The sequence below is a fragment of the Melopsittacus undulatus genome, chromosome 3 (assembly GCF_012275295.1).
Source record: "Melopsittacus undulatus isolate bMelUnd1 chromosome 3, bMelUnd1.mat.Z, whole genome shotgun sequence".
Taxonomy (NCBI): Eukaryota; Metazoa; Chordata; class Aves; order Psittaciformes; family Psittaculidae; genus Melopsittacus; species Melopsittacus undulatus.
This window is the reverse complement of record NC_047529.1, coordinates 94,916,562-95,409,893: the sequence shown is the minus strand read 5'-3', so window position 1 is coordinate 95,409,893 and position 493,332 is coordinate 94,916,562. Positions and strand designations below refer to the sequence as shown.

Here is a 493,332-nt window from a genome sequence, read left to right as displayed (position 1 = left end):
AGATCATTTTGTTGATCTGATTTACAGGGTGAACCTGCAAAACCAGTTTCTTGTGTTTGAGGTTGCTGAACATCTCATTAGTCAAGCTTGTCTCTTACCATCTTCCTTGGATAATTTCCAGCTGTTTTCAAAGTAAAGGCTGTTTGCTCTGAGGCTACTGTCTTTGGTGTTCCACTCTTCTTCTTCCTTTGAAAAAAAAAAATCACAACTATAAGCAATAGATATTTCCCTTCCCCCTCCCCACCCCCAATTTGAAGTTAACAACATTTTTTTTCTTCAGGCTTTGCATTAACATTTAAAATTGTTCAGTGACATGAGGCTGTAAGGAGCCTTCAAACTGCAGAGGGACTCTGACATAGCTCACAGGGCTGCCTGATTTCTTTATCCCTTTGCTCCAGAAGCTTGCTCCTCTTGCCTTCTCTCCCTCTTCCATATTATCCTTTTATCACATCTAATCCCTTGTCCCTCTCAAAATACAAGGCAATCTATAAACCTATGACTCTGACTCAACTATTCGTAAAGAACCAGGACTGCACAATCTTTCTTGGGCCATATGTGTTTGATAAGAGCTGCATCTTTGTGTTAGGCAGTGGCTTGGCAAGCACAAGCTTGTATGCAATGCTGAGTAACCTGCCTCCTCAGTGACTGAAATTTTACACCAAAAGGGGCAGGCTTACCCTGCTTATCAATCCACAACTCTCAATATTCCATCTACTCATACAGTGTCAGCTGCATTTCTTTAAAACACACCTTTTGGAGCAAGATAATTCATGTAAATTGCAGCTTACACAGGCAAGAAATCAGGCTTTCAGAACTGCAGAAGGACACCTGAAAACCAACTAGGGGGGCATCAAAACAGGAGGCATACCTGAGGTTTTTTGCCTACATAAAACATCATTATGGTAGCTCCAACTCAGTTTTTCTCGAGATAGACCTGTGGTTGGCAACTGGGAGAGTTCTGTTTGCAGGCATCTCCAGTTTCATGCCAGCTCACTGGGTAAGAAAAGAACAAAAATCGGTCTCTAAACCAGATTACTTTCCTGCCCTTGAAACTAACAAGTTGATTGGGTAGGTTTCAGAATAGCAAACATCAAGGCAATGATTTTAAATGGAGAGCTAACAGCAGTCTTGACTAAAGGCAAAGGTTAACCTGTCTCCCTAGTTGGTGCCCTCAGTGCAGGATTACAAAAATTATTCTGTGGGAAAGGAGTAGGACGATTTACAGTTTTGCCTTGTCCAATAGGAAGACAAGAAAAGCCAGATCTGCTGCCAAGTGCCATTCCACAAAGGAGGTTCCCACCTCAGTCAGTTTTAGAAGCTCACAAAAGCGATACTGCTGTTTCTTTTAAAATCTTGTGTTCCAGATTTGAAGGTGCTTAGTTTTTCACATATGTATCAGCATGCAAAGCCTCATTTCACCAGACTGCCTCAGCCTAAGGCTCCTTGCCCATTTCTGTGGGACAGAGAAGTACAAAAGTGTGTGTGCACACAAACGCACAGCAGCCATAACTTTTCAGAGTCATCCAATAAAAAGGGGCACACCTCTCTGTGCTAGTTTCTCATGTTCTGCTTGGAGCCTCTGGTGGGATCTGAGCAATCTGTGTAATCATTTATAAGAGCATTTGTATGTCCCTGCCTTTCATACAGTAGGTGTCCTGGTAAAATCCTTCCTATCAATATTACAGATTTCCTGGACACCAGGCTTTGTGGTAAAGTTTTTTGTACTCATTTATAATGTTAGGGTGCTTTTTATTACGAGTGGAAACGAAGATGTTGTTCCATGACCACTTTTTAATTAAAATAATAATAAGGTAGCAGAAAGAGTGCAATATGATGTCAATTGCATAATGCTGTATGAAGGCAACTTTTTTAAACACAGCATGCTGATTGCCTTGAACCCCAAAGGATGAAATGAGATCAGTGGCTTGCATCATTTTAAAAGTTACAACAGAACACAAGAAAAGTAGAGCATAAGAGTAGGCAGAGAACCTGGGAAACAAGGTTGATTAACAATGCATGGATAATTTACTGCAGGGTACGAAGAATTATGTGGGTGAGCATATAAGTGATTTAAAAAGAAAAGGCATCTGTGTACCTGTTACAGTGACTCACTACTGTAAGACTGTGAGAACAAATATTTCTGGAACAAGGCCTACAGTTCTTAGTGTCATGGTGTATCTTATCCTGAATTTATGCAGAATATTACTTTATAATCAAGAGGCAATTGGCTTTAAAAAGCTGCTCAATACATAAGTTTTGAATTTGTAATAAGCAAAACTAGACTGGGATAAAAAAAGAGGATCTTGAAATTAAAAACTGCAGAGAATCCAACAAATTGCTTCTTTTCTCCAGGCTAAACAACCTCAGTTGCCTCAGCTGCTCCTCACAAGACTTGTGCTCTAGGCCCCTCACCAGCTTTGTCTCCCTTTGGACCACTCCAGCTCCTCAATGTCTCTGTTGCAGTGAGGGGCCCAGAACTAACACAGTAACACAGGATTCGAGGTGTGGCCTCAACAGTACAGGGGATGATCACTGCCCTGGCCCTGCTGGCCACACTATTTCTGACACAGGCCAGGATGCCATTGGCCTACTTGGCTGCCTGGGCACACACTGGCTCATGTTCAGCTGTCAGTACGCACCCCCAGGTCCTTTTTCTCCAGGCGGCTTTCCAGTCACTCTTCCCCAAGCCTGTAGCATTGCATGGGGTTGTTGTGGCCCAAATGCAGGACCATTTTAATATATATGTATACATACACATATGTAATATGTATATTGTAAACATATGTGTATATATTCAACCAAATGTATATTCAACCAAGTAATAAATGAACAAGGTTGTTTTTACCTGTTTTGCTTATTTCTAACTTGGGAGAATACAAAACATCAGACAGCAGTCTATGACACTTGCAGATCCTGCTCTTCTGTTTTTAAATGTTGCATACACATTCCCATTCATGTACAAATGTAAACAAGCTCTGAAAAGAAGAAATAAAGGCACTGTTGACTCATAGAATGACAGCAGAAGTCAAAGCTTTAGACTGCCACTGGAGTCCAGGCTTCTCATTCAATATTAACTGCAGCCATGACTTTTCACACTGACATCGAAACACTTAGAGGTATGAAAAGGCTGATAAATGTACAGATTTTTCACTAGATACAGAGCAAGAAAGTGTAGGGGAAGAGCACTTCTTTCTGAAGACACTAAATAATAAGTAATGTTGCAGTAGGATACTCTATAACAAAAGTGGCTGCACAGTAAATTAAGACATGAAGAGTTACATGCCGGAGTGCTCTTGCTGGGTGCTGCAGGGTTCTGCCCTACCTCACAGCTTAGTAGTCATTTTGATTACAACAGTTAAAGATTTGAAACTTTCTCCCATAGTTGCAGAGAAATTATTAAATGGCTAAAAAATTAAAAGTGAAAGGATCCAGAAAACACACTAATCTATCCTGGAGATGTTAAAACCTGGAATACAACTACCTAAAAGAAATGGGGATATGTGTTTTGTCAGTGGATGGCAAATGGGAGATATTTGCAATGTAGAAGCATCAGATTGCATGGAAGGAAATAAAAATCTATCTCCATTTTAAAGTCTTATCTAAAGCATTGCATTCCATTTCAACCACTTCACTACTGTGGGCCCCTGCTACAAGGAGTAGATTGACAAATTGCAGACAATTTCAAGAAAATCTTCCAGGAAGTAATGAATTATCCAGGAGTAGGAATGGAGACACCTTACAGGGCAAATCCAAAGCTCAAGGTATGTATTCACTACAGAGGCACAATAGTGCTTTGCAAATATCTGAAGGTGGAGGGTGAAGGACTTGGAATACAAAAAGAGGTGTACACCAGAGCAGATGTGGCTGGGAGAGTGACCAGCACAGCCCATGCCTCGCAGCAAGGGAGATGTCAGTAAGAGAATGAGACCAATGATTTGATGAGTGCCAGTGGGCAGGACATCTGAAACCAAGCACCAGACTGTTACCTGTGAGGAAGCTATGCAATGCCGCAAACATAAGTGGATGCCTAGATAGGTCATCTGCTCTTTACTGGCCTCAGTCATCAGTATTAGACTGAACTGTAAAATTCTCTAGCTATCTTTTCTTTAACTGTGTTGTGAGTATAACCACAGAGTCTGATAGTTCTTAAAATATTCCTTATACCTTATTTAAGCAAGCTCATTAGAAGGGGAAAAAAATGGGGGAAACATCTGTATGCTCTAATTAGCTAAAAGTGCTTTCAGGCAAAAACATACAGTTCCTCAGTGTTACTCTCTACCCACTTTAGTTGCCTGCAGAACTTCTTGGGGGCCAGTTAAGGCCTGGCCCTATGCCCAGGTGCCTGTGTTCAGTGCATTTGAATGCTCTGTCAGTGTTCATGCAGAATACCCACAAGAACTTTTCTTCTTTTAGGTTGTATACTGTCTGTTCACATGCAGAGAAACTCAGATTGTCCAGTTTTACACAGTGGCAAAACCACAACTGCTCATTTTTATCACATTTATAAAGAACAGCTAAGCTACACAGGTATTACTGTCCTCAAAAGCCTTGTAGCTGTCTTCAAATTTGCAACATATTTCATCTTTTGACCTCCAAAGAGTTATTTTCCCCAGTACTATCTTGTACAGCTCCTGTGTGAAGCCCTCTCTGCGCTGCACTTATTTTTTTACATAAGGGGATAGGAAGGATGGTTGTCATAGCAAGAAAATTAACTCTATCCTAGACAAAACCAGGGCAATGGTTCCTTCAAAAACTTAAGATTTTCAGCCTAGAAACCGTAGCAGCTCAGTGCAAATCTGTGTGTGTGTACAAGCAGAGCACATTGCTACACATAGCTATTCCTTCTAGCCCTGTATCATTTTAAACACATTTGCACTGTCAAACTTCCCTTGAAGCTACCCTTTCTCACTAATGTGACATCCTCATAAACTGTTGGAGACTGAAGGGAAGGGAATTCCTGATAAGGGGAGAAGAAATGGTGCAGTGGTAGAGCTTTTCCCCTCTTGTTCCTGCGAAAGAAAGTGGGAGAAGAAAGCACACCATTTAGTTTTGTTCAGCTGCTTTTGCTCTATGTGGATGTTTTGTGCAGGAGAATTGCTGCAGAGCTTTGGGAGTGAGAGCAGAATGCCAAATATCCTGTGCTCTCAGCCACCATACCCTGCAGAGGTATTTCTGTGCTGAAATGTGGGTGACAAGCAACACTTGAAAGCTGCTTCTTCTGTGTCTCCCATGTAGCTATGTGCTGGTTTTGGCTGGGATAGAGTTAATTTTCTTCATAGTAGCTAGTATGAGTAGATGTTTTGTTACAACGCTGAAAGCAGTGTTGATAATAAAACAATGTTTTAGTTATTGCTGAGCAGTGTTCACAGAGTCAAGGCCTTCTCTGCTCCTCACACCACCTCACCAGTGAGTAGGCTGGGGGTGCAAAAGGAGTTGGGAGGGGAAATAGCTGGGACAGATGACCCCAACTGACTAAAGGGATACTTCTGTGCCATATGATGTCATGTTCAGCAATAAAAGCTGGGCAAAAGAAGAAGGGAGGGATGTTCAAAGTTATGTTTTCTCTTCCCCAATACCTGTTATGTGTGATGGAGCCCTGCTCTACTGAATATGGCCCAACACTTGCCTGCTGATGGGAAGTAATGAATGAATTTCTTGGTTTGCTCTGCCTGTGTGCAAGGCTTCTGCTTTAACTGTGTGCTGTGTTAACCAAAAAAAAAAAAAAAAGATAAAACTGAACAAAACCCCAACACCAGTGATGTGTTACCAGTGTGTCAGCAGTGAATACAATTGTTCACTACCTGCTGACTGATACCCAGCCCAACCCCAGCAGTCATCAGCCCCTCGCGGACAACTCACCCTTATATATACTGAGAATGACATTCTATGGTATGGAATACCCCTTTGGCTAGTTTGGATCAGGTGTCCTGTCTCTGCTTTCTCCAAGCTTCCTCTGCCTGTGCACACTGGCAGAGCACAAGAGACTGAAAGCCCTTGATCAGGGTAAGCGCTACCAAGCAACGACTAAAACATCAGTGTGTTGTCAGCACTGTTCCCAGACTAAAGCCAAAACACAGCTCTGCACCAGCTACTAGAAGAAAACTGATTCTATCCCAGCCAAAACCAGGACAAACTACTATTCAATAGCCCCTAACAGACCTTATCACAGTATAGTTGCATTTGAACTTAGATTTGTCTATAACAGGGAAAAGGCAAGATGCCTTCCATCTTCCTTCACAGGAAAGATCCTAGCAGATCTGTAGCATCTGTAATGTTGGAATGGGACACATTTTCCAAAATCTGCGGTTCATAACTACATCTCATCAAGAAGGTTTGTGGAGAATTGCCAAAAGGCTGATCAACTATATCCTTTTGTTCATTCTATAGAAAGCAGAAGTTTAGCTTTCAAACCAGTGTCTTGCTTCAGGACTGAGTTTAGAGCTGAGCAGTCGGTGCAGGCAGCACTTACTGTGAGGATGGAAAGAGCAAAACCACAGAATGTAATGCAGAGATAGCAAATTCCTCTTATTTCATAGAGCTGGGTTGTTCACCAGTGTGTGGGGCTAGTAACTGAACCTTGAGAAGTACTAAAGAATCAAATGGTACTACAATAAGGGAAGTATCTGCAGTACATTTTGCCATGTTCTTGACATAACTCCAACACCCCACGTGACTCTTTGCAAGGCCTGTGTAGAGCCCTGCATTGGTTTGTGTCAGGACAGAGCCTCATCAACTTGGAGACAATTCTCTCCCACTGTTCTGAATTTCTGGGATAGCATCAAGATGTCTAACCTGAACTGAGAATCAGTTATTTGTTTGAGTACTTTAGTAAAGCAATATTACCTATCACATAACAAAGCTTAACCAATTGATACAAAATAATGAATTGACTTTATTAATCTTTTTCACTATGTCAGTAAACATGTGGAGAGTGATAAGGGTAGAGGGCCTCAATCGGATCTCCTCTTCCTGTAGCAGCTTCTCTTTATCAGAGTGCCTGAGACTGTCCTAAATGGTTTGAATGATTTTTGTAACTCATACTACTATTTTAGCATTCTCTAGCAAAAAGACTCCAAGGTGTGGCATGCAGATTTTTTTACAAGTATTTTTTAAAGAAAAAATGAGCTTACATGGCAACAACAGCAGATTCCAAATGTGCTTTGTGCCAACTTTTGTCTGAACAACAAAAACCTCCATGTGAACAGTGACTGCCTGATGTCAGATGATTACCTAACCAGGAGGCAAAGGTCTTTACTCCTTAAACTCTTCCTAAACATTAGATAAACACTTTGACAACAGTGATTACAGCTAGCCAATAGAACCTCACTGTTGTACTTAGCGCGTTCAGCTGGTCCTCTCAGAATGCCCTCAGCAGCAGCCCAGGTGGTGGTTGAACCTGCACTTGCAGCTCTGGATGTTAAGGCAAAGAAAGATCAGGAGAAAGAATGAGATACAGCACAGGGTATTGGTGAAACCTAATGTGTTTTAGGTAGGTGAGTGGATTAGGTTGGGGTTGTGCAGTAGGTGAGCAGAGGTGAAAGGTTGAGATGTGAGTAAGGTACAATACTCAAACAGGAAGGTTGAGCGTGGTTTTTAGGAGTAGGACATGCAGTAGAAGGATGTCAGTGCATGGACCTGAGAATCTAAAGAAGGGGAAGGAATGCACTAGGAGGGAAGAAGCAGGCAGGCGGAGAAACAAACCTCTTCTGACCCATTCTTACAGTCTGAAAAAAAGTATTCAGGTACTATCTACAGTGCTGACACAGAAGTACCTGCCCCAGTTCAGTACTGATTTTCAAGTTATCTGCAACTGAAAGTTTACTTTTCATTATGCAGGTTAGGTACCTGCCCACACAGAAACAGTAAGTTAATCAGGGGTAGAGAGTCACCGACAAAACAGGGCAAGTAACAGAGTGAGGTATAGTAGCTCCTTGCTAGGCTCAGAAACTGTGTCTGAGCTCCCTCTAGTGAGTTGTGTGCGTTTTCTACGCTCAAAGATCACTGCTCAAAGCTCACATACCTCTTGATTGAATCGCTGAATTCAAACCCAAATACGTCTAAAACAAACAGGCAAACGATCTTTGCACCTGTCCTATAAGTTCCCATCAATTCTGCTTCACAAAGCTACGTTCTTATTTTCAGAAGTTTTCAGAAAAGTAAAGAGAACAAATGTAGTTTTAATGGTGTTAGAGGCAAATGGAAAACAAGACTGTTTGCAAAGCACTTGCAAAACAGAAGCAACAGGCTTGTATAACTTTCCACTGCAGGTAACATAAGTATTTTCTAGAACACAGAAGGGAGTGTGGTAGAGGGTTTTTACCATCACGAATGCAAAACAACTGTCAGAAGTAAGGCTGGCACACAGATTAGTTCACTTGATACCTTATAAAATAAGCAAAGGGGTGAATCACTGTTTTAAAAAAATCCAACCGCTCAATTTTCTACATGGCAAATGAACTCTCTGACAGCTTATTTATTTCCTCCTGGAATGATGAATGGATGGGACCTTTTTTTGTGCAGTGAGCTTAAGCTAAAGAGGGCAGGAAGTGCTACCCCACTTCCTGCAGGCACACACATCTACCTATGTTTTTCCCCACAGTGGGAGGAGAAAAGGAATACTTGTGTTAAAACAACCCTCAGCTATCTTGTGGTAACTGTGTGTCCTTCAGCTCTGCTGGTGATTTGCTGTGAGTTTACTTCATGTGTCTGTAGCATACAGGTCCCCCTTGTCTTGGTTGTTGCCTCTTGTCTGAGCAGCACTGGTACTCCAAGCTGTGCACATCAGCGTTACTGTTTCCTGCTACTGCTGTTTTCTGGCTTGCTGTCATTTTTTGCCACGCTCTCAGGACTGCATTTTATTGTGTTATTCAGCCACAACCACAAATTAATTCCTGTTCATATATTCATCCTTCTCCAAGATGCCTGTGCCATCAAAAAAACAGCTCTCTCTTCTAGATGTGTACCACTAATAACCTTTTACAGTCCTTCCTCTCCTGGGTGCAGCAGAGAACTAGTTCCATTAAAGTCCCTGTCCTCACACTGCGCTATCTCACTGAGAACTCATTTCTGGAGTTCTCAGATCCAAGTACATGTTAAGGTGTGGGCATGACAGCAGCCATAAAGTTAATCAAAGCAGGGTGAAAAGTTGTTATGCCATCAGCCAAAGAGGAGAGAAAGCTGTAGGGGAAGTTAATTTACCCAAATAAGGAAGGGAATGAAGAACTGAAGCTTTGCATTTGACATTACCAAGCAGCAATATTTCCCGGCCCACCACATCAGACTTGTCATAGGCTTACCCAGAGGAGGTTTGTAGGTTTGTGCACCTGATTTTGCAAAACATCTCAAAAGGAGAGGAAGCAACAAAAAGCTGTGGTAGTAGAAACCACTGCATTGTCTCTCCACCTCCCAGGCTAGCTCATGATTTGATCATGCACTAGGCGTTTCAATGGCATTTTCCAAAGCAGTTGCTCTATCCTGTCCTACAAATCCAGTGGTAATTGGAGACTTCCAAGGAAAGTAACAGCCCCACTGACAACTATGCTCAGTCACCAGCTCTCCATGCTGCCTACAATATGAAAAAGTTTCTAGGTTTGATTTTAGCTAAAATGACTAATGCTGAATGAGCTGTGATGTATAACAAGGAAAAAAGCATTTGGAATTAAAAGTACCTTAAAAATGATTTGGCATAATGTGGTCAGATCTTGTATCAGAGAAGGCAATATAATGCTGAAACCACCTAGCCTGCAGCTGTGAAAACACAAAAGAGGCATAAACTCAAGTTAACGGCAGCATGCCAGAGCCTTGCTGAAAAAAATGACACATCACTGAAATCAAGTGCTGCTGTAGCACCACCAAAGGTTCCTTTATGGGCTTGGAGACAAGAGCGCCCTTAAATTTCATTATATACCTAACAGCAGTGCCTGCCTCCACAGAAGGAAGGGTATTTCTAATGGTCACTCTGTTATATCTGATAATGGTTCCGTACCGCAGTGAATATTAACGGCTTTGGTTGTCCTCACCCTTTTATTTAATTATATAACACACTGGAATTTTACTTTTTATGAAAAATGACCTAACTTCCTTATAGGAATAAATAACAAGATTTAGTAGGTGAAGCTGAAAGAAACTAGGACTTTTTAGTGTAAAAGAAGGCCTTATTAGGATTTGAGCATATAAGTCTCCTGAAAATAGGCCATAGATGCTCATCAGTTTAAACAATTAAGAACAAATGCTAAATGTGCATGTCTGGTTCAGAGAACATTACAAATAACCTGAAATGTACTCCCAAGCATTGAGGTAAATTGAGGATCACATGGCTGAGCACTGATATCAGCTGCAGCAGAGATCACCAAGCATTGCTTAGACCTGGGGAACAGACTCGTGCTCTTTAGCAGCTATTACAGTCATGCAATGTGGCCTATATTTTCCTCTCATTAACACTTCAGTCCTTTCCTGTATTTTTATGTGACCGATTTGTATTATGCACAGGCAGAAACAAAGACTATTGTTACTTCAGGCGGTTCTGTTTCAGCCGCAGACCTCAGTCTGCACCACGGAATACAAGGCGTCTCATGGCCCCTGTGTTGCAATCCTGGGGACAGACAGGGTCTCCAGCTCCAGGACTGAGCCCAGCTGCCACAAAGCCGGCAGGCGGCACCGCTTGCTTGCGCTGCCTCTGGTTTTCAATGGTTTAACCTTTATATATCCCACTGATGTTGGTGCATGGACAGCGCAGATGTGCTCTGCCCTATTTAGCACTGCTTTTAATCATTAAGGCCAGGACTGCAGAGCTGTTGGTATGTCTCTTGGTGTAAGCAGGGAGGGAATAGGAAAAATCCAAAGAAGGGCAAAGTGTGTAAAAGGTTCTATTTTTTAAGCTGGAAAGTACTTGCTGCACAGAGGTCAACATTTGTTTTGAAATAAAAATCTGGATGCCTTTTTGGGTTTGAGGTGTCTGCTTATCAGCATTCTCAGGGACTGTAGTTAACCATTTTGTAGGAGTTCTCAGTAATCTCTGCTCTCAAATACCAGCCCATGCACATGTCCCTCGAAGGGACAGTGGAGAAGAGGGAAGGAAATAAAGTAAAAATGATAATTTCTGCTAAATACAAGACTGAGGTTGTGCACAGAGCTGAACTAAACACAAAAAGAAGAAACTGTTATGTCTGGCCTCCTGCTCGAACAAAATTGTCACTAGCTTTTTCCTCTGTCTTCCTCCAGCTCCTGGAAGCCAAAAAGCTGTGCCCACAGCTCTCTCCATCTCCAAACTGCACTTGTGTCCTCTTCTAATTTGCTTCTGGTTTGCATTTTCTCTGGTGCACGTGGAATTGCCACATTTGCAGAAAGAACATGGACCACATGACCGCACACAGTTACCCACATTTTACTGATGGGCAAGGGGGGAGAGGAAATCTCCTTGTTTTGATGTGGCAACATATTGCCAAGAGTTCATTTTGATTCTTCACAAGTGTCTTTGAAACTGGAAGCACAAGTTTTTACTTGCAAAAAGTCCTCCTGTGTGTGTGACATTTATCTTCCTCTGATAACACTTGGAGGATCTCCAAAGGACTTTGGTTAGGGTTTGATGGAAGGCATGTTAATAACCTCTTAATCTTTACAATACCTGTTTTGCTGGCTAAGGAACTGATTTAATGCTATTTTATGATTATAAACAATGTCTGTGCACACTGTAGTGGACAATAAATACTGATACTAAAATATTCAAATACAGTAAGTAGGTAGTCAAAAACAACTAAACAAATCTAGTGAAGATGTGGCTTTTTATATTTAACCTGTAGTTTCTCAAGCTCCTTAAAATAGTTGTTTCTTCATAGCCACAGGGGACAGAAGTTTTTATATTAAAAACATCAGAATCTAGTAAAAATATACACCCATTAGCTGGGACTACAAAAAATGGGGTAAAGTTGGAAATAAATCACACAGAAGAGACCTTCAGCTCTGATTATCAGTCTTCTGGAAGCAACTGATTGCATAAAACATCTGAAATCTCAACTAACATATTGTGTAATCACTCAGTGGCAGATAAGGATTCTGGACTGCAAGAAGGATATCCCGAAACAACCCTTACAAATAAGGCCCACAAGGAGTTTCTCTCTCATTCAATTCCAAAAGCCATAGCTGCAATGTTTTAGTTTTATACCCTCCCATTCCCCTGGGCCCTTTTGCTTTCTCCCAGGCTGACCTAGCTTCACTATTAAATACAGCTGCCTCTCTCTCACATTCACATGGTGCCCTATGGCAGCCAAACAGAATGGCAAAGGACTGTGGTGACTATGGATGGCACAAAGGTCTCATTGGACTGTTTATAAATACATGTGTGGAAGGGAAAAGAGCAGAAAAATTTATAGGGAACATGTTATTACAGACTTCAGCATTAATCACAGAGCAGTTCAGGAATGTTGCTCTGTGGATTTTGCCACCCTAGAAATGTCCCGAGGCATTTTGGAAATTTTCCAGGATTCCCCCAGACTTCTGGCCAAGCAGCAATGCCTTGGGCCTACATCCAAATCTCAAGTGTAGTCAAGAAAAGCTGAACTTACCTTAAGTCCACTGGAATTTACAACTAGTGGTAATTTTGTTTTCCTCACCTACATCAGACATGTACGCTGGCTCAGATGTCCAGGAAATGAGTCACACATTGATGGAAGCAGGGCAAATTCCCATTATGGGTGGAACCAGAAAAGTCATAGCCATCACCTTCCCAGCTACAACCTTTTGTCCAAGGTCAGTTGGATCCAGCTCCTCCCCAGAACCTCTTAGAAGTCAGCTTTGAGAGACCTGATTGCTCCTCCCATGGCTGGCAAAGTGAGAGTGAGCAAGCAAGAATCAGTCACCTAGAGGGGCCGGCAGAACAGGCAGGGAGCCAGCAAGAGTCACTCAGATTACCTGCTTTTCACTCTTCTTCCACTTTTTAAAGGGGACACTCATTCTGCGCAGTGTAGCAGAACCAATTACACAACATAGGTTTCAAACTGCTAATTACAGTGGATGCTTCTGCCTCAATATTGCTGGAGGGAAACATTCATACAATGCAGCCATGGTATCTGTGACAACAGCATCATGTGCCATGCTGATCAAAACTACCTCATGGCTTAATTTTAGTGTCACCCTTCCTGGTGGTAATTACACCTTGGCACTAAAAAGGAATCATCATCAAGGCTGTGTGCAAACACCGTGCTCATATAAAACAAGGAACTCAATAAGCAAAACAGTGTAGCATTTATTAATAATCTACAGCATATGTTTTAAAAAAGTCTAATTAGTTTAAGGGCCAAAGGCTGGAACTTCTGTGATAATGAATAGTCTCATCTTCCGTAACTGGAACGAGGTCAGCAACAAATTAAGTTACCCAGCCAGCATGAAAAAGATGAATTGCAGGAAAATTAAAAACTGCTATTAAAATAGATTTCCAGCCTCTCTTGCTAACCCACCTGGAAGGGAAAATGCAGGAATATCAGGATGTCAGTGTCATGAAAAGGAATTAGACAGGGTCATGCTGATTTCCGGTTTCTGAATTGCAGTGTTGTAAGAATCAGAGAGATAAAATCTACACCAGGACAGTAAGATACAGATACAACAGGGAAGTTAGAGAAGCCAGTTGTGGTGTTCTTTCAGTATGGCTTTCATTGAGAAAATACGAGATAGCCTGAACTTCATTCATGTTGGTGTCAAATCACAACAGTAAGATGTTTTCCTCTTTTTAGCATCTTTTTTTAAAGTCAAGAGTGTCTCAAAGCATTTCACTAGTTTTAGGTAGGTGTCAAAAGCAGTGGAAATTAAATTCCTGTGCAGGGCTGCACTACAACTGTGGGAGGAAATTAAGCACCCTTAGACCCCAGCCATGTCCTGTCAAAGTATGGGTCAAGAGCATAGCACCTGGGGAGCAGGGCTGTTCTGACACTGGTGTTCCCTGTACAATGTACGTGGGAAGTGGAAGAAGGGGGAGCAAGGTCTGCCTGTGTACTCAGTGGCTCTGGTTTACAGAGATGCAGACAGATCTTAGGAGTGAAGCATATACAGAAGCCTCATGACCTCGCACCACAAGCAGTATGTGCTTTAAACACTAATTATAAACATCTGTTTTAAACATTAATTATAATGGTAATAAAATGCATACCTCCAAGATTAGAAGATCAAACATACCCATACAAGAATTCTTGTGCAAGAGTAGTTGTGAGAATATAAAAATCTGGCTTTGCAGTAGCTAGAGATGATGTCACAAGACGATCAAAAGGCTTTTTCCCATTTTGCTGTGATTTTATTTTGGAAGAAAACAGGCTAACACTTGCTGTATTCTGATTTTGATGCAGCTGTGTATTTTAAAGTAAGGTAGCTCTGTTGCTGCTTCTCTGAAGAGCACGATGCCTCAAATCCCAGAAATAAAGCTGCTCATACTTTGTGATTTGGGCTTTTGATACCTATGTATTATGATGTTGTCTTTAATTACATTAACATATCCTGTTGTCTCCAAGGATTCTTGATCATGAAGTCACTGGGAAGCTACTCAGTATTCTTTTGCCTTCCTTACTCAATGAGTGGCTTCAGGTCTTAGTTAAAGTGCCTCCTCCACAGCAGATTCTGTTTATGAAACTATTCACTTGAAGTTATGGATTAGCACTAATTTAACTACAGTGTTTGAAGGCTTTCCTGTAAATGTTGAGGTATTGCCTTAAAAAGATAGAAGACTTGATCTCTGCCAACAGGTTTGCACAGTTTGAGAGAAGGATGCTCTACAATGTACATGAAGCTAGTGCAGGTTGGGCCAAGTATATGTATTATGCATGGGCCATTTCTTGCTTTGAAATGATTTTAAAATTCAGATGTAGTTAAACTGGAAATCTGCAGGAAATCTAAATAAAACTCCCTTCCTAAGGAGAAAAACTCAGAAGGAAACAAATAATGTCTCTTAATGATAAAAATATGCATTCCTGGTGACATTTCAAGTCTACTCTGTCAGTAATGTGCTTTAAGAAAGCAACGCTTCTCACAGTAACAGAAGCAGCAGCAGCAGGAGTCTGACTTTTTTTTAGAATGAGGTATTTGAGGTCAAGATGCAATAAGGAACAAGAAATAGCCTGAAGAAGGGACCACAGTCACATCCCTTCCTCCTCTCTCCCTCCTCAGTTGGAATAATTTGCAGCAAAGAGTATTTCATCACAAGGAAAATCCCGATCATATGACCTATTTTCATCTAATTACATGACCTACCTTTCCCCTTCCCCTACTTAAGGGTTTTTTTACCATTTACTCAACATGTGCCTTGGAAATCGTGATATGCTGAAAAGCAGGTACCTCAGTGAAATGTGCTGAGTACCTCAGCTCTTGAAGATCTCACAGTGAATTTTAATAGGGCCTTATAGGATTATGCATTTAATTCCCATTTCTGGGTTTCCTATGTGACATAGGGATAGGGACCATTAAATGGTGCCCCCTATGTACTTAGTACTCCCAGCATCAACTGAAAAGGAAATGCATGGGTATGAAAAATGGGTGCACAGAAGTGTAATGACAGCACCAAAAATGAGTGCTACCTGCTGTGACTGTATTCTTTTTTTCTATGCCAGTAAGAGATTATGATGACGTCACTGCTCTCTGCCACCACCTGGCTAGGTATTAGGAAGGAAAAGGACAAAAGCTATAACCTTTACCTTTTATTAAGCATTCACTTATAGAAAGGAAAAAACCAGAACCAGCTGGCAAGATGCCTGAATCTTTCTGCAGGTAAAGACAGTTTCCACAGCTAGTATCTATGACAGAAAGGTGCATCTGGAGGTGGATGCACTAGGGAATTTCTAGGTTTTGTTTGGTCCAAAAGCTGTACCTTAATTTGGCTGATTTTTTCCTTTATGTCATCCTCCAGACATTGTTTTCAAGATTTCCAGTGAATAGCTTGTGACAGGCAATTTCTCAGTGAGTCTAAGAATCTAAATCACTATATCTAAATCAGTAAATACATCTAAATCAGTAAATCCCCGCTAATCCTGTCACTACACTGAGTAACACAGTAGCAAAAAGCTTAATTGCTACAAATACTAATAGTATGGGGAGAGACTTTCATATTCTCTCTGAAAGCTTTTAGTAGATACACTTTAGAAACCAACCAGGTGATATTTTCCACAGTCTATTCCTGTCCATCCATCCTTCCCTCTGCCTTAGGTAGCTATTGGTAATATTAGGACCACTAAAAGCTCTACTCCACTGCAGCTAGTATAAATTGGGAAGGACTAACAACAAGCCTATGTACTGCAGATACCAGATACTGAAATCCATCAATTGGTTTTACCCTTCATTCTCGTAAGAAAAAGCTAAGATGCAAAAGCAGTCTACAGCTCTACAGGTAGCTTAAAAGAGCTGTAAAACCTCTCAGTACAGTCATTCTGATGCTAAAAAAAACCTCACAAAAAATAAAACCAGATGCATTTTCTTTACCTGATAGCACAGCACAAAACCTGCCAGGAATACTAAAGTGTATCTTCCTATTTTTCAGTGCTTCTTCTACAACCCCCCTGAAACAGCTATCATATTAATAGAAAACTCAAAAAAAAAAGTGAAGAACAAGGAGGGTTTTCTTCCCTTCCTTTTTCAGATGCAAGGTCCATTGCAGTTAGTTGTGGCAATGCAGGTTCACCATTTCAAAGTGTGACTAGCAAGTTGCTGTTATTGCTTAAAATGTTCTACTTCTGTTATTCCCATGACCACACTCACTCTAAGGAACATTAGAATGTGTACTGCTGCATCACCACAGGGATCATCAAGGGAGGATTGTTCCTATTACATAGGTGAGGTACTGAAACACAGGAGAATTAAGTGATGTGCTTAAGACCACACAGGAAATTTGTGGGGGAGCAGGCAATTAAATCAAACCCTCCCAAGTTCCAGTTTTGTGTTCTATCACTTCATCAACTCTCCCTCCTACTTCAAACCAGAGCACAGCACAGCTGTTTTCAGCCACAGACAGTTTTCTTTTCTCTTGCCCCAACAAAAAAATCCTGAGCCAGTTGGTTAAAAGGGTTGTCATTGAGAGGCAAGAATGGAGGGTTAGGAAAACAAAATAGAAAAGATCATAAGGACAGAACTGAAAAGCAAGTGGTCTGCTATTTAACAGTGAAGTTGAGAATAAGAGCCGGGGAAAAAGTGACATTAAACTTGCCTTGCCTCTGTCCTAGCATAACCTGTTAAACCATATTTCAATTCATAATTGTGATACTAAGCGTTCTATGATGGCAAGTGCCAGAGAGCATAGCCTTTTTTTCCTCAAGAAACTATTTGAAGTCTGCCCTTCTCCATATTTGAATACTCTTGAAATCCTGTCTCAGCAGCACTGCTTCCACTCCAAACTTTCTACATTTTTATGGTTTCCACAGTGCTTTTGTTGTGGGATCCTAAAGATTTCTGTCCCTTCTGCATATTTCTACTTAAGAGGAATTAATAGGTTCAGATTCTTAAATTCATTTTTGGGTGTGCTCGGGATAGGAATTACTTTGAAATACTTCTGGAAGGATCACAGGACATACTGTGCAGTCTCTTCTGTGCTGGACTTCAGGCAACACAATCTCATGCTCAGTCCTGAAGGACACTGCTTGATCTCCTGCCAGCAATACATTTGACTTGCTGTTTTGGAGTTTTATGACTGAAATTCTAGACGTCTTTAGACAGCTTATGGTGATTGTTTGGTTTTGAGAGACATGAAGCTCCTCGTCATCTCTGTGGTCAAAGGAACAATGGGAAGAGTACTTGCATCCCTGTCTGCTCTGTACTGGGAAACTGTAGCTGTGAAAGGTCAAAGCACAAAGATGAGCAGATTGAGCTGGTGGTGAGGGTGGGCTCTGCAAGGCTTATGCTGCATTGCAAAATTCAGCCAGTTCACTGAAAATACTGTTTTATCATCCTACTGCATGAGTCGATAGCGATGGCTCTTTTTAATGGGCTGTTTTATAATACATGAGTCACTTACTGCTAATTGCCGTCTATTTTGCTTTTGTAGGTAAACCATGGGCTGTTACCCAGCAGTGAATTGGCTCAGAAAAGCAATGCCTTATTTATAGAAAAATATGACAGTATATGCCAAAACAAAAGCAAACAAAGCACACAAAAAATTACTATTGCTTAATCTTCCTCTTTGTCTTCAAGTAAGGGAAAGCTTTCAGTAATACAAAAATTGAAAGGAAAAAAAGTTTATTAAAAACATTTTGAGGGATGCCAAGGGCATTTGAAATTATTTTCATCTTTCACATTTTCAGACAGTGATGACAACATCCACTTTATGGTCAAAACACTTATGTGCCTCTCAAGAGCTTGATTTTTGCTGGGAGACAGAATCTGGTGACTGCTACTTCTTTCCACATCGCTTTGTTTCCCCACTCTTGGCACAATGATGGGTATTGTGTGCAGCCCAGCAGAGCTGCAGGATTGTGGCTTGGATTTTTAATAGGATTCTCAATAGGGCCCACTCTGGTAAGCGTTACTACTTTCCTGGTAGTTAACAGAGCATGAGTAGTAAGGGTTAGATGGTGAAACACAGTGGCTACAGCCAGCTTGAGCCTCATTTTCTGATGGTAGAAGTTGCCATTATACTGTGTGTTCCCATGCAGTCTGTTGATACAACTTGCCTTAATATGCATAAATAGCAACCAGCTACCATGGGTATGATGATATCAAGTACTAAAAATATGCTAAAATGGCATTTGGACTTAGTGTTGCATACTAGGAAGAAAATTAATCTCTTAAATCACTTTTATTCTGTAACGATCACCATAAAATTTATGAGAATACAAAAAAATAAATTATCTTTAAATAAAGTCTTTAAAGCTGTGTGAAGTCAAAGATACTGTGAACAACAGGGTACTCATTTTTCTTCTCTCATCTGTGTTGTCTTAGTGGGAACCAGGACCAGACAAAAGATCAGAAGACAGGATTTACAAGCTCTGGTCCTGCTTTGCTTCTTCCTCCTCTGTGACCTTGTGCAAACCACTTATATTATTCCAAAGGAGTCCTAACAAGGAATATTTTAACTGTCAGTTCCTCTCCTCCCTGAGGTCATTAAACTACCATGCAGCATTTTTTTTTCTGTTTCTAGAAAATCTGATTGGGAAAAAAACCCCAACATAGCCGATAGATATTATGATCAGAAATATTTTTCAACCTTTACTGATAATATTTAATATCTTTAATCAAAGGTCTTTATTACATTCTTTCTGCAGCCCTTTTGCCTATAATAAAGTCAGTCTTTACCTTTGTACAACCTTGAGAAGTTGTTTCCCCTTATTCCATTTACTGACTTGCACATGAAACCTCAGATCTTTGAACAGGCACTAAGAAATCTCAGTATGCATTTTTTATCTTGTAGCTCTTTTCAAATACATTCTTGTCCACTAATTATGGTGGGCCTTTGTGGAGCAACATTGCTAGTTTCTGTGGATACTGACATTTTGACATGCTGAAACTGTTACAGGTCCTCAGTGATTCAAACCTTTCACTGTCTTACTTTCTGCCTGTTTTCTATAGTACACTGAATTCGTGTAGCTCATTCAAAGTAGTGTGCAAATATTCTTACTACTTTCATAGCCTTAGAGACTATCTGCCAATTTCATTAGAAATTCTGGCACAAAAGCTAGAAGTATTAAGCTGTACAAGCATGAAGATTCTCAGCATCACATACAAGTGGCAAGATTCGTGTTACCTCTGACAAAATCCATCAATTCCAGAACCTAGAGAAGCAGTGTAAGAATTGGCTTAGTGCTGTCTCACTCTTAATAAAAAGATGTCAAGGGGAACTGGTGAATGCCTCCTATATGAAAAGTGAAAAAAGTGTAAATTTTTAGCTGTAAGCATTATGTGGAAGTAACAATATCCTCGTGTTTCTCAGCTTCTAGTTCATGTATGTTTCACCATCATGGAACCATCACCCTCTTGTGCCAGACTGCCAATTCAGTTCAGGAGAACAGAATGAATACCAATCACCTGAAGGGGTGCGCTATAGGAAACACTGGATTGGCACCACTCCCATGCACTGCAAACAACAACTGTGGAAAAATCTGGTACAGTTTTGGCAAAACTCTGAAAACCAGTGAAGTTTTCTCATTGCAGTACTCAGCACATGGCACTTTCTGGGGAAAAAAGGCAAAAACCACCCCCCAAACATCTAACCCCAATGAACCAGCCAACAAAAAAGCAGACTGTAGCTCGCACTCTGGAAGTTGTTTTTTTGCAACAACTTTAAAGTTGATCAGTCCATGAAAGCACAAAAGTGGGGCTTAAACTCATTTTCAATGCCAAACAATGAAATGAGATGCAATCATTAACTGTCATTTGACAGAAGTGTTACTGGAAACTTCCTCAAAAGCCTAACAAATGAGTCCTACATCAGGGGCCCATCTTGGCTAAAAGATGACATTTTGCCAGACAGTTTCTTGGCAAAAGGCAAAAGGAGAGAGCTGACAGATCTGTTGTTGTGTGAAGCTGGATTCAAACTTGTTTTCAATAAAGGGCAGCTCAACAGTTTTAGGTTAACGGAGGACTTGTGTCTAACAGTAGACATGCCTTGGAAATTCTGGATGTGCTTCAGTGATGTCTCTATTTTATTTATTTAATTTTAGTCTGTTTGCCATTAAAAACAAGCTCAAGTGCAGAATCGACCTTTGGTTGAAATTTAGATATCAATTCTCTAGCATCTTACGTGTCACACAGCAAATCTGTAAAACACCAAGTATCTACTCCCCGTCATTGTTTTCTTCAAGAGATGACCACAAGTTGTGGACATTACTGAATGCAGTAAACCCTAGGCTCACTTTATGTGAAAGAAGAATTACCACAACGTTTAATTCAAAGTAATACAAATCACAAAGGACATAAAGGAGCCTTAAAGAAGCAATGTCTAAAAAAATCATTTTTCTACAAAAGGACTCTATATAGTTAAATACTTTGGGCTTCTTTGGGTAACTATTTCAGAGAATTAGATTTAATGATAGCACATGGAAGTCAGCATGTGATCTTTCAGACACCAGCTGCTAAAGAGTAGTACAAGAATCAGCATCACTTTTGAAGTTACTAAGGAATCAGTGAGTCATGGGTAGTTTTTAAAGGAATAGTAGTTGTCAATGCAATTTCAGTTTTGTTGTGGCCTCATTACCGATTTTAAAATCTTGATTTTGAGAGTGTAAAGTGGAAGAGGAAAGGGAAAGGAAACGATCCCTATTCTAACAGGAGAATGTTGGGTCCCTATCAGGAGGGAAGATGCTGTGGACAAAGAAGTAAGACGGATGAGAAGGACACTGCTAGAAAACACAGTATTTAGTCTGGAGGAGATGGCTTTGGGGGACCTAGTGGCAGCCTTCCAGTAACTACGAGAAGGATACTAAGAAGCTCTTCAGAGCAGTGCACGTCAGGAGGATGAGACAACAAACCAAACCAGAGGTTCAGACTGGATATGAAGAATAACTTTTTCACCCTGAGGACACCCAAGCAGTGAAATATGCCCAGAGAGGTTGTGCAGTCTCTGTCCTTGAAGGGTTTCAAGAGCTGACTGGACAAAGTCCTGCACAATTAGGTCTGATCTCAGTTGACTCTGCCTTGAAAGTTCAGGACTTTCTGAGGTCCACTCCTAACTGAATGGCCTTATTAAAAACAAAAGACACACCACACGCCCAAAACCAAACCAAACCTTATGCATTTTATCTTCATTTTCCATTCTGGCTTGGGTTTGACCATGAAATTCTTCCTGGCGACACTACTCATTTACTTGAATTTCACAGAAAATTTCTCAGTCTTTTTATGCGATTAGGAATCACAGTACCCCAAAAGGTTCATGTATTTTCTTTGGGACAGTTTTTATTATTTTTGCTACAGTATTTAAATTACAAGCTTGGGTGATAGTTTCAAACACAATTATTTACTCCTTTTGTTAAAGGAAGCTGAATTTGTTACAGTTAGTCCTTTCAGATGGTCTTGGTCTTACATTACAGCAGGCAAACGTGTTTTCTTAGGAGAGTAACATCCCTTTAGGTTACTGTTTGGAACAGTCCCCCATCACACAAGAATTTAGACTTCCAATCTACTCTGCTTGTTTGATAGTTCAAGCTTGCCCTCTACTCTTGGAAACCCTAAAAAGTTTCCCTTTTTGTCAGACTGCTTCCTACTGCTTGTCACCAGGGCTATGCATTTCTCAGGTATGAAAGCACAGACATTGGGAAAATTTTAAAACATGGGCTGTGTCTAGATCATAAACTTCTGCTGGTATATTTGGGTTGTAGGATACCTGCTTCCTTACCAACACTGCTCAGAAAACAAGCCTGTAGTATAGTATGACTATGCTACAGTACAGTGCTTTTCTTGGTGTAGTCCAGGCTATTTGGGGTGTTAATCATGTCATCAGAAAGCTCTTTTTGCAGCATAGGCTGAATCTTGGTTTTCATGAGAATCTCTTCAAAGTAATTATGCTCAAAGAATAAACTGGAGGTTTCTGGTAGAGTGTGGCATGTGATTAAGTGGCCACAATTTCTTTGAAGGTACAATATGAGCCTGAAATCTAGTCATATTTTAAGAAATTACTTTTAACTATTGTCAAGTACTGAAGCATTCCCTGAATTTTCCTACCAACTATAAATTGTTGTACGCCAGCATAGTGTGTCTCCCTGCTGCTAAGCAGAACAGTTCTAAAGACAGTGGCAGGGAAGGAAGAAGAATAAATACCTATATGCAAAAGGCTTTAAAATGGAGGGGGTGTGTAGGAAAGGAAGCCTTTTCCCTATGTTCTCTTCCTCCTTATAAAGATCTTGGTTGTTGCTCAGGATTATTTTACCTCAAAATACTCAGACAAGAGAAGTAACTTCAGCTATTTCTTTTAGCTTGAATTTACCTAACTGTAAGATCCTAACCCCTCAGGTAACCTGGGCAGAAGCAATGTCACCAGCAATCCAAGAGCACTGTCACACGAAGCAAGAGTTAGTACCATCAGTTTTTTATAAAGTAATGCCAACAGAAATTAGGTCCAGATTCAACCACTTGGTTGCAACTGAGGAGTAGGCAGCTCAGATCAGGAGCCAGGCAGCCTGTGCATCTGTGCCCCTTCTGCTCCCTCAGATCCTGAGAGACTTTGCATGTGTGGTACCTTGGCAGAGTTGGGAAGGCTGGGGAGGTGCTCTAAGTTACACACACACAGACACCTGGCTGTTCATTCTTCATCAGGTACGTGTAAGTAATGTTGGTGTTCAGCCTCATCGTGATCTTCTTGTAGGCAGTTCTGATGATACTAGTGAGTCTTTGCACTGGGAATATAGCACAAAGCGGACATACCAGGATTTGGGCCACTGATTTTAAACTGAACTGCTTATTAAAAATCACTTTGACTTTAAATAGCTTTATAATTTTAAATAAAATAATTATTTTTTAAATAGTCTTAATGAAATGAACCTAGAAGTAGAGGATCTTTGATCTCCGTATCTGATATACTTTTGAATAAATATTCTATATATACCTCTTGATCTTTTTGGTGATGAAGTGCACAAAAGCTGAAATTTTTTATGTAAGCTGATATCAACAGTTGTCTTTTTAGGAATAAACTTAATATCCTGAAACACTCAATGCAAAGTTACAGAAACCCAAAATATATTCTAACTACACAGTCTCTATAAATACATATTTTAAGTGAAAGCATGCTATAATTACTCTGTGAGTAAATAACCAAAAAAGAAAAATAAGATTCTCTTTAAAACAAAAACTAAATAAATAAACAAACGCAGACTTCAAATAATAAACTGAACCAGCCAGTAACACTTTAAAATACGAAAGTGTCTTTCTCCTTTAGATCAGCCCAGCATTATAATACTCTGAGAACAACAAACAAAAAATATGCCAAACTATTGTTCTCAAGTTTCATTCTGAAATCAAAAGTTTCACTAATTTGGGCATTTAAAATTTGCTAGTTTAATATAAAGCTGAACAGGAGGCTCCCTAAGGTACAGATAAACTAAGCCTCCGCAGCGAAACCAAGAAGACAAATCATACATGCAATTTATTCTAGAAAACAAAAGTTATTTTAACTTTCACTTTAAAAACCCGTGAAGTATAACAGTGCGTTAGGAACAATGAAGCTCACTAAGAGGGACAATCTGCTCGCATATGCCAGAAAGCATGATCATTTAATGTTATAATTCTGAGCTATATCTTGAAGATTTCATTTCATAGTATTTTACAAAATAATATTCTAAACCTGAACACACTGCATCATACCACGTTAGTAAGCAGGGAATCACAGACTGGAGTGAAGTGGACCAATCAAAAATGCTGTTTCCTGAGGTGTAAAGGAATTGTTTCACACTAACATCCTCAGCGGGGCTGGGACACTGTGCTTTGTACAAGAACAGTTGCCATATTTTGACCAGAGTGTGGGCCAAAGCCCTGTGTATCTAATTCTCACCTTCACAGTCATGTCAGTGTTTCCCCTCACATATCACACAGGAAGGACTAAGCACCAAGTGATAGTAATACCCATTTAAAATGACTCTGTGTACTCATTCAAATCTGTATAGGTGATAGAAAAAGAACAGATTTTACAACACAAGTCTCAGAACTGCAGGGCAAATAGATGTAAACGTGTTTTATCTGCTGGACTGAATGCCCTGGACTACTACCATGCTGCAGATCTGCAGTGAACCTCTGAATCTCTTCTGTTGGTTAAGTTCCACTTTACATCAGCATTCACCCACCAGTTCAGTGATCCTGTGCACTCATCTGGGATCAATCAGACGTGAGCCCTAACTGCAATAAAAATTCACAGACAAAGGCAAGGATCATTACTCCCCATTTACAGAGGAGAAACTGAGGCACAAAGTGATTACTCCAAGTCAGTGACATACCTGGACAGAAAACCCAGTTAGCCCCACACCTGCTACCAGGTGCTTTAAAATTGGCCAAAGCCACTTTAACGTGAATAATTTAGTAAACATTTCACATTTGTTTCTGTGTTTAGTGAGATTTAGTGATTTATTTTTAACCTTCCATTTCTCAAACAGCCCCCACAATAATGGGAGCAAAGTTCCAGGAAATTTAGTGAAGTCTGCTAGCAGATTCATCCCATTCATGATATTCACTATAACCTTTAAGATACAGGGTCAGTCTGTTAATCACCAAATGAGGGCTCTGTGAATGCTGCTGCACTTTTGTCACTCCACCCAAAAAATTACATGGCTCACCAGGAGAATTAAAATGGAGAAAAACAATGTAGAAGAATAATAAGACTTAGAATAAAAACAATGTTTCCATAAAACACAGACTTATTGCATGATAGCTGGAGGCAACACCTTTGCACAAACAGCTGTAAATTAAAGCTGTCTTTTACTAAGCTTCCAGAGATTGCTTACACAACGTGTGGCAATGGGAGAGCAGAAGACAGTTGATTTTCTTCTTTCGTCTTCACTTGCTCAAGCTGTCGAAAAGCTACTTGCCTACTCGCAAAAGGGTAATGACAATAACTTCTTATTCTCCCATACCACACTGCTACAGTTAAGAACAGATGTGAACATTTTGCCACCTGATTTCTAAACTAGAATTTGCTTGATTTTTAAGTAGAAGTGTAAGTACATCATCAAATACACACCACCTGCAGGCGGCAAGTGTTAGAGAACTTGAAATCACATTTTTTTCTAACATCTCCAGTAACCACTGGTGATCTCTTACTGTGCTGTCTCTGCTCATTTCAGCTATGAGAAGGCTATCCAGTGTTTAAGTTCTTCCATACGTTGCAATATTTGGGTATAATAGAAATCCATGTTGGCTGCAAAATCAGTACACACAGGGGATTCCATGTCACCAAAGGTGCAGTACAACGCAGTTCCTCCAATGCTAAGGAAAACAGTTGCTATGCAGAGCAGGATCAGCAAAATACAGGAGCCACCGGTGACTTCATCTGTAAGTGTAAAAGATGAAAAAGTGAAAAAGGATGATATACAAAGAATTCGTGTGAGAAAATCTGAGATTGGGTCAGGATGTAAATTCATTTAATAATGCCCACTGTGTCAAAGTGACCATAATACATACTAGGAACTGTATCTTTCTCTACCTAGTCTTTTCAGAAAACTAAATAATCATATAGCTTCATTTCTGCAACCTGTGTACCTGTCCCTGCTGATATTGCTAGTGGGGTCATACTACACTGATGCAAACGCACTTAACTTTGAGAATGCTGTTCAACCAAAGCCTTCCTTCATGGAAATGCTTGGAATGAAATTAAAGCTTTGAAATTAAAACAGATGGAAACAATCTTCATTCGTACTGACACTGACTGCACTACCATGAGCAATTTGTATTTGCTTTCAAATTTCGACTGTAATGATACAGACAAAACCTTCAGGGTAGGCTAACATGAAGGGTTAGCTTACATCTCTGTAGTAACTCTTTGCACAATCGCTTATTCCAGAGTAAGAGCAATAGAGAGGTTGCAGGGATTCTGCTGCATCCTCACAACCTCACTTGTCCTTGGTAACTTGTATGCATGAATAATATTTGCATTTCCTGTCAGACTGGAGGCTCTAAGAAAATTTCTGAACTCCCTTCACTCTACATCAAAAAAAAAAAGAAACAAGGGAAATGAACAAAAAAAGGAGGAAACATTCAAGTATTTTTCTGTGGTTTTGAAATCAGATTTTAAATAATAACAACTTTCCTTTGAATCATTAAACTCCTGAGGCAAGAAAAGAAAAAAAAATCAGAGAATAAACTGTAATTGAAATTTCATTTAAAATCTAAATTGCTTAAAATAATTTCAGGAAAAATATGGGGTAAGCTCACTTTTGGGATGTGAATGGATTTTCCTCCATTCAGTGGCTGGCTCATACAGTAGGTTATAGAAAGTACTATCATTAGTAACCAAAAGTATTTTTCTTAACATCTCTTTGGTTTGAATAATAGAGATGTTAAACTCCAAGAAAAGCATAACAAACTAATATACTATGTTTCTTATAGGGCAGTTTAGCCCATTATAAAGGCAATAAGGTGTTTAGCCAAAATTAGTGCCAGCTAGCAGATATATATGGATGTTTAATTACAAAGCAAGGTTAAAATCTGATACCCTCCAATCCCATGGTCTACTAGAAAGCTTGGGAAGCTACCTGTGGACAAAGCACAACAGACTTCTTTCTTCTACATTCCTCTTTACCTACATGGATTAGATATGGGGAGAAAGCCTACACCTCCCACCTCTAGACTCTGAACATTAATGAAAGAACATCCATTAGATGTTGCTTTCAAATCATTTGGCTGAAGGAAAAAACCTGTGGCACCAGTCTCAACCAAGCTTTAAAACAGAAGTGTACTTATTTTCTCCTTCTGTAGTCTTGCACCCAGTACAGAATAATCTTTGATCGATTACCTGCATTTATTACTTGGTTGTTTAAAAAAAACAGGACAGTATGTACAAAGAACGACCATATTGCTCTTATGAACAAAACGATCAACATCATTTGCACCCTGAGAGTGCAACCATGGATTAACAGCTTTAAATTACCTTGATCCAATGTGTCTTCCATTTCTTGGAATCGCACTCTTCTCTTTGTTTGCCTTTGGTGGACTTGAGCAATTGTTTTTCCATCCCTGTCATCTCTTTTCTTTAGTATAGACACCAATCCTTCTGCAGGGGCAATCTATCAGGAAAGACAGTGAATGGCACAAGAGATGTGAGAAAACCAAGTGTGGGATCTATTAAAAATTAACTTTAAGGAGGAGATGAGTTAAAAAATTAAAAGATCCTAAAAACTTCTTAAAATTGCAGCACTTGTGACACCTTCTTGAATACATCAATTCCTTAACATGCAGCACAGCTGCATTATCATTCTGCTTACTGCTGACACTGCTTGCCCTTAATTGGTATCAAAATTAAATACATATATATTTGCTTTTGGATCATACTTTGTATTCACTGCAACAGTACCTTTGTAAGCTCACATTAAATCAAATGGGTTTGGGCAGTAGTGAGGAGGGTTCACATCAAAAATGCTACCATTAGAGGGGAATAAGAAGCCCAATGACACACTGCTGTTGCCTCTCCAAAGATAAAATCCTGCAAAGGCTATCAAATACTTACTGTGAGATTAATTTTCTAGCACTGCAACTGGGTCCCCAGGGTGAACAAGCAGCTACAGCAGGGCCACAAAACCAAAAAGAGATAACACCAGGGAAAAAAGAAAGCTTCACCACTTTGGATAGATTCCAGCTCCACGTTGTCATAAGCTCTCTGGATACAGCAGCAGTTCAAAAATCCTTCCCACAGGCTGGTCACCCAAACAGCTTGCACAGACAGCGATACAGCCAACAAGTCAATAACTCATAACCTCTTTTTCATTTGCTACAGCATTTGGCTTAGCTGCAAGGGTATATACTAAGCCATTCTAGGATGTTACACCAGACTGAGCAGTCTATAATTTCCCAGTTATCAGATAAATGAAAGTAGGGGAAGTATCAGGAGAAAAACACCTTCCTAGCAAGCAATTGCCAGTGTGCTAGAAACAAACAAATTAAAATAGGAGGCATATTTAGACATGCCCTGGTTTATCGTGAGATCATCTTTACATGAAAAAGGTATTCATCTCTTTGTAAATCTGGGTAGCACTTACTCTCTAGATCTCCAATGACATTGGTTAAATTGAAAAGTAATCTGTATACATTTGCGCTACAGCTAAGAAAACATCACATTTGCAACTGAGTTTGCAACTCATCTGTGTAGGAGATGACCCCAAACGTCTCTAATTTTCACATAAACTAAAAGTGGAAAATAAGCAGCTTTCCAGATAACACCATAGCTACAGAGCACTGCTTAACATTCCCCATAACCAAATCAAGTTAGAAGACCATGCATAAAAACTTGTTTGCTTGGCAATTGTAAGAGCTATAGAAAAACAGAAAACAAGTCACTTTGTGACTTATTCCCCTAAACTTACTTCATGCTACAAACTGATGCAATGCAGCAATGCATGCTGTAACCAGAGATGGTGCACTGAACACAATGAAACACAGAGCACAATCCAATAGGCATGGTAGCAACTACAGCATTTGGTGTTAGCAATAGTTAACTGGTAAATGTGGCAATGACACTTGCAGGTCTCTAGTCTAGCAGCATTTTATAGCCCTGAACTGGACAAATAATGTTGCCCTGAAAAACTCGAGTTGGACATTGTGGGTATGTGCCTACAGTCCAACAATTTTTCCCACAAGCACAACTGAGAGGATAAAATCAATCTCTGCCACACTTCCATTTTCATATGTACTTTCACTTCTGATTACATGCTCAAGAGCTTGAATGGATCATTTAATGAAGCAATTCAACTAAATACTTAAAGTAGTAAAACTGTGGAAAGAAACTGTTTACGTCAACATATGGAGGACCACTATTTGGCACAACTGAACCAGAGATAATAGCCCGCGAGTGTCTCATCACAACAGCCAAGTGCACTGGGGTGAGCTTTGACTGGTAACGTTAAGTTAGCCCTGCAGAACTGCCATGAAAATTTATCAGACCAGCCAGAAAACTGACAGTTGTGCCTTCCTTGTTGTGACAAGCAAGGGGGATCATGTAGGAGTGTATTAATTTGATTCATTTATTTGCGAGGGCAGAGATGAAATAATGTCCTCTAAAACAGTAGATTATTTTAATCCTTTGCATATGGCATTGCTTTCATAAAGAGGATCAATGCCCCTCCCATACCACCCCAGCAGCGGGCTTGCTGCTGCCTGGCACACGTGTTTGCAGGTGGCTTGGACTGCAATGGCAGCAATGTCACCCGGGGCAGCAGGGCGGTTGTACCACTCTGCCCTAGCATTAGTATATGGTGGTCTGTTCTGTCAGCAGTCATTTCAAACTGAGACACTTTGTTTTGTCTCTTGGCTCATGGTAGTTTTTGAATGACTGTCACAAGCTCTGTCTTCTCCAAGCTTAAAACCAGAGGGCTGTCTTTGACAGAATTATGTGGAAACGCGTGTTTCCCTGATTACAGTTATGTAAAAGGCTTGCGAAGGAAAGTATTGCTATAAGGAGGTTCACTGACTTTCCCTGTCAGCCTATACGGCTCTGTTTCAGGATTTACTTCTACATGTATAAAGAAATAATTGACACAGCACCGGTTTCTCTATTCTGAACATCTTTTGCTTGAAAAGAGGGGAGGTTTTGATTTCGCAGTACAATGAGTATGCTGCTGTTATTCTCCTGTCCCAACAAAAGCCATAGACCGCACTTTTAAGAATATCCCTTTTATATGATATATAATTCACACTAGAATATTTCATCTGCCTTTGAATTTCACACATCACATAATTAAGATTTTTGTTTTGTTCTGCAAAGGACCCACAAAGCTATTGCCTCCTAATCACAATACACTTTATTGCTAAAAGTGCAAATACAAACATCTGGAATTCTGTATAAAGCAATACTTACATCTTCTTTTCTACCATATTCTCAACTGCAGCTCAAAAATATTTAAAGCAAGCATCACCACATTTTATTGTTCTTATTTTCTGTCACAAAAATGTTATTGCTGCGAGAAAGACTGTCAGGTAAAGTAAAATCTCATACAATTAGAACAACCTGAAAATGTATTTTTCTACTCTACCTTCTATTTAGAAAGATTTCAAAGCAGTATATGAATTGATTGTATTAGGTCCATCTCCAATTAATTAAACATCCAAGGAGAGGGACTTAGCTGCCATGCAAGACTTGAAGTTTTCCATTCCAGTCTTTAGGAGGCAAGAGGAATTTAAAAAGGTGGATTACATTATTTAAATTGGAAGTTAATGAGGGAGCTGTGGTTAATACAACTGACCACAAGCCTCTGTTTGACTTGAGCCACAGGAGGAAAAATGTAGGCTTGCACCAGGCCACACCTCACACAGCTCTGTTACAAAAGAGAGCTGCATAAAGGACCCTGTTGAAACATAGAACATTTTCTTAAGTCCAAGTTACAAAATTAACAAAAGATGCTCTTGGAACATGAGTGTAACTGAGCTTACTCACCTGGCTCTGGTGGCCTTCACAGAAGTCTTTTGGCCAGAGCTTTTATAAGCACTGTACAGGAACTGAAAATGACATACAGGTATGTGGTGGCATTTTGAGCAACAGTTAAAAAGGAAAGCAGTAATGACTGTTGGTTAATTGAAACTCTGTTAATATCTTAACTTGTCTCTTTTTACCACTATTGATACAAAGTAATTCTGCTTCCCAGAAAAGTTCTAAACTTCTTTAGATAAAGTTTAATATCCTGCCTGTAAATAAAGAAAAACAAGCTCTAAATAAGCCTCCTGTCTTTTCTCTGTTTCAAACAGAATCTGCCTACTGAAAAAAATCCCAAACCTTCTTACGTTATGCATGTTTTTGCCAAATAAAGTGTGTGAATGTATATATTTATAAACATATTAGACAAAACTATGAAAATAAGGTCCTGTACTTCAAACTCCTAGAAAGAACAGATCAGACTTGACTATTGGAATCATTTGTAGCATACAGAAATAAGTAAAAATCCCAAAAACTGGAGGCACTGCAAACTAGGATTCAGGAAGAGAAGTTCACTGTATGATGTATTTTGGTCTGAATGCAGAGAACCACTCAAGGAGTTTTGTTTGTGTATTCTTCTGTAGACAGTATTCCTTATTCAGATACTTGGCAAAGGCCTACAGTTTTATTCCTAGCAATACCATTTTTTTTTAAGTAGGAATCCATAACTGTACAACAAACTGACAAAAAGCAAGGCTGCCCTGGCTTAAACTATAAGCAACAGACAAACCACTAATAAAATATATTAGGCACATAAGTAATTTGACTTTGAAAATGAATTGACTTAACAAATTCAGTATTCGTATCACAATGTCTGACTCTAACCATTTTTCTGCTCATAGGCTTGCCATGAAAGTACCAGGACTCCTTTCTACAGCAATAAATAAATCAGATACCATGTAAGCATTTCATACAGAAGCATAATTCTTGTGAAATCAAAAGTACAGGACCCCAGCCATACAAGAAAACAGGGAATCTCACCAAGCCATTGTCTCCAGACCTAGTACAGATAGGTGAAGACTTAATTTCTGCAATCAAATCTGCTGCTAGTCAGTACATACTCAGTACTTTTAAATAGTCTTGGTGTAAAAACAGTGCCAACCAAAAGCTACTACCTTATGTTGTGGTAGAGAGTCTCATTATCTTTGCTTTCTGAAAGAAATAGCAAATGATAATTTTTCAAGTAGGAAAAAACATTAAGATCTTACTTGTTGCCCTGATGTTCACTCAGACAAAAAGCTTATGTTATGAACTTCTAATTTGTAGACATGATTTAGGTTACCATGTTTGACTTTTGGTGTGTCACTTCATTCTCACAGAAACAACACCAAAGATATCTAAAAAGAGGTTATACACTTCTGATATCTGTTGCTGCCAACTGCTGACTGCTTCAAAGTTGTTAGCTGTATGAATCTAGTTTCTATGAAATGACAGTGATATTCCATCATATGCACATTGTGCTACACTGCTTCTACTAGAGAAGAAACACCCACTATAAAGGAGTGCACCATATATAAAGTACATTTTAGCTTTGCAATTATTTAAAACCAGAGTCAGAATTTGTAGATTTTCAGTCTCATAGTTACTGTAAATGGTAGAGTAAAAGCAAATGACATAAAGGATCTAAATTAGAGAACTACATAAGATAATTATTTGATCTCAATATGGGGTCAAACAAAGCTTGTCCTAACTGTAAATACATACACAAGTATTTACCTTTCCCCATTTTCAAGAAGTCAACATCACACCTCCATTGAAGAATATTAATGAAATTTTGTCCTACCATATGATATTTGTACCTAGGTTATTTCATAATAATCTTTACTTCTGCCTTCCTTCTAATTTATTTGTGGCAATATGCCCTCCCTGACAAGTTCTATCATAGCCAAATTGATTTATGTTTCAGGTTGTTTTGGTATGGTTATTTTTGGTGTGGTTTCTTTCACAACTACTGTATGAAATGAAAACACTGTTTTTTTATTAGATGGCCACAGCCTGAACAATGAAAATTCAAAGCCTTCAGGTGTACAAGAAAGGAGTAAGTGTTACTGCTGGGTGCAAAGATCAGTCTGCTTATCAAAACATCAGTGGAATCTTATTTTAGCACTAAGCCCTCCCATCGTCCCAGACAACACAGCAGTGAAAGCAAGTTAACAGAGCTGCTTTCTCAGGGGTGTCAAACTCTCCCAGTTCCTGGTGTCTTTCGGAAAAGCTTTAGGTGCTCATGCTCACCACTTCTGAAAAGCAATGCCCAGGGTAATGATAGGTGATAAGATAAACTGCGAAACCAAAATGTGTTTAATGAAACACCACAAACTGCTGTGCTGCCCTTAACTCACACTGCTGCACCCAGAAATCTCAAATATTGCAAAACAACACCAGATGCTGCATATCACAAATGTTAATCGGTATTGAGATTTATTCTGCTCCCTCATGCACAACTCCCAGAGCACCAGCCAAGATTGTGCCTTGTATGGCCAGAAAAAGTACTATGGAAGAACTCGAGGTACTTTTTCCTCTCCAGAGACTCAACTCTGCCATCAGAGTACTGGCAGTCCTAGTATCAGGACAGCAAATAAGAAATAAAACTAGATTCCCCATAAAGTATCATCACTGGTTACCAGGCCAATCAATACAAGCATATTTTTTCTAACAATATTGACATGATGCTTCCTATCACATCCTCTAAAATGCAAATAGTACAAACATAGCACTTTAAAAATAGTGGTTATAGGATTAATTTAGGATTTTTCCTACATGAAGCAGGACAGTTCTCTCCTGCTAAAGTACTGAACTTCCAGTGGGCACAAAAGAAATCTAATCCTGAGGGATGATATTTAAATTATTCTTCTGTTATACATGTAAATAAGCTTAGCACAGACTGTCAAGAAAATGCTCTTTTTCAAGACCATCCTCTAAGCAAACAGAAGCCAATGGATTTAGGGCAAAAGTTTGATAACATGTCTGAACATGTATGTGGTTTTCCACATTCGCGTGTTGTCAAGAGCTTGTGTACAGTTTTGTGCACATGGCCCTGGTATGTGGCATGGCATGCTTCCTGACATTCCACAGAAAGATAAGGTGTTGTAGGAACAGGACAAGATGAATGATCTTGGAAAGGAGTTAAGAAGCTGTTTAGGTGAGAAAAAAAAATGCTCTGTTTACAGCTCTGGAGATTTTGCCAAATGCATAATAACATCAGCACAGATGTAGCTTGGCTACTGTCCCCAAGTGATCATAGTGGTTGCCGGTATCTGTGCATTAGCTTCTGATCTATACAGAAGCAGTCACTTTATTGCCAAGGGATATCGTATTGTTAAATGCATTAAAAAAAAAGAGATGAACCAGGAAGATGCATTTTTACAAGTCTTCCCCCTGCAGCATCTGTAATCACATCACTGCACAGTAATCTCATTTTTTCATTTAAAGAAAAAGCTTTTAAGGTCCCATGGTTGCAAACGCACCAAAACCAGAAGACAAATAAATTACAGATGTCATCATACACTCCCCCCAAAAAATCCCAAAGCAATAAATCTGTATTTTCAGAGAACAATTCAGCTTATGAAGCACTTATCTTTGTTGTGGCCATCAGCAGTGCTTCAGAAAGGTGGGTTCAGGCTGAGAAGTTTTTTCTTAGTTTGGCTGAGCAACAAACCTGTCTAAACTTGGCAAAATTAGAAGCCCACACACTATATAGAGTTTATTACATATGTAGCTGTCACCTATGTAGAACAGGCACAGAAAAGCAAATTTTATTCTATGAATAGAAATTAAGCACATGCTACATCACACGTATTATGTAGATCTCAGACATGAAACTGTGATTTAACAGGAATTGCCAGCTCACACAATCTCTGTCACAATATAAATAATAATAATTAAAAAAAGGTTCACATTCATCTGTAGAAATCAATCCTATTTTTAGGAAGAGAGCACTGCTGCTTAAGGAGGCAAACCAACTTTTTTTCTGAATTGGAACAGTTTAATAAGTATAGATTTCTTTTCAGATTAAAGAAAAATTGCATCTAAAAGAATATTTAACACATTTTGAAGTTGGCAATACCTAAAATACTGTAACTAAGATGAACATGGAAGATTTTATAGGATCCACAGTATTTACCTCAGAAATCTCTATCCTTCTTGCAAGTTCATCAAGAGAAGAAAAGCTGTCATCTAGTGATAAAGCTTCCAATGAGTTGTAAGATGCTCGTTCAGGTGAAATGTCTGGAACAGTATCAAAGTCCTCTTGATTTTCTAAGTTTGCAAATGATTCTTCAGTGTCTATTATGTTACCATTTAAAAATCTGAGAAATAAGTCTTCTTGTTCTTCATTATTTACTTTCTCCTCCTCTCCTGCTGTTCTCTGTATTTCCTTGCATACTCGTGAATTGGCAGTACTCTCAGTCTCAGACACTTTACTGCACCCAGAGCATACATTTGATGCAATTCTGTCCTGCAAAGATTTTTCATCATCAGGCTGTTCCTGTTGCTGCTTTAAATCACTATTTCCAAGCTGTCCACTAGTAACTTCTGAAGAGCCAGCAGCATGTTTTGATCTGGGCAGATTTCTATCAGCTTGCACATCTTTATCGGTAGCAACTAAATCAGTAGGCATATAATCAGCATCTACCATTGGCTCAAGAGGAAGTTTTACTCCAGGCTCCTCAGCTGTGCCTTCTATTTCTTCCACATCCTTAAAGAGCGGTCTTTCTCTCAGCTGCAAACTGTTATCTTTACTGGAATCCCCAGATGATAAACAGCCCGAAGGAAGCCTGCCCACTGTCCCTGCGGACTGGGTGTGTGGCTCTGATGTTGATTCAGCACTGCAGCGCTGCTCCTCCATGTGGTCCTTCCCTGCAGCTACCCGAAGACTTGCTGCCTCCATCTGCCTCTCAGTTTCATTTTCACCTGGAGAACTAGTGCTCAGCTGTTGATCTTCTTTCTTTGGTCCAATGCCAGGACAAGTTTCAGTACCTAAGTTCAACAGGAAAAACAATTCCAGTGTTTTAAAATGATTCAAAACATCATCCCATGGGAAAGAGCATACTGCAATTTGATAACGCTGCAACCTACTGCTTTAAAATGCATTCCCATAAAGGGAAGGTATTTTAAGCTCTAGACAGTATAGAAGTTTTGTTAGTAGTCTGAAAAGCTGACTCCCGATTCAGCAAAGTATTCACACACATTTCTGCAGGCAAAGCATGTGCTTTAGTGCCTTCCTGGAAAGAGTTACTCCCATATATCAAACACAGTATGTATGTATATTTCTGAATAGCCAGTTTTCTTCTATGGTGTATTTCATGTGAGTGCATCTCAGGGAGACCTGGAGACAAACTTACTTAACAGAATATTGAATTTTGATGCATCTCACACAGGGAGATACCTGTATTTGCTTAAAGACGCTGAACTCATACTAATGTAATGGATTTTAAATTCAGTTTCTTTTAAGTGGGTAACTAGCTCCTCTGGTTAATGCTATATTAAATATCCACTATTTTACACAACAAATTGCTTAAAAAGTTGTTACTTTTGGATACATATGTTGGTTTACATATTCAAAAATGCAACTGGATGCAGCTTATTTCTGCATTTGCATTTACAATACAAATGAAAACTGACTTATCTGAATTGTCAGTAAGAAACCAGAGGAATTTTACATAGCTCATGAAATCACCTACTATGGATAGATCGTTAGCCCAAGTTGTTTAGGCTTATGAAGAGTAAAAGGGGACATTTAAAATTAGAACACTGAAGCACGCTATGACAGAAACTGTCTTTTATTCCATACTTTAATAAAAATTAAGCTATGTTATAGTAGGACTATTGTTACAGTAACTGTAACAACCTCAAACAAATGAACATTTCTAGAAAACACTCATTTTCATTTTTTGGTTATAGCAAAAAGCAGAAAAGTCTTATGAATGACAAGATGAAGCAATGCCTTTATTAACTGTATACATTCTCACAAGAACAACTAAAGATCTCTATGCCAATCTTATCCTTCATCATTGGTTAAATCTCACTTAAAATCTGAACAACTTCCTGAACTTGTTATTTGAAACAGAGTCACATTTGTCAGTCTTTAAAGAATTGTTTGCATTCATTCATTGTATTGAACAATGTTACTAATTATAAACTATCCCCATTTTAAAGGATAATGAAATACAAGGTAGCATAGAAAAGACTGGCTTGAAAATTGAAAAAAGGAAATCCAGCCATCTCAAAATGCAGAAAAAAGCCCCCCAGAACCACATCAACAAATATAAAGAATACAGGGAATCTAACTTCTGTAAAACACTGAGAGAGGAAATGGGTAGGAGACAGGGACATTTTGAAAATTAGACACAGATGAGTAGACAGCTCAAGGGATTTGTAATGGGATATCGAGTCCTTCACACACAGGTCATGAGTTCAAACACAGCCTAGATTATTGATGCAAGATTTTGTTACCATCTGTCAACTTTTCCTTAGTGGATACATCCACATTACAGCAGACATTGTTGTTGGCAGCTCCAGCTGCAACAAAGATTAAATGGAATTTACCATGAAGGGTGACCCTTGAGCTTAGGACTCTGCTCCTAAGAGAGTAATAAATGCTCCTAGCATCCTTATCTAACTACACACATACAGCAGCTTTCAGTATTTTCTTTACACCGACTTCAAAACACCTGCATTAGACAAGCCATGCCCACTATAGACTCTAGGCAAGTTATGACAAATGCTTTTTTCCTACTAAGTTAATGAAGACCCACCAACATGGCAGCAATTTTTACCGACTGTCAGAGATACAGTTAAGTGTCTACTGGAAATCTTCTAGCACAAAAGCACTTATGGTAATTTAATAAATGTCCCCCTCATCCCCCCAGGTTATTTCCAACTTGACACTTTGTTCATCACAGTAACCTGTAGCCACCACTTTTTTATCCTGTTAATCCAAGATAGCCTAGCAGAGAGAGTACTGACCTATAACATTCTATCACTGGAGAACTCACTCTTCTCCATCTTTGTCCTTCTTTCCATTTAAAAACAAATATCATATGATCTAAAAGTAAACAGGGTATAAGCAGTTTCTCCCCATCTTGGAAACAGGTCTATATGTACACACTGCAAAATTACACTAAGGGTTTTATTAAATTAATAATTTCATTAGAAAGAGTTTCATGAAACACATGGATTTGATTATCTTTAGTTAACACTATTAAAGGCTCTCAGCGAGAACCCAAAGAAATTAATGGACATAAAATGTATCAAATCTCAACTTTTAATATGCACACGTAACTTTAAGGGCCCAGGTCTCTCTGTTGGTAGACTCAAAAACTGCCAGAAAGAAATATGTAACAGAACAACTCTTGCTCAGAAGGGCAGAAAACTACTTCAGCTACTGTCCCAGGAATCTTGACTAGCCAGCTTCTTATCTTGATCACTGTATCCCAAGGAGAGATCGTAAAATCTTAGGATCAACTGCCTACAGAGACTCCAACTATGTTCCCAAATGCCTGCAATAAGTCAATAGAGTAATTTTTGCTTTAGATCAGTAAGGCAACTGTGATTTTACTTTGAAGGTGCTACCTTAGTACAGTGCAACAACCTCTACAATGTAATATATCTCTCTGTATAAGCTAATACTTCTTATTCATAATTGCTACATAAATTCTTATTTTGGGCATATGAATTCATATGAAGGACAGTCCTCAAGCCACTTGAGAATTTCCCTTTTCTGACTTAGTGTCAGACTTCTTCTACCAGCAAAGTGAATTAAGATCTCCTGCAGACTGGCAGATACATTTCTGAGAGAAATTTACACATTTACTTCTCATTTTTCATGATGCAGAGGAAAAAACCCACCCAAAAGAGCAGAAGACAAGCATTCTAAGTTTTCAGTTAGAAGGTACATGCATTTAGGGTAACGCTGAACAGGTTCAAATATTAGGAACTGGACAGTTTAGTATAGGATTCTGCTGGGGTTCAGGCAAAATCAAGAACAAGCCCCAGGTGCCCCTGTTCTTTCTAGTGCTGACCTGGATCACTCGGCCACAGCTCAAAGACGGACAAGTTGATCTGTAACTCATCCTTCTAACTGCAACAAAAAACATTCAGCCCCCTGCTGCCAATGTGCTGACTCAGTGAGGGGCAGCAGTAGCTAATTTACCACGCACTGACTTAACAGATGAAGAGACCTGTCAGGGTGACAACTCATTGTTTCCTCAAGAACACGCTGATCTTGTGAAAGGCATCTTTGCAAATTTTAACCATTTAAATTTGAGTTAGGCTTGAATTATTCCTATCTTTGTACTGAAAAAGTATTTAGCACTGCTGCAAAATTCTCTGTGTCATTCTATTGGATGGCACAGTTTTATTAATTTACAGGTATCTCACAGGAAAGCAAAGATTTTGATGACATTTTGAGAAGAGTTACATTAAGAGAAACTCACAAAACCAATCAATTTATACCATTAATATCTTCCACATTAAGCTTGCGCTACTGTATTTAAATATTGCCACAAAATGCTCTTTAATTCAGCAGTTTCGAATTTTCAGAGTTTCTGCTCTCCAGAAAGCTCTTATTCCCACTTAGAATAAAATAAAAGTGCCTATTTTTTTTTCCATGGGAATTTCCAACCATCCAAAAAAAAAAAAATTGGGTTCTTTCTATCTGCTTTCTGAGCTGTAGAACATGTTTGTTTCATATTTTCAATGTTTAGTGTTTAGTTAGAACAAAGACAGGGAAAAGGCAGCATAGGGCTCAAGAGGATGAAGATGAGGAGGATCCACAGATGTAGAGAATTGTAGCACCGTATCTGTGTTAGTTCCTGATTCTCCTGAACATGCAGGCTGATACACGCTTGTAGGATTCTCTAAGTTGAAAGGGACCTCCTCAGGTCACTTAGGCCAACCTTGTTTTGTTTTTTTTTCTGGTAGGAAATTCTGCTGCTTTTGAGGAAAGGTACAGAGTTTAGGCCAATTTTGCAACTGGAATGTGACAAAAAAAAACCCAGAAACTTCTTGTTTAAAAGAGAGAACAGGTAAAGCACAGCCTGGTAGCCTACCAGTGCTCCCTGTCCCCATTTTAACAAAGACCCTTGTCTCCATTTTAACAACTGATTAATTCTTAAACATTTACAAGAAAAATGTGTCTTAAAATCAGTCTATTGCATGTAATTTACAGTAGTTCCTAAAACAGTTACTACTGAATAGTTAACTACACTGAATTGCCACAACTCAGAATATTTGTCATCAGATTGTTTTCCCTATGTTTTATACATCCAATTTATGTATCTTACCTCTAGTTCTACACAGTTCTATAGTTTATGAAGGCTGCTATAAATGTATGCACATTTAATAGACCTTTCTTTGATGTAGGCTAAAATGACTTAAATTACAATTCTGAATATCAACATCTGATTCCAGCTGCAGCGTATCTCCATTGTGCAGTTGTGGAAAAAAATTTATTAGCATAAATGGATGAATCTGTGGGAATCCTACAAATGCTTTAGCCTCAAATGAAATAGTTTCATAGTATATATAGAAAGATGTCAGTACAGTGTAGTATTTAAAGCAAATGTATGCACATGCACATACACACACAAATACCTGATTTAAAAGCAGTTTCTCTTTCCTTTAAATGTTCTGCTTCTGTTAACTGAAGCAAACAACCGCTCTCCCATGTATTTCCTGAAGCTAGGAGCTGTAAAATATGATAGTATTTCCCGTAAGTTTTGAAATTAAGCAGGTACACTGTGACTTTTTGAAACATCCAAACTTCAAATAGTTTCTGTACTAAAATGGAATTATTATATCTAATAATATTTAATATATAGTTATAGTAGTCTTTGACTAAGCACATTCAATTAAACAGCTGCTTACCTTAGTTTTGGATGCCTGTGGCCTGCAGCAACAAAGAAAAACAGAATAAATTAAACAACTTAGCAGCAACATTCTTCATAGCAAATATAACTGAAATCTTATAAACCTTTTCTCCTATTATTAGCACAGAACTTTTCTTACACTGAAACAGCATCAGCATGCTAGCATACTTTCAAGCACAGATCCATACTACATGTGAATACCATCAGAAGACTAATTAGCCCAAACACTGTTCTACCTAATTAAGAAAGCAGTCAAAAGAAAACTTACTGCAAAATATCACAGGGTTTAACTTCCTGTAAAACATTATGGTCAAACAGAATTCCACCAACTTAGAAAAATTAAGTAAGGACTCAGTATCTACTAGTATTACAACTAATGATCATTCTAACAGAGACTGAAGAATGGAAAAATCCCCACAAAACATTTCCTTCTCCACAGACTGTTTACATGGGACCCGTTTCTGGGTACTTAAGACAGAGCAGCTTCCACTGGGATTCACTGGTGAGTCAGCACTGCTAACAATGTGTGGACTTTGCAAATTGTGTAGAGATTCATGCACAATGTGTTTTACCATGCAGTGTCTGCCTTGCAGCCTTTCATAGAGCAATGAAGACAAATTGTTCAGCAATTTGTAAACTACTGTAAAAAGTAGGAGAGGCAAGAGGCAAAAGTACTGATGCTCACACTCTATAACAAGAATGTTTAAAAGTCCCATTGACTTTTAAATTTTTACCATTTAAACTTCAAATAAGGGACACTCAAAACTATCTTTAAAAAGCAAACATGTTCAGTATGTAGCTGCAGAACTTGAGTATCAGAGTTACATTACTTTCAACTACAAAAGCAAAATGCTCAGATTTCCTGAGATCTGCATGCCACTCATTAAAAATTAAAGTATAATTTTAATTACAAAATAAGTGGAGATTAAAGTTTGGGGGAAAAAAATCTTTCGCCTAGAGAGTTTGGAAGTGTAATACTTCTAAATGCACAGAACGAATCATGGCAAACAAACACAAGCCTCAGTTTTTATCAAATTGCAGTTGTTTCTCAGAACCAGGAGTGATGTTACATAACTGAAATTTTGTATTTTGAAGTAAGGCTGCACAGAAGAATCAGGAGAAAGCAGAGTTATTCTCAAAATAGTGGCAATCGAGGTGACAATAGGGAGGTGCTGCTAGATTCAGTATATAAATTACAATAGATTTGGATCTCAAGCTTTTTGTGGGCTTGCAAGGTCACGTGCAAGGAAATTTAGGCTGAGGAACCCTGCAGGCACTCAGAGGCAATCTCAATAGCAGCAGGCTGTGGGTGTAAATACCCAGCCACAGGCCTAGGGCTGCTCCTTCCTCCTAAGGAAATGCAGAAGCACACTTTCCAGGTATTCCCACCCAAACAAACAATCCCTGCTGGGCTCTGGCTATCAGCCTGGTTGTTCTCAAACTTCTCTGTGGTCATCCTGAAGAAAAAAAAAAATCATATTCTCTATGAACAACAGGAGCATCTTGGCTTTTATTACAACCAGACTAAGCCAATGCAAATGTATTTGAAAAAGTTATCTCTCCCCATCTGACTGGGAGCATCTCCCTCATCACAGGTCCATCTTTTCACAGCATTTGAATGTGGTTAGTTTCCTTATTACTGTTGCCTGATCATCTTCTATTGACTGGCATCTGGTATATATATATTTATTTATTTATTAATTTTTCCCATCTGTCCCTTAAACTCAATGCCTAGCAGATAGGTAGGTAGGACATTCACCCATGAAATAACAGATCTTCTCCTTCCTGATGGGTAAAATCCTGTACGTGTTACTACCCAGAAGAGTGCCCTAGACACTGTCCAAAAGTTTGTGATAATGCGATATACTGATTCAGGAAGCTGACGGATCAGGCAAAGAATGCATGAACTAAGATTTCACATCTCTTCAGAGTACTGCCACTCAACGGAACTACAGAATCACTACTTTGTAATATTTATGTAATCTATAGGAAATCAAGAGAAGATAACTAGAATGACTTAAAGCATTGGGAAATGTCCTAAAATGTGGGAAATTTGTGAATAAATTCCTTTAGGGTAGATGCTGGAGTCTGAGATGCATCAGTTCCATAGCCTCTCTCTTCCTAAATTAACACTACTCAGTTTTTACTTTGACTGAAAATACTAAAACTCAAAACTCTATTCCTGCCAAACTAATGACTTGCTAAACCAGATCTAGTCCCTGTGCATTTCTTAAACTGTATTAAAACATTGTGAAAATTCATGGTAATGGACAAATTTTAGTTGCATATCCAAAAGAACCACCACTTTATAACCAAATTCACTGCAGTCAATGGATGCAACTTTCATTTTGACACTGACTATTTTAGAAGACCTGCACTGGCAAAAGACCTGCTACGCTAAGGTAAGTACTGGAAAAGTAAAAATATTGTCTTATACGTACTGTTGATGTGAAGAGCAAACTCTAGTAAGCTTTTCCAGCTCTTCACCGCTCAGGTCTTTAGCTGAATTCCTCAGTGTTGTAATTGGACTAGGAACTGCTGTTTTCCATTTCCTTTCTAAATGAAACCAAAATCAATTTTAACCAAAGTACTTTTATAAAAGTATTATTTCCTTAACATATATATGAAACTAATGGAGAAATACTGGCAATTTTTCTGCATGCTCTACAGTCTCATCTCAGACTGTGTAATAAAGCACTATATTTTTTCACAACACACTTTATTTTCGTTGGATCAGATTCACCAATACTAAACCAAAAAGAAGCTCAAAACAACTGGATCAAAAGCTTAATTAATAAAGAATGATAAAACTATTTGCACCTTTTTCATGAAATGTGTGAGAAGAAATCTAAAGCAGGAATACTTTTCTCATAACAAGCTCTGAGAAATTCTGATATAAATGCTGCTTTTGCTATGTAACATTTCTAAGCTGGCAAAAAGTGTACTCTAAATAGAGATATGAACCAAATTAACTTTTTCTTCTGCCATATTAGTTTAGCCTGTACTCACCCCACTGCTCCTGTATAGAAGAAAGATTAGCAAGCAGCTGTTCATGATACAGTCGTTCAAGCTGAATAAACTTCATTGCTTTCTCATCTGAATGGTAGGTTAAAGAAAATGCACATATATATGGACATGTTATGAGTTACTTATATTCAGCAGCATATTTGAAAGGGCAATCATTATGTACCTGAAAGTTTAGATAACTGGATCAGAATGAAAAATGGCTAGCATCCAGATTTCTGTTCAAGAAGGAACATAATAGAGGCATGAAAACAAGAAGTAAAAAGTAAAGTTGAGAAAAGCTCCAGTTACATTTTCCCACCCACCTTAAGCCCAACAAAAGTTTTTCTATAAAAGAAACAAGCAACATGTTCTTATGCCAACAACTCTGATCAGAAAATGAAAAGCAAAACAAACACCAGCACGTATCTCTCAAGAAGTACAATTATAAGCCAATAACCATAACGACCTGAAAATATGGTTCCTTTCTACAGACCAGCTGGAGGCAATGTTTAAAAAAATTTCCCCAACTCAAACTTTCAAGAAATACCCACACTCCCCCTTTTCAACCATTGTACAGAACACAGTTGGACACCTGAGGTCATCTGGTCTTCTTTCTGAAGATTCTGCTTACTGCGACATGAAGATCTCTATCCCCTCCTTTAGGATTATCAATACATTCACAAAGGTAGTTACATATTTTCAAAATATTCAGGATAATTCCAGTTCCATCAAGCTGGAGTTGCTGGTTTTTCTGTTTAATGTCACGTTTTGCCAGCTATTTGAAATTTAATTCTACAGAAGTACAGAGAATGATGTTCTCAGTAATATAGAAAAAATAATTTCCATTATTCATGCTCATTAAAACACTGGAGTGGTTATTACAAAAATACAAACAGTACTTGTTATTCTTGTTAGCCTCATATATAACCATGGCTTATGAACAACAATATTAATGCAAAGAGTATTCTTTGCCTTCAAGAAATCGGGTATTAGAAACAGAATTACAGATCAGAGAGATAGCCTTAAAGGATCAGAGCAACAAACCCTGAATTATTGTTAAGTTCTACACTAGATGAATGAAAATATCTGTCATGGATAATTAATACAGTGCAACATGACCAAGTAAGTTCTTTGTGAACCTCAGGAAACTGATGGTTGCAAGTACAGAGGAGAGATCCTTCATAAATATGTATTATATAGTGGTGTTGAATTCCACACAGCAGGTGTACATTGCATTAAAAATATTCCCTTTGATCAGCTTTAAATAGTTTCTCTTTCATAGAAGTTGCTTTAATCAAAGGGCACTGTCTTTCTATCATACTGCTGAATGCATTTTAAATTTACTGTATTTCTGCATGCAGAGCCATAATTTACTACAGATTTTTCCATGCCTTTAATTAGTGCTGTGTATTTTACATTCTCTGTTGGATGCTTTTGAATTAGGATGACCATGACAGAAGTACAGTCTTCCAAGACAGTGAAGGGTATTTTATTTTACATATGCTTTTATACTACCACCAGAGTTATTTCTCTGGTTTTGCACTACAGGCTAACAGGATTTTTCTAGGTTTTGAGGATACCTTTCCAGGTTTCGTATACTTTGTTATTTAACCTTTACAATTGCCTATTTGCTGTATTTTCCTTGTAACAAATTACATAATAATCTGTATGCACAAATTCTGTAATTTATGACGGATGTCAGTGAATCACATATACCTTAAGGGCTTACCACTCTTACCTCTTCTTTTCATAGTCCAGTCACCTTCCCTTCAAAGCAAACAGAGGTAAACTCACTCCACCTTTTCTAAAACTGTAATTTCACTTTATGGTTTAGTATGATTAATCTCTCCCACAGCTACTGAAAAAAATCCAGTGTTAGGCAGCAGTTCAGCTGTTATAACTTCTTGACCAAACTTAATTTCATTATCTAGGAACAAATCAAAACAAACTGGACCATTGAACTGGCTGTTCCCAGAAGCTATTACCCATATTTTCCTACAACAGTTTCTCAAAATACCTTGATATGATTTTGGCTCATTATCTGCCAAATAACATGCTGCTATTTTTTCAGGTTGCTGATCTCCCTTAGCTCAGTGTGTTTGGTACTTTTATTCTAATCTAAACACTTGTAGTACATGCTCTAGTAAACTGTTGTGATAATTTTATTGTTACTATAACTATGCCCTATTTGATAGAATACATATCCTCTCTAGATTGGACATATTCCCAGTTACTAATGCTTAGAACAGAACTTCTATAAAAACAGTTATTTGAAAATATTCTCTTACTTCCTTGTTTGTGCACAACTACTACTGATTGTATCAGTACAGCTTTTGGAAGTGGATTTATTACTTAATTCATATTCCAGCTGTCTGATTAAGAGGGACTTGCTAACATATTGTATATTCACTCATGGGTAAATTATGACTGTTCACTTCTTATTAACCCTGACACACAACCTGTGAGTCAATATAAAGCATTTGTCTTTTATGTTTTATCGTGACAGATTATTTTAATATTGGGTAACAACAACAAATAAAAGGATACATTCCTCCTCTTGAAAATAGGTCTCAGCTATCTGCAAAAGTAAAAAACATAATCAGAACTATCATTTTTGTGAGGGTGATGATGGTGTAATATGAAGTTTTTATCATAGTTTTAAATATCTGTTTTGCAGGTTCATATTTAGTTTGGATAAAATACTAACGTTCAGAGTAAATACACGTATTCTTATTCTAGGAAAGATGTTTAGAAAGAAGTATCAAACAACAATGAAATACTAAATGTTATCACACAAGTGGATTTGCTCAAATGTTAGTTGGGTCTTATGCTGTTACAACAAAAAACTATTTCAGAAACTTTTTAAATTATCGTATTAGAAAGTTTTAAAACTACCTATAAGTATTATGTTTACTGATACGAGTTGAAGAATTTGAATTGTTACTGACCACTGTTTCCTTATGTTTGGATAAACTGAGATTAATGCCAAGTTCTCCTGAGCATTGTGATAGAGAAATTGAGGTTTCCTGACTGATGAGAAAAGAACAATCTAAAAATACCACCTATCACTGCATCGGAGACATGCCAGTGACCTTCCTGCTTATATCTTATTTACGATAAATGACTACAATAGATATTTCAAGTACATTAAATTTGAAAAATTTACAGTATGAATATTTGATATTCATGAGATAAACACAAACAAGACTCAAGTTCTTTATTTCTGTATTACTCCTAGACCACTCACAGAAGCCAGACAACAGCACTGCAGCAGCCTTCTGCCACTTCCTTTCCTGAAGCTACTCTGCTGTGTTAAAAAGATATAAAGATCCTCTACCTCATGTGTCAGTTCACTAAGCCTAACATCTTGATATCTGAAGCAATTCAACAATACAGTAAGTCATTCAGTTAAGCCAGACGGCAGTTCTTTGATTTGCACTATAGTTGTTATGACATGGAACAAAACTGTGGCTCTTCCTCCTTTAGACTCACATTTCCATAACAGAACAATTAAAATTGGATTTGTAATGAGACAGCTCCCCCAAGGAGGACCACTGGATAAAAACCAAACAAACCTAAAAATTACAACAGCTCTTCAAGACTTGTTCTCTTAGATGGATGTTAATAAAGATATGTCAAAATAAAGAAATACCAGAGAACTGATAGAAGAAATAAGCAAACTTTTGTCACTGCATTTAAAGCTCAAAGTGCTAAGGAGGTTTCATATAGAGGAAAAAAAAACATTCCAAAGTAGTTACTAAGGAGAGGGAAAATCAAACCTAAGACAGGCTACATAAAAACACTTTAACACCTAAGTGGTGGTACCCTCTAGTTTTACAAAATGTGTAAGCTCACATTAAATGCTGCTCTAGCAGCTGCTATGTTAGCCAATGGCTAGGAATTGAACAAGGGATCTCTGCCTAAGCATTCAAGATGCCTAGCTTCAACATCTTAAAAACAACTTCACTCTGGTTGTGTAATTTTATTATACTCAACTTTAACAGATCACTGCAAAAAGGAACAGTAAATATATGATGACCAAGGTTTTATACAATGAAAGGCTGTGTATAAACCAAGAACAGAGTCATGGAAACATAAGAGAAAATTATGTTCCAGCATACCAAGTTATTGCTATATCAGAGCTACATATTTTAACTGCAGACTACAGAAATAACTTTCCTATCCTCTTCCTAGTGATGCCTTGGCTTTCAACCAGCTATGTCAAAGCCAAAATTAAAAGCATGGAAGTAGTAGAACTTCCAGAAGAAGTATCAAGATTCCAGTTAGAAGAAGTACTTTTTCTCTTCATCGAGAAAAGATCTCAGGATTAGGGGTGGGGCAGGTGTTTGTTCTGTTCGTCTCATCGCCCCACTTCACATAAAGAATTATTTCTTGGACTAAAAGGCTAAAGACACCATTGTACTACGGTACATAAAACCAACTCAGAGCAAGTAAGTATCCAAAGACAGTCAGAAAATGAGTGTCTTTCTAATCAGAAAGAGAATTTCACTTTGACTTTGAGTTGGTGGTGGTGAGTATAACAGAAAAGATAGAGCCGATGCCTGCAAAGGAGAAGGTGTAACACTGTATAGAAAAGCTAATGTGGTAACCTAAACATTTTCTTCCAATCCCTTCCTGTATACAAATAATCTTTGAGATTTGCAACAACGGCTTATTTGTGCTTGCTAAAAAACTGGGCAAGCTTTCCTAGAAAAGTGAAGAATACAGATGGATTTGTTTGTAAATACAATAAAATATATAAACTTCAGAAGTAAAATTATTTTGCTTCACAGAACTCTATAGCATTGGTAACCTTTACAAGCATTAACTAATCAATCTTGAGGGCCAGTGAATGCTGGCAGTCTTCCTATTTACCATGCATGATGTGGCAAGGGCCATGCAAAATGTGTCCAATAATTGTAGGTACCCTGATAAATGAACATTCAGGTTGAGATATCTCATAGCTGATATGCCAATGACTTCCATGACAGCACATAAACATTCAGTCTCAAAATCTTTGGGGCATATCAATTTAGGGCCTCATAGTTTGAAAGGCTTGACAAGTGGGCACTTTTGTCAAAGTCTAAGCATGATTGCTCAAAAAAGGCAGCAACTTGATATAGGAGTCTAGATTGCCAGTTGTGAATTCCTGGCTCTCAGCCTTATCACTAACCACTGGTGCATTCTGAGTTCAGTACCTCCAAAACAGAACTGGTAAATGACTTCTAAGGTTCTTTAGTAAGAAATTTTGTATTTCACTGTCTTTTATTGTCTTAAAAAATTTCTATGCCTTTTCTCTGCTACCCACAGTAGCCTCCTAAGTATTTCAGGATCTGCTAAAGCTCTGCATCTGTGTTTTAAATGTAAGTACTTCTAAGATTCTGTAACAAATGCTAAATAAATCACATGAATCCCATCCAAGACAGGAAATGGTATCTTATTTCAATTAAAAGTTAACCCTTAAAACAGCCTCCAATATCCCACAGCCTTTAAATACCCCATATAGGCTTCCCACTAACAACATGGATTGTTAACACTCCAGAACATTTGACAAAGCTCTTTAAAAAGAAGTATAAGAGTAGAAGAGTATTTGCTAGACTTGGCATAAAAGAAAGTTAATGCCAGGCTGTATTAACAATCTGAAAAAAAGACTGAATATGTCAGATTAATTTGCTGGAAAAGGAAAAAAAAAACATTTTAAATAGACTCACTTTACATGAAAACATGAATCCCATTTTTAAATCCTTTATTTTTTTCCCAGATTAAAAAGTGTGTTATGATCCTTCTAAGTTCTGTTTCTTTCAAACACTCCATTCAAATGCTTGATATCTCTTAAATAAAAAGTGATGGTGATTCATTACATGTTTGAATCTGGAACTGTAGATTCTATTCTCAGTTCTGTCACAGTTCCTGTATGACTTTCAAGAGGTTATTACCCTTAGGGTTTGGCTTCCTCACCCAAAAAGCTGGACAGATTTCACCTCCATCATGTTTGCTGGCACTCCTTAATGTCTGTAAAGTGTTTTGAAGTTTCTGCCTTAACTGTGTTTTTTTCAAAACTGACCTTTGTACTAACTAATGAACAACCACCAAATTAGGTGTGGCTAAAGGTATAAACAGTTAACCTCAATGCTAAGTTTCAAATAAATGAAGGAATGGTATCAAACATCTTCACTCAAACACAGATTAAAAAACTGATTTAAAATTCTAGGTCAGATGTAAATTACCTGTAATTTGCAATACTAAACAGAAACCTCTTTTGCAAATATAACCACTTATTTATATCAAAGATAATAAGAATGTAGGAGTGTCACCACAGTTTAGGATTTTAAAATATCACAATCATCTAACTTTCTCCAATAAAGATAATGCAACTAAGTCAACTCAAGACATTGTACAGTATCTATTTATATAGCCCACATTAGACACTACAGCCAAACAAAATGTATTTTGGTCCACTGTTAGTGTGACACAACTAAACACAAATTAATATTGCATCAAGTCCTATCAACATACTCATCTTGCATCATAATCTTCAGAAAGAAAACCATACTGACCAGTTAGTAAAAGAGATTGCTTTTGAAATCACAGTATTTCCTTTGGTCTTGCTAAAGGAAAGTGAGTGGCAGCTACACTATAAATAAAAGGTATACACTAAGAAGCCTTGAATCTTAGCATTCATGCATGAAATTCATGCTAGAAAAGTCTGTAACAGCAACAACAATTTGAGATTTAAAATGTTAGATATTATCTGTCCAGCGTCTTACAAACCGTATTTAAGTTATAATGAAGAGTGATTTTCCTAATCTTTCAGCCAAAATAGAATTTCATCCTTATGGAACTGGAAAACCCATCCTTTAAGAGTTTCCTTTAACTGAAGAATATACTTTCAAGGCAATTTATAATTTGCCATATATTAGAAGACCTTAGAGGAGATACTTGTTGTGATCACCTGTTATACAATCAAAATACCCTGTCCAGATAGGAATATTGGCATATACTGAATTAAAGCATTTCTTCCTAGTGAATAAAGGTCTTAAAAACAGTGTGCAACACCTCAGAATCATAGGAAGTACCTGATGGAGACACAGGGGCAGTATCTTTGAATCCATCTGCTCAACCTCTTCACGGAGCAAAGAGAAAAGAGACTGCAACGTGTGTTTTTGTTCTTTCTGATGAAAGTTTTCATTTGCTTCAACAGCAACTTCAGCATGCACAGAATCTGTATCTGTAATAAGAGTATTTTCCTCCTTGATTGCTGTGGTTCCCACTGTAGGAACTCCTTGAAAAAGAACAAGTACTTAAGTTAGGATTCAGGATAGCAGAAAGCAGATGATGACAGAGAAGGATTCTACTGGGGAGCACAAATGTCCAAGAGGACTGTCCCAGACAAGGTGAAAAGGGAGATCCCATAGCTAGTTGGACAGTTTATTTGAGAGCCCAGGGAATCCAGCCAGTAGTGGTGATCTACATTGCTAACAGAGACACAAGGATGTGTAAACTGAGTATAGCATCCAGAACTTCTTGCTAGGCAGAAAACTAGGTTCTCCATGGTAGTCTAACATTGCCTGTCTCCAATTTTAAGGAGGTCAAAATAAAAGTCAGACATACAAGGGGAGGGTTGGCAAGGTATTTGAAGGATAAAATAAGGCATAACAGCATAAAAATGTTACAGGAAAAAATTCCTGGGGGCAAATCCCACATTTTTTTGTTATAAATGCAGTATTTATAGTATACTGCTGATCATCAATATGATAGTTATCAGGAAATATTAAACGAGATAAAGAAAAAAGTGTAGAGCAGGCAGTAGTAGCAGGAAACATCAACTACACATGTACAGACTGGACCAGCTTTTCACAGAGAATAAAAGCAATATATGATGCCCTCTTACAACAGTCTTAGGAGTCACCAGAAAACTACAGCTTATTCCTCTAATTAATGAACTGTTTTTTTCATGAAGCAATATTGAATTTGATACAACATTTACATAGGACTGAAATTTTAAAAAAGTTCTCATATTTTTTAAAAAATAATTTAGAGACATTTGGCTACCAAAATGTGCACCATAAACTTGTTTATAAATTTAAGTTATGATGAGTATGTCATTCTCCCCCAGCTGCACCCATTTGCTGAAAATCATGTTATCCTTTAAAAGCAGGACAGGTGGGGGTACTTTCAAGTAACAATCATGCTTCAACTGTTTCTGCAGCTTGGGCATTCAGTATATTTCAGACCCCCTTGTGTTCATTGGAACTGAAACCCTATACGAAGATTTAGGGCTTAAGAAAGGTATTAGCTGGTCCACTGAAGGCTCCACCATTCTATTTTTGGTCATTTTAAACTCTTTATTAGGTAAACTATCCAGGTCAGGAGTACTAATAATCTCCATGGGTGGCTATTTCCACAGGGCTTACTGCCAAACAAAATATGGCTGTAACTTAACACTGGTTTTTCAATATTAATGAATGTTTCTGCTTTTCCACTATTTAGTTGGGCTTCCTGTGGGCCAAAAGCAACAACAGACATAACTGGATGCAAAATACAAACGAGGAAGTACTTTAAGAGATGAAATTAAGGTTGTTTTTAAAAATACAGCTTTCTGTTCAGCAAACTAGAAACGAGGGACTATATGTTCTGGCAAACCTTTTCTCTTGGTGGGGGGGGAGGACGGGACATGGACACAAATAAAAGCCCTTCAAACTGCACTTTATTAGGATGGGTAATTATTGACTGCTTAATAAAACACAAACCTAGACTGAAACATGCTCAATAGCAGCTACCATGCAAAATCTTGATTGTGATGTTGTTGTGGCTCTGCTTCTAACATACAGTTTATAAACTGCACATTATTCTTACATATAGTTGAGCTACCCCTCACTTGGAATCAAATTCTGCCTTCAAACTATTCCTGTGACTTTGAAACAAGGCTTTTATAACCATTCTGGTTAAAAAAGCACTAACCAAAAACTTTCCTTGAGGCAATAACACTTAGTAATGCTATTTCATCATGAAGGTGTTATGGGTTAAGATCCTTATTTATTTTCCTCCATGCTCTTGAAAGCAGCACACAACATGACTTTTTCCTGGAATCATTCAATCTTACTGTGCGAAGCAGATTACTTTTTTTGGGTAAAGATGATATATTTTTCAGTAGAGACATATATTTCTGATATTTTTAAGAGGCCAGGATTGACCTTTTTCCCTTCGTGAACCATTGATATTTACTCTATACATTGATACTTGGTTCCATACTAGAATGGAACCAAAACCGTTATGAAAATAAATGTGAAAAAAACACAGAAGATATCAACTCTCCAAAGAGTGATGTGGCAGGGAGCTAGGTTTAAGTTTCTTCCAGACTCACAGAGGTTTCAGCTGACATCTTCTATGCCCAGCTGGGTGCGCCAATGTTTTCCACAAGACATGAAGAGAAGCAAACTTCCTCAAAATTTACCTAAGAGTTCACAGAAGGGGTCCATGTTTGTAAAAAAACTCAATTTTGACAGACCTTGTGAATAAAAATGACAAACACATTTTTTCAATACATATTTTTTGTTCCATCAGTACTGCAAGCACATGAAATTAAGATGCTTTTGCCACCTGCCTAAGAAGTCAGAGGTGCACATATGAGGCATTTGCTATCAAAATAAAATTATGGATATTGTCCTCTGTTTTTTAATTGAATTTTAATTTTCACATTCAGTAGCATCTGCTCAAGTCACCAGTAATGTTAGTTTCTAGTACAGAAAACATATGGCAATCTCTTTTTAAACATTCATTGGTACTCAGTACCAGAAAGCTGGCTCAGAGTGATTCATTCAAGAACTGTTTAAAAAAAAAGGAGAAAAAAAAAAGACCAGGAAGTATTTATATATATATATATATATATATATACATATATATATTGCTTTTAAGAGAAGATATTTCAGACAGGAGTGTTGGTGGAAAAGATGCTCCAACTGAGCAAGCTCCAAATCTTGTTTAGTGCAACGCAAGATACTAAATTAAATAATACTGCTTGATTTTTAATAGAATTTGACTAAGTTATATTCATATATTTAATTTGCTGCAACACTGAATTCATCCCAACCATTCCACTTTCTTCCCGCCCTTCAAGCTGCTTCAAGAAATAAGTTGAATAATTTAGAGGAAAAGCCTATGTTGGCAAATTTAACTTGGGAAAAATCTATGAAATGTAAGTTACAGTGCTATGCTACCTTAAGCAATTAGACACTGTGATTTTACAATACTAAGTTACTAGTTATGCCAGGACTGATTGTTTGGTAAAAGCTGAAATTATTTTCAGTGAACAGGGATAATTTGAAGTTCACATTTACAAAAATGCATTGAAGCAGCTGCCACTTTATGAATCACCACATGAATCTATAGAACTAAAGTTAATACGACTCATTACAAGGAATCCAAGGGTATAACCCTAATAACCACCAAAGCTTAAATCTGTCAATTCAAATTTACACCACTTCTTTGATCACCAGTGTCCTCCTTAAACAGATATAATCAAGAGTCTTTTCAAAACTATTATTAGCATACAAAAAGAATGTGAGAGAAATTTGGGATGTGTCATCTGTCATTTCACTCTGTTTCAGCATCACCAGAGCTAAAAGGAGGTGCTTCATCAAACAATGCTTAAGGAAAACCTTGGTGCTACTTACTCCAGGATAAGGAAATGGGCTCAAAAACCCAACTGCCAGTCAGGTGACAAATTTACTGTAAGCTATTACAGTCTATCTATTTCCATATGGGGAAATCCTGAATGGACTGTTGTTGATGGCAAGGAGAAGACATGAAAAAATCACTACCTCCGTGTCTTGCCCTTATAATCTTACCTACCCATCCTTTATTGGCCAGTGTCTGGGGAAGGATATTAAACTAGGCAAATCTTCAACCAAACATAGTGATTCTTAATCTTATGTTCCAGTTTACTGATTGTAGGAGCTAGAATAATTATAGCTCCAACATCTTCTAAGCATCTACAAAAACATAATAATCAGACTTACAACTGTTTATGCGTTATAAGCAAATACTTAAAGAATGTCAAACCCATTGGAAGCGTGAGTACTTGCTTTTTCTTAAGTAAAAAGCATGTCCACAGCAGAAGACTGACTCCTCCAATGATCACCAATCTTCTGCTGAGTAAAGTCCCAAATAAAAAACATGTAGAACATAGGCTTACATGTTCCAGTTTCATCGCTTTAGTCACTAGCAGAAGGAATATGAACAACATGCCTCCTAAGTAAAATGTCATCTTTTCCAGAATGGCAACACTTAACAGCAACCTCAACAGGTTTGCTTACAGGAAAATAGAAGATTCATAAAACTCTTCTTTAGCTATAGGTCAAAGTAACTCAGCCACAGTTTCTCAATACTTAAAAAAAATCACCATTACATGCCACACAAGTATTTAGGCTGTGATTCCAGATTGCTTGTGTGGCACTCACCCACTCAGGGGTCTTCCACTCTGGTTTGATTATTCTCTCTTTTATCTCTGAGTTGGTAAAAAGACTAGAAAGAGGGCTACTCAGGAATTGCTTAAAATAACTGGTGTTAAAAATTAAATGGAAGATTCTTACTGAAATAAGTTTGTAACATCAAAAAATTGTGACACAGTCAGTGCATTGCAGGAAAACAGGAGAACCATGATGTGAGAACATCTAAAAAGCTAAATTAGCCTGTAATCAATGGGAAATAAAATGTAATTTTGTATTTTGATCGTCATTCTATAATAGTCAAGGGTCTTCATTAGCAAAGTAGTAAGAGTTTGTTCAAAGGAGTTAAAACTCTTAAGACTTTTGCAGGCAGGATGCTCTCTGTGCTGGCATCTCACATTTCCAGATTTTCCCATAAAATTTTCAATTATTTCATGTTTCTGCTTTTTGCCTTAAAGCTGACATCTACTGTGCACAGCTTGTTCTGTGGTATTTCTGCATCAGTTGATTGCATTTCTCAACACCACCAACAGAAAGAGAATGCAAACAAAAGTTTGTATTAACTTTCAGTGTTTGGGCAAATTTCTCCTTTTCCTCTGTTTCCTTCTGTTTCTCTTATGCTTCAGGTATCTCTGTCCACACATCTGTATCATATTTCCTCAACTTGTTTTATGTTATTCCTGTCATACAGATGACTGGTTCTCAATTACTTCTACCAATCTTTTATTTTAAATAAGTATTTTCTTCTCTTTCTAAACATTAAATCTACAGTTTAAACACATACTGAATGACTTTCTGCATCATTTAATAAGAACTCATTCTCCCTATAATGACAGATATCAGGATCCTCTTTACTAGAAGATACAGTTCTTCTAGATTTTGCCTGTATGTGCAAGATATGAAACACGAGGGTTCCTTCTTTTCCCTTCTTTATTTATTTTCTAATCCTGTAAGATCATAATCAGTTTTCAAATTAGGCCATGAAAGACTTGCCATTTATCAAGAAAATTGTATTTTAAAATTATCTATTTTAAGTAGCCAAATTCCCCATCTTCTCAATCTTTAGATGGAGGAGAAAAAAAGAAAAAGATGAGAAACCACCCCCCCCGGCATAATTCAGTTGTTCCAAGTAACTTTCAAAAGATATCTATGCAACGAAACACACGCTGATTTTAATTAACATATTTGCAGCACTACAGACATAAGCTTTATGATGAAAAGCCAATATAATAATAGAGTTGATGCAGACAAATCCTACTTATTCAAAAAGGGAAGGAGCATCTCAAGTAAGAGCACGTAATAAACATTTACATTTTCCTTATCCAGTTCATATCTAAGAGATCTAAAGGAGAAATAACAAAAAAAAAATTGGTAGAAACACATTTCTGAACAGTTCATTTACCCAAAATGCACTTCCTGGGAGTATCTGTTAAGTTTTGAAAAATCAATGTAAATTTTGACAACAGGCCAAGATCAAACTATTTGGTAGTTTGAAATCTTGGTGACCAAGGTTTCAAATCTTGACATTGGATCTTGATGTTCAAATTAACAGAATCATATTGCCTGAAATTCTGGCTATCCTGATTTGGAAGTCAGCCCGATTTCCATACTGAAGCTCCACAGTTCCCTGCACTCATGCGTCCTTGATATATTCCATTTGCTACATAACCAGTGTTTTAATACAGAAGGATCTAGAGTTGTATCTGATTTAGGACATTTAGCAATTCTGAGAAAAAAGCCAAATAACCAACCAAACCAAACAACAACCACACACCCCAAAACCCCCAAACATTTAATAACATTTTAAAAATAATTAGTATGACAACTAAAACACATCTTGTTTATTAGTTCACAGAATTAGAACTGCAGTATTATTATTTTAAGCAAACAGAACAATAACACTTTTTTATCAAGTACCTTTAGATTTTTTACTGGAGCTTCTTTTGCTTCTTGGACTTCTTTTCCCACCTGGCTGTTTTTCTGCAATTGGCTTTTCCTCCAGCTGGGGGTCCATATGGACATTCACAGACCTCCTCTCAGTCTCCTCCTTACAGCTTGGGGTACAGTCTCGAGTGTCTATATTCTCATTATTATTGATGCTGTCCTGCTCACCTTTCTCCTGTTGTCCCATAGCAATGCTACTACTGGTCAGAAGCTCATTGCCATCATTGTCAAGTTGATTTTCATTTTCATCAGCTGAAGAAACCAAATGTGATGCCAAACTTCCCACCCTATAGTCAGCAGGAAGACTGTCCTTTGAGTCTATTTGTAGATTATTTGCTGGAAATTCTCTTTCATCCATTAGAGCGTTACTTGTTGAACCACTTAATCTCTCTTCAGATATTTTTAGACCTAAAATATAAAACCAGAAGAAGCATTTATAATATATATTATAATGGATACATAACCTTGTACTTAATGCCAGCCAATAAAGAATCAAATCAGCCAAGTGACACAGTTTAAAAGTATGGGGAAATTCTTTCAGTCAGTAATCCCTTATTCCATTGTAAGTCTTAAAGCAAAACATAAATACATATAAAACATAAATACATTATCCATAAACTGGCATTTTTATCCAATTATAATAGGTTCCAGCTACATGACCAATAGCACAGCTGATCTTGACAGCAGTGCTGACAGCGCTACAGCTGAAGTAATGAGAAAAACAAAAAGATAAACAGAAACCACCCCCACCACCCCCCTTAACCCATGGCTAAAACAAAAGCATTCTTGACACATAAGATCATAGCTAGACAAAAAATAAAAATAAACCACAGAGGAATAAAAGCAGAGCAACTTTTACTTCTGCCAGTGATGGTATCACATCAAATATGCAGATAAATTAACTCTGTTCCAAGAATCAGATGAAAGTAGAACCTGTTTATTGACTCAGATTGGCACTTTATCTGCAAGAAAACATTCAACATGTCTTCAGGATACACAGAAGCAGATGGTTTGTTAGTAAAAAAAAAACCCTAATCTCCCACTTACTCTCAGCAGGGGTCAATTTTCCCTTTTTGTGAACATGCTACTCTAATCAATGCTGCAGTTAGATGCATATTCAGAGGAAAAAAGGGGTAACTTAGCTGCAGTGTTACATGGTACTTAGACGGGACCCTTATTGTATCAGTTCTATCTTTAGTTTAAGAAGCATGGCAATACTGCTGGTTTAACTTAGCAACTATATAGATGAAATATGGCTCCATTACGCGCATCACATTAGATTTAACCTGCATACTTTAAATAGTGAAGACAAAAATCAGCAAGCACTCCTGTATTACAGGAGAGATTAGACAAGCCTTCTACAGCAGCTTCCAATCCTTTCCTTTTAATGAAAAGGCTTTTTAGGAATCCTGTCTTCACCAGGCTTTCTTCAGCCTTACCAACTGAAGTAACTGACATGCATACTTGCTAAACATGCAAGATAATGTCTCATTTTTTCATTCAGAGGAATTCAAATTGCAGAAAAATGGAAAAAAACCCACTTTTTTAAAGTAGATTTTCCTTTGTATAAAGTGGATTTTCCTTTATATAAAGAAACATATTTTTGTTAAAGATAACTAGAAAGATTTTTCCCAAAATTATTCCTCCACAGCCTTTATGAAAGGCTGAAAAAAAGAAAACATCACTCCTATCTTAGAGAAGGACAAGGAGGGGGATTCAGGGAGCTACAGGCTGCTCAGCCTTGCCTCAATCCCTAGAAGGTGATATTGTAAGCAATCCTGGAAACCATTTTCACACATGGAATTGACAAGAAGGTTACCAAGAGTAGACAAGTTGGATTTATGACAGATAAATAGTGCTTAACCAACTTGATATGCTTCTACAAAGAGGTGACTAGCTCATCAGAGGAGGGAACACCACATGCTGTTCACCTTAACTTTGGTAAGGTTTTTGACACTGTCTCAAGTAACACCCTTAGGACAAGCATACAAAGTGCAGGCTAGATAAACAAGCAGCGAGGAGTTCCAGGGAAGCATGCAGAGAGCAACAAGCCACCATTGGCTGGGCAACACCCAAGAAAAATTCAGCACCAACCAGAGCAACTCCATCTTCATGCCTGAAGAACTTGTTAACCACTTCCAGCCATACCAGTCTAACAAAAAATACTGCCTATCCTACAACATATGACATGCACCAGGAGAGGTTTAGACTGGACATTTAGAAGCATGTCTTATCAGGAGGATGGTCAAGCACTGGAACAGGCTTCCTAGAGAGGCGATTGATGCCCCAAACCTTACAGTGTTTAAGAGGCATTTGGACAATGCCCTTAACAACATGCTTTACCTTTTGGTCACCCCTGAATTGCTCAGGCAGTTGGACTAGATGATCACCGTAGATCCCTTCCAACTGAAATATTCTATTCTATTCTAGAAAAATAATTAATTATACACTAGAGACATAAGCCAGTTTCCTTTGGCAATCAAGTAAGAAAATTGGCTTTCCTTGAGCACCAGAAAGACAAAGGGAACTCGGGAGAAGACACGTATCTGGAGAATGCATCTGTTCATTAGAAGGATGCTCCTTAAGCCCTTTTCTCTCAGAGTTAAATATGAAATAAAACATTAAAAGGAGGACAAAACTTTAATTAGAACAGAAAGAATGAGAATTGGAAGATATTCTGTTCAGACACTCACACATTATATGTATGTTGATTTATTGATGGCAACTATTCTGAAGCAGTAAAAAATAATCCCAAACACCATGTGAAACTTGAAAGGTTCACTTCTTATGCCTCTTAGCATATGAAATAGTAACTACTGCTGCCCTCCCCAGCTCATAGATTAAATTATACATTGAACAAAAATGTTGAAGTAAATTGCTCAAAGCCAATGAGGAATTAGGTTTAACAGCAAGAATTAAAAATCATTATGTCCTACCACTACTCTCTTACTTCTATCTGTAGACAACAGTCGATCCTTTCAACAGTTTCACAAGGAAACACGAGCATGAATGCATTTGAACAAGGTGTTTCCTATTAGATTGTGCAAAATGAGGAAAAGATGCTTTTGACAGGTGACATTTTCTACAGAGGAAGCTAACATTTTGATACAAAATATTAACTCATTTCCTATTAACATGTGGCAAAAATGATAGTCCCTCTGGAGAGTAGAGATCAACCTTTTGTGGTTCGTGTTTGAAACTCGGAATTTCTCCAAATAAAAGCAGCCCTGAAAATCTATTCCTTTCTGCAACCCTTATGACTCTTTACAGAAAGAAAATCCAGAAAGATGTAAGTTCAAAGAATTTAGAATGGTTGTAGCCTTGATCTTTTAAAAGGATTCCCCCAATCCCAACCCCCCTCAGATGAGACTTTTTTTCCTTCCTGTTTTTCAGTGCTGTGACCTGCAATTTCTTTTAAGTTCACAGACACACCGGGCAGGTACCAAAGTGAAGCTAAGTCCTGTGAGAATGAATTTCAGCTCTGTTTAAAAACACAAGTAACCCATATTTATGAACAAAAATGGAATTGGAATCACTAGTTATTTGAACTACATTTAACAGACCATTAACATGAAGTTACTATATTTACTGTTTTGCCATTGAAATGAATTGTACACACAAACAACATGCTAAGAAAAAAAACATTTGTTTTTTCCTAGGCACATCCTTTTTCCCTTCACTGGCTGCTCAAATTTGAAATAAAAGCTAACACTGAGTAGAATCGTGCTGACCTCTGTTAAAAGATGGTGATGAACAAAAGTGCTTCAGTTCAGTTGCCACACAGATTCATAAATCATGGTGATTATAGCACAAATCAAACATGACGTGGAAAGTACGTGCCAAGTGGCTAAAAGACAAAGTCTGTATTAAAAAAAATATTGTATGTTTGTTTGTTTTTGAACAAAGAGTATGTATATTATAGAAACGTCTTTCAGGTCAATTTCAATTAAAAAAAGCCCATGCTCCTCAGGGGTCTCTTTTATGCACTTCATAGAACTTTGACAACTTTTGCAGTTGCTCATTTCTCTGTGTGTACAGAGCCTTTCTTCCATCTGTCCTTACTAAGGAAACCTCAAATAACCTCAAATACAGTTGGTTGGATTGTATTCTTAAGAAAAGGTTAAACTGGGATCCTACCTAATCTGACACAGCCAAAATTTGAAGAGGGCATTAAAAAAAACCAAACCAAAGCCACAAAGAAAGAACACCCCACCCCAAACCCTCATATTAACACAGCTCCTCTATCCTGGAAAACTGGTGGGGCTTGTAAATGTTTACTGAGTATACAGCTTAGTATTTAACTTACTGATCTCAGAAGTATCTTACGGAATAGATCAAGATCATAATAACGTATCTGCTGGCAAAAGGGTAAAAAGGTTCTAACATTTAAAAAGTTTATGGCAAATAATTTTTTATTTGACTGTCTTCATATAGCTCCTCTTCCAAAGAAAATGGTTTCCCTCTCTTATTCTCATGCCACTCAATTATTCTATGCTAATTACGCAGATTTAAGTCTTATTTCGTCAGAAGTCAGCTTCTCCATTACATCACCTATATTGCTGTATTCGAATTGAACAGACATTTCAGACAGGTTCCTGGTGCTGCCTCTATTCAATCTTTTCATTAACTTCAGTGATAAAACACAATAGCTATATAAAATCTGCAGACACACTATTTTTGAAGATTTAATTCAAAAGTAATTGTAGCAATAAGTGCTCCAAAAGGCATAACATAAAATTCACTAAGACAAACAGAACACACTGTATCTTTTAGAATAAATGAGGCACATCTATATGAAATACGAATTAACCAGTCATTCTGTTCTGATGAAAAACATCTCAAAGAGATACCAAACACAAAACTGACGGCGAGCCCAAGGGTTTTTTTCTCCCGAGATACAATACAGCAAGTGTTACAGGCACAAGAGAATTCATTATGTCCTAGCAGATACTAATCAATTACAGCCATCTATTTCTGTTTGTGCACAACATACACAAACCAAGACGTACACAAATAAGAAAACCTAGATCACAGTGAGGCAAGAGTTTTGTAGAGAAAAGGGACAGCACTACTTGTGGTAGAAGTCATTCAGCTTAGAAAAGGTTGACATACGAACAACCAAATAGATGTGTAGAGATTTGTGGAGTCCTCATCCCTTCAAAGGACAAATTAAACAAGTTTCAGGTTTAAGAACAGGTAAAATAGATAGTATCTAGGATTAAGGAAAAATCATTTTCTTCATTGTTGCAGGGTTTTGTTTGTTTGCTTAAATTACAAGCAGCTTCAGAAGTCCTAGAGGAAAGAGAAATTCAACCTGATCTGCAAAAACGAAACAGGACTTTTTTAAACCCTTATCTTTACAGAGCTGGTGCTTCTACCACTAGAACAAAAAAGGGAAACTGTAGAAACACTGAAATTTAAAGAATGGCTGAACCTAACCCATCTATTTCTTAAATAGAATAAAACTGTTGATCTTTCTGACAATTGGTGTAAAGATACATTACAAGACTACATTTAAATGCTAGTATCTCACTTAATATTGATAAATAATTTTTTACAAATTAATACAATGTGACAACCATCATGGCCATACAAAATTGAAACATGTACTGCAAATTCTTATTATTGCACGCTAATTTCTGTATACAAGGAAGAACGTTGATCTCATTTTATGATTACATTTACTACCAAAATGAATTAATAAAGAGGAAACTAGATGACTGAGTAGCTATATAGCACTATTTAAAAACTACATACAACATACCATTACATTTCATCAGCTTGCAAGATAAAGGGCAATGCCTACTATGCTGTTACAAGAGCTAATAAACAAAAAGCCCGTATGTTCTTTTGAGAAAGTGCAAGCGCAATTTCTCTGCAAATGTTTGCTGTTTCTGTTGAGGTGGAAGCCAAGATGCACCTAAACCAACCTGGAATATTACCACCAGATTGCTTCAGAGTGCCCTTGCTCCACCACAGCCAAGAAAAAAAAACAAACAACAACATACTTCTTGTTGAAGACATACTTAACCATCACACAATTTGCTGCAGAAGGAACAAGACAGTAGGTAAAGAATGTAGGCAATTCATTTAGCTATAATAATCTTACAAAGCCAGACTACTTCCAGCTAGCAGAATTCTGCTCTGCATTGTGTTTTATGTGCAACACTTACTGGCTGGAATGCTGCTGTTTCAAAGTAGAAGGAAATACAAGTATTTATGTGTATACTTCCAACCTGACATATCTGCAGAAAAAAGTTACCATGCTGTTGTGCTATCTTAGAGCATGGACTCATTAGTATTTATCATTTCACAAGATAGTCTTACACACAATCCCCTTATTAGATAGCCTCGTGACGAGAGAATCTCATTAACATCCTCCTGACTGTTCCATTTGCCCTATGTTTGGCTTTGAAATAAGGTACCAGGGGTAAAAATAACTTTGTATATCTTCTCAGCTTCTGTGTCACATACAGTGTTTAGGAGGTCTGTCTCTTCAAACATGTTCAGTCTGCTGTCCTCCAAGAAGTATTCAGATGCAGGAGCAGTTTAGCTAATTTCACTGAATGTACAAAAATGTCTGAGCATGCATACTTTGGTGGTTTGGTACTTTCTGACATTGAAGTGACATTTCTCAAGTGGCAGTGGCATAAAGATATTTACATCTGTAAACAGCAGGAATAGTGAGGTTTTGAGAGGAAGTGCCACATGCTATTTTCAACTTCCAAGCTTCCTAGTCATACTGTTTATTCCTACAGCCTTAATAAACAATGATAAACATATTGCCAGGCATAATCTACTTTTCCACATTTAACATGACCATAAAAATATGTTTCAGCCAGCAGACAAATACAGGATCTTTCATTGGAATACATGACAGAATTCTGATGAAAATTTCACACAAGCTCTTTTGCAGCAGTTAAAATACACAATGATCAGTCGCCCAAGTGTCTGGAAAGTTTTGAGTTTCAAGCTTCACTAGTATACATTTCACTGAATAGTGTAAGAATTAAAGGGGACCTCACCATTTGGAGTCTTCATTTTTTTGTTCTTGTCTGCAGCATGATAGAGGTAGAAAGTCAGCAGAACAGACTGGTTTAGGAGGATGGATAACTCCCATCACTGCAGTACTTTTATAAACAGTCCTGAGAAACACTGGTCAGGAATAACTTATGAATAACTGAGATGGCTGAATCACCTTTTAAGTCTTACAAGAAGTAATTTGCCTTTTTTGATTTTAACATTTTCCTTCTAATTGAACAACATCCAGATTTTTGTTACAGTTCAGAACATGTGTAGCACAAGTTTGATTACAAAAACATATATTAAAAACTTCCTAATGGATAAATTTGTGTTTCTTTTCTAAGATAGGTACTTTTTTCTTATGACCCTCCCCCCCCAAACCAACCAACCAACCAAAAAAACCCCAAAAACAAAAAACCCAAACAAACCTAAAACTAACAAAAAACCCTCAATAACCCCCAAACCAATCAAACTAAAAAGTCTGGGAAATCAGTATAGACTATTTTTATGAGAACTGATCAGTTCAGCTCACTTTTATCCAAAACTTTACTTTACTGGGCCCTGAGAAAGCCGATACATCCTACTGTCTCATGAGAAGTAATTAAAAAAATCGGATAACAATCTGAAATCCCTTGTGATCTTAGGCAGCAACTTGAAACACATATGAAAAGGCAGAAATTACAGAATACAATCCCTTGAAAGAAGATGCAAGGGACATCTTCAATTATCTAATGTCTAAAAAGGCAAAAGTCTAAAAATTGCCCATCTGAAGAAACAAGAGTGTTCAAGACTTGCTGACAGTTGAAGTTCATAGTGAGATTGAATTCCATAATTTACACCTTAGGGATGAGCAAGCTTTACAGCCCTCATCAGTACAAATAAAATTAGCACAGTCGAACTATTCACTTAGGTCCTAAATCATATCAAGGCCAGAAGCAACCTCAAACAGAATGGAAATCTATCCATAAAATTTATGAAACAATTATTGTATGCAAGTATTACATATTTGTGGTCCCTTTGTTATCAAACCTGCAAGTTCAACCAGAAGGTTAATTAAGAACACAGCTAATACTTAGAGCTTCATAATTGCCATCATTATAAAACCCAGCAGCTCTACGAAAATGTTGCATCAGTTGGTTTTCCATTTCACAAGGAAAGGATGGTCTAGTTTTGACATTATCCAGTGTCAGATACAAATATGACTGTGATTAAATCCTTTCTTTGCTCTGAACCTCCTGTGTTGAAGTCCGTCAAACTGATACATCATCTTTAACACATTTCTCAACTACAAAATACTGCTTTGTTTCATAGGGATGTAACAAAGAAGAATACATTTAAAAGACTGTGAAATTGATATTTTGGCAAGATGGACCACACAAGAACTTTAAAGAGGTACAAAACAGACACTCAAATTTGTTCAAGTTTTTTTGCTCTTAAATGCATGACTGAGACATCAGGCATGTATAAACTGGAAGGGACCTATGTTAAATGAATCACAGTCCCCACAAAATTTACCACTGCTATAACCTGACTTACGTTAATGAAGATGTGACTACTTAAACCCAGTAGTGAGTTTAGCCTTGAGTGCTGTTTCAACTCTTCTCTTTCCAACAGGAAGTGAAGATAATTAATTTCTGCTCTAACTGTGTTAAGTAGATGCTGGCTATGTATTAGCCATCTCTAATAATTTACACATTTGATGAATAGATTTTGTAGAAGTTTTCTGAAGCACACAGTTACCAGGTTTTGTATTAGAATTTGAATGTATGTTTGTAATATTTGAGCCCATAAACTAAAAATTTATTATCAAGGCTACCTTACATTGCAGTTTCCATTAAAAAAGCACCTTCCCATTAGAAAATCTCAAATATTACAAACACTAACAAAAGCTAACATTAGTACTGTAAGAAGATCAAAACTCATTTCACTTAACACCCAAACTGAGATAATTTAAATGATATGAAGACACAGGGAGATTTACAGCCTATAGAGACACTGAATTATTATTTTTTCTCCTTTACTAATGATGTCATATTTCGGTGTTAAAATAGTAGACTTTAAGAGTCTTCCATAAGAAAAAAGAAATACAGATAAGAAACTAAGCAGCTGTCAAATCAACATTGAATAAAGGGTAATTTTATATGCCAGCTGTCATAAAATCTTGCTGGGATCAAATGTGTAAGCTCTCCACTGTAAATATCACTTTATTTTATAAAGACATGAATGAAGATGACAAAGTATTACTGAACAATTTACAAACTTGTACATTTCAGCACAGATGCTCCCCCATTTGTTTATTTTTCCATTAGTCATCTATAACACTGTAACAACAGAACCAACACCACCTGAACTGTGACCTGGGTCCAGCTGAAATGCTGTCTCTAAAGTGGCAAGGTCATCATGCCCTCACTTTGAGGCTAAAACCACACAAAATTCCAAGTTCTAACCACTAGGAACATCCAAAATGTACACTACAAATTTCTATATTATTTCAATGACATATTCATCAAGTGAACCTAAAAATCTTCCTAACATACTCGTATTACAAGATAACACAAATACCAGAATTAAGGGTTTGCTTGGGTTTTTTTGGTTGGCTGGTTTTGTTTTTAATCCTGAAGTAATTTTGAAGTAATCTCAATTTGCCATGCAGTGTAGTATTATTTTTAACAAATAAAATACACCAGGAAAAATAAGTGAATCCCATAGACAGAGCAGTGTCAAAGCTCACATTTATAAGGCCACCATAGCAATTCAGTTTGGACAGATGGAGTGGTCTATTGGAACAACAGCAGAAAAAAGTTTATGCTCTTAAGCAGCAAGCATGAAACACACCAAAATTTGCCTACAGAAATATTTGACACAATACAGATTTTGCCCTGTACTTTCCTTATGAGTTAGCAATACACTTTCAAACACACCACAGTTTTACAGTAAGCAAATAAATAAGTAAAAAAGTAAAAAAAAAAATCGTTACCATGACAAGCTCTTGAGCAAGGTAACATTGTCAAAATAAAGACTTATGACTTAATACAAACAGGGGCTGAGTGAATTTGAGTCAGCTGAATGTACTCGTCCGAATTAAATGACAAGAAGTTCTGAGAGAAGTAAACAGAAGATGCACCTATTTTAACGTTTTTTACTCCTGTCCACAAAAATCTAATAGCACTTTTTTTTTTACATGCACACAAATAACACCTGCAGTAAAGGTTAATGGCGATGTAAGACACCAGATTGATAGCCCTAGGGACTGAGTTTCTCTTTATACAGAGAACAGATATAGCACAGAGTGAGAAAGTTTGTACCCCTGCCAAAAATGCCTCACAATACACAGCTTATGAAACAGTCTTCACACCACAGAACCCTTTGCCTCTCCACTGAAAATGTCAAAAATATTTTCCCTTATAATGAACACTAAGCAGCAATAAAACATGGACACTGTTATTAGCATCAGTAGGGACAGGATTCAAGCCACCAGCTCATTTAAAAATGTGTATCTTTGTGCTGAAAGGCTCTTTTGTCAGTTGTGAACTTTGCTGCAATGTTTGTAAGGCTGCAGAGTCAATCCTTTCATATTAAACAGCATGTTATTATATCAGAAAAACAACAAAGGAGGAGTGGTTTAACTATTTTTTTTTTAATAAGCTTATATTAACAAACATGACCATACACCTGGTGCTCAGAAACTAGCTCAAAGGAGAACTTAATAGTTCCACTTAATTGGTACCTGAGCACTGACTCTCCAGTCATCTGCTCACTTTTAATGAACAGTAATTCTCTATTAATCAGGTTTTCAGCGCTAGGCTGGAAGCTACACTGTCACATGGCGCAGGCTGGATTCCAAGGAACCTTTCCTTACTACTAATAGCTTGGCCAAACAGCATGAAAAACTCTCCCACCAGCACTCCCAAATCAAAGTGACCAGTCATTTTTCAATAGATCACACACAGAAAAGCAGTAAGTTAAGGTTTGTAGAGCATAGTGGCTCTAAATGCAAAATTGCTGACTTCATTATGAAGACCAGTTTTCACTTTGAAGGAAGATGTCCAACAAAACCCACAGGTTACAAACTCACTGGATCTCAAACCAGATTGTGGCATAGCGTTAAATGTTACTTCAGTCCTTGGGACATTTCCTTTGTGCATGTATGGGTTTGGAGTGAGGGGCAGCGATGACAAAGGATTAGGACAAAAGAATGAAGTAATTCTCAGACTGATTTCTAAAATCCAATTCTGCCTAGAGACGGTTTTCCTGACTGCACGGCACTTAGAGCACTTTTTAAGAAAACTTTTACAACTCCTACTATTTTCCTTGTTCATTCTCCAAAGTATTACAAGATTACTGAAGTATGCTGAATTAGTAAAAACAATAATTCTGTGGCATCCTGCATCTCCACAAAGAGATGCTTCTGCCAATTCAAGCACACAGCAGGTTGTTTTATTTTCACAGTGCTGAAGCTAATACACAGGAGTGATACTTTCAGCTCTTTTTCTGAACATCAGTTCTGTTGTAAGCTTCTTAAAAAATTCACATTAGAGGTAGTATTTAATAACAGGTAAGGCTTTCAATACATGCATAACAAAAAAATATATCAATGTTAAGAGCAAATCATAGATTTTATAATAGGTCAATGATAAAATGGGATATGGCGAATAAATAAAGATAACGAGTTTCTGAAGCAATTATACACTAATGAACTTATTCTATATTCTGAGCCAAATAGGACACTCTGATGACAAATATCACTACTAGGACAAGAAAAATTATGATCCTGCAAATTTCCATTTACATACCTCTTGGGAGTTCGTTTATGCAAGATGGGAATTCTACTGAATGTGTACATAAAACAAAGTATGGGCATAAGAGTTTCAAAAACTGAGACCAAGATTAATGTACTATTGCAATTTTCCCCCTTAGAAATGCTTCTCAGTATTAACTAGGGGTAAGTGCTTAATACACAGCAAAATAATACTAATGCTTTCATATTAACAAAAAAAAATAAACTTTCAATAGAGCCAAACAAAAGCACAAGACATTCAGAATCACCGAGAAGAAAAATTTCTCTTTGCTGATCTTTTTGACCCATACAACTAATAAGCTGTTCTGGTTCAAGCATAAGCTGGAATCCAATCAAACAGGTAATCCTTTTGATTCTTTCTCTGATTTAGTTCAAAAATAATAATTAGGAGGAAACAATAATTTCATAGCAATCAACAACACAAATTATAAGGACATAGGCTCTATGAGGTAAGACTGTAAATTCAAATATTTGCATGTGGCAATAGCTAGATTAAAGTAGAAAATATATTTTACAATCAGCCATTAACCTAAAAATAACTGTTCAGATGTCCTTGGGATACACTTTAATGTATTAAGTTGTCTGCACTGTAATTTCTGAACAAAAAAAAGTACAAAACTTACCATTTTGCTAAGGTTTCAACAGTTTCTCAAAGAAAATGACCAGGTCAGAAGGAGGTAGCCCTTTATGCATGCAGGATTCAGTATATATCTGGCAGTTCTAGAGGGAAGGAGGAAGGGAATAAAGGATCATAAATCTATCCTATAGAGATCTATGGTTCAATGCAGTCAAGTGCTAAGCTGAAGTAAATAAAAATATGAAGAAAACTGTATCACTTCTAAGTGTACAAAGAATTGGCAGGGCACTTTGTCTCTACTTAGCAAACACTCAATCTCAGTTAGGCTCAATAGCCCATTCACACAATACTCCTGAGCTCTCTGATTGGCAAGAAAAAGTTCCAAAATTCTTTAATTAACCTAAAAATACATTGAATGCTACATGGTAATAGAGCAGCTGTACCTATCCTTTCTGTGGCCGTAGCTATCAACAAAATTTGGTAAGGACTGCTGAACTGGGACATTACTAAATACTTGGTCTATGAAAATCAAGTTCTGCTCAATGTTCTAAAATTCCTATGAATTACTGAATTATCAGACTACTTAGTAAGAGAGGAGAAAAGCTATTAAAAACAACATCCAGTTTAAAAATGGACTGAGGTGTATCACATCACAACAGTCTGTCCATTTCCCTTAAGACACCGGGTAGACTATTACAGCACTCAGTGTAAACGATCCGAGTATTTAAAAATAAACTGTAGATATGAAGAACTGCTGCACTTGATATTCGCAATCTTTCTTAAATTCAGCCCAGCACCTCTTCTTGCCACACTCAGATCTGCCAAACAGAGAATAGTAAAGACCCAGTTTTCGGTCCCAGGTTCTGATTAATAAAGATACGTCAAACAAAATGACTTTGTTTAGTAAGTAGGCACATACCAATTTCTCACTTTACAAAGAGAGAAAAGAGATGTAAGAAATTAAGCTATTTGCACATATCATATAGAAAGCCTATTTCTGAGCCGTTAATTTGAAGACCAGTATACTCTGTGATTGTCAGGTCACTCCTGCCTCCTGCACAAGCTAGGCAGTGAGCAGAGAAACACCTTTGGGAAGAGTCTCTCTGCCTGTCCCCAGAACTCCATCACACCGCAACTACTCACCTGCCACCGACGGGGTTCAGCACAGCATCCCTGAAGGACGAGCTCTAGTTTTGCAGAACATGAAAACACTTTCAAGACAGTCCTAAACTTATTTCTCGTTAAGGCATTAGGGAGACTGTTGAAAGCACAACGTCGCTGCTATCAAATTACCGTGTTTACCTAAACCGCAATTGCAAGGCGGTATGGGGCAGAAATAAGCCGATAAAGATGATGTCGGAGATGCGCCGCAGCAGGATCCTGCACCTGCTGAGGCGGCCGGGCCATACAAAGAACCGAGTCCCGAAGTGACTATTTAGCGCTGACGGATCAAAGACGCGCGTGAACACCCAGGTAAACCTCAAACTAAATATGTAGCTCCCGGGACTTCCACCAACCGGCAGAGCAGACGTCGCTCCATCGCCGCCCAGCTGAAGCCTCCGTCTCGGAAGCGGCCAATCTCGGCCACACGTCTGAGCTCCCCGGCCTGCCCCAGGGCACCACTCCGGCTGGAGGAGCCGCAGCGCCAGCACCTGACATCTCGGCTGAGTCGGGCAGCGAGCTCGGCTCACCTCACCTCAGCCAGCCGCCCGCGCTGGCCTCCGCTTGCCTCCCGCGCTCGCTCCCTTGCTCGCCCCACGTCGGAGCTTCCCCGCCTCCCCCGGTGGGAAGGTGCTGACATCGCCGGTGTCTCCCGGCGACACGACGGGCTCGGCACCTTCCCGCCGCCCGCCTGGCGGCCCTCACCAGCCGGTAGTCTCCGGAAGGAGGCAGCGGGGTAAACATCCCTCCATCCCCTCCTCCAGCTGCGGCTCAGCCCCTGCCAGCTCACCTTAGCCCTGTTGCGGCTCGGACGTCCGGGACCCGCCGCTCGGCATGGCGTGGAGACGAGGGGACGGTCCCGCCACGCGGCGCCGCCGCAGCTGCCGCAAGCTCCCGGCGGTGCAGGGCTGGCACCATAGAGAGGGCGGCTGGACAAGAGATCTCCGACGATAGAGCGGAAGCGCGCTAGAGAGGCCGGGGAGAGGCGGAAGTGACGCTCCCGTTGCCGCGGCAATCGCGCTCCCGGTGCTCGCTAGCGTGGAGTCGGCAGCGTGGCGATGCTGGCAGGCCCGGTGCCGCCGGGCGCCGCGGGCTGCTGCCGCCGCCTCCTGGCAGCGGCTCTGGCGGCAGGGCTGCGGCCGCTGCTGCGCGGGCTGCCGCCGTGCTGGGTGACTGCGAGGCGGGCGGCAGGGCAGTGGCCGAGCCCCGGCCTGCGGGTGCCGGAGGCGGCGGAGGCGGAACAGCTGGTGCAGCAAGTGAAGCATACCAGTGTCGTAGTCCGCCGCTTCATCACCTGCCCACGGCTGGCGCGCAAAGTGCAACGCAGCCTGCAGCGCGGAGCCAGCCCAGGCTCCCAGCCTGTCCTGGTCGAGTGCGGTCCCGGTAAGCTGCCCCGAGGCTGTGGCCGCGCTCTTCCCGCCGCCCTCCAGCGGTAAGCCGCTCCGGGGCCGCCGGGACGAGGCGCTGCTTGGCGTGTCCCGGTGACCTTGTGGGGTCAGTGTGAGCCGCCGCGATTGCCACCGGTATAACGGGCCCCTGGGCTGTTGTCCCGGGGTCCTGAGGAGTGGTGGTCCTGAGGGAACGGGGCCCTGCTGCTCCCGGGACTTCCGGCGGCTCCGTTGCGTAATGGCGCTACCCGGGCCCTCCAAGACTGGATCCGTGCTAGGTCTGTGCCTGCCGCCGCCTTGGTGCCCTCCCGGGGCGGGTGTTGGCGACCGGCAGGACCGGCTGAGTGTCGCAGCACTGCGCTGTGCCTGGGGTGGGTGGGGTGGGTGTGCGTGCCCTTATATCCATTTATGCAGAGCTTTGGGGGAATGAGAGAGTGTTCGTTCTGGAGACCTGAATTAATGGTGTTAAAGCTTTGCTGTGGAGTAAGCAGAGATGTAAATTTCTGTCCGGATAGTCTTTTAGGGTTTGTAGGTGAACTTTGTTAGTAAAAACACACCCTAAGACTGGCGCCATCACGCACCTAGCCCTCTGCAGATACTTAATGTTGGGTTTTTTTACAGTTCTGCAGAGGGGATTTTACTTGTAGAATAAGTATGGGTATGGTTTGTATGGGTAAGGTTTCAAAGTATATTTCAGTTATCAGAAGAAATAATAGAAATCTTTGAAACATTGAATCTGATGTACATAAGCATCTAATTCTAATGCTGTGCTTAGAATAATTCACTGGGTGATCTCTGGCATGCTCTTTATAAATCTTTCTCTAACTCTCGTTTTGAAGTCTGTTTAAACAGACACAAGTTGCCACCTACTGAAGGTGGTGTGGCCCAAGTGCTAGGGTGGGAAAATCACTAAAGGAAAGCACTTAGAAGAAAATGCACTTCAGATGGGTTTATTTATTTATTTTATTCCCCCACTTAGGTCCTGGAGTCTTGACCCGAACTCTGCTCAATGCAGGTGTTAGAGTGGTAGCTCTAGAAAATAACCCAGCTTTTCTTCCAAACTTACAGGTATGCTTTTGATTTGGTAGCACATTATTATTCTTTCAAGGGAAATTAGAAATTAACTTACAGTTGTGTAGTACCTGTTGGATCAGAAAGGACTTAGCTGTTGACTGTTACTTGTAACATCTGAAATAACTATTTGTAATTAGCTGGTTTGACATTGGGTATATGGGAATTCAAGTTCACAGTCGCTAGTCAAGTTCCTATTGCTAGTTTCGTGCATATATTTGAGGCTAATACTAGTCAGAGTCATCATAAGTATGTTTAAGAAAGATGTTTGTAGCTTTAAGAAACCTGTAAAAATACTCTTGGTTATTCTGATTATCACACAGTATTATTTAATCTATTGTCCCACTGTTGACTGATAACATTAAGACGCATGTGTTGTCTTGTCCTGTTACTTTAGCTTTGTGTGGATTCACAGGTGGTCAGACATAGCTGCAGAAGTTGCACTTAGAAGGATTGTGTTACAGTGCTGTAATGTAAAAGTTTAGAACCAAAGACTCTCACCCGATTTGAAACGTCTCTAAAAGGCAGAATTCAATTTGTAAATCATGAAATACAGTGGTTTGCGTAGCTGAGTGTAGCCTTTTTTTGTAACACATTGCAGAACATCTTACTAATTTAAGAATGTGCTTTAAAGCTGCAGTTGAAGAACATGAAAATGTCAAAATGCCCCATGTAATGAAGGAAGCTAATTTTTAGTCAGCTGTAAGAAGCAGCTTTGAGATTTAACTCTTGTTGATTGAGTAACAATTTTAGGTAGTGCTTGAACATTTTTTTGGTGGTTGGCTTGGGTGTTTCGGAAGGCAGGTTACTGCATCCAGATTTCTTCAGCTGAAGCTAATTTTATTCAGTCCCTAGAGAACAGCTTGGATGGACAATTAAAGGTAATTTACGGTGACTTCTGCAGACTGGATCCTTTGGTGACTGGAACAGCGAAACCACCTGCAGTATATTCTGAGAAACTTTTTGAAACTGTGGGTGTAGCAGCAGTACCTTGGAGGGCAGGTACATGTATATGATCACACAAGTTACAAATACATTTGAAGGGTGCATAGGCAATTTGGCAAAATCTTTGGAATTTGCTCAGGATGTATATAATATATATGCTGGATTATTAGATACTATTTCTTACATTTCAGCGTTATTTACGTTCTTGATAGCTTCAGAACACCCTTATGGGAATATGAAATTGCTGGTATATGTTTATTATTTACTTTAGTCTAATGCAAACTGGCCTTAACTTTGACTACAGCTTGAGTTGTATTTGTTCTTGGACAACATGAGCTGACAGACTTTTTTTATAATTGTTTGTGGCTTACGCATTAGAATTAATGACATTGTCTAGTTAATACTGCAAAATTTTGAAGATACTTTTACACACTGTTATGCAGACACACCTGTGAAATTTTTTGGAATCTTACCACAAAGCAAGGAAAGGCTCATACTTTGGAGGCATCTTTTTGCCCTCTATGAATGCAGTTCCATATACAGATACGGAAGAGCAGAACTCAACATCTTTATCAGTGAAAAAGAGTACAAGGTATGTGTAAGATTTCACAGGTAGTAAAGAGTAAGTAGTGCTTCATGGAAGTTACTGGTTTTGCTAGAAAACTTCTTTTCCTACAGAGCAGCTTTCTGGGTTATATTCTTAATTTATGCTGTCCCAAACCATTAGAACTGTACTTACAGTTCTGTGAAACTGGGAAGTTCATACAGCGCCACAGACCTTTAATTACTTAAGTAAGCAAAGACTTCCCAGTGTGCTTACACAACTTGTGTTATATCTAAGACCCTACTGAAAAAGTTTGAAAGTCCTAAGTATATTCTTCTGCAAAATGACAGGTTGGACACCACTGAAATATCCACTTACATGGTATGTTTTTAATGGCTAGATTCTTGAGCAAACAGGGGGCAGCCTATTCATTTAATGCATTCGCTGTGGTTTTTATTAAGTTTTCTGGTTTTATTGTGTGCCTAAGTAAAAGCAATCGGAATCTTCTTTTAGTGGGGATTGTTGGCTCCTTTTTGTTTGGGGTTTTTTTTTTTGGTTGGTTGGTTGGTTTGAGGGTTTTTTAGTTGATCATATGATGAGACTCTCTAAATCTATTATGAGAAATAAAATCTTCCTGCTAATTACTGTTCTCTTTGCCCTGTTTGAGAATAACCACGAGTTTTTTCTTCTTGCACTAAGAGTTGTTTAATCTGTAATATTGATCAGGGTGATGATGACTGTGCAAGCTGCTTAATGTTCAGTGAGGTCACCTAATGTTTGGCTTACTTCGCTTGTGTGTCTTACTGGGAATATTGCTTTATCGGTGCAAGCTGATAACTCTGCCCATGTTATGGTTTTTATAGAAAACATAATTCCCATTTCTCTTCCCTGTGATACTTCTCTGCCTTAAAAGGGACCGGAAAGTATAAGCTGGAAATTCCTACACAGTTCAGTTATCTAAATAATTGCTGTGGAAAAATATTTAGACTGCCATAATGTCTTCTAACCGTGTGTTCTGAAAGATGTACTAAAATAGCACAAAGTATGTATTTGAGGCCTAATGAAACTTTACCTTGGAATTTTAGACTTAACTCTGAATTTTTAGCACTTGTTTTATATATATGTTTATATATAAGGATTTTGCTTAGATAAAAGAAGCAGTCTCAGTTTATGCAACAAAAATGCTCTTTTTTGCCATTTTGTTAGATATTAACAGGAAAGCCTGGGAATGCTGGGAGTTACCAAGCAATTACTGTACTTTGTCAATTAGGATATGAAATTCAGCTACTGCACATGGTAAGTTTTTTGTACCAGCTGACATAGTCTAATGCTATGGACTTATTTTTAGCAAAGGATTTATAGTGTTTTACTATAGTGAACTAATTGGAAGCTAGTTTTACATTTAAATTAGTTGGAAAGCTGTCCAAAACATTTGGATGTAAAAACCTGAAACAGTCTGTCATGGGTTCTCCTTCCTAACTCTCCAGGAGTCGGGGGAGCGAGGGGGGGAGTGAGTGAGCGAACTGTGCGGATTTGGTTTAAACCACGACACAGTCATGTTTTGTGTAAGCAGCATCATTAACTATGAGGTCAGTATTTCCATTAGAAGCCACTGTACTACAAAACATTTATTCTCAGGAGCTGGTATGTAAGAAAGAGATGTTTGCAGAACAGATGAGTCTTTTCTGTCTTACTAAGGGTTGTGTGATACTGGAAGATTGCTATTGCAGCATGTCACAGCCTGCTCTTTATGTCCTCTGCATTTTGCTGTCATGTATGCTTTCAAATTCCTGAGCTGCATTCAGTATAAACACTTTTATGAGTCTTGGTGCTTTTATGTTCCAAGCAGGCCTGCTTCTCCTGCTAGCGAATAACTGTCTTACCTTGTCAAACATGCGATGATTTAGTTTTAAAAAGTTTTTTATGTTGTCCCTCTACCTCAACATGAGCATGTGTCCATCTACTTTCACTTACTTCATGGTTTTTATCTATCTTTGTAATCTGCTTTTCTAGAAATCTGCCTTCATAGCTTAAATGTTTTGCTAATATAAAATTAAAAGCTTCGCTGTTTCTTCCAAATACCTTATACCACAAGGTATGTATTAAGATTAATGCTAAGGTGTTGAAGAATAAGATAGCAATCTTCAACAAGTACTGTCTGACTAATAGGGATGAAGAAAAAGCAGAGCCATTTAATGTGTTTTTTTCTTCAGAAGTCTTTAACAATACCAATAGACCTTGGGCTGTCCAGTGTGGGAGCAGCAATTTTCCATTTGTGGACACTGAAATTGTAAGGGACCAGCTATATCAGCTGAATGTCCCCAAGTCTGTGGGGCCTCAAGGCCCCATGTACATCCCAGAGTACTGAAGGTGCAGGTAGATATTACGGCAGGACCCTTCTCAAATGTCTTGGGAATCTGAGGAGGTCCCTGCTTAGTGGAAACTCATTAGTGTTATTCCAGTCTACAAAAAAGGTGTGAGAGAAGGCTCAGGACACTGTTAGACTAACCCCAGACTTGTTAGCCAGACCTCAGAAACTGGAAAAATTATGGAGAAGACTATAGAGGGTACTGTTGAAAGGCATTTAGAGAATAATGCAATCACGAGGCACGGTCACCATGGGCTCACAAAAGAAAGTTCTGTTTGATACCCTTTTGTGATAAGATCACCCACCTAGTGGAAGAACGGTAGTTTTTCTGGATTTTGCTAATATTTTTGATACTGTCCCTCACAGCATCCTTCTGGACAAGTTTCCAGCTGTGGGATGAGCAGGTTCATGGTGTGCTGGGTGAAGAACTGCCTGAAGGGCAGATCTCAGAGGGTTGTAGTGAATGGGGCTACATCTTTTGGCAGCCAGTCACCAGTGCTCTTCCTCAGGGTTCAATTCTAGGGCCAGTCCAATTCAATATCCTGTTCAGTACAAATGATCTGGATGCAGGATTTGAATGCACCATTAGCAAGTTTGCTGATAATAGCAAACTGGGAGGTGCTGTTGACTCTCTTGAAGGACAAGGCCTTACAGAGGGATCTATATAGATTGAAGCATCAAGCTGTGATTAAGGTGATGAAATTAAACAAGCTGGTGACCGGGTTGTTCTCCACAACTTCCTGAGGAGGGGAAGTGGAGAGGAAGATGCTGATCTCCCTGCTATCCAGTGATAGTATGCATGGAAATTGAAGCTGCACAAGGCAAGTTTAGGCTGGACATTAGGAAGCATTTCATTACCAAGAGGGTAGTCAAACACTGGAACAGGCTTCCTAGAGAAGTGATCAATCTCCAAGCCTGACAGTGTTTAAGAGGCATTTGGACAATGCCCTTAACAAAATGCTTTAACTTCTGAATTGCTCAGGCAGTTCAACTAGATGATCATTATAGGCCCCTTTGAATTGAAATAGTCTATTGCAGCGAAGCACTTCAATTCTGTAATATATCTGCTCCTTCCCATAGGAACCTTGGTCATCGTTCTTCACTAATTTGAAAAATGGGGGACTGGCAATACCGAAAAGCGTGGTAAGATCATTGTGTGTACGTCTCTCCTTTTGGAGATGCAGCTAAACCACTTTAATTGAAAGGTTAAAATAACTTTATAACAGCATTTACACATACGTTTTAAAGATGTGTTCTTCTAATTAAAACTTAAGGATAGCATGTAGATGCATCAGAAGTGAGGTAAAGAACTGCTATTAACTTAGAAACTAAGTCATGAAGGAAAAAATACAGTGAATAAGCAGCATAAAGGATGTGAACAGGTAAAATCTTTTTCAAAAGAAATGACTGACAGGGTAACATCTACCTGCTTGAACAAAACAAGTGTTACCACAAGTAATAGCACAATTAGTAAGCTGTTGATTTTGATAAAAATGGTTATTTGCATGTCCAGTGTAGATCCCACGCACTAGTTAATTGCTGAAAAGTATGAGTCTGAAAGCTAAATTGAGGAGTGGAAAGTAAGCCACATAATATCTTGAAAATTCACATCAAGCCTGTGTTACCTATTTCAACAAAGAAATTTAAATCTTTAAACCCCAAGTGATAGTATATCTGTTTTTTTTTCCTGTTTCCTTTATTGTTTATGGGTTAGGAGAGTTAAAACATCTTCATTCTAGAACAAAATTTGAAAGCCTGTTTCCAATGAGATCATCTTGTTAAGACTTCTAAAACTGTCTAAGAAGTGTTACTGCTAGCACAGATGAAAATCTGAGCTAAAGACAAACGTGTCTAAAAGATGACTTTTCAGTGATTTATTTTGTTTTTTGTCTTTTTGTTTGTTTTGTTTTTTCAGCGGCTGCCAAATGACCATTTATGTTTGGTACGACTGACTCCTCAGCAAAATCTATTTACAGGAAGTTTGAATCCCCAAAATTCACCCATCTTTATTTTCATGGTGAAACAGTGTCTTGCTAAACCTAAGTCTAGACTTATTGACAGATTAAAGTAAGTAAGAAAGAATTACAGTTTTTATTTTTTTTTCTTCAGAGAAATATAGGAAAATACTAAAATAATGTTCTCAAAGCAGTAGTTATTTGCAGTTGAAATACAGCTTTTTTTCTTTTTTTTTAAGTAACTGTCTACATGTAGAATAGAAGATTGTGGTTATATTGCAGTACCATATTCTGGGAACTTTTCCTGGCCTCTATTCACAGATGATAAAAAACTTGAGGTTTGACAGGAAGGTTGACAGGTATTTAGAATGTAGATGTGCAGTAAGTGTACCTCCAATGGAAGTGAGGTTATGTATCTGCAAAAAGAAAGTCATGAAGAGTTTTGCATGTGCAGAAGTTAAAAGCTGAGAGTTCCAGTTTATAACAAACATCAAAGTAATACTAATGAAACCAGCTGAAGGTTATTGAAGGTGGAGTGGGGAGGCTCTCGAATAGCTTTTTGTTATCTAATTAAAAAATTAGGTTTTAGACTTATTTACCAATTATGCAACTCTTTAATTATTCTTTTTGCTATTATATTGGAGCTATTAATTTTGCTTCATGATGAGTAGATTTTTTTTTCCCGTAAACAGGAAGTGTTTACAGTCTGGAAAGCAATGATTTGAACTTGTTAATGAAAATAATGAATATATTTCTAATTTCTGGTAATAGTTTATGAAAGCTAATTTCCAGAAAGGGAAAAAAAAAAAGGCAGATAATAAATTCCAGTAACTCATTTAGCAAAGACAAGTGCAATGAGCCATAATAGATTTCTTTCTTAAAGCTCAGTGCTGTACCTGATCTCCATGCAGATCCTTAAGCCAGGAAGTGGACCTAACCTTGAAGGCTTCTAATGTGCATCTTCTGTGTATTTATACACCCTTTTATTGTCTGGGAAATAGCTAATGTATATGCACATTTATAAATAGTTTTCATAGCAATGATGTAGGTGGAGAGACAGTGCATACATGTGTTTATAGAAGAAAATACCTTGGAAGTGTAAGTCACACTAGCTCATGCTATACTGAATCATCTTCTTGCAGATGACCTTGGCTTTAACTGCTTAGGTATTGTACAATATCCCTTTTTATTCTCTAATGCCTTTTACTGACCTACGCTGTTGGGGCAGAGGAGGGAGGGCACCCACCCTCTAACAAGGAGCTTATGTAGTTTGGTATTTTCTGCTGGGGACTTTGGTGTTGATATGTCTTACTAGCAGAGGTTTCTTCCGATTTGCAGTAGACATTGAAAATAACTTGTGTTGTTGGAAGATTTTAACTTTTAGAAGCTGCAGAAGAGTGAAATGGCCCTTCAGATTCTGTTTCTTGTTCCTTATTTTTTTACAGTGAGAATGCTCCATTATGATTTTGTTTGTTTGTTTCAGTTCATGGAGCTTGGAGAATGGTAGCCAGTTACTGAGAGAACTAGAAATTCCAGAAAACGTTCAAACACGTAACGTATACCCAGAAGACTATAAGCGTCTTTTTGAGGCTTTGCAAAGCTCTAATATATTTACTGAAAACTGGTGGCATGATGAAGTGTTTGAAAATACAAGGAACATAAACTTCTAAATCTAAAGCTGCTGTCTTTTGGAAGATCATGTTTGCTTCTGGAAGATTACTTTGGTAAGAAATGATTTAAATAAAATCAGAAATACTGTTACCTACACGATTTTCTGTCCAAACAGGAAAATAAAATTAGAAAGTAACTAGAGCCCTTCTACAAAGAATGAAAGTAATGGATTCACAGTTGCTTGATCACAATCCTACCTAGAATGGACAAAACTCTGCATCTTCTTCAGGAGCATATTAATGACCTGCTGCTTTTGGATGTACCACTCAAACAGAACTTTTTGTTTCACTGCTGTATATTTACATTTGAAAAAAAACCAAAACAGACCAAATACTGTTATTTGTGCAGTTGTACTTTAGTGCTTCATGATTGTTAATGCCCTTTCAGAGATTCCCCAAATACATAGGTCTTTACAATGACTGAATCTGTTATGTTGTCTCCTGATCTAAAAACTTTGCATTCTAAAGTCAATAGTAATAAATCAATAGCGGTGGGTTAATAGAAGACAAGGTAATGACAGCATGGTAAAACACCAACTGAGAGTTTGGGGTTTGGTTGTTTTGTTTGCTAGTTTTTTTTAACTAAAATATGTAATCTCTCTTGGAGAGAAAGTCCTAACAGTTCATTCTTTTGAAAATTTGAGAACGCTGGGGAGCCTGTTCTACTTCACAGTACAATAATGCGAACACCTGTATGCGTGTAGGCTTTATCTTTGTTTTTAAACTTAAAATAAGTCACCAGAACATTCTGTTCTGTATAAACAGTTTGGAAAAATAAAATCACCTTACCTGCAACCTTTGTCAATATGTCTTGTTTAATGTGTAATATATATATATATATATATATACACAAAATCACTTCAAAACCATATGCTGCTAAAATTCTCTCTTTAGCCACACTATTCCACAATGCAACCTGTTCCTAGTTTCTGTTTGTGTAACTGTTAAATTGTTGCCTGATAGTGCTAACAGGCTGTTCTTATTCTGTGTTCTATACTATCTCCTCTGGGAAGAGCTGTGGCACCCACAATTCACTTTTTTAGCAGAATACTAGTTAACAAAATACCTCTTTGGTAAAGGCTGAGGTATTTTCAGGCTTGGAAAACAGCAGTGGCCAAAACAATGCACACACAGAATTGTATTTTTTAAGTGTAGTGTGAGCTAGAGATGTGACATACATTCATCTCTGTCTTTCTCTGGTGGTTCCTGCTGCAGAATCAAAATTGACTTCAGGCAGCCTCAGTTCACCCTGCTAGGTAGGCTGCAGCTATCTAAGCTGCTGAAAAGCCCTTGTAATGTTGCTATGATGAAACTACTGGAAAGGCTGAGGTTTAACTTTCAGTCTGTCCCTGAGGGTTGCTGGTGTTCTGGTATAGAACATCATGAAGATTTGTGGCTTTCTTTCTATTTATGTCTCTTCCTATTTCAGATAACTTGGGTTATAAATTGACTGTAACTTGCATTAACAGAAGCTATTCCACATTTTTGCAATCTCAGTAGATGGTTAACTCTGTTATCTACTGGTCTACAAGAATGCAGTGTCCCTTGGGCTGATTCCTCCCCCCACTGTGAATCAAATACCTTGCTTTTGTTGCAGCAAGATGTGTTACATTGCTGTATCAGAAGTATTCATTGCATAAAATACAGAATCACCACTGTCTATAAACTTTAACTGTGGTTCTGATAACATTTCAAACATTAAGTGAAAAAAAAATAATTAGCTGTGATTTTTTTTTTTTTTTACTTTTGGAAAACAGGGTTTACTGAGATAATGCAGGGACTCCAAAGTTAATAGCAGGAGTCTGTAAGTGGAAGGAAGACTGTGTAACTGGGGACTTGAAATGAGAAGGTTTAATGCTAATGAGAACTGCCATTAAGTCTTAAGTATAAGCAATATATGTGGCCCTGATCACAAATGTGAAATGTGAACAATAACTGACATTATAAAAATGGTTTTGGTATAGATGGAAAAAATGAAAATTAGTGGTGTTTGCAAATAAAAACGGGAATGAAAATGAGGTAGGTCTACGGATTTGATTAATTGTGGTTATCTGCTCAGTACTTTCCACTGATGCGGATTTACAGCTTCTGTAGGATATGCTGAATGCAAATTTTCACTGAAATTTTAAATTATATATAAAAGCTCGTATATTTTTGTTACAATTTTTAAGCAACCTTGTACTACTTGCGTCCCTTTCCTCTTTATAACTGCCTTTGCTGTATTGTTCAATATGTTGTTGGAAAATTGAACCAACATATTTTCACTTTGACTTAAGTGCAAAGACACAACTTGCAACTAGGAATACAGTATATAAATTCAGGTTAATATTTACAGTTTAGTAAACCTCAAAAACGCTAGTCAAAGAGAAGAAAACCCTCCAAATTCACTCAAAATATAAAATGCTAGTCCTCACAGAAGAGAAAATGTTAATGCTAACTTTTGAGACCTAAGGGTATACAGAAACTACTTTTCTATCATAGGGGTATAGCAGTTTCCCATTTCTGAAAGTGCTTTAATTTGTGAGTGACTGTGTGAGATACAGTAATAAAAAGTATTTTGAAATTAGCACCAACATTTGAAATTGTTGCACAATTCAGTTGTTTTCACATAGTTTTCTGTTATGGCACTATTAAAATACAAGATATAAGTTACATATAATTTATAATAAGATATAAAATAGCTGCAAGCTTCTGGACAGGTCTGTTTCTTCCTGTGTTTTCCTGTCTAATCTGTGCCCTTGGATGAGATGAAGATTACAATGTTCATACAGAAGGTCCACAGTGTAGCATATTCCTTTTGATTATTTCCAGTCTGGGTTTCTTTTTCCTCAATTTCTACCTTTTTTTCCCTTTCACGAGCGATTTTATTCATAAACGTCTAAAACATGAACACGTGTGATACATCTATCAAGCACAACTAAAGTATGTATTGTTCCCACTCTCCAAATACTCTTTCTTAGAGGAGCTGTAAGAAAATGGCTTTTGGTATGCCATATTAAAGCACCCATATGTCACAGTTTGTGTATTGATTGTAACTTCAGAGGTGCTAAGTCTTTTTGAATGACCCTCATACTGTGCCATCCATCTGCCTGTAAAAGAAAATTATATGGCTGTGATAGAAATTGCCTAAGGTTTTGCTACTTGACTGTGTGAAATTATAGCAAACACAAATGCAAACAGAAAAAAACCTTGGTCCTTATAATGCCCAATTAATGAGAAATTCTGCCACTTGGAATTAGATCAGTCAAACTGGATTCTATACTTTGTAGTTCTCTTTTGATACAGAAGAAGGGTTTGTCATCTTGTACTGGTGATGTGACAAGGGGTTGTTAAGGTGGAATGTGCATATACTGGCTACTAGGCTTGTTCAGCATTGGTCATTTCAATAATCACAGCTTAGCCTTGCAGGTAATGATAATGTTGATAGAAATATCCACAGAAAACTTTAGAAACTGTGTGGTGTAGCTTAAGATACGTAAGTGTTATAGGGAGAACCTGAGGCTTCCTTGGAAATGTGTTGAATGAATTGTTTTGGCAGGCTAAATGCAAGCTATGGGGATGTGGACTGAAAACTTCAATCTAAGCTTGCAAGCCTTTAATTAGCCAAGCTTTACCTTTCTTCTGCAAACCCTGAGAAAATGGGAATAACATGTAACTTTTCCAATAGGGACAACAAGTCAGCGGGAGATGTTTATTCACTCACCTTATAGTGAGTGAATAGTATGTTGAATAGCTCAACAGCTATTGTGTCTTTCTTTGGGTGTGTTGTTTAACATGTCACTGCTAAAAATAGACACACTGGCTGTCCCCAGCTGATAGAACACAACAGGAAGCAAGCATACAAAGCCCAAGAGAAATTAGGGGTACTTAAGATACACCAAATGTAACAGTCAATTACTCATAATGTAAGCAAGACTTTATCACTTGATGTACTTGATACTAGCGATAAGACATCAAATAGATAAACAGCTAAGAAATTACACTGATGAACTTCAGAAGCTTATTTCTGCCATTTGAAAGGAAGTAGTGTGTTTGAGACAGGGAAGACTCCAGATAGAAAGTTTTTGTAAAGTTAAAAAATCCATGGGTCAAATCTATGTAACTGAGTGAAATTCATTATGAATTTGTGCTTAAAATGCTTCTGCAGTGAGGTGGTGAATTTTTTATTTGCAAGTGGTGTTTTTATTTTTTTTTGGTTTTTTTTTTTTACATTCCAGATACAATTTTTAACTTTTTTCATTTTAATTTTAATGCACATAATTAAAAATTAAGAAACAGTGTCAAGAGCTTCCTGTGTGTTCATAGAAGATCTGTATGTGCTTACAAGCTTTCAACTAATTATTTGATCGCTCTTCTGTGCCATTAGCAACACAGATTTTCTACTAATCCAAAATTTGACATTTTGTGTTTTGAGCAACAATTTTCTTCCAGAAAAAAAATGTGTTTATGCTATGTTGGCTGGAATGGGTATTGCATGTTTATGGCTAAAAAGCAGAATTTTTATTATTTCTTTACTGTGATTCTTTCTATAAACTCATGTTGTAAAACACGCTGTCTTGAAATAGAAGAGCTAAACTTCCACTAAGGTGTCTCATCTACCGGCAGTAAGGAAGTATGACTAATTCAGCAGCATCAGCCACAATTAAGTGGTATTTCCCACAAAAGTGCCTCCATTACATGCCTTGACAGCTGCTTCTGTCCAGAACATGTCATGCATTTCAAATAGCTGTTGGGGAGTCTAACCTATCTAGATCAATGGATGACTTGGTCATATAAAAACCCCATACTGATAACAAGAATTATTAATTCAACTAAATAAAGGGCTAAATGATTACTTATTTGGATATATAGCCATAATGTCATTATTCTTTTCAGAAAAAAGAGGCTGACATTTCCAAACATTTGAGTTCGTGTTCTGTTGATTGCCACTGCTCAAGGACTGTGTTGAATGGCCCTCTTAGGCAGACCAGTCTATAAACTGTAGATATACAGAATTTGCTTTCTAGGCTCTTCTTACAGCTGTTGAAATATCCAACACAGCACCAATGAAAATGTCTATGCTGCGTTTAAAAGCTTATCTGTACTTGAAAAGCCTCTATTATTACAATTATGTTGTCATATCAATTGCGATGCAATGTCAGCCAAAACTTGTTCTTAGGCTTCCATGGCTTATTTATCTGTACAACTTATGCCAAGCTGATGAAAGCCGCTTTATTCAGGTACTCATACTTGGAGTCTTCCTAGAGTGGCTGGACTCTCTAAGGTTGTGGTTTTGTGTGTGTGAGAATTTGACTGTCGTTCCCTCAAAAAGTCTTTGTGAGATTTTGTTGTGTTGTGGGACATGTGAGTGAGAAAAACTGACCTGAATAACTGAGAAAAGAATGAAAGTGTCAACTGGTATTGTATATTGATATTAGCTCTTCCCTGAGTGCACTTTTTGTAGTTCACGCATAAGACTTAACTTCATGCCTTTTGTGTGTGGTTTGACCATTCATCTCTTAAGTTTATTCACTCAAGAGACAGACATTAACTTCTGTTATTACTGGGTTTCTTTCTGCTACAGGTTTTGGGCAATGCCTTTTTAGAAACTCAATAAAACAGCATAGACAGGGAAACAGAGAAAATTAACATAGGTGAAGGAGTAAAGCATACAAGCCAAATACAGAGGTTGTTTATTGTTTTAATAACTGTTAAGGATGATTCTTGAGTATCTCACGATATATCTGTAATTGAATGTCTTTTAAAAAATTGTTAGGAGAGCTAAAGGTAAGCATATGTGTGTGCATGATGATTTAACTGCCAGTCAGATTGTTCCTAGTTCTTTTGATAGTGAATTATATCACTGCAGCTTTTAAGTGAATGTCAAAATACATGTTTCGGTGGAAATCCTGTGGCTTGATGTACCTTGGTTCTTCCCAACAGCAGTATTTTGGTTATGCATATTGCCATTTCTGGTTACCCTATTGTAACTTGGATGAAAACAGTTGCAGACTGAAATAATCATTACTGAGGCAACAAAAATAAGTATGTTTCAGAAATGAAAAGCTGTTTTGCAGAACTGTTAACACCTGTCTCTCAAGTCTTTGACAGGACTACTCAATGCTCCTTTCCAAAACCCAAGCCCTAACTTCCTCTGTAGGCATAATAAGGAAAACCAGGCTAAGTCTACCTACATTTTAGCATATTTAGCCTGCACCATGTGTGTCATCTCATAAATGAATGAAAACTACACAGACCCATACTGCAAGCACTTTTCTCTTGGGCTTTGAGCACCACCATTTCAGAGGGCTGCTCTTAGTTAATTAGGGGCTCTCTGGTATCCTGAAGCCTCTTGGAGGACATGGCGCTGGTCTAGGGATGAAGAGGTCCACCGACCTCTGCACAGTGCAGGCCCTAGGAAGTTCACTTCATTGCATAGAGCTGTGGGTATGCAACCTTCAGTTGTCCTCGTGCCACTTTATTTTTGTATGTGTTTATTTCCCACGTTGGTGTCAGTGTTGAGGCTGGGTTGATAAGGAACTGAAGCAGTAATGGTGCTGAATAGGGCTGATACGGCACCCGCTTCAGGTGTCTCCTGAGCCTCCAGTGGGATGGCTGCGCAGCACAGGAGGTTGCCACAGTGAGGTCTCAGGAGGGTTCCAATCAGCCTCATTCCTTCTAAAAACGAACAAAGCAACACAAAAAGTTAGAAAGTAACTGAAAATCTCCAACATACTCCCTATTTGTAACTTCCTTTAGAAACATAAATAAATTCTTTGCTTAGCATCACAGGCGGATGTGCTAACGAAGGGCGTTATTAACCCGGTTTCAAGTAAGGCGTTGCTCTCTGCCCCACGGCCTCCCAGTGCATGCGGGAGACCAGGTCCCAGAGCACGGAAACCTCTGCCCGACCCCCAACAAGAAGGGCAGCCGCCTCTTGCCCGCTCCCGCAGTTAAGATGGCGGCGGTAGCGTCACGTCACGGGAGAGGCGGCGGGCGGGGCGGCCGCACGCTTCTTTCTGCCTGTGGCCGCGGGGGAGAGCGGATGGAGCCGGTGGTGCTGGAGCGGTTTCTCAGCCCTGGCAAGGGCAGCGGCCTCCGCGCCCGGCGGCGGGTGCGCCCCGGAGAGCTGCTCTACCGCGCCGAGCCCTTCGCCTACGTCGTCACTAAAGAGCAGCTGGGCAGCGTGTGCGAGCATTGCCTCCGCAGGTACCGGCGTGCGCGCGGACGCGGAAGCTGCCTCTCCCGCCAGCTCCGCCTCTTCCGCCGAGGCGAGGCAGCTCCGAGGCGCCCGCATGGGGCCGTACAGGGGTGGGGGGAGGCTTTGAAAGTGGCGCGGTAAGGAGCGGATGGGTGCTGCGCAGGCTGAGGGCCATGGTGTGCCGCTGTCCGCCGCGCTTCCTAGCCAGGGCGCTTTTAGCACGGTTTTCCAACGGGGAGTTCTCCCCGGGCGCGGGAAGTTAGCAGAAGTTGCCTAGGCTAGCGGAGTCGGTAGGGCTGGAGGTGGCTCGGCGGCGCTTTCTCTCGTCGCTGGCCGGAGGTGCCAGCCTACCCCTCGGAGCACTTCCCCAGTCCGGCGGGGCTGGGAGCGGCAGAACGCTGGTATTGGCTTATCGCTTCGGGGGGCCAAAGGCTGGAGCTGGCCAGCTGCGGGCTGCGCTGAGGAGCCGTGGGGAGCGCTGTGCCACAGTCGCCGCCCGGCTCAGAACCACCGGTGGTGGTGAGGGTGAGGTTATTGTGCGCTGTAGCCCCGCAAGGAAGCCATCCATCTGACTAGAGTGTGAGGCTGTACCATGGCCAGCCACCAAGGGGACGACAGAGCAGCCGTTAGGCACCAGTCGTCATGAACCAGCAGGAGGTGTTTCAGTTTCCTGTCACCTGCGCCAGTTTATCCAGAGCACGGAGCACGTGGTTTGGAGACATGCGTGGAAGGAATGCGGCCAGCCTTGCCGCAGGTCCTGACAAGTAGAAAGTGGCTAACCAATGGTACCTGTCTGTGTTTGTTTAAAAAGTAAACCAAAGCTGGTTTATACCAATTTTCCATCAAGACAGATTGTGATAGACCTGTTTGTAAGAGATCTGAATATTAATACCTGAAACATATTGGTAGGTAATCCAAAACCATATATAATTACTAAGACCCAGACCTAGAAAACAGAGACAATTCAATACGGCTAGCCTTTATTTACTCTTTTTGAAAGTATTTGATATTTTGTTTTATTAAAACTTTATTGTTTTCCCTTGATTTCCTCACCGGGCATCTCAGCTTCTGTTTAAATAAATGACAATGTGAGCCTCATTTTCCCAGAGAAAAGTCTGTGTTGCAATATTATTTCAGCATACAAAAATCCTCAAATAAAAACCAACAAAACCCACACACCACCACTCACTCACCCTACCCTCTTCTACTCCCCCCCCCCCCCAAAAAAAAAAAAAGCTAGACCAACCAAAAACAAAACCAAAAAAGATTTTTAGGTAATACATCTGAAGTATTGCTTGTGACGTCAGAGACATTCAGGGTGGTAGCTGCCTGCAACTTTTTGACTTCAAGGTATGAGATGCTGCAGACTTCAGAAGGCAGCCTGTGTGCAACAGGTGGAATGAAAATGAATCTGAAGTGTCTGGATGTAGGAGTGTAACCAGGGCAATGTTTGCTAGAAGAAATAGTGGTGTTACCAGCTGGTGTATCATGAAGGGCTGTGCCTATGTGAAAGTGTCTTTTTTGCTAAATAGTGATATATGTTAGATAAAAAATGTTACATAAGTAAGTTAAAAATAATTTTCTAACAGTCCAGCTTCCACTGCAAGAGGTACTCTGGCTAGACAGAGTTTATAGATGAAGACTGTGCAAGCTGACTTTTCTCTTACTCGGTTAATTAAAGGTGGTGGTCTCTTACTCAATGGACTTTGTTAAATTAGCAAATGGTAAGTATAGCTGTACATAGGTCACTCTTTTTTTAATGTATGGAAATTAGAAAAATGGTGAAGTATTGCTGAAGTGGGATGTGGAATCAAACTGTTTCAGGAATCTGGTTTTCATTTAATACGCAGTGTGATCTTTGTTCAAAACCAGGCATCAGCAAAACCATTAATTCTCATTTCCAGGACTACAGATAAAAGTCATGTTGTCTACTACTGTTCCTGTTTTTGACTCTGATCTTTAGGTGGCAGTACAGTAACACACAAAAAAAGGTCTTGTGCTTGACATTGATTTAGCGTTTTAACAATCTTATATATAACCATCAATGCTTGAGGCTTTGTACTGTGAAGTGTAATTTCATACTTACTTTTGTCTCTCAGTGTTGTTGAATGCAGCTTTTGGATGGGTGAGAAGTGCTGGGTGAGCCAGAAGATGTGTAATGATGTGCAGAATATCTCATTTCTGGATTGCCTGCTGAGAGGCAGCATGATGTCACCAGGATTTGGGTTCACAGACTTGCTAAAGTGCTGCCTTACTCTGTGATCTTGGATGAGTCCTTACAGTGAGGGTCTGAGGTACCCAAGCAGGGCAGGGATGGCTGCTGGGGGCAGATTTTGCTGCTCTGATTCAGAGAGGAAAGCTCAGCTAGTGCAGTAGTTCTGCTTAGTCTTATCTTAATTGAAGTGAATATTATTGCAGTTTTCAAATACTGAAAAGCTTAGATATACAAAATATATATATGTAATCCTGTATTTTCTAAAGAATATGTTCATATGATTTTTTTTATAGAAGATGAGGTAATATTTAACCTCATCTTCTATAAAAAAAATCATATGAACATATTCTTCTGTAACTGGTTTAATACATTAACATAGCTGTTTTGAATTATATTCCATTAGCAATTAAAAAAACCCCAAACAACTCCCCAGGGATAGGATACCTAGTAAAGATTTGCTTTGAAATAGAAATTTCGATAAAGAAGAAAAGTGTTTGTGGACTGTGTTTGTTTCTGTGGAATCAGTGTCTTAATAGAGCATGTGACATTATGTTGTATGATGGTATGTTCTCTGCAACAGGGTACCCAGTCTGCTGTAGAATAGGAGTCAAAATGAGGGTGAAAATCGATCACATCTTTGGTGTTTGTTTGATTTTCACAAAACATTTGTGTGATGGGTTGTATTTACAAGAATTCACTGCAAGAAGACTTAAGTCCTGGTTGACGCTTGGAACAAGCAAAACAAACTTTATAGAGTCTGTGTCACAGAGAGAGAAGGAAAAAGAGGCAACACTAGCCTATTTCCAAATGCCTTTAAAGAAGAAACACTTAAGAAAAGTAAATATTTGAAGGTATGTAATGTACAACATTTCTATACAGACTATGAAATAGAAGATGTGTTATTTGTTTGGGTTAGGTCAGAGGTTCAGACTTGGGTAGTGGGATAACAGGAAGTATGAATGTGTTTTTCTGTGACTGCAAGTTTTGTAAACATACCCTAGAGAGAGGAAAAGCATCTAAGTTAGCACTGTTGGAAAGGTAGCCATGGCAGCAGACACTACTGCAGCATGGGAAATATAACCAAGAATTTGGTAGATAGTTGAGCAACTACAAAGTGCTAAACACAGGCCAGCAAGCATATGATCTTTGCTCTACCTCACTTGGCTTAATAATAGCCAAATGGACACACCTTTATGTTCAGTACTGTATCTTCAGCATAGACTCTAAAATTAGCTGCTGGTTTATATTGCTGTTATTAATAGTAACTAATTTATTATCATAATCATGAAGGGTGACATATGATTGTTAAAGTATGGAGTGTCTAGATTAAGTATTCTGAAGGTACAAAAATACCACTAAGTTAAAACCAGGGTGTGGAATATTTTGAGTAGAGATAAGCACAGGGTATGATTCAGAAAGCAAGTAATGAAGGGGGTAGTTGTGATTGTGTGATCCTTCATCGCACTGTGACCCTGGCTTGCACTAGTGCAACTCTGTGTGACCACAGCTAGCTCTCAACCCTCCGAAAGTACCTCTTCCACACTCCAGTTGGGAGGCCAAGGAACAAAAGGAGCTCATTATTTTGGCTCTGTAGCAGTGGAGATTTCTCCACGAAGGTCCAATTATCCACCAACAAACCTATGAAGCTTCCTTAAGGGCTAAAGTGTCTCTGCTAACACAGTGCCTGAATTTGGCTACTTCCAGCTGTGCTGGGTGTTTAGGTAGTGCTCACTAATGGATGCTCTTTCTTTATGTGGATAGAGGTTTAGCATATATGAGACTTCCAGTAATGCATGGGGCTATAAAATCCACACTGTCTCCTCATTTATCTCTGAAAAATACTTCTGTTGCTGGTTAATATAGCTTTAAAAGTAATCTAGCTTCTTGAAAACATACTGTTTTGTTGCTCTAGGTGTTCCTGGTATACTTGTATTTTAATAGAATGGTTTGGGTTGGAAGGGGCCTTAAAGATCATCTGATTCCAACCCCCCCTGCCATGGGTAGGGATACCTTCCACTAGACCAGGTTGCTTAAAGACCCATCCAGTCTGACTTTAAACAGTTCTAAGGATGTCACAGCACAGCTTCTCTGGGCAACCTGTGCCAGTGCCTCACCCACCTCACAGGGAAGAATTTGTTCCTAATGCCTAATCTAAATCTACCCTCTGTGGGCTGAAAGCCATTTTGTTCTACACTTCTACTGAAATGTGGAAAACTAGTATTTGATGATACATTCTTTGATGGTTAACTTTTCATCGATTCTTTTAAGTTAAGATTGAGATGAATTATAGTTATAATTTTTAGATATAAAATGATATGAACATTTTATTGTTTGTTTATATAAAAAGTGCTTGCTTTTTGTTTTTTTTGTTTGGTAGACTATTGTATTTTCATGGTTGTTAATAGACTGGAATAACAAGGTTTTTAAAACTCCTTAGACTTCTATAAAAAATAATTCTCAGACTTTCCACATAAATAAAGTTGGTCCATATGACATTGGAGACTGTGTGTATAAGGAGCAGGTAAGTTTCTGTGCTTCCCAGGTAGGATAATCCTGGAAATTATATGCTATAACTTGATGTAGCATTTCTGACTAATCAGCAGTGCAATTCCAGGTCCTGTGGTCTCTTGATGTATCTGATTTTGTGTGAGGTAAGGGCAAAGCATATAAAAAAATCTGTACATTAGAATGAACTATACAAAGTGTAAGAATTTCAGGTTCCAAGTAGACGTGTGAGAATGCTTCCGAATTGCACACCACCACCACCACCAGAAATGTTTCCATACCTGAATGACTAATAGCCTAAAAAAAGTAGCTTTTTCCCAAGAAAATACCCTCCCTCCCCCACATCATTTTGCTGTGATAGTGAAGATTGAAGCAACCTTACAAAGAGCAAGATATACTTTTTTCTGTCATTGTGCCAGCTGGAGTCATATTTGAAGTGGCTTCCAGGCTGCTGTCCTATGCTGCCAGGGAAATCTTCAAGAAAGAGTGAATAGTCCATTGGCTGTGCTTTCCTGGAGTATCTCCTCATGTGAAGGCCTTGAACATTCTTATCTGGAGGAGTAAAGCTTGTAATAGAAGTTGGAGTCCATCTCCTATTCCTTTTGCTCAGGGTCAAATTGAAGGTGGGAAAGGAGGAAGCTCTGTCATTCAGAATAGCATTCGTAAGTTGTTCTGGCACCCGTTGTGATCTGGTTTGCTTTCCTCACAGCCCTCATTAGGTTGGTCAGGAATTTCCTGTGTTGCTGTTAGGAATATCTCTTGATAGGTGTTTTCCTTCACTGTTTCTTTCTCTTTGTTTTGTATTGTAGTTCAGGTTCTCTTTGCTGTAAACCTTCTCTCTCCTTTCCATTGCACAGTATTTCTGTCCTTGTGCCATGCCTTCTTACTGCCTTGGATGCTCTGGGCTTGCTTTAGACAAGGTGTGGGTCCTTTCCCATCTTCTCTTCCTCCCCTGCCTTGCAGTCTTGAGGCTGCTGCTAATGCCTTCTGCTGCCAACTTGGATTTGCCCCTGTTAAAAACAGAAGAAATAGAAAAGGGAGAGGCATTGTTAAAAATAGTTTCTCCCAGGTCAAGTGTTTATTGCTGTGCTGTCATTTATGGAAAATGAAAATTTAAGTTTAGTCTCTATGGTCTCACTGTGTTGTGATTTTTGTGTTTACAATTTTCATGCTTATACTGCTCTGTAGCTTGAAAGATATTAGAACAAAATTGTTGTCAAGCTGTGACTGACAATGTCAGTTGCAGGCATCTTGTAAATTCTTCTGAATTTAGGCTTTACTATATCTGCAGTCCACACCTGATATTATATTTGTCTTCTGCATTGTGCAGTCCATAATATTAATGCTTTAAAATATTAATATGTTCTGCATGAATATTCTTTGCTTGTGGTAAATGATACAGCCATGAAAATAAGTTTGTGAATTGGATTATCTTTAGTATGCATTTTCTCAGGGTGAATTGTAATTGTGTAAGCACAAAATGAAAATTGGCGCTACAAGGGAAAACATAAGTTATTAAAATATGGGTAACTTCTAGCTAATGTAATATGTAATGGCATAATTAGTTTCAGATATCTCCTCAAAAAGTTTTTTAATCTTGTGCAAGTTGCTGAAAGTTTTACACAGTGTTAGGGAATTTACTGTTTAAATTCTTTAAGAACTATTAATGATACCTTGTCAATACACACTGGAATTCATTAATTGTTAGTGGTTGCTTCCATCCTGGAAAGACTTCAAAGACAATATATGCTTTTGCTGTATCTCATATACGATGATATTGTTTTCCTTTGGAGAATCTAGTTTTCTTCAGAACTAGTTACAACAGCTGTTTTGAATGATTCAAAATTATATAGGTAAGGCTTATACAATTTTTAGCATGCCTCTTCACCTCACTTTCATTTGTGTTTTGAAGTGAGGTATGGATATGCGTGACAACCTGCCTGATGTGCTGGCTAGGAGCTAGTGAAAGGGCAGGTATTCTTACTGCCCCTCTGAGTCGTTGCTCTCCTTCCTGCATGCTCCTTCTGCTTCTCATTTGCAGCTTTGCTGCTTATCTTATAAACTGATGTGTGACATACTTATCATGTATGATAAGTACATCAGAGAGATAAACTGGCAAAACACGTCCTTTACCAGTATATAAAAATCTTTAAGTGCCCTTGAATCAAATTACTGCTGGGGTGAGAAAGGAGCTGAAGTTACCATTGAGGGGCTGTCAAGGTCAGATAATTAGGGTTATACCTTCTGCTAGTAGCTAGCTTTTAGTCTGCTGTAGCTAAAGACGCAACCTTAAAAAGAGCACGTGGGGGGAATTGAAAAAAGGTAGATTTAGAGTAGACGTTAGGAAGTAATGCATTACCTTATGGGTGGTGAGACACTGAACAAGTTACCCAAAGAATTTGTGGATGCCCCATCCCTGGAACTGTTTAAGGCCAGGTTGGATAAGGGCTTTCAGCAACCTGATGTAATGGAATACTGCTCCTTCACTGGGGAGGGCTTTCCTAGGCATTCAGATAGGGTGTATGTGCTGCCTGCACAATCAGGTTTCTTCATACAAAAGAAAAAAGCCATCATATTGAGGACTTGTTAGACAGCTGTGATTAGGAGTAGTTGTGATGTAGAAGTGCAGAACAAAAGATCATCATTGAGAAAGAAGGGGGGGTAAAACCATTCATCAACTATAAGACCTTCCTTACAATTTAAATGAATATGGCTCATTATTACACTTTAATTCAAATGGCTCATTCAACCACTAAGAGAGTGTGCTTGTGACCTAAAAAGGAGATTTTTTTGTGGTGGTGGCATTCTTGGTAGGGGGAAGGATCATGGTAGAATAGGGGGAGAGAAATTGCCTTCAAAGAGGAGAGAGATTCATCTCAGGAAATATTGAGCATGAAATAAACTATGTATGTTTCCTGTGTAAAATCTTGGTTCAGTGTATTTCATACTTTTCAAAGACCAGAAACTTGGTTTTGTTTATTTGTCAAGAAAAGCTTGAAGGGAGCTTCCCTTGAATAAGGGTTCAAGCTGGAGTGCTGTCCTGTTTGGTTTGTTTTCGTTTGTAGTACTACTTTTTCCCTGATTAGAAAAACTATAGCTCTTAGTCTTGCTGTGGCCTGGCTGCTATTTTTCATCATAGAAATAGAGCTTGTATCTCCTCCTGAGGTAAATGCTGTACTGAAGAACACTTGCCATATATAAAAGTATATATCATAAATTTTACCTCTTCGATTTCAATGCAACTTGTCCATATGTAAAGAGTAAATTCAAGTACTACTTTGCAGATGATTGTGCTAGGAATCTTAACTTAATATTGTATGGGTTGAGAAAGGGTTGTGCAAGTGCTCTACAGTTTGATGTACTCTGGAAAAAAAAATGAGATTTTTTTGGATCAGTCTTTGGATCCAGATATTCAGAGCATTATATGAATATTGATATGGGTCTTTACTGTGTGTAGCTCACTTTGATTTCTATGATGCATTGACTGCAAGCCGTCTAGCTGTTGAAAGTATCTTAGTCCAGATTTCTGAAGAAGCAAAACTAGGCTAAAGATTAAAAAGAAAAGTTGAAGTGGCACAGAAAGCCACTTTAGAGATTTAGGTTCATAAGTGCCTATGTTTTAGCAAATGAGACTGGCTCCTCAGCTATTTACATATTTTATCCACTTGTCATATTAAAACTGTCTTACTAGTTGTACTGCAGTGCAACAGATGGAAGAGCTGTGAAAACAATTTCTTAAAATACTCTATGAAACTCAACATGTGATGATAGATTTATCTGAAGTTTTTGCCCCAGGACAAAGAGAAGCTATGCAGAAATCCACACAAGATGTATCAAGTGTAGAACAGACATAGCAATTAAATGTATTTTGTCTTTACTAAAATCTATTAGAGAATTATGTTATTTTTTTGTAAAGACTGTTTATTTGTTTTCGTGTGGGTTCTTTTGGGGTGTGTGTGTGTTGTTTGTTTTGTTTTTTTTCAAAATAAGCGCAGAATAGTATCTCTTACCTTAAGAATGTCTCTTTCTGTGTCTGAGACAGGAGGTGAATTATGTTGAGGAGCACTAAGAGTGGCAGGTCAGGCATAATAATAGCAGGAGAGTTATAAAGGCTTTTGATTAGCAATCCAGTTATTGAAACAAGTTCATCTTCTAGTAGATACCTTGTATTTTATTAGACGTGCATTTGGTCTGTATGTTGCTCATATGTGGGTTTTTGCTGCAACCTAAAATAGACTTTCTTGCTTTGGCAGTCATTTTGATTGAATTATACTGTTTTATGTGATTAGTTCTTTATTGTGTGTTCTGGTAAGGCAGAGCTACTAAAAATGGATTTTTAATGAAACTCTGTAAAGAGCGTGGACATGCTGAGCACTGTAAAACATTGCAAAACAATCATACCCCTCTAAAGACTTGTGGAAATTTGGGGTGGGCTTGTTTTACTGGACTCACCTTTCTGCTGAAAAGTGTGCTGACTGGAGAATCCTGTTTTTATGGGCCATGCAATTTGCCAGATCAGAATGTTATGGTGCTAGACTATAGAGTGGTTCCTTCTATCTTCAAAAGTGGTGGAACTTGCATGTCCTTAGGCCAAGAAAAATGTGTTTGTGTGTTAAAAAAAGCAGCTTAACTATTACCATAGAAGAACAGAAAATGGGCCAGTGGAATCTGGATTGCAACAGACTAAAGAAAACACTGGTGTGAAAAATCGTTTACCTGAGGTGTGCTCAGGAGACATAGCCTGGAGAGCTGCTCTAAGCAGAAGGGATCTTAAATATTTCTGGCAAAAGGTGATTGTAAACAAAATAATATCTCAGGTTTTTAATGTGCTGGTCTTCTATGGGTGATACTGTGATATAATTCATTTACCAAATCAGAGAGGTTTTAGCAGATGGAAGCTAATATAGTGACATATATATGGTATGAAGGGTCATGAGACACATTTTTAGATTTTTGCATGTATTTATAAAAAAATCTCAGATTTTGAAAGGTGAGACCTACAGTCCTTATTTTCCCTTAAAGTTACAAGGCTGTGGTCCCTCCGTGTGACTCATGTAAAGAGCAGAAAAGAATGAAGTGGAAGTGGAAAATACAGGTCTGGGAAGAGATTTATAATTTCTGCACAAGATTTTAATTTCCTGAAGTTAAAAAGCCTCTCAAGGAGAGGATAAAAGTGTTAAATGAACAGTATTTCTTATGGAAAAGCTCTCTAAGAACTTGTATACAAATGAGCATGGAGGGAACTGCATTTTTGGCTGGGGATTAGAGAGTTGTGTCTTTGTATTTGGCCATGAGAGCTGTGGGACCGAAACACCAATACTAGACATGGAGCTGGGGAGCCTGTGGCTGTTTGCAAGGTGGCATCGGGGTGGTTACACAGCCTTAGAGCATATAGGTATCATTGTCTATTCCATTGTCTATTCAATATTACCTACAACTCTGAATATCCTGTTTCAAAGCTGTTTCTAGCCTTTTACCATGTTCTTGAGTCTCAGAATTGAATCATTACAGGACACATTCTGCCTTTGAACAGATAGCTGTTATCAATGTTGGTATGTTGGTGCACAGCCTACAGTGGTGTTTGGCTTTCAAGGGTGGGGGAGCTGGTGTAGGACTCTGGTCTCTTTGGCTGCATTGCGTCTCTTATTAATCTGCTTTGAGGCAGATGAAATAATTTATGGAACTCCCAAGTGCTTCAGAAAGAACTATGGGCCCAAAATCCTTGTCCACAGAGATTGCCTTGGGAGCTGTGACTTTTGGAATACGTCTGCTCAGAACATCTGTAGTTTTGTAGTGTAGACTTACTAATTTTAAATTTTCATATCTTCTTTTTAACCTCACCCTATGGTGTCTTATAAGCTGTAACTATCTGTGCATGTACTATTTTATGACCCTTCTAGTTAGGACTGCTTGTAAAGCACGTATTTGGTAGTTATTCTCATATGTTCATAGAGGCTTTAATTATAGAATTGATTTATACTAAAAAGGACTTTATTAATAGCTGTTTGTTATAATGGGAAGATTATGCTTACTTTTCTGCTTGACTGCACATAAGCATTCAGTATCAGTTTTAAAAATGGCCTTTGTTGGGACATCTCAATGTCGATCTATTTTATAGCTGGAAGGTAACAATACTTTTAAATATTCATTTTATTTTCCAGATGCAGAGTCACCTGCACTGCATGTTTAACTCGCTCCCTTTTGCTGTAAATTCTTCGAGGCATGAAATAGCTTGCCAGTTGTCTCATGCTCAGAAGTTAATAAATGGTTATCAGTTTATTGCAGATAATAATTTAGCTGCATCCGTAAGGCATGCGTAAGCTCATTGTGTAGAATTTTTGCCTTAAGACAATGTTTAATCAGTGGTTGTAGTTTTAGTAATGTCATACCAGGCTGTGCTTTACCCCAGCTCTCTGTAACAGAAACCTCCTCCTCCCCTGCCATCCTGCCCCATTCTGCAAGCAGACAAGGTTAGAAATTTTTCTCAGGTTTGAAATGCTTCCAATTTTGCCACAAACTTTTAGTGGCATTTAGTAGAGCAGGTGTTTTAGCTGTATCTTCTTATGAGTCCTTTGTATTTGTTACGACTGGAGGAAATAAATGACCTCTAGTTTTTCCCAAGCTTATACCTATGAAGTAAAGTATGCTCTTGATGTGTGTATGTCTTCTGTACTGCTGCTGGGGTTATAAGATCACAACTGGGAACAGCAAAATCTCTGAGGACTCACTGCTGCAATTATCTCTTATCAGAATTTCTAATAAAGAGAGAATAAGATTTTATTTTTTTTAAACTTGTATGTCTCTTAGAATTAGTAATTTTCAAAAATGCAAAAGAAATCTCATCACATGAAATATGGGTGTGCTGATTAGTTAGTACATATGTTAGTATGTGCTGGTATGAGGAGTCATGCCTTTATTTCAAGATTTGCTTTTCTGTATGATTGTTTTACAACACTTAAGTGTTTTATATGTGAGGAGAGGTTGGTTTGTGGGTTTTGTTGTTGTTTGGTTGTTGTTTTTTTAAACCTGGTCATATAGTTTAAAAAAACCTAATGGGACTAAAATAAGAAAAATGCAAAGAATGGGGAAAAATGTTTTTATAACTGGAAATGAAATTTAAAAACAAAAAAGAAGAAAAAAGAGAAGCCTTAATAAAGGGCATCATTACATACTTACTGTGTTTGTTGCTTTTTTCTTTTTAAGTCTGGATTTTTTTTTTAAGTTTGGAAATTTACAAAAATTGTCTGGAGAAAGCCTGACTTGGAACAACTTTGTCTTATTTCTGGAATAAGCACTTTGGTTTGTTTCTAGAATAATCTTCATGCAAGAGCTATCCAGGAAAAAAAATTACTTTTCTATGTCAGACATAAGCACCATTCTGTTTGCCTTCCCCCCCCCCCCCCCCCAAGCAACATTTTTAATTGCATTTGTCTTTTCCCCTAAACTAGTATGAAATACTCAGCACTGAAAAAGTTAATAGGACTAAAAAGATTTAGCAGTGTGCTCAGGTTTTTTAATTGCATGCTCAGTTTCACCATAAAGATGCTCACTGAAAAGATTAATGGAACACATTATGGAACACAGGAACAGTATTTAGGTAGGGGGTAACATGTTGTAAACATGCGTAATGAATTAGAAACCAACTTTAAAGGTTATGAATGGCAGATTCATCCAAAACACTCTTAAGCAGTTCTCGTTTTTTGGCTGTCTTATATGGAAGCCACCAGTTCAGTTTTGCTTAACTTATAGTTTAAAAGTGTACGTGAGTCTAATCTGTAGGAATTTGTGACTGGGAAATCACCCTTTTCCTTTTGTGTAGGGAAGACTGAATATTTACATATGGTACTCACATTTGTAGTTTTGAGCTATTGGAGTGGTTTTAATCACATCAGAAATGTAGACTGCAAATGGACTGTGTTTGGGAACAGAAAAGCATTCCAGAAACATCAGTATGTTGTTACCATGTATTGGATGTGATTAATATATTGTGCATATAGTAAAGGGACCTGTCCCATTAGCAAATAGATAATTTGTTTGGTGGTTGGTTTATTTTTTTAAATTATTTTAAAAAAGGCAAAATAGCAAATGAAGTCTATCTACCTACTTGTAAAATGGCCAGCAACAAGAAAAGCAAGTGAAAACCACTGAAGTAAAATTAACTACAGCCTGATCATGCTTTAGTCTTATTTTCTAGGCAGCCTAAGTGCAGTTGTGTATCTCTTTCCAAGACAATAGGAGCTGGTGCTCCACAACAGTAGTTTTGATTGATGCCTTCCACATACCTCAGCTAACCTGAAATTTGAAGTTATCCTCTATTTTGGAGATGTTTTTGCAGTTGTAAATAGATTTTTCAGTGAGTGCTAGGTTTACAGCTCTCTCTTCTTTCCCTCCCTGTGAATGCAAGGTCTGACCTTAGGAGGTGTGGAGGTGTATCCATTTCAGTTGAAGTGAATAGACATTGAATGTAAGGCGCAGGAGATGTATCATCATGTAGAAATAAGCTGATTTACTTCATTTGTGACCTAATCAGGATTTGAACTCAGGTTTCAGGAAATGAATGCTTACTCTTGCTATTTTGTTCCATAAAATGCTGCGGTGAATTAGAAAATTATACTTCAAGAGTACATGGGAACTCAGAACATCTGTTGTAGCACTGGTGAAATGTGCATTTTACATGCCTGGCACAAGCAGAATAAACCTTTAGATCTTCATATATTTTGGTACTGCATTTTTATTTAAGTCCTTTAACTTTTTGCTTTTCCCTCCCATATTTTTCCTCAATTATTTGCAGAAGACCTGAAACAGTAAACCTGCAGCACTTTTTAGGACCATAGGATTATTAAAAAACTAATTTTCTGAAGTTACTTCTGGTTAAAACTTAGGCTATGGATTTGGATTTTGATGCTTAGAAAATGGAGGTTTAATTTTAAAACCCGACTTACATATGGTGCATATTCAAGGAAGGTGTGCTTGGTTTTTTTCCTGATCTTGTGAACTATTCTGTATAACATTGTGATGCAAGATGTTTATCACTCTTGATATCAAAAGACATTAGTTTGTTTCTCTGAATGTTTGTATATTAAATAACCAAATACTAAGATGTTTTTGTAATGGAAGAGGTTATCTGTTTATAGCTTCAGATCCCTCTCCATTTTTTTTTTTTTTTTGTTTTCTAACAGCAAGTGAAGGTTTTGAGAAGTTATATTTTTTAATGTTGATGCAGTTGTATTTAAATCTCTTTGTTTCTTCCTCATGAGCGATCACATCTTATGGCACTGGGTGGCTGACTTTTTCTGGAGATTAGCTCTGCAAGATTACACAAAACCACCCAACCCAGCTTGGGAAAGAACAGACATTTCAAACCAGAAAGATGAGGAGGGAGTCCAATCATGTTCATTTTGTACGCCAGGGTTGATTCCTTGTAGAATTATGGAATCAGCTAGGTTCAAAGGACCTTTGACATCATCAAGTCCAACTGTTACCCCAGGACTGACAAGTCCACCACTAAATCATGTCGCTAAGGGCCTCATCTACACAGTTTTTGAACATTTCCAGGGATGGTGATTCCACCACTTCTCTTGGCAGCCTGTTCCAGTGCCTGACAGTCCTTTTGGTGGAGAGAATTTTCCTAATATCCAGTCTAAACCTTCCCTGGTGCAGCTTGAGGCTGTTTCCTGTTGTTCTATCACTTGTTACCTGAGAGATCAGCCACCAGATGAGCCACAAGAGATCAGTGTCTGATCTTGTGTTCAGACACTCATTGGCTTTAATCTTCAGGTTCTCCCCTAGATGTATGCACAACCTCAGTGCTTATGGTTATCTTTCTGCAGATGAGGAAGCATATTCAACACTGAAATGCAAAGTTATCTTCAAATGGTATATTTGTTTTATTGGAAATTATGTTTTTTATTGTGAGCAATGAATATGGACCACTATGAGGCTAGAAGAGGCTTAGTTTTAGAGGTCTAAAATTGGGAACCAGTCTTTTATTTCTAGTGCTGGAGTGTTTAAAGCTACTTTTTTGTCACTAGCTGTAATCTAGAGCTCTGTATGTGTCTAAAATAATTACTTGCTTGGTCTGGCTATTGATGCTTGATGCATTTGATGTTACTCTGTCAGCCAAGAAATGAAATTTCTAATGAGAAACAAAATGACTGTGAAGAACTGAGAGCATGAAGGTTGAATCAGGCTCTGAAAAAGCTGTGCGCATTCTGCTTAAAAAACCCACAACAATACAGAACTCCATCTGAATATATGGTGTAGAATAGAAAATGTACCTATGCTGTTACTATATGGAAGGAATAACAAGTGTATCTGTGACCTGGAAAAAAAATAATCCAGATTGTGTATTTTATTAAGAAAATATTCTGTGGTATAGCTGCCTTCTATATTCAGCTGTAACAAGCTGTGCACAAAACCTATCTATATCAGCTGCAGTTGCTATGAATAACTGAGTATGTTTTACATCATCCATCTCTATGTGATCATTTTTGCGATCATAGAATTTTCTGTGAAATGGTTTTGTTGGCTCAGAATTAATTTAAAGCATACAGAGTGTAGTGGAACAGTTATCTGGTCATGTGGCACACACTTGCAGAAGGGAAGATTTGATGAAAAAAAAGACTTGGCCAGCTGTTTTTCTTTCTGCTGTCAGCTTTCTTTCATATGTGTATGAATTTTAAGGGAGTTGAACTTTACAAAAGTTCTGTCTCAACTTCTGCCAGAGCCAATTCAGTGTCATATCTGGTTAAAGATGCTCTTTCTTCATGGTTGTCTTACATACCAGATGGAAAAAAATATAATAAATTGCTAGTGTGCCATAGAGAAGGACAGAGCTCTTACTTGGGTTTAGTTTTGCAATTCAGGGCCATTTTCAGTCTGGCAACAACATTTTCTTCAGACTAGTTTGCATCATGAAACAAAAGATGACTTGGCATCACGTATTCTTCAGCTGTTCTGTGGTAACAAGAAACATCCTATCCTGCTGCAAAAACACATGACAAAAACCCAGTAACAATTTGGGTGAGGGACATGGGTAGTAAGTTACAAGGGGGAAGAGTACTGCTCAGCTGTTAATACATTCTGCAAGTGTAGGAGAAACTAGATGAAAATAATGCAAAAGCAATCTCGTTTGTAAACGAAATGAGATTTTTTTAAAAGGGAATGTACCTGGCTTCTTAAGGAAATTATTTTTTGTGAGCCAGGGGTCTGCAGAAGGGACTGCTCAGGAACTGAAAGTTAAGGACACCATGTGATGGGTACCAATGTCTCCATTTGCCTCCATAGAGGGCAGGTGAGCTTGTTTTCTGATTAGCAGGAGAATGGACTGATTTTAGTAAGCAGTGGGACACTACCCCATGTAGAGCTGTGAGAATGTCTGTTCTAACATGTTGCCTAGTGGCACCCCTGATCATATTCTGTTTTAAAAACCTCAACCAAACAATAAACCAAACCCCAAAAGGCAGTATATATTACTGACCTCCTGCTACACTATGCATCCTTCTGCTTCCTGTGTTCTTTAAAAGTGTGCCTTAAAGATACACAAACCTCCCTTCCCTACCCCACTCATGTCTTCATTGGAAGTTACAGGACTGCAGTGTACACTTAACCTGTGTGCCATTCCGCTGTGCTGTGTTATTTCAAGATTGGGGAACTGACAGAGGAAGGTGAATTCTGCTGCTTGTCTTTCAGAGCAGTGTGAACATTGGATCTGTCTTGGCTCACTGCACTGATTTCCAGTTGCCTGTAATTGCATCTGGAAATGTTTGGGAACCAGGGCAGTCAATGAAGTGAAGGTAGGTTGTGCATACCAACCAATTCCATCAGCAGCCTGACTGCAGTGTCCTGAAATAACAGGAAGTTTTGGCTGGCCTTCAGTAATAACGCTGTGAAAAAATGCACTGCAATAGATTAATGGAGGAATGACACAAAGGGAATGGTTGCGGGAAAGTCTGAGAAACCTTCCTTGTTTGGGCTGTAACCAACTAGAACTAAAGAACCAGGGTATGAATCATGGCTGTGGCTTTGCAACCCTGCAGCAGCAGCTAGTGGCCCAAAGGCAAGACTGATGGCTTTGTTCTGCTCATTCAGCTCCTGCTCCCATCAGTTGCAGTGTGGTTAAAAGACCAAAGGTTTCCCATTTTCTCTCCAAACTGCATGCGCAGGTAATACTAAAGAAGAAACAAGGCAAACCCTGCTTTGTTTATTTAATTAGGGTATAAACTTTGGCGTTTACTTCAGTCAGATGTTGGATATGGGCTTTATGCTATGCAAACTGTCCTGGGTTTTTTTGTTAATTTGTGTTTATTTTACAAAACCTTAGCTGTAGCTGATGTTGCATGGGTCCCTTTTCCCCCAAAAGTCAGTTATGGATTTTTATGGCATTTTTTTATATGATTTTTTGGTAGCAGTTAATATGTCTCATATTTTAAACCTAGTAGAATTATTATTCAGGATGCTGCTATGGTTATCATGGCCTATAGAACAATCCAAATAATTGAGATTATATATAAATTTTGTCAAAGATTACAGTGAGCCCTCCCGGACATATATAGTTGCAGTTCATCTGCATTCATAGTCCATCATATGTGGTGATTTTACTGGTCTGAATAATGGGCACTGTCCCACTAGAGGAGACAATTTTGATTTCTAGAAAACCACATGAGGAGTGACCTCCTTTTTTTGTTCTTGTGTCCCTATTACAAATAAATGTGCTTCATCACAGGAAACCAGCAGGGTAATGTTTTGGTAAGGGTTCAGTGATGGAGCTGCACTGTTCAAGAGAACACACTGGTACAAATAGCTGGCCTATGGTTTCCAATTACTCTTTTGTATTGTATTTATGTAACAAACACAATAAAAGATAAAGATTAGGTTTACGTTTGTTAGCTTATGAATTTGAGTTATATATTTATGTTAGAAGTCTATGCCTGAGCATAAACAATGACTTTTAAATATATACAAATATGTGTGCATTTTAAAGTTTGCTCAAAATTCAGCATTTTTGGAAACTGAAGAAGAAGAATAACTGGTAGGAATAAACTTAAAGCCTATTGGTATTACTTTAGGTATGCATCTTGGATTCAGCAACTGGATTGGTTTCATAGAATCATAGAATAGAATCATAGAATAGTTAGGGCTGGAAAGGACCTTAAGATCATCTAGTTCCAACCCCCCTGCCATGGGCAGGGACACCTCACACTAAACCATATCACCCAAGGCTCTGTCCAACCCGGCCTTGAACACTGCCAGGGATGGAGCATTCACAACCTCCCTGGGCAACCCATTCCAGTACCTCACCACCCTAACAGGAAAGAACTTCCTCCTTATATCCAATCTAAACTCCCCCTGTTTCAGTTTGAACCCTTTACCCCTTGTCCTATCACTACAGTCCCTAATGAATAGTCCCTCCCCAGCATCCCTGTAGGCCCCTTCAGATATGGGAAGGCTGCTATGAGGTCTCCATGCAGCCTTCTCTTCTCCAGGCTGAACAGCCCCAACTTTCTCAGCCTGTCTTCATATGGGAGGTGCTCCAGTCCCCTGATCATCCTCGTGGCCCTCCTCTGGACTTGTTCCAACAGTTCCATGTCCTTTTTATGTTGAGGACACCAGAACTGCACACACTAGTTCAAGCGAGGTCTCATGAGAGCAGAGTAGAGGGGCAGGATCACCTCCTTCGACCTGCTGGTCACACTCCTTTTGGTGCAGCCCAGGATATGGTTGGCTTTCTGGGCTGTAAGCGCACACTGAAGCTGGTTCATGTGCATTTTCTCATTGACCAACACCCCCAAGTCCTTCTCCTTGGGCTGCTCTGAATCTCTTCTCTGCCCAACCTGTAGCTATGCTACAGATTGCTCAGACCCAGGAGCTGGTTCCAGGAGGAGCAGAAGACTACTTTGTACTACTACTACAAAGACTACTACAAAGTAGCTTTGGTAGAATAAAGTTTAAATTTCAAATAGTGTAGACTGACCAAAATTGTGTACTATGATAAGAATAGAATTTCTTTTAAAGTTGCAGTTAATCTTTTGGTGCTGTTAGAAGGTTCACTTCTAACTGTTAAATTTCGGGGTTTTCATCACTCAGCTCCCAAGCTATTTGTCAGGCATTCACACAATGATGCAGCCTTTATGGTATTAGCACTGGGTTTGGTATCAGTAGCCCTCATACCACTGAGTGATGGCTGATAAGGTTTGAAGTCCCATGAGTATTGTTTGCTAGAGAAAGGATGGCTTTAATTTGCAAGAGCAAACTTTGCTATCCAAAGATTAGAATTTGTTTTGCTGTGCAACTGTTATTTCAAATATAGCTCTGCATGAAAACCCAGACTTGAGACTGTGGTTTGTGATGAAAAGCCGTCTGTTACTACAAATGGAGACATTTTCAAGGCTGTACTTATAATATCAGGAAAAAAGACGATTCTGCTTCAAGTTAAGTGCATTAATCCTGAGTAGTGCTGGGCAATAAATTTATTCAGATTGATTATTCCTTTAATTTCTTTACTTAAAAACCTGTGTCTGAGAACATAATGATTGACTTTCTAATTGAGGTGAAATATCTAGAATTCTTACACTGAAGCAGGATATTTTTCCTTGAAAGGGCAGTTTAAACTTGTTACCCCATACTTTAGAGTCTTTAAAATAGAGTAGTGACTATAAGAGAGAAATTTTGACAAACTCATTCTCGGCATCCCACAGCTGCTTCCATCATAGTGTTAAGGTCTTCCAAATAAATGGATACAATTCCAAGATTCATAGGCAGTCTAAAATATCTATATTATTTTAAAGTTTGTAATGACATGTGTAATGTAATGGTGTAATGACAGTCATATGTAGACACTCGGTAGTTTTTCCTGCCATATGGTCTTAGCTTATTTTCAGGAGACTTGTTTTTTATTTTGAACAAAGTAAGTTTTGCATATGTATTAAATATTTTGTGTGCCACAGGCTTGGTAACAGTTTATTTTATAAGTGCGATTAATAAGCCCACGTAAGTATTCTCTGCGAGGCAGATTTAAAATAAGAATCCAAGTTGGTGTTTTGTTTGTTTGTCTTCCGTGTATGGCAGATGTCTGTGGCAGATATTCTTTTGAGAATGCTCTATCCGTGATACTTAAAGCAATTTGAAAATGCCCAAATATGCAAGTTTTGTCTCGTTTTCCTGTTCTAATCTTACTCTCAGTTGGTCTCAATAACTTTATCTTACACGGATTGAAATTCATGCCAGCATGGTGGTTTTCTTAGATCCTTCCTTACTTTAGGGCCCTTATGCTTTTATTTAGATTTTGTAATGAGTTTTTTTCTAGGTATTTTTCTTAGAATATGGCTTGCATTTTGGAACACACACATCTGCTTTGTTAGTTAATTTTGCAGAAGGAAATACAGTGCTACCATGTGAAGGCATATCCTGCCAGGCGCAGGGCGTGCTAAGCTCCTCTGTGTCCTGCAGAGCTGTTAGGATGCACAATTTGAAATTGCTGAGATGAAGCATTAGGTGGAGAAATTTGCCTGGAGGCATGCGTGTTGTTTACCTTGAGTGGGGTGGCACAGTATGCTGGCCAACTGTCTAAGTGACCATGTGTGCTGCAGCTTTGGTGTGATGGATGGTGCATGTAGCTTGGACTGGTGAGCTGTGAATGCCTGTACAGGTTGCTTATTGTGAGAGAGTGCAGGGGAAGAAAAGATTGTTGTCCAATAAAGTATTTCAAGAGCAGCACTTTTTCAGTGCAGGTAGCCAAATAACAGTAACTAGCTGACATGGCTTAATTTCCAAGGTCTTTTTTTGCAGTTAAGCATCTGTGCACTGAGGGAAGGCTAAATGTTTAATTCTTTGGGTGGGTGGGCCTATGTTCATATAGATACTGCAAATTTTGGCTATAAACCCCATAAGGTTTCTTAAAGAAGAACTGACAGTGAATATGTGGCTTTCTGGCAACCAGTGTGTGTTTTTAACTTTTGCTATCTTCAATCCAAGTTTTAGATTGATTTGATTTAGAGAGATGACTTTTGAATTCATAAAGCTACAGTGAGGCAACCCAGGTTGAGGGATGCATCCTGACTTCTAGTGGTTATGATGATGGCAGTAAAGATTGTTAATGAACTGTGTGGACTTTTGTTGTGGTTTAAACCAAGCTGCACAGCTCGTTCACTCACTCCCCCCCTTTTCTCCCCCAACTCCTGGAGAGCTGGGGAGGAGAATCCAAAGAATGTAGTCCACACGGGTTGAGATAAGAACAGTTTAATAACTAAGGTATAACATAAATCTGCTACCACTAATAATAATAATAATAATGATAAAGGAAATAACAAGTGAAGAGAATGCAACATTTCACCAGCCACTGATCCATAACTCACCCCACCCTGCCTGACCGAGCACTGACTGATACCTTCTCCGTCCTCCCAGAGCCCCTAGCCCTTCCGGGTAACTCTTGGTTACATCCTGCGCATTACATGCTATGGTATGGAATACCTCTTTGGCTAGCCTGGGTCAAGTGTCCTGTCTCTCGTTCCTCCCGGCCTTCCCTCCTCCCTGGCAGAGCATGAGGCTCAGAAAGTCCTTGGACAAACCAAGCATTTGAGCAGTAACTAAAAACATAGGTGCTATCAGCACCGTTCCCAGCCCAAAAGTCAAAACACAGCACTGCACCAGCTACCAAGAAGGAGAAAAAAATGAGTGCTAGTGCTGCACCCAGGGCAACTTTTCTATAACCTTCCTCTCTGATTGCTCTCTGGTTACAATTGTGTTTGAATTTAACATCATAAATTAGTAAATGCTAATACATTTACTGGAGGTATTTATCCATTCAAAACAAACCAGCAGAGGGGTTTTGCTATCAGGATTGTAAAGTTGGGAAGCCTCTGCTCTTAATATTAGTTGTGTCAGTTGTGTTGCAGTTTTTCTAATTTGTGCATTGCAGGTACTTTGTTCCTGTGACTGATACAATATTGGCTGCTTAGCACCTCCAGAGCTTCTGGGTTTCCATCTAGTTCAAGTCTTTCAAGTATTTTACTGTTTGAAATCTGATTATCTTTGCATGGCTTCAAATAGTTCCCAAAGTACACTTCAGCTAGCAAAGATTAAAAGTCTTTATGTTTTGATGTTGTCTGCTTATCTCTTGCGCTTTGAGTTATCTTGCCCTTCTGTTTTCCATAAGTGTAAACATTCCTGAGAATGAGATGTAAGACTTTTCATTTTTTATTTGTGGTATAGAATGGGATGCAGTTGACCTTTTTTTTTTTTTTTTTAAACAGCCATCCTAACCTCATCTATTTTACATTCTGTCAAGTTAGACTAAAACAAAATGCTTATACTTAGATCAAACACTCTGCTCTTGATTATTGTGGGCAGTGATGCAGGGACCAATTCTAATAGAATTTGCAGGGAAGAAGTCAATTGAGTTTTGACAGGGGTCATGTAGGATCCATAAACTCCCACGGGGCAGTTATCAAAGATGTAACTGTGTGCAATGGAGAATAACAGAGCTAATGCCTTTTACTTACTGACTCTTGATTTAACAGTTAATTCAACAGTGGTCACCATGCACTTTGCCCTTATTAGATAGGTTTTATAGTACAAACAATCCTACATGACATTTATAAGCTTCAAGGTGATTTTAAGTTCATAGGTAATTCTTCCAAAAAGTGAATTAGGTGTTGATTACCAGAGACTTTATTTTTGATTTCAAAGGTGTAGTTCATAGGCAGTGTGTTTGTTCTTAATATTGTCACTATTTTATAAACCCCAAAAGTCATGTGTTTGCCAAATGCCATTTTAAACCTTTAGTTGGTTGTATGGGCTGTTGCCACATGGCACCTGGAAAGAGGACAAAAAATCCCTGAGAAGAAATAGAACATACATATTCATGTCTGGGTGGGTGTGTTATTTTTGAACAAAATTACCCTATGACTGATGCATTTTTGATAAACAGAGAAAAAAAAATCAGGTTTCCAGCAACAGGTATATCCCTTGAAGAGATATACGTTAAATCTGTTGTTTTTTTTTTTTTTTTAAGGGTTAAAAAATGATTGCCAGTTTATTTTGGGACTGTTTGCCTTAGCTGCCTGCAATTAATATTTAAAATGATAATATTTTCATGGCTAGAAAATTACTGTAGTAAAAATCTTTATGGCAAAAATAGAAAACAACATATAGCTTTTACTCTCTACAGCCTAACTCATGTTGAACCCATTCACTCTAAATTTACAAGTGTTATGATAATGTGTTTTATTTAGTATTTGTGTTTTGAGCCAATGTTATCTCGTCTGTCTTGTGTTCAGATGGGTAGATAGGAAGGAAAACTAGGGATTGTGCACCATTTTTAATGGAAACTTTAACAGATTGCCTATTAAATTGTTTTTATAGCTTTTATATATAAAATATTTCTAGCCAAGAATGGTTGGATGGTAAATATTTGAGAGATTCTGGTACGTGTATACATTAAAATACTGAATATTAAAAAATACTCAAAGACATTAAGTAACTTCTGTCACTTTTTGCATCTGGATGTATGTTCAAGTAATCATTTTCTGTGCTTTTTGGAGTAGGAATATAATTATTCTGAGACAGGTTTTATATAGCAGCTGGGTACTTAATTTAGTTGCATTCAGAGCTCAGTTTAGTTGCAAATCATTCCTGTCCTCTACAAGATAGTCATCAACATTTATTTTCCTGACAGAAGTTTGGGCTTTATCACCTGCAGTTGTTGTCTCTTCATCAGCTTCTGTGAAATCCAAATCTACACATACATTTGAAGGAAACTGTACAGGATAAAACAACAAAACTAAAATAATCAAAGATGATCAAAGCAAAACCAAACCTCTGCAGTTTAAAAAATAGTCTGCCAGGACAACCTTTTTCATAGTTAAGGAAGCTGAACCATCCTTCTTCCACCTGGGAGTAGTACTTCTTAATCCTGGCCTTGAGGAGGACCTTGCCAGCAAACGCTGAGGTGTGCATGGGTGCATAGACAGACAGATGGGAAAGTTGTCTGAATTGTGCGCACAATAAAAACCTGGGCACCCTTTCAAAAACACACTGGTGGAGTTCAGTGCTTCTGCCTGAGACCAGTTTCTGCTTATTCATTGAGTGAACACAGAACTGCTGGTGGTATTTTTGCTGCACCAGAATGGTGGTTTCTCTTTTGTTTCTGCATGACTGGCCCCTTCATTAGGGAGATGCCCGTAGCTCTGAGCAGCGATGCCTATGCAGGCTGGTGCCCCTTCATATCGGTCTCTTTTGTGGCAACTTGCTGTGGTTTGAAGGCCTTTCCTTAAAGCTTTTTTGATACCCAGTGCTACTTAAATAGTATTGCCAGACATGGTAACACAGAGCATTGAAATGAGCAGTGCAGGAAGCAGTAAAAGTCATATTTGTATTTACCAGGGTTGTTTGAAGACACTTTTTCTTCCCCTCCAATTTTAAGATAAAAGAGTGGCAGAACATCTGAGATATTGAGGAGGTGTAGTGTAACATTGTGTGACATTCATGGTATGAACTTTCTTTGTTGCTCTTTGAAACAAATTTGTATGGTTTAGAGGCTTAAAAATCTGTTCTTGACCTTGCATTAAGGTTTGCAGTTCTTAAAGTGCAATGACATGTGAGGTCCAGGCTTCCAGATCTGAGGGCACAGGACAAGAGAGTTACTGCTAGCAGTAACTCCCAACAGTTGTCACCTATGAAGTGCAGTGACAGGGAACATGAGGAAGGGACTGAATCCATGGAGCCCTGCCTGTCCAAGCCATTGTCCCCACCAAGCAAAGCCAATGAATGCCCCTGGTATTGCTAGTGCTCAGGCTCTCCTGGCAAGTCAGTGTCCCTGGGGCAGCCACACTGTAGATAAAGCACATCACCCTGGGCTGGGGTACTTGTTGCAACAATACTTCTCCTGTTACTTGGCAAATGCTGTTAAAGCTGCTATTCAGCATATGGGATTAGATCTTTTTATTGCCTTTCAGTAGCCTTTCTCATGTTGTAAGCTGTCCAGTCGCTGTAATATACATTTGTCACTCACAGCTCACAGTCAACGTTACAATTTGGTGGACGTATAGCATGGGCAGCTTCAAAATGACCAGAAGCAACTGAAATGCTGTTTTATACTTTGTACTGTTTCCTCCTTTTGCAGTGATTGTACTCATGAAATTTTGCTTGTTCCAGGCTGAGTGACCCAATAATTATTAAAGCATCAACAACATTTTTTTTGTTCTTCTATTCGTCATTAACTAAGTGATGAAATATTCTGAAAAAGTTTCATTTTGGATAGCGTTTTGTTTTCAGAAGATCCTGAGTGTATGAAGCTCTGAGAGTTATAATGAAGACTTCAAAAAAGCCAAGAAGCAAACCAGGAAGGACTATTCAATAATATGAGTGTACTCATAGGACTGAATTCTGCCACAATAAATACTGTTTCCCATAGTCACAATACACCATAGAGCATCTCTAGCATTTTCCAGCAGTACTGTATTTTAAAAGAGCTTTCTAATTTAAAATTTTCCTTTTTCTTCAATCAAAACTGTACCAAATTTTTCTCTCATGCTTCTGGCATATTTTTAACAGCTTTTGTGATTTTCAGACTAAGCAAAAAGATTCTTTAAAAACCAAAGTAGTAAATACTTGTCTAGACATGGTCAGTGCTATAGTTCGCTGTAACATTCTTCTGTATTGTTGCAGCTTTGTGTGTGTCAGGTGACATTTTTGGCTTCTGGACTATGGGAAAGCATTGTATACAAAAGAAACAATGTTGCAATATGGGCAACAATTCCCTTCCCCAGTGACCTTACATTTTAAATTGTCTTTTTATTGTTTATGAGCATTAGTCATCTGGTCACTAGATCAAGGTTGTCTTTGACAACTCTTGCATTCAACCTTGCATGCATAAGCAGTAAAAGTCCAGTTCTCTCTTCTGTCTGACTAGAGAGAGCAAAGAAATTTTACTGTGGATTAATTCTTGCTGTCTTTGATAGCAAATACATGAATACAGACCCAGAGTCTATGAAAATAAGGTAATATGTTTCCATTTGCAGTAGGCTTTATTATTCATTCTTTGTAACCCGTTTAGCAAGGAGTACAGGCTAACATTGATTACTCTGTAATTAGTGCTCATAGGCAGTATGGTTGGAGCCATGGTGGAAGGGAAAATTTATCAGTTGTTAAAAGCCACATGACTTGTGTAGAAGAACCAGAGTGCAAGCTCTAAAGTGCATTAAATTGCCGTGTTTATCATCTACCTAAATGCTACTGTCAGTTCTCCAACTGCTTTATGTGCAACTGTTCCTCAACTTGAGACAGGAGTATCATGCATTTTATTCATAACAGATTGAACATGAGGCAATTATCAGTAAGCCATTTGATGATGAAGCTTATTCCCCAAGTCAGGGAACTAGAAACAGGTATTCTGTAACAGATTGGGAAAGGGCTTTTCAAAATGACCACATCATCACTGCAGATGCATAGCGGAGCATCTGTGCAACCTTCAGGCAGTCATTTATATACATTAGTGAGAGCATTGGTCTTTGTGTGACTCCTGCGGGGCATGCAAACACAGCTCAACTGTTATTTTGCTGGAAGATTTTCTTGCCAAATTTGATTAAAGTACATCGTGGGATAACATACAAATGAGATGAGATAAAATGGCTAAAAAGACAATGTCTGCTTTATTACTGTCACTTGGGAGTGTCTATTTTAGAGTTTATCTTCCATTAAGTTTCAAACCTTCACTGGTTAGCTACACTTGTCTTCCTTTAAAGGAATTCCCTGTGCAGCCCTAGGCACTTTCTGGCCGTCTCCTGTGTAATGCCAGTGCCACTGGCAGGGCTTGGTGGTACAGTTGGTGTTTGAGCTCAGTGAAGCTTTGAGCACATAAAAGGATTATGTGGCAGCAGTGATTGCAAGAGGAATATAGCAGGGCACTGAATTGCTCCTGTGGAAATGGGAGAGGCATCATGGCCTCAGTGAGCAGGGTGCATTCTTTCTCATGTGCTGCCATGTGCATTTCTTCAGGTATTTGCCCACTAAACAGTGGTGAAAGGCAGAGGGCTGCAGGTGCCCTTGCTTCAGGGCTGTTCAGGTCTCCTTTCTCTGCAAATGCTGCTCTGCTGCCAGGGTAGGCAATGGATGGCTGCGGCTTTTCCCCCAGATCACTCCCCCCGGGCTTTTTTGACCCTGATTCTCAAAGGTTGCATGATTTTGCTGTCCCCTTTGCCTCATTTCTTGCTGTCTGCTTAGCATTTTTACCTGGTTTCTTGTCTCAGTCTCTGTTTTGTTGCTGTCCAAACAAGTAAAAGATGAACCCTTACTGTTAATGTGAGTTCAGAATTGGCACCAGTGCCACAGTACTTAAAAATTTTAAAGAATCCAAGATGCTGATCCATTGCCTCTTCCAGTTTGTAGAAGATAACCAGTTGCAAAGAAGTCATAACAATGAAGTGAGTGAAATTCATTTATACCTGTTTGGTTAGACGTTTGTTTTGCTCTGTGCATGGTAACCCTGACCTATAGAAGTATCAAACCTGTAAGAGATCAGCTGCAGGAGAGAGAATAAAGAATTCCTCATACCTCTGTCCTCCAGCCTCTATCCTCCTCGCCAAAGTGAGGTGAGGAAGAGAGTTTGGGCAGAAAGCTGTCTTGCATAATTGCAAATATTATATCAGAAAGTATTCCTTTTAATGTGAGAACGTAAGTTTTGAGGTTACATCTTGTATTTGAGCTGTCACTGACATTTGAGCCTCTATAGTTAATGCTATGCTTGCTCTCTGCTTGTTATGGTAAACAGATGCTGTCACAGCATTATGTGCTGTAGCAAGGATTTATATAATTATAATTTGTCTTCATAGTTTTCGATCTTGAACATGAAGAAAGCATTGATTCATACAAACTTTCCAACAGCTTGGTGATTATCAGAAGATACTCTGTGTGTAGTGAAATACAGAAGTCAATCATGGATATTTTGCATCTATTAACCCGTATAACCTTTCCTTTCCTCTTGATATGATGGCTGGAGGAGTCTCTGCCACAAGCTCACAGGGTTATCATATATGGATGTCCCATCCTCTTTCAGATGGACCTGCTAAATCATTTCAGCAGATGAAGAACTGCTTTATTTTTCAGCAGGGTTTTTGTAGTTATTGAATGCTGGGTAATGGATCTGTTGTTAACATTTATTAAGTTTTGTACCCAGTGGGTTATTGCATGCATTTTGTGTTTGTGTTCTAAATGTAGTAAGCTTCCTGTCTATATAATAAAAAAAATACATAATCACTGCTATATATATGCATACCAGAGTATTTTTTGAGTAGATGTGTTCATTGATTTTTTATAACAAGGGCTATATGTGCTGCCAGTTACCACTTTTTCTATCTGCTCCTCCCCGACAATAAAGTTCTTGAATATGTGGGTACATAAAGGGCTTTTTTCTTCTGCTGCTTTTTTCTTTTTTTTTTTTCCCCCCAAAAAGATTTTTTCTTTTGTTGTGTGGAAGGAGACAGTGAAAATACCTGGTATATACTTGATACAGTACTCTTTTATTGAATCTTCAGACAGATTGAAAGAACTGCATTTTCAGATTATATGACCTATGCTTATTGATGCTAAATAATGACCTCTTCCAGTAGCTCTAATGAGAGATCTGTTCTGTTCCTCTATACTTGCCCTTGATTCCCTATACTGGTTGTTGGATGATGTGATGGCAATTTGAATGTCAGCTTCTGGATGTCACCAAAATGAATCAGTGGCCGTGCTCATGGTAGCTGCTCAGCGGTACAAATATATAGTTTGGACTCATTGGAGAGGGATGGATGTATACATGTACAAGACCAGAAAGTTGATGATTGTGGGATTTGCAGTGGCGCTTACATTTCAGGTGTCCCTGCCCATGGCAGGGGGGTTGGAACTAGATGATCTTAAGGTCCTTTCCAATCCTAATAATTCTGTGATTCTATGATTCAGCAAAACATCTGACATGTTGCACCTGATTAGCCTCTGAAGTTAGCACTGCATTGGGCAGGAGGTGGGATGCAGTGGTTTCCAGGAGTTTACACACAAATGCTAGTGTGTAAATGTTTTTAATTTATATATCCTAAGTGTGCTCTCATCAATAGAATATTTGTCATCTTAGAAAAGGTGCTTGAATGGTTTTAATCTTAAATAAATATTTAGAAACTTAATTGGTTTCTTCAAGTCATAGCTATGAGAGTTCTATTTCTTAGTAATTACACAGAATGAGCAAATTGTGAGCAGAAGAGATCCAGGAATGAGCAACTCCTTTTGAAAAACTCACAAATCCAGTGCAAAAATGGACTTAAGCTGCTTTTTGGCTTATGTCTTCATGAGAATTCCAGTTAAACATTATGAGATGCTTATGTTTATGATAAGATGTTTTAAACATTATTGGATGGTAGGACACTTTATCCTGCCAATTTGTCTGTTTGCAATTAGTTTAGGGTACGCTGAATATGTTATTTTAATACTTCACAAATTAAATATAATGACATACTGCATTTAGGATTTGCTTTCTCTTGCCAGCATTCTAAAATATTTGCACTTCCTCCTATTTTTTAAAAACCTCATTGTCTTTTCAAAGTCAGTGTCCCTGTGAATATAAAAGCACTTTCTAAAGCCCCATAAAAGTGTTAATAAATTGATAATCTTTATCTGTTTTTATTCTTAGCTAAGGCTCTGATTTTGAGAGTCATTAATTCTTAAGTATTTCACAGAGTCCATGTCTCAGTGGTTCTTTTTTTTCCCCAAGTGTATTTTTTTTAATATGTAATGGTACTATTAAGTATATTGTATTTTCACTCTGAAAGAGAATTGTCACATATTCTTTTAGTTTCTTAAAGCAATTGTCTTGGCACTGCCTAGCTTATGAATCTGTTTGGTATTTTCATAGGGTATATACTTTGTTTTGGGGCTATGTGTTTATATATATTTAGTTTTAGCAGATGACTGCATATTTATTTATTTTGGCAATATCATTAATCGTTCAGGAGACTTTTATCCTCAAATCCCTTCATTTTTCAAACAGACCTAGAACATCTGTTTGTAATTCTGTCTTGATCATTGCCAACACAAATTAGTCTTGGAAGCTCAGTCCATATTTTATCTTAAAATGTTCACAGACATTTTCAAGGTTCATGAGTTTTACAAGAACGATTAATACCAAACATGCACTAATCTGGTTTTCCACCCAAGGCTTTTAAAAGTCTTTACAAATACAAACTTTGCAGTTTCCCAGTCAGGTAGGTCAAGAAATTTCTGCTTTCTCTTAGAGGTGAGACGCTGCTGCTGTCCACATAACCTATAGTTTAGGATGACAAATGCAGAAAAAAATAATTTCAAAAGGCTGTGTTTGTGTGTGTGTGGATCCATCAGTTCTTGGCCTATCATGTCAAGGGTTTTTTGTTTTGTTTTCTTGGTTGGTTGGTTTTGGCCTGAACTTGTAGAAATTTTTTTTTCTTTTTCTTTTTTTTTTTTTTTAATAAAGGCAGTGGTCAGAGCCTTGGGTTTTTTGCTCCCTCAGAAGGCTTCATCTTCAGCAGTGCAATGACCTAGTATCATGCTGGGAACTTTTTATCAAATTGGATGAAAACACAGCTTTATATGAAGTGCAGACAAATGGTCCTGAATCAGCAAATTATTCTCTGTCAGTGTTTTACGTATATTCTCCTAATTTAAAGTGTCTTAGTTTGGAAACATCTGGTGCATATGCACACACACATATACACACACATAACATAAATGGGTGCTTTTCAGGTTTTGTGAAGTTTCTCTCTGTTGGGAAGAATTTCTACAAAATCCTGGTGTTACTGATGTGAAGATAACCAAATTTTGGTTAATTTCCATGTAACCAGCATGTATGTAGCCTGAGTTCAGCAGCATTCATGCACAGCAGAGGGGATGCTACTACTCAGCCCCCCGAGTGAGGTTTTTTTTTAGAACAGCTGGAATACCTAGGTAACAGATTGTAAATTCAATGTGCTTTTATTTCTAAGTAACATCACAGCTTAACTGAAGTACATAATTTTTCTAATTGACAACTGTGAACAAACAAATGTTATATATGACCTGTTCAGTGTGGAAGCCATCACACCAGTAGCAAATGCACTACACATGCATTTATGTTAATACATGACTTCTTATAACCCCAAACAGTACGGATCATCTAGCAGTTAGATTTTGAGGTCAAAATCTGAGTGGTTCCTTGGCTGATAGGAATTTTGTTCCATGGTCTGGTGCCACTGGCTGTCAAGAAATCTCTTCTACTCCAAAACTGAATTTTGCCATGGTAATAGATTGATGCGTTGTGGTGGGTTAAAGGTATTCTTCAGCTTTTTGTCATTATTTTTTTCCTTCCTATATTGTAATATTTTTATCACTTTCATTTTGTGTTAGCAGAGGTGGTTTCCACAAACAGCAGTATAAATGCAAAAGAGTTTGTTTTCTTCAGACAGGTATTTTAGTAGTATAACTAGGTTTTGTAGATGACAGAGCATTGTTGCCTTAACTGTGTTCACTGAGAAGTAGTGGATCTCTTCTTCAGATGGTGTATTCAGGTTTTGAGGAGTCCCACCAAAAGGAGATGGAGCCTTTTTATGCGTAGTTGTTACACTCAGCTTAAATTGTAGGTGTGATTTGGATTCTTTTAGCAGTTTGATTAATTTTACATAAAACATTAAGAGGCTGGAATCCACATACTAGGTGAGAATAACCCCAATTTAAGCAGAGGTGCCAGCCTCTTAGTTAAATGAAACCAAACAAAAATCCCCAAACCCAAAGCTAAAACTGCATCTCCTACTGTTTATACTGACAGTTCAACTTTGCTTTTTCTTTTCAGACCTTAAAAAAAGACCTGCTTCAGCAAGTATTTCCTGCCGAGCCTAAGCAACCAGAATGACAGAGGTCAGGTGTTTGCCTTGTGGTCTTCAAGGTGCTTGTTCTTTCAGCTGGCAGAGAAATACTTTCTTTGCATCTCTCATTTATGGGCAATGAGTGTGTTGTTTTCATAAGAAATGCTCAGATCAGCTTTAACTTAAGTACCTACTACAGTTGTGCAACAACAGTGGGGACTCAATGTGAGCTACTAAAAGTTTGTGTGCTATAATGTTTTTTGAGTGAAGCCTGCACAGTAGAATACTCTTCTCTCCCTCCATTTGTAATCCCAGTCTCTGATTTGGATGTGAAGTTTGAATGCAAACCATCATTCAGGCAGTAAAATGAGATACATGTAGGATTTATGTAGATCGTTCTGATACTGTACCAGCATTTCAACATGAACAAGCCACTGGTGTGTGTGCCAGCAGAGCTGTCAAAGGGCGCAGGTGCCTGAGCTGTGAGGAACCTCTTCTGAGTTTCGTTGTGTTACTGCAGGGGTGGTGGTAGATACTCAGAAAGGGTGATGAATTAATAATGTTTTCATGAGACGTAGGAGGAAGTAGGAAATATGAGATGAAGAGTTCAGAATAGGAATAAGAAAACCAAAGCAGCGGTATGTGTGGATAAAAATATATACATGTATATGCACACACTTGAAAAAATATTTCTATTTTGCAATATTAATGAGCGTGAAGTTTCTACAAAATGGTAAATTGCTCACAGGCATTTTCAATTCATTGTTTTGAGGCATGGTTGACTTTAGAAATTACCAGAGGCTCATGTTTTTCAAACATGTACTGCTGGCATTTCTTTTATGCTGCAAAGCAGAGCATTGCTGTTGATTATTTAACTTCTACTGATACCTATAAGCCATATGAGGACTGGCATACATTAACAAAAGCTCATGCTTTCTCCCAGTGTTTGTCCATCACAATAAACCTCCACTTTCTTCCTTTGCAAATAAAGAATAACATATTTCTCATTTTCTTGTTTTGCGCTCTTCAAAGTCTCATTCCATGGTTGTTGAACTGAAACAAATAATCTGATTTCAGTTATGACCCATCACTGAAGCTACAGTATGATGATTAAAGGCCCATGTTTCCTGGCCATGGAGAAAATGAGATTTAACTGAAGACTTATAGTGATGTAGAAGTAGTATTTTCTGGAACATAAAAACCAATTTTAAGTGGATAATTGTACAAAATCCATGGCCAATCCATATCAATTTGTGATTCTCCATATTATTTCAAACCTTCTTACAGTGTCTATTCCTCTTTGAAGTTTCTTCAATACGGGGGGCAATTTTTGAAATGAACTTGTATGCACCAATGTGATGTGACTGGGACAAGTCAGCAGAAAGGTAGAGGACAATGTCTCATCTTACAACAGATATTATGGCTTGACAGCTCCTCTTTCTTTCAACATTTGCTGTGGAATGTTGTTGGAAGCAGAAAATGAGAACCAGTAGCTAAGTGTGAGGAAGCACATTGTATGCTGGAATTCCCATTACTGAAGAAATTGATTCCATTAATGAAAATAATAACTTCAGATTTTTAAAAAGCACTTGGTTGTTTCTCATATTAATGCAACACTGTTACATGTCAGAAACTGACGTAGGAATGGAGAAGGCTTCATTTAAAAATACATGAGATTTTTTATTAAAAACTTAAGATTTACCAGAATTAGTTCAAGAATTGAGTTCTGAAAGTTGCCCATGTTTCATCTCAATTTTTAAATTTCCAAAAGAATTTATTAATATTATTTTTTTTTTTTTGCAAGTATTATCTGATTATCTGTGTTCCCTCCCTAAAATAAGAAGTAGTTTCTGGGAAACACTAAATTATTCAGAACCTTCCTTAATTAGAATAAGTATCTTTTGTGAAGGTATGGACTACAGTTAGAAATGTAGCAGTGCCAACAGCAGAACTAGTTTGTGAGAGAAGGCTGCCATTTGCAGGTATGTCTAAGCATGTGCTTATCTTCAAGCATGTCAGTGATACTAAAATTGTCAGGGTTATTCCCTGATGCCTTCCTGGTCAAAATTCTTCATCAGGAAAGCTTGTTCTGAAGGTAGTGATGACAAAGTTCTAAAATGCATTTCTGAACTAGGCCATTTTCTTTTTAAAGCCCTTTATGTTGGAAATGGACAAATTTGGAAACTGTGAAGGGCGTACAGGTTTTGCTTACCAATTGATCCATAGAATTGGTGGGGAGTGAACTGAGGCAAATTAACACTTGTGTTCCTGGCTCTCAGTTTTTTTTCTGAAAATATATAGGTGTCATTGACAGTTATAGACACATTTCTTTTGAGTTGTTTTGCTTCTTTACTAAATTGTAAACTGTTTATGAAATTGAAGAAATATGTATTATGCTTTTAGCCATCGGATGTCACCAGAGTACAGAGAGTAAATATTAGGTGATGTGGAGCTGATTTATGGCTTTCCTTGGCTCTTTATTTTGGGAGTAGGAAGGCTCCAGTCCTTCAGAAGCTTTCAAAGATCAATAGTGGCAGCATCTTGGCCAGATTCACAATGGCTGTAACTCTCTTAAATTTAGAATACTGAGCAAGAAATGGGTTCAGGACCTTGTCCTGTTTTAGTAGGGGCATTGACACCAAATGAAAGGGGTGAGGAAGCAAGCAAGAGGTGAGCACATACCATCAGACAGCTCAGCCTTGGTGGTTTAGTGCTCATTACAGTGGAATACTTAGCAGAGGCCTTGAAAACCATCTGTTTTCACTGCATGTGTACTATGGGAGTACTTTTTATTTTGCATATCCTCATTACTTTCTGCAGTTTGGGTGGCATTCTGCAAGCCATGCAGCAGCGTGGACCTTTGCTCTGTAAGATGCCCAGCTGCCTACAGCTTTCTCGGGCAGCAGTGTGCACTGTCCCTTCTCTCCCAATGGCACTCTGACTGTAGTGATTGAGGCGGAGTTTGGGGACATTTGAAGGAGTTTTTTACAAAGTTCTTTGAGAAGAAAATGGAGGCTTCAATAAATCTTTAAGCTCAAGGACTTCACGGTTTGAGATGTGAAAATTTTGGTGACTACATTTTTATTGTCAGATTTCTTTCAATTAATCTGGCATTATAAATGGACTTTAGGGCAGCTTTAAGGCTTAACTTCAATTTTGAGCTATTATATGTTAAGTCCTGCTTGAAGATCTTGCTTTCCGTCACTAATGGTGCAAAGCAGCTGTAATGAAAATAACAATTTGGCTTTAGCTGCTATATAGAAAGTCAATAATAAATACTTATATTCTGCATTTTTTTTGAGTAATTTCTATGTAACATTGCTGTCCCAGTGCTAATATGAGATGCCTTTGTTCTTATTGGTGGACATCTCCAAAATTAAGCTTTAGAGTGGGACCCGCAAAATCCACCTTTCGGTGATGCATGAAGAATGGAGACTGAAGGGAATAAGTCATCCCTTCTGTATTGACTTCCAGAATTTGTTGGAGAGAGAAGTGAGAGATGTGACACAACAGATTTTACTTAAGCACTTGATAGAAAGAATATTTGTAAAATGTTCTCAGATCGAGTTCCTTGAATGTGATCACCCTGATAATGAAATGAAAATTGCTGCAAAGAGTGTAAGATTAAAAATCATCATTCAGTAAGGGTATTTGGCACTGTGCTTTATGTATAAATGTCTGCTATTTTTAGCTGTTTCCAAACCATATTTTGTTTTGTTCCTAGCCAGAAATTATTGGGAGCTAAAAACCTTTTGGAGCTGATGGGGAACAAAGTGAGACTTTCTCTGAGAAAAAAAACAAGGCCTTTATAGTTTATAAAAAAGGGGAAAGAGAGTCTCAAACAGGAAAGGTGTTAAAACACAGAAAATTAGGGAAAAAAAAATGAACAGTGGCAAGAAACTAGAACACCTGCAAGGCTGGAGATAAGAAAGTGACAGGAAAAGAACTGATGAAGTATAGAAGATTTGAAGAAAAATATGCTTATAATAAGGTTTGAAGGTACCTGTTAATGGTAATTTAAAAGGCTCTCCATCCAGCTAGACTGAGAGAGAACTGGTTAGGTATTTGTAAATTTATTACAGGTGTTTGTAGGTCTGCTAAATCACATCTTCCGGTTTCCTTAGCATTTCACAGTTGTGTAGAATAATTTAGGAGAGTAAATACTGGTATGGTCAGAAATAGCCTGCATTTCTAAGGGGTGAAGATTAGACTTGGTATCAAAAATGCTGAGGGAAACTTCTATGAGTTTAAAGTGTACCCCAAGAGGAGCAAGTACAGCAGAAGGCTGTCTACCTCTGGATGGGTGCCTGGAGGTGGGAAGTAGAGTTACTGTTGTCAAGAATATTTTCACATTCTTCTAATGCAGAAGTCATCAGCTGGATTTTATGAGCATCTAGTTAATGACAAGAATGCTTTGGATATCTGGGAAGAACTCTCAATATCAGATTACACCTGAGCAAAGCGGAAACAAGCTGTTTCTCTGGGCTGTGTACCAGTGTATGTACAAATCTGTTTCTCTGTGTCTTCAGCCCTTTCTGCTATTTGATATAAATACACTTTTTCCTGTTTTCACTCCTGTTTTCTAGCTTTGTGGGTTCTTCAGCTTATATGCAGGCAGAATTGACTATGCTGTTCCAGTCATCTTTACTCAGGTGTGATCTGAGCACAAGGCCTAAGCAGGTGAAACTGAAGGGTTAACTTGATTTACACCCTTACCCAATTCTAAATCTATGAGACAAAATGCACCACAACATATTCTAAGCCCAGCTCTATTCCTGTCTCTCCAGCTTTGTTGCCTGAAATATTTTAATCTTTGTTCAGCACTTTCCAAATGTATTCCATAGGGAATGAAAGGACTTTTGAGTCTAACTTTTCATGTTTGGAAGTATAAAAGCAAGTAAACAAACATTGTAGGACCTCTAAAAAATGAGTATCCTAAAAAATGGTCAAGAAGGGAAAGGAGCTAAAAAGAAAAAAGCTGATGAAGATATTCCTCTCTGAGAGGGTCACAGGGATTTATATTTCACTGAAAGTCATAGATCCATATGATCCAGGAGGTAATACTAGCAGGATGTAAATATTTACAACAGCAGCATGATATTTTAGAGTAATAACTTTCTTTTTGTGGAATGTTGACTTATGGGTCAAGGAAAAAAAAAAGGCTTGGACATACAGCAGATTAATGAGCAATGCATTTATCATTTTTATAGGGAAAAGCAAAAGATGGGGTGCTTTATTATACTTGACTTCGTTGGATTGTAACCACATGTCCTAGAAACGAATGTTTAGAAATATTGCATGTAGCGTTTTTACATGTTTCTAATTTACAGATATGACCTTTTCCTGTTGTGAAATACAATCTTAGTCTTCCTCAGTATTTGGCTTTCTTCTTTGATTAAAATCCCAAGGTGGAATGAATATACTGTGTGACCAAAATTAATCTGTTTAAGCCTGAAATTGCTAGAGGCATGTGGCATACCCAGTGTGGGCAAACACTGGAGATGGCCTTGATTTAAAGGAAAGTGTGTCAAAGCAAGTGGGTGTAGGAGAAAATTTGTAGTAGTTACCTTGTGCTCTGGGAGCCAACTTTTGCTGTGTTTCTGCTTCAGTGCTGTCAGTGGCAGATAACTAGGAGTTTTGCTGAGAGGATAATTACTTTCACACAACTGTTGGTTTCGATTGTGGTGGCATTTGTTTTATTCATTGTGCATGTTGATTGTGTGTGTGCATATGTATACATTTTGTATGTGTACATATATATGCATACATAAATGTAGAAGATATTTTATTCTAAAGCTTGTCTGTATTTTAGAGCAAAAAGGTACTGTTTTGGGAGATGCTCAGTGCTTCTTCTGGACAACATTTTCAGTTAAAGGGCCTTGTACTACTTAAATTACTTCTGAAGTTTTTTTTTTTGTTTTCATTAGGGAGATTTTCTTGTATTTCCCTGCATAGGTTAGGGTCAGAGGTAACTATTGTACAGAGAAGTACGATTCAAGCATAAGATTAAATTTCTTGCCTGTTTGAGAGCCATATTTTAGGTGTTTTTTCTTATTCATTCACTGATTTTATTGGAAACCACTGCATCTGAAGCTTTTGATGAGTTGTCAGCTTAATAGAAAGATGTATGATTCTGTTCTTGGTTGTATCAGAATAAATACTGCATATCTAGTAGGCTTAGTTTCAGAAAATTGATGTTGGGTTGTTTTTTTTTGCAGTTTAACCGAAGGAGAACTATCTCTTTGTGGCTCTAGGTAACTCTTCAGTTTCAGTGAAGAATCTTGCACCACATGTGAGTGATGCAAATTTTTTGAAACCCAGTCTTTTTCTAAATACTGCAAAGAATTTAGCGATGCTACCATCACTGCATGAACACAAAGACAAGCGTCTACATAGGAGTAAATGAAAATCTACCCCTTATATGTCTTTTATTGTTTTTCCAGCCTTGATTTTGGCTCCTGTGACCTCCAATAGAAGAAAAAAGCTAAAGATCCAACATAAATTGTCAGAAAATGTTTTTCACAATTTTCAGACCAGATATTCTTCAGATTCTCTCTTAAGTTTTTTTTCTGCATCTTGATTTTTCTTCTGTTTTTGGGGTGTTAAATACATCATTCAATGTTACAAGAACTACAGATAACAGCAGCAAATGTGGTCTTTCATTAGTGGCTAGCTGCAGTTCGTGTTTCTTAACTCTCAAAATTTGTCATTCTTGCTACCTCTCAGAAAGCTACTTCTCCCCAGTGCTGCTCTTAGATTAAAAAAGATTAATTCATATACTTCATACAATGAAGTGTGCAAGTGGAGGATATGGGAGATTTTGGCCTTACTTTTAGGGGCATAGATGTCAAAGGCTTCTTACCTGTTGTAGTCTTGTTTATCTGGACCTAGGGGGTCCAGTGAGAGCAGTGTACAGAATAACCTTAGGGCAGAAAAACCTGACAGCTTTTTTCAGATGACATAGGTTATGGGATGTATGGAGGATGGTTTCTTATCTGCCAGCTGATTCACAGTTGCAGAATAGGTCCAGGACCCTGGCAGGGGAAAAGAGAGGAAGCCCTAAGCCTACCATTCAGCCCCAAGTCAGCATTGAGGGCACCAGAAGCATGGCTCACTGAGTGCGGAGGCTTGTTGCTTTAGAAGGGATTTGGGATGTTGCATAGGCATACACTCTGGGGTTGTTGCTGCCTGACCCCAGCACCCTTCATCCTTGTCTCCCAAACTGTGCTGTGGCTTTTGGTATGCTGGAGATGCCTCTGCACCCACAGTGCCTGGTCAGCATCAGGGTAACAGCTGAGACCAACTGTGTCACTAGACTCTGTTATTCTGCTGGGAGAGACGTGAGAAAAGGAATTGTAATTGCATTTAATGGATGCTCTCAAATCTACCAAATGCGAAATGGCTGTTATTCACATCTTTATTAATAGAAGACAGAAGCATATTATTAAAACAATGAATGACATGTTTGCTTATTGTAGGTATTGATTGCTTTCAGTTTGTGACAGGTCTGTAATGCACACACTTGAGAAAATCCAAGCAGACTTTATGCACTCGACATGTTCACCTGAATTTCAAAGGTCTAAGAATTTCTTCACGAAATTAGTTCAACATGACATGCATATGAAAGAGACACTCTTCTGTTACATGAACTATAGGGCTGGGTTATTAACTGAAAATACCAACAACAAAAATGCAATAGGGGATTCATGTGAGATTGCCCTTTCCCCCTGCAAGCTGTGGTAGAAGCAGAGGTGTGAATAAACTGCGTAGAAAGGAGTATTGAGCACAGTCTGGTAATCAAATGTTCTAATCTCGTGAGTAAGGCGGAAGGTCAAGTGCCTGCAATCAGCAGAGAAGTGTAGATGCATTTTCATTATAAATTAAGTAATCTAATTGTATTGGTTGGATTTTGTTGTGGGTTTTCAAATTACATTAGGCCCTTTCAGGGCAAACAGAAGTATTTTGTGTTGTTAAAAGGGCGTGTGTTTTCTATGTTGTCAGGGTGCAGGTGTGGCTCTGATAGGACCTGGCAGTCCAGGCAAACCCTTATCAACCTCTTTGCTCTGTGATTCAGACTTTGCATGTTCTTAGGATTTTAGCCAAGTGTTTTCAGGCTGTCTCCTGTGCTGCCAGTCATACTTGGGAGCAGCTTCCTGTAGACTTTTTTGCCTCACTGCTCATCATCAGTGCCTCCATACGGTATTCTGGTCTCCTCATACCTTCAAGGAAAAGGAATTTAAACAAAACTAACAGAAAAAAAGCTGTCTTGCTGAGAGGGTGTGTGTGCTACTTCCAGTTGAACTGTCTTACTAGTTTTGGAAAATCTTGCTGAAGCTGTATTGGAAAATTAAGAATTTATTTTCAATTGCTGCATTTTTCTTTCCTTTTCTATTGCAGCATTTTTTTTCCAGAGGTTTAAGTATTTCTGAATGCATTAGGTGAAATTCTGTGCATTTTCTCACTCATTAAATTAGTCATGTTAGGTGAGATGCAGTAGATAACTTGTGAATAACCTAATATCATATACAGATGATGTTTGCAGGTAACTAACGAGAAATGCATAGGAATATCTGACAGTGACCTTAAAATTGTTTCAATTAAATCTATAACATTAATAAAATATTGAGAAGCAAAGGAATAAACTAAGCAAACTGTCTCATTTTTTAAAATGTTCTAAAATACATGAATTCTGTATATATGAATAGATGAATCTTATTCTTAAATTCTTTATATACAGGTGAAGTGTTTTAGATCATACTGTTTTACATTTAAAATGTCATGTAGCAAGATTCATAGATGCTGTAAATCTAAAGGAAATTTTTAGCCTGAGAGGCAGGAGAGGATTAGAAGAAAAAGTAACAATTTATTCAGTAGCTTTACTTTGCTGTTCAGCTCTGTAACAAGCATTCTACATCTGCTTGTCATTCAAAGAAACCTCGAAAGATGAATGGGTGGTTAATTCATTATATGTTGCCAGCCAGGAGTCACCTTATTCAAGCAGTCTGACTGGTAGTGTCAGTTTGGCAAAAATCCAGGTTTTGTGTGATGGTTCTTAGATGTTTGTGTGTGTGTATGTGTTTGTTGCTGCAGCATCATTAACCCTTAGGACAAAGAAGGCAAAAGAAATAATCCTGCAATTTATTGAGACTTTGGTATGTGCTGGATGAGTGGTGCTTTGTGGCAACAGGTCCGCTAATTGTTTTACAAAGGGAGGAATGAATACATCTGAGTGACACCACTGACTGCAGTAAATTCTGGCATCTCTTTGAAAAATACTAAGAGGTAGACAAGGCAAGATATGCTTGCAGTATATTAAGATTATCAGATCTAGCCTTCTGATGGAAGAGTGTGAAATCTGTAGGAGAGACTTCTCTAATAGCTATGGGCATTAATTCATTTAAATTCTGGCCCCAGAAAGTTATAATTACTCTATTCTTTGGGAATTTGTGTTTTACTTGTTGTTGTTGAAACTTTTTGGTACTTTAATGTGAATGTGAATAAAGTTGGAAGGGCTCTGTTATCAAAGGCATAGCTCACTACTGTGTTTCGGTGAATAGCATTTGGATCAAAAAAAGGTCTGCCTTCAAAATGGTTTTGCTCAGTTATTCTGCAGTAGGGTGAACAATTCAAGTGAGTGTTGTTGCTCAACCTTGGAAATGAAGCAGCTCTCCTCAGCTGAAGATTTCACACTTGTTTCCAACTCTGAATCATCCTCAGGCATTGCACCTTAGAATAAAAACCCTGTGTGCATGTACAAGATTTTAGATTCTGCTTATAGGAATCCAACAGTTGCTAGTTTCTTCAGTCTCCAGGGCTGGGTTTGCAAGTAAGAAGAGAAAGAAGGCACAAGCAAAACATGTGCTTATATCTGAAATATTTCTAATTTATTTTTCTCCTGGTAGTCAGTAGGAATGTAAAAAAATTATTGTGCAACAAACCAGAGATTTTTATGGTGTAGAAATGAAAAGATTGTTACTTGCTTGTAATGATCTGTAAATAGTGCTTCTCTTTAAGCTTTGACCAATGCAGCTATTGAAACTCCCTGAATGCTTATAAGAATCCAAAGATAGTGCATAAGAAGTTATTTTTTAAAAATCTATTTTTAATAATTACTAACAATTATTTTACTAATTAAAACCTATCTTTTAATTTTGATAATTTATATATTGAAGCAGTACTTTGATATATCAGCAAAATACCTTTTCCACTTGTGAGACTTTTGGGAAAGGAGAGTTTGGTTTGTAGTAGAGGATGCTTCATAGTATTTCCGGTGTCCTGCCCCTGATTCTGGTAGTTTTGGTGTCACTGCTGAAATCAGGGTGATAAATTCATCATCCAGAACTCATAGATTGAAGTTTGTGGGCACATTGGTGCTGTCTTTTTTAGATCTGGCCTGTGAAGAATGTTCTATCATTTTGAATTCACCCATAGAAATTAATATTTGGGGGCAACTGAGTGGCGTAAGTGAAAGAAAAAAGAGAGGTCATATCATAAAACAGTTTTGCTGGGACTCGGGGTTTGCAGACTCTACATTACTGATGACAGAGGAGGAGTTTTCTTTTTGGTGCCAGCAGAGACGGAGAACTACACTGTGTTTTAGTTGTGTCAGTTGGGAGTGTGAGTGAAAAGAGCACGCCTACTACTGATGTGCAAACACCAGGAATCTTGCAGAGAAAGGTCCTGCATCTGATCACTTAAACTTGCAGTCTCAGTTCCAAATGGGCTGTGTTAGACACTTATTTATCTCCCAATTAAACTTGTGTATTTGAGATGTAAGATTTGCTCTGTGTGTGCGTTCCATTTAATATTTTCTTGGTGTCTAAAAATTTACTGAACTTCAGTGCTATTTTCTTAGCTAATCTAGTGTAACTGTAAGCTATGACAATGTCAGAAAATGGTACTAGAGTCAGAAAGCACTTTTAACCTTTAGATTGTGATGTATAGCTCTGGTAGTTATCCTTCTGGCTTTCACTGGGTTTTTATTCCTTCTCCCTCCGCCCCTTCCCCCAGTGAATTTTTATTTTGGTCCCACTTCCCACCAATCAGAAGTATTTTCTTAGAAGAGGAATTTCTGCTGATGTGTTCCGTGTCAAACTCTGTTATGAAGTTAGATCTTCTTGTCACAACTGGAGTTACACAGCAAGGTCTTGCTTAAAGTGCTGCTTGCTTAAGAGAAGACTGAAGGTAGGTAACAGATTGACTAGTTGTATTGCACAGCTCTAATTATGATGCTGTCTACAAAATCAAATTCCTCAGGGTTATAGCTATTTGAAACAAAAAAAAGCACATTTGACACCTTAACTATTGATCAAACTGGCTGCAAAAGTGCTGAGGCACATGAGTAAAGGATTGTGAATCTATCTTTGAACATAACCATGCACACTTTCTCTTGTGTAACAGCATTGTAGACTACTTTTGTTTTTCAGGTATTTTTTTTTCCTTGGAATATTTGAAAATTGCCAGCTATGAAAAAGGGAAAATTAGGTTGGTCTATTTGTGTTTGTAACCAATTTTCTTTTTTTTTTTCTAAACAGGAATGAACATCTGCACAGATGCTCTCAGTGCAAAGTTGCTAAATACTGCGGTAAATCTTGTCAGGTAAGATGAAAAATAACAGCTTTAAAGGGTTGCGGAAAATAGGCTTTTGAATATTTTATTTAGAGGGTCTCCATGGATTGTCATAACTCCACACTGCAATTTCTCATTTTGTTGTTATGGACAGAGTGTGTAAATATGCTGCCTTGGTTTATTTGAGTATTTTATTACTTTTGGCTGTGCATGGTTAGAGGGGGAGGAATAATTCTTCAGTTTGTCGGCTGTAGACTGAAAGCTCTAAGTCAGCTTTGCAGTAAAAATATATATATTTGTATTTCAAGAGTTATTTTTGTCATGGTAAAGTATATATTCCATTCTTTTAAGGGGAAGAAGGGTCAAGAATGTTCAGAGAAGAGAAGCCATGGGCAAAACTGCAAGGCTAAGGAGGTTTTCGAGAAGATGGAGTCAGGCCTTACACAGTGGTGTATGACAGAAGGACAAGGGACAACAGGCTTGAGAAGAAAGAAAAGAGTTTTGCATGGGATATAAAGAAAAGTTATTTCACCCTGAGGACAGCTAAGAGGTGGAACAGGCTGGACAAAGTGTTGTGTGACCTGCATGCTTTAAGGGTTTCAAGACCCTATTGGGTAAAGCTCTTAAGTTGAGCTGACCCTGCTTTGCAACTAGAGATCGCCATAGATCACTTCCAACTTGAGTTATCTGATTCTATTCTACGAAACAGTTTTTAAAGCTAAAGGTGTTCAGACCTAAAATTTTAGCTTTTATATTAGGCTTGTATTGTCACTTAAATGTGTGCAGTTGTTGGCAGGACTTGGTACTGTGTGGACATGTAAGGCTAAATGACTGTTTAAGGTCTAACACAGCAGAAAATTAGGCACCTGAGATTTGAAACACGAGGGTCATGTTACAGACCCTTGAATTTTTCAGTTATTCCACTTATCTTTGCATTGTGATTTCTGTGTGGGTTTCTCTGTTTGTTTGGTTTTCTTCGTCTAAATAGAGAAAAAGGAAGAAAACCAACTAATGGTCAGAACAGACTAGCAGTGATACTGTATTAAATGTATATGAATGTAGCTTTTTAAGTTAAGTCCTTGACATTCAAATGATCTTTTCACATATCATGTGCTTCGGTATACAATTATGCTTTATTATAATCTGCAGTGTTCTCAACATACCAGAAAGCTGTCCTTTTGGGGATTAAAACATATAGACAGCAAAGAAAGGAAGATACATCATTTTGATTCCTTGTATGGCAAATACGTGTAATGTACATTAGGTGCTTATTGTAGCATCAATAATAATGCCATAGATTTATTAGGGGGGGTCAGAAGGAAAATACAACTGTGAAGAATATAAAGGTATTATATAGAGTATTTGCAAGGTAAGTTTAGAACAAATATCTGCAAGGAAAGTCATTGCTAAAGCTTCTATTGGCAAGCTTCTAACATGAGATGAGACTGTGTTGGCACTGAGCTACACAAGCAAATCAGCAAAGGGTAATAAAATACCATGTTCCAACTTAGGTGTAGTTGCAATGAAGGTAGATGTTGTGGTTTAAGCCCAGCCAGCAACAGAGAACCACGCAGCCGCTCGCTCACTCAACCCCCACTTTCTTACCCCCACTCCTGGAGGGATGGGGAGAAGAATTGAAAGAATGTAACTCTGACATGGACAATGGAATTGAGTGTGCCCTCAGCAAGTTTGCTGATGACACCAAGCTGTGTGGTTCTGTTGATACCCTAGAGGGAAGGAATGCCATTCAGAGGGACCTTGACACACTTGTGAGGTGGGCTGATGCCAACCTCATGAAGTTTAACCATGACAAGTGCAAGGTCCTACACCTGGGTCAGAGCAATCCCAGGCCCAGCTACAGGTTGGGCAAAAAGGAAATTCATGGTAGTCCTGCGGAGAAGGAGTTGGGGGTGTTAGTCAATGAGAAAATGAACATGAGCCAGCTTCAGTGTGTGCTCACAGCCCAGAAAGCCAACCGTATCCTGGGCTGCATCAAAAGGAGCATGACCAGCAGGTCGAAGGAGGTGATCCTGTCCCTCTACTCTGCTCTTGTGAGACCTCACTTGGAGTATTGTGTGCAGTTCTGGTGCCCTCAACATAAAAAGGACATGGAACTGTTAGAACAAGTCCAGAGGAGGGCCATGAGGATGATCAGGGGACTGGAGCACCTCCCATATGAAGACAGGCTGAGAAAGTTGAGACTGTTCAGCCTGGAGAAGGCTGCATGGAGACCTCATAGCAGCCTTCCAGTATCTGAAGGGGGCCTACAGGGATGCTGGTGAGGGACTATTCATTAGGGACTGTAGTGATAGGACCAGGAGTAACAGGTTGAAACTTAAACAGCACAGGTTTAGACTGGATATAAGGAAGAAATTCTTACTGTTAGGGTGGTGAGGTACTGGAATGGGTTGCCCAGGGAGGTTGTGAATGCTCCATCCCTGGCAGTGTTCAAGACCAGGTTGGATGAAGCCTTGGGTGATATGGTTTAGTGTGAGGTGCCCCTGCCCATGGCAGGGGGGTTGGAACTAGATGATCTTGAGGTCCTTTCCAATCCTAACTATTCTATGATTCTATGATTCTAAGTAGTTTATAATCGCCACCTTTCTTAATGTGCTCTAATAAAACTCCCACGGGTTGAGATAAGAACAGTCCAGTAACTAAGGTATAACACAAACTACTGCTGCTACCACCAATAATAATAATGATAAGGGAAATAACAAGGGAAGAGAATGCAACTGCTCACCACCTGCCGACTGATACCCAGCCCAACCCAAGCAGCGATCTAGCCCTTCCGGGTAACTGCCCCCAGTTTATATAGTGGGCATGATGTGCTGTAGTATGGAATACCTCTTTGGCTAGTTTGGGCCCTGTCTCTGCTTCCTCCCAGCGGAGGCAGACCACGAGACTCTGAAAGTCCTTGGTCAGAGCAAACATTACTGAGCAGCTACTACAAACGTCAGTGTTATCAGCGCTGTTCCCAGGGTGAAAGTCAAAACCACAGTGCTGCACCAGCTACTAATAAGGAGAAAAATGACTGCTACTGCTGAACCCAGGACAGTAGGAAATGGGGCTTCATCTTTGGGGAAGACAAATATGTGAAAGTGCTTCAAGGATTCACACTGGATACCCAAGATGGGTTCAGGCTACCTACTTTGTGCTTCCGGCCCTACGGTTCATATGTTTGAAGTCATCCGCAGTGGTAGGCATTGATTTCAGTGAGACAGACTACTGCTTTTACATGTTACCTGAACTTGAAATGCTGTGTATTTACTGTTAAATAACATCTTGAACTGTTTATAACAATAAATTAATATTGAATTAATATTATGTAATACCCTGTGATATTAGGTAGCATTTGAGGATAATAAAAAAATTTAATATTCTGGTTGAAACAGTGAATTTATTGGGATTGGTGACTCAGGGCAGATGGTTCAGATAAAACTGAGACCAGTCAGATTTGTTTGCTTTTGAGGACTGTCCTCTAATCCTTTTTCTTTTGGCTAGATAAACTACCGTGCAGCTCTGGTTTTATAGCAGCTGTGAGCAAAGCTCTCCTTGGCCAGCCGAACGTTCTGTGCTCTCTTCTGTCTCTGTAGCTTTAGTGTAATTCATTATCATGTGCGCTTCTAATTGAAGTAGTTGCTGAGCAAGATAAACAGCATGGTACTGAATGAAATTGTGAACATTTAAAAAAGTGGATATTGGCAGAACAGGACAGTTTTGGTTTATAGATACAGGTAACTTTCTGAAATGCTAATTGTGCAGTTGCATTTACAATTTACACATAGTTGCAGAGCAATTCGGTGTTTTTGTTGTGTGTTAAATGAATCATACAACTCAAACCACTTATTTTAGGCTTAAAAACTATGAGTTTTCTGGAGTTTTATGGGCAGTACATTTTTTTCAGTTGAACCTCATTGACTTCTGCCCCTCTGACACTCCTCTGTTATAGCCCCTTTTGCACTTGTTGATGCCTAATTTCTTGGAGCTGCCTTCTAGCAGTGTTATGTTGGCTTGGTATCCCTCCAAACATAGTTACCACATCTGCTGCTCCTCATAATCTCTGCTGTGATCTGCTTTGGCAATGTTTATTAATTTGGTGCATCCCATAGATTGGGGACCAGTGATATAGATGATAATCCCTGACAAATGAGAGAGTAATTTCAGACAGAATTCAGAGAATGTGCCATTATCAAACTTTGAAATTCATTAAAAAACAAAACCAAAACCACAACCAAACAAAAAGACATTCAACAAAAATGTGAACCTACCTTTGGAAATGCAAATTGTGTTGTTAACAAATCAAAACCTTCAAATGAAAGTGAAGCCCAGAGGATGAAGGCTGGGTACTGCCCTGTGCTTGTTTACTTGTCTTTCTTTGTCACCTGCTTATGGTGTTCATTTCTGATGGAGGAAAAAAACCCTGTCTGTAGGCAAACTGGAAGACCTTCTCTGGTGGGGAGGGAGAAGGGTTATACCAGGTGGTTGCACCTCTGTGCTGTAGTATTTGTACTCATGCTGGATATAAAGTATAAAAACCTTGACTGGAAGCCAGGGTACGCAGTTAAGAAAGCCTCTCACCGAGAACTGTGGGACTAATATAAGCCCACCACTAAGTATTGTTAGATTCTGACCTTAAAGGTAGATTTCTCCAGGGTCACAGTTCTTCGTGGTTTCATATTGTCTTGTAATTTGTGTCCTTGTTGTATTGGGAGTGAGATGAAGTATTGATGAATTTCATTATCTTTAATGCATTTGGAGGTTTCTCCCTTTCCTCAGCCAGTTGGGACGAAGTGAATGGCATTCCAGAGCTCCTTCTGCAGACTAATTCTTTTTTGGCATTGGTTTCAGCAAAGCGTTCTTTTGCAGAAGGTGTGTGTTTGAATTGTACTTCTCATGTGGGAATGCATCTCAAAGAAATGTGGCATATGATGCTATGTAGTTCTGCATATTCCATCTCTTTAGGGCCTTATTGGTTGGGAAAGCTATTAATCATTTTGATGTCATCTCTAGCATTTTTAAAATACTGTGCAACATTTAAGTAGGGAAAAAATCTGACAGATTAAGATTTACTCCAAAGAGCAATTTAAGTGGGTAAAAATGCCATTATAATTATATTACACAGAATGATGCCTGGACATTTAAAAGCATGACCTTGTTTCTTCTAGACAAGAATAGTTCTATTCAGCACTAAATACTTAACTTTTATTTGTCAGGCTGCATGTGACACTAACTGTATTTGGATTAATGCCTTCTTGGTGTCATTTTTTCCCCTTGTAGAGTTACAGGTAAAGAAAATGAAATCACAAATCTCCTGTGTATCTGAAAGAAATAAAAGGTCCAATTTATTTATTATGTCTGAGTCAAGGGCAGGGGGGTGGTGGTGGTGGCAGTGAGGGGGAAACCTGAATGAAATAGAATAAATGCTGCTGGTGCTGAAACCTAGTTACCTGAAAAAATTCTCCCACTTAAATGCAGCTTAAGAAAATATTGTATGATAGCCTCTGTAATCTTTATAGCTAGCATGTCATAACCTACAGGTGTGATGTGCACTTGCCCGTATCCCTGTCATTCCCTTTTTCTTTTTTATTGCCGAACATGTAATTTCTTTATATTAGACAATTTATCATTTTGTGTTTGGCAGTTACCTAACAGAAGCTGTTTTTCTGATTTTGTTTATTTTTTTCTTACTGCATATCTCTGAGAAAATGTCACCTTCAGAAGCCCTCAGTTATTCTGAGTTCTTGTCATAGTAGCAATTTGCTGTTGTGCCATGTTTTTTCAGTTTGCCTTTTAAGTGTTTGAAACATCTGTGTGGCTTCAAACATGCACTGTGAATATGGAAATAAAATGTGTAAGTATCTACTATGTTGATAAGATGGGCTTGGAGTTTTTGTAAATTGTGACCAGAATTTTCAGCTTGTAAACAGTAAGTGAAAAATCAAGTGATCAGAAATTGGCTATCTCTTCCAACGTGTTGGAAGCTGAAGACTCATTCTTGTTTCTCTTCCACACTGATTTGGGGGAGACAAGGAAGAAGAAAAAAATAAAACCAGCGTATTTCAATACAGAGCAGCTTTCTCTTACTTTGTTATCCTGTCTGATATGGAAGTGTTAGTCTTTGACTACTACTCTAATAGAAGTGGCCCACGAAACAAAAATTTCAGATTCAGGTGGTACACACACCTAAGGTATTTTTGGTTCCATCTTCTGTTTTGGCGAATTTTGGTTACATTCCCAGTCTGAACTGTGAAGGTATCATGACCAGTCCTCCCAGCTATGGGCATTAATGCCTCATCAGGGAGCTCTGGGGACAGTTTTTGCACTGTGGAAAAGTTGACCATTGCTTTGGAGCAGCTGCATTTTGGTGAAGTGGGTAGATTCTGAAGGCCTTTGCGGCATTGATTGATGAGTGAACACTTCCTTAGAGCATTGTGTATGTTGGTGGAATTAAGATAGTAGAGGAAATTTTAGTATCCTTTCTAGTTCTCTCCAATGTTGTGAAGTATGCAGCTCCATCTCTTCATGGGGAAATGAGAATCAGAGAGCATTTATTTATCTGATAAAAAATTCAGCTAGTTGGAATGTTAATATCAGTTTGAAATAAGCTGATGATGCTATTTATAACATGTTGCAGAAAAGTAAAGAAAATTATTTGTATATCAGACACATGGGACACTATTTCTTGTAGGCTGCTGTGGAGTTTTCATTTTGTCTTTACCTGCTCCTTTTGTGCCTGAAAGGCATCAGATACAATGTTTTGAAAAAACATGGTATGAACTGGCAAAGGAGAAATATGGCAAGGAACTGGATTGGGAATCTGAGCATACAGTTTTTTGTTTGTTTATATTTTAGGCTTTCTTAAAGGTAAAATTAAATTCTGGGGTACCATGCTGATGATACTGTTGTGTCCTGAACCTGCACTGCTGTAGCTCCATAGTAGTGTACTGTCCATAGTATCAGTTACACAATTAATTCTGTTAGAGGAGGGAATGGTGCAATGGGTTGGTTTGAGTGGATAACCCAGCCTGTGTCTTTCCACATAGCTCATGTTATAGCTGCAACCTTAGACTATGCTGATAAAGCTGCTATTTCTCTGGCAGATGACATCCACGGTTGCCTGTGTTGGGGGCTGCCAGAGTCCCCCTTTCTGATCCTTTGGACCTGACTTGTGGCTGTGGAGCTGTTCCTCCCAGCCTGGCTCAGTGTCTGTGAATGTGTTGTGGTTCTGCATCCCCAGGTCCAGCCCCTTGCAAGGCTTAGCATATTTGTTTGTGTGCAGGTGTATATATATATATATATATATGTATATAAAATCTATGTATATACATAAAAATAGGATACATGCTATGTAAAATAACATACATTTTTTTTTCTTTCTCTTCCTTTTTAAAAAAATCTTAATAGAAAGAAGCTTGGCTGGACCACAAGCAGGAATGCAGGTGTCTTAAGAGCAGTGAGCCTAATTTTCCTCCAGACTCTGTCAGACTTGCTGGAAGGATTGTTTTTAAACTAGTAAGTGACATTCTTTTAGATTTATTCAGTGTAGCAGATTCAGATAAATACTTTTTTCACTCTACATTTTTAATGTAATTAGGAGCTAGAAAGCTGACGTTACTGGGATTGCTGAACAAAATTGGACTGCATATTGTATTATAAGATTACTGATTAATTTGCAGAAATGCTGAAAAGATCAAGAAATATTAAAATGGTCATAATTAAGCTCAAGGGACCTGTATATTGACTTTATCTTCCTATGACTGTGTCGTAGCATTCTAATATTATTTCTGCCTAGAAGGAAAGCACAGAGGGACATTGTTCTTTGATACTACTGAAGTTTTTGGTACTTTTCCATTAACTTCACTGGGAACTTCATTCAGCTTTATTTGACTGAGTGGTAAGGACAGAAGCACTGTTAGCTAGTCCTGCCGTGCTTTCTGTATTAGGTTCTGTTAATCTCAATTACTTTTTTTGCCTTTTAATAAACTCTCTTGGAAGTCCTGGGTCTTTGACATTCCCACGGTTTGGTTAGTTTATGTGGACTAAATGTTCTGTTAGGTTAAGCAGCTTATGACTGTGTGAGACTGTAAATCTAAAAGGATTTGCCTGCTTTTTTAGCTGTCCCTGCCATGATGCTGTCTGTCTTGGATAAAAATGTCTGCCTGCATTTGTTGTAGTCTGGGGTGATAAAAATATGATTTCACATCTTAATTTATACATTGCTGGGAAAAGCGTATGTATGATTGTTTTTAAAGTGCAAATACATGCCTAGTATCCTGTGCATTAATTATAGTCACATGAAATCTGAGACTGCTCACTTCATAAATGGCTTTCAATTATAGTATGAAGGGCCCAAGTAAATTTGCCTAGGGTAAGCTGTCTAAGTAAAAAAAAAAAGTATAAAATATTAGTAGAACATGTTTTAACACCAAGAAAAAAATATATTTTTTCTCTTTTTTTTGGGGGGTGGGGAGGGATAGTTTACACAAAGCATGGAATTACCAGATTTGTGTTGATGCTGTTAGCCTTACCTAATTATCTTACAGGCATAGCACATAGAATAATCAATCTTCTAGAGTTTTCAAGATAAAGCATGCTATGTGTTAATTATCTGTTTTTCTTTATAGCTTAGGCAATCAGTATGCCATTCTGAAAGACTCTACTCTTTTTCCGATCTTCAGTCAAGTAAGTAATTGCCAGCCATATTGCAGGAAATGCTTCTAAGTTCTGCTTTACAGAACAGCCATCCGATTTTCTTGCAGCTTGTGTTCTGAAGGTCTCCTCTGTAGAACAACAGAATCGACAACAAAACCTGCTAAAACCTCCATGGGGAAAAAACGTGTGTCTTGTCCAAGCAAAATTCCCAACTGACTTTTTGGCTTTAATATTTTTCCTCATTTTGCAGTGTATGTCTTACCTGTTTGGAGTTTAGTTTACACAGTCTGTCTTACCAAACCAGTGCCAATATTTTTACTTGCATATACAAAAATACATATATTTGTACACTGACTTCTTACTTTTTCAATAGCTATGTCCTATTGCAGAAAGCTTCAAAATAACTTCCAGAAAAAGGAAAGAAATGTAACTTTTATGGGAGATATGTGTATTTCTTTTACATTCAGTGAAGAAAAAAAGATAGAATTGCACAGATGTTATTTTTATGGTTTCACAAGTTTGAATTGCTTGGGTAGGAAAGGATGCTCATTATAATCTCTCAGTAGAGCTAATGTTGAAATAGAAAACATTTTTTTTTCCAGATTTTTCAGAAGCTTAAAAGTTAAAGGCTTGTAAGGGAAGAAATACATACTCAGTTCATACTTGCATCTTGCTTAAAGGGATTTTCTGGAGAGTAATGTGAATATTCTGATTACCTCAACATTTTTTAGTGTTATTCAGAGCTTTGGCTATAAACCAGCTTGATCTATTGATACAGTTGGATAGAAATAAAAACCACATAAATCTTAAACACAATGCAATAACTAGTATTCTGTTTTACTTCTCTACATTCTGGCATTCTGCCACTTTGTCCCAAACTGAAAGGGCAAAAGACATTAAAAAAGGCAACAATTAGAAGTGATAGAAGGAATGCACTTCAATAATTTAAAACATCAGGATTTTCTGCCATGGATATTCTCAAATCGTGTAACAAAGGTTTATGGAGAATTACGTACGTACCTGAATTAACAGCAGCATTTCCAGATGCTTCAAATGAAGTTAGAATTATGAAAAACTTTCATGCCTCATGGCACTGCTGGGATCCAGGGAAGAAAATTCTTTATAGTGCTCTATTGTATCAGTGGCTGGCTGAACAGTGGCACAGGAGGAACTGTAGGGAGGTTTCCCTTTAAATACTGATTGCTTATACAGCAGTTTTCTTTAATGTAGGTAAGGATGTTTGGTGTAGCTGGTAAATCCATATATACTGAGGTTTCTCAGCAAACTCCCCATTGGTGAGCACGAGGTCAAGCATGGCACCTCTCCTTGTCAGCTCTTCTATTACCTGCAGAAGGAAGTTGTCTTCTACACAGTCGAGGAACCTCCTGGATTGCTTGTGCTGGGCCGTACCGTCGCCCCAACAGATATATCAGGGTGGTTGAAGTCCCCCATGAGGACAAGGGCCTGTGAGCGTGAGGCTGTTCCTATCTGTCTATAGGTGGCTTCATCCACAGAGTCCTCCTGATCAGGTGGCCTGTAGCAGACCCACACAGTAACATCCCTCATCGCAGTTCTCCCTTTGACCCTAAACCACAAGCCCATCACTCCTCCCCAGGCAAAGTTACAGACCCTCCAGCCTGTCATTGACATAGATAACTACACCCCCTCCCTGTTTGCCTGGCCTGTCTTTTCTGAAGAGCCTTTTACAGCAGCAGTTTCTCTTCCAAACCAGGGTTCTTACACAAACCAAAAAGGTTTCTTAAAAACACAAAATGAAAACATTCACAAATTACGTTCCACTTTGCTTTTGGCCTTGGTGGCTTGATGTGCTGTGAAAACCAGGTCTTGATCACTTGCCATTAAAGATCTCATGGGACTTTTTTGCAGGGATCATTAGTTCTCATGTCCTGGACAAATTCCAGTATGGATAATTACATTCTGCTCCCAATTGTGTCAATTCTGTCTGAAGTTCCAGTTGGATTTGGTATTCTTGTTCACATCTGTTCTAAGCTGCAGTTGCCCTTTATACCATGCTGCCTACACGATTCCTTTTCTCCATTCTAGAGGTGTTTTGTTTGCTAATAGTGAAGCAACTCATGTCCTCCTTTCTTTGCCATAATACATTTTGCAGTGTGTGTCAGGTGGTTTAAGATGAATGACATAATGTGGAGGAAAAATACTTTTGAAGGAAAAAACATCTTTATTTTCAAAAGAATATTATATAAGAAGTGCAAGTGTACATTTATGGTGACTTTTTAAAATCTTTTAAACTTGAGATTTTCAGTCATCTAAAAGTTTGCTGCTTTGCTTGAAGGCAGTCCTTATAGATACTTTTCTATACAAAAGACAAAAAAACTCCGCGACATTTGCTTTAATTGCATCCTCTTTTTAAGTGAGTGACTAGGAATTAGCTTTGAAGAGGAACACAGATCTTGAATTGTCCTTCCTGAAGGATAACAAGCTTGGATACAAAAATACAGGAAAAAGGCTTTCTTTGTAAAAGGTTATTTCCCTTCCCATTAAGGGTAGATGTTTAAAATAACAATTGACCATTATGCAGAGATGAAATTGATTCACAGTGTATGATAATATTCTTTCCCTTTTGTTATAGACTGATGCTTGAATCTTTTCACCTTCTCCATTTAGGCCTTATTCATTTTGTGCTAAGTGTCAGGAAAAAGAAATGTGAAGCAGGTAATCAGACACTGAACTTACTAGGACAGTCATGTTTCGCTTTCCATTTTATCAGGTCTGATACATGAATGATCACTTCATTAGAAACTAAGGCACTATGCTTCTTTCTGCTTCAGAATTTCTACCCATAAAGCATGAATAATGGTGCTTTAGTATTTAATAAAGTGATATTGGCTTAATAGTCTTCTATATCCATTCAGTTTATCAGCTGCTGTGTATGAAACTACCTTTGTCTCCAAATTACTTTCCCTGTTCATCTGCTATCATAAAGTGTTTCTGACACATCTATGGAGAATACAGTATAAAGATCTGCACTGCTGAAAGGACAAAGGTACTGCTGCAAAAAATTCAAGCACATTTTAAATGTTACAAACTCAGATGACTAATTTTTGTGTGTAATGCCTTACATCGGCTTACACATCTGTTTTATCTGTTGGCTTTTGATCTTTAACACACCATTTTATTCATATGATTTGGCAGTAGTAACCTGATAAACTATTCTGTGTGTTGATAGGTAGATGTCACAAAAAATGACAAATGTCCACCCTCTGTCAAAATTGCCCTCTGTAAGGATTAATTCTGGGCCTGGAAATGTCTAGACTGTGTGGCTGCCATTGGGCCTTCTCAAAATGTTGGTGAAAGACTCTTTTTATGATCCGGTACTTTTTTTTCCCCCTTCTGCTTAAGATATTGAACAGCTAAGTGAAGAAATGAAGGATGGCCTCAGGCACCTTGCACATACCTTGCAACTGTATTTGAAAGCAGAGATCCAGGATGCATCTCACTTGCCACCTGCAATTGACTTTTTTCAGATCTTCACAAAAGTAAGTGTTAAAATGTGATTGCTTGACAACTCATAAATTATCCTTTCCTTGTGTTCTTGATTTATTTTTGAGTGGGAGTTCAGTAGATAGATCCAGAATGTGTTATATTACAAGGTGAAATCAAACTTTGTTTTCTGTTCAGTCAGTATTTAAATGAGGTATAGCTTTTATATAATTGTAACATTTAAAGCAGCAGCCAGAGGATATTTTTTCTTTTTCCTTTTAAAATTATCATATTTAAGCTCGTGAGGTGGGGGATGGGGGAGTTGCAATAAAACCCAAACAAATTCAAAACCAATAGAGTCAATCAACCCAAGTTTTCCACAGTGATAGAGCAAATAACATCACTTTGCAGCCTAGACTTTTTCTGCAGGGTACAATCTTATATTTGCAGATATACTCCCATCCTGTTTTATATGCTGGTATTTGGAACAGTACTACATGTAAAGCACTTGAAATTAATTTCCACAATATAGAAAATGTTTAAGTTACTAACAAAATATTGTTGGCTTTTGTTCTATTTTATTGCTTTCAATTTAGAATTGGAACAATGCTAGCAGAAATACTTTATATAGAAAATACTCATAGTTTTAACTTGATTTATTTTTTTGATATCTGATGAATCAATCCTACTGTAAGTTTTATCTTAACTCATGCATGTTTTAGTTGTTTTAATAAGCATTTTCTTATGAGTAAGTAGAACTTTTAGATGTTTTTCTGCTGATATAAATAGAAGGAGATTCTCTTTTAAAGAAATGAAATAAAAATGCAATATATATATTTTTTCCCCCTTTAATGTGTTTGCACAATTGTGGCATCTGTTGCTATGGATGGAAATTAATAGGAATTAATATAATCAACTGTGGTACCTTTCTGGATTTTTTTTATTGGTGATGAGTCTGCTGTGATGTTAACTTTTTCTCTGAAAAACTACACTGGCTGAAATATACTCAGTCAAAAGGACTCATAGATAAAAACCTTATGCACTACCTAGTCTCCACTCAGACTGTTTTACTCTCTTGTGCTGGCCTGCTGGTTTGGCATGAACTTTGTCAGATGCATTTCACATGAAATATGGATGCTGTCTTACTCAGTTTAGAGAATTTGTACAGCTGAAAATAAAGCTGTAGTATGAGAAGCGGAGCTGCCTAACCAATTTGAACTGAGTCACAGACTGTAAGAAGTTCTTTACAAATGTTGTTGCCTTCTGTGTAGTAAGAAGCTTAAGATGCCCATGGTGGCTTTACAGGAGCAGTGTGATGGTTCCTCAGTATATTGGAGCACTGGTGAAGAAAACAGGGAAGCTTTTCACATTTTTTTATGTACACACATGCACAAACTTCTACACATTTGTGCACCTCCTCTTTCCAATATATTTTGCCTAGGTGATGCAAGTGTGCATCAGGACAGAGGGAAAGGCAAGACTTCCCAGCTCCATACCCTGTTAAATGGAGAACTAGGAATGCTCCTGTTAATGACATTTGTCACACTATGGCTTTGCTAACACAAAGATATTTTTAACTCAGTACATTCCTTGTGATTCCTTGTGTTGACTATGAATTTGTTCCTGTGGAATGTACCACAAAATACTGAGTTTTTAAGTTGTTGCCTTTTTTTTTTTCCTTTTTTTTTCCTTCTGGAAATTCAGAGGCTCTCAGACCATTGAAGTAGGTCTCCTTTCTTTTGCTCATTTTGCTGAGCCTGTGTGATAGTCTGCCCTAGGCAAATGGAGAGTAAATGACATAGAACTATCATGGGTACGGGTACTTCACATAACTAGTAACAAAATGAATGGACAGAAGGCAGAAAAATCTGATTGAACAGGTGAGTTGGTTGGTAGAAAGGAGCTGTTGACTAAATATACCCATATGCTTTATTTGTGAGTAAAATTGATATCTCATTTGGAGTTCTGTCAAGCACAGTGCATTTTGGAAAGCTTTATTTTTACTCATTATTTTTCCATGTGGTAGCTAACAGCCTTCCCAGTTTGGTTGTTTGTGTGTTATGAAATATGGCATTATATTAAAATATGCTTTTAATATGCCCCCATCCCTAGTGGGGTAATAGCAGACATTTTCTGCCACTGCCATAAAATGTTTTTTTGGGAGATAAGAGGAATGTCAATGTGAAGAATACTGGGGTTTTTGCTTGTTTTACTGTTGTTTTTGGTTTTTTGTTTTTGTTTTCTTTCACCTTCAGCTGTAGGGATGCTTATTCCCAGCAGGTAAATTTAAGGCTCTGGAACTGTGAAGTCCCTGATAAAAGACTTATGCAGTCTCTTCTGTAAAAAAGAACTCTAAAAAACACCAGCTGTGCTGACTTCTCTGTGTGGTCATAGAATAAAGAAATACTACAGATACATGACTTCAAGATGTAATCTTGTTTTCCCAACCTCTTCCAACATTCCTTTCAAGTTCAGTAGGTGCTTATTTTAACATTGAACTTTTTTGGATCTGTTCTTTCATTGCACGCCATGAAAAGATCCAGTCAAAGGTCATTTTTTATTCTGTTTTATGCTGCATCCTCAAGAAGGAAAATAAGCAAACAGGACAGACAAAAGAGAACAACAATCCTGAAGTGAGGTAACCAGAGCCAGATAGTTTTTGGAAAATCTCCAACCTGATTTAGGTCAAAAGAGCTTCACAGAAGCTCTTTTATACAGTTGTCCTTTTGCGCTGGCTACTGCTCTTGTCTTTGTGAAAATTAATTATAGTTTTATTCACTGACTTGTGACACTTAATGAGCAGAGTCCTCTTAAGTACAAACTTGTACAAACTTCCCACTGGAATTCAAAGAAAGTTTTGACATTTCTTTCCATAGTTCATTCCAATGTATCTTTGCATAAGACCTGTGGAAAATATCAGCTGTACTGAAAGGGATGTACCCTTTCAGAAGGGTAAAGTACCTACCTTCCCTTTTGACAATGTTGCCCTGTCCTTATTAAGCAGTTTGCTTTTGCATCACCTATTCTTTGAGCTGGAGTTAGATTTTTTTAATTCTTGCTATCTTATCACTCTTCAGAAGCTGCAGTTTATTTAATGTCATTTACCGAGGTTGTGACTGTTTTTAAATTCTGATCCTCCGTATTAAGCAGAATTATTTGCCGTTAATTATGTGTTAAGGATTTAACTCCACTGAGACATTTTCTAATGTCAAGATACATTTTTGACAGCATGGTTTTATGGTTTAATGATGTTTCCATAACCTTGAGATAAAATCAGTCCTTGCTTTTTATTCTTCAGCTTTTACTTACATGTGTGAGGAGGTGGCCTGGAATCCTGTGAGACAATGAACGTGGGATACAAATTAATTTTTTTTGTATACATTTATGGCTCTTCTCATAAAGCAGACAGAGCAACAGAAACTACTTGAGACATTGAGTGAAATCTGTATCTACCATGTTGGCTCTAAAACTGAGTGACTCCACTGACTGTGTCCAGGATAGGATGAAAAAGAAAGCCAGCATCCATATACATTAGAAACATGTTCATCTTTTATATGTCAGTCTGACTTTTGTTTTTCTGCCTCAATTGTTTTTGAGGTTTGTGAAGTTGAAATTGAAGAAGAATACAAGTTTGATGCTGTGTGCTAGTCTTTGTATATCCACAGACAGATTTAACCAAAGGACGAGTTGTCCGTTTAGGCTCTTGGTATAATTAATTTTATTCTTAAGAAGTAAGAAAGCTACTGTAAAGTCCAGAGGTAAATCTCTCGAGACACCAAATGCCATGGTCTCTTTAAAATCCTTTGTTTATTCCTCCTATCAAAGTTTAAATATATTTTACTTGTTCTTCTGAGTTTTCAGTACTTGCTTTTTATTCTGCTCAATGCTTTGAAAGAGTTTCTTTTCAGCAAAAATGGCATTAGTAGCAATTAAAAGAAAATATCTTCTTTTTAAAGGGGTTTTGGTATGTATCTGCATGGGCAGAAGAGAACTGGGAATTGAGCAGTGTCACCAGGCCTTTGTAAAATCTGAATGCTATATTGTGGTAATCTATTTAGGTATCTTTTTAAGTACAAGTTGAAGGAAATAGGCTCACTTACTGATGTGACTGGAAAAAGTGTGTTTGATCTTTATGTTGCTCTCTCTGATCTTATAGGCATCAAGTAGCTTATGTTTTCTGAGAAGACCTTTGAAAATAAGATACATCTGCCTGGTCAACATATTCTCTAGCAGCACTTAGATTACTCTTACTTAGGATTCACTAGTTAACTTAGTAATCTACATTAGCAGGGAAATTACAGTGATTTGTATCAAGAAAGTAAAAGGAAATATTAGGATAAAGTTAAGAGTATGTTAAAGTAAGAGCAAGTTAAAGGCCTACAGGTGAAGGTTGCTTTCTGATGACAAGGTTGCTTTCTGATGCCAGGTTTACTGTTCTATTTAATGCTGGATGCCTTTAGTTTCCCTATGATTAGGAGGCTGTGGAGTTCTTTTTCTGGAGATGACAAAAGCAAGTGCATGTTTATCCATCATTGCTCTTTGTGTAATTTAAACCTATGTACGTTACTATCCTGTCTCATGCAAACTTCTGTGTTTATGGTAAATTGAACACCAGACCAGTACCAACAAATTTGGTTTTATTCATGGCCCAGGAAACTGTTTTGCAAAAACCTTTTTGTTTCTATAGTTTTTTTACTTATAATACCCAAAGTCTTATCATTTCCAGAAATCATTATACCTGAAGCCAACAGTGGTTAAGCCTAGGTGCTCAACATACAGCTGTGTTTATATCAATCTTCTTGTCTCTTTTATTTTTATTTTAGATTTGGAGGAGTTGTTCCTGCTCATCAAACTGTATCAGTACCTTTTTTGCTGACCATTGCTGGTGTTAAGTCTATTACACGAGACTTGTTGATTACATTTTAAAATAAAGTGCTATTGGTTCAGTAGTTCTGTTGAAAAAGGATTTGTTTGGTGGGCATGTGGACACGGTGTGTCTTCTCTCCTGTTCCCTCTGGGTGTAGTTTTAAAAAGCTTCACACTTACAGCTTTAAAGAACTGACTTGTGATCATCAGAAATACTGTGTTCAGTTACCACCTAAACAATTTAGGGGGATTTTTCTGTACTCTCTTTTGAGTGTAGTCCACAAAAGCATAACAAAACTAATTCTGGTAGACCTTCATATTTGTCAGAGGACATGAATGATTGCTTTGCTAGCATTTGTTGTCGATTCTGAGGAGCTGTCTTACGTAGCAAGATGGGACTAAAATAAGCTCAGCCTCTGCTTTTGCAGTATACAAAACGAAAGGAAATAGGGAAAAAATAAATATATTAGGAGAAAACTAAGCACTGATTCTTGAAGCATAGCAAACAACCAAGTTTTATCTGATTCTTGCAGCATAGCAAGCAACCAAGTTTTATGTGAATATTGGATTTTGTTGTTTACATGCTTTCACTTTAGAATTTTACTTTTTCCTGATGCAGTAGCTGAGACATTAGAAAGATTCAGCTTGGTACAGTGGAAGTAAAACTATAGGACTACAATACTTTAAACTTAGCTTATGGTATAGTTCAGGTCTCTTCATTTAGTTGCTGTGTGCACCGTCTGTTTACAAATTGCCTATACTGTAACAAGCACCAGGTATAGAAAACAAGGTAGAAGAATTTTAAAATAAGGAATGGTTGGGTAGAATTTGTAATAATTTGGTTGTGTGTAATAGGAAAGAAAGCTTTGTTCTTGGAGGGCAGGGGTGAGAGAAAAGACAGTTTTTAAAGGAGATTAATTAAACCCTGACTGAAAAGCATAAGCTTTCTAGAAGAGTTATTTAAACCTTGAGTGTGCGCAGGTGGGGAAGGTGTGGTGGTGATTGAGGAAAGTGTATGTGCTTGTTCAGTTGACCCTTTTTCTGTCATGCTAAGTTGGAAGTAATAAGAAGGCAGAAGAGGGTCTGGGGAAGTAAATGACGGAGCAGTGTAGGTTGTTTTGCAGCTCTCACTTTTTTTTTTTTCTTAGTGCAGAATTGAAGAGGATCCAGGTGGCCAGAGACTTAATTACCATTACTTTGCTTAATGCTGCTCACAGCATATCCACAAACCACAGTGCTTAAAAAGCTAATGGTCTCTGACATGTGATATACATCAGTTGCTTTTCTGGCACCCTTATGGAAGTGAACTGGAAACACTAATGATAAAAAGCCTTAGCATTTTGTGGCGATTGGAGTACATGCACAAAAATATGTGGGGTGAGGCACCTTCTGTGTTTAGGAAAAGCCAGCATGAAACAAGGTCATGAAGAAGTTTAGTAAAGGTCTGGGTAGTAAATGAGAAACGCATCTTCTATCAGCAATTTTAAAAGCCTCTAATTGAGGAGGATAAGCCTGGTAACTGCTTGTAATGCTGTTGGCAGCAAACTGTTCTATCCTTGTCTTTAGCATGACCTGCAGTGAGGTTGCTTAAAGCGGTTTTGCTTGTTTGTTTTGGCTCTGAGCAGAGCTAGAATTCTGTGTGGCAGGATTATTAATCAGCTCTGAGACTTGTTTAACATGTTTAATAGATGAAAAGGCTAAAAATTGTTTTCCTTCCAGAATGGTGTTGGAGTAGATTGATTGTTGAAAAATACCATACTCTTTGAATATAGGATGGGGAGCTGTGTATTTGTGGTGTTACTGGTGGTTTGTTTTTATCTCAGCTTCTTTGGAGCGTCTCTGAAAATGAGGGTAACTTTTTCTGTCTCAGGTATCCTATAGGATACCTGTGAGGATATCCTATATATAACTAGCTGTTACAATCAAGTTATCAACAGAAGGTGAGACAGTTTGTCACATGTAGTCATTTCAGTGGGTATCAGATAAATGATATGTACCTACATGAAGTTTAGTCCTTAAAAATGTGTTCTCTCCCTATTCCCTGGTATATGGGCGTATGTGTGTGTGTGTATATATATATATATATATATATATATATGTTAACGCTGTAGTTGTGATGTTAAAATTTTTTTGATTTATCCTATTTCTTTCAAACTATGCCTAAGTTTGTTGTGGAAATAAGATGGAGAAAGAAACAATAGTCATACTGGGTCAGGATTGCAGCTGGGTTGATCCACTATTACCATTTAAAATGGGTGAGCAGCAGTCACGAAGTGTTTGTAGCACTGGTCCGCTATGAGCTGGCTTGAGATCACTCAGCTTATGCCATAGCAACCTGAAGGTGACAAAGTTTAAACTGGATAGTTTCTTGGCACAGTAATGGATATACGTATTTTGTAGTAGTGGCTGGCAGCAGATACTGTGGAGCAGGGTGAAACAGCTCTGCGACTGAGTCATGACAATTTGCAATAGCTTCTTTGCTTGAGCCTCCCTGACACCCCTGCGCTGGAAGTTCCCTTGCTGTCCTCAGGTAGTGTTGATTGTTGACTGATTGGCAGAGTCAGATCTAGGAATGTTTCTTTTAGGAGCTCATCTAAATTTCTCTTTTTTTCCTCTGTATCCACTCCTTTCCTTGGTTGTGTAAATATTGACTAGATTTTTCATACCTATAGCCATTAATAATTGCATTTCTTCTTATAGATCTTTTGAAACTTCCTATGCTGGCTGTGGGCTTTTTTTAACTTTTGAACGTGTGCTCTCAGATGTGTCCCTAATGTCACAGATGCTGCAGATGATGGATTTGAACATATCTCCCTTCAGAATTTAAAGTAATTGTGGATTGTTAAATCTTTTAGAATCACTTTTGGAAATTTGGGTCCATTTTTCTAGTTTAAGATAGAAAACCTTAGGAATTAAAGCTTACTTCCATCTCCCATTCCACAAGAACATTTTTCAATCTGTCAATGAACCTTGTGCTTTGCCTGTACTCACAAGTACAAAATTAATCTTCTTTCTTCTTCTATTACCATCAAGGCCAAGGTTTCATTCAGCTTTCAGAGGAAACTGGATTGGATGCCCACTTATTGATGGATATTTCTATGCATCACAAGACCACTGAAATCAGAGTTGTCTACACGCGTCATGTAAATAGACTGGATGTGATTATGTGTTGCTACTTGTTTAGGTAGAAACAGTGAAGTATCAGCCTACTGGTTTGTCAGCATTCATTCAGTATTCTGGGTGAAAAATACTTCACCTTTTTGGGCCTCTAGCCTGGGAAGATAGTAAGAAGAGAGGGAGGTGCACAAATTGCTTGCTGTCTGTAACATCAATTTCCTCTGCTATGCAGAAATTATATAGACTAAGCAGTGCTGATATGTTTCTCATTCTATGGTCATTTCAGCCTTACTGAATAAGCTTGTACTCAAATTAATAAATAGGCATTTAAACCAGCAATTTTCACTGTGGGTATTTGTGCTGTCTTATCTTTTGGAGAGTCACGTTTGTTTTTATACTTTATAGGATAAGAGGTAAAGTTCTCTATACTGGCTGCTAGTGAGAAATTATCAGTGTAGAATCACTTATTTTGTTTTTAAACTTCCAACTTTTCAAAATGTTTTTATGCATTTGTTTTTTTTTTTTGACTTGACAACTATCCATCATCCTGGTGATACTTGACATGGCATGAATCTGAAATAAACATCTCTTCAAATGAGAGATTTCACTTCCCTAGATTTCTTTTTTTTGTTCATTAAACTAAGATTTTAGACATTTCAGACAGTCAGGTAGTAATTTGTGATGCAAATTCCAGTTCATTTGACTGAAAAGACACAATTCTGAAAACAAGCTCCAGTGATAAAGCTTAGTGTGGTGCTTCACCAGTTTGCCCCCATTCTGTCAGTTTTCCAGCAATGAGACTCAGGACCAAAATTTGTACCATTACCTGGGTAATGTAACTCGGCTGACTCCACAGATGACTGATGGCAGGAATGACCAAGACTAGAATTCAGCTTGTTAAAATCCTTGTACATGTAGTTAAAAGAGGAATAAGTGTATTTAACCATCTCCTGTAAAAAGAATGTACTTCAGATGATTTAACAGTGGCTGCTGAGAATTACAGCAAGATTTGTACCATCATCTTCAGTACGTATAAACTATGAGATATAAAGGATAGAAGCAATTTGGGGCAATTGTGTTAACTGTAATTTTGAAAAATGTGTTTTCCTTGTTAACTCCAACTTTATACAGCTCTCTAAAAAGGATTCTTGACATAATGAAAATGTTAATGGATATGTTTCCTATCTTATTTATTTAACTCTTCTTGTAATATTTTGTCATGGCACAAAATTAAAGAATATAAGAACCTGGAAACAAACAGTACTCTGTAACAGCAGGATCTTGTACAGCTTTCATAGTTCTTATTTGCAGTAAGTTGTGTCTCCTTGAAAGCAGATGAATTTTGGTAGATTTCCTGATGTCTCACAATGGCTCCTACTGCTGCAGGTGGTAACAGTAGATAATGAATCATAATGCATGTTGTGTCAGAAAGACAAAAGCAAATATGTATGTGGCTATGAGATCAGAGAGATAATATATCTCTATAATCACACAAATTGTATAAATATAGAGAAAACTTGTCAAGTAAAGAGAGATGTGTCTGGTAGCCTGCGTATTCCAGAAGAAACTGTAGTCTCTTGTTAGGTCTCCTGTGGGAGAGTGAATCAAAAGAGCTGAGTGTCCAGAGCTGTGAACAGTGTATTTTCAGTGAGAGATTTTTGGCTGTGAAGTACACTACTGTTTGGGAGAAGAGTAAGCATATACATAAGCATATACACATCTGCTGTCCAAGCATATTGCTGACAGATACCTTTCTTTGAAAGTTTTTTTCTGCTAATCAGGAATTGCACCACAAACAACAAAATTAATATAAATTTTACTGGCAAACCTGCCCATGATATAAACAAACCAACCAACCCACCCAATTCAGTAGGTCCATAGTTGTATGATTTCTGTCAACTATTTTTTACTTTCTACTGTAGATTCACAAGAAGTTAAATTTGCAAATTCAGTTTTCTGCTCTAGATGAGGGAAATGTGGATTCTTATGCGAAAGACACAGAAAGAGAAATACAAGCCAGGTTATGGTGGAACTTCGTGTTTTCCAGTTAACTTTGAGACATTTGAGCACCATTGTTTGCTGCTAGAGCATCTCTTGATTTTTTGGGGATGGGAATACAGATATTTCTAGAAGTTTAAGTGAATGTCTCTAAGTGTAGGAAGTGGAGCTGACAAGGGGAGAGTGGGCTGGTGGGTTTCCTACTCATTTGTGTAGTTCATCATATTTTATAATAGTTATTATGTTAGTGTTAACCCATATACATAAGGAGAAGTGGGAAGTTGTGAATATATGTCACAGTATGCTTTTTGTCTTGGTCATACACACTTGACTGGAGTTTTATTGTCAGTGTGTGGAGGAGGACTTCCCTGAACTACATTTTTGCATTGCTGGGGTGGAGGGGAGAGCTGGTGCATAAGCAGAAATATGATGGAGCTTGTTGCACCAAGCTTGTTGGATCAAGCAAGCGTATAATAGTAATTTGTATTTATGTACTGTCTTCTCCTGAAAACTGTATAACTCCACAGTTGTCTGTCAGCTTTCCAAAGTGTGAAGGAGGAGTGTGTCACATTCTGTCTTCTGTGGCAATTGATATTTAGTTCAGCTGAGATTAAGTGGGTAATGCTCAATTGTCTGATGATAATTCTATAATTATTATTGTTAGTGATTAGGAATCTCCTTGGGTCATATTTAAGGACTTATTTTTATGCAGTAATGTGAAGAAAGGTGTGTAACTGCATTTTGGCAGGTTTTCTCCTGGTATCTAGATTTTTCAGTGGGTATTTGTTGCACATCTGCCATTTCAGTGGAAAGATGTTAATTGTCTTAGTTCTTTACAGCAGGAAAAGGAAAAACTACTTTAGACCACTAAAAATTTCTCCATCCACCTTAACCTGTCATTACAGTGCTACTAGCAAAAGTTCTCATCACTTAGCAGATGAGAAGCCCTGATTATATGAATGATCTTGCCACTCTTCGGAATCAAAATTGCACAGAGAATTTGGAGGGTGTTTGAGAGGGTGGGCAGGTGGCTGTTCTAGCTTATGCAAGCAAATGACATTGATTAACTTCATGTAATGGTGAATGGTAGAATTTAGAATAATGAGTCACAGTGGCTTTATTTATTGTTCCAAGTAAAGCTGAGTACTCAAAACAAAAAATAAAAAACCCAAGCCAAAACAAAACCCAAACAATAAACCCCACAGTAAAAGATCTGACCATGGGATTCTATAAAGTTCATCTGGTGTTTTTAAAAGCTGTAACTAGCTTTGTTTACACAGTCAGATTTTCTCTTCTCCCAATAACACTGATTTTATAACTAATGGAAAGAAAACCAGTGTGTTTTTATATCCAGAATGCCTGAAAGTTTTTTAAATCTGAAAGGTAATTTTGCATAGTGATGTTCATCTGCCTTTCTGGCCCAGATTGCAGATTAGCTTGCTATTCCAATTGACTTGTTCTCTCTGAATTTTGAGATTTAGGGGTAATTTCGGCAACTTCTGGTTTTGCCTGTGCACTCAACACTTTTACTCTAGGAAGACTGGCCTTGCCAGACTGGATTATATCTTAACAAGCTTTCTCCTCCTCAGGACCTTGTAGCCTTTTCTTGACAAAAGTCAAGCAACAGGGGCTACCACCAACGTTAATGCACTATGTGAATCTTCAGGAGGTCTCCAAACCCCCTAAACTAGGGTTCAGGATATAACCTCCCTGGGGTGGACCCACAGACTCATGTTTCAGGGCATGCTGTTCTGCTCCATGCTTCACCACTGACGCTCATTAATTTATTGCATTTATGGTGTAATATTCATCTTCTCATACCCTTTGTCCTAGATACAGACATGGTTAAGGAGTCTAGTGATGCCTCCTGCATGGGGTCCTGAAGGAGGTGGTGCTGTTGTGCAGCTGGAGGGCTATCCCATTGGAAGGCACAACTTCCAGCTGCATGTGGGCTCCAGGGACCTTGCCCTGCTGTATATTCCCATATGCCAAGGCACAGTCTTGTCCTTGTATGTTCTTGTGCTCAGTCATGTACATTCTGTTTGACTTGAGTATCCATTCTCTCCATGTGGCCTTATGTTGAACCCTGTGTGTTGAGATTCAACCAGTAGGAGTGCCATCATTGATTCCATGGGATCGGAGACAAGATCTGAATATACTCATTGCTGCTTAGGGACAAATGGGGAGTGAAATTTGAATTTTTCCACACTGTTTTCTTGCCAGGAGCTGCCTGCATCCTCTCACATCATTCTGTCTTGGTAAGTCAAGCTACCTCCACATATCTGCCTTAGCTCTTCTGTGTTCTAGGAGATGTTTTATTTGGATTATGTTGAGCATAATGCGAGTATATTTGATGGGAGATGTATACAGTGGAATAATTGTTAATGCTAGCAGTGTTGTGCATGCTGTTAGGCTACAGGTTGGGATGAATTAATTAACACTACTATTATTGTAGTGTTAATCTTACACTCTAGCCTTATGCTATAAAAACCTTTCAGTGATGACTGTTTTACATATGTAACTGGAATGTGTTGTTATTCAAAAAAAAAGTTAATTTAAATTGAGTTTGCTTAGGGTTCTTACTTTATGTAGGATGAATTTTCTAGGTAGAACGAAACTGGTATCTTGAAGATCACAGAAGACTTCTGTCTGTGTGTGTTATACAGAAGAGTATATGCAAACCTGTGAACTTTGAATCCCTGAGAGAAGACGTTTTTAATTGTCATGAAGCTTGCTCTCATGCTAGAGCACTCAGAAATCACTTTGAAAATATTATTGATGTGTTTGTTATAATGCAGTCAGCATCTTCCAGAAGTGCTAGTGTACTTTGGAAGTTAGGATGAAAACTACTTTAAAAGTATCTCCCACAAAAACACTCTTGCTCTCTGATGCTTCCATATGGCTGTGAGAATTGCTTGTGCTCCTTTTTTTTCCAAACTGTGAGGGAACTTGTAATTAAAATATAGAAGGATGCACAAATTGCACAAAACCAAATTGCATCTTTACTTTCAGAATGCAATGGATTTCCTAGTTATGGGGATATTTTTATCCATAGAAAAGTAAGACATACTTGGAAATGCAGAAGGCTGCTCTGGTATTCTCTTGAGACATCTGCCCTCAATTAGCTGTTTGAATCAGTGATGTTATGTGTTTGTGTCTTGTTGCCTCAGAACCTCTCATTGATAGCTTCTTTTGAGAAAGAAGCAGCAGCAGAAGAAAATGTGCTCATTTACTGCTTCATTCTGATGTTGAATCATTGCCCAAATTAAATTACATATTTCATTTTTGTGTGGTTTGTGGTTCTCTGAGTAGTTGGGAAATAAGTTTAAAGACTTTTAAAGAAAAGCATAAAGGATAAAAAATACACTGTTTAAAAAAGTTGAACTAGGGTACCCCCATTTATAACTATCATGTGGACTAAAAGACATGCTGTAAACAGAATTTGGTTATGCAGTTATTTGTATTAATGGAATTTATCCATGAAAAATTAGTTCAAATGTATTTCTAGTGGTTGGTAAAGTAAAAGAAGCAATTATTAATTATTTCATATCTTCTAATGTGAGGCAAACACCTTGCCTGATATCTTGTGTTTTACGCTTCAACAGTTGTTGCCAGCAGCTTACTTGTCCAAGCTAAATAGCTTTTGGATACCACCAGTATACTTCAAATACAGGTTTTTTTTTAATAAATGAGTACTTTTTTGGGACAGAGCCTTGGGTGCCATGGTTTAGTGTGAGGTGTCCCTGCCCATGGCAGGGGGGTTGGAACTAGATGATCTTAAGGTCCTTTCCAACCCTAACTATTCTATGATCCTATGATTTCTGGAACTCACATGAATGTAAAGCAGCACCTAAGCACTGGCAGTGTCTAAGCTGAAAAGGTTGTTGGAATAAGATAGAAAAAGTGTTTTTGTACTTACTTCTAGGCAAATGTAGAGTTGAAATTTTAATAGGTCCAGTAGAGTGAATTTTTTTTTTAAGCAATTTTTATAGTTTTCCAGTGGTTCTGGAAAATTATGCACTTGTGGAGTTAAAGGATAAAATGATACTGATATTCTTTGAGTGGTGAGTTTATTACAGAAGAATTTCCAAGGACTTTAAATGGGTTGGGTTGGTTTGTTTTTTTTTTTTTTTTTTACAGCTGAAATGCACCATCTTCTTCAGAGAAGAGAAAGAGGGCCATTGTGATATTTAAAACTTGATAAACAACTTGAGTATTGCTGCTTTTATAGGAAAGATAAGTCTCTTTAGATTTAAATGACTTTCTTATGGGTCTGTCTGAATAATCCTGGTAGCGCTAGATGTGCATCCTGTGAAAACAGTCTTAGCAGTTAACTCCAGACAGGAATGATTCAGCAAAATCCCTCATGAATTTTATGGGCACAGTGGAGTTATTTCTGCCCTTTAAAAAGTACATTGTCACCCGAGTAACATAAAACTTAATGGGTCTCTTTTTTTGTATAATTTAAAATGTATCATTGACTTTGAGTGGAACCTGAGCTAGAAAATGGGAAATGTTGATCATGTGCGACATGATAGAGGGTTGAATTGTTCGTATTTTTATACCTTTTGGCATTCCATATTTCTCTGAAATTTGCTTGTTTTAGGGTTAGAAAACAATAATTTTTATACAAAATTATTATACTTGGTATTTCCATGTAGGCTTGGCTTTGTCAGGGAAATGGGTTGTAACTACTGCGTAATTACAGGGTTGGGGTTGTTTCTGGAAATCTGAATGCAGATTGCTGTTCATGACTTAAAAGCTGGTGGACTTTTTGGCATTCTTTAAAGGGATGTTTTTGACAGCACTTTTTTGTTACTTGATTAAGCACAATCCATTTTAATAATTAGTTTTGAAGCTCATTTGTCTTTATTAAAAAGGGACTGTGTCAACTTCTTGCAGGCCAATTTTGGATTTGTTTGAATAATATGACTGGTGTATAAATGCTGCCTCCAGGAGCTGATTTGTTAAGGGATGCTCTTTTTCTTATTGTACTGTTACTAGACGATTTGAAAGGGGTAAGACTAGTTCACATCAAAGCTCTGAAGTGTCTAATGGCTGTATGTTCCAGAATATAATACAGTTCTTTTAGTAAATGAGTGCTTTGGGGTTTTCTAACATTTCTGTTTTATTTCAATTAGAAAAATGCTCACTGTTCTTAAGGTGAGAGTAGAAAACCAAGGAACCATTAGACATGCTTGGGGAAAAGGAGCAAGAAAGGCAGACCTAAGGGGTAGGTGGCCTTTGCCTATTCTCCAATTAGCTTCAGGTGGAGAGGTACCAGATAAATGAGAAAAAAGCTGGAGTTCCCGTCACAGTTGTATTTTATCTAGCATTTCACAGTAAACAAGCTTTGTGTCTTATGACAATGGTTTTAACAAAGTCCTTTAAAAAAGGAGTAAAATTTTGCACTTTAGTGTTTTGAATGGGGTGATCTTTCCTGGCTGGGTTACTATACTGAACAGACCAAGACATTTAAGATTCTGAAATACTATAGAAGATTTTAAATTATTTTACTTATAATTTTTTTTTGATGGCATGAAACAGAATAAATCTAGCAAAATCTGATTCTCTCTGTGTTCCTGTAACAGTGGAACTCTTAGATCTGCGATAATTTGCATTGGTTAAACTATGGAAGAAAATATATATATATAAAGGTACCACCTTTGGCTTGCAGCATCCTTAAGAAGCAAATCAGCAATGCCTTGGAGATCATATAAATGAAGTTTTGCCCGGAATAACACTTGTCTTATTCATCTTCCTTTGACTCTTGCTGCTGGCTACTTTTGGAGCTGAAAGGCTTGATGGACTTTGTGTCAGCAGTGGTAGAGACATGGATCATTCTGAAGGTGTCTCAGGCTACTGAACAGCTCCAGGTGGGTGAAGGATATCCCTGCTGTCTGGCTCTGAGTGCAGGGTAAGAGTGCAGGCACCTGAGTAAGCTTTCAGGTGTAGGGCAGGTGGTGACGATGCACTGCAGCTTCTGTGAGTACCCCATAAAGAGCATTAAGCAGCTCTGTTTCACCTGGCCTTTTGGGGGTGGGGTTGAGCAGAGCTGTTGTGTTTGGGCTGTGCTGAAGCGTAGCAGTTCCTTCTTGTGTCCAAATCCTGATCCTTGCTTTCTTTGCTGTGGGGTAAAAGAGATGGAAAAAGGAAGGAGAGGGGATATATGAGGGTGAGTAAAGGTTTTCATTTTGTAATTTTACATTTGTTTATTTTTGGTCTATATGAATGACATCCAAGATACAAGCTAGATACAGACAAGGGCTGGCAGGTCTGCCCTTGGACTGCAGAATATTTTCCCTCATTTGGAGGTACCATATGGCTGGTCTGATCGGATATCTACTTCATCAGTCTTCGGTAAGTTGTATGGAGCTATGGGAGCCATTTAATCCTGTGTTTCTAATGCTGTGCTGTGTTGTACTATCAATAGTGTTTAAGAAGTTGGGATATTGAAAGGTAGGGTGTGAGAGAAGAAGATAACATCAGATTTGTCATGTCTTAGACTGGTGTGACTGTTGATCTGCTGGTTTGAAATAAAAACTGCTGCCACTTTTAAGATGAATTCAGCCTTTAGCTCAGGAGATTCCTATGGCAGATACTGGTGGGTACTGAGATGTATATAGTACTGCAAAGATCTCTTTATATCTATGTTGTTGCTATGTCTTTTCACAAGAACTCTGGTGTGGGCCAGTCAGAAACATGATACTGTGCTGTACATTGACCTTTGGATGTAGCCACCGTTAAATGATGATTTGCTAATCCTGCTCTATAAAAATAATACCCTGATGATCTGTCTGCCTACTTCTGGAATTCATCATGTCTTTTCAAACACCCTTTAAAAGAAGGGTAGATGATTTTTCTCCATATTGGTGAGCAAAGCAATGTGATTTGACGTGAAATAGTTATTTTGTTCCACCAACTCCTGATGTAAATCCTGCTTTACTTACTAGACATAACCTTAATGCTATCTCTTGACTATGTTGGCATACCTATTTTGGGCTGCTCTATTCTTTCTCCCTTTTATACCTCTTCCATTAATGTCTTGTGGTGCAGAAAGTTAAATATAATATTTATTTTTTAATCTTGATTTGAAATCAAAATTGATTGAAACCTACTGAGTCTCATTACAAAAATGCCTCCAAGTAAAGTAGCTAGTAGTTCTCCTTGCTCTCAGGGCTTTTCACAAATCTTTTTTGTTTTAAAAGATCATTTCTGTATAAGATTCCTAAAGCTGTATTTTATTATTGTGCTGGAAAAAGGTGAACAATGCTCCAATGGTTAACTTTTGGCACTGTATTTTTTAGGAAAATTAACTGAAGGTGAGAATTCTGATGTTCCTACTTGTATTGGAACTTGTGTTCATAGGAATAAGAATTAAAACTCCCTGACAGAGTGAAATTAAATTTTACGCATTTCAAATGCTTTAATTTTTTTTTTAAATAAGTCACATTATTAAACAGTTTGGATATTTAATGGAGGGATGAAGTTACAGTGATTGCTGTAAACCTTTATCCTTATAATATCCACTGGTCATTTTTGTATTCTAATGTGCTCTCTGCGTACCATGTGAAAAATATTTAACTTTGCTGATTTCAGTGGATAGCTGAAATAATTTGCGTTAGGAGCTGCAGTCATGCACTTTTTTGCAGAAACAAAGTATAACGGTTTCTAACAAGGGTGCAGCTGAAAAATAACATGGGTTTTATCGTCAGTGAGTGGAAATGGTCTGCGTTTGATTTTTATGGAGGAAAGGGAACACATAAATTGCTTTTCTTCTTTAGCAGGAATCACGTACATGCCTGCTACAGTAAGCTGGTCTCTGGATGAGGATATAGAGCTGTTGGCTAAAATATTAGCAGTTATTGTTATATTTATAAACAAGGGAATATTACATAAAAACAGCCCTATTTTTTATTTTTTCATGTATGTGTGACCTTAATCCCCCCCCCCCCCAACAAGCCACAATTTCTGTATTTGCTTTATTTCAATGGCACACGATCTTTTTATCACCTTAACCTGACAACCTGGATTTAACAGGAAAAAACAATGTCAGGAATATTAATGCTGGTTGCCAGGTCTTTGAGTGCTGATTTTTTTTTATTTTTTTTTTAAACTGGGCAAAAAATGACATTCAGTCAATATTTAAAATGTTCAACACTCATCATTTTTATTTTCCAATTTGTCTTGTTAATAATGTCACTGTGAAATACAAAATACTCTCAATAAAGACGACATACAGATAAAGATGAAATCTTATCAAATCAGTCTTGACTGATCTAGTCTGGAGAAAAGGATGCTCATGGGAGACCTTAATGCTTTCTGTAACTACCTGAAAGGGGTTATAGTGAGGTAGGTGTTGGTCTTTTTTTCCCAAGTAACAAGTGATAGAATTGAGCGAAAAAGCCCTCAAGTTGCACCAGGAAATATTTAGATTGTATAACAGGAAAAAATTTCTTCCCTGAAAGGGTTGTCAAGCATTGGACCAGGCTTCCTAGGGCTGTGGTGGAGTCACCATTCCTAAAGGAATCTAAAACGTATGTAGATGTGGCACTTCAGGGACGTGATTTAGTGGTGGACTTGGCAGTGCTGGGTTAACAGTTGGACTCAATGATCTTAAGGGTCTTTTCCAATCTAAATCATTTTATGACCTTATGAAAAACAGATTCTTGTTTTTCATATCACACCATATCCATATCACACCATAGTGATATGGGTTTTCTGATGACTTCACATGTTTGCTGGAGAAATATAATATTGAACAATTTCTTTTTTTTTTTGGTCATCCAAATTAGAAGAAAAATTAATTGCATTCCAGCTCAAAAATAGCTGGTATGGGAGATAGAGTTTCCTCCCTTCAGCTAACAGATGACTGCAGTACTGCATCTTACTACAGCTGAGTGTTTTCATAATGCTTGGAAGACCTTTCATGCTACTGTCTTTATTTGAGTTTGACAATGTTTACTTTTCCTTAACAAGGACATGGAGGTCACAAGCTCTGTGGTGCTCACTCTGAAGCTAAAATTTTAACTTTACAGTTTCTTGAGAATGAATCCTCTTTTGATGATTCTTTACCAAAATGTTATGTGTTATTATTACTAGTGAGAGGGCCAATGGTGTTTATTGATGAAAAGCAGAAGCAATGTGTGTGTACTTGTGTCCAGCTTTTTTCACGCCATGGTATGTGCACTTGGGGGCAGAGCAGGATGATGGGAGTGTCTTACAGTACAAACCAATGTTGCCCTGGGGATTGCAGTCACAGAAATACTACAGATGGTCTTGATCTAGACATTGTTCTTTAAAATTACATCAACATTTTAATAGTAAGATTTTTCCAGGTAAATAATTTCTTGGTATCTCTTCAGATAAAGACTAGCTTGCTATTTACTTGCAGAACTGGATAAAGATCTTGTCTACAGTGTTTTATCTGGAACGAAGTCAACTGTTCGCTTCTGGTAAATGAAACCAGCTAAGACTCTCCAAAATATTTAAATAACTTCCTTTGCAGTTATTGTGGTAGCAAATCATGGAGTTGTGCAAACATAAGCCTTTTCTATTGGAAAGTCATGAAACTGTTTAATAAGAGGGTGTTTAATAATAATATGTTTAATAATTATATAAAGGCTTATTCTAAACTTGCAAATTTTGGCTTCACAGAAAGGATTAAATATGAAGAAGTTGCACAACTTCTTGGTGGACTCGAGACTCGGAGGGATATAGAACAAGTTCAAAATATACAGTATCCTCATTTCCTGTGGCTGACAAAATTTATGCTGAGGTCATATTGTAGATAAGTAATATTTTGGTATTCTGATAATCAAATTGTCTTGAAAAATTCTGTGTTATAAATCTGTGTCTGTACAGTTATTTTATGCAGGAGATTTTTAAAAAATAGCTTTTTGACCTGATAGAAATGGCAATATTTTTTAGGAGCAAGAAAAGACCATCAGTGAGGAATACATGTTTGAGATTATTCCTCTTTAAAATCTAACAGGTAAAAATTGTAGATACTTTTTGAGAAATACACTACATCCTCATATTGCATCCCAAGGAGAACCCTGACAGTCTCATGCTTAACCCATTTCCATAATAAGCCCCATGTCCACCATTTCCTCCCATGTAAGGAGAAAAACTGTATATTTGGTGCTAGTAAATTTAGCAGGTTCTGCCTTCTGCTGAAATAGGAGCTGTAGAGGCAAAGGAATTTCATGAAAACACCTGATCATTCATGCTTTTCCTTTAAAGAGGGGTGATTTTAGCTAGGCTGTTAGCTGGATGTTTGCTGGTAAACAGATGGTAACTTCTATATAGCTTTAAACAGTAAATGACATCTGAAAAGCAATATATAGCTAGAGGCCAGTCTGTAAAGAATTTCTGTTGTGTTGCCAGCATATAGCAAAATTAAGCAGCTGTTTTCTGAACTGGCTTCAGCTTTTAGCTGGCCTCATATGGTCTGGCTGGGTTATGTTACCGTAATCTGTTCCTCATGTGACGGTCTTGGGTAAATGTAGCAATGAACATAACTGGAACTGTGTTGTCTTACAGATTTCTTTTAGGAATTGAAGAGACAAAAAATAGTTCTTGCAACTTATGGCTATCCACTTGAATATAGGTGTCTCAAGAATTAATGAAACCCTTAGGTGTGATTCTGTATGAAAAGAAATGGAGTTTAGCTCTTCCCCAGAAGAGCCACAAGCCCATGTTAGGGATTTTTTCCTTAACATTTAATTATGAGTTGTTTTAAAAAACTAGTTGTTTGCATTCCAGCTAGAGGAAGGTTTCCTTCTGTCCTGTTAGAAATCTGCTATACCAGCTCAGTAACAGGGACAATATTCTCTGCATTGTTTTCACCTGACCACTGCTTCTGTTAAGGTTGCCTTGGTGAAGCCATAGCACTGTGTCTTAATTGCTCTACCTCAAAGCAAGGCTCTGTACTCTTAGTGCGTTTTGTTAGTACTGGCAAACAAAAGCACTGAAATGATCTTCCACTGTTCTGATTGATTTTCACAATTTTCTGGTGGTATTTCAGTTGTGCCTCAGCAGCCTTAGCCAGCTGCGTCTAGTCCAGCTTCTGGCTGTATTTATGCATGGGGTCAGTAGCTCCAGTAAAAGATGTAGGTCTGATTCCCATTCTTCAAGCCTGAAAAAGTGATTGCAACCCTCTGTTTTTTCATAGGACAGTCTGACAGAACAAAGGATTGTATGGTATCAGCATAGTAAAGCTGTGCCTGACTATGATCCCTTTAAAACATATTGGTTATGTCTTTTTACTGAAGAGTGGCATGAAATCTTTGCACTGTCCTGTTAGGAGGAAGGGCTGCAGTTTTTCTGTAGCTAGCTCAAGGGAATTGCCAAAAGCAAATACATTCATCATATGCTGGGTACTGTTTGTATGTGAACAATTATTTTATGGTTGTCACTAATTAATGCTTCTTTTAAAGTGTTGGTGCATTATATAGATGCAGGTCAATTCAGTTTGTCCTTCTAAGCAAGTGATTGCAAATGCCCCAGTACTGATATTCTGTCTTAAGTCCATCAGATGCCTATGAGATGTGACTGTTTTAATGTGTGTTATGAATGTGTGTTTGATGCATTTAATGGTGACGTATTACAGTTTTGGTTTTTTGTTTCTTAAACTACAGAGGTGAACTCCCCCCTGCCTCAGATTTTCTGGTGGAAAAAACGCTCTAATAAATTATGTTTTAGAAAGTAGGGTGTGAAGAATGGTGCATGCTTAAAATAAGGTCAGAAGTCACAGAAAATCAGACAGAGCAGGGAGGACAAAAAGGCTTAATGTGCCAGTTCATACTTTCTGTGGGATTTGCCTAAGTATTTCAGGTTTTGAATTCTGAGAGGGTTCTACTGTGCTGATCACATGCTTACTAACGGATTCTCATGCACTGCTTGATTATAGATTACCGAGATGAGACTTGATGCCTGAAAGTGGAAAATATTAGATTAGCCTTACTCGTCAGTGGTACTATTCCTTTAGGCCAATGTAGAGTGCTGGCAGACACTGGGTGTAGTTCCAGGTATCATGAACATTTTGTGAAATAGTATTTCCAGTTGTTTCCTATCCTATATTACCAGTTTCAACACTTGAATCTGTAGCAAGTGAGGAAGTAAACAGTTTTCTGCTTATAGTCACAGAAAGGGAACTTGTGAACTTCTTTAATGAAATATGGATATATTTAATTAAAAAAAAACACAACTAACCGAATTATAATATTGTAGCTGTTGGAAGTATATTCCTTACAGTTATGGATTTACAACTTGTCTAAACCATGACATTTCTGCTTACTTGATCTTGCCATGCAGGTTTGCTAACTTTTAAAAATTATTTTTAATTTAAATTTTGAGGGAAATCCTATATAAATGTTTTATTATAAAGCATATGAGGTAAGAGCCTTATAACCTTTTTGTGACCCCTTCACATCTGTAAAGGCAGTGCTTGTTAAGAAGACAGATTTTTATTTTTTTTCTGCAAATGCAGCATGTATATATAGTATATGTACCTCTCTTCACCAAACACTTGCAGACAGGGGAAACAAAAGGCAAAATGAAATATTTGGTGTGAATACATTGATAAAATGCTATTTCTTAACTTTTATAGAAAAGATTATTTACCTTTGGGAACTTTTACCTTATTATAAACAATTTTTCCCTTCCTTAGAAAACCTGAAAGTGCTACAAATGTGACTATGAAAAAAATTAAAAAAAACAAACCCAAAGACACCTCTCCCCTCAAAATGTTTGTATTTCTCATTAAACATTGCCTGGTTAAATACTTTCAGCTTCATTCCTTTAATCCTTTGTGTATATTTGTTTATGAAGGAAGGCATATGTATTTAACCACAGATAACATCATATCAAATGTTTTATCTGATGTTTTTAGTCACATATAAAATTGCAGGACCGTCTGTAAGGACTCCTGTGAGTTATTAGTCAACTTCACTTAGTAACATCTAAATGTTCTTCCCTTCTTAATGTATGGTTCAATGTTAGATGCATTTTATAAGATGGCACATAGGGAAAATGTGATATAGTTGAGAAGAATATACAATTTCTGTAAAGCAAACAGAATCACAGTGATATAACCACTTGAATTTTACATTACCTAAGTGCTTTGAGCTTTGAGTTTTCAATAACATAAGTTAGTTCTGTAACTGAACTGATTGGATGGCATATCTGAATTAAATAACTGAAGGAGGAAAAGGAAATTTGAAAGTCAAGTACATGCCACTGTGACACTGTTTCTTATGGGAAATTGTATTTCGATCAGGATGGGTGCATTTTTTTGGCTAAAAATGCTAAAACTGTAAGTCTTGTGTATTTTCCAAAGTATTCGAAACTCACTTAAAGAGCTGAAATAACTTCCTTATCTTTAGCACCTAATCCCTCTGGATATAGACCTCTTTCATCTGCATTTGACTCCATAAAGAGAGGACTAGGCAAAGTAAAACTCTTCCCCCCTCCTTGTTGCTACAGTCTTCCTTTGTTATCACTTTATCTTCTAGCATTTTCATTCCATTCTCCTTAGGAAGCTCTGGAATTTACCCATGCCAGCTTATTCACAGATCTTACTATTTTATTTCAAGTTATTTATCTTCCCATACTCTCATTCTGTTTCTTGTTGATGCTTCAGAAAATGTGGTGTTGTTAAACTTGTATATTCTGAAGCAAGCAATGCAGCCTGTCATACCAAATCACAAGATTTGTAAGAGAAAAATAGGCTATTGAAATCAGTCCTTGGTAGACGATTGAAAGAGTGTCTTCTCCCTGCCATTAACATTATTTCAAATAAACAAAAAAAAAATTCTTGATCTACCTGAATTAGCTTCATTTCCTGTTATGGATAAAAGTATACTTCAATATTTCTAGGCCATTACAATGTCTACATGTTGCATTGATTTGTGTTTCTAGCAGATGCAATCAATGGTTTTGATATAACAGAGAGAAAATTGTAGTCTGTATTCACACTCTTATTTCTAAATCTCAAAAACCAAAGTGAAACTCTGTTGAAAAGTACATCTTTCAATTAGATTTCTTATGCATTCACTATAATGAAAGAATCACAAGAGATTTCAGGTGAAGGCTGATGTTATAAAAAGTGCCAATCAGCTACCAAATTAATATTATTTTTGGGTACTGATTTAATGTTTAATTATGTCAGAGTGGAATTGACAATTTTCAATTATCTTGTTATAGACTAAAACAACTTTTGCTCACAAGGGATTAATTATCAGCATATGTTTCCCAGATGAGCCTATACTCAAATTACTGTCATTGTGGTATCATTTCAAGGCTTTGGTTTTAAGTCTGTTTTTTTTTTTTTTTTTCATAGGTGACTGTAAAATCAGGGAGTGCTGAAAGATTGATAATGACTGTCATGGAAAAACTACTTAATCTTTTTTCTGCTGGTAAACTTGAAACTGAAGAGGCACCTTCTGCCCTCTCCCCGCCATACAGTAGTGTTGCCTTGTGCTGGGTTTGTGTTGTGTTAAACAAAATGTCTGGTCTGGTTGTTGAGGTTGAGTGGCTGACCTGAATTTAGCTGTGCGGTATCTTTGCATCTGAATTCTTATCACGCTGAAGTTTTTGAGTCATAGTTTTAGTAGGGCCAGGCTTATGAGAGAGAATGAGTTTTTTTGGTGAGTTTTTTTATGGCTGGACCCCAGGTACCTAAGGCAGAAATGAAAATGAGCAGAAGTGTGGTGATGCTGTCATCCTTAATGATAAAACTGAACTAACTGTGAAGCTGTTTTGATAGGGAAAGCTAATTCTCCAAAGGGGGGGGTGCGTGGAGAGGGGTGTTTCTATTGTCAGTCAGTGTAAATGTCTCATCCCCCACTTACGGGACTGAGATCCTAGAGAGAGAGAGTAAAGGGGAGCCAAGAACACAGCCAAGACTGGGCTGGAGGATTGAGCAGGAGGCATTCACCTCTTTGGTGATAAAGCTTGTATGTAGGGGCAAACTGTACCTGAGAGCATGACTCCATGAATAAGTCAAACCAAAGTGGGGAAACTTGTGGTTTCTCTTTCTTGCCATATTTAACCACATAGTTACATGTTCTTTACTGCAGTAGTGAAGCTCAGCTGACAGACAGGAGAAGGATGGTTCAGGTTCTGGAACAGCTGAAACCAGTTGAGAGAAAGCGGAACTCCTCTGTGTGAGGTGGAAAAGAATCCTAGAATTTAGCAGTCTCAAAGTCTGTAAATATAATAAATGAAAACATGGGCATGAAGGTGGCATCATAATTGGAAGTTCAGATGTGCCTGTATCTTGATGGTTCAGAATTACAGTTGCATTTGGTTGTAGCACATTTGGTTTTCAGTGCTTTCTGCTATAATCAGTTTGTGGGTGACCTTTCAGCAAGTTAACTGTTCTCATACATTTGCCTTTGGTTCATATAATAAAGCATTCTTCCTGTTTTTTAAATTATTCATTCGGAATCCTTCGTTGTGAAAAAGAAACTGATTATGAAATGTTTCTTGGAAAAAGTCTGTTTGACCATTCTGATATTTCTGAATGAAGTATAGTGATCCAGGTGCTGAGAATTCATTCTTGTTAAATCTAATTCCTTTATATGAAAGATACTAATCAGCAATTGTGAAGGGGTAGGAAAAACTTGATGCTTGCTATAGAGGGACAAGAATTGGAGATGGTGCTTGGCTAGAGAAAGCCAAGGGAGCTACTGAAAATAAAGGGAAAAATGTTAAGCTTTATAATGGTTTATTGAGAGGAATATTCATGGAGCTATTTAAGGTGGGACTGATGAAGTAGAAGGTTTTTTTAGGCAAGAATTTGATCCTATCCTGAATTAGCTTTAGGGAGAATTTGAACTGCAGATACTTTGCTTTAAAAGGAGAAATCAAATTTAGATTAGTCATGCTAAAATTAGTAGTATATATTCTTTAGGTAAGATACTTTTGTGTTACCATTGGGCCAGTTCTTCTTTTGGAGTGGCAACAACTGTAGGTAAATTTATTTTTCTGTTCCTCATCCTCCTCTTTGGCAGTAACCAAATGGCAAGGAAAAAAAAAAGGCTCGTAAGTAACGTCCTGTGTAGAAAAGATTATAAACAATAATACATGTGGAGGCCTTATACTTTATGTGTTTGTCTAAGGCCTTTATTGCTAGAGCACCTTCCCATGCCAGCTATAGTAATCAGTGCTGGCAAAAATTTGTATTGCTAGTTTATTCTGATGTTTTATTTCAGTATTATATAGGCAAAAGAAATTGAGCACATTAGCTTTGCCTTCCTTTTTGAGTAGAGCAGTTTGTCAGCTGAACACATCTGGCCTTTGACAAGACTTACTTGTTGATTACCTACTGAAGATGTAGTGCAGGCGCACACAGGTTTGGTAAACATGCTGAGTGGGCAGTTCCCTTACCTCCCATGAAGAGTATGCTTCCTAACAACTTGTTTTATGTAGAATTAAACTGATGCAGTTTCTGTCAGTGAGGAACTTTTACCAAGTCATTAATTACTTCTGTGAACTCATATGCTGTGCTTTTGCCAAAATTGATTTTAGGTTTAATATGCTGTGGTTACGAATATATGCAATAAAGCAGTGGGTTTTAAGATGCTGGATCTTAAAGGAAATAGGAGGATTTGTTGTGTGTTTTACCTGCAGATGATGCAATTACTTTGTGTAAGTCTACTCAGAGAAGAGAGCTAGAGAGCATGAAGAGTTTAGTGAAAGATTCATCAGCCTTGATCCCTACACTGCTTACATGGGTAGTTTCCACAATGGCACACAAGAAAGCCTTTGCTTAACCAATATAGTTCAGCAAAATATATCAGTAATATTTTTCTTTAACATTCTTCATTATGACAGTCATGAGAGCTTTATATTGCTGCATCAGCTGTTTTTTCTACTCACCTTTTAGTTGCTATGATCTGATTATTTTATTTTTTTAAAGGGAAAGAAGATGCATAGCTAAAGCATAATGACAACCTGATGAATATTTTTAATGTAACAAAGACATTTAAATAAGACTTGACAATTTGAGTTATGATGTATGGCAGAGAGATGGAAAAATACTTTAAAGGGGACTGTACTGCTCAGAGACATTCAGCGAGCTCTGCAAATCAATGCTGAGAATGATGGACTCATATATCAACCATGACTCTGCACCAGCTTGAATGTAATAAGAACTTCAGTAATTTGGTTCTGCTATGGTTGAATGCTGCTTCTGGGTGAAATTTCATGAGCATGTTAAAAGTGAGATCAAGCCTCTTCTGTCTTAGCAGACAGAGGTAATTTTAAAAATAGTAATACTTACCCTAGAAATAAAACTTGGGTGAACTGCAAACTGTAGCTATACAAGTATGTGAGAAAAAGTGTATGTATTATATTTCAGTCATTTCTTTAATCTCTTTTCTGTAGTGTTTTTGAATTGCCATTTCCTTATCAGCTAAACTGAGGGAAAAACTCTAAATGAAGAGGCTAAGAAAAAGTATTCACAGGCAAATTATGAGAAACCATTGAGGTTTATATTGCAGGTTATTGGAGTAATTCAGTCTTTGGCAGATGTTAAAAAGAAAGAAAGAAAAACAACCCTTTTATGTTTACTTTTTCTGGTGCTGCTCCCTTTAAGCCTCCTTTGCCTTAAAAAGTGATGTGTTTATTTGCTCCTCTTGCAGCTATAATATGAAGTTTTACTATAGCCTGAGATATTGGAAAATAAAAAGGACTGTTCTTTTGGTACCAATGGAAAAAAAACCTCACTTTTGGGTTAAGTCTCCTTTTTGATGGTAGTTTTAGACCTTTGCTTTAAGAAATTCTCCTAGAGTCATAGTAGCTGACCACTGCATTTTGATAAGATTAGAATGACTTCTAAGAAAATATTTTTATTGTTTTACCAGAATTGATCAGAATCAAATGACATTTACATGGTGATCACAGTCTAGCAGAGAGCCTTTGGAAGCTTCGTGGAATGGTTTGGGTTGGAAGGGACCTTGAAAGGTCATCTAGTCCAACCCCACCCGCAATGAGGAGGAACATGCCCAACTAGATCAGGTTGCCCAAAACACTGGATTGGTGCATCTGTTGCTTCTCTGGGCAACCTGTTCCAGTATTTTACCACCCTCAGTGTAAAAAATTTCTTCTTCACTCATGAAGGAAGAGGATTGACTACTGTTAATACACAAACAACAAAACTTCCACTTTCCGAGCTTTTAGATTGCTTTCTAGATTATGACATTGTTTTCAGAAATCAGAGGTTTGTCCAAAGGCAAGTTATATTTTTGATAATAGGCAGAAAGTGCCATTGGGATGGAAAATCACTTCTATGAATAACAGAAGGGTCTGTTCCCCTTGCCCTCCCATCCATACTGCAAGCGTCTTTGGTTGCCATGCTCTGTAGGTTCAGTAACTGCTATAAGATATCCAGATGGCTGTAAAAAGTCAGATTTGTGGTTTGTTGTTGATTTTTTTTTCCCTTCTTGGGCCCAAACGTAGTGTGCTTCCTGCCATCCCTCCATATACATATTTTTTTAAAGGTCATCTGCAGTAATCCATGCCTGTCCCTTTCGCAGTGCGCTGCTGCGATCTCAGATTAATTGAGGTGTAACAGGAAGCTGAACTTTGCCTCTCAAGTTTAGAAACGGTAAAATTTTTGATTTTTCATTAACTGAAACAAAAAGTTTTCAGTCCAATTTAAAAATAATTTACATTTTTCAATAAAGCAGCTATTTTTTTATATATCTTAGCATTTAAAAACTGTATTTTCAACAGGTTTTCATGTATTTGTTATTTTCCTCATAATGACATTAATTTTAAAATGTGCAATTATAAAAAAAAAAGTTTAATTACAGCATGAACAGATGGCGCTTCAGTACTGAAATGACCTTTGAATTAAAACAGGATTTTTTTATTCAAGGACTTTCTGACTTCCTCTTAGCTTTTAAAATGGAACTAATAAGAAAGTCTGTTACACCAGAGTTTGCACTGAGTACTGGTTCATAAAAAGATTCATTTGAGGCAGTAACCTTGTAGTAATGCGTAGCCAGGTGAAATCCAGTTTCCTTAAGTCTTACCTTCCTTTCTGCCTATCTGTGTGATATGCGTGGTACTCAGGCAGTATCTAGCCTGAACACCTCCCAGTGCCAGGAGGGTAAGTAGGAGCATCCCTGGACATTGAGCTCAAGAATGAGTTGTCCAGTTGCAGTGTTTTTCCTATGCATCACAGTCTCATTTCTAACTGGTACGCTTTTCCAGTTAAAGTGTTGTAGAATAGTTAGTGTCATCCTCCTGGAAGACACCTGATTAGATGCTCTTTCTCACAGAATAGACCAAATCAGTTCGGAGGAGGAGGGAGATGTTTGGCCTTTTGGTGCTCAGTCAATTTGATATTCAATAATGAAGGTGACACCTGAATGCTGGAGTGATAGACTTAGTAGAAAAAATGCAAATGGGATTTTGCCCTATTTCATTCAAAATGTAGAGGTAATTAATGGCATAAGGAGCAAATGCCACTCCATTAGACAACTGTTCAGCATGTTACATTAAAACATGAATTGCTTGGTAGGACAGGAATAGCCATTGTAGAGGATGCAGTTAGGCTTTGACAGCTTTCTTGAGGAAGGTTGTTAGAAGTCCTGAGTAAGAATTTGAAATGAGAAATATTCAATATATTGCCAAAAATCTTCTTTTCAGCAAGAGATACTTTGCATCCGATCTTAAAATTAATTTTAAGAAGAAATCTTAGATACAAAAACCTAAGTTTATGTTTTACATTTTAGAATCAATTCTTATAAACTCATTTATTATTGAGTTATTCTATGTGTGTAAAGCATAATTTTGTTGTAGCTGTTTGTTCCATTTATATAATTTGTTAGCTGTTCTTGAGGTGCACACAAGCTTGTTGGAACCCGAGACAGTACTTGCAGCTACCTGAATGGTGGGACTTGTCTGAGTTTCATATATTGGGGTTTTCTGCCTTCCCCCCTGCCTTTTCCCCTCTCCCCCTTAATATATGTTGCTCTGCAGAATTTTCTGCTGAGAAGTATGTGAAGAGCAGTCATTCTACAATGAGTCATTCTACAATGAGTTATTATTAATTCTACCATTAATAACTTGCTTTACTGCTACTCTGACACTCCTGGTGCAAAAAAGAATTGCCTGGATAGGTTAAAAAATGGTGAGGGATTTAATCTCTGTGTCTTTTACCAAACTTCTTTTTTAACCAGTATGCACCCAATCTTGAAAATTACATACCACATGTCCCTCTACTGCTATCTATGGAAGAAGCTGCCCTGTCCAGCTCTCATTTACCCCATGTGGAAGCTTGCACTGGTGCTGCTGGACCTGCGTATTTCCTGTGGGTTGGAGGCCCTTCCATGCAAAGGGATGCAATGGCTGGCACAGAGGAGCACTCCTTGTCCTTGATACCATTAGTACACATTCCAGCGGACATTTCTCACACTCCAGTGCCTCGCTGACCTCTACAGAGAATTAATACAGTGTGCTACGTAGTTTCTAGTGAGAGATAGATGCCAGTTCCTGCCTTTCTGTTCAGTTGGCTATGATAAAATTAAGGGTGCCAAGCCAAAACTAAACATGGATCAAGCTGTGTTAAGAAAAGCTGGTGTGTGTGTGTGTAAGAGAGAGAGAGTTGATCTGTTCCCATTTGTTCTTTTCTAAGAAACACTGCTATGGTCTGAAAGATTGCTGCTTGTCAGGAATCTGTCTTCTGTTTCATCAGCGTGCAGTTGTTTGATTTCCAGTCCCTCATGTTTTGTGGCAGGTTCATAAGAAACTAATGCTGCTTCCGTGACTGCTCAGAAAGAAAAAGTGAGAGGGCTGTTATCTAGAATGGCATTGCAAACATGCTTTCACATAGGGACCCCATTATATTGTTTACAGCTTTTATCTTCCACTGTGTGCTTTGCGTTTTAATCAGACCATGTCTGATTCAGTTCTGGGGATTTGTTTATTTTATCCTGCCTCTACTGTAGATGATGATTAATGAGCAATATATGTGGCTTGATTTGTTTGGTGGCTTGTTTTGGCTTTTGGCTTTTGTTTTTTGTGGGTTTTTTTTTCTTTTTAATTTTTTTTAACTTGCTGTGTGTGCAATGCTGCATGCCACTGCAGTTTCTCTCTTCTTTTTGTATCCATTGGGTAACTGCTTTCCTTCCCTCTTCCCTTCTTTCTAATCTCCTAGTTTAAATCTAGGCTTGCTGATACCTCCCAGGAATATTTAGCTTCTCTAAAAAAGTTTGTCTGTGTGCATGTATGGGTTGCCCAGGGAGGTAGTGAATGCTCCATCCCTGGCAGTGTTCAAGACCAGGTTGGATGAAGCCTTGGGTGATACCGTTTAGTGTGAGGTGTCCCTGCCCATGGCAGGGGGGTTGGAACTAGATGATCTTAAGGTCCTTTCCAACCCTAACTATTCTATGATTCTATGATTCTATGTGTCTATACATACATAATACTCATAAGCAGATGTTTGTGTATATTTTAAATCAGGTGTGTACAGTGTTTAGTATTCAGGTGCAATAGTTGGTTTTGGACATGTAAAAATTAATTGTGGGGCAGATTGTACTTGTCTTTAAAGATGAGTACAAAACAAAATCCAACTGTGTTTCTTTTCTTTTCCTACAATAACCATTGCAATAAAAATTCAAATTCATAGAATATTTGTCACAAACAACTGTTCCTGCAGTTATAATTCATAAATAAGGGCAGCAATTAAATTCCAAATAGCTTCTTGGCAGATGCCACAAAAGGGAAAACAGTCTAGTTCTATAATGGGGAGTCTGTTGTTCTCTGAGACAAGGCTGAGAAGAGATAACATGCATATGGGACTGATATGGAGGTCATGTAAGGAGGAACCTTTTTAATTTAATTAAAAGCATAATTAATCCTAGAGAGATTTTGTAACCCTCTACAGTTGCATTTTATGGGCCTGCACAGTTTGCAAGCCAAAAAGTAAATGAAATTTTGACATTTAAAGATCGCTTTTTTGCCAAGAAACTTATCTAATGGAGAAAGAATTAGCAAAATATTAAATGTCAATTTGCTGGCAAATAAGAAGTAGGCAATGCAAACCTTTGCCTCTTACAGTGGAAAGATCATGATACAAACAACTTTTCTTCCACACTGACTTGTTCTGATAAGTTCTGCTTCAAGGATTTTCCATAGTGGAAAACACAGTATTTGTAAATGGTGGTATTTTCCAGTGTTCATAAAAGCTACTGCATTAAGCATGCATTTTAAAACAAAATGATACATTAAGAAAATGTCTGCATTATGATACTGCCTTGCATTTGCGGAGAATCAGCTGAACAATATAATAAACTCTATTTTAAAAGGAAGCTGTTCAGGATAGTGAGAATTGTTTTGATTGATAAATCTTCATTTTATCAACTGTTAATGAGCTTCATATGCACTTCTCCAGCTGAGAAGAAAAAAAGGGTTTATTATTTCACATGACTGAAATGCCTTATCTACTGTCATGCTACTGGCTCGGCATTGTCTGATAGCCAGGGGTCATCCTTCTATAAAGCTGCTGTTCATCACCTCTGCCTTGCTAGAATGACATCAGTTTATATATCGTAAAGTTACCGGACCAGTAACTGATCTGATCAGTCTTAGATTCTGATGGCTTATTTTAATATATATGCATCCTGATATGTAATGAATTTTGCTTCTAGAATAGATAGATGCAGGAATACTGAAATAATGATTAACAAAACTAGGCTGGTGCTCATTGCGTTTGTAGTCTAACTTTTTAGGGGTGGCATTTACATAATTTGTTGTATTTTTTTTTTCCTTTTTTTTCCCCTTGTGGTCCTGGGTTTTTTTTTTTTTTTTTTCCCCAAACTCAAATGTTGCACCCCAATCACTTAGAAAAGCATCAATTGTCTTGAAACTAGCTGATAGTTATCAAGACTGTTTGGAGTAAGTTACCGGGACTATAAGAAAGGCTGGATTCCTGAGTCTTTCTAGTACTGTATCTTTAACTTGGTAGTGTGACTCCACAGTAACATCAGCTCTTGTCAAGTAACAAAGATTAAGCCTGAGTTACTGGCATTGAAGGCGTCTGTACTGACTAAGAGAAAGGCGAAATTCCTCATAGGCCATCAGCTGGTAGAACTGGGTAGCTTCTTCCCCTGCATTGTACTGTGTGCTCTTTCAACTCAAAGGAATGATTCTAAACTTCTCAGGTCAACAAAAAAACATATTTCTCTCCTGCATCACTCCATTTCAGGATTCTCTGTCCGGTTGTTCTGAGTTTCCTCATTTGTATCTTTTATTCTCTGTCCAAGAATGATTTTGTATTGAAAATCATGGATTCTTTCCATGTTATGTATATTAATTTAAAACTATTGCAGACTCATCAATTGGTATTTACAGCATATAATCATTTACAAGAAATGAAGCAATAGTGAGCACAGTGAATAAAGTAGACCATCATAAGATCTTACAAAAACTGGTATGTTGGTACATCTGCATCCATTTGCATAATCTTGTATATAAAACATATTGTGAAGACAAATACGGATACAATGCAGTGGAACAAGAAGCCTAATATTTTCCTTCCAATAATGAGGAGGTGTGTACCTAAAGAGGGACTGTGTATGTGTGTTCATGCACCTGTGTGCGGGCTGCGTGTGAATCTACAGAAGGGAATGTTGTTAGGCTTCCAACTTTTGAGGAATGGAATGTAATTCAGTGCATGTCTTTATTCATGACCCACTTCCTGAGCAAATGTTTCCTCTTAGGGGAAGTAGTAGCATGGACTGTCTTGCTAGCTGTTGATTTCAGGGCTATCATCATGCAAAATGAACGCAAATTAGTTACATTGGCATAACTTCTCATTCAGAGGAGTTCACAGTGGCACAGAACTAGATGCTTCCCTGTATATTTTGCCAAACTCTTAAGTATAAAATATTATACCATAGGCTTAGAGGTGAACTAATTTAAATTTGGGGAATAACTGCAACAATAGGTTTGTAACTTCCCTTTTGCTCTTCAGGTATTTTATTTTATTTTATTTTATTTATTTATTTATTTATTTGGTTTTTTTTAGGAATCAGCCCACAGTGGGCTTTAGCTGACCTTCCTCAGTCTCTCTTGCCACATCTCTTTCTTTCCTTCCCGCCCTGTATCTTGGGGGTTGAAAATGAGTGTGTTTACTCAGCATGCCATAAGACTTGTGTCCGTGCTTCTGTGTCAGGAGTGGGTTTGGAAGCAAAAAAGGAAAGACTACTTTATGTTATAAGTGAAAAGTGGCATTTTGCGCAGCAAAGCAATTTCAGTACCAAGGAAGATCACAAGTGTCACATTTGCCAGGGTGCTGCAGCCTGGGTTTGTCTCTGAGCAGACTGTATGAGCTACAGTATGTGTAGTACATCTTGTGTTAAGCTGCAAGAAGCTTTTTTTGGAGGTCAGGCAGCAAGGAAAGAGGAGATCACTGAAGTGGAGGCCAGTAGCAGAGCACCAGCCAAAGAATGCAGGATTTTAATAAGTATTTGAAAGGGTTGCTCCCAGGAAAAAAAGAAACCAGTTGAAATACAGGTGTATGTTGTAGAGGAAATGGGAAGTATCAAATTGGCTAAGGAGAGAAAAGAAAAAGTAGATCACAGTGCAGGAAATGGGTTGCAAGAAGAGCTACTCAGACTACAGGTTATGATTGAGGGTCAGACAAAAAAAAGCATAAAAGAAGAAAAGATGCAAGATGCAGTAATGAAACTGGGAAGGTGGTAAGAGCTGAGAAGAAATATGATGTCGCTTTAACAATAGAGGTGGTAAAATAGGAGAGATTCTCCTTGCTGGTTTCACATGGAAGTGGTGGGGTTGCTCAATAGATTTCTGTGTTAGACTATTCTTTTCCAAATCACTTACTCAGTTTACATGCTGTATGGTGTGCATTCTGCCAGTGTGGTTTGAGTTATAAAAACTCAAATGCCTTGATGTTTTTAGATATGCCATTACAAATCTTTTAAAAAATCCATTTGGAAGCTGGGAAAAGCTTAAAACTAAAAAACACATCTTTGAGTGCACAAATGAACTTTGCTTGTAAAATTTGTGAGGAGGGCTGTTTTTTAAATCTCTGTGCTTCCTTTGAGCCTCATCTTTGTTCTGCCTTTATGAATTCCGATCCCTCGTGTCCTTTCCTCTTTCGCCTCTCTGGCGTGCCTCTCGATTGCTTCACAATTTATCTTTGCTGCCCAGGGAATCCAACCATCTGCGGCTGGTGGCTTCATCCTGCCTTGGTGTCAAGGTCGAAATCTTTTAATTTTGCAGGTAGAGTGGGTACTGTGACCCCAGGGTCTAGTGCTGTACATTTGCATGCTGTCAGTGTTCTCAGAATGACAATGTCTCAGGTCTATGTCTGTCAGCTGCTTTATTATTTGGTGATATTTTGTCTAATTTCTTTTAGCAAAAATATAACATCATGTTCTTGTTAACACTGAAAGTCTGTGGCATTAAAAACTTCCAAATAAGTATAAAGAACAATTTAATAATTACAGTTGTTAAATTGAAGAATATAATTACAGAAGGTAAAAACAATGGTTTTGACAATGTAATAGAGATCAGTTTGCTTTTCTACAGTTTCTGCATCACATCCTTAATCAACTTTGAAAACATTAATTATGCTAAAGATGTCTTGTATATATCCCCATTCTTGAAAAAGGGGAGAATTTTGTGTCTACAGGGTTTTGCAATAACAGGAGAGTGCATTTTCCATTAGTCAGTTCCTTAGTCAAGAGCCTAAGTACCTAGACTTTGTGGTTCTGGTCCTCGAGTAATGAGGTGTAGTATGAATGTAAACTGAAACACATGACCTCTTGTGGATTTTCAGTGTTGGTTGGATGTTAACAGTCATCATGATCAGTATGAATTTACTGAAATGCAATGTATCTTTTGCACAAATTTGATAAATATAGTGGTATGTTCTCAAAAACTACAAAGTAAGCAAATTGAGGAAGGTCACATTAAAAGCTAGTTAACTCTGAAAGTGGCAAATACATCTTCAGTTGCACATAGAAGTTGAGAGGCTAATGCATATTTGGAGCAAACTAGAAGATGGTTCAGTTCTAACAAGTTGGTACTGAAATGTTTTATTTTGGTATTTTTCCAAGTTTTACAGATTTAGTTTCTGGTGAATTAGAAACCCTCGCTAAGAAGTTTGGTCATTACTTTAAGGTATAGAAGTGGTTTGAGATACTGCCAAGAAAAAAAAAATAAAGAAGGCCTGAATTGGCCTTTTCGGCCAAAACATGATTAATATGAAATAATTATGAGCCTCTGAGAACAGCTCATATCTTCAGTGTCCTCAGATCTGTAGTGCTAAGACATTTGTCCTTTATGCATTACCAAATGCATTCTTTTGGTGTTAAGGAAAAGAAAAGCAGACTCAACAGATTTCTTAAAATTGTTCCGATATCCTGTTGAAATGATGTTTTAACTTCAAAGAAAGCAGTTATTTATCTATTACATTCAGTTTAAAAATCTACATTAGCTATTTATGTGCCAGCTGACTATTTTGAATAGTTGTTCTCAAATTTGCATGTACTAATGTCTTTTCTGCATTCTTTCTGCTGACAGTCTTGTGAATAACAAACTGATGTACTTGTAGAAGCTAAACAAACCTCCACAGGTAGCGATTGTGAAGTCCCATATCAGCCTTTTCTATTAGGAAAGAAAATGAACCCCAATAAAACCTGATCTCCTGACTGGATGTGGTTTGTGGGGGCTTAGTCTTCGGTATTGAAATGAGATGTGGCAATTATGCCGGATCAGTGCTGGGAACTATGATTCTGAGAAAGCTAAAGAAGACTTTTACTGTAAAACAGAATCTGTAGATTTCCATAAGAAACCCAAATCTTGCTGCCTTATTTGGTTGAGTAACTGTGCTTGACTTCTAACAAGTATGGTGTATTTATGTGGGTAAGACAAATTATTTCTGGTCAAAAATGTTTTTGTATCTGCTCAGTTTGGAATAAGATAGATTACTCATGCTATATGTGCAGATTGTCTTTGTACTCAGTGGTCTAGACATATGGGCATTTGTGTTGACTAAGCTATCTTATCAACTCTGTCAGCAAAAAGTTTACATATTTTTAATGTGGTAGTCCAAGTTTCTCAGCATTCATCTACCTTTCTTATCTGTAAAGAAGATTGCTGCATTTTTTTTTTGAGGAACTATTATTTATTTGTCTTAGTTTACTAAATTACCTTATCTGAAATTGAGCTGAAGTCCACATATAAATAAGGATAAAGACCTAGATCATAAAGAGAACCAGATGCTGTGGGCCTCTTGCACTCCTGATGGCCTCCAAGCATGTCATCCAGTACTTCCAACTGAATGCAAGTCACAAGTCAGGCTTTCACTACAAGTTCTGCAGTTACACACCATTGCTCTGAACATGGAAATAAAATTTACAGAACAAAAGGTTTAATTTCAGTTACCAGTTCTTTATGATAACTATTTTTTATAGGTATTCAGAAGTAGAGACAAAGAAACATAGGTTATTAAGAAACTGTGGTTAAGGTATGCAGTTTGCAAATAGTGCTCTTCCAAATGTATAATGAAGACTGCTTTACTTGCTTAGGGCACAAGGATGTTAAGAAGCATTGGATGCATAACGAACAAAATGAGCCTTTCTGAAGAGATGACTTTGGGCATTTTGTTACAGTGTTTTGCAGGCAGCTTTGAATGTACTCCCATGAAGCTCTCAGGTAGCTAAATAGGAGGCTCAGTGATCAGCACCGTTATCATGGAAGTGAACCTGAGCTGTTCCCCAAGTATGGTTATTACCTGGGACCCAGTGCCAAAACAGTCCTGGATTCTGAATTTTGAAGTATGGGCAATCTAAGCTTCCATTTGCTTTCAGAACAAGGTTTATTTAGCTTTTTGAGGAATAAGGCTTATCTGTCTTCCAGTACAGTGCTTCAGCTCTAATGCAACTGAGTAGGCAAGGGGACTTGCTTGTTCAACTAACTAGCTGAAATAACATCGAAAGTCATAAGCAGAACTCTTCTGTTTTGGTAATTCAGGTCAGCACCCAGCCTATATTCTTATGTATGTATTTAGTCTTTAACTTTTTTTAATTACTGTGTTATCACTAGAAGACGCAATATGACAAAACAGGGACAAATGATAATAATCTTCTGTTCTTAGCATGGAATTATTTGAAGTGTTATTTTTATCTTTAGATGTTTGTGTTTAATTTGTTGCTGTTATTGACTCCTTCAGTATTTTACTCATATTGTTCAGATGAAGAAACTGTGGCAGAAATGTATTTGCTGAGTATATTGAAAAATCAATAATGCAAGCTAGAATTCTTGCTGACCCCTCTCACATGTTGGGTCACTCTGTCTTTAATGCGTGGCTTGTTCAAGATTTTAATATAGAATTAATTCCTCCCTGCTTCTGCCTCCCCCCCTTCTTTTTAATGCTTTATTTTGCACTATGTGTTCCCTTTGCTTTGGCTTTTTCCTTGAACTATAGTAGTTTACTTTAGAGTGTTCTAAACTAATTTTCTCGTAGCACACTACATACAGTTCCACTTGAATGCTTAGAAATATGAAATATTTACCTTGTAGAAATGAGGTTTACACAGGGCTGGAATAAATTTACAACTGGCAACTGACAGGAGCAAGCTTGTATTATACAATTTAAGGAGGTTCATAGATTTTTTTTGTTTTGTCTTTTTTTTTCATACTATTCTCCATCAGTTTGGATTAGGGTATTGCAAAAACACCTGGAGTATGCATGAAAGGCATTTTCTGCTTTATGTAATCCCTGGAAGAACTCTTAGAAAGCCCAGGCTAGTAAACGGGCAGTTCGCAGGGAGTGTCAAACTTCATCAAAATGGAATCTAAAGCTTAACCTCTCTGATCTTTTCAGTACTTCTGCACACTTAGAAAGCAAATAACAAATTTTGCATGTTGAATTACTTTAGCATTTGCCCAGGAAAAACAGAATCCTGCAGGACATTCTGATGTGCTGTAGTGTATGTTTGTTCTAATTGTAGATGAGATTGGATATGCATATGTCTAGTTGTACCAATTTCAAAATGTGGAGTAGGAAATATGTCTCTATATAAAGAAGGATGTATATTTAATCACTGATTAGCTGATAATCTTAGTGAATAAAACTGAGTTAATATCTTAATTATTGAACTGTGAATGTAAAACTGAATACTGTCTCATTTGAGCAAATAAGAGTTTGAAATCATGCTTTCATAAAGAAGTAGGATGCAGTAAATTAATAAACTGTTCTTTTATTTACTTTAAAGCTTTTTTGATCTGCAGCAGTGACTTTCAGTCTTCAAGAACCAGCAAAAATTTGGTATCAATTGGAAAAGCCAGTAAATAATTAAATAACTGTGTTTAAGCTTATATGCTGAGGCAGCTTGCAAAATGGTAGATGGGAATAGATGTTTAACTAGAAAATAGTTGTGTTTTTTTCTTTAAATAGCTATATTTGAAGCTTTGTTTTGATTTCAGTACTGTAGGAAGGGAGGGAATAGGTGTACATAACCTGTGCCAACTGTGGTGGTGCGCAAATGTGCCGTGGGCATAGGGAGCACCTTGATTCCATATCTGAAGTAATATTTTTCTCCCTTTTTAAGGTGTTTCTCCTCCAACTAAAAACACAGATGATTTTTCCTGTGTTATGCACTAATACACAGCCCTGATAGTGTTTGTATCCATCTTAAAAAAAAATAAAAAATAAAATCTCATTTAAGGTAAGATTTTTAGATCATCCCAATGATTTCATCATAACAATTCATTGTGTGTCTATTAATTCTCTGTTGTCAACCTTAATATTCTTAAATGCTAAATTAAAGTGGGCAATGTTTTAGACACACATACCTAAAATAATTTAAAGATAATAACAGCAGCAAATACAAGGTCTGGCTGAACAGTCTTTTTAAACCTCATTACAGGGTAATGTCTGGTATCCAGTATCTGGAAGTATTATAAATGTCTGGGCAGTTGCTGGCTATCAGTACTTGGTTTGCATTATCTAAAATATGTTCATGTCCACAAATGACACTTCATCGATCCCAGCTATCCAAATGTGTCAGATATGTTCTTGATGCTTTCTATAATTACGCTTTGCACACATGTACATGTTACACTTAAGAATGTATACACCAGCTTGCCTGTAGGTTACTGGGGAAACATGTGCACATATGTCTAATAATGTACCTGCAGCCTGGTGGGACAAATCAGAACAAAGTAAATGCCTACTTCACAAAGTGTCTGCTTGTCTATTAAATTAAACTTCATCACCCATCTTGCTGATCTCAGTATTTTCTTTTGAAGCATATATAGCTTTGCATGCTGCAATCCTAATTGACAGGACTAAAGTATAGTATGAATAAAATGACTAAATGAGTTCTTTTTGACAGGATGCAGAAAAAGCAGGTACTCTGAAAAAGTGGGGTATGGGATGGCTTTTGGCCCTATTTCCCCAGTGCTGTTATTTCACTATTTTCAGTTGCTTTGTGCTGCCATGTCACTATCTCTAATTATTCTGTCCTAAGGAAAAAAAAAACAACCCACAACCCTACTTTCTAGCTCTTCCATAACTTACTTCATTTTCCCTTCTTTCACTGTCTTTATTTTCAATTCACACCCATTTTTTGCTTGGTTTCCTAAGGAAATATATGACTTAGTTGATCCTGCTCTGACAATCATTTCTTCATTCCCCACTAACTTTTAGAACTGCCCAAATCATCACCATCACATTTAACACATTTAGTAGAGGGACAGATGTTTCAAAGCTATTCCTACAAGTTTTGTGAAGGTGCACATTTAATTGAGAAGGAAAGAGACCCCTTCATGTTTTCACTAAGGAAATGGCCACCACGATATACTAATAGAGGGAAGATAATTGAAGCAGAGAGATGTTGTGAATGAAAGCCAAGGAGACAAGGCTTTGTTAGTCCTGCTCTTTGTGGATTCAGTTTCTTTGTCCAAGTTTTCAGTGTCAAAATGTGTGTGGAGTGCACTATAAGTTGGATCACATTGAGCATGTTCATGATGGACTTAAATAAATGGCACCTCTTTCTTTCTATAAAAGAAAGATGCATGAACCAACCTGTTTACATGTGTACACATGTGCATGAGAAGAGACCTTGTTATAGCTTGGATTGCCTTCTCTGTGTTTCCCAGAGGCTGCCATTTTACAGGTGGGGAATAGAACAAAGGAAACTTGGCAGAAAAAGAAATGTGGGAGAAATGCAATCAGACCTATTAAGAAGCACCTTCAAGACCCATAGGAAAATATGTCAGTGTTTTCTCAACTTTTGCATGACCTCTTTCCCGATGGTTGGTTTTATTTGCATGAGATGCTGAAGCTTGGACCAGGAGCACAAAATCAGTTTTCCCTTTGAGTTAATATTTCTGACGAAATTTTGTGATGTGATCCATGTGGGAGAGTTTTATTACTCCACAGTATCCTTATGAGAACATTCTCTGAGAAAACTAGGCTAATGGAGGAACCAATCTGCAAGAGAAAATGCCGGTTTCCACCCTTGCTTTTAACATTATACTAAACCCCTCAAAAGTCAACCCTCTCAAAAGAGCCTCCCATAATGCAGTTTCAAAAATATGTGACTATATTTTAATTTTTTATTTTTTAATGACCTTTTCTTTTTTTTTATGAAGGGTTTATGTGTTTTTAAGGTTGAGGAGAAAGTGTTATCTGTTATACACAGACTTGCTGAAAAGCCAGATAATCTATGTCTGCCTTCATTTTTCCACCCTGTACTCTGATTGTTCCTTTCTGGGTCATTTCAGAAACTAATTTTGTGAGTTCCTTGGGTTTCAAAGATTTGTACAAGGAGGTGGATTAGCACACTTTTGGGTGCCATTAAAAAAATTGTTTCCATCCTTATAAACCCTTTTTAAAAATCCAGATGTTTTTAACAACTACAAGTCATGCCAGCAGGGGTCAGTTTAGTACCAATGGAAATTGAAACTGCAGGACTGTACACTTGAAGAGCTAGAATGAATGTGAAACTTCATAATCAGGCTACAGATAAACTGTGTATGTAACTTGGTAGACATCCTCTAAAACTATCTCTGTTATTCCTACAGGATTTTGGGTTTGAGTCCTTTTCTTAAAATCAATGAACAAATAACCATTTCTGGAGATTTTCTGATTTCCCACAATATTTCCACTATTTTGTCCTTAAGGAATATGTGAATGGTGTATATGGCACGTAGCAAAAAACCCCATGCATATTCATTACAAAAAGCATAGGAACAATAGAATCCTAGAATAGTTAGGGTTGGAAAAGACCTTAAGATATAGGATAGCAAAAGACTAATTTCTGTGATGAATCACATTTAAACTGAAAATTTAAAAAGACACAAAAGTCTTTTACATCAAGTTCTTCAGAGGTGGAAGTACTGGTGTATGAATAGAGGCTACCCGCAGACTGAAGTCTCATACCCCTGCCACTTTCCTTCTCCCGTAAAGAAATCTGCTGGTATGCTTTCGAATTTCTAGTGTTTGACTGAGGTCATGAGAGTCCGTAATAATTCATTAAGGTCAGCATTCATTAAGGTAAGGTCTAACATACAAAATCAGAAAGCCAGGAGGAGGATAAAATGGGTAAAAAAACCCAAACAGGTATGTGAAAAGGCCAGTCCCTGTTAGCTTATGTTTTTCATGCAGTTTAGTTTTCTGCAGCTCTCTAGCTTAGTTTCTGTTTGCAGTCCTTGCTACTTCAATGCATGCTGCATGTATGGAATAGCTACTGAAGTGCATCCATCTTTAGATTCTTGCATTCCAGGGAAAAGTAAATGACAGCATATATCTTTTAGAATGGTTTAACATTCTTGTTTAGTTCAGTAGTGACACCTTTAGAAATTCTTGATTTACATTTGGTCAGTGCCCCTCTACTCTGCTCTTGTGAGGACTCACTTGGAGTATTGTGTGCAAATCTGGTGTCCTCAACATAAAAAGAACATGGAACTGATTCTATGATTTCCCAAGCTTTGGGACTTCAGATATGAATATTACATGCCTCTGTCTGTGCATACGTTTCTGAAAGATATGGCAGGGTTTTTAGGTACTTGGCCATGTTTCTCTGGAAAGAATGAGTTGGAATACAGCTTTATTCACTGCTACCTTTTACGTACTTTGAAGGGAAACATTTTCCCATAGAAAATAATATTCCTTAAAATGACTTAGTGTGAAGTTTTGTTTGATACAAAGTGGAGCTAGCTAATTTTGACCATTTTGAGACAGACTGCATTGCTTTTAAAAGCTATTGTCGATTCTTCACCTCTTGACTGACTTTCCATTATAAAGTTAGCTTTGGCAAGCTTATGGAAACATGCTGGTTGAATGATTGCTAATGTTTGCAGTACATTACAGGTGTTGAGTCCCATTTTCCTTCCTGAATTTAGAGAGTAGGTGTTTTGACAAACTGAATTTCAAAAAGCCTCTAGGAGCTGCTGCCTCTCTCACTTGTCCCTTTTGAACTGCCACAATTCAAAGCTCTTTGCCTCCTTCATGTCGTTTCTATGTGTTTGTGTGTCTGCATTGGCACCTGGACAGGCAGCAAAAGAATATTTTCCTTGCCAACCTAATTCTCCTGGGATGGATCTAAAAGTCTTGGACACAGGTCTTAAATCACTGTTTCTTGCTATTGGAACCCTTGAACAAAAAATTACATTGACTTTCCCTTTTCCCCAGTATTTCATCGGTTCCTTCCTATGTTATGCTTTTGCACTGTACTAAGTGTATCAGGAGCCAGCCTTTCAAGGTCTGTCTTTAGATGCTGTCTCTTCATCTTTGCTTAACAACAGGCTTGCTTGCTCATAAGTATTCGTGGCTCTCCATTTTATCTTCTGCAAAGGGCAAACCCTTTCTTTTCTCGACTGCGTCTCCCTTTGAATATGGGTAAGGTTTATCCCATAAAAATTATTTACATTCCAGCTCTTTACTTAGAGAACATTGTGAATATCTTGAACTACCATGGTTTTGATTTCAAAAATTCCAGCAACATGACTTTTGGATAAATGTCTCTTGTGCTTCTATTCATAGACCCCAAATGGGCCACAGTTAGAGCGTTAGAGGAGGACTGCTATATTTTCTGCAGATGGGAAGTGGGAAGGAGCACCAGAGCTGCTTGAATTCCTGTTCCAACCCCTTCTATTACCTTCAGTTTCTAATCAATCGATAAATAACCCAAGATGCCACAAGCAGTGTACTGTTGCAGAGCTTTTTGCTTTACAAAATGTACCAGGCATATACTGTTGTGCCCGAAAGTTGTGGGTAACGGTTCAAGGGGATAATACATTACAAAATCAGCAAAACTCTCAGTGATGTGGAAGTAATTTGCTATAATCAACAGGTTTTCTGATGCAGTCACTTGATAACTGCATACTTTGAGGCTAACAACATATAGTAACAAAGAGCAGGAAGCCACTACGTCTGTAAGTGGAAATGTTGCTTTAAAGTGTGGATAAGCCCCCAGTTCATAAAATGCCCCACAGTATGGGAGATGGTATGTGGGAACTTGTTTTTTCTCTGTTTGTTTTGAAATCAGCTATATTAAGGTAGGTGGTCTGAGAAACAATTTGCAAAGGACTCTGGAGGGCAAAATTCTCTCAGGATTTTGTTTCAGTGTTTCAGTGCAAGCCTTGAAAAGGAATCATGTCTGCATGAAAGTACCGAGGATAATGACAGCATGCCCAAATTTATGTTGCTGGGTAAAAAAAGTGCTGCAGAATAAAACAGAGGATGCTACTAAGCATGTTAAAAGCACAAAAGGCCAGTGTCTCCAACAACCACTATATAACCTTACACTTTTGCAACTGAAAGATGCCTTGTTTCAAGTGACTGACTTCCATATCTTCCAATGACTGAGGAGGAGCTGGTCTGTGCTTGGGTAAATCAAAGGACCTGTAAGGCAGCAGGGACAATATGTGGATTTTGTGGCTATAAAAACTTCTTTTATCAATGCTCATTAGTTGTATTTGGGCAAATAGCCAGGGAATTTATCTTAATAGGAAGCCAGGAAGTAAGCAATGATCTGAGGTGATTAAGAAGATTCTTGTCTTGGTTTTATACTGAAGTTGCACAGGGTGAGCTTCCCTCAGATGTGCAAGGAAGCTATATGCTCATGAAAATATGAAATTATGTTTAATGGGATAAAGGAAAATTGATAGACCAGAATGCTAAAAGTATTTACCATCACATTGTTTGGTATTGTCAAATGGTTCTTAAGACTGGAATTATATCTGAGAAATGACCCCCTGTGTGGGAAGGAGAACAATGGTGCTGGATACTGGCATTCAACTGCATCTGTAGACCCTCCCATCAAATAAACTTTGAAGATACTTGAGGAGGGGAAAACAGAAAGACGATTAAGAGACACATTGGATAGGGGGGCGTCCAGAAGCAATGAAGATGAGTGCTGACAAACGGCCAACTTCAGGTAGAATTTTGAGTAGTTGTTTTGCTCTGTGACTGACAGGTTTTGTTAAGAAAGCATCCTGACTTCTAAATTCATCTTCTCTAAAACAAAGCAACATTTGCTGACCTTCAGCATTTAGAAGTAATCTTGACTAGTTGTGTTGGTGCTTGTCATAACTTCTAGTGAACAGTTCACTCTTCATTTCAGAACAGGTGTCATCTCCAGAGGAGCCAGGAATTAAGCAAGGGAAGAACAAAATGTTCTCAGTTATGCATGTAAAAGATGTGTGTTGGTGAAAAAGGTACAGGCTTTATAGAGAAAGATGACATTTCTGTGTGCTGAAGGAATATCCTAAATTGCATCAGAGGAGGTCTTCAGAAGAAAATCAATAGGGCACTGCTTTGTTACTAACAGTAATTTGTATGACCTTGTGTTTTTTAGCGTTTGCCAGTATTTCCTACCAAATTAAAAGCAAAGCCAAATCTGGTTTAGGCCAGTGTCAATATGTTGTTTGTATAAATTAGTTTTTTCCAGTACTGGACTAAATTCATATAAGAAATCCACTGTGTTGGTCCATAGTTTACCCAGCTATACGAACAAAGATGTAAGAAGAGATACAAGCTAATAATGAATATAAGCATAATCTAGCATTTTCTGTGTAGCAGCTTTTTCAGACCAGAGACAGATCAAAAGTATTGCTAAAAAGAATGACCTGTATTCTGGTTAATAAGAGAACACATTAAAACATTACTGATAGAATAAACTTAATGCTTTTTAGTTCATTCTTATCTGTCTGCTTCATGCCTGTTTACAGGCTTTCCAAGTGTAAGCACTAGAAAATATTGAGGTTTTTTTCCTTTTTGAATTCTTTCAAAGCAGGAATGAGCTATCACATTAAGATGGTCATTGTCATTCTGACAAATCTGAAGGTGCTAACTTCTCCCCATCTAGTCATTTTATAAGAACAGCACAGAACTTGCTCAATTTATCTAAACATTGGCTCAGTTCAAGTAGTGAAAAAATCTTCCTTGAACACTTCTAGATTTGCTTATGGGTGGCATGAGCTAAATCAGTATGAAATACATTGTACTGCTTTTATTCAGACCAAATTATTTTTTCAGCTTGGCAAGTAGTTTTAAAACTAATCTCAAACTGGTGCATTTGGATGCTGATGAGGTACAATAGCCTGGATTCAGCTCTTCTATTGCAGTTAATTCAGTAGAGAGGTATGTCAAGTAAAGAAAAACCACCAATAACAAACCTCAAACCTCACTGAGCCATTTCAAGCTGTGAGTGTAAGGATTTAGACACACGAACAAAGTATGTGTTGTTAGCTGCTCCGTGGTAGCTGTCCATAACCATACTCTTTGACGCTTCAAGGTAAAACACTGTTAATGAGCTCCTGTTCCTAAACTGTGTAGTGAGGGTGGGCAGTCTGATTTCTCCAATATGAACTGATGACCTTTCAGCTCTATCTGTGATTACTTATCTTTGTAATGACATCTCTAATAAACATTTTTTCAAAGTATTTGTGCTTTGAAAGCATGAAACAGGTAGAATACCTTGCTGTTTAGAAATTTATGAAGACAGTTCTAAGAACCATTTTCTGTTACTTCTGCTGAAAGTAAGAAGTGAGATTTTTGGCATCTCTTCCTTTTGTTTGTACCTCTGAGCTGTAGGAGATCATGCAGGGAGCATGGAAATGGATGGCTATTTGAATCATAGTAAGAGCCAATTAACTTAGATCTGGTGGCCATCTACAGCAATCACCAAATTCTGAAAATAATCAACTCTAGCTATATTCTTAGAAGAATGGGTGAGGTTTTAGTAGATAGATACTGGGACTTGTTTTCACAAGCAATTAATTTAACACAGATTAACCTCTCCTGTAATTTAATTTGATATCCTATGGCTATTACTGACAAATGCCTGTATATCCATTGTGGCCTTGCAATCTATGAAGTCCTTTTTGCTTACTTTTGGTGGAAGTGAGTTTTAATCACATAATTTGGGAAGAGTATTTGTTTTATCTATTTTGAATTCACTCTTTTTGCGTGTTCTCTTCAACTGAGGATTCCTTTGTTCTTACAGTATGAGAAGCTCATGACTGGTTTCTAGACCATTCACAATGTCATGTGCTTTTAGGTTTTCCTTCCAAAAGTGAGAATCGCAATTTGTTTTTCATACATATGACTTTCTTCACTCTCTACTTTCATCCAGTATTCAGTGGTATCCTTCAAATCTGAATTCACGTGCTTTGCTGTAGTATTCCTTACACATCACTGTTGGTTTTTAACCACAGCTGCTGATGAGCAGAGATTTTGTTTATTTTTTTTCCTCTGCCATTGCTCTCTGTGTTGTCAGCTTTCTTGAGTTGATTATTTGGATGTTCATTTCCCCCCCTTATTTTACATTCATCAACATAGAGTATATTTTTCTGTTGCTTACTAGTTCATTTAGTGTGCTATGAAGTGCCTCATTGTATTCTCTGGTCCTGCATGCTGTAATAACTTTCTCATCCGCAACTATTACTGCCATTTTTACTTTACCCATTTCCACTTCCTTTCTTCTTCTAGGTAAGTATGCTTACAATGGGTGATCTAAAGTGTGTGTCATCTGAGCTGAAAAGGTATTGCTGTGCCTCTTCCTCCAGCCAGCATTTCCTTCATGTTGACATAGTATTACCTAAGCCAAGTCAAAATTTAAAACCTGACAGAATTCACTGTACACCAAATCTGTTGGCTTGTTTCAGTGGTGAAATGTGTGGAAGGGCTAAAAATACAAAAGCGAATCAAGCTGCCAGCTTCCTGCTTCCTGAGCATGAAGTAGGTAACTAAACCTGAAAATTTTAGCCTAAAGATTGCAGTTCCTCATATGTGATTACTGTGTTGCATAGTAAATTTATAATGCTTTGAAAACAGGAGAGAGAGAATTGCTTTAAACAATGCCAGTTAATGAATTCGGACTTGAGGAATTGCTCTGTTTCCCATGCTTAATTTCGTGCATCAATTCAAAACCACCTCCTTCTTGACGTTTCATGGTCTCTGAAGCAATTAACAGTGATATCCCAAACTATAGTTGTGAATTTAGATGAAGAATAAGCTGCAGGGACAGAAGAACTGTGAAGCAGCAGTTAAGATCCTGCTTTGTGTTGATATTTCTGATAGATTAAAAAAAAAGAAAAGAGAATAAGAAAAAGATTCTCAACATAACTTCCTGAAGTGGGATGTTTTTCTGAATTTTATGGGTGGCACCAGTTCTATAGTTTTGTTTGCATGTTTTACCTCCTTTTTCTGTTATTTGGTGCACCCAGAAAATACTGTTTGCAAATCGTAGATGAGCCTGCATCCAAGGATACTGCATAACCCCTGCCCATGGCAGCAGGCTTGGAACTAGATGATTTTAAAGTCCTTTCCAACCCTAACTATTCTATGATTGTGATGATTTAAAGCACAACTCTATGCTCTATGTGTGCATTGCCTCTCTATGTGAGCATTGCCCCGTTAACTTTCTAGATTGGAGGCAGGTATCTGCATCCAGTAAGTTTCCTTTTAAGTGACAGCTGTGGAAAAAATATTGCTGCTGTTTGTGTTAATTAGGTTCTTTTATAGATTTAATCTCTGCTGTGGTTTCTAGAGATGAAAACATGTATATAGCCTGTGAAGAGGAAAAGGGTTCACTTATTTATATTTCCTAAGGTCAACTCATACATTAGTAACTCATTTCCTTTTAACTATTGCTTCTCTTCAGCTTTATTAAATTTTCCTGATTTTTTTCTAATTTTCATTGCTTTCTAGATTGTTTGATACACATTTATTGAAACTTGCAGATTGATGATCTGCCTCAATTTAGTGAATGTCTTTCTTTGAAAATTATATAGCTTTGAAGGGAGAAAATAGAAACTCTTTCTGTAAGTAGATTTATTCGCCATATCAAGATAAAATGATGGATTACTAACAGTGTGTGGTTTAAAACATCTATTATATTAGAGTTACTGCTTTAATCCATACATTTTAGAATCAGTTATAAATTAAAGCATTAATGCTGCAATACACAGAAGATGAAAATATTATCAATTTGCTCCAAAGGTCTCAATGATATTCAGTGTTAAAAATTAATTGATTTAATACTGCCTCTGTCAACTTGATCTAGTATTTTGAAATTACATTGGTTATAAATTTCACTTATTTCTAACGTGATATTGTTGACTGTGTATTAGCTATTTCAGGGTAGTTATCAAAGAATTGCTTTTTCATGTGGCTGATTTAAGCTTCATTGGTATATCACTTAAGACCCTTTTTCTGAAGATCTTATAGAAGTTCTCCAGTTCCAGTTAGGTTCATTGAGAGAGTTTCTACTGGAGTCATAAGGGAACTTTATTTTCATTTTAAGGTTTCTGTTTGCCTTGCTGCTCTCTCTGGTGCTCTATGAAACTACAAAATTGTTTAAAAATTGTTCATTTTTTTTCTTTGTGAGGCTTCGGGTTTTGAAATATTATGTCACTATAGATGACAGTTTGGTTATGTAATCCAGAGGATGTCTTAACAGGAGTTTATACTTGGGTTACAAATTTGAATAATAAGGAAAATGACAGCAGTGTCCGGTATAGCAGAGGGAAACTGTTAGAAGGCAAAGAGCTTGGTTGTGCATGCGAGACAGAGCATGCCATAAGATATCAAAAAGAGCTTTTTCCACTGCCTCATCTGTTTATATCGCTTTGCCTGCGGCTTGTACTTCGGTAGATGTTACTCTGAAGTACCTACTGTCCTCACACAAACGAGCTCTAGAAAATGCAGGCAAATATGAGTGAAATTTCTTCTTCTTTGTATTTTGTAGCCTCTCTTTTACATTTTTACTTTGTGTTTGTGTACCACTTTTGCAATGGAAGTGCTATCTATGTGTGCCATAGATAACAGTAAGGCTGGTGTCTCAAATGTCCTCATTTTATGGCTACTTTACCTTTTTTCAAAGAGGAGTTGGTAAGCACTTATTTGACTGTTTGAAGTCATTTACACTGCACTGAATCATGAAAGTGAGATGAGATGGATACTGTTTTTATTGGGCGACTCAATCCTCTGTTTTTCTAAGTTGCTGACATGCATGTCTCCTTGTTCTGGCTCTTGATGTATGGGGAGAGATGAGCACAATTTTCTGAACTTGTTCATGGAGATTACCATTTGTAGTCATGAATTGTGGGGCTGTCTACAAGTGTCAGCAAAGGTGGTAGTTAATGCCAGTAGTCATAGCAGTTGTATTGCAAAGGAAACTGAGAGCAATGGCTTAACTGATGCATGAAACATGTTAGAGGATGGTGCGGGGATTTATTGTTCTTCCATAGGGTTCACCTGTGTGATTTACACAGGGATTTCCCTGGGCCCTTTTAGAAACTGCTGGTGAGATGAAGGAGTATAGGTCAGGACAAGTAAGCTGATGAGCTTTGTCTTTCTGTGCCCTGAAGAAGGATGTCAGCAGGATGGGATTCACTGGGGTGAGAATCGGGCAATTGGAACAAGGAGCAATCTAGGTCAAGCCGAAATCCACCTAGCCCACTCACTTGCCTGACAGTGACCAGAAATAAATACTTCAAGACAAACACAAAATCATTTTGCTGCCAGTGTGGCTTTGCAGGATGCAGTATTGCTGTAGTTTGAGTCTTTACAAGCAGAGTTGAATCTGGGCTTGCTTTTTGTTTCTATCTTTGTTTTCTACAGCATCCTTCAGCAATACAGTCTGTAATGTGATTATATGAAGTTTATTTGTTGTCAGTATTTTGCAAGATATTTGTATTCTGCTCCATATTTCTTGTATGTGAGAAAAATAAGAATTTGTTCATCATCTCCCTTCCATGCGTAATTTTGCCTCATATCTAAAATGTCTTTTTCCAGGGTGAATCTGTTGATCTTTTTTCAATATAGCTTTGTCTTCATAACTTCTTTCCATGACAATACTCTTCTCTGTAATGTGTCCAGTTCTGTTACATTCCCTGTGAAACAGGGTGACCAGTGGGACAACAGCTGAGTGCTGTGCTGGAGAACTGTGTGCTTTATGTATTTATTCATTGTCATATTGACCTTTTTCTGTTTTGCTCTCTGTTCTGTTCTTAATAACACCTACCATTTAATTTGCTGTTTTCACTCATGCTTGGCTTTCAATTGATATTTTCAGAGAACTTTAAACAAAACCATGAAAATCTCTGTTCCAATTGGTGCCTGGATTTGGACTCTAAAGCCCACTGCAGTGTATGCCTTGTCATGATTATTTTTTTATAAATGTTTTACTCTGTGTTTATCAAAGTAAAATTTCATTTGCTAGGTTATTTTCTAGTGGCTCATTATAGAAATTTCATAGGTCTTCATGGTCAGTTTATCCCTTAGTTATCCTGAATAATTTCATGTCATCAGACCTTGCCAGCTCACCTCCTTTTCCACAGTCTTGGCACAGATGCCTTTGAGACTCTACTGACCCTAGCCCCATTATGAAAACTGGCCATTTCTGTTGCAATTTTATGTCCTTTAACCACTTAATAATTTGTGAGAAAGTTTTTCCATCTGCTTGATGAAATCTCAGCTTCTGGGAAGGAAAGATTTCAGTGAAGAATTTTGTAAAAACCTTTCATGGAAATGCAGGTAGGCTGTAGCTAAATCAGTCATCCAGTCAGAAGTTAGATGATTTCTTTGAAGAAGTCTGGTAGACTTGTGAGGTGTGATTTTGCATAGCATAGAAGTGTCAAATTCGGAGGTATTAATTTTATAGACGCTCTCTGAAACTGGCTTGAAAAATTGGTTTCAAAATTTTTGCCTTTCATTTTATTTGCCAATATTTTGACGTTAAAAATTGGATTTGTTGCTTTGACGTCATTTCCTGTTTCACGTGTGTATGTCATTTCAGTAAACAGAAGTGACTTGCAATGTGTTTCCTGGGCAGCATTTATTACCATGAGACACACAGGCCCTAGATCAGTTTTTTCCCAGGGTGCTGTGGTGGTTGTAGCTAATTGGTACAATGGTTTTGCCAGCACAAAGCTTTCTGCTGCTTTGTCTCTATCTGTTTGTCCCTACTGTACTGGGACAGTCTTTGCCAAGATGCTTACAGCAACTGTACTATAAATTGTTCAAGAAAGTGTTCTGATTCAAAATTTCTCTGTCCCTAAATTATTTTTAGCCTGCGTCTCTCTCTTTTCTGGTTCATAATGATTAACATTCTGTGCCATATGACCAAAGATTACTTCTGGGAACAGGGAGAAGAGTAAAAAGTCCCTAAAATGCTATTGCCAACAAAGATCTTATATCCTCAAATGGCAGCCTGTATGAGCTGCCAGTCACAAAGGGATGCTTAGTTGGAAAAGTAAAAGTAAAGTTTATGATAGAGCATAGCGATAAACAATGTTTTTCACACCTAACCTAAATACACTATTAAAATCTACAGTGACTACTAAATGGTAGTTGATAATAAATTATATAGTTTAACATTTATTATCTGTTTTGTAGTAACAATAGCCTGAATATTCAGTGTCAGGGTTATAAAATGTTATGACCCTCTAAGAATGCTATGAAATACTCTGCTGAGCTCTAGTATCTGGCAAACCACAGAAAATCATGTTGCTATGACATCTTTAGGTTAAATTCTAAGGTGATGGTGGGTGTGGTGACTGTCTGCCTTGTTGTCAATAAAACTGTCCTGATGGATGTTGCTCGTTCAAGAGTTGACCACTAAGTTGGTTAAGGCTCAGTATTGCTTACTTTCAGATTCCCTGGGTGGTGATGGATTTCCCATAGCTACAGTGTAGTATCTGTGCAAAGCTAGTTGCTGTAAAGCTGGTTGTTACTGTGCTGTGTGGGGCCTGAGGTTCAGGCTGCATACCAGACATCTGTAAAACACAGGGCAGTTTTTAGGAGTGTTGCCAAATGTGGCTGACAGTTAAAAGGTAAACACTCCCCAGATACATCATCTCCACCTATGATGATAGTTGATTAGACTTAAGAGAACAGTTGTTACAAGAAACTACATCAGCTGACTAAAAAGCTTGGTTGTAGCACTTCCTAATAAAGCTCCTTAAAAGAGTTTCTAAGAGTAACAGTGGGTTGTAAACTCTGTGTGTCTCCCTTTTCTCATGTGTGGTACTTTTTCTGACTTCTGCTACTTATTCAGAGTAGAAAATGAGTTGAAGGAACATGGGTTTTGGGTTTAAGCTGAGGGCAGATTACAGTTTGGCTTTGAAATGAAGGGAAGGCTTTGCTTTCAGGTATGGTAGGAGCACTTGGAGGCATCATGTGTTGCATCACCCTCTCTTTTAATTTATTTATTTATAATAAAATGTCACTATACTGTGCGGCTCCTGGGGGCAAAAGGGTCCCTCTGAGAATGGCATTAGGAACTATGGCTGCTACAGAGCTCTCCTGAGCACTGTGGGGCTGGCTGACTGAGAGGACTGTGGCTGGGGGCTCACAGCCACCTTGGAGGTGGGTAATAGCACCTGCTATTAGAGGCAGGAGTTGGGAAGGGCTGTGATTTTTGAAGCAAAGGCTCCATCCAAGTTTTGAAAACCACTGCTTGCCCTGTGGGGCTGGTTTCTGACTGCTTGTGGTCATCGCATTCAAGAGCTCTTGTGCATGATATTTCCTCTGCTTTTGGAAAATAGGTGGAGGAGACATGGGGGTCATGTTTAGCTTTAGAAGATGCTAAGGAGACAACAGAAGCTGTTTTATCTTGATAGGAGATTTTCCTTGAAGGAGAGGCTCCCAGCACTGCAGCTCTGTGAGATTATTGCTCTGAACAGCAGCAAAAATCTATTGATCAGCTGACCAGCAGTTTCATGTCTCTGCATGAAATGAACAGTTAAGTTAGCAGCAGTATTTCGTTTCCTTCCTTCCCTTTGATGTCCAGTTTCATGTCCACTTGTACCAGGGCGTCGAGATCTTGCATCACACACGTGAAAATTTGGGTTAGGGTCTAGGGTTTGGAGGAGGCAAGTCATTCTAATGAGACTCCTGGTTTCTTTAGACCAAGTGTCTGAACAACGTGGGAGAGAAAGACAATAGAAAACAGACTTTTTGCTTTCTGGCAGGGTATACTCACTAATCCCCTGTGCTGATACGTTGTTAAGTGTCGTATTTCTTCTTCCCTGTGTTATAACAAGATCTCCATTACTGACTCTTTGTTCAAGGCTGGTGACAAAGTGGCATAGCTAATGTGTAAGGATGACACTTGAGGTGTTCTGTCATCTACTCCTAGTTGACAGCATTTGTGATTACAGAGATTTGATTGCTACTTCAGTATGCTATATATCCTACTAAAAGTGGCAAGGTCCAAGTACAGTATATCTATAACACCTGAAAAGATTTATCTTTCTCAGTGTAGTGACATGGGCATAAGCATCATGATAGAGGAGTGTCATCTTAAAGATTGGTGAGAGTTCTCTTTTCTTGAAAAAGAACCATACCAGCACATTCCAATCATTCTTTGTAGATTATTTTATTTTTATTTGTTACTCACTTCTATTATTTTTGGGAAGATTTTTTTTTCCTTCCAAGCTGCTGTGCAATTACTGAGGTTCAGGGTCTGTTGTTCAGAAACATACAAGTCATCTTAGTGAAGTCTCTTTATTTTGTGGTACAAAGTGTTGGCTTAAAGAAGTATGCTCCTTGTGTAATAGAAAATCTCATTTATTCATTGACAGCTAACATCATACAGAAAAGCTGAAAAGTCTTCTAAAGCTTCGGAAGTTTTTGTGGTGTTTGGTTGTTGGTAGGGTTTGGAGTTTTTCTCTGTGAGGGGGTTGTTGGTGAAGTTTTATTTGAGGCCATTACCTGTGGAAGACAAATATCAAAATCAGTGGAACCTTTATCTTAGATAAATTACAAAAGATAAAATGGCATCACAAGGTAACTTATGCCCAACTTGATGCTAAAAACAGGCTCTGCTTTGAGGTCTGATCAGGATGCTTAGGCCCTCTAACGATGGTGAGATTGTGCGGCTTCGTTGAGCAGCCTGCTCTATAATCTGCAATCTTAAGTGAGGCTGCCATTGCAAATGGTTCAGCAACTCTTTTATTTTCTCTTTTGTTACAGGACTGCTGCTTATATTTAGTTAAGGTTATGCTGCACCAGCTGCTGTGCATTTGGGAGCTCCTATATGTTTTAATAAAGCTCTATTAACATCATTCTTAATTAATGCTGGCCAATACAAGTCAGAATTGGAGAAAGCGCAATGTTTTCAGTGATGCCAAAAGACATTTATCAGCCTTTGTAAGTTGTGAGTTGTATTTCTAGCATTACTGTATTTATGGAAAAGTGATTCTATCTTGTATAGTTCTGTTGTGAGCCTGAGCTCTACCCTTTTACAAAGCTAAATTGAAACGAAGTTTAAGGATTGATCTTCTGTAGAGTAGCTGAACAAGATTAATGTTAATTGATGGCTTCAGACAAACATCTGTGCTAAATAATATAGGCACATTTAATTTTAATATGATTTAGACTTACAGATGTGGATGGATCAAAAAAAGGATCGTGAATGCTTCCTTGCCTGTAAAAAAAAAAAAAAAAAAAAAAGAAAAAATAAACCAAAAGACAACAAAACAACCAAAACCTCCTAACATTTCTTCATTTGTAAATTTGAAAGAAGATGCTTCATTTAAGTGGATGTTTATTCAAAGAAAAAGTCTTTCAGGTCCCCTAGAAAAAAAAAATCATTTTAGTATGTCATTGAAGCTGAGGGTAAAAACCAAGGACAAAATATGATCCTAGTGCAGCTGTTCTGTAAGTGAGATTATAATTGGAAAATAAGAATTTTGGAGGCAGTTACAGAAATTAATAAATTATAAAAGCTAGGTAGATATAGAGCCTCAGAATACTTTCAATTAAATTTCCAGTGGATTTTGTGCAATTAAAAAAATGATTGTAATAAAAGAAATTTTAGTGTTTGAATGTAGGTTAGATTGCAATGACTTTTTTTTAAACAATGCTATAAAGTTATTTTTAATTCTGTTTGTCTTCTTATAGCTTTAGTTCCGGTCAGTCAGGTCTGTTTCTTAAATAGTGCATATGTATATATGTATTTAAAGTATAACAAGTGTAAATCATAAGTTTGAATTTCCATCAGTTGCAAATTCCCAGGCTTTTAATAATTAAAAGTTCTTATATTTGTTATTACCACTAAGTTTTAATTTATAAGTTTTGCTTTTACATGTAGCATAATTTGTTATTGAAATGCACATGGTAACACTAAGCCAGAAACTTTAAAGCGTGCTGCTTTATTGTCTACTTAATGATGAGGAGCAGAGCCTGCAGCCCACCCTGTGTTTCCATTCCCTGATTTATACATGGCCATTCCTACAGGTTCCTTTTTCCAATTTCACACACTGAATGCCTTCATTCCTACCCAGCTGCCAGAATCATGGAATGAAAAGATAAATTTGTATTTTTCTGTATTATTTCTGTGAGAAAAAGTAGAGTAGAGGAGAGGAAACATTTTAAAAAATGATTTAAATTTATTATAATAAAGATTAATTTCAAGGTAGTTACAGAAAACTACTTTTCTACAACACTGAACATGATTCTCCTCATTATCAAGGTTTTAGAGTGAAATACATGTTTTTTCTTTAATAGTGACAATTTTTTGCTCATCACAGGTATATGGTGCCCAAGGTGTTGGAGCACAAACATTCACTGATGCCACAGCATGGTTCCGACATTATGAGCCCAGGAACTGGCAGGAATGGCAGAAATCAGCTACTGGGTGGTTTCTCTAGTTTGTCTAATTGACTTACTGGTTGTAGGGGTGCTAGGTCCATGCTCACAGAAACTTGTATTTCCTGGCTTCCAGGTGCTGGCTGGAGCTTTGTGAGATCAGGCAGCTGCTGCAGGGTTTTAGAAACCTGTAACAACAAGTTTTTTTCCACTGGCTTCAGAAAGAAAGCTGCTGAATCCTCCTGTTGGTGCTTTTCTTCATGCTACCGGGCATGCCACAAACATTTGTGAGCCTTATGCAAGCCCGCTCCAAATAGCATGTTTGTCTTTAAGAATCAAACTCAAGTGCAGAAAACTTTGTGTGATACCGCAGCATATTTTGTGAGTTGGTAGTTTAAAACTGTATTGGTGCCAAACTACTGTCAGCTTACAAAGCGAAGAGGTTTTGGTGCCTGAGTATTTTCTTTAAATGAAGAAATTTCTAAACCTTGCTACCTGTGACCATTAGAAGCTGCTTTTGTTTTTGTTTTTGTTTGGTTTTTCTTTACTGCTATACTGCTTTTCCCTCTCCTCCTTTGCTTCTGTCTCTCCACATCTGCATCTCTCTTACATTTTATGCTCCCGTTTGCCTTTTCACACATAAATGCAACATTAAAATATAAAAGCTGTGTGTTCTTTCCCTTCCCATTCTCTGTTTTCAGGCTTCTGCAAAGTCTTTGATCCCTTAATTCTATTTTTAGGATACTACTAATGTTTTTCTGTTTTTGCAATTCTGTTTCACCTTTTCTGTCATTCATGTCCTGTCAAAGCTCCTTCCACACCCTGACTGTCCTTGTTATCCCAGCTGTTCTTTTCCCTTCCCCCTGCTCCCATCCCACAGAACTGTATGGTGCATTCTGGCTTGTGGTCTCACTGTGCCACTCCTTTGCTGAGCTGTGTTGGTGCAGTGTGCCTTTAGCTGTGTGGCTTTGCCTTCAAGAGGTGGGAGACAGAGAATAAAGCCCTCAGCAGTAGCCACATCTAGTGAATTTGGACAAATTTAGCATGTAGTAATTCAATCATGGTACGTGACAAGTGTGCAAGGGAAAGGGATAGCCATCTGCCCCTTAGTTTTAATGAAAGGATGTTACAGGAGTGTATATACAATTAAATACCAAAATCACATTGGGGGGGGGGGAGGGGGGAAGTTTTGTGGGTTTTGTTTGGGTTTTTTTTGTGGTTTAGCCTCAATGGTTTTGGGTTTCATTTGAAGAAATTTATGACTGGGAATTTGTTAGACAAAATGAGAAATGAATTTAGGTTTAAACTCCCTTACTATGCAAATGCTTGTCTCTTGATGATGTGAAAGCTAAACCCTTAACTTACGCTTGCATGCAAGCATTGTATTTTTATTTCATATCTCAAGTTTCTCTAGAGCTATCACAATCAAATTGTAAATGAGAATGAAGAATAAGTAATTGTCATATGTTCAAGTGGCCAAATGCTTTCTCTGTGCCAGAATCAAAATGAAATAGAACTGGCTGGAAACATTCTTTTGCTAATAGGGAAAAATTTTGCAAATATGTTTATGGTGCTTGATTTTCATAGTGTCTTGGACACAAAATACTTCTGGACTGCTGTGTATTGTGAGAGAGGTGAGGACTGTATGTTGAACTCCATGAAGTCATATTAATAAACAAAAGCATAAATAATGCTGTGATGATTAATGTTAATTTTGCACTTCTCTATGTAAACAGGAATAAGTACTTAGTAGCGTAGGTACAAATCGTATCTAAGAATATTTATGAAGAAAAGGGGTGGAGGTAACAAAGGGACATGGCTGGAATGTGAATGTTCAGCACAATGAGCATAGGATAAAAGCACACCAGTTTGGTTTTGGGAGGATTTTAAGTTTATTTGCCTTGCAAGATGGAGGAGTGTGGTGAGTGTGTGGGTAGGGATGTGTCTGGAGTTGTGCCTCTGTATTTGGCCTCTTCCCTTGAAGGGGTTTTCAAACTCAAATGGTCTGAAGTAGACAGAAAATTGCTGTTAATAGGAGTCATAATAAACAGCAAGTAACAGCTGGTTACAAGGGAAGAGTTGAGGGGATTAAGCTTACTTACCTTTCAGTGGCAGGTACAGGTAGCTTTGAGGCTGCTGGTCTATGGGATGGAGGCAGACTACAGAAGGAAGCACCGCACCTGCACTCTTGGGCTGGGTCTGTCTTGGAAAGCCACAGACTCTCATGTGCCTGTGGGTAGCTCTTTGGTGGGCTTTTCTTCAAAACCTCTTACTACAGCCAGCTCCTATGTCCCCTTTCCCTCTCATGCATCCCCCAAGGGAAGCCTGTCCTTGCTGCTGTGCCTCTCTGGTGTATATGGAAAAATATGTAGGAAACAGAATTTTTAAAATAACCTGCTCATTAGATGTTAATTTGTTTTATTATTTTGCAAAATAAGAGAGCAAATCTGAATCACAAATGCTGTCATGGAATGTAGAGACAGAGTGAGTTTGTGAGGCATGCAGGCTAAGCACCTCTTTTCTCCATCTCCTCCTATGCTCTCAGTGCACCTTGAAATGCCATTACCTGCTGTAGCTGAGAACAAGGTAATTTGTAATATGAAACAGCTAATTTTTCATTGTGGTTCCACTGGGGCATAGTGCAAAACAATCCAGTATAGCTACAGTGGTAGTGTGATAACCCGTATTCAGAGCAGTTTCCAAGTCAGTTGCAGTATCGCATCACCTCTGTACAATAATGAAGCCTATTTGCAAAATTACTATAGGCCTTTAAATATACTTGCCATATGCTACTTTTCCCAACATATAAAAGGCTATGAAGAAGGAAAAAGTGGAGCTTGGGACATTATAGAAAAATAAATAAATGGCAAATTATAGTTAGCTGATTTCTTTCCCAAATCTAGAAGCCGTAATTACATGAACGAGCATATCTGGTCAACCCGGTAGTAAGAGAAATGTTTTCAGAGACTGCTCAGACAATTTTGTGAGGGTTTTTTTTTGGTTTATTGGGGTTTTTTTTGTTTGTTTGGTTTTTTTTTTTTTTTTTTTTTTTTTTAATCTACATGATAGTGCATGTGAAGAAGCTGTGAAATGCCAGCTCTTACAGCCTGGCAGCACCCTGTGATGTATTGGCTTTGAGAAGAATCCAGCCTAGACCATCTTTCAGTAGGCACTGAGCTGCTATATTTCAGAAACATCTGTGCAGAGCTGCAGAATTAAGCTGCCCCATGAATTTTGTTCTGTTGTCCAGAAACTCAGCTTTCAGCTGCAAAAACAGTTTAAAAGTTAAACCCTGTAATTTTTTATTTTTTTTAATTAGGTCCTAAACTGCTCTGTTTCATCTGTTGCATTTTGGGTCTCTTCCAGGTCACCTCAGTAAGAGGCAGCATGCCCTGTGTCCAGCCAGAGCACTGATATGGTCATTCTGCTGATGTTCCCTCACAGGGACAATTTTTTATGTTTATCTTGTTTTACCTAGCCTTTGATTTTTCTGTAACATGCTGAAATGTGATGTCTTCCAGACTGCTCTTCTGGTCTCAAATTAAGCTAAAATTGATGAGAAAATCTGGGCGTTATCTGGAGGATATCTACTAGGCTCTGTAGTTGTACAAGTCTCCTTTTGTGTACCCTATGACTAAAACAACTACCCCAACCCCTGAAAAAAAAAGAACCTCTTAATTTTGCTATGGAGGCAGTATTAGATGTCTCTGTGAGTTTGATATGCATGTTTGGATTCAGCAATCAAAGTATAACTGTACATAGCAGTGTATCATTAATGCATTAGTACTTTGCAGTGGATTTTCCTTTTCAGCAGAGCAAATTGAGTTACTGGAGAATCCCTGAAAGGTGACTGAAATTTTTAATCTTGAATTGCATCATAATTCCTTCCTTGTGAGACAGTCAAAAAACCCATTCTGCAAAGCTAGATTCTATCTGCTTTCTGTAGATAACAGGAAAAAATAACTTTTTCTGTGTAATCACAATCCACTTACAAGGCTGTCTGAATTAGCAATTCTGATAATCTTAAGTAGTATGCTTCCCCAGCCCCTGTATTTACAAATGATCTACTTATTCAAGGCTTGCTTACCTGAGTTAAAACCAACTCATCCCTCCTCAAAGGGAAAAGGATTACAGAATCTCAAATCTTTTATTATCGATTTTGCTGTTGTATGGAACCGATTACTTTTTTCCTGGCTTTATCAAGGTTGAATTATTTCTGATATAATGTGGTATGAGAAAGTAGCTGAACACTCTAAAAATTAATACTAATAGAAGTAAATTCTCATTATAAGTTGCACTCAAAAATTTAATTGAAGTCATGTAAGTTAGCATGCCTTGAGTGAGAATCTGTTTCATTAATATTAATGTCCAGACTCTAATGAGAACACTAAGCTACTGTGTAATACTAAAAGGGTGCAGGTGTGAGAGTCTCCAAGAAGGTGGAAGCCCTAAATCCCATAGGCTGTTTATCTGTGAAAAATAGATGCCCAGAGAAGACAATTTATCATACCTGGAATGACATATCACTGAATTTCCTTGTAACAGTAAAATATGATGGAGAGGAGTCTGTGACTTCATTGCTTTATCAATATCTGAATTCATACCCTAGGCAGAAGAATTGCATGTAAAATTGTCTTTTCTTTTCTTTCATGGATTCATGCTCTCCTGGGCTGCTGTTTGTGTCACAGTGATGCTGGGTTGGCAGTGTTGAAACTACTCCAAGTTGCAAGCCATTAAAATGAAATGCATCCATTACAAGCACATTGGTAGAGGACATCCATGGCCAGGAAATTAAAGGAGAAAGCAGATGCTTATATTTGAAAAAATAGGATATATTTGCAGTTTACAAAGAATAGATTGATTTTAGCTAAGATTTTATTTCCCAAGTAGCTTTTTTGTTTGTTTGTTTTCTCTTTTTCTGTCACTGTGTATCAAGGTGTTAAGAAAACAAGAGGTTTGAGACTTAGGTGTGTTCTCCACAACTCAAGCATCCATCAGGCGTTCTGTGATTGATATTCAGTAAATAGTGTACTTTAGTCTCAGGAAGGAAAACTCATTTAACAATTTCCCTGCTGTGCTCAAGTTTGAAACCATGAAAGAGAAAATGAAATCTACAGTTGCTTTCCTGGGCAATGTCAACAAAAGCGGCCTGGGTGCATGCAGGGAACATGTTTAATCTGTTTGTGCTCCTAGACTTTGCAGTGATGGATTCTGTATAAATAAATAAAGACTCAGGAGATTTAGCAAGGTGCCGTAGGAAGGTGGTCACAATTTTTCTTTACTAGAAGCCTTGTGGTAGAAACATCCATAAGCTGTATACTAATATATACTCCACTCCTCCCTGAAATTAGATAAAAATTGCTGGAAGGAAAAAACCTTTTTAGGTCTGCATGTCCTTTCACTATTCTGCCTGCTAGTGTAGCTGTTGTGTTAATTGATAGCTCTTAATGAGTCCTCTGGTGGTGGAACAGAGTGGAGGTGGGAATGTGCTGTGTATGTTAAACCCACAAGTAAAATACGATTCTGTTGTCTTGAACAGAGAATTATTTACATGTTGAACTGTACAGATGGCTTGTAAAGGAAAATTACTCTTCCTTCCTGAAAAACCACTTGATAAATCACAGTCTTCTCTTTATGTTTGCTTCTCTCTTAATATCTAGAAAATCCAAAAGTTATGCAAATGTGTAGTACTCCAATCACAGTAAACACCTGGAAAAACATAATCAGCCCTCTTAACAGATTAATTTGCACTTTTTTTTTTCAAATTTCTAACATTTGTCAAGAAACTCATGAAGTCCCATGCAATGCTTTTTAATTGGAAATGAGAAGTTTTCTGTGTATTATGCAGTTAATGAAAGTTGGATCTTTTGTAATTGACAGAACCGACCTTTATGAGTGGTTCCCTAAATGCAACATGTTAATCTATTTTTTTCTGTAATAGGTGATGTTAAGACAAAAAGTCAATCAATAGGTTTTATTCTACTTAAGACTCTCTTGAGATTAATTTATATGTAGTGCACTGATTGCATTGTCAGGTGGAACAAAGATGTTGATCCTAGCTCCTGATGGTTAGGGATCACCAGTAATGCTGTGGACTGCTTTGCAGTCTGGAGGTGTTGCTGTGTTGCTGTTGGGGACATACCACACAGCTGGTACTCGTGGTTACTGTAGCAGGTTGACTGAGGCTGCATGCCAGGTGCCCACCAAATCCACTCCATCGCTCCCCTCCTTAGCTGGACAGGGGAGACAAATTATTGTAAAAGGTTTATGTGTTGAGATAAGTGCAGGGAGAGATAAATGACAGCTGCTGTCATGGGGATATCAGGCTTGACTTCGGGAGAAAAAATAATTTATTACATGTCAAATCACTGCTGGATAATGAGAAATAAAACCAAATCTTAAAACCTCTTTCCCCAACCCCTCTCTTCTTCTCAGGCTCAACATCACTCCCCCAACAGTGCAGGGGGATGGGAAATGGGGTTTGTGGCCAGTTCGTCACTGGTTGTCTCCTGCTTCTGTCATTCCCCTACTCCAGCATGGGGCCTTCACAGACTGCAGATGGATATGTGCTCCACTGTGAACATCCATGGTCTGCAGGGTTGCAGGCTGCCTCACAGTGGGCTGCAGCATGGGCTGCACCACAGGCTCCAATTCTTGGTGCACCTACTCCCATCCTTCATCACTGGCCTTGGTATCAGCAGGGCTGTTCCTCTTGCACATTCTCTCCTGTTGCAATTGCTGCTGTGCAGTTTTCCTTTTTTGCTTTTGAACTATGTAATCCCAGAGATGCTACCACCATCGCTGGTGGACTTGGCCTTGGCCAGTGGTGGGTCCATCTCAGAGCCAGCTGCCACTGGCTCTAACACAGGGGGAGTTTGTCCGCTTCTCACAGGAGTCACTTCTGTAGCACACACCCCCTTCCCTGATACCAACACCCTGACACACAAACCTGGTACAGTTATGAATCCATGCTGTGAGTCTCTGTGGGAATGCAGCAGGTTTGGCTGCCTGTCCTGAAAAATTCAGTACAGCTCTGTCCTTGTGCTATGCCTCGGTTCAGGGTAGCTGAGCTTAAAGATGCATTTGAAATGTGGAAATTGTGACACTGCTGTGTTTCTGCCCTGCGGTTCTTGGGTATTTCAAGGGAAAAAATGATCCTTGCTTGGCCTGCTGTGCTGGATTTCAGTGGTACTGTGACACTGCCTTACTTCCATGAAGAGGCTTGCAGGATAACATCTTAAAACAGTCTTTCTGAGGTGTGGGGGGCAACTGAAGTAAAACATAATGGTCAGTTCACTGGCATTGCTTCTTAATGTGTTTTGGATTTGGGTAGTCTCAAAGAGAATCTGTTATTAGCATGTCATCTGTGGCTGCCTCCTCTCTCCTCATTTTGCCGTAGTTGTTTGGCTGATTTTAGCCACATTTGTTAGGAAGACAAAGGTTGTTTGGTTTTAGTTTTTGTTTTGTTTTGTTTTGTTTTTTTTTTACTTTAATCTCCCCATGCTGCTGCCATCTTCCCCAGGAGTGTTATAAACCCATCAGTCAGTTCTGAATGGTTTGGAAAGAGGATGGAGATCTCGGAGTTATCAGAGTTGCATGAGCTTCCTCAATAGTGATAACATGATTGAGAAGTGCCCAACAGAGGAAATGGCTGTGGTGTGGACTGGCTGTAACACCAGAGATGTCACCAAAGAAACTGAGTGGTTTAACTGTATCAGATGTTTATTTCATAATGTGATGATCTTTATTCCGTGATGTGAAACCACCAGTAGTTTAACTGGTGGTCTTGTCCTTTGCTATTCTGAAACGGGAACGAACTGTAGCAGGTGTAGCCATGAGAGATCATACGGTGTCCATTCCCTGTCTCACCCATCCCTGCTTGTCCCTTGCTCAGAGGGGCTGCGTGACTTCAGTTATCTCTGTGGAAACAGAAAATGTGGGCATGTTTTACACGTTGCATTCCTGTTCATCACTTAATTTCAACAGAGTTTTAGCATGTAAAAGTACATGGTCTAAACCAGAAAAAAACACCAAATTTGGTTAATACCTGTTGAAATGTATCTATTTTTCTTCTGTAAATATTTAATCTCAATGACTTTGTAAACAGCTTGCTGTTCGAATTGGGGGAAAAAAAGAAAGGATCCTCAAGAGAACAATACCAGATTGTTAGGGAAAAAAGCTTTAATGCTTCTTAATTGCATCTTTAGAGTCTTCTGTTATTAGCATAACTGGTTAAAGACAAGTCTTTCCCTTTAAGCACTGCAGGAAAACTATCATGGTTTACTTCTTTTCTGAAAAATAAAGACCAAACCAAGCAAACAAAAAGACCCTTCACTTGTACTGATCATAAGGCAGTACATCAAAAGAAGATGGATAATGAGACAATGTTGCAAGTAATGCTAAAATTTGAAAATAACAATCCAAAATATGTTGTGCCTCTATTTCTCCTAAAGTACAGCTGACTTGAGAGAGTATGAAAAGTAAGGCAAAGTTTTAATAAAATCTCAGTAACTTATATCTCATGTGACAGATCTTGCATGTTGCAGATCAAGGCACTGCACACGCAAGCCTGAGGGACAGTGAGCTGTATGGTTTTGTGCAGAGGCTTGGGGCTCAGGAGCTGGACAGCCAGTTGATGCAGTGCTGTTTCTGAACAGGAAAGCCTTGTCCTAGAGCTGAGCAGGCACTGCTCACATGGAAATCTGTAGTACTTGTTTTACTGTACATGATGGAAGGAAAAGGTGGAGAGAGTAAGTTTGCAGGCAATACAGATAATGGCTGGTGTATCAGATGGTTGTGTTGTCATTCAGAGGGACCTTGACAGGCTGGAGAAATGGGCCAACAGGAGTTGCATAAAGGTCCGCAGAAGCAAATGTACAGTCCAGTCCTTGGGGATGAACAACCTCAAGCAGCGATATATGCTAGGGCCTGGCTCTACACAGTTTTGTCTAGGGTGGTTGGGTTACTTAAGAATGAGAGGCTTAGGTGTTGCAGTAGTTGTACAGGTTGGTCTGACTTGGTCTTCTAGATAAGATCAGACACATGAAAATGAATGTCTGTGCACAGAAAATGCTCAGAGAGAATATCTCTATTGTCTTTGTATTTTTTTTGACTCATGACTATAGATTCCCCAAATGAATCTTTAGGAATTTCAGGCTGAGACCTGGATCAACACAAATCTTCCTTTAAATGTGGATGGTATACTTACTTCTTAAAGAGCTGTATAAATAGTGGTTTTGGAGAAATTAGTAGTTCTGTACACGTAAGCTTGTTTGTCTGTTTTCCCGGTGTGATTGGTGGTGGTATACTCTGCTGATTTGGCTGAGCAGGGATTAAACCACATCAGATACATGCTTTACGTGCCCAAATCAATTTATTTATTTTTTTCTTTTTTTATCATGAATAGCTAACTACCAGCAGAACACCAGCAGTCCCTATTAGAAGCTTATATCAACCTGAATTTTTGTCCTGTTTTGGCTTTTAGTCATCTTCTTAATGTTATCTCCTGTAGTTGTAATGAAAACACAGTGCCTCCTGTCCAGACTTGGAGAACATCCTCCCAGTGAAAGATTTGGTGCAGAATGCTCTTTCTACAGATTTATATCTCTGAGCATACTTCTGAACAAATATTTACCTTACAGCAGGGTTCATTTTGAGATCTGCTAAACACATACTGTTTTGCAGGCTGTATGCAGCATTCAGTAATGGAGAGAAATATAATTTCTAAGTGCTAAAATGCATACCAACATATACAAACCAATAACCAGCACAGTATGATTTGAAGAAATTACACAGAGTATGTTCTTTAAAGAGAGCAACCACTGCTTTCTAGCTCATTGTAATTCACACTGCGTCCAGCACTACTGGAAAACTAATGAAAATGCTGGGAGTATAAGGCTTTATTTTACTGTTGAGAATTCTCGGTGGTTAGAATATTACGTTGTGCCTGATTCTCCTGGTATCACATTTTTTCAACAGTGATTTTTATTTTCAGCCCAGTGATCCATTTCATGCATTAACCCCCTGACTGCTGGATGTACCACGTAGCATAAAGGAACTTTCAAAGCAAATGCTTTTGCTAGATTAACTGTAAATAACAAAAATCTCAGCCAGGTAGAAATCTTATATGCGTAGTCTCACTGGCATGGAAATCTGGGAAGTAGAGGCTTTTAAGTCCACCTTTAAGAAGATCAAAGTGCAGGGATAAGAGGAGGAGGTGCTGGTTTTATTTCTATATCGAACACTGCATGATATGAAGCGATGCAACTGTTGCCATAGTAAACTTACACTGAATTGACTAAAAGCCAATCAACAGCACTGTGCAGCCCCCACCCAACAAACAAACAAACAGAAGGATAAATGCTGCTCAATTGATTTTTGTTTTCTCTCCGGTAATAAGAAATTATAGGAACTGATTTTAGAGCTCTTTTTAAAGAAATATAATTGCCAGCAGTGAAAAGTCAGTGAATACTTTATGGATTTGTGATATATTGGGTTTCAGATATAATTCATGTTTTTTCTAAAAATTGTCATTCATGAACACCCTCAGTTGTTGCCCGTGTGATAAAAGTACTCTCAGTTAACCGGAGGAGTATGAAAATGTGGAAGATGATATCACTACAATATTATAAATGGTGGCTTTACACATCTGTTTAGGTTTTGGAGGAATATGCTTTCATCCTTGCTTTGTTACTCCAGAGTAATTTATAATACATCTGAAGAATTGCCTATATCCTTCTCTACTGCACCCAACATATGCATACTTGCAGGGACAGAGGGACCAGGAAACACCATGTGTCCTGATCTCTGCTCCTCAGTGTCTAATTTTAGGGAGACATTTAGGAGGGTATGGCAATGAAATAAAAGGAAAAATAACTTTTGGTTGTGTTAGCGTTCATATTTGCATGGTTCAGGAATTCTGTTACAAGTGTGCAGTGGAGTCAATATTTGAAATGTTGCTTACACTGCTGGAGAAATCCAGCAAACCTGAGTTCTTGTGACCAGAGCAGCCAGGCAGAGAGTTCAGAGACCCCTGAGTGTTAAGATCTCTTTCAGACATTGCCCTCCTGCTGCATAGCAGGCGAGGGATGACAGCCTTGTCAGAGAGCCCTTCTTTTCCTTCAGAAATTCTAAATTTCCTCTTGTTGCAACACTTGAAAGCTCTGAGTAACATTTAGGGGCCAGATACTGCAGTGTGAGCCTGAGTGCCCATTGCCACATGAGGTAGTCTTGAGTGTCCCACCTGGCCCTCAGTTGCTGGCATCTGTCCAGTCCTCTGTGTCATGTCTGTTTAGATGCACAGAGTGTCTCCTGTGACTCTCAGTTTAGTTGACTAATCTTGCTTCAGGCAACTAATACCCTCACTAATGCGATTTGCTCTTTCAACTTTTCCAGAGAGGCAGGTGTACTTTGAGGGGCTTTATTTTATTTGAAGGGGCCTCATGTGTTCATTTTGTGCTGTGGCTTTAGGGAGGATGGCACATTGGGTGTTTCTTGCCCACTGAAGGCAGGGATGCTAATGATCCTTTGTCAAAGAGCCACTTCCCTCATAGCTGTATTACACAGACAGGCTGCTCTGTTAGTGCCGAGGGCTTGGCCGTACCAGGAGGACCATTGTTTCTTTTTTGGAGGGTAGATGATATCTTTCACACCTAGAACCTGCACCCTTGATTGTCCCAAATGTCCATGTTAAAAATAAGTGACTAATTAATTTTTTTTAAACTGAGCACTCCAGCAACCCTCTTCCTAACTTACTAGGTGTCTGAGAAGGTACAAGTATGCTCTGCTTTGGCAGTGAAGTTTTACAGGTGTTAAAACCTGCTGGTTTTGTGACAGAAAGAAATACCTTGAATCATCATCAGCAAGCCAAAATCCCTGCCTGCAATTGGCCTGAAGACCTTTCATTGGATTTGATACCTTAAAGGAAGCAGGCTTAGGAAGCAGGCTTTGAAAGCATACAAGCTTAGAACACACCTAAAAGATGAGAAATGAGAAATATAGAAATAAAAATATGAATTGAGGCAGGCCTGAGAGAAAGGGAACAGCTGAAGATGATTGTGGCCCATCCTGTCCTTTGGAGAGTACAGTGAGACACCGCACTGATCAGTGTGTTACATGATGATAGCAAAGCCTTGGGAAGCAAAATGCTGCTTCTTGAAATGCAGAGGGAAGTGCAGATTTGCAAATTTAACAAATAGGCAAAGGACCTCACTGTAATTGGCAAACCAGGAAGCAAAACATCAGAGATTTAGAGAGAAATGAGAATAGGCCAGAGACTGCCTTGGCAGTCAAGGAGCCTGTGTCTGAATGTGTTGAGGAAAGGGGAAACCAAGGTGAGTCCAAAGAGATGGGGGGCATGAGCACAATGAAGGGGCGAGGATCCTCTACAGCACTATGTGGGAATGGATAGGAGAAAGGAACAACTGCATTTGTCAAAGGCAAATGCTCATTCCTACAGCCTGAGTTTATACCTAACAAAGAAGTTTGTTACTGAAGTCTGCACTCACAGATAGGTTTCTGCTGTGAAAATATTTGAATATACTTAAAAAAAAGATCAGCCTTAGTGTGTTTCCATTTCAGTTCAGTTTATTCAAAGCAAATGTCTAGTAAATAACTTTTTCCTTTCCATTTTTTCTCTTCATCTTTGTTAGAGAAGTAAAAGCTGTGGTTACTCACATGTCCTTTCTCCAGGAGCTGATGTTTTTCTGCACTTTGTAAAAGCAAGTCAGCCATCAGCTGATTTTGATGAGTGTTGGTTCTCCCCATGTCCTCACCCATCATATACAAGTAAGGCTCTGGTAGTCACAACAGTCCCTAGGGAGTTCTTGTCCAAGTAACATGCTCATTATTTCCACTAATTATTGGATAAAGCTTGGAGAATTCATATCATGGTTAAATATGATATGTGTGTGTATATACATATATTATATAAAAGATAGACTTAGTTTTCCAGGTACTCCAGCTGATTGCCTGTAATCAACCTATTTTTGGACAGCATAATGATGTCTTAAGTTTATACATTTAATGTTTTGTTTTTACTAACATAATTTTCATTTTTATTACCTTTTTTGTTTGTTTTTTTCTTCCCTACAACTTGTTTCACAATTAGGGAAGGTCTGTTTCAATGAGCAGGTGCAATTCTTCTATAATAAGGGGATTTTTCTCAATTATATTTTATACCATTTAGAAACAATTGTATGCTCCAGCATTATAGCAGATCATTCTTCTGCAAAACATAGATTTGGACATGAGTAGTTAGGAGTAGTACAGTGCTGTCCCATTTATTCATCCTGCTGCTGTGTGATCAGCAAAGCAGCTTTCTTATTTACAGCATTGGCCTGATATGTTTATACTAGTGAGTTAGGTATTACAAAAACAGTTGTTGAAGAAACATCTGTTAGCTAAATTGTACTGACTTACCACTATTGATTAGCAAGTGCTTATCATGATGTTTATTGACTACTTTTGTGGAGAAGCATTTTTAAGAGATTATTTTCTTTTGTAGCATCCTCTGGCTATAACTGGTAAGACAAAGCCTCCTGTACTTAAAATAAGGTCATCCATTATTCTTCATTGTCTTTTCTATTATAGCCATTAGCTTAGATCATGTAAATGTAGTAGAAACAATATTTATAGGAGACAGTTCTACCTCTTTTATTAAAGGGAAGCTTTACTAGATTCTAACCCATGAGAAGGAAGGATTGTTATTCTTTTAAGGGGATAAAAAGGGAAAAAAAATGCCCAAACAAATTTGTTACAGAAACAACATCATCTTATCTAGTTCTTCTTTAATGTAAAATTTGCACCCTTAATTTCCATATTACAATTGTAATCGGAGGAGCACCATTAAAATCAATGTTATGTAGGGCTGATCAGAACTGTACACAAAAGCTTAGCCTTCATGTGACTAAGTGGTGATAACAATGATGTGGAATATGTGTATTATTAAAGGACTCTGTTCAGGTTATATTTTAAATATCATGGAGTGCCTTTGTTTAAAAAGCCCATTCCTCTCCTCTGCCTTCAAAAGTTTTCTTAGCTCTTTTTTCCTAGTACTTCACTAACTTTTACCAAGAGGCATTAAATGGTGTTGTCTTCTTCACCATTAAACACCTTTACTGGATTCAATCCTCATATTCTGGCCTTGAGTATATAGAAAACCCCCCAGCATTAAAAAGTTAGATGTCTTTCCTGTGGTTATTGGAGTGCTGTATTTTGGGTGATGAAAGTCAGAGGAGATGCAAAGGGTTCCTTCATCAGGAGAACTGCAGGAGCAAGCCTCTTGAGGATTGCTCCCATCTGTAGCTGTTGTAGAGAAAGCAGACCTTGCTAAACCCTGTGTTTAGGTCAGAGCTTTCCGCCAGCCTAAGAATTGTTAATGGGAATCCATTTTCCCCTCTAGAGATAGCCAAAGCATAAGTGAGCTGACTGGCTGTTAAATGAATGCAGCTTTAAATGTAGACAGGCATTTAAAGCTTTCTGCTGTATAAATTAGAATTGCTGCTTACAGGATCCCATTTTCATAGAATATTTTTCTTGCAAAAAAATAAAGGAGCCTAAAAGCCCCACTTTAAGACAGTATTTAGAAAGAAGCGTTATCCTTTTAGAAAGGAAATGTTGTTTCTTTCACATATGCACTTTAGTTTTGCAGTGTCTTTGCATTTGCTGTTTCATTCATTGCAGGAGCCTATGATTTGAGCAACTTTCTCTTCTGATGAGATAAAAAAGGGAAGAAAAATAAAAAATCAAGGCTTTTTGCATTTTTTTTTACCTGCTATGGAGAAGAGTATGCATTGGTGAGAGCATCAGACAATGATGGTAAAAGAAGAGATATGTGCATTGCTGATCTGTCTGCATCAGTGTGAAATTTAGCTAATGGCAGTGTAGTCCCTGATCACTGAATGAAGGACTTAAATTAAAGAAGACAACTTTTGCCAGGAAAGATGGAAGATGAAATGGGTTCTGTCTCCTTTATAAACTGATGTTATATCATTAATTCAAAACTTTTATGTGATAGATGAGCTTGCACATGTTATGCAGGAAAAAGTTGCCAAAGCTTACTGGAAAGTCTCTTTTTTTCCATTCAAATTTTGGCACTGTAGGCTAAAGGCTTCTCCCCATCCAGGGAGGTGAGATATAGGACAGCAAAATACTGGTAGGCCAGCATTTTTCCCTTGTCTTTCAGGTTTCATTGTCCTGTGAGTCTTTCAGAAATGTCAGGCTATTTGGCAATATAATAATGATATTTATCTGAAATGAGATTTTTTTTCTTCTTATTTTGCTTTTTCTAATTTTCTATGAATGTTTCTTTTCATCTACTTTTTTTTTTTTGTTTTTTTTTGCTGCCTTCAGTGCTAGTAAGCATGATGATTCCTTGACTATACTTTAAGCCTTATGAAAGGAAATCTTGGTAGATTTCTGAGATTTGAAAAATACTGAAATGTCTGTAGGGCCAGAAAGGTTTATAAAAAATTGGCAACGAAATATGATAATAGCTGTTTATACCAAACCTTATTCTTACCTCTCCAGAATTCTCAGAGAGGACTTTCGTGGTTGTGGCATTAGTCATTTAGGGTACATGGTAGAATACTTTTGCTGTTGTGTTGGAGAAGCCCAAGTGATGAGGACTGAAGTTACTTTCACACTTGCCTTGTGTGTCTGTACAAAGATGCAGAGAATACTCTTATATAGGCCCTTGTCTTGAGAGAAAAAACAGTTGCTGTGGTTCTGGTGCTTCGGTTTTCTGTAAGACAGGTGGATGGAATGAGCTGCTGAGAACATGTGGGTTCTGCTCTGGTAAATGAGAGAAGCTGAAGTGGCATAACAAGAGAGGAAGAAGCCACTTTGCATTGGTTTTGTGTTTGCAAAAATGAAATATTTCCAAAAACTACTGCAAATTTGAAATAAAATAAGATTTAACTTGAGAAAACTTAACTTTTGCTTCAATACCAAATTAATTTTGACATTTATTTAATTTTTAGATTATTAGTGTCATGAAAGTAGTAGCAGTTAATGACATGCTTGATGCTGTCGTGCTGTCTAAATATTCAGTTGAAATAACCAAGTAATGGTGGTATCTTGTCATTCTGGGCTATCAGTGGAAGTCTACTATCAGTCATGATATGAATGAATATTGAGAACACTTGTGAGCAAAGTAAAATGTTTAAAACCTGATTGCTGTGGAATAAAATATTTTTATTTAAGAATATTTTAATTATGGATATTATTTTAAATAAGCCAGTATAATATTTAGCAAAGCCACAGTGCATTCAAAAATGTACTGTAGTATAAAATTGTTTTAATAAAAATTTTTCCGTCAGCTGTAATAGCAGTTTTCTTTTGCAGGAAAACTGTCATGGCAATTTAGATACATATATATTTATGTATACTGAGTTTCTCTGATAGAATTGTGGCAGTCAACAAGATAGGATAGGTTAACATAAGGAAAGCAATTGCTAATGAATAATAACATGCATTGTGACATTAACAATAATTTCTTGCTTACAGCATAGAAAAATAAGGGGGAGGTCACCAGAGGGAAAAGGGAACAAATGAACAACAAAAAATTAGTGAGCCCTCCTCTCTCCCTCCTCCTCAAGCATGCTACATCTGAAATTCTTTCTCTTGTTAGGAAACTAATTATATGGAGGTTACTAACCCAGTCCTCTTTCAAGTGCTAAAATAATGGAGAATCTTTCTCAGTCCAGGTAGCAATTAGCAGTCACCTAGTTGTAAGGCCAGTGCTTTCCTGTTGGCAATCTGCTTAGGGAGCAGGGTTTGAATGAGAGCAGTACAAGAAGAGTTCCCATTGATTTAATTCTTTTTAGCAGTTCATCACATTTCTGATTTCCCCAGTAGTACATTGCTTTGTCTCATGTCACCTACCTCTATGCTGGCTACTGTTCCTTTTGCTATCTGTTGTATAAATTGTTTCACAGCTCATGGCTCTGCAGGGCTGAACTGACACCACTGTTAATGCCTCCACTGAAGTCTGGGGACTCTGTTTGGGTGAAACAGCCATGTGAGCAATGGGAACAGTTAGTCTGTCCTCTGTATAGTGTCGAAAGTGCTTTTGATACTTCATGTTATAAATTCCTTTAATAAACCAGTTTTAGCATGTAGCCAAATCACCATAGTCTAGCAGGCCATTCCACTTTCTTAATGTTTTTGGAAAGCCAGAGGTTAATTAACTCCAGTCCTATTAGAAATAGGAAATCTCTGCAGCAGCTACTAAACGTAGCTTTGAAATCAGAACCGTGTGTGGATTATGAACTCAGATATTCTGCAGCAGCATCTATTTTAATTAGTTTATATAAATGAAATTTTAAAACTTAGCAGTGGAGCATATTGTTACGGTTGGCCATGTTATTCATGAATGGCTAACTGACATGCTCCAGTGTGTCTCTTCAGTTTCTCATTCCTTTCTTCTTTACCATAACTGGTTATAGCATACTTGTGCTGAGAAGGATCTTTGCAGATCTCCAGGGCCGGTCATGTGTGAACGTATGAACACACAGTTTCGTGTGCCTGAAATCAGTGTCAGGATTTCCTCAAACTTTTGCAGCAGACATTTTACAAAGGTGAGCTGCTTGATAATGAAGTAAAACATTAGATGAATGTTTAGTCTTTCAAACCTTTTATTTTTTTTTTTTTTACCTGAATGACAGGAGCTTTTAAATGAATGAAAATTAAGTATTTAATAGACTATTTCTCTTTGTTCTGAGCAGCCCACCTTGAACACTTTTTTATTACTGAGAAATATGTGACTGAATTTGGGTTTTGTAGGGAAACGTGTAGCAGAGTGACTGTAGGTGAGGCCATGCATTCTCTAAATTCGTAAGTGGAGAAAAGGAAAGAAAATCACATGTGGAAAAAAATAAACGTAAAATCGGGAAAATTATTTATTTTGTGCGATTCAAATAATAACAGGGTTTGTTCTGTTCAGAAATACTTAAAGTTTGCTTCAGCTCTCTTTACCTTTTATTCACTGGTATGTGTTTTATGGAGATGACACTTGGTGGAACTGACTACCAGAGTATGCGTAAAAGCCCTGGTAATGTGAACAGTCCTCCAGAAATTTGTGGCTCAGCACCCAGCCTTTTCTGGGTCTGCTGTGGAACATCACGTGCTCCTTTTTGCACCATTTAGCATCACTCAATTTGGAGAAGGAATACAAAAAGAGAAGAGAAGTCTATACTGTGCTTAAGAAAGCCAAGGTAATTGAGGAAGTGCTTGCAATGGTGCTGTGGCTTAAAGGCTGCCAGCAAGTCCCTGGCAAAACATGACTCTTAGTCTCAGGGTCATGGGTTCGTGCCCCACACTGGGTGCCAAAAAGAACTGTCATGGCTTAAACTCTGTCAGCAAGTCAGCCATACAGTCTATTTCTCCCCCCACCCCCTCTTTCTTCCCTTCCCCCCCCTCCTCCCCGCTCCCAGAGGGATGGGGAGGAGAATTGAAAGAGTGTAACTCCCACGGGTTGAGATAAGAGCAGTCCAGTAACTGAGGTATAACACAAATCACTGCTGCTACCATCAATAATAACAAGGGAAGAGAATACAATAGCACCTGCTGAAATGAGCACGACCGAGCAGAGAGAGTGTCCTTCCGGGTAACTCCCAGTTACATCCTGGCATGACGTGCTATGGTATGGAATGCCTCTTTGGCTAGCTTGGGTCAGGTGTCCTGTCTCTGCTTCCTCCTGGCTTCCCCTCCTCTCTGGCAGAGCATGAGACTCACAAAGTCATTGGCCAGACTAAACATCAGTGTTACCAGCTCTGTTTCCAGGCTGAAAGTCAAAACACAGCGCTACAGCAGCTACTAAGAAGGAGAAAAAAATGACTGCTACTGCTGAACCCAGGACAAATGGTTTCTGATTTTTCTTTTCAGACAAGACTAGCTCACATATTCAATAAGTAACTTCTTTAATTATTTATGGATTTGGAATCAAATGTTTGTGTCTCTCTGTAAATGATTCTTCAGGAAATCAAAGACTTCTCCCTGAGGACCTTGAAGCATGCGACCGTTTTATGGCAATGCTTTCTGTTGAAAGCCTGATTTAGATTGTAGTCTTGTTTTATCCTTATTATCATTGTTTTTTTTGCATACTGTGCAAACCAGTAAGTCATAGTTCTTAATGTGCATTTTTCAGGGCCACTGGTGGTTTGCTTAAGTATTTTTGAAAATTGATAAAAACTTTTTGAGGCTTCTAGAGGGACAGAGGTGAAGGCAGCAGGTGATTTTACTAGTGCCAAGCTTGGTTGGGTGCTGTATTACTTTATATACTTAGGTAAGCTCTTGTATGTGTACTACTATATTTGCCCAGGGTATGCATAGGTGTAAACTTGATGATGTCTATTCTTTTGATCTCTGTTCCACAGTGGGCTGTTTGGTAGGTGGGGCCATGTTGCATCCTTACAGTGACAGTAATATTGATGGGATACATAGTCAATGTCTGCTAGGAAGAGGAGATGGCCACAGCACATGGAGTTTTCTGGTATCTTTTGTGAAATGCTCCATATTTCTTGTCACAGTTCTGTATGTGGATAAGAGTTAACAAAGGAATTATTAGTCATTGGCCTTTCTGCTGTCGACCTAGAGGACATGGCAAGTGATCCACTTCTCCATGTGGTATTTCTTTTTCAGGAGTAGTGCTGATATTTTGCTCATTTTTATAGATAAATACATACAGGACTTTAAAGGATGGTTACCCTACTCCTCCCATGAGTAGTATCTTTATGTTCAAATACATAAATTAATAAAACTCCTTTATTCTTTAAGTTGGATTAGTTCTCTCTAGTTATTCTTTAGGGATTTAAAATGTGCAGTTTTACTTGTTCATATATATGGAAGTTCATACTTGATTGAAGGCTTTTTTTTAATAGTGTGAAAAATTCTAACTCTGCCATCCGTAAAAATTGGTATAATTTACATTCAGTGTTGTCTTCTGTTTTTGGTGTTCTCTGTGGTTGTGTGGGCGCTGGGGATCAGCTTTATGCCACTACAGTCGTTGGCAGGTATTCAAGTCTTAAAATAATTGCCCATCTGTGTAACATTCAGTGAAAAATTAACCATTCAGAAGGAGTTGCTGTGACAAAATGTGAAGTCTGATTTGACAACATGTAAAATAACAGAGGGAAGCGAGAGGTAACATAATACACAGTCTATCAAGTAAGGTTGTTCATGCATCTCTGAATTCATGATTCACGGAAATGGCAAATTCAAGAATCATGAGCCAGAAAGTCCACGCAGAATTTGAAGAAAACTGAACATCTAAGAAAGATGTAATCAAATATTTCCTAGCAGAAAGAACCATATATGGAGGAATAGGGAGGGTGGAGTGGAGGAAGAGGAGCAGGGCTAGAAGGGAAAGAAAAAGTAGTGTTTGAGAAGAACAGTGAGAGAAAAAGTGTGCTTGCTATCTGTGGGGCTGCCAAAGTTGTGCGAGAGTCAGCTTTTTGATAAACAGCTGTTGTTTCTGATCAGTGATTAAGGGAAGGCAATAACAAAAAACTGCTCTTTTTCTGGTGTCTTTACTCTCTTAACTCATTGATGGTTGTAAATATGCTGATAAGGTTTCCTCTGCAACTGCATGTCTGAATGTTACCCTTTTGCTCTGCTCCATTCATGATAAACTGAAAAAAACACCCACTAACTTGCCCCTCATGGGGCATGAAATACATGAGGAAAACCAAAATCCCCAAAGAATTCCCCTTATTAACTAAAAAGTAGCTTTACCTGTTTAATGATTTGTAAATTTACATATTTTTACTAAAGAACAAATCTCAGAGTTTCAAACCTGTTACATTAGGTAAAGAGTGTGAAATGTTAAAGAGAGCAAATGGTGGAGAAATGCATGACTATGTCTTAAAGATGAGTCACTGGAGCTCTGATCAGGCAGAAAGTAAAAGAAAACACAGCTCCTCTTCAAAACATCATTGCATTCCAGATGCTTTCATTAGTGTGTCAGTTCCAGTGACAGCTTAAATAACTTGGCTCTGTGCATGATTTTGCAGCAGCAGAACATAATGAATAAGTAGTGTATTAATTTGAATGTTGCTACCTTATTTTCTTATTTCCATGGCCAGGAAGGTATGTTGTGGACAATAGAGATTACAATGGAGCAGTAGTTATTGGTATCTGGTCACTTTTGTCAAGATTGTAGATTCTTAAAATATTTTTTCTTATTCTTTAATGTGTCATGCGTACTAAACCATCTGAGGTGTTGCACAAGTTTGACAGTAAAAGCTAATCAAACTTGTGAGTCGTTCTGTCGTTAACCAGGAATGATGTTTGCCTGAGCAACTTAGGCATTCCTTTTCTGGCTAAACATTCTTACAGCAATTATAACCCCAAGAAGCTGAGCTTAATATCAAATTCACTTGCATTCATTTTGCAGAATTATTTTGAGAGTATATGCTGTATTTGTGTCGTTACTTATCTCTCTGGAACAAGAGTGATGTTTCTCAGATATTGTGGTTCATTTCGGCATCTATGCAAATTACAAAAATGGATTATTTTAAGAGGTCTACAGTAGCAAAGGTGTCACTGCAATACTGTAATTGCTGTGTTAATCACGTTAACTGGATCGGCTGTTATTTGAGATATGTTGAACATATGCTCGCAGTAAACAATGCCATTTTTTTAACTTGTTAAAGGTGCGAAAAGTCTCAGGTTTTTGAAGAACAAGCCACATTCCAATTTGCCAGAAGATGATGACCTAATTAGAGCTGTGCTGTCCCACCACTGAAGAGTGTCCATGATCTTCCTTGAACTTGTACAAACAAAAATCAATAAATCAGCAAGAAGTTTTTGTTTTAGAGCAAAGGGGGAATAATGTAAGTCCTTGGATGTTGGATTATATAATGCCACTGACAAGCCGTAACACCAAATAAAGCCTTCTTGTAACATTGCATTATGCTCTGAGCAACGAACCTGATAATTTAGCTATAAAACTGCTTTTTTATTTTCTGATATATTTATCTTTGGTACAGGTAAGGTGAGGAAACAAATGTTCCATTTCATCTCTAAAAGAGTACAAGTCAGCATATTTCTCTGCCTCATGAACTTCAGATGGGGACTTCTGTGGGTGATCCCTCCAAGGAGAAATTTCAGTTCAGAAAGGTTAATGGGGTGTCCCCCTCACTCGTAATTCATGAATCCAGTTGGTGCCACGTTTCTCATGTAATTGGGGTAAGCATGAACCATCTCTGGCCTTGCACTGTTACTGTCTTGCAGAACTGTTGCAGGTGCTGTGGTAGGCCTGGCACTCAGGCATCATGTGGTTCAGTGGTGGGTGCTGCCCTGGCATGGCCACATGCCAGCCCTCCACTGGTGGGGCTCCTTTGTGCCCCATTAAACTGCAAAACCACTTCTCCCTTGGCTTCCTCTGGAACATTGTCTAATCCAGGCCTCTCCCCCATCTTCAGAAATGGTGTTTCACTGTCCAGTGTCTGAGTCCTCAGCATGGGGTGCTGCAGTCAGCTGTGCTCATTTCTGCACCTCTGTTGAGGAGCACCTTCCTGGTGCAGTTCACAGGAGACGATGGAATGGTTAGGGGGAAAAGCCCCAGTGTCTTTCTAAGCACACTGCTGTTCCTCTAATTCACCAGTGTCCTGGGACTCCACCTGTGCAGGAAGGCAGATTATCTTCCTCCTTCTAAGGTGCTGAGGAACACCTTGGGTAGGAGGGCACCTGCCCTGCTGCCACATTGTAGGCATCACTAGGCCTAACCTAGAGGTGGTGGTTGCAGGTTCCAGGCCATGGAGTGACAAACTTCTTTCATGCCCATTGCTCTCTACATAAGTCAGGCTAAGGTGAGAGTGTCTGCTCCAGGAACAGCCTCCATCCCCTGACATAATGTGGGCAGCATGTACCATGGTGAAAGCAAAGTGGTGCTGTTACTGTCTCCAATTTCTGCAGCAGGAGAGGCTGTAGCTTGGGGCTGGTACTTAGCACCAACAGGTCCAAGGTTGACATCTGACCCTGTGCTTGTCTTTCTAAGCTTTGTGCAGCTCTCCTGTCACTTTCATAGCTGATATATTTATAGGTGTTGAATAACTTGAGATATAGTATTTTACTAGTATTGATTAAATCTTGGATCACCTAGGTGTCAGCACAGAAAATATTTTACTTTTCACTGTCCCTCAGAAAGGACCATGAGAAAACATTACAGGTCATAGTTGGGTTACTAAAGAAAAATGAGCAATATGAAAGGTATAGGATTAAGGAAAAGAAAAGAAAAAGACTTGTAAAGAGCTGAATATAAATATTGTAATGAAATAATAAAAACCTGATGGAAGTAGCTCAGCAGCATAATTCCTACATAAAATTGTTTCATGATAGTGAAATAAAATAATGGCGATAGAAAAGATATGGGAGACTCCATAGGGAGTAGGAACAGAGATTGTGGAATTATTGAGATGACTTTTTAGGGAAATTGCAAGAACTGTTGAGAGAGTAAACTGTTTTTGTGAAATTATAATCCATCTGGGTATGTGCATGGTTCCAGCTGAGCAAGAAGTCATTGTGGTTTCATGTGATAAATACCAACTCACTATAAAATCCCATTTTCTTGATGGTGTTGATTTATTTCTTCTGTTGAGGGAAAAGATAGACATAAATGTGTGTAGCTTTATTTCTGAAAAAGAGAGGTAAGGGTAGAGAATAAATAGAAATATTTTCAGTGCCAAATTGCTGAAAACTCATCATTTGTCAGGAACAATAATTAGTGTCTTAACTACATCGCAGTAAATGAACTACATTAGTTTAAATGTTAGACACAAAATGCATATTTTTCATTTATATATTTAGCTGAGGTTGATGAAATTTTCTCTGTTGTAGCATGCTTTTAAAATGCCTTTGGCAAAAAGTGTTATTTTCAACATATTTATAGTCCAGCATGTATCAGAGGGACTAGATCAAGTTCTTAAACCTAAAAGAATTAGGTTTAAATTAATGTTAAAGTGATAAATAAGGTGTTTTGTAGATCCTACCTTTGAATGTGTATCAATCCCAAGTTACTCACCTTTACCAAGGCAATTTCTTTTTCTCATAGGTTAACAAAATGGGAAAACATCTGACTTATTGGATAAAAACCCCCACCCTTTAGCAACCAAACGTTGAGTATGTTAGTATGAACTAATAGTTATGTAGTATACAGTTTAGTTTTCATTAGTACATTGGGCACATAAGGTCTATGATAAAGTAAAACACTGCTAGTTACCATTACAAATGCTTTGCTCATGGAGCCTCTGAAGAGTTTGTTGTTAATCTATATATTAATGTCTTTTTAAACTTGGTTTGTTATGTCAGGAAATGAATGTTGGGAAGAACACAGCTTCTGACTTGTCCCCCATCCATACCTGAAGCCATCACAAAACTCTGTGTATGGCTTGATCTGCTCCTGTTGACGTGTATGTTTAACTTGGCACTCCTGCTGCCCTCCTGTGCTGCCCACACTGTCCCAGAGCTATGCGCACCTGGGCAGCACAGGGTGATCATGGGGGACCATTGCAGTTGTCATCTCTATAAAAAGAAATCCCAGTCACACCCAAATCCCATTCAGCAGGTGCTTTTACTTATCAACATTATTTAAGTAAAACACTAAACAAAATGGATCTCCTCTCAGTTCTGCCTTCTTTTCCTGTTCCCTGTTGGGATCTGCTCCTCACACTCTGCGTCTGTCACACCCTGCTGAGCTCTTTGTCACACTTGGGCACTGAGCTCTGGTGCCCTTCCTGACTGAGAAGTGTGGCCTCATTCTTGACTTCTGAGATGACAAAGGGACAGGCAGCCCCTGTCACCCACATTGCCGTTTGGGGGAGCAGAGAAGGGAGATGGAGGTACTAACTTGGTCCATCCCTTGTGGGAGATAATGTGAAATATAGAGCAAGGTGCAAAATGGCATCTGTCATGAAGTTGTCAAGCATGTGAGTGTGGCAAGTTTGGACTGCCATCAAGGTGCTTTTACTGAGCAACTCTGAAGCTCACCAAGGTGAACTGTGAATACATTTTTTTAGTTGGCCAGATTCTCAGCTTGTACAAAGTCACAGTGAATTTTACATGACATGTAGAGGAGTGAGAAAAAAAGCCTTAAGGTTTTGAAGGAAACATGCAAACAATTAGATTTGAATGTCTGGAGCTCCTCTGTTGTTTGATCTTGGCTTTTCTTCTAATGCAGCAGGTCCTACTTATCTTTGAAGTTTGTTTTTTTTTTTTGTGAAAAAATGTAGCTTGCTTTTTTTCTTTAAAAAAAAGCAAACCATTAATAAAAATGTAAAATAACAAAATTATACCTGTTTGCTTTTTAATACTTTCGATCCCTTTTTGATAGTTTTATAGTGCTCAAATGAGATTAGTGATACATCTGGCTCATCATTCATTTTTTCATCTCTCCTCCTGGACTGCTTAAGAGTCCCGATTGTGGATGAACACTGCAAGATGCTAGATAATGCACAAATTTAAAAGAAAATAAATCAGTTCCTTGCAGGCAAGCGGTTCAGACCTGTGTCTCACTTGCATCAAATAAACTCTTAGGATATTAATAATGTTAATGGTGATTTTTAATTGCCTGCTAATATTTGGAGATGTGTAAATGCCAGGAGAGCTGCAGGTGGGGAAGAATAAATAATATGCCTTTGGAAAATGTTTAATTACAGTACAAAATTGAGACAGCAACCCTTTTTTTTTAGTGTGTGCAGGGAGGAGTGCAATTGATAGCAGCCGATATAATTCATAATGGGTCAAGTCATATGTGAAGAAACAGCTTTCATTTGTAAACATTGTCAAGCCCAGGGGGAAGCAATTACTGATGAGAAACAACTCTTACATGTCAGTCTCATCATGGTTTTTTTGTTTTAAATAAGGACTGCTATTTTTCCCCTGTTTTTTCCCCAGAAACCAACAAAAGTGACATGCAACATAATGTAGATTGAAGAGGAAATTCAGCTGTCATCTTTATGAACAAATTAGTGCTCATTATATGGACTTAGGTCTCCAAACATATTTCTTGCAAAGGCAAGGCCTAGATTTTCTTTCTGATAGCAACTCTGAGTCACTACAGCTACCAAGTGTTAGTGGTAAAAGCCTTTGAAAGCCTTGGCACTTCCAGGGTATGACTGTCTCATTTTCTTGTTCTGTGCCCATGTGTAGTAGTTTGCCTTTTGCCTACACCAGTCTCATGTTATGATCTCTCTCCAACCATCCCAGCTGTGGTGGATGACTATTTTTGAGGAGTAAAACCCAGCATCTATCTGTCCTTACCCATCTGCTTATGGGGTGAAGCCTTATCATCTGCTCACTCCTTCCTTGCTCCTCTGAGGGACTTGCTCCAAGTCACAGTCCTGCCTCAGGGGAAGAGACAGTCTGGTAGTGCTGGCTACAGGGACAAGAAGATATTTGCTAACTTGTTTTGGGGATGAATAACTTGTAGAATTATGTGTTCAGCTGGATTGTGTGCAATAGATGTGTTTCTGCTTGCCTTTTATGTTAGATCAAAGAACAAAAAGCATCTTTCCAAGATATTAGTGATACCTTGCGTCCTTTTCATAATTAATTTGTTACTAGTTTTTATCTCAGTAGAAGACTCTCCCACCAGTTCTGAGTTTCTGTGACTCAAGTTTATGCATGTCTTTTACAAAGGACTATATAAATAAGATACATGTGGGGCTGTTCTGTGCAAGATTTTCCCTACCATTTTGAAAAACATGCTAGAAAGCATTAGTTCCAACTCATTCTCATTTACAGGAAAGTTCTGCTGCAATTTGAACAGCTGGTAGACAAAGGAGTACTTCCAATAGGCAAAATTAACATGACCTCGTTACTAGGAACAAGAAGAAATAGCCAAACAATTTAGTGTGCAACCGTTTGTTTAAAACCACTTTGTTGCCTTGCAGCTTCAAGAGGCAGATGGAATGCTAGTTAAAAAAAAATAATATATATATATAAAAAAAATTAGTTCCAAGGTGAATCACATACCCATATTTCAGAGGAAGCAGATAGAAACTGTATTAAGGAGTGAAATTTATGGACAAGTGGCCTGTAATTTATGGGAATTTATAGGCTGTACAGAAGAAGAGCCAGCGCAGCATTTGTAAAGAGAAGTAGTGCTTTAGAAATCAGTGGAATTCACTTATGGTCTCAGCAAGTATATTGGAGAAAGGGAAGTGTCTGAAAGAAATTAAATTCCCATGAAGTAAGAGAATAATCTATTGGCTGAAAGATAAAACATAAATGGTGGATTAGTCAGTTTTGTTAAAGGAGAGGACATCAGTAAAGTCCAGTATGGGTGCATGCTGCACAGCATATAAATGTTACAGGAAAGATCTGGCATACTGTGGTGATTACTGGTAGATCAAATTCAGTGTAGAGAAATCTTGAACGATGAACAAGGGTGGAATGGGGTGAAAATAGAAATCTCAAAAATGAGACATAGAAGCTATTAGAAAATAAATGGAAAACAGCAGGGAACATAAGTGCCAGTTTGTAGGTCAGTGGTACTCTCATTTGGACCCATCTTCCCTCTTTATTCATAATGGTGTGGTAGATCTGAATTAGGTACCTAGAAGAATGGTTGAAATTACAGAGCCATTTCCATTCTGGAGAATCGGCAGTTTAGAACTCTCTAGGCTGAAAGAGTCAACCGTAAAGAAATGTATTTTCAAGCAAGTGCGACAGATACTTTTTCTGGATTGCAAATATAGTTATTTAATGCGTCCCTTTAAACACACACACACACAAGCCCCCAGCCCTAAATAATTTAGATATCATTTCGAAGTATATTTTCTGGAGAGTGCAATTACTAAACAATTTATGTTAGACTTCTATGATCTGTACTTCTTAATTATGGCTACATCTAATAGCTGTTACTCTTCTAGAATATGGCCCAGTTGTTCTGCTGAGGGAGCTGCACAAATAGTGCGTATTTTAAGAGGATGAAAACCAGTATAAGCACAGACAGTGCTAAACAGAAGTCATTGCATAGCTCAAGCCTTCAGGAGTTCTTGAAAGAATCAAACATCCATCATGCTTCCTACGTTGTTGCTGATTTTGCATGAATTCCTGACCAGGGTAAAAAGCTTTTTTTACATTAAAGTAGACCCTAGCAGAAAAATCTAGGAGCTGCTTTTGCTAGACTTGTGTGTGATCTTAGACTGCATGGAGCACAGGGCACTGGTATGTGGGCAGAAGGGGGAGGTATGGAGGGTTCTCCTAAGCAAAGCACTTCAAATTCCTCATCTTCTTATAGTTACGAACAAAGCAAACTGCAATCTCCCATAATGGTCTAGGCCGAGGTAGGAAATAACAAAATGTGTAAGCTTTTAAATAAAATTATATTCTGCTACTTGTTCCTCCTTCGTTTTGTTGTTTAAGTGATGAGGAGAGAATGGGATCTTTAACGTTTACCAGTGAGTTCCAACCTTTTTGGTTTGGGATCTTCAGTAAAAGTTTTTGAAAAAGGAGCAGAATTTTGGTTTCAATATAGTTGGAAATGGAACTTGCTAAACCCTACTGAATAGGCTCTATCAGCTTTCTTTACTCCACATTTGATTGATTCCCCCCCCCCCCCCCCCCCCCGCCCCCCCGCTTACATAGCCTGTTCAATATCTCAGATACTAATTGCTGTTTTGTGTGTTGATATTCACTCTGCATCACATCTTCTGGTATTCAGCTACTACACATATGATAAACGAACATTGTAATGTCAGGCGTACTGAAAAATCATTGCTGTTAATATGCAAACAAGTAATAGACCTGTAACCTCTCTAAAGGGAAAGCATCTCAGTAACTACAGGAATAAAAACCTTCACTGTTTGGTGTTACCTTGTGAAATTTGCATTCAGATTGATAATTCAGGCTAATGGCTTCAGGTTCCCATGGGGCAGCTGAAACAGATTTTGAAATAGCAGAAGAAAAGGATATAGTAAATAAATGCAATGAGCTGTCAAAAAATATTTCTACATCAAACAAGTCTCTGAACCATTTTGTGCTTCATAATCTGACCTTTTTGGCTGCTCTGTATTTTGACTGAGGCAGATCATGAAATGAAACATGTTACCTATGAAATAATAATATTATTATTCTAATTAAGAAAACATTTATATAGCAACTAAAACATAAGGTGTTCAAATATTATAGAGATTTCTATTAATTTACAGTAGATTGGTGAAGGTAAAACCCCCTTTGATTGCAGTTGCTAGGCAACCTTTCTCAGAGCAGATGTAGGTACCATTCCTGTTTGTTTAACACCAGCCATACCAGAGTCTGTCAACAAAACATAGTACAGCAGCAGCAGGGAATAGCAAAGAAGAACAGTTTTAGTATCATGGGGCTAAAGTATCTTTCTCTTGCATCTTTTCGGCATGAATAATACAGATAAGTTTGCATAGAGAAAGCTTGACAAGTTGAAGAAAATAAGCTTGTATTAGTATGTTTTCACCTGTTGATCACAGAGTGCACAGTAAAGAAAAATATTATCATTCCCACTCTGCAGATGTGGAAATGGGGCACAGAAAGCTTAGACTTTCCTACGAAAAGCTGCTATAGCTGCTTGTTAATTGGTGACAGGTCTGAAAGCAGAGCCCAGGACTTAGTCGCGTGTTCAGTGGGCTGTGTAAGCATTTGTAAGACATATTGGTCCTCAGAGTACTACAGTATGATGGACAGTACAGTACAGAGTACAGCTACGTACGATGATTTTGTGGTATTCTTTTACAGGAAACATCATTCCTACTCAAAGGATGTTTAGAAAGAAAACAGCCAGAGTCTATACTTCTGTCTAAACACTGGTGTAACATATGTTTTTGTCATTTAAACTTAACTGCCAGAATGAAAGAATGCTTATGTTATTTACTTTTACAATAAAAAATTAAGTATATTTTATTCCAGACAAAGAGCAAGAGAGCAGTCTGTTTCGATAAGTCACTTGAAAATTCATGTTCAGGGTATTAAAATGTGTCTTTTCTCAGTCTTACAAGGCCAAATGAATGTAAAAGCACATGTTTAGGATGGCCTTTGTCCTTGGGAATGGTGAAAATAAAATGGGCTTGCTACTCTTTGCTGTACCATGTGTTGTGATGGCTTCTGGCATGGGGGTGTGAGTGAGGCAAAAAGGGAAAAGATGATGGGGGCTCATTAGCCCACACCCACCCCATTCACAATTGTGTGAATTATTAAATCTGTAATTTAGAGAATATGAGGTTAAGTCACTGGAGTTAATACCAAGCACAAGGTAATAAGATCTGTGATAGTCTTCAGTTTGCTTTCTTTTTTTTCCCATGGGTTTTAAGCAGTTTGTTGGGTTTTTTTAACCTCTGGTAAAAAAAAAAAAAAAAAAAAAAAGAGGAAGGAGAATCTGCCTTTTCCTTTGGGGTGAGAATTTGGAAATAGGAGGTTCCCCTCTGCTGTTCTTCCCGCAGCTTAAAAGAAATAATGTTCTCTTCAAAGGAAATTAATGTGGATCTGCTGTTTTGAGGTTAGGGTCTGTACCACAGTTTGCATGCAGCTGTGGCTGCTGGTAAGAAAGCTGGGTGTCCCAGGAGTGAGATAGCTGGGGCATCCTTAGTTACTTTGAGAGGTGTCTATTTCTACAGCTGGGGAGGTAATGGGAGGACTGAGTGTTTGGAGAGAACTAGCAGTAGAAGAAGTCCCCAAATAGTTCTAGCCACAGAAATGCTGTTTTTGTTTTCCTGGTTAATCGCTGTATGGCAAACTTTATCTTCAACTTTGCTCTTATTTGAATAATTCCATGTAATATAGATGAGGGTACATGAAGTGACTGATATTCCCACTACCACATAGACAAGCAATATGATGAGAGCTCTAGGGCTGTGGACAGCCCCATAAACAGGTCTGATCTGCAGCATTGGTGGAGGTAATGGGCAGTTTTCAGGACTGAAATCCAGTAAACAGAGAAAACACACATGCCTGGGTTTTGCAGCTTTTTGAAAAAGTGCATTTTCAAGTTTTTTAATAAAGATGTAAGCTCTAAACAAAATGGCTTTGCCAGGGAATTCAGCTATTTTGAAGTAGAAATTCTGTCTTGCTATAGGTATTTTTAAAGCTTACGCGGCTTCAGAGGAATGGATTTGACCTTTCAAATAAGTTTACACAATAATACCATTTATAAACTCAGAAGAGAAATGTATGTGCTAAGAAGGAATGAGGTTTCAGTACAGCTGCAGCTTTGCAAACAGCAAATGTAATTTTTTAAGAACCCACCCAAGGGCCAGTGCACAGTGATTAGTAACTTGCCCATCAAGTTGTTCTTATGCTTTCATCAGAACTAACACTGCAGGTGTTCTATAAACACAAATACACAAATCTCTAGGAAGCAGGCCTTGCAATATATTTCAGTTAATAACAATCTTGAACTTCTTTGTTCCACACAGTTTTGTTTTTTTTTTTTTTTTTTAATTTCTACTGTGAAACATAGTATCTTTCTTTTCTTTGTTTCCAATTAATCTGTTCATCAGCTGGGGGCTAAGAGTTGTTCTCTATAATGAAGATAACTTACATTAATTTTATGTTGTACGTTTCTTTTTACTCCCCAGAAGAAAGGTAGGGAAGGTACCTCTGAAGTAGGACACAGAAATTATTATATATTTTTGTTTTAATTAATAAAAATATATGTGTGTGTGTATATACACACTTGAAATTAGTATTGTGAATATATTTCAGTCCTGAAGTTTAAGGGAATAAGTTCATTATGTCTAAGAGAACTTCTCAGAGCTCAGTTTCTGTCATCCCAACTGTTAAAACCTCATGAAATGATTAGTGTAGCCCCCTCAAGAAAACCAACAGATCCGAAGAATGCTTTAGTTGTAGAGTTAGTATAATGTAAACTAAATATTCATACTTCAGTTGCTTAGTATGAGTGGCTATAGCTTCCTTTTCAGTTTCATGGGGCAGTGCAACACTCAAGGTATATAGCCTCCCTTCCTTTATACATGTACTTTTAATGAGTATTGCACATGTGGATTATGGTCAGGATATTTTGAAAAGAGAGTCAATAATTTCTAAGGTGAATTCTTCTTTGGTGTTTCAAGTGTGTTGAAATGTGTAGGTGACTTCAGCCATGAGAAAAGGAAAGCAGTTCTGCAGACACTGGCTGTTTCCAGTTCCTTGTTTCAATTGAGAATCAGATAATAAATTAGAAAGACAAAAGCTAATCTTTCCCAGTCCATAAAATTCATTACCATTTGACAGCTATTGGAGGACTTGCATGAAATACATTAGAGGTCTCATTTCAGTTTCTAGAGCATAGATGTCTTTAAAGCTCCACAAACACTACAGAAATAATGCTGTTGTAGCTCTTGTGTTTAAAAGAGAAGATCTACTTGTTGTGGATATAGGGAGGGAAGCTGAATAATTTTACTAAACCAGGAATGTCTTTTGTCTATTAAGCAGCATACATGTTATTCTGGGATTTGAAGGAGAAGTGAGAAAGTGCCAAGGCAGCAGTTGTAATCATCCAGTTCAAGGTAGAGCACAGGGAGAGGGGACTGTGGTTTAGGAGTAATAATAGAAGATACTGAACTTAAGTTTTGGACATTTGTTGTGCTAATACATTATTTCATGTGGCAGGAGTGGATGCATATATTTCTGTTCCTGAAATTGCTCATTTTTTGCTTGGCTGAACTAACATTTTTTAAAGTTTTGTCACTGTTAACTTTGTTTCATTAGTCTTATTCTTAATGCAAAATATTTTTATCAGTCTGCGATATTTCATGTTGGAAAAAATCTGTAGTCTTCTCCAGATTGCTTTTATTCAGCTCCTCAGACATTAAAAAAAGAGCTGTTTTGGTAACATCCTGTTTTTTCTCTAGTTGATGTAATTTTCATAAGCTTTGTTTAAAGTTCAGAAATACCAGCCAGATCCTTGCACATAAATTCATTACCATTGCACTACTGTAAAAGAAGACATAGCTAAAATTGCTTCCAAGTGCAAGTGAAATTTTCTTGGATTTTGCCGTGTTTGTGCCAAAACTGATAATGGATGGGAATAATTCATCCAGCTAGAACTGGGTGTCATTCCTCAGCAGTGTGAGCCATCCTTGTGTTGTTCAAGGTCCACAACAATAAATACTGTATTCTGCAATCAGAGTGCCTTATGACAAAGGTCATGGCAAATTGGTTTTAGAGATATCTGTGTGTCTTATAAATGCTGTACTAAACACCTTGTCATGTTTGTTTTCCTGGCTCCTGAATTTGTAACTGTAAAGCATCTCCTGTATCACTTCCTTCTGGTTTTAACTTTTCACTATTCTGATGCCAGGTCCTCCCTTTTGTTGTTTTTTCTCATTTGAAACTGTGTGTAAAAACACACTAGGCAGATACGACAGCACACCTTCTTGGTTTTGCTTTCTATTCAAGACAGAAATGATCCCACTGACTTTCTAGTCATGTATTTCAACTTGCTATCTATTTTCAGAACCAGCCAATTTGTGTGCTTGCCCTTGCTGTTCATTGGGATTCCTTCTCCTGGAGCTGTGACTTGTTTTCTTTTCATTGTGCTCCAATTTTATCTGCTTCTGAAACACTGACAGTAATACGTGAATTTCGTACGTCTCCTACTGAATAATGAAAACAGAAGACAGGAATACATTCATGCAAGACAAGGATGATAAATCAGAGTCCACAGTACAGGCAAAAGGCGAATGTCTGGTTATTTGTTTATAACATGCACAGTTGGTCTAGTTGACACTGTTGAACACAATTAAAAACATTTAGAAAAACAGTAGTACCCTTAGGTGACCTGAGGCCTGGCCAGATTATCTTCTTTGCAGTGACACACCTGCCTGAGAGGCTGCTAGTCCCGTGCTAAGCAGGTAAAGTTACTAGAGGAGAGAAATGAAAATTACAGGAAATAGTTACTAGTGAGTTGCTCCCTAACTAGGATCTGCTGCTGGCAGTGTATTTCCTGGCAACAGTGAGAGGGCCGAACATTTGACATCTAAACTTGGTATTACAATAGTCTTGCAGCAGATTGCTCTGTGTTTAGGCCTTGCTGCTAAATGCTTTCAGACTCTACCTGGAAGTGCAGACAGCTGGAAACTAAGGCTTGCTTTTATAACTTTTAGAAGTTAAAATGTGTTGTTATATCATGCAAATTGATTTCTGTTTAAGCATTTAAGTAGAAATAAGTGCGAATTGTCACAGTAGATGCAAATATCTTCAGCGGTAGTGGTGTAAGTTTGCTTGTTAGCTCTTGAAAGTCACATCGTGAAATTTTTCAGTTCGATGGTATACATGGTGGCAGCCAAATCTAAGCACTCAAGCTGTCTTGCCTTGTGAGGTGACCAGAATCTTTTGATGAACTTTGTGGTTAAAATTAATTTTCATTTCTCTTCTCTAGACCAGCATAAAACTCAGTATTTTTCTTGTTCTGGCAGCATTACTCTGCAAACTAGTCAACATCACTGCCAGAAGAGCAATGATGTTCTCCATGCAGAATGTATCTGGACTGTCCAAAGGTGTGGAACAGGCAGCTTATTGTGCCACCAGCCTCTTTCTCATTGTGTAGCAACTATTTTTTAGAAAGCCCATGAACTCCTGGAATACAGGTGGGTTTTGTCATGGTTGATAATTGCTGGTGGTCTTTTTGGGCTCTTGCCCTTCTTAGCATCAGAGACTAAATATATTTTTTTCAAGAAAAGTTATCTGCTAACTTTGTGATTTGCTTACATTTTTAGAATGCACTAAGTACATAATAAATTTGCCACCTGTGTTAACTCATATTTGTTAGAGGGAATGACAAATATACTCATCTAAGAAATGCTGAAGTAAGGAGTCATTGCAGCCAGGACCTAAATTGCTTTTGTGTACTACAGTGGATAAAAATCTAGGAAAAGAATTGAGTATTGATTTTCCTAATCTGTTTTGTGTTTGTATCAACAGACAGTGCATAAGCATGTGATATGCATACAAAAAAAGCTTCTTTTTCATATGAAATTTCTTACGTATTTATGCGCACAAAATACACAAAGATCTCACTTCTCTTGCTTTTGAATATTTTGATTAAATCTTCATTTAATTTGATGTAGAAAACCATGAAGCATTCCCTTGAAGTAATTTTAATTTTTGTTGCCTTCAACAATCTCTAAAATTACATCTTAGATTTTGCTGAGTCCATTACTTAAATAATATGCTTTTGGCTTAAAGCCTGAATCTCAACTTCTGCTTTTCTTTATGTTTGATTTGCTTTTTTCATGCAGAGTCTGGAGGGTTCTTTGCCTCTGCAGATGATCTGGGTTTGCTAATGGAGAGATTTATAGGTATTTTATTTTCCCTAAACAAAATACCAGAAATTATTGTAAAATATCTGGCTTACCTGCACTTACAAGTATTTCCTAAATACCTGTGAAGCAAGTAACCAGAAAACATCTGTTCTGGTCAGCAGTTAATATATTTCTATGTTTCCCTAATATATAGACTTCCTATAACCCATACTGTAGTCATGAGTAACCCTTCCTTTTGGGGAAATTATTTTAAGAATCGCTTAATTTGGGTTTGGGGTTTTTTTGGTTATGATGGGGCCTATCAGCTGTGGTCAGGCTAGGTGCACTGTTGTGCTTAACTGCAGTCAGTGGCTGATGGGGGCAACTTAGGTTTTAAACAGTTTTAAAGCCATTTGTGTTTGATCTGAAGCTTAATGAAAGCTGGTGGAAGGTCTGTAAGATGAAACTAGCAGTGTACTACAAACACTAAGTGAGCAGGTCTTCACAGGTATAGGCTGGTGTTGGGGCAGTGTGGGAAAGCTAGAGAGAAAAGACTGCAGGGATTGCTCTGCCTGAAACCCTCTGAATAAAGATCCCAATCTGAGAACAGGGTTCAAATTTGAGGAAGTGTGGATTTGCCTTTGAATTTTACAACAGAAGTTTATGGTCACAATGCCACATAATTGTACTAAGGATGAGAAGAAGTGAGCTACTTGCAGCTGGGTATAATTAACATACATTTATGCTGCTAATTGAACACTATGCAAATTGTATTCTTTCTCAGCTCATTGAGCACTGGATGTGAGGTGTTTCTCAGAAAACTGTGAGTCCTCTTTCTGTAATAGTTTCATGCTTTTCACTTGCAGAAATTAAATTTCCTCTGTCTTGTCACACTTTTTATCATGTTTCTTTTCATGTAGTTACTTAGAAGGAGAACTTCTGAATGAGAAATGCAAACCAAACTGGCATTTATTTGAAGAAAAATATTCTGTGAAGGGTTCAGATTTATTGCCTCCCCCCAAAGGCTCATGGGCTTTGATTTTGGGCCAGGCTTTCAAGAGTGTTTTTGTTTACAAGATGGCGGGGGTTATTTTGATCTCTCATGGGTGTAAATGAAGAACAACTTTGAAGTTTGGTTGGGGTTAAAACCAGTCCAACTCTGATGACACTCAAACTCCTGTTGTTTCTACAAGCAGTGTGTGAGGAGCATATGCTCATGTTGGTGGCTGTGTGGCCTGAGCTGCCATGGCCCTTGCTACCGAAGTGCTATTTCCTTTTTGGAAATGTACACATTCACTTACCAGATGTTTAATAGGAGCTGAAGCAGCTGCTGAGGCATTGCTGACATTTTTCCTTCCATTCTATTTGAAATGGACAAAAAATGGCTTGTTACAAATTACTACTATCAGGACTCCCATTATAGCCCTGCTCACAATGTGACCAGCACAATGGACAAAATCACAGGTTTCCCTGAGGGATCGTACCACTCCAAGCTTACAGAGAAGCTCAGAGGCTAAGGGATGGCAGTGCTTTGTGGGGGTAAAAAAAAAAAAGCATTTTGCAGTTGTTAGCACAAAACAAAATAACAATCCCTTTGATTTAATAGCAAAAAGCCCTGGAGAAAATGGCCCCATGCTGAGCCCAGCTGTGATTTGTGTGCTGTTGGGATGCTGGGGGAGTGCAGGAACAGGCACTGTTTTTCTGATGAGATCTTGACTGTGGGAGTTGCTTTGTCTTACTGGTGTTTGTTGGTCAGAAATGAAGACCCGCAGGGGATTGCTTGAGTTCTGTGTAGTCATGCCACGGGGGCTTTCTCAGCTAGAGATGTTTTATTTGGAATTCTTTTTACTTCTGTTCATGTAGTTGAACTTGCTTGTTACTGCTGCTGTCAACAGGTGGTACCCAGACATGGGATATCCATAGTTTTCCTGGTTGGAACAGAAGGATTTTACCCTTGAAAGTGATAGTGGTACACTTAGTATGAACAGCTTGAGGAGAGAGGAGACCCTATAACCATCAGGAGAATGGACATGTGGTCTTTGGTTTTGAGTAACACCTTAATGGTCAAACACAGCTGTAATAAAGTATGCAGTGAGAGTATGTACACCTGTGGCAGGGTTTTTAGTGCCATAACTGTGAACACTTGGAACATCACTGCTAACAAGCAGGTTTGATTTTGATTCTTTATTAGTGATACACCAGCTTAAGTAACTTGGATGCTTTTGAAAATGCTGTTTAGGAGCTACCCCAGCAATTTAAACATTAGCATGATACTGCATTTATTCTCACCCTTTCTTGCTTTCAAGAGGATATTAGGAGATTTATACAGGGAAGAAATTCATTACTGTGAGGGTGGTGAGGCACTGGCACAGGCTGCCCAGAGAAGTTGTGAATGTCCCATCCTTGCAAGTGTTCAAAGCCAGGTTGGATGGGGCTTTGAGCAACTTGGTCTAGTTGAAGGTGTCCCCGCTCATGGCAGGGGATTTGGAACTGGATGATCTTAAAGTCCTTTCCAGCCAAAATCATTCTATGTCAGCTGCTTGTATTGTATACCTTTTAAGGGTCCATATGTTTGCCTGGTGGAAACATTTTCCTATTTTCAATCAGTTTTCATTGAATAAGGCAGTTTCCCTGATTTGAATTTATTACTCTTATGCTTTTTATGTTGAAGAAATGAACTCAGTGTACCATCAACTGTGGCATTTTTGCTTGTCTGTGTAAGGCAAACACCTGTGAAGTCAGTCTTGCACGTCCTGTGAGCAAGCGTGACATGGCTGAGAGGCAGCAGTTGTGGACAGAGACCTCTGTTTACTGAAGCACTCTGGGACCCAGGGAGATGAAAGGCAGTGTAAAAATGCAAAATATTGTAATTATTCAATCAGGATCATTGCCAAAAGCCTCTTATTGTTCTTGTATGCAGGAACGTGTGCCGCTCTCTTAATTTAAAAAGTAATTCAGATAGCTTAATGAAGGCTTGTTGGCTAATGAGGGAGAGCCTGAGCTAAGGGGAATGTGAGAAGCAACTTCTGTTGGCTCTTGTAAAAAAGCCTCTGAACCAAGGATCTTAAGGTCCTTTCCAACCCTAACTATTCTATGATTTGGAGATTTCTTGAGGGGGAAACACTGTCTAGTAACAGCCATGTGGCCTTGCAATATTTTTTCCTGTATTTACTGAGAACTTTGCTAAATGCGGCTTTATAGTGCAGTGTAGACTCATTACAAAGAGCTCCCAACTAACTTGAAATGATAACATTTTTTTTATGATCATTGTTTCTGTGAGAGCTTCCAAACAATACAACTAGAGCCTGTGTAGCTACTGTTAATCTAAAATGGAAGTAGTTCAACCCATGCAGAGAAGCAGGAGTGAGCTGTGCATGCTGAAGTCAACCTGAAGAATGAAGAAGTCATGAGCTCTTTTAAGAAACATAGATTGAAGTAACTTTTCCCCAAATTTCGGGTTAATTTAACTTCTAGCTTTGGCTTATTGTTATTTTGTACTTATCATATGCTAATGGTGTGGTTTCTGACTTCTGTTTTACCTTTTAAGAGTTAAGATATTAGGAAAAAAGTATGTTTTGGGGAAAAAGACAAAATCAGGACCCTAATATTGCTGCAGGAGACAGAGTATTTCCAACTCCCCTTTATTTGTGTATCATCATCTTCTGCGTGTTTTTGGCTGGAGAGCCTGACCCAAGGGCTGTCTGCGCTTGGCCTCTCTTCTTTGCCAAGTGAGGGATGCTTACAGGTGGCTAAGTATGTATATTGCCCATCCTTATTCAGAGGCTACAGTTCTTTGATTTGCTTTAAAGGAGGTGAATATCCCTGAAGTCCTACCAGTCCATAACGCATAGTTCAATTGAGGAAAAGCACTTACAATAATTCATAGGTAGCTTCAGCTTATATCTGTATAGCCAAATTCTGGTCAGAATTAATGTGCTAAACAGAAATCTGGCCAGAGACCCAGCAAGGATAATAAGGCTGTGGATGCAGCACCTCTGCAGGTTGCGTTATTTTACTATCTTTAAGTACTAAACCTTTAAGTACTAAATTAATATATGTGGGTGAGGTGAAATGTGTGGAATGCTTCTTGCATTTATAGCATATTAGTCTGACTTCGTAGTTTTAGCTTCTCATTTGTAGAGGTGAGACCAAAGGAGGAAGAAAAAGAGAGTAAAATAACAAGCATTTTTCAGTATTGTCTAAACACCACCAAAGTCAGCAGGCCAGAACTTTTGGTATTACTGTACCTTGCCTGACCTGATCAAATGTTTTGCATACTGTTCATGTACCTTCTGTTTAGTTATTTAGTGATGCAATGAGCAAAATGAAAAGCAAAGTATTGTGTAAAATAGACTGCTGGAAATCCAGAGCACATCCTAGCTGCCTACCTTGAGTTAGATCCCATGTTTATTTTGATAAATGACTGCTCTGGGTGGTTACTATCAGCCGTTGAGAAGATTGCTTGCCCAGTATTTAGATGCTAAATGTTCACTGTACAACTCATGGTGTATATCAGGCCCTGGCATGCACTAGGGCCAGATTTGCAGAAGTCATTGACTTTCCCACAAGTGTTATACTAAGGTCACATTTTCCAAAAACTGAATGTCAGCAAGAACTCATATTTTTTAAAACCTGGCTGCTTGGAATGAGTTATTTTGCTGTCTAAAATGAAATGAAGCATGGATTTACTCCCAGACAGTGTCTGCAGAGCATGGGAAAACTCTGGCCAGGATGGGTAGTGACAGATAGCCATGTTTCTCTTGGTTGCTCATTTAAAGTGTGAGCACTCAGAAAAAGCTGAAGTCTTTTCAGGTGCAATCATCTCCTTAAGTGAAGTCTTACTCAGAGAGTGAAGGGAATCTGGTGTGTACAAGAAAAAAACCAGCAAACTTCATGTTTTTTAAGGGTGTAGTGACCAGCACATATTCTTTGTATTGTTTAGACAAATGCAGAGATTGTCTTCAAGTATATTCAGTAAAAAATGCTACCCCCTCTAAAACCAAGGAGGTTGTACACAAAACACTTTTAGGAGAATGCTGTCTTTCAGATGTCCACTGAAGTGTCAGCAAATGCCAAAATTAATTTTACATGTTGGATCTTCATTCTGCTCCTTGTATAGTGCTTCTAAGAAGACCTGCCCCCAGGAATGAATGTTTTATCAGTCACAACCAGGATGTTATCTCAATTTTGTTTGAGTCAAAATCAGGTGGCCTTTGGCACTGGATATTTTGTTTTACTATTCGAGTTCAGATACATGTAACAGAGAGTCATCAGAGGTCATCAAGCAGTAATAAAAGCACTCCCTATCTTTTTGCTAGTCTTCCCAGAAGTTTTCTGTGTATGGAGCTAAGGGATGGCAACAGAAGGTCCTGGGAGCATGTGCAAGACATTGTTTTGTTAGAAGGAAGAACTGCTCAGGAGTTTGAAAGTGCAGAGGGTGTTTGCTTCTAATTCTTACCCTTGCCCAGGTGCCTACATATGACTCCTTCTGGAGACTGGGTGTGTAGGTTTTCAGTTTGACCTAGGAGATCTGTCCTATGCTTTTCACTACAGTTGTGCTAATGAAGCACTGTTGTGTGTCTAACAGGTCAGGGGAGGTGATTATCTTCCTCTGCTCCCCTCTGGTGAGACACCTTCTGGAGTACATCTCTGGGGCCCCTCAGCATAAGAAGAATGTGAACCTGCTGGAGCAAGTCCAGAGGAAGGCCTCATTGATGATTAGAGGGCTGGAGCATCTCTCCTATGAAGGCAGGCTGAGAGAGTTGGGCTTGTTCAAAATGGAGAAGCAAAGGCTCTGGGGAGACCTTATTGCAGCCTTTCAATACTCAATGGGGGCTTATAAGAAAGATGGGGAGAGACTTTTCTAGCAGGGCCTGTAGTGATAGAGCATGGAATAATGTTTTTAGCTAAAAAAGCATAGATTCAGACTAGACATAAGGAAGAATTATTTTACGAGGGTGGTGAATCACTGGAACAGGTTGTCCAGAGAGGTGGTATATGCCGCATCCTTAGAAATATTCACAGTCAGGCTGGATGGGGCTCTGGGCAACCTTATCTAGTTGAAGATGTCCCTGCTGATGGCGGGGGTTGGACTAGGTGACATTTAAAGGTCTTTTCCAACCCAAACTGTCCTATGATTCTGTGAAAGGTGATCTGCGTCACAGGGTCTGCAGGCAGCCAGTCATCCCAGGTGACAGTCCAAGAGCTTGCAGAAAGCTTGAGCAAAATTCAGCCTGTTTTGGAAACTGAAAAGTACAAGGTCTTGGAGAGAATGCCTTTCCCCTTTTGCCAGGCTATTTTTCACCTTTTCAGATGATGTGTTGCTGTTGTAGTTCCTTGGTTTTGCACCTGTCAGTGATATCTGAGAATGCCTCCAGTTTCTAGGTACCTAGCTGTACTTTAAGTAGGACAGATGCACTTTTCAAGGATGTTTTCAAGGCTCATAGTTCCCAGGCAGGCAGGCATTTTCTTTGTCAGTATTTTTCAGCAGACATTTTATTCTGTTCAGCGATTTTCCCCTTCTTTATGGGTGCTCACATCAGGCAGACAAAACAGTATTCCTCCTTCCCTGTGCATGTCACCCACCCATGCTGATACTCCAAATGTAGTAGGTGGGGAGTGGCAACAGCTTTTCAATCTTAAGGCATGCTACCCTGTATGCTAATTGTGTAAGGACTCCCCATGGGAGACTGCTGTGTATCAAGAGATCCTTAGCCATTGATTCTCACTTTTCCCTTATACAAACTGGTGTTTGCTTGGCCTTTGCACGGGGGGATTTCCACAAAGGGGAAGGTGACTGAGCCTTCATACAAGTTCTGCAGCTCCCCACGTGATTGAAGAGTAAATGGTAATAATTCCTGAATTAGTAAGAATACCTGCTTGCTGATAAGGACAATTTAATGAAATCTAGAAACAGAAATTATAATGTATTTGAAGTGCCTGTTTGTTTGGACTGGTCAAGAGTAACTTATTAGTGACTTCTAATAAAGCTAAGTGCATGCTGGAAGTACTATAAAATCTTGATTTACTCATGAAAATGATAATTTGAAAATTATCAAATGATAATTGATGCCAGTAATTTATTTTTCTATTCTACACTGAGATTAGCCAGAGAATTAAAGTTCATAATTTACAAGTGCCAAAGGCATGGGTGGGCTATGTTGACAAGCCTTTTAATGACTCCACTGGGCTTGCTATTAAGTGAAGCCACTGGAAGTGCTGTATGAATATTCATTTTACTGACATATATTGGTAGGCAAAGAATTGCAACTTGCCCAATATAACTCTTAAAAATTAAATTAACATATGGTAAATGGTAGGCATTTTAAAGAAGCTCCAAATAGTTTCATTACAGTTATCTGGTCATGATGGAATTTAATAATAATAATGAGAAAAAGAAAAGCTTTCCTTCTGTGTGCAGACTGAAACCGTGATTACATTGGTATCACGTGTGTCTCGTAAGTGGGAAGGGACTGCCCATACCGTCTGAAATTGCTAACAGCTGTTAAGATCAATCTTGTACCATGTGCAAAGGCATTAATCATGTTGCTGACTACATCTGTTCTTGGGAAAGGGGACATGCCTTGCCTTTGAGGACATTTACCTGGCTAGAAAAGGCTTGTTCCCAATTGTTATGCAGAATTGCATGTCATACCACTGCCACAGACTGCGAGCTCATGATAAGAGCTAATTGACTAGCAATTACTGGTTTGCGTTGCAGTTTTGATTCCCAGAAATCAATGAGTAACCTGAAAGTCGTGACATTGCAGAGGTCAGTGTGTGCACACACATCCCACCAAGCCACAAAATTTGATTAGCTGAAATGGTAAACAAGGATTTCATACATGTTTTTTTGCCTTTGATGTGCAATGCAGTCACCCAAGGCTGAGAGGTGTTTGCCTGCAATCTTATTTTCTTTCTCATAAAACCATTGGCAGTGTACTCAGGTATCATTAAAGCTTGTACTACTGACACCAGTTGGTGTTCGTGGAGTTTCTAATGAAGTGTCATGATGCTGAGGAAGCAAATGTAATTATTTCTGACATTGTTCCTACTCTGGCTAAAGGATACAGGATTTTCATGACAAGCCTAGGAAAACAAGATAGTTAATTTAGGAAGATGCTCTAGTAGCAGAAACGTGTGTGTTGACAGCCTGAGGAATACCTTTTTGTTCCTTCAGAGTAGCAACCCATACTTCCTATTAAGCAGGATGTCTTAATATGGCAATTAATCAAGATTTTCAGGTTCTCCGATGCTGTGCGGGGTATTCTTTATGAATAACAAGCACTTTGAAAAAATAGCTGTTCTGCAGCAAACTTAAAATCTAGAAGTGTCAATTAAATATAATGCACTGTATATGCATTATCATAAATGATCTTGATACCCCAGAAAAGGTTTCTCCACACAATTTGTTTTCGTTAGCAAGTTGCATGAGAAAAAGGTCAGTAATCATTGTTCATGCCATGTCTCTAAATTGTCCATTAAAGTGCATGTTAACAGTGCTATGTTTTTTAAGAGGGAAAGGCTATTTGTTTGTCTCAATTGTTGCTAATGTGTTGAATGAGTATTGAATGAAATGAGGTGGTGGCAGGAGACTATGAGAAAGAAGGAAAGAGAACCAACGGAAAAGAAACAGTAGGAACATAAGCAATATTGTCACAGCTCACTTGCTTTGTGTCATCGGTAATTTTTTTAATCTAGGACAGTTTGTAATTTGAATCAAAATCAGTGTTTATTTTGTGTAATCTCACTCAACACGTCTACTATGCTATAAACTGGTGAGGAGTTAAAGCAATGTATATTAAACACGCACATGGGCACTGCATGTTTATCAAATATTTTAGTCAGTGAACCAGCTATATGGAATTCACAGTTAGCTCACAGCAGTAGGTAGTAATAGGGATTTCTTTACAGGGTCTGATTTGGTGCATTTCTTCTAGTTTTGCAGATGTTTAGATAGTATCATGCTGCTTGTTTACCAAAATTGAACAGGATTTAAAAAAAATAAATTAAAAGAAGCTTCCAGAAGAGTTTGGATTAAACAAAAATCCAACAACCCAAACTGCTAGCCATTTCATAAGGAACAATATTTACATTGTGCAGTATGCATTAAAAGGGAAGAATGAAATGCTTTACAGCTTTCAAACAAATAGCTAATATGCATGCTAGGATACATCTCCTTGCATCTTGGGCATTTTCACTTACTACATTAATGACTAGGTGTTATACATTTATTTGCTGCCTAAAATTTTCCACGTTAGGTAATGAAAGATTCCCATATTACCATGGCAGAAATTCCCTCAAAAGTGTTATGATTTTACTTACTAATTAGGAATATATTTTGAATCCTATGGACTGAGAAGAGACCAGAAGGTTTTTCATCTGAATAGCTAGCTGTTATGTAACATGTGTGTTTACAAAATATAGATAGCCTTTATTTCTCTCTAGTCATTTGTAGATTTCATACACAAATATAAGTGTTCTCACCTCTCATCTATCAGTATGTTACCCTATATGCATGTGACAATGTCATAATGCTATGCCAACTCTGTGGGGGTTTTTTTATTCTCTTGCCTGGTGGTTGGCTTATTTATTTTGGTGGGGATTTTTTTTCTTGTTTGTTTGTTTTTATTTTTTTATTACTAGTATATGGAATACCCGTTTTATTTATTTATTTACTTAAATTCCTTTTGAACAAGCAGGATTTTCCCCAAATTGAACAGTAAAAAAACCAAAATCTGAAAATTCATTTAATAAGAGTTATTCTCACACTTGTATGAGTACATTATGAAACACTGTTTTAAAATAATTGGTAAGAACATGTAAAATGACATTTCTAAATACAGTACCATGGCAGACAATAGTAACAATTTATTTTATAGCTTCTGCTGTGTTGAGACAGCGGTGTAAGTAATGTGTATTCATTGAAGAATGAAAAGCCTGCCCCCTAAGACAGAAATTCATTTGAAGTCACTATGTGTGTTAGAGAAAATGTCTGGTACATGAGGAACCTATGTAGAACTGAGGCTGTTAATGCTGCATGGCTCAGCTGAGCTCTCCGGGGGGGCTGTCCAGCTCTGGTATGGAATCAGGGCTCCTGCTCCAGAACTTTGTCATTAAAGCAGGTTCTTCAGAGTCAGTGCTGGTTGCTTTCAAGGCACTTGGAAAATCCTTCAATCCTTGCTCTTACCTGTGGCCCTGGGGAGGAAGAGAGGGAGGCCACTGTCTTGGTGCTGCTCTCTTGCACTGCACTCTCCCCAGGACTCTGCCAAGAACTGTGACATGGTTCCTGAGAGGTTCTACTTACTGGTGAAGATGGTCAGTAGTGTTTTATTTGGTGTAATTGTGGTATTCGGGGTTTTTCAATGAGTAAATAACATACAGTATCACCACCTGCACTCTTCTAGCTTTTGCTGATCTCTGAAATCTGATCTTCATGAGGTTGGGGCATTGCATGGAGAGGCAGAAAAAGAGTGATTCTGTCACAGTGGATGTAAAAGTGTGAGCAAGCTCTGCAGCTTGAAGCCATCTGTAGATTCTGTCTTACGGAGGCATGTCATGGTTATGTTAAGTGGGATTTTGGAGTACTAGGGAGCTGGAATGGATTTTATCTTGCTTATTTTCTTTCAACAGAGGTAGAATTGTAAAATAGTTTGGGTTGGAAGTGACCTTCAGAGGCTGTCTTAAACTATAACAGATTGCTCAGAACCACATCCAGCCTGGCCTCAAATGTCTCCAGCTGCTTGGTATCTGATGGTTTATGAAATAATGAACCAAATTTTAGTAGTATAATGAAGGTTCTTGTCTGACACTTTTGCAGGATAGATTTTATGTTGGGTCTTTTATAGCATTTAGGAATAGCGATTTTTGAAAATAGAGACTTGTCTATTCTACTACCTTTAAAAAAGTATTCCTTTCTTGAAACAAGCATATCAAAGGGTGGCAATTAGCGCAACAGAAAAGAGAGTAAATGTTTCAATGTTAGCTATTCAAATACTATTGATCTGTTTTGGTCTCCTTTGAAAATGCTCAATTTGGTGAAATTTGAAGGAGTAAGTGCAGTGGGCAGTAGGCTGAGTGCTTTGAAGGGCACATCCATCAGCAGAGGGAAGGAAGGACCTGTGCTGCCTCACAAAGCTGGAGGGGACAGGTGTTAACCTTTGGTATTTCCTTCTTGGTATTCTTGGGTTGTTTGCTTTTCCTGGCGTGTTGCTAGGAGTAGAGAAAGTACTTTGCATTGTCCTCATAATAGAAACCAACCACCCCCTACCCCTTCAGTAATATTACATTATCTCATTTTTAGCAGCTTAATAAGGGATAGGTTGTGCCTTATCCTCTGATGATCCCTTCCGCTCTGTGACTTCTTTAAGAGACAGAGTTGGTCAGACATTTTGAGGGGCTGAAGCAATGCTTTTGTGCTGCAACAACAAGGTGAATCAGACTGTGTGTGTAGCAACTGTAGCTTCTTTCTGCCCACTGGAGATTTTATGTGGGTTTGGGAGTGCCTGCTGAGAAGCCAACATGATGGGCCCAAATGCTTTAAACCAGTAACAGTCTTTTCACAAAATATTTTCATTTTGTGGTATTTTTTTGTTACATATTTTGATAATAAGGTTCTGGAAACAAAAGAATTTGATTCTGCAAACCTTTACTCTTTTATTCAGACCTGTTAATTTAAGTGGATTTTTCCCCTATTCCAGCTATATTAGAGGTAAAATTTAGAAGCTGTTTTTGACTACTGCTCATTAATGTACCACAATCTATGGTGTTTCTTACTGAACAGAAATTGAATTCGTAATGTCCTATAGGATTAGTATTAGAGTCATGCAGTATCTTATCTCACATACCCCTTTTTTTAATAAGGGAACTGATTTCAACTTTTGTAATATTTAAACCTTCTGCCTTGTAAATAATACATATGTGCTATACCCCTATTCAGTATTCAGTCTGTTGTTTTCCATTATCTTCTTTATTTATACGGCCTTCCAGCTGTAAAATGAAGAAGATTTTGGACATATTCCCTGTGGACAAGAAAACGGTTAGTAGAATTCAATCATTTTTCCTACAGAAATTTGAATATAATTTGCATTAAAATTAATCTTAAAAGGTAGCATTCTTTGCGGAAAGATATCAGGAGGCATTTTGTGACAAGTTTAGAAAGTGTTTTGTATGTCCTACTAGTTTGCTGTTATCTTTCCGCAGTCATAAAAAAACCTCAGAAGAATGACTTTCAGAAGTCATTTTACAATGTTTTAGAATGTTCCTATAACTGAAGTTTTACTTGTTGCAAATGTGATTCTTTATATCATTCTGCAAGTAAATGTGCTGTCTCCAGTGCTACAGCATACACTGAAAAATTACTTCATGGGGAGTGCAAGGAGGCAACTTTAGTTTTTACTGGTTTCAATGTACTGCTGAGTCTGAAAACTCACCACATTACCTCGGCCAGCTTCTCTGTTTTCTGAAAGGATGAACTGAGGAGCATTGTGCATCCCATGACTGTGTATGGTCTTCTATAGGCAGTTTTCCTGAAAGTGTAAAATTTTTGAAGTAAGGAAATCCTCCCCCGAGGCTCAGGCTGGCAAATCATACTTGTCCAAGTAAATCTTGCGCAGTCTTTTCAAATACAGGCAACACAATATTGTGAGTAAAAATTACCTGCCTGTGTGAGGATTGATAGGGTAGGCATCTAACTTTGCGCTACAAAAACGGCAAGACTGGAAGCTGAGTCCAGCTGGTTTATACACCAAAGAAAAAAAAAGTGAAATAGAACAGAAAGAATCCTTTTTCACTGGCCTCTAAACTGCCCCAGATGTAGTAATACAAAATGGTAAAGCCATAGAAGTGGAGCAACATATTTGAGACAAGTGGTTTCCTGAATAAAATAGCAATAATGACAGATTCTTATATTCCACTATTCACTATTCAGATGACAGCTTTCTAAATATTTTTCATTTATAGCATACAAATAAATCATAGAGTAGAATAATTATATGTCAGACCATATGCTATCAAAGTATTATACTGTATAAGGGGCCTTAAAAGATCCCGTATCAGTTAATCATTTTGTAAATATGGGGTTTCATTACGAACAAAATATATGTACAATAAAGACAAGTAATGTTGACAGTACCAAAGTGATATGTATTACAGCAGCAAATAATCCAGATAGTTGAATTTGTCTACTCAGGAATACTTAACCCTCAGACTTCAAGTTGTATCAGTTATAGTTATGGCAGTATATTATGCCTCTTAGTAGAGGTGGACTTTGACTCAGTTTCCACCAGTTATAATTTATTATGTTGGTGTGACTAATTTTAAACTCAGATAATTAATTATTGTCTTAATACTTGGCATTCTTGTTACTTTGCAGCAGGGTCTAAATTCAAGTTATTTATGATGGTAGTTCAGGCATTGGAAATCATCAGTTTACATGAGCTCTAAGTTATTCAGGTTTGTGGATCAGCACACACTCAGTCATATACATAAGAAGAAAGCAAAGCAGATCAGTTACAAAGAATTATCTCTACAAAGAAGTGCAGCTCCCACCAGCTGCAATTGTGTCAGAGACAAAAAAAATATCAACATCTTGATTTTGCAGTGGCAAAATCCTATTTGGGAGCTGCAGTTATTTTCAGTTGGAGTGTGCATGTGTGTGCATCTGTGTGTTGGTCCAGGAGTCCCACACAGCATGTAATCTCAGGTTACAGTGTTAGCCTAGGTTCTTTAATTGAGACTTCCACAGAGAAATCAGAGAATCTGTTAGATACCTGCCTCTTTTTATTGACTTTATAGTATCACATAACCCAAGCATCTAATGTAGTGCCTTAATATTAGATACTAAACCCCTTCTTGTTTATATATATGTATGTCTAAAATACAAACAGCTAGATCACCTACACTTTTGGTGCCATGACTTGACTCTTCCTTAATTTAATGGACATAATCAGAATTAAGTTATGGCAGAGTTTGGCTCATCATTTATACAGTTTTTGTTATGAGTAATTTAAGGTGGGAATTAACAAAAGCCTGTCCTGAGCAAGCACACAGGCTGCTTCCAATTCATGTGAGAGGATGATCCGTTGTGCATTGCCCCTTGGTTTTGTCATAAACTTGTGTCTTGTTCAGTTAGGTTTTCAAAGAAGACCAGTAAATGGACCTATGTTAAGCTCTAGTGTTTCTAATCTCTGAAATTCCCCTTTCTTTGTCATCATCTTCCTTCATAGGTGAGGCATAATTAAGCTAAAAAATTAAAGCTACTTCTGGTTTTATGTTCTGCAGTGTCTAAAATGCTAAAATATCTCTTTTATAAAGAAACCTAAATACAGGAAATTTGAGTTTTATTTTTTACATTGTTGGTTTTCAAGACCTTGAATGAACGTATTTTGTGAGTATTGTAAGTTGCAGTCTACCTCCAACCATAGGTAATTGGTAGATTTCCCTGAGCTGCATCAATATATAATGAATTTTTATTAGACATAATGGAAAAAATGAGGGAAATTTTATGTATAGATTGTGATCAGAATTTTAGAAAAAATGTAAATGCATTATGAAGTAGTAAAAGCCAATAATGCCGACCAAAAATATTATGTTAGAGTTAGTGTCAAATTCAAACAAGTGGTAATTCTGTCTTTGATTTTTCTTATTGAAGCTGATTTTGGGTAGGCTGAATTACTTCTGAAACATGTGTACCTTTCCAGAGAGAGCTCTGGGTTGCATTTCTATATTAAGTGCCTCAGTGGCATTCCTAAATCAAGGTGGAGATGAAGCTGTCCTCTGTCTCATCTTTTCTTTTTATGCTTGTGCAAGCTTTGTTGCGAGTAAATATGTTAAAATGCAGTGAGAGAGGAAGAATGAAGCAGATATTTATCCATAGGCTGTAGGCATATGTCATAGATCAATGTTATAAACAAGCGTAGCCTGCAGTATTGTAGTGAGTGTATGCTGCTGACCACTGTGGCTTTTGTTGGTGCTGTTCCTATGAGGGAAATTATAGACTTAGCCCTTCAGTCTATCTGAAAGATGTCTTTCTGAGGCCCAGTTAGAATTAAACTTGGCTAGGGATGTTAAGGATAACAGGAAGCGATTCTATAGGTACATTGCAAATAAAAGACAGACTAGGGACAACATGGGACCTCTCTGGAAGCTATCAGGAGAACTGGCTACCCTGAATTTGGAGAAGGCTAAAGTTCTTAATGACTTCTTTGCTTCGGTCTTCACTGGCAAAGGCTCTGACCACACCACCCAATTCTTGGAAGGCAGATGCAGGAACTGTGAGAATGAAGACCTTATGCCCACTGTAGGAGAGGATCTGGTTCGAGACCATCTTAAGAACCTGAACGTGCACAAGTCTATGGGACCTGATGAAATCCATCTGCGGGTCCTGAAGGAGCTGGTGAATGAAGTTGCTAAGCCACTGTCCATTATATTTGAAAAATCATGGCAGTCAGGTGAAGTTCCCGACAACTGGAAAAAGGGAAATATAACCCCAATTTTCAAGAAAGGGAAAATGGATGACACAGGGAACTACAGAGCAGTCAGTCTCACCTCTGTGCGTGGCAGAATCTTGGAGCAGGGTCTCCTGGAAGGTATGCTAAGGCACATGAAAAACAACAAGGTGCTTGGTGACAGCCAACATGGCTCCACTAAGGGGAAATCCTGCCTGACCACTTTGGTGGCCTTCTGTGATGGCGTCCTGGGTTCAGCAGCAGCAGTCATTTTTCTCCTTCTTAGTAGCTGGTGCAGTGCTGTGTTTTTGACTTTTGGCCTGGGAACAACGCTGATAACACTGATGTTTGTAGTTGTTGCTCAGTAATGTTTAGTCTGACCAAGGACTTTCAGACTCTCATGCTCTGCCAGGGAGGAGGGGAAGCCGGGAGGAAGCAGAGACAGGACACTTGACCCAAAGTAGCCAAAGAGGTATTCCATAGCACGGCGCATCATGCCCACTATATAAACTGGAGGCAGTTAACTGGAAGGGCAATTTCACTGCTCGGGTTGGGCTGGGTATCGGTTGACGGGTGGTGAGTGGTTGTATTCTCTTCCCTTGTTATTTCCCTTATCATTATTATTATTGGTGGTAGCAGCAGTGGTTTGTGTTATACCTTAGTTACTGCACTGCTCTTATATCAACCCGTGGGAGTTAAATTCTTTTGATTCTCCTCCCCATCCCGCCGGGAGAGGGGGGAGGAAATGGGGAGAGTTAGCAAGTGGCTGCTTGGTTCTGGGTTGCTGGCTGGGCTTAAACCACGAGAGGTAGGGCTATGGAACTGATGGACAGGGGTAGATCAGTTGATGTCATCACCTGGACTTGTGCAAAGTGTTTAGCACTGTCCGACACGACATCCTTGTTTCTAAATTGGAGAGACATCAATTTGATAGGTGGACCACTCGGTGGATAAAGAACTGGCTGGATGGCTACACACAAAGAGTTGTGGTCAATGGCTCAATGTCCAGCTGGAGACCAGTAACGAGTGGGTCCCTCAGGGATTGGTGTTGGGACCGGTCTTGTTTAATATCTTTGTCGGTGACATGGACAGTGGAATTGAATGTGCCCTCAGCAAGTTTGCCGATGACACCAAGCTGTGTTGTTCTGTTGATATGCTAGAGGGAAGGAATGCCTTCCAGAGGGATCTTGACACACTTGTGAGGTGGGCTGATGCCAACCTCATGAAGTTTAACCATGACAAGTGCAAGGTCCTACACGTGGGTCAGAGCAACCCCAGGCACAGCTACAGGTGGGGGAGAGAAGAAATTCAGAGCAGCCCTGCGAAGAAGGACTTGGGGATGTTGGTCAATGGGAAAATGAACATGAGCCAGCTTCAGTGTGTGCTCACAGCCCAGGAAGCCAACTGTATCCTGGGCTGCATCAAAAGGAGTGTGACCAGCAGGTCAAAGGAGATGATCCTGCCCCCCTACTCTGCTCTTGTGAGACCTCACTTGGAGCATTGTGTGCAGTTCTGGTGTCCTCAACATAAAAAGAACATGGAACTGTTGGAGCAAGTCCAGAGGAGGGCCATGATCAGGGGACTGGAGCACCTCCCGTATGAAGACAGGCTGAGAAAGTTGGGGCTGTTCAGCCTGGAGAAGAGAAGGCTGCATGGAGACCTCATAGCAGCCTTCCAGTGTCTAAAGGGGGACTATAAGGATAAGGACATGTTATTAGGGACTGTAGTGATAGGACAAGGTTAAAACTGAAACAGGGGAAGTTTAGACTGGATATAAGGAGGAAGTTCTTTACAGTAAGGGTGGTGAGGCACTGGAATGGTTTGCCCAGGGAAGTTATGAATGCTCCATCACTGTTGGTTTTCAAGGCCAGGTTGGACAGAGCCCTGGGTGACATGATTTAGTGTGAGGTGTCCCTGCCTATGGCAGTGGGGTTTGAACTAGATGATTTTAAGGTCCTTTCCAACCCTAACTATTCTGTGATTCTATGATTCTGTATGTCACTGCGCTCACACATTATGCAGTGTCCTCTCCTTAGATCTAGCACATGATCCTTCTTAGATCCTTATATTTCTTAAACACAAAATTGAGTAGTGTGATCTATATTTACGTAACTTAGGTTTTATTTTTCAAGTAGTAAAATATCAGATGAATGTGGCTGAAGAAATTGTATTGATTTTTTTTTTGTTGTTGTTGTTTGGTTTTTTTTTTTTTTTTTTTTTCCCTGTAAAAGAAGAAAGGCCCAGCACACCAGTGCTGGGTGCTTAACAGGACACAACTGTCTGGAGATCATAGAATCATAGAATAGTTAGGGTTGGAAAGGACCTTAAGATCATCTAGTTCCAATGGCCCTGCCGTGGGCAGGGACACCTCACACTGCATGCATCTTTAGTGTCAGCACATTTTATTGTTGCAAACATAACCGGTCTAAAAATAAAATCCCACATTATTTTGAGGCATTAATAAAGCTTTTTGCTCTGCCCTATTTAAATAAAACATAAAATAAAAAGAAAATTCAAACCAAAATGCCCTCTTGCTTTTAGAGAATTCATAGCAAGATCCTGTGACTGTACTGAGTTAGTACAGAATGGGGTTTTCGTTATAGAAATTGTTAATTTTGAAAGTTTCAACTTAAGGTGTAGATACAGATGCATTAAATCACAGAATCTAAAGACAGAGCAGACTTTACAATATTTAAACTTCTGCACTGTAAAATTATGCTATTGTTGCTTGTAAATATGCTAAAAGCCTCCTGTAGCGTCTTGTAAATATGCTCAGCATCCCCTGTAGTTAAATCCCCCACCACCATTATAAATGAAACAAAAGAAAATGTATTTCTTACATTATAGCTTCTTTTCCCAGGTGTAAATCTGTGGTTTTGTTTGATGTTAGCAGCTCCATTGCTTGATTGACAGATTTCAGAGTTTGCCATAATTGTGAGCTCTGCTCACAGTCACTCTGCTTTAAGCCATCAGGGAATGGTACTGTGTGCTATTTTTTTCAAAGAAAGGGCATTACAGTGCCAACATCCAATAAATGAAATCATAGAATTGTTTAGGTTGGAAAAGACCTTTAAGATCATTGAGTCCAAATGGAAAATGCTGAAATCCTGAAAGCTATCCCCCTCATTCCTGTCCTCTTACCTCTCTTGGTATCTTTCAAATTACTGTAATGACAGTTACCTTTATGTTACAACATCACAGTCAGAGCAGCTGTAGTTACAATTATTTTAGCACCCCCATTATATGAGTTTATATGTGTTACTGAAAGAAGTGGTGGAGGTTGGCCTGACAGACTATCAAATACTGTTCTGTGCTTGCTCTCTAATATTCATTCCAGGAGCAAAACATTATATATATAAACCCAGAAAAATGTTTCCAGGAAATCATAGTTAATAGCAGCAGAAGAGGAGCTGACATACAGATGCTGCACCAGTGAAGAGGTGCCAGAGCTATCCGTGGCCAGCCATAGCATCAATTATAGGCAAAACTCAGGTAAAGTGTTTGCAAGGCATGAAGTCCAAGGAGTTCTGTGAGGGGTGCTTTTCTGCAGGGTACACTGAACCTGCTGCCTGCAGCCTTGCTGTGCCCAGGTCTGCTCTGTTCTGTGGTCCAGCTAAGAGAATAGTTTCCTCTGTGCAGCCTTGGGGACCTGAGCAGGCGCTACTCAGGATATGCTGATTTTACACAGATGCTTCTGTGAGAGGACAAGCATTGCCTCAGTTTGCAAAGCAAGGTTGTGATTCAGCAGAGCAGACCACAGACCTTTTTGGTCTCTTTCCCAGCAGAGACCATTTCACAGAGGTGCAGGCTGCAGTGATGAAATTGGTTTTGCTCTTCATATACTACCAACATCTGGGAGGAGGGCAGTCCAATAAATATTTAGGGGAGTTTGAGGATCAGGAAGAAGAAAACAGTATATATCATTGTGCAAGTCTGATTTTCCCATTGATTGCAGAGGCCAGCTGTAAGTTATGTGGTTAAAATACCAATTCAGAAATCATTTATGATGTACTAAAACTGGAATAGTAAAGCACTGTAGTCAGTAGAGTTTAAATGGAATGATGCCAGCTTAATGAAGACAGACATTGTTTGGTCATAGCTTTGTGTTTAGTCTTTACCATCTTCCTTTTCTTTAAGGAAATGCTGTGGCTGTTGAGATGCAGTTTCTAAGATCTTGACTGCCATCTCTTTGTTGCACTGTATTGTTGAAACTTTATTATTTTGGGCAAAATTATTCTGTTGTTTTGCAAATGTAAGTTTCTAAGTCTCTGGGCAGACCACACTACTGCACTCCTAGCATCCTGTAGGTTCTGCTAAAATGGGATCATGTTTCTCTTACTTAATGTGGATAGCATACATTTCATGCCTATTTAAATACCCTCTTTCTGCTATTTATCATTTTATGTGCTGTTTTTCTGCCTTTAGCACAAGCCAGTGTAATTGTCTTTATGTACTTTCAGGTGAGGAACAATTTACTTACAAGACCAAGAAAAGGTATTGGGCATAAATAACTTCTAGGTCTATCCTAACATTGTCATATTTATTGCATAGTCAGGAGAAGAGTGATGCCTAGTTTAAGAGAAACTTTTTGCATAAAAGAGATTGCAAAATGTATAGCATGTGTCTAGACAGTTTTCGAAAACACAGCCCTGCTTGTGGTGAGAGGAACAAAGAACTGTGAAATACGTGGTAAAACATAAAGCAGAGTGATCTTTGCATAGCAAAGGTGCTGACACATACTAAAAAAACATATGTGCCAACAAAGACCTGAATGTTAGAGGTCTATTTAAAAGCTGAATAAAATTCTGAATAGACAGGAAATATGCAGAAATATAGTTTAAAGGCTTAAGAAATTTGAGGTATTATGCATCCTGTTTTGTGTGTCGGTTTTTCCAGTTTTTTTACACTGTGTACCACCAGTTTTTTGATGTACTTCTGAAACTAATTCTATAATGAGGGGTCAGTAGAAATGAGCTAGATTTGTTACACTTCTGTAACTAATTGCCAGTAACTTCTTGCAGTACATTATTTCAGCATAGTTAATCTGGTTATTGTCTAACTACTCATACTTCTTCCTGCTTCTATTCAGCATTTCTATTAAATGCTCTGTTTAATGTTTAGTGCAGTTTGTTGGGTAACATTTGTAAGGTCAGAGACTGTTTTGTCTCTAGAGCCTTAAACTTAGCACTAAAGAGCTGTCCGTGTTGGAGAACTGAAATTTTGAATAGTTCATCTCATTTGGTCTGGATTTTTATTATATCTTTAATTCATTTCGTTTTCTGAACTCGGCCTGGTGTGCATTGTGTGTTGCGCCCAACTAATTTTCCTGGTATTGTTGCATTTATTAATAGAGAAAGCAACAAGAAAAAAAAATGCAGAAATTACAGATTTTCTTAAATTTTTTATTTTTTTTTTAATTGAAGAATTAGAGCGGATCTTTGAACTCTACAAACTTTATTCACATATCACTAATTTCTGAACAGATTCTTCTACATCTCCTCCTGTTGTTTTCTTGTCCTACTGGAAGTTGCTTGAATACAAAAAGCACAGATAACCCTTTGTTGTGTTTGCACTCCAGCCAGCAACTAAATATCAGACAGCTGTTTGCTCACTCCCCCCACCTCAATGGGATAGGGATGGTAACTGTAAAAAGGTGGAGTTGTTGCAACTGAACACTATTAGTTTGTTAAAATGCTGCTAGGTTTAGAATCCAAACTCTTTGAAATGTAAGATATTTCAGTTTAGGTGCTTTTCAATAAATAAATAAATACAGATCTTTAATACATGTTTGAGTGATATGCCAGTCAAAAGCAGATGCTGAAGTTAAGAAAATGAACGAAGAATGTTCCTTCCTTTTACTGTGTCATTTCTATCCATCCTACTGTGACTTTCAAGTTTATCTCTGATGCTGCCTCAAAACTTTGCCATTGCATAACCATCTAAAAGATGTGAAGCATATGATAAAAATTTGCAAGACTTCAGGGTCTCTTGGCCCCTTCAGTGTATGAAGATACTTTTGAGTATCCTCAAAGTATAATGCTGCTATTAATTGTTTACAGTAAGTGTTACATTTCAGTGAGTCTGTTTATTTCAGTTGGGATATTTTTACTGGTCATTACTCTAAATGCTGGATATTTTGTCTGGGTATGATCTAACTTGCTAATCTGTGCAGTTGTCTACTGTAAAACACTTTCTTCCTGAACTTCGCCTTCTCACTCAGTCTTCCGAGTCCATCCACATGATTTTCCTTCCTTTCTGCTGAGTTTCTCCATATTAATATTAGTCCCTGTTGCAATACCTTCCATTATCCCTCTGAAGTGCATAAACATGCTATTAAACTAATAGCTTTTCCTGGTGTCTTGGCACAGGTCTGTTCAACTGATAGTGTGGGTGAAAAGTAACTTAAAACAACTTGTCAGCCCTACACAATGAGTGCTGGCAGTCACTCTGCCATTTCTTTCCTCCAGTTATTAAATGTACATGTTCAAAACCATCCATTTTCTAGCTTCAGAAAGCTTGTAACTTCTGTGACCCTGCATTCCTGCTATGTATACCTGCAGGGGTAAGGAGACAGGAGAGACTTTTTGGCGATGGTTTAGTTTTTAATACAGCCATCCTCTCTTTCCTTCCTCACAAGGATCATAACCAGTGTTCATGCCCTTCTTGAGTCCTATGAGGACAAAATGCCTTGTTCAACTCATGTTCAATCATATAAAGCTGATTTTGAAGGTTCTCTTTCATTCCTGGGGGGAAAACATGATATTCTGTTGCCTTTGCCTGTTCGGGGTCAGTCCTGCCCAAATAATTTGGGACTAGGAGTGGAGCTCCTCATTGCTTCAGCCTTAGGAGGCTTGTCTATGATTGCTGATCCCAATCTTGCTGGGATTGCTGCCTTTGGGAGACATCCTCTTCAGCGTAGTCTGTCTTTTCAGGAACTACCTATTCTTTTCGTAGGCACTGGGCCTTGGGCGGATATGCCTTGTGCTTCTGTACCCAGGGAGCTGAGCAACAGTCTCTGAGGTCTGAGGGGGAAAGATGAGTATAGAGTTCAGTTTCCTGGTATGTTCAGAGTGTGAAGGTACTTTCTGGTATCTTCAAAGAGATATATTACTACCAATTATTTACACTAAATTGTTCCCAAAATGTGTTACACGTAGTATCTGCTTACAAGAACAGCTCACTGCAAAGTTTTCACATAATATTATGTGGTGAATATTTCCAAAACTGAAAAAGTTAGTGGGCAAGTTAATTGAACAGCATCTTTTCACTCTCTTTTCCTCCCCCTTTAAGCATTTCTGTTTAAAGTCTTTTCATAGATCTTCTATAAACAGTACCTCTCAGTTAATTTAGAATAAATCTTTATTTTATTTTTTGTCTTAGCTGTTGGATAGCAGTTCTGGCCTGCTGATGTGGTGATAAAAAATGTGACATAAAGATTTTAATTGACAGCCTGGGCTGAATCACTATGCCTGCTCGCTGGCAGGGGCAACCTGTCCTGGTGATATTCCTGCTGGTTTGTCAGGTCCCTCAGCATTCCTGAGGAAACCATGATAGCTTTGTCTGCCAGGTTTTTTCTATGTATATCAATGTATAAGCTGGCAGGATGCTGAAGTCTTATTCTGTTCCTCCCCTCCTCTCACACATCATTTAGCCTTATTTGTAATGTAGGTTGCTTTGCTTTGTGTGTCTCTACATGCTCAGAGGAAAAAAAGCAGTAAATAATTTCTCCTTCATTGCATTATTTGATTTTTGAATTTGTGGTACTGTGCCCAGGCCCTGAGCCTTTTAAAGTTGTTACATGTACCACTTCAGGTCTTGCTCATGCTGGCATTTTGGGCTCTTGACTTTACACATCTGCAGTTTCCTTGTAGTTTCTCCCTTCTCTGGGATGTCCACCAAAAGAGATTTTAGATGTGAAGTGGATCATTTCCTTACTCTGTTAATTCCCTTTTTCTACTTTCTTGTGTGGCTTCTCTGTTGGTGAAACAGATGCTTCTATTTTTTAACTGAAATATTCATAGGTCATAGGTTGCAGCATCCACATGAGCCAGCCTTTCCCTTACCGTTCAGGGCAGGCTGCTGTTGTCCCATGGTCCCTGAGCTGGCCAGCCACAGGCAGAGCCCAGAGCTTGTGCAGCTGTGGGTGCGCAGTGCGAGCTCTGGCTTCTGGAGACATAGGATCATGTGTAATCTTATTTCCTCAGTATTCTCATTTGTACAATTGGAATAATACACTTTGTTATCTGGTTAATATTTGAGAAACTTTGATGAGAACTTCTGTAGGAATTGTTCAGGTAATACAAGAAAAATAATTAAATAATTTAAAAGTAGGTGTTGTGCTGCGCACTCTCCATTTTTTAAGTGAAGCTAATACAGGCAGACCATTAAAATGAGAAACTGGCTTATTTGAATCCTTCTTTTGTTTCTTTAATTTTGGAAATACCTTGTCAGTTGTTCTAGGCAAAGCCTAGAATTTCTGTCCCATGTGACAAATGAGACATCGCTGCCAGTTCCCTGGACCTTTGAAGTCATACGATGTTTCAGTAACCCAATTCTGTTTTGCAAAGCAATATTCAGAGAGTGAAGTGCTTGTCTATTAGGGTAAAATTCTGGAATCTGTTCCTGCTTGTACATTCATAGGAGCAGGTTTTATTGTTGTATTACAATCAGCCCCAGAGATTGGGATTGTACGAGGTTTGCTGAGTTAATGTCCAGCAAAAATCAGACCAAATTTTCAGCTGATGGATTCAAGCATAGCTTTACTAAAATCAATTATTTTTTCATTGTTACATCAGCATCAATAAATTCTTCAATATCCCTGTGTGATAATTAATAATGTAGGATTATTTCTCTGTGGCAAAGTGTATAAAGAAAGGATCCAGAAATAGAAAATGAAAATTTGATGATAACGTTAAAGATAAACAACAAATGGTTGAAAGAACTATTAGATTTAAACAGGTATTATGTAAATAGAAATGTGGTAGAAGTGTATTATGAACTGGTACTGTAGAAAAAGGAAATGCAGCATACATCATGCTAATATGTCTCATATTTCCAGGAAATATTTCAGAATATTCCTTGAGATCAAAAGGAAACAGTCTTCAAAAGTCACAAGCACTATTTTGTAGAACACAGTTTTTCTTCTAGTATGCACTGCTTCTGAGGGAGTGGAGTTTCTTTAAGTTCAATTAAACTAAGTGCATATATATTTATAAATCTGTATTACAGAACATATGCCTATGTTCTCCTTAGACATTAAGCTTTATATAAACACTCTGTGAGATCAGTGAGATCTGGTGGGAGGGCTAAGAACAAGTATTGTCAGTGCACATAAAAGTAGCAAAAAGGAGGTGCCTTTGTAGCACATAGTAAAGGAAATTTTGAATGAGGGAATGAATTCTGTCTTTTGACTTCAGGGGTGTTGGACCTCTGTACTGTGGATCTGATTCCAGCCTGAAAGTCAAGATTTTTCAAAGTCTGTGAGGCAGATTTGATGGGTTTTGACAAGCTGCACTCATGCCAGGCCTCCATGCATTGCCTGATCATTTCTTGTAAAGTGCATTAAAGTATTCTTTTTTCAACTTAGGAGAAATATTTTGGTTGCTTGCAAACCACATAGCTACATATTCGCTTACACTTCCCAAGCATGTGAAGCATGGGGTGAGATGGATGACAGTAATTTTTGCAGCTTAAGCTGCCACTTTATCATGGGGAAACAAATAGGATCCATACGAGGTACATGTTATTGCAGAGTATGTTCCTTTTGTAGCATTCGGATACAGTTAAAACCCATCAAATCTCCTTTATGGCTTCTTGTATCTTGAGACTCTATTTGTGTCAGATTTAGGGTGTGTGATTCACTAGTGACTGCATTCAAAGCCACATACTTCAGACAGAGGACCAGCTGCTGCCTGCTGCCCTGCTAGGATGTAAATTGAGGCAAAGAACATCTGCATAAGCAGGGAAAACTTAAATTCTTAATGCTAAAGGGAAGTCTGATTCAACAAAAAGTTTTTCTTTAATAAATTTTCTTTAATAAATTTGCTGTTCATTCGTTAGGTCAAAAAAATATTTTGTTTTAATGTGATTCATACTAGAAAAAATATGTTTAGACATAAAAAGCTAAGCAAATTGCATACAGCTGATTAAAGAGCATTGTTCTTTATTGGTTGAAGGACCTATTGCATCCCGGTACCCCTTATATCCTGTTTCTCATAATAAAGCAGATAAGGGCACTAATGTATTAAATATGAAGAAAATTTTTGAAGATTGCCTGAAATACTTCAAATTTCTGTACTGAAATGTTTTGAAGTGGTTGCCATTTCCATGCATTAAGAAAACAGGGATATTTATTCTTGGGAAAATAGATTGTAATATCTGTAGGTTCTCTGGGTTTTGGAAGTCTTTTGTCCATTTCATAGCCTGCACTGTTCACTTGAGTGTTCTGCTGGAAAGATCTATCTTCTAAAGAAACAGTAATTTTCTAATGAGCTTTGTTGGGTCTCTACAGTTTTTCTTTGGTTCTCATACTCCCTGCATCCGTGCCACAGTTTGACTGATGAAGCTGTTGAATATGTAGTTGAGTATACTCTGTTTGGTGTGTCCTGCATCGCCTCTGGGCATAAGGCTATGAGTTTGCTACAGCTCCCCTCTCAGAACTGTTGCCCAGGGCTCTGTAAGTAATTAAGTGGAATTATTGTATAGTACAGTATGCTGATACAATGGGAAAGAGGTTACAAAAACAATGAGATTTTTTAGAAATGAAAGTTGTTTGCTGTTTTTTAAGCCTGCCCCAGCCAAGAGCTAGCCTAGTATGGTACACAGTCAGCAATTATAGGGTTTTTTTGAGGATTTAGTAACCTGAATTTTTGCTACAAAAAGATTTTATGCCTGTCATATATCTTTATGAGGATAATCTATAGACAATTTATCTCTGTAATTGGCAGATTATTTGCTGAGCTGTTTTTTATGGATTTTATCCTTGTGAGCACAGTACGTACAGTAATCCCATTTTATAATTAATTTTTTTTTTTTTCGTCAGTACAGAAATTGAACCTGTGCTATTGAATGCCATGTTAACCCCTGGCTTGAGTGGCAAAATGGCATGGTCACTTCAGATGCAACATTGCCTGCTGCTTGCCTTCTGTCGTGCCTGAGAACAGCAGCCGCAGTTTTGCAGTCATGGCACCAGCACAGTACCAGAAATGCACTTTGGAAGGCATTGTATGTGTGGCACTGCAGCATGCTCTACTTACTACTTTGGACTGCTGTATGTTAACCTATCTAGTTATGTAGGAATAGGTAACAGTATCATTTGCTGGAGGCACAGTTGCAGAGTACATTATTTTCTCCCTTGCAGGGGTCTTCTACTAGGACTGGAGAACATTTCAAGTGGTTAATAGAAAATCCAGTCTCTTTTTTTTGTGAGCTACTTATATATGGCTTTTTTGCTCACATTATCACATCATCTTTTAGAATAGGATCATTCATTTTCAAAGTATGTGAAAAAAGCAATAAGCTACCATAATTCCTCTTCTCCCACTTCCATACGCACACGCACACCACGCAGCCTTGCAGCTGCACATTGTTGGCGTTGTGTGATTTTGGGCTGCCTGTACAGTGCAGACAGGTCAGGAATGTGAAGTGGAACATTGGCACTGGTTTCTGAGAAATGGTGAAACAGTTAGTGATTTTTAGCTGAAAAGAGAGTGGAGACGAGGTGTTGTGATAGTCTCCATTTGAAAGATGAATGCTCAGGAAATGCAGGGGCAGGAAAATGGAAGAGGTATGAAGGGGTGAGGGGAGCCTCTGGGTATGCTTAGACTATTACAGGCAACTTTGTGAAAAATGAGTTATGAACTACTCTAGGAAGCGGTAATATGATAGAAAAGATGTAATAAAACACTTCATTTGAAGAAAGCATCTTTGCTGCTCACCTGAACAGGAGCTTAATTTTGTTTTGAATATGGAAGGAAATTATGCATCATGTGACAACAGGGTATTTCAGATGCCTCTGGCAGTTTGCATGTTAATCACAACTTAGTGATAATTCATTTGGAAAGTCTTGTAGGCACTGGTGTTCTGTAATAAGAACACAGACTCTTTGGGGGAACATAGTCCTAGTCTAGACAAAGATGGCATTGAGCTAATTTTAAATCATTCTCATTTGGCATTTCAGTGGAAGTTGCTGGTAGCTCTCAATGGCAAGCAGGTAAAGGTGTCTGCCAGAACACCTGGGTCAGAGTGTGGAAGCAGATGTCAAGCTGTTCTGCACATGCGAAACTATAGCTTTTAGTGCTGAAATTTTAATTCTTATGGAAAACAAGCAAAGCTGTAGCTGGGAGCTTGCTCCTGCATCCACATGTAGAAAATGTGGATTTAGAGTTCAGGTTGGACTCCTCTCTGTCATTCTTACAGCACAGAAATAACCAAGGTGAATGCTCTTGGAGACTGTCACTATCTGAGACTAGAGATGAATCATTAAATTTGTAGGGGTACTCAGCTCTTCCTTTTGTACATGCATATTCTTGGCAGCTGAAAAAGTGCTGCTCTCTTAAATGAATATATTTGTAACAAGCAGTATCTGATCATAAGGAGAACAGTTGTGGTATTTCATATTTTGCTGTCAATCTCTTAATTGCCTTTTTCATTCCTGTTTTTTTTGTTTTTGTTTTTGTTTTTTTTTTTTTTTTAAAAAGGCTACTATAACAAGGTCACTTTGAACTCAGTTTATTTTATTCTATTTTTTTGTTAACACAGTTGAGTGTACTGAAATTTCAGTCCATGGAATGTACTCCAGGTAATTAAGGCTTTTTTTTAATTTAGACTACAAGTACTCCTACAGATCCATTAATTTTGCCGCAGATGCACCTAGTACGGTCTTGTAATTTTCAGGAATTATTTAAACCAGCAAAGAGCCTTCTGCTTTTTAGATTCCCTATTAGCTAATATGTGAAGTACCTCAGAACAAAAGGTTTTGGTAACAAATTTTTTAAATGTAGAAGTGCTTTAAAATATGTATCAAGTCACAAATAGGCACTTATGGTATTCCAACCTGCTTGTTGCTTTGAGGGTCAGCCAAAATTTCAGTATAAACTCTTGACATCTCTGCTTGCCAGAGAGTTAATCTGTGACTTACCCAGAACAAAATTGGGCGTGTGAATAGGAATGCTTGTTACTGCTGAAACCCTGCCCAGATTAGAGCACATCACTGCTGCAGCACGCACAGCAAGCTCAGCCAGGTGTGTGTCCAACAGGAGAAGGGAAGATGGTATGTGGACATCCCTGTGCCACGTCCATTCCATGCTACCGGGACAAAGCAAGCAGAATGGCTCTTCTGGGGTCACTGCAGCAAGTGGCCTCAGCCAGCACTTAGTTGAAAAGTTATTTTAACAAAGTGGCAGAAAAACTGCAGTCATTTTCTAAGAAATCTGTTTCAGCTTTGCTGATAGAAGTAAAAGCTTTGTTTTGCTCCTCAGTAAGCACATCTGACTGTGTATAGGCAGGGAGAGGATTGGCTGCAAGATTTTGTTTTATGATTTTATTCCATTTTAAGTTTTTTCACAATTGGTTTTTACTCTGGCACTATATTTAAATAGGGCATTGGTTTTCATGCACATGGAGTGAACATAACCCAGGGAAACCTGTGTCATACTACCATAGTGAATCTTTTGTTGCAGCAGCTGCAATCTTATATTTTGATGAGGAAGAGGGCACCATCTTTTCAGTTCTGTGAAATATCAAGGGGGATCATTACTATGTTTGCCTATGGAGTTTTTAGGTCAGGTAGAGCATTAATGAATATTATGAATGAAGAAAACGTGCTCTGATCCCATTTTAAGCACTTTACCAAGACAATAAGCAAACCCTTGTCAACCCTTCTGATAGATTTTTTGTGATTATGCAATAAAGCTAGACTAGCCTGTGGGCTGCTTCAGGGCCAGAATGTAACTTATAACTTAGCCTTTATGATTCAGAGGACAGCTTGAAAATATCCAAGCAAACTGTTATGAATCAGTAGCCAAATAACAGGAATCTCAGCTTTGTTACTCATAGAAAAATCTTTCCAATTTTTGATAGCTGTCTTCACTCATTTTCTTTTCAAGGAAAGTTGTACAAATCTGTGTTTTTTGGGGGTTTTTTTTTTGATTGCTTAAGCATGGTGTTACTGTAACTGCTGTTTCTCAACAACACTTTTGGGAAATGGGCAAATTAGATCCTCGCCTGAAGTCAAAAGCACAGACACACACATACAACAGCTGAGAAGTCCTGCTCTAGGACAGTCCTACTACATGCTGTCTGCCCTTTGAAATGAACCCAGGATGTTTCCTTTTGGGAATTTGTCAAAAAATTCCATTGGCAAGATTGCTGCTGGTACAGCTTCCGGCCAGGGCACGTTAAGGTGAAACTGTGCAATACCCCAATTCCCTTTTGGGTTTTGAAGCAAACAGTGTGTTGAAGGCTGGGAAGTTAGACAGGTAATAAACATTAAGAATTTAACTAAAAATGGGATGCAGAGGATTTTGGGACTGTGCTCTGCACCTTTACAATTTGCCATGTTAAGAATTAATGAGTGCATTACCATTCTCCAGTGAGGCCGGGGCTAGTAACTCTGTAAGCTTAATTACTTTCAAGGTCTTTTTTTTTTCTTTTATATCAGGCCAATTTTGTAAATGGCAAACAGTCTGCAACTAAAGAAGACTCATTTTAGGTCATTTTATATCTTTTAGTAACTATGATTATGCCTTTCCTCAGTGTGATCAGTTGGAAAACTGGAAAAACAGTGCTCTTTTCCATTTAGGCAAGATACTACCACAGTAGCATCTAATAATCCTTTAAGAGTTCTGGAGTCTGGAGCCAGAATGGTGTTAGGATTGATCCCCTAAAGTTTAAAGATACACAGTATAGTGAAAATGATGTAAAAACTAAAAAAAATAAATAGGATACTTCAGTTGCATATTAGATGCAACTAGTTAGAGAAGTTAGAAGTTAGAGATGCATCTGGCCTATTTCACTTGCTATATGTGATGCTGTTTTGTTTTGGGCATCCTCTGTCCACTGCCTGTGATTGCCTTTGCAGGATGCATGTGCAAAATACAGCTGAAACTGCAGAGCCATTTGTTGGAGTACTGCAGGGGCATTATGTTCTGAAAAAAGCATGACCAGGAAACAACTACAGCAGCTAAAGCATTGCCTATGGCAGAGAGAACTTGTGCAATTTAAACATCAGTAGTAATTCATGTAGAAAAAAAGGTAATGCCTACAATCTTAGACTCCTGTCTGTGGCTTAGATGAGGATGCGGAAAATACGGTTCTGGAAGTTCTGTGGGGCACATTGGATGGTCTGGCTTCGGTGTTACAAATGGCTTAAAAGTTCAGTTGACAAAATTAGTTCTCATAGTGCAGTTTAAACGTTTTGTTGGGTGAAAGGGGAGGGGATGGAGAAGAAGGGAAAGGTCAGGTGGGTGTGCATCTCTGTTTGGGATTGGTGGGCAAAGGGAGATTTGTTGAAGAGCTCTCGCTGGTTAGGAGAAATGCTGCCTGGCCCATGGGCTCAGAAAATGGGCAACAACACAGGAAGGATTTCAAGAATTGTGTTGGAAATGTGCTGGCTGAAAAGATCTTTGAGAAGTGTTGAAATTTACTATTACCTATAGCAAAGGAGATACTATCTGCAGACTAAAGCTGATGGTGTGGTAGTGAAATACTTACAGAAGCAAATTGAGGTGGTTTTCTACACCAATTCTGCCACTCTGAATTACAGCTGATGCTTTCAGAATCCAGAATTATTTATTTTGCAGTATCTCCAAAGTGGGCACAGGGCAGTGTCCCTATCTCGCCCTGATCTTATGACAGAAGGGAAAGGATCAGTAAAAAGACGTGAGTGGAGTCCACCCAAAACCTGTTAACAAACCATGTCAACTGACATTCTAACATTAGAGCAGTTACTAGGTACCAAAGATGTTTGACTTTGAGATTCTGCCTCCAGTTCTAAGCATTTTCTCAAATGAGTGATAGTGTCTTTGTCATGTTTCTGCCCTGTACTCTCATTCTTTGACTAAGTACAGATTTGGGGATTTTTAGACTTACTAAATAACTAATGAGCCATCCTCATGTTTGGAGTCTGACATTGCTGATGAAGTTTGCACTAAGGAAGTGATTCTTCACCAGCTTCAGAGTATGTGACACCTGCTGCCATCCCTTAAGCAATAAACAAAAGAAAGGGTTTATAACAGATGCTTCATAAAGCATTTTCATAACGCATTCTTTTATGTTTCCTTTTTCTATTAAATCAAAGTTTTTAAGCTGTTTTCTTTTGAGACAGGTGACAAGTGAATCAGTAAGTAAAGGTACAGATGCAGACAGTTTGACAGCCCATGAAAACAACAATCCAGAGTACCAATAACAATTCTGATTTGTAATTCTTATTCATACATTGCAAAATAGCGAAAGTGAATGGGAACAGTAGCATAGTCTTGGAAGTTTCTTGTTTAAAATAACCTTCCCCTGTCTTGCAAGTGTGTCAGCAGCTGCTTCTGGAAACATGACCAAATATGAGGATTGGAAGTTGAGGGATTTTTTTGCTTGGAGTTCTCTCTTCATTATCTGTCAGGACTGCAGTTCTCATGGCTCTCTGTGCTCTGTTGCCTGTGATTTCTGAATGACTTCTATCCTTTTGATGGTTGTATCGTTCTTGCCTCTGCCTTGATAATATAATTTTGGTGAAGGCCTGCTCAAATTGTGGCTTTGTCACCAATGCATAAAGGGGTTATTAAATCCGTGATGCTCTAGTGCAGCATTTCTTTCCCTGTTCCTGCTGAATGTTTCTGTGCACATACGGGTGCAGCCAGTGCTGAAGACCCATTATACATTTCTCTGCAGAGCCTGAAAAGTCATTGGTTTGGCTTGGTGGTGGCAAGGCAGGTTCTGCCTTGTGCACCAGAGTCCCTCCCTTGGTGGCATGGAGGTGCCAGGACTCCCTTTGAGCTCACTGCTCTCTGGGCATGCTCTCTGGAGTGCAGAACTTACATTTTCATCACCCCAGCTCTTGCCAAATAGGCTGATTAATCAATATGCCTATAGTAATTTCTGCATCTCCCTATGGTGCATTAACACAGTAAAAGCTAATTAGGGTTCAGCAGAGAATAAGATTAGTTGAAGTTGTCACCTCGAAAGTGCATTACTTCAAAATTAGTTTTGCTCGTTCAGAGTGCTGTGCAGTTTTGAGTGTCCTGAAGAAGTTAATAGTTAAAAGTCATCTGTCTAGATTCAAGTAACAGCTCAAGGACCTGCTGTAAATTCTCTTGATGTAACCAGGAGGATGGGATTAGACGGCTTTCTCAGCTGCAGGCTGGTAATGCTTGCACTAAAAGGACAGATGATCCCAAACCCAATTACATTCTGAAATCCAGAGGTAGGAAAAGAACTGCTTGAAAAGGCTTTAATTCTGAGAACCTATATTTTTTTTTACATGTCACAGGCCAGTTTCTTTTTTTTTTTTTTGTTTGTTTGTTTGTGGGTTTTGTTTTTCTCTTTCTGTGAAAATCTGTTGCTTCTTCAGACTCTCTCAGTTTGCCGTGATGGCTGTGGCTTGATGCCAACCGGGTATGCAACCCGACTTGCTGTGAGACAAGACTGGGGACTGTTCCAAAGAGCTGGCAACTACAAATATCTGCAGAACAGAGACAGGCAACCTTGCTGCCAGCTGTCTCTGTCTGACAGAGCATCATTTTAGGATATATGTACAAAAAAAGAATGAATTAAAAAAAAATGTGGCTTTTTGGTTGGTTGGTTGGTTTAGGTTTTTCTTTAAGCTAACTGATCTAAAGAATCAGAGTTTTGAGAGCTTGTAAAGGATTTAAGAGGGTTACACACTGTGACTTATGCTTCACTGTCCAACAGATTCAAGATGTTTGTAGATCTTTAGAAAACCAAGGTGATTATTCTTATGTTTTGAGAACAAAATAATTTATGTGTAGATGCTCTATAATATAGATGTCCATATAATTATAAAGAAAATTTAGTTATTGGAATGGAAGGATGAGATAAATGTATCACATTTAAGTGTAAGTGTAAATGTACACTAATAATAAAATGCACACATCGCTCTGTGATGGTGTGTATCTTAATATGCAGCATGAAAGAAATGTTTCTAAGTGCTGGAGTGAATGGGGAATTTGGTTCCACTTAAAAGATAAATAATTTAAAAAACTGAAGAGCAAGTTTCTTTATCATTAAACTATGTTTAAAAATCAGTTAAAACATTGCAAGCAGTCTGCCCGTAGTAGGAGGTGCTGTCTCATCATCTGATTGTCTGCTTCCTACCACTCTGAAACCAAATCGAAGGGGCATCTCCCGTCATCTAGGAGAAATGAACCAAGCCCGTTACCTAAGCTGTTTGTATTGACAGAAAACATTTTTGCTTTTAATTCTGCCTCTTTTTTGTTTTATCTATGAGGATTATTTACAAGAAAGTACAGAAAAGTTCCTACATTTACAATAGGAGCCAAGAGATATATAAAGGCAAGTAGATTGCCATATAGTGTAATACGGGAATTGTCAGGAAATTCACGGTAATAATAAGCAAACTCGATGGGCAGAGGTCTGTAGTGCAGTTAGTGTACAATATGGATGCCATTCTGAAACAGTAGTCCCACTTTATAGACAGGCATAAAAATTTTAAAGAAATACTGACTTAATGCAGGTGAGAAAAGCTTCAGTTGCTGTAGGATTGTGTCTAATGAAGAGATCAGAGCTTCTGAAGATTGTCTGTCAGTGCCAATGCCACAACTAGGATGTTTTAGGATGTTTTGAACACTAAAATCCAAGGACGTTGGGGTTTTTTTACTACCTTTATTCTAACCTTGGACTTGGTTCAGACTTTGGGTTAAGGTCTAATTCTCTTGAATTGACCAGACCAAACTTTTCTGAAGTCTGAAAATACAGAACCAGAGTGGAATTAGGAGTGTTCAGCTTCAGCTGCTCTCCAGTAGTCACTGTGGGTCTCCCGCAAAAGGACTATAAAAGCTATTTTTCCCTGTAGGTATCAGTATAGGAATTGACAACATAAGGCTGCACCATCCACCTCAAAGCAGTCAGGTGAAGTGACTGTCTATTTAAAAATCTTATCCTACACCTTCACTTGCGCCTATCCAGCAACTCACCATTATTGCTTGAAGTAGGAGAAGTATAATCCTTTGAGATGTTGGTATCTGGGAGCCAGAAAGGTAATGAAAACTCCCATCTGTATGGTATGAAAGCTCCCAGGTAGGGCTGCCTGGTGACTTAGAAGAAGGATGAGCAGCACTGGTTTTATTGCACCACAGATGAAGTGTTTGAGCTGGACTGCTCCTGATGCAAGATAGGGACAAGAGCCCTTTGGATCTGAGTGAGGGGTGTGAGTGTACAGGGGGAGGGTGGTCTTTGCTGGAGTGGCTTGCATGTGTTGTCCCCGCTGTGGGGAAATGTAGTAGACCTCAGTCAGCAGCAGCAGTGAAATGCCACAATTTTCATTCTACGCTTACTCACAGAGACGAGGGTTGTTTTTCTAAGCTTCCTCTAGTTCTCAGAACATAGGGAGGTGTCTGGCAATATGTTGTAGCAATTTATGTGCAGCTGAATCAGAAATCTACATGCAAAAATCTTATTCTTAGGGGTTATCTGGTAGATCTTTGACTTTTCCTGTGGGGAGAAAGGGAGTTTCTACATGTGTTTGTAGATTTCTTCATTTAACATCACTATTGGAGCCAGCTCTACAGATAAAATCTTTTATGTGTATTTTTCACAGCTGTGTACTTGAAAGATAAATCAACATAGACTCCAGATTGTATGCAATATTTCAGTAACATTAGTTATACATATTTCATTGCTAAACTTTTTGTACAGAATGTGATTATAAGATTAACAGTTACAGAATAAAACAGGTATTGCTTTTCATTAATGTTTGCATCTAATAAGTGATATGGTACTTAAGGCTGAAGTGGTGCTTGAATTTAAATCCTAAATTCTGGCATATATAACTTCTTTTTAAATTCTGTATTTTAGAGTTTACATGTGTAGCCTCAACCTTTAACTTCATTTAAAGTAGTAGTTAGAGAATAACTATATAACTAACATCCATAATTTTGTCTTCTAAATTTGCAATAAGCTATTTAGAAATTATTCACAGACTTTTGAAAATCCTGGCTACTTTAAAACACAATTTCCAACAGAATTTTCTCGGCATGTGAAAAATGGGTGAGAATTGTACCTTTAATTCGTCTGAATGCTTTTCTGTTGTTGAATAGGCAACATACAAGCTGTAAAATGGATGTCAGAGCCAACTTTCTCATATGTGTATACCTCTTCCCTGCTTTTCTCAGTCAAAAATGAGCAGTCCCTGCCTGTAAACTTCAAGGTGTTATTAATGTAGATTTTAAAATTTTCATGTGTCCGAATCTGAACTTGCAGAATTACAAATGGGTTTTCAACATGAAACTCCAAATCTGATTCTGAAATTTCTCAGCCCATTTTTATTTTACAAGCTAGCTAACCATGACATGTATGTTAATATCATTAAGGAATAAAGCGTGACTCTTGCAAAATGATATACATTTACAATAATGCAAAAGGCTACAACTATTAACTGCAATAGAGGATATGAAAATGTAGCTCACAGGTCCCTTGATATATAATTCTGCAGATTTATTGCATTATAACACAATCTTGACACAAATGGATGCAACATGAAAATTCCTAGAGAATTCAATGGACCCTGATTTTCTTACATTGTTCTTTGAGAATTAGGTAAGAAACAGTCTAAGACCACTGTAGCTGTAGGAAAATTAGATAATTAGACTTGCTTTTGTTTTCCTGATTAAGTTTTCACAATTTAATTGACATTTTTGTTTTCTCAGTTGTCAAGTGTATGTTGATAACTCTTTTTGATAAGACATGAGCAGGGGCGAAAGTCTCAGTTTGCTTCACCAAATATCTGCTCATTTCATAGAATCATAGATTCATTTGTGGTTGTGGACTTGAACAATCTAAGGCAAATTCTTGGTTTTGTCCCCTTTGTCATCTTCAGTACAGCAAATGCAAAAGAGCTAAGCTTAGGAAGCTTATTAAGATAAGAACTCCAGCACTTATTATTGGGTTTTCAGTCTTAATGGTCCCTTCTATTTCCTGTGAAAATTAACATGTTCAACAATATGCTTCCTATTGAAAGTCTAGTATTTGATAGTTTTCTATCACAAAAGGAGACTTTTTTCTTCTGCAATATGCAGTTTCTCTTCCTATACTAGGATCTTTAAAATACTCAGTTGGCAATCCATATTATAGTTGCTTATTGCCAAATAAAAGGTTTGTAAATTATCTGCTTTATATTTGTGCTGTCCTCAAAGGACTGAAATTTGCTTTGGAGTAAAGCAATGGACTAAGTAATAACATTTTCTTTTTTAAAGCACTGCCAGAAACTTAATTTCAGAGAGCTTTTTATTATTAAATTTTCCAGCCTTCCTTTCAAGCACTTTATTAGGAACACAGCTCATTTATTTGAGAGGGGATGGGGAAAGTGTTGAAGAAGGGGGAGATGAAGGGGAAAGAAAGCTTATTAATTCATATTGTGATCTAAATGTAGTGTTCATGTTGGCAACAATCTCAGTTTTGTAATGTGCAGTCATTGTGAAAGACTGATTTTAACATAGAAATCTTAAAGAAGTGGGAAAATTGTTTCTCTTGAACTTTTTTTTGAGCTCATGTTGAAATTTAAGGTCTTTGGAATTTTTAAGTGGCTCTCCTAAAAAAGGCAGGTGAAAAAGACATTTGCTGATTTATCAGAGGGAACAAGAGAAATCAAACCTTTGCTTGTTTTAATTGCAATCAATACAGCTTTGAGTATGGGGCTTAAGTCTGATGGTGTTAGAAAAGAGAATTCTAGTTAGTAGCTGTTGTTTCAGGAGGACTTTATCCTTCTTGTGGGTTGTGTTCTGCAGGTGTCTTTTTGTTCATTTACATCCAAAGCTTAGCAGGTGGGAGCTAACATTTAAGAAGGCACCATTTGTCTCCAGCCTGCAAAATAAAGCTGGCCCGGGAAGCTGGAACAGAAAAGGTCAGTGACTGCTGTTAGTTACATAGAAAATGTGTACATTTTCATAGTGAAAGACAGAAATGCTGTGTGCCCACTTAAATAAAACGTAGGTGTGGGGACAATCGAAAGTGTGATTTTGTCACTGACAACTGAGAGAGCTGACTGGAAACTGTAATTTCCATTCCCCATAAGAGCTGGACATTCTGACATTTTCTGTCATTCTAGTTTGAATGACAATTAAATATCATAAAATTAGCATTTTATGATATTCCAGTTTAGGGGGTATAGAAACATTTTGTGTTTAGCATTGTCCAAAGAAATGAGAATGGTTTTTATTTTTTGTTTAAATGTTTATCAATCCTAATCTGATTAAATTAAAATTTTCAACAGCAAACAGCTGTCTCTCAAAATGCCTTTGCTATTTGATTATCTGGGGACTGAGGACATGTCCCTCTGAGGGAAGGTCTTCATTTTCTGACTATTTAACTGTTTTTCTGCTCTTTCTACGAGTCACCCCAAGCTGGAGCTCTGAGCTCCTGTCTGTCCTTTTCCATATTCTGTCTCTGTAGAGCGTGGGTCTTGTCAAGGAAAACACAGAATGAATTTCCACTTTCCTTAGCACCTGATGAGATGTTTCTAGCTTCTGAAATCACTTTCAGGCATGGGTAGAGCTCTGAGGAGCCGTGTCTGTATGTTTGGTGCTTTTAGAACTTGAGATCAGGAATGTTTTACTCTAGTTTTATTTTACTTACTCTAATTCTTTCCTCAAAAAACTTGCTTCTGCCTTATTTATACAGTTTGTCAAGCCTCTTTTTCCTGTTGCAAATTCTGTCTTTCACAGGGTTTATTTTTTTCTTTTAACTGCCTGATTTGTATTTTTCATGCTTTTTCTCTCTGACTGTGAGGCATGATCCTTTGGCAATTATTGTGGTGTAAGGCTAAGGACAGTGCTACTCTGCAGCAAATGGTCTTGTTTAACAGGAAGGAATGTGTCTGCAACAGTATCCAGGTGGAAGGAGCAGAGCAAATGATGTGTTTCTTCCAGGTAGCACATTGTAGTATTTGTAGGGCAGGGAAGTGTGACAGACAGCACAGATTTGAAGGAATGCACCATACTGTTTTAGATATTACAAAAATAATAAGTCAGCTGGGAGGAGGCAGCTGGAGCAAGGCAGAATGGGCGCATCGTACTTCTCTGTTGTAGAGAGCTGCTCTGAAGCACAGCAGGAGACAGGCTGTCAGGTGTACCCTAGGTGCTTGAGAGATGCACCATTACAGGGCTAGTATGAAAAGCAAAAAAAGCTTTTGGCACTTTTACAAGAAATAGAGGGGAAAGAAGTTGCCACTGCTATTCAGAAATGCTGAAAAAAATAAATTCTGTGGATGTTTCCTGCAGACAAACATAATGGAAAGTGTTGGATAAAAACCTGATGCTAATATTTAGCAGTATAGGTAATAGTTTTTCTACTGTAAATCCAGTCCTCTTTCATCAAGTTTACTCTCCTGACCTTAATTTTATTGTGAACTTTTCAAACCCTACCTAAGATGGGACTCTGATGGGGGGCACTTCTAGAACTTTGTTCCTAGACATGTTTTTTCTTATTTTCTTCTGAAATTTATACCTGTGTGTCCTTTAGCTTAAAGTCCTATTTGGACTCTTTATTTTGCCTGGTAAATGACCAGACAAGAATACTATCCTTCCTGTCCTGGTCTTGCTAGGGTAAAAGGTGAGGTGGTTTATTCTTGTTTCAGCAGAACAGCATCTTGATAATTTTGAAGTTTATTCCTTAGCTTGTTCAGGTTGAAAGGACTCTTTCTGGAACATGGCTGATGTTATACATAGTATTTCAAAGAGGGAGCTCTCATAGGGGTCTTTAACATGGGGCATAATCTTCCTTGGCTCTTCTGAGGATACATCACCTGATGGGTTTACTCTTTTCATGGCTGATGATTTGTACACATCCCATATTCTACAAGTATGATTCTCCCTGTGTAACTCCTCAAGCTGGCAACCTCGGTTTATAGCAAAGTCTTATTAGTTCCAAAGCTTCTGACCTTGCACACTGCTATTAAATTCCATCCCACTTCTATTACCCCTCCAGATAATCCAGCTCCTGCTGTGTGAGCCCACAATCCTCTTTCTTTTGAGAAGGTTTCTAGACATTTAGGTCTCAGGAAATTTATTTGTTTGCTTTTATATTTTTGTGCCAATGTCATTAATACTAGCATTAAATGAGATTGGTCCCAACACCAGCCTTCAAGGGTTTTCATTGTTAACCTGCTTGAAGTTTAACAGTTTCTCTCCTGCTTCAGGCAATACGTGTCTTTATCAGGCTGTAGTTAAGAAGCAGAAAGGAAGTGTTCCCCAGCCCCAGCCCCTTTCAGTGGGTGCCTTTGGGGTGCAGGGTAGTCTGCCTTTTCCCTGAGCAGCACTAGGGAAGCTGGTAAAGGAGAGGCTGGTGGAGCAGAGCTGACATGCGCACATGGTGAGTGTTACCTTTGCAGCCAGGCTGCTGCCAGGTGAAGCAGAGAGACAGAGCCAACCTTTCGGGATGGCAGACAGATCTATCAAAGAGCATCAAGAAAGACTTTGTAGAATTTGCTTTGATCCAGGAAATGAGTAGATACTGGTCAACCAAGAGCCCATCTGGAGAAAAGGACCTGTCCTTCAAGGGCCTGGAGGTTCAGAGAGAAACTTCTTTGCAGCCCCCTTTCTTTCATTCTTTTGTCCAGCAGAGCTGAGAGTCTATATTTGTTGTGTTTATAGCATTTACTGCTTTACCTGGTGTTCAAACAAAACTGACTTTCTGAGCTGTTGGTGTACTCGCTTTAGGCAATAGATCTTCGCACTTCCTCCTAAAACCCCATGTTGGTTTTAGGTCTGATACAGTTAGGAAAGAATTAAAAACTTAGAAAGTAAAAGGCTGAACAATAGCCTCCCTTTCACCAGTCAGTACAATGTCAGGTGTTGAACTAAATCAAACTAAAGGTATTTTAACATAGTACCTACATGCCCTTGCAGCGCCAAATGTGCTAGTTTAGTGGGTTGAATTTGTTAATTTATAGGTGATTGCACACATTTTGTCTTTTGGAAGAAATAAATTGCTCAGGATAGCAATACCCACTGATGACATTACTTTCTGACTTAGTTTCAGTGGTCAGAAATGATACAGAGAGACAGTATGTTAAACACCACCTTTTGTGGGCAATAATTATTACAAGTAAAGTGTATTTTCTGTTGCTACAGTACTCCTGAACATGTCAAATTTGAGGTCCTATGCTGATGCCTATGCTGATACTTACCACTTTGCATGTTCACAGCCTTGTACAAATATTAATGAACCAATGTAAACAGTCATTATAATACATCTTTATATAATAAGGCATTATGAACCTTACTTTGCCTCTGTGTGTTCAAGGGATTGTAATTTGTACCCTTTTGCATGCACAATTAAGGCTGTACCTGTCATCTGCTCTCTCCCATTACTCTTTTTCCTCCTATTTCTCTACCCTCTCCCATTCCTGTTTCCACCAAAGGGGAGAACAGCTTTGATTTCAAACAGGGTTCCAAATCATCTTGGTGATAATTTAGCATCCTCTGTGCTATATCATTGCAAGTCTCTTTTCTGGGGGTTGATTTCCCCACATCTGGAACTACTGCTCTGATTACACTATCAGGAATAAAATCCCACCTGCGTTTCAAAATTGAATGTCTGTTGCATGATCTGACATAGTTGTCAGCAAGAAAACACTGCCTACCTTGTGCTTGTTTTACTTTTAAAATGCTAGTTGTTTTTTTGCTTCAAGTTAGATGTATGTACCTCTGTTTGGCAGCATGGTTTCAAATAGCTGTTATTTCAGGTATTAAGAAGAGTGTGCTCTCAGGATTTGCAAGATCCAGGAGCAAGTGGAATTATCAGACTAGAATGAAGTCAAATAAGACACTGAAGGGCTCTAGTCATTTTAGGATTATAGCAGAGAGCATAATATGAGGGCCAGCTCTCCCAGTTGTTGAAAGTGAACTTAGAACTGAGGATAGAAATGCCAGCAGATGTTTTGCCTGCTACCACCAGTGCTAACTGGGACTCCCACAGCATCAGTTACAGGCTGAAGTAATCTTTCTTTGGGGTATCTTTGTATGACATCCACCTGCACTCTGGGAATAGCCTTTGTAGCCACACTGGCCTCATCCTGGGAAACCAGAGGGGTTATTGACTTCATAGCAAGACCTTTGTCTTCAGGGATGGTTAGCTTCTTGGACTGAAAGGTTAAGATGAAAAGTGTGTGTAGGTGTTAATTTTATTATAGTGTTGGTGGACTGTAGAATTCCACACTAGCTAAGATGTGATGAATTGAGAAGAAATAATTCAAGCCTCTATACTTCAGTTTGTTGAGGGGAGATGTGCACCTGACAGCTGAATAGAGCTAAGTATTAGCAGCTTAAAGGTGTAGAACCTCAGTACTTCTGAAGAACAATTATTTACACTATTCAGTGCAGGTGTCTGGCTTTTAATCTCATCATTCCTTATTACTCAGCAAGCACCTGCATTCATACATTGCATTTGCAATACTGCAAAATGAATATGTAATTTTATATTCTTTGAATATGACTTTGTGATTCACAGCCACACAATGGCATCCATAGCAGCCATGCCATATTACTTGCTGGATATATATTGGAAAATGATGGTTGAACCCAATTATTGCTATATAGAAGAGGTTTCTTTACTTAACAGCTCCTATGCCAACAGAGTATTCTTCTCTTTTAGACTGGACTTAGGCATGCCAGAATAATGTCTGGGAAGAGCCTCTCTATAATGCTACTTAAATTAAATGAGATCTGTAATATGTTTTGTCTTCCAACTTTGAAAGTGTAAACTTTAAGGAATTTCATTTATGCTGATAGCTACAGTGATGATGTCGAGAGCTGAATAGAGGGACAGATTAGAATTCCATAGGTCAGACATGCAAAACCTGTAGAAAAAAAAAGAAATTAATTTTTGTCTTCCTTGGGAATAAAGGTGAAAAACTCTAGATCTACATGGATGAATAACCCCCTCCAAAACAGACCTTAAGAAGTAGACAGCCTACAGCAGATGAAAACCACAGCTTTGATGTCATAGTCAGAAGACAAGGATAAAATGAAATTACCATACTGGTTTAAATCTTGCAAAATAAGTGTAAAGAGTACCTTATGTATAATGACAACATCAGTTCATCAGTCAGAAGAAACTGGCTGATTAAGTCACTAGAATAAAAAAAAACCTATAATAACTTGGGGACCTCTGGAGGGGTTTTCTAGTACAGTTCCCTGTTCCAAGCAGGTCTAATTAATTCGATCAGGTTGCTCAGGGCTGTGTCCAGTCAAGTCTTGAATATCTTCAAGGTGGAAGACCTACAACTGCTTTGGGCAAACCTTTTCAGTATTTGGCCTCCTTGTAGCAACAACAATAAAAATCCTTATATCTAATTTGAATTTCTCACTTTCCAACTTGTGTCTGTTGCATCTTGTCATAGTGCTGTACAACTCCAGGAAGAGTCTGCCTCTGACTTCTCTGTATCCTCTAGTCAGATAGCTCAGTAAAGGAAATGAGAGGAATCCGTATTGCAGTGGTTGGGGACAGATATCAAGAACTGTTTATGAGGGTGGGAGAGACCAGTCCTAGTGATTTTCATCAGTCTGGAATTGTGACTGATCAGTGTATGCCGTACCATGAACCATCAACACCAACCACGAGTGAGATGCAGCCAAAACCAAAATAAAACCCAAAAAATCCCAAATTCACTCTTGAAATTTATCATCTCAGGAACTTCCAGAGATGCTTAATAATGCAACTGAAGTCCTGATAGATATGGATGAAATCAAAATGAAGCATGTACAATGAAAATAGTTGATTGTGCGGAATAGGGAGGAGTAAGAGGTTTTGATTTGTTCAGACAAGTCAAATGAAGACTTTGAAAAGCATCTTACTGCTCTCTGCAAGTTCATTAGCACTAATAAATATAAATAGGAAGGGAAAGATGAAGACTGTTAATTAGAAAAGGCTTTAAACATGAAAGCATTGAGGCCTTGGGGCAGCCTTCAAAAAGAGCAGTTCTAAAAAATATGTAAGAGAGAAACAAAGCTAAACTGACTTTGACATGGGGAGTCAGTGGGAGTAGCCTTTTGCTGAATATGCCATTTCTTTTCTAAGGGTAGACATTGTGTTCGGGAGAAAGTTGCCTGGCATTTCAGTACATATGGTATCATTTTGGTTGCTCCTGGCATGCCCTTTTGTTTCCCAAGCATATGGACAGGATGATCAGTGTGTGTGCAGTTCACTTGGCAAACCCTCGGTGCCTGCATTTTGTGCGCCTGTGGCAAGACTTGACACATACAGAAAGGTCAGGTTTACTCTGTGTATGTGTAAACCCTCAGTGCAGTGAGCCTGTCCAGGGGCTTTGCTGATTTGTGAGCTGACTGGGCATGAGCTTTGCATGTGCATTTCTGCTGAGGAAGTCCAAGATAAAAATATGTCAGCCCATAGGAAAAAACATTGGTGAAAGAGATTGGATGCTGTGTAGCTTTTATTAATGTGCATTAAACTTAGCTGTAGTCAAGTAGTCAGTTACAGCATATATGGGGGTGTTTGTGAAGCAGCCATATAATATCCTATCACAGAAATAACATACACGTAGTACAGAAATATATACTACAATAGAATTTAACCTTAAAGTTATTTATATTTGTTGCCCAAAGGAGCACACTTTTCTGCCTGGACATGGGTGGGAAAAAAACGCTTATGGGATATCTTTTGGGCTCAAAGGAGAGGGTGCTAGTTTTAATAAGAGATTTGTGATAAAGCCCAAATGTTGCAGATTTCTGTTGGGATTACTGTAGAAGACAGTGGGAATTTTGAACTTGCTGTCAGAGGTTTATATTACGATCTAGCCGTTCAATGAATTAAAAGCTTCAATAAGCACACTAAGAAGAAAACCTACAATCTCTGTGTTGTTTCCCCCCTTTCTAACCCAATAAAAATATAACTTCTGCTGATTTCCTGAGGTTGGCAAAGGCTTTTCAGCAGCTCTCTATAAGTCATTATGAGTATTATATTTCTGCTTCCTGGAGGGAAATGTGCATGCTAAGATTCAAGCAAGTCATTTAAGTGATCTTTGTGGGCATGGCATCAGATTGCACTGTTGGTACCTTTTTTTATTGTCATTGTATGAAGACAGCAACTGTTGCGTAAATGAAATTTTTGGATTAAGAGATCCATGAGGACAAATCCTGGCCATGTTTGTGTGGCCAGCTTGAAGCAGAACTTGTCCAGTATGCAAGACAGAAGAGCAGGACATGAGGTTCTATGAAAAGGCAGGTCTGGGAAGGTTGTGATGCCAAATCAGGCCTATTATATCGCTTGTGTTCAATAGGAAAAGACATAGAGCTGCCAGTGTGTTTCTGTGGGGAAAGAAACAAAGCCAAAAAGACAAGCAAGATTTGAAGCATCTTGGTTCTTCTTTAGAATGGTGCAACATGGGGCAGAGTTACTTCCAAACAGTATGTAAGGAATGGCCCTGTGCAAACACTGGAGTTGGGTCTCCTGGGAAATTACAGTTGTTTCCAGATTTTAATAGAAGAAACTTTTTTTCTGAGCAGCTTTTCCTTCCAACTGGTTTGCGAGTTCAAATTTTTCCAGTTTCCTGCTTTCTTATCACTCCCTGTGGCAAGGACTGCAGACTTGTGAATCTGTGCCACCCAGAGCCAACACCATCACTTGCTGCCACCGTTCTTCGGCTTCCCCAGTGATGTAGTCATTCAGGAGAGGGAACTGGCGTAGTGTTGTGCCTCTGGAGCCACGGGCAGTGCAAGGGGGTTGACCTGCTGGAAAGTAGTGAAGGGGAAAGGGACCTGGGGGTCCTGGTGGATAGGAGGATGACCATGAGCCAGCAATGTGCTCTTGTGGCCAAGAAGGCAAATGGCATCCTAGGGTGCATTAGAAAGGGTGTGGTTAGTAGGGCAAGAGAGGTTCTCCTCCCCCTCTACTTGAGGGGCCTTGGTGAGGCCGCATCTGGAATATTGCATCCAGTTCTGGGCCCCTCAGTTCAAGAAGGACAGGGAATTGCTTGAAAGAGTCCAGCGCAGAGCCACAGAGATGGTGAAGGGAGTGGAACACCTCCCTTATGAGGAGAGGCTGAGGGAGCTGGGTCTCTTTAGCTTGGAGGAGAGGAAACTGAGGGGTGACCTCATCAGTGTTTACAGATCTGTAAAGGGTGGGTGTCAGGATGATGGAGCTAGGCTTTTTTCAGTGATATCCAGTGATAGGACAAGGGGCAATGGGTGTAAACTGGAGCATAGGAGGTTCCACATTAACAGCAGGAAGAACTTCTTTACGAGTAAGAGTGACAGAGCACTGGAACAGGTTGCCCAGGGAGGTTGTGGAGTCTCCTACATTGGAGATATTCAAGGCCCGCCTGGACAAGTTCCTGTGTGATGTACTCTAGGTTACCCTGCTCTTGCAGGGGGGTTGGACTAGATGATCTTTCGAGGTCCCTTCCAACCCTTGGGATTCTGTGATTCTGTGAAAAAAGCTGTTTGCCCAAGGTTGGTGTTGAGAGCAGTCTGTCCCAGAGCAGCAGGGCTGAGCTCCTCAGGGCACTTTCTGTTTCTCATGGTAAAACGTGTTCCTGAATACTAATTAACATTTACAAGGATTTTAATGTCTGCTGAGGGACATAGCTTGAGGGGAGAAAAACTGATGACGGTAAGAGTCTCCAAATGAGTACAAAGGCCACATGTTTAGCATGTATTAATTTCAAAAGACTACAAAGGCTGCATTTTCAGTAAAGCATTTGGCTTGCTTTACATTAAATGTGCCCTCAAGTTCCATATTTATTTTTAATATATTACTTCTACTGCTTCTTTTCCTCTACAGTGATTTTTCCCTTGCTGAATAGCATCCGCTCATCTTTCCTTGTCCCAAACAGAGCTGTCAATCTTAAAGATTAAATTTGCATCACCTTTTCCCCAGCCCCAGCTGTCCTTGGCTGCCTCTAGCTTCTTATCAGTGCTATCAAAATATAGCGCACTTGTACCCATATCTTTTAAAATCTATACTGGTTTTGTTTCTTTTGGATAATACCCAGTCTGTCACAGTGGTCAAAATTGTTTCTGGCATCCATGGAGATAATTACACTGTGTCATAATATTGTGAATAGTATATTACATTAATCTCCTTACAACACCAGGGGGATTCCAGATATGAAAAAATAACTGGCTTATAGTCAGAAATCTAAAGATTGTGTTCTATACTTTTTTAGCATGATTGATTAACAAACTTGGCTTAAAATGGGAACAAGCCTATGAGCCTTTTCTGGATTTATTTAGACTGCATGAGACCTGTTTTGAATTTTGAGCTGAGATGAAATGCGTTTGACAAGAATTCTGCCATGATCAACGGCAAGGCTATCAGGGGAAACACCTTGCAATTTTTAAGGCTGTACTGCTGCTTCTATCTTCATCCAAGTGATTTCATTTTTTCCCCCTAACTGCACGTTTTGGCTTTGACAAGTTTTATGGTTCAAACTTTTATTCTATTTTAAATCTTCAAAACAAAGGACATCATTGCCATGGTGGAACAGAAGACATGCTATTTCTAAATTGTCTACTTCTCAGTTTCTGCTATGGAAGCTGCCAGGACCAGAACATGAATGCTAAGTGGGTTATGAATTTAGGATTTGGACATTGTTTGTATGTTGTAAAAATGTGAATTTGGTATGTATGTGGACTGTAGCTATATTAACATTTTTTGGCATCTTTCTATGTGCTTTTTTATTTCAGGGATAAGTAGCATCATATTTGGTATATCAGTGCCAAAGATGCTGCATGCCAAAGAACATTAAGAACAATTATCTGCAAATTTTTGGTTTAAATAAACAACTTGTTAACTTCATTAACCTTAATCCTTTCTGTCTCTAAGTACCACAATAATAGAGTGTCCGCTGTAAAAAGATGCGGTATCTGACTGTAGTGCATATTTAGAATTGTTTAATTATAATATTGCACCAAGAGATCATTGGTTGTTCCTTTATTTAAGTCCTTTTTTTAAATTTTCTATTCCAAAGAACGCTAAACTCAAAAATTTATCTAATTTTATGAGAATGCACTCCCAATAGAGGAAGTTGAACTAAAGATGTTCAGAGGTTCCTTCTAACCAACATTTCTGTTATTGTTTGATTAAAGACACTGCTGTTAATGACTTACGACTTTACAAATTTGTCACCTTTGATAGAAACAAATATAGTAATGGATGCTACATTTGTAGCTTTCAGAAAGGAAGAGGTTTTGAAAGAAAAATGAGGCAAAGACATACTCTTACTGAGCTCTTAGTGAGTGTGTACAATGCCTTAATGGAGTTTGCTAATGAATTATTTAAGTTGTGAAATTGTGTGTAATATGAACAATATTGGTTTGTGGTTCCTGTGAAGTTAGTCTGGAAAAGGAACATGCTGGAGATTTTGCCTCATAAGAAATGTGTCCTGTGTTACAGAAGCTAATTTTAGGTGAGACAGAAGTGATTCTGAGTTTCAAAGCAAACAGGTTGTTGTGCAAGACCTTTGTCTCAGAAGTCTCACCATCATCTTGGGACAGCGAAGTTCAGATGTTTTTTGCTGACACTGAACTTTGCGCAGGTCATCACACAGCTCAACCTGGAGTTTGTAATTTATATCTCTTTTTTACTAAGTCCTTGGTTCACTCCATTCTTCCATCTAACTCTGGTGTTCAAAAAAGGAACAATTAACCACCAAGACACCTAAATAGTACTACTGTCCTATGCAGTTCATAGTGCCCTTAAGTAACTCCCTGTTTGTTGTGTTTGTTTTACAGGTAAGTAGCACTTAGCACCTGTTGATCAACAATTTATGGTAAGTGTATTTTGTCCTAAGCAAAAGCAAGCTTAAACTAATATTTTGCTATTTAAAGGAAATATATGAACTAGGAAGTTAGTCATAGAACTAAATCTGTTTCAGATGGTAGCCTGTGCCCAGAACCTTTGCAGATATTATGGGTTTACAAGGTTTTTCTCCTCAAAGTATTATTCATCTGATGCAGGAAGAAATAAACATAAATACTCAAGGCAATATTTCAAAGAAGTTGAGCAAACAATGTTTACTTTAAACAAAATGAGCAAATAAGGATTTCTTTTTTACTCTGAACTCTTTTTAGCTGTAGTAATCTTGAAAGTTATTTGTAATTAAATTAAAATCTTGCCCCAAAGCAGTATGTAAACCTTGGTGTCCCTTTAGCTTTTTTTGCTACAGGATATTTCTTAGACTCTTCTGCTTATCCTGTCTTTGGTTTTATGAGAATACTATTAACACTTAGTTTTTACTTAGTCTAATAGATAGATCTCAATATCTCAGGCTGAGAAAGTTGGGGCTGTTAATCCTGGAGAAGAGAAGGCTGCTTGGAGTCCTCATAGCAGCCTTCCAGTATCTGAAGGGGGCCTACAGGGATGCTGGGGGGGGACTCTTCATTAGGGACTGCAGTGATAGGACAAGGGGTAACGGGTTGAAACTTAAACAGTGGACGTTTAGATTGGATCTAAGGAAGAAATTCTTTACTGTTAGGGTGGTGAGACACTGGAATGGGTTGCTCAGGGAGGTTGTGAATGCTCCATCCCTGGCAGTGTTCAAGGCCAGGTTAGATGAAGCCTTGTGTGGTATGGTTTAATGTGATGTGTCCCTGCCCATGGCAGGGGGGTTGGAACTAGATGATCTTAAGGTGCTTTCCAACCCTAACTATTCTATGATTCTATATGCTTCCTAAAAGATTCCAGTGTCATCATCCTTGTTGTCCAGCTGGGGAAGGAATATGGTGAAAAAATGTGTCCTGGGTCCCTGTCAAGGCTCAGCATCCTTTGTGGGTACACAGGTGTTCTAAAATAAATCCACTTTTTCTAGTGTACATCAGTCATCTCATTCATTTAAAATATTAATATAGTACTTAGTTGCTGTTTATGCAAACTTTAGAATTTCATTGTTTGTTTTTAGCCTTTTTTTTTTACTTCCTGGCCTCTTCAGAGGCAGTTGTTATAATGTGTTATAATGTAATACTGTGAGAGGTATTACAGATTTCCATGGCACTGTTTGGAATTCAGTAAGTGTGCATGGTACACTTTTTCTTGTGGTAAGACTGACTCTCAGCATTTTACACAGATGCTGTTTGAGCATTTGATCTTCTTGGAAAGTCACTGTGGTTTTTCTCCTCCTAGTTTTAACTTTGTAGATTTTTTTTATTACTAGACTGCATGCAGTTCTTACCTTGGGTTGTTTTTTTGTGTTTTGTGGGTTTTGGTTTTTTTTTTTCACTAACATTTTCTCTTTTTTTTTTTCTTCATAGGTTCCATTTTTTGTCCTGGAGCATTTTTATTTTGCATTCATATTGTTCTCTGATCATACAACTCACTCATCCTTAGTCACAGAGGCTTTTTTTCATCCTTACCGCACCTTTACAACACCTGTAAGTTTGTGATCTGGTCTATGTTTATTTTGAAGTCTAGTCATTCAAATGTGTTTATTATACCAGTGACTTAATTAGATGGGGTTTTTTTGGCTGTATTTTCTCATTTTCCTATGGTATCTTCTCCAGAGGCTTACTTGGGCTGCGGGCCTTCTGTCATCTTTTGTAAAACGTCTTGCCAGAGGATTATTGCTCTATGTCAACTATAATTTTCTCCCCAGAGATTTTTCCAATACATATTTGTGTATGCACATGCAAAAGTGAGGTAGGTTTGATGTCATGTTTAAACACAGACTGACAGAGAAATAAAACTGTCTAGACCCAAATCTGGACATGGAGTTCTGTGCAGAGGTTAACTCTGAGTTCCTTCTGCACTTTGAGGTGCCATTATCACCTTGCATCCCTGTTTTATCTGTTGTGTTAGTTGGTACTAAGTTGGTTGCATTGCCATGTTCCCATAGTTTTTTTTTTTGAAGGCAGGTTACAGGACTGGTATTGTCAAGTAAGAAGGGTGAAATGCTTTTGGTTCATGTTTTCCTTTGTTCTGTTTGGTGAGGGATGAGGACTTAATGATTTTGTGGGCAGAGATTCAGCTCATGGTCCAGCTGCAGGGAAGTGTTTCAAGGGGTGATTTCCTAGTTCTAGTGCCTCCTGTTCACCTGGAATTAGGTAAATCTAGATGGACCAGCTGACCATGCTTTGACTATCCCAGTAGAAAACACTAGTAGTGTTATTGGCTGAAAAGATTACCTCTGAATAGCAGAGGTAAAAAAAAAAACCAAAACCCTAACCCCTGTACTCATTGATTCAGACATATTTTTTAATACTTTTTATGTAACTTATTTTCAATATGTTTTCCTGAGATTAAACATATTTCCTAGTGTATTTTCCACCTTCCAGCAGAAACAATGTATCATAAATGCACACCCTACTGCAAAAACACACCTTGGGATGTTCTGGTCTCAGAAATTTGTAGCATGTAGCTCTGCATATTGTTTCCAAGGCAATGGTTTCGAAAAGGTTATAGAAAAATGGAGACTTAACAATTGTTCAGTTAAAATTCTGTTCCATGAATAGTTTGGAAGTAGTAGCATGGGAGACTTCTGAATATAATAAGCAGAAATAAATACAGGGTGAAAGAATTATCTGTATAGAAAGGTACCCCTTGTGCCTCTATGATTACAAAGAGATTTATAGTTAAAGGACTAAAATATATCACATGATAATGTATGAAAAGTATGATGCATCTTTTCAAGAGAGTATCCCTTATTCTTGAAGTACTGAAGACCTTTTTGCAATCTTTCCAACAGACTGGTCATTTAGATTGAGATAACATTAATGTTTTAAAATTTCCTTGTATGTAAGAAATTTTTTGTATCTTAAACTATGTTTATTGTTATTGTTGCAAAATATCTAAGCCAAGGCAATGCCTTACGTATATGAAGGTTCCTAGAAAAGTGACTAGTGAGCACACCTGTAGTTTATAAAAGCATTTCTTGAGGTAATTTTTTTGCCTTTTTTTTTTCTCTGAGAGTTTCAGTGCTGAACCTGTTGAAAATAAATTAATTCTTCTAAGAAACTAGTTAATTTTTTTTCCTCTCTAAAAGTGTTTTCTATCTCCTGATCTGGATGAGCCTATTAATTAAATATTGTCTTAACAGGAAGGTCACCCTCTATTAATCTGTTGGCTGTGGTGTGGGATGGGCACTGCTGTGCACCTTCCCCGGACAGGCATCTTGACTCAATGACAGTGTAGGAAAGGAAAGTCTGTCCTTGTTCCTACTGGCAGCAAGAAGAAGCCACAATCACTTGTTCTTTGACCATAAAATTTCATGCACTGTTTATCTTTGCTGTTTTTCCTTTGGTACCTGTTTTTCTGTTGTACTCTTTATTCTGAAACAATACAAATTCTGAGCAGAAATTAGGCTTTACATTTTTCCAAGAGCAAGATATGTAAAATACCAAACATCAGTGGAAATAACGGTCCTGTTTCCTTTGTCTCAGCAGTTGTATAGTACCTTCCTTTTACAGGCAGTCAAGATTAGATCTCCTGTTGGCTTTAGATGGCAGGGATTTACTGTCATATAACACCAAAAACCAGAAGCAGGTTGTTTCAGTAGAAGTAATTACACTGGATCCAGTGCATCCCATTTCATGGCTTATCTAAGTAAAGCAGCCAGATTATGTATTTATTAAAATAATAATAAAATATCAGTTCATCTCTGCGTAGCTCCATTTTAACATGCAACTGTCACATTCACTGTTTTATAACTCTTTCATTCCTGTAGTTTTATCAGTGAAGGAAAGAATTGAAGGAAAGAATAGAAAACATTGGCTGAGAGATGTTTCTGTACCTTTCTGTTCTCAGTGAATTCCGTGGTACATTTATGCCTTGTAGTTCTTCCTAAAATTTTTTGTTAGCTGTGTTGTTGGAATATGTGAGGTGAAAGCTCAGGTGCTACCTTGGAAGTATGAAAGGTGTGCTCTCACTTTCACTAAGCTGTCTAAAAAGCTTGGGAAAAGGAGTGAGAGTAAAAGGGATATTTAATATAGTAAGAGGACAAGGCACTGATTTCTTCCATCCAAAAATTTAAAATCCCACTTTCATACCAGAGGATAACTACTTCGGAGTTTGTTCTTGTAAAAAATGGAAGGAATTGATTGTGCATTTTGTAGTTCAGTAGTTACTGAAATGTAACAATTGTTTTAGCATCCTTTCAAGCAAAACCTGTTTTAACTTGATTAAATGTTACAACTTGCATCAGTAGTATATTGATTGATTTCCCAAGAGTGGAAGGATCTCAATCTGATATTGTTTAAGTGCCCGTTTATCAGGTTTGAGGAGTGTACACCATTAATAGAACAGCTCAAGTAGCAATTTCTCTGCACTTTTTGTCAGTGTGCCTCAGGAGGGAGATCTTAGAGACTCTATCTGAGTGTATGAGAAGATGTCCCTCTTTTTTGTGACTTTCACATTTTTTTCCTGTCTGCAGGCCCTTTTCACAATGGTGCAGATAAATCCTAACTGCAGTCATTTCTTTGATGTTGGGTACTTTTCTACAGGCTGGGTTGATACTGCCAATATAATGTCACTGAGCAATCAGGTGCTGCTAAGTTATTGTGGTAATCAAAATGGTTTGTTGGGCCAAATTTGTACTAATACCTTATGCAAGAATTTCTGTTCCCTGTTGTATTTTTTTTTAAGTTTTAGTTTTTTCTGTGTGCTTTGTAATGCTTTCAAAGCAATAGGCATTTTCTAATTTGACTCTGAAACTGGAAATGTCAAGTTGCAAACTAGAACCAACTTGCGTGATGTCTACACCCCAGTTCGAGCATGGGGCTTTCCTGGGCCCTCCTGCTGCTGCTGCTTGGGTCCTCCTGTCTGCATCCAGAGGGTCCTGGATCTCATCGTTCAGCCAAGCAGCACAGGCTGGTTGTGAGTAAGGATGCTGGCCATGCCTGGGATCCCATGCCCTGTGCTCCAGGCCTATGAGTAACTAACATGTGCAGTTTGGCATTCTTTTTGACAATAAAAATCACAGGATCTTGGAAAGAGGGGATAAGCCAGTTGGAAAAGAGTTGCGCCTGCTGAGATGGTAAACTGTTACACTGATGCTGAAAATCATTTAGATTTGTGTGAAAGAAATAATTCAGCATATAAATATACACATAAGGTCCTGGGAGGAGAAGAAGGAGAAAGGGGGGAGGGAAATGGAGAGAGGTAGTCACTGTCTTTTGTAGTTACAACGAAAAGACAAGTCCTATTCCTGTGATGAGCTTCCATGTGTTTAATGTTGAGAAATCCTCATTTGTCAAAACTCAATGGACCACAAGAAACTAGTGTCTCAACAAATGCATCTACATTCATATCGTAATTCAGACCAGGAGAGGTCTTCTGAAATGAATTTCCCCATCAAACCGCTTTGATTGTCTTTAGTTGAGCAGCAGTCCTGGAGTGCATGGACTTCGTGCTATTTTGATGAGAATAAACTCGAGAATGTGTTGAGGGAATCTTGAATGCACTCCAGGTGCAAGGGGGCTTCAGGATGAGGCACCAAAGCAGAGCTAGTCTGAAGTTTAAGCAAAGAAGCAGAAAAATATGAAATAGGTACAGTAGGGATGACAGATCCTCTGTACTAAATTATGCTATATAAACCAGTATCTGTTTGTCTCAGTAACATCTGCTGACATATACCTAGCCAGCACTACCAGATGACTTTTAGATGCTTACTGCTGCATAGGATTAGAACAGCTCTGTTTTGGACAAAGATGCTGTGTCTGCCTTTGTGATTTATACTAATAGAGGTCCTGCATAAAATCTTACTCTTTTCATAGTGCTTAGTACTGACAAAATACCACAGAAATCTGTCATTTTGCAGATTGGGAAGATTAGTACTAGTACTACTCTCACCCATCTAGTGAAGAGTGATGAAGCTGAGAATAATGAAATGAGTGTTTCTGTCCAGTTTTTAAGTGTATTAATGTATATTCAGCATTTCTTCTTTTGAAAAAGCCAATTCCTGGTTGTATCTAAAGAGACAGAATCTTTGCTTTAGAGATGCATGAACGTCTTTCTTCAGTTGCAGTGAGATCTAATGCTCTGGAGAGCTGAGTACTGATGTGTTACACCTTTTCCACAGACCCTGCAGAATGAGACCAAAGCAAAAGTGACTTTTTCGTGTCAATGGCTGATAAATAAACCTCTGCCTCCCTCTTCCTACAGGTGGTCATTAATCTCCAGAAAAATCAGAGCAGCTAGTTCTGTTGCATCACTGTGTCTTAGTCTTCTGCATACTTTGGAGAATGACATAAGGTTGCTGTGGGTTTTGATGATATCCTGTTCTAGGCACTGTGCAAAGATTCAGTACCTTTCTGTATACCAGCTGAGCATGTCTGAGTAACAACATAATGATTCAGTTCATGGAACTGCTGAATGAAGTTCAGTGTTGCCAAAGGCTGAGGGAAGATGTCATGAAGTTGACAGTGTGACATCTATAAGAAAGTGTGGCAGTGTTAGGGAGGCTGCTGGTGAAAGAGAGAGAAAAACTTACTGGAAAAGACAAGGGTAAAGAAGCAGAGGAGATGAGTGACCTGTACAAAACATTCATAGTTCACAGCAAAATACAACAAGGTTTTTTCAATTAATAATGCTGACAACAGGTTAAAAAAATTGTTCTTGGGCCACTATTACTCACATATGTGACAAAGTTCATAAAGATTTAACTGCAGCAGTACTAATTTCCTCTTATAAATCACAATATCAAACTGCTACACAGAGGAGGGTGCTGTTAATATCCCATTTCTATGTGGGGAAATGAGATGGTGGAAGGGTGAAATTACTTGTTTGAAGTCACTCAGCAGATCCACAGACTGAGCAGCAGTTCCCAGATCTCTCTCAAGTCTCAGATCAGTGCTCAGTCTACACAGTATCTGTAAACCTACAAGCATCAGTTTGTGGTTCTGTGGCATAGGATGAGCTTTGCATGGGGGTGCTTACCAAGCCACCTGGGAGCTGCTACTCTTGTGGCCTTTTCAGCCTGCATAGTTCCTGATCCGGGATGGGAAGGAGGAAGACGGGGGGTGGACTCCTCCTCCTCCTTCTCCCAGTGGTGGCCAGTATCATCCACTTGCTACTGGAACTTATGTGCAGTCATGCAGATTTCATATGTAATGTAACTTTGTAGTTTGAACAGTTGATATGAGCTACAGTAATGTCCAGATTTCGTTGAGTGGCAATATTGTCAGTAAGTTGTCCCTCATAATTTTGTAGGTATTATTAAGTTCATTTTGTGTTCTTTGACAGTGCTTATTATCTAACTTATTTTAAGTGGGTTTTGTCAGCTCAGTAAATACTGGTTCTAATTTGAAAAGCCTTTTACAGGTGCTTTACTACATTTGTATTCAAGAGGCATATGCTCCTCTTAAATCTGTTGGATCTAGTCAAAAGCATACATCTTACAGATATGCAGTTACTTTCAGAAGCAGATGTTTCCACCCACATATGGACGAATTTCTGTAAGGTGAAGAGACTTCTCTATCAGAGAAACCATTGTCACTGTCAAATTCTTTGGTCTTATCTCTCTCCTGCATCTTTGCTAAGCATTAAATTTGGTTCCAAAGTGTGAAAATGACTTCCAGGCGGAGGGAGAGGTGATAAAACATCTCCAGAAAGGCTTTGTCACTTTGCATCAGGAACACGTTCCAACAGTTTCCTTCTGTCAAAGCTGCTGGAAACAAGATAGCATGTTTGTTGTTTGCCAGAGAAGCCTCAGGCTCTAATTCACTGTATTCCTGGTAGACTTCAGATTCAGACTGTATTCATGGCACGGTCCTGGGTTATACATTAGTTACCAGATCCACTCATCACACCTTTGGACTGCTTATCTTCTGAACTTCAGAGGCAAGGCAGACTGTGTTAGGATGGGTGTGTGGAGGGGGAAGGTGAAGTGGGGATGTAGGTCCTGATAGACCTGGCAGCCCTTTGTGCAATCTGGATGTCCATTTTCTGGGTCTCATTTCTGAGCTGCATTCTCCCTTGTGTCCAGTAGATGGTAATAATGTATTTAAAATGCTGCTTCATCCTTATTTTGATCGGAGGAAGCACTGGTGCCACAATCATGATGGATGTGCCAGGTTCCCAAGGATTATATACCAATGATTCATTTTTACTTCTTTTAAAAATACTATTTTCTTTTAATTTCTTTTAAATTAATCAAGCTGCTGTGAGAGCAAGTTCTTGGTCTCTATTGCTCACTCATAATATTTTGGCATAGGTACTATTAATTGCTTTCACAGATGTCACTGATTCTATATTATCTGTAAACCTATTACATTAGGGTAAAGGAGGATGTACTATATGATTTAATGGTGCCTTCCAGACTTGAAATTTTATGAATCTCCCTTCTGTGGTATATTGAAAAGGTAACTTTCTACACTGCAAAGGAAGAATGGGAGGGTTTTGTTTTATTTTTTTATCTAAGATTTCCAAATACATTTCTCCTGCTTTTACAGTCTCAGGATCAACTACTTCAGGTAACAGGAATAAGCATTTTAATTTCATTAATAACTTGGTAAGGACAAATGCTATCCATTTAGGTGACATATCTACTGCCTTAGTGAGACCATAAACAACCTGCTGTTGGGAATAGCTTATAATATCTAGTTTCTATATAAAAAATACATGATTTTTGGAAATGCTGGGGTTTTCTAGCTACTACTTGACTATGTGGAAATTGGGCTACCTTTGGCAAGGCTTGTCTATAAACCAAAGTTTCCATGTTTTTAGGCAGACTTATCAGGAAAAAAAGCCCAACACATTAAATGTAGACCTAATAAGTAGGTCTGACATTGAATACAGTGAGAACAATTTTTAAAGACGAAAGTATTGCTGCTTGGTGCTTCTGTCTGTTTGTTTAGGGTTTTCTATATATTCTATCAGCATAATGCCTAGGCAAGTAACTTACGGTGAGATCAGCACTCTATGTTTGCTGGATTCTGATACCTGATTTAATAGTTATGATAATGCTTATCCAGTAAAAGATATTTATGAAGACACCTATATGTATGCACTGTAGTAAAGATAAGTATTTTTTACTCCATTGACTGTTAGGATTTTTTTCAAAGCTGTTGACGTTGGTTTTGTAATGCAGCTATTTTAAAGCTGAAAGGAGATCCAGTCACCATTAATTCCTGTGTAAATGAAGCATAATCATTTGGAGAAGAGACCCTTTATTTAGTGAGTTTAAAGCTCATTATACAATTTTGTAAAGGGAAAATTACCGTGCCTGTAAATTAGCTGCATTTTCTAATGAAATAACTTGGCAATTTTTCCAGCCTCTTTTGATCAGAATAAGAATTATAGTGACACTGGAAAGTAAAATCATGCTATTCCTACTGGCAGTTTTTCCAGTTCTACAAGAAATTTTAACTGTGAACACATTTTGATTCAGATTCATCTCAACAAGTAACAAAAGCATCTTTTGTCATTGTGTTTTTTCAGCTTCTCTTTTCCATCTCTTTTATTGGAGCCTAAAGCCGGCTCTACCAGCCTTACTCATGGCATATGATGATACAAATTCTCTGGGGGCATGTGGCTTTCTCAAGCAATAAAGCATCATTAAACTCCTTATTCTTGAGGACACACTCGCATGTGAATTGTGTTTCAAGGGATGAAGCAGCAAAACTCATCATGTTCATTTTCCCCCCATGTGAGGCTTATGTCTTGCTACCAGGCTTGCAAAGGCAAGTGTATTTACCATCAGTGTCTGTGCTTATCTAGTTTTATCCTGACATACAGTCTTAGATGGCAGCAAATAGATGGCATTTCAAGTGGTTTGGCTGCAGCTACCAGCAACAGGAGTGGTAAAAGACAAAATAATTGTTTTTGAGCAGACTGTCCTCTTCCGACCAGCAGCACCCTCATGTGCAAATTAACAAGACAAGCTGGTGCCTATAGCTCTGCAATGCATACACAACCATTTGCTAAGCCAGGTGTCATGACTGTGCTTCAGCAGCTAAAAGCAGAAATCTATGGGTCTGCTCTAAAATTAAAAATAATTTTAAGAATGACTGAAATAATTGCCTTTTCCTGAATAGGTTGCATTTTATAATGTGGATATGAATCTTACGTACTCATAGAGTGTGGTTGTTTTCCTGTCATTTGAAAAAGGTATAAATATATTTAGGGGCATATGGATTAGTATCCTCAAATTTATTTTTGTTTTTCTGTTCCTGCTTTCGTCAGTTTTCACCTGTATAAAATAAGGGTTAGAGAATAGTCAGCTTTGAAAATAGCATTAAGGCAGACCATAAAGAAGTATTCAGAAATGTCATCTCGGTGTATGGGTGACTTCTTCATTTCTTCACGTAATAACTCTGTTCTGTGGTAACAAGTTGCAATGCTCCTTGAAGTCTTTTGGAGTGTGTTTAAATAAGTGAAAGATGGAATTGGGTTTTGTTACAGTTGATCAATATGAAACTTTACATCAATGTGAATAATATTCCTTCAGCAGTTAGGAGCTGGTATTGAAGTTTTGCTGCTGACCAGTGTTTTTGGGTCAGGCTAATACAGAAGATCAATTACTCTGATTTCAGATTTGCTCACAGTCTAGCACAGAAAAGCAAAAGTGTTTCTCAAATAGCAATTCTATTGATTTCTGTGTAGAGTTCCATTTAAAACATAGGACTGTCTGTGTTTGTCAAAGAGGTCAACAGGGCAAAACAATCATATTTCTATTCAGATGGCATTAGGATGTAGCCTTCTGAAGTTAATGTACATAAGTCTGAATTTTCAGTACTTTTTGGGTATGGACAACCACTGATTTTCAGTCCTCAATGGTGGCTACTCAAGCACATCTCAAAGGTCATGTGTTTCTGCTCAGTGTTTTTAACATCTGAAGGTGGATCCTTGGGATAGTTAATATAGTAAAATTCATTGGAAATACAGTGAAAATAAATAATGTTTATTTCTTAAGGCCACCATTTTGGGGAGTGGGAAGAGGCAAAGATTGAAATATTTATTTCTGATTAAATTGAAGAGCTTTTTTTAATGTATTTTATCTTTTATAAATTAAAAAGCTGAGTAAGGTTAGCTGTTGCACGTAACCAACAATGAGCATTAACAATGCTAACAAAGGTGTAGAGAAGAGAAAACAAAAAAAGGCAAATTTGAGGTGAAGGATGCACTACTCTGATTATTAGAGAAAAATTAATAGTTGCCAAAAGTATTTTAAATATGAGTTTCTTATTAGGTTGTTTGAGACTGTAATTGATCACTTGCAAGAACATATATTTTTTTGTGTAGTGGTGTGCAGTACTAGCATTTCATTAAAAACCCGTTCAGTAATAATGGGTCACTCAAGCTGTCATTTTCTCTAGAGAAGGTTGTGAAGCCGAACGTGTGCTGCTTCATCTCTCCTCTTCTGTGCCAGTTTGCCAAGTTAGTAGGAGGAGAGTGGTGCAAGACAAATGTTAGGGGGTCACATTTCAGAAACCCCCTTGGTCTGGGTGCAAATGCCATTGTGAACAGCAGGAGTGGCAGGTTGGACATAGGACAGTGGTGGATGGACAAGGGGCCAGTGAGCCCTTTGGCCAGGCTGGTCCAGTCTCCCTTCACCCTCCTAGCAGGACCCCAATGTTTCCCTTGGCAGCTTGAGGAGCAGCATCTCTGTCAGGCACTGCTGCACTGTATCATACGCCCGTAGCTGGTGCATGCCAACACCAGCCTAATCCTCATGAGTCACCACATGATCTATTTGTACTTTTCGTCTGGAAGTGCCACTGCCTGAGCTGTTTGGGGTTGTTTATTTGGCCTTACTGTGTAACTAGATGCCAAATTAGAGAAAGTCTTTAGGCCAGAGCATTGTTAGCCCACTGAATTTACATACTGCTGGTGCTGGCTGCACACAAAATAATTGTGGTCTTGTCTCTTAGAGACTGCTGATAAACAGACTGCAGGTCACAGTCAAACTTCTACAAAAAGGAGTTCCACGGTTACATGGAAATATTTCATTAATAATATAAAATAAATGCAAGTAATGTATTTCCCTAATGACAGAGTTTTTGCCTGTAACAATTTTCTTTAGCAACAGTGGGTGAGATACTCATAGCTCTTGTGCTGCCCTAGTGCCATAGCTAGTTTGCACTGACAGTGAAATTAAGATAAAGAGAGGTAGATAAGGTATTGGAGATGCTCTGATTGTTGCTTTATTTTATTAATCTCAAGGAATGAGATGAACTCAGGGCCAGATTCCATATAATACATTCCACATTATTTCTGAGAGTTAAGATGAAATGTAAGCAAGGGTAAGAAGATGCTCTTTGTCCTCATCAGGATTTGGCAACTGAGAAACATTTCAGCAACACACGGGAGTTCTTGGAGTCCCAAGTATTGCTGTATTCCTGAGTGAGTCCTAACTGAAGGTTGGAATGACTTCACAAGCTAATCATTGCATCTTCACAGGATTTAAGGTGGCCTTTCCTGAAGTATATGCAGTAAATGAAAGATGTTTTTCCACGGAGCTGAAGGAACCAGAAGCTCAGTCTTGCACCATATTATACTTGTAACTTACCTTCCTTTTGAAACATGTCTCACTGCATTACAAGAAAACACATTAGTCTCCTGGAGTTTTTCTTGGAGTAAATGGTGAACAGTATATGTTACATAGTTGCACCTTATTATTTTATATTTTACTTTGGGAAGAGCCTTTTGCAATTAGCTTGTTGTTGCAGTCTACAAAATATGACCACAGGAAGCAGAGTGGTTTTAAGGAGACCTGTCAGTAGCTGATCAAGGATTTTTTTTTAATCTTAAATATGATTTAATGCTCTGTGAAAAGAATTAAGAATCCCATTTTACACTGAAACATGTTGTTAATGTGCATATAAAAACCTCAGCAATTTTATTGACAGTTATAAATTCACAGCTGCTCTTGGCAATTTTTTTAAGGCTGCTTCCCTTTCCCCAGTTCATTGCAGACCATTGTCATAGTTTGCTATTAGCTAAAGCAGAACCTTATTTAACAGAAATGCATAGGACTTCAAATTTCACTTTATACATCAGGAAAAAGAAAAATCAATGTGAAGCCCAGACTCAGTCTGCTGATGCCAGAGATGACTATCTTATAGAATACAGATAGAAAACCAGGCTCAGATTAGTTTTTTTCCTTCCACTTTGGATGTTAAAAATGACAGAAAGAGGCTACTGCTTATGAGAGTTGTTACAACTATTATCTTCTGTTCAAATTTGGGGTTAATCCTGGAGACTGTCAGTGTGCATATCAAATGTTTTAAGTACTTATTAATTTCTCTTTATCAGTGCAAGTATTAAGAAAAAAATTGTGCATTTGCAGCTTCACATTTGCATTGCATATCCAGCATTTGTGTGCAGATGATTGCCACATATCCAGGGATATACGTGTATATATAAATATGCATAGATATTTCTATATGTATGTATACATATATTTGACCTTCTAGTTTATGTATAGGAATGTGAGCCTGAATGACCCGAAATTGTGAACAGATGTTCATACTTTTTCTTGTGATATTTATACAATATCTAATCACTGGGAATAAAAAGGGGTGAAGATAATTTTCATTTTCAAACAAGAAGTTTGAAATAAACCCCAGTGCCCAGCTTGCAGCTCTGGGGCTCATTAAAGCTTCACAAGTGGGGTCTCTGTGTGGTTCACTGCAAGCACAACTATAGCTATGGCAGCAGTGACCTATAGCTGGAAAGAGTGCTATCTGGCCAGAGAAAACCAGTGAGAGTCAATGGAACTATCAAGGGAAGGTTTGTGTGATGCTGTTAATTTTTGGTCTAGGTGCATTTTCTATTAAATTGACTGTCACTGAGAAGTGTACTTAGAAATGATGTTCCTTTGGTTAAAAAACAGGGAATTGATTTTGTGAAGTTTTTGAAACCTGAAAGTTGTCTCATTTGATTTAAAATAGACTTTTTTTCTTTTTGTGTAATACTTCCCAAGATATTTTTAACAGAAATGTCTTTGAAATAATGCCTCAGATGTGCACGTTAGCCAAAAATACAGTTCTTGGTAAGAAATCGTACTTGATAGCGGATGAGAATCTTTAGTAAAATATTAAGTAAATATATGGAACTTTTGAGAAAAATTGAAAGGTATGACTGTAACAATTCTGCTTTTGAAAATGTAAAGGCTTCTTTAATTGATTGTTTTTCTAATCCCACTGAAGCTGCAGTTCTGGCTTGAGGAAAAGGGCATTGTCTGGACTTTCCATGATAGTATGGAGGTATTTTTATTGAGTACATCAAGAAGAAGTTGGAGCTTCAAATTATTTCTCCCAACTCTTACATTTAACAAAAATAATCCCATAGACATTTCTAATGTTATTTTCAGTGGTTAGGTTTGATACTGTGCTTACGGGATCAGGGTCTGCAAGTCGTATATATGAACTTTTCTGAATAAATTTATTTATACTTGTTGCCTTTTAATTCTGAAGTGCTACCTAATCTGCTGGTAGACTCTGAATTAAATAATTAATCCCAGGGGAATTCGCTGAATCTGTTCCTTGCCCAAACTCATTTGTGGTTAAAAAAAGGTCTTGTGTTTTCAGAGACATGAACTTAGGCATACTTGGGCAGTAAATTTGACCAAATTTCCAAATATGTATAAATTGCATAACACAGCTTGAGAACCCAACTCTGACTTGGAGCTCAGTAGATGCTGGTTCTGGACTCTGTCCTGACAGTCTTGCCAGCTGCCCCTGGTTTGTACATCTGCTCTCATGGAAGTACTGCAGCAGCAATACATATTGTTGTTTGTTTCCTGTGTAAAATTATCCCCTCAAGATGCTGTAGTTTGCAATTATTTGCTTCAAATCTTAATATAAACCTGAGATATTACATACTTCTGATAACTGCAGTGTGAGATTTTTTTAAAAACTAAAAACTATTCCCTTTTCAGCTACCTCCATAACTCATGTTTCTTTTGAAAAATGAGATATTTGATTTTTGAAGGCAATTGATTTTTAAACTTATTTTAGAAAGATTTTTTCTTTTTTTTCTTTTTATTCATAATGTGCTTTTATCTAAGGACTATCCTAGAGGGCTAAGACATTTTGTCATTATTTCAAAATTACATCACCCATATGACATGAACGCCCTGAAAAGCCAGGTTATTACTTCATTACAAAATATACAGGATACGTGTGATTGAGAAAAGAAATGCAAAGACTTGTGTCACACTCCGTATAAGGTATTTTTCTGCACCTAATAACCTATGGTCCTTTTCCAAGGATGACTGTTAAATTCTAAGCAAGCTATATTTAATTTGAATATAGTGATTTATATTTAAATAGCAATCATTTTTTATAATTTTAAGGGTAATTCAGCCTTAGAATTGGAAGTGAACTGATTAGATCTGATCTCACACTGCAGCTCCGTTGTCTTTAATCAGGTTTCTCTGGCCAAATACTATTCTTAATTCTTTAACTTCCAAACTGTAGCTGTGTTTATGTATTGTAGGCATTTATGGTAATGTTTGAGTTTGCTTCTTTGTATGAGCCTCAGAGCCTCAACATTTCCCTGTGACCCTCTAAACGGATTTTCATTCCCATGGTGATCATAAAACAGTGGGGGAAACTGCTGTAATAATTTGTACAGTGATTTCATATTATTGCACATGAGAACAAAACATATCATGTTTTTCACAAGCTGTTGTATGGGATTTGACCTGTCGGAAGCACTTGTTTCATGCATCTCTTTTTATTCTCTTTTTCTAAGCATTTCTAGGATTTCTGTCTTGCCACTCTACCTGTTCAGTAAAAATGACTCAATCCCTGCAGAATGAGTTATGAGCACATCCACATCAGCTGGGAAATGAATCAGGCCTCAGTCTAATCTGCTCCCTCTGCATTACTAACAAGTCTTCCCTCTCTAGTGTGATGAATGAAGAAATGGATATTTTGGGAAACTGATGCCTTAATGTGTTTCTGCCCACTGCCTGGGTCACTGGGGCTCTCTGGGGTGCTACAGGGAGCTCCACATTTTCCTCTACTCTTCACTACCTACCTTTTCATAGAATCATAGCATGGTTTGGGTTGGAAGGGACGTTAAAGATCATCTAGTTCCAGCCCCTCAGTGCTGCTCTTAATCCATTTTGTCTCAGAGTATTTCAGTTTCTCTTTCTGAGGGGGCCCTGGTTGGCACAAGTACCAGGGAGCCAACACTTTCTCTGCAGTGCATCTGAACACAAGCGTTGGAATCCTAGGAGTTACTATCTTGATGGGTATTTTAAAGTAGCATGATTCATGCTGAGCATCTGATGCCCCTGAAGCCTTGCCTTTTGACATGCTTAATTACTTAAATAGAGATATTTTTATTAATACTGTAAATGAACCATGTTTAAAAACAGCCATCAAATGGGATCATTGCTGTGAGGCTCAATGATTTCAAAGTCTTTCAAGGGGCTAAAGAGCAAATAGACTTCTTTCCTTCTGTTTTATATTTCCTTCATTCACATTGTTATCTGCCTCGAATGTTCCCAAAGCTTTTAAACCCAGTGAATCAGGAGTTAATTTTATTGGTTTTTTTTCTATCAGAAACTTTTATTGTTACCACAGGGAGTGAATTTGGGCTGAACTTGAGTTGTAGAGCTCAGTCAGCTTCTATTGTAACATATTTAAATATGAAACACCTCAAAACTTCTCTATTATCAAATGAACATTTCCTTCCATTCCTCTTTTGGTGTCTTCAAGAACATAAAGGCTAACTCTGAAGCAGTACTTCAGTTATTTAGATAGACAAATGTTAAACCATTTTTAAGTAGTTTTCCATTAATAATTTTAGCTGGACAGTAGCAATTTAATTTAATCATTGTGTTTAAATTCTAGCAAAAAAGGAAGATTTTATGATGTGTGTTGCACATAAAGTCAGATGTTTATTTTGATCTCAAGGCAGGACTGGTTTTGTGCCTACTAATGCTTGGGTTAGATCAAGTACTAGGAATTCAAAATGGCAAAGAAGTATTGAAAGTCGGTAGAGGATAAACATGTGTATATTGCATAAGACACATACCTGTGATCTGCTGCAGAGATTTTTCTTTGCTGCCGTAAGATGCTTTTTCCTTTCGCTAATTAAGGATCTGAGTAAAGCATTTGCATCAAAGCATATTATTCAAACTTTGGTTTATTGATGACAACACACTTGCTGAATTTATAAGTAAGCACCTTTATGTAGTTACAGCAGCATGAAATGTGCCTGCCTGTTGGAAAGAATCCAGGACATCCTCAGCTTTTCAGCTTTCCTCCAAGGGATAAGCTTTTGTTGCTTTTTTTCATTTTCTGTACTGCAACAATTTCTAAATAAGTGCTGGTTGATTTCTCCATTTGTGATTTCTCACGTCAAAGTTAGGGTGTTTGCTGATCCTTTCAATACATATACATTTTTTTTCCTGAACAACTGAAACTGCGATTCTAACTGTAGTACCCAACAGTAGGCTTGCTGGCCACACTGGGTGGCCCTCTGGAAGAACTCCAGTAGCTCATGTAGTACGTGATGTCCAAGGTACCAGAGGCTGCATCTTGAAACAATACCTTATGCTTCTTTGCAAACTATACCATGTTGTTAATTAGAAGCAGGCCAATGAGGCAGTGGTAACTCCCACCTCCAGAGAAATGCTTGAGGAGTTGTTTGGCATGGAAAGGGCAAGGCTGGGCAGCAGGCACCTTTGGGGCTGGGATTGGGCACCAGCAGTGGGTGCTAGCTGCCAGTGGCTCAGCAGTGCCAGAATGAGTACTCACTCCCCAGCCTCCTCCCAGCTCCGAGTCAGTGAGGATTTCAGTAAGTCATTATATCTTAAGGTAACTCAGTGATGGACTTTCTGCTGCTTTTCCCCAAGCTTCTCCCTTTCATCTTTACAAAGCCTGTATAAAAATAGCTTAAACTGGCACATATGCTCTGTTTTAGAGATGAAGGCTGCCATTTGTGTGTCTTCTGAATACTGACGTACATCATTACCTAGCTATATTTTTAAGGAAGGAAGCTATCTTTTAAGAAAGAAACTTTGTAAGTAATGAGAACATTTGAATTTCATAGAAGAAAGTAGTGTTTAGTGTCCTGTGTTTCCCAGATGGTATGTCAATTTTTTTTGTATGTAACGTTTTGGTACAAATTCATCAGTGCATTCTTAACAGAGATTACAATGATGATTATGACATTGGTTTAGGAGGTGCCTGGCAATAGCACTTTCAGCACTTTTGCAAATTTCACTCAGTTGTGCTTAATGTTCAATTTGCAGTGCCAATGAATGTATAACAACCTATCTCTTCTAGAAAACCAAAATGATTTCCAGCCTAGGCAGATGCACACATGATCGTGTTTAAGAACAGCTTCCACTCAAAGAAATACTGAAATGTTGGGTTCTGTGCATACATGTATTGCACTGAAGTATCTAGTAGAAACAAAGGGAAAAAAATGAACATTTACAGCATGTGATCGATCAAATAGTAGATTAAGAATGAATGGAGGGATAGTTTTGAACTTTACCATTCTGAGGAATCATAATAATGCTGTTTTGAAGTCGCCTAGTTCAAGGTTCTGCTTGGAAGAAGGCTGCTGCAACACAGGACTAAAGACAGAAATTCTCTATTTGGCAACTTATTCCAGTGTTGCTAGGGAAAATATTTTTCCAGCTGTCCAACTTTAACCTCCAAAGCAGCTATGTGTGATTGTATTCCTTGTTATGCCGTCTAGCACTACCAAAAAGAGTTTGGTGATAGTGTCCAAGTAACTGCCCTTCACATAGTTGTAAGCAATTAAATCACCCTGTGGTTTCCTCTTCACCAAACTTACCATGCCCAGCTTCTTCAGCCTCTCTACATAGAATAGGTGTCTTAGGCACCTTGGTGGCCCTTTGTTGGACTTTTTCTACTTTTTCTGCCTCCCTCTTGAACAGAGGATCTCTCAGGGCTCCTCACCAGTAGTGTCCCTTGATCTGCTGCCGTGGTCCTCCTAATGTAGTTCAGTGCACAATTTTGCTTGTAGCGAGGGCACACTTTTGCAGCCTGGTGTATAATGTAACACCACAGGTATATTTTTAAGGGATGCCGCTTGGTCAGGTATTTCCCAGACTGTATCTGCAATGGGGTTATTCTGCTTTGGTTGCAGAATTCTGCATTTTTCCCTATTGAAAATCGTGACATTTCTGTTGGTCAGTCCTCTAATTTGTTGCTGTCATTCTGGACTGAAGCCCTCACATTCACCGTGTCAGCCACTCTCCCTAGCTCATTGTGGACTGAAAGTTTGCTGAGTTATCTTCCTATCTGATTGGAGGTCTGTCTATAAAAGTCCATTCTGTTATTTTTTTGATAGCTTCCTAAAGCTTTCAGCTATGCTTTCAGGAAGAAAAGCCTTTATTATACATAACATTATACTCCTACTTTTTGAAAGAGAAGGAAGGACTCAGTAGTAAAGCAGAAGTCGGCATTTTATTTCTTATGCAGACATGATGTAAATGTATTCAAGTTAATGTATGTGATTTTATGAGATGTGTGTTAAGGAAATATTTTCAGGTTAGGTTCTAAGCCTCTTTGAGGGGAAAAATGCCAGCATCACATTTGGCCTTCTAAAATCCTTATCAGACATCTTAACCAGTTTCCACATATCTGTGTGAGTTTGTATTACTCTAATTTTGTTATTACTCCAAAATTGTCTGACAGTTTTAGTCCAGGTAAGGGATGCTGCTGAATTTCTGTACCATGTTAAAAAGTAGTGTAGTAGGATTTTGTACCAGGGCAAAGGAGTGCATCTTTGATTTTTTTATTCAGTTTTTGAGATATTGTTTCTCTTATATGCTAGCCCCAAGCCAGACACACATTTATTAAACTCTTTATATTTGCAAATTTTAATTTAAGCCAGGGAACAAAACCCTGGCAAAACATGAAAAGCTGCTTTAATGTATTTGTTGTTCTGGTGTGGTTTTTTGTTGTTTAATTCTCATTATTTGAAGCCATTGACTAGGAACCCATTAACACATTAAGACTAAGTGGTTCTAGCTCTCATTTTGAGCTGGATGACGGATGTTGCAGTATTATAGCCATTATTCTGAAATAAAGGGTTACTTTTCACAAATTAAGAGCTGGTTCTTTGTAACTGAAAAATGGTTATTGTACATTATATTAATGGAACTGGAGGGAAGAGGAAGGTTTACAGGACTTCAGCAGAGGACTTTCAAGGCTTTCTGGAGGTGCTCATGCAATGGAGACCAGTGATAGCCCCATGATCCCTGGGACTACCTGAACATCTAAGTAGGCTTTTGGTCTTGTGCGGAAGACATGCATTTGTCTCAAGTTACTGCCTGAGTCCAATAAACCTAGCTCAAAAAAAGCTTCTGTGCAGGGGTGGATTGTGCAATGTGAGTCTACTTTTATTGCAGTTAAAGATTATGGTCTTTCCTTAACCTCTCTGGAAGAATGAACGAATCTGCTTCACTTCACTCTTAAATTCATCTAGATTTCCTCATCTGTTCAACATGCAAATTACCATGAATACAAGACTAAACATAAATAAACCCATAGCATAAATGAGTTTATTTTTATCATCAGTTACACCTGTATAGTCTCATAGGCAACACTAGAAAAGCATATACCACTGTGTTGAGGGGGGGGAAAAAAAGTTTTTTTGGGCAGTTCTCGGCATTCCCCCCAAAATGGAAAAGTCTTGCTTTACTGTCTCAAAAATCTCTTATTTGAGGATGGGCTGCCAATAGTGTTCTCAAGTATATGTGAAGAAGGACATAAGTTTGAATAGCATACTATGTATGTCTTCAAGTAGCAGCTTTAGCTTGGAGATTGTAAGTTACTCCTTTCCATTGTCTCTTGTTATGGAACAAGGCTGCAGATGTAGTGCTGAGAAGCAACTGATATTCACCGCATTGTAGAAACCTGTGCAGATTTACCTGACATTTATACAGAGGAATTAGTCGAACCTTTGCAGTGAACTTTTGTGTTCAGGGGCTGGTTTAGTCTCCATGGGGCAAGTGGGGTGGTTGGCAGCAGATGTCGTCCTTTACAGTGGATGGACCAAGTCATTCATTTCCCTAGGAGTGATTCCTTCTCTCAGGATGACAGCTGTCTTACCAGCCTCTATCTGTATGTGTCATACAGTTCTCACTGTGACTAAGAAGCACCTGCCTCTGCACTGACTGCTTTTTTAGGACATGGAAATTGTTTGAAGTTTAAATGCTACAAGAAGCACTGGAAAATTTGTCTGCTGTGAGCTTGGTCATTGGCAATAGCCCTAGAGCCATCTTGAGCAGATGGAAGCAAGTCCTCCTAAAATCAAAAAAAACAAATCCTGCTGCCCTGGTTTTCTTCCTCCAGCATAACTCTGACTTCATTAATATTTTTGAGGTGTTGCTGTGCATTTACCTTGGCAGTCCCAGTATGATGCGGCTGCAACCCGACTTACTGATGTTAGCTGCAAGACCTCAAGGGAACATACCTGATCCTGAGATTTCTAGATTTGTTAGAAAAACTTTTGGGTAAATGTGTCTGCCTTAGGGATTACAAGCATTGCTCCACTGTGGATTTTGCCAGCATCCCTGCAGCCGGACATGGCAGTGATCTTTGTCACAGCCTCAGGGTTCCTTGTTGCAGCCACAGTAGCGATCCCTGTCACAGCCAGCACTGCTGTCACAGCGCTGTGAAATCACTGTGGCAGCTGCAGCCTCTGCCAGCTCCTGTATGCAGGCCAAGCCTGTATGCAAACAGGGAGCACAAGCTCTGCATCCTGCTGATGACCCAGCAGTAGTGTCTGGTCTAGAAGTTACCAGTGCTGCCTCAAAGAAGATGCGCTTTACTCACCAGAAAGCATTAGAGCTTTCCACTTACCACCTGCTGCATTACTGTGTTGGTTTGAACATAACACTGGGAACCAAGACCCAGATCAACCCCTTGGCAGGAGAGAATCACAGAATCCCAAGGGCTGGAAAGGACCTCGAAAGATCATCTAATCCAGCCCCCCTGCAAGAGCAGGGAGAAGAGGCTTTCCTTAAGGTAGCTCTGCCTCCATGGGTACTGGTGAGTCTAACTTGTGAGGAAAAGTTTAAAGACTAAAGATTCAGACCTTGTTTCAGTGATTACTTAAGTGGCACATTAGCAGCATAATGGATCTGAAGCATGGAAAATATTGCTCTGCTCTTCTGCTTCCACATGTCTATACAACTTTCAGATCTGAAGCTTGTGTTAGCTTACATGTGGCATTACTGGAGCACCTTTGTACTTCTTTGTGATACTTCTTCCACAACCTCCTTTGCTTCATACCCTTCCAACCTCCTTGTGGCTCAGGCAAGGTACAGGGATATTAAGGGTCAGCTATTAAAATTCCTAATATTATGCAGGTACACTTCTTTCAATTCTGAATCCAGCTATTGAGTTTTTTGAATCTTGAGAAAGAAGACAAAATATAGTACAGTAAAATACATTTCTGAAGGCACATGCTTGACATTGCATGCCCTTTACAATTTGAGTCATTCCTGCTGCCACAGGACTGATTATAAAGACTATTAAAAGGCATTTCAAGGTATATTAAAATCTTAGGACTTTATCATGGATCTCTGTGCCTAGGCAAAGCTGTAAAAATTATTACTATAAGTACAACAGGCTGTCTGTTTCTAATGTCATTGGTACTGATTTGCTTTATTGACTGTACTATCCTATAAGACAAGTTTTATTAACCTCAAAAGTAAATGTCCTTAATGTGTGCCTGCACTGAATAGTTCATAGGGGTTTCGCAGCTAAGTGTGTTTGCCATGTGGCATTCTACTTTTATCCATGCTTCCTTCAGTATTGTGATGCAGCACTGCAAATCAGAATAGCAAAAAGTGTCTCTCGAGTATTAGCAGCTGTTGCATAGCAGCCACATTAGCCATAGATCTCTGCTTGGAAAAGAACAATATGAAACAATCTTAATGATAGCGATTGATCACAATGCATCTTTACACAAATGAAAAGATCTTCTGTTTGATTCTAAGGTAGCATTTATGTATTGCTTTATCAAGAAAAATCTAAAGTACTTCTATTTCTCTCTTGGAAATGGAAGTTGGTTTTTTTGTTTGTTTGGGATTTATTTATTTATTTTTATTATATAGAATGCAAGCTAGGGGCATTTGTATGTGACTTTTTTTTCCCATGCATATGTTAAAGTCTTATTTGTAGGAGTGTTGTTCTGATTCTTCTTCCAAAGGGTATTTTCAGTTTGAACCTCATATTTTTCCTTATGTGAGAACTAATGTAACCAGCACTGCTGTGTAAGTGTATGTCTGAGCCGCTCTGAATTAATCCTGTGTTTCCTGGCAACAACTTCCCTTTTATTTCCTTATCTTTCTGAGGTGCTATGAGGCACCATTAATAGAATAGACATACAAATTGCATCAGTTGATTAGAGGCATCTAACATATTTAATGGACACAGTTTACTGCTCAGTATTAGAAATAGTTCAAGTGAATACATCACGATTCTTCAAAAGAAAAGTATTACAGTTGATCAACAGCTAGAAACCTCACATTTTGCTTAGAGGCACGTAGGCAAGTTTCCTGTGTCCTCATTGCAGTGTGAAGTGTCTCTGGTGGTAAGGTAACTTTTCTTCTGATTTAGGTTTACCCATGTGTTTGGTGTAATTTACACAACTTGCAAGGTATAGTTGCCCTTCAGATTCTCTGCAGGCAATTACATTGCCCAAGGCTAAAACTGGGAATCTCTTTGCTCAGGTTGCATTTGTCTTATTGCCAGAGAGGTGAGCTTATGGCTGCTGCTACCTATAACACTTAAGAATAATGTAGTACGTAAGTAGAGTAACTGGATCTGTGTGTCAGTGTGGGAAGTTCAGTATGTACAGTTTCAAACCCCTTCACAACTATACTAATGTTTTGTGGTTTTTTTTCAGCTATTATTTACCTTTTATTTAGTGGAGCTATATTAATTATAAAATTAAATTTATTATTTTTAATTTTTTATTGTTCCTTTATTTTCTTGCATCTATTTGGTTTCTGCTACAACCATTTCCAAATAACGATAACATAATTTAGTGGGGGGAATCAACTCAGCTGGTCTATGAAAGCTTTATTAAAAGGGCTTCTGTCTGCATGCAGTGAAAGTTTAATCATTGCCTTTATTTTCTGATCACATTTTCAATTTGGTGTATTTTATAGGTTTTAATTATATTAAAACATAGGACAAAGATATGCTCTTTTCTCTTTCTCTTTAGTTTTCCACAAGTCTAATTTGGATTAATCACTGAAAACTGTCTTTTACTGTTTTCAAGTTGTCCAGAATCTCAGAGTTTATATTATGTTCAGCATTTCTATATCTAGAAAAATACTGGCTCAAACCTTGGTGCTATGAAATTCAGTACACATTTTGCCACAGACAATGCTAGGATTTAGACATTTGGTTTGAGGTAGGTTAATAAGTTCATGCTGATGCAGGATTTTTATTGAAAATTCTGTAATGTTTAGGAATTTTCATTTGTACCTACCTGTGATTACTCAAAGCAGAGTTTTTTTTGCCACAGTTAATTTGTGGTTTACTAGGAACTAAAATGACCTGATTGAACAACTTAGGAATTTCAAATTCTGTTAGACATGATGTAGTCTTAAAATGTATTTTTAATACCTGTCCTCACCTACAAGTAGTTTGTATAATGTATATACAATGTTAGCAGAAAAAAGATACTTCAGGAATTTTCTGTCAACTATTTTAAGAGCTGTCTTTTCCCTCTTTTGTTTTACCTGAAGATCAAATTTTATTTCCACTTATGATTTTACTGATAAACCCATAGTTATTAAACAAATAATATAGGTGGGTTTTTTATTTATTTCAGAAGTTAGAAGATAAAACTAATTTCCTCTAGAAGCCAGTAAGATATATAAATTCAAACCATCTTTTCTTCTGCAGTATGATAAATCTTAACAACATCAGCATGCACAGTGGCCTTCATCCATAACCTAGAAAACTGTACAAATAAAAAATCAACATATTGAGCTACAAATGGCAATTAAATGATCAGATCCCCAGAATGTTTAATTCCTACTATTGAAATTATCATAATTGAGTGACTCCAAACAATTAGCAAACATTACATTCATCAGACTTTTTAGGGACTTAAGTGATGATGTTCTTACATTGCTGAACCGAAACTCTCTTGCAGGCATGGTTGGTTGGTCATATCTAGGAACAGCATTGCATGTGTTGGTGAGAGTAGGAGCAGAGGAATTCCGCAGTTTCTGCTTCTGGTTGATTCATTCTGCTTGACATAAAAGTACTAGTTTGTTGCTGCTGTTTGTGAATCATTTGCAAGAGGAAAATTTTAGAATACAGATGAAGGGAGTTATGTTACTGGCAAATGTCAATGTATATGGACCTTAAACTGTTTTGTCTGCCTCCAACTAAATCACAGAAATGGTCTATCAGCATTCAATGCTTGCTCTATAAAGTTAGCCAACTTTGGGACTCACTGGAAATAATGGATTTGTATTTCCAGTTATCTCTTTGTGATGAAAACTGACTAGGTTTAAGATTTGACTTTATGCATTTTAAGATAAATGATTGCAAATTGCCAGTAGCTGAAACAAACTTTCAACCCTTTCTTCTGTGAGCAGTCTACATCCATAGAACTGTCCTTATCAGTTTCAGTCAGGTGAGGGTCACAGGGTTATTTCATATTTATTAGAAGACTTTATGTATGAATATTTGTTATTCCTGAAGACTTTTCAGGGCAGCTGTGAGGTTGGGAGTGTGATGATGATTGTAATCTGCCAGACTTACCCTGCACAAGTTCATGTTTTACATTGTCTCAGTGAGGGCCCAGAGATTAAGAGAGATTGCAGATTTAATGTATTTTTGCTATTCCAATGTGCATTCTGCAGGTTCTGATTGTTGCTGTTGGAACTCTTGAGACAGCAAAGCTTTATTCATCCAGCAGTGGTTGCATCTGTGTACCAAGACATCCTTTATGTCAAAGTAGTAGCAAAAAATTACATGCCTTCACTGGTTTGTCAGGTCCAGGACTTGTACTCTGAATACTAGGTGGCTGCTAAAAATTATAATTAAAAACAATGTATGTGGGGAATGGAATGGGTTTATAGGGTGCTGAGCTAGATTGCATGTAACATATTGTGCAAATGCATAGCTAACTTCATAGCAAAAATTTTGCAACGTCAGAGGAAAAGACAAGGTTTGTTAGGATACCAGAAGGCTGATTATTGATTTTATCCTATTATGTTCATTTATGCTTATATCTCTGGGTCATTGGGATCTCTGGCAAGTTCTTAGTGTTATGGAACTGAATCAATAATCTCTTATTTGCCCTTTATAATTAATTCAGATTCACATAGCAGAGGATTTTTTTTTCCGTACATCAGTTTGTTTTTTAATTTAACACTTAACCAAATTAGAATTGCTCCTGCTATGAAAAGATGCGAGTATTAGCAGCCATTTATGGTACTAAAAAGCTAAATTTTTTAATATTGTCTGCAATTTTTATCTTGGTCTTATTGGAAAATGTAACATCCTCTTCTTGCAAAATTCAACCTTGGTATTCTTTATCCGTGTTGAAGTTAAAATGCTATGGAAAAGACATTTTAAAATTTGTAAGTTCAAGGAGCTTTATGAAAATGTCATTCACATAAGGTCTACACCATGTTAAACCTCATAACAAAAACTATTCCACTGAACATTTTTCTGTTTAGTCCTGCTATTATCATAATGCAAGCATTGTGTGTTTAATTTTGTGTAGAGAAAGATCATATATACCAGAGTGTGTTATACTGGTACTGCTGTGAGAACCATTCAATTTGTACATACATTAGACAGAATCAAATAATGAATTGTAGAGTACTTAATGATTAAAAGGGGTCTCTGGATCAGAGAAGCAGACCAGGTCATCTGGTCCTCTTCCCTCTCAAAGCAGGGCCAGAGAGATCAGGTTACCCAGGGGAGATATCTTCAGCAGTGGAGATTCCACATTTGTGTTAATTATGTGTTGGAATTATCATTCAGCTATGTTTATTTTAACCAATTTAATGTGCTAGGGCAAAGTCAGGTTTCCTTCAATAGCATTGTTGCAGAATGATTTGATTATTCCAGCATCTTTTTTTTTCTTTATAATTTTGTTTATTTATTTCAATTAAATAAAAAAAAAGAGTTGCTTGAAACTGGTGTAATTATACAGGTTGTAACTGTAAAACAGGCTGCCTTGGTTTCTTAGTCCTTGTTAACTTCTTCTATTGTCTGATGGAAGCAGATTAGTTTCACTCAGCTGTCACTAGCCCTTACTTTCAAGAAAGTTTTCTCCTGGACTTTTTTGCTATGCAGAAACCCAGGAGAGGAGCTGGGGCATCCTTTCTGGAACTCTGAAGTCAACGTGTGTGCTCATATGTGTGTGTCAGCCTGGAGCGCATAAAGTCCCAAAGAATTTGGACATCGCCTCTACAATCCGATCAGTTGTCTCTTCAAGATAGGTTTAACACTGTGAATATTCCAGTTCATGACGGGTTATGTGAAAAGTAACATTCCCATCTTTTTGGCTACAGCCTGAACTCTGGGACATGGACAGTGGTCCCATCACATGTGGGTTTTACTGTTTTCTTTTTTAATGAACCCTATTGTGATGTTTTGCCTGGCCCTTTGAGTTAACAATTATTGCTATACTCAACCTCTTCCTGGTATCTAAGTGTTGAGCCATGACTTTGTGTTACCTCTGCATTCAAGGGACTAATGAAGTGCTGCTTCGTAAGCACTGCTTACTATTTTTCTGGCATAAAGAGAAAGCTAAAGATGAGCAGAAATCATTACTGAACTTGTATTAGGTTCCTACATGCATTTTACATCATCTGAAAAAAATTGTCTTGGCAAACTAACTTTTTAATGAGAAAGCTTCTAGTGTTGCTGTTAGCAATGAGTAAATGTCTAACTACCCATAGCACTTCTTGTTAATTCATTAAAAGGCTAGCCTACCTAATTACATTTGCATGTCTTTCCATAATCTGTACTGCAATAATTAAATAGGTGATAATCCGTCAGCAGAGTTGCCAAAGATGTTGATCCTTAAATATGCAATCTCTCTTGCAGTATTTACAGTTATTAATAGTGTATTGCCTTACTTGATTTTTAACTGAATATTAGATGCTGTTGCTCATATTATCTTCATGAATGGTGTATTTTGGAGTGGAGTAGGCACTTGGTGGTGGATATAAGCAACCAGTCCTTTTGCTCCCTGGGCCTCCCAGAGACAGATCTCAATTCTGGTTTAGTTATTTGAAATTGTCAGCATGGTTATTTAACTTATAAGTTGTTTTAAACTTGGAAATGAATGTTGGTTTTCACTGTTTGAGGGCCAGTTCTCTTTGTGATGCTTAGATGATCAAAAGATAGCGAATAAAATGTGTATTAGCTGCCTGTATCATAATTTCTGCAGGTACAGACATGAAGCTAAGTTATTGGTGTTCAGCCTCTGAAGGTCAGAGAACAGATTGAGTTGTATGACTGGAATTGCTCACAGCTTACACTTGCTACTCTAGGTACATTTGCTTGTTTTCTCTTTTATTTGTTCTTTCCTTCAGACAGATAGGAAAACAAGCCATTCTAGTTTATTTTCTTTCATCCTTTTTTACCTCATCAGTTCTAGTGTAATTTTACCTCTTCTTTACTACTCACATGAGTGAAATATTTTGTCTGTATTTCATCTGGGAAATGCCTCCAAAGGCATTCATTTAAATGAACAATTTCAGTGCATTGCTCTCTGAATAAAGAAAAAATATCCATTATTAGATGAAATTTGTGCATGCTTATTAGGGCAATGTATCACTTTCTGATCATTTGAAAAGCTTTCAGGCTCTCACGCAGGAGTTACGCTGTCATCGATGCTCAGTTTCTAGCACCATTCCTAGACCTACATGTGCTGCCTGCTCTTGGCTTACCAGCTCTCCTCTTAGTCTTCCCTCAGAGCAGTTCAGGATGATTATCTTTCTAACTCATTTGGCTTATCACAATGAAGACTGTACATGGAGAGCAAAGTCATGGGTTTAAATCTGTATCATTATCTTCTGAAATATTTTTAAATATGACATTTTATCAATATAGTGTGCATTCTGTCCTCAGAACAAGGAAGCCGAACTGTAACAGAGAAAAAGGAAAATGACTGCTGTGTTTTGAGTTACTGCTGTGACATGTGTTTGACACAGGGCCATGTGAAGGTAGTGCAAATGGTGCAGGAAGGCACTTTGCTGAGTTTGGAAGGAGAGATCACAAGCTGAAAGAGTGCTTTCTGACCACCTACCTGCACAAAATGATTTCATCTGGATTTTCTGCTGTTGGAATTGTCCCTGTGTGGTTTGGCAACTGTTTGAAGCATCCTCTTTAAGTTATTTCAGTTTGTGCACATGTTGTGAATAAAAATAAGCTAAGAGAAAAAAAGAAGTAATATCTTCTTTTCAAGCAAAGCTTGTAAACTATGGCCAGTTCCTCCAAATCACTACTCCTTGCACACAGGCAAGCATATGTTGTAAATAACAAACAGTAATGATAAAACAGTTGAGGAAATTTGGATAAGAACAGTATATTGAAAACATACAATTATTAAGGTTGAGAGTTTTCACAGTATGCAAGACCATGCACTTTATATTTTCTACTATTGATTTTTTAAATCACATTTAATGAAAAGCTAATTTATTCTGATGAAGGTTTCTGTCTGCTGCCTATTACACATATCTCCCAATTTTGTGAGCTTTACTGCTGACTTGAGTTTCATGTTAGATTGTTTTTCAGTGCCACCATTATATTTAAAAAATCAGTCTTCATTTCTGTCCTGGGTTCAGCAGTAGCAGTCATGTTTTCTCCTTCTTGGTAGCTGGTGCAGTGCTGTGTTTTGACTTTCGGGCTGGGAACGGTGCTGATAGCACCTATGTTTTTAGTTACTGCTCAAATGTTTACTCTGGCCAAGCACTTTCTGAGCCTCATGCTCTGCCAGGGAGGAGGGGAGGTCGGGAGGAAGCAGAGGCAGGACACCTGTCCCAAACTGACCAAACAGGTATTCCATACCATAACACATCATACCCAGGATGCAACCGAGAGTTATCCGGCAGGGCTAGGGCTCCGGGGGGATGGAGGAGGTATGGGTCGGTGCTCGGTCAGGCAGGGTGGGGTGAGTTATTAGTCGGCGGGTGGTGAGGTGTCATATTCTCTTCTCTTGTTATTTGCTTCGGTAGTATTTGTGGTAGCAGTAGTGATTTGTGTTATATCTTAGTTATTAAACTGCTCTTATCTCAACCCGTGGGGGCTACATTCTTTGGATTCTCCTCCCCAACTCTCTGAGAGTTGCGGGAGCAAGGGGGGAAGTGAGTGAATGAGCTGTGTGGATGGGTTTAAACCACGACAATTTCAAAAACCCCACAAACATTATTGGGAATTTATTGTGCTTAGCACAGGTCTTCTGCATCTCTGACAGACTTTATGAATTCTTAAGCCTGCACTCTTTCTTGCTTTTGTGTGTATTGAAGTGACCATATCATTTATGTCTATGTGCATTTATGTGGTTTGGAGCTTATTTCTTCCAGCATCCTTAGAGCTTGCCAGTATCACTACTAGAAGAGCAGAAAGAAATTTAGCCTTTTTCTCCTAACTGTGTTGATAAATGAACAGCAGAACCTGCCAACCAGCTAGTATAACACAGTATACAGACAGTGATGTTAGGTGTAAAGAGCTGGTTTGGCAGGATTTATGAGTATAAATTAAGTGACTTGTAAGCAAATGATACACACAATTTATAGCCTGCCTCAGTATTTTCCTTGGTACTCACGTGTAAGTGGCAACGGAGCTCCAGCTCTTCAGTTCAGGTGGTTTATAATCTTGCTCCCCCCTTGACATCAAAATATTGACACAAGGAATTAAGATTGGGTGCCTGTGTGATGAGAGAGTGAAAAGGATTGCTCTTTAGATGATACTGAGATGGTATGCAGTGAAACATAACCTTGTTAAATGGTTGTATCAAAGCTAAAAACGAGCTCAAAATCCTTAGCTTTTAAAAACATGTTTTGCTGCTTGCATGAAGGTTGCTTGTTTGTTTTTCTTCTAACCTTGTGACTCCTCATTGTGGTTCAGATATAATTAATACCAAGATTTTAGGTATTATTGTTACACAATAATTATTGTATTCTAGTTTCTATCAGTGCCATACCTACAGTACAGACAGTCTGTGTATAAAATGCTCAGGGCCAAAGTTAAGTTTCTAGAAATGGCAGTAATATTAATTAGATAATATTAAAGGTAAAAATTGCCTAACATTTTCCCCATGAGTATCAAGAAGAAGAATTTTTTTATTTCAGCTTCTGTAGTGCAATAAGTGTTGGATTTAGCAACTTGACTGCATCGTGATAGACAAAGACTAGGACTGTATACATTAAATACTAGTCACATGATTAACATTTTTTCCAGGAAATAGCAAGACTGTACTAACTGGAAGGACGAGCTAAGAAGTTGAAGCTTGTACATCAAATTTACTTAAATAATACCATATTTTGAAACTTGATCCATGTTCATTTATCTTTTTCTTATACTTTTTGCCTTGTTTGGTGAGGCTTCCTTCATTTTACCAGGGATAAGAGAAATATTGGTGCAATATTCCACACAGAAGCTCCAGCACTGGTATTTATTGTTCAGCGACATTGTGTACCATGTGGTCAATCCCACTGAGGGTGTTTTGTACCAGGTGCCTAAGTTTGTATAGATTTTTTTTTCCCCCTTTCTAAAATTAATCTGAGTCATTGCAAATACCTGGTCTCAAGACCGTAGTGGATTCATGAAATCAGAGAATAATAGAATGGTTTGGGTTGGAAAACACCTTAAAGCTCACCCAGTTCCACACCCGGCCATGGGCGGGCAGGGACACCTTCTACTAGATCTGGTTGCTCCAAGCACTGTCCAACCTGGCCTTGAACACCACCAGGGATGGGGCAACCACAGCTTCTCTGGGCAACCTGTGCCAGTGCCTCACCATCCTCATAGTGAAGAATTTCTTCCTAATGTCTAGTCTAAATCTACCCTCTTTCAGTTTGAAGCAATTCTCCCTTGGTCTATCCCTACCTGCACTTGTCAAAAGTCCTTCTCCAGATTACTTGTAGCCCCCTTTAGGTACGAGAAGGCTGCTGTAAGGTTTCCCTGGAGCCTTTTCTTTTCCAGGCTGAGCAAGCCCAACTCTTAGTGCTTTTCTTCATAGGAGAGGTGCTCCAGCTCTCTGGTCATCTTTGTGGCCCTCCTCTGGACTTGCTTGAGCAGGTCCACATCCTTCTTGTGTTTGGACCCCCAGAGCTGAACGCAGTACTTCAGGTGGGGTCTCTCAAGAGAACCGTAGAGGGGCAGGATCACCTCCCTTGACCTGCTGGACATGCTTCTTTTGGTGCAACCCAGCATACGGTTGGCTTTCTGGGCTGCCAGCGCACACTGAAGCCCGCTGATGTTGAATTTCTCATCAGTCAACACCCCCAAGTCTTTCTCCTCTGGGCTTCTCTGAATCCAGTTTCTGCCCAGCCTATAGTTGTGCTTGGGATTGCCCCAACCCAGGTGCAGGATCTTGCATTTGGCCTTTTTGAGCTTCATAAAGTTTTTAGTGGCCCACCTCTCAAGCCTATCCACACAGAAGCACCACACAGCTTGGTGTTGTTGGCAAACTTGCTGAGGGTGTGCTTGATCCCTCTGTCCATGTCACCAGCAAAGATGTTGAACAGAATTCGTCTCAATACTAACTCCTGAGGGACACTAATTGTCACCAGTCTCTACTTGGACATTGAGCCATTGAGCCATTGACTGCAACTCTTTGAGTGTGACCAGCCAGCCACTTCTCTATGCATTGACTGGTCCGTCCATCAAATACATGTCTCTCCAGTTTAGAGATAAGGATGTCATGCAGGTCAGTGTCAAATGCCTTGCACAAGTCCAGGTAGATTACATCAGTTGCCCTTCCCTTACCCACCGATGCTGTAAGCCTGTTGTAGGAGGCAGAGCTTTTCAAAGCAAAAATGGCAGTTATGTGCCCAAATTCTGCTTTCCTGCTTTGGGAATAGGGCACTGAAATGACTCTGTGCCTTTGAAAATGGTTTTTCCTTTAGATCTTGAATTTATTTTGTTTTGATTGTTTAAGTGTTGCCTATGAAATCTCTGACATTTATAGTCCTTGACGGAATTATGAATACGACGAGCTAAAAAGACACTTCTTTTGTGTTTCTTTTTGTCATTCAATAGCTTGGATCTGGTTTTTGAAATATATTTAAAAATCCTTCTTGGATTTCATGACATCATCACATCTGTAGATTTTTAGAGGTCTGATGCAAAATGATCATGATTCTGTTAAAACGTTTAGTCTGCCAAACCATTAACAATGTTTTGTATTCTCTCCATCTTCTATCTGGCTGAAATCATTACCGTATTTTATTTATCTTCTGGACTTCATTTTGAGTTAGGTTCTTTTGCTGCATGCGTGGTTTTATTAAATTTTCTTCTGGTATATCACTATAGGAAACAGCTTGTCCTCCCTTCATTAGGCACACGATACTTTTAAAAAACTTTTTTTTTTCTTTTAAAAGAGTAGTATTTCTGGGTTTTGACATCATTTTAGCATCATGTCATTTGTAGTTAATTACCCACACAAATAGAAATGAAAGGAAGCTTGAGGTGAGATAGAGTTATTTGGATTAATTAATCTCTGTTGGAACTTCATTGACCTATAGATACATATATTATAGAACAGTATAGTCCTTCATTTCTATTTATGCCTACACATAATGAATAATTTTTTTACAGCCTGGATATTTATGTCCATGTACTTCTCCTGTGAACTCTAACAAGAATGACTTGGAAATGTTGCTTGGTTTTGATTTTAAGAGTATTGCCTAAAGACTGTTGTAGAAATAGTGCCTAAAGATTGTTGCTTAACAGTTGTTTTCAAAATACTAAACTGATAAAAGATATAAGAAAACTCCTTTGCCATGCAGTCAAGTGTTTCATGAAATGTGTATAGCTTGTACTCCCATGCTGGCACAGAAATCATCTTTAGGTTGCTACCAGTCTGATGTGTCTTAGAGCAGTAGTGCTTCCTGCTTTAACCAGAAATATTAGCAAGAATGGTGAGGATCAGGGGCTTCATGGGTTAGTATATGTGCAGAAGGGATTTTTTTTTTTGCTCTTCATTATAAAAGAAGTCATCCAGGGATTCTGTTGAAAAGATTTAGTTTGAACACTGACATGGACATGTTGCACTGAAACATAAACAGATGACTTCATAATGACTATAGTAAATACAATTATGCTTCAACTCACAATAATCTTGAATAAGATATTTTATTAAATGTTAATAACTAAGGGGGCTACATTGGTTTCTACTTGGGTCTTTCAAGTAAGAGTTACTCTGTGCAGCATGATGTCTGCAGTATAAGGAAGGTGGATGAGTACCAAGAGATGTTACTGAAGGCTTAAAACCATTTGAGATTTATTAATTTTCTGGATTTGGGTTAACATGGTTCCATGAATAGGCACAAGGCCTGGAGAATGGGATTAGGAAGGTTTCCAGAGGCTCTGAACTGATGTCAAGCAAAACTGTCATGCTAAGCAGCTAAGTCATCTGAATAGGGAAAAGCTTTGAAAGTGCTTTATCAGTGCGTAATGTTTGTAAATTTTATTCAATTAATTTATGGCTGCAGGGCTCCAGAGGCTGAAATTAAAGTTTTGTAAAGTTTTCATAAAGAAGCAGCCAAAAACAAACAAAAAAGTTTGATCAGCTCTGGATGTTTTTAAACAAGCTGGCAGGGGATCAAAATTACAAGCAAGTACTGCAGGAGATGCATCCAGTCTTAGGAGCTATAGTACTTGACTGGACCAGTAGCAGAATGTCTGCCAGCATCCTGCATGAAATGCCTGCAGGTGTGCTTGCCATTTGTTTCTGCCAACAAGTACCTTAAAGAAAAGTCATATCCCAAAAGAAAAGCCTCTGGAAGCTAGTGCTATAAAAAAAAAAAAAAACAACAACAAAAAAAACGTAAAACAAACACCCCCCCCCCCCCCCAAAAAAACACCTTAAAAATAAACATTTTGCCTAAAATACCTTTAATCTTAATTAGTTTAATCTTGTTATTTCTATGACAAGATTAAACAGGATTTATGGCAGACAGTAAACAATAAGGAAAAAGAGGATGCGCCAGAGGACAGCCAGGGTACTAAAATATGAGCTTTACACAAAATATCAGTGCCTCTGTTGTAGTCTTGAAGATGGCTAACTCTTGAATAGATGCTAGCCATGCCACTGCTTATTTGTTTGGGTTTGTTTGGTTTTGGTTTTGTTTTATTTTTTTTTCTTGGAAAGAGCAGGGAAACACTTAACTTCCCCATGAGCCCTTTGGATATATCTCAGGAAGTTTAGAGATGGGGATGCTGCCCCACTTCACTGCTACTTGTGGGTGAGTTAAGATAATTGATATCTTTTGTTCCTTATGTGGAGTCAGTATAGACCAGACTTTTGGAGCCAAGTTGGAGCTGAGCCCTCCATATTATATACAACATGTGTCGCTGAGGTAGCAGTTTCTATTCCTCTTAGTCATGTATATTTTTCATTACATGTTTGCGTTAACATTTTTGTTAAGCAGCATTTTTGTTGTTTTCTTACATGCATTGTTAATTTTTATAATTGAGTTCCCATTTCTGAGTACTGCGTCTTAGATTAACAAAGTGGATTGTCCAGACAGCTTTTTCACTTCCAGTCATTGTGAAGTTTTTATTTTATTTTATAGGGAACCTTCTGCCAGTGTACTTACAATGAAAAGGGAAATTCCATTAAAATCGAATTTTCACATGGGAACCCATCCACTTTTGCTGAAATATTTTGGTTTACTTTGGGAAAATCTAAACAAATTACTTCAGTTTCAGGCACGTCACTTTAAAAGTGAACATCTCAGTTTGTTAACAGCATCTTTTAAGAATTGAATGGTATAGGTTTGGTGCATCCCAGTCACGTCAAAGCTGTGGCAGATACACTTAGAGAATGCTGACCTGTCTGGAAACAGGAGCTTTAACTGGGTCAGAAGCTCAGCCTGCACCTGGACAAAATGTAAAACTGCGTTTTCTGGGAACAGAGAAGAGTATTGAGGAGAGAAAACCAGCATCATCCTTGCTGGAGTCTCTGCTGTGTTTGTCATTGGAGTCCTGCAATTTCAGGAGAGAGCTGAGAACAGCAGGAGGTTGTAACTGGTGGTGTTTGCCAAAACCTTTTCTGCAGAGGGCACAGCTACCTGTGTGCCCTGGGGAAACAGCTGTCCTACCATCAGTCCTTTTGTCAGGGGTTTCACTGGGCTGGTAGAAGTTTAAACCAAAGTAACTCAGCTCATATTCAAGTATCAGTGAGCTTTCAGAACTTGGATAAGTTTCTGAAATGACAGTAACTGTATCAGATTAGGATCTTTCCTGCAGTTTTGTTAGTCTGGAAGAACTTAAAGTCTTTGTAAGTGTTAATCGTCCCATGCACTGTTTTTTTTTGACTTTGAACTCGTTGCTCATGGTTGGATACTAAATGTGTTTTGCAGTCTCATTTCTGTAAGTATTTGAAAAGAAGCAAGTCTTCCTTTATTGTTTCATTCAGAAGCTCTGCTGACATTTTTAGGATTGGAAAAAAAAATGAAGAAAAACAGCTTTCAGCAAGACTTCCCTCTGATCTTAGAAGAACACTGATGGAGTGCCCAGAGTGGTGAGGTTTGCATGCCTTCCAGTCAGCCTTTTACACTGGGGCAGCTGACAGCAGGCCTCTGTGTTTGAACTGGGAAGGTTCATACGAAATGTTGAAGGCCATTTTGTAAGGTTCTACTGAAAGGTCTTAATTTTTTCCCATGTCCTATACCCAAGCTCATGACTGTGAAAGGCAGTGTGTGGACTTCCATTCAGTTGTGCTCAGCTGTAATATTTATTTAGATTTCAGGGTTTGTGAGTGGCCCCTAGAATTTAAGAAGTGCAGAAAGAAAGTTTGCTACTGCAAGCCTGCTTCTGTGGGTTTGGTTTTGGTTGGTTGGTTTGTTTGGTTTTGTTTGTTTTTTTTTTAATTTTTGTTGTTGTTAGGCTGTTCGGGGTTTTTTTGTGGATTTTTTTTTCTAGGGGAGAGGGTTTGTTGGTTTGGTTTTGTTATGTAATAGCACTAATACCACCAGAATGAAATACATATATATTTTATGATCTTCCCTGTAGATTGGCTTTTGGCTACATTTTAAGAAACATACTCTCAGCTTCATGGAAATTGATAATGTTTTTTTATTCCAGTCACTTCTGCAGTACAGAAGAGATAACAGAAGTTAATTATTTTAATGGTTTGTCATGAACATTTCTTTGGTTTTATGTGCAGTTCACCCAGTTTAATTCTGGTTTTCCTTATTTACTTCTTCAAATTCCTCTGTGGGCTGTTCCAAAATAATTTGGAAGTTGGCAGACCGCTGTCTTAAAACTGAAACCAGAAAGCCTGGTAACAGTGTGACAGCTTATCCATTGCTTTCCACTGTTGCTGCTAAGAGCAAAACAATCTTGCAGTGCTGTAAAATTGCACGTTTAAAATCAAGTGTTGTTTTTATGTGGAGCTATACCTGAATTGAAGCTAAACATCTGCAGTATCAAACTTTGGACAAAATTCAGATTTTCTTATCCTAATTTCGCATGAAAAAAAGTAGAAGCTTTCTCTGAATTCTCTGAATATGCTTCATTTGGTATTCATGAATGGATGTGTGAGTATATAGACAGTTTCTGCACTTTAACAACAGGCTCCAAAAGCCATAGTTCTTTTAGGTGTTTAGAATGGTCATGGTTTGTATCTCACTGGAGTGACAGTAAGTTTCTTAAAAGGTAGTTGTGACAAGTCAATGCCTTAATCACAGTACTAATTGCAGAAGATTTTTTTCAATGTATTTTGGCAAGCCTGTTTATTTCTGTGTCAGAAAAATAATGAGGTCCTTTCCAATCCTAACTATTCTATGATTCTATGATCCTATTGGATTCTTTAATGATGGTAGAACAAATAAAGCACAAATCTGCTCTAACTTGCATCTATTATTAAGAATCTCAGAGTATTAAAAGCATTAGAATAATAACCTGTTACAATATACCTAAGGTTACTATGCTTATGATTGACCTAAGCCCTCTCTTCTTAAAGGGGATAAAGTCTTACTCAGGAGTAAATATATGCCACAGAAGTTAGCTAGTTGGTGATATATAATCCATATTGATTCTATGAAATGAATAAAACCAAATACTTTTAGAAAAGCAAATGGTGACCTGTTTGAAATAGCAGGAGTCATGGGAAAGAGGGACTTGTTCTCATAAATACTGATTTGGTCAGGACTTAAATGAGGCTTTCTTATAGCAGAACTATTGGAATATTTTATACATTCTACTGAAATTTCTATGAGATAAAAAATTTTCTGTGCCCTCACAGCATACCTGCTTTCTGATAGCAGCTGTAATTTGTTTGTGTGTGATCTATACAGTGAAACCATTTTTAGGTCTGTTGCATTATTCCCTACATTACAATATGCCCATATACTGGTAGTTTCTGTTTTGGGGGAAAAGTAAAAACTGCTTTTGTAAATTATAATCTAGAGACTTGAAAGGCATTTCTGGACTTGAAATTTGATTGTGTTTGTTTATAGCATTCTGTGTGGCTTAAAAAAAATTGTGAGGAGAGTGAGCACTGTTCTTTATAACTTATTTCAAGCTGTGTGTCCTAGTGAACATTGGAAGAGACTGATCTTATGGCTGAAGGTTCCCAAGCTCTGATATACAGTTCCTCTTGGTATTAGAGGTTGCAAGTCTTTGAGATGTTCTTTTCCCTTAAAGCGTAAAAGGTGCAGATATGCTCAAACAGATACTATTTTTCTATGGTTGCATTTGCTCTGCCTTTATCCTTTTCTGTTGTACAGGTGCTCCAGTTCCCTGTAGCCTCTGTGCTTGGGACTCTTGTGGGGTTTTTTCCTGGCTCTGCCCTTTACACCATCCAGATACCTGCAGGGGTGAGGAATGTAAAAGAAGCCACCACTTGTTCCAGACCACTGTTTGTGTCCCAGCGGTACTGCTTGTCAGTGCTGGCCAGTGCCACTTTCACTGACAGCCATGCTTGAAAGCATTAGTGACTGTCAGAGGTGTGGCCTGAAAATGGTTTATTTCTGAAAGGATAATGGAGGTGGGCACTGGACATGGACACTGCTGACATTTTCATTTAGGTGTGAGCGCTGCAGGAACAGTTTCTGATGGAGGCTTTCAGAACACACTTGCTCAATGAGGAGGTTCTCAGCGAGGCTTCCCATTTAGGAAGTGTCCATCTTGGGAGAGAGCAAGAATAAAACAAAACAAGCAGCCAGGCTGATGTTGTTTCAGGAAACTGGCTTATTGATTTAATCATGTCAGTAAACACAATAAAAATGTGCTGGGCCAAAAGCAATGTTTGAGAAAGCTGTTCTTCCTAGGCACAACTGACACATGGGGTTGAGGTGTGATGCTTGTACCTTGTTGACTTACAGCTAAGATTTCACCCTATTTTGTAGCTTCTGTTTAAAGCATATTGAGTTTTTAATAAGATTTAATGAAGTTACTGTGTTTTGCAGCTGTCCTTTTTACTTTGTTTTTGTAATCTACTAATACGCCTTAGAAAAAATAGCTGTTCACAAATGATAGATAATGCAAGGGAGATAGTTGCCTGCAAACTTTCTTCTAGAGAAATTTAACTCTGATTTCAAGGAACTCCAAATGAAAACAGGGTAAGTCATGGCCAGGAGTGTATTTATGAGTACAGAGAGCTTCCTGCTACAAGGGCACTTGACAAGAACCAGAGAAGGCATGTGAAGAACCAAACATAGGGCAAGATTATTTATATCTCCATGACTACTTGCCTCCTCTGCCTATGCAGAAATCTCTGAATTTTCAGTCTTTATTCTTCTTGATTTTATGTAGCTTAAACCAGGATTGCTTATAGCAATCTCTTAATAGTGCAAATGTTTTGGTGTCTGTTTGCTGTTAGACAAGATTCCCGTACATAATTATTTTCTTACCTTTGCTGTCTTTTCCCTACCTCAGTTAGGAACTAAAGGAACAGTTGTACTGTGTGCCTGCAATATTTTTCTGTTGCATTGCATAGAAACTGTGTCTTGGAGTAGTAGTTTAATCTTGCAGTAGTTTATCTTGGAAAGAGGAAAGCAAAGATTAACAAAAGTTTTATTCTTAATATTATTCTGTAAGTGATCTAGATTTGCTGGTGTTTATTTCAACATTACTAGTTGCATTCTAAGTCAAATAAAATCTTTGGCTTCTTTCCAAAATACATTTTGTCTCCCTGCTGCGGAATCACTTACCCTACTTCCTCAGAAATATTAGCCAAAATCTTGTCTCAAAAGCAGCTTGGAAAAAGAATTGTCTTAGTAGCGCAATAGTGCAAGATGTTGCAGAAGTCTATAAGAGAGGATTTTCAGTCCTTTGTGGCAAAAAAGTGCACAGTCTGTGGTGGATCTTCCTATTACTAGGCAATCTGTGAAATATATTAATTAAAAGGATGAATTGGACCACTTTCCATGTAATAATTCGCTTAAGTTAACAAAAGGTCCACTATGACTAGCATGTGAAGCAACATGTACATGTGGTTGCTCATCAGACACCAGGCTGTACCATGAAGGTGGCTGTGACATGCCATTTACACTACGTTCCTTGGAGGGAACATACATGGTGTGGAGGATGTGTGTTGTATGCTGTGCTATTATTCTGGGGAACAGGATCATACTTAAAAGGCGTAGTAATGGGCAGGCCAGAAAGACTGGCATTCAAGAGGTTAATTAGAATGGGAAAGAGCAATTAAAGGGACATGAGAGTGTTCATAACACTGTAATTGAGTGCTCTTCATTAAACAATCTCATTAATTGAGGCAGAGGATTTTTTGTTGTTGTAGTTGGAATTCTGAACCTCCCATCAAGATTGTCTAATTAGTTTTCTGAAAGAAGAATTATTACAATACCATATTTTTTGAAACCTTTTGTTGTTCTCAAGATAGTGCTAGGTATGTGTTATGTGGTTGTATTTTCATTGGCTTCAAATGGGAAAATAGTGGTTTTAATATTGCTTGGGTATGGATGTCATGAATCTTTTATTTTTATTTGCCTGACCTATGAAACAAATGAAAATTTAGCTCTTAGTTTCAGTAATTGCATCGTTGTATTATGTATATTGTGTGGTAATGTGGCTACATGTGCGGAATACTAATCAATACTTCAACAGCAAGTAACAGATGGGTGGCTTCTGCAAGAGAACTTTGTTGTCCATTTATTGATCGCAGTTACTAGTTTGTGTTAGCAGAGACATACCATAACTACTGGTGCCAAAATAAACATCAGTTTTAATAGTAGTCCAGTGAGAACAAGTTCTTGCTGGTTTACGTGGTAAGTGCAGTCATTTCAAGTGCTAGCCTGATTCTTTGGTTGAACTTACACAGAGTGCAGGCATTCAGAGAGAAAAAGGAAAGGAAAATTATGTACATTTTTGTTGGTATAAAATATCTTAAAAATTATGAAGTAGTAAATTATTTAAATTACAACAAATAAGGTTTATCAGGGGAAAAATTAATTTTAAAAGCGACATGGTGAAATGTTGCTGATTTAAAAGCAACCAGACAAGAAGTAATAGCTTCTCCTAATGTGATGCCATTCATGTTCCTGCTGAATATCATTGTGCCAATGATTTCTGTTGGTTTTCTTTTCTGTCTTTGGGTGAAAGACCCACAGAAGTGCAGGAGCACATGTGGGGAGAGGAAAACAGAACTCGGTGTGCACAAAATGCCATTGGCATAGAAAGTAAGCAAAATGAAGAAAAAGATTCATATCTCTCTTCTTCCCTGACCATGACCCTGGGTATTGTGTCAGTACATGCCCACCCAGTGATTAGATGACAAGTGTTTTTTGAAGTTACTGTTGTCCTTCCAAAACCTTTTAAAGTGATTTACATGTGTGAGTGTGTGACACACATTTCACAGATATACTTACACTGTCATTTTGTCTCACTGTCTGTTTTGAACTGTAGCCCCAGCTCTCTGACTTCAGTCAGTTGTCTTCTGGCCTCCTCTTGGCACAAAACCAACCTGTTGTCTCTTAGAGGAAACCCTTGCTGCTGAACATGGATATATTGACATATTTTCCACATATCCACTGGGGCCTGCTTTCTACAGAACAGTGTAAATATACCCAACCTAGAACAGCATGGTTTCAAGCCAATATGTGCCGTTTGCTGCCAATTTTAGTTCTACATTGCAAAAGCAGTCTAGAGGTATCTGCAGTATACCCTTACTGTAAACAGCATTGCTCTGATTAGTCTTAGTAATAAAAGTCCATTTTTCTTAAATGGCCCTTAAGTGAAGTACTGATTAACTCTAAGGATTTGGGAATCCACATTGCATAGCCTGTGTTTTCTATTACCAGCATATATAATTTATTGAAAAAAACACATGGGTGGGAGGAGAGATAGAGTACATTTTAAAAGTTACAGGGGAGGTTTTTACTCTCCTAGGCATAAACAAGGAAGGACCCTGTAGGGAATGTGGCTTTTCCCCTCCTGTCAGGAGATTTTGAGAGTGCCTTGTCTGTGTTTGCTCTTCTTTTTTGCTCTTGCAAAAAGATACCATTACCCCTCAGTTGTGTTCTGGCAGCTGCACTGGCTGCATTTGTACCCTCAGAGTTTTGGGGATAAGGGAAATTATGAGGGAAAAGAAGTGGCCCAGATGTATGGCAAATGTCTTCTTTCACCTTTTAGCATTTATGCCCATTATCTATTTTATTTAAGTAAATTACTGAAGAAATAATATTCATACAGACATGCCCAGACCAACCATATTCACTGGAAAGCAGCTGTGGCAAATTCAAATAAAGGGCACAGCACATCAGTTCTTACTCATTTGCACTGGCTTAGCTGCTATTTTCAGGGTTGAATGCTGCAGTTCCTGTGAGGATCAGGAAGGTTCCAAAGATCACAGAATGGTGCCCTGCTTTTTGCTCTCTTTCTAGTAGGGAAAGCACAGGACATCCACCTGCTACGTTGGGTGCTGTGCCATACATAGTTCATGCTTAAACATAATGAGAACCACTCCGCCTGACAGCCTGACTTTCTGGGGGAGGGCTTTTTTTTTTCTCTAGAGGTGTGTCAGGAAGAAAATGCAACACTTTGCATAATTTAGCATATGGAGAAGATATCCAGAATTCAGCCTGATGTATAGGTCACATCTGCAGGAGGAGGAAAAAAACAAAGCCTGGGCTCTATGGTTTGCATCTTCACTACTTTATACTGTGAATTATGCTCATAGCTGTTTGAATTTGACTTAAAAATGTAATTGACATTTCATGTACCCTTTGGCCCTTCTTTGTCTTCAGCTGAGGAGGAAGAAAACAGCCTGTCCATCCTTAAATAAAGATCTTGAATAGGGTAGCCAGAGGCATGCAGCACCTAAAAACTTAATAAATAAAACTTGGTCCTTTTTTATTGAATGCCCTTGCCAGACACTCTTTCCTGATACTTTGCCAGCTAATTAACATCTTGTGGTAGTCATTTCATTTCAGGGTGATAGCAAAGCCTAATTTCTGCTGCTAATTACTTTCCATCAATTTTCCCATCTTTGAATGGACAGTATACATATCTATATTGTTACTGAACTGAAAAAAGTACGCTTCTAAATGAAATTAAATGAAAACAAAAAATATTTTCTTCTCTCAGTATTTTTAATGTTTTTTTTAAGAGAATGAGACCAGATTATGACACATTTCATTTTAAGTGTAAATGACAATTCAAATTGCTCGTAAATTCTAGCAAAATCCTAAAGGCAGTATGCAGCATAGAGAACTGTTTCCAAATTGATTTCTCTAATCTTTATAGATGCAATTAAAATGTTTGAAAACATTAAAATGTTGGCTCAGATAAATAATTTTTGTTTTGTCATTAGCCAGAAAAACAATGAGATCTTTATAATGTGACCTATTAATGATATCTAATGGAAATTATTGAAGAGAGAGCATAACGCAGCTGCACAATGAATTCTCTGAAATATATGAAGATCTGAAAGCTGATGAGATGACAAACTGGGTAAAATTGCTGTATAAACACAACTTGATTATGTAGTGCAGACGACAGCTTCTTTAATTGTAGGTTTTGATTTAGTGTTTCTCATAGCTTATCTATGCTTTTGCTTTCTGATGGATGCAAATGGAGCACTTTGTGAGTTTCCCATTTTTGTTAAGGTCCATCTCACTTTCTTTGTTGGTTGGAAATGAGGAGTTGGGTACAACTGGAGAATGGAGGAAGGCTGCTACAATGATTTTTGTTACTGGGATCATTACAAGTATCATGGAGGCTTTTGCTGTGGAGTTACAAGGGTACTTACTGAAGTCTGTTTACCTTGGGCTGTGTAGCTGTGGAAGTTTGTCAGTAGCACTCGTTGGTGGGGAGCCAATTCTTGTGCTTTCTTCTCATGGTAATTGCAAAATTGTCATCCAGCTCCAAATCTGAGGCAATGCTGATTTCTGTGAAGGGTGAAGAGTCCTTCTTATAGTTTGCACTTGCTCAACTCACCCTCAAGTTCCTCCTGAGAAACTAGATCACTTTGGATGTCAGACGTGCAGGTATGGATGTATCCCTTCTTTCTCCACCTTCCATTAGTGCCAAGTGCCCGGGGTGCATCAAGCAGGAACGTCCTTGCTGTATGTGCTAGGGCAAGGACCAGGCCATCAATACATAGCTTACCACTTTGAACACTATCACCAAGAGCTCACAGCATGGTGCAGTACTTGTTGAGACCACTGAAAGCTCCTCTCTTGATTTCAGATAGATCTGAACCAAACCCTTAGAACAGAGGGTGCTTGTTTTTTACAGTTGCAGTGAGTATTGTTATCATCTGCTTCTAATCTTTTCTAACCCAGTAAAAGGTGTATGTAATCAGAATTATCTGTGTCGATTGCAAGTACCAAAGTTAAATAAGCACAGTATTCAAACTTGGCAAAAGCCAAAGCAGAGGTTGTCAGTGGGAGAAAATTTTGCCTTCCTGATCAATGTGAGAATGGAGTAAAAGTGGGCACCACCTTTTATGTATTTATGGTATAGCTGTTGTATTAGAGCAAGGCAAATTATTCGTAACACCTATTCTCTAAATTTGGCTCTGAGAAAGAGATAGTGATTGTGACAGGAATTTGACTTGGAGATTATGCTTGTGACAGGAAGGGTGTCACTGCCTTGACAGCTGCTAGAAGTGTTCCTGAAAGAGCCTGCTTGGCTGCCAATGGCTGTTGGAGCTCATGGTATCTGTTCTGGGGGAAGGAGAAAAACCCTGGGCAAGGGGATGGTGCCTCAGGGGTCCTGCAGGAAGCAAACTTAGGATGAGTGGTTGATTTGGATTGTTTTGTTGTTAGTTGTCTAATACAGCCAAAATTAGTTGAAGAAAGAGGATGAAGTTAGATTTCAGCAGTATCTGTCCTTAAGAGTATTATAGCTATTGAATGTTGGTAAATGATACAGGATGACATTTACAGGTGGTAAATTCAAAGCACATCAAAGAAGCCAGTTCTCTGCATGATATATTGTTAATCAGAGGAAATCCTTGCCATAGGACATTGCAGATAATGAAAGGTTACATAAATTCTTGAGAATGTTCTCTTGAGAATTAAAAAATGCATGAAAGTGTGTTTAGGTAAGAAAAGCTCTGGCTATAAATGTTTAGAGACTAGGAGAGTACTTGGATAAAGTGCAGTTTGTCCTCATCATATGCTTGTTCCCAAGGCTTTCACTTAGCCACATTTCTCGTGGCTGTGTTGTGGTTTTGTTGAATACCTTGACTCCCGAATTGCTCATAAACTTTCTTCTACAGTTCCTTGCTTAGTGCCATATATCTGTGTATCCAGTGCTTTCTAGCCCTTAAGAGGTGGCTATTTTTTGTTTAAGTACCATAATTTCAGAAAGTCATTTCCAGATAAACTGATATAGAAGCTAAAGAGTTTGGGAGAGCTGCTGTCAGCAAATGTTCTAGAGGAGAGAAGTAATATTGGGTAATATTAGGAGAATATGAAAGCACAGATTTCATTTTCAGGTACTGATTGGAAGAGGAAAGCTGTGAAAAAGAGGGGTCAAGGGCTCTAGACACTCCTTTCCTTATATGAATTCTCTTATACAATTCTTGATTTTACAGTAGCCACAATCTTACCCTCAATGTAAAACCAAAGAGAAATGGCAAATGATAAGCAGGCTAGAAAGTGTTTTTGAAGTATTTAAGAATTTTCAAAGGTATTTTGGCCTATCATTTAAAAATAAGCCTTAATTTCAGTCTCCATTATCATACAATTATGTCAGAAATAGTTGGAAAAACAAAAAATTACTACTTCTGGCCAATTAATTATTAATTTCATATTCCCCAGTGCTATGTGGAGTTTATTGTAATGATATTTCATTGAATGTATTGATCAGTTCCATCAATTTCACTTATGCTTGATAGTTTATTTCAAATGTTTTAGAGGAGAAAGTTCTCTTTGGTTTCTGTTTGCATCATGTGAACTGAGCTATTCAAAAGGACACACTCTCTGTGACTTAGCTGGAATAATTTAAAAAGTATTTTGATAGTTACTTCCCACCCTTCCTTCCCAAACAAGCCACATTTTTCCCAACATGTGGAAAATAGGGAAAATAACCATTCTCTCATAATGATTATCCCTCTAGTCACTTGTTTTATTTGAATTTTTACCTTATTAATAATACAATTGGATTATTACAAGTGAGTCATTCTCTTCTTAAAAAAATAACAATCAAAACAAAAACAAACAAAAAAAACCCGAACAAACCAAACAAACCCAAAAGAACCCCCAAAACCACTCATAGTGTAGAACTAGATGTAAATCTATCCTAGCAAAAAATGTAAAATTAAGAGAGTTTGTATTCTTTTAGTCCTCGTTATATGTTTAGGCTGGTGAATTGTCATGCAGGCTAATTGTGGGGTCAGAAGGAGGACATAATGAAGGAAGTATTATTGTACTCCTTTTCATGCACTTCACTGAAGAACGAACTACTTATCTTGTCTAAAACTTTGCACATGGCTGAAAGTCTTCACTTAGCAGTCACTGTATACATCTGAAACAATTTTACCATGGAATGCATTATTTGTCAATTTCAGATGATGTATAAGCTCATCTGATCTTATGAAGAAAAATATTAAAATATCCATGTTATGGAAAAATTATACCAAATAGCATTCTAATTGAAGATGGTTTCACATATCCTAACAAATGTAGGATAAAAGCAGTACAAAACCATCCATTATAAGAAAGAAAGAATTTTATGCATATATGTAGTATTTTTTTTCTTTAGATGAAACAAGATTTTTCTTGTAAAACAGAAATGGTATCTATACCAAAAACTATCAGTTGGTTCACCTGTTCAGTGATTATATTAGCTGCTGTAATAGTCTTGTTTAAAAAAAATATTTCGCTGCAAAGTCCAAACCATGTTAAAAACATAGAGGAAGATGGGAGTTAAAGCTGATGGCTTTTAAACAGTTCTTTCTTTTTCTTGAATAAGAGTAATGCAGTTGTTTATTATATGTGATGCGTGATGTCTTTAATATTCATTTTCTTCCATTTTTCAAAATGGTTGTGTAGGAAGCATATGTATACTTGAAAAAATTCACTGACTGGTAAACCTTTTTGTAAACCTTTTTCAGTGTTGAGAGTTATAGAGGGAATTATAAACACTGAAACACAACAAAGACCTTAAAATATCTTTATATGTCTTTCACAGTATTCTCTGGGTTTTATATTCCCAAGATGTAACGTGCTTTGCTAAATGAGAACCATAAGTGCATACAGTCTTTAATCAAAATTCCCACAGAAGTATATTCAAGTTTTGTCTCACTAATGTTTACATGAAGCTATTGTTTGTGAACACTGTAACACATCCCAAAGAATTAAGACTCAAATATTGAGCTTAATTCCATCCTTTTTAAACTCATTGAGCGATATCCTAATACCTGTAATTTCAGTATAATCCAAGGTCCATTGAGCTAATGGACCTGGGAGCCAATCCTGAGAGAAGGGTTTGTCCCAGACTTTAGGAAGACAAAGTACAGTAAGTTTTGGAAAATCTCAGTGCAAAATTTTCAATATCACAAAGTTTGTACGTGTAAGAGCAATAATCAAAGTGTTTATGAAAACCATACTGTCTGTAAAGAGGGAGTTGTAACTGTCTTCCTGTGTGTGGACTCCAACATTTATTGCACAATTTATATGTACATCCACTATTTTCTAATGAACCTTGGTTGTTTGGCAACTAGGAACAGCTAAGCTAGCAGAAGCCAATCAAAATGTTCTATCTTGTTAAATCTTCCTAAAGAGTACTGTAAACTGAAACATAGTTGCAATAAGAGACAAATCTTAAAGTTAATTAGTATTTTAGTGCAGTTGTTTATCATCTGGACATAACATCTAAAGAGATAAGTGATATTTTTTTTCCCAGCTATAAGTGCAAAATGCAGCTTGACTTTGATTGTATAATAAATGAAGGCAAAATGAATGGCACCATGGATGAAAATGAATACCTCTGTGGCCAGAAGTAGAACCAAGGTCTTTAGTGATATCCTTTATAGAACTGGACAAAAAACCACAACAATAATTGCTATGTTAGACCCATGAACATGTGTCTGAGGTATAACACATCTTGGAAAAGAGAACCAGCTTTTATTCAAAGGCATCAGACAATGCTAAGACTTCTGCATTTCAGTGTGGTGTTGTAGCAATTAAGCTTCTAATAACTAATTTTGGTTACCTTTATCTTCCACTGATACGAATTTTTATGAATCTCTTCTACATGGAGACTATTCACTAACTGCCTCCTTATCATATCTTGAACTAAATAGACTGAAGCAGATGCTTCCAATATGAGTAGCCAGGTTAAGATCTTTAAATCTTGCTGTGGGGAAAAGATAAGACGCCTTGCTGGTGTCAGTGCTTTGTCAGTGCTTACCTGATGGTGACTAGAAAATATTTATAACTTTAGACCCATTTTTGTTAGACATTTTCATTGATAAAGAATGTCCTCAAGATGTGAATTAATGGTACCCAAGTGTGAATCAATCATAGAATCATAGAATAGTTAGGGTTGGAAAGGACCTTAAGTTCATCTAGTTCCAATGCCCTGCCATGGGCAGGGACACCTCACACTAAACCATGGCACCCAAGGCGTGTAAAGAGGCAAGGAACTTTGCAAACCAACAAATTTCCTCTAGATTTTCTGGTGCTGGAGCTATTAGCAGCTGTTTTCAGCAAAGTAGGGGATGGTCATACTGCAGGACTCAGTCTTTTGCCACTACAAAACTGCGATACTGGAAGATGAAAACTTTCTGCCTGGGTGTTGACTAAAGTCTGTACTGCTGTCTGTGGACCACCTGTGTGATCTGCTTATTTTTCAATTTCCTAGCTGATTTCCTTTTGTGTTGCTCATCCAGACCTTATTGACTGTGTTTATATTATAGTCTGTGCTGTGACAGCACAGCTGAAAAGGTAAAAACATGGGTTTTGCCATCTATATGCTTAGTCCTCATATCCATCTCGTCCTAGGAATAAACTGGAGAAGTTGCCTATTAGGCTTATTCCAAGTCAGGTGTGACAACAGCTGCGCTCTTTCTGCAGAAACTGATTTTCCTTTATGCAAGCTGAATCTTACTGCTTTACTGCTTTCTATTCTAAGGCACAGTGGACAATACACCCTCTTCTCTCCTAGCTCACATCCTAGTGGTGAGTTGCACTTGCTTTCATCAGTAGATCTACTGATGTCTGTGGTAACATGCTGCAAAAAGGAATTGGCTATTTAGTTGTTGTTATCTACTTGTTTATAGTTATCATCTAATGTAGCTAACTTTGACAGATGGCCCTTGACATCACCTTCAGGGATATTAGATTTGATCTGTGACTGAGAGCAATTCAGGCAGTTTTGGTTTGGCCTTGGTCTTGGTATAAAGAAAGAGATTTTTAGATTTCCATTTGTTGTTTGAAAAAAATAGTGCCAACTTGTCAGTAAATACTTGACAGGGCAATAAATCACAGTGAGATTTTTGATCTGGGAAAGTGTATTCTGCTTTTGAACTTTTGGAGTGTAACTGATTTTGTGTGTATCATGATATCACTGGTAAGTTTGCTTAAGCTTGTACTGGCATGAGAAAACCATGGCATGAAGAATACAAATTTTGGGAGTGAATGATGTTCCCTCTCACTAACCAAATAGCATGAGGGAGGATGAGTATCTGTCCCTTTTTCTTGCAGGTCCTTTTAGTGGTTCAGGTGCCTCTCTAGATGGGTTAATGTACTGGAGCTTTAGGGCTGTATCATTTCCCTGCTGCAAATTGCATGCAAGGGAAGAAGTGGCTCTTCAGTTTAAGTTCACCTGGGTAGACTGTCACTGCAAAGTGCTTCAGCAAAAGTAAGCATCAATGTATGCCTTCATCTATATTTTTATCCAGTTAAGTTCACTGAGTGGTATCCTGATTTTCCTGTATGCTGTGTGGAATGATGTATTTGGCTTGGAGACTGGGTCACATCTGGTGAAATCAGGTGTCAGCAGGTATTGCTGCAGTATCAACAGATTTTGTAACTTTGGAAGATTGTATTCTGCTTGATTTGTACTTACTCAAATCACCTCTAAGTTTGTTAACCATTTTGGTTTATTGTATTTCAAAATGATATATTTAATTTATATTACTCAGTGGAGTCTTGATTTATATGAATGTTTATCCCACAGGCAGCTAAGTATCTTGCAAACAGATGTACTCTTCATGGTGTTTGTTTCTCTACATAACCCACTCAAGGCTGGGTCTCAACAAAAGAAATGCTGAAATGCACAGTGCTTCAATATTTTTAGAGCTATTTATCTTCAGATTTGCATTTCTGTGTCTGGGTTGTGTGGCACACTGAAGAAAACAGATCAAAGTGACAGATCCTGTAATTTCATTACCTTTGTGTTCCACAAATTCTGTTTGTGCCTGTTCTCAATAGAATAGCACTGGGACCAAAACAGATTTGAAAAATCTTTGAAGTTTGGAACATATGGGAGGAAGAACAATCTTGTGACAGTAAACTTTATTTGAAAGCTGAACTGGTATTTTAGTATACAGACTGTATTATGGAAACCACTGGTGTTCAAAAGCATTGACAAAGCATCAGTTCTTAAATAAAAAGACCCCTCTGTCTTAGATTTTCACCAACTTCCTGTTCTTGTGTTGGCAGTGAATGAACACGGATTCTCCATTCAAGACTATGGTGTTTCCCAGGTCGAATTGAATTGTTTCATTTATTTTTGCAGGAGGAGACCCAGTTCATTTTAAACGAAGAATCAGTTCTTTTTTTTTTTTTTTTAAATAGCAGCTCCTCCACTCAGGTTAATGGAAAGGAACACATTTTGCTGATGGAGCTATTTTTCTCAGAGGCAGAAATTGAGGGACAGTGTTGAAAGCTGTGAGGGGCCCACTCCCATCCAAATGTCCAACAAGATTTTATTATAACCATTTTCAGTCTAGAACCGTCTTTTGATGTTCCTTAGTGCTTGACATTCTGTCTGGTTATTAGCAGCAAACTTTATATAAATCAGCTGAGAAATGCTGCCAGGCCTGAATCTAAACTGGGTTACATCCTTTTGAATGTGTTTAAATGAAGAAGATAGCTTCAACTTCAGACACGTAATATCATGTCTTTCTAAGCTGAAAATTTTTAAGTTTACTGAGTTGTCACAAAGTACAGCATGGTACATAATGTGATGAAGAACCCTGTAAAAGTCTGGTGTGCTTTTAATTCTCCTTGAAATCAGGAATTGGCATTAAAGATCATGTTTTCATCTGAGTGGGTTTTCTAGGAAGATCATATCCTTAAATTTGTGGTGGGATTATTATTCCCAAATTTTTGAAATATTTCCTTTGGTTTCTCTGACAAACAAGTTAAATATAATTCATTAAATACTATATTGTTTTATCTGTAAGAATTAATGTATGTATTTGTACTCTAAAAATTCAGGTTTATATTTTGCATTTCCTAAATGCATGGTAATTTTTGTGTGTAACTTCTGAATCATTTTCCAGATGAAGTATAGACCAAATTATAAAGAACATAAATGGAACTTTAGTTTATATAGGAATAGGTGAATGAGCTACAAAAAAGAACACATGACAGTTTGCTGTATGTAATAACCTTCAAAAATAACTCTTCATGGATCAATATTTGGTCTGATGCAAAATGTGTGATGCAGTTGATTTATGCAGCCAGTTTCACTGAAATTGAGCAACCTATATTCATTCTTAAAGCTCAGAGAAAATGTGACTGAAATGAGAAATGAGTTAAAAAAAGAATTTGAAAGTAATCCTTCACTAGTCAGTATTTAGTTCTCAGTTTGATTCAGGGTAAAATTTTATATTCAGCTCTGAGTTATTGCAGTGAGAGCTCTCTATGTCCAGGGAAACCCTGAAATGTTTGATTGATGAGCAGTGCTGGCCAGAATGTAATTTTTCCATGCAGGCTGCTTTTAAATTTAAAAAGTAAACATTTTAGTTTTGAAAATTTTAAAGCTGAAAATAGATGCAACATGGTAAATGCGATCCTCATTCTGATCCTGTTTCAGATTATGTTGAAGTTAACTTTAATAGCAGCTAAAGCTCTGGCTAAAGATGTTTTGGAAAGAACAGTTTATGGCCAGTATGTTTCCTATTTTGGTGTTTCTGAGCATAGTTATATCATATACTGTAATAAGGAAATTAGATGTTATATACTTTCCAATAAGGAAGCTAAATTTTATGTATTCTTCCTAATTGTGGAGAATTCCCTCTCCATGTGCCATAGGAAAATCTCAGTGAAAATAAATACTCATGAAATGGGGTTTTCTTTCACTTAGAGTGATCTACAGTCCTTTCCCTTTGTGCTTGAAGGTCTTAATTTCTTTCCACCTAAATGATATTAACACATTTAGAGGAGGCAGGTCACCTCTCTACCATCTCCATGGCACTGTATCACCTCAGTGGATATAGAAGTAACGTAGGGATTGCCATGAAGTATCCAAAACACTCATGAATGTATATGTGCTTTTAACCAGAGACTTCATCTAGAAACTGAGAGAAAGACTCTTGCACCTTTGTCTGTGGAAGAGTCCAACTCTAATGCCTGTGGGATAACCAGGCAATTGCCCTTCTGTAGAGGGGTCAGCCAGGTGCAGGCAGTGCTTTCATCCTGTTTTAAAGATCTAAGTGGGGTTAAAGTTGACTTGTATTTCCTGTATCTTGTGTTCTGCCTTCACAAGGCAAGTGAGAGTTTGGGCCTTGCTCCCTGTCTTACTTGAAAGAGTCCCCTATTCTCTCTTCAGGCTCTGAATGTCCTGACTCTCAGTCAGCTGGCCAAGATTCTCAGTGCCATCTCCCAGTCATAAGTACATATCCAGTGGCACTGTTGTCATGTCATCAGATGTTGTTTTGCGCTCACTTCTATGTGTGAATTTGTGTCAACACATTCAGACATATCTTAATTTTTGCCAACATATAAACACATAAATGTCCAACAGCACGGAACTCTGTTCATATCTCATGAAGTCCTGTGCTTGTCACCTGCATAGCAAAAAAGGTGTATATGAAGATTTTTTCCAGAGGCTCAGATTTTAGTTTGTAAATTCTGTGTTTATATCTGGGCTAATACAATTAAGCTAATTTCCCCAAGTGAAATCTGTTCTGCCCATGACAGTAATTGGTGAGTCATCACTCCCCACCCTGATCTTGACACACAAGCCTTTCATTGTATTTTCTCTCCCCAGTCCAACTGAGGAGGGGAGTGATAGAGCAGCTATCGTGTTAGCAAACATGAGAGCTTGAGAAAGGTAGACATGTTGAAAGATAACTGCCGGTCTTCCCTGGGAGTGCTGTTCCAGGCTGTCTCCTACAACAGGTAAAAGTGTATCTGCCTCATAAGCACCATGTTTCTTTCCTACCCTCTCAGAGGCAGGATAACAGGGAACATTAAAACTGACTTGAGATAAAATGTGTCAGATTGGTTGAAGAAATACATATTAACTGCAACTTTGGGAGTGGTAATTACTTAGTTTTAATTAGGAGTGCTCACATTAAGGACTTGTAATTTCAAAGCGCTTTGGAGATTGTAGAATACAAAAATAATAAATATGTTGAAACAAAAGAGGGAAATAGTATCTCTTCTTCTCTTTCTGTGTGTCTGTCTGTACGTATAGGAAGATGTTTGCAATTCACTGGCCTTAAGACTTGATCAGGCAAATTCAGAGCACCTTAATGCCGTTTCAGCTGAGCCCTGAACAATGTGCTTAAGTTTTTGCTGAGATTTTTTTTTTTTATTTTGTTTTTTTAGATGCCTAAGAGTATTACCTAAATCTGATTTTTTATATAATAGGACAGGTAGAACATACTGCTGGGAATGTATAGGGGCTACATGTGGTTCATGGTCTTTATGTGAGATTGCATGAAGATCACTTGAATACGATCACTTGATTCTGATAAGGAATGAGATCAGATCAGTGGGATTCAACGTCTGACATGTCTTTCTTCTACTGCTAAACATCTTTATTCTCCCAGTTCCACAATATTTACATGCTTGAATACCCTCTTTAAGCAATGACTTCATTCGTTTTGATTAAAAACCAGAAAGACAGGAAATGAGATGAGAGACGCAGATCTCAGTTCTCGCTTTGAGGAGAATGCTTCTTGTTTAAGAAAAGACTACTTTCTTGCTGAAAATATTATACCAAGTCAAGTGTTTCCTCAAAAAAGTCACTGATGCTGACATTTTAAGAAAAAAATCTTAAAGCAGAAATGTCTTAAAAAGTTTTTATTATCAGTTCATAAAATAGTACTAAGTAATCAAGTAAATATTAAGAGATATTAAATTTGACTTCCATGTAGATGTCATGTTAATAAGTTGAAAAAATATTTTGATTAAATATTTTGATTGACAATCTTTAGTCTTTGCAACAGTGATGTATTGGATAGCAGTAGACCCAAGTCCTGGACACTTCGGGATTTAAATGTGACATTCAGAAAACATTTTAAGCTTTTATTTCTAAATTCTGATTAGTTCTGCAGTAGCATCTAAAGGTCTTGAATTTGCAGTAGTGCCACTCTTTGCTAGAGCTGTCCAAATACATTAGATGAGATGGTCTCTGCCTGTGAGGTACAATGGAAATAGCCAAGGCAAATGAGGGGAAGGAAGAGAGAGAGGTGCAGGAAAGTGAAGAAACTTGCTGAAGATAATCCAAGGACAGAGGTAATACTGTGGAGTGAATCCAGATTTTATAGCTGTGATTCAATGCTCAGTCCACTACTATACTGTATCCGCCCTCATTCCTGGTATTTCTTCTGGGACTTCAGTGTTTATTATAAGAATTTTGATGTCAGCTCTAACTAAAATGAAGAACTTAGAACCCAAGTGTAGAAGACCTTTAAAATAATTTGATGCTTCAACGTGGGAAATTCAAAACTTAATACATGCCTAGCAGGTCAGCTGAACTGCTAACGTTTCAGTTTAGCCCATGATCATTTGCTTCAATATGTATTATCTCAACATATATTTAGATCTGACGAAGACAACTGCATATAAAAACCATCATTACAGTCAGTGGAACAAATTTTAACTTCCCAGAAATTCTGCAGCTACATGTGTTTGAAGCCAATGGGTACTGCTTGTATCTTTTCAGTGAGTATATACAAGTTCTTACCAATCAGACATTGATTTTTTTTCAACCACATCAGTGTGTCACAAAAGAAATGATTGCACTTATTCCTTTTATTTTCTGTATGAATTTTATCTGCAGAGTTTCTAGTTTTAATTTATCTCACTTTGTTTTGATATCATTGATTAGTTCTCATAGTTCTCCAACAATTCCCATTCAAAATCAAGTGTGCTTTTCTTTCCATTAGCATCCATTACATTGAGATATGCAGATTCTTTGGAATCTGATTGTTAATAGGAATCTGTGTATTTTTCTTTAATTGTTGAAAGTATTTTTTACTTTTGCATTGTAATTTACCTAATGTAAAAATGAAATTATCCTGGTTTTGAGCATTAAGGATGGACAAAATTAAATATTGAAATGAAAATGTTGATATTACTAAAAATGAATCTAAGGAAAACAATGTTTAGATCTCCGATCTTTCCTTAATTGCTTAAGAAAGAACAAAATGGATGGATTGAAAAAGAAATGTTTCAGAATATTTTACAAGTGTTTAAAATAACTCAGTTTTCATATGCAATGGTGAATTCAGAATTTGTCTACAGTGAATAACAACTTAAAGATTTAAATGCATGTTGCATTCCCTAGAATATTTGAAGGTATAGATACATAATATTTGCACTTAAGATATATGAATAAAGCTTCAAAATTTAACTGCATATTTAGGACCTGTTTAGTTCTTTCTCAATTCTATTCTCAATTTTAGGAAAGAAAGATTTTTAGTCTTTTAACAGATTTTTTTAATAAGGGTCATATAAAGGAGGCCAGAATGTGAATAATTAGGCTATTTTCCATAGTTTGGTACTTCTGGTGTTTAACCTTTTTAATACTGGCTAAAAGAATCCCTTAAATCTGTGTTTCTTGCAGATTTAAATAGTTCTGATAATTATTAGAAGTCACTGAAACCTAGGGCTATGGCCCTTACTGTCACTGTTAGAAAGCAGATTACAGGGTGGCTACTGACAATCATGAAGCTTGTAAGCTGTTTATCAGTTCCATAAAACATGTGCAGGAAAAGGTTAAAAAATGAAGCATGACCTGAATGATGATCTGTGCCCACTTTGCCAAACCAAGGTAACTATATGCTCTGCATCACAGAACGTCTTGTTGCAGCCAGTGTGAACCTCTTTCGGGTGCAAGGTGACTTGGACATTGCAAAAGTTTTCCAGGACACAGCAGCAAGAAGTTAGGTCATAGAGGGCAGTAGACTCACACAGAGTGGATCCACTGAAGAAATTCATGAAAGTCTGTCAGAAACTAGGATGAGCTATGAGCTTCCATGAGGCATCACTTCTGTTAGGAACAACTGTAGGAAATGGCAAGAGCTGTCAAATGTGTTAATGGCCCTGCTCAACGTTTAGAATAGACATCTCCCGCTCACCATAGTGGGTCTTGCCTTAGGGATGGAATCTATCCTGTGTCATTTTAGACATTTAAAAGATAGATGTTTCTTTCAAAGCAAATGTTGCTTGGACTTTCTTTGCAATCAGAAGTTCAAAGATAAGTTGGGATAAAATTCATCAAATCTAAACCAGACAGCAACTTTAAAATGGGGTAACTCATGATCTAGAAAAGGCTATTTATCTCTAATCATTCTGAAGGGAGGTTGGACAGCTCTCTGATATGTATGTCTAGAATTGTCTTGACTAATCCTGGCCTGGATTATTAATTACTCATGCTAATTATGTGTGAGTGTGTGACTTTCTGATAAAAAAAGCCCCAGTTAGAGGTTTTCTTGTGTCTTTGATCTGTAACTCTAGCTTTGATCTCCTTGTGTCTCATGGCCAGGTAATAAATACTATAAAACCACCTCATCATCTGTGAAACTTCTGATGTTACATTTTTTTGGCAGTTCCATGGTCTGTAGCTAGCAAACAGGCAATGAGAAGAGATAGAACAGTATTACCATACCAAGTGTTCAGAAGTCATGGTTTTCATTCCAGTGAATGAATTACTGCTCTAGCTGGTTCATGTATGTTCTTCTGTTCACACCTTGGGTACATACATTCAAGGGCTGCTGTTCAGATTTATACATATATATATATATATTTTTTTTTACCTCTGTACTGTGCATAGCACATAATCTGGTTCACATGGAACAAGCACTGGAGCTCATTCCTACTTCAGTTACCTCCCGTTTATTGTTTGTGTTATAGTATTTCCCCCCACACACACACTGCTTAAATGCATAGCAACCCTTTGATTTTTTAATTTTCATTTGCTTTAGGTTCTTTCTAATACTTTTGAGGACTTGTACTATTTTATTCTGTTACTTTATAACTTTAGACCTGGGTTTCCACACTTACTTTTTTAATCTCATACTGTAACTTCTGGCTTTGGTCCAGAAAGTGTGTGGTTATAATCTCCCCTGGCATCAAGGGCTATGGTAAAGAATTTTTGGTTTCTAATGGACCTACCCAGTTGTCTTTCCTGCCTGGAAGAAGAAAACATCACAATTAAATATCTTGCATTGAACTTAAACCTAGAGCTAAAATGCAATGAAGAGGTGTATCCCCAGCTGCTTGATAGGCTTGTGTAAAAAAGGTTGCATGTTTCCTGTCTCCAGCACCCTAGAATCAGCTATAAAGAAAAATAAACCTAATTAAAAACACTCTTGGTTCCAGGGTTGCTCTCTGGCACAGGTTCCTTAGGATGCAGAAAACTGTGCTCGTACCAGATAGGCTCAAAAAATAGACAAAATGAATCTTAAAGAGAAACTTGTCAACATCAGAACTGCCAGTGTGTGTTTCTGTGTTGGTAGGATACAACCCTTTGAAGGACCATTCGTCTCCAGGTGTCTACAACAGCAATGTCAGGCAGGCCCTATTCTCCTCAAAAAAAAATCCACTACACTGAATTTCTTGCAATGTAAATTGGAGATTGGGATCCCGCACTTTCCCGAAGGCCAGCAAGCAAGACTTTGGTTTTTTTCATTGCTCAGTGTCTGAGTAGCTGGCAGGGCAGCTGCCTGGAGCACCAGTCACAGTTTTGTGTATGTGTCACTTTCGGTGCATTAGGAGGAATGCTGTACTTGGCAGAGTCCAGGCTTCAGTTTTTGTCCATGTCATGGCTTTGTGAACCACTACGGCCCCTCTGTCTGTAATCACTGTGGTCCTGAGTGAGGCCATTCACAGAAGGGCTGTACATATCAGTATTCAAAGGAGAATGGCAGAATACTTGCTTGTACTTCAACTTTTAAATATGCCATTAGTTTGTACTTCTGCAACCTTTTCACCTGTTACAGTTCCACTGTTGATGAGTTTGATATCACCTCTGAATTCTCTGGTTGAAAGGACCCCTCTCTGCCCCTTTCCTCACTGCATGAAGGAAGGGTGGCTCACAGTGTAACCTTTGCATCTACTGTTAGGTTAGACATTCTCCATGTAAGAGAACATACTGTGCCTGTGAATTACATATAGCATCACATCTCAAAGGAACAGTTAAAGGTCAGCAGCATCTCTTTCTACTTTGGCACTTTACTTTTATAGTCCTATCCTGATGCTTCCTGGGCAGGAGCCTTTGTGGGTATGAACTTGGCAGCCTGAGTTGTCAGTTCCCTTGTAAAATTTCGTAATTAGAGTAGGTGTTGAGGGGTGGGTATGTGATGTTTAGAGAAGAAATTGACCATCTGTGGATGATAGTAATCCAAAAAGCTACCTATGGTTCATTTTACTTAATTTCAGAAAATAAAATCTCCATCTTGTGTGTCACCAGATATTTCACAGAAATGGATAAAGAATAATTTAACTAACAAGCACTGTCAGCCCAGCTAAATTGTGAAACATTGAACCTGTGAGAAGCAGTGCTTCAGAACATTGTGCTGTTGCACATTGCGTCTGTGCCTGTGCATGCACACACACACGCACACTTCGACACTTGTATTTTAAATTGCCTAACACAGCACATATATACAGCAAACGTTTGCTTGCAGGACTAATATGGTAGTATTCGCTCCCCATACTTCCTATCTGAGAGTGAGATGTTTGCAACCTTTGCTAAACATAACATCATTTTAGGGAAGAAATGTGCAGGACATTTGAGTTTCCATCTCATGATATAGTTTTACCCTTTTATGGAACATTTCTCAGGTATAGCACAATTCCTAAAATCCCAGTTGTTTCCTATTTAACTCTGTTCCAGAAGTTTGTTATGTACATACGTTTTTTGATTCAGATGGAATGATAAGGGCCAGCTTAAATAGTTTTGGAGTGGTTTTTTGTAATTTTCTTGTTAATGGAAATTATCTCCTTTAAGGGGGTTTGTGGCCAACAGCAATGTCACCTTTGTTTAGTATGTTTGGAAGCTTGCTCCTTGTTCAGATGCCTAGAAGGCCTCAGCAAAGAAAAAATGTTGCCTAATCTTTAACGGAACTCAGAAGTCTTGCTGAGAAGTTAAAACAGGATTAGAAATCTCAGTATCTGATCCTTTGAGGGCAGCTGCTTCAAAGCAACTATGCAAAGCTGGGAAAAGAGAGTGAATGAGCAAGCTTCAACCCTTTGAAATATTCACTGTTCTATGAATTTTGAGAGGAAGGAAGAATATGACCAGGCCTTCCCTCTCCTGAAAGTTGATAGCAACCTCTTGTTTTATTAGTAGGAAAATTATTATATCATTACTTTGACATTTCTTTGTTTGACAGAAGCTGGAGACACTGATCTAAATATTATACCTTATACACACACACGTGAAAGTGGTAGAAAAAGGCTGTGAAAGTTCCATTTATTCTTAAATATTGACAGTTTCTTTTCAGAAATACTTCAATTCCCTGTAAAATACATTCAACACTTGGATCAATAGCCATCATGTCTTGAACATGAAGCATTAAGAATCATTCTTGTACAAGGTTGCACTATCGCCCAATAACCTGGCAGTATTTTGTCACAATTTCAAAGCAGTTGTAGAGCCTGAGCGTTTGGTTTGGCTCTCGCATCAGATACAGATCTGCATGCCCTGATGAAAATCCAGTCTTGGCAGGAAACTAATTCCCTTGTCACACAGTGTATACCAGCTCCTGAGCCTGAATTTCTTTACACAGCCCCCAGTTTCTTCTATCCCGGTAATGATTTTTTTTTTTTTTTAATGCGGGCATCAGGTTTTACTTTGTGAACTTGAATATTTTCATGTTAGATTTCATTATTCTCCTCTTCTGAAAACATTTTATAGGTTCACCTGTTCCATTTCTCATTTTGCTTTTACAGTAAATGATAGTTACATAAAAATTGGTGGGCTTGACTGTCTCCAGGTGACCATTTTCTCATCAAGATGTCTTTTCAAAGGGATCCAGTTACTGTTAACCTTGCAGTGCTGTGTTTGTATGAGCTCTCAAAATGCAAAGGAAACTTTTTCAAACATATAAACCAAATATAATTTTGAACTTTTTTATTTGGGGACTTCATTGAATTTCTGTATGGAGCTGGTAAAGCTCAATGTGGAGGAACAGCTCTTGCCACCTCAGCCTGAGAATGAGGATCCCAGTAACCAGGCATATGGTCTTTCTGTGTGCATCATATTGGGTTTTTAATTGCATTTAGTGTAAAGGTAATCAGATCTTGGTAATAGATTTAGGAAAAATAATTATTGAAAAGAAAACCCAGTCTTGAGTCAAAAGTTAATTGGTTTTGAGAGGATTGTAAAAATATTTCAGGGGAGGCCTTGAATTCTTGAGTGTATTGCTATTTATCTATGGTCATGCACATGCTAAATAATGATATTAAATAAATTACTCTCCTGTGGTGTTTTATAATAAAGAAAAGCCTTCCAGCTAGGTAAACAATACTTTATTTTTCCAGCATTATGGAATAAAACAGAGAGAGGTGGCCTTGTGGGTTGACTATTTGAGGTTCATGACTGAACTGCAATTTCTGAAGCTGAGTCTAACTGCGATAAGTTATGACTTTTGCTATGCTCACTCATGCAAATTAAGACAACTTTGAGCAACCTGTGCACATTAAATATTTGGTAAATTTTTGTTTTTCCCCTCATTTTGGATGTAACTAGCAATGTTTAATAAAGGAAATGATTTTGCTGTCTGTGAAGTAGCTGATGCATTAATAACTCTGCTACTTTGAAATTAAACAGGGTTTTGTCTGCAGTTTAAGCACTGAAGTGTTTTCTCTTTTTAAATTTCATGTGAGTATTGGAAATGCCTTCACCTTTCCTGAAAATGGGTTTTGTTTAATGATTGCTGTTGTCTCTAAGTGGGTCTTGTCATTTTTGGTCAGTTTGTGGTGAAGTGATTATGTTTGCTAATTGAATTTATAGGGGAATAACTTAGGACATGGGGCAAACAACATCACATATTCATGGGCACTTTAGGGTTGAGAAGATCATCCAAAATATGGGATAGCAACCTTTGTATTTCTGCTTAGACATCTCTCAATATATGAGTAGTTTTAATATCTGTGATCCAGAGGCTTCATTATTTCCTCAAAGTAAAAGGGAAATATTCATTTTACGTGTGTAAAACTTGCAACAGAAATGTCTTAAGTGATGTTTTCCAAAGCAAAACATTGGTTTTGGTAGACTGGTTATTATCACTGACTGCTAAAGTACTACCTTGGTGAGTGCAAACACTGCAATGATAGATATGCTGTCAGATCCTTGGGACTACTTGAGCTTTTTCACCACAGAATCAGAGAAATGGAAGGGAAAATGGCTTTGAGTCAGACCTGCACATCTCAGATGCTTGCAACAGCAGTAGATGTTCATGCATGCTAGGAAGATAGAAGTGTCCCAGTCTTTTACCTCCCAGTCTCTCACTGACGACAGCTCAGAGCAGTGTAAAAAGTAAGTGACTGTAACTCCTTTGGTGCGGATTATCACCAGACATGGTATTAAATAAGTTTTGGGCCAAATCAACCATTTAATTTCATCAAAGGGTCTTCAAAACATACCGATTTCTGCTGAATTGTATTGATAGAAAAAACTAAGGAAAGAAGGGAGCCTACTAATTGCATAGCAGTTGAGCAGTGAGATGGCAAAGCTTTGCGAGAAGATGAAGCTAACAAGAGAAAATTGAGCAATGTTTTAGAGCTCTTGCTCACTAAGTTTAGATAGTCCTGTTCAATGCACATTTGTTACCAGGAAAGGAAACCAAACTAGGTTGTATTGAGACTGGCAAAAAAAAGTAATATTTGAAAATACCATACCAATAACATTAGTCATGTGGTATTCGTATTGCAAATCACAAAACAATGTGATCAGCTTTGCTGGGGATTTTCTAAGTCTCATACATTGTAAAGTACTGATTCTTAGAAACTGCCAGAAAAGAACATGAAAAAGAAAGCAAATAGTATCCCCTTAAAATATATCAAACGAATCAGGCAAGGACAAAAATCAGGTGGCAGAGATTGCATTTATTTTTGCGAACAGACAAAAATGAAATTTTGCCATAAGCAAAATGATGCTTTGTTGTCACTTAGCATCATTATTGCTGCATTGACCTTCCCTGAACAAACTCTCATTGTCAATGTATTTCTGTTAGTTTGACAGTCTCTGGTAGCATTCAGATCTCCCTTGGGATATTAATATGTCCTGCGTTGAAATGAATAGAGTGTGTAAGCATGGTTTATATATAATTTTAAAATAATTTTCTTCATCAGAAGGTTAAAAAAAACCCAAACCAACCCTATGAGAGTTTGAGCTCTCCACTACAGGTGATGGGTGTAGTGGTTTAAGCCCAGTTGCCATGCATCCCTTCCGGAGGGATGGGGAGGAGAATTGAAAGAATGTAGCTCCCACAGGTTGAGATAAGAGCAGTGCAGTAACTAAGGTATAACACAAATCACTACTGCTACCACCACTAGTAATAATGATAAGGGAAATCTTAAAAATTTTAAATCTTACTAAAGGGAAATCTTTAAATCTTACTAAAAACATCAGTGTTATCAGTGCTGTTCCCAGGCTGAAAGTCAAAAACAGCACTGTACCAGCTGCTAAGACGGAGAAAAATGACTGCTACTGCTGAACCCAGGACAATGGGGAATGGAATAAACACAAACAAAAGTTGGTTGACATCCTTGTAGCATGCTGTGACACAGTGTCTGGTCCTGGGAGAGCCATACTAATTTGACTGTAGTACCCTGTGAGAGTAACAGCATTGCATCAGGATTTTACTCACCAGATTGTCTCCATGGAGAATCACATGAAGTGTGCCTTGCACTGTAGCACAGTGTATTTGTCACCTACCTGTGGATGTTGGTGAGCCCCCTAATACCTGGAAGTGAATGCATGTTTCTGACAGATGCTTTGAAAATATCAGCCCTTTGAAAATATCAGGGCTATAGAACTGGACAAGTCATTGTGCTCCTAAGTAAGACATTAAAATCAGTGTTTTTTTGGTTTCTATCTTATAATCATGGTCTTGCTCTTTCATTAGATTTCCACATTCCCATGAAAATGAAATTAGGATGTGCACACAATTGCTACCATTTATTTTGTATTCTTTCCGGTGTACTTTTCATCTACACATCATGGAGCAGGAAATGAGAGACTTGCACTACCCCAGTTCTCACAGGGATTCCTGTTGTCTAATCATGTGCTGTTCTATTGATGTGTAGTCAATTGATAGGGTAATTGTGTTTTGTGCAGTAGATCTCGCTTGAGTACAGTCCTGTCTAGGTTTTAGTTATGAGAAACTGGCATGGATTTTAAGCTCTTAAATGAATAATGGATCTTTCTGTGCTTCACAAACTATAAGCACAAAGCATGGAGGGATTAAGTAATAGAAAAAGGAACATTTAAAATATATGTATTTGCAGATGGTCTTTTGTATGGAAGTATATCAGATGCATGACAAATCACCATCATAGCTTTTGGTTTTTATAATGCTAGAAGGAGTTTACAAATGAGATTGCCAGTCCATTAGAGGGGGTTGTCTTAGCAGCTGCAGTGTGTCTGTCATAACTCTAGGGAGCTGCAAGGCCTAGGCATCATCAGAGAGAGCTAATGAGTGGCATGGAAGGAAGACAGTTTTCTTCGAGCTCATTCTCTATTGAGTCTACTTTATACTCTGAGCTGCAGTCATTAGCCCTTTAGGGGTGAAGGGAATAAGACTGCAGCTGAAGCTGTGCTGGTTGGTCAAGCTTCTTTGGTCTTGATAATAATGCGTCGGTTTTTCTGCAGTCTGAGGGAGTGCAGGATGCTGTAGTCTTGATATCTAGGTATGTTAGGAAAGGAATCCCTCAGCACCAGGGTAGTTACCATTAGCCCAGCAATGCCTTGTGGGCATAGGCTAAGCCTTATTTATGAAATATAACCTTTCCCCAGAAAAATCTATAGACAGGCTGGGTTGAGGGAGGATGCACTTATTTTATGGAAGTAGCAATTTCACTTCTGTCAACTTCATTTTCTATGTTCTAGCTCGTTGGACCTGAAAGTGCTTATACCTTTGAGGGTTTCTGCAGGAGGGGGCTGTGCTCTGTCCCCAGCAGCTGGTGAGGTGACCTACTCTGGGACACACTGGGGTGTCTGGCCAGGTTTGGCTTTTACTGTCTTGCCACCTCTATGCAGTACGCAGATCTGTTTTGAAGATAGTGATATTATTATGCTGAATTAAAGCACGTTTCTTCATGAGCATGTGGGAATGTCTCTCCAGTGCTGCAGGTCAATATTGATTAGCTCCAGTGTGAATCTAGTAGCAGCAGCACAAGAAGGGTTACTTACTATTAATTTGTGGCAGCACATACATTTTGCAGACTGCTGTTTTGAAGGTCAACCATTTGCACATACCACTTTTGCTGGTTTTCCTGTCTGCCTTCAGCTCATAGTCAGGCTGGGCATAGTTATTTCCTTATAGTAATTTTTGAGGTTATGTTTGAGATGAAGATAAATAAGTCAGATTGTCAGTGATAGCTTATGAGGTTGTTATGTTAAGACATTAGCTAGGGATAGAAGAAAAGTGAGAAGATAATGCATTTGCTTGCCCATCTGATAATGATGTGGCAATTTCTGTGCACATACATTGCAAGTAAGTCAGCATGTTAAGAACCACTAATAGGAAGGTTATAAAGCCTGCAAAGTTGTTCTGGCTCCTGTTTCATACAGATATATCACAGTATAAATTATGAAATTTGCTTTTAGCAGTTTTGCTTCCTTTTAATGTAATTTGTATATGTATAAATATATATATAAATGTGTTCTATTATAAAACCCCATTTTCAGTGATCCATACATTTTCTTTTACTGTGCAGCAGCTTTTGCAAGCACACTTTTTTCCCAGTTGTTTCAGCAAAAGCAGAGAAAAAAAATATGATGGATTTTGTATCCAAAGGTACATCAGAAAATTATCAGAAATAAGACAATTCTTTATAATTATTCCTACTTTTTTTTTCTTGTACAACTTTAATATCCCTTTAATTTCCTTAAGCTTTTTTTAACGATTGTGAAATTCATATTAAAAGATGTGTGTGAGCAGTTTGATCTTTACTGCCCAGGCAAAATCATTGTGATGTCCAAATGCAGAATTCTTTCAGTCTACTGACTCTACTGAGCAAAAAAGTGTTTTAGTAAAGATTTGGAGGAATTATAGAGTCCAGTAAGAATAAGAGATTTTGGTTATTTGGGGTTCTTTGTTGTTTGATTATTTTAATGTAATGACTGACTAAACAGCTCCCATGAAAAGTTGTTTGAAACTGAAACCAAATCTTCAATTTGGCCATTATAGTTGACTTTATAATTCCTTAGTGAAGTCTTTTTTTTATTGCTATACTACCTCTTAACAGATAGCTAAACTAACCTGTTAACAGGGATCAATCTGTATTTGAGGTAGCCAGCATGCTAATTACTGCTTGTTCAGTTTGGGAATTCGAGCTTGTTCATCAAACATGAAATACCAAAATCAACAACAGTCTGGCATTTAACATTTTCATATTACCATCTTCACTGTTACTGATATGTTTTTTTAAGTTGTATTTTACATGACTAGTTGCAAACATGAGTTGGTTCACAGTATAAGAACAGCTGGTAACAGCAGATTGGGAATGCAGGAAAGCAGAGATGAATTGCCCAGGCCTATCACTTGCAGACCAGACGGATATAGGTATTAAAATGTCACTGTTTTGAACAGGGGTGATCAATGTGATTTTGAAGCCTGTCTCCACCTCGCTTCAGGTGACAGAACATTCCTGATGACAGTGTTAGGAAAGTCACTTGTATTATGTCACCTATAAATTGGTTGGAGACTTCCTTGTCTGGGGAACCTTTTGATATATCACCAGCTGAAATTTTCACCAGGCTTATAGGAGAATTGCAGTATTGTTGATACAAACTCACCAAGAGTTGACATTTCATAGCATGGACAAGAAAATGGAAATCTCGGTGGTAGACTTGTACTGCAGGAAAGAAACTAAAGGATGGCAAGCCCACCTAACTCCAGAGGTAAGGGTTTTAAAGTCAGCTGTTACATACTCGAGTATAGAAGCTTGAGTTTACACCCAGTAAGTGGCTATCTGCTGACTAGAAAAATATAAATGAAAATGTGAAGTGCTGGGCTTGACATAATGTTATGTCAGACACCCATATCTGTAATTTAAGACCTTACTACACTAGGAATTAAATATAAATTAAATATAAATTAAAAATACCCCAGAAAAATCTCCAGCCTTTTCTAACTGTTGCCTAAATCAATTGCATATTATATATATAGTGTTAAGTATTTAAAATATAACTCAAAACCAGCTATTCTTTCATTCCTCTGCTAAATGTTATTCAAGGTTCATTCCTGCTGTAAGTAAAATTACAAATATATAAACTTCTGCCAGGATGAGTGTCCTGTTGGATCTGTATATTCACTAGAAGCACAGAGATCAGCTAAGGTAAAGATCAACAACCTATTCCATGCATATCATTGAATATTCCTTGTACATGATAGCTGTCTTTTGAGAGTCAAAACATCCACAAACAGCTCTTCCAGTATAGTGGTCAGCCTGAAGGGGTCTCCTGAAACACCTTACGCACAGCTGTGGATAAACAATCTGATGTAATAAATTTGCACATCTGCACAAATAAATTTGAAAATATGAAAAATCAAAGCAGGACAATAAACCAACCACGTATAAAGACTTCATTGTATCAGTATCCTGATAAGCAGAGTCCAAAAAAAAAAAGTGGCCTCTGTTCAGTATATTGCCAGCTTCTCTGTTACATCCTAAAATATTTGTACCTGTAAAAATTTCTTCAGTACCAGTAGGGATCTCTGCATGAGCAAGGACTGCAAGATACAGTTCTACTAATGACTACCTTTTGAGGTGTAGCAATACTTTATACTGTGGAGATTTGTACCAATGGTAGCTCTCTATAAGCCAGCTGAATTATGTAACCTTAAGAATTTATGTTGACTGTGAAATTTCTTGACTGAAATGCAGTATTTCCTGTGAATTATAAGCCTTCCTAAGTCTCTTGTTTTACATTGCATTTCCTAAATTCATGGCAAAAATGCTGTACTTTTTAGGCATCTATTTCAAAGTTCAGCATGGAGTTCTGTCTCAAGTCACATAACAGAAAAATAATAATTCAAGAAAGGGTTGCTTTCCAATGGCTTTTCCATGTATCTTCTTCCTATTATTACTTCATTTGTAGTATAAGATTTTAGAGCATGCAGCCAAAGTGAATTTTTGCAGCAGCTCGTCTCACTTGTATATAGTAATTCCTTAGTTATCGCTTGGCTTCTCCTTTATTGTGCTTCTTAGTTTATAAGGCTTGCTTTCACTAAGACAGCTAAACTGGATTTGAATGTGCTTGGAGATCAAAAACCTGAACATTAATTTGTTCCCAGCTCCTCATCCTTACTGTTAAAAACATCATGGAGGAATCTGAATGTGCCTTGTGTTGGCTTTTAGCTGCTAGTTCTTGCTGGCCACCAAGAGTCTGAAGCCATACAATAATTTTGGCTGTAGAGAGGAAAACACTGTAAATATTATTTGAATGCTAATTGTGCTTTAGTGTTTTAAAGGCATCTTTCTACAGGCTTTAAAAGTCTTTTATGTTGTTGCATTTCTGTGCTGGTATGACCTGAACAGAGAGAACAAAATCATAATTTCCTTTCTGCTGGGGGTAAATATAATTCATTTTTCTTATTATTATTGGAGTCTCTTAACAGGAATTAAGACTCATTGCTTTAAAGACACATGCATTTAATAACGGGGATTTGATGTGTTCTGATCTCAGTGCCATATGTAGTCTCCCACAGATCAGAAGCAGTGCACAGCTGCAGATATTTGTGCACATGAAGTGTCATACAAGACCACTGCCTAACTGCATACATTTTACATGCTTTCCTTCTGATATGGATCTAAAGCTGCCAACAACAGCGTGAGAGCAGCAAAAATTAAAAGGAAGGGAAGGAATGTTTCAAATAAGTCTGCCTCCCTTGCATAGTCTAAGTGACAGTAAGCATTCCAGCTTTGAGGCTTTTAGTTGGCATTGTATGCAAAAATATTTCAAAGTGGGGAGAAAAAGACAAATATAAAGAGGCAAAGCAAAGAGCTGTGGCACCACTGGGCTTCATTCAGATTTGCAGCCAAGACTCTGAAGAGGGAAGTGATGACAACTGCAGAGTTATATGTGCGTAAGAGCAAAGTTTCCCACACATGTTCTCATCCATATCACAGTTTGGGGTGCTTGGTAATGGAGGCTTGGGCTCTAGCCAGCAGGGAGGCAAGGCCAACCACAAAGCTCAGATCTGGATCCAAACTTCTGCATGTTTGGGAATAGTTAGCCCTCTGGTTTGAGATTCTACTCAGCTATGTGCAGAAATAAGTAAGAAACATGAACAAAGATGATTTTCAAGTTGCGGCTGTAATACTTCGTGCCCTTAAGCAGTTTTGATTAATCAGGGGATTACACAAGATTTTATTGTGGGTTTTGTTTTATTTTAACAAATTTATATATAGCAAATACTTAGTCATTAGTATTCAGTCTCAAGTGAGCTCAAAAGCTTTGGAGTAAACAATACTTGTGTCTCCACATCAGATCTTGTGCTTTAGGAAAGCACCTGGCTATTTGCAGGAGAGAGTGAGTTCCTGCCCTGCTCTAAAGCCAGTTCTTCAGCTGAACTAAGGAAGAAGAGACTGGCTGGGAACCACTGGCCATTGTCACCAAACCATGGATTCTCCTGTGGGCTGAAATGGCTGTACTGAGGTGCACCATGTTGCAGTGAACCACTGCTTTTTGCTAACCATCTCTCCTTTCTGTTGGCAAGATCTGATTTCTGCCCCATTTCTGGGGACTCCACTGCTATAAGTATAAACATCAACATCCTGTACACATCTTCCTGATTTAATTGTATGAGGTGGAGTATACAGAAGATTCTGGAGACTGCTTAACTTATTTGATCTTGAGGGCATGGCTTTTGTTACTGGAACTAGCATGGCAGCTGCCTATATCCTTCCCCCTTTTGCATCTGTGTTGTCGTAGAACCTGCTTAGTTCTTGGAGGTGATAGAGAGATCCTGCTTCTTGATATAGACCCACTTTCACTAAGAGCTTCAGTACCTGAAACCCTAAAAGGCAGTTCCTCTGCACAGTGGAGTTCTGCCTCATTTGGAGTACAAAGCATGCCTAGCAGTTCCTTTGGAATGAGAGATTGGAATTTTGTCTACCACTTTTCATTTCATTCAATTTGAACCACAGATAAAACCACCACTGGCCTATTTAAACAATATTGCATGTGTCGATTGGACTCTGAAATTTGCATTTAATACTATAGCTGCAGTGATTCATGACATAATTTATAGAACGGACAGATTTTGAAGGTATGTTTTGCTGTAGTTGGTTTGCAGAAAAGGAAGCTAGTGGCACTTTCTAAAAACTCAGTAACTAACTCAGGGAGACTACTAAATGGCAAATGTCTGTCTTGAAAAGAAGACTCTCCCATGTTCCCTTATATCCTGGTGGTTAGATCACACTACTTAAGTAGACTATTGAGCAAGTGCACTGCATAAGTCTTACAATGGATACATATTTGGGAAGGGTCGTTCATGGTTTAACATTTTTAATGTGAATCAAAAGGTTTTTTTCCTGCTCATTCAAAGTACCTCATCTAAGTAGTCTTCATGTTTCTCCTAATTACGCTAACTACTGATTTTTGGTTAATGTGGTTCATTCCTAATGTGGTTCATTCCAATACAGACTGTTCAAGTTAAGATGCAGCTGGCATCAAAATAATTCTATCTTATGACTACTACTGTATATGATATAATTTAATTAAGGAGTAATTCTTTTCAAAATTGGTCATTAGCATTAGCTAGCAATTTGCTATGTTTGCTTCAAAAGGTTAATGCTATAGTTATGGTAAGCAATAACTAATTTCATGGGGATTTATTGCTATTAAGAAGTATAATAAATTTATAATAGCAATGCTTATTTTTTAAAAAGGCTGTAGTTTGGTTGAGTGCACTCAGATTACTTTACAATGGATATTTTTCTGGCAGATTAATAATTCTCTTCTAGTCAATTTGGTTTTGAGTTCTCAGATTTAGCGCTTCAATTATGCATTCTTCATTTGTTTTATTAATTGTTTGGTTATATTTGACTATGCTGAACTATACATGCATGCATAATATATGACATATTATTCATGAAATTTTCCACTGTGACAGGCCCGGGTTACTCATGAGTAATACAATATCTGTCACATAATAAATAGAGTAAAGCAACTTTATATAAGCTTGTTCTAAATTCTTAAACATAATTATCTGAATTGTTGAAAGGAAATAAGTGTTGAAATTACTCTGATGTGCGATGTAGTAATTTAAGGAAAGAAATTCATATGCATCAGGTAGAACTCTCCTAAATATGTTTTTGACAAGAACAAATGAGATAAATGGAGATATTCTGTACTTAATACCAAGGTTGAAGCAGGCTAAGATTGTCATGCCAACCCTTGCTCCTACTAATTAGCAGTTCATTCTTTCTGTGACGAATTATCTGCTGCTATAAATTTCTGCACCTCTATTAACTTCAGTAGAACTGGATCAAATTACATAGGAATAGAATTTAGTCCTGAAGAAGGATTTACTGCTGCTAAGTGGAGCTGAAGTTCTTGCAAAAATGGCCCTGCATGGTAGGAAACACATCTGATGAATTTCCATACCTGCTAAGCTTGGTCTTATGTATCCTCTGGACATCAAATGCAGCAAGTTCAGATCTTTCTTAGTACCTTCAGATGTAAACATTCTGCCATGGAAAATGAAAGGAAACCTTCTGTCTTGGTGTGAATCAAACAAAACAAAACCATTTCAGTTCTCTCAGTTGCATGTTCTCATTCCAGGTAAGTTTGAGGTTTCAGACTGGTGTGTGCCTTCATGCCTCATGGGAGCTGTGTGTGGGTGTTCTATTCCCTCATCCTGCACTCCTCCTGTGCTGCCTGATCCCCAGTTCTGGTGCACAGGGACATTTCTGAATTTGTCAAGACAGTGGGGGTCTGACCACAGACTTTGCAGGTGATAGGAAAGGTGAGGTGACAGTCACTGGAACCACAGCTCCCATCAGGCTCCAGTGCTGGAGGATGTTAGGATTTATAGTGAATTGAAGTTCTTGAAAAGTAGTATTGCATAGGAGCTCAAAGAAATATATCCCAACACTGATATTAAATGTTTTGAGGCTTTAATTTCATAGTACTTTGAATTTTGATATTTTTTTAATTGAATTGAAAGTACCAGAAAAAAAAAACAACTGATATTTTCAGACAAAATTCAGATAATTTAATTCTGTAAAGCATTTTCATATAAGAACACCCCATTTTTTCTTAGGTTGCACTACCTTGGGCTTGTTTTTACACAGTAAAACATTTTTCAGTGATTTCCTACATAGAATGGGGCTTCTGTATGCACAGAAGTAGAAATAATGTTAGGAGATAAATTTTGCCACTTACTGAATTCCATGAAATACATACCCACCTTCTCTGAATTTGCAAAGTAACTTAAAATTCTTTTCTGAATTTCCAAATAGCTCTCTGTTGCATTTTTATCCTCTAAAGACTGTATTAGCATTACTGCTTTAGAACTTTTGCCAATTGTTTAAATTCTGATAAAATTTTGAGATAGTTTGGCCTATAAATAGATAGCAGAAATCAATAGGAAAGGATTTTTTCATATGAAATCACAGATATCATTGCTTATCAGTTACACTTTGTTATCTGTTTCTGGTTGACTGTTGCAGTCAGTAACTTCATAGTAGAAAACCAGACCTCAGGGGAAAGAACATCAGTTGACCTGTTAAGGAGAATAGTTCTCCAAATTCACAATCTTTAAGGCTCATATGCGCTGGAGAGTTACTTCAGCTTCATTAGACAGAGCAAACACAAGAGAACAGTTCTTTCCTGGGTTTCTAGAAGACAACTTGAAAATTGTATCCTTTTCTTTCCTTGTAAATCTTAAAATCTAATTGAGAGAGGAATGCACTACTGGAAAAAAAAAATTACTTGTGGAGCAGGTTCTACAGCAAAAAAAGGTTTAAATAGGTGTTTATTATGTGATGTTAATGTTGGTTCCTCCTTTGGATTGTTGTGTTCAAATACAATCTGACGACCTTGAAACCTAAATATAAACTGTCTCACAGCAGAAATTCATGTGCATTCATTAATATTGGAAGTTACTTTTAAAAACTTCACCCATACTATGATGCCTGGAAATGCTACTATTGCGTACTATTACTATATTCTTTTCTGATAGTAGGAATTAGATTCTGCTTTAATTTATTACAAGTACAAGCTACTGTCTGTGTGATTCAATTCCTAGTGTGTATAAATCTGCAGTTAAGTTGCATCATCTAGTTCTGCCTTTCTGGTACAGTACAAAAAGAAATCTGACTTCCCAAAAAATTTCTCTTATGCAAAGGAAATTTTGGGATACTCTTAAGAGTGAATTCATAGCCTTTTATAATCTTGTTACCCACTCCATTACCGAGTTACACTTTCTTTTTTTTTCTTTTAGGCAGAAGTGGGTTAAGTTTGTTGATCAGTAAGCCATAACTCAGAAAAAAATGCATGAAAATTAATTGCAAACATAAATAGGAATATTTCCGTTGATTTCACTGGCCCTATGCATTTCAGGAGACAGGACAGTCTAAGAAAGCAGTACCTCACACAGCACAAATCAACATATTCTTCCCTTTTATTATATTATATACATGGTTCAGCTGGCATCTGTGCTTTGTTTTTCATGTTACAGACTCTAGTGATACATAAGTATCAGTTCATCCTGTATCCTGACTTTTCTGACACAGTTATGTGTTTGGTCATGGAAGGTTTCATTTGATCAACACATTGTTACATTAGTCATGAAGTTACACAACAGTATTATTATGGAAAAGTATGTACGAATGTGTGCTGTTAGTATTGAATAAGTAAGGGGAGTATGAGAGATCTGTCTCTTTGTAAAGTTTGAGTAAGAACCATGAAATAAACCAAATGCCTAGTAAAAATATGGGTCCTATACACTGAATGCTAAATATAGTATTCTGTGAGGGAATAATAAAATCAGCATTCTAAGCATATTTGAGTCAGAGCTGTTAAAAGATTTACTTTTCATTCACTACCAGCATTTTCGCTCTTACATTTCTCATCTGTTTACCTACAGACTCAACCAAAGGGCTTCGCTGCGTGCCCTATTCCGTCAAGCAAATGTGCTGGCTAGCAGAAAACCAACAAGAACATTAATGCATTGATTTTCTTCCATGCCTGTAAGCGATGAAGTTTTCATGATTAATAAAAATCAATATTGCGGTAGAACAGAAGGTGATCTGCATAACTGCTGATCAAAGAGAGAACACTGAAACTTTTCATTCAGCACTCTTAGTTATTTGTAAGTACTTGTCTCCAGAGGATTCCAACTGCACCAGGCTTCATATTGTAAAGCCTGAAGTTTTTAGTGTTATAAAAGCAGAATTTCCTCAGCTGTGACCCCCTCAAAAGATTTTAGCATAAGTAAATAAAACCAAACAAGCAAACAAACAAAAAAAAAAACACCACAAAACAAAAAAACTAGAACCTTAGCTAGATCCCCTGCTTTCTTACTGCTTGTTAGAGGGGAGATGTGATGAAATTGAATAGAATAGAAATGAGAATAGAATAGAGTAGAATAAGCTATTTCTGTTGGAAGTGACGTGCAATGACCATCTAGTCCAACTGCCTGGACAATTCAGGGCTGACCAAAGATAAAGAGTTGGCACTGTCCAAATCCCTCAAACACTTGGAAGCTTGCGACACAGGCTGTCTCTTTAGGAAGCCTATTCCAGTGTTTGACCGCTTTCTTAGTAAGGAAATGTTTCTGAATGTCCAGTCTAAACTTCCCAGTGAAGGTCATTAAATTGTTCCTTGAAGACTCAAAGAGTTGTGTTCATAGTGATGATGCTGCAAAATTGCAGCCCCAGCTATCCTCCAGCTTGTCTGGTCTCCTTCATAATAACAGGAGACCTGTTCACTGGTATTTCTTTTTGCTTTCCTCATGTAGGATTCTTTTCAGCTTCTTTTACCAACCCTCTATAAAGGGATTGAAAAACAACTGTGAACTCTGAAACTGTAACTAATAAGTTAATCTGTTAAAGGTATGTGTTTGTGTATTACACGTATACAAGTAAACACAGTATAGAAATGTTATGCAGGTGGTAGGGGGAATGAATTTCAGATAAACTCATAGATACTACAGACATGATTAGTTTCAGCTAAGAACCAGTGAAAGTTTTATTCTTCATGTACTCCCCTTTTTTCAGGAAAAAAAAAAAGTTATTGCTGTGAACTTGGTGTATAATAATCTTAAGGCTTCAAAAGATATGTATGGATTTTGAAAATGTGCTGGTTTTCAAAGCAGAAGATCTCTGGAGTGTGGTTCTCTCACAGTTTTTTGGCTGCCTGTATAAAGTCTGCATAGAAAACTGGTCTGCCACACATGAGGCATAACATGCACTAGAAAATGGCTTTGCATTACTTCACTTTGCTAAGTTTCTGACTGGCTTTCTATCAAGAAATTCACCTTTTAAAAGCTTCGCATTTTAAGCATAAGTAACTCAGTGAAAAAAGGTCTCTTTATGGGCTAGTAACTGAGTGTATTGGAAGTAAATAGTGGGTCTGTATCTCTGTAAAGTTTTACATTACTTGAAGGAAAAATACTACAACTAAGGTAGCTAGATTTTTAGGGATACATATGTTTCTTATATATGTAAAGAACACAGCATATCTAATGGTCTTTCCGACTTTCACAACCTGTCTTTCGTCCTGGTGAAGTATTTGAAATGTCAGTGATCGTACTGATAATTTTTAGCAATTTGTTGTCTAAGAAAAATGTCCAGTCTTTAAACATCAGTATTGTAATACTTTATATAAATTCCTAATTTCAGTATTTGATATATAGTTTTAAATGGAAGCAAATGGAAAAAAAGGAAGTGGTGGCATCCAGCCTGTCTACAGCATGAACTGGGACAGGGAAGAAATATGGGATTATATCTTCATCAACTTTATGCAGGTGTCTGTATAAAAGAGCTATTTTGGTACTTTGTTTCTTTGATGTTCAGAATGGATGTTTGGTGTGAGTAGGATGCATTATTAGTAAAGTTAGACTGGTTGTCTTTTTTGATAGAATTAAGACTAAGAAATGTAGAAGTTGAATCCTTGCAAGCCTACATTCATTCAGTGGTGTGAATTGTAAAATAGCAAATTATATGTTACTCTAGTTAATGCTTTCCTTAATACTACAGATTTTTTCTGGTAGCTCTTATGTAATTTGTGTGAGTTGCAACAACTGCTGCAGCAACAATTTTGCTGTTGTAGGGTTACAACTCGGTGCTCCAGAAACAAGCAATTTGCCTGAGACAGATACAAGTCACATGATCTGATGCAGACATGAGGTTTGCATAAGTCGCTGTTGATAGGGGAGGCTGCAGTGCAGAGCTCGGAGTGTAGAGAGTGCCTGCACTGTGCTTGTGAGGAGAGGGTGCACAATGGATAGGGCTGCACTCGGTGCTCCCTGGGGCAGGTCCTCCTGCAGCAGGGGCTGAGCTCCGGGACGCTGTCAATAGGCTGAAAGATGTCAGGGGAGCTGAGAGGAAGCAGGACTGCCTGCTCCAGGCCCAGGCTGTGCAGGGGCCTCAAGCATCCATTGTAGCTCATGGGGGAAAGAAGGAGGCTGTTAATCCAGGAAGCTGGGAAATAGTAACAAAGAAAACCAACAAAAAAAGGAGGAAGAGGACAATTAAAAGCAAGGGGCTTCCTCCTAAATCTGACGTCCCCACCCAGAACCTCTTTGCTCTCCTGCAGGGGGCTAATGAGGAAAGACACTCGCACCATGAACAGCGGCTGGTGCACTGGTACAGAAGATCTCTGCTGGTGCCGCCAGGAAGAGTCAGCAGGTTGTAGCAGTAGGTGACTACTTTGAAAGCACAGAGGCACCCATCTGTCGGCCTGAGCCAGTCTCAAGGGAGGTGTGTTGCCTACCATGGGCACGGATCAGGGATGTTGCAGAGAGGCTGCCTGCTCTAGTAAGTCCCACTGACTATTACCCACTTCTAGTTGTCCATGTGGCTGCTAGTGATATAGACAGCAGTAGCCCAGAGAACATAAAGGACTAGAGAGCCCTGGGAGAGGTGGTCAGGGGCTCTGGAGCTCAGATTGTCTTTTCATCAATTCTCCAGGATAAAGGGGAGGACCTTAAAAAGGCCAGGAGGATTGGCTGGGTTAATAAATGGTTAGAAAGGTGGTACCATAGTCGGGGGTTTGGGTATTTAGAACATGGGACTCAATGTGGGAGGCCAGGTCTACTGGAGGCTGGTGGAGCTGAACTGACAACGAAGTGAAAGAGCAGTTTTCTTGACCAGGCTGGTCAAGAAAGCTTTAAACTAGTTGTGTTGGGGGAGGGGGGCATCATTCCATCCCAACACACCCAGTCAGTTGCCAGCACCTATAATAAATGCTTGGAGCGATGTAGAGATATTTCTGCTGCTCCAGCCAATGAGCCGGCTTCATTTGGCGCTCAGCTCAGATGCCTCTATACAAATGCTCATAGCATGGGGAACAAACAAGAGCAATTAGAGATGTGTGCATGTCTAAGGGGGTATGATATAATAGGCATCACAGAAACGTGGGGGGATAGCTCCTGTGACTGGAGTGTTGGAATGGAAGGTTACAGGCTCCTTAGAAAAGACAGGCCTAGCAGATGGGGAAGGGGAGTTGCTATTTATGTTAGGGATAGGCTGGAGAGTATGGAACTCTGTCTGGGGACAGGTGAGCAGTTAACAGTTTGTGGGTCAGGGTTAAAGGAAGAACAACAATGGGAGACATTACTGTGGAGATCTGTTACAGACCACCTGATCAAGAGGACACTGTGGCTGAAGCACTCTACAGGCAGATAGGAACAGCCTCATGCTCTCAGGCCCTTGTCCTCATGGGGGATGTCAGCCATCCTGATATCTGTTGGGGCAACAGTACGGCCCGGCACGAGCAATTCAGGAGGTTTCTCGATTGTGTGGAAGACAACTTCCTTCTCCAAGCAATAGAGGAGCTGACAGGGGAGATGCCATGCTTGACCTTGTGCTCACTGACAGGGAAGGGCTGGCTGGAAATGTGATGCTCCAGGGAAGTCTTGGATTCGACGAGATGGTCGAATTCGAGGTCCTCAGGACAGTAAGAAGAGCGTGCAGTAAGCTCACTGCCCTGAACTTCCAGAGAGCAGACTTTGGGCTCTTCAGGAATCTGCTTAGTAAGGTTCCATGGGATATAGCCCTAGAGGGCAGGAGGGCCCAAGACTGTTGGCTGATATTCAAGGATCACCCACTGCAGGCTCAGGAGCGTTGCGTGCCAACTAGAAGGAAGTGCAGCAGGAGGGCCAGGAGAGCTCTCTGGCTGTATAAGGAGCTGCTGAGGAAACTTCAAAGGGAAAAAGAGGCTTATAAAAAGTGGAAGCGAGGACAGGTGGCCTGGGAAGAATCACAGAATCCCAAGTGTCGGAAGGGACCTCAAAAGATCATCTAGTCCAACCCCCCCCCTTTTGTGTCTGTCCCTGCTTGGCCCCAAGTTCTGTTCTGGTGCCAGGGTCTCGGTGCTGCCCCTGTGTGGGGCCGTGTCTGTGGGTCCTGCAGGGACCCGTCTGTCCTGGCTCCCTGGGGAAGGGGACAGGAGGTTCCCCCGCCACTGCTGCCCCACTGCCGGTGACTCTGACCCGGCCACCTCTGATGTGGGGTCCAGTGGGGCCTTATCACCTCTTGGGAGCTGTTTCCCGGTGCCCCCATTGCTCCCTCCCACCCCACAGACACAGCACGGTGCTGAGCAAACTGGTTTAAATAAAACATAGAACAATTTATTAACAATATCACTGCCCACCACAGAACCCTCCTCCCCCTATCCCCACTGCTCCCATCCCCATAACTTTTCCCCCCACCCCGCTCCTGCTCCCCTCATCCCCATCCTAAGCTTTTTCTCATCTAGTCCCCCTGTGGGGGAGCCCTGCGCTTGCTGGGGGGAGTCGGGAAGTGGCTCCTCCTCCGCTTTATCCCTGCTCTGGCAGGTGGGGATGAGCCCAGGCCACCAGGCTCCCCAGCCATGGGGCTGCTGCCAGGACCCTCCTGGCTGACCCCCTCCAACTCTCTGTAGGGCTTGAGGGAGTGCACAACTTCCTCCACCTCCATGGCATATTGCAAGGTGTAAAATTCCTGCTCCCCAAGGCCCCGGTAGCTGGACTGAGCAACTGGGCTGGAGAGGACGTGGCAGCCAGAGAGGCTGCCAATGGGACCCTCATCCCTGACCGTCTCCATCTTCTCATACATGAGAAGGGAGCGCACGGCCTCCTCCACCTCCCTGGCGTATTCCCTCATATTCAGCTCCCCAAGGCCCTGGCAGTGGAGCTGAGCAGCTGGGTTTGGGGGGATGTGGTCCCCATCTGTGTCCCCAAGACCCTGGCTGTCCTCGTCATGAGATGGGCTGCAGAGACTGCTGCTGCATGCAGAGCTGCTGCTGCTGCCAGACATTATCCCAACAGGGGAGGGTGTGCTGCAGATGTTGAGTGCTGCAGGCACCCCCTCTATGTCCTCATTGCCCCAGATGGAATTTAGCCATTCTGCAGCAGCTGGGGCCACTGTCATCCCCTCTCTGATGGTGCCATCGTGGTCCTCTGGCATGGTGACTTTGCCCAGACCATCATGGATGGCGCCCACCATGTCCTGAGGAACATCAAAGAGGTGCGGAGCCTCGTGGAGGAGCATCTCCTCGGTGGCTTCCGTGTAGCTTTCTGGGTCTTCAAGACCTTGGTTCCTGAGGTCTCCAGAGGGGCTTGCTGGAATGCTGAAGCCTGTGGGGCTGTTGCAGCCAGGGGGTGTCCCCACGGGGGTGGCCGTGCTGCAGATGTCGATGCCTGAAGGAACCTTCTTAAGCTGTTCGTTCCTGTGGCTGGGTGCCAGCATCACTGGGGCCGCTGGGGCCTCTGCTTCTCTCCCCCAATGGCTCTGGGGTGTCCCAGGGGTTGCCCACGCCGGGAGGGACCCGCAGCCTCCAAGGCCCAGCAGGGCAGCACCCGGCAGAGCAGCAGCGCCGAAGCCCAGTATGGAGATGTCCGCTGGAGCCACGCTGGGGCTGGTCAGGGGCAGGGAGGAGACCTGGGGCTCCACGAAGCCCTCACATGGAGCCCTCTGCAACCCTGTGAGGGGGAGTGGAAGCCATGCTGAGCCTTTGGGAACGTCCCTGCAGATGGGGTTGACCGGGCACAGCCCAGCCAGGCGAGGGCAGGGATGCTCGGCTGGGCTTGCAGAGCCCCTGTGCCAAATCTGCCGGGGGACAGGGGGTGGGATCCCGCAGCACCCGGCCTTGGGGATGCTGCAGGTGCGAAGGTGCAGGGGTGCCAGAGCAGACAGGGGTGCCAGACCTGCTGGTGCTTCCTGCAGGTGCAGCGGTGCCCATGCTGTCCAGGCGATCCAGGACACAGGGAAGAGCAGCATCTGGCTGAGCAGCCGGGACAGTCTGGCGAAGGCTGAAAGAGAAACAGGAGCTATGGCTGCGGTCAGCTCTGCTCTTGCCCCCAGCAGCGTCCCTGCCTGCGGGCTCGGTCCCCACCTCACAGGTAGAAGCTCTCGGGGAGCACAAAATCCCGCAGCGTCTGCAGCACCAAGGGGGTTTAGGGGCCACACGCTGGGAGCTGCTGTGGCGGCAGCACCGTGGTCCCTACTGGCCTCTGCCTGGTGCTAGGGACTCTATGACATCAGCCATGGAATGTTGGGGCTCCCCGTGTTCTGCCACGCCCTGCACTGTCCCCAGCTGCTCCTGGGCAGGGAAAGGGTTAAGGGGGGCTGAGGCTCCCCCACCTCCCACCAGCTCCTCTCAGGGGCTGGGGCTGCAGGTACCTTTGGCTGCAATCTTGCTCCGTTCCCAGGGCCGGGCTCTCCTTGGGGCCAGATCTGAAGTTGGTGACAAGAGAACTTCTTGTCCTGAGTTCTCCCTGTGCCAGCTCGCAAAGATGCCCTCCTGGGCTGGCAGCTGTCACTGGACAAGCACGCAGGGGGCCTGGCATGGTCCTGGCCACCATGAGCATGAAATGGTTGTCAGATGAACACAGAGAAGGGGCAGCAGAGTCACTGCCGTGGACTTCAGGAGGAAAAAGCTTCCGCTGCTCAGTGAAGAGACAGCAGAGCCCCCCTGGTATCTGCTGTTGGGGCTCAAGGGTTGGGCAGCACCAGTCAGTCTTTAGGAAGCACCTTGAGGAGCAGCAACTCCCCTGTCCTGGAGGGCGAGTGAGTGGGGCACGAGAGCAGCTTGGCCCAACAGGGAAGTACTTGCAGTGCCCCAGAAGGAAATGGAATTGCACCATCTCTGGAGGCAAGGTCAGGCTGCGCATGGAGATGGCAGGGTCACTGCTCACATGTGCAGGAATCATAGAATCATAGAATAGTTAGGCTTGGAAAGGACCTTAAGATCATCTAGTTCCAGCCCCCCTGCCATGGGCAGGGACACCCCACACTAAACCATATCACCCAAGGCTTCATCCAACCCGGCCTTGAACACTGCCAGGGATGGAGCATTCACAACCTCCCTGGCAACCCATTCCAGTACCTCACCACCCTAACAGGAAAGAATTTCTTCCTTATATCCAGTCTAAACCTCTGGTGTTTTAAGTTTCAACACGTTACCCCTTGTCCTATCACTACAGTCCCTAATGAATAGTCCTTCCCCAGCATCCCTGTACGATCCCTTCAGATACTGGAAGGCTCCTATGAGGTCTCCATGCAGCCTTCTCTTCTCCAGGCTGAACAGCCCCAACTTTCTCAGCCTATTTTCATACAGGAGGTGCTCCAGTCCCCTGATCATCCTCATGGCCCTCCTCTGGACTTGTTCTAACAGTTCCATGTCCTTTTTATGTTGAAGACACCAGAACTGTACACAATACTCCAAGTGAGGTCTCACAAGAGCAGAGTAGAGGGGCATGATCACTTCCTTCGACCTGCTGGTCACGCTCCTTTTGATGCAGCCCAGGACACGGTTGGCTTTCTGGGCTGTGAGTGCACACTGCTGGCCCGGCCCGGCAGAAAACACAGGAATGTTGTTTGGAAAGCTAGCACAGCTACAGGTTGGGCAGAGAAGAGATTCAGAGCAGCCCTGCTGAGAAGGACTTGGGGGTATTGGTTGATGAGGAAATGAACATGAGGCAGTAGTGTGTGATCGCAGCCCAGAAAGCCAACTGTATCCTGGGCTGCATCAAAAGGAGTGTGACCAGCAGGTCGAAGGAGGTGATCCTGCCCCTCTACTCTGCTCTCGTGAGACCTCACTTGGAGTATTGTGTACAGTTCTGGTGTCTTCAACATAAAAAGGACATGGAACTATTGGAACAAGTCCAGAGGAGGGTCACGAGGATGATCAGGGGACTGGAGCACCTCCTGTATGAAAATAGGCTGAGAAAGTTGGGGCTGTTCAGCCTGGAGAAGAGAAGGCTACGTGGAGACCTCATAGCAGCCTTCCAGTGTCTGAAGGGATCGTACAGGGATGCTGGGGAAGGACTATTCATTAGGGTCTGTAGTGATAGGACAAGGGGTAACGTGTTGAAACTTAAAACACCAGAGGTTTAGACTGGATATAAGGAAGAAATTCTTTCCTGTTAGGGTGGTGAGGCACTGGAATGGATTGCCCAAGGAAGCTGTGAATGCTCCATCCCTGGCGGTGTTCAAGGCCAGGTTGCACAGAACCTTGGGTGACATGGTTTAGTGTGAGGTGTCCCTGCCCATGGCAGGGGGATTGGAACTTGATGATCTTAAGGTCCTTTCCAACCCTAACTATTCTATGATTCTAAGTCTCAGATTTTCACATCAGTAGTTTGAGCACAAAAACATCTGTGGTTTTATTGTTCTTGTTCTGTACTTCACCGCTACCAAATGCTTGTCAGGCCAGTACTTTTTAATGACTACCTTGTCTTTTCTTGAATAACAGCAAGTACAGGTGGCTGCATAGTTCCTAATCAAGAAAGAATGCTAATGAATTATACAGAACTTTCAACTTGCATTTAGTTAGCATTGTGACATGATACAACAGCCTGGCAAACCCAGCATTTCATATAAATCACATTTCAAGGCGCAAAACTATCTACCTGTTATAGCTGAGGCCTGTGCAAGAGGTATGGTTTGAAGATGACACAGTTTGCTCCATCTTGTAAAAGTACTTTTTTACGTTAAATGTTTCCTTTTTTAATGGACAGAATAAGAAAAACCAGTATTTTCTTCTTGCTGCCCAACCAAGGCAGCCCTGTGCACTTTGCTTCATTTCTGGAAACATTTGATTTTTCTTTTGCAAGAATACAGTCCCTTTGAAGAATGATGTTTGAATAATAGTTGGCAACATGACTGAAGTCTTGACATTTTCTCATCAGGACTCTGTGTATCTGCATGTCCATACAATGTCTAATCTTACTTAGCAAGAAATTCATTTTGTATATGTTTGTTAAATACTGTCTGGTTTTGTATGTTTATTTTTGTTTTATATATTTATATTTATCCAGGTATCTTTGTCATACAGACGACCTGGACCCTAGACCATAGGCAGAAATACTATAAAGACTGATTATTTATATCCCGATAAATGGTGGCACAATATGTAGATGTAACACAAGGAACCATATATTAGTTCTTCACTAGACAGTGATGTGTGTCCAGCAGCATTAAATCAAATGGGTAAAGTGATTTTCTGATGTAAACCAGGGAGTATTTGTTTCAGAATTTGTCTTCAGTCCTTTGGGTAAGGAATTATTAATACTTTTCATTTTTCAGAGGATCATAACAATAAACTTGCTCCTGCAATTTGACCTGATTAGCAGGTCTCAGTATGGAAAAGTTTTTCTTTTTGAAGAGGTCAGGATATCACAGAGTTATTTCTGTTTTACAAGTGAAATTAGCAGGAAGGAAGTATCAGCACTCTAAGGAAGCATCCAGCCATCTGAGAGCTTTCTATGTTTTCTGTTACATACCATTGAAGAGATCTGTAAAGCCCTATGAGATGCCATTTGACTTTATGGAAACAAGAAAGGCTAAATCACCAGCCAGTATAAATTAGTCTTGTTTTACTGAATTAGTAGAGCTATGCACTTGCTTCACACCAACAGACAAGCTGGGTAAAAGTGGACATTAGGAAAAGGAAGCTTATGTGAATGAAGGTATTATTTACTATGTGTATTGGAGGTAATTATCAGTAATATAATTTCAGTTGCTCAGGAGAATATATTAATAAATTCTAAAATAGGATTAATTTAAAAAGTAAAATAAATTTGAAAATAGAAAGAGAATTAAAATACAAAAGCAAGGCCTTTTTTTGAGCACAGCTGCTGCTGGAAGCACTAACCTGGTATTTTATTTTATATGACTCATTCTCTAATTTAATTCAAACTTTGGTGTATGTTAGTTTGGAGCTTAATTTATTTATAGGTATCTATCTTTTTTTTATTAAATCATACTGCTGCTTTATGTGCTCAGAAATCCTCTCTGGTCATATTGCCTAGGTTCTGTCATATTGCCTAGTATTGTTTCTGCAATGCATAAATTCAGTACTAGGATGCTTCTACATTTGCACAAAAAAGACCTTAGAGAAAGCATTAAGGCCAAAAGAATGGGGAACGGAACTGTTGTCACTTTGTTTTTTAATGTTCTCTTTAGGGTTAGTCTCAGTTCAGCCTTATCCATTTGTCCCAGGAACAGGTGGGAAATTTTGAGGGTTTATTCAGGGAATATTGTGTGCAGGCAAAACGAAGTCATGCCTGTCCTCTTTCCAATGGCTCATTTCTCAGACCATACCCAACAAACATCTCTTGGCAGTGGACTCAATGAACTGTCTAAACAAAGAATGTTATCCAGCAGAGAAAGATATCACTGTATGAAAACCAGTGACACCTAGCAAAAAGTGTTTCCTGCAGTCCTCATCATTGCCTTACATTTTGGACTGATGCACATGTTGATTAACTAGAGAGTTGATGGAAAGTGGAGTTCCCTTGAAAAAGGAGGAGGTTGGCACAGATGCAATAATAAGGAACAGGACAAAAAAGAAAAAAAAAGTGTGAGTGCATACATCATGAATTAATAGTAATAAATCAATGAAATTAAATCCATGTGTTCAGAGATGATGAAAAAATACCTTAAATTGTTTTCATTTTCCCCATAGAGTTATACTTTTCTTATTTCAAACCTTGATCTACAGTTCTGTGGAGGGAAGTAGAATTTGCAAAGTTAAAACAACTTCTTTTACTTTAGGTTTAAAACAAGGTGACAGAAATATAAATATTGTATTAAGCAATATTGTTTTCTGTTTTATTTTGGAGGGAGAGGATTGAAAGTAATGGAAATCCTGAATTTAGTTTCAAAGCCAGTCCCTTCACCTTTGTTCTGAAAGTTTAGTCTTTAATGTGAAAGAAAGGCCTGCTGACATTTTTGAGTACGTAAGTGCCATGGTTTAAGCCCAGATGGTAACTCAGTACCGCGCAGCCATTTGTTCACTCCCCACCCTTCCTCCCCCTGCTCCCGGGGGGATGGGGAGGAGAATCGAAAGACTGTAACTCCCACAGGTTGAGATAAGAGCAGTCCAGTAACTAAGGTATAACACAAACCACTGCTGCTACCACCAATAATAATAATGGTAAGGGAAATAACAAGGGAAGAGAATGCAACTGCTCACCACCGACTGATACTCAGCCCGACCCGAGCAGTGATCTAACCCTTCCAGGTAACTGCCCCCAGTTTTACATCCTGAGCATTTTGTGCTGTGGTATGGAATACCTCTTTGGCTAGTTTTGGTCAGGTGTCCTGTCTCTGCTTCCTCCCGGCTTCCCCTCCTACCTGGCAGAGCATGAGACTCAAAAACTCCTTGGTCAGAGTAAACATTACTGAGCAACAACTAAAAACATCGGTGTTATCAGTGCTGTTCCCAGGCCAAAAGTCAAAAACACAGCACTGAACCAGCTACTAAGAAGGAGAAAAATGACTGCTGCTGCTGAACCCAGGACAATAAGTCAATGACAAATCTTCCACTGAATTAAATGGAGCCACAATTTCATCTTGAGACACTAAAACAGTTTTCTTTTTATTTATATGATAATTTTAGTTCTATTTTAATGTAAATTGAAGGATTAAAAACTGGATAGGATGCTCTAAATTGTCTAGATTATGCTGAGAAGCAGATTAGCAATTATTATTTGGAAATTACTTAATAGGAAGAAACTAAGGTGTATAGCCCTTTCCTGGAACACTTTGCATCACTTGCTTGATCTTCTCTGAAACTCATTTCCTCTACTAAAGTTCATCTACTTCAGATTTTGAGCTATGTCTATTCTGCATCATTTCTTACTAAACTTACAGATAACATTTTTATTAGTGAAACCACCACATATGATGCAAATGGATCTGAGTTCAATGTGATGGCTCTTCTTTGTAGCATTGTTAGCAGAGGATTGTGTTGCTGGAAAGTCAAGGCAATGTAATTCATTCACGCCCAGTATGACAAAGAGCAAGTATAATAAGTCATTTAGGAAATAGTATACAAGCAAAAGAATGTTCCTATGTGATGGATAGGCCTGCACGGGCATTTATATTTAGATGACAGCTACAATATATGCTAGGCAGGTACTTCTTTTCAAGAAAGAGAAACATAAATGTTTTACCAGGTCACATTTATATTCTGTCTGGGAGTTGTCCTGGCTTAAGACATGCCCCTCTTGTCATGTGAGGCTGTTGAGTAAGCATCCTTGACCCATCCTGTGCATGTATAACATCAAGTTGTCTTTATAACATATTTACACTTAGCTGAGACATGTGTGTTGCACCTGTAAACCAAGGGGACTCAGGAGCATAACTGTCATAGCATACACCCTAGGATAGGCTGTACAAGCTCATCTATGTATAGCCAGCTGGGCAGTTTCACAGTTTTGGCTGCTACTGGGATCGCATTGAGTGTTAATTGTTGACGTTAATCTGACTTGCTTAGGTGAAGCTCTGGGAGTTGCAATCTAATTGCTTTGTAGGTATACCATGAAGAACCTAAAGTGGGCTGTGTCAGGCAACTAGTAGAAAAAGTCTGCCTCCTTGCCTACTTAGAGAATTGTTACGAATCATTTAAATTAAAATCTTATTCCAGAAACACTGTGGTATAGTCAAATATCCAGATGAAATGCTAAAGGTCATTAAAGAATGACCTTAGTGTTGCCACAATGATGCATCCTGTTTGCTGAAATTAGGATTCTGGTCAAGTTTTCTGGTTTAGTCACAAACTTTACAACTCACTGTTGGTAATAATACAGTCATTGTTATTGCTAATCTGGCTATATATTTAGAGGATGATAACTGTTAGTAGAGGTATTATGATAAAATAATGAGCAAATTTACAAATTTGTTATTACGGGGATTGTATTATTGCTGTAGATGCAGAAATAGCTATTATGAAAGCTTAGAAAGATTCTCTGAATCTAATCAAAACATTTCCATGTGAAAAAGTAACAAAAGCAATGAAGTGATAAAAGCAACATTAAGCTATACAAAGACGTGATATGCCAACAAAGAACCACTTTAGAAGGAAGGTTTCCAGTTATGAAAGACAATTATGGCTGTTTGGTCCCCTCAGAGTTCATTAATAAACACTTGGGATCACTGATTAGGGCCTGTATCTTTGTTTTTCCATTGGCATAATAGAAATAATTAATGACAAAAATGTGAAAAGATTGGCTAAGAACTTACTATTAGTTTATGGGACATAGTCTTAGCTATCACCTAATTAATATAAAACTCTCAAAAACTCTTCTGATCTCAACACTTGAAAATTTTCTCTGTCATTTGGAGATCATTTAACAATACAGATACCACAAGGGGACTGAAGAATGGTTATTTAATTTGTTTACTCCCTTTGCTGAAGAACTGGCTTTTAAGACCTTCACTAATTTAGACCTTTATAGAGCTGTAAAAAGCCAAAGGCATTATTTATTTACATTTTTCCTGGCTGTTATTCTGTTTAGAGTTTGGAAAAAGTAAGAAAAAACCCTGATTTAGGTTTTCAAAGGTAAAACAAAACCAAAAAACACCCTTAAGATTCTGTAGTTTTAAAATACTCTTTCTGTTGTCTGTTCTTTACATTGTTGATATCTTTTCTGCCCATAGTTCCTAAATTTCCAGTAAACCTCAGAGAAATATTTCAAGATTACAGATAATGTTGAAGATCATGTTAAATTAAACCCAGCCCCTCACAATTATTAATTATTTTAAGTGCTTCCCCTTTAGGCTTAATTTCCACTATTGGCAGACTGGGTTTGAGAAAAGCCAGTTAGCTGAATACCAAGTAAACTTGCAACTTAAACCCAGGGAAATTAGCAGAGCTATTTTGGATCTAAACTGCAAGCAGTGTCAGTCTGTTTTGCTTTATGGATTTGTCTGTGACTTCCCATGTGGGGTCTGATTTCAGGAACTGACTCAAAGTACTTAAGTCAGTGGGGTCATCAAGGACTTTGGGGGACTTTTCACTATGCCACCAAACTCTAGACCTGCTCTCCCATCTACGGATATTGTTATGGGTAGAAGCCATATTCCCATAACCTATTGCTTGTGGAAGGCACAGGATTTTTTAGTAAATCCCTCTTCCATATCCATGTGTCCCTTTCATTCCCTGTGGTGATTTTGACAGCTTGAGGGAAGGACAAACTTCACAGCCTCAAAATAGGTGTTGGAAATAAGAGTGTACTTGCAATTAGACTAAGCGGGATGAATATTTCCCCAGGAACAGAGTTCCTAATCTGCAAGGTTATTTAGAAGTTACTCAAATTGCTAGGAGAAGTCAAAGAAAATAATGACAGAAGTTTAGGTTAGGTATTGAATTACAGAAAGAGAAAAAATGTTACATAAAGGAGAAAAAAAGAAAGAATGTGGTCATGTGATTTAATTCTGTCTTTTTTGGGGACATCAGTTGTTCTGATGAAAGGCATTAGCTTTACTTAGAAACTTTGCCTTGCATAAACAGTTAACCAATAGGGAATACAGTGATGCTACTACTTGGCCTCTGAACTTACCTTCTTCCTTAGTCACTGTGTCTTAGCTTTGGCTGGAATGACTTTGGCTGTCCTTGGATTGTATCTGCAGAGTGAGCTGCTGAGAAACCGCCCTTCCCTTGGAGCAGCTCCTGCTCTTAGTTCTGCTCCCTCTCTCTCTCTTTTGTTCCTTTTGCCATCCTTCTTTTCAACTTCCTTCCTAGATCTTTTTCAATAGGAAAGCTGCCTGGGGACCTGCACTAAATAGAGATGTGAAGGATGACTGTTTCCCTCCCCTGCTAGACGTGGCTGGGCCCTAGGATATGATATGCAAATCTAGCAAGGGGGATGCTCCCTCCTTCCTTCCTGTTTGGGGCCAGGTTTTCTCTTCTCCTTATCTGGCTGCTTTTAACTTGCATTTCACTTGTATTCTTTAATTAGCACATTCCTTCTAGCTTGGCTGGCGTTATCCTGTTTACAGCATGTCCACAATTACTACTCAACTCTGTAAGTCACATACTTCATGAGAAGTGCTCATTGTAAATATGCATGTTACTAGACTCATCAATTCTAGTTCACTGGGAGCTTTGAGTACAAATTCTGTATTACATATTAATAATGCAAATAGTAACTTAATACTGAAAGTGCCTTCCTAAATGGCCTTCCTTTTCACTGTCTTTGGGGATGCTGTTATACCTTATTTCCAAGAAAGATTGTAATGCCCAAATATATCAGGTGAAAAGACATACAAATTAACTATATTGAAATTAATAATTTTGTGAAGAGGAGCAAGTGGCAGTGTGAGGTCACTGCTTCTTAAAGGCAGAATTTGGCTCATGTTACTCCTCCTCAGGAAGAAGGGTTATGATGTAACCCATTAAAAGTCTGAAAATAATAGTGTAATGGAGAGATAGAAGGAACAGGGTAACGCTGTCCCCTCAAGGGCAGTTTGTCCACTTGGCCAGGCCAGACATGCAGTGTGACAGTTCTTTGTGATAAGGGAGCTTGTACAGCATTAGTTGATGCGCTGCTCCTATAAATCCTCATTTAACAAATTTCAGCATCAAGCAATGCAGATGTGAAATACCTTCTGTAATAAATTTTTAAATACTTTCAGATGGAAGATAATGTACAAATAAAAGATGTTTTTATGCTTATTAAATGATATCTCAAGATTATGGAGATGTCCTAATAGAGTCTTTAAAGTTTTTATGTATAAGCTAGCAAATCAGAAAGCTAAATTATGTTTCAGAATGCTGGAATAATTTTGAAAGTAAATTTGATCTGTGATTACATAAATTGGTAAATACATTTCTTACATAAAGTGTCCAGAAATGCATTCAATATATGAAGCACCTTTCCACGCTATAATAGTATCACACAAATCATAATGAAGTGATTAAAAGCTGTGTGTGTTTCCTAAGCAAGGGCAGAATTTTTTTCATGTTACTTCTGCAACTGAGTATAAATTGTGTATATATATATATATGTATCAATATCAGAGAAAGAATATGAGACTGTCACTGCAGTCTTGAGCTGTGATTACAATGCAATGCTATGAGAGATTCTGGGTTTCGAAACTGCGTGTAGCTGTGAATGTCAAACAAAAGAATTGAGGCTTGTAGGCTGAAGTAGTCTTTTGTTAGACCATCTGATATAATTGCAAAAATGATTGAAAGGTCATTCTGTTTTTTCCTCTAATATCAATCACTTATGAAAGATACTACTTTATCACGCAAACCTGTGCTGCTATATTTATCTTTTTAAGTGTATAGGGCATATATATTATGTCAGATGTACACTTTTTAATATCAAGTACTTGAGACATTGCATATGGCAAAGGTAAAAGAAATAAAGAAGGGAGCTCTGATGAATGTATAGCAGACTTTAAACCAGACAGACTTTTCAGGCTGTGTTTATCATAACACGCAGATCCCTGATGTGCAGATATTGCAGTAAGGTGACTAGAGTTGTACTCTACAGTGGCATGAAGCTACATACTGAAAGGCTTAAATTGAAGTTTACAGTTTTAATTTTAAGGCAATTACCAAAGCTGGGAAAGAGGTTAAGGGTTTGTTTGGGGTTTTTTTTCTTATTCAGAAAATCAGACTACATAGTTTAATACTCCAGTCTTTCTTTTTGTGAAACACAGACCACAACATTTCAGTCCCAGTTCCTTCATTAAGACCAATGATTTAAGGGTAAATGAAAGCATTATATTTTGAAAAGATACATGCTCTGGATCTAAGACTGCAAATGCAGGAGAATTTATCCATGTCCCTCACAACTTTTCAAAAAGGTCCTCTGCTAATTTGACCATCCAGTCAGCACATCTTTCTACATCTTTTCCCTGACAGTTGAGAGGTATCCAAAGCAGCAAGATTTTTGATAAAATAGATTGTGACCAATTCCATTAAACTTTCTGGGTTTTGAGGGGCTAGAATTTTTAGCACAATGATTTTTAATAGCTTCAACCCGCATTTGCAATTTGAGCCTTGAACTCTAGCAGATACACTTGTATACTCCAGATGTTAGTCTTGCTGCGCTACACATGGCTTGAAACACCCAGACCTTCATGCATTGCCAACTAAATGTGAGACAGAAATATCTGAAGATATTGAAATCTGAGCATACTGTATCTTGACACAGATTGCTGACTGGACTCCTGTTAATTTTGGTACTTTTTAATGTGTGAAATGTTAACTGAAAAATGTTATCATGAGAGATTTTGTCCTTTTATGGGTGGAATAAGAGATGAAATATGAAGCTTTCAGAGCTTCATGGTTGTTATATTTGCTTGCTGAATGGATGAGAATGAGACAAATTCACCTCCTATTTCCCACCCAGATTAATTTGAGAACTTAAACTTAACCATAGCAAACAGATTAAAAGTTCTAAGAAATAAGAATAAGCAGTTAATCATTGAAAGCTTTGAAGAAAGGAAGAAATGTGTCAATGAGGCGACTGAAGTAGGAAGTGATCATGTGGCACCAGACAGTTGGGAAAAATGGCAGAAAAATATAACAAAATCAGAAAAATCTGCAAAGAAAATTTCCTCTGGATTTTGAAAGTTGTATTTATTTTTCTATCCTGCCAGAAAGAAAGATAGGAAACAGCAAAGGTTTTGTGTGGGAGAAGAGGCATACACAGTGAGGACAAAAGAATCTTCCATATTCTACAGAAGAGACAGGTAATAACAGAATAAAATAGCTAATGCTGTGCAATGAATACAGAATAAAGTAATAATCTATTACCTTGATTTAAACCTTAATATAATTAATATAATATACTGAGCCAAACTTGCCTTCTATAACTCTTCTGATTTCAGTGGAATTATATCCAGGATTGATCTTGTCAATATATCCCTCTGCTAAATCTCGTCTTATAAAACCAAAAATTAAATTATTTTAATTTTAAGTATCTGTGTCTGTATGTGCAAACCCAGATATTTAACACATGTGTGTAGTTAGATATAACTAGTTAGAAACAAATCATTTAATGGCTTCAGTATGAGTCTGTTGAAGTCATTCAAACAACTGGTTTGCTTATGTGAGGTGGTGAATGATTGCCATTGCATCACTTTTTTCTCTTCCCTCCAATTATTAAACTGTCTTTTTTTTCCACCCACAAGTTTACTTGCTTTTACTCTTCCCATTCTCTTCCTCATCCCTCTAAGGAGGTGATAGGGAATGATTGCTTGGTGGATGCTTCATTGCTGGCCAGGGTCAACCCTTCACATGGTCTGTACTGTGCAGGTTAGCAGACTGTACATCTCTGTGCTCTCTGATGCCTGCAATCTGATTTCCTTAATAAATATATAGCCATTTGGCAGTTATGTATCCTTAAACTTTGAGGCACTAAGGGCCATTTTCAGTCAACCAGAACACCAGGAAAAATAGCATGCAGTTAAATATCAGTGGCTAATGCTTCAGAATATACATTTGTATGGGTGAGTCATCCAATTAACATCCTGTATTTTCCCTGTGGAGTTGAATGAAACACATACAGAGGCTTTTTCCAGAACAGGTGATTTTATCAGATAGACTGATTTCATAACCATTCAGTAAATACGTACATACTTGCATTTTAACTGCCTGCAGCACTTAGAATTTCCAGTCAGGTTGATGCTCGAAATGGATGCGCATCCCTCACATTATCTCTCTCAATGTACCTATGCCACCATCAAGTTCGATTTAGTCTTTGAGGAACTATTATTCACAGAAGGAAGTGGTCATAAAAGTGTGCCCTGAGGCAGAGTACTTTGTGCCACAACCAGTTAGCCAAGGTGACTTGCAAAGGACAGTGCAAGCTGGGGGAGGTTATTCCTAGTGTAGGGATGAGGCTGGGGAGTCCTAGTGCAGTAGCTGATCAGCTTAAAGTCAAATGGAAGGCAAATAAAGCAAGACTGAGAAAACATTGAGGCATCATTCAGAAGATCAGCATGATTTCATCTCCAATTTGTAAACTTACCTTTATTGGTTGTGTTTTCTTGTCTTTTCTTGGTGACTGTCTTGCCATGTCTTGCCATACACCGTCAATTAAAGGGTCTAAAATGTGAAATAAACACTGTAATGAAGAAAGGTAGGTGGGAACTTCATCTGTCATGAGCACTTCTAAAACTAACGTTTTCCTGTGATGCTGAACAGGTGGCACCACCAGGCACCACTCTGCTTGCAACATTATGGCAGGCAACTGTATGATGTATGGTTGTCCTAGTCTTGGTAGTTGATAATGTAGTGAGTAGAAAGTGATGACAGAGATGAGCCTTATTTCTCACCTATTAAAACATAGGCTAGTGTCTTGGAAACACCAATGACCATCCTTGTGCTGCTTTTTTGCAGTGATAAATGCCTTTGAATGACTTTCTGAACTGGCATAAAGTGATCTACAATAAGAGTGCTAATGATGAATATGTAGCAACTGAATGTTTCTTTTAATTATTTAGTAGGCAATTTTAATACTGCCATAGAGTACAGATGATTATTTTAACCTAGAAAATTTTATTTATCCAGTGATTTTTTGGAACATATATGACTGTTAAGAAAAGTCTTCTACCAGCAGTAGTGGAAATGCTGTTTAATAATAGCAAATATTTCACAGATTATACTCTGCTTTTTACAAAGGTGATTGCTATTAAAATATGATGATTATGAACAAAAAAAAAAAGTGTCCTTAGGAATGGGAAAGAGAAAATTCCTGTTTTGGAAAGCAGATGTTATTCTTCCAAAGAGCTGACTAAGTAATGTTATGAAAATGTATTCTCTTTCTTCATTTTCTGCAAATCATCTCTGAAATCATACAAGCTCTCAGGCTTGTATGTGAAAACACTGGATCAAAACATTTTGAAGTCAGTGGGAGTTTTTCCATTGAGTGTCATGACCTCTGTGTCAGTTGCTTGTGGTTTATGACTTGTGATAGCATGCTGGACATTGGGGACCATGTTCCTCCACTTTCCTAATGCTGAAAATGGAGAAGTAGTGTTTTCTACGTCATAGGTTGCAGGACAGACAATAGGTTTTACCTAGTTCTTTGCTACTGAGCAAAAGCAGGGTTTTGTGACTCCTTTTAGCCTGTGCAGCTACCAAGCATAATTTTTGTCCTTCTAATGCCAGCACATGGTGGTTTTGAATATTATAGCCCAGATGCTGAAGACAGAATGTCCTTAGGCATGGCAGTACTGGGCATCTGCCTATGATAGCAAATGTTACTATATTCTTCCCAACTTCTGGTGGCATTAAAAACTAAGGAGAAAATGATCCTTAAAGACAAAATTTACTTCTCAATACATGAACTAGTTGGGGGATGTTTGAAATACGCTAGTAAGCAATTTCTTGAAGGACTACAAATTCCTCACTTCTTACCCACACATTACAACATGGTAAAAAAACCCAAACAAAATGAGATCTGTTTTCTCAGTGATGGCAATGCTTCATGATTACATTTCTGCGATCTTATTAAGGGCCAGGGAACTCCTCATTTTAGTTGGTTTCAAGGAAGAAAGTTGCAGCAAGTGTTCAGTTTCTTTTTTGAGAGAACATTCTCTAGTACCATTCTTCCCATAAATCAAAGAGATTTTTGTGTAAGCACTTAATATTTGATGTTTGTACTTTTTAATATTTTTTTTCCTTTGGATGGAAGTATAATTGAGTTAAAACGATATTTCACTGAGGAATACTTCATTTACAATAAGTGATAGTAATTTTATCTGTCACTCAAGATGCTACTCCCTTGTAAAGCTATGTTTAAGAAAACCTGATGGTTTCTTCCTTAGACTAATTGGAAATCACAGTCAGTTAAGCAACATTTCAGAAAGTGATTGTTTTTACAAATAAAAAATAGAAGGCAGAATTATCAAAAATAATAAAAGAAAAATCTCTGTATATCTTTTTCACACAGAAGTAGACTTTAATGGTACAGTGAGAAATTGGCATATGTCTGTCAACCATACGACAGACTAATCAAAGTCAGTTAATTCTGTTTAACAGTTCAGATATGCTGGAAATATGGATATTTAGCTTGCTTGGGTTTATGTCAGATGAAAGGATTTTACATTCCAAGAGGTTTGGCGGTAGTTAGGCTCTGGTCTTATTTAGTGTAGAAAACAGGGTGTGACATTAGGGCAAGTTGTAGGAAACAAGAACAAACGGTCAATTTTTGTTGTTGCATTGCAATTCTGATGAAATCGCATTGTAATGCCCACAGTACAAGGAGAAAACAAGGAAAACAGGCACACAGAGCTGTAGCATTAGATAAGACTATTTCCATGCAATGCAGAGCTCTGGGTCACAGAGAGGGTAAGTGATTTGCCCAAAGCCACAGAGGAAGTATCTTGCAAGTCAGAGGTTTGAAAATTGGTGTTCAGATTTCCTGTTACTCTTCCTTTACTGCAATAGTTAGTGAGCATTTTAGCCAAACCCCACCATGTTGTTTCTCTCATAGTATTTATCAGTGTCCTTCTATATTTGTTAACTTTTTGTTTTATTATGTGACACAGCAAAAAAAATATATATATATAAATTCAGGAAGGCAGTAGCTGGTGTCTTGTTACTAATGTGTGACAGTTTCTGGAAGCCTTCTTTGGTTATGTATTCTACCTCCAGCACCACTAGAATAATGATTTATGATTGTGTAGCCAAGGGCGTGTCCTAATTTGCATTGTTAATGTTTTAACTGATACAATAATATCCTTGCAGGTCCTTTGAAAGCTGCGTAATCTATTTGCTGAAACAATGTCATGTAAATTGTGAGTAGATGATTATAAATTATTAAGTTAGCATGTCTTAAGAAGTTACCACCCTTGAGCTGAGATCAGGGACTGATTGTTGCATGCTTCTATTTCATGGCAGGTAAACTCCAGCTAGTTTAATGCTAATTTAAGTCACTGTGCAGTACATGATTGTCTGACCATACCTTACAATCTATAATTTTAAATACCTAGGTGATTTTATTTTTTTCGATGAAGCTTGAAGTTGGTTACAAACTATCTAAAACTCCGATTCATCTGTCGGTGTCAATACAAGTTCACACACTTGACTGTCAGATGTTTCAGAAAACGAATTTTGTTTAGGGATGTGTGAATTGCACTGGAGACTGCTGCTGGCTTCAGATTATGTTTCCAGTGTAGGTGCATGGCAGCACACCAGCCAGAATGGTTGATCTGGGACGGGCATTGAACACTCTGTTCTTGGGACAGTGTGGCCTCTGTATCCTCTCGACTGCCTTTGAGTTTTCTGTGTTTACTGAAGTAAACAGTGTTAGATGTTGACATCTTTATATTCAGGAATTAGCATAATAAAATAAATGGGGAAGCAACAAAAGGGCAGGGGAAGTTTCTTGGAAGTCTCTGGAGTGTTGCTATTCCCTGTTAAATGGCTCTATATATATATAATGTTGGCACATTTTAGAAGAAAGGGCAAGTCATGAGCCAGAATACTCATTTAAGATTCCTTTATCCAGTGGAAGACATAGATTGACACAGACACAGTGTTTTGGGTATCAGTGAAGCTCTGTATAGTCACTGAATTGCCCTCAGAAGAAACAGATTTTCAGAATAGGACCATAAATGGACATGGGCTGTTGGGAGACCTTTAGGGACAAGACAGGCTTCCAGACTGCAGAGTGCAAGCTTGATAGTTGGGGAGTGCTCAGATACTACAGTGAGTGTTGCCAATGTAGGGCTCCAGCTAGGCAATTTAAAAACCTAGACAGAGATTGTATCTGGCGTATTTTTAGAAAACAATTACGCACATTCTTTTGACTATTTAAAATTATTTTGAAATCTCTATCATTCATCAGGCATGTTGGTTTTAAAAACCAAGAGATGCTGTTAGAGCCTGAGAACAGAGATGTATCCTTCTGAGAGATTCACAGGGACTTGATTTCATTCATCCACCCACACAGTCTGAGATAAGCATAAGAAAATTGTTCTACTTCAAGACAGAAAGTTAACTGTTTCGAAAAGCTGTCTCGGAGGTCAAGGGCTTCTGTGGTAGATCTTCTACATTTTTATTTGATCAATTTGATGATGTTTCTTAAAGTCTGCATGCGAGTTGTTTGGTTTTATGTTTTAACACTCTCAGAGCAGAGAATTCATATTTTGACAAATGTTCTTCTGTACATTAAAAAAGGATGCTATCATGCTGTCATTACCAATTAATGTTCTTATTGCCATTTTCTTTCTTGTGATAATGCTTAATTCATTCTATCCTTAACAGAGGTTCCTGTCAAAAAGAAATGAGAATGAATCTTAGACAAAAATAATTCAGCAAATGAGTTGGACCTAGGCAGAATATTTAACATTACAAAGAAAGCAAATAATTTCTTCCCTACTTGTATTTTCATCATTACCTGATGGATCCTTCACTGTTATGAATTGTAACAGTACCATGTGAAACCTGCTTGGATTGTCCTGAGATGCATGGCTGAGGAATTGACCTAATACTGCCAGCACCTACTGGGTCTCAAGTTGGGTCTAACCATTATAAGCATGCTTACATTATGTTTACTGCAGGGGTTCTTCTAGTTATTTGTGCAATTGAGAAATCAAATTAGTCCAATCATATGGTACGTAATCTGTTTAGCAACACTGTTAGAAACATTTATTGTAGTTTTATGGTAATGTGTTTATTTGTGATGTTGTATGTACTTCGTAGTGATGTAGCTGGTTGAACTCCAAGTGCCTGACTTACGCCAGTTTAGTTTATGCTAAAAATTTTCTTAGAAATAGCAAAATCTGGGAAAAAAAAAATCAGAAAACTCCCCAAACCCCATCTAGGTTATTGCTCACTCAAGTTAAATGTGCTCTCTTGTATCACAGCAACAGTTGTAGGAGACAGGGGTTTCTGTAAAATAGTTAATTCTGCAATATGGCATTTTCTGAGAAAGCAGCAGCTGAGTCTAGTTTACAGATTATCCTTAAAGTCTTCAATGTCAAATCCATTTTCTCCTTCCCATGGAGGATATTCTCCTCTGATTAGTCTAAGCCACAGATTCTTTTGGTTATCATCTATAGGAGATTGTCTGGATAAAACATATCATCAGATGCCCAGTGCCATCTAAGTCAAATCACTAGACTTTTGTTAAAACCTTGCTTGCTTGGGAAGGAACCTTGTAGTCTGCTAATGCAGATGCTCTTACACTCTTTTAAATTCAAGGCTTCTACAGAGTTGTTTTGAACTATGTCTTGTATGAAGATGGAGGGAGAGTTCCTGAAAGCATCATGAATTATGCAAGTATCTGTGGTTTTCTTTTACTTGATGGTGTTACTGAGGCTTCTGGAAAACACCTAGAAGGGAAAACTTATATTTCCAGTGAGACTGTGATTTGTGTGAAGCACAATGCAATGTGACTATATGAGAATTGTCTTATTTTCTTGAAAAAGCCTTATACTTCAGGCATTATTCACAGAAGGCTATAGACCATGTATTGACAGCAGTATGCATACCTGTAAAAGCAGCAGTGAAGGTTTCAGAGCACCAGAAATGTGTTGAAATTATTTTTGAGACATGATGTATAATGGAGAAAATGAATGCATGGTTTGAAACTGAAGTAGATCATGTATTTTTTCTCGTGTTTTCTAAAAAGTTGCGTATGGGTTTGAATTAAGAATCTCTAGTTGGGGTGCTACTGTGAAAACAAGCCATGGAAACAAGTTACCATTTATTCCAACCTGTTCCTCCTACAGTGGCAAATAAGATAGGTTTCAATGTGCACTTTCAATGACTCCAAGAAAAGCAACTCATATTGTCTGTCCACTGAAAATTAATAGTGGTGAATGTTTTTGTACACACACAGTTTCCCTACATACATTTTTCTCTATATATATTTATATTTTTCCCTATATATATTTATGTCCTACATCTATTAACTCTCTCACTTTCCACACAAAAAAAAATACTTTTTATCCCCCTAAAATTCACTATAGATAACTTATATAGGGGCCAGAAACTGCACATGCTTTCAATATACAAAGAGTATAATTTTGGAAAATACACAGTTAGTGATGAGCTGTTTTTCTTCTGTCACATCAAAAGTTTGACTTTTGAGGGCTATTTCCTCATGGGAGAAAGGGAAGGAGGAAAGCAGCTTTTAGATGTTGTCACATTTTCTTGAGTGAAAAAAAATTAAGTTGTGCCAGAATTGCTATGGTTTTGTTGAAACCTGTTTTGGAGATGTCTGTTTGTGCACTAGTTTTCTGTTAAACCTGTTTTCTGCAGTATTTTGTTGGGAGTATTCCTCAGTCATGGAGGGTGAGGAGGAGGAACAGAGGGTATTTGCTGTCAGGCTGGCATAGCTATGTTTCCATTGTGATTATGTCTTAAGTACTGTAATCTTTTCACAGCCATGACCTGATTCACAGGAGAAAGCAAGTAGTGTAAAGTGGCACTGTGTGGGCTGGGCTCTGGGACCCCCAGGACCTTGGGGCAGCCAAGGCCCGTCCTACCTTCCTAGATGTTCTCTTGGTCTGACAGAGTCAGCTGCATTTGAGGTTGTAGACATGGGAATCCCCCACTGCCACTGCTTCCCCCCCTCACCTAGCGTTTCCCAGGCGAGCCATTCGCCAGTGCGGGCACCCCTTGGGTTCACAGGAGGTGCTGAGGTGCAAAATCAGGGCTGCCAAGGCAGGCTGCAGTGTTGGGGATGGCAAATGCCCTGTGGCAAGTGGGTGAGGTGGGCTGCGAGGTCTCTCTGTGCTAGTTTGGCAGCTCCTGTCTCCCCAGTTCTTCAGGGATTTTCCTTTCTGATGCATGGTTAAGCTTTTGAAAGTGCTCTGGTGCTTTGGCTGATGAGGGGATTTCTTTCCCTCCTCTTTGTGTTGCTCACTTTTTTGTTTCCTGTGATGAGTTTGGTCTGTAATGGCAGTTCACAGGCATGCAGTAATCTGCATAAATGGAGAAATGAAAATGCAGATTGAAAATGTGCCAGAGAAGTATACTGGAACTACCAGCTGATTTCACAGCATCATGCAGCGGAGACAGAAGACATGAAATAATACATAGCCCCTTAACTGGCATAACATGACCAACACTGTGCTTGCAGATGTACTGCAGCATGGCACCATCAACATGTGCCACAGGGAAGTGTAAAGCCAAGAATCCCATTTCAACTGCAGATTTTATGCTTCTGTTATTTTCTTGAGAACATTAAGGTGTTTTATTTTTAACTTTAAACCTTTTTGGTACTTGGACTCGATGATGTTAAAGGTCTCTTCCAACCTAAATGATACTATTATTCTGTGATGCAGACTAAAATAGTTTCTTTGTTATGCCAAACTGCTGCTGATGTGCTCCATGGCCTTAGTGTTACATTCAACTTCTTTATGATTCAGTTCCTCGTTTCTGTTTTTCACAGGGTTGTTGCAATGCTGAAGTAATTAATATTATACACTGTTTGATGTCCTGGACCAAATATATATATCAAGCTACAGATATACAGATAAATAACAGTATTTCAGGCCTGATGAGCTCTGGTTTCAAACTGTAGCCACAAAACTGAATTGCCAAAGTGAGAAGGAGAAACGAAGCTCTGTGAGAAGCTGCAATGAAGAAAGAGTCTCCCAAAACATTGCCTTTTATTCCTTCCTACTGGTGAAGTGCTCCATTATTTTACTTCCTGGGTTTGAAACATTTTTTTTTATCCCAGTTATTTTCAGAAAGCATTTAAGTAGTTTTTATTCCAATAATAAGCTGATAATGGCAGAAAAAAAGTTTCTCTCCAGAATAATAATTCCCAGGATGGACTGGGTGACAGTTTCTGTGTGGGCTAAAAAATAATTAATATTTTCCAAGACTTATTGTTCCATTAATTGCTGCTATTCTAGTGCAGGGCTTCTTCCAGCTTGTCTTTGGGATTGTTATTTACATTTAGCATCTATGCTGCAATGCAGTCACAATAAGCTACAATATTTTCAGTTGAGTCAGCCAATTTGTCTGCAGACTCTGTGACTGTCACATTTTCAGTATTTGAATGTGAATTTTTACTACCTAGTTCATGATTGGCTCATTGAATTCAAAACCAGCAACAAGAAGAAAGATTTGAGCTGATTTTGGATGAATTATGACAGATTTATAATTACTTTTAGGGATTCCAAAACTAAAGACAGAAACTGCTTTTGGAGGATAAATGATTTGTTGAATATACTTCCTCAGCTCTAATTAGGATAAACATTTTTACTCATGGAAACAAAGAGGATGTACAGGCTTAGATGTTTATTAGTTCAAGTGTGTAGCATTTTTGTTTGTGAATAATTTTGAAACAAATAATACCCAAATTCAATTATTGTGCAGTTAGTTACTATGGATACTTGGTTTGCAAAATGTGTGGCTTTATGGCTGAATTTCTGCCGAAGACTGTATTGTTAAATAACAAGTCTTTTTTTAGACAAACACATGAAGTGGCATGAGAGTACATTCATAGTCATGCACACAGGTCTGGCATAGTGAAGTCTGTGTAAATATCAGCGAGATTTATTTTGCAGTCATCTCTTTATATGTCTTGGAACAGATTTGTCAGATCTGTATAGGTAGGGTCTTTAAATAATGGCTTTTATGTAGCCGTTCAATCACTATTTTTGTTTTGACAAAAACATCTCTGCTTTGATCTCCCCACATGTGAGTACTAATGCATCTCTCCTAAAGCCTGGTCAGCTTACCTGCCCTTTGCTGTTGTTGCCTAGTCTCATGGAAGTATTGTCATACAAACAGATCATTGTTTAGTTACCAAGGCACAGCATGCTTCACTTGGTTTCTGGCTTTAACATGTTTCCTCTGGTAAAAGACTTCTTAATTCATTTCATTAAATATTGTCAAGTGTTACTCAATGACACATTTACCAATAAGCAACGTCAAAAAAAAAGCCATCCCACACAATTGTTACTGTGATGTTCCCATCTCACGGACAGGTCCTGGGGTTGTCTGTGACTCTTCTGCTTTGGGAATCCTCCCAGTGGCCAGATTCTGCATGAAAATCACATCTATTTAATAAAAGATAAGTTTAAAGTTAAAATTACCCTTTTTTACAGTAGTTACATTTCAGAGACTTTACATGCAAGAAGACACAACTAGTTCTAATTAGAATAGCAATACTTAAGTAAATGAATGAACCATTTATGGGGTGTGGGTTGCAGGGTGACTTACTAAAGCAGGTAAGGCATGGCAGCAGCAACCTGTGAGCTACCCTTTTGAGGTAATTGAGAAAGCTCAGCTGATAACCAAACTTCTCTGTTTGCACTTGCATAATCAGGACCTCTTTCTCACACAGGAGCAAAGCATGAAGATTTCTCTGTCTTTGAATGTCTGACTAGTGTGTGCAAAGTTAGGTGACAAACTCTCTACTTGTAAAGCAGCATCAGACAATGATTCAGTGAAGGTATCAAGGAAGTATTGTTCTTTCAGTCATTCTTACAGTAGGACAGTTGAAAGTGCAAACTCTAGGTGATGACTGGGTGAGAAGGGATCTGTGGATGGACCCCAGTATTTGTGCAGCCACCTTTGCAAGGTAAGGTGTATGATTTATGTAGCCTCAGTTGTCCCACAGATAAAGGGTTCCTTAGTTAATAAGAGGCAGTTTTTGTGAATTGGTAAGAATGGCTTAGAGTCAAGGACCTTGGGATCCACAGGTAGGTAGAGTTTCAGCTTCAAGGGGATGAATTCAGCCCTGCATTTGCATGAAGAGGCAAAAACTGCTGCACTAGCATCTTTGAGAGTACACTGCCATGCACTTACAGGCACATTCTGTGTCAAAGTTGGGTTGCTGCTTAGAACTCCTGAGTCAATTAAGATGTGTAACATCCCTAATTTTTAAAACAAAACTATATTTATATTCTAGTGGAGCCTGCATGTTGTAAAACCTTTGAGTAACAGGTGGTGGAAATTAAACACTGATGGCTTTGACTGGTATTTTGCCAGGTCCTCTCCTCTATAGTCTTTCCACAATCACACTGTTAATAAATGCTCATGAAGAAATTGTCTGTTTGGATTCATGCTTTGAATACATTATCTCCTGCAATTTTGGCTTCTATTTTATTTCTCTTCAGTTAATCCAGTTATTTTATAGTTTTTGTTACTTTTCCTTCTTCTGTTTCCTATCTTTATTAAAAATCATGGATGTGTAACTGGATGGTTGTCAATGTAGTTTGGAGGAACAGATTTAGAATTTTATATTTTGTCCAAGGGGATAATTTTCACATATTTGTTTTTAATACAAAGTAAACAATTGATTTAAATGATCCATCAAGACTGTTGGATGCATTGCTATCAAAGCAAGTATAAAATGTCAAAAAAGTAATAGCAATAATGTTTAAGAGAAGTAGGCACTTGATTAATAGTTAGGAAGAGCCTTGCCAATGAAAAGGGGTACCTCTTTCAGCTTCACTGAGGAGGTGATGTGATTTACTGTCTGTGGGAAAACACTTGGACTCAGTCTGGAAAGACTGGTCACACAGAACAGATCATTCCTTGAGTTAAACTTTCAGCATGTTGTGCATTTTCATTAGTATGTGCTCAATATTAAAAAAAAATAATAATAATGTAGAAATATTTGGAATTTGGTATCCTCATATTTTAATTTCTTGATAGATGACCGAAAGGTTACAATTTTATCATTTAATGCACTGATTTAAATTTAAGATGAATGGCCAAGAGTAGCACAGCATGTAAAATACTTTAAAATATATTTTAATTGTAACTTAAACAGTTATTAATTGAACAAATTACTCTTTTCTGTCATAACATATATAAAAAAAAATAATTGTACCCACATTCATTTCTGAAAAAAGGCATGAGTTTACTTTGTTCTCATACGGCTCTCATAACAACAGATAATAATGAAACCTTACCTAGTGTGATATTGCAATTTTTGTTTTAAATTTTTATTGTATCATGAATGCATTCTCAGGGTGAAATGTCTAGGGTTTAGGAATTACTTTCTAGTGTTGCCTCATTATATTCATGAAAAAGGTTAAGTTTTCATAGGCAGTTGGGAGACAAGTCCCAGAGGAAAGAAAAATGTGCTCTTAAATAATCATGGCCAGAATATTGGATTTTAGAGGTCTTAGTTCATCAAGGAAGAATGCATTTTTGCATGTACATTTTTGGCATTATGCTTGGGTAAAACCAGGATGAACATAAGGAGGAGAGTCAGTGTCAAAATGCAAACTGTGAGGAGAAATGCAACAGTAAGTTTGAAAAACCTTGTGGCTTGTGGTTCATATTTCTGATCCAGTTTTGCTCTTTCTTTGTTTTAGTGATGTTTTTGAGATTGCTTCAAATTAAAAACATAGAGTTTTCATTTGGGGTGGAGGTGAGGAATTTGCTAGGATCCACTTGCATTGTTGTGACCAAAAATTAGTGTGTTCTTTCCTGTCATGCTGGGGTTTGTCAGGTGTAATAGAAATGCCAGCTGCTCCTTACAACTTGCTGAATCCACTGTTTATCTAACTGGTTTACTTGTCTTGGGTATATGTAAAGATCTGGTTTGCACAAAGCAAAAAAAAAAAACCCTCAAAACAAAGGCTCAAGATAAGGAGTATGAATACTGTAAAGATTTGTTGAGAGTGAATCTGCATACCTGAAGAAAATAACATAAAGCACTAGGAGAGTGTTGTGAATCAAAGGGGTATTTTGTAAACCTGTAGCTATCTTTGTAAAGCCAGCACAGCCATCTTGGCCATCTTTTGTGCCTGAAATATGTAACACAGCACCATGGTAATTTTCTCAGACTGTAGGTAATGTTGGGACCTTGAAATGTAGAGATTGTGTCTGTTCTTAAGTTTTCTGAAATCTTGAATCTGGGTTATGAAAACAACTGAATTGGCTTAAAACTTGTGAGATGAAGAAAATTAAAGTGTATTGGTATGTATCACTTTTCCATGGTATACTAATGATAGTTATTTTTCTGGTCTTGCATCTATGATTAAAGATGATACAGCTTTTCCTATAAAGAAATATTGATACTTTTTGGAAGGCAAAAGTGTCACTTTCACATGAAACAATACATGGTTATGGCAGTCACTTTGTAAATATCATTTGAATGCTGGGAAAATACAGACATTTTTTATAATGGCAAAGTTTCAGTGCCTTTCAAGCTAGAGGAAAGCAAAAGAGTGAAACAAAATTGCATTTTATTTTGAAATGTTTGGTCAGTTTTCCAGTTTGGCTAGTCAAGCTATTTAATGCTATTACATCTATTGTCTGGTTTGTTGTTTGGGGTTTTTTTTAAACTTCTTTTTATTTTAGTATTTAATGGGAAGTTGAGGCTTTTATGGTGAATAGCTTAGGTCAAGAATTAAGCAACACAAAGTTTGCAGATGTTTGATAGTAAGGATTTGTTTTGTCTGAAATGGACAGAATTTTAACCACATGGAGTTAGATCACCCAATTTCAATGCTCACAGAAATTTTAATTCTAGTTCAACTTGTGAACCTTCTTCCTACCTAACTGTCGTTCTGTGTAACTCATCTGATGGCAGTGAAGTAACTGCCAATTTGCATTAATATAAGTGCAAATTCTGTGCTCTGATTTACAAGCTTAAAAAAAATTTACAGTCTTCTAAAAAAAACATAATTCAGTGTGGATTCTAAACAAGAACAAATGAACAGGGAGTGGAAATTTTTTTTTTTGTCCAAGCTTATTTGTATGAAAGTTTATCCTTTATCATTTAATACTTGCTAAAATCATCTTTCTGAGAAGTTGTCAGATTCTGTTTCTTTCTCTTAAATCTAGTTCATCTCATAGAGCTGGGGAAAGTTCTGTTCACAAAAAGGTTTCTTTGCTATTTGAGTTTGTGGAAGGGCAAAGGTGAACGAGCGAGGAGAAAATTCTTTTGCTAATGCAAGTATTTCCTGTAGACAGCAATTACATGCAGGTCTGTGAACTTTAGTTAGCTACCCACAAGCATTTGAACTGTGAGCTCAGCGCAGTGTTTGTCTAACCTTGCTTTATTTCTGTATTTCCAAGTTATCTGATAGAGACTTTTTAATTTTTATTTTTTAATGAGTGAAAGATCAAATAATGCAATTATTTGAGCATTTTCTCACCAATTTACAGCCTGTATACCTTAAGAGAGTTTACAAAATAGGAAGCATATATTGGAGTTTGGCTTTTCCCTGACATTTTCTGCAAGCTATGATTCTAGCTGTGCTAATAAAAGCTACTCTCTGCAGTTATTTTACAGTTCTTTTGTCAACTTGTTATCTGAGGTCACATTGATGAGGAATTCTTTGTTGAGCTTAATTTATAAGCTTATTTTTTTAGTAAATAATTATTTTTTTTTATTTTCTCTACTAGTACTTAACAAAAATCAAAGAGAAATAAATCCAAAATGTGAAAGGGAGCTTCTTGTTATTCGATACCAACTAACTAGTCATCTCTGAATAGCACAGGTCATAGCATCCAGAGCCTTTTTGAGCAAAATCCCCCACTCTGTCCTACCAATGGGAAATGCAGCCCTGAGATGCTTTGGCTTAGATTCTGAGCACCAAAAGCACCCTGTGGATCCAAAGGAGTAGAGCAGGATTATTTTATTTTCTGACTTAACTCTGTTATTTCCCAATATGGTCAAATATAGTGCATACTGCTAGCAAATTGTCTTTGGTATTGTTAAAATCATTTACTTACTGTGGCTTATCATCAGATAGTATTGTCCAAGACTGTCAGACTAGCACTGTGGGAATGAGAAAATGAGTGGCATCAGCATGAAAGCTGTGCCTCACAGTAACTTAGAAGTGTATGTACTGTGTTGAGACTAAACATGTCTGATGTTATGGAATTCCAAAAATTAAATTATTTCAACTGTTTCCTGATCAGAGCAATATCTGAAACAGCCAAATAAAAAGAGATGTTGGAAAAAAAAACCCAAAAGCTGGTTGAAAACCCTTGGGCAGTTGATTTTCCAGAGTTACTAAGAATGCACACATCTTATAGAAATCCAGTAACTCCTTGAATACTGACTACTTGAATTATACAACCCTTAAAATTGCTCCTTTAGCTTTGATTTGTTCTGTGTATCACATCACATCTTTACCTTAAATGTATACTGTTCTATTTTGTCTGGAGAAGGAAATGGACTTTGACTTATATTTTGTGCTATGTCATATCCTGCTATTTTTTGATATGATCATATTTACCCTTCTGTGCCAGTGCACATGCTCACAGTGCAATCAGATTTTCCTTTCAGTCAGAAGGGGGTCTAGAACTGTGGTCTGGATTTAACCACCTCTTCAGTGCCTTTAATAGACAGTTACTCTTTTTTCCTCCCAAAGACCTCTCATTAAGGCCATCAGCTGTGTGTTTCAGGGTAATACATAGTGGGCTTTTTGTTTCACAGTTTTGCTGTTTGTCCTGTTAAACTTCAAATTGCCACCTGAACTTCATGTATTTGATGAATATCAGCTGGTGCTCTACTCCTTTTCACTGGCCTCAGGCAATTATACCCTGTTTCATGCAGAACACCTTCGTGGTACAGTATCATCAGTCATATATTTGACAATGCTGTTCTTATGCTGTCTGTGGAAGTAAGGCATAAGGGTGAGTTCAAAACCGTTTTACAGGCATGTGTTAAGCAAATGCCAAAAGGCTGAAAATGGCTTTATTTTATTTATAAAATTCTACATTGGCATTTTGTGAACAGCTCATATAATTTTTAAATTATACTTTTGCATGTAATTTAAATGACCTGCTCTCAGCAGATGTTTGGTCTGCAAGCAATCTGGAAGAACCCTGTGCATGTTTCCTTTTGCCTTACCAATTTCCAGTGGTCTTTAATTAGGAGAAAGGAGATTTAGACCACTGATGGCAATGGATTTACAAAAGGTTATGTCTGACCCACTGGTTTTTAGAAGCAGTGATGTCACCCGGTTTGTATAAGAAGTTGAAAAATAGATTGTGTCTAAATAACTTAAATACATTTTTTTTTCTTTAATGATTTGCAAAAAAGAACAATACTTATTTCTTAATAAACTGTCAAAAGAAAACTACTAGTAGTTTATCTATAGGGAAAGGACATAAGAAAAATGGAAGGAACTGGCATTGATATCAGTATTCTTTTGGGCCTTGACATGCAAGCATTTCGAGAACCTGAACTTTTGTCTGGTTAGTACAAACCAAAGCAGATTGTAGTTGACATTGCTTTGCAGTGTTCATGGACACATACAGGTTTACAGTGTCATATGCTGGCATGAGTGGCTTCTGTGTACTTTTTTTCACCAGACTAAGAAAAACAAGGTCTTAGTTTCAATTCTAAAATTCCCCAGTCATCTCTGGTTTAGGCTGTAACTTAAGTGGCAAAGTGAGACTAGAGCTGGTTCAAAAAAACTCATGCTGTTTATAAAAAGGAAAAAAAAAGAAAAAATGTGTTGTTTTGTTGAGTTTTTTTCTCAAAACAATAACAAAAAAGCTTTCCACATTTCTAAACTTTTTTTTCCTTTTTTTTCCTGCCCCTTTCAGAAGATTTTCAAAATCAAGCTTTTTATTAGTTTAAGTTTTTAAGATTTAAAAATATGCCATCACATTTTGGAAGCTACTTTTCTTTTAATTTTTTTTCCTACTCTTTTTGAAATTTCCTCCTCTATAAACATTCTTAACTTTTGTGCTTTCAGAAATTTCCTAGTGGGAACAATTTTAATTACATTGTATGAAAAACATTTCCCCATATTTTTATCTCCCTCTGCCCCCAGTATAAAATATATTGTTGGGCAGTATTTAAAGAGTGAAAAAGGGAAGAGGAAAGAGGGAAAAATCCACTAAGCCCAATACATCACATCCAAAGGCTTATGATGAACTTCAAGAGGTAAGTATGCTTGAATTTTTAGCTCAACAAGCACCTCCAGAAAGAATAACAGTTATATGGAATCATAGAATCATAAAATAGTTAGGGCTGGAAAGGACCTTAAGATTACCTAGTTCCAACCCCCCTGCCATGGGCAGGGACACCTCACACTATTTCTTCTGTGAGAATAAAGTTGGCAAACCCTCAAACACAGACTAGGTTTCATCTCACCTAACTTAGGCTGCCTAGCCTAAGGAAATAATCTGAGTAACAGAAGCTGACAGCAATTTATTCCACCTGTATTATTAGCTGAAGTTATAAAAGATTAATTAATTAATGTTTTGCTTTTGCCTACGTAATTTTCATACCAGCAACCACAGCTGAATCTCAGTCTAATTTTCCAATGTTTATTTCTTTAGTATATTTTTACAAAGCAGATAAACAGCTATCTAACAAAGTAGGCAAGACAAATACAAAGTTAGTTAACCGCTCCTGGATGCCAGTGAAGTTTGATCTCATTTGATAAACAGCAGTTTGTTTTCAATAGGGTGACATGCAGTGGCTTTTGACATCAAGTTAATAACTATCCCCATTTCACAGGAGTGGAGTTACCAGTAGGAAAATGAGGATGAAAAGAAGGATGTCATGCCTCTACTCCACTCCAATTAATAATGCCAAATGCTGCAAGCATACTGTAATGTGATCCATTAGTGGCTTTGCAGCTCTCTCTCTTCAGTTCTACTCCAGAAATAGATCCATTTCAGTTCTGTTCCAAAAAGCAGGAATAATAACATTTGCAGAGCAGGGTAAAAGCTAGAATTTCACCAAGGGGAACATGAGACTTGCTCACTCTTGTCAGAGGAGAAATTTGTGGAAAGGTGAGGACAGGTTGCACAAAATTTTTAATGGGAGCCCTACAAAACTTCAAGTTATTTCATGTTACCCAAGGAGTACAATATTTTTGCATGGTTCAGGCTTCACCTTTTCAAGTCTCATGTTTACGACTACATCTTGCATACTCTTTAAAAAAAAAGGGCCTATAGCAAACATAACATTTGTCCTGGTGATGATGGCTTTGAAATTCTTGGTGATCAAATATATTTACCTGCATGGCTAAATATATTTATTTGAAAGATAAGAGAAGTATGTTTGGTGTTAAGACAAGAGGAGGTAATTTGCTGTGACCTATTTTCATTCCATTCCAATCAAAATTGCACCACTTGACTGACTACTAAAAAGGGGTGCCTGAAGCACACTTAACTTTAAATCATCTGTTAATGTCAGGCCAAATTTCTGGTCTGCTACCTTGTAGGTGGTGACAGCCCTTTGCAATGGATACTTGTGTTCTGCACACTTGACAGAAACTTACATGCTATGATAGCAAAAAAGGCCTGAAATATTGATAGTTGATGTGAAGAAAGATCTCCAAAGACATAAGATGAAGATTTAACAGTTGGAAACGCACATCTTTGCTGTAGCTAGCTCTGAAGTAATGGTAGTCTCCAATTCAGCAAAAACATTGATATTTTGTCACAGAAGGTTAGTAGGACAAATTGTTCTTGAATTAAAATAAAATATTTGTGACTTCAGTCACGGTGTGAAAGAAATATAACTTCTCCAAATTTTGTGGTATTGCAGCAAAATTTGGCTTCTGAGCATTTGTCACAAATAGTTAAGTACTAGTCACCTTTCCTTAGTCTGAAAATCTAAATAAGACAAAGCTTTCCCAAAGTCATACTAAGGTGTTTGATTTTTGTCTGGAAGAAAACACCAAAGAATCATTCTTTTCCTTAGTTTATTTTGGTCCTTCTGATGTCTCTCATCTGGTTTTGTTTTTGTGGTCCTTGTGGAAGCCAGTAGATAGGTCTCAAGTACAATGCAATGCAGAACTGGATTGATAATTCCTGATTTAGTAAAACATGGAAGGATGTATATACAAGACTCAAAGGTCTTGTCTGCAAATGTGCCTTGCAACAGGGCTTCTTTCAGCATGCCATTCTGCTAGCAGATGCCTTCCCACCTTGTCCTGTCTCCTCTCTCCTGTAATAACCTGTCCAGAGCTGTAGTTTCAGACCAAGAAGCTCTGACTGCATGGGAAGCCTGGGTGTCATGGGCTGTGGCTACAAGCAGCTGAGTGAAATGCACTCAAAACAGGGGCTTCACAGGTCTGTCACTCCCATGGGATACTGTGCATTTACAGTTTAGCACTGTTGCTGTGTTTAGCACTGTTGCTCTAGCGCTCCATGTGCCAAATGAAACCATTAGCAGATTTAAGATCTATCAACCATCTGTGCCTGCTATCTGTTCATACTTGAGTGGGAAAGAGCTGTCAGTGCAAAGCTATAGTGGGATGTAGTGGTGCTAGAAGGTCTCTGGGGTATGCCTTGGTCATTTGAATTAGTATGCCCCTTGCATAGTGTTTTCTGCCCATCCCTTCCTCCTGGGTAGTATTTGGGTCTCTTGAGAAGCCTGTTAACATGAGAACTGGTTACTGCATCTTTTATTAAATATTTGCAAGTGACCAGGAGTACCCAGCCAGCTTGTGTGTGAATGAGAAACTTAATAATCCATGAAGGCTTTTTAATATCTTTAATTTACATTATATTGGGTTCATAAATTAGGGAAAAAAAGTGTTAAGTTACTGCTGTCTTCCTGGTGGTTGGTTAGAATACACCAGCTGCGACACACCATTTACAGAAAGGGCTTGAGTCATTGTATGTAAAAGGTAAAAATGACATTGAACCCATCAGTGCAAGATAAATTTTGGAGTCCTTGTTGTAAAGGGCTTCTTACATATGTTGTAAGAGCTGCCTTACTGTATTGCAGGAACATACAGGAACACACTGAGGACGGAATGATTGATTATTAGTCCTGGTATCTGTGATTTGATCTGTTCAGCAAGTGTTACACAATAATGATTCAGTTTGGTTTTTTTTCTTCCTCATACTCCCTTATTGACATTTTTCATAGTCTTAGTGTCTGAAGTTCCAAATCTAGAATGGCCTGCTATCATGTCTGAGTCTATTTAATTCAAATGTAAATCCATAGTATAAAGCAATATGAACTGAAAGCAAATTCAACTCATTATGTTGCCAAACTGAAGCCTTTATATCCTGTAAAATGCAAACACTGAAATAAATCTTCATGGCTGTCCACTAGACTGTGCATCTGGGAGAGACAGAGATTGCTCAGACAGTAGCTCCAGACGTCTTGAGAACAGAGACCTCCTTATGAGGTAAATTTACAGAGTTTTCATGTGTCACTCAGAGAGGAAATAAATTTTAACAGATTGCAGTATTTTTTTGTTTGCTGTTAAAGTATGCCTGAGAATAATGGCCAGTCAGTATAATTGGTATACTCTCTGTGTATTTACCAATCTGTGAAAGATTATGTCTCTTACTTAGGTTACCTTAATGAGTACAGGATAGCCCTCTAAAATGCACAGTCTCTCAAAAGAGCAACTCTTTTTACTTAATTCAATCAGTTTATATAATATTGTTTGTTGTTTGAAATAGCTGCTGCTTTTAAATAAACATGCAGGATTTATTGCCATAGAGCCAACTCAAACACTGAGAATTGATTCTTTAAATTGTTAGTGAGCTGTATAGCCAGTCAGGCTATGATGATAAGCCTGGAAGAGCTCTAGGATATTCCTAAGTTTTGCATTGTGGAGGTCTGAAAAGTGTGTGGCTCTCCCCTGAGAGTTTTCCCTTGGTTCTCATGCTGGGAGATGTGTTATTTCAGAAATGTTAGAAATGGCAAGGCATTCATCTTTGCAGCTTTGAAGTTTTGAAATGTGTGGGTATTTTCCCTTATCTGTGAGTGTAACAACCTTTGTGAGTACTCTGTTCTGTCTCTGTATGTGGATATGCAGGTTTAGTGCTGTGTAACTGGATAGAGAGGAGTTTATAGAAGAATCAAAAGGGACAAGCTGAACAACACCACAAATTAAGTAACTGAGATTAATGATCCTGCAGAAGTTAAGATGACAAGGGCCATGCCTTTGTAAGATAGAACCTATTTTTTGAAGTGCCAGATTGCTGAGAATTATTTATTATTTCTTATTTTAAAATTGGAATCACACAGAATTAGAACCTGATTATAGTTTAAGAAAAAGGTGGGTCAGTTAAGCAGAAAAAAGACAACACGGGGTGACCATGAAACCTAAAGGAAATACTGTGATGCATGACAATTACATTGTTTGTTTTCTCTTGTGGGTTTGTTTGGGTTTTTCCCCCTAGAAATTGAATCAGTTAACTTCCAGATCCAGTAGGTTTTGATCCATAAGCAAGTGCCTCAGGAGCAAGCAGCTCTCCTACAGCAGTGTTAGATACTCCAGATTTATTTCAGCTACATCTATGAACCCTGGGAAGCTAGGAAAATGGATTTATTTTCAGGTGTGGTCTGCAACATCAACTCCTGTGGTGGACTTTTGAATTGAAATCTCAGAAGTCCCCATGGTAGGATTGCTCTTTAACAGATTTAAAAGCTCCTGTAGGTTTACGTAAATAGAAATGAAGATTCTGTAGATTTTTAGACTTATTACAAATGTTAAAGAAAACAAAAAACAACCCATCCTCACTTGATAGACTATGACGATTTTGTACTTGATACCTGTCACCAGCTGCTGACTGTCCGTGAAGGGTTGTCATTAAATCAGAATTAATTATACCTTAAAAGATGAGATCTTCCTCCCACTGCCATCAGTTCCTCCCTCTCCATTTCTCCATTTGCTGAGGACAGAAAGCATCCGTAACAGAGGTTACTATTATCTGTAGTGCACTTTATGTGTGTATCACCCTTTTCTTTTTTTTTTATACCTGAGTTTAAAAGGGGGGAAAGATTGTCTCCAAAGAGGTTAATCCCACCTCAGAGTGCCTGAAAATCTGGTGTCTGAATCTCAGAGCATGCTTTCATCTCACGTTTTTCTTTGTATTTATCCCAGTATAAAAAGCTAATGCATGTTTCAGAAAAAGAAAAACTATTGTGACTTCTGTGTGTAAAACTTTTCACATAATAGAATACATACTTTGAGTAGAAAATGGTGAAACAATCTGTAACTACAGAAGTCAAAATTAAATATTGTTAATATAAACATTTTACGGTAATAATAGAACATTTGCAAGGAAGAGGGATTCATATAGTTCTGATGTTTGACCTCTGCTACTTCATAATCCATTGGAGGGCACTAAGGTTCCCATAAGCTTGCTTGTTTTCTCCTTTACCTGGAAGGCATTATTTTTTCAATAAATACCAAAATCAAGTCAATATTTTTAGAACCAGGATAATTGCCATTTTAAATGAGCTTATCTGACACTTTATATCCAATGCCAACAGGAAAGAAATAATAAAGATGTATGATTTTGGTAATTGATCAGGAACATTTGAATGGGTCACATAAATAACAGACAAATCAAAGTATTGTCTAACCATTAAAAAAAACACATGCCCGTCTGCATATACATTTATTTAAATTAACATTGCTGTCAGAATTTGTGAGAAATTTTGAAAGAGGATTTCATTTTCACCTTAAGGTTAATGATCTCATAAATAATAATTTGTCAGCGTAGTGGATTAGATATACTACTGAATCACTCTTTAAAGGAGAGGTGTGCATTTACTGTTCAGGATTATTATTACTCTATGGTTAAAATTGCAACTTTCATGAATGCCAAATCCTACTCTAAGTAATTTTTTGTTCTAACATGAATTAATGATATTAACAATCTAATGTTACGCAGAAGAGACCTGGGACTTTTCTGGTATATGAAGGATCAGGCAGTGTTTTATCTACATAAAATATATTATTATCACATTATTGATAACTGATCAACAGGTTATCTAAAAAATAAAACAAAAATCACCTGTTAAAAAAAAAAATCAGGTGCGTAAGGAACTGAGTCCTGGTTCTTGTTTATGCTGATGCAAATGATACTTGCAATCATTTACAAAGTGCTGATCTGTCTTGGAGGCGAATACCAAGAAACTTAAGCCTGATAATTTGGGGTAAGGTTATATCAGCTTGCAAGGAACTTCTATTCTCCACTCTTACCTGAAGCCACTTTAGCTTTGTATGAAAATACTATCAAACTGAATATTGGAGATTAAATGAAAGGTTGCATTTCTTTTGAATAGCAATTTCAACATGCTTTTTTTGTGGGATCTTTTACTTTTGAACCAAAATACCCACAATGTGAAAGATACACTGCTGCACAGTCTTTGTGTTAATTTATATCCATATCAGGCTGCCACAGTCAAGGCTGCTATTTACTTCAAAACTTCTCATATTCTTTGGGCTCCACTGATACTTATTAAAAGGTGCTGTGACAGCCTGACATCAGTGGAGTCCCTGCATAGAAACAGACACTCTTTTTATCAGCAGTCACTGTCATCTGCTAGGTTGTCTATGGGCTGAGCTCCTCAGACTCTGTGTAGTATGCCTTTTTTTCCCCCACACTCTGGACAGGAAGGTAGGGCCTCTGCATGTGTTTAACCCCACATTTTTGCAGGATACTGATATTTCTGCTTTTAATTCACTGCAGTTTTACAGGAGAGTGTGTCCCAGATGTGGTTGCTCTAAAATGAAAGAGCACCAGTGTTGGGTTTGAATGTTTCCCATCCAATTACCAATTGCCCCTTCAATTTATTTTGAAAGTTTTTTTCACTTGAGTATGGGGTTTTCAAATGATTCTGGTAATCCTGGATTTTTTTCCTTGTTTTTACAGGTGACCTGTAACTGTTTCACCATCAGTAATGGGGAGATGCAGGATGTTGGTGTTGGCCTGTATCCCAGGTACTGTGGACACTGTTTCATTCACAGGCAAAATCTATGTTAGGGGTTTTTTTTTTTGTCTTTTTTCCTAGGTAGTTGTAACGGCCAACAAAGCAGCAGGTAACATTTCTAAATGAGAAACTGGGAAATGGGAATAAATTAAAGGAGGATAAAAAAGTTGAAAACAGTCTTAATAGTCCCAATTACAGTTTAAGTAAGATACATGTTTGTATTTTATTTTCATAGAGGTGGAAGTATTTTCTAAGTAAGAATAAATGCTGACATAAAAAATGCGTGACTGGGATTAGAAAATGGAAACGCATTCAGCATTGCTTTATAATGCAGATATTTTGCAGCCGAGAGCCTTCTGAACTGGCAATTAAAATAAAGATTGAACGCATTTATTAGTAAATTACCATAACTAAGACACCAGTAAGGTGAAAAGCTAAGCCTCTTGAGAGATGGATGTTAATATTTGAATTTCATATTATTATTTTTTGTTTGTATTATTTAAGAAGTATGTCCCTTTGAAGGTTTTTCCTTCATAGAATTCGTTACCTCTTATTGTTAATGTGAAAAATTAAAATGGTGTTTTACCATCTCAATTTTTTCATAATACACAGTTGAACTATATTGTCAATATCTCAGTGGGCCTTTCAGTGTTGTTTCTTTTTCTACTAATGTCACACATGTAAGATTTGACTAAGGACACTTAGTATCTGAGGCCTACCTTATGGTAAAGATAAGCGAAATTTGTTGAAGAGGACATGGGAATTAGTGCTTTGGAAAGTACAGAAAAGTTATTTATTTTTCTAGGGGAATGGAAACAAATCCTTTCACATACTTGGGAAGAAATTGAATATTACTTTGGAGAAATATTATTATTGAAATGTTTTCTGTTGCTTAAAAACAAACCAACCCCTGACTGCAAAGAAAGTGACCATCTGTGTTCTGTGATAATGCATTGCCAAGGCATGCCATAGACTCTTTCCCAAGTCAGTTCAGAGTAGTTCAAGTTTTGCTGTAGAAAATCACTCTGAGCTGGGAAAATTGTGAGCTTAAACCCGTAGTTCCCCAATCCTAGGCAAATGGCCTTCCAGATGAATTCTTATGCTTCCAGATGAAGTTGTCATCAAACCCACTAGTGTTTCCTGGAGGTTAAATTTGATTGAAAGTGCTTTGTTCAGTCTCTTCAGGAGGTTGTGCATTGTTGCATGGCTTGATAGCTTCAGTATCCCAGCCTGTTTTAAAATAGATCAAATCCTGCCATCCTTCTCTGCATCACCTTGCCACCAGCTTTGGGAGTACGCCCACTGATCTCACAATAAGTTAAATAGACACTATCTCCCAGTGTACATTACTGGCTTCGTGTGGACATTAACCACAGGTATTTTACTAGGCCAGAAAGATGTCAGATAGCAACTCCTGCTGATACCTCCTTTAAGTGTCCAAAACTGAATAAACATTCAGTTTTGGTGGGGAGCTCTGCCCCTTGGCAACATCCTTGGTTTGCCAGCAATAGTTGGGATTTTGAGTTGCTGAGTTAGGCAGACAAGGAAAGCAAACAAAGGCAGCCAGGAGCTGGATAAGCCAAGTGTTCTTTCAGCCTGATGATGCCAGAATTTTTCTTTCAATGGGTCAATCCTTATGGGACTGATGTTGGCCAGGCAAAGTCAGTTGTTTCTCAGCTAATGAAACATGGGACTCAAAAGCATATAGTGGATGTTGTCTTAACAGTCTGCTTGAAAAAAGAGGCAAGGGCATATCTGTGTCAAGGAGATCCAGCAGCGCGTGTGTCTCCTGGGAGTGGCAGCAGCTGTGCAATGGACTGTGCTGCTTCAGCTATAACACACCACAAGAACAGAGGCTGAACCAAGATATGCATAAAACAGCGGCAATGGCTTTATCTCTTCTTTCAACTCTATACACCAAATACTTTGGTTTTGGGACACAGTATACTCCATTTTCTACCTGATAGGAAATATTGGTTAATTGCTGGCCCCTTTGAGCTACAATTCCACTGACGATCAGGGTAACCGACAAGGTTAGTCTGAAACTGAGCAGAAGCAGCAGAAAAAAAACATGGTCCCAGGTTATTAACCTTTTGCTCTGAACTGTCCAGGTTGCCTCCTTCCCTGCTTTCCTGCTTTGCCCTCTCCCCTGAATCAGGCCATCATCCCCTCTCACCCTGGCAGAAACACGTGAAGACACCCAGGCATGGCTCCTATTAGCAATGAATATAAATCTTCTAAGTATTAATTTTCCCCCACTAACCGTGAGCAGCTCATTTACCAAGGATTTTGTTTCGTAACTTAATTGCTTGATACTTCAGATGTAATCATGTTGGCTACTTGGAAATTATTAAAGGGGAAGGGCAGTGGAGGCTCCTCTGTAAAGTTTTTTCTCTCTCTCTCTTCCCCTCTACCACCCCTCACAGCATGTCTTTACTGAACCACAGCTGTGACCCAAACTGCGTGATCGTTTTTGAAGGATACCAGCTTTTACTTCGTTCTGTCCAGGAGATCCAGATTGGTGAAGAGGTAATTAACTTGTCCTCCCTTCCATCACAGACACCTGCAACAATGACATCTTCCTAAATAAAATCCAGACTGCAGGGCCACCAGCTTAATATTTTGATGATATATTGATGCCACTCTCTAGCACATAGCTATCAGGGGGAAAATGATAAATAGAATCATCTCTTCACACTGCCTGGGCCCCATAATCATTACTTCTCATAAATCACTAGCAGTCTTGATAAATTCTTGTTCCTCCTTTCCTCCTCTAGGCACTTCATTTTGTTTGTATTTGAATGTCTTTACCCTGATGGAAACACTTAATGATATTTCTGGGTGGAATGCAGTGTTCACTAAGTCATTGCAACAATAAGCATTTGTCAGGCTGCAGCCATACTGCTGTAGTAAACCTTTCATTGCCAGTGAAAGTAGCAAGACAAGTTTTGTTTTCTTGCCGATTTCATTAGAAAAGACTTCGAAATACCCCTTTCAAAAGATTTCTGATTTGGTCTAAAATATTCTCAGCTTCGTTTTTAAGACAGCATTTGTACTAGTTTGAAAATAATTATTTCTGGCTGGGTAAGCATTTCAAAGTAAATGTTTTTTTTGCAGCAATGCAATAATGAATCTGATTAGTAAGGCCTGCAAAGACATGTTTATATATGTAACTTTACATGCGGTAGTGACCAATGCAGTCCTAGCTGTTGGTAATTTCAAAATCATGACCTAATGTAAATATGGTTCACACCTCTGCTGCAAACTTTGGGAAGATGAAGGGTATTTGTGTTCAAATTTAGAAGTTGTAATCTCTTTTACTCCCTATTATTTTCTTTTTCAATGTATCCTCTCCCTAAGAGAGTAGGCATCAAAATAAGTAAATGGAAAAATACTTTTTTAGGCAAAACATTGTGGGAAAACAACAGAAATGCTTTTGCATACTTACCTTTTTGCCAAGAGAAATATTTTAGGATGCAGTATGCTTTTGTGGAGCTCTTGAGTGTAGACATCTTTTACTCTGGCATTCTTGTTGAAGCCAAATGTTAGATACCTTTCTTCCATTTTATCTGTACACCATAACTTTCCTCCTGGCTTCCCAATTCACTCAGATGAGATTTTTGTTTAAAAATCCAGTAGAATTTAATGTCTTCCCATTAAATTTCCCATTTCATTTGGGTTAATTATTAGAGTTCTAAATTCTGAAGCTATCCTATTTTTCTATATGTGGGTATGTTTTTCTATATAAATATCATAAAGCAATTCTTTTTAACAAGCAGCTTCTACAGAGTGGGAGGGACCCTCGGATGGCCTTGGGTGGTTCTGGAGTGAGCAGTGAAGTAGAATTCCTTGCAGGCATGACCACCATGCAGACTGTGCTCTGGGCTGTGAAGCTGTGACCCAGTTTTAGACTTAATGTTAGTAGTCTGTAACCCATAGAAGTCTCTAGTTTAAAATCAGTGGTGAAACAGATACGGTGTGAGTTACAAGTCATTTGCAAAGCAATTAGGAAATAAATATAAGTTATAAAACAGGGCAGCTAGGACCAGTTCTGTGTGAATACAGCCTTTAAAATGACTGCACGTTGTGTGGGCATATTATATTTCCTAAAAACCTTTGCCTCCAATGAGGCAGTAAAGTAAGGTCAGAATTTTCTGGTAAGCTCATGTTCTTGTGCCTTTGTTGTGAATATTGCTTCTGGTTTTGGTACTGAAAGGAAAACTTGCCTTAAGAAATATGTTAAGGTTTTATATATAAATACATATATCTACACTGTGTTAAAACATGCCCTCTCTTGAGTGACCTGGAAATAGAAGTGTCAGTCAGAAGTACATGCTTCTTTGAATAAGGATGTATCTAAGAAAAAATGGGCATAAGTGAAAAAGTAAAGATATAAAGTGATATTAATTTAGATCTGTTACGAGAGGAAGAAGGAAATGAAAATTATCATGAGGTTATGTACAAGTCAGCAGTTAATATTCTTTTCAACATCTAGTTACTTTTTTTCTTACATAACTGCTACTGCTTTTCATTTTGTTTTCTTCATGGTGGCTTTGGTACAACTTCTTTCCACATTGCCTTACTGTTTGCCTGAAGCAGGGTGAATTTGGTTTTCTTTATAGCCATGTGTTGAATTTACACACCTATGTACAAGAAACCACATTACCCATTACAGTGTGAGTTTTAATTTATGTTACTGAGGTCATGATCTGAGCTAATGGGAGAGAAAATACATGTTAGGGAGCAATCTGATTGGGTTTTCTGAATAAATCAAGTGCTCGGAGGTGGTAAGATGAACATTGTTACATGTCACTAGGCAACAAGAGCATGGAAATAATTTCTACTGCTTATGCAGTAGAAAATTTGCTTTATCCTGTTCAAACTTACAGTAGATTGAAATAGAATGAGATGCCTTATGTAATAATTAAAAAGAAGTAAATAAGCACTAAGATTTGTGAGAAATGAGAAACTAAGTAGCAAGTCAAGCTTGGATTAGTAGAAGAGGACTGTGGCTTTACTATCCATACAGGAATAAACTTGATAGGGCTTCTGGACCCTTTCCAGGAAAGCATCAGCCACTGCAATATGATGTGACCACTAGGGCAGTGAGAAATAAAGATATTTTTGCACATTTGTAGTGCTCTTTGTCAGAAACAATTTACTCATGTTAAGGAGTTGTTGACCACCCATTATCACAGGGAAAACAGATACACAAGGTGTTGAGGTAAGTGACCATTGTGGTCACCTCACAATTATATAAAGAGGGAGGCACCAGTACAATTTTGGTTGTAAACCAGAAAAAGAGGTATTATTACATGGGACATAACTGCTGCAGTGCAATGTAGATGTATTCAGGAATAATGTTTATGCTCAACCACATTTTAGAGTGCTCAAGCTATACAAAGTAATTATATTTATCAAGTCAGTGGTAAAAAACATACAAAATTGAGACCCTCAAAGTTTTTATGTTTAGAATGCAGATTTTTTCAGTTCAGTTTTAGTCTCATGTCTAGGCAGATATTGTTGGCTTTGCATGTTTTTGACAGGAAGGCATGTGGCATTTAGTGGGTTTTAATTGACTTTTGGTTTGGGCTTTAAAATTCGTTCCAGTCCTAAGGCCAAAATATATCTCAGGCTGTAGAAAATCAGGACTCCCGAGACAGAAAATGTTTGCCTGAATCCTTACAGAATGAAAGTGCTAAATTTGATGGTGCTTTGCATTTGGAAAACTAATCACTCCTAAAGTCATATGCAGAAGTTTTAGCCATCTAGGCCTTTGTGGCAGAAAATGTTGCCAGTCCTGAAACACTAAGAGATCATGAGGCATTAACATCAGTTTTTTGCAGGCATTGAAAGAAGGGATTCATACATAATTGCATGCTTTTCCATGTTGAAGCTTTAAGAAAACAAAGTGTATTGCAGGAGCCATAATAAAATACTGAGAGCTGGCAAGATGGAGAAGTGGCTGATTTTAAGTTTTGCTTTGGAAGCCAAAAAAGCAGATTTATCTTTAGGTATGTTATTTGAGTTTTATACTAATGTGTTTCTGTGGAATTACAAGCTCTCTGAGGGCGGAAAGTTACCATTTTAAACAAAAATATACTACATTCACATTGGCTTTTGCCAATGAATGATTTGGTTGATGTTCAAAATATCAGCTTTTATTTCTACCATTATAAAACTTATTTATCTGTTTAAATGACATTTCCAATTGCCATTTCATGTAGAATTTTTAATGTGCAAATTTAGCTCTAATAGGTAACTTTCTCCAGGCATGGTAATCTTTCTGTTTTTCCTTATCCATCCCTGCTTGGCTCTGTTATAATTCATATAAGGTCCCACAGGTCTATACTAATACCCCAAATTCTAGTGCTTGACCAGTTGGTAAGAATCACCACTAAATTTAAGAGCTTTCTGTCCTGCAACTGGCATAATGGGAATGAAACAGGAAGCAGTAGAGAGGACAGAAGAAATAAAGGGAGAACAGGCTTGAGAACAACTGTTGATCCACATGCATAGAGTGGAGGTTGAGGTGGCTAGAAAGGGTCTCCTAACACTCTAGACTCTGTACTGTTTTTTTTAGTATAATTGAATTTAATAGCAGGAAGAAAGAAATAATAGATTTTCATGGGGATTTTATTCTGTTTATCTCCACTTAAAAGACTACAGTATTTTCTGAAACTTACTTCTAGCAGATAATTATAACACCTGTTACCTCCTCAAGGTAATGTTAGTTGTAGTGCTATTTCAGCTTTTCTAACTTTTCTAGTTGTAGTGCTATTTCAGCTTTTCCTCTTTTTACACTTTATTCTTTACAATAATTATAGAATCATAGAATGATTATGGTTGGAAAGGACTTTAAGATCATCTAGTTCCAAGCATCCTAATGAAATATAAGTATTGCAAAGAAAGGTAAGACATGGGGAAGGATTATAAGAAGGCAAAAATTATTCATCTAGAGATCACCAAGTGACCACCTTCAGTGACAAGGTAATCTATCAGCTAATTTACTTTCTCAAAGAGACAAGCAGCCTGCTCAGAAGAGGTCTTCATTATTTCCCTACCCTTAAGTAACCACTTTAAACAGCATCAAAATGTGTGCTATAATTTCAGTTGTCTTTTCATTAATTACTGTCTCTGCCTGGTGTTTTGCAGGCTCTTCTCAAATCAGAAGTTGCATAGCTGTGGTTAGCTCACTGCATAGTTCAAATTGGTGTTCAAAGCCAGGTTGGACAAAGCCTTGGGTGCCATGGTTTAGTGTGAGGTGTCTCTGCCCATGGCAGGGGGTTGGAACTAGATGATCTTAAGGTCCTTTCCAACCCTAACTATTCTATGATTCTGTGATTAGTCCTGCTGAGAGACAGGATGTGTATTAGCTGATGACCAGTTCTGCTCCAAAATGGGTGCATGGATTCCCATCAGCTTGAGAATTCATTTATGAATCTTTCTGCAGAAAGTCAGATAAAGTCAGATAACCAACCATATTCTTATAGAACACGCAGTTTTAAAATTTAATACTTAATAAAAATAATAGTTTCAAATTGTCAGAAATTAAGTCTGTCTTCATGACAGATTTCAACCAAAGTATGTAATATCTAAGTTGTTATAATTCTATGAGAAGTTTTATATCTCTGCATGTTTGACACATTACATTTTGTCACATTACATTTTTGAAAACCATTTTTTTTCCTTGGGTTAAAAGGCATTTTGATCATATATGCTAAAACAGAAAGAGCACAGATTGTTCACTTACATAACCCTGTCTCAGGAACAGGTATTTGTACACAGGCCTCTCTAAAACCTGGAGACCCATGATTGTAAAACCAAGAGGACTCACTTTTTTACCCTCCAATTTGCATTAAAATAATTTACTTCAAATTTCTACAAAATCCTCTGTCAATAAAATTTTTAGTTTGTAGTCTGTTACAAAAAAATATAAATTAAGTCCAATGCAGCATGGCAGTACTGAAAAATTGTGCCCACCTTGTTTGGCAGATGAGGAACATGAGAAACTAACCACCATAACCATGGTTAAAGAATTTCTATGTCAGAGAGAGAAGCAGGGCTCAGACAATGCTACATTTCTAAGGAGAAAATCTTGAGAGGCAGTAAGTCTCACAGCTGTTAAATAATTCCTTGCCTTCATAAATGTTATTTAATGTACATTCTCCAGTTTGAGGGAAAAGATTTACTGCATTCTTTATAAGCAATGCAGTAAAGAGGCAAGCTCTGGTCAGTTGAAATAATGTTTTAATTAATACCATACATCCCACATGCAAATACCATTAAGACAACCTTTGATAAATGGGCATATTTCCTAAATACGTACAAGTTAAATGAGCCTTGCATCAAATGAAGGGATCCAAAATTAAAACAAGTGTAGGAGAGAAACTTGAATACAGAATTTTTATGTTTAAACTATTAAATGATGAGTACAGACTTAGTCACTGTTAAGTTGGTCATGTTTCTAAATATTCTAATTACATTTTCCCACTCAGTCTGCCAGCTACAAACACTTTTTCACTTACGGATTTCTGCTGGCAGGATTGGGAATTTGGACTTGGGCCTCTGACAGCAAGTGAAACCCTGTGTTGTTAGAACAGTAAAAGGAGGTATCACGGTAATGAAATCTCTTCTCCACCTTCTGCCCAGTCATATGCTGTAATCCAGAACAGGTTGTTGCATGACTATTTGTATCTACAACTGATCAGTAACCTCTGAAAAAGAAATTTCTGTTTTCAAACTTGTTCCTACTTCCAAGGTTTCTGCAATACCGGAGAAAAAAAAAAAGGCCAAAAAATGAAAAAAAGTATAAAGAATATAACGGGATATTTATCTTCACCCTACAGGGTGAAGATAAACAAACCATGTTCAATGCTGGCTATGTGTTTGTTTTTGCAGTATTAGAATTGAACCCTATTTAATAATGGTTTCAACAGTAATGATAGGGTTTAAACCATTGTCTTACGTATTTTGGCAAAGACTAGACTAATTTCACACGAATGATTTTTCCCAGAAAATTCCTACTGTGTCTGACACCTGAACCTAAATCCCAGTGGAACATGAGTCAGAACCAATAGGAACCAATGGTGTTTATGCAGAGTATGAGAGATGGGAGAAAAAGCCTGTGTGTAGAATGATTTTGACAGCAAACACTTGCAAATTTCAAGGAGACATGAATCATAGAATCATAGAATACTTAGGGTTGGAAAGGACCTCAAGATCATCTAGTTCTAACCCCCCTGCCATGGGCAGGGACACCTCACACTAAACCATATCGCCCAAGGCTTCATCCAACCTGGCCTTGAGCACTGCCAGGGATGGAGCATTCACAATCTCTGGGCAACCCATTCCAGTACCTCACCACCCTAACAGTAAAGAATTTCTTCCTTAGAACCAATCTAAACCTCTGCTGTGAGACTGACTGGTCTGTAGTTCCCTGGGTCATCCATTTTCCCCTTCTTGAAAATGGAGGTTATATTTCCCCTTTTCCAGTCATTGTGAACTTCACCTGATTGCCATGATTTTTCAAATATCACAGAATCACAGAATCACAGAATCCCAAGGGTTGGAAGGGACCTCAAAAGATCATCTAGTCCAACCCCCCTGCAAGAACAGGGTAACCTAGAGTACATCACACAGGAACTTGTCCAGGAGGGCCTTGAATATCTCCAGCGTAGGAGACTCCACAACCTCCCTGGGCAACCTGTTCCAGTGCTCTGTCACTCTCACAGTAAAGAAGTTCTTCCTGATGTTAATGTGGAACCTCCTATGCTCCAGTTTACACCTATTGCTCCTTGTCCTATCACTGGATATCACTGAAAAAAGCCTAGCTCCATCATCCTGACACCCACCCTTTACATATTTGTAAACACTGATGAGGTCACCCCTCAGTCTCCTCTTCTCCAAGCTAAAGAGACCCAGCTCCCTCAGCCTCTCCTCGTAAGGGAGGTGTTCCACTCCCTTTATCATCTTTGTGGCTCTGCGCTGGACTCTTTCAAGCAATTCCCTGTCCTTCTTGAACTGGGAGGCCCAGAACTGGATGCAATATTCCAGATGCGGCCTCACCAAGGCAGAGTAGAGGAGGAGAACCTCTCTTGCCCTACTAACCACACCCTTTCTAATGCACCCTAGGATGCCATTTGCCTTCTTGGCCACAAGGGCACATTCCTAGCTTATGGTCATCCTCCTCTCCACCAGGACCCGCAGGTCCCTTTCCCCTTCACTCCTTTCCAGCAGGTCAACCCCAACCTGTACTGGTACATGGGGTTGTTCTTCCCCAGATGCAAGACTCTACACTTGCCCTTGTTGAATTTCATCAAGTTTCTCCGTGCCCAACTCTCCAGCCTGTCCAGGTCTCGCTGAATGGCAACACAACCTTCTGGTGTGTCAGCCACTCCTCCCAATTTAGTGTCATCAGCAAACTCAGTTCCCTTATCCAGGTCGTTGATGAAAATATTAAACAGCACTGGTCCCAGCACCGACCCCTGAGGGACTCCACTAGTCACAGGCCTCCAGCTAGATTCTGCCCCATTGACCACAACTCTCTGCCTTCTTCCATTCAGCCAGTTCTTGATCCACCTCACTACCTGATCGTCAAGCCCACACTTTCTTAGCTTATCTATGAGAATGCTGTGGGAGCCAGTATCAAATGCCTTACTGAAATAAAGGAAATTACATCTACCGCTCTACCATCATCCTTCCACCTAGTCACTTCCTCATAGAAGGCTGTAAGGTTGGTCAAACATGACTTCCCCCTCATAAAACCCTGTTGTATGTTCTTAATAACCCCCTCATCCTTGATATGCCTAGAGATGGAGTCAAGAATAAGTTGTTCCATCACCTTTCCAGGGACGGAGGTAAGGCTGACCGGTCTATAATTATCCGAGTCCTCCTTCTTTACCTTCTTATAGACTGGTGTGACATTTGCCATCTTCCAATCCTCAGGCACCTCTCCCATTTCCCACGATTTACCAAAGATGATGGAGAGTGGCCTAGCAATGACCTCCACCAGCAATCTCAGCACCCGTGGGTGCATTCCATCTGGACCCATCGATTTATAGATGTCCAGTTTGCATAGCTGATCCCTAACCCAGTCCTCATCTACCAAGCAAACTCCTCCTTTGTCCTGACTCCTTCTGGGGCTATAGGAATCTGGGACCCTTGGGGAGAGTTTGCAGGAGTAAAGACAGAGGCAAAGAATTGAAGAGAGACATATTGGAGTGAATGTGTCAGAAGAGACCAGGCTTGGGAGAAAAGAGTGGAAAAGAAACAGGCAAAACTGTTTCTACCCATTCACTGCAGAAAGCTCAGAGAGAAGCTTACAGCTCCTGTGTAAGTGATTAGTATGGACTGTTCTGCTGTAAACCAGCAATGGTGAAGCTAATTCCCTCTAGGGTCAGACACAAACAAGCTGGGGCAGAACAAAATTATATAGAATGCAAAACATAACAAAGTTCTCACACTTTCTAATTCTTGAGAGTCTGTGGAACTCTAATCTGTCTCTGTCATTAATTATACTATTAATCTTCAATTATGAGACTGTATTTATGTTTTTCCAAAGGCTTTCTGCTTATGATCATTTTAAATGCTTGACCTTGCCATCTCGGTAGTATTCTTCTAATACAGTCGTCCTTCAATATGTAATCAAATTACACTGTAGTAATAAGTAAAAAAAATTCAGGCATTGTTTTAGTTGCTTGTTAATTGCTCATTTAATTAGAATGCTCACTAATTTGCAGAAGGCAGGTTCTGACAATGGATTTCAGAGCCATTACTACAAATTGGTTAGGTTTTCCTGTAATTTCCTTGAGTGGACTCTCATGATTTAACTGAGAACCATATGAAAATTCTCCCAGTTAGCTGAAGTGTCTAGGCACAGGATGAAATAATGTAACCTGATTATTTTTTTTAGCTTTGGCCTCTCTGGAGTGTTTCAAAGTGTGTTGAGTGTAATCACTCAGTAGCGTGTAATACTAAATGCTGATCTGAGTTGGACTGTTATTTTGTTATATTCTTTCCCTTATCATTAGTTTGTGCCTGTGCAGCACTTCAAACATTTGAAGAACTCTACAAATAGTTAGGCCTGTAAAATTCCTTCTGTCAGGCATCAAAGTGAATAAGCTACAGACTTCTCTCTAGTTAATTGGAATTCACTCTGTACAGCGTAGGGAGTTGAAAATGGCACAGATATAACCATTTTCTTTTATCATTTTAGTGTTTTTTCTTGTCAATAGTTTTAACAACTTTGACTGCAGTGCTTTTGTGCTTCTTTGGTCACAAAGGAAACATCACAGACAAACTGAGGATGGGTATGACATAAGAGCTCAAACAAATATTTGTCAGAAAGTAGAGGCTTCCCTAAAATTTCCCTGAAATTTTGGAGATAGCTGAACATTCTATAACACCAGTGCTAAATATATATTGAGCTTTGGAGCTAGACTGAAAAAGATTTCATACACAGGGAATTCAGATACTGAGCTGATTCTCTCTCCTGTCTCTCTCTTTCTTTCTTTTTATTCCAAATTAGGATGAAAAAATGAAATAGTGATAATTTGAGGCATTCATAGTGCAAAAAATATTTATGTGGAAATGCTAAAAAGTATTTCTTCATGGAAATTATTTTTGGCCTTTTTTTTCCCTTTTGTAAAAGTAGTCAATTTCTTCTGGGAAATCATCTGTTAAGATGAAATTTTATTTTGTGCTGAAAAAATGTTGTATCCAGAAGTGTTACCTTACTATACATACACTGAACATGGAATTTCTGTAAAACATACCAACTCTGGTTTTGTATGTACTGCACACAGCTCACCATCAGTTATATTGAATCGCTGATGCCCACCCGTGAACGCCAAAAGCAACTGATGCGCCAGTATTGCTTTGAATGTGACTGTCTTTTCTGCCAGAATCAAGAAAAGGTAGGTTGAGTGAAGATATTCCTTGTCAATAAAATAGAATTTTCCAAGGCTGGTCAACAGCTTCCCCTCCTTATCTTTTGCTACTAATTGAATGGCCAGAATAGAGAAGAAAATTACCTCTGCCCTCAGTGTTGTTTATGTTGCTATGAAGACAGCTCTGAAGAAAAGCAGGAAATGTTGACAACATCATAAGAAGAATTTCTTGCTAAAATGTGCATTGGTTGTAAAGCTAGGAACCACTTTGAGTTCCAAGTTGTGATTCAGATAATTTTGAGATTCAGGAACTCTGAACATGAGTGTTAACATGACTTTAAGCTGAAAGGAAGGCTTTATTTTTTTTCTGTTTGAAAGAATAATCTTGGAACTTTTACTGAAATCACTTGTCTGATGCTACAGGAAGGCTATGCTTATTCTCATAATAATGTTAAATGAATTCTGACAAACACCTGCATCAATAATACTCAAGAACTACCAGACATTTTCAGCACTTCAGTCCCCTTGGATGACTGTTGAAGTTTTTATGCTCTCTTCCACAAATTCTTGGTGTAGTAGGTCAGTTGTAATAGATAAAATTTTGTTTGGTGTGACTTTTTACCATGACTCAGCCTAGCCTGGTTTAATTATACAATAAGTTGCTTCACATTTATACAGCCCAGCTAGAATAATTTTGGCTCCCAAGCCGGGTGAGAGATCAAATGGAATATACAAAACAAGGCTGTCTTCAAAGCAGTTTATGCAGTTTGTCTCTAGTTATATGTACACTTTCTCTTCTTTCCAGAAATGTCTGGTTTGGGTGAGTCATAAGCCATAGCTAAATATGTTCCCAGGAGTTTAGAAATTGTAATAATGGTATTGATGAAAATGGACCATGATATGATTCCTGAAATAATTGCTGTGCAGCTAAAATTAAAAAAAAAAAAAAGAAAAAGAATGTTTAAATTCTGTGTTGGGTAGGACAGTTTTGTATGTAGTTTTGTTTAAGCCAATGCACACCCATTGAATACATAATGTATACTTTGTTTTATCAATAAACAGTTCAAAAAACAGAACACAGAAAAGTTTCAGGCTTATGACATAATGCTAAATTACTTCCTCTCCATGTGCAAAACTTGCTGGCATTCTGTGCCTGGTGAAGAGGCCATGAAGGGAAGTGAAGAAAGACCTCCTTTTGTCTTTCTTTTAAAGGTGCTCACTGAAGTGCCATGAAATCATAGATTAGTTTTGGGGAAGGGCAACCCTGTGGATGCAGAGACAAGAAAAATAAGCAGACTAAAGATTCTTTAAAGATTGCTTAACAGGTTGTGACAGGGTAGACAAGTAGTGTAAGAAACAAGATCCACAGGCTGAAGTACACTTCACTGTAACAGTCAACATACAACATCAAAAAATATTGTGGTGAAATTATATGTGCATGTATTGATTAAAACAATAATCTAATATGTAGGTTAAAATTAATTAATTTTCTCTTTGAAATTTGTACTTGTGGTTAAAGTTCATATTCTATAGATCCTTTTTGTCCATTGGCAAAATTCCCTGTGGGGATGACACTGTTTGGAAAGCGCTTTGTGACTGTGTTCTGAGATTCTGTGTTTTCCTCTTCTCTACAATGAGGAAATGTAGAGAGGTGTATTGGTGTCTATGAAAAAGACATCTTTACTCTTAGCTTCAGTCTAGGATGATTAGATATAGTCTGCAGTAGTCCTTACAGTACTGCATTTCAGTTCTCTGTGGCAGAGATTTTATAAATGCAGCTGTTTACATGACTAACTTGGAAACAGTGTGGGTTTTTTTCCACTGATCTCAGTCACTGTAAGCTGTAAGTCATGTAACAATGCAGCTCAGCTACAGTGGGAAATGATTTTTTTCTGAAATACTGTTTTTAAAATTACAGAATTGATGGATTTAGATGCTTTTAAGTCATCAGCTGACAAAATTATCCAATAATATCCCTGCTGAAATACCCCAGATACCGAGACAAATTTCCAAGGCATCTTGGAAAAATTCTAAAAGGCAAAGTCTTTGGCAACACTTTGGCAACAGCAGCAATTTTGGGTCATCAAGGGTAGCAGAGTCAGCACTGTGATTCTGTAAATATGGGAGTTTACTGTTATCTGATTATATTACAACATTGGTTTGCAAATATGATGGTTTAGTCAAAAGCAATCCATCTCATAAATCTTTGTTACAGGTAAAAATGCACATTCCAGTTTGGCTAAGAGAAGCTTTATGCCTTCAAATAAGTTCTTAGGTGTTGAGGATTTTTTCAGTTGTAGTCATCGCAGCAAAAAATCTGGAATCCTTCTTCTAACAAACACTTATAAAGGTTGTAGCTTCTTCTTACTCTCAAAGTCCAATCTTGCTGAGTATGCCTGCCAGCTGCTGAACACAAACTAGGTACCACTGAAAGCAGGGAAATAACTCCTGAGGTGCACACTTCAACTTACAGTAAAAGTGCAGGACAAGTAATTTCCATTGTAGCTTTCCTACTACATATTTTGTAATGCTTTAAAAGTAATGTGTGGGAAGTATACATTTAAGTTTACATGAAGGGCATATAAACTTTATATGCATTAGTACTTAGCTACATATATACTTATTTATTCATATTCATAAAAACACTTTGCAAGTTTCTTATCAGTGAAATTTATGTCTCTTGCTGTATTTTCTAAATCTTTGTTCATTTAGTCTTACATGCCCAAGTGAAGAAGGAAGATGGTATCAAGTTTCAATTCTCAAGTCAGTGACTGACTTTGTAAGTGACCTTGGGTAATTAATTTTATTCAAAATCAACCTTTGTGTTTTCCAAGACCCTGCCCTTATTTTTTAAAATTAGTGAGAAGATACAATTTCAGTTGGAGCTGAACAGATTTTTGACTAGAAACTAGATCAGTCTTTATATTGGGACCATTTTTGTGAGTGTTCACAGTGAAGCTCTGTTTTGCTCAGTTTCCCCAAATGCAGCAGTTTGTACTTCTGCTGTGTATTCTGATGTCCAGAGGATAATAAAGATTGTAAATTTTCCAAGGTCCTTTAGCATTAAGTGCATTATTGAGAATAATTCCTTGAAATGGAATGGTTTGAGATTTAGTTGTGTGCTTTATCCAGTTCCTGTTGTCACATGGTTAGATACTACACAACACCAAAAAAGCAACAACACCAAAACAAAAAGAAAGAAACAAACAAAAACTCAAACCACCCAAACAAAAAAGGGGGTAATGTTTTCCTTCAGAGACATTATATACATAGTCAAATAAAAGATTTAGCCTACAAAATGCTATAATTTCTCCTAATTTTAGTTATGTATCTAATCTAAATCAGTTTTTAGCCTTTCTCTGTACCCAAAGAAAAGACAAGGAGCTCATCCATACTGTCTTGCAGTAGAAATCTAAGAAAACTGGATTGGTTATAAGAGGTTTAAGGAGTGCCTTCAAGTAAATATCCACTCTTTAGACAGATAAGGTTGGGTGAGATGAATTGTGCTGCTCCATGAAGTATATATACACACAAAATCAAGAATCACATTATTATGTTTTTGTGCTGATGTGGATAGCAGAGTGCAGTTGCAATTTTGTTGGTTTCAACATGCTAACATCCAGACTGTGAGTAAAATCTGTTTATTTGATACTCCAAGCATTTGTCTCTGGCTGCTGCTGTAGACAAATATATCTTACAGCCAGTATCACTGCTTCTTCACTGTTATTTGTGTTAAAAATTATTAAACTCTGATAGTAGTTTGTCGCAGTTTAAGCCCAGCCAGCAACCCAGAGCCACACAGCCGCTTGCTCACTCCTCACCTTTCCTCCCCCTGCTCCCAGAGGGATGGGGAGGAGAATCGAAAGAATGTAACTCCCACAGATTGAGATAAGACCAGTCCAGTAACTAAGGTATAACACAAATCACTACTGCTGCCACCAATAATGCTAATGATAAGGGGAATAACAAGGGAAGAGAATACAACTGCTCACCACCTGCCAACTGATACCCAGCCCAACTCGAGCAGTGATCTCGCCCTTCCAAGTAACTGCCCCCAGTTTATATACGAGACATGGCAAAGTGCTCTTTTGTCATTCTAGGTTACAATCCTGCTAGCGCTTTTTTTATAGTATTTCAGGTCTCTGGTGACCTGTGGTTTAAAAGGCAACTTGTCTATGAAGAAATAGTCTTTATTTCTCATTTAATGAAATATTTCATGTCACAGCTATATAAAACAGCAAAATACACTCCTATGCCAGCAATGACTTCAAAATTCAGTCACTTGGTCTTTCTGGCTAGATACAGCAACTTCATACAGCATAAGAATCTTCTCTAACCACTGCCTTGAGCTAGAGTTCACTTGCACAGTTATCTAGATCTGGGACTATATTATGACAAAGGCTGCATTTCAAGTACACTGAAAGAGGCGGCAGCCCAACCACAGGGACCTTGCTGAACTTCTTGAAGTTGAGCATTGACTTCAACTGATGCACACTCGGTGTGTGCAGACCAGATGGAGAGGTTCATGGCTGTGCAATCACAATTGTATTGTATATCCTGACAACAAATGTTCCTCACTGGTCACTGTTGAAAAGACTTCAAAGTGAATCTCTGCTATACAGTAGTAGTTTTTTATCTGCCTCTCCAACTGTGAGCACAGCCATAGAAAAATTCAGGTGCATAGCTGTCATCAAGGATGAGAAAATATAGAGGCAAACAGTGGCAACTACTTGGACCTGTGCATCTCAAATAATTCTTGTTGCCTGGGCCTCAATGTCAGCTGCCTTTTGATTCTAAGAGGTCATAGTATAATGTTGGCCATAGTATAATGCTGGCCTGTCTTTTTTAGCAACTGATCAAGCAGCCTGGCTGCTGATTTGAGGAGGGAGGAGTAGCAAGTGCTAACACATCAGTGGAAATGGGGTGAGATAAGTTTAAGGTGAACCTTTTGGTGTACAGTTACTGCGGGATTAAATGGCAGGAGCTACAAATCTAAACAATACTTTTAATTGATCTTGGGTCAATTTGAGGAAAAAAAAATCAAATCAGTAACTAGAAGAGGAAAAAAACCCCATGTCTTTCTGAAAGTCACTCATGGAATATTTCCTGACTGTAGCAATTTGTTATTGCTACTGTAATGTCTTCGGTTCACTGTACCTTTGACAGCTTTATACATTATTATTTGTTCCATTTGAAGATCAGTCTCCACTGTAATTCAGAAATGTGTGCCTTCCTAAAAACTGAACTCTTGGCAATGTTTTATCATTCCAGCACCTAAAAGTCCCTTGTATTAATTATAATTAAAGATGAGATTACATTGATGACAAACATTTTAAATGGAGAACAGTTTTTTTCCGCAGTCATGAGCCAGAGTATTGTTCATGTTCTGTGCTTTCAGCCAAGGATTTCAGTGACATTTGCACTTATAGAATCACTTTGTTAAGAGTCATCTTTCTCCTTTGGAACCAGGATTTACTATTTTAGTCTAGCTTGGGGTTTGGAAGGTGTTTATTTATTACAAGGTCAAAAGCAATGGGTTTTAATCTGAATTGTTTTTATATTTGGCCACTATTTGATAGTTGCCAAAGTTAATAATATTGTAATGCCAGTAAGTATGTTTTTCATGTAATCAGTTTATCGCTTTGCCTAGTACTTACTTGTTTTGCATTCTGAGTTTTGATAGAAAATATCACAAGTCCAGTTTCCAGCTCAAGGGCTCTCAAAATTAGGTCACATGAACAGCAGCCCGGCCATCTATAGCTAAGTAAAAATGTCACCTGTAACTCTGGAGCTCCTGTTGCACCTCCATACAGCCACCAGCTCTTTTATAAAAAAAACGCTGATGAAGTTCCCAAACGACTAGAAGATTTGACAACCTTTTCCTATTCTAGGAAACAATACAACAGTAGTTTTGGAATTTCGTCAAATATAAATGGAACTTTACATAAGTTAATAAAATTTGTTGTTAGGGCTTGTGTTGATGGTTGACTTACCTTACTAACATTTTTGAGAGATTCTTGAATATGGCCAAGGATAAAATTCACACAATGTTTTCACCTTTGCTGACACCAAACATGAATATCCATACCCCTGAAGAACATGTGCTTAAATAACAGAGGCCTTTTTATATGAAAACTGGGATTCTGTGATTCTGTGTTTTGAATTAGCATGTGAGTGCTTCATGTAAAATCACTGTACCAATGTTATCACAAAAATATCACCCTCCTTCAGGGAGCATATATTTAGGATACAAGAAATACAAATCTATATGGTAAGAAATGCCTTTGTAAATTGCTGAATTGTCTAGTTCCAGAAGTTGTGTCCCAGTTTCCCCAATATTGATTTATTTTCAGGAGATTAGGTTCTCACTTGATCTTCCACATACAATATTAAATATGAGATTTCCAAATTACTTCAAAAGATGAAGTCTGGTAAGCAAAGGTTGAATACTATTGTTGAAAACAAATCTGTTAATACAGCTAACTAAAAATAACCCACTTGATCAAAGCAAAGAATAAAGTAGGAGCATCTGTATGATTATAAGGCACTTGCAAAGTACTAAGGTTCTAAAGGCGTGTTAAAAAAACATAGATCAGAACGTTGTTCTAACAAAATGCTGGTTTAAGCTGTTTTCTGGCAAAATAGAGTTTGCAATAATTTATTTAGAAATCATCTCTTAATTCCTCATCTTTTTTACCACTTTACATCTGTTTTGCCACTAGAACTGCCTTTCAAGCTAACTACAGAAGGAAGCCAAGCCAGAGCTCAGTCATATTTCACCCACCTACCCTTTCAGCCCAATGTTCACGTAATCAGTACTTACAAAAGCCAGTGGCAGTAATTAGCAGTCCACTGGGACACAGTGTTGATTCTTTCAATAGATTCCCATAGGCTGATTAACAGTTCCTTCCTTCTGGCAAGATATTTGGTAGTGACATAAATTCTGGATTGGTTCCTGAAATCCAACAATCAATCTAACACTCTTCTGTTCCCTTTCAGAGAATTTCAGTCTCTTGGGATGTATTTCCAAGGACAGAAGCCTTTTCTTTTTTAGTAGTGCCAAAAATGACACTAATCTGCAAGTCAACCAATTCTAATTTCTGGGCTGTCTTGCTCACTAACAAAGGCATCATCTCTTCAGATTCCTAGTATTTCTTACGTGACTTTAGAGGTTTCTTCCACCTTTCAACATTGTACTTTTTTTCCTATCAAAGGGAAGTCCCACAGGCAGTGACAGACTGTGGTCATTTTTCCATGACAACTTGCCACCCAGTTGCTTCAGGACTACCTCAGTGTGCTTTGGTCATGATTTGGCAGCAGTTAGCTGAAACTCTCTTGGGTTGTCAAATATCACAGAAAAGAGACTGCTGGTCTTATAAACAGACATGAGTTCAAGACTCTATGCAGACTTTTTGCTTGTTCAAGAGATCCTTGACAGGGAAATGTATCAATTTAGTCCAACAAGTTCATATTTGGAGGCAATGTTGGAGTGCGGCACCCTCATAGGATTCCGTCTTTCTGCTCATCTGAGTGGATCAGAATCTCATTCCTTTCAGACCCAGCCATCTAAGAGGAAATATGAATCTTCTAGCAGATGTTTTAAGCAGAAATACTGTTTTGCCAAGAGGAGGGAGCCTACGCTCATTACTGTTTCAGGCTGTAGTGGCTAGAAGTGTTGCCCCTGTCTGGACATCTAGCTTCTTTGGGGCAGTTGTTAGAACTAGTTATTACTGTTATTTGCCCCATTGTTAATTCTATAAACTAAACAATCTCCTTAGCCTGTCCACTTGCTAGGAGGAACAGTGTGTTCTGTGATCCATTTCACTGTGCTTACTTTTTCGTGGTGAAGTGGCCATGTATCTACACTAGGTAAAATAAGTCTTAATGGCGAAAGCAATATTGTATGCATATATGTATATGCATACATATGTGCATTGGTCACATGGGAGCAATTTTAAAGATATTGTACCTTTTGGTGAGCAATGTATTATACATACAGTACATGGTGGTGGTACTTGTCTTTTGCTGCTATTTACTTTGTGATCTTTGGTAAGTTATGTACAGCTTTGTTTCATATCTCCTTCTATAAAATAGATGTGGGGCTTTGGCCGAATTCATATGAAGCACCATAGATTGAGAAAAAGAAAATAAGGCTCTTCAGTGCCTTCATCAATTCCAGTCCTTAATGAATATCCTCTGAGGTCTATTGAAGCAAGAATTAGCTCACCTGAATAGCAAGGAAATAAATAATTTTTGAGACTGTAAAACTACAGACTGAATGCTTTGGATTCAAAAATCATTATTATGGCACATCAATCTCTTGCCATGAATTTCATTAATATTACAATGGTGCAATAACTAAAGCTGTAGTTATAAGTTTTGCATTTGTGAGCTTTATTTTTAGACATGAATAGGAATCTTTTGTTGTGTAAAAGGCAGAAGGCTTGAAAAGACTGAATTTACTCCAGACATATGAGTTACAGCACAGCACCGTGTGATTTGTTGACCCATTGCAGGATATCCTGTTATTTTCCACAAGGTTGCTCAGTAAATTGTATGAAAGCTGTCAATTACGCTGCAAACAGTGATTTGAATTGGAGAGTGTGATAAAACAGTATATCACAAGTCTTCCCAGGATTTAGCTGACCACAATCATTAAGAAAAATATGTTGCTGCATCATATTGCTTTAGAACTCATAAGGTATGAACCTTTGTCTTAGTGCTGACAGGTTCTGGATATAAATGAAAGTTTCTTCACTTCCTTTGATAATATCTAGACAACTGGATTTTTACTTTCAAAATATTTCTAGTGTACAACTTTATATGAAATTTACATCATTCCCATGTGCAGAAGTCATCTTTCAAAGCTTTGAAAGCTTTTGATGTTACTGCCTAATAATACAGTAGTTTGAATTAATGGGTGTTTAGTTGAGGAGAGAAAGAGACCGTGAAGTTCAGTTCCTAGTACCTTATATTTGGTTAATGAAAGTGGGGATCCATGCAAAGTGAGCTTCTTCTATCCTAAACCTTTACCCTCCAAAGAAATTTAAAAAGGAGGGGATAAGAGAGTATGCTTTTCAAGATGTGACACTCATCCGTCTGACTGAGAAAAATATTTTAGGAGAACAGTATCTCTGTTTTTAAGTGATGAGTCTTTTTAAGTGAGTAGTGGAGGGTACTTGTCAGGAGACAGAGAAATATATCAGTAGTACCATGAACTGTTTTGAAAAATTTGAAATACAGTATAGATAATGTATCACATGTAGGTCCCATAAGCAGTTGCTTGCATGTGAGTCAAGATATCAGACTTTAAGTACATGTTTTGTGATCTGTGCTACTGGTCCTTGCTTTGAATCACCTTGGCTGGTCACGACTGGTTGCTGAGGCACATAAAAACTTGTAACAGTGGCAGTCAACAGAAGCCAGCTGCATGACAGTCATTCAAACAGAGAATTAAGGCCTGAGAAATATTCAGACATCTTATAATAGTTTCCATGACATTATGACATTTTAGAGAATGTCTTTTTCATTCTCTGGGATGTGGCCATTTTCCTATTTTTTTGTGACAATGACTAAAATGTCCATATTACTGAATCAGAGTAATAGAGTACTAGAAAGGTACTGGAACCAGTTTGTTTTGTTTGTTTCAATTGCCTTATGAATTGTTTCTAGCTGCTTCCCTTAAAGACTGGAAGAACCTCTACTGGTTTAAATTGCTGCTAATTAGAGGATAGACAACAAAAATTCTCCAAAGTAGAAGGTCTTGAAATGACTGGAACTCTATACAACATCTTTTAAAGATTAAACTAGTATTCATCTAGGAGATGATCAAATTTGTTGGCAATATTCTAGAGGAGGAAAATCGAGATATTTTGCTCTCTTAAGAGCTGCAGTTGTACAAAATTAATTCATCCTTTTTTTCATTTATTACTTTAAAATTCCTACAGACTTGTAAGTGTAGATTTGAGCATTGACACTGAATATTCAATCAACATGCTAGTGAGTTAGGGCAGTCCATTTTTACCAGCAGTTTATGAATTGCCACTTTCACTTTTGAGATCTGTCAAATATTTTAAGGTATAGACTAGGTTGATCAGCTGTGTATGATCTTAACCATGTTATATGTGCTTTTCTAAATTCCCTGTATTTTATACATGTTCATTCAGAAAACATATGCTGCAGTAAATATGTTATTTTTAAATTGCAGTATGCATTAAAAAATGTAATTTCTATAGGTACCATTTTATCATGAGGTATATCATGCATTAAGATAATAAATTGATATTAGTGTTCAAACTAAATGTGTAATTTCATGTCAATATATCTTAAGTTAGAAGCAATAATTCAGTGGGCACAAATTCTTTAAATCACTGAAACATAAACTGGACTTTGACACACAAATAGCTACACCTCTACTTAGTGAAGTCTTTATCCATTTGCATAAATATTGTTTAAATGTGCATGCATTTAAACTTAAGTACATAGTGAAGTGATGAATGTGGATTGGATTATGCATTGTGAATATCTAAATATCCTTGATTTTGGGCCTACATATCTCTTTTGAGCCACTAAATGTCCTCAGTGGCATTCTGTGTCTCCACAGGTTGCAGAATTCAGGAATAAAATAGATTTGCCTTATAGCTGTCAGTTTGTTTGATAAGGTAGACCAAGAGATTGCTTTAGCAAATGTGTAATGTCTAAAACAGTCTGAAATACCAGCCTCACGGTTAATAGGGATTAGGCTGAACAGTATCCTTCCTCAGGTAACTGAATTACCCACAGGGTGTTTTTGGACTGGTGCTGGAAAGTACTGTGGAATTACAAATCTGCTGAGAACTTCCAGGTGGTCTGGCATAAGGCCCTATTTCTCTGATGCTAAGTTTTAAGTACTTTCCTTTGCTTTTCCTGTTTTCCTCTCATCCTCTGGCTTTTTTTTGTGTTGATAAATAATGATATTTATTGGTCTTACAATGGTCCAATCAATTTTTATTTCAGCTTGTAACCTATGTAGTTTAGATGGGAATTTTGCAGTCAGGTCTAAACTCCTGAAATTAGGAGATTTATAAGGGCAGTACTGTCACAGACACAAAACTCAGTCCTGTTGCTCATGGAATAAACCGCAACTTCCATTGTCTTCAGTGGGAATACACATGGGGATCATGGGTTTACAAAATGCTGATCATCACCAGGGGCCCGAGCTGTGTTTTACAAGTATCCTGTAAAACAGTATGGAGAAAAAGCAATGAAAGGAGCTAGGACAGACCTTGCGTAATTATGACTCCTTTTCACCAAAGGTAATAATAATATTTAGGGGAACTAGTTTAGGAATCAATATGGCAGACATTTTGGTCAGGAACCTGATTGACCAACGCTTAACTGAAATGACTTCATGGTGTGTTAAATATGTGTGCCTTTCATCTGAAGAGTCTCCAGGTCCAGGCAAAATTGCATGGTGAAGTTTGGCTGCTTAGCCCTGTATATTGTTTATATTTTGACAGATCTTTTTAGCTACTATCTTGCTTTTCTTGCTAAGTAGCCTTGCATCCTTGTATGCTGCTTTTGGAGAAAAGAAATACTGTATGTAATGTTATTTGCTTGTTTTTTTTGTCGAAAAAAGTGCAAGTAAAACAGAAAAGCTTTAATAATAGCACTTGATCTGTGAGCATTATTGGTCTTTAAAAAGTACATTGGGCTGTGATGTTCAAGACTAATGAAAGCTTTGAGATTTTTTGGTGTCTTACTACAGAAATTCATATAGATACATTCTAAATATATATGCATGCTAAAGATTGTTCTGACAACACATTTAAACATTAAATCACCATAATCATCAGTGGTATATATAATGCTTACCAAATAGTTTCAGAGTGTGTTCATAATAACACTGTTTCTACAGTACCCAGCATTTTCATGAATGAATTGGAAGTAATTGCAAAATCATTGCCAGTAAAATTTGTGGATGACAAAGACTCAGAGAAAAATAAACATTTATGAGGATAGGTAAATAATGCAGAGTAACTGCAATTGCTTGATAATTTAGACCTATTGAAATAAAATGCACCATTACTGTAAGGGTAGAACACATCTTCCACATCTGAAAATGGGATCTGCAGCTTTGATTTGTTTCACAAAAAATCATAGACAGCTACAGTGTAAATGTCGGCATCTGAGCTAGTTACTCCAGACTTCCTTTATGGATAAAATGGAGAAAAACGGACACACTTCGGCTGTTATTCATCTGACGTATTTTAGAAGCTTGGTTTAGGAAAATACAAATTATGCCCTAAGAATGCTTCTTTTTTTCTGTCAAATAGAAGGGTAGTCCAAATGTCTACATTTGGTTAGATGAAACTGAGCATGGCTGTCTGAACAGAAATGGAAAACATCTGGCAAAGAAGGCTAATGTGACCCTTGAATCTATAAGCAGGGGAGTCAGTAGGAAGTGGGATGTCAGTTTGCTTCACTGTAAAATATTTATGAGTTTGCCTCTTTAACATACAATGTACAGATGCAGTGGTCTTTGAAAAGACTATTTAAAAATGTGTGTACCTAAAAAAACAATCAGAGAAATTGATACCTGAAGTGGAATTGAAGTGGATAAGAGTGGAGTATGAGTCTGACAGAAATGGAATTGCTGATTTTGGTGTGCAGAATTATGAGCCTAACAGATACTGGACTTGAACTGGATAGGCTGAGAACTTTGGTCTGTTTGCTCCCCTGTTATCTTATAATTTTAGACTTAATTATATCTAAGATGTTGGGGATAAACATATTTTAGTCCCATATAATTTTGTTAAACTGACTTCTTAAAATGAACTTGCTGATCTTAAATTTATTTTTATTAAAAGGATCTAATTTTAATAAATTTCCCACAGTTGTTTTTGATGCCTCTTTTTAAAATTTCCAAGTTAATATTGTAATGTAACTAAGTTGGGTAATGCTAAGGGAAGATTATTCATACTACCATGTTAAGGTGCTTGGGTTTTTTGCACTAATTGTATGCGGGGTGTGCAGAAAACTTAATCTTGATTTGAATGCCTAAGCAGAGCATTTAAACATGAAAGGTGTAAACAACTTAATTCTTCCAATACGTATACAATTTAAAATATGACTAGCCTCTGTAGTGCTTTTGCACTTCCAGACACCAGAGTCAGCAATCCATGAAGACCTTATATCAATTATGTGAGGTAATTCAGCCTGCCTAATGCTGAGCAATGTACTGCACAGCTGCAATGTGGTGTTCAACTGCAGTGTGTCTTATTTTACTTCCAGAATTATAAAAAAATAAAGTAAATAAGTTCACCCACTCCTAATAACCTCACAGGGAACATGACATTGTTTTTATTCACAGAGTAGTTTTGGAATTGCCATGTGTCTCATCCACCCTATTCAGAGCCATAGGAGAGAAAAACACAAGGCCTTCTGTGACAGCTCAGCTGCTGGTGAGGACAACCTTATGTGGGTTGGAAAGGATAATTGAACTGGCATTTATAGAGCTGGCATTGTTTTTCATGGGGCAGAGAAGGGGAGTTTTTGAAACTTCAGAAGTTACGTGTAAATCTTGAATCATGACAGAGCTCTTCACTGATCATTTCACATACTTGTAATTCGTAACAAAATACACTCATGAGAATGAAATCCACAGCTGAATCTGCAGGCTTCTGTAAACCACGATTCTCATAATAAGAGATGGTGGGTCTTTTGATTCTGATTTTAAACTTCATCCGCTATACAAATATGTATACAAATACATCCAGTATACAAAAATACATCACAATAATCTGTGCTTCCCAGTGAGTATATGTTTTTCTTCAAGATAGGCAGTCCTCTACTACAAACTGCTGTCCCATCACAAAGCTGTGACTTCAAAGTTGAGCACAAACTATCTATAGAAATGAGGAAGACTGAAAATATTTTATAAGAGGTGACCTCAGATATTTCAGGACACTGCTCAAGTGTGCTTTCTCTTGCTGTGCCTGTAGCTGCATGCACCTGTGATTGCCCGGCAGGCCCTCATACCCTGTTTGTTCTGAAGCACTTGGGTCACAAGTTTAGTTTAGCCACAATATATAACCACTTCCATATCACATTTCCTCAATTTTTTTCTTAATCTTACTGAAAGTGGAGCTTCAGAAGGTATGCAATATGTTCTACTCATTTAATGCTTTTCTTTTCCTGCAAAGTATAAAACAATGAGTTACTGAGTTTACTAGAAACATGCATTCAGTAGTTGCTGAAATTTTAAATAGAATCCGAAATAAAATATTATGCTTTCAGTGCATAATGTGTCACAAATCTGTTTTAAATGGTCATGCCCTAATTTAAATGTCTGAGCTCTTCTGACACCTTCAAACAAAACCTAAGAAAACCTCTTTTGATCTGAACCCGTCAAGTTGGTAGAATTGTTCTGTCAGATGCACATCTGTTGTTGCCACTTAAATTAAACAAATTAAGCAGATCTTAAGCCATGGTCAGCAATGTATGTGAAATGTTCAACTATTTGAGATGTCTGCAGCTTTTAAAGTATTAAAATATTACAGTCCAGAAAACTTCCTTTGTAAAGGTATTTTTAAAGCTTCCACAAAAAGAGAACATGAACAGAATTATATGCTGCTGTCTTACAGGATTATCATTATATAGTCATATATTTTGTGTTCAGAAGGAACTAAAATGATTCTTTAGCATGGTTTTTCTGTCTTGCAAAAATACCATGCCCAATAATATTTCATATTAAACCCCTAATTTCTGTTTGAACTATGATTTATAGGCTTTTACCATTGTAAAACTGACAGTAGCTCATGCTTACATTACACTTTTGTATTCTATTTATGTATTTAGAAGAGAAGCTAATAAATGCTGGAAAATGTTCCCTTGTTTTTTACTCTTATCAATACTCCCTACAAGGCTTTGCTCCTTTATGTCTATGTGGGACTGACTGGATACCGTAACACTGGTAATAGGCACATAATGAAGTTTCTTTTTTATTTTCTTGTAGGAGGAAGGCTGGAAAGGAGAAAAAGGGATGTAGGAGTTTCTTATTGTTCAGGATTTCCTGACCCAATTTCTCTCTTCTGTGGAAGGAGGTGGGGAGTGCTGTGAACAGCTCTCCTCCTTGGCAAATACTTGGCTTGTTTTTCTACCTCCATGTGTGAGAAGGAGAAAGATTAACTTTATAGAGAGGACAGAAAATCCATGTCCTATTTCTATTCTGTCACCTAAGTATGAAAGGAGGACTAGCCCTTAATCAACCTACTCAATATTCAGGAGGTTTTCGGAGGTGCAGTGTATTACAGATGAGCAATGGGTGGGGCTGTGGTAGTGCATTTGGGCAGAGGAGGCAATGACACTGACTGGTTGGCATGTGCTTGTTCTGATAAGGGAGTTATCTTCTTTCAGAGAACATGCTGTCCATGTAAGAATGTTTTAACATTTAGGATTTTAAATGTTGGGATAGCAAAGAACAGTGAATGCTAACATTGCATATAAAATCAGTGGCACTTGAAATGAGTAGGTAGGGATCACTTTTAGGAAGTATAAGAAACAGAATATTAACCAGGGAAATAGAAGTGGTGTAGAGCAAGAGGAAAGAAAGAGAAATGTGTATCTCTACTTTGACGATTTTACTCCTTTCTAAGGAGAGTTCAGTTAAGGACAAGATATGTTCAGGGCACTAGAATAGCAGAAGAGATAGGCAGATAATTAACTCCTACAAACAGTATAGGACCAAAGGCATAGGAGAAAATTGAATAGGTGAACATTTTCAAACACTTATTTCTGTGAGGGCTGATGTCTGTAATTGTTTCAGGAAATGATGCTTTTATAATAAACCTTCCTTTCACTTAAAGCCCAAACCACAAAATATTTTACATTTGATCACTGCGCAGACAGATTATAATCTTCATCAGATACCCTCTCTTTTTCTCATTTCTCTTTTTTGTTATAGCTTTGTTATAGGTGTCTATAACTTCATTTTTACAAGAGTCATTTATGGAACCTATACTGTAGAAAATTATGTAATATTTAAAGCAAATATTGACATTTAGTGATGTGTTGTGTACCTCAGACTATTTTTATGAGCATTTACGGGATACATTGGGCAGAGCTGATCATGTCTGTTTCCAGGCTTCTGAAACATAGATTGCAATGAGTATCTGAAAATTTAGGAGTTTGGAGAATGAATCATTGGATGTAAAAGCTTGAGGTATTCTGAAAGAAGGAAACTAATTTTGTTCTGATCTACAAGCTATAGAAATTATGATGTTCAAGCAAATATTTTTAAAAATTAATCTTTTTCTTGAATAATTTTACAGCAAAATTACTGTCAAATTTTGGGGAGGAAAGATGGTTCTTTATGGCAGGAAAAATTTGCTTTACAGAATATTTTGCATTTGCCCATTTTGAAGAGCCAATTAGATCTCAAGGGTAGAATTTTGTCTAGCTGAAATATGGAGGTGAGCCTTCATGTTTTACATATCCTAAGTAAATTCAAGAAGATGGGGGAGTCCACACTGCCCTTAGTTTGAGAGGTGTCGGGTGTTTAGCTTATAGCTTGTTTTACTGAAGAGCCAAATATAACTGGAAATTGTTCCATCTAAAGGATTAGAAGCAAAGGTCTAAGCAATCAGGCATAGGTGGTTCATGGAGAATTACAAAAAGTTTCCGTATTAAGATGACAAATCCGCAGGTATTTTTAATCAAGAAAACTGTAGCAGCATTTGCCATGGTATTGGAAGAATGGAGAGTTGGGATTGAAATGTTGCTGTTGCATCTTAAATCACATTTTGATGAATAAGGTTCCCCTGCACATGCTTGGAATAAGAGGAAATCAGGTGTTGGAACCATCTTCTGTCTGAAATAATCGCTCAAAATAAGTCACAGGATGCATTTTGTTTATCCTTGTACTCTATATTGTGGGTTCAGCTATCACATCCAGTAATGCTTCTGCCTCCAATGGATTTTACCTGTGTTATTAAAAGTATTGCAAGGTTGTGTTCTTGCTATGAAAAAGTGTGTGTTGCAGCTGTCTTTTCTGCTTTCCCCATGAGCCTTCGACACTTCTACTGTCAGTTTTCTCCAGCACGCCTCTATGTGTGAAAGCTGAACTGTAAAACATGCCAGTTTCAGCCATCACAAGGTTGTCATACGTTTTTGTGACTAGATTATATAGTCTAATTATTTTTTACACCAAGACAGAAATGTTTTGTTGTTCTAAACAGGCTTTATATTGTCAATGTTAGAAATAAGGAAAATAATTAGGCATGAGTTACTATTCCTTATTTTTAAAAAGCCTCTTCCTTTTCTTCAGCTAGGGTTTTCCTTTTCTACAGATGAAAGGAAGACTGTTTTCCTTTATTTTTGGCAGCTCTGCACACCTGGAGGTTTGACTGGGAACATGTTCTGAAAAGAGCTGCTTTGAATGGAGGTTTCTCTGTGGAAAGCTAGATCTCTCATAGCTGTTACTGCTATGCTATTAGATTGAATTAAATGGTTTGGCACAAGTATTAATCACTTCAATTATTTCCATAATTCCAACTCTAAGGCATCTTTGTATTCTTAGCTGACTTAGTTATATCACATGGCCATGACTTTCAAGGCATTGTCCAAGAGAGAGGAACAATTTTTGTGGAAAAAGCTTATTAGGCTGGAAGGCAGAAGTGTTGTCTGTGACAAGCCCTCCTGGTTGGCTGCCTGTTTGGAAGCAGCCTTCATGCCTTGAACTAGAATGGTTAGAAAGGAACAGGATTTCTTTGGTGTATGAAAATCTGATGAACAGTAGAAGTCTAAAAGGCCCAGCTAGCCAGGTCTTTGCTTGTTCTTATGTCAGCCAATCCCCCAAATGCCTCGCCTTGAGAACACAGAAAACATCTCCAAAACCTGTGACTAAATCCTTCCCAGAGCTGGGCATCCTGCCCAGCTCCATCCATCCTAAAGTATCTTATTAAAGGGATAAAGACCATGAATCCAGAGAGGGCTGGGAGGTTATTGGTCCAACAGACACACCACATTCTCTACCTGGGTATGAATCCAGTGTTGACTTAACCTTATGCACTAGTGTAAAGGTTAGAGGAGACCCCAACCTTGCACTTTGTGTTCTTAATGAAATGCTAGAAAACAACGGAAAACAACTGAAAAAATGGCACAAGAAAAATTAATCCCATGCCAATGAACACTTTAACCTGATTCATCCATCAGTCCCACTGTGCTCAGAGTGAGCCCTAATGATGCATTGACCTAAATCATTGGTCTGTAACTTGGTGTATAGTTGTGGGGTTTTTTTTCCTTTCATTTATAAATCTGTCCTAGTTCCCATGTTTCTGAGGTTTTACTTGTAAGGCTTATAATGTATTACAGAAAAACTGAGCATTATACTTGGGCCAGTGGCAAAAGATAGCTTAAAAGAATTTTTCTTTTTCAGTAGCTCATTAAACCTGAAGTTTTACAGACATTGTTATTAGTGTCTTACAGGTCAGACTTATTTTTTAGATCAATCAGTGAGTAGTGCTTGATCTACAAAGTTGTTTTAGAGACAGATTTTTACAGGTCAGCAGTTGAGTTCAGAAATTGATGTAGTCCCCTAAAACCTGGTAGTGGTTACATTGAAGCTAGGATTCATTGTAAGTTTATTACAAAGCTGTAAGAGGGCTGGGTATGTACATTAACTGTGCTGACAAAATTTCTACAGTATGAGCTTGTTTGCCCTAACATTTACCTCATGCCTTCTGGTGGCAAATTCAGCTATGTACAAAATTATTTCCACGTAATCTTTTTGATCAGAGGACTGATTGTAGGGGAAGAACATGAGAAAAATGCAGTGGGGTCAGGCTGCTCCCCTTGTAAGGCCCTCGTAGAATGGTGGGGCTGCTGAGAGCAATCTTGATTTAGTCTTTATTTAATCATTCCAGGAATACACAGAGGTCTGCTTTCATGGAGCAGATGGAAAGACAGAACTGCAAATTAAATGTGAAAGTGAGTGCTCATTCTCACTGTAAATATTTTCTGTTCTGAATTTATGGTAAACAAGGAGGAGTAGAATAAGAAAACTGTGCAGTTCTAGATAGATACAGATTACAGGCTTTTTAATGGAGGTACTTCTGTGATGCCCAGTGAGCATCTATTAATTATGAAGTGCTTGGTTAGATTTTCACACACCTTCTGTTCATCTCCAGGCTTCCACCCCTGCTGAAGGCTAATTTTTTAGAACTCTGTTTAAAATATTCCTGCAAGAATTTGCATTTACAAAACTCTTTTGTGAGTTGCAGGGCCTTTTATAAGGAGAGATAATGAACTGCACTGTTCAATGCAGGCCAGATCCACAGGTCAGATTTTTAAAGATATTTAAGGTCTTAAAGTGATGAAAAATTAATATCTAAGATGCTTTTGGAAAACCCTCAAGATACTTAACCAAGTCTACAGATGCTTCAAGAAATTTGTTCCAAGTGGTTGACTAAGGTATAGTTAGTCACTGCTAGAGAATAGAAAAGGGAAACTTCCTCTTACAGTTGTAGCTATTAATAATTTTTGCCTTTTTTATGGCAAAGCAATGGGAAAATATAGCTGTTTATAGAATCTGATGGACTGGGAAAGAAATAGCAATAAGTTATAAAAAAAAGCTGAAATTCAGCTGCTTTTTTTTTTTGAGTAGTATACTTCTCCTGTAAGCTCACGCTTATAACTGTAATGGATGAAGGCAGCCCCACACTGTTTGTAAAGTCTCTATACTCAGCACATGGTTAATCACAATAATTTGCTAAACCCTTTCTATGGTGTTGCTGAGGATTTGTGAGGTATCAGCTAGTAGGTCTTTGAGAAAATTTGATCTGCTAAGTGTATTTTGATGGCAAAAATCACATGCTATTACTTTTTTCTGGTTCATTGTAATTCTTGTTGCAAACCTAATATCTGGTTAGTATATTCAATGTTTCCAAGTTTGTATTAATTTCTCTTGATATCATCTTGTTTACTTACAAACACTGGGTAAGTATGAATATGAGGTGAAATTTTTTTAGGGATTTTTGGATTTTGTGTGTGTGTGTGTATTTGCAAAAAAACCCAGTGATACAATCCCAACAAGTAGCTTTTGTCAGTCAACCCTTTTACCCTGTTTTTTATCATTACTGCGTATTCTCAGTTAACTGTTTATATCATCAAATGCTTCTGTTTCGATTAATCAGGATGCTGAGAAATTGGCTGGTGAAGAACATGCATGGAAAGAAGTCAAAGATGCTGTAAATGAAGTGAGATATCCAAAATCAAAAGAAGGTATCCTTTCAGTGACTGGCTACAATTTGCCATTCAGTTCTGAAAACAATCTGGAGAGTCCCTTAGTATGCAGTTCATCTCTTGAAATTTATTTCCTAAAGGTTTATATTTTTATGTTGTTTTAAAATCTATTTTTAATTCATTTAAGGTTTCAGATGCATAATATTTATAATTGTATTAATAATAATAGAGTTTCTGATTACTAGGACTGGAATTGCTTTATGGCAGGAATAGTAGGTATCTAGGATGAGCAGGAATATTTTGGCTCAGATTTAGATTTCTGCCATCACAGCCATCACTTTATATAAATCCACTTTATATAAATATATATATTTCTGAATGAAATAAAGCTTAATCTGAAATGTTGTTAAATTCTTTGTCCCATTACTCCCATTGTGAACATTTCCAGGTTCTCATTCTTTGCACAGCAATGAAAATAACAAGAATATAATCACAGGTTCACTGCAACTATTACAGCATCATTATAATAATTAATAATAATAATATAATAATTTATAATTAAGCAAATTGAATGAGATGATCTTGCACTAATAAACAGAACTGGAGCCTAATGGCCATCATGTAGATATTAAATCCAATTAAAAAAATTAGTGAACAGCAACAGCTAAAAAAAAAGGTGAACAGAAGAGAGGTGAAGGTTTTTACTACAAGACTAAGAGTATATTGATCCCTCTCTCATATTAGCCTATTCATTGAAATTTCACTGACTGTGAATTTGGCCTATTGTAGCATGATTACTTACCATTTTCAGAAACATGGGCTTTCTCTGGAGCTGGAGAGAATTAAATCTTCCAGTACTCCCTTTCAGCAGCATAAAAACCAAGTTTGCGTGGTGATATTCCAGGCTGGATAAGTAGTCACAATTTTTATTGTAAGAAAAATAAAACAATAAAAAATAACAATTATAAGAAAAAGTACAACAACTGAGTTTTTTTTCTTTTCAATACAGAGAAATTTGTTTGTTAGCAAAGGGGAAACAGTCGTCTCATCTAACTTTACATATAGTTTCTATTATGCCTTAAGTTCCTCTGTAGTCACTGGATTGAGACAGACAGTACTGAAATAGATCTTCAGGTATTCAGCTATACTTAAGAGCCCATGTTTTAACCTGAGAGTTAAAGTATAGATATGCAACATGCAGTTGCAATCATCGTTATATCAAAAGTATATAGTGAGAATACTGGTGCTATGTAATGTTCTTATGTTTAATTACAGGAGAAATTGCACCTACTGAATTTTGCTAGTGTCTTTAATCCAATAGCATGTTTTAATCCTAAATCTGCAGTTGAACTTGAAACTATATGTGTGAATGAACTGTCTTGGATCCAAATTCCAGTTTAAGCATACAAATTGATATGCTAAAACCGAATGCAAGGGTATTTCTCTGCATCTCAGGCCACACAACAGCAGCATAGCTGGTTGAGGGCTGCTCCTCTAGATACAGGACAGACAGCTTCTCTTTTGTCCTGTTGCAGCTGATAGTGGGTTTTCTAGTTTTCAACTTAGATACCTGAAAGTTTGATCCCAATAGGTTCTGCAATATAGCCCAACAGCCATTAAAATGCGAGTGAACAAAGCAGTTTAATGAGAAGTAAAAGCAGACAGACTAATACAGTGCATCAGCTAAAATGGTAATCTTTCAAGAATGTTAGTGCTTTGTACTTTCTACAAAAAGTGTATGAAGTTGAAATAATATCCCTCATTCTTCTGTTTGTCTGTCCTTAATCAGTTGTAAAGAATACCTGGATGTTTGCCAGAGATATAAAGGTTAAGGTGCAATTTTCTAATAACACATTCCTTCCCTTATATGGTTCTTTCAATCCAAGGGCATGAGAGCAATTCACAAATAATTAGTTTAGCCTTGTAACAGCCATGCTATAAATCCTGGCCCAGCCACACAGTGGTCACATTCTTAAATTTAAGTATGTATATATTCCCATGTTCAGGAAGGACTAATTACTTCATCAGAGGGTTATCATTGTATCATTGATGGATTGGGGGTGAATAGTATTTTCAGTAATGTTGTGAAGATAACTACTGAACTTCCCTGGGCTGATTGTATAGAAAAGATTGTGATCAAACAATGTTACTACTTCTCTTACTATTATGTTGGAGGGGTGGGGGGATGGGGTGTTTATTTGGTTTGTTCTTACTGATTGGTGTGTATGGTATCTTTTTGATGTTTAGAGTGCTTGCATTCTGGGACTCCATAAAGTCTCAGATATCATTGCTTGTTTAAAATCTGGGAGTATTGGTATTCAGCTCAGGTATGGTCAGAGAGAAGAATCTGGTCTGCAGGGAAGTCAAAGCAGTGTAGAATGTAATGAAAATGAGTGATTTGTGATAAGGAATAAGCCTCAGCTTACTTTTCGTCTCTTAGGAGTACACAAAGTCTTCTTGTCGGACTGGAAGTAAAAATTTGTTTACGGTCAAGATCCTTAATCTTGAACTACAGTCGTACTTCAGAACTGCAATTATTTTCTTTCTCATGCATGAAACATGCAGCTCTATGTGGAAAAAAAACCCACAAAACCAAACAGAAACCCAGTCCTTTTTACAACTGTTTCAAAGACAAAGAAAATTTATCTTAATGCCCTGTAGCTCTTACTCCTTGCTAACAACATTTAGGACTTGTATTTTTGTTTGATTAAAGATATTTCTTTAACTATGGCTAATTACAGAGTGGGAACAGGTTCTGGCAAGATTCCAGAAGCTCTTGAGCAGTAATACAGGTTGTCTTCCAGACACAAATATCTATCAGCTGAAAATGCTTGATTGTGCCATGGATGCTTGTATTAACCTTGAGTCCTGGGAAGAAGCTTTGTCTTACGGCAGCAGGACTCTGGGACCATACAGGTAAGAAATGTAATGGGTTTCCAAAGACGGGGCAGAGGAGGGTCTCTCATTAAAAGCAAAGATTGTGTTTTGTCTAGATGCTTCTTACTGGTTTTATTTCTTGCTGTACAACTTGTCTTGCTTTCCAGATTAATGAATGAGGCAGAACTCCCATTCTGCTTCTGCAGTCAGGCTGAGAGCAGTAAAATGATAATAGAAACTATAATAATAACTGGCTATTAGCTCCTCACTGCTGCATGTGTTCACATCCTGCCCCATCTTTGATCAGATGATTTCTGGTTCAGACTCCATTGCCATGAGGTTATCAGTGTTTTATGCGGAGCTTGAGGGATAGGTAGCTGCCTGTAATAATGCGTGTTCTCCGTACACTCTAGACACAGAGTTTACAGAAAGAATAATAATAAAAAAAATATTGTAAAATACAGTTTTAACTGGAAATGAAAAATCAATGGTCCATATTTTGGACCATGAAGCGGGGGAAGTACTTGCCGTTTTCTCTTGGTCAGTACTTGTTCCTACACTATGTGCTGGGAGATTTTCAGAATCCGATGGCCTTTTATCAACAACAAAGTATGCTCTAGTTGATCCTGCTTCATGTGATAGGTCCTGAAATTGTTTGGAGCCTGGAGTTGTAATGAAGTTTTCGTCATTGGAGAAAGGGTAGATACTGTCTGCTCTGTATTTGCATTGTTTGTAATTAAATATAAACCTGTGCTGAATGTCCAGATATAATGTCATTCATGCATGAATGTTCATTCTTGGTAAGGTATTTTTTAGAGCATCTATTTCTTCTCTGTGGTTCTACACGATGTGATGTTCCAGTACATAGTGAGATATTGAGAAGTGTGAGAAGTATGCTAGTGCTACTGTGAATACGAACATGTTAGGTTTTACATGTCTTCCCTAATCAAACCAGGATGCCATCAGCATTCAACATTTTGCATGAAGAAATTTCATGTTTCTGATGCCCATTTCTGAATAAACTCTGAGCTTTACTTAAGAAACAAAACAGCATTTCAGAGCTTTCACTATGAAGTAATTAGTGAGAAATCTGCATAGGCTGTTATATATCAGAGCTGTAGGGAGGCTCGCTATTCATAATGATTATCAGTTCTCATAGAGGAGGGCATGAGTGCCTACAGATTCTCACATTTCCTCAGGGTGAAATTCACGTCATGCATGTTCCACTTAACCTTTCAAACAGGGAGTACGTAGTACTGCAGCAGTAGGTCCTTCCTGCCAGCCTTCTACAGTGTGGCCCACTCCACATGAGCAGAGTAGTCTGCCTGTTTAAACATGCCCTTATTAAATTAAAAAAAAAAATAGCACCACAAAACCCACAAAAACAAACCCTCTTTTTAATATATATTTTATAACTTAACTCAGTACTTCACAGTCGAAAACTGAGGATTTTTCTACAGATATTTCTGAAAGCAGAGATCACATTAAGACCAAGTGCAATTTTACCAGATAATTTAATAAAGCTTTCTCTGTTTTTCTTACTGAAGTGTACTGTAGTTTTCAACCTGTTTAATGCAGGAGCCTGGAGATGAAGGTAAGGGTTCAACTGTGTGTTCAATTAGTATCTCTTAAGGAATGCTATTTACATGAGATATTTTACCTTTTTTTTTTTTTACACCTGGAAGAGCTTGCCCTTGTTCTCTGTTAATCCAAAAGGATTATTTAAGAAAGATTTTCAATTGTTACTTTTTCTTTATACCTTCAAGTCATCACTACAAGCTTTGACACACCTGAAACAAAATCCTCAGTTTCTCATTACAACAAATTGTGCCCTAAGCAGCAGGAGAGCAAAGCCGAGGAAATCTTTTGGGATGCACTGAATTTCTCCTGTTGAATCAATCTACTGCTTGGCTGCTCCTGCAGTTCCATTATAGCTATCTATTTTCCTTTCCTGAGCTCTGGAAAAAGTATTCATACAGCTCTCCACAGGGAATCACCTGAGAATTCTAGCAGTCTGTATTTGTTACAACTTTAAAGGCTCTGGAGATTTGGTCAAAAATAACTTTAATTTCAGGTAATGTGTTTATTGTGCATTTTCCATTTCTTTAGCAGCAGGATTAATTTTCAGTGCTGTGTGACACATTGTATCATAATGTATGTTTTCATTTTGATGGTTGCTGACTTTTTCAGAATTATCCATTTCATGTAACTGGCAGAGACAGATGGTTAAACTACATAAAACTGACTTGTCATACTGAATACCAACCTCTATGTTTTAGGTAGTGGTGGTAGCCTATGAGGAACATAGTTTAGGACCTCTCAAATATTTTTAGAACTTCCAAAAGAAAGGGATAGATTGTGGCTGTCAAAATGAAAATCTGCCTTCTGCTATTGTACTGAACCATACCTGTCCATTATTTGTTAAAACCTACAACATGCACTTTCACTGAATAGCCTAAGCCAAATGATTCTATGCAGCTTTTCTTGTAAGTGCCACAGTAAGTTTGTCTGTCCAAGAACCTTAACAAAATTTAGGCAGTTGCCTAAGTGAAAGCTGCCCCACATCATAGTCAGCACACAGCAGCTTGCAAAAATAAACTTCCTTTCAAAGCCTCATGAACCTTAACTGTAGAATAACAGAGCAAGAGGTGTTACATGGGTTTGCCTAGTCTCAGCATATTCACAGTCTGGGCTGTTGCTTTTGAAGGATTGGATTCACAGATACTGAGTAAGGCAGACTTCTGTTAGGTTACCTCTGAGGAAGGACCCTAGGATTTAGCCCTTAAATTGCAGAGAAGGCATATATATTATGGGGATTTGGTTCTGTTTTGGGGTGTGTTTTTTTTCTTGTCTTCAGTGTTTACATTGAAAGCAAAGCATAGAAGTATGTTACAGAACTCTGCTAAGTGTCCTCAGCTTTGCAACTGAGCCTTCAGGATTTAGGAAGCAGAAGGGGCTGGGTAACACTGTGTCACCTCTCTGGGTGCCTGTCACATCAAGTCTGGTGAGATTCTGGTATAGAGAGGACAAACACGTTTGTTTCTGTTCTGCACTGCTCTCCTGCTGAAATTACAGCTAATGTACAAGTCCCACTGATTTTCAGATGGACTGTTTTAATTAACAGCCCTTCATCTCCAATACTGCAGCAGTAGGAGTTACTGGAGGGCTTCAACATTAAGGAAAGGAATTTCCTTCTTTTCATTCCGTACAGAAGTGTTGTGCAGAAGTGATGTTCTGTCTCTTCCCCCGGCAGGCTTGCACATCCTTCCTCCTCTGTTCTCCTGCTAAGTCAGCACTGAAACAGGGCTTTGCTGATGTGGCTGTTCTGCTTCTGGAGTGGGAGGGAGCTGGGTAGGTGTAAGCATTCCATATTTGTGTTAGACATGCATCATTTGTCTGATCTTCTTACTCCTATTCTCTATCCCTTCCATTGAAGGTTTGCAATATCCTATTACTTCACCTTTCCCTAGTGACAAAGGTCTTCTAGGGAACAGGGAAAACAATCCCAGTCAACACAATTTCAAATTGTTTTGCAAAGGGCTGGGCTGAAGAACAGTGGCCGGGATGTGCTCCTTGTTGAGCATCTTGTGAGAACGTGGCTGAATTTTCATTGTGTGAATGAAATGTCAGGAATTCTTTATTTAGAATTCTAATTCAATAGATATGGTGGACTGTAGTTTCTAAGTATGTGAAGTTCAATCAAAAGGCAGATTAAAATAAATCATAGTTGCTATAGCATCTTTTTTGATAAGTCATGATCTTGTTAACAAAGTCAAAACAAGCTGTAGAACCTGATATTCTTGGAAGAGACTCTGAACCTGTTTTTCCTTCTTCAAAAAAGTGATCCAGTAAAGGGTCTGATTTTATTTTGGTCATATTTCTGCACCTTTTCAAATGTGTTCTACAAGAAAATCCTTCTCTTACAGGTGTTTTGAAATATATATATGTTCTATACAATGACTGAAAATAAAATTCCTCATCTTTAGCTGTGATTATATATATATATATATAGTTCTCTGCTGAATTCAGAAGTTTCCTGAGTACTGGGTAGTTGTGAGGCACTTGACGTGTATTTACTTTTAGGTTGAAAGTCTGAATACGCAGAAAACTAAAAGAAAATAAAAAAGTGAACTGCAGTGATAAATAGGACCACTGGGGGATGCTAGTGCTTAAGGGTTAAAGTCTGGGTTTAGCGCCAGTCGGCACCCTGGCTGAGAGGTCCCCTGGGGACTTCTGCGAGGCTGGCACATTTCTGAACCCACAGATAGTAGTAATTCAGTGGCCAAAGTTCAATGTCTTAATCATAAAAACATCAGTAGTAAACATAAATCTTAACTCTGGGATCACCTGAGGGAGAGAGAAAAATGTGATGGTGGAGAAAGCAATTCAAAGGAAGGACGAAACACAGAACAGAAAGAATAAAATCTACCTTGCTCACTTTTCTGGGGTTTTAGGAAATGGTCACGGCCATTTATCTCCAATGTTTAGAGCAAAATATGCGGAAAGAAAAGAGAAAAAAATATCTTACTAAAGAGCTGTAAGAGATTTTTAAAAAATGCAGTTTATGGGAACATCTGAATAGCTGGGTTATCCTTTCCATTGTTTGAACAGAGAGGTGTGAATTAAAATTTAGGAATTGGTTTTTGGCTTGTAAATGGTTACACTGATGTGTTGTCTAGAGGTGGTAAGATAGTAGTGCCATGTAAACACCAGAGGTTTGCGAAAGGAGAGTAATAGGTACATTTGCTAAAAGGGTAGGTTGTGTCTATACAAAGGTGCAAAGATGGGAACATCACAGCTCAGTGGAACCTCAGGGAGCTGTTGCTATAAACCCAGTGAAGAGCACCAAGCAGCCTTTGATGCACCTTACACATAAATAAGTTAACAGAAGGTTGAGAGCTTGATAGTGACAGAATGCCAGATATAAACAGTGGATAGCACCAAGATCATCTCTCCATTTTTCTCTCAGGTTATTGATAGCATAGCACTCTTCACTGCTTGTGTTTGCTTAGTTATATGAAATTAGCTGTCACTATTAGTAAAAGTCAGTGGAGGCCAGCCCGTCTTTATAAACCACAGCAACGCATAGAGCAGTTAGAAATCCTCATGAGACTGTCGATGTTATGTTGTAAACTACAAAAACAATCTTCACTTAAGTATGCTTCCTAGTATAAGTCAGACCTTTTCATGCACTGTACTCTGTATATAGTCAAGTATCATGGTTTAAGCATGTTGCACAGCTTTTAAAAAAATAGTATATATATGAACGTTCGTATCATTTGTACAAAAATTGTCTTTGTTCCTACTTTATCCCAAGTTTATCTCACATATCCTTTATATGAAATAACACAGGCCTCACAGTATAATTTTTGTTACGTATTTGTTATTTTAATCAGAAACTTAAAGAAGGTTTTTTTTCTCCTGTGCTGATCTGAGAGGACAAAAACATGCAAACTGTAAACTTTTGTTGGTTGTTGGGTTCTTTTTGTGGCTTTCTGGGTAGAAAAACTCAGTACAAAATGGAGAGTGCATTGTCTCTGGGTAATTCTTCCAAAACACAGATATTTGTAGCAATATTTGCATAATTTCTGGCTTTAGTGTACCTGTTTTATAGATAAACAGGGAGCATGCTTGTCCCTGGCCTTATATCTTTAGGAATTCCTTAAAGCACTTCAGCAACTCACTCCTATCTTCTATTTCTCCTTACTTCTATCCCTCCAGATCCCTCCAATCATAACAGCCTTTTCCAAAAAAAAAAAAGGAAATGTTTTATGTCTGAAGTCTGGTGCCTAAGTTGTCTGTGCCATGATCAATCATTTTGCACATAGGAAATAGATTTTCTGTTTTGCTGCTTGCTTGCTACATACATCATGCATAGTACCAATGCCTTCCATTCTTCAGTTCTTTTCTAGTAGTTTTTCTTATACTCTTCCATCATAACCGGGTGTTGTCCTCAAAAGTGACACTGAGGTACGTAATCCTCAAAGACTTCTGTAATCTCACACTTCCCTAAGTGCTGCTCTTGTTCCTCATTTTCACACATCATGCAGAAGGAAGAAGTTCTTTATTGTGAGGGTGGTGAGGCACTGGAACAGGTTGCCCAAAGACGTGGTAAACACTCCATCCCTGGCAGTGTTCAAGGCCAGGTTGAACAGAGCCTTGGGTAACATGGTCTAGTGTTAGGCATCCCTTCCCATGGCAGGAGAGCTGGAGCTACATGATCCTAAGGTCCTTTTCAACCCAAGCCATTCTATGATTCTATGGGTAAAATTTCTTACTGTTCTCTCCAGTTCATGCCAGCTGTTTCTCAGGCATAATTTTGATATCTCTAAGTTGTCCAATTGTTGTGGTTTAAACCCAGCCGCACAGCTCGTTCACTCACTCCCCCCCACCCCCCCACCCCCCTTGCTCCCCCAACTCCCAGAGAGTTGGGGAGGAGAATCAAAAAAATGTAACTGAAAAAAGCCTAGCTCCATCATCCTGACACCCATCCTTTACATATTTGTAAACACTGATGAGGTCACCCCTCAGTCTCCTCCAAGCTAAAGAGACCCAGCTCCCTCAGCCTCTCCTCATAAGGGAGATGTTCCACTCCATCATCTTTGTGGCTCTGCGCTGGATTCTTTCAAGCAATTCCCTGTCCTTCTTGAACTGGGAGGCCCAGAACTGGATGCAATATTCCAGATGCGGCCTCACCAAGGCCCCTCAAGTAGAGGGGGAGGAGAACCTCTCTTGCCCTACTAACCACACCCTTTCTAATGCACCCTAGGATGCCATTTGCCTTCTTGGCCACAAGGGCACATTGCTGGCTCATGGTCATCCTCCTCTCCACCAGGACCCCCAGGTCCCTTTCCCCTTCACTCCTTTCCAGCAGGTCACCCCCCAACCTGTACTGGTACATGGGGTTGTTCTTCCCCAGATGCAAGACTCTACACTTGCCCTTGTTGAATTTCATCAAGTTTCTCCGCACCCAACTCTCCAGCCTGTCCAGGTCTCGCTGAATGGCAACAAAACCTTCTGGTGTGTCAGCCACTCCTCCCAGTTTAATGTCATGCCAAGAAGGAGAAAACATGACTGCTACTGCTGAGGGAGCAGCAGGGACACCAATATACTCTATCATGCGAGTAGTTGTTCAGCAACATCACTGTTAATTCGCAGTGCCTCATTCAGTACATACCACCTTTCTTCGGTAGGCTAAAACTTTGTTAAATAGCTTCATTGCTGCAAGATTTTTTTTTTGACAGTGTTCATTTAGTAGCTCTATTATTTGTGTACGGGTGCTTACTAGCTTCAATTTTAGCTTCTAATTTCAGTTTTAGTTTCACTTTCAGTTATGTCCAGAGATATTTGAATCTGAGTTTTACAGATAGTGATCTCAGAGTAATGTTAGTGAACTAAATCACCAAGTTTCCCAGAGTTTCATTTTTCTCTGACATGACTACAAGTGTTGGTTTGTCCATGTCTCACATTTCTAAGGTGTTTTAAGACACTTCTAGAAAGAGCTGTGTTCTCTGTCAATGACAGCTTCATCTGTAGCCTTTTTTTTTCTACTCCCCACTTTCAGTTAAGATGTTAGACAATTCAGGGCTTTTGTATTTTGTCTAAAATAAGGACTTCAGTCTTAGTCTACCTGCCTATCAGAGCTGAAAGCTGAAAGCTGAAAGCTTCAGTTTGGTTAGGTTTTTTTACTTAAACAGTAACAGTTGGTATCTTTATCTTGTAATCAGGGATCCTTTTATTTTCTTTGGTACGTGCATATTTGCACTTTACAAAGTGATGACTTATGCAGCCCTTGCCTGAGCTCTTTTCATCAGTCTGCTTGCTATTACACTCCAATTAAAGGACAAACATGAATAAAATAGAAGTGAGTATTAAAAGTCTACTAAGTAAATACAAAGCTCTCATACACTAACCTATAAATGCATGAGTAGATATTACAAAGACCTGTGTGCTGTGAGAAAAATGCAACATAGTTATTCAGCTGGAATGATTTTGAGAATGATTTTTGGGAATTCATAATGTCTCTGTGAATTCTGCTAAGAGGAACAGGGACAGTTGATGGCCACAGATTCTAAACAAAGGTTTGGTTAGAACCTGAGCTAAAATGTGATTGGGAAGTGATATCAAGGGAACAATTAACAGTTAAAATAGATACGTATGAAGCATACATGGAGTTTTGGATTCCTTTAACAGTAACCAAGTATTGCTTTGGAAAAGCTATTTTAGAGACAGAAGTCATGGTGAAGAAAAAGTCAAAGGGGAGGATGATCATTAAGAAAAAAAGATAAATTTACAATACTATCTCTGATGAAAGAGACAAATAAAGAGAGGGTGTGCAGAAAACAGCAGCAGAGATGTAAGGAACAATGCATTCTCTGGGGTAGGAAGAGTGATTTTAGTCAGAAAATATCTACTTTGTTTGAATAAATTGTCAGTTTGAGTTCAGGAGGCAGAGAGTGGAAACTTGGCAGTACTTCTAAGGAGAAAATCAGTTAAGAGTTCCTAATGGTGGCAATGTGAACAGTGGTGCAAAGGGAAACTTGTGGTATTTAAACAAGTAAACAGTCTAAGCAACCTTAGAGATAAAGGCTGAAAAGGATGAGAATAAATATTTTTTTTCCATTGAAAAAGTGGAAAAGGGTCTTAAAGGAAAAATACAGTTGCAAGGGAGGAAAGAGGAAAGGAACAGCAGACAAGGAGAACAGAGAAATTGAAGACCACAGTTTGTTTAAAGGGTAAATCAATGAGATTGGCCAGGGAGAGTGAGTGATGGAAGAATGGTGCTTTGAAGAGGGACATGCAGAACCAGAAGTATTGTCTAACAAGAACCATGGCAATGAATGACCAAATTCATAGTGAGACGATCCACCCAGCAGAGAAAGTAGAGAATGAAGGTCAGAGCAGTTCTACAGCAAAATAGGTGATGCTGAAGTAAGGCTGAAATTTCCCAGACTGATGTTGACAGGAAATGAACAGAAATAAATCACCATGCAGGTGATAGGAAAAGGTAGATTACTGCACTGAGTAAATCCTAGAGACCACTCAGTTACTGCTGTGATGATAAACTACAAGCTCACCAGCACCTGAATTTACTAGTTATTGAGTATAAGGGCTAAAATGTAATAGAAGATCATACTATGAATGCATTACTCAGATGTCCCTGAAAACCAGAAATATCCATATTTTCAGATCCTGTGTTTACTAAGCTTGTTCAAAATGCTACCTTAGTTAATAGGTTCATGTATGTGTCCACCATATCATATCTTTGATCTATATTTCTCTTGACCTGTTCAAGGTCTGTTAGTCAGTTTTCTTGAAGGCCATAAAACAAATAATCCAGTCCTTCTATACAGGGAATATTTGGAAGTATCAGAACTAGTTCTGAATTATCCAGTTCTGATATAAGAAACAACACAGCTATGTCATGATAGCACTCTGCCTCATACAATTAGCAGCAGAATTGTGCTGCAGGGGACTACTCAAGGAAATGCTGAAAATTTTGACTGCTACACAAAGACTGGTTGAGCTACCTTGTAAATACAACAGTTCCTGGCCTTCAAAAAATTTAGTCAGCAGTTAATCTCCTTCTTACTTCTCTGTTAGAACATCTAGATGTTGAACTATGCAATTTATAGTGAAAGGGTTGATGGTGTAATGTGACACTGTGCTGACCTGAAAAATCCTCCCACATGCATTCGCTTGGCTGCCACCAAAGATGCTGTTTCTTTCATGTCCATTCTGGTTTTCTACTAGAAAAATCTATCTGCTTTAGTCCAGAGCACCAAACACTGTCTGCTGGGCCCCAGGTAATCCGGCTCCATGGATAAGCAGGTGATTCAGTGCTGCTTCTCTCCCACACCCTTACCTCTCCTAGATGCCCTTCTCTTCCCTTGAGAGTACTGGATCCTTTTTTTCCAGGCTCAGTTTTTCATTTCATCATCAGGCAAGACACAAGAACCTGAACTGCCTTCAGTTATGTGACTGTGAAGATGGAAGTAAGAGGAAGAATCAGAAAGCAAATGACTGTGGGTAGAGCTCTGAACAAAGATGGTAACCGATTACTAATGCCATAAGGCTAGCAAAAGGCAGACTATAGCACTGTTAAGGAAAAAAGCTCTGAGAAACACAAAGTAGGCTACCCAAAGTGCCATGTAAGGTGACAAAAGTGAGCACAAGATAAATCTATCAGAGAGGGAAAAAAATTGCCTTTCAAAAAATATGGAATTCTACTAATGAACATTTAAAAAAATGTATATTGAAAACAGAATAAAGTAATTGTGGAGGAAAACTGGAGAATGCAGTGCACCCATGGGCAATAAAGGAAGAGAGGAAAGAGTATAGGAAACCAAAGAACAATTGCGAGAAGCCCAGAAATACCAAAATCAGTGAGGAAAAGCCTTCCTTTCTCTTAAATTCTTCCCATCATCACAAAAGATAAAAGAGAGAAAGGCAAAAAAAATTGATACTTTTACAGTTGCAAGCAGTTTCCTAAGACGAAAATCAGCTTTGTCTAGCCATGCAGTGTGCTCTTGGAAGAGATAGTTGATGGGCTGCCAGAACTAAGATAAAGGTCTTGAATCAAAGTGTGTTTCTTAAAGCCACATCATGAATACATTTCCATGTTAACTCAGGTATGTTAAATGGTGTGCACCAAGAACGTAATGTACTTTTAAGGCTGGCCAGCATTTCAGAAGTCTTCTGAAAACTGGCAAGAGTGACAGCCACAAGTAGAAGCATCTACTTGATGCTTCTTTCCAGTCTTTCTACTTGATTCATTATTGATGAAATAGAAAAAAGAAAAGAAAATCTTTTCATGCAATAGTGTGCTTGGCAGACTTTGGAAAATGGAATTAGATCCTATATTGCTTCAGAACAAAAGCCTTGGTATATACAGTCATAAAAAGGAAAAACATTTAGGAGATTAATTTTCTTGTCAAAGGGGAATTTACAAGACTTACCACAGCATTTTGTGGAGAACTTCACTTTAGACAGTGCCACAAAATACATGGTTATAAAGTGTTTATGTGAATATGAGTGGAGATCTTACTTGGGAAGAATGGGAAATTGATGCATCTTGTACTGTTTGAGATGTTCTGAAACACAGACATTGTATCATATGAAATACAGTGTAACTTCTTTAATCTTAGAAAACAATCACACAGAGTAACTTATGACCAGGGGAATGTCCTACTAGTTAGTTGCTTGCTTTCGTGGCAATAGTTAGAGATAAGTTATCTTAGATATTTGTCTCAGTACTGCACCAGTGTAAGGCCTTATATTTTTCAAGGGATTTCAAAATGTGTAACCAAGTTGGGTAACGTTACCTCTGCCAATTCAACATCTCAGAATTGTGAGATGAAAAGCAGGTGTACATGCTTGCAGTAAGATAACATCCTGAATACGTCTTCAAGCTTTATCTGTTGCTATCTGTCTGGATTCAGTTCATCTGTGTATTGTCTTGCTGGCATATTTGCAGTGCAGGTGAGTTCTACCAATATTGGGTATTTATCAAGGGATACTATCAAATTGCACAAGGTTTCTTGTGCCAGTAGAGAGAAAAAAAGAGTGGGAGGAGGGAAAATAGTCCTTTTCATGTAACAGAGCATGAACATTAAGCTCTGACACAAGCAAAAGTATGTTGATTTTCACTAAAATTGTTAATTTTATTAAGTACTCCATCTCTTCAACTCCCTGCCTTGCTCTGAGAGCAGCATGGTCCTAGAGAAGTACTACTGTCTTCCGATACCTTGAGGAGAGCAAGAAAGTAGAGTGTTTATACACATCTAATGTGTTAAACTGTGTCCATCAATGAACAACCAGCTCCAGATATGGTAGTGGGACATGAGTTTTCCCTTCCTGTTTGCAGTGGTGAGGACTGTCACTGTGGCTGATCTTTGCATTTGAAAAACCCCAGGGACAGAGCATTTAACACATCCAGTGACACTAATAAAAACTCACAGAGAGTTTTACTCAGACCCTGCTAAGTTCAGCAAGGGAAGACTGACAACAAATTTGCTGATAACTGAAAAGACTATAGCTCCATAGAAATCAGTAATGGTTTGTGGATCCTGGTCTTGGCAATATACAGTTTGGTGGCCTTCACAGTTGGTGATAGTGGTGTAGTGTGTATAATTCAAGGGTCAGTCTGCTTAAGGAGTCAAGCTCTAAGGTTTCTTTATAAAATCTATTTCAAAGATTAGAACCAGACAAATATTTATGAGCTCAAATGTGGAAGAAAATGTACTTCCAATTTCTGTGATATTCACCCAAAATTACTATCCTTTCCTTTTTCTGTGCAGTATTTAAATGGAAGTGAGGTTCTTTGCTACTCTTAACTAATCAAACTTCTTTTATATCATGTAAGGATGTAAAGGATTCTCCATGGAATTCTACCATTCTCTCAGGCTCAAATACAGATGTTTATGGTGTATATTAACATTTTGAATATACTTACACCAGTTTCTCTTGCTGTTACTGCTTTCTCATTAGTTAAATTCAGTTAAGTGGATTGCTGATGTCTTTAGCAAGTTGGGCTGTATTTTACTTCAGCTCTGTTGCTATTATTTTTTAGACCTGCCTATTATTCCCTGGTTTTGCAGTCATTTTATCAAGATCTGTTTGGAATGGCTTCAAGCAAATACGTGCATGCTTAAGCCATACAAGTTCCATTCCAGTAAAAAGCATAATCCTTTGACCAATTCTGCACAGTCCTCATGTGGCTCATCCCAGGGCTACCCTTTGGCAAATTTCTGCTTACTTTTGTTTAACTGAGATTGACAAAACTGATTTGATTTCCAGGGTCTTTGGCAGTGCTAGTGACAGCAATGGCTTATATAGAGATACCTTAGCCTGTTCCTGAAACAAAGTTAGTGTGTTGTATTCAATGCAATAACACTACCCCAACTTGTGATTAAGTGCTTAGTGAGTTCCATTTCCTTATAAGAACATGTGTAAGAACCCAAGAATGTATGCCACAAGTGAACTAAGCATTAATCTGTCAGCAGTTTAAGTGTGTTTGAGATAGTGCAATGGAAATATGTGGTTGTGACACAGTGTTTGTTCTCTGGGAAGCACTCAAGAGCAGATGGAACCTGTAAACCAGACTGATTCATGAAAGTGTGCAGCTTCTATCAGATTTCTTGGGTGCTTCCTTGTTTTAACCTAAATAAACACATGCCACATATGTTTGAATTTTCAGTAATTACAGATACAGGTAGGGAACACAACATCAATAGGTGCACAGAAATTCATCAAGAAGGGACTTCTACTTAAAAGGTGTGCTTCTCCTAAAATAATGAGATGGGTAAAAAGTACAGTGTCATTGTGGATATATCCTAAGGAACTGGAAAAAAAAAATAAAGATTCTGCAGCAACATAAATAACAAGATGCTGGAGTCTCATTACAATTCAGTGAAAATTAAGTCCGTAGCAGGCGTGTCTTAAAATTCTGCTATAAATCAGCAGCATCTATAAAAATGAAGTAGTATTGTATGGAAATGACATACAAATCTGTAACATTTAATAGAAAATGTAACGCATCTTACAGATCTGTTGAAGCATAATGTAAAACTCTGCAGATAATAGATACAGTTGCAAGTTGAATGCCACTAGGGTATGTAGGTAAGGGAGACATTGCATTTGTATCCTTAATAGTGACTTCCTGAGCTCCACCTCTTGCTAATCTGAAGAAATAATAGCCTCCATGTCAGGATCTGGAAGACCCTTATATTCGTGCACAGCTTCACCACAGTCACTACTTTATGGATTTTGAGTTGTATGCCACTGTGGTGGTGACAAATTAATTTTTGTGTTCCAAAATTTGCAGAGTTGAACCTTGGGATGGAATTTTCAAACAGCCTATACTGACATTTATGCGATTGTTTTATACTGAACTAAGTCAACTTAATAGCTGACTCAAAAGAAACCTAGATTTTCAGAAGCTTGAGGTTTTTTAATGTGTTTAAAGCAATCAAATCAATATGTCTCCCAAAGTTAAAAAGAGGATGTGAATTTCTAATGTGCTGCTTTCTGTGAGCTCAGAAGTTCTGTACCTGTAGCAGAGATCTTGTTTCATCTGATTGTGAGAAATTTGCCTGGGGTGAGTGGAGTAAGAAATAATACTAAAAATGTGTCTCTGGAAATTCTCCTGTTGTGAATTATGTGTGCTGCATCTCCAGTTAACTTTAAAACTGCATTTTTTATGTTCTTAAGAGTATAGTATATAATATTCTGCGGAACTAGTTTGCATGCGCGGTTGGTAAGATGCTTTTGAAAGGCTCAATAAACGTCATACATCTTCAAACCTAAGTGAAAGGCTCAATAAACGTCATACATCTTCAAACCTAAGTGAATCTTGACTATGCAAAGTATGACAAAACCTGTACAGGTGAAAAAAACCACCCACCCTACCATTTTTCCTGGCTATAGTGCATCATGCACATTCTTTTTGTCCAGAGCACAGGAGAACACAACAGCAAGAGCCAGGGAGATGCTGAAAGAATGCCATACATTGCTCCAGTAAAATGCTCAGTGTTGCAGCAACCACTAAGAAATTAAAGACACTTCGGCATCAGTGAGGCTTCTATGATTGTGTTGTCAGTGCCTTTGCTTGTCCGTACTATGTGGCAACTTGCATAAAGACAGAGATGTCAAGCATATGAAGTTCCTACAAATTTGCAGAAAATAAGAGGCCCCATATAGAGTGGCCATAAAGAAAGGAATTTAAGCTCATGTCCAAATGTATTAATAGACACCAAAATGTCCGCATAGCAAAAAGCAGTTTTTAATGTCTGGGTTGTGGGGGAAAAGCTTCATATCTATCTTCCTATGGTAGTGTAAAGCAACCATGAGCCACAAGGAGTTTTGTAGCTCCCAGAACTATCTGAACTCTGTCATTCTGCTGCTCACCACAGTGGCACACCTATGGGCAGAAGCTAAGCACTTTCTCACCCCCACAGGGGAAAGTGGAAAGGTACAAAGAAGTTGAAAGGGAGTTGTAAATAGCAGCCAGTTGCTTATTCTGCGGCCCCTTTTTCTCTTAGAAATTATGTCATCAAAATTCAACATCTGCATCTTACAGGCACCATACTCCATCAAATTCCAGCTCATTCTGCTTTAGATTAGCATAATTTGTGCAGTATCGGTGGAAACATTAGCCTTCCTGCCTGCTTTTAGTGCTACAGAATCATTGATTTGGTTTGGTTTTAATTATTTTTTTTTATTTTTAATGTATGGAGCAAAAGTTACCATGGTAAAAATGGGGCAAAAAAAAGATTAAAACCAAGGAAAATCTAGAATCCTGTCTACAACTTCAGTGTTACTTGAACACTATATGGGAAGGAAGGTCACTGCATACACAGCAGGTTTTACTACATTGCCTAGGCAAAGCTGAAAGAGTTTGACAAGTCTGCATTCTTTTATAAATACAATCTTTGATTAATATTTTCAAAGACATTCAAAGCCATCAAGTATAATACTTGGCACTGTTGTAGTAATTGGCAAAATTCTCTTGCCTTCATTAGGGCTAGTGTTTTTCATCTGTTGTGCTGGTTGTAGATCAGTCAGCTGTAGATGGCTTCTGGATGGAGTCATATGGAAATGTCCCCAGTATCTTCAGATAGTCTTACACGCTAGGTAGGAAACTTGCTCTTCTGACCTCTCCCTTGTATTCCCCACCCTCACTGCAGTGGTTGTTGCTTGTCTCCATCTCCGTGTCTGTCACATCTAAAAATGAGGATCCCTGGGAAAAGTCATCTGGAATAATTTACTGCTAGATGATTCATTATCCAGAAGCAATGCAGTGACAGGTCCTCCTCTCTCACGTGCATGGAAATGCAGTGACAGACACATGCTCACACACACTTGTCATCCAATGCCTGAATCCTGTGTGTGTGGATCCCATAGCATGTTTCTCTTCCTCGGTTAGTTATGTGCAAGTGCACTTTCATAAATTCAAGACCAGATTTGCTTTTATGTACATAATTTTTAAATTAACAAAATTCTCTGGAAGTAAGAGAACTGCACTGATGACTTTTGTTCACGGTAGGAGTTTTTGTTATGATATGTTGACAGATGTTTCTAATTCTCCCTGAGTTCAATGAAGCATTGGCTGCTCTTTAATTTTAGTATAGCCAATTTTGCAATTTTACTTTATTCTCAATAGTTGAAGATACCTGCTTTTCACAGTCTTATGCAGATTACAAATGGTTTTACCATGTAATTGAGACAAAACTGTGATTTAGAAAGCAAAGACTTTGTGAGGCATCAATAGAATACTTTTTACTGTGTAATGCACCCTCTTCTGTTGCACAAAAGGGTTTTGGATAATGATAATGTTTTGCTGGGTTTGTTTGTTGGGGTTTTTTTCCAAGTCTTTTTTAGTTATCACTCTTTAACTTAACATCAATGAAGAAAACTGCTGAGTGAGAGTTCAGGGAAATTAAAAGGAAACTTTTGAAATTAAAAGGGAAATTTTGAAACTGACTGTATTACTTTCCCCACCTTGAAGAGCACATGTTACAGTGTAGGAGTTTAATAAATTATGCTCCTTTTTTGAGTGGCACTCCTTAATAAGCGGATACATACTTAGCATTTCTCAAATTTCTTTTCCATCAAGATCATGTGAGGCCAAAACAATCATACGATTGTGTATCCAGTTTTGTGAAGTTTGATACTTGCACAACTCTTGACCTCTTCTGCACCCTTTCACAGCTTTTGATTTTCAGTGATTTCAGTATAGTGACTTGATTTCAAAATATTTTTTAAAAGAAAACAAAGAGAGGTTGGTGGATCAGAGGAACCAGAGGTAAAGATACAATCTAACTTGAAGTGACAGACAAATGAAATCTGTGTAGTGTAAGTCTAAACAGTGAGAATCTGGCTGGCTGATGTTGGCAGTATATTTGGGAGTAGACGTTTTGGGAATGGCCCATCACTGTCTGAAGGAGCAAGCCTTGATTTATGTACTGCCTTGATTTTGATAGTTGCCACCATTTTTCCTTCACTAGTGTGAAAGTATCTCCAATTTGGCACATGATCTGCCTTCTGTATCATTGCACATTGCCCTGTTTCATCCATGACACCAGCCTGTGTGTTCCCTTTGACCAGCCTATCACAGACCTTTAATTCTGCTGATACAAATCATGCCAGTGGCCAGAGTCAGGTTATATTTATATAAGATATAGTCATCTCTCTGTGTCTAACAAGAATACTACATTATTTCAGGAAAAAAAAAAAGAAGAATAAATAAATAGACATACTTCATAAAATGTTGTCTGGTTTATTCTCCTCCTGAAGACAGCTTGCTAACAACAGTCACTCGGGAGATATGTTTTTTTCTTCTTTACATTTAACTGTTTGCCTTTTGTAAGCCACAGATTTCCCTGAAGTGCTATCCATAAATGTACAAGCATACGGAAAAGTTGGCTTCAGACATGTGTAGAGCATACTGGAAACTTGCAGTCTGTGGACTCCTCGAATCACATGATTTCTGAGCCGTACTCGGTATGTTTCTTGTAACCTTTTGCTGCTTGTTAATGTGCAAGTCCTTCATGATAGCTGTGGCAACACGAGGACAACTTATAGCTGTATGAAGCTCTGGGCAGTGACATGTCAGCTCTAGAGGAAAAACACCACCATGCCAACTCTCAACAAGCAAGTTGTTCACTGATCTCCAGAACGAAGACAGATATTTTTCCATTAGGTTTTGTCTCTGATTGACTGACTTTTTATGCTAATAGACTGAATCATAGCTATGCTGCACTGTTCATGCACTACTTATTACATATCAGACAATTCACCAGAGATGCAGCATAATGGGACTTAGAGTGCACAAAACAGAGTTCCCCGTGAGTAGAGAATTTATAACATTTTTCCAGCATGCATTCTGTCATATCTATCTTGAGGCAAGCTCACACTGTGTTCTTTACCTTGGGGAAAGTAGTATTGGTATCTTTATCTTCTGTTATCTTGGGGTTTTTTTACAGTATGAAAACATCTTTGAGATTTCTACTTCACTGCCAAATTTAGCTAAAATTGGCCAGTGGATTCAGAAATTACTAGACAGATGATGGCTCCATAAATCTTGTTATCAGGCTAAAAAAGGGATTCTTTACCCAAGCTGTCACATCAGAAGATAAAGCCAGCAGGTCAGGGAAGGACAGGCTAACAATAAGAGTATGAACAGGACATCATTCCTTTCCAGCCTTAGATGGGCTGACTACTGGTGGGCATGAGTAACATATTACCAGTTCCCACATAATCTAGACATTATCCTGGAACTATGACAATGAGGAGTTTTAATGAGAGATTTGCTGAAAGCTAAAAAGTAGTTTTATGGATGCTTACGTGAAGCTTCTTCCACGTGTGAAAGGCAGCTTGAGAGAAGGTATAGAAGGGCAAAATGGGAAGTTTAAACTATGGTGAGGATGTTTCTCCTATTAGTGTCAATAAGCAATGAAAATTGAACATCTCAGTTTGTTAGGTACCCCAACACTGATTAGATAGTTTCAACTAATCAATTTCCCGATTGCAGTGGAACATCAACTTTTTTATTTTTTCTTTTTTTGCAAAGGCAGTTTGGCAGCTGCCGAATCTCCAGGAGTTACTCTCTTTCCTACCTCGTGTTGGACTCTTATTCCCCTATGTCATACAGCACCAACCAGTATCTTCCTATTTCCTGACATTCATACCCATCTCAGGATACCTTCCCATCCCTGCCCACTCAGCTACAGGCACGTATTTTCTTTTCCAAATGCCAACCTTTCTCTTTTAGAAGACAAGATACAAATGACAAGCAGCAGCACAGGATTTTCCTTTCTGCCTCTGTGTTCTCCCACAAATACTATCTCCACTTTCACCACCTGGATGGTGTCCCTGCTGCAGATAATATTCACCTTTGTATGCTTTCCCAGCATTTAAAATTGAGATAGTTGATTCTAAGGGATACCCTTGTATTATTTAAGGCAATTCTCAAGGAACCACATCCTGGGAACTGCTACATTAGGATATATCACTGTCTTGCATTCTGTAGTTCCCAAGAATGATTTTCCAACAGTTGAACATGTGCCAATTCTACGCAACACAACTCGACTCAACTCAGCCAGAGGTCACAGGCTTCTGTCACTGATATTAGAATTGGGTCTGAACAGAACAAATGAGATTATGACTACAGCTGAGAAAGCAATGAATAACAACTAATTTGTTTTCCAAAATTAATTTCTCCTTTGCCTTCAGAACAGCTATGAGCATTTTTGCAGTGTTCTCAAATGTACTTTTTTGTGAAATTCTTCAGATAATTATATTTTAGAATATTTGTAATATTTTTCCTTTTTGACTGTATTGTGAACATTTAAAACCCAAATCTCAGGTTTTATTCCTCAGCTAAAAATGTTTGTTTTCATGCTAGCTGAGCATTAAGGCACTTCCAGCAAAGTGCTGGCATTAAAAAATTGAGATAATTCTTGTGCAAGTTTCTGCACAAGCGCAAAGCCATTTGGAACCCTTACTAATGGCTTTCATTACAGGAACCAAGCTTTAACTTTACAAATCCACACATATGACTAGAATATGCATGCTACGAATATTTACTTCAGTAGAATTCAAGTTAACTGTAAAACAAAATCAGGGACCTGGTAATTTCAGTTAGAATGTAGGAGCTTCCCACTTTGTAGCAAAGGACAGAATATCTTGTGCTGCTTCTAGCACACTTCTGAATCAGAAGGAAAAGGAGCAGTGTGTATGTTTCCAGATGCTGTTTAGATAGTCAAATACTTTAAATGTTTGTTTTTTTGGGGTTTTTTTTTGCGACAATAGATGAGTTGTAGTATCTTCTGTAGAAGATTTTTTTTAACCCATATTATCTAGCTTACCATGTGGTTTCATTTACAGATCTTGTTTACTTCCCTTCTGTATTCTCAGCCCTGGTATTTCACACCTTCTGAGTGGTTCCTGACTTTTCTGAGCTACCTAAAATACTTCATCTAAGCAATTCGCTCTGAAACAAAGGCAAGAAGACAGTAATGTGACGTGTTTGTGCTGGATCCAGTGGTGTCACCAGCAACAGCGATTAAAGTAAAAATCCAGCTGTTCAAAATTTCTTGTTTAACTTGTGGGTGAGGTCAGGGCAATAAACAAGCCTCTCATCAAGGCTGCAACACCTGGTATTAGACCTGAGTTATGTTGATTCAGTGAGTAAGAGCAAGGGGAGCTACCTCCACTGCTGAGGTAGTGCAGGAATGAGAAAAATAATCAGCTCACTAGAGCTTGGCTGCACTATTCCAAATGGAAAGATGATAACCTTGGCACCTGGTTAGATGGAAGTGAAACTATGAGGATCTTGTCCAAACCCCATTAATTCCAGTGGCCTTTGGATATGGTTATTAGAAGGCAAACTGTGACTATGGCCCAAGCATTTGCCACCCAAAGCATCTGCAGTGTCATATGCTAGAAGAGTAGTTTCAAGACATTATTTTGGAGAGTAGCTTTACCTTCCTCACTGTTTTGCAGCACTGTCTTCCCCAGGTTCATCTGCTGTCTTGACAAAAAAGAAAAGAAAAAAAAAAGACCTGAAAAAGAGCAAACCTGAGTGTAGAAAGAGATTTTATGTACTATAGGAGCTTAGTCTGTTAAATCAAAATTTGACCTATACTGAGATCCCTGTAGCTTATACATAATTTTCTTCTTATATTTAAATGGACTATCAGCTCCCATGGAACTACACTCCCTGGTTATTATTTACATTACTGTGCAAACTTATTAGGTGGATGATGCAACAAATACTTGCAGTGTTGTTGTTGGGTTGCAGCAATTGAGTGTGCATGCGTTTCAGTGGACAGTGAAGGGTTAAATGAGTTCCCTTGCAGTATGTGCTTTCTTATGAGTTTTCAGAGCTTTTTTATAAAGCTATTTTCTTTTCACCCCTTTCATCTATTTGTTGTGTATGCCCACATGACCTCCTGAAAATACAAACACACTCTTTTATTTGCAGAGCCCATTATCAGCCTTGTCTTTAGCGTCATGATAAAGGTCAAGTAGATTAGTTAGGGAGGCTCTTGCCTCTCTAAATCCATGTTGGTTATCTCCTTTTAGATAATTACCATCCATGTACTTCTCTAATGTGCCCCAGGGTATAGTTTCCATTCTTTGAATACTGCAAGGTTAAATTCATCTACTTTTGACACTTTCTGCTGGGTTTCAGCTCTGCTAACTGATTTAATACCAGTGCTTTTGTGATTAGTCATCCCAGACAGGCGAAATGGAGCAAGCACTCAGGAAGAATGTTGTTCTCCAATGCAAATCCTCTAAGAAACACTTGTGCTACGCCAGCTCATGTTTCTGACTTTTCATGTAACAGTTCTTCAGCTATCCGTGCTCTAATCTCTTCCTCCAATGCTGTAGTACCTATGCAAATTTATGCTGCTTATGGTAAACCTGTGGGAATAAAGGAGCACAACAGTAAGAAAGCGATGACTAATATTAACCTCCCTATACCCTCTAGTTAGACTTTAAAATGCCACTGAAACTTCAAGGCTTTCCAGGTTCTTATTTTAAGAAACAATATTTTGATATTAAGAATACCACATTTCACACCCGTCAGAAAAAAAAAAAGGATTTATTGTACTCTGTCCCCATGATTATAATTTCAGGAGAAACTTGAGGGCTTTAAAAAATATATAAGCATGCAAAATGCTGCTCAGATGTACTTGCTTCCACTGAATGTTCCTTATCTACTGAATTGTCAAGTCAGATACCTGATTTAATAGATACTTTATACACAGTTAAGCATGTACTTTTTTCCTGGTTTTCATTATTACTTTTCATTATAGCAGGACATTTACAATGATACAGAGAGCAATGTGGCATAAGGAATATAGAGAAAATACAGTGTTCTGTTAAAGATCTTTCCTTTGTAATTTGCTGATGAAGATACCTGGTTCTGCCTCATTTACACTTTCAGTATAATATTGTTTCCTGATGTGGCAATGAAGTGTGAGCATTTTGATATTTCAGTTTTGACATTACTGTATCTTTAGAGGCCAAATGTTTTCTTGTATGATGTATCTTTCCAGCAAAAAAGCAGTGAGGATTTATCAGAGTGAGCAGCAGTGGTTCTCCATATATATCCTATCACTATTTATCTCCTCCCTTAAAAATAGAAAACAATATCAAGAATAAGAAGAATTTCCATGTTACTGTGCCTGATACAGATTTCCCAAAGATAGAATTTTCTCATCCCTAGATGAATATTTACCTTTGTGACTAAAGTTTGTTTGTAGCTAATGCATGTGTCCTGTGGTCAAACTAATCTATTATGGTAAGGAGCACAAAGCTTCACAAATACATTTTCCTTCCATCCTTTTTCTATGAGCATGGATAGACAATTTCTCCCTGTTACATGTTTCCTGTTCTTGCGAAGTCATGAAAGATATGTATTGAATACAATAAAATGTATTTAATTAAATAGTTCAGCCAAACTTTTATACTTAGGAAGATCTCCTATGCTTGAGGTCAGCATGAACAAAAAGACATTGAGGCCAAGATGGAGACATACTGGTTTGCCTGTTTCCCCATAACTCTAAACAGGAACCCTTTTTTAACACAAGTTTCTTTTCAGTTGTGAGACTTAAGTATTACAGGGGATTTGTCAACATATTGTCATTTCATATACTGTTCAGATGCCACTGTATGTGGGGTCTGGTATAAAAGCCAGGCTAGATACTACACTTAATCCAGCCTAACATTTTTTTTTTGCTACACACCCAGCCAAAATTATGCTATGATTTTATTCATAAGGCATTTTCTATATATGCAATATTCTGTGCTATTCCTGAATGACTACAACATCTCTGTAGAAGGAAATGAGGTAAATATTGCAATATGCAAAATATTCTTAAAACGGTAAAGCTCTGATCTTATAAAACAAAGAAGCAACCTTGAGTCAGTCAGCCAAGACCTTCTTGTCAGTTTTATCATAGAATCAGCTAAGTTGAAGAAGACCTTTAATATCATCAAGTCCAACTGTTACCCCAGGACTGCCAGACCACCATTAACAATATCATTGAGGGCCTCATCTACACAGCTTTTGAACATGTCAAAGGACAGCGATTACACGGTATTTCTGGGGAGCCTGTTCCAATATCTGATCACCCTCTCTGTGAAGAAATTTTTCTTAATTTCCAATATAAACCTCCACTGGTGAAGCTTGAGGCTGTTACCTCTTGTCCTATCACTTGTTACCTGGGAGAAAAGACTGACCCTCACCTCACTATATCCTCCTTTCCGGTAGCTGTGGAGAATGATGTCTCCCCTGAGTCTTCTCCAGACCAAACAAACCTAGTTCCTTCAGCCATTCCTCATAGGACTTACTCTCCAGGCACTGTACCAACTTTGTTGCCCTTCTCTAGAGCCACTCCAGCACCTCAATGTCTTTCTTGTAGTGCGTGGTCCAGAACTGAACACAAGATTCTAGGTGTGGCTTCACCGATGCGGAGTTCAGAGATCAATGCTCCCAGCCAACTTGGTATCATCTGCAAATTTACTGAGGTTGCACTCAGTCCTCTCATCCCCATTCATTGTCAATGACGATATTAAACAACACTGTTTCTAACACTGAGTCCTCAGGGACACCATTAGTGACCAGTTGCTGACTACATGCGATGCCATTTGCCACCACTCTTTGGGCTTGGCCATCCAGCAAGTCTCCAATCCAGCAAAGAACACACATATCGAGGCCATGAGCAACCAATTTCTTCAGGACAAAAATGTGAGAGACAGTGTCAAATGCTTTACTTAAATCCAAATACACAATGTCCACAGCCTTTCCCTCATCAACCAGGTGGGTCACCTTATCATAGGAGGAGATCAGATTGGTCAAGCAGGATCTACCCATATGTAGCAGAACTCGACCAAAGGGGTAATTTTTTGCATTACCTTGCCACTGATGTGAACACCACAGCTGTGTTCAGGTATCCATATTCATTATTGCTATCCATATTTGTTGTTCCTCCTGGATTATGACTGATCAAAAAGAATTTGAACATTCATTTTGAATTTTTTTTTTTTGGTAGATGTACACGATCTGCTGGAAGTGGCAGACGCTATTAAAAAATGAAGGCATGCATATCTCATGCTATTCAGCTGACTGATAATTAGAAGTGCAATTAAATTTTTCATGGTGTAGATTGTGTCTGTTTTCCAAAGAGAAGACCTCAGAGCATAGACTGAAAAATAGATAGACAGAATACAATGTTTCCTAAATCCAGTGGCAAGGCTTACTAGAAGGTCCTAGAGTGGGAAAGGTTCAAATTCTGCTTTCTTCAGGCACTGCAGAAATGTTATTTCTTAAGAGGAATTTAAATGAGGCAGTGGTGATAGTTTGCCAGTTTGGCATAAAACATAACGAGATACAGAGAAAAATGCCCAGAAATTAAACTGGGGAGAAAAAAAAAAAACCCAAACCTTTTCTCAAATCTGGTATCATTAAGAGATCAGCTAGGATCTAATAGGGGAAAAGTCCAATAGGATGCAAAGCCTGAATTCTGTAGTGTTTTCAGTGCAAATTCACCAGCTGATGTGTCTATGCCTTTTCCCCAGGAATTAAGAGGAAAATTAATCCAGTAGGTTTTCCTTTATTTCATAATTTAGCATGGATCCAAGTAAGTGAACATAAGTGAATAATTGTCAAAATGTTTCATGTCTCAAATATTATTTTTTTCTGTTGAATTCTGAAGATAAGTATTGGTTCCAGATTTCATAGTTTTACCTTAGAAATGATGACTGATGCAGAAATGTAAAGAAATGCAGAAGCCTGTAATTACTAAGAATCCATGAATCCTAAATAATTGTTCATTAGGGATAAAATTCCAACTTCTTATATAATGCAATTTGATCATACATTTAAAGTCTTATATTTATGTGAACAAAACTGGTAATTGAAGGCTTATGTATCTTGGGAGCTTAGTACAGTATTTGTCCTTCCCTGCATTTCATGACAGAGAAATGAATTTTATTGGGTACCACTAAAACCTCATCCTTTAAAGAGAGCAAGTGAGAGAAACAATCTTTTTCTCCAGAAAGTACCATCCATCTTCCTTTTTAGGGCAGCTTAAATGAGAAAATTTAGTACTGTGGCAAGCAGTTGCTTGCACATAATCACTTTGTTTTGCTGTGAGAAAGGGAAGAGTGACAAATAAAACTGAGGTGACAGTGTCTGTGAATTTTGATTTTGGTTTGCTAACAACCTTCCTAATGTTCAGATTTCAGCTATCTTGACAGGTGTATTTATAAAAGATGAAATTCACATGCAGACAGATAGCCTCAGGCTTATGCATCACGTAAATCCTGTCTAAGCCTTTAAAATATGCTTTAAGTGGGTCTAATTGACGTACAGGACCTGTACTGGCCCTTGTACACATGGGGGAATTGCTCCCAGTTTTTTTTGGCTTGCAACAATTAACTGTTGGATTTTGCTTTAGAAATCTTTTATCCTTTTTTATCTGCTTCTGTGTTTGCTAGTGAACTGCTTTCATGCTGCCTTCTGTTTAAACACAAGCAGAGTGGAATGTTTGAGACCATGATATATATATTAGATACAAATGCAAATTAAATGTATACCAAAAAGGTCAGCATTCAATAAAAATTCAAATCAGATATTTGGATCTGATTAGACACTGTGTGATCTGTGCAGTATACACATGAGTATTGTGCAGAAAATCGACTAAACGCAATTATGGGAAAGCACACATTTTGTAAAGGAAAAAAATTCATCAAATCCCTTAACAATTCTGAAGACATAGGTGGAGACTGGAATTACTATAGCAACTGAATATCGGTAGTGTTTGCTAGTACATTAAGTACAGTATGTCATTTCTGATTAATACTTCATAATTTCCATTTATTGTACCATCAGTTTTGGATCAAAATGTAGTGCAGCCAGCTTATTAACCTAATAATGCAAAATATACTCTTGTATCAAGTCTGCATTTTGTCCCATATTGTCCAATGTCCGAAAGTGCAAATAATTTTTTTTTTCACATTAGGCAATTTTCTGAGTACTTCCTGTCCACTTCAAACAAGTCTTATAGAAAATATAAAGTTTTATTCTGAAGAGAGGGTAGTTACATGATATTCATCATAGGATATTATTTTTGCGTGTGTTTTGGACCAATGTTCTAAAGAAATATTGAAGTAAACCATTTTGTTTGACCAATGCTTGTGCCTCAAGAGTAAATAACCCAAATAGATTTTTAAGTGCCTTAATTAATCTTTTCAAATACCTGTGTTTTTCTCAACTTAGTGCAGTATGGCCCAATTGACTTTGGATATGAATCAAGCTAAATATGAAATAACTCTACATTAGTTTTCAATGACAACATCTAAAACATAGTTGAAGTGTTAACTTATGTTCACACTATTAATGAATTCAAATTAACCTTGAAAGTCTCTAGGTGGAGAAGCTGTCTGACACTGATATTATGAAGAGGAATTATGTGTACCCGAGAATTTCAGCTATTTACAAACTCCTCCTGAAAATCAGTGTGCTTCCCCAACAAAGGGGGAACTGTGCAGATTTAGTTTAAACGAAGACACCCGCATATTGTAAATGCTGAAAATTTGAAATTGTAATCCAAACCACTGTGTTTCATGCTGCAGTCATGATTTCTAATCAAGTCAACTTGGGGTTCATTGTGGTAGTCCCAAGTACACTGACAAGCATACAGCTGAGGTTTGACCAAACACCCTTTCTTTAAAATATGGTAAATTGTCCTTATTCTATGTTGAGTTGTTGACCTTGTCTGTAAGGTAAACAGATATCCTGGAGTTCATAGAATTTTAAATAAAGTGTTAAAATTAAATGTGATACAGCAATACACATACAGTGAGGTAATCAATAGCAATGTTGTGGGATGGTTACTGAGTGAAGAAGAAACTCTGGCTAAGCTGTTCTACAGATATTAGATGCCCAAATTGCCATCAGTTTATCCACTACTCTGACTTATGAAGTCTACTCTTCATGTAAATCATAGAATCATAGACTTGTTTAGGTTGGAAAAGATCTTTAAGATCATTGAGTCCAACCATTAACCTAGCACTGCCAAGTCCGACACTAAAACCTATCCCTATGTGCCCCATCTACATGCCTTTTAAATACCTCCAGGAATATTTCGGTAGTTGTAGAGAGCGATAAGGTCTTCCCTGAGCCTCCTTTTCTCTAGACTAAACACCAGTTCCCTCAATCACTCCTCATAAGACTTGTGCCCCAGAACCTTCACCAATTTCATTGCTCTTCTTTGGACCCTCTCCAGCACCTCAGTATCTCTCTTGTAGTGAGGGGCTCATGACTGAACACAGTATTATAGGTGTGGCCTCACTGCACCACTCATCAGCACCTATACAGGGGGACAATCACTTCCCTAGTCCTGCTGACCACACTATTTCTGATACAAATGGTCATTCACTGCTTTTAAAAATACAAATTCTGCTTGTAGAGTCACGCTACAAAAGCACTGACAAAGAGAATATGTGTTGGCAGTAGTTCTGTACAGTGTACCAACGTTATGTCTTGGGTTTGATAACTTACTGTATACGTGAGGCTTGTGATACAATTACAAGTCTGATGTCTATGGAAGTTAGTGATCTTGTCAGTCTTTGCACAAAGACACAGGAAAGATATTTAGGGAAGGAGCGCTGGGCATGGGCAAGCCATACTAAAAGCTAAAGGAGACTTGATGGTGGGGTGTTCAGAAGAGGCTTGGCTGTTCCTGAAACAAGACAAGGCTGACAAAAGAAGAGAGAAAAAGAAGAGATAAGTGCTCTGGAACTGGAGACAAAGCAAGGTATTCCTGTATACTCTTTAACCCAGTAATCTCTCCACTTACTGCTTCTCTGTTGAGGGGAAGATAGCCTTTTTCAGTGTTTGTTTTCTGATATAAGTATTTCTCCACATGAAATTGCCTTAAAATATTGTCTTGTGTGTTGTATAATATCATATGACGTACTGTGTGAAAAGATTTGATCTATCCTCTATCACGTGGGAATCAAAAAAAATGTGGTATGGTTGTATTTAATCTGTCTGGGCTCATATTTTTAAATGCTAAGGCAATCTGCATATCTGCATGTGCTCATTTAAATCTACTTATGGTGGAAATACTTTTACTACACAGTTGTGTTCATGCTGTCACTGTACCTCCATGCACAGCAAAATTTCCCTCTTGGATCATCTCTATTCATAAACAAACCTCATGGAGAAGTTCATACTCTGCAGTTTTAAAGAATCCACTGTATCATGCCTCAAACCAGCAATGAAAAAGTTACACATTTTGCAAAACTTGCTTGCATAGTTAGCAATATTTGTACTTTATAGCAACGTACAAAAGTCATCATTTGTATGGGTAAATTATCTAAGACTTCTGCTGTATTGTAGTTAAATAGCTCTGTGTTTGGAAGCTGGCTTCATTCTTACCTCTGTTCTGGAAGTGTACTGTTAAAAAGTCTGGTAGCATCTAGAAATGTGTAATTTTGGGTTTCCTTTTCATGTAACTATTATCTTTGAACTTAAAATTTAAACTATGCCAAAAAAAATGAACAATAATCTTTGTGCTTTCTGAAGGGGAAACCATGGTCTAACCACCAAAGTAGTGGTCATTCAGCTTTAGGATGGGATCTAGAACATACCTGGGAGAGGTTAAATGCATACATGGTAAAGCTGCTTGGAAAAGTCAAAGCAGGAACTTGTCCTTGGCTAAAGACAGCAGTTGATGGTAGCACCAAGTAAGGGCTAGAACTGAGCCAAATACCTTCTTATATGAAAATACAACTCTCATCAGCTGTTCATCTGATAATGGGCAATGTAAATAACTGCCCTAAATACCAAGGACTGTGTTAAGGTATGTCATAGTTTTTGCCCACAAAAGTCTGCAGAAAGCCAATAAGCAGTTAACAGAACTCATCTTTCATGTGAGTCAAAGTTGCTGGTCCTTTGACAGAGTCTTACAAAAAAGGGGAGGAACTGGGGCAAGAAAATTATTTACCACCATAAGCAAAGAAAGAAAGAAGATACAGCTCCAAGGAAGAGCATGAAGTCCTTTTTATTACAAAAAGCTTGCAGTGCCATGATGTGCATCTGCAAAGTGACTCCAGGAAAGATCTCAATTTTTCTGGGAGGGGAGGTGTCAGCTAGCAGAGGCCTTTTTTTATGATCTATTGAGATACATATGGTCCAGCATGAAATACAAACTGGAAGTGAGACAAAAATCCTCAAAATGGATGCCATGAAAGCCAAGAGGTAGCTAAACCATATTTCAGAGAAATCACAAATAGACAACCAAATGGTGAGGTCCCATTGTGCTACTTTGCAAAGTCAGATGGAGCATGACATTTTGTTTTTGCTTGAGGCAAGTAAATGCTGTTTTAGATTTCGATGCTTGACTCATGCCATGGATTCATATTTAACAGCAAAGACTCAGTACATGGTTTTCCTTGCAAAAGAGTATTGACAGATTCCTTTTCATGGCTGCCTCCTGTACCAATTTAGAAAGATGCCCTTTAGGCTGCAGAGATTAATGGACAGATCATAGATCGATGGGTAGTTTCCTGAGGCTTTATGCACAATACACTATGCATGTCTTAACATGTAATTTTCAGTGTGTATAGGGAATGGACTTTGAAACAGCTGTTAGTGGTCTAACAGTTGCTTCAAAGATGTGTATCTTGCATGTCGCCCATCCAAATGAGCAATCAGACTCCACAGAACATACCATTTTGGTTATGTGTAGGTAGACAGGGGCCTGGAGTGTAAAAAATATAAATGATTAATAGAAAGATAGCAAAAGGAGGTTAGAGGGAAAAAAGGCAACTTTGTGGGATAAAGAATAGTGAAAGAAGAAAATGTAAAGGTAAGAACAGATAAACTAGGAAGGAAAGATACAAAAAGTAGGAGAGGAAAATGGAGAAGAAAACAGGAGACAAGTATCTGGGAAGAGGGAGAAATTGGAATATCTTTTTACTGTTCGAAATAATGACTTGTGAGATAGACTGGAGAGTCTGCCTCAGACATAGCTGGTATGTGTAATGGAAAGCCACTAGTAAATATTATACTGAAGTGCTTTAGCCAACAAAGGGGTACAACATGGGACACAGGATGATATAGTAGTCCAGGACCCATAGATAACGTTACCCTGACAGTTTTGCTGCAGTTGCACAGCAGCTTGCTGGAGCTGGCTATTATTTCTGTGCTAGAGCTGTGAACCTTGTCTCACTGCACAGAAACTATCTACTGGGAACTTTAGGCCAAATTTTACGGAGTCTTTCTTAAGCTCAGTGGGGCACAACTAGCATTTGATAGAAAAAACAGTACTTGAAAGAGTCCACATGTGTTTCTTTTGCTCTTTTCCCTTCCTCCACTCATCCCTAAATCAATGTGCTAATTGCCTTCACACAATTGGCTGAGAGGGAAATGTGGTTGCTCACTCTTTCGTAATTTTAGACTGCTACAAGCTATTTATTCATATGCTTTAGACATGATAGTGCAGTTGGAGCCCTTCTTTTGTGCCCGCTGCCCTCAGTGAACAGGGTGCAACGTAAATATTTATCAGATAATTTTGGAGGATTCCTATCAGAACTGTACTGTGCTGATGCAATGTCTGCCCACAGCCTCTAGGGAAAAGAGGCTGGCTACAAAATGTCTGTGCCTCCACTGGTGCCTGAGCAAGTACCATTGTAAGGGCTGGACTGATCAGGTCCCTGACAAGTAACTCCACAGGATTTGCTGTGCAGCTTCCAGGGCGGGTTGGTTTGTTTGTTTTTCTGGTGGGCTCATGGCCAAATTCTTCAGTGTCATATTCAGACACTGTACTTGTGGTCTGGCCTGGGGAAGTGGCCACCCTCCTATGGATCTCCTCACAAGGGCTGGAGTTTCCATGGCTGGAGAAAACATTATCCTTCCAGCAGACCCACTATGTATTCTTTTATCTAGCCACTAAGTGGAAGGAAAACCAGTTAATTCTTTGAGAATATGTGTATCATGCCCTGTATTTTCAGCCTGTGAACTCTTTGTTTCTGCTTTTGCTTGAGATTTTTTCAGTAGGTCACCAAATGCATTGCACTTTGGCTTAAATTAATTGTTCATCCCTTGTCTTGCCTTGTCATGTCAAGACAAAAAGCTCTAATGACCTAATCTAGGAACGCAATCCAAAACCTCATATGAGGAAATGCAATGCAAAATTCCTATTGGAGATTGTCTTTTATCCTTCTGTATCACACATCTCTAAACAAGCTCCCAGTGGCTGGGACACATAACTGTAGCTAAGTCTAATTTTGCAAAACCTCAATATCTTTAGGACAGCAACATACGATTACAAAATGGTGGATTGAGATTACAAGTAATTTTGAGCCAAAATATGGGCATAAAACTTTGCTCTCTGTCCCAGAGAGCACTGTAGAAAGAAAACACTATTTGAATAAAAAATGAAACAAAAATCTTTTAATCCAAAGTATTATGCATTCTAAGTGATGTTTTGGAAACTTGGTTTTGTTTCTCGGTGCTGACATTAATATTGTTTTATAGCTCTTAGAAACATGGTATTTCATGATTTTTTTTTTTTGCTAGCAAAAGGCAAAATAACCATGGAAGTCTATGCATCAAGTGTTAAAATCGATGGCATTGTACTGATTTATATTAGGGGAAAGTGTCTTGAGATGTTCTTCTCTCTGTAACATACATGTTGGATTTATCCATTGGAAACAATAGCTCACAGGCTAAACTAGCTACTGTTATGAGGTACCGCATAAAGCTTGAAATCTTGAGAATTATTTTACTTTATATGAACTGAAATGTTCATTTAATGGATCTATTTCCTCCTCGAGCAATCTTTTCTTAAAAAAAAATTTACCCCTTACCCATTCTGTCAAGGTACATATGTACTCATCAATCAAGGTGTACAGCAAGCATGACTTTGCTTGAAAAATGCTTGCTCAGTGAACATGCTACTTCCAGTTGAAAACAGAGAGTTCAAGCATGCCTTGGTCTTTTGAAGTGTTGCACACTGTTTTCCATGCCATGAAGAGGCATAGTGGTGTAACACGCAAAAAAAAAATTCTCTCCTTTATATTCAGCCAGCATTTCAGGCAGCACTTTAGAGCCTGGGAGAGATTATTGCTCATGATTGCTGTTCATAAAGTTCATAGCAGGTCTCCTTTCTTCTCCAAAGAATGCTATTTTACCCCTCCCTTTTCTTCCAGATTGTTTTATTTCCTAGGAAACTCTGGAGCAATTTACATGCCTTTTGGGTCATGCAAGAAATTTTCTAGCCAGCTGAGCAACTGGATGGAAGTTAAGTGTTCTCTGGTTCAGGCAGATGGTCTTACTTAGCCATCACATTTTAACTGTGTAGCTTACCAAGGATTTGTAGTTCTCTATAGAATTAGTGCTAATGACTTGAACTTCTACAGAATATTCCTGTTGAACTTCTAAAGCTCATCACAAACATGATTAAATTTATCCCACATATGAAAACCAATGAATAGATCAGTATTCTTATCTTAAAGATGGAAAAGCTGGGACATGAAGAGTAAGGCTAGATGTCTAAATGAGATATCTGACATCAGGCAATGGAGTTCCTGTTCAGACATGCCGGTAACACCTTATGCGTAAGAATCTCATGAAATTTTGTAAATGCGAATTCAGCTCTTATTGTTGGTGTTGTTATTGGCAGTATGTATCCACGAAGCAAGAAAAACTGAAATGGCAGCTGGTAAAGCACAGGCTTGACAAATTTTGAAATGAATTGGGTGTGGGTGAAAGCATAAAAAGGTTGTAAGAGAGTTTCGTCTGGAAGGTTCCTGTGTGCTCAAAAATTAGGAAACGAGCCATCCAGATGTTGGCAGGACAGTGAGATTAGTATCACTAGGTTCAACAGCTACCCAATGAAATCAAAAGCCTGTACACATTGAGCTGTATCAACTCTCTGGTATTGGGATGACAGTGAATTAACATCTTGCTGGTATGAAGTCTGGGGTAGAGATCCCTGGTCTTGCTTTTCCCCATAACCCCTTTATTGCTATTAACATGAATCTCTGTTGGTAAACACAGTGCACTGTGGTAGTTAGTGCAAACAGGAATGTATTTACTCAGGGAACAAGAATAACACTGGATATCATCTTGCTAATCAGATGCAGACTAAATTCCTTTCTGTATTCACTTAGCTTCACTATTAGCTATGGGTATAATACATTACACTTTCAAAGTTAAAGTGGTGCTCAAAGAGCATCCTCACATCAGAGGAAACACTAAATAATTGACAAATGAGAACCATAGTATTTTAAAAGGGGGTCTTCACCTCGAAGATTTAGGGCAAATTGTGATGGGAGAAAAAAGTAAAAAGAATGGAAAATGCTGTAAAAAGACAGTGTAGATTTGCTAAAACAGATTGTGCAAGAGCGCATTTTAGATAAGAAAATATAATCTAGATGATACCATAGAACTCTACATCAATGAAGAATGTAATGGAGTATTACAGAGTTATTGTCATTCTTGTTGATCATTTGCTCAAAAATTATAAGAAATTGTAAGAAAGTTGTGGGTTTGGGGAAATATCAAAAAAAGAGGGAGATTCATCTAAGTCCTTTCATAGTCTTCCACTTCTCTAAACTGCAACCTTTTAATTTGGAAATAGCAGACAAGGAAGAAGTTTGGTGATAGCTGACTTTTAACGTGCCAAATGATGTAGTCATGGAAGAGGAAAATAAGAACCTGGACTTAGTTATTTATTTGCTTTTTGATCATAAATCAGCTGCACCTTCAGGTACGGGGTGGATGGTTCAACTAGTGTCTGAATGAGACAGAACACCTTTTTATTTGTTCTGAACATGCCAGTTAGTTGTTGGCTTCATCTGGTAACTTCTGGGTACTATACAACAGTGATCATTCCTCATTTGCCTTTTCCACACTACCTGTGATTTTGTAAATTCATCAACAACTCCTTCCACAGTCATTTCTCACCTTATCAGTTTTTTGTATTACAGCAGACTTCTGAGGTGATCTGAGATACTGGTGAGTGGAGAAAAGACATTTTGCACTGGAGAATATCAATACACATCCTTCCTTGTGCAGCTTGTGCTTGCACCTGCACACACACATGCTTTCACAATCTCTCGAAGTTTACTGACAATAGTATCAATTAGACATGTGTGAATCTGATATGGAGGGGACTCATATCGTAGCAAAGGGAATCCATTAGAAGAAAGTTATATGCAACTTGGATAAGGGATCCAGCAGTACATATATTTGCCTTTCACTCTGGTTGATGAAGAGAGATCATACAAACCTGTAGATCTGTGATCTGCTCTAAAACTGGAGTAAAAACTTGCATTGGTTGTATCTGCAGCTAGGCTTGTAGTTGTATTCTCAGCTCTATGAGATATGAAAGGCGGGACATTTTTCTTAACATTTTTCTTAACAGCTAGTCATAGATTCACTGCTGGAGGAGAAGGTAACACCCAGGTCTATAACAAATTACCATGCTTCTAGTGTACATTTTCCTTTTGTATTTTCTTCTCTTCCTATGTGTATTTTCTTTAACTAGATTTCTCATTCTTCCTTTGCTGTCTTTTCTACACTCCTTCTGTTTTCTGGCATTTTCCCAATATGCTGTATATGGCTTTTAAAATCTTTTTATAAATCCTTTGATCTAAACTGTTGACTTTATTCTCTTGCTCTTCTGATTATGAAAGGACTGAGACAGTACGTTCTTATCTGCAGACATTCTATCCTACCATCTTTAGCTGTAAAGATGATAAGCTCATGACAAAAAAAAAACAAAACAAGATCTACAAGATGTTTTGAAGATCAGCCAGGGCACAGCAACAATCTATGCAAAATCTTTTCCTACTTCCATTCCAGACTGAACACTCTTTCTTTCCTTAATACTTCTTCATACCAGAAGAAGACAGAACATTTGAAGTGGACAGTTCAAACAGTGTCAGCATTTTAAGAGGGTGAGTTGGACAGATCAAGAGGCAAGATGAAAATTGCAGTTTATACCACCTCGTCATGTTATTGAAGTTATCATTCAAAGCTTGGCAGAGCCAACATCTGGAACAATATCCATTTTAATGTGACATAAATTATCACTGTAAGGAATGTGGCAGGATGATCAGCAGCTAGAGAGAAATAATTTCTGAGATGGATAGCTAAAATTTCTTGAGAATTCAGTCGGTTAAGAAATGTGATTGCTTATTTGGTCACATCAGTTAGGTTACTGAAACAAAAAGCAATTGAACAGTATGAGATGCAGATGTGACGAAAAATATTTTGAGCCATAATTTCATCCATCTAAATCCTGAACTGTTTCTAGAGGCATTTTTTTTCATCGTAATAACAGGACATTTCTGGAGTGAGGACAGAATAAATAAACCCAGAAAAATAAATTGACAGTCTGGCACAAAAGTTTCTAAACTGAGGTTACTGTCTCTACGTTTCATTTGCAAAATACAGGAAGGCTGTTAAGCATATAAACCTACATTTACTTTCATTTGGTTTGGCAGAACCAGCCAGATAGACAAGACAGCAAAGATACAAGAACTGGGCTCTGCATCCTAAAGTTACTATGGGATCTAGGTTCAACTCCTGGCTTTCCCAGACATTTCCTCTTGTAACACTGGACAAACCACTTCATTTCCCTGGACATCCATGTTTTATCTGTGAAGAACAAAGGCTGTTCATGCCATGCATTTTAGTGCTTAGTATGATGAGGCTCGTGCATGAGTTGTGTTCACTGGTGAAAATATTGGTAATGGGGATACTGAGAGTTTTGCCAATACAGAAATAATACAGATAGAGAGCACATATAAATTAGACTGCAAAATTGTACATCAGGCTATTTTATATGTATGGAGACTTTCAAGTGAACTCTGATGTGTTAGGTCTACACATCTCTACTGATATCAGGCCCTAGCTAGCTCAAAATATGATGCTGACTTTCTGCTGTTATTTGGCTAAACCAGAAGAAAATTGAGCCTTTTAGGGGTAATTAATAGTTTCAGGTAATAGTAACAAAAAGTAACTTTTCTTGCTTTAGTTTGTAAGAGATTTTCAAGCATAAATCTTCTACTGATAATAATGTCTCATCATCACTAGCAAACCTTTTTTATAATGCTTAAGGGGTGTGCATTACCAGTTACTTACAGGAAAATTTCCCTGCTAGTGCTGAGGAGCTGATCCCCACATCCAACTGAGGGAGGTCAAATTTGGGAAAAAAATAGAGTGAAGCCAACATTATTCACTAAGGCTTTGATTGCCTCCATGAGACACTGTGATGGAGAGATAAAATTGACAATAAACATTTTAGGGCAGCTGGAATATATCAGGCCTACCACAGGTGAAGGATTTAGTCTGCTACTCCAAAAATGACATGGCTGATGCAGAAGGTATAAGGGTAGTTGTAAGATATTAAATTTATTTAAACCTAGCTTACTTTATTTGCTAAGAGAAGAGAGAGAAAGAGAAGTCAGAAAGAATAAGAGGTTAACACCATTATTATTCCAAGAAAAAGCACATTATTAACATGAAAGCCAGGCCAATATTCTTTTGGAAGGCTTTCACAGGGACCCTTAAAGATTGTTCACAAGTTAATATAGATATATTACCCTTAAAAAGTCTACAGTTCCAACTAGACTTCAAATACTTAGCATGCAAAATAGTCACTTCATAGTTCAATGTCAATAACACATTCCCACTTCCTCCAAAAATAATCCTGTAACCTTGTTCCATTTCAGGCAAAACTCTTGCGTAGAGCTCGTGCTTATTAAAAAATACTAATATTGAGCAAATTATGTTTAAAGCTGCTTAAGATCATTTTCTATAAATAGAGCATTGCTTGTTAAGCAGTATTTCAGCCTCAAATTGCTGGTTTTAGAGCAGGAATAGGTAGATGAATTTCTGTGTACATCAGACTGAACAGCTGCAGCACCTTTGTCATTAAGATATGTAAAACTCCTAAATGAGCACAGTTCATTTACCTGTCTTATGTTCCTGATGCATAAGATTTCTTTGGCTATTCATAAAATAACTGGTTCCTCCCTGAAAATGTTGATAGATACCAAATATTTCATACTTTTAGCACAAATACTCATTTGTCCTCAAATTTGTCCTAAAAATGTTTCTAATAATTCACATGTTTAGAACCCATCAATCATCCCAGCCAAGGAGTAGAAATATGTGAATTGGGTGACCAGTCTCACATCACTGAATAGTGAAAGCACAAATAACTGGACAACATGAAAAAAGTCCTAGGCTGCAGTTAGATGAAAAACTTTGCTGAATACTGAGTAGGTCAGAAATCAACAATGGGCTAAAGAGAGAAGGTTGAGCTTAGAAGACTGAGCTTATTGGGTGTTATATTTGTGCTGAACGTTTCCACCAGCTGTAGCAAGTACATTTCTGTAATGATGCTGATGCTGTCCTATTTGCATTCTGCTCCCCACATTTCCTGAAGCCCAGGAGCCTCCCTCCTCTTAATTCCTTCTCTGTTGCTGGGGCTTCTAAACTGCTTTATATTTTTTATGCTGTCATATTTACTTGCACTAAAAGGTACTGCAAACCAATTTACAGTTTTTTATCACATCACTTTTTACATGCCACCATTTTAAAAAGCCTTATAATATTTCCATTTTAAACCCTTATTTCAGATTCTATAAATCTTGCCTGCTTCTAATTACATTGGGCTGAAGACAGCAGTGTAAATGTTAACCCCACAGACTGATTTACAATAAATGGTAGGCGTCTATTTATTTTAAAATATGAGGCATCAGAAAAGGCAGTGATTTTGCATAGTCTCTTTTATTACTACTAGGTTTTAATACACAAGAGAACACAAAAGCTCTGATTATTTACCTACCCTGTAATGGGAGATAAGTTAAGTGGAATTAATTGAACCACAGTATTAAGAAATAGAAAGAACTGGCTAAAATTTGTCAAGGGTTGCTTTTCTACATTGTCCTTTACATGAGAACACAAAGAATTGCTTGGAGATGGTTAGAGCTAATATAGAGAATGAACAAAAATGTTTTTTTATTTATAATGTATATGATCAGTGACTGTTCTGGGGTTAATCAAGGCAAAACTTGTGGCTGAATTACAGATATGAGCTATTTATTTCATGGTGTATTAGAAGCAGCTATTGCATTACAGAGTATAAGCCATATCTTTGCCTAGTGAAAATTGGTACCCTTGTGTTTTGTGAATGAAAAGCAGGAATTGCTGGTGCCTGGAACAGTGGAACATTGCTACAAGCTACCTGGAGACTAGAAAATAGCTGTCATTAGAGGTTTTGAATAGTAAGCTTAACAGTGCTTTCTTTGCCTCACTGTTCACCTACTAAATCACACCTCAGAATAAAGGTTGAGCCAGGGATTACCTGAGAGTGTGACCCCTCCAAACCCATGAGACCCAGGGGTCACCTCCAGCAAAGGCATTGAGGGAGCTGGCCAGCTTGCTCACTGTTATCTTTGCAAGGTCAAGAGCACCAAGGAATTAACATCCAAGTTGGGAAGTTACAGTCCAGGTGGCTAGAGAGGTAAAACATTGGATGATGGGTGTGAGAGAATATGGCTGTTGGGTCATACCCTGTTTGGATGCCAATAACAGTGGGGTACTGCAGGGAGGTGGGCGTGGGACTTGTCCTGTTTAACATTTTTATCTATGACCTGGAGGAGGCAACAGAATGCCATCTGTGAGTTTTGCAGAGGACATCAGACTGTGGAGACTCATCCATAGGCAGGCTGGAGGGACAGGCCACCATGGCTTCTGTTTGTCATAAATGGGAAAAAAGCTGTGCTGCCCTATATAAGCAGAAGATGTGATGCAAAATTACATTTTTTTCTCAGCTGCCTCCCGTCCTCTTGTTTACAGTGCAGCTTTACTTGTTAGCTGTTGTATTCTATTTAATCCCTCTTTGCAAGTGAACTACCGGGCACTGATCAGTGCCAAGGGCCAGGAAACATCACACAACTATCTTGATTTGAGCTTTCAGTATGTTACTGTTCTCCTTCCTGTCCCTCAGGCCTTGGTAAATCTCGTAAAATCCTTTTCAGATAGAAATCCTACTCTTCCCAAGCTGTAACATGTTTTACAGCATGTATTTCTCTATAGCTGTCGTAGTCTTTTGTTGACAGTCTTAAGGTAGCAGTTCCTTGGCTGGTAAATGTCTTCCTTATTCTTAAATTTATCCCCTTTTTTTTGTTCAGAGCAATGTGTGGAGATAATAAATTGTCTCACAGGTACCTGCCACTGCTTCTTAGTTGTTTCTGCCATGCCAGTTCTTCATAATACTGAATCCTAGGGATGCCTGGAAGAAGCCAGCAGCATTTTTCCCTCTTACACATTTCGTAGAAGATCTGCAAGCTGTCTGTATTTCTCTGGTAAACTCACTCATTGGATGTGCTTCCACAAAAGGTGTTCCAACGCTTTAATAGATTTATTCCAGAATATGATAATAATCAGTTGTTTCAAATGTCAGTTTTAAGGCTTGTAAAATGTAACTATGTACATGCATAAGATCAGAACATAAATCAGCTCAGTAAAACAGCTTTGTAAATATTTATGAGCAAAAGGTTCTTTGTTTCACACTTACTCCTGTGTCCTCATCTTAAATTGTCACTTGCTTTAGTTTGTAGCTGATAGTCTGGGCTGAGTACCTGACACTGCTAAATCACAACCTGTTTTCTCTGGTCTTGCGTATATTACATTTCTAAATCTTCATCAATCGCAAGTGAATGTATAATCTATAGAAAGAAACCTGTTTACATGGGAGGACAGATTCTGAATTCTGATGGCCATGTGTGAAGTTTCACAGGCACCACATTGCTAAACTAAAGCATAACCTGGATTTGTCTATGTGAGCTGCCATCCCTGGTGTGATTGCAGGTGAGTCAGGACCCAAGTTCTCTGTTTAAGATGGTATTTTGAAAGGAGCTGGTTTTTCAGGAGGAAAAGCAAAAGGAGAGACATTAAATAGGTGGTTGAAAGGATGAAAGGTAAAGGTATGAAACTAAAGATATGTGAAAAGGCTGTGAAGGAGCAGTAAGAAAAGAATCAGAGCTATCAGGATACAGCACAGACAGTCTAGTGGAGGCTGCAAATATGAGTTATCATTTCGTGCAAAACTCTGCTTTCCTGGCTCCTTCTCCCGTGGCTGTGATTCTTGCCCCATGTACTGGCATTTCAGTGGCATAGAGGAGAGGGAATGACTTTTTTTACTCCTTCCTTTTCGGTAGTCAGAGGTGAGACCAGAAGTACACAGTTGTAGGAGCATTGGGTTTTTTGCAATTTTTACAAAGTTGTGCATGTGCTCGCTACTCCCATTTGTGCCATGTTAGTGCTGCGATTTCTGTTACTGTTCACTGATTCATGCCAAAATGTCTGGCTTAGTTGCATGTTCTCCCTATTTCACTAGTAGCAGATAGCATCATGGTAATTGATAATAACCAGAAACAAAATCTATAAATAAACATGATAATTTTCTAGTGTTTGTTTAACCAGATCCTTGAAGTTCCTGAGTGGTCAGTTTGGACTGAGATAAGTGCTATCAGTTTTCTCTTTTCTGCTGGCTCTCCAGCCTTTTTGAACTGCAACCCACAGTGGGTCTGAACAGGTGGTACTTGTGGCAATTCAGCATGGAGTATTCTCACTGAGGAGCTGGTTTCTTGCTTCATGAGAGGCTTTGGCAGATTAAGAGCTGTTGCTCATGAGATCCTGCCAGACATGCTTCCCATGTGTTTCTGTATGCCCTCATTGATGTGCATAGGATCAGCAGAGAAGGGGGTTTTGGGTGTGAAAACAATTTCCAGGATGTTTACACATCTTCATTTGAGATTTGTAAAGGCAGCCGGATACACTGCCATTTAGACAATTACTTGTATTTAATTGTGTTTGCATTTTCATTAGTGAAAAATAATGGAGAAAGAGAACTAATTAATTTGCATGCAGACTTATCAGAAGATTTCTATACAGTGTACAAATTTACATGGTTTAATGTCTTAGTGTGCATTTAACCGTACGCATGCAGTGTTAAGTGTCTTTCTGACTGCAGTGGTACCATTCATTTGCAGTTCCCCAGAAGTCCAATGATCACAGGTTTGGTGCAAACATAAAATACATTCTCCAAAGAGTAGATTTTGGGAAGCTTATTGGGTCTTTTTCTTGTAATTTAGACAAATTTTGTGGGTTTTTTAGACACTCCTTAAGCATATTGCTAGTGTACTTGAGGAAATAAAATGCTCCTTCACCTCACATTTCCTACTGGCCAGTTCCAGACAAGTCACATCCATGGCTTTCTGCAGCCCCCGCATTGCTCTCCTGAGATGCTGTGCTCTCCATGTCCAGGGAGATGATGCGATCCAGGTGTTGTGGCCACCATGAAAGCATAATTTCAAGAGCTCTTGAGAGGAATTAATGATGGCAGTGCTCTCTGTCTACTTCCTAGAAGAAATAATAATAAAAAAAAGGCATAGTTCTGTTTTTATTGACACTGATGGAAAACCTCTGCTTCTGTGAAATTAACAATGGGAGTGTATCTTCACACTAGCAGATACTTTGTCTAGATGCACAAGCCAAGTCTGAGATGTTTCCTTGGGCATGTGGCACCAGCTCTTTCTGCAACAGGGAACAGCAAGCAAACCTTCAGAAACAGTGGCCTCTATCCTACATACCTTCTTCCCCCTGCAGTCCCTCTCCTTCATCTTGGAGGATCCATGACTGGGTTCCATGCTGAAGCTTCTTAAAATTGTACCTCTCCAGAGACCTGAGATTGTGAACAACCTCTGTTTGCAGCACTAAGTACAGTAAATGCTATTGTATTATCCAACAGTAGCAAATTAAATAATCCCACTCCCTTCAGTTTCTAACAGGATAATGCTAAAGGCATTCCTCTGAGATGGAGAGTAATAGTTTGCTAATTCCCCTCAGTATCTCATGCTTCTCAGTAGTGCAGCTAATTTTCTCTGAGTACCTTATTAGCATTCACAATAACTTTGCAGTCCCACCCTAATAGCTCTCTGCAGAGACAGTGACTGTGAAGGTGAGAGCTGACAGTGACACATTTTTCATCCTTTTCTCTACAGTCTGTATTATCCCGGTTTCCATCCGCTGAGGGCTGTCCAGCTGATGAGAGTGGGCAAACTGCAGTACAGTCAAGACATGCTTCCTCAAGCGCTGGAGACTTTGAAGCAGGTCAGTATTGTGAACTATTTTCTCCCTGTCCCCTTCCCTCACTTCCCCCGATCCTGCCATGTGTCCCCCCCACGCCTTCTGCTCTGATTGTATCTCACTGCTTTTTCCATCAGTGGTGTTTCCCCAGGCTGCAGCTGAGTGTAGTGATGGGTCACTGTTGCTCAGCGTTTCAGGCACTGACTTCCTCCAGTATCAGTCAATGCTAATTACAGTTTGATAGCTCAGAGGTGCCTGGATGACAAATTACTATTAGGTCTGAAGAGATAAAAATATCTTAGTGCCTCAAACTCTCCTTCTTACCATAGCAAGGTGAATCTATGAGCACTGAAATTACAACAGGAGCAGAGCTGCAGATTCCACCCTCCTTATTCCCTATCGAGGATCTGTGATTTCAGATTGGAGAACTTAGTCTTTAATGCCTGTATTTTATTGTGAGCCACACTCAAATCAGCAGGCATGCTTCTTGATCCCTCCTATTCCTATATCATTCATCATCTTTCTCCTCTTTGATCTGGTTTTGCAGCTGGTGCTTTGGTAGTTACATTTCAGCTTTAAGCCGTCCCTCTTGGAACTGAGCTGACTTTTATATTCATTTCCTCCTACCTCAGGCTCTTATTTGTCCTGCCATTTTATTGCTGTTAGTATCATCTTAAATATATTGAGAAATCCCCTTCCATATGCAACACGTCCTCAGGACGTAGGCTCTCAACTCACTGCCCATCTTTAGCCCTTATTCACTGCTAGGGTGTTTTTCTCCCTCCTGGAAGATGTGCTGGCTCCACTTCCCCCCAGAGGTCTTATGATTGTTCCCTTATATTATTGATTGGCCTGTGGTCAGCTTGGCCTGAAGACAGTACATATTCTCTGTGGTTCCCCACTCATCTTTTGGCCCATCTCCAATGTCTGACACAGCCTTTGTTGACATTGCTTTTGCTGGGTGCTGCAGAAAGCCACCTGGCCCAGCTACTTGCCTGTTGCTGCTGGGCAGGAGCAGGTCCCAGTCAGCATTTCAAAGAGGTGCAGAAGTTGGCTGTATGTCCCCTTTGTCTAATGCCCATACAATATGAAGAGCTAATCTTTTTGGTAAAGAGTTAGAGCAGCCGCTTGGGATAGAAGGGACTGGGTGTCTGCACTGGAGATAGGGGGAGAAGTGGGTTTTACTCCTGTCTGGATCCCCTATAAAGTTAGTATCAATCATGACTGAGTAACTTAGCATTTTGTACTTACTTTTTCAAGCCCTGTATCTATTAAGTTTTAACTTCTGATTATTTATTCAAGATGAATAACTTAATTTCCACCTGTTGAAATAATAAATTAGTATTTAATATGATGCCAGTCTTAGTAAGTCTTGGTGACTTAAACTTTCACTTCAAATACTTAAATTATGTCCAATTCTAATCATTAAAAAGCAGATGGAAGAATAATCAATTCCATTTTCCATGCATTATTTGGAAGTAAGTCATATATCTGTTATGTGCAAGGTAATCTGGTCTGCTATTTCCCTCATAATATTTATAAACATTCAGACTTTCTTTTTTTAGCAGGTGGAATGAAACCCCAGTTAGAGGAGCTTCTAATTTCATTGATACTGCTGCAATATATCAACAAGTTTCCTTCTAATTGCATTTTTAATAAGATACTACATGAAATTAAAGTGGAGTGAATTCACCTAGAGACATTTTAATACTGCTTATCAGTGAAGGTGGAAGTTGTGACAGGGTTTTGTATGTTTTTAGTGAAGAAGTTGGCCATTACAAGCCAGATTGCTGCTGTATTATCCTTTGAGTACTGAGCGATGCCTAACACAGAAAACTTTTGAAGCTGTGATCTCCTCTTTCACTAAAAGGAAGAATAACGTGCTGCCCACTGTTCTATGCCGTACCTCAGTGCATCTCTAACTGTGGTTGAAAGCCATTAGTGGTCCACAAGGACTCTAATGTAAGTGCTCTACAACTAAGATGCAGAACCATTTATAATTTAATCCTGTTGTGGTTTTGCCTATTTCAGCCTCCCCCCTTTCACTGCATTTGTGAGACAGGGAGAGACTGAACTCCCACTCTCTGGAAGCACAGCTGAGCAGATGAAAAACTTCCTGTCATCCTGTTTCTCCATACATCTTGTAAGCATAGGACACAACATTTCTTTGGATGAGATAAGAAACTGATTCCCTTCATTGCTGTCTACACTGGAACAAATTAGAGCAAGATAAAATTCCCAGTTTGTTGTGAGTAAAGGATGTGATTCCTAATATAATTCAGATAATGTCCTAGAGTTATATGAGAACACAGTTTGGCCCTTTGTGATTAGATGTGTCAACAGAGCATGCCACATGCTCAGGGCAGAAACTCCATTACCATCTCTGCTTCATTACTCTTCTTAATACACTCTGACACTGAATAGCACCCTGTTGGAACCCTCGTCAGACTAATTTCATTGTGGCATTAAGGAGAAGGATGTGGAAGGTGCAGAGGAATTGAGATCTGAGTGAAATTCACCTCACATATAAATCTCATTTAATCAGGCACAGACCCAGAGCTGCTGGGGATTGACAGCCTCTCTGCATCAGATGCACAGAGGCTGTCTGTTAAACCCAGCAGATCTTCATACACATCTCTACAGCTGTAATCCTGTTCTCTGTTCCACCCATCATATACTATCACTGTCATATCACTGTCATATCATCCCTACTCCTAGTGCCCTGTGGGTTTAGCTCTCTGCTCTGCATCCCCAAAGAAGACTTAAATAATGTGGAGGGCTTTATGTTACCCATTAAAAAGAAATCATGCCCTGAAGTATATTAGGACCTGAAGAATCTAATGTGACAGGTTTTGAAAATAGAAGTGTTGGAGAGAGGCAACACTCTACTTCTGGAATAAAACCTGAAGGTAGCTGTTGGTTTATTGTACAACCAATTTCCAAATTTATATACATCTGTTTATGAAAGATGTAACGGTGGGAAGACAAACAGAATTATAGATCAGGAAAACCTTTGTCAGCAAGAGATGGGAGCTGTCTGACAAACCTAATTTAAATAACCTGGAATAACTGTAAAAAGTGGCAATAACAAAAATCGCAATAGGCTGCCTTGTGAAGAGAAAAGCTTCTCAACTGGGAAGCAGCAGTCCTGTGGAGCTCAGGACAGTCTGTGTTTCTGGAGCTTACGAGAGCCCCTAGCAAATGTCTGGATTTGTCCTGAAGTGCACTCACATAGCATAAACATTTGCTAGGTGTCACATGTTACCTTCAGCACACCTTCAGTTGCTGTAAGCTCACCTGTTTGGTTGCTGGTAATCTGTGTGGAGCTGGACTCGGTTTAGGACAGGCAGGATGCAGTGGGGAAGGCTTGAATTCAAGGAGAAGACTTAATTTCTGAGTGTTGCTTCCTTAGAGTGAGCTGATGAGTGCTGCAGTGTCTTGCTACAGCGTGTCTTGCTGTTGTTCTGTCCTCTGGGCTGTGGTGGTGGTGGCTGCCTGAACCCACCGCTGTGCTTTCCTGAGCAGGGCATTGGTGCCCAGCCATCGAGCGATGGCTGCTGGGGACAGGGGATAGCAGGCAGGAGGATGTGCACACATGTGACACTGACCAGTTTCCCCTGCAGACCCTGCACTTGCTGGCACAGTCGCAGGAGCACCTTTGCCCTCCCACAAGCTGATGGGCATGGCTGGGTCTCATGAAGGCATGCAACAGATACAATATCATCTCCCTTTTTGCTGTAATCTCTGGTGTGGAGGCAAAAGGCACAGAAATTGGGGTAAAATCCCTCCCAGGTTTCAGAGCAACACTGAAGAAATCCTGTTTCTCTGAGTGTTTGCTTCAAATGCCGAATTGTTTACCAGCTGTGGTTGACGGTAACTGTGATATTTTTTGTTTTCCTATGCCTGCTTTAACTAGTGTCCCCTTCAGACAAGAGAGATGGAAAACCACAGATACTCCCTCTGAAACATGAGCCTTCATTTCATGCTGTTTTGGTGTGTGGCCATTTGCTTTCTGCTTTCCTTGTGGAGTGGAGCCGTCCTGCATCTGATCACAGTTCCTGCAGCTGTGGTGATGGGCATTCCCACCCATCCCCATGCAAATCAGGCATAAACAACTGTGCAACATTTCATTTGCATTCATAGTACAGCAGCCGTACCACTAATCTAATGGGTTTTACATTCTTCAGGGAGACAGTATGTGGTTTATGACATTGTGGCCTGTGTTGCCATCTTGCGATTACTATAGTCTTTCATTATTAGTTTTGCTCTTTTTGCTGAGAGGAAGACCACAGACCACAAGACACTGCTCAGCCTCAACTCTGCTAGTTATCCGTGCAATTTATGAGAGCAGGGGAATGTTTAGAGAGCCTGCGTGTTCCTGCTTCTGCCCAGTAAAATGCGTCCTTGTTTTGGAGGTGAAATTAATCACAGTTTTGCACCAAACTTTGCGAAATCAGTATCATAGCTTGATGCCAGTTTAAATTGGGAATTACAGAAATCATTGTTATTATAACTTCTGTGCAGCTGGTTTTAACTCCTACTGCAGTGTTTGAGACATGATTTTCTCCCTGAGGAAACAAAAGGATAAAGACTGAGTGCATTTATCTACCATCCTGAGAAAAGGAAGGAAATGGAAAGGAAATGTTGCAGGTGACAGATAAGTGAGCAGTAGTAGCATTATCACAAAATTAGGTGTGATGTTAAGGATTTTTTTTCCTTTTACCAGAAGCATATCCATATGGGCATCTCTAGCTGTGCATCAGAGTGATGCAGGTCCAGATTCATTACTAAATGCCTGACCTCTGTTCCATAGGTAGACTGAAGATCAAGGTCAGCTACCCTGTGACTCTGACTCACATGTAGCCAGATGCACAGCTCTTGGCATACATCATTCACCATAAATCCATCAGCCTTCTAGGCCAGGGCATACAAAAAGGCTGTGCACCATGTGTGTCTGGATCCATTTCCAATTCACCTTGCCACTTTGCTCTAGGGTGATCCTGCTCCTTCCTAGTTAGAATGGGTGCAGCTATGTGTTGCTGCACTGCAACACGCACAGGATCCCTTCTGCAACTATCCTGGTCTGCACCATCCAGGGATTCCTACACCACGCAAGTGTTATTCAATTACTTATTAAAAAACCCCAAACCCTCTTGTACTGCTTAATACCTCACACTCCTCTATGTTGAAATGCTTCTATGATCTATTCTTTACAACATTTCCTCAGTATGTTAAATTAGGAAAAACAGAACACTAAGAACTATTTAGGTAATCTTTTCAGGAAGTGTAAAATTATGACAAGTGTAAACATTTTGCAAAAAAAACATGACCAGCTTTGTATTTCTGCTAAAATATAAATAGACAAAAATTAAGGCTTCCTAATTTTTTAGGCATTTCTAATGGTGATGAAAGTATTTCCATTGTTCTGTTAGTTTAACTGAGTATTTTATTCTTTAGTAATAGTGCATTGTGGGAGCTCAGAACATATTTGACTCTTTTTAGAGCTCCATGCACACTCTGATTTGTTTTGACTGCCATTTCAACTTGTTTTTTCAGTCTTTTGCTAAGAATTAGCTAAGAGTTAGCTAATTTGAAACAAAATAAACTGTTAGATTTTCCATATGCTTGCCATTCTCTAGAATGTGGAAGCTTTCATTTGTTTGACCAAAGAATGTATTTATTTTTGTTTTTGTCTTTCCAACTTAAATAAGGCCACTGCCTCAAATTTGTTTCCAAAAAGATCATTTTTGTGCAGTCCAAAGCTGATTTAGCTGAATTTTGTCAGCTGACTGGACCAGGAGCTCCTTGAAACCCAGGCTGCATTTTGTTACTGACAATTACTCGGTTTGGAATGAGAAAAATCCCTGATCTCTTTTCTCCTACCAGTACTACCAGTACACTTCTAGCTCCCTTGGTTTGGTTTTTTTTTTCAGAAGTGCCAAATCCATTTCCATCTAGTACTTCTCTTTTTGCAAGAGGAATTTAATAGAAGGAAGAAGCAGAAATGTCATATGAAAAGTGATGGTCTAAACACAAACTAGGCAAAGAGCATTTCAGACGTATCTGTGGCAGCAAATCAGCAAGCATAAATTGGCCTAGCAATAGAAAATGACAAACACACAGAGAAAATAATCTCTGGGAAAAGTAGCAAAGACCCTTTCCCCTGCATGCCTTTTATAGTGTAACTATTAGTGTACTCATTTGTTTGATGCTACGCATCGTTTCTCCTGATACAGTTAAGGCACTTTATTCCATTGGTTAAGCTTTAATGCATTTCTATTTACAGGACTTTGAGGCTATTAACATGATGGACTTCACAGTTATCTTTTAAATAATGTATCAAAACCTTGGTGCTGTAGTTCACCGATCTTAAAATGGCCTTCGTGCATCAGTGCAAAATATCTTCCTTTACTATTCCAGACATCCATCTGTGCAACATACTAGTGGGCTTTAACACCTAAGAATAATGTATCAGTACCTCCTTCTTTGTCAGGGACAAATCATTATGCATTTTGAGATGCTTCACTCCTATTCCTACTATGCCATGCATTCAAGCCCCCACTGCCAGCCACCTGAGGACCAGTACTTATATCCCTACCCTTCTGCAAGGACCAACCCCTTAGTATGGTCAGCACAATAACTAATGTGTCCCTTTCTGTTCTCTTCTCAAGGCCTATAATATTATGAAGGTGACCCATGGGACAGATCACAGCCTGATGCAAGCCTTGATGGAGATAAAGGAACAGTGTGAGGCCATCATGAGAATACAGTGAAGATAGCATCTAGTCTGGAAAACAAAATATTCAAGGACAAAGGAAATCAAATGCTTTTTATTGCATTCGGAAGCTTCTTGATGATTTTGCCTTTTTTCATGATGTCCTACTTGCTTTACAAAAATGTTTAGTATTTGTTAGTTTTGCTGTGCGATTGATGTTTGGAGGAATATCAGGAATTTTCAGAGGATTTTTTTTCCTACTAAACAATCTAGTTGACAATACCTAATTATCAATTTACAACAGCTAATTTAATTGACAATAAATATTGGGGAATGCATAGAGTCATCATCAGAGTTATGAAGTAATGCAATTCCATTGACATCAGCAGTCACTTTTTTATACCAGTTTATGCCTGCAATAAAGGATCTCATGTCAGACACATTATAAGCAGAGAGAATATTTTTTTCTCTTTCCCTTGCCTTTCAGTTTGGTTTCCAAAAGCCTGAACCAGTGCTCTTTGACATTAAAGAAGTTTCTCAATGTTCTAAATGAGATTTTCTTCCCTCCAAATATGTCAGGGTTCTGCCGCTCTTCTTGCATTTCAGGTGTTATGATATTGTTATAATATATAAATATGACATATTATATATTAATTATATATAGTATTGTTATAATATATAAAATGGACTCAACAAAAAAATTAATCAAAAGTGTATCTATGTGGAGTTGAAATGGCTTACTCTGTTTTGTCCCCATTTTGACTGCTACAAGAGTTTCTTACTTCATACCAGTTTTGAAGAGAGGTTTGGACCTGTTAGTTCAGTGTTATACTCTCTAGACCTTTCTGAGCCTGTGGGGTTTGGATTTCACTTCTCCAGATAGTCAAGTTCTAAGATCTACAAATGACCGCTGAATTAGGAGGTCATCCCTGGGGGAGAAAAAGATGTCTTGAAAAGTGTGGGTGCCCCATTTTCCCACACTCATCTGAGAGAGAGTTATTCTTGCCAGAGCTGTTGACTTCCATTTTTAACAGAGACACAAATGTCAAAAAAAGCCAAATATTTATGAGGAACACTGAAACCTGAACAATTTAAGGCCTTTGAAAGCATCACTTCAGGTGTGTTACTCTTCTCTAACAATTTATTGCTACTACTCCAGCCATGACTGTTATTTCATTAAATCCATCGTTGTTGTAAAGTCAGGCTTTTTTCACACCAGTAACTTGACACCATTAATTATTACAAGATGAGAACATATTTAAAAAGAAAATGAACACTCTGGGCATAATTTATAGCCATTAGCATGAATGCCAATGCTCAGGAAGATATCTGCTTTCAAGGTGCTTGAATTTGTTCCAGCATATGGAGCGTTCACTTGCCCGGCAGTAACATGCAAGCAATAACCTATGAAATGCAGTACATTTCTAGAGTACATAGAATGGCTTGATGCCAGAGGCCAAGTCATATCAGCCACCCAAGAAGTGCAGTAATCCTCGCAGAAATTCACTGCTTGGTTGGGTCTTCTTGCTATTATGAAAAGGAAATTATCTGGGGGTAAAGGTCAGGTTTTTGCATTTATTGGTATTTCTGACAATGTAATGGCATCACTGATGTGCAAACAGAAAATGTGATGGGTACGCAGTCCTCAAGAGCTGTTTTCTGGTTTTAAAGGGGCACATGTATATTAGGTTTTATGTGCTTGTGCTTAAAGAGGTTGCTTATGTCATCTCACAATTACATACCCAATACCCATCTGCAATGGGAGGAGCTTCAGAATGAAAGGTGATACATTAGTTTATATAACATGTACAGCTTGGCAGTTCTTGTGCATACAGATGAGTTCGTACATCTGTGAATGTATGTATGAACTGCAGCACTGTTTACTGGGGCTTCTGGTACAAGGACACTTCAACTCTCCAATTGCAATAGCAGCGAAAAGTGGTCAGAGTTACCAAATGTCAGATGAGAAAGACCAAATTACACCAAGCTGAAGGATCTACCTGTGTTGGTATTTTCTTCCAGCAGCAGTCTATAGCAGATGTTTAAAGAAAAGATACAAGTAAGACAGTTCAACAACTGTCTGAAATGGAGAAAGAGCATGCTATGTTGGCTGCAGTGTGTCAGGACAGCAAGTGTCCTGCCATGCACATAGGGAAATGATTTGCAGCCCACTGAGCAATGCAAGAAACCAAACTGGCCCCAGATTGGTCTGTGGCTCAGGTTTCTGGCTCAGGGTCCTGAGGGTATCACTGCATTGCCCTACCCTGGCTGGACTTCTCTGGGCTGGTCTGTAGAGACTCTTTAGTATGGTGGTATAATTCCTTACTTGATATTCATTACTGCTGATGCAAAACTTGCATTTCTTTCAGCTTGGTCAAGGAAAGACTCAAGTTTTCCAATTGGTTTCAGTCATTTACTGAACAGTTTCCCTTGGAGGTTCACATGTACAAACACCACCAGCAGGGATGCTGATGCTGCAGGGGAGGTTGTTGTAGACAGATTTGTCTTGCCCAGTGCTCCTACTCTGGCCTATTTTCTGCAAAAATATCTGGCAAGCTGGCTGGTGACTGCAAAGAGATTTAGCAAAATGTGTCATTTGAAAGTGTGATATCAAGCAAGTGTGCCAGGGAGGAAGGAGCGTAAGATAAGCACTCAGTTCAAATCAAGTAATCTTACATTTTCTGCTCAGACTGAAAGTAGCTGGAACTGTCTTTGCACAGACTTCATGTTTTGGTCTTCACAAATAATATCTGTCAAATTTTTCAGGAGGTATCAGCTTGCTAAGATAAAGATGCTGGAGTCAGAAAAAGGCAGACTGCAACGTTATCTGTAATGCTGGCAGGCTTGCTGCCTGCTTCCAGCAGGCCAGAGACTGATTTGGGTTCACCTCAAGTTTTAGGAATACATTTTGAGTTACTTTTGATTTGTCACTATCCCTTAAGTTCGTCCAGGATCAACAATGTTAGACGGCATTAAGAACAACTTGAACTGTGTTACAGTATGTGTTTGGAAGAAAAGCAGTACTGACACACAGGAAAAAAAACATGAGGGATTATACAGTTTTGCTCAGAACAATTGTTTTGAGTTGAACAAAACATCTGCCTAAAATAAATAAATAAATAAATAAATAAATAAATAAATAAAAATAATTTATTTCCCTAAACTGTGCTGTTTCTTTAAGCATGGTTTAATTCTCTGTATCCATGTCCCCCAAGGCATGCTGATCAGATGTTGGAAGAAAGAACTATCTGGGCAGTGCACTGCATAACAGAGGTCGTAAAAAGTAAAAGAAATACAGTGAGAGAAAAGTACAGTGAACCAAATTCTCAGAGCTTTGACATCCTTGAGTCCATCAGCCTGTGTGTGGCATCTCTCACGCATAGATTTATGCCAACAAAACTTGCCCACTACTCAAGTATTTTGTCACAGTTGAGGAAAACGAGGCTATAGATAAGTGACTCAACATGTTCGTGCAATGGCAGATCTGCAAACAGCCCTGGAGCAATGCCTGGTATCAGCAGGGAGTGGGTCAGTGCTTTTGCTTACAGAAAAAAGTGTTACTGTGAGCAGCAAACTCAGTGACGGTGTTGCAGATGCAGAGAGGCCCCTCACCAAACAAAATAGAAGTTATAGAAACTACTAATTACAGAAGTACTTGGCCAGCTTATTCTTCTGGGGAAGAGCAACAAGCAGGTGGTTGACCTGTTAATTTATTAACATTAATCATGTCCCCTATGCACACATCCAGACTGGTGTAAGAGCCATAGCTATGTGCAACGTCTCTGTTTCAGTTCTGCCATCTCTAATTGGGGGTTGCATGTGGTGGAATGACATCATCATGTTTTCTTGTTATAATTGCAGGTATTGCCTGAGAGTTCCTCCACAACTGAGTTGCCACACATGGGCAGAGTGCTTTGAGCTGCTGCTGCCTAAGCTGTGCCTCCTCCACATAGACAAAGCTCTGCTCTCCACCCATGGCACTTCAGCAAAATCTAAGAACAGTCAAAAACTCCCAAGCTTTTGGATATTTCAGACCAAAGCCACATTGGTCTTTTTTGTTTCTTCTTTTTCTCTTTCCTTTTAATGTATATTTTCCATACAAAAGTCCTTTTCTTTAAAATTTCTGATTTACAAAGTTAATCAGCCTGAAAATATGTTTGAGAAGGCTATTTTGTAAAATGCTCCCTAGAAGAACATCTAAGCATGCATCTTATCTGAAAGTCTACAGTTCTTGCCATTTGACATGGTGGTTTCTGCTTGTCCCCACAATAGTGATATGTAAAATATGCCTATATGGCCCCCCATTAGTATTTCATGTGGAAAGTTCAACATTTTTATTTTCACTGCACATGGAGAAATCAATTCTAATTCCATCATTCTTTAGACTTTTTGTAGGTTTTAATAAGGACCTTAGAGATTCCTTCCTGCCCCCCAAAAAGAGTAACTCAGGCTTAGTAATTAGGCTTCATGCAGTCACTGCTCATGCAGAGGAACCTAACAAGTTCTTTATAGTACCCAGGAGACCAATTAACCTTCTTTTAAATATATCTCTATGTAGCTGCAGAGACGGGCATACACAGAAACATACAAACACACAAGCTTTTCTGTAGTCTCAGATGCTCCAGTTGCTTGTTAACCAAATTCTGATGGGGCTCACAGCAAGAGAGAAGGGCTGAAGCATCCTTCCTGAGTCCTTTTTAACTCCAAAGATGCCTAAATCAGCACAAAGCCCAAACTCTTCTGATTCCCTTGCCTCCATGACAGGAGGAAGTGGATAAGTACACACAGCCTTTTTTTTGCTTCAAGTTCCCCTCCATTTCCTGGACTTGGGCAGGCAGCACTTGCTGGTCTCCTTACCTGGAACTAAGGATCCTGCTCCTTCATCTCTTTCAGCTAAAGGCTAGTGTAATACAGATTATGAGCCTGGGGAAAAAGCTGTTTTCTTCCTTTGCCTGTCAAATTCAGCATCTCTGGTTTCTGGTCCCCAGAAGCTCCAAATAGGAAGGTGGCATTTTTACATAGCTCTTGGAGGAGAACTGCACTTTAAATCACAGGTGATTCCTCTTGACAATTCCACTTGACTTTCAGAGCAGGAGCCAGGAGACGGTAATAGAGAAGGTGTCTGATGAGAAAATTAGCAAAGCTGTACTTGTCCCCTCCCCCAGGCCCTGTGCTCTGCTCTGTGTTGTACTTGCCTCTTTACTTCTAATGAAGTTCCTTTTAATGAAGCCTTCTTAGTGTTGCCTTCCTGTTGTAATAGGTGCCAGGTGTGGTCCTGAGCATCCCATGATGATACAGGTAGAAAAGAGGTCTGATGCTCCTTGTGCTGTTCCTTGCCAAGCCGGGGACACGAAAGTGATGTGTTGCAAAATCACAGAGCTGCCATCCCTCCCACTGGCAGCAGCATGTGCAGGAGCCCACAGTGAAGGACAGAAAAGCCCTTGCAGTCTTTGGAGAGTCACAGGCATCACACTGGTGCAGAGAGGAACTGGTCTCCATATCTAGCATTATGGAGACCAATACAGGTGAGGGATAGCCAGTGGTCTGTATTGGAGTAGCGGAGTTGATGAGGACTGCACTAAAGGGAGCAGTCACTGCTGAGGGTTTGCTTCTGCTTCTCCTGGGCAGCCCTGCTTTCCTATTTGGATGCAAGGTCCCCTGTTGTATCTCAGTCTCCTTTTCAAAGTCACATCAGATTCTGGAGAGAACAGCTTCAATGAGGTACTGGCAGTGTCTGGATATCTGTTCTCTTCAGTGTCATCGTCTTGTACCCAGCTTATGCCATGTATAGGACTGTGATCAAAATACCATTACTGCAGAGTGATGTTCCCCCATCATGCTAACAGGAATACTGAATAAGGGAAATGCTCTACACAAGTTGGGAAAGTTAATTTCTGAAACATCTGCGGCTGAACACACCAGTACATAATGGTATGTCAGGGTAATGAGGGAATTCAAAGACTTCTTTTTTTTTCACCCTTACCAAATGTTTCCTCTGGGGAGTTGGAATTGTTACGTAATTTGTGAAAAACAGACAAAAATCTGATTTTGTATTTTCTGCAAAGGTCAGAGGAAAGATGACCCCAAGTCTGGGATGCTTTATGGCTGGCAGACAGGAAGATGAATAAAAATCCTGGAGATGGGCATTGTCCAAGTTCATTTCATCACAGCCCCAAAGTTCTTCATGCAATCCATGACTATGACTGTGATACACCCAAGCCACAAAGTTATTCATTTTACTATTCATATCTAAAGCCTTAGCAACACGTGTCTTTCCAGGGTTGTGGTGAAGCTCATCAGTAGACCAACATCATCTCTGCTATAGAACAGCCCTGTGAGATCTGGCAAGCCTTCTGTGGCACCAGTGTCCCTGGAGCTGTAGGCTCTGTGGCTTTCTGATCCCTAACCCTAATATGAATCATAGACAGGTTTGGGTTGGAAGGGACCTTAAAGATCGTCTATTTCCAACCCCCCTGCTATGGGCAGGGACACCTTCCACTAGACCAGGTTGCTCAAAGCCCTGTACAAACTGGCCTCGAACACTGCCAGGAATGGGGCATCGACATCCAGTGCACAACCTGTTCCAGTGTCTCACTACCCTCATGGTAAAGAAGTCCTTCCTAATGTCTAATTGAAATCTTCCCTCTTTCAGCTCAAAGCCATTCCTCCTTGTCCTGCCCCTACCTGTCCTTGTAAAAAGTCCCTCTCCAGATTTCTTGTAGGTCCCCTTTAGCACTGGAAAACTCTTTCAAGGTTTTCCCAGAGCCTTTTCTCCCTCAGGCTGAACAAGCCCAACTCTCTCACTCTGTCTTCATAGGAGAGGTGCTCCAACCTCTGATAGTCTTTGTGGCCCCCCTCTGGACTCACTGCAGAAAGTCCATGTCCCTCTTGTGTTGGGGGTCCCATTGCTGACCACAGGACTGCAGGTGGGGTCTCACGAAAGCAGAGTAGAAAGGGAGAATCGGCTCCCTTGACCTGCTGGCCATGCTCCTTTTGATGCAGCCCAGGATATGCTTGGCTTTCCGGGCTGTGAGCACACACTGGGTGATGTTGAGTTTCTCATCAATCAATACCCCCAAGTCCTTCTTGTCAGGGCTGCTCTTAACGCAGTCTCCACTCAGCCTGTTGTTTTAGTTGGGAATGCCCTCACTTGCAGGACTTTGTACTTGGTCTTGTTGAACTTCATGAAGTTGACCTCAGGAAAGGTTCATGTCTCACCTCTCAAGAGTGTCAAGATCCCTCTGGATGGCATCCCTTCACTCCAGCGTATCAACTGAACCACACAGTTTGGTGTCGTTGGCAAACTTACTAGGGGTGCACTCAATCCCACCATCCATGCCACCGACAAAGATGTTGAGCAGGATAGGTTCCAGTATCAACCCTTGAGGAATACTACTCATCACTTGGACATTGAGCCTCTGACTACATCTCTTTGAGTCTGAGGTCTCCATTCAGGAGATCTCCACGTGGGCACATCTTCTGCAGGCAAGTCTGCTGCCTGTCCCTGCCCAGGAGGAAGGTCTAGACTCTTCCTGCAGCCCAAGGTCTGGCACACAGCAGAGCTCAGCACGCTCCTGGGATTCCCTGCCTCTGGAAAACACCTTGTACACAGCGGTATCCCAAGAGACACTGCTCTGCTCAGAATCCTGCATTCCTCTGCAGGTCTTCCCTTGTGAAAGTTGAATGACATCATGGATATGAAGATGAAAATGGCTACAACAACACTGTATGTGGCCAAGGTGAATAAGGTGTGGAAGCAGTAATGTTGGTGCTGTGCCAAGCCCCCCTTGGCATGCCTTTTGCAGCCCCAGTGTCCCTGGAGATGCAGGCTTTGTGGATCTCTAAACCCTAACCATAATTTGAGTGGCATCACAGAGGTGAGCCATACATCCCCAGCACCATGCTTGACCCAGATGAGAAAGGTGTGGAAGGACTAATGTTGGTGCTGTGCCGTGTTCTCCTTGACATACCTGTTACAGCTCTGGTATCTCTGGAGCTTTGTGGATCTCTGAAACTTAACCCTAACCCTAATGTAGGCAGCATCATTGAGTTGAGGCCTTAGTCACCAGCACCATTGGCTGGCCCAGATGAGACAGGTATGG

The 493,332-nt window shown here is 38.4% G+C and overlaps 3 protein-coding genes across 6 annotated transcripts; 2 read left to right on the top strand and 1 right to left on the bottom strand.

Moving 5' to 3' along the window:
• Positions 1 to 21,668: 21,668 nt before the first annotated feature.
• On the bottom strand, positions 21,669 to 71,981 carry CNST (consortin, connexin sorting protein). Of its 3 annotated transcripts, none has more exons than XM_031046264.2 (12): positions 71,661 to 71,981; positions 69,756 to 69,852; positions 57,285 to 57,719; positions 50,997 to 51,202; positions 46,468 to 46,498; positions 43,924 to 44,010; positions 43,356 to 43,470; positions 40,913 to 40,934; positions 40,640 to 40,733; positions 35,169 to 36,022; positions 27,518 to 27,653; positions 21,669 to 25,921 (listed from the first exon to the last, which is right to left on the bottom strand). In XM_031046264.2, the coding sequence occupies exons 3-12, from the start codon at positions 57,667 to 57,669 to the stop codon at positions 25,716 to 25,718; spliced, it is 2,136 nt and encodes a 711-aa protein (XP_030902124.2). In that variant the 5' UTR covers positions 57,670 to 57,719; positions 69,756 to 69,852; positions 71,661 to 71,981; the 3' UTR covers positions 21,669 to 25,715. The 3 variants fall into 3 exon arrangements, with proteins under 3 accessions (XP_030902124.2, XP_005146081.2, XP_030902125.2); XM_005146024.3 differs by lacking the exon at positions 71,661 to 71,981 and adding an exon at positions 70,853 to 71,083; XM_031046265.2 differs by lacking the exon at positions 71,661 to 71,981 and adding an exon at positions 71,012 to 71,075.
• On the top strand, positions 71,482 to 81,608 carry TFB2M (transcription factor B2, mitochondrial). The gene is made up of 8 exons (XM_034060263.1): positions 71,482 to 72,253; positions 73,238 to 73,326; positions 74,178 to 74,331; positions 74,718 to 74,866; positions 76,025 to 76,114; positions 78,267 to 78,329; positions 79,102 to 79,253; positions 80,625 to 81,608. Exons 1-8 carry the CDS (start codon positions 71,929 to 71,931, stop codon positions 80,809 to 80,811), a joined length of 1,209 nt encoding a protein of 402 aa, XP_033916154.1. The 5' UTR covers positions 71,482 to 71,928; the 3' UTR covers positions 80,812 to 81,608.
• Positions 81,609 to 87,825: 6,217 nt separating this feature from the next.
• Positions 87,826 to 485,738, top strand: SMYD3 (SET and MYND domain containing 3). Of its 2 annotated transcripts, none has more exons than XM_005146023.4 (12): positions 87,826 to 87,999; positions 131,083 to 131,146; positions 138,524 to 138,631; positions 139,744 to 139,801; positions 143,153 to 143,289; positions 400,275 to 400,342; positions 402,759 to 402,861; positions 413,139 to 413,249; positions 433,394 to 433,481; positions 436,184 to 436,358; positions 478,431 to 478,539; positions 485,187 to 485,738. In XM_005146023.4, the coding sequence occupies exons 1-12, from the start codon at positions 87,836 to 87,838 to the stop codon at positions 485,286 to 485,288; spliced, it is 1,287 nt and encodes a 428-aa protein (XP_005146080.2). In that variant the 5' UTR covers positions 87,826 to 87,835; the 3' UTR covers positions 485,289 to 485,738. The 2 variants fall into 2 exon arrangements, with proteins under 2 accessions (XP_005146080.2, XP_030902129.2); XM_031046269.2 differs by lacking the exon at positions 87,826 to 87,999 and adding an exon at positions 115,078 to 115,129.
• Positions 485,739 to 493,332: the final 7,594 nt, after the last annotated feature.

Coding starts and splice junctions, on each gene's coding strand:
- TFB2M (XM_034060263.1), top strand. CDS start 71,929: ATGCTGGCAGGCCCGGTGCCGCCGGGCGCCGCGGGCTGCTGCCGCCGC. Junction 72,254..73,237: donor CCTGGTCGAGTGCGGTCCCG/GTAAGCTGCCCC, acceptor TCCCCCACTTAG/GTCCTGGAGTCTTGACCCGA. Junction 76,115..78,266: donor AAATTCAGCTACTGCACATG/GTAAGTTTTTTG, acceptor TCCTTCCCATAG/GAACCTTGGTCATCGTTCTT.
- CNST (XM_031046264.2), bottom strand. CDS start 57,669: ATGGATGAAAGAGAATTTCCAGCAAATAATCTACAAATAGACTCAAAG. Junction 43,471..43,923: donor TTCTATACAGGAGCAGTGGG/GTGAGTACAGGC, acceptor GGTTTCATTTAG/AAAGGAAATGGAAAACAGCA. Junction 40,935..43,355: donor GTTTGCTCTTCACATCAACA/GTACGTATAAGA, acceptor TTGTTGCTGCAG/GCCACAGGCATCCAAAACTA.
- SMYD3 (XM_005146023.4), top strand. CDS start 87,836: ATGGAGCCGGTGGTGCTGGAGCGGTTTCTCAGCCCTGGCAAGGGCAGC. Junction 143,290..400,274: donor TTTTTCAGATCTTCACAAAA/GTAAGTGTTAAA, acceptor TTGTTTTTACAG/GTGACCTGTAACTGTTTCAC. Junction 400,343..402,758: donor GGTGTTGGCCTGTATCCCAG/GTACTGTGGACA, acceptor CACCCCTCACAG/CATGTCTTTACTGAACCACA.